Source organism: Petromyzon marinus, chromosome 16, assembly GCF_048934315.1.
Source record: "Petromyzon marinus isolate PM22_M1 ecotype Great Lakes invasive population chromosome 16, UKy_Petmar_22M1.pri1.0, whole genome shotgun sequence".
Classification (NCBI taxonomy): domain Eukaryota; kingdom Metazoa; phylum Chordata; class Hyperoartia; order Petromyzontiformes; family Petromyzontidae; genus Petromyzon; species Petromyzon marinus.
In genome coordinates, this window is record NC_133682.1 from 8262283 (window position 1) to 8838998 (window position 576716).

Below are 576716 nucleotides of genomic sequence, written 5' to 3' on the forward strand. Positions count from 1 at the left end.
TACCGCAAGCACCCGTCACATATTAACACTAAAGTTGAACTCTGTTACTCCCACGATGTGGTTAATGTCGTCCAAGAAACACAACGTCAAAATGAAGTGAAACCTCAGCTGGAAGAATAGCAAATACACTAATAAAATCTTGATTTGAAGCTTTCGTGACTGCAGGAATCCATACTCTTTGGTTCTTTCGGTAAAGTCACGTAGGTAGAAATAAAAATAAATAAATCACGACGTTTCGAACGCAACTCAAGTGTCCGTCTTCAGGTGAAAATCGCGAAATTCGCGAGCAGCTGGGATGTCTGAACAAAAGAGTACACTAATATAATAATTAAATAATATATTCTGTTGTTAGGACGCGTGGCAGTATTTGCAGACTGTTTGATTCTGAAGTATTGCAGCTAACGCTGTGTAACTTTAAGAGGCAGCAATAACTACGCAATGGAGACATTCCATCGCCACTTGAGTACAACACGGAGTATAAATTATACCCAGTGAAATATCATGGGACAAATACTGTCAGAAGGCATCGTGTTTATTGTACTCATCAATAACAACAATCTGCCAGATGTTACATTGACAGTACTCTTTTGCACATGTACAGAATGTCTTATAATATTGCACATATTTTTATTGTACAAAACGATATACACCAGCGCATATCTATAAACAGCTCTTTTAATATACAATCTACGTGTGTACTTGATATTTACACTCAGTAAAGTATTTATGGATAACAGTTTTTCTTAATGCAGCCAATGTTACTCGTGAAGTATATTAATCGATAGCTAGAGTGTCACTTGTTGCTTTAGGAGTGTCCACATGCAGCCCTTTTTAAAATCAATACATCCGTGAGCCACTCACGACTTATAATATTAAATAAGTATCTCTTTTTAAGCTAGTATTGTCAAACATATGTAATTAAAAGTTGTTAGAATGGAGGACATACCGCTCACTTGAGTGTTCCAACTAAAAAGCAGTGTTGGTCTTGTACTCCCTTAACACAGCACACTAGAAAATGAAATATAAATACAGTACACAAATTACAAACATATACAGTAACTTAAAAAAGAAGAGAACCAAGAGTCTAAAGTGTTTCCGTGCTCTAACGAGTGCTAGGCGGTACTTATCTCAATTGGGACTTCTGAGAAATGGATGGAAAGTTCACATCCCTGCGATGGGCCACTACACATTTCGTTCAGTGGCCCATCATGACGAAATGTGCAGCGGACACCGACGGGTTATCTACCCATGGACTGTGATGATGATGATGGGCACCGGTCCGTCCATATGATTTAGCCACAGGCATCAGAGGTGATGCTAAGTGTACTGACCCTGGTGGGGTGATGGGCCAAAGTCAATGCTTGTCGATATGTGGACTTGAGCTCCCAGGAATGAAAGTCCCACGAGTGGTGACTGCGTGAACAATGTGTGTGTTTTATGTCAATTACCTGTGTCACTGTGCTAGTTTTATTAGTCTTTTTTTTACAAAGCACGTGTAGCATTCACCGAACACATACGGGCATCGAATTGTGTAAGAAATTATTATTTACACATTAAGGGCAAATTATGTGTGGATGATAAATTAACATTACATTTAGGCTAATTGAGCGAGATACAAACTTGACACGTAAGATTAAAAAAATAATTATAGGAATAACAGAGTAAAAACTCCACCGAAAATAATAAGTTTTTTGATCAAACCGCAATCCCAAATTGTAACAATTCTCACCAAGCTGGGACGAGGCGGTGGGTGAATCGTTTGCAAATATCAATTATTTCCTTAGCACTGTATCACCCTGAGCATAACAAATTCAAACATAATAAAATTTTAAGAACTTTTGTCGACAATCTCTTAAATAAATGATAACTGTTCTACAGCACAGCAGTGATATTTGTTTCATATTATCCACACGTGAGCTCTCCTTCCCCGCTCTTCTACAAACGCCGTTCATCAACTAAGCACAGTACGAGTTCTCCTTTCGCTTGAGCGACGGGTAGAGTTTCCGTCGCTTACGTCGGTAGACGCAGAAGATGACGAGCAGCAGCGCGCTGGAAAGCAGGCAGCTCGAGAAGAATACCACGTGCCCCTTCGCTCGGAAAAACAAACACGCCGGGCACACGGTGCCAGCTTGGGGCGTCCCGCCGGGCGAGGTCGCCCCATCGTCGTCGTCAATTTCGCCGACCCCCGTCGGTTCCGGGAACCCGTTAGCGGCGATGGTGGCACGGTAGCGCCCCAGCGAGGCCTTGGCAGCCGTGTCGTAGTACGGGGAGGCGTAGAGTCCAGAGAGCGGGGCCACCTTGTCGCGCAATGTCCACGCGAAGTAGCCGCCCACGCGCACCCCGTCCAGCCGGTACGCTGCAGACGGTGGCGATGATACCGGCAAGAAGATACAGGGTCACGTAACAAAGACTTAACACATGCATCAATAACACTGCCCGAAACAGGAAAACGTATACAGAAGGCGACGTTTTGGCCTTAGGACCTTCTTCCTGGCAGAGAGGAAAAAAAATACAGGGTGATCCATTTCTAAATAACGAACTAATTTATAATGAGCCGCGTAATTTTTTTCTCGACAGTTGATTGACGAAAGCGAAAGCGATGGCTCTGTATCTTACAGAGGAGGTTAACGCATTTAATTAGTGTACAGTATTGAGATTGGTGAAAGACAAGTAGAAGCTTTGAATTTAAACGTTTTCTCAATTTCTTTAGATTGCACTGAACTTCGGTACCCTTACATCTTTGCTCCCCACCTTTGGTAACATGTATTGACTGGCTTGGTGTAGTATGGTCAACTAACCCCCCACAACCCACATGGCGTGGGGAGGCTCTCATCCAGCAGTGGATTGACAAATAGCTTCACATGTATATCACAGTTGTAGCTATGCGCATGTAATGACTCATCACCCCAAGATTCATGACATGAGGTCACGACTCAATTCAAGAGTCACATTATTTTCGTCTCGTTTGTTCTGTCTGATAAGTATGACAGTGTTGTCTGTGTCATCTGTTTCTTTTGTTCTGTCTGTTTCAATAGTGTAAAGATAATGTTTGCATATAATTTACATATGTAGTAAATCATGTATGATCACACGCATGATTTGATGCACGTATTGCGAGTGCAAAAGTATTTTATCGATTGACTATAACTATATTAATAGTATAATTAACTCCAGCAAAGTGATACTCGGGAGATTAATACCACTCAACCCTCACGCTGGGATAAGCTCTGATTTTTATGCAATTTTTATTTTATTTTTTATCACAGTCGTTGAGCACAGGCCCATACGGCCGGCAACAAGCAGCGCTAATGAGGGTGCAATCGACAGCAACGATCGTTGTCGTCAATTCCGCATTACCCTTGAGCATCTCGTTGATGTAGCGCTGGTGATAGAGCACCCTCAAGCGGTCGTCCGAGGGGGCCCGGTCGTCCACACCGTTGGCGGTGACGAGGATGGCGGCGCCCCTGGCTCCGTAGCGCCGTGCCACCCAGCCCAGCACCGCGCGCAGCCCCCACGGCGCCACCGCCAGCCCGCCCGCCGACCGCAACCATGTCATGTCCTGCCAGGGAGAGGTCACGTATGAATGTTGAAGTTACGCCGCGCCGCACATGACCGACCGTGCTAGTCACCGCAGGAGGACAGTGTCATTGGCGAGGGCCCCTTGCTCGGACACGGGCTTGATGCAACGATGGCTCCAAAGCAGTAACTGGGTTGGGTTTAGGGTTTAGTGGACCAGCATCAATAACTTGACGATTTTGTCGCTACAGCTAGCGACTATTTTTGGTTTCCCTAGAAAGAGTATTTGCCAAAGCTATGAGTGACAAATCTAGGAAATTTCTGTGATGAGGACACTGTAGATTTAGCAGTGATCCCCTGTGCGCATTAAGGATTCTATATCAATTTACTATATAATAATAGGTTTTGCCCTTTCTGGTAATGAAACAGGTATTAAGATTTTGATTTAAAGCTTTCGTGACTGCAGGGATTTATATTCTTGGTCCTTTCGGTAAAGTCACGTAGAAGGGAAACAATAAAATAATAAAAATATAAAACAATAAAAGTCTCACGACGTTTCGACTGCAACACATGCAATCATCATCAGATCTGAAAACCACAGCAAGAAACTACATCATTAGACCTCCTTTGGCAGTACCAAATGTAATAATAGGGTTATTCCCCTTTTTTGGCAACAAAACTGAAACCTTTTTACAAGGATTCATGTCTGCATCAACCACAATACCTGCAGTCAAAATGTAAACAAAAAACATACTATGATACGTGACTTTACCGAAAGAACCAAAGAAGATGAATATATGCATTGTCCTTGAAACTGATTGGTCCACACCAGAAAGCCGTCCCTTGGTGTGGACCAATCAGTTTCAAGGACAATGCATATATTATCATAGTATGTTTTTTGTTTGCATTTTGACTGCAGGTATTGTGGTTAATGCAGACATGAATCCTTGTAAAAAGGTTTCAGTTTTGTTGCCAGAAAAAGGGGAAAAACCCTATTATTACCACAGCAAGAAAATTTGAAAAAAACGCCACTTTTTTCAAAAATTTTCTTGCTGTGGTTTTCACACCTGATGATGATTGCTTGTGTTGCAGTCGAAACGTCGTGAGAATTTGATTGTTTTATATTTTTATTATTTTGTTTCCCTTCTACGTGACTTTACCTAAAGAACCAAGAATAGGTATTAAGATGTTAAAACATCAAACTGAAACCTTTTTCAAGGAGTCATGTCTGCATTAACCACATATACTTGTGGTGAACATGCAAACAAAATAACATGCTCTGAGCATGTTTTTTTTATTCCTTGCAAAAGGTTTCAGTTTGGTGTTTTAACATCTTAACACAACTGTTTTATTGCCAGAAAGGGTAAAACCTATTCTTATATTTTGATACTGGCAAGGGAGTTCCCATGATCAATTTACTATATTTAATCTTTGGTATATTGTGTAGTGATGTCATTACCAATATGTGTTTTGACTGTCTATCAGTATGCTTTGTTTAATACTTGGTCAATTGTCTAGTGATATTTTTTTTATTACTTTAGAAAGGTCTATCTAATGATACCTAGTGACTTTTTCAGATTTGTTTGGCAACTTTCCACTTTGAAGAGTTGGCAGCACAGTGAGCGGATGCGCTGGGCCGTGACGCTACAAAGTGGAATGGTGAGGGAGTCCACACGGCATCTGAGTTTTGGGCACTAACCTTGATGATGTTCACGGCGCGGTCGAGCGCTTGGCTCGAACCTGGCTTCTCATCGTGCAGCACCAGCCTCGTGGTGAAGTGGTTGAGTGCGATGAAGTCGTATGCTCCCCGCACGGCCGCCTTCTCCTCTTCCGTGAAGCTCGGCACCCGTGACTCTGTGAGGTTGAGCTGCCTGCGATGGGCGATCCAAGAGCTCACCTCCTGCGGGTAATCCCCCGTGCCGAAAATCGGCTCTGCGAACCAGCCCAGGTCGAACAGCATGGCGCGCTCGGCAGTGGCGGCGGCGTCCACGCCCGCGAACGGGTCGGCCGCCTGGTACCAGTCGGCCCGCAGTGCCAGGGACACTTGGCCGCCCTGCTCCGCACGGAACTCCACGTCGTAGACCCGCCAGGCCCGAGCGTGTGCCCGGATCAGGTTGTGAGCCCTGGCATAGGCGGAGCCAGGGCTGCCCTCGGCGTGAGCGGCCGTGCTGGGCTCGTTCATCGTCAGCCATGTGCGCACGGCACCGCCCAGCTCGCCGAAGCAGAGGCGCGCATATGCCGCAAACGCCTCCACCGCGGAGACATTGAGCCAGCCACCGGCGTCATTCAGGACCCGGGGGAGGCCCACGTGGCGGTGCGATGGGTGGTACAGCGTAACCACTGGCTCGATGGCGTGATGCCGCAGCTCGGTGGCGAGGCAGCGGTAGTAGCGCAGTGCGGCGTGGTTGGGCCTCCCGGGGTCTCCTGAGGGCAGCAGCAGAGACCAGCTGAGCGAGAAGCGGTACGCTGTGACGCCGGTGCGCCGCAGTAGGCTCACGGTGCTCCTGATGCTTGTGAAGTCGGTACACTGCGACAGGCGCGGTTGCATCCTGAGGCCCGGCAGCTGCAGCAGTTTCCCCGAGTGGTGCACGTCCCATCGGTAGACGCTCGTGTCGGCAAACTGCACCGACGAAGGGGACTCCTCCACCTGGAGCAGGATGAAAAGCACGTGCGTGAAGCATGCTCGCTTGCCTGCTTGCCTACTGCATCAGCGCAGTGCTTTCCCTGTATGCGTTTTGTTCGAATACAGAGCAAGTGGAAGTAAATGAGTGCTACAGTCAATAAGGGAGTCCGACATCTGTTTTTTTAAGCAGTACTCCAGCGGGATGGATACATTGCAAGTGATAATATGCTTCGTATATAACGTTCTTTAACATGATTTTGTCCAATTGCATTCCAATTGTGCTATTGGCGTCATGTTGCGAAATCTCAAAACTCTGGGGCTTAGCAATTCATCACCCTTTGCAGACAATAGCCCAGGAAGATGACATGACAGAACTATCTTAAAAGTTAATTTAATAGACCTCTATATCGACACTAAGGGCACACCATTTAATTTCCCTGCAAAGAGTATTCATCGCTTATCAATCAAACGGCAGTGTTTGGAGCTGGAATTTACCCAAACCACGCAAAAACAATAGTTTAATGCAATCGTTTTCACGTGCAGTCATTGGTGATGATGCTAAGATCACCAGTTCGCTAAACTCAATTACCGGTGTTTTGTCTGGATTGAATAAGTTTATTCAGGAACCCATCGATGTCATCACAGTGTTTGGGAGCCCTTGGCCAACAGGCTACCCCCCCTCCCCCATCTATTGACCGCCATACAGAAACCTGTGCTGGAGGCCAATGATCGTTTTTTGAAAAGCGTTTGCAGTGCCAAGCCTTTTTTTTGTCGACATACCAGGCAAGGCCAATCTCAATACATTAATTGCTGATAGCACTGCAAAGCCTTTGTTCGAGTCCCCTGCATTCTTGGAATATTTCCGCTGCAGAATGCAGCGTACATTCCGCTCTCCCGAGTGGAAAAAAAATCGAAAATGTCTGCAAGCACCTCTGGGTCTGCACAGAGTTTGCCTTAGAGCTCTCGGATTAATCCCAAATGCAAAGAGTTATGTGCAGGTAAGTGGAGAGGCAGCCACCCTTGTTTAATGAGCCTCTGTGTGCTTGATAACGGCAGGGCTGGTCTTGATGCCACGTGCTGATAAACATCACAATTGGGTATCACAGTGCAGGTCAGCAGCCAAGTATTTTCCCCTTTTGTTAGGCAAATATCTTTGGCTGGGCCACGCCACCTATCAGTCTGTGAGTCCCTCTGTCTATGCGGTTGTCTGTCTGCCTGTGGAGGAGACAGGTTAATGAATAATGCACTTTGAAATGTTTACTTGGATAATCGCAACATGCCGTTTTCACAAACGTCTACTTTGTGTGATGTTAACTGTCTGGTGTTGATGGGTGGATGCCGGGCCATATCCTACACAATAGTCCTGCCATGCACATACGGTCCTGCTCCGAAGGCATCACAGCTGGAAATTGAAATGATGGGTAGAGCGGTGGGCATAGCGGTTTGTGCGCTCTGCTATGAACCCAGCGAGCTAGATTGCTAGGCTACGGCTAACATCAGTGGCGAGTGATATGTGAACTGATCCTGGCCCTCAACTTCCCCAACACACGCTGACCAGCATGGCGAAGTTGTGACATCGGGAGGCTTCATCCAGCAGTGGATTGATAAACGGCTGTAAAATATAGCAGCATTAACGAATACAGCAAAACCTCCCCTCTCGCGGGTTCAGTTCCTGCTCTTTTGCGGCAAATTTATTGAGGCGCAGTTCACCAAGCGGCGCCCCTGCGGCTCGACCATTCGAGGTTAACCGCGATATTCCTGTACGCATCGTAAATACACTGCTCACTATGATGCTGCCGCGGAAAAACACACGCGATGCGGTCTTATTCCCATCTTGTTTCCCAAGCGGCCCATCGAGGGTCCCCAGGCCACGCGGTGTTCCCAATGAAGTTCAGCCGCACGAATTTTCTGCCTGCAGTGTACACTACTATTGTACGCTACATTATATGTTTACACTGTATGCATATTGAACTTCTTTTCCACTGTACGTAGCCAACTGCGCTGTCTCCGAGTAGACTTACATTCGGCAGATAGTTAAAAGCCCCATGTGATTCTTGTCGTATTGTTGAAAGTTTCATTGCAACATATAAAAACCATGATTTCGTAGCCTGCCAGTAAACCTTGTAAGAAATTAACAGATATGAAGGCGGTAAAATTGCACAACAACCCAATAAACGCTGGTGCCAGTTACGTAATAAATTACACCTGACAAATCTGTAAATGTGGCATTTGGGTGCATAGTTCATTTAACTTTGGGTTTTTTTATACGTATGCCCATATCTCGGTTGAATGTGCAACTTGATATCGTTTTCAAAACTTATGGGTATCCTTAAAAGGTCTTTATTTGAAGCATTATACGTAGATTATTTAGAACGTATTTTGGTGACCATTATCATCAGCCGTGATCAGTCCACTGCTAGATGAAAGCCTCCCCAACTTAAATATATTTCATATTCATCTTACATCAATATACTATAGAAATAAATATAATGATATGCATCCCTTTCTCCATCGACCGTTGGGTGAGGGCCTCCCCATACCATGTCGGTTATAGGGGCTATCTGACCATATTTCACCTTCCTGGTCCGTGTGTGTTGGTGAAGTGGGGGTCCAGGACGAGAACAGGGATTGCCTACTGTCACCAAGAAGAAAACAATGTCTTGACATTAATTGCCAAATTACCATCAGCGGTTTATAGTGAAAGAGTCTCAAATTAGGTAGACAGGAATGGTGTGGTTGGCCTGAAGCCAGCGGTGTCTCGCGGCTCCGGCTGTGGAAGCTGTAAAATTCTGCCTCAGGTTTTCCAGTCTTGGGTAAAGGGCACAGGTGGATTATGTAACAATTGATATGCATGTAACCAATTTGCCCTCCCCCAGCAATTCCATGAAATGTCACGGATTCGGCGGGGAGGGGGGGGGGATCACCATTCTATATACTTTTTTGCCACACGCTCACCTCAACGATGCCCTCCGTCACTCCCCAGGAGAAGGTGCTGGGGAACGTGCCGTACACGGGCGGCTCGGGCTCGGGGAAGCCGTTGCGGGCGATGACCTGGCGGTAGAGCCGCGCCGACGATTTGGGCCGGCGTGCGCGTCCGGGCGACGTGAAATCGACGTGCATCAGGCCGCGCCGCAGCCGGAAGCCGTGGCCCCATTCGAAGCCGTCGAGCAGCGACCAGGCTGTGAAGCCTTCGAGCCTCACCCCGTCCTCGCGCACGGCTACAGGGTGACAGGGGTCCGTGTGAGCTGCATCATCATCATCATCGTCGTCGGTGGCGGCGACGGCTTTATCACCGGCATCGTCTACAGCACTGTTTTTCACAAATTTTCAGTGTGAGGGTCGCCACACATTTTAAACCATTGGGTTTGACAGCACGATGGGGTGTTTTCACATTTGTGTATTGTCAGTGGCCGCACATCAGGGGCCGCACTAAAGGCCAACAGGGGCTGCCTGCTGGCCCGCGGGCCTTGCAATGAAGACTACTGATCTACAGCATAGTCAGCCACAGAGCAGCACCATCAGTCGCATCACCATCGTTTGATTATTTACATTGCGCTTCATAAAGTATTAAGAAAAGTACCGAAGCATAGCAGGACATGTTGGTTAGTGAGTGACCGACTAATCAATACTCTTATATAAGCGCACAACTTTATCTATCTGTGATGAACGCTGCACTTTCCGTCGTTTTCATGCAGAGGGCGCTGTAAACCTACACGCGTTCCCTGCATGAACGACGGACACGCAGGGACAGACGTTCGATTACGTTGGAATCGATCTGCAGACGGCGGTCTTCTCGCACGGCCAGCAGCTCTATGTCGCCTTATCTCGATCCCGCAATCCCAAACAGGTGAAAGTCCGCATCGAACCGAACCCCCAAGTAAAGCCATCTACTTAACGACGAGAGAAAATTCACACGAAATGTCGTTTTCAATGAAGTCTTCCAGATGTAAAATTATATAAGCTTTTAATGAAGAAATACAATTATCTAATTCAAAACATAATACAATTCAAAAATGTTTAATTTTTAAACTTCAAAACGGACCATCGGGTGCTTGCGTGAATGCGTCGTTCGTGTGACTTTCCTGGCCGAAGGCCGTAAATGGTTGTGAGGGGCGCCGCAGTCGTCCCCGAACAACCCCTAGTTATCATATATTTGCCTATGGAGAAAACACTTTAATCATGGATTAGTAGTAGTAACAATAGTAACTACTACAAAGTGTTGTCAACGTTTCAAGCAAAGCCATTAAAGGATGCTGTTTGTCTACAGATTTTTTGTGAATAAGTATAACGTCTTTAGATTGGTCTCGATCTGACTGCCAGAGAGGACTCCTTGACAAGCAGTGGTGGGTAGGCTATTCCATAATGTAGGTTAGAAAGCGCTTGCAGCAGCTTTGTAAGTTATTACTTGCTCCTGGAGAGTCTGACGGTTGCCAGAATCTAATTAATTGCCTCACTGAACGATAATAATGAGCTGGGGGAAAGCCGTGGCGATCACCCAATGCTCTCCAGGCCTCGTTCTGCCATGCTGTGTGTTGCAGTTGGACGCTTCCCGTCATTGAAACAATGTCAGTGTGCTGACACTAACGAGCAGCACGAGGTGGTACTGATACTGATTTCGATTGAAAGTCATCAGTCAGTGGTGGCAATTCCACGTGACTACCGTTGGGGACCAACCTGCCAATTGCACAACCGCTGTTGTATTTGGTGCTACTTCTGTTAATTCTATTTTGGGTAAACTAATCAAACCTGTTGACCCAGAAGACTCTGCGAGAGGGCCTTGATATGGTTATTATTAAAAAAGAAAAGGTTCATCCTCAACCACCAACATAGGTATAACAAATCAACAAGTTACTAATGTAACCAAAATTATTACTTGTTACAATCAAAGCATAAAATTGGTACCAAGGCAGACAGAAGGTGCATAGAACTGAGTTGTTGGTATCAACAGTGAGGCTTGCTGTTATTGAAAAAGAGTAAGATGATGGTAATAATTATGAAATACGAATTAAAGTGACACAGCAGCTAGTTCAAGTAAGGAATTGCTGTGACCTGAAACATTCATAAACAATACTTGAGTTGGCATTCCAGTTTCCTCAAACATATAATTTGATATGAAGGCTTTCATGATCAATACGATTTTATTAACTTCACACGATCTAACCCAAAATCAACCAATTATGGATCATCTTGCTCATCTGCTAGAGTTTTGCTGTTGTGACTGACGAAGATGATGGGGATTTTATGCCCCAAATTTTAACCAAAACGTGCTATTGGCATCATGTCATTAGATATTTTTTTTTGTCATAACATTAGAAAACGGTCAGCAGAAGGAGATATCGCGTAACTCTTTCTGAAATTTCTTCAAGTGACCTCTTATCCACGGCAATTTCCCACTTGCCCTGCTACAAACAGAAATGTTCACCACATGATGAAACACCATTAAAACTGACATTTCTTCGTGGAATGTTGATTTTGCTGAATTAGGCATACAACCGGACTGATGCCTTCAGCTCAGCACACTTTAGAAACTGGTTTAAACGCAGGCAGCTGAATTCCTGAATCAAACCTCTGGAAATCAGCGTTGCAACCTCAGCACTCTGACCTCTGAGGCACACACCACCACCTTGATAATGGTGATGATGACAGCGGTGACACGAATATGCATGCATGTACATTGTACGTAGCCAACCGCACTAATTGGAGGTTCGACGACGGCGATGCATGGCACTGCCCTACCTCGCAGGGCGTCGTTCAGGAAGCTCTTGAGCATGTACATGTTGGCGGTGTCACGCGTGCCCCCATCGCCATCCGAGAACCACCCGCTCTCGGCGAGCACGATGCGCGGCCGGTCGTACTCGAGTGACACCCAGCTGAGCAGGGGCCTCAGCCGCAACGCCGCCTCCTGGCCTGCGCGCCGTGCCGCCTCCAGCCGCTCGAAGTTGGTGGGGCCGAACGCGAGTGCGAAGAAGTCGGCCGAGCCGCGCACCTCGTCCCGCTCGGACAGACTGAACGTGGGCAGACGCGCGCCGAGCTCGTTGCGCATGCTGGCCGGGTAGTCGCCGTCGTGGAAGATGGGCCGCGCGAACCAGCCCAGCGCCGAGTCGAGCGAGCGCTGGCACGCGACGATATTGGATGCGCTGGTTCCACCGTCGCCGGCGGCAGCGTTGGGGCTATGGCTGCCTCCCCGTGGCTCCACCCAGTGCGAGCCGAGCACCAGCGACACCTCGCCGCCCTGCGTGGGCTTGAAGTGGCGCTGGTAGATGCGGTAGGCACGGGCGTGCGCCTGTGACAGAGATGCGGGGATCGCAGGTCGCAGAGTGACCGTCAGTTAGCCTTAATCGACAGGCGAGAATCTGTGCAGAGGCAGTGCTTTTCTAGGAGTGATCTCTCACATGCGGCTTTCATGGACTGAAAAAAAGAACGCATCTCTAGGTGTTGGTGCAGGTATGAAAGCCAGACAACTTATTAAACATAATTGCAGGTAGTTGGGAATATTTTGGATGTGTAAATAGAAGAGATGGAGACAACCTGGAGGAATTGGTCCGACATTGAGTAATTGAAAGGAAACGAGCTTGATGTCACCTCATCCTAGATGATGGCTACGATGGAGTAAAGATTTCTCGAAAATATTCAAATATTGGAGGAGGAGGAATTGCTGAAACTTGAGAACTGGACTGGAATCTCTTAAAGTCAAAAACGACCTCCAGACAACGAACAGATCACCTCCACACATATAACAATCTATAACCTCCAGCCCATGATTGAATGCATGATGACAATTCTGGGTCATGATTATATTCAACGCAAAACATATATTTTTCTATTTGTTTTTATTGTCTTGATTGTGATTCTCACATTGTTACGTGTCGTGTCTTTGTACAATATTCTATTCTGAACTCTAAATAAGGACAATTTCCTTAAGTGTTGTCCTCGCTCGATATGTTTTTGATAATGTTTTTGCTTTTTTCTTGAACAACACAAAATATATATTGATTTGTCATATACTTTATATATTGGTTTGTCATATGTTATATAAAGGTACAGGAGTTGAGAGCCTAATTTGTACAATTTGTCTCTTTTGTAAGCGAGACTTGGGATATCCACAACGTGTATGATACCCTGGGTCACCCTTTCACAATAATTAAAAATATCTAAACATTATCTTATCCTGCAGTGTAATTATGTAGATGCCGTTAAACATCTATATAAAATAGACGTTAGACCATGCCTGTGAAATGTCACCGTTCAGTCCTACGAAGACTCAATCTGGACATCTGTGAAAAAGAGCTTCATAGCTCATCGGATTCCTCCAGCCTAAATAAAGATTCTGATTCTGACTCCCTTTCCCTCCTGTCCCACGCACCCACCTTCCTCAACACATCTACCACCGCCTCAGTAATGTGTCATTACGTTACTGTGCATTACATTATTGTTATAAGTATTGTAAGTTGTATGTTTATGTGCATATATGACAGATGAGCAATACACAGTTGTGTGTAGAGAATCTGTACGGCTGAGTTGCACATTCTGCAAAGTCAAGAATGGTCATCCTTCATAGGAATACGGAATTTCCGCTGTAAGCTCAGTACAACGACCAACCCAAGTCTCATTTCAATGCGAGGACAATTAGACTTGTATATACTTTTATATAAATTATACAATATATGAAGTACTGAACCAGGCCCATTCTCTCTCTGTGTTATCTCGACCCAACATTACGGTTTTTATCATCACCCGTACTCCAGGGATGGTAAATTGAGGAATCAACAGTGGTCATCCTACATATAGACTCGTGCTTGCCATAGCAATGTGGAATTTCCACAACTGGCTCAGGATCACCAATGGTAATGTACAACATCCGTCGCTCGTTTGAGCAGGGTGACACTAATCTTTGTAGGATGTATGTGATGTGCAAACAACGATATGAGGATTGTGTGATCATACTGCTTTCGAGCCTTGCCTGCGTTCTGTTGGCTTGAGCGACACACTCCACGTGAGCAAATCTGCTTTAGTTCTCTGATGATGGGGTTAGGTTATTGTATTTGTAAGCGTTCAGCGCAAAAGATTGATGGAACTTTTGGCTGACACTGCCCGACGAGTGAGACCAATCAACCTCCGCGCTGTGATTTGGGCGCCAAGGTGGCTAGGAGATGTTGACCACCTCGCCTGGTATGCAGGAGGCCGTGGGTTCGATCCCGACCCTGACACCAAGGTGGCTAGGAGATGTTGACCACCTCGCCTGGTATTCAGGAGGCCGTGGGTTCGATCCCGACCCTGACACCAAGGTGGCTAGGAGATGTTGACCACCTCGCCTGGTATGCAGGAGGCCGTGGGTTCGATCCCGACCCTGACGCCTGTATTTTTGGAGTTTGCATGTTCTCCCCGTGGTCGCGTGGATTGTTCTCCGGGTCCTCCGGTTGTTCCCTCCACATTTAGAATCAACATGCATTTAGAGTATTTGGCTGCTATAAATTTCCACGTGATAAGCCACCTCATTAGGCTATCATTTATGACCAGGTCGCATCTGAAAAAGAGCTATATGGCTCAGTGGGCCTTACCTGGTAAAAGAAAGGTTCATTTTTTTCCAAGCGAAAGTCATAAAGTTCGGATTGAGCAGCCATTCTAGCACATCGATAGATGTTAATCCTTAGAGACTACAAGTTCATATGATGACACCTGACATTTTATGGTGTTTCCGAGGACGTGGAGGTGTATTACATCCCATGGACCAAGAGATAAGTGCACATTCACAAGGATGTGGGGAATGGATGCGCATACGACACATCCATGGACGTAAGTGATTGTATGATAATTTTGTGATATATCCAAGGACGTGTTACACTGTTGATATATACTGCGTACAAGGATGTGTATGGAAGCTGCGTGATATGTACACGTGGACTCGGGGGATTGTGGGATCATATGCCATGGTATACATGATTGTGCATATAACATTAAGTGATTTTATCATCGTATAATACGCACATGGAACTATAGACTATGCGATGATGTGATGTGCACAACAGAGACGTGGGGATTGCATTGTACGCATGTACTTAGACACATGCTGCGCGAAGAATAATAGCGTTTCATGAAAAACGATCACGATGATGGTGGATGTATGGCATGCAACCCTCCCCCGTACCCCACCCCACCCACCCACCTTGATGAGATTGTGAGCCACCACGTAGGGAGAGAGGCCGGGGTCTCTGATCCCGGGCGCGTGCGTGCCGCTCCCGTAGCCGTGCCACGCCACCGCGTACGGGTTGTGAACCGTGAACCAGGTGCGCACGCGGTCCCCGAAAGCTCGGAAGCAGAACTCTGCGTACTCCGCGAACGCGTCCACCGTGGCCTCGCTCAGCCATCCGCCGTGGCGCTCCTGTAGGGCTTGAGGCAGGTCCCAGTGGTAGAGGGTGACCACGGGCCGGATCCCTGCGCGCACCAGCAGGTCGATGGTCTCGTTGTAGAAGCGCAGCCCCGCCGCACTGGGCTCTGACGCCGAACCGTTGGGCAGGAGCCGAGGCCACGAGATGGAGAACTTGTAGTGGCTGACGCCGAGCCAGCGCAGCGCTTCCACGTCCTCTTCCGCGTGGTGGTAGCCGTCGCTCGCCACGTCCCCGCTGGAGCCATCGAACATCTCTGGGTGCCCGTGGGTGAACTTGTCCCAGATGGAGGCGGCCTTGCCATCCGCGTCCCAGGCGCCCTCCACCTGGTAGGCGGCCGTGCCCACGGACCACGAAAAGCCCTCGGGGAATCGCGCCTCGTCGGCTGGAGGGGACGTGGTGGAACCAGAGCTGAACTTCTCCCAAGCCTTCATGCCGTTCCCTGGCTTGGCGTGGACGCGCCGGTGGTGAGGCTGATGGAGCAGCAGGAAGAGGCAGACCAGCGGTGCGATATTTGACGTTGTCATTGTCCCATCCGCGAGCATCAAATGTCCATGGTCTAAGCTGTCCACCTTGTTGCCAGGCACAGGTGCGTGTCCACCGAAGTGCTTACCTGCAAGTTGGATTGCGCGCTCCAACAAACGTGGTCGAGTGCTTTAAGCGTGTCTCGTGGAACAATCCTGAATTAATACCAGTCCGTGACGCGCGCGCGTTGCGTTGCGTGCCCCTGTAAAAGACCTGCCACCATACACCCCTCCGTAGATAACGTTACGTGAACATCAGTGCCCAATCAATACCTGACGCCCACACCGCCACCTCGCGTACCGCATTCCCCGCTACTGAGCGGCGCGCAAGGCGGGACCCGCTAGGTCGTCCGCCCTGGCGCTCTGCTCTCATCAATTATTACCAAGTTATTGACTTTTGACGCAAACACACAGCGAGCCCCCAACCCCCAAAACTATCCCCCGTCACCCCACTAAAGCCTATCTCGCTCCCCCCCCCTACCTGCCCGCTAGTTGATAACAGGTGCGCGCGCGTGTGTGTGTATGTGTGTATGTACGTGAGCGGTGGCGCAGCGGTTAGCGCGCTGCGCAACGAACCCGCGCGACCCGAGTTCGATTCACCGCTCACGATCAATAACAGTGGCGAATATTTAAACTGGTTCTGAGCCCCCCCCCCCCCCAAGTTAACTCAGCCTCAAATGAGTACCTGGCGCGGTGTGTAGTAAACATCGCCACTGGGGAGACAAAGGCGGCCGGGCGTGGTGCTGGCCACCCACCCCCTCGTGTGCCACAGTGCCGGCCTTCTTCATAGGTGCTGTAAGGTAACAGCACTTGCCCCGCCAGTCTGTTAAGGCTATACGGGGGGCTTTGTCTTTGCACGCCACGGGCTAGCATCAGAAGCGAGTGATATCTTAACCGGTCCCTGGACCTTCTCTAAAATCAACCTCGTCTCAAATGACTTTCTTTCGTGTGGCTGATGTAGATGCAAAGCAGCTGGCTTATTGTAATTTTAATGAGCGTTTAAGGTGGTGTGGGGTGTGCGTGGGGGTGTGTGATCGTTGCCGGCCAACTCTGTGAAGCGAGAAATCACGGAGAATGCTATCAACGCGGCGACCGAACATCGATCGTCGATCGAACATCGATCGTCGATCTCCCGGTCCCCGGAGCGACAACAATAACACAAGTGCCTGGCGCGGTGCGTGAAAGATATCGGCAATGGGGACAACAGAGAGACGCACGGCCCTGGCACGTGTTTGGCCAAACCACCTACATCATCGTGTGCCCGAGGAACCTTAATAGGTGCTCGCCAACAGCATTGTGGTTCTAGCTTTGCGCAACAAACCAGGGCCACCTGGGTTCAAATCCCAACCACGGCTAACATTGGTGACGAGTGGTGTCAGAACGTGTCATTGGGCCTCCTCTAGATGTATCTATGTGTAGTGTAGTGGTTAGCGCGCTTCGGCTACGAACCCGGATCGGTTCGATTCCTGAACCGGTCCTGGGCATCCCCTAGGTCGACTCAGCCTCAAATGAGTACATGGTGTGTGGGTGCAAAACATCGCCACTGGGGGAGACAAAGGCGGCCGGGCGCGGTGCTGGCCACCCAACCCCCCACGTGTGCCGTGCCGGCCTGCATAGGGTGCTACTCGCGAGCAGCACTTGCCCCCAACAGTCTGTTCAGGCTACACGGGGGATCTTTGTCTTTAGCTTTTATTACCTCGTCTACCACCGACCCGTCTGCCTCTTTGCTTGTGTTTCTTAAATGTTATCAAGATCGGGGTGTGTGTGTGTGTTTATTTGTAAATAGGGAACTCCCTCGCCAAAAAAGGGGCCATGAATCTCAATGGGATCGCATCTGATTTGGTAAACAAGAGCGATTACTGTAATTAAAATCTAATGTCAATGCATATGCATGCGGATTAGGTTAAACAAGTTGAACATGTACGTGTACAGTATATAGCCAGTTCATTTGGGGTAAGAATTACGTCGTACAACTTTAATACTATGGCCAACGTAATTGATAAAAACATCAGAACATTCTCTCTATATCAGCTTCATGATAACGTACAGCCCTTCGTCAATCCACTGCCGGACGCGAAGGCCTCCTCCTCACGTCGTTTTAGTCGTGCGAGTTGTTGGTGTACACGACCATACTTCACCATTCTGGTTGGTGAATGGCAGTGGCCCATGAGCGATTTAGATATCACTCGCCACTGATGTTATCCGTGGTCAGGGAATTAGTCTGGGACCGCTGCGTCGTGGCTTAAATTGATATAATCTCATAAGCGTGCTTAGATACAGGCGGAAGGGTGAATACTCGTATTTAAATAATCCTACTTATTAATGAATACATTGGCAATGTCTCGTTCACATATCCGTCTCCACGTGAAAGAACAAACATGTTGGGCACAACCCATCAGCTGCAGGGTGTTCTGCTAATGCATCAGCAGCATTGGTTCAAGAAAATAAAACTTAGGGCCGGTTTCGACACGCGGTTTCTCATCAGCAGTCAGACCTTGCATTAATCAATGTTGGTGAACTGCTGAACTGGTAGGCAAGGACGTCTCTTAACGATATGGGTCTTAGTTTCGACGCAATATTGCATAGTAATGCATAACTTAATCATTCGCTCCGTTATGAATAATAAACACAATTTACGTCTTACAATAACCACGTTCGTCAATATTCATCACCATACAATGATTCATATCATTTATGTATTACACCGAGGGTGGAGCGGTGACGAAACTTCTTGCAGACTGCGCGCTATAAACCCTGCAAAACTGAGTTGGACTCCCGGCCACGGCTAACATCAGTAGCGTGTTACATTTTTCACTATCATCCCTTCATCATCGTGGTGAAGTATGGTCAAACAACCCCCCATGGCCGACACGGCAAAGGGAAGCTTCCATCCAGCAGTGAATAGACTAAAGTGTGTGCATTATTATTATTGGAATTTCATTCAACAGTACTTTTTTTGTACGATTTGCTGGCTGGCCGGAGGGAAGGACGGACGGCCACGTCTTAAGAACGCCGTGTATAATTACCAGGTGTTCATACGTGCAAGATAAGCGTGTACCTAATAACTACTGTCAATTGTATTGCACTGAATGTACCGTAGCATTCGTCAATCTTATGTTCCAATCTCAGTCTAAACAATATATCCATTGAGCAACGGCAGACACGCACGGGCATGTGCCGAGACAGTAAGTGCAACTATCCACTGCGTTGAGTATATATACATACACACAAGACAAACGTTAACTTTAAAACTACGCGAGGTGCTATAACAAAGACTACATCGAGTCACTCAGGGGCGTCAATAACACGGGCTCGTTTTAAAAGCCTTGCTGATGGATAATAATGCTTGTAACAAGACGCGCCACGGCAACTCGACAGACATACAAGGCGTGGCCTTTATAGAGTTTATTACAATCGGTCTCCTCTACCTCGTGAATTTAGACAAGGGGTATAAGGGACGAAACAGGACTTTAATATTATTATTACACCTTTGGGTGTCACAACATCATCACACATTAGCGACGTCGAATCGAAACGGGAGAATAACGGTTCGTTTAGTAATATGTTTTACCCTTTTAACTGGCACAAAAACTGACACCTTTATTCAAGGCATCATGTTTGCAATAACCACAACACAAGCAGTCAAAATGCCTTTTGGCGTCTTCTGGTCCAACACCAGTGGAGACTAGGCTCTAAGAAAAGCTGTCTCGGGTGTGGACCAATCAAATTCAAGGACAGTGCATATTATTATCAGAGTTGTCTTTTTGTTTGCATTTTGACTGCTTGTGTTGTGGTTATTGCAAACATGATCCCTTGCATAAAGGTGTCAGTTTTTGTGCCAGTTAAAAGGGTAAAACCTATTACTATATCTTGTTTCTGGCAAAGGAGGTCTCATAATGTAAACGGTTCGTTTATCACCGCGTATAAGTTTGGCATTGCGTTGGCGTCCGTGTGACCGAGCGCGTGTGAAATTATAAACTTCGGGTTTTGTAGGTCACCAAAACGATTCCACCGCCAGGAACCGATTTAGTGCGACTGAGAATCCTTGCGGTGACGTATGAAGTGTTGGGCATCGTGTGGCGGCGGGGCTTTCTCAAGCGGATGGCAACTTCTGCCCAAAGGGGCCGTAGATTTTATAACTTACCCACCGCGGCATTTGACGCCGAGCTGTGGCTATTATCGTGATCCCATCGTTATTGTCAAGCCAGAGAGCGTGTGTCAAAGCGAGGTTCAGCTGAGATGTTTAGGATTCGTCGGCTCCGTACAGACGTTGCTATCCGTCAGAGCTGAAGGGCAAACATAAAAACAGTGGAACAGGTTAGTCTTGTGTACAAACAGGGCGTGCACACGCTGGTGTTACCCAGTCCACAATAACCTCGTGCGTGTACTGACACCACACACATTATCACATTCTGGGCCAATATAAATTAATGGACTTAAGTTGAGATTTTGCATACACACACAACTGGTTGCGCGGCTTGAAAAGAGAGCGATGCCAGCGTGTTAAGGACACAATGCTGTCTGATCGTCGTGTTATCTAACGCATCAGCTCATTAAGTCCAGGTGAGAGCGGTTTTTCCTGCTCTTGGTTCGATTGACAAAGCGTTGAAGGTTGGCCAAATGAGGTAACTATTAAAGTTAGAAGTGATTTAGCTATTCAATTGCTTTGGGTTCGTTTAAACTGCCTGCTGTGCTGACCTTGGAGTGTAATGCCATCTAATGCGTGATGGGCTTTGGTTTCTACAGGTTAAGGTTTATTTTGGCACGAGTAGCACAACATTGCAATAACAATAATGCAATGTTTCACATACATTCAGCTGGGCGCTTAAATAGGGGACCCATCTTTCATAGCTACAATACGTAGTGTACAAGAAAACTCTCGACCGGTTTCGACATTCATTGTCTCATCAGCAGAGTCAGGCTTGCTTGAATCGATGCTGAACTGCCAGATTATTCGAGTGATGATACAAGTCTGATGAAACTCTAAGCGTCGAAACCGGTCCATGGTTTAGTTGTGAATAAATGTTTCTGAATTTATGCACTCCCAGAAGGCCGTGGGGCCGATGATTTGCGTATAAAAAATGCTTTTATATTTTTATGCGGAAAGACGGATATGTACAGGGTACATTTTGTTAATTTATATTCTCCACAACGATGCTAATGAAAATTGTGTGTCATGTATAAATTATGTATCTGGCAAACAATCGATTCTCACTCTCACGATCCCAATGTACACGCAAGCTTTAGCGTAAGACTCTACGTACGAATCTGTATTTACAATGCCCACATCTACAGTAGAACCCTTCTTAACGACTACAATTGGTTTCACGAAACCGGTCGTTAAGTAATTTGGTCGTTAAGCGAGTACAGGAATTACACGTTAAAGGTTGATTTAAAGCTTTCGTGACTGCAGGAATTCATATTCTTGGGTCTTTCGATAAAGTCACGTAGATAGGTTCAAAGAAAATAACAGGAAGACGACCGCTTGTGTTGCGATCGAAACGTCGTAGTTTTTTGTTATTTTCTTTTAACCTATCTCCGTGATGACGCCTTTATACAAGGGATCATGTTTGCAATAACCACAACACAAGCAGTCAAAATATAAACAAAAAGAGACAACTCTGATAATGATATGCACTGTCCTTGAAATTGATTGGTCCACACCCGAGACGGCTTTTAAAAGTACGCCTTTTGGCGTCTTCTGATCCAACACCAGTGGAGACTGGGCTCTTAAGAAAAGCCGTCTCGGGTGTGGACCAATCAATTTCAAGGACAGTGCCAATATCATTATCAGAGTTGTCTCTTTTTGTTTGCATTTTGACTGCTTGTGTTGTGGTTATTGCAAACATGATCCCTTGCATAAATGTGTCAGTTTTGGTGCCAGATAAAAGGATAAAAACCTATTACTATCTCCGTGAATTTACCGAAAGACCCAATAATATGCACGTTAAAGGCTTAATTCGTTCCGACAGCATCGAAAGTTACCCTTTTTAACCCAAAAAACGTACTTCATAATATTTAAAAAATGCGTATTACTACATAGAGATACAAACTTTACGAACACAATATTAAAATAAATATGGAACGTTAAATCAACGCATTAATATTTACCCTACGTAAGACAGCCCGTATTAGGTAGGGGGCGCCCATTTACGCGTACGCGTTCCACGTGCGTCAGACTCGCCCTCGCGCCTCCGCGCCACCGTAGACACGCCCATCTGCGCATGCGCGGCGAGGTGGTTTTGGCGCGAACTCGGCAAGGGCCCACCCGCGTCAGCTGGGCCCATGGTGAGCATCAACAACGATAGCAGCAGCAACAACAGCAACATACACGCAGCGACAGCGAATAACACACAGGCGGCTACACACACACACCTACAGCAACGCGCTCAGCCAGGGGAGCAGTTGTGGTTGCTGCGTGGCCCCGGTGGAGCCTCAGCGCTCGTTCCTGTCTTCTGGGTCACACGCGCGCCACTTTGCTAGCAACACTCGTTCATGCCTTCGACAGATTATTGTTGGCGTTATTTGTTACTTACAGTAATCATTTACCATTGCTGCAATTAGCGTTTCACCTGGTGTGGGTGTGTTCGTTGCGGCGGCAGTCGTCGTGGTGAGGCCGTGTCTGCAGCAACGAGTTGCGGTAGAGGGACTGTTATTTTGCTCGGAAGTCCTTTCGTGTCAATCACGCGAGAGTTGAGATTCGCCGTCTCCTCTGAGCTGTTATTCTGTCACCGTACGACACTGCTACGAGATAATCGGTTGTCCCATCCTTTTAGGTGACGTACTTTGCTTTCAACCACGTTGGCGTGGGTCGAGTTTAGTTCTCCCGTTCAGCCGATATCCAAAATCAAGAGCCGAATGGCTCACAGGGTAAATCATAACTGAAAATTTCCGCGTGAATTAATAACATTGACATCTTGTATCCCATTTGAAATATGATCCTTCATTGCAATACATGAGATTAATTATTTAATTTTAGGCAATTATATATATATTTTTAAATTTGACATGGTATGGATAAGTCGTTATGCTCTTATGGATGAAGCCATTTGTGTATCGCGTAATAATCTGTTGGTGATTCGTTTAACCGTTTGACAGTATTGATGTTTGCATCCCAATACAGTGGTCGCCGGTTTGATTCTATCTCCCTTATCGGCAGTTGAAATAATTGGCAAGTTTCTTAAACCTCCTCGCCCGCCACCTCTGCACACCCACACCACCACAGTCAATCAACAGGCCGCGTGTGGTGGGTTAAAAGTGTGATACTCATGTCTGAAAACAAGACGTCTGGCCAAAGGCGGGGGGGTGGGAAGCGCTAGAACTCCTTCGTAGTCGAGGGCCTGCTGCTATCAGCGGCGGCGTTTACAAGTGCAGCCCTGCAATTACTTGCTAACGCCGCTGCTTAGGGGAAGGGCCATTAGCCATGCGAGATTGTCAGAGTCGTGTTTTTGTTGCTGATGTACAGCAGCAGCTCTGCATTAATCCGCGGTGATGTTTGGGGTTTCATATCGCAGGTCCCGTAATAAGCGGCGCGCCGTGGAAGTTAGTTTCGTATTGCGCTTACATGTCTTGGCGCCGACAATGCGGTGTGCCGCGGATTATGGGAGGAAAGAGTCGGATGTCTCCATGAATCCACCAACATTTTGCAGATAACATGCGAAGCACGGTCACGGGGCGAGCACCAACATTCATCCACGATAAACTTGCGGATTATAAAATTAGAGGGTTTTTTTTTACTCATCTGCCACATTCATGTATGCTGAAGGATATTTCGCACGTTCAAAATGTTTTATTCTAGTCCGTTAAATGCAAAATTACTTTCTTCAAAACAAATAATGTCAGCACGGCTAGTCTGTTTCGCAGAATAGCTGTGCTGATACGAAACAAAAAATTGTAAAATAATAACTAATCTCTGCAATTCTCTGTAACTGCTCCTGCAGTTCCGTGTTAGCCTCGCTCACTTCTATAGATCACAGTTTGCGGGCCACCAAAGCGTTTTTAATCGGCCCCAGTGTACCGTGGATTTAGCGAGTAATTAGCCACTCGACTCCATTAGAAACCTAACGGATTATAATGTTGGCGTAGTCTGGAAGAGGTCCAGAAAAAATCCTCGAATGACGATTATATGAGCATGGACTCCAGCGATTTACATTAGGGCCCGTAGTGATGCTTTTTCCCTTCATAGTTTGTGTTTCAACCATCTGAGCTAACCATTTCAGGTGATTACTTGGTTCTTACCCATTATTTAACAAGGTTATATGTTTTTCAGCTCATCTGTTTTGATTGATGGCCTCAATGAAATGTGAGGGCTTAGTTCCAGCTGGGACTGCCTGGGTCAGGGACCCGTAAAATATTGACACTTCTGGCATATCCCATCCAGTACTCCTCACGATGGCAGTGCCTACTGGTCAGGTGTCATCTCCAGGGCTACCAGCGAACCAGAAAATATTGATTGAAAAATTAAGCCCCGCATAATGGTAATTCAATCATCTGCAATAATTAATATTTTAAATATAAACAGCAAAAAACAATAATGTTGTACATGTATTGCCCACTGATGGATCGATTATTTAGGAACTAAAAAAAAATGTGAAAATCAAAAATGCTGCGGAGTAAACCCAGCGCTCCCTTCAGGTGCTCAGTTGTAATCCCCATTGTGGGGAAACCTCTTGATTGCAGGACATCCGCAAGTTTTTCGCACCGCAAGCTGCGAAGCTCGCTGCAAGTGGCAACAGCAGCAGCAGCAGCGGCAGTGGCGGTGGCAGTCGAGCGGCGGCAAAAGCGAAAGGCAAAGCTCCGCCGGTGGCAAAGGCAACAAAGGCGACCACGAAGGCGGTCACGAAGCCGGCCACGAAAGCTGCCAGTGGGAAGAGGCACAAGGAGGAGACGGTGTGTGTGTGTGTGCTTTGCGTACGCGTGCGCTTTGCGTACGCGTGTGCTTTACGTACGCGTGTGCTTTGCGGATTTGTGTGCTTGCTGGTGCTCGTATTGATTGGCAAGAACACGGCGGTCAACTGTGCAGTGTGCTTAGTAAAAGTTCCATAGTACAGCTTGTGACTGACCCTTGTTGGTCGTGTGTAGTTTTGAAAATTAATTAGTCCTGCTTGCTAGGTATATGTATGTTGAACTTTCGCACCATACGCAGCCAACCGTGCTAATCGGACGTATGAACGTTCACCCGAGTCGATGAATTGTCTCAATTTGGGCTCGCAAGTAAATTAAAGAATCGATTAATATAGTCTAATTTGTACCACCCAGTTTATATTGTTTCCCGTTCTGTCTTGTTTGTACTGCCGCGTCTTTGTAATTAGCCTCAATATAATAGTGTATATTTCTTTGAGTTAGCTTAGTTTAAGCTGGATTTATTGGCCAATAGATTAAAGGTTTTTTTTTATTATTGTAAATTTCCCAGGCATGCTCTGTATGAAGATCACCAAAAAAGTTACTTTGTCGTATTATTATCCTGTCACGTTTAGTTGATGGAAAATAGCTGTGAGGCTTTCATTACTTAAATGTGAAGCGAAAAAATAACCCCTAAATGTATTCGTGCGAATTCCCTTGCAGGTGAAGCTGGTATTCATTGTGAGAGAGGATTTTTTAAATTATAATTTTGGTTTAATACCTGTCATGGCTTAATTGTATAGCACAGCCATCATCGGCATGAACTGTGAGCTATCTTTTTGTGGGATGAAAGCCTCAAGTCGTTTTCATTCCTTTTGGTTTTGTCATGCAACAATTTATATAGCTTCTGCATGTGAGCTGATCTCATTGCGCCATATTCACAAGGGCTGTTCTGTCGGGGGGTTAGTCTCGACCATTGGCCATCATCACTTCTTGCAATGTCCTGCCCAAGCCCATTTTTCTTCAGTCATTGTGGTGTTTGTAATTTCTGTTTGTCCATTATTCCACTTGTTCTTCTTTTTGTTTTCTTTGCAATTCCAAGCACACACCTGTCCATTCTCTTTTGCACACTTTGCAGGTTATATTCCATTTCTTTGTCGATGTCTATGTTTCCGATTCATAAAGTCATGGCAGGTAGTATACATTAACTAGCTTTACTACCCGGCTTCGTCTGGGACATGGATTCTTGTCTTGGATTAATACACGGCCTACGCGGAGGGTGGGGGGGGGGGGATGGGTGACGTCAGCAGGCACACTGCGTGACGCTGCCGCATGCAGGTGACATCACAGATGTGACATCACCACTCACTTGTGCAATATATTATTTCCCTCCCCCCCCCCCCCCCAAATAAAAAAAAGTATATTTTTATACTTTTTACATTGTGTACAGTATGGAAGCTAGCCACATGGCAAATTTTAAGTTTGTAGTCTAGTATATTATATCCATTATTTCCCCCCCTCCCCCCTAGCAGCGCATTTGTGCGGGATACACGGTCTACGCGGAGGGTTGGGGGGGGATACGTGACGTCAGCAGGCACACTGCGTAACGCTGCCGCATACGGGTGTCATCACAGATGTGACGTCACAGCTCACTTGCATGCAAAATATATCCATTAGTGCGCCCCCCCTGCCCCCCAAAAATACAAAAGTCTATTTTTATACTTTTTGCATTGTGTACAGTCTGGAAGCTACACACATACCAAATTTCAGGTTTGTTGCATGTCGGGAAGTATGCTAAACATTTCGAACAGACACATATTCACAAATTTCCCTTTTATATATATAGATATCTGTGAAACCTAATGGACATCTGTGAAAAAGAGCTTCATAGCTCATCAGATTCCTCCACTCTAAAGATTCTAAAATAAAGATTTGGATAAATTCAATAATTTTAAACTTTCTTTTGGCATGTTGATGTTGCTTTTCATGATGAAGTAAATTTTCCTCAAAGCACTCGAGGTAGCTCTTGGTAGTCTGAATATTTCATTACTTTTATTTAAGGTGGAACACAATTTTTATAAATGTGTTTTCCAGTTCCGTCCCTCCCAACAAATATCATTTGTTTAAAGCACAGTCAAGTGCACTAAATTATAGTAAGTAATATTACTTGAAATATCGTATCCTTGTAAGGGAAGTTGTTTTGAGAGGGTGGCTGCTATAGCGTTAAATAAGTGGTAGTTTACATCTAAACAGTGCGAATTGAAAAAAGATGGGAAAAGCATGAACATTATGAATACAGGAAGCCAGCGGCAACCACAGAGATGTTGTCAGTTCCCCCCATCGCCTAAAACCACGGGCAAAACTCTGCCCTGCCCACATTTTAACGTACTTCGCAGTACAACGGAGTTGTGGAGCTGTTGCGCATTATATTTCAAACTGGACATACGATATTGTTTGTCCTAAGGTGGGCAGCCAAATTTGTTGGAGTTGGCTCAAATTGGTGGAAAATGTAAGTGGCAGATGCATAGATATTAAACAGAGCGAGCCATGGAGAGTGGCATCGGCGTTTGCTGCCAACTCAACCGCTTGAGCTACTGCAGCCAAGCTCTGAGCGAGCGTGCCTTCTTTTGGGATGACTTGATCGTAGACTCCGACGGAGAATCGAGTGATGCCCCACTGGGCTTCCTATGGCAGGTGAGGACTACTGTGTGGATGAATAAAAATAATAATTTACATCCTATTATTAATTCACTTCTGAATAAAGGCCTGTGTTGGGAATGGAGGTTGTTTAACCATACTTCATCACAGATCACGGATGCTCGCCGTGGCCAGCATTTGAACTCTAGTTGCCAGGTTCATAATGCAGTGCGTGAAACCATTGCACCACCGCTCCACCCCACCCCGTGGATGAATAGAAGAGTATATGTGTATTCTTACAGGCTTTCATGGTGCTTGTCAACCCTGCTCTTAGTGGTGTGTGGACAGACCAGGTGAGTAAATCCTGAGCTTTAGATTGATGGCTTCTGTTGTGCTACTACCATGTACCTAGTTTAGAACATGTTGACTGAAGATTATGCACCTACCTGTGCTGTAGAACCTAGATCATACTGGAGGATGTTTAAACTACCATCGTGATTTACAGAACAGCTCAGTTGACAGTTATGAAGTTGTAATTCATCACAACATAACGAGTGTGCCCTTGAATTTCAGCAGAACTGTCTTTTTGTGTTGCCTGTCTGCCCTGCATATATGTGTTTATTAACCTCAAACACTAGTGGTGCAGGAATGCCTCCACTAGCCACATTCCAAAAACTGCTTGCACATCAGTGTGTGTGCGCGGGCTGAATGTTGTAAGCGGCTTTGGCTTGAAATGCACGTGTATGATTGCGGCCGTAAATGAAAGGAGACCTGTTGACGCTGTGACGCAGCTGTGACCCTCAGCGATAAGGCAGTCCGTTAGGTAGACGTTATCAGCGGTGGAAAACGGTAAACCTCGACGGGATTTTGGCTGCCTGCCTCCTCAATACACTTAGTAGCCACCGTCCCACCATTGCAGTCCTCTAGAGAATGCATCCAATTATTGCTTTTTAAATGTTGTTGGTCAAATTTCAAATATCTAATTGTCCCATCCTCAAACGAGTGTTCATTTCTGTTGACTGTTGTGAGCCAGTGTTAGATATTCTATATTCCTATGGCAGAATATCTACTGTTGATGTCCCACTAAGTTATATTGTTCACTCGGTTATACTCGTATTAATGGACCTATGAGTCATGATGGGGCTAGCTTGATCATGATTTGGATATTAAACTAGATTCGAAGCTTTCGTGAATGCAGGAATTACTCTTTGGTTCTTTCGGTAAAGTTACGTATTATATAGTTAATTAAATAATAATCGAATACGACGTTTCGATTGCAACACAAGCAACCATCATCAGGTACAAATGAATGAGAAAACAAACAGTATACTTGGAAATATAATGCAATACAACAGAGAGAGTCGGCCAACACAACAGTCAACACCCCACCTGGTTGATTGCGTTCTTCCAAAGATTGCTAAATTTGAGAGAGAGACAAAACAGACATGGAGACACACAGACAGACACAAGCAGAGAGAGACTCGCACAAAGACAAACACACATCGGCACACTCTGTGCTTATGTGTGAGTCTCTCTCTGCTTGTGTGTCTGTCTGTGTGTCTCCGTGTCTGTGTTTTGTCTCTCTCTCAAATTTAGCAATCTTTGGAAGAACGTAATCAACCAGGTGGGGTGTTGACTTATGTTGGCCGACTCTCTCTGTGTTGTATTGCATTATATTTCCAAGTTTACTATGTTTTTTACTCATTCATTTGTACCTGATAGATGGTTGCTTGTGTTGCAATCGAAACGTCGTATTCTATTATTATTTTATTTAATTTCTTTCTACGTGACTTTACCGATAGAACCAAAGAGTCATTTGGATATTAACTCTCATTCTTTTCAGTAGGATCCCAACTTTTCTACCAACTCAGCTACTGATGCTGGATCATAACACTTAATGGTGTAACCATGCATTATTTTATCGATTAATATCCATCCATGGGCTCATGTGCATTGAACATGTCTGCAAATTGGTGTTTTTGGTTTTCTATTTATATATGTTTGTATAATGGGTTTACATGACCTCTCCAGTGACTAGGAGATACTGAAGATAAAAAATATATTATTTCATCGATTTGTGACCGTGCATCATGACCAGTTCATTGAATCTGTGAATAAGAGCTTCATAGCTCATCGGATTTCTCCAGGATAAATACGGATTCTGATTCTGAATCACAAGGGGGGCAATGCATTACAACCCAATGCAGCCAAAAGTAGCATCCCACTGCGAGGATGGAGTGATGAGATCTGGCTAATGTACAGGTGCTCTATCGATTATTGTTTCATGGGATGGTGCGGGATGGCGGTGGTTTGGGCAGGCCTTTATTCAGTGGTGGATTAATTATGGCTTATGTTGATGATAACATTATTTGGTAACAATATAACCTATTAAATTTGAGTTTTGCAGAGTATTATCCTTTCATTCGAATTAGTATCCAGAGTTTCATTAAGAAGAGTTGTTCCACGGCAGCTGTCTGAGACATCTGGCATTTTGGGTTATATTTTCGAATCAAATTATTTTTAGGGCGATTTAGGGAAGTGGCATGTTTAATCTCTAGGCTCTGCTACATTGTTTGCTGTGTCAGGTTACTGCAGAACATGTGTCGTGTATTTATGATTATTTCTGATGACGGCATTAAAAACACTACAGAACTGTGTTATTTTTGGCAAAGCATTTTATATCTGTGGCAGTGTGCGGGAAGGCCTTCTGGCAGTGGCTTTTTAGATTGGCGAATTGTGATGATTGATTTAAACAATACACTCCAATTTGGTTGTCTGAAGCGTCATAATAAAATCAAAACTCCAGAGACAAATGGGGCTGAACGTCAGGTTAGAAATATTCAGTTGTGAATGCAATTTGGGATGGTGTGTTGGTGCAGTGGTTTTCGCCCTGCGTTATGATCTCTGTTCATTTTCCGTGCATGGCTGTGGCAAGTGATATCTGAACCTGTCCGAAGCACCCCTGTCACCAACTAGCACTGACTAGTGTGGTGAGGTCTGGTCCAATGGACCGACATGGCTTAAACCTATATTATGGATGGCTTGAGGAGTCCGTCATCCAACAGTGGATTGACAAACAAATGTACAATTACATACGACCATGAAGAAAATAGTAACATTGGTAAAAGCATGTAACGAATGTATCAATTCATTGAGTAAAATAAATTATTGCTATTTTGCGATGCTTGCATCGAATCGGGAGTGTGAGAATTGATTCTTTATTATTGAAGCATATGGTGTGTCATTGTTACGTGGACAGTGAACAACACTGTACAAATACAAATGAGATGGTTAAATTGAAACATAAGATAATCGGTACTGGAACTGAATGGCAACCCCAAATTGTTACATGCCTGCTTATATTGAAGGGACATTTACTGAAACCAGGACACATGGACCTTAGTGTTTGAGGAAGGTTGGAAAACAGATGGAAACGGGATGTTTATGTTTTCAAATTAATTTAAGTTCTGACATTTTACTTTTGTGCATGTGGCTTATGTCAATGGAAACAGTTGCACCTACTCTTGATTAATAGAAACGGCGAGAAGCCTTTAATATTTACACTGTTTTTCAAACAGTCCTATCGGTTTAAGGGAAATGTACTTAATGATTAAGCGAGTGAGGGAAGGCAGTGAAAATACAAAAGGATATTTGTTCTCTATTCACACTGATGAGTATTAGCAGCTAGCTATGAACCGAGGTCTCAATTAATGTGTATTCATCTGGTGATGAAGCACAGTTTGAACAATGTAGCAAAAACTGCAATTTTGGAAAACTCCCGCTGGAAATTGTTATTAATGAAATGGTCATGCCACGTTATATGATCATCTGGCTAAACTAGAACTGGGTAGTGTAAATACAAAAACGCTAATTTTTTTTTTATTATTTTGGGACGATGCTAGCGCGGCACTTGCCTCCTTTTAGCATTTGATCTGTACGGGCAGCGTTTAACGAACGTCCGATTTGTGTCGCTCTGCAGCTGAAGAGCCGCGTCCGTGGAAAGAAAGCCAACAAAAGTGATGACGACGGCGATGATGATGATGATGACGACATAAAGGGTGGCACAAAAAATCAGAAGGCCAGAAAAAAGCGTGGCATCATTTCAGACTCGGGTAGGTTTCTCACCGGAGCCTGTCCTTAAATACTGGGCCTCAGGGACCAGCTATTTATTTTGCCTAAGACTGACTGCCCCCTTCTATAACATATGTCTACCACTATGTCTGTATCTTGCGCCTTAGAGATATGGTCGCATTTAGAAGTTATATGAATGAAAATCCTATTGCATTGTGGCTTCTGTGAATGATTGAAATGTCAATGGTCAAAATGCTGTGAAAATGACAGGTTTTTTTAAACAATGTTTCTTATACCGTGATAATTCTTTTAGCTGTTCCTTAGAAGACTTATTAAGTAGAACTTTGTTTAATGACTACATGAACTGGATTTAATTTGTTAAAATCCACCCTCACTAATGCAACTTCCCATCCAAGTTAAACACATTTTTTATAGGGTTATTTACATACTGAAATCATGTTTCTGTTGTATATATGCATGTATGTTGAACTTCTTTTGCACCATACGTAGCCAACCGTGCTAATCGGAGGTGCGGGGAAGATGTGGAGTGTTTTTCGCAAGCCTACGCAAACTAAAATGCACTTGTGGATGACGGCATTTCCCCTTTCTCGGAGCCCAGCAATCTGATCATAATTTACAGACTCCTCGTGTGTGGGAGCTTAAAGTGCTCAACCAAAAACTGAATGCCCCAATGAGATAGGGTATCCTCGAAATTAGCAGTGGCTCTGCTTAGAGCCTCAAGCATGTCATTTCACAAGTGTTTGCCCTTGGTCCTCAATAAGTGGAAGGAGAGATTAAGTGGTGGGCCTAGTTAAGGGAGGCCGTGTAAATAAAACAGAGCTGCACGGCTGTGTTTGCATTCCTTTTTGCTTCTGTTGGTGGGCCGCAACATGTTTAAATAAAACTATCTTGGCACATTTACAATGTTCACATGAACCTTTCTTTAGTTAAACATAGTCACGCTTTGCTGGTTTTATCGTGACATTAATTTATTTACTTTTATTAGCAATTCAGGTTTTATTTTAGGCTCAATAGACGATCGTGAAATCATATTTTGAGTTATTACTTGGCATAGCCAAACAGATGGTGAAACATTTATGGGTCGAAGCAATATAGACGTACTCAGCCCTGTGTTCGTCACGAGCTGTGTGAAATACGTCATATATTTGTGAATTCGAGTCGCATGATCTTTGGAATATCATAATTATTTTCAAAAATGCGTGTTCCCAAATTGCTGCTCCTTAATGTTGCCTTGTTTCTCTCTTTCATTGTATTACTGAGCTGTGCCAGGACAGTATTGAGCCAGCCCAGCGCATCTCAGGAGTTGCTAAAAATGTTTTCCACTGCAGAATCCAAGCTATGCTGCTGACGTCACATGCAACGAACTAGTCAAGACGCATGTGGGATGACACTGTGTCCTCCCAGTGTCCTGCAAACGTTACATACAATGAGTGTCATTAGCCACGCCCCTGCCTGGTTCCGTGCTAGAATCAGATGTCTGAATCACGGTGGCGAGATGTTAACTCCCTCATCTGGTATGGAGGAGGTCGTGGGTTCGGTCCCAATCCTGACGCCTGTATATTTGGATTTTGCATGTTCTCCCCGTGGTCGTGTGGATTTTTCTTCGGGTCCTCTGGTATTTCCCTCCACATTTATAAACATTCATTTAGAGTATTTGGCTGCTATAAATTTCCACGTGATAAGCCACTTCGTTAAACTATCATTTGCGGCCAGGTCGCTTGTGAAAAAGAGCTGTATTGCTCAGTGGGCCTTACCTTGCAAAATTAAAAATAGTTTAGTTTATAGTGTATCCTGGTTTGGTTCCAACTTGGCATGGCAAATAGCCAGTGGAAAACCACTTGTACCATGAGGGCCCCATGCTGGCTTGGTTCAGATGAACCAGTAGAAAAAGGGGTTTCAAGTTATGATCACTCATTTTATGTCAAGGTTGAAGATTGTCATCTGTATATTCTGAAAAGCAAAATGCACCCGCACGTTGTGCTGTAGATTCGGATTTGGAGGAGATTCCCCCGCAAAAGAAAAGCCACAGTTCTGCCTCATCCACCACCAAGACCTCGGCTGCCACCAAGACCTCCAAGACTTCCAAGACAAGCAAAGTGGTGGCCATCTCCGATTCTGGTAGTCACAGCCTTGATCAAATTGCATTACTTTTGCACGTATAGCAGTGTGAAGAGACCATACGACTTGTCTACAAAGAGATCTTTCACTGAGCTACAGTATACACTATATAACTGCAACACCCAGTTTATAATACCTTAATCGACCAGACTTAAACGGTATCCTGTACATTGATTGCCTCGTCAAAGTATGCAGTTGCATATATACGTTGTTGTGGCTTTTACCTGCAACGTGACTTGTTTTGTTCACAGCGAGAGATGTGAATAATGCTGTCGTATTTTTTTGGGTGTCTGCCACGTTGTCGCTGCTGGCCTCATCACGCACTGAGTATTTTACCCACGTTGTTGGAGTCGGGGTTAAGTACGTCATCAGAGCTTCATGGTCAAGGCCGACGTTGATAACTGGGTTTGCAGTAAAAGAAAAGTCATCTCATGGTTATTACCCCACGCCACCCACTCTCACTCCCTCTTCACTAAGGTCAAGGCCAAAGTAAAGACTGTAAATGATTTAAATTACCTGTTTGTATATTTAATTTATTTTTTCCAGTCAGGAGATGTTTACGTTCTCTGTGCCTGCACTTTCATGTGTATGAAATGTCAGTTACAAAATGTTTGGACATACACAACTATTTTGATACATGCTATCCCTAATGCTTAATATATGTTGATTTAATCATGGAAATTATCAGTCATCCCTTCTCGTGATGAGTCCTCTCAGCCCACTAAAATTACATCCCAAATTCGTTTTTCCTCTGACCCGTTTTCTATCAGTGTAATTCCAAGTACACACATCCTCCATCCTTATTTGCGCACTTGTAAAATTTGTTCTATAACCTTCATCGGTGTCCATGTTTGTGATTCATATATCACAGTGGGTAATATGTACTGATTAAAAACGTTATTCCTTGAGCACATAGGTATGTTGCCTTTCAAAATCAAGTTCAATTTTGTAAAAGCACTACAACCTGCACTCGTCCGCTGCTTTATTTAAGAATTCTGAACCCAGGCCACCTTCAGCAATTGCTAAAGGTTCATGCACATACTCTTGATGTATTTCCAGTTCAGTTCTTCCAACAAATATTTAAACTTATTTTGAAAACTTGTTGCACGTGACTTTTAGTTTGCTCATTTATGTTGAGCTCGAATACCAAGTATGTACCAAAATGTGGTACATACTTGGTATTATGCAGAGGAATTTGATTGGGTGGAAATTGATACAAGCTGTCACAAACTAAAGTCTAAATAAAAGAACATATATACACCACTATATACCCTGAGATTATATGAATAAAGTAACAATTTCATATCAGAGGGGAAGTCGCACAAGAAGGTACTCTCACTACAGATCTCCACAGCGATCTAAAAAAAAAGTCTCCAAAAATTGGATTGTCAAAACAAAAGTGTAATGTCAAATTAAGAAATTATTAACTTTTATCACATTTTCGGATTATATCGTCGTGATAACAATCGGACGAAATGAAGTACAGTTACAAGAAATAGTTGAAGGACTTTAAGTAAAATAATAACTATGGTAAATGAAATGACTTTAACTTTTTTCTTCCTGTAACACAAAGAGCATGTATTGAAATGCAAATAGGAATATTACTAAAACACACTGCTCTGTTTAGTTCGCATGAATGTCGTTGCTACGATACTCACTATTGGTTACAGTTGTCTACGGTCGGATGCCTTAAACTGTGATTGGGCAGTCATGGTGGGCATGTTCAGCTTGAGTGTACGAGCTGAAGTTTAAGTTCAAGGCTATCGGCTGATAGGAATAGTTTGCTTGCCTAATTTGCTGTGGGCTCGGGCACTGCAGCAGTGCGCTTGGGGTATGCTCACAATGTAGATGTACGCACACGCCTGGTTTAATATATCTGGCCATTTGTAGGTTACGATTGACTTTGACACTTGGTGGTTGATTGTGTGGTCAGAAGGTGATGTTCATGCTATGTTCGTGCAATTGATTACGCGGTTATAATAGCTCTGACTGCCGAATTGAACTTATGCATTTGAATAACCACAGATGTATCAGAAAGGATCTAGTATTGTTTGTTTTGAAAAGCGATTAATGTATAGTAATAAAATGAAAACAATAATTTTCAGCCCTTTCTCTATCCACTGCTGGATGTAGCCCTCCCCATGCTGTGCCAGTCATGGTGGGTTTTTTAACCTTCACACTAGTCAGGATTGGTGAAGAGGTGCCTAGGACCGGTTCAGATATGACTCGCCACTGATGTTAGCCATAATCAGGAATTCAAACTTAGTGCAACGGATTCATAACTCAGTGTGCTAACCACTGTGCGGCCACTATACCCCAATATTAACTAAACACTTTCTCTACACGATAAATATACCCTCTGTTTCTTTAGAATGTCTTGAGATGCAGTCGAATTTGAACACCATATAAATATTGTATGTGAAAGCAGTGGTGGCGTCAAGAATAAGCAAACAACAAAAGGTTAGGGTCCCAAATAGCTCAAGGGGTCCTACTTTTATGAGAAAATGGGGAATGCACCAACAAGCTCAGTAGTGTAGTGGTTAGCATGCTGCGCTATGAACCCAGTGACCCGAGTTCGATTCCCGTTCATGGCCAACACCAGTGACGATTATTTGAACCGGTCCTGGGCCTCCCCTAGGTCGACCCAGCCTCAAATGAGTACCTGTTGCGATGTGTAAACATCGCCACTTGGGAGACAAAGGTGGTCGGGCGTGGTGCTGGCTACCCACCCCCTTCGTGTACCGTTTCGGCCTCCATAGGTGCTCGCTAACAGCACTTGCCCCAACAGTCTTTTTAAGGCTATACGGGGGATCTTTGTCTTTGTTTGACATGAGGAATAAGCACACAAAACAAAAGGTTAGGGTCCCAAGGGGTCTCCCTTTCATGAGAAAATGGGGGATGCACCTAAAAGCTCAATTGTAATATCGCTCAGAAAATAACTGTAATTAGTCCATTAACTATTTCACACAAATGTAATGTAGTTAAGTAGTTGGTTCATATAATCTTTGCAGTCAGGTGAGGCACCATCACTGTGGGAGAGTGAATGTGTGTTAAGAGAGGTCAAGAAGACTCCTTCTTTTTGCTTTGCTACATTTCATTTGGAGTGAACCATGCCAAGCCAGGGCAGCATTTGCAATCTGATCTGTTGTGAAAGCCGCTATTATTGAAGCGTCAATATGGTGGACTTTGTCCCAGAAATCTGCGCAACCCCCCCCCCTTACCCTGTGCGTGCCCCTTCACAAAAATGAACAGAGTAAATGCAAATGTTTATTGTCTTGTTTTGCAAAGTACAAAGTGCAGGTACTATAAACGTGGGCACCCCTTTATCGTGGGCTCAAACAGATAGTGGCCGTGAACTCTTTGCTTCCAGGGCTGTTGGGGATGATCAAACCATCAGGGACACTTACCCTTTGCAATTTCTCACGGCCATACCAGCTATGATGTCGAGGGAGTTAAGGCCCTCACTGAGGATTGCAGCAGACGTCTGTCTGCACTGAAAGGCGTTCACGTTTTGCTCGTGAACAAAAAGAAAAGGCCACAGCCCTGAATTTTGAACCTTAGTTGTTTGTTCAGTGCGCTGCTCACGAAACTGCAGGCTGCCAGTATTGTGCTGTGGGGAATGTCTCTGAAGCCTTGTTCAAAAGTGAGGAAAAAAACAAATGCAACAACTTCATTAGATTGTATGGAAATGAGCAAATGAATATATATGTAACTATATAACTTCTCTAATACATATGCCATTGAATAAGCGTTTTTAATTATTAAAGCTGCTTTCATTGTCTACACAGTCGATAAAAGTTTGCACTTTTGGTTCCTCGTAGCAGAGTAAGATAGGAAGGTTGAACATTGTGACCATGTGGATCACAGAATATTATCGCCATCCGATCCATTCATCAAAGGCCCTTGGCTTATTGTGTCAAGACCCATTATTACAAACATTACACTGCCAGTGAGAATCTGCAGCTTATCTGACAATCCCATGAAATTTTCTCCATGGCCAGATGAAGACAGTTCCTCTTCTGACATGAAGAAGGGCAAAACGAAATCGGCATCCGGCAAAGTCCCAAATGGGCACGCGCGGCTACCCAAATCGAGCCCCAAGAATAAGCCGAGCGAGCCGAGGGCTCTTTCGCGGTCTCCCCGCCGCGGTGACAAACCCCAGCCGGCGCCTGCTGCTGCCACGGCATCGCGCCGGCACGTGGAGGAGAAGAAGCTGTCGCCGGTGAAGCTGGTTCCCACGTCCGTGTCGGAATACTTCGGCACGACCTCCGTGCAGCGCTCCAACCGCACGCTGGTGGCCAAGCGCAAAGCAGTGAGTGCTGCCGTCCAATCGCAGCATGCTTGCGTTGTTTAAAACTGGGTGGCGTGACGGCGGATTTTTCTATCCTGCATGTCTACCGTGTCCACCACCACAACTCGCGTTCTATCTGGATTGTAAGCTGTGCCTGCATTGCCTAAGTGTCACTGGTGGTGTGTTTTACCGATTATTTGATCAATAAATTGGTTATTGACTGTTTAAACTAGGTAAGAGCGCTCTGAGACCGGTGTCTCTTTTTCAAGAGAGATCTGACTCTAAATATATAAACAGCAAAACAGGTGCGTCAAACAATAAAAAAAAGCGTTGATGTAAAGAAAATGTGGAAATTTTGAAACTGAAATTACATACGAGAGCAGTACAAAATGTCGCGAGCTTAACATTAAAAGAAATACCTGAGAACATTTAAGTTTCATCTACTTATAATCCCTGTTGAGTTTACTCAGCCAGGGCACAATATTTAGATTGCCTTGTTTCTTACGTATGCTTTGTGTATTGCAGGTAGACCATGACTGAAATTAGCAAACCAGGATTTGTGCCGTCATGAAATTTTTTATGACATGGAATATTCACCGAGTTATGAATCCAATTGCAATGATAAGCATATAATGTAACTGTATGAAATGACTGTGCTATTGCAGGGATCAGACAGCACTGATGAATCGTTTAGCCCCAGTGAGCCGACATCTGCACAAGATGACGTTTCCAAGGTATGGCTCTTTAGCCTTAAAAAGAGTTATGAATTCTAATACCGCATTTTTGTACTGCCCATTCTCAATCCATTGATGGACGCAGGTCTTCCCCATGCCATATTGGGCATGGGGGTTTTCTGACTATACTTTGTCATGCTAATCATTGTGGGTAGGTTAAGGAGTAGGGTGGGGGCCAGAAACTGGTTCAGATATCACTGCCACCGATTATTAATAAAAAAATATATATATATAAACACAGGACTGCATTCAAAGGCTAAGTTTTTACACTTTTGGAGTTGATACACACAGTTAATAGCAAACACAGGTTGGTGACCAGGTGCTACATTACTTTACTAACCCCAGTATTGGAAGCCACCAAACAGGGTCGAACCGACGCTGTACTGAACAGGACAGACAGCAGCAAAGTTGGCAGGCTTTCCTTTGCACACTGCACACCGTGCTTGCGTCTATCCGACCGTTGGGACACGTGTTCCCCGCAGGGCTTGTCCATGCTGTCTGACGAGGGCGGTGTGTTGGCCTCTGACCCCTCTGAACCCTGCCACCCCCCCCTCCTCTCCTCTGAGCAGCTGGAGAAGCAGCTGCACGAGGATGAGGAATTTGCGCGCACGCTCGCCATGTTGGATGAGGAGGAAGTCGCTCCGCAGCACAAGAAGGTGCCGCCTCACTAACGAGAGCTAGCACGGCAATATAGATACGCATACGCAGGGTGGTGTTACAGTGAAGAAATCCTGTGGCTCGTGTTCTGTGGCCGGTTACATAAACCAGTGAAAATTTCCCGATGAACATCTTTTTCACATAAACCCTAAAAAGTTTCCTACTTGCAGTAAGAAGTATGTTAATTTGGCCGGGTGGTGCTGCACTTAGATCGCTTAACTCGCTCGGCTGAAAATTTGCTGGTTCAAATCCGAGTTAAGGGTCATCTCAGCCCATTATCCCTCTGTAGTAAATAATATAACTACCACTTTCGTGCAATATCAACGATGTTTTTTTGTAAATCGATTATCCCTCGCCATAGGATTGTGGAATTTCCTCTTGGCTAAGGTCCGCCAACGGAGATGAGCTGTGCTAGAGCGGGGAAAACACGTTCACTTGGTGTTAGCATGAATGAAACGGACACGTGTTACACGATTAGTGGAGAAAGGCGTTCAGTTGGAGCACCGAGTGAATGCGCGCACTCTGTTGTGTTTGTCGCAGGCTCGCGTGGAGTCACTTGCTCGCAGCAGCAAGACGCCAGAAAAACAACCTGCACGTACGAGACGCGCCGTCACACACTCTCACACGCTCACGGGCCCTCAGTGAGGCTTCATCCTCCACCCTAGTGGAGTGTGAGTTTGGTTTAATGGAATGGTCTCACGAGGTGATTTTTAGATTCATTATTATTATCAGCCATTGTTTATCCACTGTTGGATGAAGACCTCCCCACACCTTTACCATCTCTGTCAGTCCAGTGCTGCTACCACACGTGTCACTCCTGCACAGAAATGTATCTCATCGCTCCATCTCTGCAGCAGTCGCTTTTTAAATGGGTTCTCTCCTTGGGCTGCCATTTTATCACCAGTCTTGTCCATCGGCCACTACGCTATGCTATGGTTAGTATAACTGGATTTTCATAATGTGGTGATATAATGGTATGATAATTCAAAGCATTACGGTATTGATAACTATAGTAATGTAGCTTTGGCAATAGTGATATCAGGATAGTTGCTGGGCACTTAATTTAATAGCAAATCTGATACCCGCATTCGAAACATTTGCTCACATTTCGAGCCACATTAGGTTGCAGTGGGGACTTGTTGGCGAATGTTAAAAACAGATAAGAGCTGTTGGATAAATATTTGATGATTATCCAGAGGAACCTTGGCATTTGTTAAACTATTCATCCCCGCAGACATAATAAGCATGTTTTTCACGTAGCCAATTGTTGTTATCATAGAATGTTCTTAATTTGCATGTGTTCTTATTGACCCTGTAGGGGGACTGTAAAGTAGGCTCCGTGATGTAAGTCCATGTGTCCATGCGAGTCCTTACACCTTGCACGGGTATACTTCTATCTGTCCATACACTGATCCCTGTGCTTCTCCTTTAGTGAGGAAGAGGTCGCCCGCGAAGCCAACCAAAGCGGCTCCACCACCGTTGGTGAAATTCGAGCCAAGAGTTGCACCCAAAAGGTCACCCTTCAAAGCGGCACCTCTGTCCGCGGTGAAGTTATCTCCGGTTAAGAAGGAAATTGACCGTTCTCCGAGTTTGAAGGGTACCACCGTGGGCTCTCCTGCCAGGACGGGCAGCACGGAGACCTCGCCCAAGTCTGAGGTGACACTGTCGACACAGATGACACTTTCGCCAGATGTAGAATTTGACATGAGCAGTGATTTGGCGAGCACGACGCTGCTGGCTTAGGTTCGCCCATCGCCCTCCCCGTTTGGTTTTTCAGAAAGGCCTGGAAGACTCTGAGAAGAAACGGCAGAACGTGGCTGCATACAGACACTACCTCAGCCGGGATGGTCCGCGAGCACTCGGGTCAAAGGAGATCCCACAGGCATGTAATGTTCGCTCGGCACTTAACAAGTTACTCCCCATGCCCCGCGTGATACGATGAATTGTCACGATACCATTCTATTTGAGATTCTGTTCTTTTTTTGTCTTGTTAGTACTGTCTGTCTCATTATCTGTCTGAAATGTTTTGCCTTGTTTATTTATTCGCCTGAAAGAAATGTAATTTTCATGAATTGGGAATGCTTTATTTTTACATGCAGGAGTCATTGCTTGTATTGTGAGCGTACATTTAATCTGTAATAGTTAAAGTTATGAATCATGACAAGTGCAGTTTCTGCGTTTCACCGTGGTTGCGCTAACCCTACTACGCTCGCAGTTGGTTCACTCCTTGCCGACTCCTGAAAAAAGCTTCTTCACTTGCGCAGTGGCAATGATACGCACCTGTCATCGGGTAGATTAGTGGCAGGATCAGAAACACAACCAGCACAACTCTGAGGTTCTGGATTACATATAAAGCTCGAATGCTCTGTTTGTGGGACACACTTGGAGGGCATCGAGAGGTGCCTTTTGGAGTTGTTTTCTGAAGAAGTTTATTTTTCTCACCGTTTGAATTCTCAATGTTTATTTTATGTGCCACTATCACCCTCCAATAAAATAGGCATCAGTGCACATTACAGCAGAACAGGAACGGTACAAGGAGCATATAGCAACAGGAAATACAGAAATAAACCTGTCACCATTTAATCCATTCACGAGGTAGATTTGCAGGTGGGGCGTTTCACCATTTTAAGTGTGGCTGCTATTTATTTGCCATCCCGCCAAAGGGAGGGGAGAACTGCCTGGAGGGACTGACGTTCGTGATCACGGGCGTGCTGGAGTCGCTGGAGCGGGAAGAGGCTCGCTCGCTCGTCGAGCGCTATGGGGGCAAAGTGACGGGGAACGTGAGCAAGCGCACCGACTACCTGGTTGTCGGCCGCGACCCCGGCAATTCCAAGCTGGACAAGGTGGCACACGCTCATCCGCACACGGGCACCGATGACCACGCACGCACGCGGATGCGCTGGACCAGGGATGGGGAACCGACGGTAGCCTACATGAGGCCTACCACTTTGAAATCACCAGCAGAGGATATTTTACAGTCACTGCGAGGTTAAACTGCAACCCATGATTAACAATGCTCAGCTGTAGTGGACAGTCCACTTATTTGCTAATAACAGCGTTGTACACATTCATGTATCAATTACATGAATATTTTTCGATTTAAAGCTTTCGTGACTGCAGGGATTCATATTCTTGGTTCTTTCGGTAAAGTCACGTAGAATGGAAATAAAATAATACAAATAAAATTTGATTATGTTTTATTATTTTATTTCCATTCTATGTGACTTTACCGAAAGAACCAAGAAGATACATGAATATTGTTTTGTGATGTATTATGATTCAGCTGAATTGTCCATAATAGCTAATCTGTTTCCCTGTGTGTGCATGTGTGTCTGTGTGTTTGGGTCCGCGCATGCATGCGACTGCATGGTTCTGATTGTGTGAATCTGTGCCTGTGCTTGCATGCCTGTCCATTCCCGTGTGTGTGTGTGGCTGCGTTTGTGTGCCTGTGTGTGTGCCCGTGTGTGCCGTCACCCCCGATCCAGGCCGAGAGCTGCCGAGTGAAGCAGGTGGACGAGGACGGGCTGCTTGAGTTGATCCGCACACGTCCCGGAAAGAAGAGCAAGTACACCATCGCCGCAGAGACGGAGGTCCGACTTATGACATTCAGCCTTGCATTGCTGTGACTTTGATCTAAATTTACAAAGTAGTTATTTGTCTTATAACGATCGGTAACAATAGACATCCTCTTTACAATCACATTTATTAAATTTCTAGCAGGTTCTTGTGATCTTATTGCTCTTTATAAAACACGCACTACTGTGCTCACAGTTTCTAACATCCACAAGGTCTCAATCGGATGAACTACACTGTGTTTGGGTGAAGCTGATGGCAAATGAAGTGTCTTTGATAGGCGCGGTGATATTCAACTCCCAGCCCTAGCGCATGATTATCTCTCGTGCGCGCAGGCTGCCAAGGCTAAATTCGCCGCCAAGACGTTTCCTAGCCAGCCGACAAAGTTGTCTCCGGACAAACTGACCAAAACCTCACCGGAGAAACCGACCAAGACCTCTCCGGACAAGCCAACTAGCACATCTCCAGACAAGCCCACGAAGGAGGCCGGTGGCACCGACCGGACCTCGACCGTGACCCGGAAGCAGCTCTTCTCCGCTGTCGAGCAGCAGCGGAGAACAGAGCGGACGGAGACTGGCTGGGCTGGGAGGGTGACGGGCAGAGGACCCTCGGCTGAGACCAGGAGCCCCAGGAAGGGCAGTGGCCCCGAAGTGGGAGGGGACAGCCTGCTGTGGGTAGACCGCTACAGGCCACAGTCCCTGAAGAACATCATCGGGCAACAGGGTGACCAGAGCCCGGCCAACAAACTACTACGCTGGCTGCGTGCCTGGCACAGCAACCACGGAGGAGGAAGTGGCGGTGGAAGGAAGGCCGCCCCTAGCGTAGGTGAGGAGTACATACGTGCTTTCCAAGGAGCCTTAGATCTCAGATGGTTTGCCAGCAGAGGGTAGTTACGTCTGTAGGAGTTGTGTGCTGTTTAGAAGGTATTTCTACATTCATAGCCATGGAGACTCAAGTCCAATAGCTAAGGTATCTCGTGTGGCTATTTTAGTGGGTACAGGTATATAGAAATCTTCCCTTGTCCAAAAGTTTGAGACAGGTATGACCCCTTGCGTTGTTTTCACGCACATGACTTTACGGGAGGCGTGACTCACCTCAACATGCCATCTGTTTCCAGTAGTGAAGAACTGGCTGAAAAGTCCCTACCACTTTTGCCATGAACAAATACTGTCTTAACTGAATTTTTTTTTCAGAGCCAAAGATTGAAAATTAACCATGATGACAAGTAGAAGCTAATAATATCCAGCTCTTCCTCAATCTACTGCTGGACAATGGGGGTTGTTCAACATGGTGATAAGTGTGAGTCAGTGAAGGTGGAGGAGGCCCCCGATTGGTTTCAGATGCAACTCACCACTGATGTTAGCCGTGGCTGGGAATCAAGCTCAGGTATCTTAATTTGTAGCGCAGTGAACTATCTGTTGCACCACTGCTCCCTCCCAAATCACACTGAGAGCCATAATGTTAGTAATCCTCGTAATGGTCACTCGAAACATGAGATGATTTATTCTTCACACATGGCCCTGCTCTCGACACTGCAGGAAGGTTCAGGTTCGGCGGGAAGGATGATGGCTCTGGTTTAAAGGCTGCGCTGCTGTCAGGACCTCCCGGCGTAGGCAAAACCACAACGGCCGCTCTCGTGTGCCAGGTGAGAGGTCCTAGCCACCTGCCTCCCTTGGGAGGTGATGTCACCCTTATCTGCGTAAAAACCCTCTTGGATTATGAGACGTGACAATTGCTTGCCACCTGGGATAGACCGTGACACCAAGAATGCCGCATTTATTCGGCCGTCATAATGCTGTGAACGTGTACGTTATTTTCCCTGTTGAGATCTGCATGGATAATGTTGGTGGTCAGTGGAATGTAATGGTGGTCAGTGTGTGTGTGTATGTATGTGTGGTGGGTGGTGAATGGTGCCCGTGTGTGGTGTGTGCATGTGTCTGTGTCTGCTTTTGTATTTGTGCATGTTTTTGTGTTTGTGCATATGGGTGTGGGAATTTGTGTTTATGGGGATGCTTATATGTTTAGTCGTGGGCAGCGGTAGTGCAGCGGTTAACACGCTGCGCTACAAACCCGGTGACCAGAGTTCGATTCTCGCTCACGTCCAACAGTGAAGATTACCTGAACTGATGGGCTTTCCCCTAGGTCGACTCGGCCTCAAATGAGTACTTGGTGTAGTGGGTAAATATCGCCACTCAGCCTCGACAAAGGCGGCCGGGAGTGGTGTTGGCTACCCGCCCCCTCATGTGCCGTGCCGGCCTTCATAGGTGCTCGCTAACAGCACTTGCCCCAACAGTCTGTTCAAGCTATGAGGGGGATCCCTTTGTCTTTGAGTTTAGTCGTGTAGGGATTAGTAGGCGCTTGATAACAGAACTTGCCCCAAGAGTCTCAAGACTGTACGGTTGATCTTTATACGTGTGCGTATGCACGCGTTGGCGGCAGGAGCTGGGCTTGAGTTTCGTGGAGCTAAATGCGAGTGACCGTCGCAGCAAGAACAGCATGAAGAATGAGGTCGCGACCTGCTTGCGCAACACCAGCATTGAAGGCTTCTACCACGGCACGTGCTCGCTCACAAACACCAGCTTTGATGTATTGTTCCCGAGAATGTGCTTCCGTCATCGTTGGAGCACACACTTAAAAGCAAATACAATTTCATAAAAATATAAAGATCTCCTGTTCAGCAAATCATGATGTGTTGCTGTGAGCCAATATTTATTTAGGTCAACGTGACACGCAGAAGTTGTGTGGCCAGTACCACGACGATTGTTTTCATTTTTACCAGTGCTAATGTACCCGGTGTGATATCTGAATACCAGTGCTCGGGAGACAGAGCATCCAAGCATGTTGCTTTGCTGTTTATGGTCATAGGCACAGTGAGTCCTGTCGCTATTGGATCTCAGAAGTAGTTTTGTGATATCTGCTTCTGTTGGCCATTTTATTGCACGAAGAGCTACACTGCTCTGTGAAAGATCCAATTGGATTCTCTGTGTCTTGACATCTACAGCGCAATTGGTATGAAAAGGGCGGCATGGTGGCGAGATGTTAACTACCTCGCCTGGTATGCAGGAGCCCGTGGGTTTGAACCCGACCGATGCCTGTATATTTGAAGTTTGCATGTTCTCGTGGTTGCGTGTCTTTTTCTTGAAGGCCTCCGGTTTTTCCCTCCACAATTAGAAACATCCATTTAAGAGTATTTGGCTGCTATAAATATCCACATAAGCCACTTCCTTTAGCTGTCATTTGTGGCCAGGTCGCTTCGGGAAAAAAGAGCTATATAGCTCATTGGGCATTACCTCGTCAAATAAAAAATAGTTCTTTAAAATGGGGAAAAAGATAAAAAGGAAGATAAAATCCCTGGTCCTGGGTTTCGTGTGAAGTTCTTAATGGGGCAAGCAATGTCTGTTGGTTGCGGCCGTGTCGCGTGTAGGCACGGCGCAGACAGTGAGCGACCGCCACGTGCTATTGATGGACGAGGTGGACGGCATGGCTGGGAACGAGGATCGGGGGGGCATGCAGGTGAGCGGGCACATCACACGGGTCACTGGGTTTCATAGTACTTTGCGCTAACCCATGTACCACCGCTCCATATATACTATATCAAAATTATATAGTATGGTAATAATTAGAGCTTAGATTATTTTCAATCATGCTTGTGTGGTTTTCATTATTAACTGATTGCAGGTCTCATCTGCTTGTGAACAAAAATAACTTTTCAATAAAACCCAGATTTAATCATGAAATGACAATCTAGGTTTAGCAGTGAACAACTACCACCCCAATCTAGTCTGGGTGAGATTGTAGTCACGCCAGCAGACAATGTCACATGTTGCGAGGTCAAATTGTTGCATCGGGCTGTGAATCATCCTTCACCTGTTGCGGGTGGTGCTGTATTTGTCGTGTGATTTCACAGGAGCTCATTGCACTCATCAAGCAGAGCAAAGTGCCCGTCATCTGCATGTGCAACGATCGGAACCACCCAAAGATTCGCTCGCTCGCCAACTACTGCTTCGACCTCCGCTTCCCACGACCACGCGTCGAGCAGATCAAGGTGCCCGCTTCCGCCTAGTCGATCAGCATTTTGGTTGAGTCATCTCTTCCTGGTGTAGCTACGAGTTGTGTAGTGGACGTGACTTTAACCCAGTGCTTGGGTGGCTTACGCAGAGTTTTAAGACTCCCATAGTTTGTGAAGTGGCCAGAAAATGGCAGTGCCTTTTTAATGGCAGACCTTTGAATGTTTTTTTTTCTGGCCTGCATGGAATTTCGACAGTTTTGTTCAGCATTGAATGTAATCATTAAAAAAGAACTGGCCAAACATCCCACTGCAGGGCCCTCCAGAAAAGGAGTCTTGAAAGGCATTGAGGCTTCCCTGGAAAAAAAAAGACATCATAATTATTTAATGAATTACATTATTATTCTTGGTTCTTTCGGTAAAGTCACATAGAAGGGAAACAATAACATAATAAAAATATAAAACAATAAAATTCTCACGACGTTTCGACTGCAACACAAGCAATCATCATCAGGTGTGAAAACCACAGCAAGAAAATTTGAAAAAAGTGGCGTTTTTTTTATGTTAGCACCACGGAGAGCGATTTGGCAGTTATTCAGATGGACGAGTCCATCTATGTTCGGAAAAGAGGAGGGGGGAGACGAAAATAATGGATGCGGTCTGAAAGCGTGAACAATCAATTAAGACCCGAAATGATTGCTAAGCCAGAATCTATCTTCTCAGTTGAAATTGTCTCTGTGTTTGTATATGTGGATAGCCTCATGAATGAATCTCTCATGGTAGCCAGATAGCTTGCACAGAAACGCTGTCTTGGAGAATTCAATGTCATGTGAGCCTACTGAATTATAAAAGTGATCTGCCACGGCCGAGGTGTTGGTCCTACCGTGTTTTAGGTCTGCTTGGTGTTCACGAATGCAGTCCGAGACATGTCGTTTGGTTTCTCCAATGTAACTACAACCACAGAAGCAACTTAGTTTGTAGACGCCAGGGTACTGTATGTCCGGAATCACATCTTTTACAGACGGAACCAGATCACGGATTTTATGTAATGTGTTGAATCGGACCTGGATCTTGTGTTTATTCAAGATCCAGATCCAGGTCCGATTCAACACATTACATGAAATCCGTGATCTGGTTCCTTTTGTAAAATATGTGATTCCGGACATACAGTACCCTGGTGTCTACAAACTAAGTTGCCTCTGTGGTAGTAGTTACATTGCTTGCAATCATCATCATCAGGTGTGATGATTGCTTGTGTGCTTACGTGACTTTACCGAAAGAACCAGAATATGAATCCATGCAGTCACGAAAGCTTTCAATCAAAAGTGACATTATTCTTATTTTCATAATTTGCCTCTGAACATATTATTCTGTATAGTGCTTGGATGGGATACCACAGTGCAAAAACAGGCTGTTTTTGGCCTGGGTGGCTACGCTGTGGGCAATGTGCAATGACCAGCTTGGTGAAGCATAACCTCCATGACCTGTAAGTGTGGGGAGGCCATCAGACAGCAGGGGATTGACACAAGTGCTGTACATGTACATTATTGTTATTATTACGACCCAGTTAATGCGTGAATTGCTCTCGTGTCCCCACCTGCCCTTGTTGCTGGCCGCATGTCGGGGGCAGGGAGCCATGATGTCCGTGGCATTCAAGGAAGGCCTCAAGATCCCTCCGGCCGCCATGCAGGAGATCATCCTGGCAGCAAATCAGGACATCCGGCAGGTCTGGTAGCCACTCAATGTCCACAGTTGTGATCTCACTTCTCGAGGCTGGAATCACAGTTAATGCAGCAGCATTGCTTTGGAAACTGCATCAACTCTAGGCAGCTGTATTTGAAGTCTACTGAATTGCAGAACAGTTGTTCCCACAGGTGTAAAAAGTTTATAATGTTGCAAGCAGTGTTGGTATTACAATTTATTTAAAGTTTATAATGCAAGTTAATAATATAATGTTTATTTGACATTGTTATTGATTATAATTTGCTGAAATTATTCGTTGATTTTTCTTAAAAATTCTGGAAGCTCACCGCAGTTCACGCCTAGCGTGGCACAGTGACACGATGATATCATTAATCCCGGCTCACTCTGGGTCGAGTACCACTAGAAATTATTAATGCATATGATGTACATATTGGATGTAATTTTTTTTTTAAATGTGATGCTATATTATAAAAAAATATTTGCTGGTTGCCTGGCCTGCGGGCATGCAAATGGGCGGGCAGTGTTAGTAATTTAGCAATCTATAGATTAATTTATTATTTCAGTAGTTGATAGCCACATCTCTTAATCATAATAATGCTGTATCTAGAATCCAAGGTCAAACGGACCGCATGAGAGACACTGTAAAGTTGTATTGCATAACGTCGCGGGTGCAAGTGTTGAAATATTTTGGGATTATCAAAATCATGATGCCATTATAAACGGTTAATGCAATAATCATATTATTGCATTACAAAGGTTGACTCACAAGCATAAAGTGAGCCATTAAAGAATGTTAATTGTGATAAGTTTAGTGTGTCTGTGCTCCCTTTGTGTAGATCAAACTAGAAAATTAGTTGGAACTGAGCCCTTTATTGCCGCCGTCTCATTATTTCATAGTGGAGCTGTGGAAATATTCTTTACTGTTTATATCTTCTGCAGATACTGCTACGTTCACGGTTTTAGTACTTGCATAATAAAACCGTACGGTGCGCAAGTCAGTGATTACCTGCACACATGAGCCTGGGAAAGTGCTAATTTTATGTTTACAGACTCAACAGTTTTAGCAATTTCAACATTGCCATGACATTCACACACAATGCCAAGGACAAAGAGATTTGGCCGATTCCTGCAGGAATTGTATTCGATTCCTATGGATCTACCTTGGGCAATTCCTGCTGAAATCATGTTTCTTCTATAGGCGAATCCCATGTAAAAGTCTTTATTACGTTAAATAGGATTCTAACAGGAATACTGCAATGTAAGGTTTGCAATAGAATGAGATGCTGTTGCAGTTCTATTATAAAACTGGATTTTAAGAGCTTCTGGTATATATATTCTTGGTTCTTTCGGTAAAGTCACGTAGAAGGGAAACAATAAAATAATAAAAATATAAATCAGTAAAATTCTCACGACGTTTCGACTGCAACCCAAGCAATCATCATCAGGTGTGATGATTGCTTGCAATCATCATCAGGTGTGATGATTGCTTGTGTGCTTACGTGACTTTACCGAAAGAACCAAGAATATGAATCCCTGCAGTCACGAAAGCTTGAAATCAAAGCTTCTGGTATGCTCAGCTAAGTAAACATTGCTAGATTTACCAGACCAGAATGGCAATTCTGACTGATTACAGGTGGGTAGAACCCTTGCTCCGTGCACACAATTGGAAAGATTCCACCCCGATTCTAGTGTGGCAGTCAGGCAAGAAGGGAAGGGAAGACCCTTGAGGCTTAGATGGCCTCATGGAGACCGGTCGGTAACCATCCACACATAGCTGCCCCGTCTATATGCTAGGCTATAGCCCAGAATGCATACACACATTTAGCTACCCTGCGTATATGCGAGGCTATGTCCCAGGTAACACGTACACATAAATACTTGGAGGGATGAATTCTGTCCCTAACTGGGAATTGAACTTGCAACCATCCATTTAATCGTGGCACGCCCCGTAACACTGTGCTGCTCTCCTGTATGTATGTTATGCAGTAATGTTGTGTGCTTATAATACGCACTGTGCGTTTTCTTGGACAGGTGCTGCACAACCTGTGCGTGTGGTCGGCACGAGAGAAGGCCCTCACGTACGACCAGGCCAAGTCTGACGCCACAAGTGCCAAAAAGGACCTTAAAATGGTGATTGAGACTTTCGCAATAGCGAGCCTCGCTTGTATGCCCATCGACTCTGCCTGTCTTTGCACTTCACATTTGAGTCTCCCTCACTCGCAACACGATTCACGTCGTCGCTTTTCCACTGAAACGTTTTGTTGAAACTGTAATACTTATTATCGTAAAATCTGGAAGATAACTATCACGTGCAAACTTTGAACGGAACATTGCTCTGGCGTCACTTGTCCGGGCAACATTCCTTTCAGCTGTAGCCACAAGTGAGCGTGGTATCACATAAGCACTTTGTGACGATTTCTATATGAGTGTGGATGAGGGTGTTTGTGTGCATCTTTGTGCCTGTCGGTGGGGAGTGGTAGTGCAGTGGTTAGTCCCACTGTCAACATCAGTGACTATTATCTGAACCTGGTCCCGGGCCTCCCCCAGGTCGACAAATCCTTAAACGAGTACTTGGCATGGTGTGTAAACATCAAACCAGGGGAATGATAGGTGGCCAGATGTAATGCTGATTCCAATAACCTTTCATGTGCTGTACCAACCCCTCATAGGTGCTCGCTAACAGCACTTGCCCCAACAGCCTGTAAAAAGCTACAAGGAGGATCTTTGTCTTTGTTTGGGTCTGTGTTTGCGCGCATGCGCAGGGCCCCTTCGACGTGGCGCGCAAGGTGTTCATTGCTGACGAGGAGACGGAGCGCATGTCGCTCATTGACAAGTCCGACCTCTTCTTCCACGACTACTCCATCGCGCCGCTCTTTGTGCAAGAGAACTACGTGCATGTCCGGCCGCTGGCCGCAGGGTGAGGAGTGCACATTGCGCGTGTGAGCTCGCAAGCCACCCACGCCACCCACTCCGCCATCCATGCTGCCCGAGTGCTTCTCGAAACTGTTCAAGGCCATCTGTCTGTAGTACAAAGTTGCCTGTAAAAAAAAAACATTAAAAAAGTGCAAAAATGTTTATGCAAACATTTAGGTTTGGAAATATCTGTTCTCAGAACGATATGTCCCTGCGATTGTATGGTTATGTACTTTTAGACACAGATGCACAGGCATGCTGGGATATTGGATGACACGCTCAAACACACACCGCATCACACATCAGCAGCCTCCATTGCACTTCTGTGGATTTTCGTTTCTTCTGGAGGGAGCTATTTATATATTTGGTCTGTCGTTTGATCATACTTAACAGCTATGATTAGTGCAGGTTGGTAATAATGAGCAGGATCATCAATGGGTCATTCATTGAAAAGTCATTGTCAGCACAGTTGGCTATGTTCGGTGCGAAAGAAGTTCATAATACATACAGTCTTCTGGGAGTGCATAATTTCAGCAGCACTTGGTTCAGCACAAGCTCTACTTACGAGACACGACTGTTGAAGCTGCTCCAGTTTGCTTGTTTTGTCACAGCTTACCTCAGGCTGGGCTCTGGCTCAAACTTAACTTGAGCTGGGCTTTTAGCATGATCCCAACCACGTAACTGAGCGGCTCAAACCTGAACTGAGCTGTGTTCGAGGCCAAGTCAGAGTCAAACCATGACTAATAATATAGTTCGAAGAGTAGTAGAATAAGCATCCCAAGCTGTCATAAGTGGCTCCCCTTGTTTTATATTGTTAACAGTGGCTGAGTTGACTTCATGAGCATCATGCAATTTCACTATCTCAATGACCCTTATGGCCACTGGTTATGTTGCTGCCTATGTGTTTAAACCCTGCGCCCATAGGCTGTTTGCAGGTACTGTTGCAGGTACTGTTGCAGGTACTGTTGCAGGTACTGTTGCAGGTACTGTTGCAGGTACTGCTGCAGCTGCTGCCATGTGGAGCCTATAGCAGGGATGCCACCACCTACCATCCTGTCACTGCCGTGTGTAACTAATCTCTGACGCGTGACCAGGGGCAACATGAAGAAGCACCTTACCCTGCTGAGCAAGACTGCCGACAGCATCGCTCAGGGGGACCTCATCGACAGGCAGATTCGCTCCAATCAGTCGTGGGGCCTCCTGCCCACACAGGTGAGAATGCTACCGAGTGTGCTGTTAAGGAGTTATCAAACGTCCTGGTTTGGCCAGGACAGTATCAGTTACAAAAAAGCTATCCCGGTGATCTGAAGCATTTACAGATATTGGGATTTTGTCCTAAGAATGTTCTGACTTCATACTCGACTCATGATACAGGGTATCTTACTGGGCTGCCTGAGTAGTTAGTGTGGTTGTCAGAGGAGTAGACAGGGTGGGGCCACTGTCAAAAAGTATAATTCGGGTTTAAATAGCATCTAATTGCAACTTCATCTCCAGATATTGTACAACTGGGCAGGGCGGTACATGCACACTATGGGAAAGGGAATACTTTTTCAGTTCTTTTCAGAAGTGGCCAAGTGGCATTTGCCCAGAGGAAAGATGCTTCACAGAGAGCGACAGTTAATCATGGGCAGAGAAGAACAGAGAAAGTATCCTGAATGAGAGCATCTTGCTTTCCGCATACAGCCAGGGGAAGGCAGGAATTCCAGAGACATGCATGAGATGAGATAGTGACCTGCTGTTATCGAGCAGATAAGGCAAGGGTCACTAAAAATCTGACTGTGAAGTTGTAACGGAACGGCTGTCTGGTTCGCCCTGCCGCGTCTCCCGGGACAGGCCATTTTTGCGAGCGTCATCCCGGGGGAGCTCATGAGGGGCTACATGTCGCAGTTCCCCAGTTTTCCGAGCTGGCTCGGTCGTCACTCCACAACGGGCAAGAACGCGCGGATCTTGCAGGAGCTTACCATGCACATGAGCCTCCGGTACGCGCGCCACCACTGCTCCCCTTACCTCCACCCTCCCTCTGTCGCGGTGTTTAGACAGCATTTTAAAAAAAATGTTAATCAGTCTTGGTCTCCTTGGCGAGAGCCTACGGAATTTTAGTCAAGTTTTCATCGAGTTATTATCTTGGTCTAGTCGACTAAAGCCATCAAAAGTGTGGTCCCCTCCTATTAAATGTTGGTAAGAGGTGCATACAATTTCTCTCCCACCCCCCTTCAATATTATCAGGTCAGCCAATTGGTGAACTATATAAATATTTTCATAAACATATTGCAAATTAATTATTAGGTCAAAAGAGGCAATGTTTCATGTGTCTTAATGGGTTTATTTAATCTGTTGGTTAAGTAAAGGATACATTAATGATTCTCCAATTTTGGTCATCAGTGCACTCATGTCTCTAATAACATTCGTAAATTATTTTATTTTGCGTCTTCGTTCAGACTTGTTCGTTTCGTCTGTCGTCAATCAGCAGCACTCATTGCGCTGAGTGAGCGAGCCTCACCAAGCAATTACCTGTTTCGTCGCTTGCCGTGTCGCGCAGGACGCATGCGTGCCAACGCGCCGTGAACCTTGAATACCTGGGCGCCCTGCGGAACGAGCTGGCGCGGCCGCTGCAGACGTGGGGCTCGGAGGGCGTCGCGCAGACACTGAGCCTCATGGATGACTACTGCCTGACCAAGGAGGACGTGGACAGCCTCATGGAAGTGTCATCTTACCACGGCAGCACCGACCCTCTCGCCAAACTCGACCCTAAGGTGTGCTTGGCCCTGTGTGCTTTACCCCCCCCCGGGAATCCCCTTTTTCTACCTTATGCTGCACTCAATGTCTGGATGTCATGTATGTATGTTGAACTTCCTTCGCACCGTACGTAGCCAAGCATGCTAATCGGAGGTGCGGGGGAAGGACAACAAAATTTAAACACAAAAAGCAGTCCTAAAGAAATGCTTCTCAGTATAAATTAACAAGAACCTAGATTGCGCGATGTACAGTGAGGGGAAAAATATTTGATCCCCTTATGATTTTGTACGTTTGCCCACTGACAAATAAATGATCAGTCGAGAATTTTAATGGTAGGTTTATTTGAACAGTAAGAGACAGAATAACAACAAAAAAATCCAGAAAAAATTTGCATTTTAATAAGGGAAATAAGTATTTGACCCCCTCTCAATCAGAAAGATTTCTGGTTCCCAGGTGTCTTTTATACAGGCAACAAGCTTAGATTAGGAGCACACTCTTAAAGGGAGTGCTCCTAATCTCAGCTTGTTACCTGTATAAAAGACACCTGTCCACAGAAGCAGTCAATCAATCAGATTCCAAACTCTCCACCATGGCCAAGACCAAAGAGCTCTACAAGGATGTCAGGGACAAGATTGTAGACCTACACAAGGCTGGAATGGGCTACAAGACCATTGCCAAGCAGCTTGGTGAGAAGGTGACAACAGTTGGTGCGATTATTCGCAAATGGAAGAAACACAAAGGAACTGTCAATCTCCCTCGACCTTGGGCTCCTCGTGGAGTTGCAATGATCATGAGAACGGTGAGTAATCAGCCCAGAACTACACGGGAGGATCTTGTCAATGATCTCAAGGCAGCTGGGACCATAGTCACCAAGAAAACAATTGGTAACACACTCTTTGGTTCTATTCGGTAAAGTCACGTAGGTAAAAAATAGAACCAAAGTATGGATCCTTGCAGTCACGAAAGCTTCAAATCTAGAATTGGTAACACACTACGCCGTGAAGGACTGAAATCCTGCAGCGCCCGCAAGGTGCCCCTGCTCAAAAAAGCACATATACATGCCCGTCTGAAGTTTGCCAGTGAACATCTGAATGATTCAGAGGACAACTGGGTGAAAGTGTTGTGGTCAGATGAGACCAAAATGGAGCTCTTTGGCATCAACTCAACTCGACTATGACCCCAAGAACACCATCCCCACCGTCAAACATGGAGGTGGAAACATGCTTTGGGGGTGTTTCTCTGCTAAGGGGACAGGACAACTTCACTGCATCAAAGGGATGATGGACGGGGCCATGTACCATCAAATCTCGGGTGAGAACCTCCTTCCCTCAGCCAGGGCATTGAAAATGGGTCGTGGATGGGTATTCCAGAATGACAATGACCCAAAACACACGACCAAGGCAACAAAGGAGTGGCTCAAGAAGAAGCACATTAAGGTCCTGGAGTGGCCTAGCCAGTCTCCAGACCTTAATCCCATAGAAAATCTGTGGAGGGAGCTGAAGGTTCGAGTTGCCAAACGTCAGTCTCGAAACCTTAATGACTTGGAGAAGATCTGCAAAGAGGAGTGGGACAAAATCCCTCCTGAGATGTGTGCAAACCTGGTGGCCAACTACAAGAAACGTCTGACCTCTGTGATTGCCAACAAGGGTTTTGCCACCAAGTACTAAGTCATGTTTTGCAGAGGGGTCAAATACTTATTTCCCTCATTAAAATGCAAATCAATTTATAACATTTTTGACATGCGTTTTTCTGGATTTTGTTGTTGTTATTCTGTCTCTCACTGTTCAAATAAACCTACCATTAAAATTATAGACTAATCATTTCTTTGTCAGTGGGCAAACGTACAAAATCAGCAGGGGATCAAATACTTTTTTCCCTCACTGTATGCCTCCAAAGCTCCTCTTCCAGTGCAACACAAGACTCGGCTCTTTTTCCATTGCCCGTGGTTACAGCCATTGGTACCTTTCTATTTACCAGTGCCACTCCTTTGTGTATATGAACCTCATAGGCATGTGACCATTTACCCCCCTTTCAAGTCATCGGATGTCACAATTCTGTCATGATTCAAGAATGTTTTTGTCATTTATTTGGTCTCTTTTTTATTGTTTTGCAGATGCTTTGTCTATGCTGATGTTCATCTATAATATCCCAATGTAACATTTGTGTATATTAAATAATCTCACATCCACGGTTGATGCATTCCTCTTGAATACTTGTTTAATGGATAAATCATTGCATCAGGCTTACTGCCCAATATTTAAAAGTTATTTCATTTTATTTCCCTGCATGCAATGTTATTTTTATTAGTTCTCAATGACAGTGCTGTATATGCATATCGTCTATAAAAAGTCTTGGTTTGTGGAGTGGAGAGTGCTTGGCAGGGAGTAGAGTGACAGATAGTGGGGAGAGGTATGCAGCAGTGACTCCATATATTTTTATTATATTCCATAGACCTAGCAAGGGTGTACGCTGGCGCTCGGCCAACATCTCCAATATCATCCCACGCGTGTGTGGGCTTGCAGGTCAAGGCGGCGTTTACTCGGGCCTACAACAAAGAATCGCACCTCACGCCGTACTCACTGGCCGTGGGCCCCAAGAAGGGGCGACGAGGCCCTGGAGGGGGTGGAACGAACGAGGAGGGAGAAGATTTTGACGGAGCAGAGGGCGATGGAGCTGCAGCTGTGCCGGATTCGGCCAGCGAGCACGAGGATGACATGGACATTTCCGCCGACGCCATGATTAAGGTTGGGGGGGCATTTACTAAATTTTAAACGAAACTAAAACTATGTTTATTTCACCAGGTAAAGCCCACTGAGCTATATAGCTCTTTTTCAGAAGTGACATAGCCACAAATCATAGCTCAATGAAGTGGCTCATCATATGGAAATGTATAGCGGCCAAATACTCAGAACACATCTTCTAAATGTGAAGGGAAAACCCAGAGGACCCGGAGAAAAATCCATGTGACCCTAGGGAGAACATGCAAACTCCAAAGATACAGGTGTCAGGGTCAGGATCGAACCCATAACCTCCTGTATACCAGGCAAGGGAGTTAACATGTCACCACCGTGGCGCCCCCTACCGTGACTGCAGTAGCCTTGGTCACGCTGGCGTGACTGGAGGGGGGACCGAGCTCTGGCTCGGCACCCTTTATTATGAAATGAGAGCTTCATTTGATAAACAAATTGTCTGCAATAGTTGAAAGGGCCTAGATAAGATGCGCAGACTCTTTGTATATCCAAGGGGTGTGATAGCTAGAGCATAATGCATGGACAGAAGCATATGATATTTTAATTCATTCAACGGTTTTATTTATTCTGTTTAGCATTTAATATTTGTTTAAAGTATTTTTTACAATAACTGTGTTGTGCCCCCCTGACTTTGTATACGCCCCGCTTTAACAAGGTCACGCTGGCCTGCGGGCAGTTTTTGGCTTATGTTCAGAGTCGGTTGTTTTCTCAAATGCTTCGTTATAAAATTTCAATCACAGCTACTGTAGGTGGGCGCCCATTGAGCCAGCATGTTAATCTTGATGAAAACAGCTAAAATCCAAATGTGCAGAGGAGCAAGAAAAAACATATGAAGGCATGCTATGATAAAACATAGCGAACTTAAATGTTTACAATTAAGAATAGTATCCAGGTTAATTGCCACATCATTTGCAATTCGTCCGATCTTAACAGATCTCAGAAGTTACGTCGAGTTGAGCCTGGGATATGACTTGTGTGGGTGACTATCATTCAGAATAGGTTGTTATAGGATGTGGGACTATGTGGTGGTCAGGACAGAAAAAGCCATTCTATACTCCCCCATCTGTGCTTCCAACCTTCATCAACCCACACTGACCAGCTTGGTTAAGTATTGTACATGACCTGCACGGTGTGCAAAAGCCCTTATCTAGCAGTGGTTTGACAAATGGGCTGTATATTTACACATTAATGCTAACATATGTAAGATATTGTACAATTTGAAGTAACAAAGCAATTCTCACTGTGATCATGCTTATTTACTCTCACGTTGATCCACAGCAAAAGAAGAAGCCAGCGAAAAAAGCATCCAAGGAAACGAGCTCCCCCAGCAAGGCCGGGACGAGCAGCAAGGCCGGGACGAGCAGCAGGGCTGGGGCGAGCAGCAGGGCCCGGGCGAGAAGCAGGGCCGTAAAGGGTAAAAAGATAAAGTAGCGTTCGCAGAGTCACATCCGATTGTAAATAACGATGAACCGCAGGGCCCGGAGTTGGCTGATGATGAGTTCACCACGGCGGCTTTGAGTGGTCCCAAATGCCCACACTATGATGCAGTTGAATCAACTCTAAAGAAGTGGTGTTTAATTTTTTAGGAGGTCCACTGGGATATGTGTGTGTTGAAGGAGGGGTGCTCACTAGAATGCCTCTGGATTTTCTTTACAGGAATATTTGGGATTTAAAAGTCACACAGCATTTTCTCAAGATCCTCCTGACCCCTCAAGTGGGTTCCCAAACACTTGAGCTGTAAATGGTTTTGATATACAACCCCCGTAGGTTTTTCGCAGTTGTGCTGTACAGCTCGCTGATACCTATGTGTTCAACACGATGTTGGACGTTTCGTACTACATGGAGCGAAATGAAGCTTCCAGCATGTGAGGTGAAACTTCAGACATGGTGCCAAATAGCACGCAGTGTAACCCAGAAACACGAGAGAGCCATGACTTTTACGATCAACGTTATGAAACTAAATCACTTGACATTGACAAACCATACATCTTACCCATTTACACTGGTTGGGTAATCGCTACGGTTTCGCACAACTGTATTTCAGTTTTCTGAAAAGGAACAAGTAAAAGTCAACGCCTCTTGGTGTTGAGTTTGTCCCAATTTCATCCTTGCACTTGGGCCAGTTTTCTTGGACTCGTAACTGTGGAGTTGGTAGTATTTGTATATAGGTCTGAGGTTGCTGCTTTGTCTTACGATGCAGGTGGGTTCATGGGTTTGCCACAGTGCATCATGATCCATACATTAAAACCATGTCGTAGGCTGAAAATTTGTAAATAAGTATGTGTTCTGCATATAAGCTCATACTATTCAAAGGTATGCTCTTCCTAGGTGAAAGCTGTAACAAGGTTTTTTAGGTAAAAATACTTTTTCTTATTAGAAAACCTGTATTGTAGCTGACCGATAGAAAGTGTTATTTTTGTAAAACAATCTTTTTGATGGAATCAACCTCCAGTAAACCCATTAACAATTTACCAAAACCAACTTTTGTTCAAACAACACATTTTCCTAAGGATTACCACAGCACCTTGTTCGATTGTTTCTAAAGATCCAGTCCATTTTTACGAGTGGGAATGTCAAAATATCAAGAATCTTTTGCATACAAAAATTGGCATTTATCACTTGTGTGTCTCGCTTGGCATCTTGCCTGCAGTGAACAAAAATGTGGGGCTCAACATGCATGTCAAGATGAGCAATAAACACTTGAGCAATGAATCATATTCGTACAGTGTGTCAGCTCATGTGTGGTATTGTGATCTGAATGGCCCTGAATAATGGTATGCCACTGGTTCTCTGCTCGTTTTACCACAGATAAATGGCAATGGTCAACATGAACTATTTACCTTCATATGTTTGTTCCAAAAAATATGATGTTATTTCACTTGTTCTAACATATATATAAAAAAAATTATCACTGATATAGTTAAGCGTGAAACTTAATCATGCCCGTGAATGTTCACTTGTCATGAACATGTTTAGCATTATACTGTTTAAATGTCATACAGTGACATCTTGTGATGCATTTATAAATTGCCAGTATTTAAAGAAATTCAAGTGCCGTTTCGGTCCATATGCAGACAACAATTTGTGCATGATAAACCTAGCAATATACAGTACATACAGAAAAATTTAGAGCTGTGGGGGTGGATTGATGGTTGCAGTGGTTAGGGCATTGAGCTGTAAACCCAGAAACCTGAGTTTGATTCCCAGTCAGTCGCCTTGGCCCCAGTGATCAGCGTGATAAAGTATGGTCAAACAACCCGCAACATGGTGTGGAGAGGCATTCTACAACAGATTGACATTGGATGTAAATATATATTTAGATTTTTAACTATGCCCACTTTATCCTTTGTATTTTCGTGGTTTTGCGCTTTGTACGTTGCTTTGAGATGTCCTGGGATTTAAGCGCCTAATAAATGCAATTGCTTATGTAAAATGCTTAAGTCCATTTCCTTTCAGGCACTACAACCCTGACTTTTTGCATCCATTATTAATTTATAAATATAAAAAATCGATGTCTAAACCTTTTATATCCACTTTTGCACAGAGGTTGAGCATAATTGTCTTGACTCAAACGCCCACTTTGATAGAAAATTGATCAAAGCAGTTTCGTCCTTTAAAAAATATCTCCACTTTATTTGAATGTTGCTTTCTTCGGTTTGCGGGAAGCATATCGGTCAGACTCGCGGGGTGACTTGAGGTCGGAGAGAGCCACGTGTACGCTCTCGTCGGGCCGCACCTCCACATGGTGCATGCGCTGACGTACGCCCTTCGAGCACCAGCCGCTGGTGGGCGCCGAGCCCGTGAGATTTGCGGGCCTATAGAATCCCTCGCCAGATGCCAGCCCAATGCGGTAGCCATGCCAAGGACAGATAAGGCAAGCCGTACCATCTGGAAGCTCCTGTAGATAAACACATCTTGGTAAAAAAAAAGTTTATTCTAGCTCTTAACCCTTTCCCGTTTCAATGACGTATGTGTACATCATGAAAACGAAACCGGAAGAAAAACTAAGATATAACTTGATCGGTACTGAGGCTCCCATAACGTCATGTGGGAGGGCATGTGGCACAGTTTGGCGCCAGCTAGCATAGAGTGTGGTCATGTCGCTCCAATTCTCTGCGGTGGGTAAAATGTATTTTAAAACAACAGTGATATGCCTCTAAAATTACTCTTGAGCCGCTTGCGTGTTCCGAGATTCAGAGGTGAACAGGACCCACCCTGAAACTTGCATACGTCTCTGAATGGAAAAGGGCTAAGATCTTGTAGTTTTTAGTTTAATGCGTAGCTTTCACGACCAATGTTATCCATAAGAGGTTTTTGGGTTAGATCTCGCAATCTGCGCAACCTACCCAAAAACCTCTCATGAATAGTTTGTTTTCACTCCGACCCTTTCCACTTTCCACCTGTAGCCTTTTCATACAATTTTTATTGCCCTATTTTCCTCCACATCTCTTACGATTAACCTCCCTTTTGACTCTTAAATTGTGTAGTACACCCGCTGCCTGAGTTGGAGCCGTGTGTAACCTGATGTCACAACTTGAGGTTCTCACCTCAATGTCTCCCTGGTGCAAAGGTCCTCCTGCATCTGGAAAAGAAATCAAGTGATTAGCACCATACCTTCAATTTCATTTTAAGATTTGTCCTTGTCACAGTTAAAATTTGTTCAGTTTCCAAAAATATATGAAATCATCTTGTATGAAACCAATGGTTTTGGAAGCAGATTAATCCATAACATCCTGCTTGTCAAATTAAGGTTGTTTTGAAAACGTCGAAACACCTTATTCTTATGCATACAATATGTATAACCATTAGTAGCAGTTCAATCGTGCCTAATAGCAGAGCTACTTTTCAAGTATTCTATGGGTCTTTCGGTAAAGCCACGTAGATAGAAAAATAATTAAAAAAAATATCACGACGTTTCGATCGCAACACAAGCAATCGTCTTCTCTCACCTGAAGACGATTGCTTGTGTTGCGATCGAAACGTCGTGATTTTTTTTTCTACGTGGCTTTACCGAAAGACCCATATAATATGTATTCCTGCAGTCACGAAAGCTTTAAGTCAATATTTACTTTTCAAGTGTTGTAAATTGTGGTTGTAATATATATCTAATATAAGCCATAGAAATACAGATCTAACTAATTTAACCTCCCCAACAGCAGTGATGATGACCCATTGGCTGCACAGTGCACACGAAAGTAACAAAGAGACCCACGGTAGCAGCGCCAGTCCAGGGCGTAAAACTGTCCCTTGTGGTGGAAGACGGCGATGTCTCGGCCACCAACACAAACTCGTTTCTTTCTCGCGCTGGCCAGTTCTGTGGCAGAGCCCAAGTGATGCCAGGTCTGCGAGTCTTTAAAAGAAATAGAATATTATCTCAAAGCGATTAAACAGGGTTTCTCAAGTCTCAGACAATGTATTAATGACTTAACGCAAAAAAAAACAATCACAAATAAATAGTTTTGCGCTTAATTTCGCCAAATTACAGCTTTTGAGAATTACAAATATTCGTTTTACCGTCGTCCGTTAAACATCACTTCACCAGAGATGGTGGAAAAGTGGTGCCCCCTATTGGGATTGCAGAAGTAATTCTGTGATGTCTGATTCTGTGGGCCATTCTCTGCCTCAGCAGTTCTCTCGCTATATGTTTTCACCCGATGACTGCTTGTGTTGCGATCGAAACGTGATATTTTTATTGTTTTCTTATTTTTCTTTCTACGTGGCTTTACCGAAAGACCCAAAGAATACTCTTACACTTATCTGCGAGATTGTGACAAGGTTGTTTTGAAATCGGCTATGCATATTTATAACCACTAAGCAGGTAATCGTGCCACATGGATTCCTTTCATGAAATTACACCGATAACAGTCTGGATAAAACTGCAGCGGGGTAGGAAGATATAAATGGGTCACCATGACTTGGCTGATCTGCTTGATGTTCTGAAGTCATCGAGCCTCATCCACCAGTCTGGTCAAATGTCAAGACCCGGCCTTTATCTGCACGCACAGACATCAGCCCCTGATTCCATGACCAAGTCAAACTTCCGGACTTTCGGCAGTTTTGCACGGAAGAAAAACAGATACAAACAAACTTTATAACTAGGTGTGAACCGATTGACAAAAGTATATTTTTTACACCGGAAATCGTGGTGAAAAGTATGGTACTAAATAGCACTATAACCATAGGAATAAAATAAAGCGTCTTGCATGGCTACTGGTGTAAAATAAATCCATCACCTTAAGCACTCGGATAACGTGTGTTGCGCCCGAAACGCCGTGATTTAATTTACTTTATACCTACTTTAAATCTAGATTAAAACTTAAAATCTGGATTTAACGTGCATTTGTTTCGCCAAAGGAGAACTCAAGAGTGACTTGGGTAATAGCCACTGCATCACAACAAAATGTTTACGGTATACAGTATATTGAGCCTCTGAAGGCTCAGACCTGCGTAGCTTCCGAGATCTGGCGCGTTCCAGGTGATTTGGTCATAGACTTAAGCGCCTCAATCTGGTTATAACTTAAAGAGTCCCTGGATCGAGGTGGTTCTCTGCCACCCCGGCTACAGTGATAATTGTAAAAGTGCAGACCCTGCAATTAAAATGTTAGCTCACGCCACTGCTGGCGGAAGGGGTCTCCACCAAAGCGAACTCTAGTACAAGAGGATATTTGGTCTACTCTTCCACTTTGACTCTTCCAATTTTGATTTGATGCTTTCGTGACTGCAGGAATCCATACTCTTTGGTTCTTTCGGTAAAGTCACGTGACTTTACCGAAAGAACCAAAAGAGTATGGATTCTTCCACTTTGACCAGATACTCATCTGACCAGATACTCATCTAGTGGAAGAGTAGGAGGTGGGCAAACCCACCGCAACACGCGACCTGCTTGTGGTACAGCATTTTTTGTTTTAAATAGCACCATTTACATTGAGACCTCCTTTGCCAGTAACAAGGTATAGTAATAGGTTTTACCCTTTTAACTGGCACAAAAACTAGGGGTTTTTTACCCTTTAAACTGGCACAGAGTTGTCTCTTTTGTTTGCGTTTTGACTGCTTGTGTTGTGGTTATTGCAAACATGATGCCTTGAATAAAGGTGTCAGTTTTTGTGCCAGTTAAAAGGGTAAAACCTATTCCTAAATCTTGTTTCTGGCAAAGGTCTCATAATGTAAATGCTCACCCCGAGCCCTCAATACTCTGATAGTGCGCTGTTTTTGAGTTGTACGCCTTTTGGCGTCTTCTGGTCCAACACCAATGGAGACTAGGCTCTAAGAAAAGCTGTCTCGGGTGTGGACCAATCAAATTCAAGGACAGTGCATATTATTATCAGAGTTGTCTTTTTTGTTTGCATTTTGACTGCTTGTGTTGTGGTTATTGCAAACATGATGCCTTGCATAAAGGCGTCAGTTTTTGTGCCAGTTAAAAGGGTAAAAACCTATTACTAAAATAGCACCATTGTTTCAATTCAATCGAACCGGCGGCCCACTGCATCCCAAGCCGAGTGTGCTGTCCATCAGCAACCACGGCAGCAGCTTTTCCCTGCAAGAACGGCACCGTGGTGCCGTGAATACCCACACAAGTGTGTGCGAGTCGTCCAGACCAATAGACGGAACCTAGCAGTCGCGGATGATCTGACATTCAATGGTTGATCGATCGTTAATCATAATCGATCACATTCTATTCTTTCGCCCCCCCCCCCAAAAAATGCATGCAACAGATCGTATACGAATCAATTTTTTTCTTCGATTCACTCATCGATTGAAGCTGTCCATAAACACCGCATCGCGCGCTTTCGGATGCGCTTCTGCGGCCGTCTGGAACGCTCTTCCTTCCGGTATTGGACATCTGTGAATCTACTGGACGTGTGAAAAAGAGATTTAAAGCTCATCAGATTCCTCCAGCGTAAATATTCTGATATTAAGGAGACCACTGGAGCTATTCGATTTTAAATCTAGAAAACTTAATTTATTTAGAACTGCTCGTTGTTGTGTTTTAGTTTATTGTCCTTCCGCCCGCACCTTCGATTAGCACGGTCGGCGACGTGACGGTGCGAAAGAAGTTCAACACAATCCAAACGATCCGGAAAAATCGATCGTTAATCATAATCGCATACGAATCGATTTTTTTAAAAGATTCGCTCGCATCGATTAACAGTTAACACATCGCGCGGGAGATATAACGGTACAAACTATTCTGCAAAAAAAAGAATCGATCGTTAAAGGAATCGCGATTCTCGCGCGCTGCCGCCGCCACCTATTACCAATTCCGCCTCGCGTGCCCAGCCGGGAGTGACGTCAAAAGGCAATAAGCAACGCCCGCCTAGTGACGTCACCTGCGAGGCGTGTTCTGGAGATAGACGTCACGCCGCACACAATTACATGACGCCATACCGCGTCGTGCCGTGACTTGTGGGTCTCTTGCGCGTGACGTCATTTATTCATAAAAAAGGTGGGGGGGGGGAGTTAGATCACGTAAATGTGTCGTAAAACCCGCCACCACCCGACACAGCCAATTGGTGAGATTTGTCGCATAAACATAACGTGACAATTACTACAACCGAAAAATCCATGCAAAAACAGCAAAGTCTTCCAGAAAAAAAACCGTATATGAACGCTGTGTGCAAAAATCCCAGTGGGATGCAAGTCAAACAGTTTCATTTAATATTCTTGGTTCTTTCGGTAAAGTCACGTAGAAGGGAAACAATAAAATAACAATATTTTTTTATATTTGTTTTATTTTATTGTTTCCCTTCTACGTGACTTTACCGAAAGAACCAAGAATATGAATCCCTGCAGTCACGAAAGCTTTAAATCAAAATTTAAGTTTCATTTCAGTTTAATTTATTTGGTATAGCCCTGTGAGCCATTCGGCTCTTGATTCGGGTACAACCGCAACAAACAAAAGACAAAAAAATAACAATAACACATTCTTGGTTCTTTCGGTAAAGTCACGTTGAAGGGAAACAATAAAATAATAAAAAAATAAAACAATAAAATTCTCACGTTTCGACTGCAACACAGTCATCATCAGGTGATGATGATCATCAGGTGATGATGACTGCTTGTGTTTTATATATATTTTATTATTTTATTGTTTCCCTTCAACGTGACTACCGAAAGAACCAAGAATATGAATCACTGCAGTCACGAAAGCTTTAAATCAAAAACAATAAGACAATTTAGATGAAACTTATCAGGCTAACTCTGTACTTCAACAAACAAACGTGACTAAACCATACGTTTTCTAAATCAACAAAATAAAGCTATAAAAACACAATGTAACAGTGATCACAGGAACTGTGATTCAAATTTAACAATAAACGATATACACATAACATGTACGACCAAACTTTGCAGCCATAGCTGGCAGCATGAGTCACTCCATCATAACAGCACGAGTATCAGTAGCAGTATAAAACATTTGCAATACACCTTTAAGATCAGCACACTATCATCAAAACTTTGCAGCGGTCATCCGGAGCGATGCATTTGATTTAAGGCCACTCTGCACAAGGGCCGTCCATAAATGACGTCACGCGATTTTGAAGGATTTTTGACCCCCCCCCCCCTCGGCACACGGCGTCACAAAAAGTCAGACCCCCCCTCAAATATGACGTCACAAAGCTCTGCCCCCCCCCCAAACCATATTTCCATTTTGAAAATAAAACATGCTTCAAATCGCTTAAACTATTGTCATTGTAGTGCGTATTTAATGTGCCGCTGCACTCTGATGTTGTAGGAGAAAACATTTATTTAAAAAGTCTATTTAATTAAGTAGAACGCGTTGTCTATATTTATTTAAAGTTGCGCATTTTGATGTGACGTCACATTTCTCAACCTCCCCCCCCCACCTCGTCACACATCGTCACAAATGTCTGACCGCCCCCCCCCCTCCGAGGTGCGTGACGTCATTATTGGACGGCCCCATAGGAGTGGCAGGTAGGGCGGTGTACAACTCCTCTAGAGCAGTTTTGAGTGAAGACCTCACAAGTGGTGATCCAAGTTGCAGTTTATTGGCGATCGATAGCATTGGCGATCGATAGCATTCCAGACCCTGGGGGCATCAACAGCAAAAGGCCCTTCCCTCCAGTATTTGTACGGCAATAAGGAATGTGAAGCTGGTAGGCGAGCGAGGACCTTAGGTCACGTTTGTTCTTCGAAACAGTGAGGAGATATCCAGCAGGTAGTCTGCTGATTTTTTTTTGGAAAGTAAATCGTACTACGCTCTGTGGATTCCTGCATTCACGAAAGTTTCAAATCAAGATTACATCGGTGTGCTGGAGAGTAAACCCAACAACAACATTTACAAACTCGAGTACGACGTTTCGCTGTTGATTACAAACCAGCTTAATCGGGCCATTAGCCAGAATTGTGAATCGGTTTTCCTACTTATTACGGATACAGTCACATTGGTCGCGAAAGCCGACGCGTTAAACTGACGTCATTCGTGTTGTCTCCGCGTGCCGTTGGCCGTGACGTCATCACTCCGCGACCCGCCAGGCCCGCCCCTCCCCATCAGCTGAGAGCGAAGTCCACGTGGCCCCGTCTCCTGCTGCAGCGGTTGCGAACGGAACGAGGGTGGAATCCCACGTCTTGTAGCAGCAGCAGCAGAACGAGGGTGGAATACCACGTCTTGTAGTAGCAGCAGCAGAACGAGGGTGGAATCCCACGTTGTAGCAGCAGCAGAACGAGGGTGGAATCTCACGTCTTGTAGTAGTAGCAGCAGCAGCAGAACGAGGGTGGAATACCACGTCTTGTAGTAGCAGCAGCAGCAGAACGAGGGTGGAATACCACGTCTTGTAGTAGCAGCAGCATAACGAGGGTGGAATACCACGTCTTGTAGTAGCAGCAGCAGAACGAGGGTGGAATCCCACGTCTTGTAGTAGCAGCAGAACGAGGGTGGAATCCCACGTGTTGTAGCAGCAGCAGAACGAGGGTGGAATCCCACGTCTTGTAGTAGCAGCAGAACGAGGGTGGAATCCCACGACTTGTAGCAGCAGCAGCAGCGACGGAACGAGGGAGCAAGGGTGGAATCTCACGTCTTGTAGCAGCAGAAGACAGTACGTTGCACCGCACCTCCACTCGCCTGACACGCACCTCGATGCTGTTGCTTGTTAAGGTGACAGACATGGGCACGTCACATGACGAACACGACTTAACCGGAGATGTATCGGCATTAGCTACCGGCTCTTCCGTATTAAACTCATTATTTGGCGATGGTTGCTTCTGCGTTGGTCATGATGTACAATTAACAAAAAAAACGGGTTTCGTCTTCAACACTGGCTTTAAATAACATGCAATAGTTTATTTTAAAATAATATATCATGTTTTCACTTGAGGCAGTGATTGACGTGTTGAAGTTATCTTGCTCCGTATGTATGTTGAGGCTGTTGTTGGACGCCCGTGTTGTGTTTTTGTATGCATGGTTAAGCCAACGCACCGGTCACAACAGTACTGTGCAACGTTCATTACGAAGTGGGTACCGAGATCAGGCAAGAGGATCAGATTCATTCAAAGAATCCGGAAGTCGCTACTTGACAATAACTGTGTGTCTATGTTGTGTGTCTCTGTCTGTGTTGTGTCTCTCTCTGTGTCTGTGTTGTGTCTCTCTCTGTGTGTCTATGTTGCGTGTCTCTCTCTGTGTGTCTATTTTGTGTCTCTCTCTGTGTGTCTGTGTTGTGTGTCTCTCTCTGTGTGTCTGTGTTGTGTGTGTGTCTGTGTTGTGTGTGTCTCTCTCTGTGTGTCTATGTTGTGTGTGTCTCTCTCTTTGTGTCTGTGTTGTGTGTCTCTGTGTGTCTATGTTGTGTGTCTCTCTCTGTCTGTGTTGTGTCTCTGTGTGTCTATATTGTGTCTCTCTCTGTGTGTCTATATTGTGTGTCTCTCTCTGTGTGTCTGTGTTGTGTGTCTCTCTCTGTGTGTCTGTGTTGTGTGTCTCTCTCTGTGTGCCTGTGTTGTGTGTCTCTCTCTGTGTGTCTGTGTTGTGTGTCTCTGTGTCTGTGTTGTCTCTCTCTGCTTGTGTGTCTGTGTTGTGTGTCTCTCTGTGTGTCTGTGTTGTGTGTCTCTGTGTCTGTGTTGTGTCTCTCTCTCTGTGTGTCTATGTTGTGTGTCTCTCTCTGTGTGTCTGTGTTGTGTGTCTCTCTCTGTGTGTCTGTGTTGTGTGTCTCTCTCTGTGTGTCTGTGTTGTGTATCTCTCTCTGTGTGTCTGTGTTGTGTGTGTCTCTCTCTCTGTGTCTGTTGTGTGTCTCTGTGTGTCTAAGTTGTGTGTCTCTCTCTGTGTGTCTGTGTTGTCTCTCTCTGCTTGTGTGTCTGTGTTGTGTGTCTCCGTGTCTGTGTTTTGTCTCTCTCTCAAATTTAGTTCAAACCTGATGACGGTTGCTCGTGTTGCGATCGAAACGTCGTATTCTATTATCTAATTTATTGTCTTTCTACGTGACTTCACCGAAAGAATCAAAGTGTAACTAAAAGGAAGGAATGTAATAAAATGTGGGTTGCGTTTGTCTGGCAGGAGACCGCTGCAGGCTGACAACAATAGCAGCAGCAGCAATTCGATACGGAGGATAGTGAATGGTGGAGAGCATCGGATGAATTGTCATAATTATTGTTTACACAGGGAAGCATCAAACCTCTCGATCTGAGTGCAAACCTGTTAACCCCTTGTCAGTGCCTACCTCAGCCCCTTATCAGCGCCTACCTTATATTACAGACCAATTCAGACAGTATTGGTCACCCCCGTGCCTTTAGAAAATCTCAACGTTCATCCCACAAAGTCCCATCACAAGGGAGAAACACAAATAGACACTCGCCACCACTACACTCACCACCACTACACTCACCACCGCTACACTCACCACTGCTACACTCACCACTACTACACTCACCACCAATACACTCACCACTACTACACTCACCACCACTACACTCACCATCACTACACTCAACACTACTACACTCACCACTACTACACTCTCCACTACTACACTCACCACTACTACACTCACCACCAATACACTCACCACTACTACACTCACCACTATTACACTCACCACCATTACACTCGCCACCACTACACTCACCACCGCTACACTCACCACCGCTACACTCACCACCACTACACTCACCACCGCTACACTCACCACCACTACACTCACCACCACTACACTCACCACTACTACACTCACCACTACTACACTCACCACCAATACACTCACCACTACTACACTCACCACTATTACACTCACCACTACTACACGTGTATTTGGCAATACTCTGCAGGTTTTAAATTGTGCACACCGGTACTCTGGGAGTTACGAACATTTTCTTAACACAGCTTCCCGCGTAAAGGGATGATTCAGGCTGACAGGACAGATTTGCATGGCCAATGTCATTTTTAAAGCGTATTTTATGGCACGGTACCGCACATGTGGCCACATTCGTGGTATTACAAAAGAGAATTCGTGTGCGTTTTTGTGTTCCACAGTTTGAGGCCCTCTCGTCGTGGCTATAAACACGTTGACACTGGCCGTTTAGCTCCTGAACATATTGCCATACGCACAAATAGAACAGCAGCTCTGCTTAAGCCGACTTAACATCTGTTAAGAACGAAGGCACACTTGCCGCCTCCCCGGAATATCCAGCAGTGAGCTGACTTTTTTTTTGTACATGACAACCACTAGATCCAGGATTGCGCGTTTGGGTAGGAAAAATACGTGGACATGTGTATGGATCGTGTGTGGGGCACAATGGCGTAGTTTTACGAACCCGGCAGCCCCAGTTTGATTCCCAGCCACAGCTAACATCCCTGTCAAATATATGAACGGATCCTGGGTCTCCCACTCGGTTGATTCAGCCTGGTGCGGTGTGTGCGCATCAGCACTGGGGAGGACAGAGGCTACCAGATGTGGTGCCGGCCACACCACTCGTGCTGACCTTAATAGGTGTTCGCTAACATCATTTGGCTCCAAAACTCCGTTAAATCGTTTACACCGTGTTTGATTTCTTTTAGAGAACTGTTCTTTTTGCACCGAGTGTGTTGGCGTGGGTTTCGTAGAAATAAAAAAGTAATTTTGGTTTTTATTCCCGTTAGCATGCACATTCCTACCCTGCAATGTCCTGGAACGGCCACCATCGCCGTCAATCTCCACCCTGTGGCCGTCTTTGCAAAAGAGCCATTTCGCCCAGTGGGCCTTACGGGCTGAAATAACATCTTGCGAGTCCGAGGAATGCCACACGTTGGGGATATGTTTGTCTTGCGGCGCATCAGGCCCGACTCGATGGCGGAGAACGTGGTCGTGCGCAAGATCTGCTGCATCGGCGCGGGCTACGTGGGCGGCCCCACGTGCAGCGTGATCGCGCACATGTGCCCCGAGGTGCGTGTCACCGTCGTCGATGTGAACGAGCAGCGCATCCATGCCTGGAACTCGCCCACGCTGCCCATCTTCGAGGTGAGACGCTGCCCCCTCCTAACGCCCTCTCCTGATGCCACTCTCGTCGTCGTCGTCCCGCCCCCCCCCCCCCGCCCCGCCGCCCCAAGGACGGTATCCATCGCCCTTCTTTTGTTTCTGCTTGGCTCTACGTAACGGGAAAACGACTAATGGCGAGCGAGTGGGCGACAAAACATGGAGCGAGAAGGGTGCAGCCCCACGATTGGTTGCTCATTCCGCAGCTGGCGAAAGGATGTCAGCTAGGGGGAGCTTTGGCGAGCCCCACGGGAGGGTATTTATCCTACTCTTCTACGCTGGCAGGGGCGTCTTAGAAGAGAAGCAAGTACCCACAGTTTACCCCACCCCTCATTATACTGCTGGGTGGACAGAGGTGGGGGGATTTAGGCAACTTTGCCCACTTGTAACTGTCACGCCAGGAGATTAAACCAGTGGTCTCTGCATTGCAAGTGCAGTGTGCTAATTATTACATCGCAGCAGCATCCCCGACACAACAGTAAAACTAAATCTAAATAGTTTACAACTAACAATGCTGAGTAATAGATAGAGGAGTGCATGGATTGAAAAACAAATGTACATTGCTGATGTCATATTTGCCTTTCAGAAAAGTAAGTGGGCTTCGTCAGGACACTTCGCTCAAAGCGATGATGACTGAAAAATGAGACTGGTAGATGGAATGGCAGCCAAAGGAAAGAATGTGGCTGCATGGATGACTACACAGAGATAGACTGATGAGAACAGCGCAGGAGTGGGACGTATTGTGGCTTCACAGGACCGTGAGGGTTCGCGATGACATGCGTGGCATGGCGAGGTCTTCGTCCAGTAGTGGATAGACAATCGCCGATAATGACTCGTTGTTTTCGCTCTGGGCTTGTCCTCGCTTGAAGCCGGGGCTGCAGGAGGTGGTGGAGTCGTGCCGTGGCCAGAATCTCTTCTTCTCCACGGACATCGATGTGGCCATCAAAGAAGCTGACCTCATCTTCATCTCGGTGGGTTTGTTGGTGTGAGAAATCACAGTCCGATGGATTATCCAGTACGCATAGGAGCTACCTGGGAAAAGAAAAACACCTAATTGGAGATTGTTCATATCCACCTTACGAGGCTAATAAAAGTAAAATCCGGAGTGCAATTTCATAATAATTATATTAATCACATCCCATTGTCAATCCAGAGCGAGATGAAGGCCTTCCCATACAGTGCTGGCCATAGGGGGGCAGTTTGACCATATTTGACCATGCTGGTTCGTGCCAGTTGGGGAAGGGAAGTCTTTCTGAGTCGTTAACCTAAAAGCATTTTGCATTTCGCCGCAGGTGAACACTCCCACCAAGACTTTCGGCATTGGCAAGGGCCGGGCGGCCGACCTCAAGTACATCGAGGCGTGCGCTCGCCGCATCGTGGGCCTCGCCACCGGCTACAAGATTGTGGTGGAGAAGAGCACTGTGCCCGTGCGCGCTGCCGAGAGCATCAAGCGCATCTTCGACGCCAACACAAAGCCCGACCTGCACCTGCAGGTGCCTCAACGGGGTTGCTCGTGGTGGCAGTTGGAGGTCCAAGCAGTGGCTCTCACTGCCCTCCCGTTCCAATGACGTACGTGTACATCATCGGAATGGAATCTGAAGTAAAAAGGCCTTGCCGGGGGGGGGCGGGGGGGGCGTGCGGAAACAGTTTAGCACTAGCTATCGGAGAGTGCGGCGATCGTGTCACTACAGTTCTCTGCGGTGAGTACGATGTCTTCAAAAAAAGCGGCACTGTGTCTCTGGATAAAATTAACACTGAACCACTTGCACATTCCGAGATTCCGAGGTTAACAGGACCCACCCAACAGCTTGCACACGTCTCGGAACAGGAAAGGGTTAAACTAATCAAATCGTGCCATTTTATTATTGTTAGCCTATCACGAAGGCACTATGTTGTTTCACATACACCGCGCAGTCTGCGGTAGTTTGACACTATAGCGACGTTGCTATGTGCTTTCCCAATTAAGTAATTTGCGGGAAATGTTTCGTATTTGGGAAGTTAGGACGCTCTACCGCTCGGCCATGTTACCGGCACAGTGAATCTGAATCAGAATATTTATGCTAGAGGAATCCGATGAGCTATGAAGCTCTTTTTCACAGATGTCCAGTTGGAGCGAGTCAGAACATTACATGAAGGGAAGACGAAAACGTCTTGGTCTTTGCTGTGTTTTGGCAACTTACCATAGACGTGTAATAATCATTCCCCCCTGGAAATTCGGTAGGTTGTCGAATTTCAGGTAATTAATTTCAATAATTAATAAATGTTTGTCTTTGTTTCGTCTCTATTGTCTTAGCTTGTAGCATTTCTCAGTTAATTTTAATCACTGCTCTTTGAGTTCGGCTGAAAAAAATATTCATCACGTTCTGTCTTGTTTGCATCTTTAGGGTCGGGTATATTTACGTATGATTTGCAGAACTTGTAAATGATTGATTCTTTGACACAACATGTAATGCATGTATCAATCAATTGTTACGTGACTAACAGTTAATATAAGTGGTAGGGACTCAGATTAATGACCAGGAGCTCTAGCTGACTTCGTAAACCAAACTAACCAAACTGGCTTCCTTAACCAAACTCGCCAGAATAACCTTGAGTATGGCTTGTTTAGGGATTTCATCCTCAATTTTATATTTTCATCTCTTCCTAGTTCAGCGCTCAATATAAGCCCAGCACAAGTCAAATTTATCCCTTGAAGGAGAACCTTCTGTCCCGGGGAGGGACAAAGGGACTAACTCAACGCTGTACACGTGTGTCCGTTAATGGACCACGCACACTTGCTGCGATTTGTTTCGTCGTGCCGATCGTAGGTGCTGTCCAACCCCGAGTTCCTGGCGGAGGGCACGGCAATCCGGGACCTCAAGAACCCGGACCGCGTTCTGATTGGCGGTGACGAGACGAGCGAGGGCCAGCGCGCCGTGGCAGCGCTGAGTGCCGTCTACCTGCACTGGGTGCCGAGCAACAAGATCATCGCCACCAACACCTGGTCCTCAGAGCTCTCCAAACTTGTGCGCCTTTACTTTTTATTTGGTTTATTTTTCAGTTTTTTGCTTCTCACTTTGTGTTGCACGTTACGTTATTGTTTTGTTGATTTGGTTGTGGGTTTTTTTGTCATCGAATTAACATTTTTCTCTTTATCGTCCGTCATCATGGGATGGCATCACAAGTCATATTTGTCTCAGTCGTCATTTGTGTGAATTCATTCACCGAAACCCTTCGACCAGTTCTCATTTTTTCAGATATATTGCCAACATTTTCCAGCTACAATGTTTTTCCAGTCATTACACAGTACTCATATCCATATGTAATCTTTATACGGTATATGATGATGGCTTGGTAAAAATCTACAATGAATGTACATGTTTATCAAAAAGTTAAAACGCTTTAACAGTGAATAACGCGATTTTTAAAATGTTAAGGCCTTGCATGCACACAGGCAGCCAACGCGTTCCTGGCTCAGCGTATCAGCAGCATCAACTCGATCAGCGCGGTGTGCGAAGCAACAGGCGCCGACGTAGAGCAAGTGGCGCACGCCATTGGCACCGACCGGCGCATCGGCTGTTGCTTCCTCAAGGCCAGCGTTGGTACGAGAATGTGGCCACACACACCTCCATAGACAGGGTGACACCTCTCCTCTCGCCTGACGGTCCTCTCCACTCCTGTTGTAAACCAAAATAAAATTTACTTGAATTGACAACTCCTCCATGCACTCTACCTCACTCCTCTCACCTCTACTCCCCTCAATTCACTTGTACCTCTATACCCTCTCATCTCACTCCACTACCCTCCATGCATTCCACTACCATTCCCTTTCAACTCTATCCTCAATTGACTCCTACCCCTACCGTCTCATCTCACTGTACTCTCCACGCACTCTTTGCTCCAGCAGCTGAGTCTATCTATTGAGGCTCCCATTCAATCTTCACTCTGTGAGAAGTTGCTAATTTTGTATTGCTTTCCCCGTGGTCTGGAGCTCCCTTCACCCATACATCCGTGCTCTTGAGGCGTACGTGAATTTGCACTCCCTATTAACCAACAGTGACCAGACCATACAGCCACGCACACCCGCAAGGCCAATGCACACCCCCAGGCTGGTGTAGATGGGGGAGTCTGCACGCATCCACGTACGTTGAAGGCCCATGTTGTCCTCGTGCTCCCAGGATTCTTGTCTTCACTGGCACATTTCACTGGCACATTTCACTGGCACATCTACTGGACTGTGGAAAAGAGCTTTATAGCTAATTGGATTCCTCCAGTATAAATAAATATTCTGATTCGGTCATTTGCGAGCACCCTTGTCCTCATTCTGCTTTGCCCAGTTTATGTACTTGTACCGTTTATATACGTGTACATAAACAGTGTAGTTTATGTACACGTAGTCCTTTTGTCAATCCACTGCTGGATGAGGGGTGCCCACACGGTGTGGGTTATTTGACCATACTTCAACACATTGGTCAGTGTGGGTTGGTGATGTAGGGGAGCGTGGAAGTAGAATACAGTACAATGAATGTTGCCGCTCTGCCCTCTGCTGCCCGCCACTTTGCCCCGCAAGCCCAATGACAACCTGTTTTGTGGATGGTGATTACCCATCCAAGGATTATCCAGGCTCAACTCTGCTTAGCTTTAGAGAACTAATGACATTTGGGTGCATTCCAGGTGATTTGGTCCTAGGCCCAGTGGCAGCTCAATGCACTGCAATTTAGCATGCGGCTGTTTCGTGTGTCTTGTGGTTGTTGCTGCTGTATGCAGGTTTTGGAGGCAGCTGTTTCCAGAAGGACGTGCTCAATCTGGTCTACCTGTGTGAAGCACTCAACCTCCCAGAGGTGGCACGTTACTGGCAGCAGGTGAGTGCGTCACTCTACTCCTCGCTGGAAAAAAGCCCAATGTGCCACGCACATGAGCCTAGTGCCATTCCTTCCATAGCCTTACAATTCTGAAATGGTCGTTGACTCACCTTTGGTCCAGTTACACCTCGCGTGCTTCGGTTCTTGAGTGAACTCTATTCTTGCTTCATCCACCAGTATTGAGCAATAGGCTATAAGGTGTCCCCTTATCCGTGTCCTTCACCCGAAACAGGTGGCAGTCTGGTTAAATTGTTATTGACGTATTAGCACGATCTCCTGTTAGGTATAATTTGAAATTGCATTTCCTGTTTTAAACATTGGGTGGAGCAGTGGTGGAGTGGTGAGTGCACTGCGTCAAAGACCCGGCGATCCGAGATTGATTCGCAGCCACTATCATCAGCGAGGAGTGATATCTGAACTGATCTTGGGACTCCACTGTGTTGATCCACTTGCACTGTTGAGCTTATTGACATATAACCTAATAACCCCCATGGCCGACACAAGCCAGGGAGAACTTATTATTGAAGGGGAAAGGTGGTAAAGGCAAAGCAGCCCAGCTGGTAGAAGAGCCTCCATTCAAGAAAGATTGAGAGAGAGCACGCAACGTACTAATAGAATAACTGAGGTGTACCCATTTGTACTGCTAGGTGGAGAAAGGCAGGGGAATTTAAGCAACTCACCCATTGTTTCAACTCACCCATTGTGTCAACTGACCCATTGTTTCACTTCGAGTGTGCTAACCATTGCGCCACGGCAGCAGTTTGTAATTTTTATCAGAATATTTTAAGTTTAAACATGGGCATGTTTACACATTTGGAGTGAAAGGGACATGTGAACATAGTTGGTTTGCTCCGATGTGCTTTGTGCCTACTCATATCCCCTCCCTGCGTGCACTCGTTCTGCCGTGCTGCCTCAACCCGCCGGTTCTATGGCGGCTCAGGTCATCGAGATCAACGAGTATCAGCGACGGCGCTTCGCCACCAGGATCATCGGCTGCCTCTTCAACACGGTGACCGACAAGAAGATCGCTCTGCTCGGGTTCGCGTTCAAGAAGGACACGGGGGATACAAGGTAGGAACCGTGGGAAAAAAAGAAAAAAAACTTTAAAAAATCTCATTTGAATTAACGCTTTACAGAGGCCTTAATTTCGGTTAACTTGGCTTTGTGTTTACATTCTCATTGATTTGGATACACGATGCGCGTGTGGCTTTCGTGGGCGCAAATGTCCCACTCTTATCGGGGCATCGTGCCCATCAAGCGCTGTGCCATGTCCTCCGCGACAGGGAGTCCTCGAGCATCTACATCAGCAAGTACCTGATGGACGAGGGCGCACGTCTGCAGATCTACGACCCCAAAGTGAAGAAGGAGCAGATTGTGCAGGACCTCTCACAACCGGCCATCTCCGGCGATGAGCCTGAGAGAGGTGAGCCAAGGAATGGCTGCTCGCGCACCGTCCGACAGCAGGCTAGCGAACACGGCAAGAAGCGGAGGTCGTTTCATGATGCTGGGAGCTTGCTGACGGAGCATGCCGACTTCTTCTCGATGTGTCACGTGTGGTGATTGAAGCCGCCCTTTGTTTTCCCTTCCTCTGCCGTCAGTTTCGCAGCTGGTGACGATCGTGAGCGACCCGTACGAGGCGTGCGAGGGAGCTCACGCCATCGTCATCTGCACTGAGTGGGACCTGTTCAAGGTGAGCTTCATCTTGGGGCTCAGGCTCGCCGTTTACTCGGCGCCAGACCCCGACTGCCGCGCGCGTGTATACAGTGGGGCCGACGTGACTGCTGCTTTTACCGGCAGAATTGAAAGGGCTTGTGCTTGACATTGTCATGATCATCAGCAGCCAAGTGAGAAAAAAACGTGTTTTGACAAACATGGAACAGCTCAAATGAGACTGTATGAAGTAACAAACAACATATTCTTGATTCTTTCGGTAAAGTCACGTAGAAGGGAAATAAAAAAAATAAAACAATTATCACGTTTCGATTGCAACACAAACAAAATTTTCTTGCTGTGGTTTTCACATCTGATGATGATTGCTTGTGTTGCAGTCAAAACGTCGTGAGAATTTTATTGTTTTTATTATTTTTTTATTTCCCTTCTACGTGACTTTACCGACAGAACCAAGAATATGAATCCCTGCAGTCACGAAAGCTTTAAATCGAAATTTAACAAACAACATGTCAGGCAAGGAGATATTCGCCACGGTTATTCACGGGGATATTAGTTGTGCAGTAAATGTGACTTTCCAAAACATTGTATAGCACAGTTACTCTCGTGTGCGAGTGAAAAAGTTACCATCATCAGGAGCAGCCATTGTCTATCCACTGCTGGATTAATCCATCCAACTCCGGCTGGATGGATATACAGTACAGTAAAACAATTACTTTATATTGGTGATGAAACAGACCTATACTTGGATAAAAGTATAGATATTTAATGACTGCTGACAGTTATTTTCCTACATCTCTGATTAGCATGGTTGGCTATGTACGGTGCAAAGGAAGTTCAACAGTATATGTACTTACAAAGTGTATCACGCTAAATGTCCCTGTAATGTAACTACTGTTAAGGCCAGCAGCTGACTCAACGCCTGTAGTTAGTTACCTTTTGTCAGCATTAGCGACTCGAGGTTGCATTCGCTTCACTGCGACATCCATCCTGGCAGTTGCACCTGACTGAACGACATCCCCTTTTCTGTCGCTACTGCCCTCGTCAACGCGTGCTGTTAGGAGCTGGACTACGAGCGAATCTATGGGGGGATGCTGAAGCCAGCATTCCTGTTTGACGGCCGCCGTATCCTGGACACGCTGCACAACAAGCTGCAGCACATCGGCTTCCAGGTGCTACCATGATTCAAATTGTTTAAAATAATTACCGGTTAAACACTTGAAATGTTATATTCCTCCGAGCCATGTTGCGTCAATCGTTCGTTGGACAACTTTACCCAAATATGGTAAAGAAATCTCTGGACCTAAATGCAGCGGATGGTTGGAATTTCATCGTGAAAGCAACTTGGAAGTTTTGGAATATAGGGTTAGAAAGCGTTGTAAATGTAATCAGGAAAAATAGATTGTGATAGGCAGGACTAATTAAGAGGAAGGCAGGTCACCGAGATGGGCAGTGGAGTCTCACCCAGAGGTCAACGACCAAGGCAAAGAACTAAAGCCAGATGTCGGCGACGAAACTGAGCGCAGACCGTAGGGGTCTTGTGCCAACTGTGTAGCAGTTTCATGATCCGCCAGCATAAATTAAACTGCAGTGAGTCGTGGAGACATCATTGGCACTGGCCTTGATGACCGAGAATAAATGTTGGAAATGCGGCCTCGATATATTCGCTCCGAATGATGCGTGACACTTTCCACGTGTCGGAGCGAGCAGATCGAGACGATCGGGAAGCGCGTGGTGAAGAACGGGATCCCGTTCACGCCGAGCGCCGCCGACGTGAACGCGGAGCTGCAATCGCCTCCAGCGAAACGCGCCAAGGTCTGAGGAGGTTTGAGCCCGGGGGTCCGAGTCACACGACACACAGGCAGCACAGCTCCACCACCCCCAGCCCACGTTGCGCGTTCCCCACCGCACGAGCGAAGGGAAGAGACAAAATGTGCCGTGGTGCCCGAGACGTTGCCCGAATCCTACCACGCGCTTGGCGAAACGACAAAAACGTGGCATGTTTAATCATTCAAGAGATGAGTCCAACAACTGATAATGTATTGTAATGATCATACGAATGTTTTATTACCAATGTGAAATCCGCTCAAGAGGCACCTCGCGCTGTGGTTTAAACAGGACAATGATGTACCTACATAAAGCCTTGCGGATGCTCAACTGGATTCTTGACGGTCCATGCACCACTGCACATTTCAGTTCATTTAAATGTTGGATGTGTTTGGATTTGGCAGAGGCTTGGGTACAAATGTTTGTAGTTTTTTAGAGTGGTGTAGTAGTGTCCTGCCTTCACGACGCATTTGCACCAATCACAAGGCAGTTATTACTGCTGGCTGTACCTTGTTACATCAGATGTTTTGTCTTACAAGTGGTAGAATTTTGGTCGGTGGTCCAATGAGGCATTTCCTCCTTTCAAATGCTCGGGTTTGCCAGCACTCTATTCCAGTGTAATCTAAAGCCCTTTTGTCCTGGCTGTGATAAGTTGAAAGGCCATACCTAATGTGTGGCTAATCAAATGTCTTGGCCATATATGTTATACACACAGCTGAAATTCTAAGCTCACAGGCTGTGTCACCATAACACTTGAAGTTGAGTATTCCCAGGGGTGCGATGTGTATCATGTGTGCTGAAGGTTTACTTGAATGATTACGTATTTTGTACGTTTTAGTTCAGAGAGAAGTAGAGTTAATCTCTACCTATGGGCACAGTTCAACCTTGACATTAATCAGTGGTTTCATAGTTCATGGGTTCAGAGTTTAGCTGCAGAGGAACAAATAACTCCAAACATTCATACAATTGTGTGCTGTCTTTTCAACCTGCACAGTAATGAGCTCCGATTTTGAAAATGTTACAGAATGGTTTTAATTTAATTATAGTGGGAGCATTCATATACTGCAATAATTGCGTAAGAAAACTTTATTTTTCGATTTGTTTAAATTCATATTTTTGTATGTTTAGCACAGTTGTTACTTTAACACTATAATGGTATATTACATTGTCAAATCCTACACGTTTATTATCTTTATAATCATGGACCATTCTAAGCATTTAATAAGGAATATGCTGCAGTTGTTTTTGTAACAATAAAAAGCAATATTGTTTACGTTTTCGTTTATTTTGATCATAGACCAAGAGTCACGTTAATTCATTCAACAAATGCTAGTGCATTCAATCAAACATTCATTGACTTGCTGACAATTAATAATTGGCCTTACGCAAAAAAACTATTTAAAGCAATTACAATTCAGTTGCTTGACACAGCACGCAGTCAAAATGGTACATTTATACAAATTAACCCGCAGTGCTTCAACTAATTCTGTTAGCTTTCGAACAGTTTCCCATGCTTAGAAGTGATGTAACATATAATGTGTAGTGTTTTAGGCTCCAGTGCAATGTTTGCAGTTTATAAGCAAAAAGATGAAACCGACTTATTTCCACCCCTACCTTATACCACCTTTACAAAGCAAACAATGGATATCCTGCAACTCATAACCCTGAAATAATAAAGGGTGATGAAACATGCAAGTAGCTTTCATAAAAACAATAACGCAATCCCATTCACATGAAGATTACACTTAAATTATTTTTTCTATTTAATGATTATTCCGAGGATCAATTGCACCAATGGCTTACATTTGTCCTTGCCTACCCTCAAGAGCAGCTATACAATGGTGTTGTGTTGTAGGCACTGTCGTAAAGACGGCGAATTGCAATAATTTCCATCGGCAGCCTTCACATTTAAGCGCCTTCGCCACCCTGCATTAAGCACGATCGTCCACTTTCCTCTGCTGCAGTAGGTTCTTCAGAAAAAACTCACCTGTACATGAAACGCATTGGCACAAGGCGATGTCAGTGAAACGCGTTGGCACAAGGCAATGTCAGTGAAACGCATTGGCACAAGGCAATGTCAGTGAAACGCATCGGCACAAGGCAATGTCAGTGAAACGCGATCATATTTTCCGATCACGTGGGGCACCCACCAGCCTTGTAGGAGGACCGCACGAGTGGTCCGCTGGCCGTGTAAACGAAGCCCAGCTCCTTCCCCACACGCTCCCACTGCTGGAACTTCTCCGGGGTCACGTACTCCTCCACCTGGCACCCGCAAACAAACGGCCTGCACTGCAGAGGCGCTGAAAATATGGTCGCTCTGTGAAACACTGCTGCCGATTACTCCCCTTTGAGGCCCAATGGGGGGGTAATGCATGTGTTAAAGGGCTCATGTTAACTATATGGATGGATGTTGCGGTTTGGGCTCTATACTGGTCTCTGATTGAAATATAATAAAAATATTTTTTTAAACTATGGGGATGGATAGAGTTGGGGTTTGGAATAGGATTAATATTTCGCTGCAGGATTATTTTACACTACAGTGTATGGGCTGCACTCTGCCCAAACAATGGCATTGTCTGTGATGACCAAAAGGAAGGCAAGTGGAAAGGGCGATGTGGTCATTTCAGGTGCACCCCATTTAAGGTGAGCTATGTTCCCTTGTTTGGTTCAGCTTGTGCTACATCTTCTTTTCATTTAGGGACCCCAATGACTGTTTTTTTTTTAAACACGAATAACCTTTTATTCAATAGACCTTTGAATTATCCTCAAGACTCTTCTCAGAAGGGACTTAGTTTGAATTTTTGGTCAATGCTTTACTCAGTATTTTTGTATAGCATAGAGTAGTGGCACAGCTTGTTTTGTCATGTGATCTAGAGCGATTGTCTACTAGTTAATTGACATGCATGCGATATGTATTCTCTGATTGTTATTTGAAGTGACACTTGATGGTCTGCATATGAATAGTGGTGGAAGCCGGAAATAGCAAAAAGCTGGTCTGCTCGATAGAGACACATGCATGACTTGACTTTTGGATAAGCTCTCCCGAGAGCCATACCTTTAGGTGTCGTTTTGTGGGCTGCATGTACTGCCCAAGCGTCAGGCAGTCAACTCCAGCATCTCGGATTTCTGCCACAACAACATGTGGCACATGTAATGCCAAGAGGTAATGCATCACTGTCATAAAGTACATTTTCTCCGCTCACAATAATAGAAATATTGTTCAACTATGCTGCATGGTCAGGTGCTGATCCTTGCTGTGCCATGTTCTGCTTTGCTCTATTAAAGGAAGACGCAACCCATAAGCAGCCCTTATAGTTACGTACTCTGGCTGTGTGACATGGGATATTCGATAAAAGGCAAGATTTCATGGTGAGAAAATAAAAGATGTCCATAAATTACGGTTGTGTACTCTCCCATGGTACTCTAGCAAAAGCGATGCATTCACTAATGAAAACATATCCATGCAAAGTCAGTGACATTATGGATTCTAAAACTACACACATGTGATTTGAAGGGATTTTTTTTTCTCACCAACAAAGTTTCAAACCTGCATTGGCCAGTCCAGGACACAGCATTTCTATATATCTAAAAGATAAGAACTACTTGTTTTTTAGTTGCATTTTCCCTCCAGCCCCGACATGCCCCAAATGTGTCACATTTGTTTCACGGAAGTGCTCCGTCTGTCTGGTCGAGCTGCCCCACTCACCTTTCATGGTAGAAATCACCTGCTCGTCCGTCTCTCCGAGGCCCAGCATGATGGAGGTTTTGGTGAGCAGGCTCGGTTGCACTGCCTTAGCATGCCTCAGGACGCTCAGCGACTGGTCGATATTGGCGCGGGGGTCTCGTGCCTTCCTGTAAATGGTAAACATTACACAAGCAGAGAGCTCCAAAATTAAACTCTAGCAATGAGCTCACTTGTAAGTACAGGGTTATGTCAGACTTACTAAACAGTACAGAGGGGTCCTTTAAATCTCTAAAGAAACTGATACAAATGCAAGTCTTTATCATCCTCTCCAAAAACACGGATAAATGTAATTTATTTTACAGGAAAGCATTACCGAGTCTAAGGACCCTTTTCAGGAGGGTTCTGCAGTGGGACAATTGACCAATTACGTAAGGAATGTTTTGCATATTGGAGGAAAAAAAGTACCCAGACACGTGTATGAGGCGAAAACACACGTGCTCCCAGAACATGCGTGGTTCACTCACCTCTGCAGCTCCCGCACGGTCTCCACGTTGTGCGCGTAAACATCCAGGCCCGACGATGCCACCGTCGCCACAGCCGCGAGGTCACCCCGGAAGTCAGGCGTGAGACACTCCACCAGGAGCTCTGGCTTCCTGAGCATGAGCCGACGTGGAATGAAGAAAAACACATTTTTTCAAGTTCATTTTAATTTTTAAAAATCCATTCTTGGGACTAAAAAGGAAGTGAATGGGATTTGTATCAAAAGGGAAGTGTACTTTTCTTTGAGATGCCGAATGGTCTCTGCGATGTGCGCGGCACCACCATCAGATATGTCTTGGGAAAGAAAATATTTTATTAGCGGTAGGCATTTGCACTGTGTACATGTTCGCGACTTATGCAAGCCAAGGGTGTGTACTTACGTATAAAAAACATACATGTGTGTTTCAGTATAAAAAGTGCAGCAACATTACAAAAATTCTCGCCAGCATCTGCATCACTTAATCGTTTACACATTGTTGTTAAATTCCAAACAATAATTAAGTAATCCCCACTCTTTGGGTCTTTCGGTAAAGCCACGAAGATAGAAAAGTAATTAAAAAAATTCTATCTATGTGGCTTTACCGAAAGACCCAAAGAGTATGAATTCCTGCAGTCACGAAAGCTTCAAGTCAAGATTTAAGTAATCCCGCTTCCTATTTCCTTTAGCAGACCACAATATGAATCCTAATTAATCTCTGCTGATGCGCAATTCATAAAATCAATGCAATGGAATCATATGAGGGTATCGCCGAGTCACTACAACCCAATGCAGACAAAACATTCTAACTTGCATCCATTTGCTATTTCCTATGGAACACTACGGGCTTCACATGCCGACGCATCCATTGCCACGGGCCACATTCGACAACCGCGCTCACCGTCGCGGTCGACCGACGTGAGCACCACGTAGTCGAGCCCCCACGCGGCGATGGCGTGCGCCGTCTTGTGCGGCTCGGCCGGGTCAAGCGGAGGAGGCGCGCGCGCCGTCTTCACCGAGCAGAAGCGGCAGCCCCGTGTGCACGTGTCTCCCATGAGCTGCAACGCACCGCCAGTGCCACCATCGCCGCCGCTGTCAGGAGTTGTGCACTCGCTCGCGGCACCCACATAAACCTCACGCCGGCACGACCTCCCCGTGCTTGTTTTATGTTATTATTTTTTGATACCACCACTCCCGCTGTGATGTTGCGATAATCAACAGAGAAAGATGAAGGTGACAAGAGATGGTGGGAGAAGTGGGAGATGGGGATGTCGATAATGATGACTTATAGATTCAGTAAATTCTAACATAAAAAGCACAAAAGTACCATGATGGTAGCGGTGGCTGTAGCATACTCGCCTCCTCCCCAGCATTCACCAATGTTGGGGCATCGAGCCTCTTCACACACCTAAGAGCAATGGGGGAGGCAGAGAATATACACGGACATGAACATCACTTAAATGCAGATGCCCGATTTGGGTGATTATTTTGTCACTCCAAAGGATGAATTATAATCTAGAGCGGTAAGCTGTAACAAAAAGTGTATTTACCGTATGCAGATTCAGCTCCCGGAGTGTGTTCTTCAATCGGTTGTAGTTTTTTCCGACTGGAATTTTCGTTTTGAGCCATGGAGGCAGCCTTAGCCTTTAAATATAGAATCAGTTTAAAAGAGGGTTAAATGCAAGTAATGTATTTTTTTTGTCATACAATGTAGATGCCGTCTTCTGTGTGCACAAATAGTCTTACCTTTCTCCTTTGCCACGTATCAGATTCCCCTTATATTCATCCCATTTGTTCCGATCTGCCAAGTCCCCTGACAAGAACTCTTTCAGATCGGGCCCGTCCTCCAGCAACGGCTTTAGTTTTCTGGCCTCAACTTTCTCCTTCTGCCCAGCCTTGCAGACATGGATATAAGGAATATAAAAACACGCACTTAAGTAACGTAAACAGGACACTATTGAGATCAATGGCAACTAAAAAAAGAGACCGAATGAGGTCCCAAATGCAAGGTGTCCTTTAGATATCCTGGGAGACCCATGGGAGGGAGCATTAAGGTTAGGTATCTTCTGGAGATCTATGGGGACTCAAACGATACAGTACAGGACTTTAATGAGCAACAGGTGACGTTTTTAGGGCCTCAAGACGGCTGAGGACCTCCTGGAGACCCGTGGGTCCCTCAAGGACCTCCTGAACACCCACAGCAGCATCTATATAAAACCTGAAGATTAATGTGGACCTCGAAATAGACTTTATGGGACTGTAGTTACTTGCTAGGACCTCAAGGATAAGCACCGATAACAAACTCGATGGAGGAACCGGACAAGATATAAACGTATATAACAGACATGACGTCCATGTAATCGCCACAGACATGCAAGATATCTACCAAGTCAGGACCTCAATGGAGGCAGGCACCAGGCGAGGAGCTCAGTGTAAAACAGCAAACCACGGGGGTTAGGGCACCAATACCCGACTGGACCTCAACGTCAACACCAGAGGAGGAGAGGGTGGGGGGACCTCGTGGCAGGTACCGCACAGGAGGGAGAACCCACGAATCCCAGGCAGAGGGATCAGGGCCTGGCTGAATCCCAGGCAGAGAGATCAGGGCCTGGCTGAATCCCAGGCAGAGAGATCAGGGCCTGGCTGAATCCCAGGCAGAGAGATCAGGGCCTGGCTGAATCCCAGGCAGAGAGATCAAGGCCAGGCTGAATCCCAGGCAGAGAGATCAAGGCCAGGCTGAATCCCAGGCAGAGGGATCAGGGCCAGGCTGAATCCCAGGCAGAGGGATCAGGGCTAGGCTGAATCCCAGGCAGAGAGATCAAGGCCAGGCTGAATCTCAGGCAGAGAGATCAGGGCCAGGCTGAATCCCAGGCAGAGAGATCAGGGCCAGGCTGAATCCCAGGCAGAGGGATCAGGGCCTGGCTGAATCCCAGGCAGAGAGATCAGGGCCTGGCTGAGTCCCAGGCAGAGGGATCAGGGCTAGGCTGAGTCCCAGGCAGAGAGATCAGGGCCAAGCTGAATCCCAGGCAGAGGGATCAGGGCCAGGCTGAATCCCAGGCAGAGGGATCAGGGCCTGGCTGAATCCCAGGCAGAGAGATCAAGGCCAGGCTGAATCCCAGGCAGAGAGATCAGGGCCAGGCTGAATCCCAGGCAGAGGGATCAGGGCCTGGCTGAATCCCAGGCAGAGAGATCAAGGCAAGGCTGAATCCCAGGCAGAGAGATCAAGGCAAGGCTGAATCCCAGGCAGAGAGATCAGGGCCAGGCTGAATCCCAGGCAGAGAGATCAGGGCCTGGCTGAATCCCAGGCAGAGGGATCAGGGCCTGACTGAATCCCAGGCAGAGAGATCAAGGCCAGGCTGAATCCCAGGCAGAGAGATCAGGGCCAGGCTGAGTCCCAGGCAGAGGGATCAGGGCCAGGCTGAATCCCAGGCAGAGAGATCAAGGCCAGGCTGAATCCCAGGCAAAGGGATCAGGGCTAGGCTGAATCCCAGGCAGAGGGATCAGGGCCAGGCTGAATCCCAGGCAGAGAGAGAGAGAAAGAGGGGGCCTCGTCTCACCGGCTCTCGGCCGCCCTCCGCCAAGGTCGGCGGGGAGTGCGCGCTGCGCCACGGGCCGCCCAGCGGCCGCCTCGGAGTTGCGGCCAGAAGCAGCAGCAGCTCTCGGCCCAACGCGAACGGGGCCCGCGACGAGGTCGGCATCGTCGCGTGGGACGAGGTGGTTGGTGGTGTTGGTGTCAGGAGAGGTGGCCGCACCGCGCGCTCACAGAAGTGATCCGCCGCCGCCGACGATGACGACTAACACGGGACCCCCGCCAGCCATCAACTCCGCCGTCGACTGCTCGCGACGAGCGCCGCCACGCGATCGGCTCTCGACTTGTCCGGTCTAGCTGGGACGCGTTGACGATGACGATGGTGGTGGTGATGATGGTGGTGGTGATGATGATGGTGGTGACGACGGTGGTGGTGACGATAGTGGTGATGATGGTGGTGGTGCCGCCCCCGGTGGGTGGGGGAGCGGCACCACCAAAACACCGGTGACGATTTTGTTTTAAATCTCAGGTCCACTCAGCCTCAGAATGAGTAACCCGGTGCGGTGTATAGTAAAACATCGCCAAATGGGGAGAGACAAAGGCGGCCGGGCGTGGTGTTGTGCCACCCACCCCCTCGTTGTGCCGTGCCCGGCCTTCATAGGGTGCTCGCTAACAACACTTGCCCCCCACAGTCTGTCCAGGCTACACGGGGGAGCTTTGTCTTTGTACGAGCACTCGACTGCGTTATACCAAATACATTCTCCGTAAATAACAAGAGGGGACTGCTGCTGCTGTTGTTGTTGTTTGGAGGGGTTTAGATCGCGTCAATATAAATGCGGCGTTAAAACCACCGCCACGGCCACATTGGTAGAGGTTTGTCACGTAAACAAAACGTGCAGATCGGTTATTACTTCGTAGCTGTAAACCCACACGGTTTAACCACGTATAATTGTACAGATGAGTTGGGTTTTCAGGTCCATACGGCGTACAGCTGTATCAATAACAGAGGCAACGTGTTTGTGTCTATTTGTGTTTCTCTCCATTGTGATGGGACTTTGTGGGATGAACGTTGAGATTTATGAGGGCACGGGGTGACAAATAAGTTCTGACTTGGTCTGTAATAAGGTAGGTAGGGGTTGACTTTACCGAATTAACCAAATAGAAGAGCAATGTAATACAATAAATACACGATGAGACATTATTGTAAAAAATATAAAGAGTCCATCCTATATGTTAGTGAATTGTTTAATATTTTAGGCAGGAAATTAGTTTTCAAATTTACATTTTTTCTGGGGTGGGGGGGGGGTTCCAGACCCCCTGGAGGATTTGGTCCCCCCCAATGTTGACTGGCTACGGCCTTGGAGTGTAGTGGTGGTGGTGAGTGTAGTGGTGAGTGTAGTGGTGGTGAGTGTAGTGGTAGTGAGTGTAATGGCGGTGAGTGTAGTGGCGGTGAGTGTAATAGTGGCGAGTGTAATGGTGGTGAGTGTAGTAGCGGTGAGTGTAGTGGTGAGTGTAATAGTGGTGAGTGTAATAGTGGTGAGTGTAATGGTGGTGAGTGTAGTAGCGGTGAGTGTAGTGGTGAGTGTAATGGTGGTGAGTGTAATAGTGGTGAGTGTAGTGGTGGTGAGTGTAGTGGCGGTGAGTGTAATAGTGGTGAGTGTAGTGGTGAGAATAATAGTGAGTGTACTAGTGGTGAGTGTAATGGTGGTGAGTGTAATGGTGGTGAGTGTAGTAGTGGTGAGTGTAGTGGTGGTGAGTGTAGTGGTGAGTGTAAGTGGTGAGTGTAATGGTGGTGAGTGTAGTGGTGGTGAGTGTAGTGGTGAGTGTAGTGGTGGTGAGTGTAGTGGTGGTGAGTGTAATAGTGGTGAGTGTAGTGATGGTGAGTGTACTGGTGGTGAGTGTACTGGCGGTGAGTGTAGTGGTGAGTGTAATGGTGGTGAGTGTAGTAGTGGTGAGTGTAATGGTGGTGAGTGTAGTGGTGGTGAGTGTAGTGGTGAGTGTAGTGGTGGTGAGTGTAGTGGTGGTGAGTGTAGTAGCGGTGAGTGTAGTAGCGGTGAGTGTAACGGCGGTGAGTGTACTGGTGGTGAGTGTAGTGGTGAGTGTAGTGGTGAGAATAATAGTGAGTGTACTAGTGGTGAGTGTAATAGTGGTGAGTGTAGTGGTGGTGAGTGTAATGGTGGTGAGTGTAGTGGTGGTGACTGTAGTGGTGAGTGTACTAGTGGTGAGTGTAATGACGGTGAGTGTAGTGGCGGTGAGTGTAGTGGCGGTGAGTGTAATAGTGGTGAGTGTACTGGTGGTGAGTGTAGTGGTGGTGGGTGTAATGGTGGTGAGTGTAGTGGCGGTGAGTGTAGTGGTGAGTGTAATAGTGGTGAGTGTAGTGGTGGTGAGTGTAGTGGTGGTGAGTGTAGTGGTGAGTGTAGTGGTGGTGAGTGTAATGGTGGTGAGTGTAGTGGTGGTGACTGTAGTGGTGAATGTGGTAGTGGTGAGTGTAATGGTGGTGAGTGTAGTGGTGGTGAGTGTAGTGGTGGTGAGTGTAGTGGTGAGTATAGTGGTGAGTGTAATGGTGGTGAGTGTAATAGTGGTGAGTGTAATGGTGGTGAGTGTAGTAGCGGTGAGTGTAGTGGTGAGTGTAGTGGTGGTGAGTGTAGTGGTGAGTGTAGTGGTGGTGAGTGTAGTGGCGGTGAGTGTAGTGGTGAGTGTAGTGGTGGTGAGTGTAGTGGTGGTGAGTGTAGTGGCGGTGAGTGTAGTGGTGAGTGTAATGGTGGTGAGTGTAGTGGTGGTGAGTGTAGTGGTGGCGAGTGTAGTGGTGGTGAGTGTAGTGGTGAGTGTAATAGTGGTGAGTGTAGTAGCGGTGAGTGTAATGGTGGTGAGTGTAGTAGTGGTGAGTGTAGTGGTGGTGAGTGTAGTGGTGAGTGTAATGGTGGTGAGTGTAGTGGTGGTGAGTGTAGTGGCGGTGAGTGTAATAGTGGTGAGTGTAGTGGTGAGAATAATAGTGAGTGTACTAGTGGTGAGTGTAATGGTGGTGAGTGTAGTAGTGGTGAGTGTAGTGGTGGCGAGTGTAGTGGTGAGTGTAAGTGGTGAGTGTAATGGTGGTGAGTGTAGTGGTGGTGAGTGTAGTGGTGAGTGTAGTGGTGGTGAGTGTAGTGGTGGTGAGTGTACTGGCGGTGAGTGTAGTGGTGAGTGTAATGGTGGTGAGTGTAATGGTGGTGAGTGTAGTGGTGGTGAGTGTAGTGGTGAGTGTAGTAGTGGTGAGTGTAGTGGTGGTGAGTGTAGTGGTGGTGAGTGTAGTAGCGGTGAGTGTAGTAGCGGTGAGTGTAACGGCGGTGAGTGTACTGGTGGTGAGTGTAGTGGTGAGTGTAGTGGTGAGAATAATAGTGAGTGTACTAGTGGTGAGTGTAATAGTGGTGAGTGTAGTAGCGGTGAGTGTAACGGCGGTGAGTGTACTAGTGGTGAGTGTAATGACGGTGAGTGTAATAGTGGTGAGTGTAATAGTGGTGAGTGTAGTGGCGGTGAGTGTAGTGGTGCGTGTAATAGTGGTGAGTGTAGTGGTGGTGAGTGTAATGGTGGTGAGTGTAGTGGTGGTGACTGTAGTGGTGAATGTGGTAGTGGTGAGTGTAATGGTGGTGAGTGTAGTGGTGGTGAGTGTAGTGGTGGTGAGTGTAGTGGTGAGTATAGTGGTGAGTGTAATGGTGGTGAGTGTAATAGTGGTGAGTGTAATGGTGGTGAGTGTAGTAGCGGTGAGTGTAGTGGTGAGTGTAGTGGTGGTGAGTGTAGTGGTGAGTGTAGTGGTGGTGAGTGTAGTGGCGGTGAGTGTAGTGGTGAGTGTAGTGGTGGTGAGTGTAGTGGTGGTGAGTGTAGTGGCGGTGAGTGTAGTGGTGAGTGTAATGGTGGTGAGTGTAGTGGTGGTGAGTGTAGTGGTGGCGCGTGTAGTGGTGGTGAGTGTAGTGGTGAGTGTAATAGTGGTGAGTGTAGTAGCGGTGAGTGTAATGGTGGTGAGTGTAGTAGTGGTGAGTGTAGTGGTGGTGAGTGTAGTGGTGAGTGTAAGTGGTGAGTGTAATGGTGGTGAGTGTAGTGGTGGTGAGTGTAGTTGCGGTGAGTGTAATAGTGGTGAGTGTAGTGGTGAGAATAATAGTGAGTGTACTAGTGGTGAGTGTAATGGTGGTGAGTGTAGTAGTGGTGAGTGTAGTGGTGGCGAGTGTAGTGGTGAGTGTAAGTGGTGAGTGTAATGGTGGTGAGTTTAGTGGTGGTGAGTGTAGTGGTGAGTGTAGTGGTGGTGAGTGTAGTGGTGGTGAGTGTAGTGGTGGTGAGTGTACTGGCGGTGAGTGTAGTGGTGAGTGTAATGGTGGTGAGTGTAATGGTGGTGAATGTAGTGGTGGTGAGTGTAGTGGTGAGTGTAGTGGTGGTGAGTGTAGTGGTGGTGAGTGTAGTGGTGGTGAGTGTAGTAGCGGTGAGTGTAGTAGCGGTGAGTGTAACGGCGGTGAGTGTACTGGTGGTGAGTGTAGTGGTGAGTGTAGTGGTGAGAATAATAGTGAGTGTACTAGTGGTGAGTGTAATAGTGGTGAGTGTAGTAGCGGTGAGTGTAACGGCGGTGAGTGTACTAGTGGTGAGTGTAATGACGGTGAGTGTAGTGGCGGTGAGTGTAATAGTGGTGAGTGTAATAGTGGTGAGTGTAGTGGCGGTGAGTGTAGTGGTGCGTGTAATAGTGGTGAGTGTAATGGTGGTGAGTGTACTGGCGGTGAGTGTAGTGGCGGTGAGTGTAATGGTGGTGAGTGTAATGGTGGTGAGTGTAGTGGTGGTGAGTGTAGTGGTGAGTGTAGTGGTGGTGAGTGTAATGGTGGTGAGTGTAGTGGTGGTGACTGTAGTGGTGAATGTAGTAGTGGTGAGTGTAATGGTGGTGAGTGTAGTGGTGGTGAGTGTAGTGGTGGTGAGTGTAGTGGTGGTGAGTGTAGTGGTGAGTGTAATGGTGGTGAGTGTAATAGTGGTGAGTGTAATGGTGGTGAGTGTAGTAGCGGTGAGTGTAGTGGTGAGTGTAGTGGTGGTGAGTGTAGTGGTGAGTGTAGTGGTGGTGAGTGTAGTGGTGGTGAGTGTAGTGGTGAGTGTAATGGTGGTGAGTGTAATAGTGGTGAGTGTAATGGTGGTGAGTGTAGTAGCGGTGAGTGTAGTGGTGAGTGTAGTGGTGGTGAGTGTAGTGGTGAGTGTAGTGGTGGTGAGTGTAGTGGTGGTGAGTGTAGTGGCGGTGAGTGTAGTGGTGAGTGTAGTGGTGGTGAGTGTAGTGGTGGTGAGTGTAGTGGCGGTGAGTGTAGTGGTGAGTGTAATGGTGGCGAGTGTAATGGTGGTGAGTGTAGTGGTGGTGAGTGTAGTGGCGGTGAGTGTAGTGGTGAGTGTAGTGGTGGTGACGTAGTGGTGGTGAGTGTAGTGGCGGTGAGTGTAGTGGTGAGTGTAATGGTGGTGAGTGTAGTGGTGGTGAGTGTAGTGGTGGCGAGTGTAGTGGTGGTGAGTGTAGTGGTGAGTGTAATGGTGGTGAGTGTAGTGGTGGTGAGTGTAGTGGTGGTGAGTGTAATGGTGGTGAGTGTAGTGGTGGTGAGTGTAATAGTGGTGAGTGTAATGGTGGTGAGTGTAGTGGTGGTGAGTGTAGTGGTGAGTGTTGTAGTGGTGAGTGTAATGGTGGTGAGTGTAGTGGTGGTGAGTGTAGTGGTGGTGAGTGTAATGGTGGTGAGTGTAGTGGTGGTGAGTGTAATAGTGGTGAGTGTAGTGGTGGTGAGTGTAGTGGTGGTGAGTGTAGCAGTGGTGAGTGTAATAGTGAGTGTAATAGTGGTGAGTGTAGTGGTGGTGAGTGTAGTGGTGGTGAGTGTAGCAGTGGTGAGTGTAATAGTGAGTGTAATAGTGGTGAGTGTAATGGTGGTGAGTGTAGTGGTGGTGAGTGTAGTAGTGGTGAGTGTAATGGTGGTGAGTGTAGTAGTGGTGAGTGTAGTAATGGTGGTGAGTGTAGTAGTGGTGAGTGTAGTGGTGAGTGTAGTGGTGGTGAGTGTAGTAGTGGTGAGTGTAGTGGTGGTGAGTGTATATTTGTGTGTTCTCCCTTGTGATGGCACTGTAGGGTGAATGTTGAGGCTTCTGAGAGCACGGGGTGACCAATGCCGTCTAAATTGGTATGTAATAAGGTAGGCACTGACAAGGGGTTGTTGACAGATTTGTTGGAGAAAAAAAATCACCCGATTGTAAGCTGGTTGTCATCACCAGCGAAACGTCGGACTCGAATTGTAAATGTTGTGGGCAAAATAGTATAACTACACCATATATTTGTTACATTAAGTATTTTTTAAACAATACAACTCAATGCAGTGTTAAAAAAACCCATTACAAATGTCAGGAAGTCAATCATAGTTATCGTGTGGAGAACTCGCCCCCGCCATAGCAATGTGGAATTATCACCACTGACTCAGGGCTGTAAGCCAGGATTTAAACACCACCTCAATGTTCAATCAAGCAATCGCTTTTAATTTTACGTTTGTTTCTCGAACATTACAATTCGATTAACTCCTCATCCTTATGGCCAATGGCTTTTATGGTTCACGGATTTCAAACCCTTCCGAGTGACGTCACCGCCTGCGCGAACTCTCGCGAGAACACGCGCGCAGGCGGGATCTCGACTGGCCAATCAGCGCGCGCGCCCGTCCTTTCTCTCTCGGACCCGGAGGAGGTGAGGCCTCCGCTCCATTCCCTGCGCGCTTCGCATCCGCGGTAATCCTCCTCGCTGCACCTTCTCGCGAATAATCCACACGCCGCGCTGCATTCGGCGACTTATTGTGTTCACGACTAACTTAATGTTGGCCGCCGGTGGAATGGGCGCGCTCTTTTTTGTAGGTCGATGTTTGTCGGCCCGCGGAGGGGGCCTCGAATGGGGCCTGCGTGGCTTTGTACAGTGCGGTGCCGTACGTGTAACTCAATGGGCAACCCAAGTTGTGTCTTACATGTTTCTTCTCATAACTTTTTTACAAAACAGACCAAACGTATCTACAAATCACCGCGAATACAGCCGACCAGGTTTAGGAAGTCTGGCAGGATTGAGCCCGGGATAGTGCTTGTATATGGGTGCCCCATCATGCATAAATGCGTCGTGGGTAGCAGAGGACAGTGCATCAAAATCCGTTGTATTATACTATGCTCCCACGTCTATGCTCCCCGTCGTCAACCCGCACTGACCAGCGTGGTTGAAGTATAGTATTACAAAAAAAACAATGGATCAGCACGACGTGGGGAGGCCCTCATCCAGCAGTTGATCGACAAAAGTGCTATACATGTTTACTCGTAATTTTTTGTTTATAAAACTCGGGTGTATAAAGTTTGTGTGTGGTTTCTAGTAAAAAAAGCCGTTTTGAAAATAGTTCGGTTAAGTGGAATGGCCTATATTGGTTTACCATCCCAGTACTGTACTCCGAATCTAGCGACTGCCGCGTGCGGCATGTGAATACGATGTTGATACCGGCAAGGTGGTTGGTGCTGTTCCGTATCTTCCATTCTGCTTACTTGGTACTGATTCAGAGTTGCCCTGTACAAACAATCATTTTGGCTTTAATGGGAAAGTGCTTAAGAGTATTATAGTACTCGCAATGATGTTTAACGTGATGGTCATGGAGTGCATTATAAAATTTAACCTGTTTAGGTTCCGATGGTTGCCCATTGATCATAGCCGACCCAGGCAAGACGTGAATACCTATGATGTTGATTAGTTTCCTATCAAAATCTGAAAAAAACATTTTCACTGAAGCGTTTCCAATCGGGCACTGATGTTGGCCACTAGTTGACTGATGAAATAGTTGGTGTTAGAACCTGCATTGCATGTGATCATAATCTTAAAATTGCTTATGTATACAAATGTTTATGTAATTCAAGTTATTTTAACTACGGTTCAAAAGGACGTATCTTTTGCAAAGTGAAATCAATGAGCTGTATTTTTTTTGTCACGCAGCAATGAAGACCATCCAGAGCAATCAGATCGTGGACATACCCGACAATGGTGAGATGCCCCTCCCCCCTTGGCTCTTGCAATTTTCATTTGTGTTCTTGAAGCTCAATATAAGATCAATTAAAAAAGAAACCAAATCTAATGCACAGTTAACTCTCGATTAACCATGAGCATATTATCTGGGTTGTGGATTCGTTCAAGTGAACTTAAAAAAATGAAAACGGACGTTCTACGTCTTGTGCGTATGGCATTCATGTGAAATTACATGTTACTCATAATTGTTTTTTCTAGGTCACTCCTTCCACCATTACGTGAGATAATCGAGCGTTGACAATTTAGTATCTATGGCATAACGGACACTAAAAGGTGTGTTATAATATGTAGCAATAAAGCAGGCAGACGTTGCCTTCTAAGACAAACTGCTGAAAAATAGTCCGAAAGAGCCGATAGATGTTGATGATCTTCAGCTTTGTTGGAAGGTAGTACGCCAAAACGACTCGCACAAACATTGCATTTGCCATGAAGCAATGTTAACATTTATTTTCCTCCTTTATCCCACAGTCACGGTGATGTTGAAGGGGCGCAAAGTGACTGTTAAAGGACCCAGGGGAGTCCTCAAGAGGGAGTTCAACCACATCAATCTGGAGTTGAGCTTGCTCGGCAAGAACAAAAAGAAGGTGAGGCTTGTCAACTTCAGGATACAGGAAAATCCATTCTAATTGGGAGTTGGCACACTTGGCAAAAAAATCTTCACTTGGGGGTAAATGCAATATTTACTAGACAATTTGATTAATAATTTAGAACAACTTTCCAGAATATTAACATACCCCCAGAATCATGGGACCTCCTTTGCCAGTACCAAAATATGAGAATAGGTTTTCCCCTTTTTTTCTGGCAACAAAACAGGTGTTAAGATGTTAAAACACCAAACTGAAACCTTTTACAAGGAATCATGTCTGCATTAATAACAATACTTGTGGTCAGAATGCAAACAAAAAACACTGATAATATATGCATTGTCTGTGGTGTGGACCAATCAGTTTTAAAGACAATGCATATATTAGAGTTTTTTGTTTGCATTCTGAACACAAGCATTGTGGTTAATGCAGACATGATTCCTTGTAAAAGGTTTCAGTTTGGTGTTTTAACATCTCAACACAGCTGTTTTGTTGCCAGAAAAAAAGGGGAAAATCTATTCTCATACCTGCAGAATGTGCATTTTATGGGTACAATTCAAATTTGTGCATATGCTTTAACACATTGAGAATTATTTCATATTGGAATATTGACATACGTTAAGTGAATTTAACATGCCTTACCTCACGTGACACGTGTTCAAGCCACCCCAGGTAGAAACTACTATTCGGCTGACATGGTGTGCAACAACTTCTTAATGATCATGTGATGGCTATTAAGTAATTTTATGGCCCTTTGGTTCATCCCCTTTGTGCCACCCCAACCCTGATTGGCTTCCAGTTCCCTTTATGGATCCCTGACATTCAAACATGTCTACTTTGTATAGCGGCACATGAACTTACCACTCGTGACATCACTTAAATTATTCTTTAGTAGCCATTACGTTACCTGTTTGTCAACACTTTTACATGGTGTGGTCTGGTTTTGAGATGGACATTATACAATTATAATTTATAGACTCACATTTCTCCAGAATAAGATGACATGCACATTATGAGAACCAGAGGGGAAAATGTTGGGTTATTATAACAATAAGTGGATGCATTTGGGGGGGGGTATCGAGAATACATAGAGATGATATGCGTTTCAGAGTCACTACATGGATATCAGTTGATAGACATCTGAATAACAGCAGAGTATTGTAATTACAATCTAAAATTCAAGACAATATTCTTAAATTGCCTTTGGTACATTTTCTTCCCTGGCTGCAGTTGCGTGTGGAGAAATGGTGGGGCAATCGCAAGGAGCTTGCCACTGTGCGGACCATCTGTAGCCACGTGATGAACATGATGAAGGGGGTGACGCTGGTAAGTCCACAACAGATGTGGTTGTATAATGATCGTACGACCTAATGTTCATCTTGTTAAATGATCTCGTCTCAGGTTTTCTCCAAAATTCTAAATAGCACGCCTTGAAATGTAATTTGTCAAATCTCCCAACATCCCAATTCATGACAATCTTGAATAATTTTGGCGTCGTCTGGTCTAGGCTCTAAAGAAAGCTGTCTCTGGTGTGGACCAGTCAGTTTAAAAGACAATGCATATACTGTCAGAGCATGTTTTTTGTTTGTATTTTCACAAGTATATGTGGTTAATGCAGACATGATTCCTTGCAAAAGGTTTCAGTGTGGTGTTTTAACATCTTAACACCTGTTTTGTTGCCAGAAAAAGGGAAAACCTGTTCTTAAATCTTGAATAAGTCTTGAAACTGAAGCTTTCATGGATGTGACATTACGTATTTTGGGAAAAGCGTATATTGGGATGTCTAGTTTATTATTGCGTATGATTCATATATACGTAGTTTACCTGTGCACATGTTCCACCAGGTAACAGTACAACTAAACTTAATTATTGACCTCATTTTTGTGGTACCTCTGTGTTGTGCATATACTTAGGGATTCCGGTACAAGATGCGCTCGGTGTATGCCCACTTCCCCATCAATGTGGTGGTCCAAGATACTGGCAAGCTGGTGGAGATCCGCAACTTCCTGGGCGAGAAGTACACGCGACGCGTGCAGATGAGGCCTGGTATGTGGAGTTCCAACATCAGGGACATAAAATATAAGGGATGCTCAGAGGGAAGAAAATGGCTGTCTTAGATTCAACCACCAGGTGGCTCTAATGTCAAAGGGGTTTTTCCGAAGCAATGTTGGAGGACACCAACATAATTTGGCTGAAAAACTGCAGGCAATGATTCTGTTCAACAATCATTCATTGATTTGGAGACAACTTAATTTGTTCTAGATTTGAAGCTTTTGTGACTGCAAGGATCCATACTCTTTGGTTCTATTCGGTAAAGTCACGTAGGTAAAAAATAAAAAAATCGACGTTTCGGCCACAACACAAGTGGCCTTCATCAGTTGAAGGGACCGTACTGTCCAGAGGACAGCGTTGGAGTGAAGACAGCCAAGCTCAGGTCGCGTGCTTTAAGCTGTGTGGGAGGAAACAAAACGCCTCGACAAAGGAATTAGCATAAAATGCTGTAGAGGACCGGGGGGGGGGGGGGAGTTTACAAATGTTGGTGTGAAGGGAAATAAGCTGCTGTGAAAGTTTAGGATACCACTACTTGAATAAATATACTGTACCATTGAATTTGTATCATGGTGCATGTAGAATCTAGTGGCTGTAAGGCTTCCACAAACCAATTGCATCAAATTCGTGAAGCCAATGGGCAGTGGTTCCTGCACTTGAACCTGCTGAGTTCAATTTCCATCAGTCCTGGGCCCCAACTCCACCAACTTGCACTTACCAGCATTGTATAGTTTGGTTTAAACATCCTATGGCTGACAGGGTGTGAGGAGACCCTCATTCAACAGTGGTTTGACATTGTATTTGACTAACAAAATATGATGATGCATTCCAATGCATGCGTCATGAGCATTATAATTGGATTTAATGGATGATTTGGCAAATCGTTACATACCCGAAAGACGGATCTAATACAACGACTTTGCACACCATGTGTTGTTTGAAAATGAATTGTGAAAAGGATATGACAGCTGCTGGCTTTTTTAGCTTCTTAGTGTGTATGTAAGCTCGGAGGTATTGAGGAGCTACGTTTCATTTTTAGAACATGCCACTAACCATATTATTTTGCACAGGTGTGACATGTGCTCTCTCCACCAACCAGAAGGATGAGCTCATTCTTGAAGGGAATGACATTGAACTCGTCTCAAATTCTGGTGAGTGGATGTGCAACTATTGTGTAACCGCGAATAAAATAATTTGCGTGACTTTACCAAAAGAACCAAGAAGTAGAGAATCTTGCGTTGGTATGAGTGCTGGCCTGATGTTACTGCTGTGTGCTTGAAGGCTGAATACATGTTGTCTTTTCCCAGCTGCCCTCATTCAGCAGGCCACCACTGTTAAAAACAAGGACATCCGCAAGTTCCTCGATGGCATCTACGTGAGCGAGAAGACCACAGTCCAGGAACCCGGGAGCTAAATGAGCCAAGGTAGCCTGTCACATCACTTCTGTTTGGCAGCAAGTGTTCAGCTCTAATTTGCTTACTTTTAGCTTTCGTGTTTTGTGTTGAATAGTTTTCTAAATCTACATTTGTGTGTAACTGCATTGCAGGGTTCAGCAAGCTGCCATGGGGATGATGATTGCCGTTATTCCAAGGTAGTGCTGCGAATGGTGAAAGTGCTCTGAAGACGGAGTCCTTTCTGTGTTCTTACTACACGTTCTCCACAATAAAATTACAAAAATACAATTGTCTGGTTTCATTTTTGTGCCCAAGTTAAATATACAATAAAGTAATTTTTGACCATATTTCCAATGTGGTTAAACAGTTCACAAAGAAAATAAGATGGTAAACCGTTGATTCAATCTGGTAACATTTTCATACAATGAAGTACTGTACATATAACGGTACGTGCAATTTATTTTCAAAGTTCAGTTCAAGAGTTGTCACGTTTTTACTTTCTCATCTCACTTATTCAACTGTTAGAAATTGAAGTAGAGGCTTACTCCCTATATACTTTCCATGATTTAGGGAAGGTTGTGAGCAAATAAAATAGTAAAGTCTTCACGTTCGTCATTCCGCTGTTCCTCAGCAGCTGCCATTGGTAAATACAAGACGGGCAAACGATTCCACAAGGCAGGTTCTACATCTGCTCTGGAACTTATGTAGTTGTAATCTGACATTTTAGGACAATCACAAAAAAGTACTAATTTAATTTCAAAGCATTGTTTTGCCAGACGTAGAAGGCTGGGTTTTGAGGCAAGACTTTATATAGTACTCTCCCATGTGTTATGTATAGAATATTTCCTACAAATGAAATAATTGTAGGGATTTCATGTGCTTTACATTCTCCCGAGTAGCACTTTTAATAACATTTTACCACTCCACTGCTGGATGCAAATTTCCCCAAATCTGTAACTCGTACACTCAGGGCCTCCTATGAAGCAGGGCCCTTGTATGAAACGGTAGCTGTTATGTACTTAAGGCTTGTGAATTATAAAATTAGGTCTTAAATGTACATTAGAGCAGATGGCATGTATATTTACGGCTAATACACCCGCAGTATTAATCGTGAAGGCTGCTGGATTCAAACCGCTAACCTGCAACAAGTGATGAACATGCGACTGCTAGGCCATTTCACCAGATCAGGAGTGAGGATTTTGGAATTGCAGGATTTGGGAGAAAGTAGGAAAGCCTCAACCTAATGGTTAACGTGGCTGCTGATGTATTAGAATGAAGCAGGTTAATTTAAAGTAAAAAAAATTGTCACTAAAGCAAAGACCAAAATGTTAAACATTCCTGTGGAGGGAGCTGGCAGGAACGTTGGGTTGCTCAGTCAATGGCCAGGGTCAACGGCGGCGTGGTGTATTCTGCAAATATGCCCGACAGTGGGCACAAGCTGGTGTGAGTAGGTGAAACGAGTTTTATAAGGGCACCACGGGGTGACCAGCCCCTCTCCACCCAGCCCCTCCCATTTTTGGATACACGACGGACGGACACAATCCCTTGTGGGATGGTGTAACCAGAGGTTCCTACCAGTATAAAATATTTCCTTTAAGATCACAGTAGCAGGAGCGCAACTATGGGGTCTGTGACGCTTTGGGGCCTAGTCGGTCACAAGGGGGCACTGAATGAACAGATAAGTAAAACATTTCAAAATTTAACAAAATGTATTAGAGTAATTTTTTCGAACAATTTACCATAAATTACAAAAACAACAATTGTTACAAATTTTAAAAGTAACTTCCGAAAAATACAGCGTAAAATATAGTAGCGCTATTGGTGTTACTGAAAACCAGGCTTTTTTGCGAACTGAAATGCACATGAAAGCAAGACTCGCTTATTTGTGAGTATTGCTCCTTTATATTTTATGCATAGCCCCGTTGAAATAATTAGTGGCGCCCCTAAACAAAATAAAATATTTGTTGTACAATACAGGAATCGTATCCATGGTGAAGTGGGTAACCAATATTGCGGATGCTATTTTATGCAGGGTTATCCATTTTTAACTCAAAGAATAGGGCTACTAACAATAGTTTTTTTCACAGACCCCACTGCTCCTGAAGATAACAGTAGTCGTGGGTAATAGGGTAATGGTATCGGAGGAGTTCTCTTATAAAGCATGACAAATTAAAACATAATTAACAGTTGGCTCACACACTTTACAGGCTATGTAATTACAGAATAGGTAATTACGTTCATAGATCGGAAAAGAGGAGTGGCGTCCAAAAACTCTGTGAAACCCTTGCATTAATTACTCGAATCCACTGTTACACTACACATGTGTAGTGGAGTAGGAAGGTGTGCTGGTGAAACTGCACGAGTGTATTGATCACACGGACAGTGTGGGGTTTATCTGGGGTCAGCCTGAGGAGACGGCGGAAACAGTGGGGTCGTGTTAGGACAGCCAGGTGAAGAGGCTGGGGTGATGAGGTAAGGGTCGGGCCAATTAAGCCAGAAGGGCTGTGATTGGTTGGTGCTGTTGCTGGGGCCGAGGAGGCGTCGAGGTGTCTGGAAAAAGGGAGGTGGTTGAAGACGCGAGGCGTGCGGAGGCACGCGGACCAATTAATTAGCGATAATGAGAATGGGGATAAATTGGGGGGAGACAGAGAGGGGGAGATTGGAGTTGGGAGCTGTGCGGTGAAGACGGAGTTCGGAAACAAGAGTTTAGAAGAGAGTTGGAGCATGGTGATAGCGACGCTGAAGCAAAACGAAGCAGTTAGCAGTGGAGTGAGCATAGTGATAGCGAAGCCGAAGCAAGACGAAGCAGTTAGCAGTGGAGTGAGCATAGTGATAGCGAAGCTGAAGCAAGACGAAGCAGTTAGCAGTGGAGAGAGCGTAGTAATAGAGGAGCTGGAGACGAGGTGTGCGGAGCAAAGCGACGTGATACTGTGAACCAAGGTGGTGGGCAAGACGGGGTGTCCGGGATACGGTGGAGTGTGGAGGACGTGTTAAAACGATGAAAATAAATAAGTGGTTGAAGAAGGACAAAAGTTGTTCGTGTAAAGTTCAACCACTACACATGTATCCAACATTCGTATACTATGGCACTGTGCTGAAAATAAAAAGCAGGTTGGAGACTTCTGCTGAATTGGGTGTACCGGTAATCCGAGCCTCTGATGGGCCTCACGATGTAACCTGGCCTCCCTGTCACAAACATGAAAGACAAACATTCCCTTTGTTATGAAAAGGAACATTGTACAAAAACACGTGTATTTTCATTGTACTGCGGCAGAGTATTAAAGTAATGCATTATATTGTCCCAAAAATGTGTACACATTGTAAATTCATGCATTAATTTCCTTAACTTGTTCGAATTTAACAAAGCATAAAGTATACTCGCAAATTAACATACTTTATAAAATGCAGTCCTGTGCACAGTATAACTGCTCTGGTGTTAATTCCATTAGCAAATGAAGATAAATGATCAATGTGCAACAAAACCCATTGTTGCAATGTATTTAGATTAGGACCCGTGGGAAACCCGCACTGAGAAGTGTGGTGAAGTATGGCCAAATAACCTCCAGGACCCACACGATGTGGGGAGGCCCTCACCCGGGAGTTGAGTGACAATGAACGGCTGTACACCACTTGGCCACTCTTATGCAGTTTGCTTGGTATTTTTTTTAAGCCAAATTACCTCGAGACATAAAATGCATATACGTGCATTACATTGCATGCATTGCAATGTACAAGGAGACATCTGTTTTCTTTCCAAATGCAATGTTTTAGTCCATTATCCTACTGGCGTTGAGATCGTTGTTTAAGCAAGCAAAGTCTGGACGGATTTTGACATCTTGGGTCTCTCTAGCAGCACACAGACGATACATTAATTGGCGATTCTGCATTGGCTGTCGTGCATAAGCACACCAAAAACTCAACATAATTCGTCAATAACACTACCTTAAAAGATAAATATATTATAGCCGACGTTTTGGCCTATTTTGAGATCCAGTTTGAAACGATAAGTGAGTGTTATACCACGCTGAGAAGACGTCGACTGTTTGAGATTGGCAAAATGGGAATAATAAGTTCTGCCACTTTGTCAAAGTTTCCCCATGCTCATTTATTTGATGACACTCCTCAATAGTTCTAAGTGGCTTTGGGCAGGACACGTTGCTGTGACGCACGGTCAAAAATAATGACCGGGAGCCAAGGAATGTAACGTCTTCCCAGAGGATGTGTGCTGAGGAGATGCAGCAATGGAATGAAGTTAATATGGAGATGTTAGGTGGACTATTACATTGCAGGATCAGGAGAAATTGCAAAGACTTGGTTGGTGGTGAGGCCTTCGTCTCGTGGTGGATTTTGGTCATGGCTGATGATTTAACTTGCTTATTTTAATACTGCAACTATGTTTGGTGGCTCAAGAAGGCTGGCTGAGAAATGTCTGGAAAAAAGTGGCAATCCGAGGAGGAATCGTCGATCATGGCTGATGATTAAAACATTATTTGCTGGAGCTGCGTTGGCAGTGGTGCACGATAAAACAACACATTCGTCAATAACAGTGGCCTCAGAAAGAAATATACAGCGATGGTTTGGGCAATGACCTTTCTTCGTGGCACATAAAATGCACGCATAGCACAAAAGTCGTCTCTTACCCATACAGTCTTTTCCACTAAAGGCAGTGTGAAACTGTTATTGATTAACCGGACTTGTACACCAGTCGCTTTGTTAAATGCCGTTTTACACATTTACCACAATCAATGTGTTTGCCCTCGATTTGGAGCTACTGCCCCAACCGTCCTTCATCTCGAGTGTGCAACATATTGACGAACGGATGATGATGATTATGGGCACGCCTTAACGGAACTGAAACCTAACAAATGCATCATTATGGGGGAAACGATTGGGGAAAGAGGCAGGGGGGGGGAGGAGGGGAAGTCTTCTGTGGGATTGGAATTTCCTGTCGGGCAGTTTCTGCTGCGGCAGCAGCTTCAGCTTGCTGTTGCAGGGTGGCAGTGGAGAGAGCACCACGGAGACTTTGTGTGTGTTCACGACCATCCGGCGACATGGACTGATCAAAAGGTCCGCGGTGTCACAAAGCATTATTATAAGAGCGTGGTAGATACGTTTTTACGCGCGCGTGTGTGTGTGTGTTTTTTTGACGGCTATCTTCACAGTCGCTTATACACACACAAGTATCCCATTGTGTTGACGAGCGTACGGTTTCATTTGTAGATGCGGAACAACTTGCAAATTTGATCTCCTTTTAACGGCACCCGTTTTGTAGTTATTCCTCTGTTCGCTTAAGGCCTACCCCCCCCCCCCCACACATAGTGTCGGTCATGGTTACAGCCTAGCTCGTGAAAATTGTGAGTTATAATTCAGTATGCGAGTGCATATTGTGCTACAGTATATTACATTGCTATGCGCGGTGCATGTACGCGTTTGGCGAAACTAACCTCGTAAACCGATATAACAATTCAGGAGACTACAGTCGTGCACTGCACAGTACATGCGGCGCATGTCAACGAAAAGGTGAAGATGTAATTTATTTGAACAAGCGACTGCTTCATCAGAACCCCTCTTAGAGGGTATTTGGCCTTGTAGTGTCTGACACTGGTGTTGAGACGAGGCCCTAACTAAAGAGAAGGCTCTCGTCTCTGGTGTAGGCCAATCGGTTTCAAAGACAATACGTCTCATTATCATAGCGTGTTTGTGTGCATGTTCACCACAATTACCGTGCGTGGTGAACATGCAGTACTCGATTCCTTTACAAAAGGTATCCCATTTGGTGTTGGAACATCCACAATACCAGTTTCAGAGAAGGGTAAACGCATGTTGTTATTTTTTTTCATATTTGGTTTTCTCTTAAACGCTCACCACGTACGTCTTGGAAGAGGTAGAATGAATTGGTAATCCACACCTCGTTACACGTGTCCTCGATTGTGCCATAAACCTGGCCACACGAGTTCGATAACCTGGACCTGTGGAACATCATCAGCCAAGAGGAAATTGAGTTTTTAGGTCCATACGGCGTACAGCCGTTTCAATAGGGCAAATTTGTGTGTGTCCTATTTGTGTTTCTCTCCCTTGTGATGGGACTTTGTGGGATGAACGTTGAGATTTATAAAGGTAGCACGGGGTGACCGATAAGGTCTCAATTTGTCAGTAATAAGGTAGGGCACTGACAAGGGTTTGACAGGTATGAAGTAGTGCATAGTAGTGTATAGTGTAGTGTATAGTAGTGTATAGTGTAGTCTATAGTGTCATACCCGTCAACCCATACGGTTTACCCTGTATTCTTGTACAAGTAAATGTAGTTTTCACGTCCATACGGCGTACAGCCGTTTAAACAAGAGCATTTTTGTGTGTTTCTCCCTTTTTGATGGGACTCTGTGGGACGAACGTTGAGATTTATAAAGGTAGCACGGGGTGACCAATACGTTCTGACTTGGTCTGTAATAATGTAGGGCACTGACAAGGGGTTGGCAGGTTTGGCAGTGCTGTTTTAGTAGTGGTTGTAGGACTGTGTGTGTGTGTGGGGGGAAGTATGTGGGAGGCGATTTCCTTGTTGCTCGCCATAAGACGAGCAACAAGGAAACAGCGAGTTGCAAACTCTGGTGCGTCGCGAGTGGCTTTATTGTGACCTTGGGGGAGGTTTTATTTTCCCTTTCCCCCACTTCCCCGCCGTGACAATTGTGTCCGAGCGACACAATATACATAACACTGTTATGTTTATTTTTTGAGCGGATTCCATAAGGTACGTATTGTGTGGACTGCTATTGAGTAGCCCGTGTGAGTTTGCTGTGCTTAACACAGTGCTGTTACCGTCGGCCCGGTGGTTAACGTGACTCGTGACCCACCATTTCATTCCCTCCGAAAGCGTAACATTTTTGTTGTTGTTTAAATAAGGGTTTTGTTTAAAACAGACGTGCATATGTAAAGTAAAAAACAATGGGAGTAGTCAATTGGGGAGTCACAGGACATTTAACCACCCTTGTGCGGTATTTGTTCAAGTGTCTCGTCACATGTTTTAAGGATGATTTTTTTTGCTACATCGTCCAGCGAAATGTTTCAATAACTTCATAAGTTATATCGAGTCAAAATCTATCGGCATTTGGTTTGTTTAGGTTTTGTTTGAGCGAAAACGCTGCGGGGGTTGGAGGCCCGCTGGTCGGGTTCAGGGCGTGCCTGTTAGGTTTGTCAAGAAGTAATATTTAAAGTTAACTTTTTATTTTTCCTTTTAAAAAAACACGCTTTAATTAAATTGCACAAGTAATGGCAGAACTTTTAGGTAAGCAGGCCCCGAAGCTTGCCATAACACGTTTACCGTGGATAATTAGAGCCAAGCCGAAACTTAACATGTATTAAAAAAATAATGTTTTGAAGTATATGTTTATTTTTTTATGATAGAATATAGTGTTGTCATCAGTTTGACATGTGTGTATACCAGGTTTGCAGTCGATACCATTGGGATGTGGGTTAAAATTGAGTTACAAGATTTGAGGATAAAACAACAGAGGGAGTTAAAATAAAGCGTGGAATAATAAAACGATGCCAAAGGTGTTGTGTAGGATTTAAACGATTTAAACGTTTACCCGAAATCTGTACAGCGAGAGGCATTGTAGCGTTCTTATAGGGGGCATCGGTGGAGGTGATATTGCTGAGTGTTAAATTATGGCCAATTTTGTAACATTTACAGGTTATTAACAGGGATGTGAAGTCGCTTTTGGCTGTGAATAATGAATATCCAGGGCTGCAAGACGTGATAAAGTTGACAGTTGCTTTAGACGGCAAAGAGCTATTTTGTAAAAAATAAGAATGTTTCAGATCAAAATAAATTTCATGGTACGTACATTGCTTTTAAGGTCAACTTGTCTTCGACATTGTCACGTAAAAATCACTGAGTCGTACAATAACTGTGTTGTGCATTAAGATTATGCATTGTACACGTTAGAGTTAATTACAGTGAAAAGCTACGTCACATCACCGAGGCACTGCAATCAGCTTTTCTGGTGTAGCATGTTATCTTTTTTTCTTCACTATATATATCAAAAAGGGAAATTTATGAATGTGTCTGTTAATTCCCGACATGCAACAAACTTGAAATTTGCCATGTGAGTACTTTCCAGACTGTACACTATGCTAAAAATATAAAAATACACTTTTGTATATTTTTGGGGGGGGCTCAATAATGCATATTTTTTTTGCACGGCAAGTGAGCTATGACGTCACATCTGTCACGTGACCCGTAATCCGAAGCATGTATAATACCATGAAGGTTGGCCTTATATTACGAAAAAAAACGTTTTAGCCGACGCGTAGTGTCGTGGATTATGGGATGAATTATTCGTGAAATTCCATTCATCTGCGAAAACCTTGTGGAATACAGGGAATGCACGGTACGTGCCTAGTTGCTAAATTAATCCGCAATAAATGTATTATTCTAAGATCCAAATGGAGCAAATCTTCAATATGAGCAAATCTGTCATGTGTTAATCGTTTTTCGCTTTACCTGCAGCTCCACTTGGATCGCGATTTGCGATGTGCGAAGCAGTTTAAATCCACCGCTTTGCCAATTGCGGGAGCCAATTGCGGGAGCCAATCGTTAATTATTGGATTTCTGCTGTACTGTGTGGCAAAGTCTCACGCAAAAATATATTCTTCATTCTGTACAGGAACAGCTACCAACAATGTGTTCCTGCACTGAACGTGTTTGGCAACCTATACATAACCGTCAGAAAGAGGTTGCAGCTCAGCTGCGCAAGGTGCAACAATCAACAGTTTGGGAGCTGCAAGACACAACACAATGGTAGGTGCTGTGAACAATTACACCTTTCGTTGAAAACATTTTTAAGAGGCCAAGCTCAATTTGAGGTCCATGACGCACTACACAAAGTGTAATAACACAAAGTACAGATACTGCAACCATTGCATATCAGTACAATACTGTACATTTAAGATAACTTAAAAACGTAGGTTTCCAAGCCAAGACAACGATCCCTATTTGTTCATGTGAGGCCACGTGGTACTTTTAATCCAGCAATTTTTTTTTACATAAAACTACCCCAACAATAAATACGGATCAGTTGTAATATTTGTCCGAGAAAAGTAACACATCACAATAGAGCTTACTTGCACATGTAACAAACTCAGTCGGGATCGAACCCACGACCTCCTGTATACCTAGCGAGGTAGTGAATATCTCGTCACCTTTGTCCCATTTTATAGTTCTCCAAACAACGTATTAGATGCAGGACCTGGTATATCTGCTCACATTTTGAGGATAAATTGTATCGTAAATAAAGTGGTCTAATTAATTTTACGCAAACCAATAACTTGTGCATAAAAATACAGCGATCCCTCGCCAAAGCGGATTTTTCGCATCCGCGGTATTTATGTACTCACGGTTTTCCTTCGGCATAACAATTTGCTCACCACGGTATGGCGTTTCGTGTATCCGCGGTTTAGCAAGGCGGCTGCCACTTGTAATTTCAAATTACCTGTATCTGTATTCCCCCTCCGTGCATCATCTCATCTCCTAGCCCCTACCACCGGCTCCCTTTCCACCACCAACACTCTCGCATAGTGATTGTTGTAATGTGAACGTTGTCGTATTGTTACGTATTATTCCACGTTTCTTTACCTTCAATTATAATTATTTGCATTAATTTTTCCCTTAAACATGGCCCCTCGGCGTGCAACCAAGAGGGTTGGCAAAGCCCCTTTTCCTTCTGTTATGAGGTGGTGCGATTTAGAGTTAATTGGAGCGGCCACAGCAGGAGTGGTGTCCATCAGGTGCTCTTTATTTGATTTAAAATAATGTAAAAGTTCTCCTAAAAGCAGCTTAAAATATAGCAGAGAGCTACCCAGGCGTGCCCAAGGCACCAGCTCACCCATCGCCCAAGACCTTTTTCGATCTCTGGCTCAGCCCCTTTAAAGAGACAGCTCTCCATTCATGAATTATTCCATTATTAAATACAGCTGTTCCCCAATTACCCCACTCCCTGGGCGGTCGCCACACCGCCCAAGCAATCATCCTGGGTGTGCGTCTCACATACCCAACACACCGGCTCGCCCTTCCAATCCCACACGAAGTAACCCAGCCACACTCTTTGGTTCTATTCGGTAAAGTCACGTAGGTAAAAAATAAAACAACCAAAATCATAACGTTTCGGCCAAAGAGTATGGATCCTTGCAGTCACGAAAGCTTTAAATCTAGAATTAAACCAGCCACCTTCATACAGGGACACAGGCATGGCCACAGATCACGACACTTCTAATAACCACCTCCCCCATGACCTCGTCAACATCATCTTCACCATGAAATCCAACGCTCAGTATTAAAATTAAATAACATTATTTTATTATTTTGAATCACGGAATTTTTGAACATGTATTGTTTTTTTTTAAAACTATGTTATTGTGGATTTTATTTGTGGATAAAATACACATTCGTCAAAGCCTAATTCGGGCAACTTAGGCTTTGACGAGTGTGACCGCTGCCGTGGTTATCCTAACCCTCTATTTTCCAACCGCGGTTTTGCTTTTTTCACGAACGTAACTGCCACGGTTGCCGAGGGACATTTCCCTACTATAAATAGAAAAAAAGCGATTGCTGTAAGTACAGCATTGTACACATTTTTTTAAAGGATACTGTCATATGCTACTTTAGTACATTATACAGTAGCGGTGACATGACCTCGTGGTAGTGTATTTTGCTGCTTGTTGCAGGGGTTCTCGGTTTGAATCCAGCACCTGCACTGCCTACTACTGCGTGTGAACTGACCGTAAATATACGAAAAATGTGCCGTCTATTTCACCGTGAATGTTAAGATCCCATGGTGTAATTTGCAAGGGTAGGTAAATGTGTGCTGGCATTAATAGTCTGAATTAAAAAAATATATTTCTCATTTGGAATATACAGAACAATCTTTGCCCCGAACTGTAAAAACTTTGCAGGACCCTCCTGATAAAGAGTCCTGGGACTGGGAGAGACTTTTCTGCCTAAATTTGCGGTGTTCACTTTTTAACTGCATTCCATGTCTCTAAATGTGTAACCAAGGTCTAGAGGTAATCAGGACTGAACGATAAATGTGATTGTGTTCAAAGCTCTATGTACAGTATTGTGTTAAAGTTGTTTACAGTATCTACTGCTGACTAATGCTGACTTTTTTTTTCTGGCTGACAATTGCTTTTTTAGGCTTGCAGAATATTCCATTTATGTACGAGATGTGGATCTCCTTCTTTGGGAAATAACAGTTAACCCTGCTTCTACTCTCGAAGATGTTGTTGAATCTCTTGGGGAAAAGGGGGTTAAAATCCCAACAATTGCATCATTTTTTTGTGGCTGCAGAAAGGTAAAATAGCAAACAGTCCAGGTCGATTGTTCATGTTAATCAGTACAGGTCTTACAGTTGCTGCTTAGTACTTATTTATGAATTTCAATACTTGCATTGTATTATGACTTTCCATAATTACAGAAATGTAATATTCATAAACGTTTACATTATATCCTTATTGAATTATGGTTAGTACAGTACTTTATAATTTAGTAATGAATAATGTACAGTCCCTTTTCAATCCACTACTGGTTGAGGGCCTCCCCACACCATATCAGTCATAGGGGTTGTTTTTTCATTATTCACAATTATGCTGGTACCTGTATTGGGCAGAATGGAATGGTGAAAGAGGGCTCAAAGTTAGTTCGTAAATCGTTCACCACTGGTGTTATCCGTAGCTGGGAATCGAACTCTGGATGCCAGGTTCATAGCGCAAGGTGCTTAACCACCTTCCCCCTCACTAAATTGTTTAATAAACACTACTTTAAAAGAACTACACAGTTGAGCAGTTTTAGATGAACATGAACTTTGGTTTTCACACCTGATGATGATTGCTTGTGTTGCAGTCGAAACGTCGTGAGAATTTTATTGTTTTATATTTTTATTATTTTATTGTTTCCCTTATACGTGACTTTACCGAAATAATCAAGAATATGAACTTACATTTCAAAATATCGTGGCAAATAAGATGCAATGCAGTAATGGAAAGATGATTGTTTTTCAGATTTTACAGGGCAGTCCCTTGCAGAATTTTGGAGTGGGCAATGGGACAAATATAGAGGTTTGCTTAGGTCTGCTAGGAGGTGGAAGAAAAAAGAAAAATAATAAGCAACAGATGGACAATGTTTCAGCTCCCACTAATGTGCAAGATGGACAGGCCTCTGTGTCTCAAGATGAGCAGCAAAGTGACCAGCATGCACTGTACAATCTCTCCCTACAAGGGGCATCAGGGGGAGCAGAAGAGACAACTTTTGTTGAAGATAAAGGTCCACATGTATCACCGATGGGTGGTAAGTTATGGAATTTACATTACAGTGCTTCAGCATCAGCAGATCATTAAAAATGATCAATCCACTGCTGGATGAAGATCCTACAATGTCACAATCCATCTCACTTCAGCACTTGAGCTGATTTATATCATTGGTCTGTCTCCACAGTGCTCATACTCTTGGACACTTTCACTCTTTGATTGACATACCATGACCAGTGCTTTCCCTTTCCGTCTCTCAGTGCAATTCCTAGCATGCATATCTTTTTACTTCTTTGTGCACTTTTAACTCTTTTTTTATCCATATTTGTAAACCTGTGTTTAAAGTTATTAATTTGTTACATTGTTATTGTCCATGTTTTTTTAGTCATGCATCATAGCTGGTAATATTGACTGATTTAAAACTTTACTCTGAAAGCATATTGATATGTTGCTGACCAAGAGCCAATGATCATTGATTAATACATTAACTGTGGCTGGAAATTCAACTTGTTAGTCATAAATTTTGATTTAAAGCTTTCGTGACTGCAGCGATTCATATTCTTGGTTCTTTCGGTAAAGTCACGTTGAAGGGAAACAATAAAATAATAAAATATATATAAATCAATAAAATTCTCACGACGTTTCGACCGCGACACAAGCAGGTGTGAAAACACCTGATGATGACTGCTTATGTTGCGGTCGAAACGTGAGAATTTTATTGTTTTATATATATTTTATTATTTTATTGTTTCCCTTCAACGAGACTTTACCGAAAGAACCAATAATATTGTCAGTCATAGTAAAGTATGCTAATTGCACCATTACTTCCCCCCTCCACTGTACTGTGCATCGTTCAAATTCTCTATAGTCCCTTTAGAGTAACTAAAACTAATAGTACTGCTACATTTGTGTAGTTGAATGTATAGCCTATTGTAAAACATATATTGGAAATATAGTATGGTGCTGCTGATGTAGAAACATTAAACCAAATATTCAGATATTAACATATTTTTTTACATTTAGTTTGACAAGCAGAATTTCGTACTGCAATTGTGTTGCTGCATACCTTAAATATCATAATGGTTACATTTGGCCTTGAAGGTGGTGATACATGTAAGCAATCAAAGGTGAAGAATAAGAAAAAAGCTCAAGATCCAGCTGTCGGCTTGCATTCAGGAAGTACCTCACCATCAGAGCTACCAGCCACTGCTAAGACTGAGCCATCATCTGGGCAGCTGTGTGACGCAGTGGACTCGGAGGGCCAAATCTCCCAAGAAACATCAGGCGGCGAAGAAATGTCCTTTTCCGAGGGAGATGGTTTGGATCGCAAAGGCCATGTGCCACAGCTAAAAATTCAGTCCAACAAAATTGTTTTGGAGATTGAAGGTGAGTGAGGAATCATCTAGTTTGGTACATTGGTATATATAGTATAGGTGAACTCCTCTCATCCATGGCCCTATTACCTGCAATTTGTATTATCCACGGGAGCAATAAGTTTAAAGAAAAGTAAAGTTATCCACGGCTCTGTTTCTTCTGATTATGTATATCTGCCGTTATGTACAGCTTTACTGCGGAATGCTGTACAATTGCCCGCAATTTTTTTTCACAAATAGTAGTAGTGCAGCAAATCACCTTTAATTATTCATGAGTCATATGCACATTATGTATTGTGTTTCTCCGTGTGCCTTTGACACGATGTTTTCGTGAACAATCAGGAGATGAGTGGTAAATTATTTATCTGCAATTTTTCACCGTAGATAAGTGGAGTAAATTCGTGGGTAATAGGACCCATGCGATTGGTCGCCCATATCACAGCGGATAAGAGGAGTTCCGTCAATACGCTGAGCCTTTGTAAAATATGAAAAAATAATTTGGGTAAAAATGTATGCATCCCAGCTCTCAGAAACCAAAACGTGAAAACCATTTACAAGGATGTAACAGCAACATTGATATTTCATGAACAGAGTTGTTAAATGCATTAAATGAGGAGACTTTGGAGAGAAGACATGTTATTTTGTGCCTAAAGAAGAACTTTTAAAATTTAATATTACTTGCTCTGGATAATAAACATGCACATTAACCTAGGAAATAGAACAAAAACTTTAAAGTGCACACAGAACGATAGAGGTGCAAACGTTATATATAGTGAGTCTTTTGTTTCCGTAAATGTGTTGTTGCATATTTTAAATGTCAATGCTTACATTTGGCCTTGAAGGTGGTGATACTTTGAAGAAATTGAAGAAAAAGAAAAAATCTAAAGATCCAGCTGTCAGCTCGCAGTCAGGAAGTTCCTCACCATCACAGCAACCAGCCACTGCAAAAACTAAGCCATCACCTGAGCAGCTGTGTGACACAGAAGACCTAATCTCGCAAGGAGCATCGCGGGATGCAGTAACGTTCCCTTCCGAAGGAGATTGCAAGGCCAACAAACCTGTTTCAGAAATTGAAGGTGAGTGAGGAATCTAGTTTGGTAGATGTATTAGTAATACAGTACATGAGAACTTCTCTCATCCACGGCCATATTACCTGCAACTCCTATTAACAGTAAGATGCACAAAAGCTCAAATTTTCTGCAGCTCTTATTTTTTTCTTATTAATATACTCTTAACCATGCCTTAACTATGGAATAGTGTCCTATTGTCCGCACATTTTGTTTTACAGATAAGAGTTGTGCAGCAAATCACTCACCATTACTTGCGTGTTATCTGCAAGTAATGTGTTTCTCGTATGCTGTAGCTACGTGAATTGTTGCATCACAAGACCATTATAGATGGTGGTAGCTTGGGAGGAGGGTCCTTTATTAGTGAATAGATCATGGCTGATGATGATGGCAATAGATTGTTTCCATGCTTTTCAATGTGGTTTGCACAATGTGCTGCAAGTTTTGCTGATGCTGCAGGTGTAAGGGTTGTGTAGCAGAGTGGGAAAATGTTTGACACCATTTATAGTACAACAAAAGTAGTGTTCAGTAGTCTGCGTTTGTACTATAATTGCGGTATTGCGTATCTTAAATATCGTATTGGTTACATTTGGCGTCTTAGGTGGTGATGTTATGAAGAAATCAAAGGCAAAGAAAAAATCAAAATGTCCAGCTGTCAGCTCACAGCCGTGCAGTACCTCCCAGAAACCAGCCAGTGTTAAGACTAAGCCATCATCTTGGCAGCTGTCTGACACAGTGGACTCAGAGGACCGACTCATGCAAGGACCATCAGGTGGAACAGATAGCTTCCCTTCTGAAGGAGGAGATGGTTCGAATTGCAAGGGCCAAGTTCTACTTCAAAATATTCAGGCCAATAAGGCTATTGAAGAGACTGAAGGTGAGTGAGGAATTTAGCTCAGAATTTTTTGTGGTGCAGTAAAACCTCTCAAAGTCAGACTAATTATTGGAAGAACATTCACAGTTAATGGGGATATCTGATATACTGCAAATAATAACAAATTGAGATAAATATGCTTTAATTACCTCGTAAAAATATTTATTTACAATGTCGTATTTACAATTTCATCACGAAACTTCACCTTTGCACAGTGTAATCCAAATTATTGCCATCACGTTGAAGCAGAGGTTGAAGGATTAGAATCACTAGATGTGTAAAGCTGAATAGATTTTGATGGGCTTGAAGTATTGTCTTTATGAATAAAATAAACAATAATGCAAATTTATATAGCGCCATTACTTGGCAAACCATTACAAGGGTGCTGAATAAACAACAAAAACATTAAACGTTAGTTATCAGTCTGTTTCAATGAGACATAGATGTAGTGTCATTTGTGGTTATTATGTATGTTTGTTGAACTTCTTTAACGCGCGCCGTACATAGCTAACCGTCCTAATTGGAGGTGCGGAGGAAGGACAGCTATCTTGAGTTTTGACTGAAAAGAATGAGATAGTGCCGTTCAAGGAAATAGGCTCCAGAATGTTGTATAACAGATAAATACAGTTTGCACTCTAGCTTTAAAGTTGCTTGTGGACATATGCATACCATCTACTGCGGTGCGCAGCTTAATTAGTGCGTGAACGGTATTACGAGTGGAGTTCGGTTGGGATGGATAAGAGGAATGTAGGTGAGTGGGAAATGTGTGCCACCATTTACAGCACGACGGACTCGAGCACAATTTGTCCCCTTTTGTACTTTAATTGTGTTTCTTTGTATCTTAAATATTGCATTTGTTACATTGTGCCTCTTAGGTGGTGCTACATGGAAGAAATCAAAGGTCAAGAAAAAGAAAAAAAATCCAGTCGTCAGCTCACATTCAGGAAGCACCTCCCCAAGACAGCAACCAGCCACTGCTAAAACTAAGCCCTCATCTGGGCAGCTGTCTAACAAAGTGGACTCGCAAGGAGCATCAGGCGGTGCAGAAACGCCCCCTTTTGAAGGAGGAGATGGTTTGGATTCAAAGGGCCGAGTGCTAAATCGAAATATTCAGGTCAACAAAACTGTTTCGGAGACTGAAGGTGAGTGAGGAATCTTGTTTGTATTTTTATTGATAAATACAATATGATTTTCGTGCCTTTCTACATAGGCTAGACAATGCACTGCAAGTTTTGCATATGCCACACGTGCATATTTTGAAAATGCATGGCAGTGGTATAGATGAGTGGGAAAAGCCCTTCAACCACGTGTATCACAAATAAACCATGTTTGCTTGTGGTACCTGCTGTTCTCAAAGAGGGGTGGTGCTCAAGATGCACAGTTTACAGTGTGTGGAAATAAAATTTCTGTGCTGTAATTATGTATGGAGTGTGTTGGTGCAATATGGGAGAGGAGGAGTAACCAAGTCTGTGGGGCTGATTTTAGTTTGCCAGTTAGGAGTCTCGACTTAACTTTCGTGACTTCAGGAATTCATATTCTTGGTTCTTTCGGTAAAGTCACGTCGATAGAAAAATAAAAATAAAAGAAAAAAATGCAATATTTTGTTAATACACTGGCAATGTAATATAGATATAGAATACTGGTGTTTTGATGTTTTTGCTTATTGTTATGTTTGCCTTTATTGCAATGTTTGGCTTTACAGAGCGTCGTCCAGAAAATATGAAAGACTGGAAGGACAACCACGTTCAGAACTGGCTTCGTGAGATCCAGTTTAACGAGTCTTCATGTGACAAACTTAAGCAAGAAGAAGTCACGGGGGCCGTACTTGTTGTTCTAAGTAAAGAAGATTGTGATAGTTTTAAGATACCTCGAGGGCAGATGATTTTACTGATTAAAAAAAGAGATGAGTATCTTTCTAAATCTGTGCAAGACACAGTGCCAGTCAGTACAATAAAACTGGCAACAGATCTTGCTGAATCTGAGTCGGAAAAGAAAAAGGAATTGCCTCAGAGCAAACGCGACTCAAAAGGGTTTACAGAAACACCTGCTATGGTTGATCCGAATTGTACATTAACAATAGGTAATGAAGGAAGAGAGATTATATTCATTGACCCATGCCCCTTTGAAAGTGATAGTTCTAAATACAGTTATGGCAAAGGGAAATGTTTACCTCCTGAATCTGGCAAAGGGAATTTGATCACACCCTGCCATGAATATAAGGCTTTTCAACCTGGGACTTGCACTTCTGAGGAGAAAAAAAGGAAGTCTTTTATAAATGAAACTTTCAGGTTTGCTTCAGCTTGCATAAACAGTAGAACAAATGGCACTATCCATTTTGGAGTGGGGGACAAGGAAAATGGTTGCCTACATGCTGAAGTTCTTGGAGTAGATGTGTCCGATGTGAGAAACTACCAGCAGTGGTTGTTGGATGGCCTCGCCACATGTTTATGTACTGATGATGAGCGAACAATTGTTAGCTCTTGTATGAGACCACCTCGATTTGTAAAAGTAAGTTCCTCCGGTACACATTTGGCAAATAACTTATTTGTGATCGAAGTTGACATAGTGCCAGCCCATAAAACATGTGGAAATAAGATTGTACGTGTAAAGTTGATACCAGATGTAGGCAAGGGTGCAAAAGAAATAGCTTTTAAACGGGATCGAGATTTATCAGAAAAGATCGGCAACATTGAGCAATACTTAGAAAATAATTTACCGGTGTTGATAAATCGGAGGCTTAAGTGTGAAAAAGTGCACACATCAAAAACTGAAAGGAAAGCAATGCACACCGATCTTGACTTAAAACTTACTAAACTTATTACCGGTGGTGAGAAAACACTTGACGAGTCTACTTATGATCATTATTTATTGGTCACAAATAGTCCTGAAACAGATTCTATTTTGAAAGACGTAACGTTTATTAAAGAAATCCCGTGGCTTGCCGTATTAGATTTTAATTCAAAATCTTATTACAATGGATTGCACAAAATGTTTAGGGTTAATAAGTTGGCCGTTCAGCTGAATTCACCACAGGCATATGATGGCTGGTATAAGGGCCTGGACAAATTTTGTGATGACATGAAGATTGGAAAGATATGTCAATGGATATACTGTAACGGATGGTCTCCGCTCAATGATTCAAAAGAAGCATGGATGGATGTTGATATGTGGCATCGTGATCGTAGCTCAGCTGTGGCTAATGTGATCAACTTTCTCTGCACTAGAGTTCTACAGACAGGCACACATTTGGTGGTATTCCTGCTTTTGAGCACAGTCGATTCAGAAAAAGACCCAATGCTGGAGGTGTTAAAATGCTTCTACAAAGAAATGCATGGACACCAGCATATGCTGTGCTTAGCAGACAATGAAAACACTTATGATAAGTGGATCAGTCTACAAAGTATTCTCAAACCAGAAGAATTGGAGGATCGTTGTATGAAAGGGATGAAAATGCGTGAAGTGAATGATACAGTCCTCAGCATTAAAAAGGAGACCCGCATGGACAAAAAATTCATTCCAGAATTTAATGGCGCACTATGCATTGTGGATGATGAAACTGAAAAAGACATGTCCACCTTGAATGTGTTGTACCTTAACCAATGTGAAGACTGTGCTATAGAAGAAGATGAAAACAAGTTTAGAAAATTCAAGCTTGAAGAAGAAACAAATTATTACAAAGGTGGCAAGATCACCTGGTGGTTATTTTACTTCACAGATAGAGGATATTCTAAATGTTGGTTTAAGCGGGACAACTATGATACTCTTAAAAGAGCAATTACACGACAAGAACAGAATACATATCAGTCTGTGAAAATAGTTAACCTGTTTCATCATCCAGGTTGTGGCGGAACTACAATGGGCATGAATGTTTTGTGGGATTTGCGAAAAGACTTCAGGTGTGCAGTTGTGAATGATAATGTGCACAACACATTGGAAATAGCAAGAAATGTGGTGCATCTATTGACTTACAACAAAGAAGACGATACAAATGTAAGACAAGAAGATGGTTTCATTTCCGTTTTGCTGTTAGTTGACAATGCCGCATTCGATGTTGGGCAGTTACGCAAAAACATTTCTAAGCAAATCGATGGAAAAGGATGCCGAGTAACACGGCCCACTGTGTTCATCCTGAGCTGTTGCCGGGCCACAAATCCTGAAACACTGTGCCAGGAAAACCCGAATACAAGCATCCCACTGACTCACACTCTTACAAAAACTGAGACAACAGCAATTGTGGAAAAGCACCATGAACTAGAGAAAGAGCATTTAGAAAAAACGAAATCCTTTATCTCCTTCATGGTCATGAAAAATAACTTTTCCAGGGACTACGTAACAAAGTTAGTGGAAGATTCTTTGCAGTCAGTTCCCAATTCTCAAAGAGAGTTAGATTTTTTGGCCTATGTTGCACTGCTGAGTGTGTATGTTGAGGATTTCTCCCTTCCTGTCTCACACTGTCAGCAATTCTTTGGCATCCATGGATACTTGAGTAATTTTAGAACATTTTTGCACAAGGCAATATCTTTTCTATTAATTGATCTGCAAAGAGAGCAGTACAATTTATATAGAGCAATTCGTATTGTTCACCCAATGGTTGCTGAAGAAATTTTAAAACACTTGTACTCAAAAATGTCAACAGATTTGACAAAAATTGCTCTTAACTTTTTTCAAGAAGAAGCGATGTTCCATCATCGATTTGCCCAAGACGATTTCCTGAAAAGCGTAAATGAAATGCTTATTAAGCGGCAGTACAAAGAGCACAGACACCCATTGGACAGCTTAAGACATGTGGCTACAGAACAAATTGATGCTGAAGAATTGGAACTAGACAAAGCACTTTTTTCCAATTTGGTCATAGCCATATGTGAGGAAAGCAAAGGGCAAGCTGCAGCTATTGAGGTTCTTGAGAAAGCATTTAAAATGCTTAGTGAAGAACCTTTTTCAGCCTTTATTGCTCAGGCCATAGCCAGGTTACTCATTAAAAGTGAAAAGTACGATGATGCCAAAATATGGGCCAAGAAAGCCTGCGATATCAGGCAGAATAACCCTTTTATTTTTAATACACTTGGGCAGACGTATAGAGCTGAAATGAAACACACTTTTAGAAGAAAACTGATTAAGAAAGAAAGGATTCAAGAACGTGATCTGTGTAAAGCGTTGGAACTTGCAAGAGATGCTTCACATTGGTTCAAAGAATCTCAAGAAGCGCAAAGCCAAGAAAGTACGACTATTAATGTGTCTGGCTTCCTCGATGAGTTGGATGTTGCACTGTACATTATCAAACTACTTAGTTTGACTGGAATGTTTCACTGCGACTCTCCTTTAGGGAAGCTATCACTTCAAAACTACTTGATGAAAGACACAGAAACCCTTCCTTCATCCATATCGAGTTTATGGGCACCTTATCATGATTATCTGAAAAATCTGGTTGCCAACATAGAAAGATGTTTGGATTGGGTTATCCGAGAAGTTCTGTATCATAAAGCATCGGACTTTATGACCAAAAAGTACCACCAACTCTGTGAAACGTATGCAGAAGTGTCCCAACTTATTTACAGTCCCCATCAGCTTTCCAAAAAAAAGGAAATAATCGCCAACGCAGTTGGTGATGACATCAAGCTAAAAATGGCCGGTGGAAGCAATTTTGAATTTCTTTTAAAGAAGTTGTTTGATCCACAAATGGAAAAAAGGCTCTGTGATATCTTCACTTTGTTAAAGAACCTGATGAACACGGAGGACATGAAGTACTTTCCGCATTACTTCATAGTCAATTGTGCAATATGCTACTATGGTCCATCAGGAACCAAGGCCACACATTTCCAAGAAATGTACAACAAAGGCTTGGAGATTGCAGGCAAGATTTGTCGCGGAATTTACGAATCGACACCTTATCCATACTTTGTTATAGCACTCCTGCTTTTGCCAAACTTGGAACATCTTACTGAAGAGCAGACAAGATATCTTATAAATTCTCTGGAGCAGATGTACACTCTGTACAAACGGCATGCAGCAAAAAAAGCTTTTACATTTTCCACAAAAAATAATATTTTATACTTAGGTCAAGGTGAAGGCTACACGAGCATTGTCCACCGCACACAGTTGCACCAATTTTGTGAGCTGAAGCAATGGCATGAGCAACGCAAATGGTGGTTCCAGGAAGTGTGGACTAATTCAGAAGTCTGTGAAAAGCTAAAACGCGTACGTGGATTTGTCCGGTCAGAAGACAAGATTTTCATTAGCACGGCCTATGAAGACCTTAACATTCCAGTGACTCCTTCCAATCTTTCTTATACCCGCTGTCGATCGTACATTGAGGAAGTAGAATTCTTCGTAGCTTACTCTTTGTGTGGACTCTTTGCATACGACATCAAGCCAGTTCGAGTAAGCAACAAAAAATAAAATACACAGTTTCTACAATTTTTAAACATTCGAAACATTCAGCTAGTAAGGTTTATCAAGTCAAGCTATTGAGAACACTCGTGCTTGTCAGCCACTACCATTAATAGTGCTACAATATCCGCAATGCCATTTAAAATTAGACAACACCCTAATGATGTATCTTATGTATCCATTAAGAGGTTAATAACGTGCTAATTTGCACTAATGCAGCTTCCATTTAAATATATGCCACAGTTTACAAACCTTTTGCTTATATGGCATCTAGGAAGATTGGTTATTGATCATATCACTAAAATGATATTACTATAAATACCACAAGATGTTCAAATGCTGTCCAAAGACCTTTGTGTGTAACCCTGGTCAGCTTTAACACGCTATATCTGCGCTATATCTGTAAAATAAGTTCAAAGTCCTGTAGTCACTCAAAGGTGTGTTGCTCCAAGACACCAATGTTATTTGTTAGTTTTTCTGTGATGCGAAGTTAAATATCTACTGCAAATCATGAACTTATTTGCTTTGCGTGCAGCTGTACTAATGGCACTTTATACGTGTCCAACAAGCAACAATATGCTATAAGCATTTGTTTTGATTTTGATCGTGTATGATCATTCTTGATTTTTTAAATCTGATTAAGTTGAGGCATTTTGGCAGCAATGCCATAAAAAGGTGCCCTTCATTTTGCCACAGGCCTTGATCATAAAATTACTGGCATAAACAGTACTGTACTGTTTACTGTACTGTTTACGCAAATAATTTTAGACTTCTTGATGGCACGAACTATGAAATGATGTCTTCTTTGGTTCTTTCGGTAAAGTCACGTAGAATGAGAATAAAATAATAAATTGATAAAATAAAATAACACAATAATATTCTCACAGAATATAAAATAAAATAACACAATAATATTCTCACAGAATATTATTGTGTTATTTTATTTTATCAATTTATTATTTTATTCTCATTCTACGTGACTTTACCGAAAGAACCAAAGAAGATGAATCATTGCAGTCACGAAAGCTTTAAATCGAAATATGAAATTATGAACGTATTGTGTTTATTCTTTGGCTTTCTAGCAGTTTGGTTATGTCAAATGCATATCTAGAAATGTGCACCTAAATGCCAAGAATGGCAAGCTACCATTCTTGGATGTTTTAATCGAAAAGAGACCAGATGGCTCAATGGGACACTGTACAGGAAAGCCGCCCATACGGATGCCTACCTAAAACCTGACTCCCACCACCATCCATCCCAGAATAATTCCCTCATCAAAACTCTACACTATAGAGCCCGATGAATTTCCGACCATCATTACCTTGCAAGTGAACTAGAACACGTACACCACGCTCTCAAGATGAATGGATATTCAGACTGCACCATAAAGCTATCACCCCAACCATTGGGAAAGAACCATCTGAAGACCCAATAAAAACCATTACCTTGCCATACATAGCAGGGGTCACCAAAAAGATTCACACAATCATGAGCAAACAAGATCCAGGTTCGATTTAACACAGTACATAAAATTCGTAATCTGATCCCATCTGTGAAGGATGTGATCCCTGACATACAATACCCCGGCATCTACAAACTAAGCTGTGTCTGCGACAGTAGTTACACTGGGGAAACTAAGCGACATGTTTCGGACCATGTTCGTGAACATAAGGCAAATTTGAAACACGGTAGGACCAATACCTCAACAATGGCTGATCATTGTTTTAATGCGGTGGGCTCACGAAATTGATTTCTCTAAGATGAAGGTACTTTGCAAACCCACTGGCTATCAACAAAGATTCGTTCATGAAGCCATCCATATATACAGACACAGACACAATTTCAACCGAGAAGATGGTTACAAACATAGCAATCATTGGAAGGACGCTATCAACCAGTTTATAAGTCATAACTGTTATTTTCGGCTCTCCGATTTTACATTAACAGGTTAAATTTCTCACGCCAACACAGCCACCTTCGCGCGTCGACCTCGACATGGCGGCAGCTCTGCGATCTCCCATTAACATGCTAATCTCACATTAACACGCTAATCTCTCACATTAACATAGCCACCTCAGCGCGCTCGCCGTGGAGGCCGCTCACCGATCTTACATTAACATGCTAATCTCTCACATTAACATAGCCACCTCCGCACGCTCGCCGTGGAGGCCGCTCACCGATCTTACATTAACATGCTAATCTCTCACATTAACATAGCCACCTCCGCACGCTCCCCGTGGAGGCCGCTCACCGATCTTACATTAACATGCTAATTTTTACCTGGCAGCCCTTTAATTGGTGGAAACTCACCATCTTCGCGGTCGCTGCCCATTACCTACATTAACAGCTGCCCCGCCCATGCTGCTGACATTTGGGCTATGCCTATTTTATACCTTTATAAACATTTTGCCTTGAAGCTAACTCCCTTTTCCTGATGACGACCGCTTAAGTTGCGATGAAAACGTAGTTTTTTGTTATCCTCTTTCAACCTATCTACGTGACTTTACTGAAAGACCCAAAGAAAATTAATGCCTAGTCTTTTACGAATAAGCTTTTTTTTATTGACATGTAATATATTTGTTGGTTTAAATATATTTTTTGCATGCTTTTGTGTTTTAGTCTCGGAGTTTTTAGCCAATGAGATACCATAAAATTTGATACTCGCCTGTTTTAAATGTCAAGAAAATGTGTCAATACTACGTAGTATTTACGTTAGTATTGCATTTTTTTTGCAATGGACGGAACCTAAACTTGAGTTGAAGGGCTAATTTACAAATTAACCACTTTATGTATATATTTTAATAAATGCAGTGCCACTGAGGTAATGTATACACTAACAATGATTTACAGGTAACACATTTTTAAATGTAAACCTGATTTGATTGCCCGTACTTTTTATGACTTAACCTCCATTGTAATGAATTTTACTTTTTGACAGGTTTTCTTTTTGGAAGGTGAACTGCAACAGGCTTAACCATATGAGCATCTTCTAAGCTTTGGTCATTAGTAAACCAAAATAGAAGACAAAGTCTATTATGGCATGCTCTCCAATCCGTAGCTAGTTGCATCCATTATATCTGTATTGTGTAAGGTTTCGCTCTGCAATTCATCTACCCTTCTACTTTCATATTCACAGTACGACTCGCCACTATCATTACAGCTACGTGCAATGAGGCTGTCCGTTGAAACTCCAGCCCTGGGGTTGATTCAGACCTTTTTCTCCCATCCAGGGTCGATAAAATGATGCTTATGTGGAAACACACAGCAGTGTTTGTGTCATGAAGTATCTCACCCACACTATATAGATGTATAATTTCCACCAGACTCAGGACTATATACAGGAGATGTGGACCTTCCCATGCTTATTTGTGTGTACTATAATCACGTTGATTTGTTTTTACTCATTGTCTACTATTATGTCGAACTCAAATAAAATATTAAGGTTAAAGAAGTGTAAAGTGTTGTTGCTTTTAGAACATAGAGTGGTCTCAGGTTATACCAGATATGGCAAATATTGATGACGGTATTACAATACCGTGGGTTGTAGGCACTTTGCCACATTATTCCCATGTTATGTGGGTTAAAAAAATGCATTGTCACTGGTGCCCACATACAGAAGCTAATCAGCAACAGCCTAAATCGATATTATCTGAGATGAAAACGATGGTAGATTTATTTAAAGCCTTCTTAAAGTGAATCAAGTGATAACTTACGTTCCATAAGTGTCTTGCATAATTCACTTTTACTGACTGTACAAGTAACTTAGTCCCATGGCACTGTGCACACTCGGCTGAATGTCATCATGAGAACCATCTTTGGTGGAATGAGAACCCCACTGCCGTGGCTACCAGTTTTAAGGAACATCTCCCCCATAAAAAATGTTGCCACCTGCGGTGACCAAGAATACTGGAGAAATATAGATTTGAAGCTTTCGTGACTGCAAGGATTCATACTCGTTTTTTTTCGGTAAAGTCACGTATGCAAAATAAATGAAAACTAAATTAAATCACGACGTTTCGGAGGCAACACAAGCTTCTGTCTTCAGGTGGAAACCGTCACAGCAAAATTGCTGTATCAAGTGATTTTTTTACAGGTGGGAGATCCGTGGTTGCTGCCTGCAACATACATCAATATTGCAGAGAACACGCGCTTATAAAAACACACACAATGCAAAATATAAGTGTATAACGAGAGCAAGAGGCGCCAGAAAGATGTTAGGTACATTTGCAAGTAAGCTCTTGACAGTGACATGAACACACGTGAATCGAAAAAGTGCAAACATGTGAGGAGCAATCTTGATTTGAAGCTTTCGTGACTGCAGGAATCCATACTCTTTTGGTTATTTCGGTAAAGTCACGTAGGTAGAAAAATAAAATAAAACACAAAATATTTTTTTATTTAAAGCTTTCATGACTGCAGGGATTCATATTCTTAGTTCTTTCGGTAAAGTCACGTAGAAGGGAATCAAGTTTTCTAGCTGTGGTTTTCTCACCTGATGATGATTGCTTGTGTTGCAGTCGAAACGTGATCATTTTATTTTATATTTTCATTATTTTATTGTTTCCCTTCTACGTGACTTTACCGAAAGAACAAAGAATACAAAATAATATATCACGACGTTTCGCTCGCAACACAAGCGGTTGTCCTCAGGAGGAAAAATTTTAATCCAGCAATTGTCATGTTTTGCTGGTTCAGCAATTCCCCACTGCTGGATTCTAAGTTTTCCACCTGAGGACGACCGCTTGTGTTGCAATCGAAACGTCGTGATACATTATTTTGTGCTTTCTTTAATTTGTGAGGAGCAATCCACGAACATGAGACCTGAACCACCGGCTGCAGTTGCCGGTCCACCACAATACGTGGGACTTGGTGTGAGTCACACGTATAGGGCTTTCGTGTTACCCACACCAAGTCGTGGGTTTACTCTCCAACACAGCGGAGTGCTGAACAAGCAACGAATTGGCATGTTTTGTTGACGTGACTAACCTTTCTGATTGGCTCTGTCGGGTGGTGGCGGGTTTAATGACACATTTATTTCACGCGATCTACCCCCCCCCCCAATAAAAAACCTCGATTATTCAGGACTTGGTGTGTTATTTTCAGTTCAACAAACAACAAGCAACTGCATATCCCGCCAGGCACTGAAATTTGATTTTAAACAAAATTCGTAATATTTTAAAAAAACTTTTTTTTTAAACACACTTTAATGAAATGTACCGTATTAGTAATGGAGGAACTCCACGACTCTAGGAAGTGGCCCCGAAGCTTGCTGTAACGTAAGGGGCGTGGTGATTTACAGCCAACGTCAGTTGAGCATGGACAATTAGACCCAAGCCGAAACATAACATAAAAAAAAGATTTAAATTTCAATTTAAAGCTTTCATGACTCCAGGGTTTCATCTTCTTGGTTCTTTCGGTAAAGTCACGTAGAAGGGAAATAATAAAATAAAACAATAAAACTAAATATAATTCTCACGACGTTTCGGCCACAACACAAGTAGCCTTCCTCAGGTGAAGAAACAGAACTGTCGGAAAGACAGCGCTCCAATGAACACTGCTAAGCTTGGCAGCGTCTTTTAAGCTGGGTGGGAGGAGCAGAGCGCCTTGACAAAGGAGTTTACATATCAACAGAAGAATTTAGCATTGAAGTAGCTGTGTTAATGTGAGAGATTAGCAGGATGTTAAAGTCAGAAATTAGCATGTAACTGGGAGATTAGCATGATGTTAGTGTGAGGAATTAGCATGTAACTGGTCACGGAAGTAGCTATGTTAAAGTCAGTTTACATATCAACAGAGGCATTTAGTATATTGACACTGAAGAACTGCAACTACCCAACTATGATACAATAAACCGATGTGAAAGAACTAAATATAAACTACATCAATATAATCAATGTACTCAATATATTCTCCAATAAGCTGAGCTATTAACATAAAGTAACTGGGTATACACTACACTATAATGAATACCATATAGTAAACTGATAAATAAAACTAAAATATAAACTACATCAATATTATCAATAAACTGAATATACTCTCCAATCAGCTGAGCTACTAACAATGTCATTATACATTACAATTCTACGTCGAAAAAAGTGGCGGTTTCTTTTTTCCTCACCTTTCTAAAGAGATTCCACGACTCTAAGGTAATACCAACCACATTTACAATAACCTCTGCTGCTGTAACTTCTTCTAATGCAAAACGAATTCTATCTAGAACTAGCTTAGCTCTTATCTCAGAAAAATTCAGATTTACGCGCACCGAACTAGATCAGTTCAACATGACACTCTACAAATCACACATCATTGACGGCAACAATATCCACATCGGATTGGGAACATGTAGACAATATGACTGCCTCTTCAGCTGCCACTATGTTGACCAAATGTAAGAACAACTTGATTTCCAAATTCAACCACCTCTCCAATAAGAAATCGGACCCACACACAGAAAAGCTTGACGTTAACAAAGTCGTAATTAATCGCAGTAACAGTTCTATTTCTGATGGTTTGAAATCCGTTTTAGCTAAAGGGCTGAATTTTGCAGTCACACCTAGACACATACCAGTTAATGATACCATTGCCCATGTCGACGTGGCTCTCAAGGCCTGGGTCACATCGCTGCAGACGTAGCAAGATCTGAAATCGCTGCATCCCTCAAAAACGCTAAGATGCCAGCTACCAACATCAGCAAAGATGAGCGTTTTGAATGATCTCAATTAAAAAAGAGGGATGACATTGTCATCCTCTTAGCCGACAAGGGCAATGCCACTGTCATCATGGACAAAATAGAATATAACAACAAAATTCAGGGACTACTCAACGATGGCAGCTATACGAAAATAAGAAGAAACCCCACCAACAGCCTCGTCACAAAAACTAACAAAATCACTTCTGATTCAACCGCATTAATTGATCAAACCAAACAGTTCTCGTTGAAACCTTCTGCTGCCAGGCCACCAAGATTATATGGCTTACCAAAAATACATAAAGTAGATAGACCCCTTCGTCCCATCGTCTCTACTATCAACTCCCTCACCTACAAACTGGCTCGTTTTTTGTCTGAAATCCTGCGGCCTTTTACTGGAAAAACCACCTCTGCGGTACTAAACTCTACTCACCTGGTATCGACAATTAAGGGTATTTCCCTGTCCATAGACGACCTGCTTGTCAGTTTTGATGTGGTTTCATTATTCACCAAAGTTCCTGTACCTGACACCATCGCAATCATTGAAGACTTGGTTCATCAAGGACTGCATACTGATGTACCCCCCCTGGTGAGACACTGCTCAACCAACACATACTTCACCTGACCTTATGGAAGAGGTACGTGGATGACACTTTTGTCATCTGGCCACATGGCTGGCCTGCTCTAGACCAATTCCTCGATCACATCAATTCCAGCAGATTTACCATGGAAGTCGAAAAAGATGGAAAGCTACCTTTTTGAATGTCCTTATTAAAAGGAGACCTGAGGGTTCAATGAGCCACTCTGTCTACAGGAAAGCTACCCATATGGATGCTTACTTAAAACCGGATTCCCACCACCATCCATTCCAGAAGAATTCCCTCATCAAGACTCTATACCATAGAGCCCAATGCATCTCCGACCAGGAACACATTGCCAGTGAACTCAAGCACGCACACCAAGCTCTCAAGGCTAATGGTTACTCCGACTACACAATCCGCAAAGCCATCACTCCAACCATGAAGAAGGATCCTCTTGAGGAGCCATTCAAAACCATCACCTTACCCTACATTGCGGGGTCACAAAAAAGATCTCCAAAATCCTGAATAAACAATATCCAGGTCCGATTCAACACAGTACATAAAATCCGTGATCTGGTCCCGTCTGTAAAAGATGTGGTTCCAGACATACAGTATCCGGGCGTCTACAAACTAAGTTGCCTCTGTGGTAGCAGTTACATTAGAGAAACCAAACGACATATCTCGGACCGCATCTGTGAACATAAAGCAGACTTGAAACAAGGTAGGACGAACACCTGAGCCATGGCAGATCACTGTTATAATTCAGTGGGCTCACATGACATTGACTTCTCCAAGACGGAGGTTCTCTGCAAGCCATCCTGCTGCCATGAGAGATTTGTTCATGAGGCCATCCACATATACAAACACAGAGACAATTTCAACCGAGAAGATGGATTCTGGCTTAGTAATCATTGGAAAGACGTGATAAACCATTTCGGTTCTTGATTGATTGTATTTTATGGTGACTTTCAGACTGCAGTCCATTCGCTGGCATTACCTCTTAGTACCTTTCACACGACAGTCAATGGTATGGTTTTTAGCATATTGTATAATAATAAATAGTATAACAGTATAATGTTTAACATAATTCATAAGGCAATATATAGTATCGTAATTGTATAGTGAATATACAGCAGTGTGGTATACAGTAGGGTTGGTAGAATAATACATAGTGTAATATTACAAGTCTAATATTTTTATAGTCTAAAGTATAGGGTAGAGTATAGTAACGTATTGTATAATTCAATGGTGGGGTTTGTCTATGGCAGTTATTACGGTGTATAGTCGTGTAATGTAGAAAAAAGTTTAGTTGGAGGCATATCAATATAATGCGTAATGTTAGAGCTTATATTGGGCTGTGTATACGATATTATACAATGTAGTTTAGATTGGAAGGTATAATATTGTAATGTATAGTAGTCTAGTTTATAGCATAGTTGTAACGCAACACAGGACAGAGTAGCGCACCATGGTTGTCTCTCTCTCTCTCCCCCCTTCTCCGTTCCGAGCATAGATGGACTCGTCCGTCTGAACAAAGCTCGCTGCTTTCTGTGGTACTAACGTTGAGGAAAAAAGAAACCGCCACTCTTTTCGACATAGAATTGTAATGTATAATGACTGATTGTTAGTAGCTCAGCTGATTGGAGAGTATATTGAGTTTATTGATAATTTTTATGTAATTTATATTTTAGTTGTTTTAATCAGTTTACTATATGGTATTAATTATATAGTGTAGTGTATACACAGTTACTTTATGTTAATAGCTCAGCTTATTGGATAGTATATTCAGTACATTGATTATATTGATGTATCTCCATCATCATCATTAGACCTCCTTTGCCAGTACCAAAATGTAATAATAGGGGTTTTCCCCTTTTTTCTGGCAACAAAACTGAAACCTTTTTACAAGGATTCATGTCTGCATTAACCACAATACCTGCAGTCAAAATGCAAGTAAAAAACATACTATGATAATATATGATGCATTGTCCTTGATCTGATTGGTCCACACCAAGGGACGGCTTTCTTTTGAGCCTCGACCCAATTGATGTCGTTTATATTTAGTTATTTCACATCGGTTTATTGTATGATAGTTGGGTAGTTGCAATTCTTTAGCGTCAATATACTAAATGCCTCTGTTAATATGTAAACTCTGACTTTAACATAGCTACTTCCGTGACCAGTTACATGCTAATCCCTCAAACTAACATCATGCTAATCTCCCAGTTACATGCTAATTTCTGACTTTAACATCCTGCTAATATCTCACTTTAACACAGCTACTTCAATGCTAAATTCTTCTGTTGATATGTAAACTCCTTTGTCAAGGCGCTCTGCTCCTCCCACCCAGCTTAAAAGACGCTGCTAAGCTTAGCAGTGTTAATTGAAGCACTGTCTCTGACAGTTCTGTTTCTTCACCTGAGGAAGGCTACTTGCGTTGTGGCCGAAACGTCGTGAGAATTAAATTTTATTATGTTTTATTTTTATTATTTTATTATTTTCCTTCTACGTGACTTTACCGAAAGAACCAAGAAGATAAAAAGATTATTTAGAAATATTTATTTTTATTTTTATGATAAAATATAGTATGGTCATCAGTATGACATAAGTATACCAAGTTTGCAGTCGATACCACATTGGGAAGTGGGTTAAAATTTTGTTACAAGATTTGAGGATATGACAGCAGAGTTAATAGAAAGCGTGTAAAATAATAATATAATAAAAACAAGTTACAAGCCACCGCCCGATTTTAGTTACGAAACGCGTTCAAAGCAAACGTGCTGCTTCGCGCGACCCGTAGCGGGCGCGCCACGCGTTGCCACGGTGACGCGGCCGAGTCGCCCCCTCCCCAGGGCTCGGATAGCGGCTCGCTGAGTGAAGAACCTCGGCTGAACACAACAACAAAAACAACAACAACAAACCAGAGAGGAGTCCGTGCACAAGACGGCTCTCAGGCTCTCAAACACGCCGTCGCGATGAAGGTGAACGCATTGCTCACGTCGACAGAGTGTCGCGACGTTAACTCGGGGCTGGCTGGTTTCGGAGGACGTCTGCGCCCGCGGTCAAGGGCCCCGGTGTCGAGGCGGCTTGGAGCCTCTCGTCGCAGGGACGAGTTGCCGCTTAAGACTTTTAATAAATGGTGAACTAAAGTACAACTTAACGCCGCTCAACCCGTTATTACTTGATGTGTTTGTCGGAGTGTTCGCGTCATTTTTTTTTAAATAAGGCACGGGGTCAAGTTTCACGTGAGCTTTACTGTACAAGGCATTCCATTGTGATGCGGTGCCCTAAGTTTTGTACTTTAACGTTGTTTTATTCACAGCAATAGTGGGCATTACAGTACCACGGCCCCGAGTGTACTACACGGCATCTATTTACAATATTGTACAATGGTAGTTACTATGGCATGTATATAATTGTATTTATAATATATTTATACACACTGAAAATACTACAATATAGGTGGTTCTGTAGGTACGAAAGTACGGTATAAATATTAATACAGTGTAATGTGGGACCTCCTTTGCCAGTACCAAAATATGATAATAGGGTTTTCCCCTTTTATCTGGCAACAAAACAGGTGTTAAGTTGTTAAAACACCAAACTGAAACCTTTTACAAGGAATCATGCCTGCATTAACCACAATACTTGTGATCAAAATGTAAAAAAAAAAACATACTCTGATAATATATCATTGTCTTTGAAACTGATTGGTCCACACCAGAGACAGTTTTCTTTCGAGCCTAGTCTCAAACGGTGTGAGACCAGAGGACGCCAAAAGGCGAACAGCAAAAAGACAATGCCACTATCAGAGTAATGAGAGCTCGGGGTGAGCATCTACATCATGGGACTCCTTTGCCAGTACCAACATATGAGAATAGGTTTTCCCCTTTTTTCTGGCAACAAAAGAGGTGCTAAGAAGTTCAAACACCAAACTGAAACCTTTTACAAGGAATCATGTCTGCATTCTGACCACAAGTATTGTGGTTAATGCAGACAACTTAACACCTGTTTTGTTGCCAGATAAAAGGGGAAAAACCTATTATCACAGTATAATGTGTTTTACAATATAAGAATCGTGGAGCTTAGTCTCACTGAGTCGTATGACCCTTTGAGCAGGAGGATACTACATGGGGATTTTTTACCAGTTGCATTCCTGTATTGAGGGGTTGGAGTCATGTGGAAGGTATTCGGAAAACACACAAGTGTGGTGACCAGTCAAAGCTTCGCACAGATAGATTCACGGATCCAAAGCTGTACTGCCACCTTCTGGTCAATCTTGATTTGATACCTTCTGGTCACCTTGCAGCCCAGGCAAGCACCAATCAGACTCAATCTGCGTAGCTTCTGAGATATAAAATTGGGTGCGCAGCTGTGGGGATATTGAGGTGTATAGGGATAATGTCACGGTGCCTGCTGGCTATGTTGGTAAGCATATGTCATTCAGTGTGGAAGAAGATGTGAATCTTTTACAGAGTTATTGAACATTTCAGCTCATGTTTAACTGGGTATAAATGTCCTTGGTACCCCTATGGACCAAACTGCATAAATGCAGCGCCTGACACAAGTGATTTTGTGTCAGGCGCTTTATATATGATTGCCAAATGTTGTTTACACATGTTTAATGAATCGATGACAATAAAAGTAAACGATTCAACATTCTTAATGAATACCCACCAGCTGAAACGTGTCATTCTCAGTTGTGTGAAAATTGTGTGTCTTCTTTATTTCGTTTCAGCGTGTGTTCTCTCTCACGGAGAGGAATAACACTGGAGGTCCATTGCTGTATGGCTGGCAGAAGACGCTTGGAAATTATCTGGCCCTGTCTGGGTACCTACAGCACTTGGGCTGGGAATAATCCCACCTGAATGAAATAAAACACAAACAACAAAGCTACCTTATTCACACATTTACACAGTCACCTTTGTAACAAAGTGCTAACCCTGTGTTTTATGAGTGTGCCTGTATTTTTACATTTGTTTGCTATTCTGTGTGGCACCGTGTCGCCTGTATATTTGAAAGGATTATAGTTGCCATACTGTAAACATGTTTAATAGTTGTTTATACTGTAAAGACATGTCAAAGTATATATTTTTGGGGTTAATATGGGTCAGTTTTCGAACACTTAATCATTGTAAAGTCAGTCGTACTCTAAATTTCTATTCTTATTCAAAACCACATTTAATATATTTAATTACAAATCATTGACAGAGTTAGGTTTTGCTCCTGTATTTGTCATAGATTAGGGTAATAAGAAAATAAGGTTTAAGATATCTACATGACGTGTTGATCAAATGCACGATTTTCCTCTTAGGTCAGAAAGTTCTGCCAAGATTTATGACCGGCATGGCCAGAAGATCGATTTGATCAACCTTCCCGGGTAAGAAGGGCTTGAAAAATAAAGTCTGTTAAAGTTGTGTTCATGTGTCACGTACTGATGTCATTATTTACTGTGGCTTGTTAATGCTTTCACAGAAAGTGCTTGGGGTTTGACTGGGATAAAGATGGCGACACCCTTGCCTTGATTGCGGAGAAGTCGAGCAGCATTTACCTCTGGGATGCCAATACGCACAAAACCAGCCAGGTGGATAGTGGTATGAGGTGAGATAGCTTCATAATCCAGCATTGCTTAGACACAAGAGCGTCACTACATGTTGACCCCACATTTTGAAATATATATGGATACTTTGTAACTTAAGTATTAACGTTATTGATACGTAGGTCTTCTTTTGTAATTCAACATCACACGAGTGATTTTCATCAATTTGGATTCCAGTTAAGCATCTGCTCTCTACTGCAGGGACCAGATGACATTCTTGCGTTGGGGACGCTCCTCGGCCATGCTGGCTGTTGGCACAGCCAAGGGAAACTTGCTCCTTTACAACCATCAAACTTCACGCAAGATACCCATACTTGGTACGTGACCGCTGCTTGTGCATTGAAGTGTAACATTATGAATAGCGAGCAAACTTACCTTCATTATCGCAGTACAGAAATGCAGAACTTGTTATCACATGTAGAACATGTAATTATCACTGATTGCTGTTTATCTTAGTCGTTTCTAAATTATTGCTGCATTAAAAATGTATCGTAGATTGCACAGTACTTCATTCACAGTGAAGGTATACACATTGGGATGAACCAAAATATGTTTGCATTGTCACATGCTTTATGTGCATTTCTCAGGTAAGCATACAAAACGCATAACATGCGGTTGCTGGAGCGCCCAAGACCTTCTGGCGCTTGGCAGTGAAGACAAATCGATTACTGTCAGCAACCCTGAGGGTGACACTATACGACAGGTAAGACACCTGTTATTTCAAAATTCATTGGCTTTCCTTGCTCCACATAATAATCAAATGTTTTGTCTGTGTATAGGTTTAGATTGTTAGTTTAGATCATTACTGGACTTAATGAGAAATACACTTTGTAATAACCTAGTGATATTGTCCTTAAATGTAGCCAAGAATATGATTGTGGACATGATAGCAAAAGTGTCGGTCAATACTTTGTAATTTGAGATGATGGTATTATTTGCTTAAAACGAGTTATCTAACAAATAAACTTGTTTTTGTTAAAGAATAGTAACAACCAGCATTGTTCATGGTTTAATTTGTATTACTAATATTGACTGAGCGTTTGTATTGTGGGCTTTGTTTTGCAGGCCAGCATCAGAGCAGACCCAAGCGAGATGCTTTTTTCTGTGATGAAAACTGACGAACGAAACAACTATGGAGAGAATACGGTCAGGCATAGATCGCATTTCAAATGTTTTAACCTGCATTGTAGTGGCCAGTTTCATAAAATATATTGATGGTATTCCTTATGTTGTCATTTAAAGTCATGCACTTAACGGGGAAAACGTACCACTTAAGTTGTTTAATGCATGTAGTCACAGGATCCAAACCTTATTAGTGTTCAGCGCAAGACCGCGCATAGTAGGCTGCTTGCCTTATGCACTTAGGATAGAGTGATACAGCTGTAATCACAATGCAGCTTGGGGATAGAGTAATACAGCATTAACCAACAATGTATCAGCATGTGCTTCACATGGACATGAGCATAATTAGTTTCATGATAGCGCCATTATTTAACTGACTTGCTTTTTGGTTGATTTTCCCACTGAACAGGTGAGTGTTATGGTAGGAAAGAAGACCCTGTTTCTTTTTAATATGAACGATCCAGACAACCCAATTGAACTCGCCTTCCAGCCGCGATATGGAAGCATCGTCTCTTACCGCTGGTAAGGGTTTCTTTAAAATCAGTAGATCACAGCACTACACTACAGTGAAATTAATACTGTAGTGTATACATGCAGAAATGCTGTTCTCCAAAGCAAACATTTCAGTATGTATCTTGAGAGATAAGGAAAGCTCATTTTGCTTTGTTTCACCCCATATTTGAAACTATAATTTTTTTTAAAAGTTTATAAAATATTTTATTGTATGAAGTAATTTTAAAATATTTTATTGTTTTGGTACCTCACATACAACTTTTGGGAAAACGTCCTTTTAAATCACACTGACAAAGTAACATGCTCATAAAGTACTTTCATTCCCACCTCAGGTATGGCGATGGCTACATCATGATTGGCTTCTCGCAAGGTTACTTTGTGGTGATCTCCACGCACATGCGTGAGATTGGCCAGGAGCTCTTTCAGGCTCACAACCACAAGGACAGCCTCACCAGCATTGCTATCTCGCAATCACTAGGCAAGGCAGCCTCCTGCGGAGACAACTGGTGAGTGTGTCCACCAAAAAGTGGAAAGGAAACAGTACAGTATGTTATTTTGTAGTAACAGCATCATTGCATTAAACTGCTGTTGCTGATGTAGTTAGTTTAATTAAGTGAATAACCCCAGACACAAGGTATATTGTTGGCAATGTGCTACTTACATATGTGTACATATAAAAGACTGTTTCATGATTCATTTGCGATTTTGTTTTTATTGTTATCAGCATCAAGATTCATGACCTTTCAGAGCTCAAAGAGATGTATGCCATTATTACCCTCGATGATGAAATCAAAGGTATAACATTCTAAACATTTATAAAACGCAACACTGCAACACAGCTTGTATAGTAATAAACCATACAATCCCTTGATGTTAACTAAGTCCTGATGCTATGTAAGCCAAACTTGCATTATTTAGAATATTACAAATAGAAAATATTGATGTTTAAAAAGACTATGTAACAAATAATGTGTTTCTTGCTTCTAGATATTTCTTTATGTGCAATGGACCTGTATTGAAATTTCTAAATTCAGATGTACGTATTGTCCAAAGTTAATTAAACCAATGCTTTTATTTTGGATGCTTATTTTTCATCAATCTGAGTGAAGTCTTCAGCAGGAATACATGGAGCACCAAAATCAGAAAATTCACTTCATTGGCTACTTCTGGACTTTGTCATTAATCAAATCTCTACATCAATGTGTGTGCGCATGTAAAAGGTCTGGACAAGCTGGCATGGACAGACGATGGGCAGCTACTGGCCATCTCCACCCTGCGTGGCTCGTTGCACGTGTTCCTTACCAAGCTGCCTGTGCTGGGGGACACATTTTCGACGCGAATTGCTTACCTCACCTCCCTGCTGGAGGTCACCATTGCCAACTCAGTGGAAGGGGTGAGGAGCCAATGCCAAACGACCACACCAGTGGCCTCACACTTGGGTGTATTTATATGTAGTTGCAAGCAATTGTATGACCTCAAGGTCAACCTTTGTTGGTCGCAGCCAGACTAGCAGATCTCATTAATGTAGAATTTCTCACTCCTAGCAATGCTTAGCCTGGTGCTATAAGGTAAAGGTAAAATAGTAGATAGTTTCCTTTTGTGCAGTAGTAATTTATAATCAGGTTACATTTCAGTCCTGCTAAACATGACTTTGGGGTTGAGTAATGTTTAACCAATGAGACTGCAGTATGGAGCACACTTGAGATTGAAATGGTTGTCAGCTGTCCTGCACTGATAGAAATAGCATCATTATCAGGTAGCCTTTTTTCCAACAGTTGATAGAGAATAACTTAGGGCAATCTTGGTGAGGTTAGAAATAATCTTGATAGACACATGTAATTTTTGTACAATGAAATGTCATTGTTGTACAGTGAAATTCCATTTGCCTTGAATAGTTTCAGGAAATATTTGTTTCCCCGAGTCTTCCCAATAAAGGGGTTTGTTTATGTCCTTTATTCTCTATAACCAGGAGCCGCCCGTGACCGTTGCCATTGACGTGGAGCCCAACTTTATTGCGGTGGGGCCCTACCACCTGGCCGTGGGCATGAACAACCGCGCATGGGTGTATGCGCTCAGCGAGTCTGGTGCGCTCACATTCTTCTAGCCTCTGATAGTGCTCCGTCAGAATCAATGCCACACACATAATATGAGTAAACATTTTTTTTTACTTATTAGGTTTACAGTCATCACCCAAAATGCACCCGACCTCTATCACATTTCAGTAGCTAAGGTGGCTCGAGCCTAGATAGTGCTTGGATGAGTGAACACCACCCACATGGTGTGGGGAGGTGCTCATCCAACAGTGGATTGACAAAAAGGGCTGTATATATAGCAATATCTTGCAATTAATTTACAATGTTATAGATTTTTGGCAATATTTTGGTCTGGGTCCCTTATTAAATAGTGGACATTATTATTGTAATTGTACTTTAAGTCAAGTCTTTTCTGCATTGTAAATGGTCTAATGTAGCTCCATATAGGAGATCGACTCAAGAGTATTTTTAAAATTTTTTTTTTCACATTTGATCTAATATGCAGTGTGGTCACAGTGCCATGGGCCAGATACCACCGGCAGCTACAACCCACATTCAGACGATGGTTAATTGACACTGTATGTGTGGTATCTGTGCCTAGGTGCAGTGGAGCGGCTCAAGGACCGTGAGTACCTAGGCACAGTCAGCAGCATGCGTCTAAACGCTGACTACGCTGCCGCCCTGTTTGAGGGAAAGGTCCAACTGCACATGGTGAGTGCACTGCAGGACTGACACTGCAGTGTCAGCTGTGGATTTAACTGACTCTCATTAGCACAACTAGCAATGTAAATTGGACTGCATCCTAAGGGGTGTTTTAATTCCCACAAAACTTGGTATTGCCTGTCGTTTACTCTGATAGCAAAAAATATTTTACCAGTTCCATACAGTACTATCATTAATAAAAATAGATTCGTATGCTCATGATTCAGGTACAAAATTACGTGTCTACGAATCAATTTAGTATCATTTGTATATTTTAAATGCCTTTGTCAATGTCTATGCATCCTATCCACATGTACACTGAGAGACCGAGAGAGCAACACGTGGATTAGAGAACACATGCAAATGATAGGAATTATTGAGTTCATAAAAATAAGTGGGCTTGCAGAGAACAAATAGCTTTAAAAGCTTGTGGTCAGTGGTTTAGGTTGGCAGCCTAAGGCGAGAACAGAGGAAGACTACTGCAGAGATGGAAAGACGAGATCATCTCATGTATAGGAGGTCGATGGATTGTTGCATTCCAATACTTTGAGGAAAGGTGGCAACTTGGGGAGGCCAAGATAGGTTATATGTGAATGGTTGATATGACTTGCAGCCATGATATTCTGCACATTGCATTATTGATAATAAATGAAAAATGTTCTGAATTATGATTCTTAATTGTGATAGTTCATCAGAATGCAGGTGGAGGTGAATAATTATATTGCTACAGTGAATCGTACTTTCTATGGAGTTTTATTCAGTTATACTTATATACGTGTAAATTACTCGCAAAAACCTTGGTACTGCATACAAACTTGTGGTGAATGTATGTTGCGTGAAAGTATACACATGGGCTTCAGCTGAGAGTTTGAATGGAAGTATACAGCTGTGGCAATGAAGCTTGCGTAGGTCTCAGAGCATTTGTGGAATAGCGAAGTAACGAACCTGTGCGGATTTCAAGGTTGTTTGTGGTGATGCTAGGTTGAAGCACAGGGTCCTGATGGCCAGGAAGAACGTGAGACACGGCTGTTTCCCAGCGGGGATGATCGAAGCCGTATTACATGTCACGCGCTGACCGCCGACTTCCTGATCTACGCCACAGATGTGAGCCGCAGGCTTGCACATACACATACAGCAATGTTTGTGCACGTATGGGCATACACGTGCAAAATCCTGCTTGAATAACACATCTTTGAAGTGGAATATTTGCTATGAAATAGCCAAGAATGTTATGCAATGCTTATATTTTTGCTGAATATTCCTTTTCAGATCTGCTTATGAGGTTAACTTGTAGATTATGCTTTAGGGCCTCCTTTTTGGGACTTGTTATTTTGTGTGTGCTTTGCACATGTGAATTTTTTTTTATTTCTTTGTGCCTCTATCTGTTATGTACAGGCCGGTGGTATATTTTACTTTTTTCTGGAGGACTGGCAGTTTGTAAACGAGTACAAGCACATAGTTGGTATCCGCAAGCTCTTTCCAGACACCAGTGGAACTCAGTTGGTCATCATTGATGACAAAGGTGATGGCTACGTCTACAGCCCTGTGAGTAAATCATTTTAAGATGACACAACAGCAGATGCCTACGTTATTTTGTAGGGGCATTGTATCTAATGGCCATTAAAAAATAAAAACTTATTTTAAAAATATAAAAGTATGGCAACCGATACATTTTCATGTCCGGTCTTTCACTGTCACATATACAATGCGATTACCACACATTTGTTGGTTAAAAAAAATAATGTATTAAAATATATTATAAAAGAGTATTTGAATGCACTTCGGTGGAGGTGTTCTGTGATGTCTTCAAATATGTATTTGTGCTGGTCTTATTCAGGTCAATGACTCCCTGTTTGAGATCCCCAACCTATCACCCACCATCAAGGGCATCCTATGGGAAAATTTTCCCTTGGACCGAGGAGTCTTTGTAGCTTATGACGATGACAAAATATACACGTATGCCTACCACAAGGACACCATCGCAGGTACTGACAAACTAAAATTCACAGTTCACTTGAGTTTCAATGAAGGCGCAATACATTTCTTGCAAAAATATAGTCCACTTTATATATGCACTTTTATCTGTAATTGAGACTCATAAAGTAGCAGGCATAATCTTAACCAATAGTTCTTCATTTAATGCCATCAGGTTCCAAAGTCATCTTGGCGGGCGGCACCAAGTTGCCCTTCTCACAGAAGCCCCTGCTGCTCTACAACGGAGAGCTGACGTGTCAGACTGGCAGCGGAAAGACCAACAACCTCCTGCTGGGCTCGCACGCCTTCCTGAGCCCCATGGCTGACAGGCCTCAGCCCGAGTGTGCCCGATTGCTTACCCAGAGTCTCATGCTGCGCAGGTTAATATTCCAACATGAAGATTCTCAGACACATGTAACATGCGCATACGTTTGATAGAAACATTTTAAAGTGATGTCCTTACCAGATTTGGAAATCAGAAACAACACGTTGTGCACTTTTGTTTTTTTGCACTTGCTTTCGGTTAGGTTTAAGGATGCGTGGACGATATGTGAGCAACTGTCAGATTCGGCAGCGTGGAACGAGATGGCTCGTGCCAGCTTGTATCACATGGAGGTGGAGTTTGCCATCCGTGTGTACCGCATGCTGTCCAATGGTGGAATGGTGCTAGCACTGGAGAATATCAAGGTTAGTGGTTTTCATGCAATTAAAAGTGGGACAGTAATACAATATTACAAAGCCAGTGAATCAATTACATGTTTTTTACCTGTAATGAATGGTTGTATTGAATGACTCCAGCAGTGCTGTTGTGTTCTCACCACCTTGATCAGGCAGTGGAGGATCACAATTTGCTTGCGGGACACCTAGCCATGCTAAGTGAAGATTTTAACCTCGCACAAGATCTTTTCCTGTCCTCCAGCAACCCGGTGGCTGCGTTAGAGGTACTGGGTAAAGTGGAGGAAATTAAGCTTTCCCATACATACACACATGTTGATCATTTCTCACCATAGATGTGTATGGTTTCTTATCTTATAATTTATCTGATGTGTTATATTCCACAAATTCCTGTAAGCTTGCACATTCTCTCGATTTGCACGTAAGGGATTCAATAGCCAGCACAAAATGTAAGTCTGCTTAATATGCTAGTTTGCATTCTTCTTTGGTCTCATGAAATACATTCACAGTTTACCAAAAAAACATGTTGAAATAGCAAGTGCATTGCAAAGCTCTACAATCTGTATAGAGCCCATAGGGACCTTTTATTCCACTTGAATACATGATGTCATGCAATGAATATTCTTTCTTATTACTCTGCTATGTGCGCGGGCATGAGCAGATGCGTAGGGATCTGCAGAATTGGGACAGTGCCCTTCAGCTGGCCAAGCGTCTGGCCCCAAACCAGATCCCCTTCATTTCAAAGGAGTATGCCATGCAGCTGGAGTTCACGTAAGTCCACAGATACTGACTTATTACTTGGCATCACTTTGCCTTAATTCTTTCAATCTGAAACAATGAAAAACTCTAAACATTCAATTTATGTTCCTTTTTGTGCAGCGGAGACTACGTGAATGCACTGGCACATTATGAGAAAGGAATAGTTAACGACAACAATGTAAGTTTAACTTATTATATAATTCTCCCTGTTTATGATGTAAACATTTTACTGTGAAGTTACGTGGAATGCTAAATTACAGAAAAAAGTGGTGGATTAGCATTAAGTAGACGAGGACATAGTTGTAATGGACAGCCAAAGTAATGAACATTAAAGCTGATACACAAGCACTGAGAAGAATATAGTGTGTAAACCATGCCCTTTATGCAATAGTGTGTTGAGAATGGTTAACAATAACGATAATAAACTAAGCGGTGCCAGGAGGTCTTGGACCCAGAACAAACCACCTATATCTCCACTACAAAGCAGTTGCAATTGTACATAGGGCCCAGCTAGTCATATTGCATGAGGATCAGGCTTTATAGACTGGCATCTGGCTACAGTCAATTTGGCAGGCTGATGCACCATTTTGTTATACGCACCAACCCCTATTAGTCACTGCGGAGCTGCCCCACCAAACAGCAGTCCACATTGTCGAGGACTGCCCCTCATGGCAACTAGAGGGTTGATTGACAAGGTTATCGAACTGGATGACGTGGAAATTGAGTGGTTGAGTGATTTAGATATTCTAGATTTGAAGCTTTCGTGACTGCAAGAATTCATAACTCTTTGGTTTTATTCGGTAAAATTCGTTTTTTTACCTACGTGACTTTACCGAGTAAAACCAAAGAGTACGATTTAGATATTGACCAGTGATGCAATAAGAAAATTCTAATAAGCTGTCCCTGACGGTCCCTGCTGCCAGTACACGGAGCACGATGAGGCATGCCGGGCAGGTGTGGCGCGAATGGCTTTGCGCATGGGAGACATCCGACGCGGCGTCTCGCTCGCACTCAAACACTCAAGTCGCATCCTCAAGAGGGACTGTGCTGCCATCCTGGAGAGCATGAAGGTGGGGAGCTGTGGTAAATGTCAGCCAGTGGTGTAGAATTAAAAAAAACACGGTAAATTATTGAAATCTCGCTCACAAAAACATTCTCTAATATAGTAGATCATAGCAGGATTACGTGGTGGTGAATGATTGGATTCTGCTATTTTTCTCAGGATTCTATTGTGAGGAGTATGCATATACACATAATGGTTTATCAATTAAAATTGATGCTTATGCACATGATACATGTGTCAGATTGATATATTCATTGAATTGGAATAATTGTGGCAAATGAGACAGTACAAATGAATAAAAAATGTGTCAATTCTCGAATTTAATCGTGACCCAAATGGTGATTGTTCACTACATGAAGGAATCTGCTCCTGTGGGTGATAGTTATGGCCAAACTAAATCCCTTCTCTCTCTGAGTTCTGTCTCTTGAATATAATTAAGATTTGCTTTTTAAAATCTTGTTGGCAAAAAGCAGTCCTATGTGTGTATAGACTGTAAGTAATACATAATCTGAAGAGTTACATTTTTTTTGCTTTTCTTGTAGCAATTCTCAGAAGCTGCTCAGCTCTATGAGAAGGGGCAATACCATGACAAGGCAGCATCGGTCTACATCCGCTCCAAAAACTGGTACACAGCATTTAACTGCCCTTATTGAAAATCAAAAATACTGCAACTCTTTTCTCATTTACTAAACGCTGTGTGTGTGTGTGTGGTCAACGAGGAATTGACAATGATATTTCTGTGGCAGGGTCAAGGTGGGCGAGCTCTTGTCCCACGTCGCCTCTCCCAAAATCCACCTACAGTATGCCAAGGCCAAGGAGGCAGATGGCAGGTGAGGCAATTTGGACTATCACTTGCTTGTCACTAACCACCACTCCTCTAGCTGACAATTTGCTCTATAAATTCAGAAGGTGCAAATGTTGTGTTGAATTCCAAGCTTGGTTTGTGTTGATTTCCTCTAGACATGTTTGTTTATTTGGACATGCTCATTGTTTCCGTCTGGGTTTTACATGGGTGTGACCTTTCATTCCTGCATTTTATTTTATTTTAGCTTTTGTGCATTTATTTATGTACTGATATTAATTCAGGCCTTAATTCCTGCCTATCACAGATGATTCATACAGATTGTACGGATACATGATCCCTAGGCTGTATAAATTATTTGGTATTTTTTTGAAGGAATTTCACCCTGATTTGTTCCAAAAATAGGGCACTGAAGGATGAACTAGGGAATTATGCAGCAGCAGTAATGCTTTGTGATCCAGTTTCTTCTCCCGGCAATATTTTTCAACTGCTGGGCAGAAATGATTCTTGAACCAATCAAGAAATCAGTAGTGACCCAAACCTTGTTATTGGAGTGCCAAATTACGGGAAGATGAGATTTGATGCAGCCTTTAAAAGCCTTTGGTGTTTCGAAGTAGTCCACAAGTAGTGGCTTATGCTTGCAATTGCCAGCTGTGTTGGCACCCACAAGCAGAGTGAGTCGGTCCTTAGACGCCTTGGAACCAGTTGCTGTCTTTTCTTCTTTGGATAGGAATGTGCTTGCTGGCATTCAAAATAACTCAGTCTCATCTACGCTGAACACTTAATCAGGGTAGGAGCCACCTTCCTCAATAATCTCCTTTAAAGTATCCTCATGTGCCTCAGATGCTTTGGCATCGACACTCGCTGTCTTATCAGTCGTCTTGAGGTGATTGTAGCACCTCTTAAATTTGGCAAACCACCCAGTACTAGGAACACATTTTTCACACCCGCCACAGTGTCACCAGCTTTCTTCTTCAAAGAGGATTGTGCTGAGTGGCATGTTGCCCTGATTCTGATGCTCAATCCACATGCCCAACGACTCTTCCGTATTTTCCATTAATGCACTGTATTTCCTCAAGTTTTGCTGCATGTAGTGGCGTCATACTCTCTGCCCTGGCTTTAGTGTTCTCAGTCCCTGTGTATATTAAAAATAATGAATGTAGTCAAGCCCAGGGCTTTTCTGATGTTACAAACTTGTTCTCCACCTTCAAATCGCAATTTGTATATCCTTCATCTCGAGTGTAATGGCCTTCCTCTTTGCTTTTGGAGTACCATTGCTATGCCCACTTACTGACCTCTGGGAACTCATGGTTGATGGGGTGGAGCGATAAGCAGCAAAGGAAATGCTAACAAAAGTTTGTCACTGGAGGAGCTCACTCGACGAAGCACACAGGCACACGGACAGCTAGTAGGCAAACGGCTGCAGGCTGCCGTGTGCTGACTGCTGCCACGAGACGGATATCAATAGGTCTCCGATCTCTAAACAAACATTTTGCTCGTTTCGGGAAAAAAAAAACGGGTCTAAATTCAAATTGCTCGTTATAGCAAAATCTCGTAGAAGAACGTTCGTTAAACGAGACTAGCATGTAGTTTATAAATGCGACTGCATCTTCATATGCTTTACAGAAATGGTAGGCATATTTACATTAAAGAGGCATTCAGTTATAGGCATTGGGAAAAAAGGAGGAATTGAACTTGATCAGGGGCAGCGGGTCAACAGCATGGATGGCTGGGAGTTCCAGACCATAGGGCAACACAGGAGAATGAGTGACTTCGTACTGAGTGATGGTTGACAACGAGCTTTGACAGTGGGCCTTGGTTTCTTGAGCGAAGAGGCTGTGGTGGGGAGTAGAATGATATGAGAGGAAATACATATGCAAGAGTAAGTTTGTCTAGGATTTTTAAGGTGGCGGGGGTGATCTTAAAATTGAGGGTCTCAGCACCATCTGCAGTAATGAATAGTAATCATTCCATTTTATATTCATTCATGCAATTGCATCCCACAATGGTGCACATCAATTATCCAGTTCCATGCAAAAAAGAAAACCCCACTACTTAGAAAAAATATATTAATACATAAATAATGAGAAAAAAATGCACATAACAAGAAAAAAATCGCAGAGAAAATAAATAAAAATGTAAGATGTGGGAGATGTTGTGCAGATGGAGATATAATGTCTCGCAGAGTTTATATGTGGGAAGGTGAGCTCTGGGTCAAACACATTTCTAAGATTTTTCACACTCTTTCCCAGTGTAATGTCAGTTCAGGAGATGTATGCTTAAGCGAGAGTCTTTGCTTTTTGCTGGTGAGGAGTACTTCTGTTTTGACAACATTTAGCTGGAAAGAATAAGAAAAGATTTTGGATGACACTGCGTCAAGGCAGGATGCGAGTGTTGACAGTAAGGTTGGGTTCATGGAGGCAATGGCGATGTATACTTGGGTCTCATCAGCATCAAAGTGATTGTTGACATTACAACTGTAGAAAATTTGCCAAGAGGGAGAATGTATAGAGAAGAGCAAAGGGGGTGGCTGAGGATTCGCTCCCACACACACAAAAAAAAAAAAACTCATTTTGATCCTGTGTGTCGGGGTCTTGGGGTGCAGGTACAAAGAGGCTGCACTGGCCTACGAGAATGCCAAGGACTACGACGCCATGATCCGCGTGCTGCTCGAGCACCTCAACAGCCCTGAGGAAGCCGTGCGTGTCGTGCGCGAGACCCAGTCCATCGAGGGTGCCAAGATGGTCGCAAGGTGTGATGCAGCACCTGTGAATGCTCATACACTATTTCAACATCTCCCATTTCCCCCTCCATCATTGTTCTGATTCCTGTTGTGCTTTTGAACCTTGAGTTTCAATATTCACATAAATGTATGAAGATGTATTTACATTTCCAAGGACAGGAATATCTATATGAAACTATTAATCAAACCTTATGTCCCATGAGGGTCCTGATTAGTTTTCATAATCTAGTAACCAAATGCAATTAAAAAAAATCATAAGATTAAATAATATTGATACTAATTAAGTCCATACAAAAAACATTCAAGAGAGTGATGCAGACTTAAACATTAACAATGTTAGTGATCTCCGAGTGAGTTACTGTAATCAGGCACAATCTGATCATTTCAAAGAGTTTAGTAATAGAGTTTGCACGCACAAAGGAATGGACACTTAATGCACACATGTTATTGTTGGACTGAGCTCATGCATATATGGTCACAGGTTCTTCCTGCGTCTGAGCGATTATGGTTCTGCAATCCAGTTCCTGGTCATGTCCAAGTGCAACAACGAGGCGTTCCAGCTGGCCCAGCAACACCAGCAGATGGAGGTGTACGCCGACATCATTGGTAGGCAACGGTCCCTCCTCAAGCTTAGCCCAAGGCATAGATGTGTCTCATTACTGCGAGTCGGTGTTCTATGATAAGTCACATGTCACCCTTTGACATTGACATTGATCACATACAAACACATTGAGGTATACATTGGGACTTAGTGTGATTTTACTAGTGAAAAAAATATGCAGTTAAAATAAATTGATAGATATACAGGATGTGTATGTTTAGTTGCTACGACACTTATCTTAAGCATTATATATATAGTTTTATGTAATTCTTTATAAAAGAGCACAGAAGTTAATCAGATTTTGTGTTGTTTTCAGGTGCGGATGCCACTCCTGAGGACTACCAAAGCATTGCAATGCATTTTGAGAACGAGAAGAAACACTTTCTGGCTGGGAAGTTTTTTCTGTTGTGCCAGCAATATTCAAAGGTATATTTTGGGGACATAATGTGTATTAAGATGCCTTTAAAAAGTTGTTATTGTTTTAAAGTAATCTTTTGTATTGTAAAAATAAATCTTGATATTATATCATACAACAGACAGTTGTTAGTTATTTAAACTTCATTTGATCTATATTTTCCGTGCACACACTACTGTGTGTTAGCCATATCTCCACCAGCTGTTGCTGATGTATTACTCTGTTACAGGCGCTGAAGCACTTTCTGCTTTGTCAGGGAGCAGACAATGGGCAAGCTATTGACATGGCCATTGAAACGGTAATTATCTGTAGGTGCATTGACACATTTCTAGCGTTTCTAGTTTTTGTTTTATTTGTAAGTAATTTTTACCCAAAACATTCATTGTAATGTAGTTTAACTTGTTAGTGTACTTGATAAAAAAAAATACATTATTTCCACATTGTTTTTAATTCTCGAAAATCATTGTATTTATGGTTTAGTTTATAGGGGTGCTTATCTTTGTGGCACATGTGTAGTGTTCACAAATTAAATGCCTTTAGTTGTGGTTTACTTATGAGGACACAATTAAATAGACTGGAAAAGAGAAAGATTGATTTTTGTTTAATTCTCCCCCAAGGTTGGAAGGGCCAAGGATATGATGCTGACAAATCATCTCATTGATCATCTCATGGGAGAGACGGACGGGATGCCAAAGGTAAAACTCATTCTGCATCGATTCCCTTTGATGGTTAAGAGCAGTGGCTGTCAATCTTTGGATATTCGTGTTAGATGTTGCTTGCTAAATGATCTGTATGGTGCATGAAAATAAAAAACCCTCCTCCCTTCCACATTGATTTAGTCTTCCACAGTGACACTGGAAAATTGGTAAAGGCTCTTAGACTATTACATCTTTGTCTCGTTGTATTGCTTAGCTTTCTAACATTCCCATACTGTGTTGATACAATAAGTGTTTAGTGTTCTTACCGGTTCTTTTTTGTGTTGGTTGTTTTTCCATTCCCTTGTGATGTTTGCATTGGCTGCTTGCTACATTGACCTGTGTTCTTCTTTGCACCATGCTGCTTTTTAATCACTGCCTTGCGGTGAGTACCGCCTTGTGCCGACCAAACTGCACCAGAGCAGCACGGTCCACTGAACAGGACTTGCTCTAATTGGTAGCTCAGTGATGCTCTCTTTGTGACTAACTTTGCTTCTATACAAACGAGCTCTCATGCGACTTGATAGAAATTGTATATTAGTATGAACCACTAATTTTGAGAGTGCATGTGGACAAAATAATACATCCTGTTTTATGAAAAACACAACTCAAAAATATGCTCCTGTAGATGCACAAATTATTTGTGTGACCTTGAGTGTCCGACACTTGTTTGAAGCTGAATAAGAGCAATACACTTTAAATGTAGGTACTCCTTCGGAGCATTGTCTGGTGGCATTGTATTAAAATGCACGGGAGTGAGGACAGATACGTAACTAGAGTGCCATATTGCCGTATTTAGTTGCTTGGCTCTTAACTTTAAAGTTAATTTTTTGAGTAACAAAGCTTCAAAAATGTGTCAGACTGTCCAGAGTACATAGCCTCAGTACATATTTGCAAGATTAGGTCTGTTTGTTTTTTAGTTGTCTTTCTACATTTGAAAGAGCAATTATCAGCCAAGTTAAATATTTAAATTAAGGGTGTTTTTATTCCTCCCAATATGTATCCAGGATGCGTTAATAAAAAACATTGCAGGATTGGTAAATAATCATTATAATTTGATTAGCTTATAGCATATTTATTGCAAAAACTATTTGTTAGCTACTTTGAAAATCTGTGATGGCTTATGTTTCAAATGTGGAATCACAAAGCATGTTTGAGGGTGGTAAAGTTAACATTTCTTGTAGATGGTGGGGTGACTCGGTAAGCTAATGGGCATGTCAGTGCACTCATCTTCCTACTCTGAGAACTCGAGTTAAATTCCAGGTTTCAGCCACCTGTGTTTAAACCAGTTAACAATTAATGCAGAATACCCCACGTTAACTTTGTTATTTTAATTAATTCGACATATTCCAGCTCTGAGAAAAACATTTTGATTGTCATGCAACAAAGGGTATATGAAAAGATGCAATTCTTAGTGTTGATTAGAGGCAATTCAAGGGAGTAGTTTTGTGGCGTCATCTTTCATGGGCCATTCTCTGACGCCAGGTGATGCTATTTTTAGTTAAAGCGGTTCCAAATGGAAATGTAGTCTTCTCGTGATCTGACACCATCTCGTGCGTTGTGGAATATAATTGGGAGAAAATGGTGAGAAAATGTCCACATTGACATAGAAGGTTGTGCTGTCTGGATTGTTCTGGGCATTCAGCACCGTCGGAACTCAGTGTGCCGTGCATTCCTTTTAAATGCCCCAGGACGCCAAGTACCTGTTCCGGCTCTACATGGCACTCAAGCAGTACCACGAGGCAGCACGCACGGCAATCATCATCGCCCGCGAGGAACAGGCTGCTGGTGCGAGCACGGGCCATGCGCGAAGGCTGGCGCAAGCGGCTCTGCTAGAGCACTATTGTTCATTTCTAATTTCAATCGTTTCATTTTGAGCTTAGCCAGCCATTCTTAATACATTGCAGGTATCCCTCGATTTACAAAAGGGATGCGTTCTTCAAAAAACACGTGTAAAATAAATGTTTTGTAAATGAATAGCTTTTCCCATTCATTTAACTATACTCCTAACCTAAAAATATACACCGATTTCACTATTCACAATACAAAGTAATGAAGAATATAAATATAAAAACTATTAAATAATAATTAATTTAAAATACAAATAATTAACCTTTTCAGGCAAGTCACCAAAAGATCAGCATGTTGGAATGACTGGGAAGGTTATTTGGAGGCGTGTTACTGTTGCGCTGCAGGGATACTGTGACGCTGTCAAGGATGGATGACGCAGCCTCCCGGGTGCCTCTGATTTGATCTCACGGCACATGCCATGTGAAACTTTGGTCACACGGAAATTCAATTTTGTTCATAGACATTTTTTATTCCATAATTTGTCAATTGTGTAAATGCGAAATGTTGTAAACGGAACGTTCGTAAATCAGGAGATAATTCTATATGTATACAGACAAATATGTACTCTGCAAGAATATTTAATTGTAATCATCATATCCTTAATCCAGAAACAAGTATCATGACCAGTATGCCATCTAAGCCAGCCCTTGATGTATGTAGTTTGTTAAATTGGAAAGCACTGCTCAGCATTCACATACGCTGGTTGCTTGTGCCACAGGGAACTACCGAAGCGCGCATGACATGCTGTTCAGCATGTATGTGGAGCTGAAAGCGCAGCAGATCCGCGTCCCCGCCGAGATGGCCACCAATCTCATGATCCTGCACAGCTACGTGCTGGTTAAGGTATGGGCCCCATCGTCCCTTGCTCAATATGCATCATTAAAATTGTCACACTGAACATTTGCCTGCATTATATTTCAACAGCACCAGGCTGCATTCTTTTATTTCAATAGTTCAATAAATTTCAGTATCGGCATAATCAATTCCAATGCAACATTAAATGCAGGCCACAGCAGTTACTGTAGTTTTCCCTATTAAATTAGTTTTCTTCAAATTGGTTTACATTTTACTGTGGTCATTCAATTTGAGATGTGTTCAAAACACATTTTTGCCACTTTCAGTTTTGAGTTGTGCATAGTTTCCACAAGAATACTGAGCAATAATGGACATGTTATAGTGTGTACAAAATGTCGCTGTTCCTGTTAATGCAAACCACTCATTCTGCCCTGGTGTGCACTGATTACTTGTACAGATGCATGTGCGACGTGGCGACCACATGAAGGGAGCCCGCATGCTTATCAGGGTGGCCAACAACATCAGCAGGTTCCCATCTCGTGAGTCACTAGACCTAGAAAGGCTGCTAAATATACATGAGCAGTCAAGGATTTAAAAATACATATACTGAATCAATTAGCATCGCAAACTATGATTGTGTTTTTATGGACATTGGATACACAAATGTTCAGTGGTTATATGTGTGATGCAATATTAAATAAAATATAAATACCAGTTACTTTAGCTTTGAGAGCCTCTATAGCTGCAATGCTAAGAGAGCCCTGTTTTTGTAAAGCAGTATTGTCTATAGAAAGCATTTCACCTGCGTACAGCACAGGCATGGCTCAAAGTTTATGTCAAAAATTAAGCTGAAACGTAACCACATGTGTATGTTTTATGCTTTTTAAAGTTTCTGTGATTGTCTCATCTGTGCTTCACCATACCTGGGAGCAGACATTGTGCAGATCCTGACGTCGACAGTGATTGAGTGTCACCGCGCGGGCCTCAAGAACTCCTCCTTCAGCTACGCAGCCATGCTCATGCGGCCCGAGTACCGTGGAAAGATTGACCCCAAGTACAAGAAGAAAATTGAGGCCATCGTCAGGTCAGCTTCATGCCAATCTCTCATTCATCACAAAAAATGATTGTTATCATCATGAGCCATTGTCTATGAACTACGACTGAATGAAGGTTCTCCAAGCTATCGCTATCCCTCACGGTACAGTGCTACTTCCATCCATGTCACTCCTGCACTCCATTTCAGCGGTGGCCGTCATTGGACATGATCTCTCATTTGGTTGACATTCCAGTGTTGTTTGGCCATCATTCTGTCTTACGATGTGTCATCCCCAAGCCCATTTACCGTTCTTAATTGTCAGTTGTGTTTGTTTCCTGATCTATGTGTTGCTTTTTCCGTCTCTGTAATTCAAAGCATGATTCTCATTTTCTTTGGGTCTTTCGGTAAAGCCACGTAGGTAGAAAAAATAATAAAAATATCGCGACGTTTCGATCGCAACGCAAGCAATCGTCATTGGGTGAAAAAATAGCAAGAGAGCTGCTGAGGCAGGATGTTATAAAGGTTTGAGATGGGTGTAGCCCAAGGGTCATCAGTGAAGTGGGTGGGGCTAGTGAAGATATTTGCATGTCAATGTTAGATCGGAGAGAGCTGGGCACCCTCCACGATGACGATTGTTAGGAGAAGAGGTTTAACTTTGATGGTCCATATGTAAGGTAATTATTTTAAAATTTAGTTTGATTTCTTATACGGTACATTTGTTTTTTTGTTGTTGGCCAACATGATCTGGCTAAATGCAAAATCCGGCTAAGAGTATTTTTACTGTATTATGTTTTAATTGTGTGATTATCATTACCTGTCATCCCTTATCCCTGTGTGGATGCAAAGGAGGCCAGACACATCAGAGGCAGAGGAACCATCAAGCCGATGCCCATTCTGCAGCTTTCAGTTGCCTGAGTGTGAACTGGTGTGCCCCGACTGCAAGAACACGCTGCCCTACTGCATCGCCACGGTGAGCAAACAACATGCTGGTGATCATGGTCATATCAATGCACACTCCCTTTAACTGTGAACAGTACTTGTAGACCAGTGGTTCTTAACCTGGGTTCGATCGAACCCCAGGGGTTCGGTGAGTCGATCTCAGGGGTTCGGCAGAGCCCCCGCCACGGAGGTCCGGACACACTTGAATTATTGTGTAAATTTGTGATGACACACACGGCCCGCTTGGCCATCACTGGCTGCAGATGATCATGCTACACTGCTTGGCCAATCAGCGCTGCGGGGAATTTAGTGCGTACTCAGTAGTCAACGTGTGACTGTTGTTGTCGTACGTCGTGTGATTTCTTTAATATTTTATCCATACTAACTATGTCGGGCAAAAGAAGAAAGTGGTCGGACGAATATGTACAACATGGATTCTCATGTATCACGGAACGTGATGGGAGTGAGCGTCCTATCTGCATGATTTGCAACGCCAAGTTGAGCAACTCTAGTCTTGCACCGGCAAAACTAAAGGAACACTTCTTGAAGCTGCATGGAGACGGGGAATACAAGAACACAACACTTGCTGAATTCAGGGTGAAGAGAGCCAGATTCGATGAAAGGGCCACTCTGCCTGCTCTTGGATTTGTACCTGTTAACAAACCGATCCTGACAGCATCGTACGAAGTTGCTTACCTGATCGCAAAGCAGGGCAAGCCACACACCATTGGTGAAACACTTGTGAAACCAGCTGCATTAAAGATGGCGAATCTGATACTCGGAACAGCGGCCGAAGGTAAATTATCCCAAATTCCCCTTTCAAATGACACCGTCAGTGACAGAATAGAAGACATGAGTAAAGACATCTTGGCTCAAGTAGTCGCGGATCTGATTTCAAGCCCGGCAAAATTCAGCCTTCAACTCGACGAAACCACAGACGTTTCTGATCTAAGCCAGCTTGCTGTTTTTGTACGCTATGTGAAAGACGACATGATAAAAGAAGAGTTTTTATTTTGTAAGCCTCTTACAACAACAACGAAGGCAGCCGATGTGAAGAAGCTTGTGGATGACTTCTTCAGAGACAACAATCTTTCATGGGATATGGTTTCTGCAGTTTGTACGGACGGAGCTCCAGTCATGCTGGGAAGAAAGTCTGGTTTTGGTGCGCTAGTAAAGGCCGATGCACCACACATCATTGTGACGCATTGTATTCTGCACAGGCATGCGTTGGCAACAAAAACCTTACCTCCAAAAATGGCAGAAGTATTAAAAACTGTGGTGGAATGTGTGAACTATGTGTGAAAAAGTGCTCTGAGGCACCGCATCTTCAGTGAGCTGTGTAAAGAAATGGGCTCTGAATTTGAGGTACTTCTGCTCCATTCTAATATTCGGTGGTTATCCCGGGGACATGTGCTGAATCGTGTTTTTGCCATGCGTGTGGAATTAGCCCTGTTTTTGCAAGAGCACCAACACTGCCATGCAGATTGCTTCAAAAATCCTGAGTTCATTCTCATTTTAGCGTACATGGCTGATATATTCGCAGCTCTCAATCATCTCAATCAGCAGATGCAGGGTGGTGGAGTCAATATCATGGAAGCGGAAGAACACCTGAAGGCTTTTCAAAAAAAGCTACCGTTATGGAAACGACGAACAGAGAACAATAACTTCGCAAACTTCCCGCTTCTGGACGACTGTGCAAGTAAGATCGAAGATGTGTCTGGAATCGGAGATATTTCTGTATCCACGGAACTGAAGCAAACAATTGCCACGCACTTAGATGAGCTTGCAAAGTCTCTCGACGGATATTTCCCTACAAGAGAGTCATATCCAGCATGGGTGAGACAGACGTTCACGTTTGCTGTTGAAACAGCAGATGTCAATGATGAATTCCTCGACGAAATCATTGAAATTCAGCAGAGCCAGGTTCAACAGCAACTCTTCAGAACAACAACGCTCTCAACGTTTTGGTGTCGACAAATGAACAAGTATCCAGTTTTGATTTAAAGCTTTCGTGACTGCAGTAATTCATATTCTTAGTTTTTTCGGTAAAGTCACGTTGAAGAGAAACAACAAAATAACAAAATATATATAAAACAATAAAAAATTCTCACGACGTTTCGACCATAACTCAAACGGTCATGACCGTTTGAGTTATGGTCGAAACGTCGGTCATGACCGTCATGACCGTTTGAGTTATGGTCGAAACGTCGTGAGAATTTTTTATTGTTTTATATATATTTTGTTATTTTGTTGTTTCTCTTCAACGTGACTTTACCGAAAAAACTAAGAATAAGTATCCAGTTATTGCTAAGAAAGCCCTGGATTTTTTTATACCATTTGTTACAACATATCTTTGTGAGCAATCCTTTTCGAGGATGCTGGACATAAAAACGAAGAAAAGGAACAGACTTTGCTGTGAAAATGACATGAGAGTGGCACTTGCCAAGGTGAAGCCACGCATATCTGAACTGATCTCTCAAAGGCAACAGCAGAAGTCACATTGATTTCCAGGTATGTAATTTGTTGTGAGTGTATGCATTGTGTTGGTTTTATTCTTTGAACAAGGTAATGTTCATGCACGGCTCATTTTGTGTACCAGTAAAAAACATATCTATGTCTTGAATTTGAAAAAAATCACATTTTATTTTTCACTAAAGAGGGGTTCGGTGAATGCGCATATGAAACTGGTGGGGTTCGGTACCTCCAACAAGGTTAAGAACCACTGTTGTAGACCATTCTGAAAGGATGGCTATTTTTTATATTCTTGTGATTAAAGTTTCTTTTATATTTGACTTTACTCTTAAAGAAAAGAGCCAACTAAATTTTTATCGTGCCATTTTAGTTCAGTCTCATTCCTTATTAGAGTGTAGTAGGACAGTGAATCTTTAATCAAAGTTATCAGGGTTAACCTGCTGCCATAACATTGGAAATACAGTTTTTAAACAGGTGATTCTCAATCAACTTCTCTTTGGGCTGAATTGCATGCAGGGGCGTCACATGGCCAAGGATGACTGGGGTATCTGCCCCCACTGCAGTTTCCCAGCACTGTATTCTGAATTCAAGAGGTGAGGCTCACTGTGCGATGAAAAAAAATGCCTTCTACTTGCAGCCATGTTATCATAACCACCACACAAATGAATACTGATTTAGCTGCGTTTGTGAGGACTGTTCATGAATACATTTACAGTTGCTGATTTGATTCTTTTGAATATTACAGTTTACTTGAAAGTGAGAGCACCTGCCCAATGTGTTCGGAAAAGGTTGGAGCGGAGCAGATCAAGAAGATAGAGGATCCGAGTGGCTACCTGCGTCCCGATGATGTGGAGGATTTAATTTCTTGATAATTTTGAAATGCCAAGCAATTGTGAAGTGTAATTATTTGTTAATATCAGACACTGTTATTTTACACGTGTGTATTGTGAACATCTTAAATTGTAAATCAGTCTAGCTATGTACATTTAATGCAATGTGATTTTTTAAAATGTGTACCTTAGAAAAAAAACCCTTTATATTTAGACCATGCATAATGATTTGTAGTGTGCAAATGTTGTACAAAATATAATTATTTTAAGCACTATGACATCTTTGCTCATTTATTGATCTTCTCTTTGTTTCCATAAGAAAATTTTCATATTCTCAAAAGGTAAGTTTCGTTTATGTCAATAAGCCATATGAAAGCCTACTGACAAGTATTTTACAAGGCAATCTTGGAAAAACAGGGTAAATGTAGGTGTAATGCAAACATTATAACATGCCTCGACCAATTCTGAAGACTCAATTTCAGGAGGTTACTGCTAGGCACTTGTAGTGATTGTCAAGTTTTCCTCGTTGCTGCATGAGACTAATGTCAGTGGGGGGTGGAAGGAGAGATAGTACGAGGCAATTGTTCAGGTTCTTTCATAACCTTAATGGGGTAAAATAGCTGTATTAACTTTACAAAAGTACATTTTCTCACGGAGTGGAAATTGATTGTATGCGAGACCCTGGAAGGACACGTGCTCGGCTCATGAAGAGTAGTGCCTCCTGAAGTAACTTATCATGAAGAGAGCTCCTCAAGGTGGACTGGGAACTTGCTGTGTTGTCTCGTCTGATTTGGGTCGGTGTTGTTTTGTCTCATTACCTTTAATCTTTTTTTGTACTCTGTACTCTAGTCTGTGTTGCCTCATTCTGTGTCTTCTCATTCTGTGTCGTCTGTGCCGGTTCCTCACTACTCATGCTGTCTCATGCTGTCTGTACGGTTTAATTTGTATTGTGTGTACTCTTGTACTCTCATATGTCTGTCGCCTCTATCCTGTCTTTGTGTGAAAGTGGTGTGCATACGGGTAGGGGTGGCAGTAAAGAGATGTATATGTGTGAGAGTTGTTTATCCGAGATGAAAAGTGTGCACATGGACAACACATGATGACCAACTGAATAATTCCAACACCAGATTTGATGCATGGTTTGTGCGTGTAAGGAACAATTCTAATGACAGACAGGAGTGGGACAAAATCCCTCCTGAGATGTGTGCAAACCTGGTGGCCAACTACAAGAAATGTCTGACCTCTGTGATTGCCAACAAGGGTTTTGCCACCAAGTACTAAGTCATGTTTTGCAGAGGGGTCAAATACTTATTTCCCTCATTAAAATTCAAATCAATTTATAACATTCTGACATGCGTTTTTCTGGATTTTATTATTCTGTCTCTCACTGTTCAAATAAACCTACCATTAAAATTATAGACTGATCATTTCTTTGTCAGTGGGCAAACGTACAAAATCGGCAGGGGATCAAATACTTTTTTCCCCTCACTGTATACAGTGCCACGGCCTTGGAGCAACTCTGCAAGTGCCGCGACTCCCCCCGCAGGGCATACACGTAGTGTCCTGGCGGGGGATTGCCTGGCACAACGGGTTTTCATCTGAAGGGTCCCTAGAAGGAAAGTCCCGCGGTTTCCCGGTGCCAGGAATTTGGCCGACCCTCACAGGACAAGTCACATTGCAGTGCCCCTGAGTTGGCTTAACATTCTATGGGTGCACATGGGTTCACCGGGCCAGCCGTAATGAGTCATGCACGACATCGGGGAGGGGGCTGGGGTGAATTATTAAGCGAGCAGAGCAGACCATGAGGTCAGGGGATCGCAGTGCCACGACCTCCCCCAGACCAAACACACTAGCAGGGTGTATTTTCGCCAGCTGGAGTATGGATGGATAGACAATAGGTCGCAAAAGTAACCGTCGCAACACTCCATGTAAGGGAAGGAAAACGAGCGAGAATCACAGGTAGGCACAAGATTGGCCATGCGGGATAATGTAACCCTGGATTTTTGAAGTTAGGGGGCATTAAAAGAGGAGCTTGGAACCGTTCAGGGGACTTCTTGTCTTCAACCTCTTGACCGTCAAGACCGACTCCCTGCCGTCCTCCCTTCTCGAGCCGCTCGCAGCATCCGTGCGACGCCAGCGAGTGCCGCTACGAGGCAGCGATAGGTAAAGTTATTTTTCGTCTTCGTCCCTCCGACTCTTACAGCGTCCGTGCGACGCCGTGAGTACAGCCGCGAGATACGTGATAGGCAGTGACGTGCGGTGAGGTCAATGGTTGGGGAGGCACTGGCTCGTGTCAGAGCCAGATTCACACACGGAGGGGGGCGTGGCCTAACAGAGAGGGCGTGTCCCGTGTTAGACACGTCCCCCTCAGTGAGGCAGAAGTGATAGCTGCCTCCCCTGGTGCTTTTCATTGCAGTTTCATGACGAGACCAGCGAGCCTAAATATCTTTATACACATACGTGAAATAAGTTACCTGGAGTATGGAAGGCGAGGACATGAAATGAAGGGGTCTACAAACATTACATTGGTGACATACTGAGATAGTAACAGGCAATCAGAAGGGAGGATGAGCTAGTTGCTGTTTCATCTCGTCTACAAATTTGCATAGCAGAGCTACCGATTTTGACTATAAAAATGATTGGAATCGTACAGAAATTACATTTATAACACAGATCAGTGGAAAAATCTTAATATTTATTTTATTTGATTATTCTTTTTTTTTTTCGTAACAGCCCGCAGGTGCGATTATCTCCTAACACATGGGATGGACTTTTTATTTATTTTTTACAATAATGTCTAATAGTGTATTGTATTACATTGCTGCTTTTAATTTGTTTACCTTTTCTTGTTTCATTGTAAGTAAAAGCAGAGCTTAGGGATTAAGAAAGTATAACCATAACCACAATCATATAAACAGAAATCTATTTTATAGCAATATATTGGTGGGGACATTTTGAGCATATTTGAAAATTGGGGGGATGTCCCCCCCAATATATATTATAATTACGGCCTTGCCCTAGTTAATAATATTAACGTTTTTAAGCAAATAGATTGTCCACCGCCGGACTATCTAACTCAAAGGGTCCTCCTCTACCGGAGCAGATAGTATTCCCGTCTTTGCTCTACTAACTGTTGGGCACCTATTATACAAATCTATAGCCCATATTTTCAACCTGTCCATCAAAGAAGCATCAGTTCCTCGAGAATGGAAACATTCCTATGTCCGTCCACTTCACAAAGGGGGCCCTAAAGATGATCCAAATAACTACCGACCTATCTCAATTCTGTCCCCGTTGATGAAAATTTTTGAAAAATTATTGACCTACCAAATTAGCAGTTTCCTGTCCACCAACAATCTACTACATCTAAAACAATCTGGGTTCCGAAAAAAATACAGCACCACATCTGCTGCATTCGACTTTCTGAATCACATTTACAGTAGCCTTGATAATAAGCAGTACTGTGCCTGCCTTTTTCTAGACCTGTCCAAAGCTTTTGATACAGTAGACCCCAACACCCTGCTTAGTAAACTAAGTTGCCTCGGTTTTTCCGAAAACGCAGTAAAATGGTTACAAAATTACCTCTTTTCTCGCACCCAAACTGTATTCACAGATGGTTCGAGGTCAAACAGTGTTAAGATAACAAAAGGGGTTCCACAGGGTTCCATCCTCGGCCCCCTTTTGTTCTCTCTTTATGTCAATGACTTGGGCACTGACCTGGATCATTCCAGGGTAAATCTTTTTGCAGATGACACAATACTGATTACTGCTGGCCGCTCTCCGGATGACGTGATTGCTAAGCTACAGGGTGATTTCAACAAACTACAACATCAGCTAGTTGCTCTTAAACTAGTCCTGAATACCTCCAAAACCAAGGTGCTATGCTTCTCACCAGGACTAAGCAGGAAGTTACTTTTCCCCAAATACATTCCTTAAATAATTATCAAATAGAGCAAGTCAAGATCTATAAGTATATTGGGGTCATCCTGGATTCAAAACTGAATTTTGAAGATCACATTGATTATATTGGTAAAAAGTCAAAAAGAAAAATTGGTTTTCTGTATCGACACAAGCACTGCTTCCCCCCAACGTTCCGTTTGGAATTGATAAAAGCTACCATACTGCCTCTACTTGACTACTGTGATATCGTGTATAAATCAGCCCCAAGTACTGTACTGAAGAAGCTTGATTCCATCTATCACTCGGCCTTAAGATTTACATTGAAGTGCCCATATAGGACTCACCACTGTGATCTCTACATTGGGTCAAACTTAACGTATCTTAAAGTTCGACGGCTTGTGCACCAGATCTTATTTATTCACGATGTACTTACAAAAAAATCCGCAGACTACCTGCTGGATCTCCTCTTTGTTTCAAAAAACAAATTTGACCTCAGGTCTTCGCTCATTTACCAGCTTCACATTCCCTATTGGCGTACAAAAACTGGAGGAAGGGCCTTTGCTATTGATGCCCCCTGGGTCTCGAATGCTATTGCCAATAAACTGCAATTTAAATCGCTACCAATTAGATCTTCTCTCAAAACTGCTCTCGAGGAGTTGTACACCCCTAGCTGCCACTGCTATTTATTGGCGTAAAATAAAATAAAATGTTTCGCTCCGGATGACGCTGCAAAGTATTATCTGTATTTTGATTTAGCGTGCTGATCTTAAAGGTGCATTGAAAATTTTGATACTCCGACTGATGCTTCTGTTGTTGTGGAGTAACTCATGCAGCCAGCTATGGCTCTAGGATTTGGTGTTACATGTTATTTATGTAGTTTATTGTAAAAATGCGGTCACAGTCCCTATGATCACTGTTACGTTGCAATTATGGCTTTATTTTTTGGTGATTTCGAAAAGTTTTTTGGTTTGGACATATTTGTTTTGTTGTAGTACGGAGTTAGACTGATGGCCTTAATCTAAGTTTTCTTGTGGTTGTTGTTGTTTGACTTGCATCTCACTGGGATTTTTTTTGCACACAGCGTTGGTGTACGGTGCTTTTTTCAGGAATATTTTGGTGTTTTTTTCATGGATTTTCTGTTTGCACAGTCACATAGTCACTTTAAGATGTTTTCTTGTTCGTGTTTCTGTTTTTTTGTTTGTTGTGGTCGCACCCGATTCAAGAGCCGAATGGCTCATAGGGCTATACCAAAATAAATTAACTGAAACTGAAAAAACTGAAATTTGAAAATCTAATGTAGACAAATTATTATCGAGGCTTCACCCCTCCCTCCCTCCCGTTTCCTATGTGTACGTACATTGTCAGTAGACCCCCCCATACGCAAGCGTACGCAAATGGGTTAACCCCCTTCCATGCGTACGTACTAAATGGGTGGCCCCTAAACCCACAACATTGACTTGGCCCCCTTTGCCAATCATGGCTTACCACGAGGGGCGTGGCTTCAAGCGATGGGGCGTGGCTCAGCGCGAAGGGGCGCGGCTTCCCAAAAAGGAGCGTGGCTCTCCGGGGGTAGGCGTGGCTCAGCAGCGGGTGGGGGCGGGGCGGGACCGTGGCGTGTCCATCCGGGTATCTTCGCGCCGCCCTACGTGGCGCGTGGCCGGGATCGAGAAGAGCGGCCGACGCCTCCTTCCTCCTCCTCCTCCTGCTCGTCGTCGTCTCTCGTCGCGAATTCTCTCTCGCTCGCCGTCTCTTTTCTGAAAGTTCACGACCACCAAGGTAAACATGACGGCGACGACGACGACAGCAGCAGCAGCACAGAGACACGACGCAATAAGGCGCGCGGTTTGCTCGCTGCGGTCGCCTCCAGCCGCCGTGGTCCTTGTTGTTGTTGTCGGGGTTTGTTTTGGCGAGGCCAGCCCGAGGGCCCGTGGGCCCGGCCGCGCTCATCGCGCTCCTTGGCATCGCTGTTCAATTGTTAACTCGCGTCTCGTGGTCATCCTTACTTGTACTGTAATTAGTCGGCGATTCAATTTCTCGTGGAAACATTTCGGCGGCGCTTTTAACCACCACCATCACCACTACCACCTCCACCTCCACAAATCGTCGTTGTTTGGGGTTTGTCAGGGGGGTTGGATGGGATGGGGGTTGCGGTGATTTTATTTCCCCAGAGCTCAGCCCTGGACAGCTCCGGCTTTAATTAAACCTTGCTACTTACAGTGTTGTGTGTACGGTGTGTTTAACTTTTGTTGGCACCGTACGTAGGCTAACCGTGCTAATCGGAGGTGGCAGATATAAGAATAGTAGCAATGCTGATTAGTAATGGTTAAAATGGCAAATGAAGTCTATATTAATTGTTTTGTACTGCTGTGCTATTATCATTGTAGTTAAGAGTGATTGTGCAGTTAATTGTTATCGTTGCCTTTCTCCACGCATCTCCCGATTAGCACGGTTGGCTACATACAGTGCGAAAGAAGTTCAACATACTGTACATAATCTGGTCAACCCCTTTTCGGTGTGCTTACCTTATTACAGAGCAATTCAGACCTTATTGTTTAACCCCGTGCCCTTATAAATCTGAACATTCATCCTACAAAGTCCCATCACAACGGATAAACACAAACAAATATAATTTTGTTCGTATTGAAACGGCTGTACGCCGTATGGACCTGCAAACTCAATTTCCCTGTACAAGAATACAGCTTAACCGTATGGGTTGACAGCTATGAAACTGATCAAATCCGGAATTGGACCGATCTCGTATCTCAGCAATCGAAAGCAGGGTTGAACCCGGATCGTGCTTGGGTGAATGGTAACCACGCATGTATGACAGGTGCTACAGGTTGTAGAATGCGCGGTGGACAGCAGAGGGCAGTGCACCAATAGTGTTCGATACTGTGCCACTATAGCCACAACTTTATCAACTCACAGTGACCAGCGTGGGTCAAGTATATGGCCAAATAACCCCCACACACACACACAATTCGTACAGCGTGGGTAGGCCCTCATCCAGCAGCGGAGTGGCCAAAATGCCGTCTTTACATTTACATAATAGTAAGTTTCGCAAACTCGTGTTGCCAAAATGTGTTACTGCTATTAAAAGGAAGATGCGTTTCTGAACCAAACCGAGCTTGGAAGCGTCGCAGACCAACGAGATTACTGAAAAAAAAAATACTTCAAAAGTAGTTAGTCTTAATTGTGTAGCCATAAAGATAAGATGGTTTGAAAAATAAAAAAAATAAAAAAAAATGACCTTTTTGAGCTCACAAATAGACGTCACTGCGAGACTGTATTTAAGTTTTAAGTATTTGTTGGGATTCTTGTTGGCTTTCAGAAGTCGCCCAAGGCTCATTGGGTCAAAAGTTAAAGGCTTCAGCGCCCCCCTTAGCTAATGACACACGCGTGGGTTCCATTTGACATTGCGGCCAAACAAAATATGCATTTGCGATGCACAGTGATTCATAGTTGTCTTATTTATCCCGTAATGCCTCGCCCTCAAGTCTTCTTTTTGAAGAGAGGGGTCATGCGTTGGTATACATCGTACGTCTCAAGACATCCCGGGAGGTATTGTTGGACATTGCCATAGGCCCACTGTACATAGTGAAGAGAGACATACATTTGCATTTCAACATGAAACTTAGCTTTTGTATTTCCGTCTCCTCAATCCGCGTCATTGCTTTTTACGTATGCCATAGCATATTGTACACACTACGTGCATGTTTTTTCAATGTTGTAATCGGAAACTTTCGTGTGTTTTGAATGCTGTACGTATTTGTCATGCAAATATTGGCGTTTGCTCGGTTGTTTAAAAATGTCTAAACTGTCACCTGTGTGTGTTAAACCGACCAATATCAGGTTTTTTTTCATGAATATACAGTACAGTGAAATTAAATGTTAGGATTAATTACGTACTTGAGACACCAAAGCCATATGGATATTTCTATGGGTCGCCTGAATGTAGTTTTTTATTGTTTCATTTTATTTTCAAATTTGTCTGTAATGCCCAACAATTTCAGAAATATTATACACCACAGGATAAATCGAATTTATCCTGTGGTGTAAAATAACACGTAAAAATACACGCACAATACATTTCTGGATGAGGGTCTCTCTACACTGTGCAAGGTTGTACGGTCTATTTGACCATATTTCGCCATGCTGAACACTTAAATATTAACATGTAAGGTATGGCCAAACTTTAATACACTGAAAACACCAATTACAAGTGCTTTACAACCTTTATGGCTTCGTAAGAAACCTCCTGAGACCATAAAGTATTTTAATCAGAAACCTGCTATTCTGTTACTCCTTACACATGTACATAATTCATAATCTATGCTAAGCACTTACTTTTGAGTGGTGTAGGAAGAGGACGTATTCTTGGTTCCTTCAGTAAAGTCACGTAGAAGGGAAATAATAGTTTTATTACAATAATATTTTCATTATTTTATTTCCCTTCTACGTGACTTTACCGAAAAAACCAAGAATATGAATCCTTGCAGTCACGAAAGCTTGAAATGGAAATAGAAGAGGACGTACTTTCGTGTACACCATGTAGCAGGCGCATGTCTCTAGTTTTGGTTTTTCACAAAGTTTTGGCAGACTTCTCATATAATTAATACAATGAAACCGAGTGTCTTTTTCCACGGTTTTGGTTTGAATAAACTCGTTGCATATTTAAACACTCCTCTCACACGAGCATGATACTTTTAACAACCAAGTTGTATTGGATGCATTTTAAGTTAAAATTACTGCCCATGTATTGAAGTCTGGTTGGCCGGGTGTGTGTGTATTGATGCTTGTTTTAAAATAACGCTACACAAGGTTTCAAAAGCTGTTTGTTTTGCAGGAAAAAAAGCGCAGCAGCCATGGCGGAAGGAGGCTTTGACCCATGCGAGTGTGTTTGCTCCCAAGAGCATGCCATGCAAAGGCTTATTAACCTGGTAAGATGCCTGTGCAGATTGAGGAAAACGTCTACAATAATCATCCATATTTCACAAATATGTGCAACAGAAAACACCAGTTTTGATATTTGGAAATAAATGGACTCCAGTTATCCACAGTGATATGAGGAGAGCATATTAGATCCTGTAATCAGTGGGGCATCGTGGTTAGTCCCGTAATCTTCCAAAAATAGAATTGTGCCGACGTGGTGTGCCACGGATGATAGGAGACTAAAGCCGCACGACTCCATTGATGAAAATTGAGCATATTAGGAGGTTGCCATGGATCGGTTTATTCTGCGTATGCTTCTAACGTGGTGTTTCACGGATTATGGGAGAATAAGCAGCTCCTGGAAGACGAGGGCAAATCATCATAAATAATGCACCTCAAGCTCACCCTTATGATGATAATTTTCCAGAAATCCGCTGAAAAACGCGGATTTCTTGAACTCCAATAATCTGCAAACTACAGGAATTCTTGGATGATTGTAGTCCTGCTGAAATACAATTGCTTGGCATTACCTTAATTCCTGTTTGTTATGTATACCTTTAATGTTCAGTAAGTTATTTTTTTTTAATTGTTGAAAAATTGGTCGTAACATTTTAGTGACAGCTCATGGTCATAATAAAAACGTATGCGTAGTTTGATAACTGCAGAATATGAATACTGACATGACAATTTGTCATTGAGCATCGTTCCAAACATTGAGTTTATTTTAATTCCACGTGATATTTTGCAGCTGTCACTGTAGAGCGTATTTTATTTTCAGGCCAGCATTGAAGATTGTAGTTATTTAAACTCCGTTCAAATAGACGTCTATGAAGTCACGTTTTAAAACAAGAAAAATGGTAACCTGTAACATTTTGATTTAAAGCTTTCGTGACTGCAGTAATTCATATTCTTAGTTTTTTCGGTAAAGTCACGTTGAAGAGAAACAACAAAATAATAATATATATAATTGTTTTATATATAATTGTTTTATATATAAAAACAATTATATATATTTTATTATTTTGTTGTTTCTCTTCAACGTGACTGTTTCTCTTCAACGTGACTTTACCGAAAAAACTAAGAATATGAACCTGTAACATCTTTAAGGTGTACAGTCCAAGACAATTGTATCTTGTTGGACAGCAAATTGCCTTGCAAATAAAACAATTGATTGCCATGAAACATTTGTGTGTTAACATGAGGACATATTTATTATTCCTGTTAAATTCAGAAATACGTATTAGTTAAAACAATAGATATTTACATATTATATGTGGCTTCAACACCTAGTGGAATAAAACATAAACTTCACAATAGGTTTTTTTTGGGTTGGACCACGTAAATACCTCTTATGGGTGATGTTGGTCGCGAAAGGCTTCGTGTTAAAAAATAAACTTGTTTTCTCAAATGCTGGCCTAAAAGGAAATAGGACATGTGGACGTAACCACGCTTCTGCTTCTATACATAATTAGAATGTGTGGCTTCTAATTTCCCGTGAACATCCTCTGCATTAGAGGATGTGGCCAATGTGGATAGGCCTCTGGCTGTATTCTTGCCATTAGTTCGGTTATAATTAACGTCATTTTCCTGACATTTATTAATTGTGTGCCGTTGACTCCAGTTTTTGAAAGTCAGAAAGACAGCATTACTGTGTACCTCATTCTAATGTATGCATCTATAATACCCTCGAAATTATCTGCAAATATTTTTTTTTTAAAATGTGTCATTTATGAATGGATACTGTTAGATATTAGTGTGTTCCTGAACTTATGATTGTATTCCTCAAATATGTTTTCATATTATGCCAAGTTGCTCGCTTAATAATTGTCTTGTGCTGAGGAATCATCAAAATAGTTACGTTTATTGGAAAATCCTGATTAGTGATGGTGTAAAAATTACCTAAGCGTATGTTGGGGATGGACGGTCCCATCCATTAACATATAAAAGTCAGAGTTCCTTACAGCGAGTTGTATGCGTGTAACTAACTTTAATATAAAAAGTACTTTGTGGTCTAACTCGTTCCAAGCTTGCATACCAGAGGCCAGGTGCTATGTTGAACTGGTCTAACTGGATACATGGTAGTGCAACCAAACAAATAAAAAATGTAACTGGGTTTGAGTGCTGCCAGTGCAAGCATGTTTACATACACTAACCAGGTTAGGTGTATTACTGTGCATAACACGGGCAGCAGGGAACACAATTGAGTTATATTCCTCGCCACGGCTAACCGTGGTGGTGAGTGATATCTGTACCAATCCTGGGTCTCCCCCGCCTGCCCCCCCCCCCCCCTTCACGAACCTGCACTATCCACAATCGTTCAGTGAGACATTCACAACATGAAGCGTTGGCGCATCACTCATTGAATCTTGACTTAAAGCTTTGGCGAATGCAGGAATTAATATTACTTGGGTCTTTAGGTAAAGTCACGTTAGAGAGGTTCAAAGAAAAAAACCATGACGTTTCGATCGCAACACAAGCGGTCGTCCCAAAGAACAGCACTCATTGGTTAGGATATTAGGAGAGGGCATGGTACAGACTTGACATCAATTTGTGCGACATGCAAATGGCAGGCGCATGCTACGAGTGTGGCTTACTCATGCTTTAACAAGGGTTCTCAGTGTTCCAGGGTTGGGCCAGATGTCTTTGACCCACATTTTATTATCTGGAACCTTATATTTTGAAAGTAAGGTTTATTTTAAGCAAAAATTGAATATGACACGTAGGCTTTTCGAGACCAATATTCATAAGAAAAGTTTTTGGGTTAAATCGCATAAGTATAGATATTGATTTAAAGCTTTCGTGACTGCAGGGATTCATATTCTTGGTTCTTTCGGTAAAGTCACGTAGAAGGGAAACAATCAAATAATAACTAAAATATAAAACAATAAAATTCTCACGACGTTTCGACTGCAACACAAGCAATCATCAGGTGTGAAAACACAAGCAATCATCATCAGGTGTGAAAACCACACCTGATGATGATTGCTTGTGTTGCAGTCGAAACGTCGTGAGAATTTTATTGTTATATTTTTATTATTTTATAGTTTCCCTTCTACGTGACTTTACCGAAATAACCAAGAATAAGTATAAATGTGTCAACCCGCGACCACCCGATACAGCCAATTAGTAAGGTTTGTCACGAAAAAATCTGCTAATTAGTCACTACTTCAGCTCACTGGTGTGTTGGAGAGTAAATCCACAAAATTTACAAGTTGTTACGTCTGCAAAGGCAGTATTTAACATTTGGCAAAATTTGGCCATGTAATTACAGTACTGTTTAGATACAGTGCACTTTTCACAAAATTTTTTATTTGATTACGTTTGTTCTCGACGACGTTAGACTTTATGGATGTACTGTCACCTTGTTGTGCAATGTGTTCGACCCAACCCGGTTCTCTTTAATGTGGTTGCAGCTGCAGATCGCTCGCTGTAGAACAACATGTAAATTGGAAAAGCAAATATTTACAATCGCACTGTTCTGGGCATACAGCATACCCGCTACTTGCCTTGGCAAAACTGCTTTATAAATGTTTAAAAATACAGGACATTTCTGTACGTTTCCATGATGCTATATAATTTCGTATGTACCTCTATTTAATTGTGTTACCTTTATCAGAATGCACTAAACCACATGTGGTATATATATTTCCGTAGCTATGTGTTTCTGTGTCATATTCATCTTGCTTAATACTTAAATTACAATTTCCATACGGTATATAGTAAAATTATGTGCGTACATAATTTGGTTATTTTGACGATGCACGTCATCGATTCATTGTTATTTTTAAGTTACCCCACACATTTTTACAACTTATATACAATTTAATTCAACTATATTTTGTACAGTTTTGCTGTACTGTGCTGAATGGGCTCTAAGGGGTTCGTTAATTGAGGGCCCTTAGTAATATTGAATATATCATGCCCCGCTCTTTAGATGTATAAAGTAAAACTATTCCACAACTTGCATCCTTAAAAAGATAATGCTGGAAAAAAACTTTGGTGCAGATGCCCATCGGCTTATTATTATTTTTGGTGCAACAAATCTGTAAGTTTTTGCTGACAATAACAAGCTACTAAATACACAAATTTGCATGTACCCTCATTGTCATGGAGAACGTTTTTTGATATTTGCAAGAACAACATTTATATGCTAACTTGAATTTTTGGACCGTTTGTGCATGCAAATGCAAACTCGAAAACGGTGTTTTCAAGACCTGTGTTTGATTGAAGTCATGCGAGGCTGGAAAAAACTTGCATCCCGATGATACATGGAAGTTAGACGCCGTTTCTGAAAAGCGTCAATGTTTACATTCATAGTTTATGTTGAAAATGGTGCCCAAAATTGTGTTTGTTTTGCAGCTTCGCCATTCCCAGGGCTACTGCACCGACAATGAATGCCTTCAGGAGTGTAAGTGTCAATATAAATACCCTTTTTATTCAAGGTCTTGGCTGAATTTGTTCCTGCACGTCAGTGGTTCATTCATCTATTACACAGACTCTTGATATTACGGTAACTGGAAGCAGTGTTAACAATTTTGCGTTCCTCAAAACAGGATCTTCTGCATAGATAATTTGTGTAAAGGATTTACATTGATAAACTAGAGGCCGTAATAGGAAGTGTAATAAAAGAAACGGTAAATGTAGATATCCCAAGATTGTTTTTCATGGTGGCAGCAGAACTAAAGGAATTAAAGAATGTTTTATGCTTTTAGCTCTTTCGGTAAAGTCACGTTGAAGGGAAACAATAAAATAATTGTTTCCCTTCAATTGTTTCCCTTCAACGTGACTTTACCGAAAGAGTTAAGAATATGAATTACTGCAGTCACGAAAGCTTTGAATCAAAATTTAATGTTTTATGCATTTGGGAATCTTTTTATTTTGTGGTTCACAGCATGTTTACATAAGGAAGCCAGTTATTACCATTGGCGTTAAAGGGACAATTATGGTACAAATGTATTTTTGTAAGTGTCATAGAAATCATTTAGTTACTGATGTCGCAGATGGGTATGCACATCTCATCGCTAAAGCTTAAAAATAGGTTTCCACTGATTAAATAAATTGGGAAATGAAATAGTTGTACAACTACACTCATCGTTCCAAAACTGCTATACATACTATGTAATCCTTATCATCTAAGCTGAAAGCGTTTCCACGAACTTGACTCAAACTCTGTGCCACTTGAAATGCATGAAGTTGAACTTTGTAACTTGGGCTGCGGAAGTTCCTACCTGTGTATTTTACAATATTATTTGTCTCGTGATGCTTTCCACGTCTGATTTGTTTAAACGCCTCATTTAGTTTGCTGCAATTCTATTAATAGCAGCCTTTTCAGGATTGATATTAGAATTGCACATGTATTTGTGATTGACTATTTAGGGCACGTTCTCCATAACCACACCTCCTCTGAGCACGGTTGACTACGTACGGTGCGAAATAAGTTAACTTTACATAACAAATATTGTTTGGTATATCTGTTGATGTGTAAATGATGTAAACAATTCCTGCATATGCTTAAAAGCTGGAAGAATGAAAAACATCTCGAACTATATTTGGCCTCTGTGGTTTGAGAGATGAGTAAAGAGAATCTCGCACCCTAATGCGTTGGCTGCTTTGCTCACTTGATTTGCTCCCTCGCAGTGCCTGGGCCAAACCAAACTGCAGGGGGCATGGACCCAACGCTCACGATGGTGATGATGGGCTGGGTTGTGCTGGCGCTGGTATTGTTCCTGTTTCGACCGTCGAGCCTACGAGGGCGCGGTGACTCCAAGCCGACTGGGCATGACAGCCAGGTAAGCTATATTTCGACTAACACATGGTCTCAAGTAACCAAGTCTCAACATTTTTTGCTTGTAACACTTCTGTATATGGAGTATATATATAATAGGTGATGTTTCAGGCAGTGTCCCTTCATAGTGGAGAGATGATGATGGAACATTGCCTGAAACATTGCCTATTGAATATTTTCTTCCTCTGAGGGCAGCAGTGTTATTCACCAACTTTAAATTTTTGCAGCATGTGCTTGTTTCAGGCTCCATTTGCAGTGTCATATTTTTTACAGTAACACAGCCTTTAAATTAAGTCTTTATTTTTTAAGCAAAGACTGCATTTTAACTGCTTAGTTTATTTTTTACTTTGCCAAATATATGAAAAAAACTCTCCACTTTTCACTGCATTGTGACTTTGTACTTGCTGCCTTATGAGTTTCAGGTAATGGTCCTTATTCAGCGGTTTGGGAGATTGTATCCTGTTAAGTATTTTTGTTACAAGGCAGTGTTAAGATGAACATGTTGAATTTTGTTCATGCAATTTTATGCACTCCTGGCAATGCCTTAATTTTTCTAACTTTAGCAGGGTTTTATTTTTATTGATTTGTGTAAAGCACATCTAGCTAGGTGATTTATAACCACCGTGAGCTTCGTGTGCACATGTACATATTCACTTGGCTGTGTATCAAGGTCTGTTTAAATATGCCCCTGTGATCAGATAACAACAGCCCAACAGGATTGTTGTCAATCTTTGGCGCTCTTCACAAGTTACAACCAGGCTGGCAGGCTGTCTTGAAAAATACAAGTGGTGCTTGAGTTTTTTTTTTCTGCATGTTGTGCTAACGAAGTGCGTCTGTTGTTTCTTTAGAATGGCAGACGGGAGCCGCCTGCCCCACCCCCTGTAGATTGATGGAGGGAGCTACGCTCTAAGTGGATGAATGAAGTGGTGCAGCCAACCCGACTGATGATGATGATGATGCCTTTCCCAAGCCAATATCGCACATAGAGGCTTCAGCCCCCTTTGTTATTTTTTGAACCAAAATAGTTGGTGATGAATTGTAAACGCTCACGCTGAAATTTAAATTCGATAAGGGAAAGTGTGTGACACTCACATTTATATATTTTTTTCACTGTTAAATTTTGCTGCCGTAATATATACACACACATACTTACAGCCTCGTACAATTGAAATCCAATACACAGGCTGTGAACTCTTAATTGCACACTGTATATTTGTAGATTTCGAGACCTATTCTACCCTTGTACATCTGACCAATTGTTCACAAACTCCAGTCCTGAAGCCTGGGCATGATAGATAGTTTATACTTGGTAATTGGTGCATGTGTGCAATGTATCTTTAGTTTACATCTGATTTAGGAGAGCTTTGACATACAGATAAATGACTTCGGTGAAGCATTAGGACTGAAGACTGGAGTATTGTTGTATTAAGCAGGTACAGGTATGTTTATACTTCAGGCTTTTGAATGTCAGTTCCATTATATGGCTTTATTCCCAAGACTTATAAAAAAAAAATTACATTGCTAGTTGTTTGACATGCTTTTGTTTGGATCCCTGAATGGATGCATGCCTTATCAAGGGTATGTCTGAGGCTTGTGTGTAGGTATGCTTATTAAGGCAATGATTTGTATTTGTTGCCAAAGTAGAGTAGTACAGTTGAAGTCTTCTATAAAAGCTGCTGATCTCTTCAAGAGCTGATTTTTGTTAAATATCTTGATCATATGGGACTGTATTCTTCTGTGGGCTTCTTGTCGTATCTGTATAGAATCCAGATGTGTTTTTGAACTGTACTTTATATTATATAAACGGGTCTTAGAGGCCATTATCTTAAGGTTTGAGAAATCCATTGAAATGCATTGCTACAGTGTTCGGTGCATTTGCAGACAATTAAATGATCATATTCTGCCTTTTTGGAATCGACAAGTGAGAAACCAAGCAACTCCTTTGTGCTTTGAATAATATTCGGTAATGAAATAATGCAAGTGCCTCTTAAGTCCACAGGTATTCCAGCATATGTTGGTGAAAAAATAATTAGGCTGTTGTGATGACTAAAGACTAACGTCACTGCTTTCCTGCACCATGGCAAAGATTATTAAAGCAAGAAACTGACTTGGGTTCCTTAGCTTAAACATGATAATTTCAAGTTAATTCTAATTTAGGAGATAGGCTTTTTAGTGCTACTGTTTCAATGTCATTAATCTATTGGCTGACTGGCCCCATTCTAAAATTTCTATTTGGATCACAAGTAACGGCTCATTAAAACCAGATTGCATTGCTAAGAAGGGGTTGAGGAATGCAGCCATCGTTGGATAGACAATTGCAGTTCATGCAATGTCTGCAACAAACTGCAACCGTTGATATTAAGGGCCATCGAAATGCTTGTATAATATTTAACCTCTTAAATATGTATTGAAGATTAAGCATTAATTTGCATTGATGCTTAAACATAAGATGTGAACGCGTCTTGAATATACAGGCTGGTGTTAACGTCTGGTTTTATGCTGGTCTCAGCGTGTACTGATTTTTTTGTTGAACTGTCAGATCTGCATATTTTTCAAATTCTATAATTTGTGATGGTTGACCTGTCCCATCACAGCAAATTTGTATGAATATTATGGAATCTATAAACACAGCATTCCAATCTTAAGGTCTCCAATCTACTTTAGGAAGTGATTATCAACTGGACATTGCTTTATTTCAGCCATAACTGGACCAGCATGCACTGCTGTTCTTGACAACGAAGCTCTTCAATATCTTATTTTTTCTGCAACGCTGTTTTTGTGTTTATCCAGGTTTCTCCATCTGTTTTCTCGGTTATTTGTACAGGTTTAATGTCAAAGGATTCAAGCAGTTTAGTTCCAGTCCCAAAAGGAAACACTGATGCATTGCTTTGCAATGGCTTTTTTCAAAGCTGATTAATTGCCACATTCCATATTGTAAGCTTCTGTAACTTGGGAGACATTTTGATTTTCACTCGGCCCTGAAAGTGCATCACTTGACCATCCAAGCCTAACTTGTGAAGGCACTGTGAAGACTTCTAGGGCTGCATCAACTTTACAGACAATTACTTGAAATCTTAGGATTGTATCGGCCACTAGAGCTTAAGCAATGTCCTATATTTCGGTCACATAACATACATATTTTTTTCTTTATCTTACATATGTTTTTTGGATGATGTATACTAATGTGTGCAAATTGGAAAACTTGTGCAATGTTACGATCGGGAAAGGTGGACATTGTACTCGATGCTTGTTGATTAAACGGTATATGCTATGCACTTTGTTGTAGCTATTAAAATAAAAAAATGAAAGAAATAAACAATTCATAGTGATGCTACCACAGTGTGGTGTATTCATGAACTCTGTACAGCTTTAAAACATGTGAAGTATTTTAACTGGCAGTAAAAGCCACCCCTTACTGTAACCGGTGATGGCCAGTGCATTCGAAACATCTTGTATATTTGTCATGGAGAGTGAACATTTCTGAAAGAATGGAATGCATGACATGAACCAGCCTGAATATATAGACGGTGGATGCCAAAGAATGTTCCTGCTGAGTACCAATCGTTGGCAGAGTTTGTTTGGTCTGTTCACCATGCACCCTGTATCAAAAGGCAATGAATAGCTTTGTGGTGGGCAGTAAAGATCTACGAGTGATTGATAATGCTATTGTACTGCATCACGTTGGACAAAAATGGTCCGTCTGCCTCGTAAGATATAACCTTGCATTGGAGTGCAGCCGTGCGTGGTCACCAAAATAAGTAATCGTACAAGGTATCTTCAGTGTCTCACTGGGCGCGTCTCACCACATTTTGTACACAGCTACAAAAAACAAAGATCCCCCGTATAGCCTTAACATACTGTAGGGGCAAGTGCTGTTAGCGAGCACCTATGAAGGCCAGAACGGTACACGAGGGGGTGGGTGGCCAGCACCACGCCCGACCAGTGGCGACATTTACACCGCACCGGATACTAATTTGAGGCCGAGTCGACCTAGGGGAGGCCCAGGACCGGTTCAGATAATTGTCACTGGTGTTGGCCGTGAGCGGGAATCGAACCTGGGTCGCCAGGGGTCATTGCGCAGCGCGCTAACCGCTGCACCACCGCTCCCCACACATCTACACCGTAGTAGGTTGCACCGCAAATAGTACCTTTGAGGTATATTATAAACGTGAGTGCGATGCAGCGTTACGTAGCCGTTAAAAGAATGTTCGAATGAGAAAGCAAAGGATGTGCGTGACGGCACCGAGTGTGGCGAGGCAATAGGAAGCGAATGCTGCAGCAGCAGCAAGCAAAGTGACTCGCAATGAAACCGAATGGTCTCCACCAGGTGGTGCTAGGGCAGTAAATCGCGTTACACCCCCCGATGACCAAGTTGGGTGAGACCTCGCACGCCATCGACGGCCGTTAACCAGGAAAGTTCGCATCAACGCCGAACTTGTGTGGGGTGTAAACGGTCCCATCACGACCGTGTATATACATGTTATGGGTTGCCACTTTTGTTAAATGTGAAATTTAGCTTACATTCACGGTGCTCTTCCGTTGGACCGGTAATGCTTGGCTATAGGATGGGAATGAGTGGAGAAATAGGGACCGGGAAAGGCAAGGACCGCACTTGAGTGGGGGAAATGGCAGGAAGAACAAGACAATTACGTTGCTGGACGTTTTATTTTACTGCAAATTAATTATCCGGGCAGTTAAGTCTGCTGACTTGCTGGGTGGAATTCAAATGGGCCACAGTTCTGCAGGTCATTACTTAGTGTGTAAAGTAACCTATATAAGTGATGTATTTGTGCCAATATGTTGTGACATACGTATGTTAAGCAATTACCATTTTTTTATTAGCTTGCCATGTAGCATGGTATTGTCCCATATTTGTGAATTGTAACGTCAAAAATACCTGGCATGACATTATTTTGTTACCTTCCACTCTAAATTAAAGCGTCTGCTTCGAGCGAGGCATTCACAAAGACGGAGGTAGATTTGTGGGAATTGACGAGCGCAATAAAATGTCAAATTGCGTAACGCCTCTCGTTAAAAAAATTGAAAATGCATCCACGGAGACCCGCCCCATGTGCAGAATGTGTGCCATCACCTTCAATAAACGGGCCTAATCTCACACTTCCCCTCCACCCAAACAGCACAACACACCACCAATCGCCCAGGACTTCGCTGGACCACTGCAAGTGCCAAGTAAATTGCAGCAACAATATTCGGGGAGGGGAAGCACTATAATGAATTAATCAGGTGCATCATCCGTAATGTTAAAAGTGACATTTGGGACACAATACTGTGAGCGTTGCTTTGTCCATGCCACATTTTGTAATTTGGACGTATGGACTCAAGTATTCATAGTTTGCAGGGCAGACAGCACTGTCCTTCCAAAGTGGATTGCACTTCATGGCTGTTGGGTAAGTCTCGCCTCTGTTCCCACGTTTTCCCACGGTGGACGGGACGTGATTTATGGGGGGTTCATGTCGTCTTCGGCACCACCAGCCGCGTCTATTCAAAAAGTGGCTGCAAAAGAAAACAGTGGATTATAATGTTTTGGTCGATTAATGGGGCTGATCGTCCCAGCTCTGACACGAATACATTAATAAATAAGCTCCTAAACATGTTAAAACAGGTTAGAAATGTATTCCATACTCATGCATTAGTGAGTTAGCTCGTGAACACGTTAACACAGGTTGGACTCCTTGCCCCAGGCACACGTGGACCCTGCTCGTAGAACTCGCTGAAATGTGTGATCTCTCGCCAGCTGATTCTTTGTGAGTCTCTTACACACAGTAGCGTAATTAGCGTGGGGGTCCTTGCCCCCCCCCCTCCCCCCGTGGTGACCAAAGCTACGAGTTGGGGGTCCCACAGACAACCACCATGATATATGTCTTCAACAACGGTGTAAAAGAACAAAAACTTGATGTAATGATGTGTTTAGGCCAGAGGACTCGCGATTTATAGCCGACGAGGTGCGACCGTGCGAGTCACATCAAATATTGGGGTCCCACCTCACCGATTGCCCCCTGAGCTGACAACGCAGTTACGACGCCACTGCCTAAACAAGATGCTTATTCACAGCGGTGAAACGCGGCAGGTTTTACAGGTATCGAAAGTCAACGTAACTTTGGTGTTTATTGAATGAGAAACTCGCTTTTGTAGCCTTGGTCTCTGGGCACGCTAAAGAGAATGCGTGTGACATTTACTCCGGGCTTAAAATGTCAAGGATAATTGCGTTGTGTTGTTTCAAACACAAGTTAGACCGAGTTTACGAAATGTGCACCATTTAGACTTGAGCGTTACTGCTGCTGTTCATACTTTATGAAACGTTTGCGTGGAGAAAAACGCATCCCTGTCAATCCTTTATCAGTACCCTACCTTATTACAGACCAATTCAGACCTTATTGGTCACCCTGTGCCCTTATACATCTGAACGTGCATCCTACAAAGTCCCATTACAAGGGAGAAACACACACATTTTTTTGCCCCTATTGAAACGGCTGTACGCCGTATGGACCTGAAAACTCAATTTCCCTGCACAAGAATACGGAGTAAACCGTATTGGTTGACAGCTATGTATATACATATATATGCGAGTGCAATCCATGTTTGCTTTGTACTGCCACGTGACTGACACGTGTGTCAGCTCTTGGTGTAGTGCAACGAAGCCACATTTGAGCGGATTTGCACAATTCCTTGGTTGGCTCCTCGTGTGGTGACTTTCATGATCTGACTCTTAGTGCGCAGTATGTAGCAATTCTGAGAAATTGGCTATTTGTGGCTTTGCAAAATGCTGTGCTGCATTTCCCTCTGAAGGATGTGTTTCTATTGGTGGTGGCGTGTTGTCGCATGTGTTTTTGGATGTGTTAAAACAAAATATAGAGCCGTGAATGTCTACACTTACTTGCTCGTGTGTTTGACAGCTTGCGCATGAGCACATGCAAGCGTATCTGTGAACAGAGACTCATCAAACGTCCGCTGGTAAACGTTTCCTATCGCTAATACCTACTATAATCACTCAGGCATGTTCTTAACGCTCGTGACGTCACTGCACATCGACCAGCCCCCCTCTAATTAATATTCATGAGCAGGTGACGTGCTCCAAATGTACACCCCCCTACCATTAATAATAATTATCGGGTGACGTCACTCTACATGGGTGGGGGGCGAGGCGCCTCCTCCCCCCTCCTCGGCGTCAACTCACAACCCTCACTAACAAAGGTAGAACCCTCACGTCACGTGATCTCCGTCACGCTGCTGTTGAGACATCGAAGTAAAAAGGACGTCGTGGTGAACACGAATTGATGCAATGAATATCACGTCGCGGTCTGCTTTTCGCTTGCCAAGTTTCAGATGTATTGCAATACATCCGTCCATGGACGGGCAAAAGGCTAGTCTTTAATGCTTTACATTTTAAAGCATCTAAATAGACACGCACTCGAACGGACAAACAAATAAACGGATTACTAAGTTAGCCCAACAAATGGGATGTATTGTACACGCGACACTCTGCTGCGTGTTGAATCGGTGTCGCTTTAAGGATGTTGATTTACGGTTATATTTACTGATGGCTTTGTAACTGCATCCGTGCCTGCTGTTGCGTGAGCGAATGAGAGAGAGAGAGCGTGAGTGAGCGCTAGAGATTGACCCTCGATCATTTAGTAAATGCGTGAAGATGTCAGTCCCCGGTGGTGGTGGTGGTGATTGTTGCTTGGTAGTGGTAGAGGGCTCTGTAGCAAAGGGCCGGGTCGCTTATATAACACGCGTGGCACGTGCGCCGCATCAGATCGTTACACAACGAGGCTGCCGCTCACGTGAGGAGCCCGTCACGTTTCTGCTGCTGTTTTTATTTGCTCCGGGGCAATGTTTACCTTCACGCCCCTGTCGCCCTCCGCCGACTGCCACCTCTGCGTGTCCCAGTTGTTAGCAGCGCTGTGTGTTTCCTGTGGTGCTTTTTTTCTCCTCCTTTTATATTTGCTCCCCCCCCTCTCCCAGAAATGTCATTGTAACAGTGCATGGCGGTTGTGGTTTCTGTTGAGAGCTGCCATTAAGGTAATCTGCCACGAAAAAGCCTCAGTGCAGGTCAAGTTTGAGTCCATGTGGCGGTGAAAGCGTTTTTCCTGCACGATTTATTTTGGGATGAGAGTCGGGTGGGAGGGGGTTTTGGCTTTTGCTAATAATAAAAGCGGCTATTATATGCTGTTTGCAGGGCTTTCTCGGACGGTAGCCAGCAATAGATCGTGAATTAAAGGTAGTTTGAGTTTGTGGAAGCAGCTTTATCCTCTATATCTTATACATTAAAGCATTTGTTAATTAATAAACGAGGCCAATGTATGTATGTACATGGAAAATTATTTGCATTGGGATTTTATCCCAGACTGTTCTTAAACGATGGGAAACTGAATATATACAATTTCGGTGACCACAGTAGTTGCTGGCGCAGTGAACGTTTGCAAATAATAATTAAGTACACTTAAAATAATAATTGGCTTTAAACTTGTTATTGTCAATGAGAGGAAGGAAAGGTCAAGACGTTGGGAATGAATGGCCTTTTCAGGAAATGTTACGATTCACTGTTCAGGGCAAGACAGTCTTTAAACATACACCCCGGTACTTTCTCAAACTTATTGTACATTGCTTTTGTCTTGCTCATTTATTGAGTCCACAGTTTGCAGGCTTCTTTATTAGATACTTCTCTCATTTCCTGTAGTTAATTTTAATTGGTTGTTATGATCGTCATCGGCAAATTCTCCACTGTAAATAAAGATTCTGATTCTGAAATCCGAGATGGTTAATATTTTATTCATTTATGTTTATGCATTCTATTTCTCCAATCCAATTTTCTGAAAACGCCAGAATGTGTATACCACATGTTGCTATAAATAGCCCGAGCGAATGCATGTGGCCCTGTCTGACACCGGTTCTATTTCGCATTCTGTTTCTTCATGCAATCTCAGTTTCGCTGTTCCAATTGTATACATAATATAGCTTTCATTACACTGTACATACTGCATTTTCTACTAATGCCTTGTTTTGTGAGATATTGGATGACTATCAATTTCCACTGAGTTAAATGCCTTGTAACAGTCTACCAAAGGCTTAGGCATCATGCTAGTTGATTATTCATTTGTATTTTGCAGGATCGGATTGATCAGTATTATGGGCGTGCATGTAATTTTGTTAAAGGATATAAGATATCTGTTGTTTGGGACACAATCGGAACACACTGCAACAGTAAGTATTCCCATGGCAGTTATCACAGTGATGAAATAAAAAGGTGGACCTGAGCCGACTGGGATACTCTTTGGAAGCTGAACTGAATGAAAAGCTAACGTGCCTGAAGAAGAGAAAGGTGTTTTTTTTTATTTGTGTGCATGAAACTGCTATGACATGGATCAGAAATAGGGACGTTGACAAAATGAAACAAAAGATATAAATTGTAAGGAAGGGTCTCAGAGTACGCGGGCTCAGAGTACATGGACCCGCTCATACGCGACCGACCCCGATTCATACTTACACTTTGTGACTCGTACTTTCACTACACGCACGGGGTAGAAAGTGAGTCAAATCACCCCCCCCCCCCGCCATCAAGACAACATGTATTTAACGGCGTGTAACTTATACATTTTATGTATACTAATATAGGCTAACCCCTATATTAGTGTAAGGATGGTGGCCTTCATCCAGCGGTGGATAAAATCACGGCTGATGATGGACAACTCGGCCTGTTGGTAGAAATGTCATATTTCCTATCAGTGACGAAAACAACATTAACCCCATGCTTCTATTTACAAGCAAACACTCCGTGTGCTTTGTTTGCATGGTGTTTATACTGATATCAAAAGCGATATTCAGCAAAAGTAGAGGTAAAAGTTACCTTTCGAAAACGCCAATAATCACAAGCCAATTCTGGCACACATTCCTCTGCTACACTAGCTGATGTGTAGTACGGTGCTAAACTGGGACAGCGCTGGCACGTGAAGTTGCGCTACAGCGTAGAGACGGCTGCTAATGTTATGTCAGCACTACTTTGCACGCTATTGTGTTTTTATATTTGAGAGTGAAATTCGCCATTTATATAAAAACAATCTATTTCCGACCCCCGCCTCCGCCTTGCAAGTTTTAGGGGTTCCTTCCAAAACCCGGACACGGTATATATGTAATGGGTTCAACTGAGTCGCAGACGTAGACTTTGGAGGCAACACATTTATTCAGTTCCAACACACGGGGCAACTTCCCCTTAACAGAATAACAACCTATGGTGGTGACCACCCGGCTGACTACACTAGTTACTACGTAACTGTTACTACGGACCCGGGACTACAACATCTGCCCGGGTCCACGTGCTGGAAGACTCGTAGACGAAGGGTTTCTTTCCCGGCTTATATTCTCTGTGGCGTGGACGGCTCCGTCCTTGGCCACGTCCACCTTCCAGAATCCTCGGGAAGGATCTGGGTCCCAATCACGTGACCCCCCCCTTGCCCCCTCTTGGGGCCCCTCTGTCAACTTAACCAGTCACGTGTCCTCCAAGGTCAACCAGAGTGCCATGGCCTCATACAACCTTATCCCTTGGTCGGCACCCACACACCCTGTCCTGTAGGGCCGACACTGCACTTACAGCCTGGTGCCATCCAGCGCTATTATCCAGCGCACACCGTGCCCCTGTAGGGCCGGTACTGCACCCACAGCATGGTGACATCCAGCGATGCCACTACATATATTCTAATGTTATTTTGAGAACACAGCGTACTTCATTGTAAATATTTGACATTGTCTCCTAAAGAGTTTGTTCTCTTCCCAGCTGCTCAGAATGCTGCACAACTAATGAGATTACAGATAGGCTTAGGTATACTACACATTGCATCCCTCAAATGCAATATTTTCTTAATGACCTAGAAACATGTACAGTTAAGGTTTAAGCAAAAGCACATTGAGTTTGATGTGAAAGTTAAGAAATATAAGCGAACTTGGGCAGGACACATCGCCAAAAGCAAAGGTGGTCCATGGCCAAGAATGTTTACGTCTACTGAAGAGATGGAGCGATCAAATCAGCTTGTGTGTACAGAGGTGGATTGAGAAAGTATAAACTTTCCAGGGGTGGGAGCCGTATAAACCATGTCAACCTTTTTTATACGTTAAATAATGTATTTTCTCTGTTAAATATCAATAAGATATACATTTTCAGAGTATCAATGGGGGAGATCACCCTCATTCTCTCCGCTTCACATGGATCCGCCACTGAGTACACACGTGCCAAGTGGATTATTACATCGCTGGATCAAGGGAGATCAGAGCTGCTTGGGGAGGCGTTCATCCAGCAGTGGATAGACTTTGGCTAACGATGATGAAAGTTGCTTATCAAAGCATTCTGTGGTAAATAGCCCTGTTTAATGCCCTTTTTGAGCTAAATTGAGATAAATGGAGAGCTGGCCCCAGTCCTGACCAAACAGATTGGGCACAAGCCTCCAAGGCTTTTCCTCTTCCAATTAATAATTCAAGAAATATGTTTTATTTTATTTTAAATAATTGAGCGTGGCACACGAGCAGTAATTTTACTACATACATAAAAGTGGGTGGACAGAAGCTCTTGGCCTTGGCAGCCAACGGGGAAAGATTTATTATTGCTGAATCCGCGCACGGTGTTTACCTTCAGTGATGGGGACATTGCGACCGTGTGTGGTTGTTTGGCCTGTGATATCGAGTGTTAGAGGATTCCATCTGAGGGGACATTTATGAGGACGGGCGTGATGCGAGGGAAAACCAGCGAGCTTCTTTAGTCCTCTGCTCAATGGCAGCAGGCCTTTGGCTCAAACGCCCCCCTCAATGCCGTCCAATATTTAGCTTTCTACTTTAAATCGCTGTCGGGTCCCACTTTTCTTTAAAATTAAACATTATTTGGCGATGGTGCTGCTGCTGCATTGGCAGTGGTGTGCAAGCACACATAAAAATCAACATATTCGCCAAAAACACTGCCCCAAAAAGAAAAAAATGTAATAGTCAGTGTATCGAGCAACGGTCATTATTCACCGCACATAATTTTCAAATTCAACCAATCAGTTTCAAGGATAATGCATATATTATTAGAGGATGTTTTTTGTTTGCATTCTGACCACAAGCATTGTGGCTAATGCAGTTTGTTGTTTTAACATCTTAACACCTGTTCTGTTGCCAGAAAAAAAAACTATTATCAGAATTTTTCTTCTTATTCTTGACTTCTTTCCTCACATCCTTCCAGAGTTTTCTTCACTGAGATTTCACCTCCGAGAATGTGCACGGTCTACATCTTTTGCCTCTTCTGGATTTATTCTCGTGAACTTATCTCCTCCTTAACCTGCTCAATAACTCTCTCGTTGGTCTACTTCTGTCCATCCAACTGATTTTATCCATTTATCACTAAAACCCTAATTTCCAGTATTTCCAGTCTTCTTGTCTTCTTTTCTCAGAGTCCACGTTTCTGTCACATGCAACAATACACTCTATACTCGGGGGGTCTTCACGAGTCTCTCTCTTTCTTCAACCCCTCTGGCACGTAAAATTAAAACAATTAATGCTGTACCCAATATTGCCACTAGGGGTCAGCAAATAGACGCACCTCGTCTCCTCCAGTGTTTTTACTTTCAGGCTAACGGTATCTATTTTTTTAGGCAAGTTTCAGGTTAGAGCATTCACATTGATGACCTTTTTAATATACATTTTCTCAGTAACGTTTAGTTTTCGAGGCTTTTGAAAAATACTTTAAAATGTTATTTGTAGTGTAGTGGAAACTGGACATAATCACACCCCTCGTCGATGGCGCCATCACTACAGGGCACGCGGCCTTGCCGGTGAGCCGGGAATCTGGCCAGGAAGCCAGCCAGCAAAACTTTTTCTAATACAGTATACAGTAGTGTGAAAACAGTTCTGTGTGAGCAGAAACCACTTTGAGTGCCATATTTCGTGGACATAAGCAGGTGCTGTAATTAGAAAATATCGTAGAGGCAATTTGATACTGAACTGGTTGCATAACAGCTGAATATACCTCTAGATAAAACGTTAATATTACTGTTGGAAGTAGTAATACATTGGCACGTGTGTTAACGTGACAACTTTATTATTTGGCTATTTGTGTCCGGTGGAGGAGGGAGGGGAAGGTGCAAGAGAGACCATATGGTCAACGAACTCTCTTGACCGAAACAGGGTAAGGAAGCCTTCATCCAGCAGTGGATTGACAATGGAATGTAAGCAATGATGATTTATTATTCATGGCAATGCACAGTTCTGGAAAGTGAGACGTTACATTGCTAATAGCAGCAGTGGATGTGGTTATGATTAGAGCGCCACGGTGGCGAGATGTTAAATATCTCGCCTGGCATGCAGATGGTCGTGGGTTCGATCCGGAACCTGATGCCTGTATATTTGGAGTTTGTATGTTCTCCCCGTGGTCGCGTGGATTTTTCATTTAGAAACGTGCGTTTAAAGTATTTGGCAGCAATATATTTCCACGCGATAAGCCACTTCGTTAAACTATCATTTGTGGCCAGGTAGCTTCTGGAAAAGAGCTATATGGGCCTAACCTGGTAAAATATATATTTTAAAAATCTTACAACCGAAGGTGCCACCGTAATCTCTGCTTAAATCAACCCCCCCCCCCCCACAGTAATTAAATTGCGGAACAAGTGGTTGTTGAAGATTGCTGGGCCAGGTGCATAGCTGTTGTGTCTCAGTCTCAACACGGTTTGGTGACTTCAGTGCTCTGTGCACGAACCGATCCCCTGCCCAAGTCACCCAGGCGCTATTGACAGCTTTCTCATGGCGTTTGTCACTCAGAGAGCTCGTGAGAGTTGCAGAGTGTTCATTTGAAATGCTCACAAATACAAACGCAAGCACTGCGCTTGGACTGATACAGTCCAATTTGCAGTCTTCTTGCCAAATAAATGCAGTAAATCCGGATAATGTGATTACTCGGGGCGATATCAGACGAGTGCTTATACAGCTTTTGAACTCACTGCTTGCACTGATGCATTGTTTATAGACAATGCGTGCATTTATCTCCAAATATGGCGTTTAAAAAAAATCGTTATTTGTTTTAACATTCAGCAGAAATTCGGGCGAGTTGTTATGAAGAGATGCAATTACAGAGAGAGAGAGAAGAAGAAGAAGGGATCCCCCACGTACAATCCCCCAATAAAATCGCCGATCCGCGGAAGCGTTGTCACATCCTCGCCGTCGCCCGTGTCACCTAACCACTCACCGAGATTCACGCAGCAGCAGCAGCACGCTTTCATTACAACCTCCCCAGATCCGGCCCTCCCCCACCCCCTGCCACTACCTTCCCGAATCGGTCATTAACAGCCCAGAGACCTCTCATCACGAGCATCTCCCCCCCCACCACCCCACTTCGAGGCCGTGCCAATCCTCGCCCCCCCTCCCTACGCCACGCCGAGCGAGAGCCGAAGAATTAGGTACCTTATATAAGTGCCGCGGCTCGTGCGCCTTCAAACCGGCTCGCGCGCACCGCGTATATATACACACACACACAAGACGCGCGCATCGCATCGCGAGAGGCCGCCGGGGGGATATACCCGTGTAAGTCCCCCCCCCGCTCTGGGTCAAGCGTGCGCCGAGTTGAGGAAGCGAATCCCGGCCGCAGCTGCCGACGCTTCAAACGGCAGCTCAGGTGAGGGAGGAGAGTGAATGCGGCTCGGGGGTTTCTTGTTGTTGTTGTTGGTGGTGGTGGTGGTGTCCACTCCACGTTATAGCGCGCAAGTGTCCCAATTTGTTTGGAGACAGCTCTATAACGCGAAATTCACGGATTTTTCCTGATCCCCTGTGTGCTGTATTTTGTTGACGTTCAATAGATATATTTTTTGTTGAGTTTGTTCCAGTGTGTAGAAACATTGCCCTGGAAAGGGCTCTATATGTTATGCGTTGCACACACACACGTATGTGAAGTGGTGTTCTGGTTGTTACCGTAATAAAACATGTATCTTTGTAGTAAGGTAATTTTTGGAACTGCCAATTACTTATAATTTGCATTTGTATGTGTACCGTATGTTATTTCACAGAATTGTAATCTACACGTCTTGACCGCTGTATAATAATTGTATGTGCTTATACTTTACCCAGTAATTTCCTTGCGATGAAGACATGTGGGTCTGTTTGAATTAGTTATACATAAATAAGCACCATTTAAAATAAATAAGCACCATTGAGGATGGATAATGAAAAGGAAAATGTAGTAAATAGAAAAACCATCCCCGTACTTATACGTTATGTACATAATCCTTAGTGTAGTTATATTACTCGAACGCTTTTCTGACAGAATGCTACCTGCGTGTTATTTAAAGAATACAACGTTTGTGTTTTGCAACTTCCTGCAGGCTAATTTATGGACTGAATTTTGAACAACTTAAATTCACCAATCCACTGTTATGCCGGAGTACATACATTTAATGATTCATGTAAAAGCATAAAAAAATATTTTCCAGCCTTTTCTGTTCTCAATTGCCTCTTTACCGTCTATGTAGCCAGAAACAAATGCCCACGTGTACCAGTGAACATGAGGTATACAACATTGATTTTCATCTGAGTGGCTGTTAGAGAGCGAGGAGCGAGGAGAACTGGAAGGTGCAACAAAAAAACAACCCATGGACAAAACTATTTCGCTGTCCATCTGTCACTCGTCCAAGGAAAGCTCAATGTCTTTATGGTACAGAATTAATCACGGTCACTGAATTCCAAGCAGGAACTGCACCTTGTTAGTGTGCGGTGTCTGGCACGTAAAAGCACGGCAGTGTGCAGAGGTGGCACTGCGAATGATTTGGTGCTTGAATTTGCAGCGGTGTCGTCTGCCTGTGACCCGCAATGCTAACGACAGTTAAGGATGAAGGTGCACGCACAAATAGGCTTTGTTGCGAGTGGTTCCGTTCCATGGTTTTGAAGGGCACTGGCAGAACAAAATGTGCAAGTTCATTCCTTTCACCTCTTTATACTTATTGGCTCAAGAACATACAGTGGTGGTGGTGGTGACAACAGTGCTGCAATAGTAATAACATCAAGTGTATGACTTAGTCTGTCGGGGTATTGGTCAATGTTGCGTTTTGTTGACTGATGCTAACCAGCAGCATATGTTTAAGCAAGACAACTTTGGATTAGTTTCGACTTTCTGGAACTCAGCAGCAATATCACGCTTGCTTGTTGGTAACGCTGATGGTGAATAGAAGTTCAGAAAGCCACGAGGCCAGAGTAGTCATAACAAATATCGACGCTTGATTTTCGTATTTATTTCTCAGAAAGGCCCACACCACGTTATATTTGACACAGGTGGTCCATAGAGCATTGGGGGGTAATACGCGAGCTTTGTTTACATTTGAATGCTGGATTTTTTTGAGAGTGGCTGAACCTGTGGGTGCTAATCTATTAAGTCAATGCCAGTGTGTACTCAGTAATAACATGTGGAATGTATGTTTTATTCGTATTCTACGAAACCCCCAAGGGCAAATATTTTTTAAGGACCCTCATTCATATCCATCTGCTGTTTTGTTCCTTTTTCAGATACCAACATACGTATGTAGAATCACAATAGGATTAGACCCCGTGGGTGTTCATGTCTGAGCTTGCAGGAAAGACCACAAGCTGTAAACAAAAGACACTGCAAAGGTGTGTCAAATATAATAACCCTTATTCATACGAAGGTTATTGCATAGCCTCAGGGAGGTGCAACAATAACTGATGGACTGTATTAATTTTGACCTGGTCAGACTGCTGTAGAGATTAAAGCACGAGTGTTATGTTGGTTCCGACAAAAGCGCTAAACTGACAACTGTGTGCCCGCTGGCAAGACTGGGTGGCAATTTCTCCATTTAAGGGACAGTTATTTGTTGTACTCTGTTTGAATGACCACATAATAAATAAAATGGGAAATGGATGAATGTTAGCAAAAACATCCACTTATTTAACTGAACCCATTGAACCACTTTTCTGTTTTGAGCACTCTTGCCCTTTTTTGAATTCAGTGTTTTGTTGTTTTTGTCCGCTATTGCGTGTGCTTGCTCAAAATGAAAACAAACAGCAACTCAAGGACAGTTTTTTTCTTTCTTCGTGCAGTAACTTGGTTGAGACTTTATGTTGCTGCTTGTGGTAACTTTCCCAGTTGAGAAAAAATGTAAGGCAAAGGCGTAGCCTTGAACCTTTTCCTCCTTTAAAGTGAAGGCCTACCACTTGAAAGTATTTTGGTCTTCTTTTCCACGATGGCCAGGCCTATTGGAAGAGTTTGGAGTACCTAAACTTTACGCCACCACACATGGCCTGTCGATTGACTAACTGTTGTGTACCCATTTTTAAAAAATACTTGATAGACAAGAGGTGGGGAGATTTAAGAAAAGTGCCCCCATTGTTTCAAATCTTATTCTAGAGAAAGATTATTTTTACTTCGCCCTGGTGGCTAAAATATTTAGCAACTCAGAGGTGATGTGGCTCAGTACCTAGACACTGTGAGCATTAGGTTTCTGAGCTACTCAGCCAATGTAGCCTCAGCTCACAGAGGTTTTTCCATTCATACTTACAGCTGATCTAATAACGGGGGACATCCCCAAGCACGGCTGAAGCTAGGACACTGAAATTGACTCTTCTTTCTCAAACCTGCTCGTCTACGTGTTGACTATCCGTGTAGCAGGGGTTCTCTATCGCTGTGCTAACGCGCATGACACGAAGGTTCACATTTCTATTACGAATAATTGGTGCCAAGTTTATCTGAAATTAATGTGGTTAATTCTGGTATGTGTTGATCAGTGTGTTCCATTATACTCTACCACATTGGCCGTGAACTGAAGTTTTAACTCGCACAATTACTGCCAATTAAGTACAAATTTGTTGTTTCGGCGAATGTATGCGATGAATAACAGGAATGTAACAATGTATCCATTCATAAATACATGCATCAAGATATGCGCAAAATAACTTTGAATTCGTACATGTTGGTTCACGTGACCTCTGCTGACACGAGGGTGGCAACATTTACCACAGCCCATTAACTTAATCGATTATTTACCCTAGACACATGACAATCGCCATCGACTGTATCCAGTTGTACCGACTACCATGAGCTAAAATGTTGTTCTGTATCCAGAATAAGCAATTTAACAGCAACCTTTCTTGTACATGACAGTCTCGTCAATACTTCCTCAAGAAGATCAGTCGACCCAACCAAGGCAACGCATTCCTATTCCGTTAGAGTAAAAGACAGCATTCATTTATTGCCGTATTTATAATTGTCCGGTTATGTATTCTCAGCTTACGTGTGTCTGTCCAATCGTTATTACATGCCCCCATATTGTGCATCACATGTCCGGGTTGTTAAAGGCTTGCCTTTTCTTTCTGGAATTCAGTGAGATAAATGCATAACCGAGAAAATTTAACAATTTGGACAAAGTAGCATCTCTTTAAAATCTCAATGGCTGATGCACAACGTAGTCAATGGCAATTAAAACTCCGATTTGGACAGCATTTGACGTATTCATTTTAATGACTTCTGGAGAACATTTTGTTTCACAATGGTTCTGTTCGGTAAAGTGGTAGGCAGGTTTGGAAGCCAGTAATGCAATTAGATTTAAATTGTTGAAATACCGCTGCGTTAAGTATTATATAGAGAACACATTGTACACTGATAATACAATTTTCCCCTTTTATCTGGCAACAAAACAGGTTTGTTCTCTCTCTCAGTTTCAAAGACAATGCATATATTATCAGAGTTTTTTGTTTGCATTCTGGCCACAAGCATTGTGGTTAATGCAGACATGATTTCCTTGTAAAAGGTTTCAGTTTGGTGTTTTAACATCTCAACACAGCTGTTTTGTTGCCAGAAAAAAAGGGGAAAAACCTATTATCATATTATGGTACTGGCAAAGGAGATCCCATGACATTGTACACTGTATTATACTACAGTATCATGCAGCTGTTAACGTCACCTTTCTCTATCGCACATTCAGTATATAATACACATTCCTTATTTTACGTGCTGTTTTCATATTTACGTGCACATTTAAACGCCGTGTGATTTTCATGTGCGCGTATGCGCGCGCGCGCGTGTGCACACATGAGAGAGAGAGAGTAAAACAATCACAGTATTTTACACGAGCACACACACACAATGCTTTCCAACATCTGACCGCGTGTGGCATGCATCGGGGGTGTGTCAGAACTGTGAATATCGCCGTTGTTAAATGTGTGAATTACACCAATTTGGTTATTGTCCAATGTGGGGGTGGGGTGGGAAATGTGGAGGGAGCGTGCCTTGCGCAAGAGTGAGCGGTTCGCAAAAAAAGTCAACGCGAATCCGCGTTTGGTGGTGGGGGGTGGGTGGTGTGTGTATGGGATGGGATGATTGTCACTGCGGCCAATGGAGCGCGCGTGGTTTGTGCGTCTGGCCAGAGCAGGGAGAGAACAGAGAGAGAACAGAGAGAGAGAGGATGGCGCCATCTTTCGTGGCAGCCCAAAGTAGGTCAGTGGGACAAACCGAACGCACAGGGCCCTGACATTGTTTGGTTGATGGATCCGTCCGCTCTCTCAATTTACCTTCGCGATTCGCTCTCGACGGCCTCCCGGATTTCTGTTATTTCGTACATTCGAACTGCGGTTTGTACCTGTTGCAGTGTTTGTAGATTTAAAATAATAATGTAATATTGGCAGGGCATCAATTGTATGCGAATTAGATTATGATGCAAAAAGAGAGAGAGAGAGACGTAACATTTGGGGGAGTGGGGAAAATCATGCCATGTTGTTTCGAGCTCTGCAAACTAAACATTTATATTTGGTGACCTTCATGATAAAATGACTTGATTCTCTATGGCAAAATAACATTGTGACAGGAAACTACTGAATGTGTGCTATGATTTTGATTTTCAAATAGAATATGATTTCAATTTAAAGCTTTCTTGATTGCAGGGATTCATCTTCTTGGTTCTTTCGATAGAGTCACGTAGAAGGGAAATAATAAAAATAAAAATAGTAAAAAAATGTTTTATTTTTTATTATTTTATTATTTTCTTTCTACGTGACTTTACCGAAAGAACCAAGAAGATAGAATATGATATTAATGCCTTTGTTCATGGCTGACTCAAAAACAATAAATCAGTTATATTTTTGTTCAAACTGTATAGAATGTTTATTAATTGTAAAAATATAATAATTTGATTAAAAAATATTATTTGCTGAATTGGTTATTGACTACGATTCCAATAATGTTGATCGTCACTTTGTCAATTATTTACGTTGGAAGAAATTGATTACATTTTAGAATTAAAATACATGGATGTGCATATACTGTAGTTTGATATATTCAATCGCCATAATCTATCCACTGTTTATGAGCAAAATCTTGCATCTCTGGTGGTGGACAATACCACTTTGTTTCAACTCATTTAGTCATTCAATCTCGCGATAACAACAAATTCTTAATATTAACAATTCAGTGCCGCACCGCGCACAATTCCAATCGTTAAAATTAAGCAAATAATTCGTGCGCGCATAAAATTAACCGAAATCACCCCGCTGTGCGCAGCCTTGCAGAGGCTCAGTTTGGCATGGGTTGCCACCTGCGCGCCCTGCTGTTACATAATAGCACGTTCACGGTTCCATGTTCCGTGTGGGTCTGGACCACAGCTTAAGCTGCGCATCCCCATTGATAAAGAGCGGTGGCACTGTGTGTCCTGTCAGCAAGCCAGTTTCAAAGCTGCGAGGCCCTCTCAATCTGGTAAGTGGCAATTCCAGTTTTGTTGTTGTTGCTCAACCGTTGAGACAGTGGCATGTTTTTGTTGGTGGGGCATGGGCACATCAATTACATTAATATAGATGGTGCTATTTTTAGTTTTTATCCCCATAATCATCATCCAAGACTAAAATGAAATTTTCATTTTGGTGAGATGCAATATTAATATTCTAAAATTCAACGTATAAGTCGCCAGCCACGGTCGAAGGCTGTGAATGTTTTTTGTATGTTCAGACGACAGCCATACAGTGTTGAGTGGCTTTAGTCATAGAGCCGGGTAGCAGACTCTTTGAGTGTTTTTACGCTCATTCTGGGAGTGTACCGTCACGATAACGCATACATGTTGCTTCTGGAGGAGGGTTATGTATGAACATAACACCGAGCGAGGATGTCGTGATCCCCAGTGAGCAGTGTACGTAAATAGGTTCTGTATTTAAAAATAAACCAGTTCCATACGCAAGGGCTGTTCGCAGTACTGCGCAGTGGAGGAGTGGCGGGAGGCTAAATTGTCAAGGATGCCCGGGCTGGGGTTTGGAGCTAGAGATAGTCAAGGGAATTGTGATACCACGTTTGGCCATGTGCATCATATTGGGGGGCCTGCGAGATGCTCAGGGGGGCGGACGGGGAGAGGAGCTTCACTGTGCATTGGAGTGGTGGTGCCCTGGAAACCCACACTCTGCTGATATTTACATTGGGAAGGACGGGCAGTAGAGGTCGTCATTGTAACCAACTGCATAGGGCCTGTGCGACAGTGTATATGTACAGTCTCGTGTATGGATCTGTAACATAAAATCGCCGTCGGAGGGACACAACTATAAAGCATAACACGGAAACAACTGTAAAACACATAGCAGTCTGTTGTCTCTTAGCGCAATTATTGAAAGAGTGTTAGGATCAAACGGATGAAATGAAGAGGTGAGAAAGAGCAGTATGGAGTGCATTGTAAAACTGAATTGGTTAATGAAAAGCAATTTAGAAATGGGTCTGAAAGGATAACGTTTCAATATCGTGTGCTATGACATGGATATTGACAAAATGGAACAATAGCTGAAAAGTGTGCAACTAAACATGAAGGCGTGCATGCTTAGAATGACACTAGGATACAGCAAAAAAATGGTAAATTCGGGAACAATTGCAAATTGGAGACATCATATTACCTGTTAAGAAAAGAAAGTGGGATTGGGCGGGACATTTTGCGAGAAGGAGTAATGGTAAATGGTTGAGGCTGGTAATGGAATGGCAGCAAAGGGAGAGAATGCACCCGAGATGCGGTGGAATTTGAGTGATGAGATCAGCTGATGTTTTCAGTTTCATTTATTAGGATTTACCCTGTGAGCCATTCGGCTCTTGATTTGGGTTCAACCGCAACAAGCAAAATTACAAGATTGTGGTATCTCAAGGCCATGAGGGATGTCGAGAGCGTGGGAAAGAGGTTTTTATAGAGCTATGGATGAACATTGGCTGATTATAATTATAATATGAGACTTGTATTTTTTGACTACAAGTGTAACTAAACAATGTTAATCTGTAGTTGATAGTGAATCAATTACAGTATTCCCTAACGGTGGTGCTTTTGCATTTTTACTATTTAATCATAAGTGTAATTTAGGATTTGTAAGGTTATTGTGATTAATCAGCATTGACCAACACTGTATGAGCTAAATGCACTCGAATGAGATGAGGGTTTGTGTAACTGATGAGAATGAGGTTCTCTATTTGAAGAGGGGACTGCTCTTTTAAATTGGCATGCTATAGGGGTGTTTTCCCTGGAGCAATTCCAATGATATTTCACCATTATTGTTTTTTTTTTGCTATGTTTTAACAAGTTGATGAATTGTTGTACCTGTAGCAAATGTGATCTCTTCAAATCACAAACAAGAATACACATACTGCATGTCTGTATGTCTGTGTGTGTATATATGGGCTTGTATCGAATCGTGTGGGAAGCAATAGCGCAGTGACTAGCGCACTGCGATTCCCGCTCACATCAGTGACGAATATTTAAACCGGTCCTAGGCATCCCCTCGGTCGACTCAGCCTCAAATGAGTACGTGATATTTGTATCATGAATAGTGTCATTATGTCAATTCTACAATCTACTTATGTTTTATAATGGATGTAGAAGGAGATCAGATGGCATTTGGTGAATATTTACATTTCCTTACACCAATATCCAGCCATTTAAAATGTGTATTGTGACACTCACACATGTTACCAGTCGCGCTCATCATTAATGCATGGCGCACAGAAGATTTGTTGCACAACATTTCTCCGCGCTACATCTGTTCTGCGTGGGAGTGACTATTTATATCGCATTTTCAGAGTTTATATCGCATTTTTAGAGTTAATATCGCATGCTTAAGGCACGCTGGTAAATGTTTTGGACCGGCTCAGGTGTACGCTTTGGTGGGTGAATAACTGCCTGGTTCTTTTAAGGTTGCAGTTCAAGGAAAGTGTCGTACCGCAGATGTGGTCATATTTTTGTTCTTTCCAAATTGCCGTCCGTGAGCATTTACGGGGTAAAACGTACGCAATGCAGTGCGCATGTGTTAGTTTGGGGGCGAGAGGATATGTTAAGTGTAATGTCTAAGATTGAAAGCGGTTTATTTTGTCGACCTAAGTTCATAGAACATTTGCAAGGTTGCATAGCTGGCAAAACACATGCGTGTCACACACAACACGCACGCCTGGATATGCCGTGACATTGGCACGTAAGTGTCGTACATTAGTTGTATGGGCATACTTTGTATCTAGCATGTGAAATGTAGACAGTATGTGGACTATATGCTGTAAAAAATTTTTTTTTAGTATTATGTATAGTTCTTTTGTCGAGCCACAGAGTTATTTGACTATACTTCACCACAATGGATAATTCAGGTTGAAGACGCACCGGTTTTGATGTCGACAATCGATCTCAGGTCACCGAGTTCATCGGCTGCCGTGATAATGAATCAATGCACCAAGGTTCTCCATCTGTAGATATACTTACACATACATTACATATACAGTACGATACATTCAGTATGTGTTATCCTATAGTAGTGTAGTATACTACACATTTTCATGTATTCATGTATTCTTCTATTTGCCTGCTATACCATATACGGATGTATGAATATGCAGTACTGAGCACCGTGAATCTCACAAGATTTGTGTCTGCACGGTCGACTTGGGCGCCCACATTTTGTCTCTGATGTCAACAGAAGTCTGTCGCACCGTGGGAATCTAATGTCGACCACGTTACATCAACGACGCTTCACCCCCCCCCCCACCGTGGCGGTTCTGATGACAGAAATCGTCTCGGCAAGGTTATGTCGACAATATAAGTGTATGTGAAAATGGAAAAGCCCCACAGGAACAGCAGTCCACATCTATAGTGTTGTTTGGATAATCACTTCAGTGAGTACTTCATGTGTGTAGCATTGGTTAATCTCGTGAGAGTAATTTCATTTGTTCTGTTTCCGGGCCTCAGCTTAAGGATGGTTTTAGTACAATGGCAAGTGAGCAGCAATTACAATGGAACGATCGGCTGTATTTGATGATTATGGTCCCTAATTAAGATACAGTAGAAATGTATAAATTGTATAATTGCTTGCATTAAAATGCAATGAATGTCAAATCCCGTTCGTGATTTTTGTAGTTAATCAGAATGAACTCACATCTTCAGATTGTGACTGTTTTCATTTGCAAGCATTTGATACAATCTGCATTGATTTCTTCACAACTTTTAACAAATGTTTTTGATCATCATCATCATCAGCCATGATTAATCAACTGCTGGATAGAGGCTTCCCCAGGGTGTTGCCATCCCTTGTGGTCACATGAAGCAATGATCCATCTCGTGGCCAAATAAGCGTGAAGAAGTGCACGCTTGAAATTACACTTGTAATGAGACAGAAACAGAAACACGACGATGAGTGAAGATGCATGTATGTTGAACTTCTTTCGCACCGTACCTAGCCAACAGTGCTAATCGGCGGTGTGAAGGTGTGGGGGAAGGACAACAAACTACACACGAAAAGTTGTTCTTAAGAAATGAGTTTTCCATTTAGATGCTAAAGTGCATTGCTCCAGTGGCTTCCTAATATTGGAAGGAAGAGCGTTCCAGACGGCCACAGAAGCGCACCTGAAAGCGCGCGATGCAAGTGACCGTCTTTGTTCAGGATCGGTCAGGAACAAAGAGACGAGGCACAGGGCAAGAGTGGTGGTACCCATCTGAAACGAGAGGAGAGAACGTCGATTCAGACTGGGAGGAGGAGTACGTGAGGCTTGGGCAGGGCACGCCTCTAAGGGATGAGACGAATGACAGAAGTAGCAACCAAGAGGACACCCATCGTAGAGATGGAGCTATGTATACTCTTTGGTTCTTTCGGTAAAGTCACGTAGATGAAAAAATAATAATGAAAATAATAAAATGAAAATAACTAAATTAAATCACGACGTTTCATTTTATTATTTTTATTTTTCACCTACGTGACTTTACCAAAAGAACTAAAGAGTATGGATCCTTGCAGTCACGAAAACTTCAAATCTAGAATGGAGCTATGTAATTAGCAGCGAAACGTCGTACTACTCAAATTGTAAACGTTGTGGATTTAATCTCCAACACACCGGTGGGCTGAAGTCGTAACTAATTGGTGTGTTGTTTGCGTGACAAACCTTACTGGCTGTGTCGGATGGTGGAGGGTTACTACGACACATTCACACTTACGCGATCTAACCCAGAAACCTTTATTATGAATGAAGCTATGAAATCAGCTCATGTGCAGGAGCCACATGAATCGTTGCATCGTGAGACTGTGAGAGATGGCCGTGGCTTAAGTCATGGCTTATGATGATGATGATGATTTTATGCAAAATGCCGAGCAGGGTCATGTTACCTTGAAGACGTTTATGGAAAAAATTGTAATCAGGTAGTAAATGATGAGGTGAAAAATACAGCATCGTGCCTTTTATTGAATGAGCTGGAAATGGAGAGAGAGAGAGAGAGGTTGAGCTATAATGCCCGTCTTTGCAAAACATTACTCATGCCCATTAATGGTCGAGCACGCATTACTGACTCATGCTTTTCACAGTATTTACTTATTTTAGAATATAAAAAGAAAGTTGTATTGTATTGTACTGGAACACAGTGGCTTGGTGTAACACAAGTGCCGTGACAACCCTCGCAGTGAACGAGTGAATGAAACATATCAATGACGTCCCTTTTTGTTGTTGTCGCACCGATGTAAATTGTGTCCAGAGTTTCACAATGGGAGGAAACTCGTTTTAAACGGAGTTCTGGGTCAGTGGGCATCGTAATCATAGGGGAACTCGCGCCTGGTTTCAAGGTTCCTCACGTCATAGTATGAATGCGATCTGGGTGCATGTTGTTGCTGGGGGGGATCGCCTGGCCCTGGCAAATATGTAATTCACAGATTAAATTAAGATGATTAATTCTGTTGAGAATGTCTTAAACACATTGAGTTATATAACACCCCCCCCCTCCCACCGCTATGTAGGCCATAGAGAATATTAATAATGCATTGGTCCATTTTAGAATATTAACTTGGCCATGAATCATCTCAATCATCTTATAAAAATGTAAAGTATTGTAAAATAATAGACTCACAAGGCACTTTAGCACTGCTAACTATTAACAATCGCAATCAAAAAACATTGTTAACCGTTAAATCGACAATACTTATTTTCAATACTATCACCGAATAAAAAAAATGCGTCAGATGTTTTTCTAAATTATTATTTTCATTCAGCCAACATGTTCGACTACTGTTTGTTTTGGACTTGTTTTGGTCTTGACAGCAGATATTGTAACGCATGTCCACACACTTGTACAATATGCTGCCTAACAGCACTATACATGAATAATATTTATTACATCTGACAACACAGTGGATTGTCTGGAAATCATAAATGAGTTCAGAACAACATATACGGAAACTATTTAAAAATTAATTAACTTGCCCTGTTGTCTGTTTATATTTTTTCAAATATTTGACTCTTCATATCTTCGGATCTACGAAGCCGAACGAGTTGTAATTTTGTACGCAGACTCGTCGTCTCACGTGACAAATTCAAGATTAAATTTAAAGAACCGGTCCAGGTCCCACCGATCCTTGGCCTCTTTGTGCGATAAAAAAATTCAGTGAAAAACACAATTTCAAATATACAGTATTAGAATTATCAAGACAATAATTAACTATTGTTATTGTCTGGATTGAGGTCTTAGAATGAATATATGCATATACAAATTATTTTTACAAGTTAAACTAAAATTCCGTAAAAACACTTAAACTATAAATACATTTTTTAATTCACAACATTAATTTCAAAGTGTGACTAAAAAGTATTACATAATTTAGGTAAAAAACTAGTTTTTCAATGCACACACCTTTAGTTGCACTCAAAGGTTCTTCGTTAATTAATTTCTCGGTCTACTTGTCCTAGGTGAGAGTCGTGGTGGCAGCATGTTGAGTAGGGCGGTCCAAACTTCCCTTTCCCTGGCTCTTCCTGGGGAATTCCCAGGTGTTCCCAGGCCAGCTGAGCGAAATAGTCCCGCCAACGTGTCCTGGGCCAGTCCTGGGGTCTTCGCCCAGTGGGATGTGCCTGGTAAAGTTCCAGGGGATAGTCTATCAGGGGGCATCCTTACCAGATTCCTGAACCACCTCAACTTGCTCCTCTCGATCCGGAGGAGCAGCGGCTCGACTCTGAGGCTCTACTGGATTACCAAACTCCTCACCCGATCACGGAGAAGCAGCCCAGCAACCCTGCGGAGAAACCCATTTCGGCCCCTTGTACTCGCGATCTCATCCTTTCGGTCATTACCCAAAGCTCATGGCCATAGGTGAGGGTGGGAATGCAGATCGACCTGTAAACCGAGAGCTTTGTTCGAGAACTGAGCTCCCGTTTCACTACCATGGAACGTACAGCGCCCGCAACACTGCGGACGCCGCACCGATCCCCCGGCTGATCTCCCGTTCGCACATACCATCACTCGCAAAAGAGACCCCGAGGTACTCAAATTCCTCTACTAAGGGCAGCTGTTCCCCCCTCACCTGGAGAGAAAAATCCGCTGTCTCCTGGGAGTGAACCATGACCTCAGATTTGGAGGTGCTGATCCTCATTCCAGCCGCTTCACATTCAGCATCAAACGTTCAAGTGCATGCTGGAGATCACAGACTGACAAGGCAAAGAGGACAGCGTCATCTGCAAAAAGCAGTGATGCCACCTCCATGCCCCCGTACTGGATACTCTCTCCATACCTCGGCTGCGCCTTGATATCCTGTCCATGAAAATCACAAATAGGAGTGGAGACAAGACGCACCCTTTGCAGAGTCCAACACCCACAGTAAACGACTTTAATTTAATACCAAGTGTATGGACACAGCTCTTACTCCGGGAAAAGAGGGACCGGATAGCACACGAAAGCGGCACTGGTAAATCATCATCCCGAAGCACCTCCCACAAGACATTGTGGCGAACACGCTCATATACTTTCTCCAAGTCTACAAAGCAGAGGTAGGTTGGAGAAGCGTACTCCCATGACCCCTCAAATATTGTGAGAGGGAAAAGAGCTGGTCCATTGTTTCATGACCATGACTGAATCCACATTTTTTACCTGAATCTGAGGCTCGACCATCGGGCGGAGCCTCCTCTCCAGCGCTCTGGCATCGGCTTTATCTTAGACGCTGAGGAGTCTGATTCCTGTGTAGTTGGAGCACACCCTCTGGTCTCCTTTTTTTTTAAAATGGGAACCACGACCCCAGTTTGCCAATCCAGAGGTACTGTAACCACCTTCCATGCAACATTGAAGAGGCATGTTAACCACAACACTCCTACACTGTCCAGTGTTTTCTACAACTCTGGGCAAATTTCGTCCACCCCAGCAGCTTTGCCACTACAACGGCCCTTGACTGCCGCAACGACTTCAGCAGCCGTGATGGATCCGACCCCCAGCTGTTTCCAGGGCTGCCTCCTGAGAGGAGGGCATGTCCAGCAGGTTGAGGAGCTCCTCAGAGTGTTACTTTCACCTCTCTATTATCTCCTTAGTTGAGGTCAATGTTACGCCACCCTTCCTGATAACAGCCTGGGCCATGTTCCGTCGACCCCTCCTAAGGCATCAGATGGTTTACCAGAACATATTTCAGGCTGCCTGGTAGTTCCTCTCCCTGGCCTCACAAACTCCTCCCACGTCCGGGCTTTCGCTTCAGCGACTGCTGCAGCTGTCGCCCTCTTGGAAATCCGGTACCTGTCAATCTAGTTGAGAGACCTTTTTTCCGAGCTTTCTGAGCATAGCTTTGAAAGCCTCCTTCTTCAACTTCACAGCTTCCCTCACCACTGGTGTCCACCAGCAGATCCTAGGGTTGCCGCCATGACAGGCACCAATTGTCTTCATGCCATAGCTTTTTTCAGCTGCATCCACAATCGAGGTCCTGAACATCGTCCACTCAGACTCAATGTCCACGACCTCCCCTGGAGTGCAGGATAAGTTTTCCCGGAGGTAAATCTTTCTGCACTGGGTCTTTCGCCAGACATTCCCAGAAAATCCGCACTTTGTTGGGCCTTCCACGTCTATCTGGTCGGTGGTGATCAGTTGACAGCTCTGCCCCTCTCTTCACCCAAGCGTCCAGAGCATACAGCCTTAGGTCTGATGATACAACTATGAAGTAAATAATTGACCTTCAGCCTAAGGTGCCTTGGTCGCAAGTCCACTTATGAGCATCCTTGTGTTCGAACATCGTGTTTGTTATTGACATTCCATGACTAGCGCAGAATTCCAATAACATCTCACCATTTGGGTTCCGATCAGGGGGGGCATTCCTCCCAATCACGCCTGTCCAGGTATCTCTATTGTTTCCCATGTGAGCATTGAAGTCGCTCAGTAAGACTATGGAGTCAGTAGGCGGCACTCTGTCGAAGGCCAAATACTCTGAACTGCTGTTTGGTGCATAAGCACAGACAATAGTCAGAGTTTTCTTTTCTGAGACCCGAAGTCTCATGAGGCGACCCTCTCATCCACTGGGACAAACTCCAACTGAACACCCAGCCGGGGGGTTTTGAGTATCCCCACACCCGCCCGGGTCCACTGACCAGGAGTTACTCCGGAATAGGAGACAGACTACATCCGATCGAGAAGTTTGGTTACAGTGCCAATGCCGTGTGTGGAGGTGAGACCGACTACATCTAGTCGGTAACTTTTCACCTCTTCCACCAGCTCTGGCTCCTTCCCCCCCAGTAACGTGACATTCCACGTCCTAATAGCTAGGTGTCCATCGCCAAGGGCCAGTCCGTCTGAGACCATCCCTCTCCATGCCATACTGGCATCACACCCGCCCCTGCGGACCCGCCATCCAAAGGATAAAAATAAAATAAATAAAATAAAAAATTCTCATTTTGAGTGCAAATAAAAGTGTGTGCATTGAAAAACAATTGTTTTACCTAATTTATTTTCTTTTCTACTGGACGCTTTTAATAATTCAAAAAGGCATTTAAACGTGAGCCTCCCCCCCCCCCCCCCCCCCCTCTCAGTAGTGTAGTGACACAGCGCTGACTGTTGTACAGCAGCTGCAACTACAGGTAGACACTTAGCGCACACGCTGTTGAGCAAATACACGGGTATACCGGCAGGGCGGAGGAACTGGGGCAATGGTCACGGTAGACTTCGTGGGGGGGCCCCTGGAACCCTCCGGTGGGTTCGAGAAGGGAGGCGCGGCTAGGACGGAGCTAAGCCATGCCGAGGGGAATAAAAGCAGCGGAGAGCGAGAGCTCCGGGCTGCCGGTTCTGGGAGTGGACTCATCTCGTCATCGCTGTCGTCGTCACCGCCTTCGTCGCTGCCGCCTTCACCCAATCATTGGGTTGCCGGACAGTAGTTGGTTGTCTCGGTCGACGCCGTCGGTGCAACACAGACGGGATCATGTCTGGGCCGGGGCATACGGCAGCATGGTCGTGATAGAGGGGGTCGGAGTTGGTGGTGTCTCCTGCGACTACCTCGTTTCCAACTGAGTGTGCGACGCACGCCACCCGTACACACACACAAGCCTTGAGTAGAAGGAAGAAGAAGGAAGAAGAAGAGACCTACGACACTACATTTGGTGTCAGGAGTGGGGTATTAAAAACCCACCTGTAGTGTCGTCAGCGAGATGGCCATCGCTCCGACAGCCCCGGGACCCGGGATCCCGGTTACGAAGCCAATGGGCTGCTGGGCAGCGGAGGAGCCATCGCGGATCGGCGGGACAACTGCTACGCAAATTTGTGGGGAAAGCGGCTATGCATCTGCGGAGAGAGAGTGGCTGGGCGTCGGCGGTGGGAGCGGCTACGCAAGGAGGTGGGAGCAGCTGAGTGTTGACGGCGAGAGCCACTGTACGTCGACGGAGAGAGAGCGGCGCTGCGTCGACGGCGAGAGTGGCTGCACGTCGACAGAGAGAGAGAGCGGTTGCACATTGACAGGGAGAGAGAGCGACTGCACATCGAAGGAGAGAGAGCGGGGGCTGCACGTCGACGGAGAGAGCGGCTGAGATTTTTCCGTGGTCACGCGCCGATCAAGCAGCATGGCGGAGGACCGCCATGTGGAGAGGGGCGCGGGCCGGCACGAAGCACGTACCCCAGGGGACGGCACTGAGGAGAGCGGGGAAAATCAAGCGGGAGCTTCCGTTGGAGCTTGAGCAAGGGGCTCCGGACAGGGGACCGCACATATGGTGGGCATCATTTTGTCTCCGGAGGACCTCCTGTGACCAGCGGGCGCCATTTTGAGGTGAGCGCGGGAGCGCGCGGAGGAGGTGCGAATAGTGACGGAGCTGCAGGAAGCTGCACCTGATCTGGCACGGGAGGCTTGCACAAGATTCCTCCAGAAGGAGCGGATGGAGGACGAGACGCCCTACGCCTTCTGGGCAGCGATGCTGGTGCTGGGACGGGAGGCACACCCACTTTTGGGTGAGGGGGCGCTCAACCTTCGAGTGGTGGCAAGGCTGTAAGATCTGGCAAGAAAGCTGAGGGTTACCCTGCCCTCCGCCGTCGGCACAGAAATTGAATCCTCAACAGTGGCCCGGAAGATACAAGTCTTCGAGGAGAAGCAGCAGCGCGCAAGGTGGGAGTCCGCGGCATGGAGCATGGAAGATATTATGGCGGTGGTGGGGGGCCGGGAGACGCAAGCAAGATCATTCCCGCGGGAGGACCGGGTAGCAGCTCCCTCTGCCCTGGGAACCCACGCCCAAGTGCTTAATGTGTAGTCGATCCGGCCACATCGCTGCGGAGTGTCAGGGTGACGAGTGACCACCAACGGAGTCACCCGCACCCTCTGGCCCACCGGCAAGGTCAACTCAAGCCCACTGGATCCGGGTCCCTGAGACCTACCGAGACCGCCAAGTGCGAGGTTTCGGGGACCGGATCCGAGCGGGTGCTGCCGAGCGGTAAGGGGCCACACCCTTTGAGCCGAGGACTCCGTCTTCATCGTCTCTTGGCCCTCTGGGTTCCAGAGGTGCAAGACCCGGCTGAGATGGGGGTGACCAATGCCATAGACCAGGTCACGTGAGCTATGTCCTCGTATGGGGGGACTCTCCCTTGCACTGGGAAGGGATCTGAGGGAAAGGGGGTATTGGGGTTAAGGGCCTGGGTTAAAGGGAAATTGAAGAGGTGTCGATTGCGGGGGGGGGGGGGGGGGGCGCCGCGCTGAGTGAGGTGTCGCTGATGGGGGGCCCTGTGGGAGATGGTGCCGGTTCGCGAGATTGGGAGCATCGTGTTGGGGTGATGTTGGTTTGTTTATCGGGGGGCGTCGGGGGGTAGCGAGATGTGTTGTTGATTTGCGGTGGACGCCGCGGTTGTAACAACTTCCCCACAAAGTTTTTTTCTTTTTTTTCATTGATGTTAAGAGTGTTCCTCGAGGTAAGGGAGTTGCCCTGCCTGCCTACCGGTTGCGGCTGCTGTATTGACAGCCGGGACGGCTGTTTTTTTAACGGAAAGGGGGGGTTATCTAGTGACACAGCGTTGACTGTTGTACAGCAGCTGCAACTGCAGGTAGACACTTAGCGCACGCGCTGTTGAGCATATACACGGGTGTGCCGGCAGGGCGGAGGAACTGGGGCAAGGGTCACGGTAGACCTTGTGGGGAGGCCGCTGGAACCCTCTGATGGGTTCCAGAAGGGAGGCGCAGCTAGGGCGGAGCCAAGTCGCACCGAGGAGAATAAAAGCAGCGGAGAGCGAGAGCTCCGGGCTGCCGGTTCTGGGAGTGGATTCGTCTCGTCGTCGCCGTCGCCGCCTTCATCGCTGCCGCCTTCACCCGATCATTGCGCGGCCGTACAGTTGTTGGCTGTCTCGGTCGACGCCGTCGGTGCAACGCGGACGGGGTCGTGTCTGGGCTGGGGCGTACGGCAGCGTGGTCGCGAGAGAGGGGGCCGGAGTTGGTGGTGTGAACATAATAAAGGAAAGACGGTGCCTCCCGCGACTACCTCGTCTCCAACTGAGTGTGCGACGCACACCACCCGCACGCACAAGCCTCGAGTAGAAGGGAGAAGAGGCCTACTACACTACACAGTAGTAATTATTTCATGGCACCGCGCCGTAGTGTCGATGGAATTATATCGACAGGAGTGTTCTCGCTTTCGCCTAGCTGCACGGATATGAGACGTTTGCAGTAAATTCAATGCTGTCCATCCGACCCGCGTGTCCCTCGCGATGTTGCTGCCTCCCCATGGGAATTGGTAAGGGTGCGGCTACAACGATGAGCAGCATGTTTGCGGCTGGTAAGAGATTTAAATGTGGCGGCGTGTGTCTGTGTGTATGTATGCATGCATGCACGCGTGTACGATGCAAGTGCCTGATTGCCTCTAATTATGACTCGACGCACACGTGCGCACACGCCGGTTACGCTATTGTGAAAGGTTACAGAAGCTCTCGTGTGCTGGGCAAACGGCCAAGCTGTAGGCAGATACAAATGCTGCAATGACACCGCGTACTCATCGTGTGAGCAGCGTCTTGTTTTTTCGCGTCTCTGGGCTCACATGCCTTACCAAAATAAAGCACGCATAGTTCGCGCGTTCTGCCCCGTGTCAAAATCGGTAATGGCGAGACAGAGATGGTTGGGTGTTGTTCTCACACCCCCCCGGGGCAATGTATCCCTTGACATCCTTCATGAAGCGGCCGTTTGCTAAACAGCACTTAGGCTCGGCAATCAAACCGTGCGAATTGCGTGGGAGGTGGGGTGGAATCTGTGCCTTATGTGTGCGGACGTGCGTGAACTACCGAAGCTCGGGCTGAATGAGAGGGAGACCCCGGCATCCCAGCTGATTCAGGGTAACGGGCAGGTCGTCCCCCTCCCCCCGTCTCGCTACAAAAGCCCCCGGGCCGCGGGGTGAGCTGCGGACGGCACGTGGGTGGAGCGCGCACGTGTGCGAAGGCGGAGCGCCCCGCACGCACACGTGTAGCAGTAGCAGCATTGTGGATGCGGGGTGGGATTTGCCTCTTCCTTCTCGCTCTTGTGCCACCGCTGAATGAGCTAATAAGCCGCTTCTCGGCCGAGCGTGCCCAGAGTTGTTTAGAGCTCTTGCGGCTTAATTTTTTTTTCTTAACGTCACCGTTTCACTGAATCAATGTTATTTCGCCCGAGATGTTCACCACTGTGTTATTTTTCCACGCTTTGTGTGTATAAAACTACTCGAAGTCATTCTTAATAAATTCATTCTTAAGAAATTGTTACACGCTTTTAAACGAGAGTTTATTTTTGTCGCGATATGTATTATATAAACTTGAGCTCGCAAAAATGCATTGGATTTATTTATTGCCTTAAGTGCTATTTAGTTATTGAACCATTTAGCGGGACCCCGGGGTCCCGAATAAACGGAAGCCAAAATCTAAATTAATTTGTTTATTTTTGGCGACTCCGTCCCACCGCGCACATAAACTCCGTGACCCACCAGAAATCAATCCTCTCCTCGTTCTTCACCAAGCACCCGTCGTTGCCAAAATTGCCGTAGTCATAAACAAAACTTTTAAACTTCGATCAGCGCATCGTGTAAAGCTCGTCGAGAGGAATATATTGCCGTGTCGTTCGCCTTCAACAGACATGAAATGACGTCGCAACGCAGTTTATGCGAGAGCCGGGGGCTTATGGGACCCCGGGGTCCCGCCATAAGTGTTGTGTCTTGACCCTCCAGAGCAACCCCGGACTCTCTCCTTAATCAGACCAGAGGCAGAGAGAAGCTTCAACATGAACGAGCGCTTTACTGAACGACTCAGGGGAAGTGGCCCAAAGCGCCAGGGACCGCGGTCCTTTATAGCTCCAAGCGAAGCTTGGCGTAACGTTAGGGACCACGGACAATTACACTCAAAAAACGAAACAAAACAAACAATAAGGTTAATTTTTTATGCGCTTTACATTTGGTGGCTTAATACATTTTTCAGATTGATGCGTTTCATAACGGGGACACGTGCGACATTGGGTGCATCATACACCGTGCTGCATAGCGTTATTTATTTACAATACAAGTAATAATATAAGCCCTTCTGCAATCTACTGCTGGACAAATGCTTCCCCGCACCGTGTAAGTACTGGAGGTTGTATGACCGTCATTCACCAAGCAGGTCAGTGCGTGTTAGTGAAGGACTCGACTTGCCACTGCCGTTAGCCACGGTAGGGACTTCATAATCAGAATCTTTATTTATCCTGGAGAAATCCGATGAGCTATGAAGCTCTTTATCACAGATGTCCAGGGGACTTAAGCTCAGGTCATCGGGGGTCATAGTGAGGCAAGCTTTGCCATTATTTATATTCGAGAGGAAGATTTGTAAAAATCACTTGGCAAAATAATTGGCTAAACAAATCGTGCTGAGCTCTTCTGGAAGTAAATATTCGTAGGATCAGTGAAGTTATCCTGGGAAAATAATGAAAATGACAATTTAATGAGTTCCAATGAAGTGTAAAAACATAATGTGTTAATAACGTTTGAGGAAATTATATATATATAAAAAAAAGAAGTTCAACATACAATAGTAATTTAAAAAAAGTTTTTACACATCGATACGTGGGTTAAGACACGGCCATCCGTAACGTGAGAAAACAGCGCAGGCCCTCTGAGTATGCCATCCATGCCTGTCACCTTGAGGCGTGGCTCAAATGCTCACAGCCCTATAATTTGTTTTAACCATATGGTGCATTTAAAAGTGCCATACATCATAATATCATCCTAAAAATCATAGGATCGGAAAACTTACTGAGTTCAAAACGTCACACGGTGACGGTGTTACTCTTACATTTCTGTGAAAGTTAGGGATTTACTTTGACTGGGAAACAATTGCATGGCAATTAAATAGAAATAAATGAGTGTGTTATTTGAGGCTTTTACAAGTAACTACATTGTCTCCTTTTTTCATGATTACGCTTTTGTCTCAAATTATATGTGGAGTTTGATGGTTATGCAGTCGTGGTGCATTTAAAAGTAAATTATATTCAGCTCCACGTTCAGATGTTCTATTTTTACATTTCAGTCAATAATGACCGAGGTTTACCTTCACCGAATATTTTTTTGTGTCAACTTCCAAAAAAAAGAAACTGCCGTGGCAGATCATTGTTGTAATTCAGTAGGCTCACATGACATTGACTTCTCCAAGACAGAGGTTCTTTGTAAGCCATCTGGCTACCATGAGAGATTCGTTCATGAGGCTATCCACATATACAAGCACAGAGACAATTTCAACCGAGAAGATGGATTCTGGCTTAGCAATCATTGGAAGGATTTGATAAACCACTTCGGGTCTTAATTGATTGTTCACGCTTACGGTGGCTTTCAGACCGCATCCATTCTTTTCGTCTCCCCTCTCCTCTTTTCCGAACATAGATGGACTCGTCCATCTGAATAACTGCCAAATCGCTCTCCGTGGTGCTGAAGTTTTTAAATATATAAATAAATACACCGTTTAAAAATAAATACATTTATGCAAACTGACACACCTGATGACGACCGTTTGTGTTATGGTCGAAACGTCGTGAGAATTTTTATTGTTATATATATTTTATTATTTTATTGTTTCCCTTCAACGTGACTTTACCGAAAGAGCTAAGAATATGAATTACTGCAGTCACAAAAGCTTGAAATCTAAATTTAAGAGTAGAAAGTGTTTATGAAAACGTACATATATAAGAAAACTGATACAGTGTAACAAACGCTGACGTGCATTCCGTGTGATTGATGGTCAAGAATAACGATGGAGTGGCAGCCAAGGAATGGAACGCGTACGAAAGGACGTCAACTGGCGAGATGGAGCGATGAAATCAGCAATTGTGTTGGTGATAGATGGATTATTGCACCATGGGATTGTGAGAGATGGTGGCCGCATGGGGAGGCCTTCATCTGGCAGTGGATTGACAAAGGGCTGTAAATTTTTGTTAATTTTATTTTATGAGCCAGGTTATTTGTATTGAGTTTAATGTATTTCTTGCTCAGCAGCACATTGGCCACTGAACACAAGTTGATGTGTACGTGCATTTGTTTATATTGTTTAGTACTGCACAGCTTTGTGGCAAAATATCACAATGGAATGCAATTGTCTCCCTATTTTCGGAAACAGGGCCGTTGCCCAGCACACTGGGTGGCAGTGTGGCAGGGTAGCAGTGTGGCAGTGTGGCAGGGTGACAGTGTGGCAGGGTGGTAGTGTGGCAGGGTGGCAGTGTGGCAGGGTGACAGGGTGGCAGTGTGGCAGGGTGGCAGGGTAGCAGTGTGGCAGCGTGGCAGGGTGGCAGGGTGGCAGTGTGGCAGTGTGGCAGGGTAGCAGTGTGGCAGTGTGGCAGGGTGACAGTGTGGCAGGGTGGTAGTGTGGCAGGGTGGCAGTGTGGCAGGGTAACAGGGTGGCAGTGTGGCAGGGTGGCAGGGTGGCAGGGTGGCAGTGTGGCAGGGTGGCAGGGTGGCAGTGTGGCAGTGTGGCAGGGTGGCAGGGTGGCAGGGTGGCAGCGTGGCAGGGTGGCAGGGTGGCAGCGTGGCAGGGTGGCAGTGTGGCAGTGTGGCAGGGTGACAGTGTGGCAGGGTGGCAGGGTGGCAGTGTGGCAGGGTGGCAGTGTGGCAGGGTGGCAGTGTGGCAGTGTGGCAGGGTGGCAGTGTGGCAGGGTGGCAGTGTAGCGCATGCGTAACACTTGAGCCTCAGCAAGAAGGGCTCTGTTCGATTTCGTCTCCTGGGCACCATTCTGTGTGGAGTTTTGTACATTCCCACTGTAGATAAAAAAAAATAATAATGTTTTTCTAAATCTTAATGGCGTTGGCAATATATAATCGCACTGTTGAAAAAATACTGCAGTTGTGATTATATATCGCAACATCGATGTCAACGACAAAAACCTGGCAGGACCCTCTTGAAAAACAGTCATGAGACTCAGTGATGTTTTACTAGGTAAACAAGGGTAAGAATAAGAATGACAAAAAATAACATTAGCTCAGTTTACTTCTAAGTTTACGATGTGTTAATGGGTATGGGTGTAACGATTCGTCACCGATAACGATGGTTACGCAAATTGTTGCGACGCGCGATTGAAATGCAAAGTGATTTTTTTTTACATCGTGGTGAATGCAGCGGCCACCAGCGGCTGCAGTGGTGACATGAACTTGAATTGAAAAAACTTCGATTCTTGGACACGTGATTTGATATCTTGAGCTTAAGGATGTGTGTCAATACAGGAAGTGACTTATCATTCCATCTCCACAAGTGACGATGGTGGAGTGGGGTTTTTTGTATCTAACATGTTTTGCAACGGAAACTTTTTTCTCCTCCAAAATGTATACGTAGTTTTAAAAATAAAGTTTTTTTTATCAACACGTAATATAAACAAATGCATCGGTTAATAAATCACGAAATCAATCCTTAGTTATACAGTAGATAACATTTTGAGTTCATTCTCACTTAGTAAAACATTTTGGTAAAAAAAACTTGTTTTCAATGCACACACTTGTAATTGTACTCAGAAGTAGAAAATCAATTATTTTGACCCCAGAATTAATACAATTTGATGTGGGTGACTTGCATGAAACATTTTAAACATATCGAAAGGAAGCCACCCACTTTTATTCAGCACATCAAATTTGATTAATTGCGGGGTCAAAATAATTTATGTTCTACTTTTTGAGTGCAATTAAAAGTGTTTGCATTGAAAAACTTGTTTCTTTTACCAAAACATTTTTTTTACCGTGTAAACTGTTGTAACTATTTAACTGCTATTCTATTGTACCAGGTAATGTCCACTAGAGCTATCTAGCTATTTTTCAGAAGCGACCTTGAAGCACATGTTTCTAAATGTGGAGGGAAAACCCAGATGACCAGGAGATCCCATTCAGTAAAAAAAATCCAAAGATCCAAATTTGAATGGGGGAAGGCAGAGATAATCTGGTGACCTCATCTCGTAAAGTAAAGGTGCACAGTCCTGCAATTAGTTGATGACACCACGCTTGGTGAGAAGGGTCCTCTACTAATGAGCTCTATAGAGCCTCTCTAGAGGGCATTTAGACGACTCGCTGAGCCAGACATCTTAGAAGCGACGAGAGGAGTTGATGACACCACTAGTTGCGGTTGCACCCATTCATGGTGATGAGCGGACAGAAGCCGGGGGGCAATTTAGGAAATTTGCCCCCATTATTTCAGCTGCCATGATCAATATATATTGTATCGTGTTTTGTCATGTCAATCATCAACCCACGAAATGTACTCAGGTTAAAAATAACCCCACCCCCAGAAAACTGAACGTAATCTTATTCGCAACACTATTAATATAAATTTTGATTTAAAGCTTTCGTGACTGCAGGGATTCATATTCTTGGTTCTAACTTCTTCTAATGCGAAACGAATTATTTCCAGAACTAGCTTAGCTCTTATCTCAGAGAAAATCAGACTTATACGCACCGAACTAGATTAGTTAGACAAGACACTCTACAAATCACATTCATCATTGACAGCAACAATGTCCACATCGAATTGGGAACATGTAGACAATATGACTGCCTCTTCAGCTGCCACTATGTCGACCAAATGTAAGGACAACCTGATTTTCAAATTTAACCTCCTCTCCAACAAAAGACTGGACCCACACACCAAAAAGCTAGACGTTAACAAAGTCGTAATTAATCGCAGTAACAATTCTATTTTCGATGGTTTGATATCTGTTTTAGCTAAAGGGCTAAACTTTGCAGTCACACCTAAATACATACCAGTTAATTATATCATTGGCCAAGTAGACGTGGCTGTCAAGGACCTGGGTCACATCGCTGCAGACGTAGCAAGATCTGAAATCGCTGCAACCCTAAACAACGCTAAGATGCTAGCTAGTAACCTCAGCAAAGATGAGCGTTTTGAATTATATCAATTAAAAAAGAGGGATGATATTGTCATCCTCTCAGCCGACAAGGGCAATGCTACTGTCATTATGGATAAAATAGAATATAACAACAAAATTCAAGAATTTCTCAACGATGGCAGCTATACAAAAATAAAAAGAGATCCCACCAACAGCCTCGTCATACAAACCAACAAAATCATTTCTGATTCAACCACATTAACTGATCAAACCAAACGGTTCTCGTTGAAACCTTCTGCTGCCAGGCCACCAAGTTTATATGGCTTACCAAAAATACATAAAGTAGATACATCCCTTCGTCCCATCGTCTCTACTATCAACTAACCCACCTACAAACTGGCTCGTTTTCTGTCTGAAATCATGCGGCCTTTCACTGGAAAAACCACCTCTGCGGTACAAAATTCTACTCACCTGGTATCGACAATCAAGGGTATTTCCCTGTCCCCAGAAGACCTGCTTGTCAGTTTTGATGTAGTTTTCTTAGTCACCAAAGTTCCTGTACCTGACGCCATCGCAATCATTGAAGACTTGGTTCATCAAGGACTAAGCACTGAGGTACCCCCCTGGTAAGACACTGCTTAACCAATACATACTTCACTTGGAATGGAACTTTCTACAAACAAACAGAGGGCACCCCAATGGGCTCCCCCTACCTCCGGTTGTAGCCAATATTTTCATGGAGAAATTTGAGACTGACGCCATCCAGACTGCCACTCTGCGCCCAACCTTATGGCAGAGGTACGTGGATGACACTTTTGTCATCTGGCCACATGGCCGGCCTGCTCTAGACCAATTCTTCGACCACATAAATTCCATACACCCAGCCATCAGATTTACCATGGAAGTTGAAAAAGATGGCAAGCTACCTTTTTTGGATGTCCTAATAAAAAAGAGACCTGATGGTTCAATGAGTCACTCTTTCTACAGGAAAGCTACCCATACAGATGCTTACCTGAAACCGGATTCCCACCACCATCTATCCCAGAAGAATTCCCTCATCAAGACTCTGCACCATAGAGCCCAATGCATCTCCGACCAGGAACACATAGGCAGTGAACTCAAGCACGTACACCAAGCTTTTAAGGCTAATGGTTACTCCGACTACACAATCCGCAAAGCCATCACTCCAACCATGAAGAAGGACCCTCTTGAGGAGCCATTCAAAACCATCACTTTACCCTACATTGTGGGGATCACAAAAAAGATCTCCAAAATCTTGAATAAACACAAGATCCAGGTCCGATTCAACACATTACATAAAATCCGTGATCTGGTTCCATCTGTAAAAGATGTGATTCCGGACATACAGTACCCTGGCGTCTACAAACTAAGTTGTCTCTGTGGTAGTAGTTACATTGGAGAAACCAAACGACATGTCTCGGACCGCATCCGTAAACACAAAGCAGACCTAAAACACGGTAGGACCAACACTTCGGCCGTGGCAAATCACTGTTATAATTCAGTAGGCTCACATGACAATGACTTCTCCAAGACAGAGGTTATCTGCAAGCCATCTGGCAACCATGAGAGATTCGTTCATGAGGCCATCCACATATACAAACAGAGACAATTTCAACTGAGAAGATAGATTCTGGCTTAGCAATCATTGGAAGGATTTGATTTAGCAATCATTGGAAGGATTTGATAAACCATTTCGGGTCTTAATTGATTGTTCACGCTTACGGTGGCTTTCAGACCGCATCCATTCTTTTCGTCTCCCCTCTCCTCTTTTCCGAACATAGATGGACTCGTCCATCTGAATAACTGCCAAATCGCTCTCCGTGGTGCTAACGTTAAAAAAAACCGCCACTTTTTCAAACTTTCTTGCTGTGGTTTTCACACCTGATGATGATTGCTTGTGTTGCAGTCGAAACGTCATGAGAATTTTCATTGTTTTATATTTTAATATTTTTTTATTATTTTATTGTTTCCCTGCTACGTGACTTTACCGAAAGAACCAAGAATAATATTAATATAGTTGTAATAATGTCGAAATATGCTCATAATACTCTACAATGGTTAGCTAAAGGGAATGCTGTCATATATTTAATAGATGACCCATTGCAGTCAAGAGATAGAAGTGGCAAAGTGGTCTTTGTTAAATCATTCACTGCGTTTGTCTTTGCTCGGCTGGAGCATGCTCTGTTTATGCCCTGTAAACACACAAAACTAAATACATGGAGTTGCATCATGGCCAGTAGGGATTACAGAAGCCTTGAACTGACGGAGTGTATTCCAGAGTAGCTGTTAATGCTTTGATGTGGCAATGGAAACACAATTGGTAATTCGGCACTGCAAAGAGAAACCTCAAGATTAGGGGTTTGAATAAAAAATATGCTACACACACTCGGGGATGGATTTTGCTTTTGTTTTTAAGGAATTCTCTGGAATCACGACTGCCAACCTCTCTCCTCTCATCACTCTCGACTCCTCCACACACTCTTCCTTGTCTTGTCTCTGTACTGTTCTCCACGCACTCTCCTACCTCTCTGTTTTAATCTAAAACCACTCCCCTCGACGCACTTTCCGACCTCTCCCCTCTCATCTCACTCGACTCTTCTCATGGACTGTCAGCTCCAGCAACCAAGGCCTTCTCTTGAAGTCCCCAATCAACTTTTGCTTCGTGGGAGGTAACTGCTTCTCCTCTGCTACTGCCCATGTGATCTAACATTCCAACAATCTCTGCCATAAAAGCCCTGGTCAAGTTCAAGTCCTGGCTCAAGACCTTCCTTTTCTCCTCTGCCAACAACTGATTGTCTCTCTAACTAGAAATATGAAAAAAAAGTGTCACCTTCTTACCGATGATGCTCATGTCCCTTAGTATGGTACGTCATATTGAGATGATAGATAAACAATGATAAAAACAAACTGATATATATTTTTAAAAAATCCCAGTTATCCAGCCTCGTCATTTCTTCTAAGAGGAGCTCCAAATGGGCCCAGTTACAATGTTCATCGGCGTTCATTTTTTAATCCATTGTGAATGTGTGAAAGAAGTTCAACATGCATACGTGTGTGTGTGTGTTTATATTCGAGCCAGTTTTACATTTTTGAAACAAGGAGACACGACACACGAGGATGACGAACTAACAGGCGACTGCGGTGGCTGCGGTTTGGGTGGTGCTTTGCCAAGTATGCTGGATTAGTACACCCTCTCATGGGTGGGTCAAAGAAGTTCATTTCTCATGTTTTTTTTGCTTTAGGGGGGGGACGCTGCGGTGGGGGCAATGAGATGACGGTGGGGGTGGGATTAAGGTTGCTGCCTCTGAGGCCAAAGAAAAGTGAATATCGTGGGAAGAAGAATATCTTAGATTACTGGAAGAGGGGAGAAGTACATGCTCATGCATTGTCTTGAGTGGTGTATATTTACGCAACTGACAAAAACAGGACTTTTAATGCTCCTGGACAACTTCCTCAAAAAGTGGACGATCCTCGGAAAACCAGCATGGGTGACACACATGGATGTGATGTGGCCACAGGTAATATGTATGTATGTTGAACTTTTTTCACACCGTACGTAGCATAATATGAGGAACGTGGCCCAGTCTCAGTTTCAGGGAGCCTGTTATGAACAATTGCCCACTTATACGTAACATTAGGTAAGTGATAGGTAACTTAAACAGGCATAGATTTCATTCAGAAATTGAGTTCATAACCTGAGTTGAGACAAAGCAACCTTGAGATTTAACACGTAAGTTTTCATAGCGGCATGTCACCCAAAGTGAGGTTTTCTGTGTTGGGCCAGGTGTTGAGTATTTCTTCTGTATATATGTTAAGCTTCTTTTGCAAAGTGCGTAGCCAAATGTGCGAATCGGCGGTGCGGGAATCGCACCACTCCTGCGGGCATCTTCAGGAGTTTAACTGATGCACGCGGTAGTGCATGGGAAACGCTTGAGAACATATTCTCAATACACCAACCAAACCTGGAAAGCTAGACTTGGAAGACATGAATAATCCTTGCTGATCATGGCCAGAGCTCAAGTCTAGGAGGCAAGACATCAGCAGGGGTTTCATTGAGGCAGTGTGAACGCGATTCGGTCAGAATCAAGTTAGTTAATTTCACTAAAGGTCACCCGTCAGGGTATTCTTACAGCCCTATGTCAACCCACAACTGAATTAGGGCCTCCCCATGCCGTGTCATATGGGTTGTTTGATTATACTTCACCACGCTGGTTCGCGTGAGTTTTTTTTATGAGGTGAGATAGCAGGACTGGTTCAGATCTTACTCAGCGCTAGTATGATAAGCCTCAGCCGATATGACTCACCAGTGGTATACGCTAGTGCAGTAAGCAAACTTCCATGCCACTGCTCGACTCTGTGAATTGATATCCCAGTTCAAGTGGAACCCGCAGCATTTGTTGAGTGCGGTGACAACTGTGGACCTATCTATGCTACCCCTAGCATCATCTGTGTTTCCGCTACAGCAGGGAGAGCCTTTTTCCGCTTCCTAAACCTTGGTAATGCCTTCAGCAGAGTATACCAGGGCACGGATTATAAAATGCAATGAACATGCTCGAGTGCATGCAAATGCGTTGGTATAATGGAGGACGTATGTTTGTTGAACCTCTTTCGCACCGTACATATCCAACCGTGGTAAAAAAAACTTGTCGATATGATGAAATCACTTGCTCTGCACACTTCCACGAATTCGTTACTCTCTCTCTTACTGTGTGCTTATTTGAAAGGCGGTGGTTTCTCAATCCCGTGTAATTACCATTTGTCAATTTTCACTCACGTTACAAAATACTGTAACTGCCGAGACACTTGTTGATGATGTGCATGTGAACCGTTTTGCAATATTGGACGTTGTTTCAATTTGCCATGCTTTGCTATGGCTGGAGGCCATGTGCGTTCACTCAAAGACGCAGAAAAACCCCTATTTTTAACTCAAGCATCCTGACACTTTATATTAATTGTGTAAATAGTTACACAACTACGACGTTTCGATCGCAACACAAGCGATTGTCATCAGGTGGGGGGGGGGGGGGGGGGGGAAGAAACGTCGTAGTTTTTTGTTATTTCTTTGAAACCTATCTTCATGACTTTACCGAAAGACCCAAAGAATATTAATTCCTGCAGTCACGAAAGCTTTACGTCAAGATTTACATAACCATTACCTTTCCACCCCATATTCAACGATCAAACAAAAAGGACCACATTTCATTTATGACAAAAAAAAAACTATATTGGGAACATGCTATGACAATGCTTCATATTTGATTTTTGAGACGCGGATATCCATTGGCTTGACCATCTGAACGTGAAATTGTAGTTGTTGCTCTGCATCTGCATCGGCCATGCGAAAAGAAGAAGACAAGCCAAATAAAAAGAGTTTCCATGTGATAAACACACGTGGACAATGTATTACTGCTTCAATAGCACCTACATGCATCGCTCTCCAACGCAGTTCATCACGTGGCAACTTTTTATTTTATTTATTTCGCCTCTGTCGGGTGGAGGAGGGTGTACGACACACATTACACTCACACGGAGATCCGACCCAAAAATAAACTATTAACCGTTACATTCGTCGCGAAAGCTTCCCACGGTACGTGTTAAACCCGCCGACAGAACGAATGCCGCAAGCTAACACGCCACATGCGAACAATGAACCAAGCAGTGTGCGCTGCGAAGCGCGTGCACGGGCGATGCAGGGCGAGCGTTGAAGGGATGGGCGCTATTGGTGGTGGGGTGGCGGCGGGGGGTGGCGGCGGGGGGTGGCGGCGGGGGGAGCCTCGGAGGGAGCCAAGGGACAGCGGGTGGAGGGCGAGCTGCGGATGTCCCCGCCGCTCCGCACGTGCGCGCGAGCACCGCACGTGCGCCGTCCGCACGTGCGCCCGGCGAGAGGAGATTAAAACCGCGCCTGGGCGTCGCCAAATATAGCCGCGCTTTACAGCTTCCGCGCGCGCTCCCTCCGGGAGAGGGTTTTTTTTTTTAAACCACGACCACGCACTGCTGCACTGCTGCACTGCTCTGTATTTTTCGCTCCTAAATCGATCGCCCCTTAAACTCTCGGTTTCCATGCCTCCCACCCAATGACCCAGTTAAGCGTTCCTTATTTACCCGCAAGGCGCCTGCCGTGCATTTGGAAATTAGCGTTCATGCACGCGTCAGATGGATTGGTAAATATGGAAAGCTTGGCTCTTTAGGGAGGGCAGGGGCTTGAGGGGACTTTAGGACGACATCGTTTGATCGTTGGTGACCTAAATAGAGCCAGAAAAAGAACGTTTTCACCAAATGTGGAAAGCGAGACACTGCGTTTGGTCAAAGCCACTTAAATTACCGCAGCGCTCGTCGGATAACAAATTGTATTCCCTGTGCTCATTCGTCGTTCTTAATGAGTCACTGGTACAGCACCTCTCTCCGCGTTGGCAGCATTCACTGCGAATGTAAATTACAAAAATGCAGGGATGACAGGAAAGTGAAGTGTCCTCTGCTCTTAGCCCAGCTTGAGATATAACGATTCCTGCTTTATCTGTCCTCCGAAGAAGAACAAGCCTCGTGTGTGTGTGTGCGTAACAGTGAATCAGAATCGTTGTAAACGCACAAACGGGTAAGGAACACATCTGCCAAGTGTGGCTCAATTCCTTCAGAGAGAGGAGTGCCCTTAGGATTTACGGCTTGTTAGTCCGTGCCGGTGCAGGCCGGTACACGCACAATTATTAGGCTTCATGAGCCAACAATGAACGCTAATTGGAGGCGCGTGCAAATGATAATAATTAAGAATTCACGTGCGCATACCACAGTGATGGAGTAAGGGACTTGCTGGGTACCCCTCCCGCACCGAGTGCAGCCATTCTAGCAGGTATATTGGAGTTTCTTTTTTCTGTACGTGACATTGGCCAATGGACACACCTCACAGAGCCATTTATTTTTATAAAATCTCCAGCTATGGTATTGACAGCAAACTGATGAATACTGTACGGGGTGGTCCATATGCCTCGTGGACCCCCAATAAATTAATCCCCCATACATTTTCACACCTTTGCATATTCGTGTGTTTTTAATAAACCCGACTTAAACGATTGAGATAATTTAATGCGGGTCACAAGACATTTGGACCACCCTGTACTTTGGGCTATGAACAGCTTTCATTTACAACGTTTAGAAAGAGCGAATGCAGGCAGTTTAGTTTGTGATTCCAAAGTTTAAGAAAATTATGAATTTGTGTGATTAGCCGTAACGCATGAATGAAGTTCCCGGTGATATGATTGAAATGTTGAAGCAGTGCTGCTTGAATGGGCTCTTGTTTGGTCTTGGGGGAATTATATTCGATGGCACTGAATAAACAGCAATGGCTATGAGAGGTGGCTGGGTGGCTCAAGGGGATAATACCCCTCCGAGCTCTGAGCCGACACTGCCGAGATCTTGGGTTCGAATCTGAACAGACACCCGTGATTAAACTGGGTTATTGAGTGTCGTGAATTGATGGTCTCAGCCTGGTCACCAATGGCTGCATAACAAACATAAAAAACCACCATCATTTTAAATGTATTTTTTTCTCTCTCACTTGATTTGCCTTATTCCAGCTCTGAGAATAATATTGTTTGATTTGATCGACATGCAACAGAGAGTCTTTGCAAGGCAAACACTCACGTGCCGCGAGTGTAGCTCGCTCCTATTGAAGTGACTCCCTCTGGTGTCCTTCACCGGCACAGTTATCTGCATCGTAAGAGGAAACAGACGGATACTGAATGCTTATTTTGTTGGATTGCATTTATTTGTACGTTCCTTCATACAGTGATGATTTGTTGTGTATATACATAGTTGGGACATTTTGGTTTACGTGGGTGGCAGCTCTGCGGAGTGGTAACACCCGTGCCTCAAAGCAAGAAGGACCTGGGTTTCATAGCTGACTCGGGCGCCGTCCCGTGTGGAGTTGGTGTGCTCTCGCCCTGTTATGCTGCATGGGTTTCCTCAAAGATCTCTGGTTTCGTTCCACCGTCTACAAGAACCCCACGCGCAATGTAACCGGTATCGGCCAAGCATCTCAATTGCTCAATTGGGATGACCCATTGCAACAATGCCCCCTACTGCAAAAAAAAAACAAACGTGGCAGGAGCCTCTCTAAAATAATCTTGAGACTTCCTGGGCAAATAGGCGTAGTAGTAATCATAATAACTGTCGATGGTCCCTCAGTGCAGGGACTGTAGTGAGTTAGTTAGGGTCACCAATATTTGCGTAACGAGCGTGGGGGCAAGGGGGTCATCTTGCCCCTCTCCCTGGTGGCCAAAGCTACGAGTTGGGGCCCCCTTGACAACCAACCTGGGGTGCTTTCCACGTTTTTTAAAAATTAATTCAAATGAAATCTTGGAGCCCCACGTGACCGATTGCCGCACACCCTGAGTTGACAATGTAGATACGTCACTGGTTACTAATCACAAAGTGTTTGGTTTTGAACTAGATTTGGTCCAGCACTGTGATATTGATTATAAAAAGAAAAAAAAACACCCTGGACTTGGCAATACTGGAATGTAGTTGAACTTGAACTTTGTAGAGGTTGGTAGTAGTAATAGTCATTGCGGAGATAACTTCATAGCTTGGGTTTATTCTGATACAGTGCGGAAGAAGTCCGAATTTTGGTGTGTTCCCATCATTTAGTAATGTGACTGTGACATTGAGTTGAGGCATCGGTGGGACAACGTGACCTTCTCAAGCACCTACACTACAGAATGCTGCTATTCTCCAGAGGCATTGTGAGATGTGTGTGTGGGGGGGGGGGGGGGTTGCTAGGTTTTAAGTAGTCTACCATGTCAGAAGGTAAGGTTGTTTTATAATTGGACCACATAGTTGTTTTTGAAATGTGTGCAGCAGTTTTGAAAACGTTTTGTCAGTCCACAGATATTGTTAGTCCACCGATATTGTTAAGCACAGTCGACTATATACATATATACTTGTGTGTGATAGAACTGAGTGACAAAATTGGAAGGTTGAATTGGGAAATTAGATATCGCTGGAGCAGCCATTACAATACCGTCTGCTCCACTGTTCTTGTGAATTTGATAAAAGTAGCTTCATTATGCGTCATTTACGTGCGGTGCATGATTACACTGAAGATAGCCCTGACATATATATACACACACACACACAGGCACGTGCGTTATGATGAACACTTTGACAATGATCCAGTAAACTCTGCAACGTTGAGCCAACGTTGGCATGTTGTTGGAGCTCATGGTCCAACGTTGGCCCAACATTTGCATGCGGTTGGAGCTGTTGGCACAACGTTGGCATGTGGTTTAAATCGACGTGTGGTTGGAAAGTGTTCCCAATATTGGCCCAACAATGATCCATCTTTACTGGGTGCACCGTGCAAGAAAAATAAAGTGGGTTATTAGCATCATGCCACATTGCAGTTGGTGCCTGTTCACACAGTGCTGTGCCCTTATTTGTACTCAGACCATCACTCAAATCAAACAAATGTAGACACGCTAAGTGTCGGATATAATTATCTTAACCATCTACGTCATGTAGCAGCAGGCCCAATTCGCAACCCCATTTATGTCCTTTGAGCCAGTATTCATTACTATGATCAGGACACACAAAGCAAGGCAATTTGGAATTGCAAATGAGCAGTACTCAAAAACCTCGACGCAGCAAAGGTGCAGCCCTGCAAATGCTTACTCACACCACTGCCGGCGGAATGGTCTCCACTGGAGGTTAGAGCTCTAGAGGGGATATTGGTCTCCTCTTCTATGCTCACCAGATATTTCAGAAGAGATCGTTTAAATGTACACATGTAAAACAAAACAATTAAGGATACATTAAGCAGTGGCTCTGAACGTGCGACTTTGTTTGGCTGTGTGAAGCTCTCGTTCCTGTTCCTTTTAGGATCGGCTCCACAGTTTGTCTATCACTGCATCGCTGGTAATGTCACTTGGTCGAATTTGCTGAAATGTATTCACATGGTCATTGTCGACAAGAGGACCATAAAGCAACTTCTTCAGGAAGTGATGATGAGAGTTTTACACAAACGGCTGCGTGCATTGTACACGTGTTTGGAACAACAGCACCCATGGAATGCAGATTTGAATTACATCCCATGCACTCGCAATCGCCGAACACGTGTGCATAATGCGACGGGCAATTTCTTGGCAAATTGACGGCACGGGAATATAATGTTCACATTAAATTTGCACTGAGTGGAATTGCCTCTGCAATATTTTATAGGCGTTTTAGTGCCTCTCCGTTTCAGGTGAAGTAAATGTCTATAATCACTTCGGTGTGTGTGTGTGCCCATGCATGTGTGTGTGCTTGTAATGCTGTGTGGAAGCTACCAGGCCCATCCCTCCTTATGAAACTCCGTGTCTTCTCGACTGCAATTATGCCCTCCCTTTTCTATGCTTGTGAAATGTGGAGTCCTTTAAATGAACATTTATGCTGGTTTGAAACATTCAGGCTGGGCTGCCTATGATCCATCATCGGTTTAATTAGGCTGGATTGTGTAACGAGCTCACAGATCCTTGAAAGATCTCGTCACAGTCACATCAGTGAGCTCCTCCAGCAGGTGAGGCTGCGTTGGTTGGGTCATGTAGCACACATATCCAGCCACTGCATGCCTAAGCAGCTTCTGTTTGACCATATAGAGGGGGCTAAATGGGCAAGGCACGGGCTAAAGAAGAGATTGAGCTGATGTGTTACAGAAGGACGTGGAGCTGATTGGACTTGCTGATGACGAGTACAAGCAGTGTCAAGGTTGGCCTCTGTGTAGGAGGCTCGTGAAGGACACTACTGGGTAATTGGAGGCAGTCGCCCTACAGTAATAACGGAGAACAGAGGAGCGTCGCTCGTATTGAGCAGAGGACCGGGCGGCAAAAACGCAGAAATATGTTACAGTGTGGAGCACAGGTGGTGCACCTGCCAGTCATCTCATTCAGTCAACCCTTTGGCACCTGGGTCTGTCCCGTGACGTCCTGTTAGCGAGCCTTCGATGATTCGCGTGGCTTCACAGTGCATCTAGCCTGGCACAAGCACTGTGGTGACATCACCACCACTTAGTGGCAAATGGTAATTGTTATTGTTGTTATATGCGTGTAATCCATGTACTGTGTATGTAATGTACATATTGTTAATATATTTGGTTTGCTTTACAGATCCTTCAAGTGAAAAAGTCAAGATGAACATCTTCACCATGAAACTAAATTCAAAAGTGGTGGTGGATATTCCAAAATCCTCAGGGGAAATACTTCTTCCAAAGAAGTTGTAGAGAGCATTCGAGAAAGTCGCAGTATGCACAAGAACAACGGAAGAAAGTCTGAAACATATCTACAAAATAAATTATTTAACAGATAAAAAGACTTCTCAAAGCATTTTTGCGGGAGAAAATATTTTTCTAATGGTGTTCAAAAACATTTCCAACATAGACACGCAGCTCGAATACATTTTCAACAGCTTTGAATTTCACGTGATTAGTTTCAAGCATTCCCATAAAGTTTGGAAGAAAAGTAAATATCACGTTCTGTGCCAAAAGATCCAGAGGACATTTAAAAAAAAAGCGCCAGTAAGCTTCTAGCACGAGTGAACGTCTTCAACGAATTGCAAAGGGGCTTTGATGAATCCTTACGAAGCGTACACATGGACTTCCACAGCCACCTTCCATTGATGACGTTTCAGTTTCTCCACCATGCGTCACCGATAGAGCCGCTTGTCCGTGGTTCCTTGGTGTTTTGCGAGCAGTGACCGCCTGTGACAACTCGTCCCTTCCCACCCTCGCCGGGGCAGGCCCGGGCACTGAGCATCATTCTCCCTTTGGGTTTAATGTTTGGCGTGGACGATGGCGTAACGGACGGCAGGAACGATGTCATGGCCAAACGGAGGAAGGGAAGTCATCAAGAGTGAGCGCCCTCATTCCTTGCTCTGCACCGTCTCTACAATGCATTGTTACGCCACTCAACAGCAACCGTCATCATTAGCCGCGATCGACCTACTGCTTAGTGAAGGTCTCCCCCAGAGCCGTCACCATGTCCTCATTATCCCATGATGGACTAATTCAACTAGTACCTTCTCACGAGCGGATTTCATCACTGTTTTTGATGGACGACGTCTTAGATGGGTTCCATTCCTTGGCTGCCACCCCTGCCTTATTATTAACCACCGGCCACAACAACATAATTCTTTATTGTTAAAATGTGTGTACATGCATAAAATTCCCAGTGTGTATGTGTATATATGCATTCATTAGTTTCTTTGTAGGTAGCAGAGACACGCATTTATTTGCAGGTCGCATATACATACGCATGACGTGTAGTTTATGCAGTTTTTTTTTCTACGAGGGGTGCACCAAATAGCACTCTTTTATCAAATATCAAATGCATAATTAAGTATTCAGCCGGATTTTAACTTGAAGCCGAATGATAATTCGAAATCTTTTTCATAAGTCATTACACTGCCACGCGCCATCAATGAATCAGACGAATGTACGGTTGGGGTTTCAGTCGAGCAGGCCTGGCTCCCTTTCTTACCTCCCATTATTCCCCTCCTCCCTTACCTTAATTCGCTGCCCTATGTCACCTGACTCACATCTCCCTTTATCCCTTACCTCTCGCTGACCTCTCTCACCATGCATCCAAATTGTAGAAACGGTATTCATTTTCCCAATTCAATTTCCATAAAATATCTTCGAATGTTGCTGTGAAAAGCCTCAGTGAGAGTATGTCTCCTCCGTCTTACTTGTGACTTCATGCAGTCTCTGTATAGCTGCTCCATCTTCAAAAATGCATTTGGTCATTCCTATATATTTTTTTTATTTATTTGCAAGAGCAAGGGTGGCTGCATCATTTTCCACTGAATAAAATATTCCTGTTTATAGACTACAAAAGACAGGTACAATTATATTCGGGATTCATTTTCCAATTTTACAGTGTGTGCGGTTAATGGTAGAATTGAAACAGAATTGATAAAAAAAGTTGCTGAAATTCAGCTCAATTCAAAAGCGGATAGAATATTTGATGCATGCTTAATTATAATAATATTTAAATGCAACTATTATTGTGCTGATTAAATATATACGTTGTTAGAATATAACCAAAATGTGTTCCACTACCCAGAACGTCCCTCTGTATGATGACACACTAAGCCATCTAATTCTGATCATGGCGTACCATAAGTCTGTGATGGGTTTAACACTGTTGATATATAAACACATGAATGTGCGTATGCACATTTGGCTTCACGACTGTTTCCACCATTTCAGAATGTATCCTACAGAACACTTTGCTGCAATGTTAACCACTAATCACAAAATTGTGTTCAACATAAGCTATATGTAAACCCAATTACTAACGGTAGATATTTGCATACACATTCACTTGGACTTATGTTGATATGTATATATGAGCGAGCTGTTCCCGAAGGCTTATGTCTAATTTTCTCAATATATATTTTTTTATTGAACTGACAAAAACATGTTGATATTCGTTCGTGGGAACATCATGAACATTTGGATATTTCCAATTATCCGTGTCCCTTCCTTGCACTTGTGCCAGCATGGAGCCAGGGCCAGCTTTATAACGGCATGAAAGGCTGTGACTGGCCTCTAATCGTTTTTGGAACAGCATCGTGCACTACAGCAGCGTCATTAACAAAAATGTGTTTGCTATGCAGGCCATTGTTCAAGAGTGGAAGTAGAGTGGATGGAGCAGCACGGTCCACCTGATATGTGCAAATGGTCTTTTGGTGTTCCGAGGCTCGTGCCGCGCAGCGCGGATGGCTTTGTACCGTGCAGATTTCTAGACATTCTCGCTAAATACAGACTTTCAGAAATTTAATTGATTATGTTTAACACGTAGGTTTTCGCAACCAATATTATTCGTAATATTTGTTTTGGGTTAGATCGCGTAAATATAAATGTGCCGTTAACCCACCACCACCCGACACAGCCAATTAGTTAGGTTTGTCAAGTCAACAAAAAATGCCAATTAGTTACTATGAGAATAGGTTTTCCACTTTTTTTCCGGCAAGAAAACAGGTGTTAAGATGTTAAAACACCAAACATAAACCTTTTACAAGGAATCATGTCTGGTCTAACACCTTTTGAGACTAGGCTCCAAAGCTGTCTCTGGTGTGGACCAATCGGTTTCAAAGACAATGGATATATTATCAGAGTATGTTTTTTGTTTGCATTATGACCACAAGTATTGTGGTTAATGCAGACATGATTCCTTGTAAAAGGTTTCAGTTTGGTGTTTTAAAATCTAAACACGTTTCGTTGCCAGAAAAAAAGGGGAAAACCTCTTCTCATTTTGTTAACTGGCAAAGGAGGTCCCATGAAATCAGTTACTAGTTCAGCACACCGGTGTGTTGGAGAGTAAACCCACGTGTATTTTTTCACGATTTCAAGATAGGTGGCGTTGCTTCTGGGGCATACATCCCACACGTTTCATAAAAGCTGTAATGTAGCGTGAATTTCTATTCCCCCGGCTACAGGGGCCCGGGAGGCTTAGATGAAACGGGACGCAGAGATGAGAGAACCAGAGCGAAACGGTGAGACGCTCGCGCGCCGCACGTCATCGCACCGTCCCACGGACGGGCACAGCGTTGCGCCCCAAACACGTGCCCGCGGATCCAAGCCAGTGCTGCGCTGCTCACCCATGCGGCTTTTAAGAGGGGCCGGGTACAATCCACCTTGTCACATCGGCTAATTTCATTGTCACCTTTGTTGACATTTTTAGCCAGGTGAAAAATGTATCGCGACTCATCGTCTGTTGCTGGTTGTTGCATGCTTGCCCCCAGGAGAACACGTCACGTATTTATTATGTTGATATGTTTTGGACGTTTTTTAAGATTTAAGCTCGTCAGCATCATCAACGTCTTAATCAGCCACGATCCATCCACTGCTAGATGACTTCACCAAGCCATAGCCTGTTACGGAACTAGCTCCTGCACACACAATGATTTCATCACTCCATCTCCACAGCGAACGCTTCCTCTTGGGCGTGTTCCCTGTTTTTTGGTTTCCACTCCATCGTTGAATCAACGTGCAATTGCATACAGTGCTGTTGTAAACCTATTTTATAATTGGGTAATTGATGAATTTACAATTGAAAGTTGATCCAGTAATGACAATGGAGACCTCACCCTCGTTGTCACAGTGACAGTTTTATTATACGAGTGGTTCAGAATGCCCCCTCTGCATATAAATCATCAACATTGACAAAATCTGCTCGCCAAAAGTTAGCGCTTTAAACACCCCCCCCCCCATCCACACACCTTTTTCTTGATCATTGTCCCAGGTATATATCCACGGTCAAGTCTGTCCTCGATGGATCTTCTCACAGCTCAGCTCAAGGGGTGCCTGGCTCCCAGCAAGTCATTTAGCCGGGGGTGGCGGACGGGCGGGCGGGCGGGCGGGGGTGCAATTTTTGTAAATTGCGGCAATTGCGGGGTGAATCTCCGTAATGAGCGTGGGGGCGTCCAGGCGCATTCACCGCCGTGGCCACTCTCTTGACCGCTGTCGCTTCGGCGCGTGCAGCGCTCAGCGGATCCGTTCGGAGAAGAAGCGGCGGAAGCAGTTCAACGAACTCATCAGCGAGTTGGGGGCGCTGCTGCCCGATGGCCAGTCCCGAATGGACAAGCCCACGGTCCTGCAGCGGACGCTGCACTTCTTTAGCAGCCACCACGGTGAGTGTCCCCGGACAGTGGCCCCGTGTGTGTATATATAAAACAAACAAACTCGGCACCGACGACGGCGTGCATTCTTGCACCGAAACGCACGATCCCAACGCCCGTCTCCTCTGTTGCCTATCAGCCGGTGGTTATGTCGCACCTACAGTTAGCACGGTTGGCTACGGACGGTGCGAAAGACGGTCAACGTACACACACGCATATTTGATGGCACCAGAGAGATAGACACGACCGATGGTTTTCCCGTTTTGTTCCGATCTTCGGCATCTCTCGTGGGAGAGTCTCGTTCATCTGTTCACACTGCCCCACCAACTGATCCAACGCCATCCCTCTTCCCTTTCATTTTCTCCTCGCCAAAATCATCTTTACAATTTCTCCAGCAAATGCAACCTTCTCGGAATGTACCCGCTGGGTTTTGGATTGATTTAACCCCCCCCACCCCCATGAAAATCGGGGCCCACATGCAACATTTTGGATGATCCCAAAACACTGCTCTGCATCAGAAAGTATTGATGCCACGTGCAATGACTTTGCGTCAAATTCACGTCCGCGCTTTTCCTGCCGGGCGTGGTGTGACCACGTGGCACACCGGGTGACGTCACTTTCGCGAGCACCACGACGCGTTTCATTCGTGGTGACCTCGTGCGGACGGCTCTGAAAAATTAGGAGAGAAAAAAATATCGCACTCCGAAATATGTGCGTGTGTGTGTTCAGCTTCTTTCGCGCCGTACGTAGCCGACCGTGCTCAATCGGAGGTGCCGGGAGGACAACATACGATACACACGACGTTTTCATCCAATACTCATTCCTGTCACCTTCCGAGAACGCTTGTCAGTAATTCCTGCGATGTAACCATTCTCTCTGAGCACATGTTCATTTACCCCTCCCCCTCCTATCCCACCAGCTTAACTCGTTCCATTCTTCTCTAACGCCACATCTGATGTCAGTTTGCAAATAACCCACCCGCCTTTGTTCATTTTGACGACGCACGCAGGTATGAAGCCAGCGAGTGATGTCAGATACACTTAGAGATGTGCACAGAAAACAAAGATCCCCCGTGTAGCCTTAACAGACTGTTGGGCCAAGTGCTGTTAGCGAGCGCCTACGAAGGCCGGCACCCCACACGAGGGGGTGGGTGGCCAGCACCACGCCCGACCGCCTTTGTCTCCCCAGTGGCGATGTTTACTACGCACCACACTAGGTACTTATTTGAGGCCGAGTCGACCTAGGGGAGGCCCAAGACCGGTTCAGATAATCGTCACCGGTGTCGGCCGTGTGCGGGAATCAAACTCGGGCCGCCGGGGTTCCTAGCGCAGCGCGTTAACCGCTACTACACCGCCGCTCCCCACATCGTGATTCACGCACGCTTCTTGATGTGTCCCCGTGTCCCTCCTGGCCTTTGTGCAGTCCATTAAATATCACATCAACAACAATAACAATCATCAGCCATTGTTTATCCACTGCTGAATGAAGAAACTTCCCACACCCCCTTGGCGACGATCTCTACGATGCCACTATTCATCCCACTTGTATGCAGTCGCTGATGTCACCGCTTTCACGTTCACGTTCGTTCTCTTGGGCGTGTTCGTTTTTCCCCATGGCTGACATTCTGTCATCGGTCTCATCACGTCGGCCAGCGTCGTTTGTAGCCACGTGCACTGCCCAAGCCCACTCACTGTACTTGATTTAAAAGTCAACACGATGTTTTTAATGTGCGCTTGTTCTCTGATCCATGTGTGTGTGTGTGTTTTTAAAAAAAATATCTCAGTGTACAGGGTGTTCCAGATATCTTGTCACTCCACTCCCGCAATTATTTTACCCCGAACAATTTTTCCCTTTGCATATTTATTTATGTTTTAAGTAAACCTTACGTTAAAAGAAAAAAAAACCCCATTAAATTTTGATTTAAAGCTTTCGTGACTGCAGTAATTCATATTCTTAGTTTTTTCGGTAAAGTCACGTTGAAGAGAAACAACACGTTGAAGAGAAACAACAAAATAATACTATATATTATTTTGTTGTTTCTCTTCAACGTGACTTTACCGAAAAAACTAAGAATATAAACCCCATTAAGTTTTAGAGATTTAAATGGGAGCCGCAAGACATCTGGACCATGCTGCACACGGAGCTCGCATCTTTCCCCGCTTGTTTGTGCACTTTCCTACGCTCGTTCTGTGTTCTTTGTCAGCGTTCGTCTTCATGCTCCATGCGTCATAACCGGCAAGATGCACCGATTGAAATATAACAAGTATTGTATTGTGTTGCAATGTAGGTTAACAGAGGTAGCAGAGTTTGACAATGTAGGCCAGTGGTTGGTTGCATAAAGTATATTGTGTAATACCGTTGCGTCGGTTTGCGCGGTTGTGCCGCATAGCTCTGTGACGTTTCTGGGTTATGCCGCGTGATGTCTGCCGTTTCCCTCCCAGCACGTGCTGCGAAACATCGGGCATTGTGCCCAAAAACACGCAGAGAACAACTAAGAAAAAAACGCATCGGACAGCTATCTCCTGCTCGTTTCCCTGTCGGTTTCCCATTATGCGTTGCCTGCAATAGCTGCCCCTTACACGTGTCCCTCCCTCTAGAGCTGAACGTGGAACAGGAGACCAACGAGCCTCCTCCGCCGTGGAAGCCAGCTTTTCTCAGCAACGACAACTTCACGCAGCTCATTCTCGAGGCAAGGGGTCGCGGTTTTCGAAATCGCGTTTCGAAGATCGCAGGATCCGCATAACGAGGAGACGATTGTTTAACAACAACAGTTTAACACGTGGGCTTTTGCGACCAATATCATCCACAATACAGGTGTCTTGGGTTAGATCGCGTAAATATCTAACCCAAAAAAACCTGTACTATGAACAACAACAACAACCAGTGGAATGCATCGCCAATGCATGACCACTGCGAGCACCCCCCGACGGCTCGAGTAGTATTCACTCGAACAACCGAAGCCACCAGTTGGATTGTCACCCGATCTATAGATGCTACTCAATTCGTATCCATACGAAAGACATTTTTAAATTGTTTAACAGAATAGTTAATTCAAGGGCAATTCTGGATCGTACATATTTGTGAAACTCTCAAACCTGCCTTGCTGCTGCAAGTTGGTCAGGAATTGGGCAGTACAGAAACTTATTGCAGGTAGTCCCCGACTTACGATGGAGATGCGTTACGACGACCCCATCGTAAGTCGAAAATATCGTAAGTCGAAAATGGCCTAGCCCTACCCAGAAGTCTTAAAGAATGGTGATAATTGAGCAAAACAGAGAAATTTACAGTACCGTACTGTATAAACTATATACTGTATTGATTAATTACAATACTGTATTGCACAGTAACATTTTAAGTAAAAAACAAGGTAAATTTTCAGCCTACCTATATGAACTGCAATTTCATAGAAAGTTTTTTCAGGAAACTATCCTATCTGCTATAAAAAACTTTTAACATGCATTGGACGTATGTATCGTATCGTGGTAACCCTAAAATGAAATCGTTAAAGCTACGTATCATACATGCATTGAACGTATCGTAACTTATCCTATTCTACTGTACTCACCAAGATTCTGTCCGTCGTCTGCATACTTGAACGATGTTAGGTTGTTGATGGCTACATTAACTTAGTTGTCGGAAGAGGAGGATGGCGATGATAAAGTACAGTTATCGTACCTCGTACGCTGCTGCGTTTGCCTGCCGCGCAAAATTAAAAATATTTTACAATTTTGTCATATCGCTATCGCCATCGTAAGATCGAAATATCGTAAGTCGGACCATCGTAAGTCGGGGGACTACCTGTATTTCTAATCATTATGTGCAGAGCTTTGAGTGTTATGTGTTGTTTTTTTTCCTTCTGGGTACTCCAATTTACTTCCAGATGCCAAACAATGGGTTTGAGCCAAACACCCCAAGGCAAAACTGTCCTGACTCTCTGTGGGGCTCAGAGAGATGTGATATGAACGTCTGTGTGTCTGTTTATATGTGTACGTGTGTCTGTGTATCCGTACACGTGTCCACGTGTATAATGTTCCTTTATCCGTCCTCCCCGCAGGCCATGGACTGCTTCGTAATTGTCGTGATGAGCAGTGGCGAGATCTCGTTCGTGTCCGAGAGCGTCACGTCGCTCCTCGGTTACCTGCCAGTGCGTAAGGCGCAGCGACCACGTGCACAGCTGCTCTAACATCGACAAAATTGAACGTCACTCTTACCTGGAACAAACTTAATTGTTTGGCGAGATGTTAACTACCTCGCCTGGTATACCAGAGGTCGCGGGTACGATCCCGACCCTCACTTCCGTGTATTTGGAGTTAGCATGTTCTAAAAAAAGAGCTATATAGCTCAGTGGGCCTTACCTGCTAAAATTTTTTGTTTACATTTTTTAAATTTTAATTCCAGAAGAGTAGCAAAAAAGAGAGTCCAAACTATGACGCTACTGTTGTTGTGCCTTCCTCTGTCCCTCGTTCCGCCTTTCCCGTCACCCCTCTCCTGCTCTCCACCTTCCCTCCCTCTCCCGTGCTGTTTCCGCCATTGCGCAGAGTGAGCTCCTCAGACAGAACCTCTTCGATTTCGTGCCGGAGCACGAACAAGCGGAGCTGCGCTGCCTTTTCCAGGCTGACCTGAGCCAGGTGCAGGAGGGACCCCCCGAAGCCCCGCAAGGTGCGTGGTGACCGTGCCGTTCGGCCCAAGAGCACGGTGGTGGCGGCGTGCTGCCCGCGGCGCCGGTGCTGACCGGGCCCCCGTGAGCACCGGCGATCCAACCGACACACGGCGAGCAATTTGGCGAATTGGTTTGCCGTTGAACGCGCCGCCGCCGTGCCGCCGTGTGTTCACGGAGCGTGGCTGGCCCACGGCGAGTTGGGAGATTCCCAAATGTGGCACCGTGCTCCTAAGGAGAGAATGCCACATAATGTGATTTGCATTCGCATTCCTGGCGCGTGTGTGTGTCTGTACATCCGTGGTGGTTGAACCGCCATATAAGGGGAGATTTGAAGGTGACGCAGGGCAGGTCTAATTACTTCCTGGCAGTTGCGTTAGTTAATTAGATTTTCACATTAAGAGTCACATTAAGATGAACCTACTGTTCCGTTACACCCTGGGTTTTTAAAATCTCTATAAGGGTGAACTTGCCAAATCCACGTGCATTATTACACCCATGCCTGCTTCCTTTCTTCTGTTTGAATGCAGTAAATTTTAAAGCAATTTGCCATTCATAAGCAAGACGGCAGCTCGCAATGACCCAGTGTCGCAAATTGTCCACATTTGTTTTCCCTTTCTCAAGTTAGCACACAGAACATTTCATCCTGAAGACGGCGTTGTTCATATGTTATCATCACGATCATCATCATCATTATCATCGAAAGTGTTGTGTGCCAAGATAGTAGATACATGCACGTGATCCCGCACTTTGGATGCAAGGGTTGGCGGATCATGAATGATTCGTGAAACTCCCAAGTCTACTAGGCTGTGCGTTGGCTCGGCGATGGCAGTACAGTACAACAAGTGAGTTTGTAAACCCGTCCTTTTTGAACTTTTGAGTGCCCGTCGAATATACACAAGTACGACGAGGAGACTGAAATACCACCCTGATTGGTCATAAACAGACTTATTGTGCCAATTGCCACAGATGCTTAACTGGGTTGGCTCACAGGCGTAGGCAGGTCATGCACGATGTCACCTGGACCTCTGCTAGGCAGACGCAGCATTAAATGATTCCAGCGTTACGAAGACCAAGGTAGCCACGCACAGTGATGATCACCTTCCCGTGTACCGGGCAAGCTTCAATGATCATGGCTAAATCAAAGTGGTTTGTATCGTTCGTGGTGAAGGGTGTCCATGGTGTAACTTGATACCCTAAACGAGATGTTACATCTCAAAAGATTATACAGGTTTAAAAAAAAAAGTTGAATTAAATAAAATGTATATGGCAATGAAAACCAGTTACAATCTGAATAAGTTACTTCGGATTTACTTAAAAATACACAAATCGCAATGTACTTATATTACTGATGACTATGATGGCTAATAGCATGCACCCCCAACAATCTTGAAGCCTCAAAGGGGAAAAAGTGTTTTGTGGATGCTCGCCAACGGCACTTTGCCCCAACTCTGTCAGAGGTTTGTTACATGGAGAGAGGGGGGGGGGTGGGGGGACTCGGTGGGGGATGGGGAGGGGAATGGGGGGGGGGGCGACCTCTGTCCGTGTCTCGTGCGTGAACGCAGCGGGCGCGCCGAATGAGCGGCACTTCGAGTTGTGCTGCCACCTGCAGCGCGGAGAGGCACTCGCGCACTTCGCTGCGGGACAGACGCCGCCGCCGCTGCCGCCGCCGGCGGTGGCGGCGTCGTCGCGCCCCGCCGAGGAGGCGCCGACTTACGAGCGAGTGAAGCTCAGCGGCTTCCTGCGCCTGCACCTGCACGACGAGCAGGGTAACAACCCCTGGCAAAACCGCGGGGCCGCCGGCCGCCTCTCTCCCCACCCCTGCAGCACCACGTGGAGGTGGTTCAGGGGGCTCGCGGAGCCGACGCACTGCCGAGGGTCATGGGTTTAGTTCTGGGCAGCCACCTTGCCTGGTTTAAATGAAGATGTTGATCCTTCGGGTGATGCTTATTACATTGTGCGGACGCGCGTGCGTGAGTCAGAATCGGAATCTTTGTTTGTCGTGGAGGAATCCGATGAGCTATGAAGCTTTTTTTCACAGATGTCCAGTAGGGGAGGGTCAGGAAGTTACAAGGGTGTAAGAAGGGTGGTGTGCTGGCCACCCACATCCTCGTGTACCGTGCCGGCCTAATTAGGTGCTCGCTAACAGTCTGTTCAGGCTACAGATGTCTTCTTTTGGTGGTCATCTGTGGGGAGCGGTTGCTTTGTGGTTAGCGCGCTGCGCTACGAACCCAGCAACCCAAAATCGATTTACGCTCCCAGCACACATCAGTGAATATCTGAACCAGTCTTGGGCTTCCCCTAGGTCTATTCAGCCTTAAGTGAGTACCATACCTCGTGCGGTGTGTGAACATCAGCACTGGGGAGACAAAAGCGGCTTGGCATGTTGCTGGCCGCACTTCCTCATCTGCCATGCAAGCCTAGATAGGTGCTCACTAACAGTACTTGCCCTAGCCGTCTGTGTAGGCTACACGGATGGTTCGTTGTCTTTGTGTGAGTGTAGATGTGCGTGCATGTCCGTGTAACTCATTATTCAAAGTGGAGGGGTTACAAGTCTACTGGCTCTGCCATATAGGGTTTGGCCAGGGGACAAGATAGACGCCTGGACCCTCGGGGCCGATGGAAAGTGTCTTCTTCGGTTTGTTTTCTGTAGTTCTCTCGGGTTAAATACATTCAGAGTAGAGGGGTTACTCGTCCCCGTTTTCCACCGTGGCAGATGTGAGCATGCCATCAGCTGACAAACCTCGGCCTCTCCAGCAGTGGCAATGCTCGCCATGTCGAGTGTTACCGTCGTGAAATCATGGCGAGGTGGGAGTTGTTTTGCCAGACTGAGTGTTTTTGTAACTCAGAATTCTGCCCTTGAGAAAGAGACTTTTAGTCTCAATGGGTTCTCAGTAGGTTTTAATCAATATCTTGACTAATTGGGCTATATTGGCCTGAAATGTCATGCAGATGATGCATAAACAGTAATTGGCCCTTAGCAAATTACGAGCCCGTAGCCATAAATGTATTAGATGCATTCTGCTGGTTCTGCTACTGCTTTGAGCAGCGTTAGAGAGAGAGTGCGGCTTCTCTCAAGCCACTAACAACTGATCATGCCTCGTGACCACCTGAAGTAGCGAACATTCTACACGCGACACGGCCTCAAAGTGCACGCACCTAGCCTGGCACAATCACCGCGGCGACGTCACCGCCAAATCGCTTGCGGCGAATGGCAGTCTGATTGCCGACGTTCCGTCTCCGCAGCGGAGGTGGCGGCGGGGCCTTGCCTGTCGGAGGAGCCTTCGGGGACAGAGGAGCCAGCGACCACCCCGGGGGTGCCAGGGGGTCCGCCGCGTCCGCCTCCCTGCCTCGTCGCCTCGGTCCACCTCCTCACGTCGCAGTTCATCAAGGTGCGCCATCTGCAGGGCGGCTGGGGCATAGGCCCCTAACCGGGGCGGCGCCAACCGTTGACAACTGAACCAAAAAGTCAGTTTAACACGTAGGGAGGGAGCGCTTTCGCGACCAATATTATCGGTAATCGAAGGTTTTTTGTTGTTGTTGTTGTTGTTGTTGTTATTGTTGTTGGGTTAAATCACGTGAATATAAATGTGCCGTTAAACCCGCCACTGCAATTGTGGCTGTCACCTGATGTGGGCTGGTTGTAATTACCGGCAAAACGTCGTACTCGAATTGTAAATGTTGTGGGTTTAACTCTCCAACACACCGGTGTGCTGAACTAGTAACTCACTGGAATGTTTTTTTTTTACGTGACACTCCTTACTAATTGGCTGTGTTGGGTGGTGGCGGGTTTAACGACACATTCATATTTACCGAATCCTACCCATAAAGCCTCTATTATGGAGTAAAAATTCTGTCAAATTAGGTGTCATTACCATCTTGGCAATTATATATATATTTCCGTTGGGAAAACTCCGATGATAAATTAATTGATCAGAAATTGTACGACGAAATTGTTTGTAGAAAAATGTACTGAAATTCGCTGTAAAAATCTGACACAATCGATATTAAAAATCTGCTGAAATTAACAAAAAAAATGCGACCAATATTACCATAGAAATATGAAAACATTGCAATATATGCATAAAAATAGGTGTTATAGGCTGCTGCAGGTCACCAACCCACAATGACTAGCGTGGTGAAGTATCGTCAAACTTCCCCCAAGACCCACATAGCATGGTCGAGCATTCATCCTGCAGCGTGATTGACAGAGGGTTACGCATTTATGTGCATGCTCATGTATATAGAATATATATCAGCCCCCTCATGTTGTTCTCTGTGCCATATTTCATCCCAAGTCACCCTATGAAGGAGCTAGGTGTGTTGTCTCAGTGAGGTTCTGACAGATTAATCCAGGTTAAATGAAAACCAACTAGTTTCATGATTACTGTGTTGGCGGTGGTGCACAAGCCACAAAGACTCGACACATTCATCAATAACATTGCCTTAAAAGGAAAAAAAACAAATATATAATAGGTACAATTTTTGGTAAGGGCCCTTCTTCGTAGACATATGTGCTATGAATGTGTTGCACTTTGGTTAATTGATTGAATCGTAAGACCCGGTCGACACCCGAGTGATAAGTTGGCACAAACAAAATCGCTCTCGAAATGCTTACTCCTCTTCGCTCCCTGTGGAGCATAAGGCCGCAACGAGCCCACGCCGTGCAGTGTGCAACTTAATCATCACGTGCAACTGCTTTGTCCACACCTGGGCGAGTAATTTTGCAGCAAGCATCGTACATTGCGAATTATGTGATTGTAACATCCAATCGCAGGTCGCGAATGTGCACTCGATGAAATGCATCGCTGCAATTTGCTGGGCATATCGATGCCCGAGAGTCGAGTCTGCCTCGACCGCGAGCGATTTGTTGCGGAGATGCCAGTTGCATGCAACCAAGTTGCGCAACTGAATCGCCCAGGTGTGGACGCGGCTTGAGTTTAGATGTGCAGGAGCGGTTGAGCACTGTTGGCGCTGCCCGGCTCTCACAGGAGCTGTCCTCACTGGAGGAAGCTGGCGCCGAGTTCACATCCAGACACAGCCTGGAGTGGAAGTTCCTCTTCTTGGATCACAGGTAACGGAGGAAGTGCCCAGCTGGTGGAAAACTTCATAAAGAAAAGCACCATTGTCACCATCATTGTCATCGTCATCGCCATCAGAAGCGTAATTGTCATTGCCATCGTCATCGAGACGTGTCTTCTGCCCATCTCGTATAATTGCTTCATCCGTTTCTCCTATTCTGTTCAGATGCAGATTTCAAGGTTTTATCATCATCTTCATCTTAATTTCACTGATTACTTATATCATCATTAATCGTCATTAGCTGTCATCAATGAAAACATGGCCCGTAATACCTACAGATTCATTTTTAATTCCAGACCATCGGCTAGGCCTCGGCAAGGTAAGGTAAAAGGTAAAAACAAGAAGCCTACCTTTACCCTACTTTTTACCTTACCACAAGCCTACATTTACCCTACCTTTTACCCTTACCCCATGCAAATTACCCGATTACAGGGTAATTACTGGGGTACTACACATGAACAAGGTTTATAACAGGTAAATGCTAGGTAGAGCGCTTTATTCATAGAATACTCTCGATTATTCCAATTTTAAATGGAGGCCACGGACTGCGCCACGGAGCTTTTAGCGAGCGGTGAACAAGATATTTACCGGGTAATACTTCGCGCTACCTTTACCATACCCTTTACCTTACCCCTTGGCATGGTCGACACCTTTACCCTTTTACCCGGTAAAAAGGGTAAATTACTTTACCTTGCCGAGGCCTACCGTCGGCCTTCATCCCTTCTTGTGGCGTGTCCTGCACAAGGCCACTACTTTCATTAACGGTCAGAATGATGTACTGTAATTAACCTGCGTATGCTCTCTAATCCACGCGTTTCTCTCTCTGCCTATCAATGTAATTCCAAGCAGGCATTTCTCCATGCTTCTTTTGCACACTTTTCAGGTTGTGTTCCATTTTCTTGGCTAACGACCATTTTTTTTCTGAAATAAAGAACTAAATACATACGTGATATAAACAAAAATAAGAAGACTCCGAGACAAGGATTGACCGCGAACACTGCTGTGTGGCACATCTCAGGGCACCGCCCATCATCGGCTACATGCCCTTCGAGGTCCTGGGAACGTCCGGCTACGACTACTACCACGTGGACGACCTGGAGAGCATCACGCAGTGCCACAGGGACTGTGAGTTGCGCCAGAGCAAGCGAGGGCCTGGGCCCGTTCGAACACCACTCTGGCTCACTTAGGAGCCTCCCCAGTAAAACATCGAACGTTGGGGCTAAAGTTAGGCGAACGTTGGTCAGACGTTGGTTTCAACCACATGCCAAAGTTGGCCCAGACTTGCATGTTCACTGGATAGTCGCCAACACTGTTGCTTGCGTAGGACACGCTGATTCAAGCTGTTTTTATTATGAATGCTTTCCGGCTGAGGTCTAAAATCCTGAATGCAATTAGCGCTGTTTATTGTCTGTTGGTCTGGAACGAGGGGCCCGCAATACATTTAATAAAAATTGACCAAATCAGTATAAAGTGTCACTATCAGGTGGCCCTCCTTATTCAAAACAGGCCACATTGATCAAAGGGTTACCGGGAACTTGGTGACATTAAACAGAGCACTTTCGGTATTATCCAATTAATGTAATGATATAATTAGATATGACATCACGAGACGACACGTCATGCGTGCGCCTATTATCCCAGTGAAGTGATTACGTGTGATGTCATCTCGCGACGTCACACGTCTTATGTCACGTGAAGTCAGCTCTCTCGTTGCTTTGAGCGCACGATAATGATGTACTTATGAGGACAAACGCAGTGTTAAGGAATCCGTGCTGAAAATTGTTACAGAATCCATGCGCAAGCATGGTTTTTCTTCTTTGCTATATTTGGAATATCAAGAGGAGCAGCCACTGGATGCTGTTTTAACTGTCCATTTCATTAACCGCTTGTTTGAGTAGAACAACATCGTAATTTCTACAGAACAGAGGTCTGGGGCAGCAACACAAACATGTTCGTCAGTCACAGCAAAAACAAGTAGATCTCTTTTTATAATATTATAAATGATGATCATGCAGATATCGATGCAGTGACCATTAAACTCATTAAAACTTGAATACAATAACAAATTGCCTACGTATTTCAGCTATAACTGATGTAAGAAGTTCGTGGAATTACTCTTTGATGGAATTTAAACATCTTTAGCTGGTGTGTAAAGTTTAGTGACCGCGTTTTATGCCTTTGACTTTGAAAAGAGATTTGTCCATTCTAAGCGTTTGAAAGCCCACCAGCAGGTTTTTGCAAAATCAGAAAGTATAACCTCCTGGCAATACTTTGCAGAGACCCATGTTCAATTCTAGAGAGTGCACACGGTCGAACAAGTTGGATTCCACACGCAAAACTCGTATCCCAGCAAGCACTGCTTGTGCAGGCAATGGGGCAAATCACTTTGGGTCGTGCCAATGCGTGCGAGGGTGACAAATTCCGCAGAGGCGTGCTAACGACGTGTGCGCCGCGTTTCCCCGTCTGCCAGTGAAGCAGTCTGGGAAGGGAAAGTCCTGCCACTACCGCTTTCTGACCAAAGGGCAGCAGTGGATCTGGCTGCAGACCAAGTACTTCATCTCGTTCCACCAGTGGAACTCCAAGCCAGAGTTTGTGGTCTGCACGCACACCGTACTCAGGTGCCTGTCCCCTCAGCAGCATGTCAACTACTGTGTGCATTGGGCAGTGGACAACCGCTGATACGTGTGACCCAGGGCTTAATGGCAGCCGAGTCTTTTGGTGGTTCGGAAAATATGTGTCCGCAATCTGGCACACCGCGTCCAGTCGATCTCTCACTCGAGCTTTGCCTACATACCTAATCCAGTCTAGCAGCAACTAGGACAATTTTGAAGTGACAAATTAGGCCACGGATATGAACATATACATTATATAAAGAAGGGGCAGCAGAGGTGGCCACGCAGACTAACACCATGCCAGGGGGCTAATAACAGCAGGGAGTCAGCGCCAACAAAATCCTGCGTTCGAATCCAGACAGCCACTCGTGATTAAACTGGGGTCTCGACTGCAATGAGATGACAGTCTTAGCCTGGTCATAAAGGATAGCGCCAAAAATCATATTTAATTAAATTAGTTTTTTAAATGCAGCATATTCGAGCTCTGGGAACAAAGAATTTAATTTTAATCGACATTGAATGAACGCGATTTACAGGGTATACAGTTTGCCGTGAGGGTTAAAACCATTAAATGATGCACATTATAAACGTTATATTTATTTTCCTTATACCGATCTCGTATTACAGCGCAGGATTGCGAGAGATGGTGGTGGCTTGTCGAGGCCATCATCCAGCAGTGGATTGATCATGGCTGCTGATGATGAGGATACTAATCACTAATGTCCACATTGATAGTGCTTGGATGAGTGACCATCGCATATAAAGCAGGTGTTGCAGGCTGATAGACGGCTACATTGTCAGCAGTCAGCAGTGAAGCGAAATCCGTTGCTGTCCATTACCGCTATGCTGCCTCGGCTATGTCCTTGCCTTCATGTACACACTTTCGATGTGCCTGTTCTACGTTTTGATTCTAATCAAGTCAAGTCAAATTGTTTCTCCGTTCAAATGAGCAACAGGGCGATTGTATACATTCCACAATTACACAGTACGGACCACCAAGTCTGACCACTATTGGTTGTTAACTTGCAAATAGGGCTTGATAATGAACATATAGCCCTTTGTCCATCCCGTGCTGGATGAAGGACCTCCCCGTGCTGTCAGTGACGTGTGATGTTTGACCATACTTCACCGTGCTAGTTAGTGCTGGTTGTGAAGTGGATGGGGTGGGGGGGTCAGAGAGGGAAACCCAGCATTGGTGCAGACATCACTGATGTTAGTCGTGGCTATGAATTGAACTCGGCTCTCCAGGACCATAATGCAGTACGCTAAGTTGGGGGTGGGTGGGGGGGGGGGGAGGTGGAGGCTGAGAGTAGGAGTGGAATTAGATTAAGCTCGGTACAATCCGGGCACAATTTTTATTTTCAGTGACTTATCCCTCAGAATGTTTTGACTGCCCCTCGTGTGGGTATTTATTCACAAGGCAGAGGCACTCGCACTAATTCAGGGCTTAATTGGCTTGCCCCGGGCGGTTCCGTGAATGCACAATTCAATATCACACAATATCACACTGTGCAGTCTCAGGACAGCTACTCATTCGGCATTTCATTCATGTTTTTTGTATGCAGAAAGTATGTATGCGAGTCTAGTGGTACGATGGATTGCCCAGATCTGGAGCACCCCTGGATTTTGAATACTACACTACCATAGAGGAAAACATTACTCACTTTATCAAAACTAAAATTACTGGTCCATAACCGTTCTCCCTTAGAGTGTTTCACCTTTAATCCCCACCGTGATTGATGAAAAAAACATATGAATGTGAAGGGCTGTGTTTTGACATGTTCCTCTCACCAGCAGCTATTCTGAAGTGTTGGCCACGAGGAGGAATGTTCTGGAATTTGGGGAATTCTCAAGCGAGCTGCTCTCACCAGAGGCAGCAGAAGTGGTGAGATTTACCGAAGAAACGTTTGAAGTTGCGTAAACAATTCATGGTGATCTGTGAGAGGTGCCTCGATCCATACAATTTATTAACCCCATAATTCGCACAACGATTTTCAGAACCCTGGGATGTGCAGCTCTAAAGCCGTGGAGACACCAACAAGGGACTCAGGTCAGGGGCACTTATCGGCACAGGCCAGGCCCTTACCTGGACCATCCAGGTCTTCCCTGCAACGAGAGACCAAGTCGAAACCCCGGTCCAAGAAGAGAGCTAAGAAATCTTCCATCACCGGCGGTCGCAGGGACTCATCCGCTGAGACTCCATCCACCATTCATGGATCGCAGTTGCAACAGGAGACGGCACAACCGGTGACGGCCCAACAGGTTGCAGCACAGCAGGCGGTACAGGGATGGACAGCGAAAGAGCAGCCCCCAGCCATGGACAGCACCGTCTCGTGCGCCATGGCCTCCCGCTTCCACTGTGGCGGTGATGCCGGTGCACTCAGGACAGCGGGTGTCGGCCTTGAGCCGTCATTGCAAGCTCAGAGCATTGCCGTGAGCCAACCCACGGGCATGAGTCTTTCCCTGAACCAGTTAATGAGCCAACAACCGTCAAGCCAACCGGCGAGCCAGGCGGTCGTTCAGAACGTCGGCCAGCCGATTGGCCAGACCGTGCATCAGCAGCACATCGGCCCACCCTGGCAACAGCAGCTCGTCGTGAGCCCCAACATCGGCCAGCCGGGCAGGCAGGCTCTTGGCCAGAGCTCGAGCCAGACCGTCGACCAGAGGCTTGGCCAGGTGCACTGTAACCCTCTGAGCCAGCCGCCAGCTCAGCACCTGCTCGCAAGGCAGCCCCTGGGAGCGTCGCTCGCTGTGAGCCAGACGCCAATGCTTCAGGAGCTGCTTATCCCGAGCACCGGCGCTTTGACCGCTGCGGGCGGGAGCACAGCGACCTCATCCTGGATGCTCGACCTGGCCTGTAGGTGACGTCTGGACAGACCTGTGAGGTCATATGTTTCGAACATTTCATTGCGAATAATTCCAGACCACGCTCTTGTACTTTGTGAAGAAACCGCACCACATTTCAATTACCATATTACACAAAATTGTAAAATAAATATACATGAAAAAGCTAACATTTCAGGCAGTCGTCTTATTCAGAAGAAGGGCAATTGCCCAAAAATATACCCTCGAATAAATGAATCAATTTTTAGACAGTGTTGATGAATGTGGTGAGTTTTTTTGTGCCTTTGCCAAAACAGTCCCCCAATGCTTTACAGCTGTTCAGTCACACTTTAAACGAGCATTAGATATTAACATACACCGATACCTTTGCCATGCATTCACACCTTATCGTAACCCTGTCTCATACCTTAACCACACATGCATGCATGCTTAGCTCAATTTAACCACGTATTTATTACAACTGCAACATTCACACCTAGAGCTGTGAATGTATTCATTACGTTCGCTATGAATTAAAACCGTAAACAAAATTACCTTTTCATAACCATGCATGCTTTCATACAGTTCGGCCGATCATATCAAAAGCTACCCATATATTGATAAAATAGCTTGACTACTCACATACGTTAGCTCCGCATGCATAGTTGACGGTAACCGCGCATGTGCCCCTGGCTTCACTGCAGCGCTGCAGGCAGCAGAGAGCCTGGACACCTGCGTGGGCACAAGCGACGCATCGCATGCATCACACGGGGTGGCACAGCAGGTATACGCGCTCGTGTGTGAACGTGTGATGTTGTGTTAATGTGTAAAAACATGGAAGTGTGTGTGTGTAAAAGTGCTATATGTGTGTATATGTGGGGAGTGGTAGTGGAGCGGTTAATACGCTGGGCTACGAACCCGACGACCCGGGGTTGATTCCTGCTCATGGCCATCACCAGTGACGATTATCTGAACCAGTCCTGGGCATTCCCTAGGTCGACTGGCCACCCACCCCCTCGTGTGCCGTGCCTGCCTTCATAGGTGCTCGCTAACAGCACTTGCCCCAACAGTCTCTTAAGGCTATACGGGAGACCTTTGTTTTGTTTTTTGTGTGTATATATCGGCATGTGTTTATTAATTATTGGACATATGAACACGTGTGAATGTGTGGACATGTGTGTTTCGGTGCAGTAAGAATCCACGAGGTTTCAAAATGACGTGGGTTAGTGCTTGACTCCTTCACAGCCCTGAGCCAGTGATGGAATTTCCATATTCCTATGATGGGCCAGTCTCTTCATAGGACGATTGCTTCTAGATTTGAAGCTTTCGTGACTGCAAGGATCCATACTCTTTGGTTCTATTTGGTAAAGTCACGTAGGTAAAAAATAAAACAAAAAATCACGACGTTTCGGCCACAACACAAGTGGCCTTCATCAGGTGAAGGGACCATACTGTCCAGAGGACAGCGTTGGAGTGAAGACAGCCAAGATGCTGACCTTCCTCAAATGATGCCGCGACCACAAGCTTAAAGGACGCGACCTGGGCTTGGCTGTCTTCACTCCAACGCTGTCCTCTGGACAGTACGGTCCCTTCACCTGATGAAGGCCACTTGTGTTGTGGCTGAAACGTCGTGATTTTTTGTTGTTTTATTTTTTACCTACGTGACTTTACCGAATAGAACCAAAGAGTAAGGACGATCGCTCTAGACTTTACAAAAATTGGTACCTATTTTATTGACCATGGAAAGGTCAAGATCAAGGGCTGATTTGACCGCAAACCCGGATTAAATCACTCAACTGTCTGATTGAACTGAAAGCTGCAGTGTCCACCTGGCCAAATTATTTTCGTGTGAACCTGCATTCTCGTATTGATGTACGAACCCATGCTGCGGTACAGATGCCTCATTGCGGTTTTATTCAAACCAATGCAAGAACGTACATGCACTTGTGCAGACACGTTGCCAATCCACTGCTGTATGAGAGCCTCCCTGCACCGTGCAGGCCAAGGGAGTTATTTGACCATACTTCACCACACTGGTCAGTGTGTGAAGGTGGCTCGAGCACAGGAAAAAAACATGCAAAGCATGTGACACATTATCCGGCTGCATTTATATTAATTTTAATAACGTTTGAATTGGCACAAAATAAATAAGTCGTTTGGATTTAGGTGTAATGATAGGGCTTTAGAAGTGTGAATACGACAGAGACCTATTAGCGTCTATTTTCCAAGTCACTAACTCCCCAGCCACTCTGATGAATGTCGAAATAGTTAAGCGGTGTTTTTAATAATATTTTTCTTTAAAAGCACGAGGTGTAATTGATTCAGATACTGGGGCAGAAAGACAGGACACGTAAGAGTTTAAGCTCTCTGTTGTCATGTTTTTTTTTGCTCATTAAATCATGCAAAATGCACACACTGGCAGACGATACTCATGGATACATTTACGAGAGCCTCTTCTGAATGCACTGGCATGGGGGTACACGTGATGGATGTGCTAGACCAAACAAGATTAAACTTCTTTCTGAAGTAAAAAACAGCCCTGTACGAACCTATGGACAGAATGTGACTATATTAATCAGATGAGCATCTGCTTAGATAAACGAAACTATTTTAAACCAGAATTTTTATTTTATTTTATCAGGTAAGGCCCACTGAGCTATATAGCTCTTTTGCAGAAGAGACCTGGCCACAAATGATAGCGCAACCAAGTGGGTTATCACGTGGAAATGTATGGCGGCCCAAATACTCTAAACGCATGTTTCTAAATGTGGAGGGAAAAACCAGAGGTCCTGGAGAAAAATCCACGCGACCACGGGGAGAACATACAAACTTCAAATATTCAATCTTGATTTGAAGCGTTTGTGATTGCAGAAATTACTCTTTAATTCTTTCGGTAAAGTCACGTAGAAATAATTTTAAAAAATAAATAATCGAACACGACGCTTCGTTTGTAACACAAGCAACCGTCATCAGGTGAGAACTGTATGTAAATGCAAGCTCGGAGAGAGACACATACAGAGAGAGAGAGACAAACACAGACACGGAGAGAGACAGAGAGACACAGAGAGAGAGACACACACAGGAGAGCAGGGGCAGAGCCACAGGGGGGGCTGGGGGGGCTCAGCCCACCCTGAAATTTTGGGAAAGTCGGTAATCGGGATAGCCGGATATCCGGCTGCTGCAAAATGCTGCAGGCTGCCACCTCGTGCTGCCCTGTAGGCTGCCACCTTGTGTGCTGCCCTGCAGGCTGCCACCTTGTGCTGCCACCTTGTGTGCTGCCCTGCAGGCTACCACCTTGTGCTGCCCTACAGGCTGCCACCTTGTGTGCTGCCCTGCAGGCTGCCACCTTGTGCTGCCCTGCAGGCTGCCACCTTGTGTGCTGCCCTGCAGGCTGCTTGAGCGGCAGCCTTTCGAACTTATTGAACTTATTAGCCACATCAGCGGCTCCGACCTATTAATAAACTCCGCGTTCAAATACAATAAAATTGTTTTTATACATTTGTGGCGCCTATTGGAAAACATAAACACTGGATATCAGCCCCCCCAAAGTCAAAATCCTGGCTCCGCCCCTGCAGGAGAGACACATAGAGAGACACGCCTCTGTGACGAGGTATTAAATCGCGAGAGAGGGTGGGGGTTGGGGCAGAGAAATTAGCATGTCAAATATACAGGCGTCAGGATTGATCCCACGACCTCCTGCAGACCGGGCGAGGTAGTTAACATCTTGCCACTGTGGCACCCCCAGATAGCCTCACCCACCTGGTCGATACGTTTTTTGCAGTCACAAATATAGCAACCGATTGCATTATTCACGAATCCCATGTAAATTAAAACAAAACAAACAATTTCTTTAATTTCGTGCTCAGGTTTTATTTTCCACGATTATCTTTTGAAATGTTACTATGCCAATGCAGTGTCACCAACATCTCGTTAATTGTTTTATCAGGTGTGTTTTTGTTCCTCAGAAAATCTACTGAGTTGGCTCCGTGTATATTTGCACTGGGGAGGAAATCGGAGTGCCTGGAGAAAACTCACATAAATGGAGGGGACATCACCATGTGTGTATAATGCCTACAGCCTTGTTTCTGGGCCATCAACTCAACAGAGTGAACCAAATGTGTTCATTGTGCTGTCTAAAATGCGTTTAAAACTAGGCTGTGTCCATTACACAAAATATGTGGTCATGTGACACGCAGGGCACGATGAGGGGACCAATCGAACGGTCTCTCGGATTGCGCAGTTCAGACATCGCCTCGTGCGTATTATCGCCCCCAGTATTCACGACCCTTCGTCGCTGTAATTGCTTCTGCAGCAGAGCGCCATGCAGAGACTGAAGGAGCAGCTGGAGCAGAGGACGCACGTGCTGCAGACGGTGATCCTGCAGCAGCAGGAGGAGCTCCGCCACATCCAGCAGCAGCTTGCCATGGTAGCGCTCCACGCTACGCACCGACGCAGTGACACCGCCTGCCACACAATTTGGGGGGGGGGGGGGGGGGCAGGGGTCGCACGTTATCTCTCGGCTCTGTATTTGGTTGCTCCCCCCTCTGGTTTAGCCAGGATGTCTGTTCCTAGGTGCGGCTTGGACTCGGTGGAAACCATACGAGCTGAGTACGCGGAGAGTGGAGTACCTGAGCTCAGCTCTAGAGTGTGACCTTGTTTTAAGGGGGAGGACGGGGGTAGGGGTAAGGGAAGCACGACACACGTCAATTACTTTGTATATGCTTGGGTCTTCCCTGCGTATTGCAGTTTCCTTCCATATATATACAGCACATCTGTCAATGCCCCAATACAGCACCCTCCTCAAAATGAGTTTGGAGCTTCTTTAGGAACATCCAAATGCCAAATCAATCCAAACGCTCCTGGTACAACCTGAGCACTCTTCATTGAGCTACTGCTCAATTGCTCAGCCGAGTACTACATTAGGTTCTTGAGTTATAGGCGACATTACAGACATCAAATACTCATGACTACAGGTACTCGAGGCTTGTTTTGGAACAACTAAAATGTTTGCACAAAACTTCAAAATCACAACATGTATTTATCCTGGAGCTATCCGATGAGCTATGAAGCTCTTTTTCACAGATGTCCAGTAGGGGCGGGTCAGAAAGTTACAATCAACAAACAATGAAAAAACACGATAGGAGTGCAAAGTATAGGAAAGGTAAGCAAACCGCTCAAAAATAAATACGTAAAATAAAGCATACAAGTTCAACTTCAACGTCTGTGAAACGGCGCAGGCTTTCATAATAGAGTTTTTTTGGGGGTGAGATCCTGAGACATCATTTACATAAATATTTACGCGATCTCACCCAAAAACCTCTATTCTGGATGATATTGGTCACGTGTTAAACTGGCGCAGGCTTTGTCGGAGCAGTCGACCTCTCGAGCGCCGCCTGTGGCGGACAACCCAGCGCTGGGAGCCCGGAGGTCGTCGGCGATGTTGCTCCCTCACCCCACCACCCCCGACTCTCCGGGAGTCCGTGGCCCGGGTCTGCCCGCGGTGGAGTGCAGCACCACGCAGCCGCAGTGGTAAGGGCAACGCGAGAGCAGCAGCAGCAAGCAAGCAACAGCAGTTGCGAGTGCACGAAATATCACAGCGGATCGCGATGTGGGGGGAGTCCCAAAAAAAAGAACACTCAACATATTCATCTGTTTGCCTTCAAAGAAACGGAAACATTTAATAGTTGACGTTTTGGGCAATGGGCCTTCTTCAATGCGTTCGTTTTATCGGTAATATTCCGGCTGAGTGGTGCAGCGGTTAGCGCACATGGCTAGACTCAGACCGTCACAGTGTGAATAAAATAAGAGTGAATTCAAATAAGGTGCCGGTTTATGGGAATTGTTACAGCATTTCTACTTAAATCAATCATCACCCACATTCGTGTGTATCTGTTCACCCTTCATTGAAAATCAAGCTTAGTTTTGAGCACTATTGTAAATGTAAATTCATTATATGAGTTCTTGGTGCTCTTGGCTTGATAAAAAAACGGATAAGTTTCATTGTTCAGTTGTGCAATGCGTTTCAATAACAAAGCAGAACTGCAGCACTTCAAATATGTAAAGTTCCTGAGACATTTACATATTTTTTTCCTACTCTCACTAGAATAGGATCAATAAATATAAAATAATGTTCGATTCACACCGTACATTTTTGTGAGTGCACTATGTATTGAGAAGTCAGTTTTAAGCTAAACAAAACAATTTTCTATTGAGCTCTTAGGCGTCTTAGCTCTTTTTGTTCAGAGGCGACCTGGCCACCACGTGCCTTTATCATCACAGGTGCCAAATCAATTTAAATGCGGAGGGCAAAACCGGAGGACCCAGAGAAAAGTCCACGTGACCACCACATGGAACGGAAACTTGCGCACTCCATATATACGGGCATCGTCAGGGTCTGGATCGAACCCACATCCTCCTGCATACATTTAAGTTGCACCGAATGCTGATGCTTAAAAAACAAAAGTGTGTTTTATTTCCAGGCACATGCATGGACAGCCCCATCAGGTGGTGACCACGTTAAGTGGTACTCCCATCCTGGTTTCAGCTTCCATTATGATGCCGTCCTTCACAACCTTTAGTCAACAACCGTTGATGCAGCAGCATCACCAGCATCACCAGCATCAGCAGCACCAGCAGCACCAGCATCAGCAGCACCAGCATCAGCAGCACCAGCAGCACCAGCATCAGCAGCATCAGCAGCAACAGCATCAGCAGCAACAGCATCAACAGCACCAAATAATTGACCAACAGTCACAAGCGCAGCAGAGCTGTGCTCAAAACAAGGGACAGCACTTGAGGGTGCAGGCCCAACGGAGAGCAGAAGGGCACCTGCAGCCGACACTGCTGATGCCGACCATGCTGCAGATACAACAGCAGCAGCAACAGCAGCATCAACAGCAGCAACAGCAGCATCAACAACAGCATCAACAACACCAGCAGCACCAGCAGCATCAACAGCAGCACCAACAGCACCAACAGCAGCAGCAACAGCAGCAACAACGGCAGCAGTGCAGGCGATCATCCTCAGAGAAGCACCAGTCCCCATCGCCACGGCATCAGCAGCAGCACCAGCAAGAGCACACATTGCGCTCTCCAAATGTGCAGTATCACCGTTCTATGAGCGCGGAGCCGCAACAGAGAAGTCATCAGCAGCATCAGCAACCACAGCAGCAGCAGCAGCAATTGCTATCTCAAGAGAGGCTGTTGTGGATGGCGAGTGGACAGCAGGATTCCCAGGGCTATCTGCACGCCACGTACCACGCGCCCCATGCGGTGGGCGGTGTGGCTGGGAGGCAGCGCCTGTTGCACGCGAGGTCGAGCGGGCGGCAGCAGCCACAGCCGCCTGTCGACCGCGTGCAGCGACAGCATCCCGCGGTGCAAACACAGCAACAGCAGCAGCAGCAACAGCAGCAGCAGCAACAGAGCCCCAGGTGACGCCCCTGCACAGATTGGCTGTCGCTTAGCCGGTGGGCCAGAAATGTATAAGCTTGAAGTTGCCCCCAACCACACAAATAAGAGCTGTGCACGTCGTTTGGCAGCGGGGGGAGGCTTTTGTGACCAAGCCTCGAGGCGCGAGCGCATTGTGCAGGAAGCAAGGATCTGTTGAAGGTGGATTCCCAGAAGTGGGGGTAACCCTGGATGTTTTAATCGCAAGGCCTGTTCCATGTCCTTCCTAAAAACACAGCACTTCTCGCAGAACTGTGCTTCTCAGCTTGTGACCAGCACTGTGCTGACAAATTTGTGGAACTTATTAGAGTGCCTTGCACTAAGCACCCATCACCACTTGTTCAGCCACCTGTGATTTAGATTTTATGTTAATTATTCTGGCATCTTACCCAAAGTGCAGTTTTGCATCAGCCCGAATGTGCTTTTAGCTACCAAGATTTTGACAAGCTTACGCTTCGTGGTGCTACGCATCGTGGTCCTACCATGCGGGCGGCAAGTATAATGCATTGTGGGTAATTGACTCTGCAATCCCACAATCCCCTGTTACATGTATGTGCATGCAGGTGTAGATCAGGCACGTACCATGGCTGCACACCTGGCATCCTGACGTTGCCAGCAGTGAGACAAATTAAAATCGATTTATATCGACTGAGTGTTTGCCAACAGTAAATGAAGGCTAACATAAAATGTTACGTAACTATTTGCAGTATACATATATATTTTTAAAAGAAAATCACTCTTTTCATTTTCAGAACACAGGTATACTTAATCCTTACCTATAACTAGCACACAATCCCCTGCACACCTTAAGGGCATGATTCTCCAGGGCATGTTTAGGGCAGTCGTCACCAGCAACACATTTATAATGAGCAACTATGTCAACTTGTTGTGTCAATAGCAAACAGTGGAGTTCTGTCCAAGGCTGCTTATGCCTCTTCATTACTCACGCCAAACCGTGAGTCAAGTTGGCGCATTAGCAGCCTTACAGCGGCCACGGGTGTGCAGCGGGGAGCGAATCCCGTTCCTGTCGGCCAATGAAAAGAGCGTTTGTTGAAATGTGTGTTTGATTGTTTGTGGAGTACACGGCATCAGATAGACATGTGACCGCTGTCTGTTATCTCATTTGCCCACGATATGGATCGATGGTCAGATTTGTCGATTTGGAAACGTTTTTTTTTTGCAGAGAGAATGGCGCGGATAAACCAGTGATGACAATGAAAGGCAACACTCGACATACAATTACCCATCATGGCCTTTATAAGTGTTGTTTATGGTGTTAAATGTATGTGCATGCAGGTGTAGATCAGCCACGTACCATGTCTGTACACCTGGCATCCTGACGTTGCCAGCAAAGTGAGACAAATTAAAATCGATTTATATCGACTGAGTGTTTGCCAACAGTAAATGAAGGCTAACATAAAATGTTAAGTAACTATTTGCAATATACATATATATTTTAAAAGAAAATCACTCTTTTCATTTTCAGAACACAGGTATACTTAATCCTTACCTATAACTAGCATGGTGTGCGAATGTAGGGCGACTTTGTAAACAAGACACGAGTGCACTGGACCGGTTTAATGGGCAACACTAAAATTCTTCTCCAATTCACCATTGTGCAACAATTTCAATTGTTACCGATTCACGTAAAAATGTTCTATTTACTTTTGTAGGTCACGATATTAACATCACAGTGACTATGGTGAAAGGGTGCTTGCATATCTATCATGAATGCGACTTGCTTTGTGTGCTGTTTGTTAACTTCAATGCCAGTATTACTGCCAGGGTATTTCCGTTCCGTATGTTCATATTGTGTTCGTTTACACCCACACTAACAGGACATTGTCAGTCTCAAAGCAGAAAATCTCAGTCTACATGGTCGGACGAGTGGTGGCTGATGACCGCTCAGTTTGGCAGTCCGTGAGCCTGTGGTTAAAATTCCATATTATTATTATGGCGGGGGGCAGTTCATTCTGAACACAATCACAGTTAACTTCCTAATGAGTGGCACTCGCAAGGAAGAGCGATGGCTTATTTTGACTGATTCTGGACCAACAATTCCTTTCCATATAATCTTCACGATAACAGAAACATTAACGAAATTAAGGAATGGCATCGGTTCATTCCACTTACATTTATAGCAGGAAACAGAAGGGAATTTTGGCGTAGATGAATAATTATAGTGCAAATTATGCTCGAGTAATTGACATTTAGAGAGGCCAGTCATTTTGTACTGTGAACATGATGCGATTTGCCAGGAAGGCGTGTGACCTTTAAACCCTGAGTAAACCAGGCTGGGGCAGCTAATGTCTCTTTAAGGAAAATGTATTTATGCATCGAGCCATTGTTACACAAGCGAGGCTTGGCTAGTCCAGTAGAGCTTTAAGATAACATTCTGAACATGTGTCTGCGTTTGTATATGTATATGTAGTTTTGTTCTTTTACATACAAAAATGTGTCCAAATGGATTCTATAAACATATATATATAAAAACATTAGAATGTAAATGTTTGGTATGTGCATAATCAAAACATCATATACGATAAAGCAAATATGACAATCATAGTTAAAATGTGTAAGTCTCTATGTCTCGATTTATGTACATGTAGTGAGTTCAACTGAGTCGCAGACGTTCTGCTTCAGAGGCAACACATTTATTACACAACACGTGTATACAAAAGGAGCAGCTGCCCCTTTCCCAGATACAGCCCAGTGGGGTGACCACCCAGCTAACTACACTACCATACAGGAGTTATGGCTACGACGGACTGGACCCGAACTTGGGTCCCGGGCCACGTGTTGGTGCCTCTTCAGACGTAGGACGTAGAGCTTCCAGCTTGCAGAACGAAGCGACTCCGGTCCCTCCAAGGGAGCCACCTTATATCCTCCCGGGTCGGGGCCGGCTCCGCCCTCGGCCCCGCCCTCGGCCCCGCCCTCGGGCCCCGTCCACCTTCGAGAGCGTTCCAGCTCTCTCGATCCCTCTCGAGAGCTCTCCCCGGACACGTGATCACCCCCTAGACCCCCCCCCCCCCACCTGGGGCCTTCTCTGTGGACACTCCAGATCGCGTGTCTACGGGGTCAACCAGAGTGCCATGGCCCGGGGCAACCCTGTCCCTGGGCTGACACTCTCCCACTCCCTCTTGTGGGAGCCCGCACTGCACGCTGTGCGTGGTCCCCACGCTATCCCAGCGCTCACCAAGCCCTCACTAGGGCTGGTACTCCACCCACCTACGGGGTGTACGCGATGACGGTGCATCGCACGCCGTGCCCTGCTAGAACCGGCCTCACTCTGCAACACACACGGTGCTGTCCGCAATGTAAGGACATCGCACGCTATGGTCCTCTCGGGCCGCACCATACAGTGACATCCCCAATGTCACTACATATACATGCACGTTTTCATCGCAATAATATCTGAATAAAGGTTTTTGGGTTAGATCGCGTAAGTATAAATGTGTCGTAACCCTCCACCACCCGACACAGCCAGCAAGGGATTTGTCACGTAAATAAAACGTGCCATCAGTCACTCCTTGTACCCACCGGTGTGTTGGAGAGTAAATCCACAACATTTACAATTTGAGTAGTTCGACGTTTCGCTGGTAATTACATCCAGCATCATCGGGCGATTTTCCAGAATAGTGCATTGCTTCAGTGGATTGCTTAACTTTTCCGGCAAATCGTACTCAAATTGTAAACGTTGTGGATTTACTCTCAAACACCGATGGGCTGAAGTCGTAACTAATTGGCACGTTTACGTTACGAACCTTACTGGCTGTGTCGGGTGGTGGAGGGTTAAGACACATTTCTACTTAAGCGATCCAACCCAAAAACCTTTATTATGAATAATTTGTCGCCAAAGCCTACGTGTTAAACTGAATATTCTTTGACCCGGATTGTTTATACTCCTAAATGTTAAGCTTTGCAGAAAATTCGCGTGAATCGCTTGTCAAGGGGTTTGCTGTTTTATAGAACACATTCGTGACATCGCAATAGCAAAAGCAGATGCCACCGATAATCAATGTGTATGCCTCGAGACAGCGTTTTAAATCTCTAACCTGTCGTTGATTCGGTTACAGTTAATTCCTTTCTCTCGTATACATTCGCAATTCGTTGCGTCTGAAACATTAATTTAAACATGTCCTGCTACGCAGGACAGCAATGCACTATTCTGCTATATATTTCCATCACATTTATAGAGCGCATTCACCTCCTCGATATGCAAACGCATTCTGAATACCGTAAATAGCACTTGGTAAATGTTACACCGTGGACTTAAATATTTATAACAAATCTGTGTACCAATAATCGTTAAAACCTAACCTTAAACATGGCAGTAGTTGTCAAGCCAAAGTATCTTCCTGCTCAAACGAGGAGTGGGGGTGGCACTCATCTGTCGATAGCCCCAAGCTAGTTGTGGAAATTCCACATTGCCACGGTTGGGTACGGCTGTATATCCATAAATAAATCGCCGAGACGCAGACAATCTACGATGTGACTTTTCATGTAACAGAAAGTCTATTCCAGGCAGTCACGATGGCGAGATGTTAACTACCTCACCTGGTATACAGGAGGTTGTCTGTTCCATCCTGACCCTGATGTATGTATATTTGGAATTTGCATGTTCTTCCCGTGGTTGCTTGGATTTTTCTCCGAGTCCTCCGGTTCTTCCCTTCACATTTATAAACCTGCGTTTAGAGTATTTGGCTGCTATACATTTCCACGTGATAAGCCACTTTGTTGCGCTATCATCTGTGGCCAGGCGGCTTCTGGAAAAGAGCTATGTAGCTCAATGGGCCTTATTTGGTCAAATAAAAAAAATAGTTAAGCTTTAGTCATCATTATCGTCACCCATGAGCTATCCATCTCTCAGGATCCTGAGATGGATTTTTAATCCAAGAATCTCGCTTCTGCCCAGAAGCTGATCTCGTAGCTGAATTGCATTCGTTACTCGTCATGGTCTGAATTGTTGAACACAGTCGAACCACCATGCACATCGCTTAAAGCAAAATTTATTTTAAAAAAAACCCCATTACACATCAATTAAAGCAAAATTGGTTTTACAAAAAAATATATTGAACACTGTCGAACCCCCCATTAGACGTCGCTTAAAGCAAAATTGTAAAAAAAAAGTGTTGCTAGAAATGGGCATGCGGTGGCGCTAGATAATCGAGCTTCACGAAAAAGATGCTTGTACACAACACGACACTACTGCAGTGTGACGAGGGAGAGGCTTCAATTGGCGTGCTGGAGAAGCTGCCAAGCGCGTGAGAGTGAAACGTCGGACATCGTGCCTCACAATACGCAGTCCAACTCGAAATAGCATCGTAGAAATATGAAGATCATGGTGATCTCATTCGCCGAGCTGTCGTTGACGTGTTTTAACAACGCTGGCCCGGTTTGACGAGTTTTACCTGGGTCTGCATCATTCACTTACACTGTACATTGTTTCAGATAGCAAAAAATAACTCGAATCAACGCAGATCAACAACAAGAGGCGAGGGAAGGCGACTCCACAACCCCAGGTCTTTTGAGCCACCACGGTGCATAATTCCACATTTAGCGATCATTTCCGTTCAAATGCAAATGAAGCGGTTACACGCTAGACGTGCCCTATTATTGGTAAACACGTTCAAGGTCCACGCAGGGCGCGGTTCATTAATGCCAATCAGCGTTCTCTGCATCACATGGGACAGAGACAAAGATCCCCCGCTATAGTGCTGAACAGACTGGCGGGGCTAGTGCTGTGAGCGAGTGGCACCGATGAAAGCAGGCACGGCACACGATGGGGTGGGAGGAAAACACCACGCCCGCACCAGGTACACATTTTGAGGCTGAGTCGACCTAGGGGAGGCCCAGACCGGTTCAGATAATCGTCACCGGTGTTGGCCGCGAGCGGGGATCGAACTGGGGTCTCCGGGTTCGTAGCGCAGCGTAGCGCTAACAGCTACCGCATGGGACACACGGACCGTACACACACCCCGAGATTTCCATCTTAATTTAAATAAGTGCCCTAACGTCACTCGGTACACACACACGGACACTTTACACACAAATAGCTCTCTATCTTAAATTAAATCGGATCTCTCCAGACCACGTGGAAAACGCGTTTAGACACCCACGCGCAAAGCCTTGATTTGAATCAGCGGTCTCTATGCCACCTGCAACGTAATTACCAATCATCAGGTGCGTGGGGCGCGTAGCGACCTGTATTCAAACGGAGAAGATTTGTAAAGAGGAAATACTGATCACGGATTAGTTAACGTGCTCGTATTTGAACTTAAACAACAGTCAAAAAGTGTTGCGGTTTGGAATGGTCTCCACGAGTCCGGCGATTAAAGGGACGACCAAAGGTTAGATGGTTGGTAGACTGCCAGGGCATATGGTGTTAGGGGTCGCTGTGTCTGCCGTGCAGCAGCAGCTGCTGCTGGATCTGGTCGAGGGGAGAAGGCGTGTGGTTGCGAGATTGATGATGATGGTGGTGGTGGCATGAACGGCTCTGCCCTGGATGAGATCTTGATCTTTAACCCACCCTCCCTCCACCACCACCACCTTCTCTGAGCACCTGCAATGGACAACACACCACTGGTAGTAACGGTTTTAAAGTCGCCATGCAATTCAGTTGATGTGACGCGCACGGTACAGACTACAAATACAATCCATGGATCGTTCTCTTCTCCTCGGTCGAGGTTTCTGTCGCTTTCTAATCATGGACACGAATTTTGCCTCTTGTCCTCGTGATGGCCATTTCCCAGTGCCTCCCGATGCATTTGCATCTGGACCTTCATCATCACCAGCCACGGTGTATCCACTGCTGGATGAAGGCCTCCGTTTTAAACGGTGCTGCCGTGAAAGAATCCCTCTTACCCTGAGGCTGCACCCATATCCCCCCTGGATAGTTGATTCTGAATTCACAAGTTAGACCAGGGGTGAGGCGCGCACGGTCACATGTTGCACTTTCGGGCCACGAAAGCAAACACCAACGTGGCCCTTCATCTTGCATTGGGAATATTGCATTGGGTATGAAGGGCAGGCACAACCACGGTGGATTTTACTTCAGGAACAAACAACACATGACGCCCTCGTCGGCTCCTGGTGTCGTGGCGTCGTTCATTCACGCGCTGCGCCACCCGCAACGTCACGGACACATTTTGATGAATGACAAGAGCATCCGCGGGGTGGGCGTGGGTCGACTAACGAGTTTCTGGGGTCGACTAACGAGTTTTTGGGGTCGACTAACGAGTTTCTGGGGTCAACTCACGAGTTTCTGGGTCGACTAACGAGTTTCTGAGGTCAACTAACGAGTTTCTGGGGTCGACTAACAGTTTCTGGGGCCGACTAACGAGTTTTTGGGGTCGACTAACGAGTTTCTGGGGTCGACTAATGAGTTTCTGATGTCGACTAACTAGTTTCTGGGATCGACTAACGAGTTTTTGGGGTCGATTAACGAGTTTCTGGGGTCGACTAACGAGTTCTTGGGGTCGACTAACGAGTTTCTGGGGTCAACTCACGAGTTTCTGGGTCGACTAACGAGTTTCTGAGGTCGACTAACGAGTTTCTGGGGTCGACTAACGAGTTTCTGGGTCGACTAACGAGTTTCTGAGGTCGACTAACGAGTTTCTGGGGTCAACTAATGAGCTTCTGGGGTCGACTAACGAGTTGTTGGGGTCGACTAACAAGTTTCTGGGGTCAACTAACGCGTTTCTGTGTCGACTAACGAGTTTCTGGGGTCGACTAACGAGTTTCTGGGGTCAGCTCACGAGTTTCTGGGTCGACTAACGAGTTTCTGGGGTCAACTAACACGTTTTTGGGTCGAATAACGAGTTTCTGGGGTCGACTAACGAGTTTCTGGGTCAACTAATGAGTTTCTGGGTCAAGTAATGAGTTTCTGGGTCAACTAACGAGTTGCTTGGGTCGATTAACGAGTTTCTGGGTCGACTAACAAGTTTCTGGGGTCGACTAACGAGTTGCTGGGGTCGACTAATGAGCTTCTGGGGTCGACTAACGAGTTGTTGGGGTCGACTAACAAGTTTCTGGGGTCAACTAACGCGTTTCTGTGTCGACTAACGAGTTTCTGGGGTCGACTAACGAGTTTCTGGGGTCAGCTCACGAGTTTCTGGGTCGACTAACGAGTTTCTGGGGTCAACTAACACGTTTTTGGGTCGACTAACGAGTTTCTGGGGTCGACTAACGAGTTTCTGGGTCAACTAATGCGTTTCTGGGTCAAGTAATGAGTTTCTGGGTCAACTAACGAGTTGCTTGGGTCGATTAACGAGTTTCTGGGTCGACTAACAAGTTTCTGGGGTCGACTAACGAGTTTCTGGGGTCGACTAATGAGCTTCTGGGGTCGACTAACGAGTTTCTGAGGTCGAATAACGAGTGTCTGGGGTCAACTAACGAGTTTCTGGGGTCAACTAACGCGTTTCTGGGGTCGGCTAACTAATTTTTAGGGTGGACTAACGAGTTTCTGGGGTCAACTCACGAGTTTCTGGGTCGACTAACGAGTTTCTGAGGTCGAATAACGAGTTTCTGGGGTCGACTAACGAGTTTCTGGGTCGACTAACGAGTGTCTGGGATCGATTAACTTGTTTTTGGGGTCGACTAACGAGTTTCTGGGGTCAACTCACGAGTTTCTGGGTCGACTAACGAGTTTCTGGGGTCAACTAACGAGTTTCTGGGGTCGACTAACGAGGTTCTGAGGTCGATTAACGAGTTTTTGGGTCAACTAACGAGTTTCTGAGGTAGACGAACGAGTTTCTGAGGTCGACTAACGAGTCTCTGGGGTCGACTAACGAGTTTCTGTAGTCAACTACCGAGTTTCTGGGGTCGACTAACGAGTTTCTGGGGTCGATTAACGAATTTCTGGGTCGACTAACGAGTTTCTGGGGTCGACTAACGAGTTTCTGGGGTCGACTAACGAGGTTCTGGGGTCGATTAACGAGTTTCTGGGTCAACTAACGAGTTTCTGAGGTAGACGAACGAGTTTCTGAGGTCGACTAACGAGTCTCTGGGGTCGACTAACGAGTTTCTGAGGTCAACTAACGAGTTTCTGGGGTCGATTAACGAGTTTCCGGGTCGACTAACGAGTTTCTGGGGTCGACTAACGAGTTTCTGGGGTCAACTGACGAGTTTCTGGGGTCAACTAACGAGTTTCTGGGTCGACTAACGAGTTTCTGGGGTCGACTAACTAGTTTTTGGGGTCGACTAACGAGTTTCTGGGGTCAAGGAACGAGTTTCTGGGGTCAACTAACGAGTTTCTGGGTCGACTAACGAGTTTCTGGGGTCAACTAACACGTTTTGTTTTTGGGTCGACTAACGAGTTTCTGGGGTCGACTAACGAGTTTCTGGGTCAACTAATGAGTTTCTGGGTCAAGTAATGAGTTTTTGGGTCAACTAACGAGTTGCTTGGGTCGATTAACAAGTTTCTGGGTCGACTAACGAGTTTCTGGGGTCAACTAACGAGTTTCTGGGGTCGACTAACGAGGTTCTGAGGTCGATTAACGAGTTTTTGGGTCAACTAACGAGTTTCTGAGGTAGACGAACGAGTTTCTGAGGTCGACTAACGAGTCTCTGGGGTCGACTAACGAGTTTCTGTAGTCAACTACCGAGTTTCTGGGGTCGACTAACGAGTTTCTGGGGTCGATTAACGAATTTCTGGGTCGACTAACGAGTTTCTGGGGTCGACTAACGAGTTTCTGGGGTCGACTAACGAGGTTCTGGGGTCGATTAACGAGTTTCTGGGTCAACTAACGAGTTTCTGAGGTAGACGAACGAGTTTCTGAGGTCGACTAACGAGTCTCTGGGGTCGACTAACGAGTTTCTGAGGTCAACTAACGAGTTTCTGGGGTCGATTAACGAGTTTCCGGGTCGACTAACGAGTTTCTGGGGTCGACTAACGAGTTTCTGGGGTCAACTGACGAGTTTCTGGGGTCAACTAACGAGTTTCTGGGTCGACTAACGAGTTTCTGGGGTCGACTAACTAGTTTTTGGGGTCGACTAACGAGTTTCTGGGGTCAAGGAACGAGTTTCTGGGGTCAACTAACGAGTTTCTGGGTCGACTAACGAGTTTCTGGGGTCAACTAACACGTTTTGTTTTTGGGTCGACTAACGAGTTTCTGGGGTCGACTAACGAGTTTCTGGGTCAACTAATGAGTTTCTGGGTCAAGTAATGAGTTTCTGGGTCAACTAACGAGTTGCTTGGGTCGATTAACAAGTTTCTGGGTCGACTAACGAGTTTCTGGGGTCGACTAACGAGTTTCTGGGGTCGACTAACGAGGTTCTGGGGTCGATTAACGAGTTTCTGGGTCAACTAACGAGTTTCTGAGGTAGACGAACGAATTTCTGAGGTCGACTAACGAGTCTCTGGGGTCGACTAACGAGTTTCTGAGGTCAACTAACGAGTTTCTGGGGTCGATTAACGAGTTTCTGGTTCGACTAACGAGTTTCTGGGGTCGACTAACGTGTTTCTGGGGTCAGCTCACGAGTTTCTGGGTCGACTAACGAGTTTCTGGGGTTAGCTAACACGTTTTTGGGTCGACTAACGAGTTTCTGGGGTCGACTAACGAGTTTCTGGGTCAACTAATGAGTTTCTGGGTCAACTAATGAGTTTCTGGGTCAACTAACGAGTTGCTTGGGTCAACTAACAAGTTTCTGGGGTCGACTAACGAGTTTCAAGTCTTGAGAACACGCGCGCGCGTAGTGGTCGTGAATCTTTCGTCAACATTATTGCACCATTAGAATTGCAGTACAGTCGAGATCAGTTTGAACAATGTGTGATTGAAGTGTTGGCAACATTCTGTGTACACTATTACACATTTTTTTGTTACCGAAAAGCGTGTGGCCAGGCCGCTTCTGAAAAAGAAGCTAATATAGCCCAGTGGGCTTGGCTCTCCAACACGCCGGTATGCTGTACTAGTGACGAATTGGCACGTTCTGTTTACGTGACAAACCTTACTAGTTGGCTTTGTCGGGTAGTAGCGGGTTTTAACGACATTTATATGTTTACGCGATCTAACCCAAAAAAACCTCCATTATGGAGTTTCGTTTTATTTTTATTCTTTAAATTGATGTGTGTACCTTTCATCCACTTTGCAGTCCTATCGTGTTTATTATTTTTTATTATTACGTTCGGACCCGCCCCTACTGGGCATCTGTTGATAAGAGCTTCATAGCTCATCGGATTCCTCGAATCTAAATCCGTATTCTGATTCTGAAATCCCCAAACGATGTGTGCTGTCAACGCCTTAGCAGACGCGTGAAAGGTTTAGACGGATACAACTCATTACAATACACACACACACAGACGCGTGTGTGTGACGATTATCTGAACCAGTCCTGGGCCTCCCCTCGGTCGACTCAGCCTCAAATGAGTACCCGGTGCGATGTGTAAACATCGCCACTGGGGAGAGACAAATGCGGCCGGGCGTGATTCTGGCCACCCACCCCTCTTTAGTTGCTCACTAACAGCATCTGCCCCCGATATTAGGAAGCCACTGGCGCGTTGCACTTTTAAATCATCTTCGCTGAATACGAATTTCTTCATAGCTGCGTCTCGTATTTAGTTTGTTGTCCTTCCTCTGCACCTGCGATTAGCACGGTTGGCTACGTACGGTGCAAAAGAAGTCCAACATACATACAGTCTGTAGAGACTTACAGGGGGTATTTTTGATTTTGACTTGGTTCGCGTGCACTGCGCCACGAACCCGGCTACCTGAGTTCTATTCCTGGCCACGGACATCATTGGTGCGTGACTATCTGAACAGTGTTTGGGCCTTCCATGGGTTGACTCAGCCTATAAACGAGTACCTGGTGCTGTGCCGACAGCCCCTCGTGCGCAGTGCCGGCCTTAATGGGAACTCGCTAACAACGCTCGTCTCAAGAGTCTATAAGATTATAATACGGGGGGGGGGGGGCTCTTTGTCGTTGTATATTTGTTATCGACCCGGCTGAAACCTCTGTCAAATTATAATCCTTTCATAATGGATGAGAGACCTTTATGGACACTTTATGGACATGCCAATTATTTACCCTGCAGGAAAGCATAATCGAGTCCCAGGATGCGCACAGACAGAACGTCTCTCCCTGCCTCACCTAAGACACAGTAATAGATCACTGTGCATGCTATGATGCACTGGCGGAGCCAGTGGGGGGGGGGGGGGGGGGGGGGGGGGGGTGGCACGTGCCCCACCCCCCAATAATCTGATAAAAATCCCTCATTTCGATCGGATCATTGGGGGTTATTAGTAATAAATCGCCATTTTGTGACCCCTACTGCCACTGTGTAGCAGTTTATGATGTGCCAGGGACTCTACGAGACGATTGGACAATAGTCTGAGTCCATAATAAGTAACGGCAAAGCAGTTATAAGTGACTCAGAATTGTGCGCAGTTGCGTATACAGCAGACGACTTCCCTGAATGCATTCACCTTCAGCGAGCGCGATGCCGATCACACACGCACTGTTCGAATTCGTGGAGGGAGCTGAAGGTTCGAGTTGCCAAACGTCAGCCTCGAAACCTTAATGACTTGGAGAAGATCTGCAAAGAGGAGTGGGACAAAATCCCTCCTGAGATGTGTGCAAACCTGGTGGCCAACTACAAGAAACGTCTGACCTCTGTGATTGCCAACAAGGGTTTTGCCACCAAGTACTAAGTCATATTTTGCAGAGGGGTCAAATACTTATTTCCCTCATTAAAATGCAAATCAATTTATAACATTTTTGACATGCGTTTTTCTGGATTTTGTTGTTATTCTGTCTCTCACTGTTCAAATAAACCTACCATTAAAATTATAGACTGATCATTTCTTTGTCAGTGGGCAAACGTACAAAATCAGAAGGGGATCAAATACTTTTTTCCCTCACTGTATACGCATTCTATATAGCATATTCATGCAAGGTGGGCGCGAATAGCGGGACGTTTTTAGTTCATTTCTGTCTTAATGCACAAACACTCGTGCGCATGGAAACTGCCAATACAATAGGATCTCAAGGGAACACGGAATGTCCACGGGTTTGAGCACGTGGAATATAAATTCGGCATTGTTGGAATTTCCAAAGCACGTGGTTGCTTTTGTTACTCGATGTGTACGCGTGTGCTTGAACGTGGATGTCAAAGAAATTGTTTTTCCAAATCAGACACCTGGCAGTAATGAGTTCACGTGTAAGGCACACAGATGTTTAGTTAAACACGTGTACCCTGCAGTACTTGTTTTTACAGCATCAGTGCAACGCCAAGTGCATGCGCGATTCTTCTTGGGCTACACGCGGCGCGATAACTCAGGCTACCGCGCAGATAACACTTTGAATTGAATTGGTGAGTCTGACCAAAGCTCGTGCGCATTCACGTTAAGTACTGCTGGACTGCCGAAACTCAGATAATTTGAACTGCTGTGTGGTTCCATTACATTTCCTGGATTTCAAGGACGTGTTCCTTAAATAAACACGGACGTTTCCATACCCAATTTTACACCGAACTTTAAAATGCGACGTTTTCAGCGTACAAATGTGCCTGAAGAAGAACGTTTTTAATCAAATCGTATAATTCACCATGACAAATGGTTTGAAGACATGAAGGCTGCAAATCAAATGGAACAGAATCTGAAAAGTGCACAAACAAGTACTGTGTAGGGATATGCATGCTGGGAAATACGCCGATAGACCGAGAGAGGAACACATGTAGAGTATATACAGACACCCAAGTAGGGGGGAACTAACACAGATACAATATGGTTTCCAAATTTTGATAAACCCTGTTTGTTTGGTATGCTTCTCTCTCTGTGTCCCCTGTTGTATCTGTGTTAGTTCCCCCCTACTTGGGTGTCTGTATATACATCTGGGGTTATGTGTTTCCTCTCTCGTAAATTTAGCTCTTCTGTACCTGATTATGACTGCTTGTGTTGCAACCGAAACGTCGTACGCTATTATGTTCTTTTATTATTTCTTATGTATATGTGACTTTACCGAAAAACCCAAAGAGTACATGTAGAGTACTCGGGCAACAAAAGCAAATCGGAGGCATTCCGTTGAATGCTGCGGAAAATTTGGGATTGATCGGGCACAACTGCTCGGAGGGATAACGGCCGAAGGACGAGGCTGGTGACTCAATGTCAGCCAAAGGAGGGACACGCGCCTGAGAAGGCGGCCAACGCAGAGACGGGGCAATGGATATTGCGACATCGCATGACTCTGGAGGACAGCGACGGTGAGGGGAGCCCCCTCATCCAGCAGTGGATAGGCCATGGCTGATGCATTTTATTTTGAATACCGTACAACGTGCCAATGGTGTATAAATTGCAAAGCATCCTTGAGCATTCGATATAAATGGAAATCACAACGGGACAAAGGTCTCTCCTTGAGCTGAAAGCCAAGTTCCGCTATTAGCGAGCAACTGTTGAGGCCGTTATGGCCCACGAAGGATGGTGGGCGGCTCACACCACATCTTTGTCTCCAGGGGGCTCATGTTCACACACAGCACCAGGTAATCGTTGATTGCTTCAACGGTCTACCAGAGGCCAAGGACATGAATAAAATCTGGGTTTCTTGGATTGTAGTGCATCATGTAAACGACACATTGCCGCTGCTTCCCAGGAACACAGGCACATCAACACACATGACCACGGGGTTGTACAGTGAGGGGAAAAAAAGTATTTGATCCCCTGCTGATTTTGTACGTTTGCCCACTGACAAAGAAATGATCAGTCTATAATTTTAATGGTAGGTTTATTTGAACAGTGAGAGACAGAATAACAACAAAATCCAGAAAAAACGCATGTCAAAAATGTTATAAATTGATTTGCATTTTAATGAGGGAAATAAGTATTTGACCCCCACTCAATCAGAAAGATTTCTGGCTCCCAGGTGTCTTTTTATACAGCTAACGAGCTGAGATTAGGAGCACACTCTTAAAGGGAGTGCTCCTAATCTCAGCTTGTTACCTATATAAAAGACACCTGTCCACAGAAGCAATCAATCAATCAGATTTCAAACGCTCCACCATGGCCAAGACCAAAGAGCTCTCCAAGGGTGTCAGGGACAAGATTGTAGACCTACACAAGGCTGGAATGGGCTACAAGACCATTGCCAAGCAGCTTGGTGAGAAGGTGACAACAAATTTTGATTTAAAGCTTTCGTGACTGCAGTAATTCATATTCTTAGTTTTTTCGGTAAAGTCACGTTGAATTTTTTTATTGTTTTATATATATTTTGTTATTTTGTTGTTTCTCTTCAACGTGACTTTACCGAAAAAACTAAGAATAAGGTGACAACAGTTGGTGCGATTATTCGCAAATGGAAGAAACACTAAAGAACTGTCAATCTCCCTCGGCCTGGGGCTCCATGCAAGATTTCACCTCGTGGAGTTGCAATAATCATGAGAACGGTGAGGAATCAGCCCAGAACTACACGGGAGGATCTTGTCAATGATCTCAAGGCAGCTGGGACCATAGTCACCAAGAAAACAATTGGTAACACACTTTGCCGTGAAGGACTGAAATCTTGCAGTGCCCGCAAGGTCCCCCTGCTCAAGAAAGCACATATACATGCCCGTCTGAAGTTTGCCAATTAACATCTGAATGATTCAGAGGACAACTGGGTGAAAGTGTTGTGGTCAGATGAGACCAAAATGGAGCTCTTTGGCATCAACTCAACTCGCCGTGTTTGGAGGAGGAGGAATGCTGCCTATGACCCCAAGAACACCATCCCCACCGTCAAACATGGAGGTGGAAACATTATGCTTTGGGGGTATTTTTCTGCTAAGGGGACAGGACACCTTCACCGCATCAAAGGGACGATGAACGGGGACATGTACCGTCACATCTTGGGTGAGAACCTCCTTCCCTCAACCAGGGCATTGAAAATGGGTCGTGGATGGGTATTCCAGCATGACAATGACCCAAAACACACGGCCAAGGCAACAAAGGAGTGGCTCAAGAAGAAGCACATTAAGGTCCTGGAGTGGCCTAGCCAGTCTCCAGACCTTAATCCCATAGAAAATCTGTGGAGGGAGCTGAAGGTTCGAGTTGCCAAACGTCAGCCTCGAAACCTTAATGACTTGGAGAAGATCTGCAAAGAGGAGTGGGACAAAATCCCTCCTGAGATGTGTGCAAACCTGGTGGCCAACTACAAGAAACGTCTGACCTCTGTGATTGCCAACAAGGGTTTTGCCACCAAGTACTAAGTCATGTTTTGCAGAGGGGTCAAATACTTATTTCCCTCGTTAAAATGCAAATCAATTTATAACATTTTTGACATGCGTTTTTCTGGATTTTGTTGTTGTTATTCTGTCTCTCACCGTTCAAATAAACCTACCATTAAAATTATAGACTGTCATTTCTTTGTCAGTGGGCAAACGTACAAAATCAGCAGGGGATCAAATACTTTTTTCCCTCACTGTATGTGTAAAACAAAATGCGTCTAAGGCGTAATTGCAATTTGTGTCTCCTAATGTGGCTGCAGATTATTGGGTTGACTGCTGGATGGTCCTTGCTATGGTAATAGCTGTCCAGAGGTCACTGGCATTAGCTCTGTTCATTATCCTGCCTGACAAGTGGTGAGTTTCTGGAGAAAAATGCTCCCTCGATGCCTCTCATCACATATAACGGACTCGGTACTGAACTCGGGAGTATCGATTTGGGCCTCTCGCAGAGCCGCCCTTCGTGTAAGAGAAGATCTCACGAAAGCGGATTTCACACAATTACTTCTGAGGTCCACATAGTAAGGGGGCAGCACGTTCCCACTGGCCCTGTCACGGAGATTAATGGCTTGGCACATATCAGTCAACCCGTTATAGATTTTTTAAAAAAAATCTCAGCACTGGAATTCAGCAAAATTAAATGTGGAAGCAAATGTCATGAATCCAGTTTCATCGCAGATGTTTGCCTGGGTTTGAACCCAAGTATTCAGTGGTGCCAGCTCAGTGCTCTGAACTATGAGGCAACCTGTTATCTCTGCAAAGAGTAGATTCTTGAATCGAATTGCGACTGATTCGTGACAATTTGTGTAATTGCACATGTACAGCCTTTTGTCCATCCACTGCTGGACGGGGATACTCTCCATACAATGGAGGTCATCTGGCTTGATGTGCACACTTCACCACACTGGTTAGTGCAGATGGGTGAAGGCAGGGAGCCTAGTACAATAGAACAATAGATTGTTTTGCTACACTCACAGTGAGTGTACTCTAACTCAACGTACATTTGTGTTCGCGCCCGACTCATTTAACATTCCCTGTCCAAGTGTTGCACCTCAACTCACAGCGGTGGGCTCTCCACATCCCACAGTGTCACGTGTCATTGTTGTGTTTCCATTGTAAATTATCTTCTTTTGTCAACACAAGTGAGTCTTGTTTACACGGTATTGTATTATCAAGGCAAATTGGGTAAAGTCGTACGTTCAATGCCGTGCAACCATCGATTGGCTTACTTAGATGCAAAGATACGCCTTCACGTAACAAACGATTCACTTAGAGTAATTACCTCCACGCAGGCGACAACCACACAAAGGCAGGAAGGGCAAACTTAACCAAACCTACCCCTCATGCCCCTAAACAGGTAAGTTAGTCAATGAGCCCAGCGTGTTTATTTATCATACAACTAGCCGTTTGCCCGTCCAAGGACGAGTGTATTGCAGTAAATCTGAAACTTGCAAGCGAAAATCAGACCGCGACGTGATATATTCATTGCATCCATTCGTGTGCAATTTGTAAGGGCGCGGTGACACAGACTTAGTTCATTTAAAGGTTATAATCCCTTGTTCATCACGACGTCCTTTTTACTTCGATGTCTCAACAACAGCGTCACGGAGATCACGTGACGTGAGGGTTCTGCCTTTGTAGTGAGGGTTGTGAGTTGACGCCGAGGAGGGGGGAGGAAGGGGGGCTGGTCGATGGGGAGTGACGTCACTTGCTCATGATTATTAGTGAGGAAGGGGGGAGTACTCCATATTGAGTGACGTTACCCGCTCATGATTATGAATGAGGAGGGGTGGGGGGGGGTGTCCATTTGGAGGACGTCACCTGCTCATGAATATTAATGAGGGGGGGCTGGTCGATGTGGAGTGACGTCACGAGCGTTAAGGACAGACATTCCTGGGTGATTATAGTAGGTATTCAATGCTAATTGGATTTATACAGCATCTAGATGTGACCGCGTTATCAAGACCCTTGCACAAGTTGGGGAAGCATGCAAATCTAGAGAGCTTACAGGGGGTGGGCGGGGGACGGATAAAAACATGGGGAAGAATTCTACTGACCTGAGAAGGAATTGATATGGAATTGTAGTAGAGGTGTGAATGGAAAGACTTCATAGACAGTTAAACTGGGAGTGGGTCTCAGCAGTCCAAAGTCTACGACGGATGAACAGAGATAATCTGGCAAGTCGCTCCGTGTTGCCACAACCAGTTGCGTAGTCCCAGTCATCAGACCGGACCGAGAGCCTTTCACGAACATGTCAATCGCTCCTGTGCAGGTAACAGTGGCTGGCCTTTTTGAATTCTTAAGTCCAGAGCACAGAGGTGGCTAACCGGTCCCTAGCTAGCCCCGTGACTTAATTTCTTACGGCCCACGGCCACATGATGGCCCCGACTTCAAGGTGAAGACTCCACGTATAAATAAATAAAATACGTACTCTTTGGTTCTTTCGGTAATTGTTTCCTCCTACGTCAGCAGTTCTCCTGCTGTGATTCACCTGATGACGGTTGCTTGTGTCGCGATCGAAACGCCGTGATCAATTAATTTTCTATCTACGTGTCTTTACCGAAAGAACCAAAGAGTATGGATTCATGCAGTCACGAAAGCTTCAAATCAAGAAAAAAATACGCTTTAGTCCAGACATATATAGTTCAGCAGCATTTGTTTTTAGCAGGCAAACTCGGGAACGATTTCACCATTCTGGGTCTCATCGGCGGTCAGGCTTTGGGCTACCAGATGTTATTGACGAGGGCACTCCATCTAAAACCACCGGGGACCTGTTTAACGAAAAGCAGCAATACAAAATGTACAAACTCGCGTGGCCTCGGTGTGTGGATCATTGCGTGCTCGTTAGCGCAAGGAATACGTCCCTCTACCCCACGCAGAGAGGCTGAGCTGGGAATGATTCTGGCACAGCGCTCTTCATCGCAAGCACCCGCGGGACACTGGCGGGCCCCCCTGTGGCCTCCAGTGTGATCCCTTGACATGCGGCTGCTGAGAATACACAACGCGTGACAACAACCCCAACCCACACCCCATCATCGTGCTGCTGTCAAGCCCCAGTAGTTTCTAATGTGTTGGCGGTCCTCAAACCGACGTCTTATCGGCGAAAGTGCCCGCCCGGCCCTCCTCTGAAAATGAGTGAATGACGCTGGGTCTGGCGTAAGAGCGTCCATGGCATGCTCATCGCACGTCCACCGAGCGCGCGACTGCGATGATGAAAGGCAATGATTGTAACGAAGGGGGGCAACTGCCCCTTCCTCCTCCCCTTACCACGGCAGCCTCGCGCGTCCCGTGTCTCCGTGGTCCTCGGTGTCTCCGGCCATTTCCTGCGCGAGTCTAAGGAGGGACCACGACGACGACGACGACGAGGAGGAGGTGCCGGGGGTGGGGGGTGTGGAAGCTCATTCACTAACACTGGGCGGGACTCCGCGTGCGTTAGCGAGAGGGCGTGTTGAGAACGGCACACTCGCTAAGACGCGCACAGACAAACACAGAGGGAGAGACACGCGCACAGACACACACAGAGAGAGAGACGCGCACGCGTAAACGCACGGGCAGGACGACACGCGAATGTGGCATCTTCCTCCACGCGTTTATCAACCTTCGAACCTGCTTCGCTGCGCGCATGGAAACAAGCGTCAACTATTCGGCTTAAGGAGAACACTGCGGCTAACAGAGGCAGCGCAGTGTTTATTTGTGTACACGTACATCTTTTAGCGCACGTGCGTGTGGTGCACGGCACGCGGACGTACATACTGGTGTTTGACACGAAATAGGAAAAATCATCAGTAGCGGCAACAGTAACAGCATCGTCATCTCTAGCATCATCACCATCACCAGCAGCAGCACGATGAGTGGAGAAGTGATGTGTAGCGGATGGCTGAGGAAGTCTCCCCCAGAGAAGAAACTGCGTCGATACGTGAGTCACGAATCCTACGTCTCAAACACGTAAAACGTACACACACACCAAGACAACACACTCAACACTCGTTCACTGTGTAGAGTTCTGTTACATACAACTGCAGTTACGTTACCCTCTGTGACTTCCTAGTGGCACTGCATTTGCTTTGCGGTGCTGTGCCGTGAACACACGCGCACGTGTTAAACTGACACACGTGTGTTCCATCTAGGATAATTTAGACGGTTACTAATTAGTGAATACGCGCGCCCGTGATTTGACTTAATGAGCGCGGCACGTGATTGTGACCAGCGGTGAACGCGCGTGTGACATGGGCCAATTTAGTCCCTCGAGTCACCTCGGTAAGTGGCGTTTCAAAGTGAAGGAGGTCCCCCGTGCGATCGCGAATTGCCGTTGTGCACGCGAAGCTCGCGGATGCTTTGAATTAACAAAAGTTTTTTTTGTTAAACCGCTGATTCGCCCGCAGTAAGCCTTGAGCCAATATTGGTACAACGTATTAAAATGACTCGTGTGTTTCGAGAGACGCGTGCCACCTTACGGTACAATGCAGGGGATTAAAATGTACAAAACAATTGGACCACTGGAACACCATTAAATACTGTATCCGAGATAGAGTGCAGTGTGTGCTTTGTATTGGTGTGTGGAATTTGATCTGCACTACAGCTTAACACGTAAGCTTTCGCGACCAATATCATCCATAAGAGGTTTTTTATGGGTTAGATCGCGTAAATGTGTCGTTAAACCCGCCACACAGCCAATGAGTGAGGTTTGTCACGTAAACAGAACGTGCCAATTAATTACTAGTACAGCACACCGGTGTGTTGGAGAGAAAAATCTACAACATTTACAGCTTACAGGTGAGTCTGCTGCCTCCACAGGCAACGTGCTGTGGGTGAAGGATAAGCACAGCAGCAACTACAGTGTGCTTAGGGTGCATACACGTGTTTGTGTAGCTAAGGAATGTAGGTGTATTCTGGTTTTTTTTTGCTATAAGGCATTGGCTTAGCTGAAATGTTGTACTGTGTTGTTGCATGTATAGACTCTCTATGCTAAACGAGCGGTGCCGCAGTGCTAAACGCATTGCACTATGAAACGGGTGTCCTGAGTTCCATCCCTGGTCACCGGCTAACATCAGTGTCGAGCGATAATGATCCGAACCGGTGCTTGGCTTCTCCCCCCCTTCACCAACACGCGTGGTGAAGTATGGTCAAACGACCTTGATGACCAACGCAATCTGGGACGCCTTTTTCATTCATCAGTCGATTTGGCAGGGGGCTGTATAATATATACCAAAGAGGTGTAGGAACGAACTACCCCCCCCCTCCCAATCTAACCGTGATGTCGATTATCTTGCCCCCTGATCAAGTCCAGGCGTAACGCCTTCATGCCTATCTCTACTTGTGACCGACTGCCTCTCCCTACGAAATAAAGACGCCCAACCGTCTATAGAGCATGTTGAGATGCGCTTGCATCGAAACGCTATGCGAGCTCACATTGCATTGCGATGTGCTGTGTGCGAGGCATGCGCACAGCTGCTCTGCTCGGGTGCGCGCGCTGATCCTCGAGTGCCAGGGTTAAAAGTGCGCGTGTCGCTGCCCCATTGATGAGTCACCGTGACGATGTAGCCGCACGCCATTTACCTAATGCAATGCGGTGGTCATATGCAGTGCAATTAAAATGATTGTCCTTTGCAGTGCAGTTTATCAAAGCGAATTCGCGCATTGCGGTGGAACTTGGTGCAATGCATCGTTCATCACAGCTTTTTCCAGCTGAATTGCTATTTAGGGGTCGCGACCACAGCAGAAATAATGCTACTTCCTTCCCCTCCATGAGTTTCTTTTGAAAGGAAATCCGATTTTAGAATAGAAGCATTAATGTTTATGAAGTCTATACTCGGCCATGCCTTCCCGAAAATAAATCTTACATTAAAGGCACAGCCATGCAATGGCTTGCTCAGGCCACTGCTAGAGCAACGGCCTTCACCATAGGGAGCTCCAGATAGACTCTTTGAGACCGTATTTGGCCTAGTCCTCCACGCTGGCAAAGACGTCTTGGAAGCGGTGGGAGTACACACGCTTTACCGCACGACACGCGATTTGCCGATCGACTAACTGTGGCACCCATTTATACTGCTGGGTGGACAGATGCGTTTTGTGGGGGGGGGGAGGGGTGGGGTAGGATTAAAAAAATGTCACAAAAAATTGGTAACAAAACATTCCCGCACCGAGAGATGGAACCGGTGATCTCTGGATTGCAAGTCCATTGCGCGAACCATTACACCGTGGCAGCATGCAACCGTGCAGTAAATAATGGGATACGTTAAGCAAAAGAGAGAGAGAGGGCTTTCTCCTGGGTAGAATTATTCACGATTGTACAAATCAATGCGCATGCATTTCGTCAAATGTAGAGTAATACGCTTTGTCATGACTCAAGAGTCCATAACGATGATACTTTAAAGTAAATGCAGTGGCCGTTTCCCGTCATAAGCATTTTTGGAGCATGTCCCCAGTCAGAAATGCCTAACGGAGTGAATTGTATGGAAATTATTTACAGTGCGGTTAAATTTTTTTGTCAATAACAACAAATTACTTTCTGCTCCATTTGATTAAATTTTTTAAAAAATATTTTCCAAACTTTGTCCGGTGGGGTTTTGGTTGTCATCGGAACACAAGTGCAGTAAACCTATCTTTGTAGTCTTCCATTATTATTGTAATTATATTTATTCATTTCCCAGTGAGCTGCTAAAATTATTTCTCTCTGGCGAGGGTCGCCAGATAAAGGCATATTTGTTTTTTTTTCCGTTCCTCGGTGTGCAGCGGAAACAGTTTTATAAGGATGTAGATGCACTTGACATAACTGAGTGTCGTGAGAATTCGTATGCATTACGAATGCGGTTGAAGCTGGAAATATACACACCACTTTGGAGCAAGGCCAGCTGTGATTATATGCAAAGTAGAGTGCTTTTGTGAGAAGTTGTCCATTGCCTCTCCCCCTACTAGTGTAATGCAAGATGTGTTAATTATATCAGAACTGTGATTATATACGGTATGCTAATATCCAGTTTCTACTCTGGCACTTTAATAAATAAAAAAAACCAAGCTCGTGCAACATGATCTCTATGGCCTTGGATGTCTTGTTGAGGTGTGAGTGACCTGCTTAGCATCATAGCAAAAGCATTGACTCTGCTAAATTTGGTGTTTGATCAGGATTATAAGGAGAATGTTCCCAAGATGTTCACTTGTCCCTCAATATTTTCCACCTTTCTCAGCCCACAGCCACTTTTAGCAGAACTCTTTACTTGACATCCGTCCGTAGTTTGAGTTTCGGTGTCGCTGGCGCTGGGATTTGTTCACGTGACTTTGGTGAACATTGTAATCTGTAGCGGTGCTTGTGAAACTGTCACTGCAACGCCTGTTGGGCTGAAATAAATGTAATCCTTCTATGGTGTTCAACGAGAGTCAAATGTTACACCGTGGCTTAAAAGCCACACTAATACAGTGTGTTCGTGTTATATATTCATTTTATCTTTATCCTTGGCTTGGTGGCACATGCCTGTAATACAGGGCTCGTGGAGGCAAGTGTTGGTGGATCACGTACGTTTGTGAAACTTTAAAGTCTGCCGGGGCTCTAAGGTGGCACGAGTGGGGCTTGTGAATCCATCCCTTGGGACATGCGAGTGCGATCGCAGTGTGTTTTCCGAGTGCACTACTTTGATACTCTCCCATATGCTAAACACTTTGTCGATCATCACAATGCAGGAGCCTCCTGAAAAAAGAGTCTTAAGATTCTTTGAGATTTTTCGAAAATAAATGGAAGACATGAAAACATTGGTATTCGTGGAAAAACGCATTTTTTGGCATTCGTTGCAAAACGATGCCAATTATTTAGGTTGGCTTCATTTGAGAAATATTTAAATTTGAATGTCATTGTTGGACACAGAAAAGATTATCTGTCTGTCTAGGATTCTCTATGTTGGAGCTGAGTTGCTTTTAGCCACGAAGGCTCCTCCTTAAGTGCTTTGAGAGCAGTGGCAAATATCACTAATATATTGCTTATGCTATTTCCAGTCTTGGATTCGTTAGCTTTATTCCCAGTAATTTATTTCCTGTATTGACTGTCTTTTCATATTATTTTGCTCAGCATTCGAGAACGCAGCATGTTCGAATATCCGTTTACATGTACGATTCCTGCGTGGCCTAATGTTTCCTCGTTAGCTGTTGGTGTGCCATCGTAAAAGACATTGCGACTTCTGGTTGTTTTATTAATGAACAACCAATGTCAAACCGAGTTGGAAATGTGCGGGTTTGAATGCAGCACAAGTACCGTTTGTGATTAAAAAAGATATGTCGCGGTGGCGAGATGTTAGCGACATTGCCTGGTATGCAGGATATCGTGGGTTCGATCCAGACCCTGACGCCTGCTGTATTCTTGGAGTTTGCATGTTCTCCCAGTGGTCGCGTGGATTTTTCTCCGGGTCCTCCGTTTTCTCCCTCCACATTTAGAAACACGCGTTTAGAGTATTTGGCTGATATACATTTCCACACGCTAAGCCACTTTGTTGAGCTATCATTTATGGCTAGGTCGCTTCTGTGCTGTACAAGTAACGAATTGGCATGTTCTGTTTACGTGACAATCCGTACTAATTAGCTGTGTCGGGTGGTGGCGGGTTTTAACGACACATTTATAATATTACGCGATCTAACCGAACTCCTCCCCCCCCCCCCCGTATCATGGATAACAAAAGCTTTCTATCACATTTTCCATTTTCAAAACGGATTTTTTTATTATTTTCTCCGTAGCACAGTTCGGGCTGGGTGTGCGGTGGGAGAGGTGTGAGAGGCGTGAGCGCTGCGTTGCCCCTTGCTGTGTTCAGCACGGGACCACCCCCCCCCCCCCCCCTTGCAGAGCGTTGCACAAACATCGCTCCTTACCTTTGTTTCTTCGCGCTCTGTTGGACCTGCCACTTCTCATGAAACCAACGAAACGTTCCTCGAGCTAAAGTGATGAAACGTGACCCTGGCCGCGGGTTAACCTCATCCCTGCAGCCAAGTTTGACCAAGTGTGCTTTTTGTTCGGCAAAGTGGATTGCCGGTGGAGTGTCCAGTCATTGACCGAGTGCCATTTAGAGGAGGGCCGTCTGCAGGGACATGCCTGCTTTTTTTTTTTACACAGCGAGGGCACTATTGCTGTTATGAAATCCGCTGTAGAATTAAATGATTCTGGCTCAGAAATGGGTTGCTTTTGTGAACAATGTCGCGACGCCTTTAACTTCGGCTCCTCGGCAGACATTGTACTCTCATAAAGTATTCCGGGCTGTCACTGGGAATAAAACCATTCTAAAAATGCGTTATTGGCAAGCGTACACAGCTGCAGCTAGCCATCTGCCTAACAACAGTGTGACGGTATGTGCTGTGCCCAAAATTTGCACTTCAGGGGCACTTGGGAAGGAAATACTTTTTGCTGGAGAGGGCAGCTGGGCAGCTGCTGCCCTCGATTCTTTGCCCTGCTTGGAACTCCGAATGCATGCACTTTGTTGATGCCCTATGCAGCCATGTAGCTGTGCGCCTTTCCCAACAGACGCACCCCTCACTTAAATGTTAGACATCTGGGAAAGGCGCAGCCCTGAAATATCTTGCTCACGGCACTGCTGGCGGACGGGCCTCTACTAGAGGGAGCTCCACGGAGTGCCTGTACAGAGTACTTGGCCTACGCTGCCATTTTGACCGGTATCCTTGGGTGTACCCAAACTTGACCCCGCCGCTAAAGTCCTGCCAAAGTGTATAACTGTGCTGTACCCATTTATACTGCTGGGTGGACAGAGGCAGGGGTGGTAGGGGAATTCAAAAAGAAACCTGCACGCTGTTTGAACTGCCGCGCCAGGAGGTCGAACCGGTGACCTCTAGATGTCAAGTGCAGAGTGCTAACCATTACACCATGGCAACTGTATCCATGTGTTATATGTATGTTAATATATTTGTTTATAACTTTTTCCACGAAATAATCCATGAAGACCCAGTCATACGTGCTTCGTTGTGTATTGAGCAAATTGCACAACAGAGTATAAGTGAAAGTGATTTAAATTTCGATTTAAAGCTTTCCTGACTGCAGGGATTCATCTTCTTGGTTCTTTCGGTAGTCACGTAGAATGGAAATAAAACAATAAAAATGAAACAATAAAATAAAATTCTCACGACGTTTCGGCCACAACACAAGTAGCCTTCTTCAGGTGGAGAAACAGGACTGTCCAGAAGACAGCGCTTGAGTGCTTGAGTGCGCTGTCTTCTGGACAGTCCTGTTTCTCCACCTGAAGAAGGCTACTTGTGTTGTGGCCGAAACGTCGTGAGAATTTTATTTGATTGTTTTATTATTATTATTATTTTATTTCCATTCTACGTGACTTTACCGAAAGAACCAAGAAGATGAAAGTGATTTGTTATGATAACATTGTCATGTGCATTTAAATAAATTCCTGTTATTTTATGAAGTCAATTCAATCTCCTACCACAGGTGTGGGTAGCTGTTAGACCCATAATTTATTCAGCTGCAACCTGTATTTAAATGTCAATCAACAGATGCATGGCACGCTTGCTGTCACTTTACACTGAGCTATATATCTTTTTCAGAAGCGACCTGGTGACAAATGATAGCTCAACGAAGTGGCTTGTCACATGGAAATGTATCGGAGCCAAATACTCTAAACGCGTGATTAGAAATGTGGAGGGAAAACCCGGAGGACCCGGAGAAAAAGACACGTGACCACGGGGAGAGAGAGGCACGCAAACTCCAAATATACAGCAGGCGTCACGTTAGGGGATCGAGCCCACGATCTCCTGCATACCAGGCGAGGTAGTTAACATCTCACCACCTCAGCACCCATAGGGGACAATGGGAGCCAAGCAACAGGGCGCATCTGAAAGGACGTCCACCGAGGAGATGGCGCAATGGAACCAGCTCGTGTGCAGGTGCTTAGGGAGGCCTTCATCCAGCAGTGGATGACTGATGTTGATGATGGATAAACATGGGAAAATTGACTTTGTCTGACCCCGTTAAGTCACGGAGATCCCAACCCCTCCTAGGAGACTCTGGCATTCCTACAGGATCCGACTGGGTATTTTAGTAGTGGATCTTACTTTTGTGCTCCCGCCCCCGTTTGAAAAAGGATTCCGAAAATAGGCCTGCGTTGAGTTACATTTTTAGCAGCGTTAAGCAGGCTTGAGCCTGCTAGTGGAATGCACCAAAATAAGCGCCTGTGTCGCCGTTGCCGGCCGGTCGCTGTATGTGCGTTGACGCTCGTTGGCTGCTTTGAGGACGACTGAACGCCGCGCGACAATCTCCCTGCTGCTGGGCCAACTGAAGCGTGCGGGGCGATAGAGGGTGAGCATTTTCACTGTGGTGGAGGCGCGTGCTGTCGTACCAGAATGTACATTTTAAAAGCCTTGATGCTGAGCGATTGATGACGCGCGGCTTCATATGCAGTATTTACTAAAAGTACAGCCCTTTGATAATCCACTGCTGGATGAAGGTTTACCTATGCCCGTGTCAGTCATATGGGTCGCACGATCATACTTCACCACGCTGGTCAGTGCATGTTGGTGCAGGGGAATCCCAGCGCCACCGCGGATATTGCTCACCACTGGTGTTAGTCATAGCCGAAAATCGAACTCAGGAAATCGGTTTGACAGTGCAGTTTGCAAACCACTGTACCGCCGCTCCACTCCAATTATTCACACGAGACGTGTAAAATAGATTCCTAAAATCGTGAGACGTGCATTGAATCACGCGCGCATGAATCTAGGTTATATGCAATGGGTTCGCATGGCCGCTGGATCCGTGAGCATTTGAGGCCACTACATTCACCATGCTCGTGAATGAAAAGCTGACCCCGAATCACGACGACGAATCGAATCGCCACGTGGGTGAATTTCTACTCCTCTTGTATTTCACAATACTTGGCATGTTACGATCACAGAATACTTTACTCGGATTTATACCCGCACCCGCAAGAGATGCACCGGATCATGTCTGCCATAATCTGTTTTTCATCATGTATGAAAATAATATGCAACATACATGCTCATGTTCCATTCAGGCGAATGGAATGAGGGAGGCTACAAATGAGACAGTTAAACAGAGATTACAAAAATGATCGATTCCCAGAAACGGATCGTGACCACGAACTGTTGTGTTGTGGGAGGAAGGAATAAATGGTTAATTCCTGAATTTACTCTGCAAAAGGTTTTGTGCAAATGTTATATCTTACGCAGGAAAATGTTAAATAGTAACACTGTAAGCAGTCTCATGTGCAATGTTGTCTGTCAAAGCGCTATATTTCAGTATATATATTCTTGGTTCTTTCGGTAAAGTCACGTAGAAGGGAAACAATAAAATAAACGTCGTGAGAATGTTATTGTTTTATATTTTTATTATTTTATTGTTTCCCTTCTACGTGACTTTACCGAAAGAACCAAGAATATTAACCCCTGCAGTCACGAAAGCATTAAATCAAGATTTTATATATATTTCCATATAAAAAAACCATGTAGCCTTATATAACTTTTACGGGAATCTATATAAAGTTAAGTAGGAAATGACTATGATAAGCAAAACCACAGCAGAAGACTGTTTGTGTTTCAGGAGCGTTTCATTTTTTATTCGTTGCACCAAAGCCTCCCACTGCCAAAAGCATTCATTATTAACGAACGCTATTGGCAAAACACATGCCGGATTTTTTTTTTTACGTCTGCACACTAGCAGTTGCTCCAACACAATGCTCAGCTTCTCATAAACGACCGTGGCTTAACTTTTATCTTCTATGTCACTGCAGCTGTAACGAGCAACTCGACAACGCGAAGGTTCGTAATCACCAGCCCCAGGAATCTACGCAAAGCGGCCGCCAATTTGTGTCGCAGCTTTTGAAGAGTCACCCGTTCCGCATGCGGCAGTACCCGTTTACAGGGCAGGAGCTGCTTGCAATGGGCTATATATATGCACTCAATACGATTTGGATTTGTATAGCATCAGAATGAATGCGAGCACATCTCATGGAGCTGTACGAAACACAAGGACACGTTGGTATCCTGGGAAAAATAACGGCTATTTATTTATTTCCATTATATCACGGTTAGTCTGAGCCCACAGGACCAAAGACTCAAAACGCCACTTTTGCAAGCGTTACAGATGACGGTTAATATATATTTGTTATGGAGCAAGGTTATAAGAACTTGGGAAAATAGACGCTGGGAGAGAATCCCACGTTCAGCAGTTGGTGGCCAGAAGTTGCAGGAGCAGCGTCTCGAGCTTCATTGCATTACGTTATAAAGAGCACGAGACAGTCAAAGGCAGCGGGGAACACCAGTCTCATCCTTATTTAGGACTCATCAGCACGCCAGTGCCATCATGTAGGCAGATGCAGTTGTTTCGGGCCAAGAGTGATCCAAAAAAAAATGTGTATACAGAGTGTTGTGCAGCAAAATAAACTGGTTAAGGCTTGCCGTACCAGCCATGCTGAAAATACTCTCCCGCTGCCGTCACCGGCATTGCTATATAACTTAGAAGTACTGTACTTTGTAACGTGATTGTTTTTGGCAATGGCTCTTTTTGCCATAGTGCCCGAGTTTAGTGCAGACGAGGAGCGGGTCTTCTTCTTGCGTGAGCAATCGGAGGTCTATTCATCCAAGTCACCTGATCGACGCTGCCTCATCAACATCGATCGGCCTTCTCGTTCCACCTTGTGTCCGTCGTTATGGGACAGTCTTCGACAATGCGGAGCGACGGCTGTTTGCTGTGCAGCTTGGCAGGCACGTGTGTGTGTGTGTGTGGGTAAAGGTGGCACACAAACCAAGACGGCGGCAAATTTGCGTGCCGCAACGCCAATATATTGCCGCGTACCAGTCTGTTGAGCATGCAAGACTGCTATCTACTGCTATCTATCTCAAACAGGCACTGGCGACAACCATATGGCCTCTCATTTTCATCCGCATTCTGTCTCCTTGTGTGGCAACTGCCTCCTGTTAAAAACAATGCAATCATAATTTATAACCGCTTGTTGAACGCACCCACTGGATGTAGACCTCCCAATGCCATGTTGTTCGTAGGGGTTGTTTAACCATACTTCACCGTGCCGAGGTTTCCCGATCAGATATCACCCGCCACGGGTGTTAGCTGTGACCGGGAGTTTAACTCGGCTCACCGCCGGTTTGCGCTGTGCTACTGCTCCGCTCCATCACCCCTGGCCTTCCCTACCACCTTTACACAAATTGACAGTTGTTGTTGTTTTGAGCTCAGGCCGTCGCAGCGCCGGGATGCCGGCGAATATTATTACGCCGTTCCCGAAACTCGTCGGGCGGGCCATCGTCTTCTCCCAAGTGGCCGGCGGATCAACGTGCAGCGGCGGCTCGGTCCCGTACAACTTTGGAATTGTGTCGCCGTATCTTCAGCACACGGCGAACATATAGGGGGGGGGGGGGGTGGGGGGCGGGGACGAGTCGTCAAGCCGTGGGTCGAAGCGCACACGGGCTACGGAGGAGCTCATCTGGGTGGGTGGGTGGGGGGGGGTAAAGTGATAACCTGTTGCTCTGGTACGCAGGGCTGGTGGTGTCGTAGGACCGGAGCCACCGGTGGTGTCTCCTGGTCGTAGGCAAAGGGAGTGGTGCGCGGTTGGTATTTGCCAAGAATTCGTTTCGGGGCACATGGAAGGCGTTGTCATACGATGTAGTTTTAGAACGAGAAAAAGCAATGCCCTTGAGCCGCTAATGCGCGAAAGGCATGTCGATGGCTGTTGGCTCGATATGAAGACGGGATGTTTTACAGGCACCATGCTCGACGACGCGCGGAAACATTCATTGGGAAGAGGCTGTCCAGCCAGCCAAGTGTTCATCATGCGCAGTGCGCACTGCTACAACCTGCCTACGCGGTTGCCTTCCGGATCCGTGCAACGTCCGCACGTACGGACAGGACAGGACAGTCCCGTACTCTAATAACGCAATGCAAGCAACTCGCTTAACACTGTTAAAACACACACACACACAAAGTATCTCCTAGGTGTGGTTTGCACGTTCGGAAACAACCGAAGAGAATAACAGAACAAGTGCAACTCGCATGCGTGTGGATCTCCCTTTGTTCACGACCCCCGCCGTTTGCGTGGCCGAGTCATTTCGCTCCGTGTCAAGTCCGCACTGTGGGTGTAGCTGTGTCCACACCCTTGATGATGGCGCACCGCAATACAATTGGGAATACATGTTAACTTTGCGTTTATTTTAGAGAGTGTGGCCTAGGTATATTTAAACAATGCTCAACAGATCGTCTTCATCAGTATTTTTACATGATCTATCACTAATATAAATGATCATTATCACCATCATCATTATTATTATCATGGAATCATCTATTTAGTCAATAATGTAACAACGACAATTTACACATGTAAGGTGTATTTCATTCGTAGATCCCAATGCACCATTTATGGAAAGCAGAAAATAAACAGCGTCAGAGTAGATGGTCAGAACTATGGGGCGAAGGACAGTTTAAAGAGGTGACTTTTCCAGACAGACTTAAACACGGGATGGCTTACGATTCTGATCGTCCTATTAGCAAAAGCAAAAGCCTTCCAAAGCTTGAGTGCTGCACTGGCAAAAGCCCGGTCACTCCAGGAAGTGACCCTTGACCTCAGTGCTTAGAAGGAGGTGATGTGATGATCTCCGGGACCATGTTAGTGTATAAAGATGGATCAGTTTCTGTAAATATTTCAGGGCTAACCCACTGAGGGCCTTGCTGGGCAGCAGCAGGATCTTATAGTCCATTCGATACCTGACTGGTAGCCAATGTAAAGACAAGAGAGCGAGAATGATGTGCTCGCGAAACGGTGCGGTGCGTAATGCAGCTACATTCTGAACAAGCTCGAATCTACCCAGCACCTTACTCGGAATCCCGAACAGTAATGCAGTACGCTATCACTTCAATTTATACCACTCGTCATCAATATTTTACATGATCCATCATCATTATCAATACGTTTACATCATCACCTTCAGTAATACCACTAATCATGATTTATCATGATATTACCACTAAATCCTTTTGGTTACCTTTTGGTTAAGCTATATGCTGCTACAGGGATCACTTTCATTATGTCACTATTTGAGAGATCACGTGTGATTGCTTGAATAAATGCCATTTAAGACAAAACACGAATCTTAAATAATCAACGCTTGAATCTTCGTCAATACTGTCATATCATCATGCCGACTTTCGTGAATAATATTCACAAATGACTCAGTTGAAATATAATACAGTACAAGTAATCATTGACCTCTGCTGCAAAAACTTAACAGGACCCCTTCAGTGAGGCTCTGCTGCCTCAACAATTGTAATAATAAGAATAACAATTTTGATCACGTAAAACCAACATCAAACACAATAAACGAAATTTGCGTACATCCCATAGTTATTCACACGGTTTGCATTTATTGTGTTATCGGAGCCGTGTTTATTCTCTTAAGTTTTTAGGGTTGGAAAGGGGGTGGGAAATGATAACTAAGGGAAGGAACTTGGGGGAAGCAGGGATAGGTCAGCTGTTCATCGTGGGTGGATGTGTGTGGGAGGGGGGGGGGGTGCGGAAAGGGGGCGATAGTCCATTACCGTCGTACATTCTTAATCCACTGCTGGATAAGGGTGGAATTAATATGAAAGACAGGCGCCAGTGGCTGTGCGTCTCTGGGTGTCCCTCAGCCCACAAGCGGAAGCTCTTACGCGTGCTCTGGTTGACTAACGACGCTGGCACGAGTCGGGGGGGGGGGTGTAAGGAACGTCCAGAGTCCAAACACGCCGGGAGCGGCGACTGGGAGGGGAATGCCTGGGCGGAGCAGCGGTGCGACGTGAAATCACGGAGCGTGTAAAATGCGCGCCACGTCATGCGGCAGGAACGCACGCGGTAAACATCGCAGCCTGCGTTTGAGTTAGTCCCCCCAAAAACCCAGGATGATTTGTGTGGGCATCGTCGTGTCACGCAAAGCTGTTGCTCGTTTCAGGTGAATTTAGTCATCGCAATTTATCGCTAATATCGCTGCTGGAAGAGGGGTCTCCCCTAGAGCTTTAGTCGATTCCCTCTAGCGGGAACTTTAGCCTCCTATTCCACTCTGGCAAGACCTCATTGGAAGAGGTGGGAGTAGTCACACTTTAGACCACTACCAATACTGCTGGGTGTACAGAGGCAACGGAATTATATACAGCGTGGCCCACAAGTCAGGACACGTAAGGCGATGTTTATTTCAACAAATTTACAAAAAGGTTATTTTATTTACTGAAACAAATGTTCAAACAGACTCCCATTAACACTAATGATTGTTTTCAAAGGATGACAGTTGCCTTCTTTAGCATACTAATTCAACAAATTCGTCTTTCGTCAGTTTTCTTTCCACGTTTAAATGTCACCTGAAAAGGAAGAAGAAAATAGATAGGAATAATGATAATAGATAAAATATTAACTTGAAGAATAAGCAATCAAAATGTTTTAATGCCGGTGTTAAAATACGTTTAAGAACCCTGTGTTTCCTGACTTTTGGGCTACCCTGTATATACAGTATACCGCATATATTAAAAAATGCCATTTCCACTGCCACGCTGGGAGATTGAACTGGTGCCCTCTGGATTGCAAGCCCAGGGTGCTACACAACAACAACATCGCTACATATTCACCACACTTGTCCCAACAGGCTGTTAGGACAGGCTGCTGGGACAAGTGCTGTTAGCGAGCACCTAATGGAGACCAACACGGCACACTGGTGGGTGGGCAGCACCACGCCTGGCCGCCTTTCTTTCCCTTGTGGTGATATTTACACATCACACCAGGTACTAATTTGAGGCCGAGTCGACCTAGGGGAGGTCCAGGACCGGTTCAGATCATTGTCACTGTTGGCGGCCGTGAGCGGGAATCGAACTCGGGTCGTTGGGTTCGTAGTGCACCACCACTCCCCACCCACACAAATATATAAAAAAAAGATCAAAGATCCCCCATATAGCCTTAACAGACTGTAGGAGCGTAGGGGCAAGTGCTGTTAGCGAGCAGCACCTATGAAGGCCGGAACGCTACACGAGGGGGTGGGTGGCCAGCACCACGCCCGACCGCCTTTGTCTCCCTAGTGGCAATGTTTACACACGGCACCAGGTACTCATTTGAGGCCGAGTCGACAAATATATACCAAGGCTACGCCACCGTTAGGACGTGGCTGTATCTGTCCCAACTGACACAATGACAGCGAATCCCCGCGCGTAAAAACAAACCAAACGTGTGGCCCTCGAAATAGTTTTCGTGCTCGGGTTAAAAACAAATAAATCGCATCGTAGACCAGGAGCCACGACCCTCGGGGACGACTTCGGTGTTCTGTCCGCTGCTCTGCCTTTGCGCTCCGTCGAGGCATATTTATACACCGGGCGGCAATTAGCAAATCATGTAAGCATCAGCGGACAGTGTAAATTATAGTTGTCCGCCGATTTTGTTTCGATGTCCCCGATAGCGTGTGTTTATTGTGGGTGAGTGTGGGAGCCAATATGCAGCACTGCATCGCAGTATGCAGAGGCCCGTTCATGGCTGAAAGGACCGTGTTTGGAAAATAGACGTGTTTAGAAACTGAAGTGTAAATAGCTGCCTTGCCTAAGCCACTTCATGCAGAGGGGTTTCCCAGTGCATTTTGCACGTTTTTAAATATCAAAAAACCCACCAAAAGGGTTGAGAAAACACATGCTTTACTCCCACTGTAAGCAATGCACTGCTATTTCCCTCTCTCAGCGAGATGCACTAATTACTGCTGAGCCAACGGAGGTCAAAGGGGAGGGGCGGGGATGAGGGGGGGGGGGACTTTCCCACAGTTTTATTCACGTTTATCGTTCTCGGACGTGGTTTTGGATTGTGCCGTGGCGTTTGGCACTTACACGTTGCGGGGAGAATATTCGGGAACTTTGGGAACACAAGAAGAAGTTCCCAGCACGTGGAGCGAATCGACCCGAGAAAACTTCGCACAGCTTTACAGCACAATCGCAAAAAAAAAAACCTACGCACGGATTTATTTCCATTGGCTGGTCAGGGGAACTCCATGTGAGACTCTTTAGAAACTTAAAAAAACGTACATGATGCTTCCCCCAGCCATCTGTACTGTCAACTGCTGGCCATTGCTCAAGTCTACACTCAAGACCTACTTCTTCTCTGCCTAAACCGACTGCCTCCTTTTCCCTAAACATGAATATGCCCACTGTGTCTATACAGCATCTTGCGATGCGCTTGACTTTATATGGCCATTATAAATCAAAAACCGCCCTCGCGCTCGGTGAAATTGTAAAACCAGTCACCGACTTGGGAGTCGAACCCGAACGTTCCGGAGCACAAGTCCACCGCCGTCTTCTTCAGCTTCAAGGAAAAAGAAAAGGCACGAGGTGCCTCAACAAATGTCGCCTGTATCTGGGGCCGAATCCAAGGCAAAGAAAGGGGAAAGTGGGCTTGGTGGACGGACGGACGGACGGGGAGACCGGAGGGGATGAAGCGAAGGTCAGGGGCTTGTGGGAGTCAATGGTTGCGGTGTTCGAGCAACAGAGGTTCCTGCATCTCACCACAGTATGTCGGGAGCCGCCGCACTGAGGCCCCATTGTGTGTGGATTCGGCCAAAAAAGACGATCGGACGCACAGCGGTTTCTTCTACAGCCCGCGGCCTGCTTCACGCATGGCGACGTCCGCGGGTTGGAAAGGGGTACAAAAAAAAAAGAGAGAAAGAGACCGGAAACGTGAAAATGAAATCCAATTAAACCTGAAAGAATCTGCGTTGTTGAGAGATGGGCACTTACATTTGAACTTTTCCATTTTTAATTCTTCCGGATATGGTATTTGGCATGGTAATAATAACAACAGTAATAATGTACAGCCCATTGCCAATCCACTGCTGGATAAACATTTCTCCACACTGTTCTAGCTCACGTGGGTTGTTTGACCATGCTTCACCACGGTGGCCACTGAAATGGGTGGTGGGGTCACGACCAGCTCCAGATGTCACTTGCGCCAACCACTGTGCCACCACTCCACCCCCATGCTACATATATATGTATACACTGTATTTACACGCGCATATACATTTTGGTTGTGAGTTTAGCCTTTCGTTTGCTTTGCGATTAGTGCATTTGACGTTCACAATCTTGTGTGTGCTATGACGCACGTGGACTTGTGCAGGTGCGGAGACGCACGGGGGGAGGTTGATGATACACCGACAAAGATGCATTTCACAAATACAACATGCAAAAGGCAGGCAAGGCAAATAGCACATGGTACCGCTGATAGTGTTATTATTAATGCAGGGCATTTCAGGCCATTGTAATAGCACCAGTAACAAAGGCTGAGAGGCATTACAGCATATGAATACATGTAGGGGAACATATATCTACTTTTTAAATTTAGACTTTTACAGATTACTTTCGCCCGGCGTGACTTTTAGAGCACTGCGAACGGTTTTTTTTTGCAGCAAGATGTGATTTAATCAGAACCAAATGGGCTTCCTTGGAATATGCGTCTTGTGTGACCGTGTTCAGAGTGAGTGAGAATCGCATATGTGGTTTTGTGCATGTGTTGTTGAGGTTCTCAGTCTTGTGCTTTCGGAATCGCGTCACCATGACCGTGGGTCTGTTGTTATTGCTGTGGCTCCTTTAAATGCGTTCTGGACTTTAGATGTTTTTTATGCTGTGTAAAAAAAAAAGGTGGCCGTAAAGATGCTGTCACTGAACCCAATGCCATTCCACATTGGGGCTGGTTGTTTGGGGGGGGGCGGAGGGGGCTATTCTGCCAGGCACCGTATCACTGAAGTCATCTTTCTTGTGTACATTGATGTATGTCTGCCCTACAACAAAATACCAACCATAAATGATAACAATCGCCCTTTCACATCCCCGTTATCATAAAAAGAGGACCTTTATAGAAGAAGCCCCTGGTAAATCGAAACAGTTTTTTTTTGCGGAGTTCGTGACGGAATTCTCAAAGGGTGTTGCTGGAATTTTAATTTCCTGTACATGCCTTTGGGACGTTATTGAAATTCTGCAAAATGTTTCCTTAAAAGAAAAAAAATGTTAAACAAATGCCTATCCGGTTCATCACAAGCAAGGCATCTTTCATGGACCACTGACGATTTGGTCGGGAAGTCTCTGTGAACATGAACTTGACTGACAATTCCCCGATGTAAAGCTATACCTGTGCGTGCTGGCGTTTCCCAGCGTTGTTGTATTGCTACGTGTGCGCTGAGCGCGCAACCGAAGCCTAAACCGGATTGTAATTTTTGGAACGCAAAAAAAAAAGCAACCGAGTGGTGGGCAGGATTAAAATGATTTAATTTTAAGAAAGGACTTTAGAGATTGCCGTAGATAACGTGTCACTCAACCTGTAACTTAGCAACCGTTGACCGCAGCAGGCAACCTTGGCGCGTGTGTTCCGTGGATGTTCGCGGTCTGCAGGGATTTATAATTTCTGCTTGGCTTTGTGCGATTTACACGTTGCTTCATTTCTGATTTCTGTGGGATGATGTCTTTTAATTTGGACATTCTAATGGGGTTCAGTGTTCACGGCATGATTAATGTGCACACTGCGGCTGGGGTAGGGTGAGCATGATGAAGTGGGTTTGTAGCATTTCCTTTAAAAGCATGCTACAGCACTGTACTTTACAAATGTTACAGTATTACGCGAGAATGTAAGGTATCCGAAGGATGCCATGTGTTTTGCGTGGAGTCTCCATGTAGTGCGCTACATCTTCTCGTGGAATCTTACACAGTATACGGTACAGGCAACTAAGCTCAATTGTGGTAGTATCGTTATTAGTATTTCAATTGCATTTATTGTGGACCAAGAACACTGTCATGCTGGCCAAAGCTGTTGATGACATCACACCTTCCCTCTGCCAGATCCCTCAACTGGAAAACGTTCATTTAGCACGGGGTTACTTGCACTCACAATATGCAAGTTCGCACACAACAGCATCAAAACAATAGTAGGACCACTGCATGATGTACGCAACCGTTGTGGTTGTTTTGTCCGCGTTTCATGAATATTACGACGTTTGCACAGGTCCCAACTTTAGCATTTCCAGGGGGTGCAGTAAACTTGGCATGTATGGTGGCGTGGTTTGGACACGTACAGGGTTCGGCGCTGCTCTCTGCTGCTGCTGCTGCTCGTGGCGAACTGGGTCCGGGCCTCGCTCTAAGTTTTCCACGTCCCTGCCCGAGGCATTTTCGCGGCGGAGGTGTTATGACTCGCATAGACTGACGCGTAATAACCCACATGATGAGTCCTGAAAGAAATTTTATGGCGCTGGTTTACTCGTAGACCGATATACGTATGTTTTTTTTTTAAACATTTACTGCCATCAATGGTTGTCGATTGCACTTGCAACTGAGTTGAGATAATGATTTGGCCACACTTTAGCTCTGCAACGTACTGCACTTTGAGATAAGTTTGCAGAGTTGTTGCGCTTTGGAATTTTTCGTCGTATGTTTGAGGAGTACGGCTAATTTTACCCTCAAATCAACTCTTGACACGCCAACTGTGGAGTGGCTGTTGAATGTTTTAGGCAGTGATCGATTATTTAGTTGTCTGTTTTGATTTTCTTCCTGTTTGGTTTCATTGTTTCAAACAAAATCTTGCTCAGACATTCAAGCGGCAGCTAAACCATGCCACCAAAGAGACGCTTACGAGAAGGAAGCAAAGCCTAAAGTGCAGATTTAATGAAACCGAGCGAGAATATCTGCTGCTGTGCATTATTGCCCAGGAATTACATCGGCCCCAGTGCAACAAGGAGCACATCTGCCAATTGTTTAGGGGCCATATTTTACTGTTGATGGTGTGATGTGCTTTTGCTTGATCAGTTAACATTTACAACAAAAATATCTTAATTGCAGTATGAATCACGATCGTCATAATAATCATCATCATCATCATCCATTGCCAATTTTCAATTAGCAAAATTATCCACAAATTATTCAATTTAGATTTTATATATATAAATCATTGCCCCCGACTGATAAAACGTGGCAGGACCCTCCTGAAAACGATTCATAAGACTCAGTGAGTCTTTCCTTAAGATATTAACAATAAAACCCATCATTATCACTGCTACGCCACACAGTGTACATTATTGCCTTTGGCAATTTTGGTCAAAAAAAATCCCCCCCACCCCCCCCCCCCTCAAAGCATAAATGCTCCCAGTTGTGCCGAAGTGGAACATTTCAGTGTCATGGGACCAACAAGTGGCAGACCGGAAAGATGCTATGAAACAATGGCGAAGGTAATCTGTGCGCTGAACAGCGGTATCATTCTGCCGGTGGGACTGACGAGTCGCATTATGACCGCGCCGGGGAGGATTTACACCGACTTGCACGGTGTGAGATTTTATGAGATGTGGCCCTCGGGGCTTGTGCTCAGTTCTCTGCACGCTCGCGGAATCTGGGAGACAACTTGACAATGAGGAGTCCGTGATGACCTTTGCGCTGAGAGCCGCAAGCAGACGGTGGGGGGAGTTGGGGTGTGGGGTGTGGGGGGGTAAAGTGTTGTGTGATCTGAGTTTGACCTCTGCATCTTGCCTTGAGAAGTGGCCAAGGCAGCCCATTATACAGTATCATTACGGCTTCAGCGTGGCATGCAGCAGCCAACTCACCCAAAACCATTGGCTTCTGGTTTGTTTCGCAAAACACAGTGCAGGCAAAATTATTTTAAAATCCATTATCTCTTTCTTGGAAGGACGATTAAACTATCATCGCAGCTGGGTGTATATGTGATTGTAATTATACGTGTGCGCGCACGTGTTATGCACCGTGATGTATAGCCGCAGTTGTTTCGGGCGTGTTAGCTTAGTACATCTGCGATCGCAGATTCGCGGATTGCTCTTGACACGTACGCACGTGAATCAATGGTATGCGAATGTTTGCATTTTCGTTGGGGTTCATATGGGTGTGTGGGTGCTGATGTAAGTGTATACATGTGTAACTATACGCACATATGAAAAAATGTACGTATAACGTTTATGTGCAATAAATGGCTGTGGAGCTTTTGAAAGAATTGAAAGAAAATTACATTGGTAGAATAAAGAGAAATATAAATATATATCTTAATAAAGGTGATTGAGCACAGCCCAAAAGGATCAAAGTGCCGCCAAATACTCTAAACACATGTTTCTAAATGTGGAAGGAAAAACTGTAGGTCCTGGAGAAAAATACACGCGACCACAGGAAGAGCATGTAAACTCTAAATATACAGGCATCGGGGTTGGGATCGAACCCACACCCTCCTTTTCACCAGGCGAGGTAGGAATATCTCACCACCATGGTGGCTATAGTCAAGCGGTGAGAGGAAAGAAGCAGAGAGAGAGAGAAGTGTGGACATACTTGAGACCCATGATCAAGAACACAAGGAAGCCTTTCAAGCACAGAACAGACATTTCCCATGAAGGACCAATGCTGGAAAAATATCCAGCAATGTGTTTTGGTAAAAGAACTGATTTCATTATGTTCAAAAACAATGTGGCCAAAAAAAAATATCTGCATCAAAAATACAAGACAGAGTAGGTGTGTCGGCATATCTGTCAATTGTTTCAATGGTGGCATTATTCCATGCACAAGCCTTGAAGGATTTTGTTGTTGTTTTTGCAGGAAATGTTTTAGGAGGTGGCCGTGTGGCTCACAGAGTTTGTAATGCCCTCGTCCGTAGCTCTGAGGCAGCCCCGCCGAGATCCTGGGCTTCAATCCAGGCAGCCGCGAGGGATTAGCCGGGCGGCGGTGGCGCACGCCTGTAAGCCATTGCTGTAGAGGCAACGAGGGTTGGTGAATCACGCAAATGTTGTGAACATTCCTTCCCATGGGCGTAGAGATGCCATTCCCTGGGTTTCCAGGAGATGGCGGAACTGCGAAATGTGGACTAATATTCATCCGTCCCATCTGCATGGGATTGAGTGTTACCACCTCGCACACATGAGTTTTCTCTGCTTCTTTCCATATGTATTACTTGGCTGAAAACACCTTGACACATAGAGGACAGCAGAGCTTACACAATTGTTGATGTATGTATGTTGAACTTCTTTCGCACCGTACGTAGCCAACCGTGCTAATCGGAAATGCGGGGGAAGGACAACAAAATAAACGCAAAAACCAGTTCGAAAGAAATGCGTTCTCAATTTACATTTAAAAGTGCGTAACTCAAGTGGTTTCCTAATATCGGAACAAAGAACGTTCCAGACGGCCACAGAAGCGCATTTGAAAAGCACGCGATGTGGTGATCGTCTTTGTACGATGTTTAGCGAAAAACCGCTGCTGCGAGGATGACCACCGGAGTTTGCGTGATGGTTTATGCTCCTTGACGAGATCAGCGAGGTATTGTGGAACATTTGTGGCATGAACTTTGTGTGTAATGAGCGCGATGCCAGCTCACTGGCCTGGCTGCTGACTTCCTGCTTGTGTGTGGTTGATCCTCGCACCCGAAGTCAGTCTTTCTCGTCGAGAGCGAGCGTATACTGTGCGGTACCACATTGCACGTCGGAATTGTTAATTGTTATTATTCATTTTGTTAAACCAGTTTCTCAGGTTCGGCGAGTTTGTTCCCAGACCCAAAACACCAGTAAATACAAGTTATTGTTGTCAATGTTAGAGGTTCAATTAATTCAGCCTGGTTCACCTTGGAGGCGCTAAAATGTCCGGAAAGTTATCTGGTTATTGGCATACAATCAAGCCTTATCTACAAAGTGTTGCAATGTCCTGTTTCCTCTAGCTTACCTCGGTTGTGCTGTGTTTGTAACAGGCAGAGATGGGCAAAATGCGTTAAAAATCACAAATTACTGGAGTAATGTAAAGTATATACCAATCTACAATATTTTGAGGCGTGTAGTTTAGATATTACACACGTTGCAAAATGAAATGGAAACCGCCGTGACTGATGATGTGTAGGTGAGGCCGTCATTGTGCAATGGATTGACAAAGGGCTGTCAAAATTGTACATATTACGACTGCGTTCGTTCACATTACGAACGTATTATTGCTATATAACCGTATGCCACCTATAAGACGACGGGCCTAACATGACATTGTGTAAACTCAGTGCAGACCCACCAATGAGCACCATCGAGTGTTGGGTCAGAGAGGCCCATTGAGGTGAAATGTTGAAGCGACTCGGTGTCGTCATCTTCCGGAGCTGGTCCCCCGGTGAGATGCGAGGTGCCGTTGAGCGTCCGGGAGTTTTCGGAAAGGTGGTCGTCTCCTCCACCACGTGGCTTGTGCACAAATCGGGGGGGTAAAAGTTGGTGACACCCCCCCCCCCCAATTTTTTTTTTATATATATAAACAATGAGAAAATAACCCCCGGGGCGCATACTCTGAGTGCGCTCATTAAAATCGGACACTTCCGTGGCCGACCGTTCCGCACCAGCAGCACCGCACCGCGCCGCGCCTCAAATACGCGCAGGGCGCACGGAGCACCCCAATCCCCTCTCCCCCGTCTCCCGGTGTGTGTGGAATGAGCGCGGCTCTCCGAGGCCAGCGAGCGTCGCATCTGCAGGCCTCGACACTCGCCGCCGCTGCTGCTGCCACCGCCTGCCGCTCTAATCCACTCCGATGCACGGCGTCTTTCGCGAGAGGTTGCGTGCCGCGGTGCTGGCTCCCCGCCAGATGCCCCCTTTACGCGCCTTGGCTCGGGCGGCGTGGGGGTTGAGGCTGGACTCGCGGTCACCATGGTGGCACAGCGATGCTCAGCTGTAGTGGGGTGTAGTGGCGGTGGTGCTTTTCTCGTTGGGGATGTCCACTGTCGGGGAGAGGGCGGTGGGAGGGGGGAGGAGAGGCAACTCGAAAGCTGTTGCCGGCTCTGCAGCATCAGCAATTCGTGCACGTGTCGTGGCGCTGCTAGATTTTTTTTTTCAAAGCATCCATGATATTTGTTCACTTCTGGTGGGCAAGCGTCAAGCGTTATTCACGTGGCTTATTGTCCTACGCACATTAATTCAATGCGGGTTGTATAGTACGTGGAGTAAGTACATTTGCAGTGAAGCGTCACTTGATCGTGATGGTGTGGAGGGTACTGTTAGCGGCTAACATGATCTGTGCCTATGTGTGGAAAACGAACTCCTTTTACACGCCAAAAATCCTTACGGATAAGTGCAAGTGATACGATGAATTGGCCCTGTGGCTAATTTTATCGTGAAAAAACCCTTAAATAATCGGAATAATGTATTGCCAACACCTACTTTCAGGTAACCTGTCTTATATATGAATTTGCCATGTGACTCTTCTTCGTCATCATCAGTCATGATCTATCCGCTGCTTGGTGTAGGCCTCCCCAAGCCGGTGCCACCACTCGTGGTCTCACGATCCGTCTCCGAATCCCGCTATTTCGGCTCTGATTCTGAACATTGAAAAACATCGCTGAAAAGTGGCACCTTCACCTGCCCTGGGTCACCCCGATATCAACTCGGCATTAAAAATTGGTATTTGGTGCAGTGTTGAAACATTGGAAACCAGAGAGAGAGAGACAAAGGTGGTTGGGCGTGGTGCTGATCACATCCTGCCCCTGCGGGCGCTCTGCTGGCCCTCAATAGGAACACGCTATCAGCACTCTCCAAATCGGTCTGGATGAATACACGGGGGTATACTTTGTGTTTGCATTGATATTGAATGCGAGGAAAGTTCTATTTTTGAATGCATTAGACGCACGGCTTTTCGTCGGGCATTTTAACGAGCATATTCTTCATTTAAACAAAAATTAACATAAAATAGCTATTACCAGGAAAAATGAAATTTTTCCCATTGCACAAACCTTGAACACGGTACGGCAGTTATTTCTCAGCCGTCAATGCAACTCGAAATCTCTGCACGGTGTAAATATATTTTCCAACAACTTTCGTGTAACAGCTCTCCGATGCGTTTTCAGGTTGTGCTACGTTGTTCAGCATGACGACGTCCGACGTTTCACTCCAAGTGTTCTGCAGGTGCCGAACTTGAGTCCCTCCCAGCATGCCTATCCACCTCGGTTTCTCCCCAGCGTTGATGTTTACGCTTGGCACCAAATTCTCGTTTCATGTTGATTTGACCTTTCGGAGACGCCCACGACGGGATCAGACACCACCTTTCACCGATTGCTGCCCTTGGCACGCGAGGCAAAACGTCGGACGCCGTGCCGAACAGCACGCAGCACGACCATGGAAACAACGTCGGGGAGTCGTGCAGCGCAACCGCGGAAACCTGCGCAATCGAACGTCCGCAAAACGTCCACTTCGCGAGAAAGCCACCCTGGGCGTCGTGGTGTCCGGATGGTGCAGCGTCGACGGGGGCGGCGGGGTGGGGAGGTCGACAAAGTGGAGGCTGTGCATGTGCCAATATAAGCTCAGCTGTTTGTCCACACGGACTGTGTGATGTGGATTTTCCAATTGATTGGCCAAATGTTGCAGGAGGCCTGCCGTTGCCGCCTCCCTCCGTGACGGATCGCCGTCCGATAAAGTGGCCAGGAAAGGCGGCTGCAAGGAGAGGTTTGTTTTCGTCGTCTTGACAACGCTCCCGTGTGTGTGTCTGTGTGTGTCTCTGTGTGTCTCTGTGTGTGTGTGCGTCTCTGTGTGTGTGTGGGGAGCGGTGGTGTAGCGGTTAGCACGCTGCGCTTAGAACCTGGCGACCCGGGTTCGATTCCCGCTCACGGCCAACACCAGTGACGATTATCTGAACCGGTCCTGGGCCTCCCCTAGGTCGACTCAGCCTGAAATGAGTACCTGGTGCGGTGTGTAAACATCGCCACTGGGGAGACAAAGGCGGTCGAGCCTGGTGCTGGCCACCCACCCTCTCGTGTACCGTTCCGGCCTTTAAAGGTGCTCGCTAACAGCACTTGCCCCTACAGTCTGTTAAGGCTATACGGGGGATCTTTGTGTGTGCGAGCGGGGGGGGGGGTGTGTGTGGCTGTGTGGGGGGGGGGGGCGCATGTTCCCGCATTTGATTGCTGCCCTGAGTCAAATCCATTATTGGGAGTTGCGCCGCAGTGATTAGTGCCCCGCGCTCCCATTGACCCCGCGTTTAATTCCTGACCATCGTGCACATCGCCAGTTGGTATCCGAGGACGGCTTGGGCCTTAAAAAAAAATAAGTCACCGGGTGTAGTTTCTCAAAATCAGCGCCGGTAGAGCGGTCTGTCATTTGTCGTGCCGGATTTAATTGGCCCTCGTTAACGGCACTTTCCCCCGACAGCTTGTGAGGTCATACTGCCTTGAGCGGAATCTATTGAGGGCACACATAATCGTAATGGGGGATTCTCCCATTTCGTGGTCAGAGGAGCGCAGCTGTAGCAACTCGATGAGACCCAACAGGCATCCAAGGACAAAACAGGCATCAAATGGATGATGATTCTGTGGGTCTGAGACAAAGTGAAGGCGTGCGCGTGCGTGCGTGTGTGTGCTTTGCATGGGACGATCGTTTTTTTCTTAAATATATGCCCTTCATTTGACCAGAAATGTCTCACTGAGTCTCAAGAGTCGTTTTCAGAAGGGTCCTGAAATGAGGATGTTTTGTCGTTTTCCTTTTAATTAATGAGCGCCGTGTGGGAACGTGACCGATGTTAACCAGAGAAAACCAACACATAATAGAGACGATTACTCAAAGCTTTCCACTGATAGATTAAATCATCTATGAATACACTTTGCTTTTAATATTTACCAGTTTACTGAAAATGTTTGAAATTAATGGCAAAACACTGATTTTTAATGCACAAGAGTTGATGTGTTGATCATGAGCGCACAAATCGATATTTGAACCTTATGGCAGTACCCCGGCTCTCGCATAATGTCCGTGATGCAGTCATTCTTAGTCTGTTGATGGTCGGCGATGCGGCAATCGACTCATCTCGACGAGCTGTACACGATGCACCACGACGGTGCGTACGAGCGTTCAGGGTTTCAGCGTAATCGTCCTCGCTGCGTTTCGACATTGCGGAGTATGGCACTGATTTCGGATTGCGGAGTTAAGTACACCCCTGGAAAAAATAGTGTCCCAGAAATAAAATATTTACTTGCCTAGGCCATTTAGTATTATTTGTTACCCTGGGGTACCGCTATAAGGATAATTTATTGATTAATCAATGCGTGCTTGGTGTAAAGTGGGATTTTCAACTATGTCAGTCAATCTTTCTGCTTTTTCTCTCTCCTCCGAAGAAAGGCCAATGCCCAAAACGTCAGCTTTCTGCGTTATACAATTTTCTATCATGAAGCAGTGTTGATAGCGATTGTGGTTATGCTTTTTTTTGTGGAAGCTGGTGGCAGCATCTAGGCTTGTTGGGAGCGCCATGGTGGCGACATGTTAACTATCTCGCCTGGCATGCAGGAGGTCGTGGGTTTGATCCCGACCCTGACCTTTGTATATTTGGAGTTTGCTTGTCTCTCTCTCTCTGTGGTCGTGTGGATTTTTCTCCGGGTCCTCCGGTTTCTCCCTCCAGATTTAGAAACATGCTTTGAGAGCATTTTGCTGCTAGAAAGTTCTACATGATAAGCCACTTCATTGAGCTATCATTTGTGGCCAGGTCGCTTCTGAAAAATAGCTGTATGGCTCTAAAATATTTTTGTTTTTGTTTTTTTAGTTGTTCAGTACTCGGAGTGGAACGATTTTCCCATGCCCCCTAGCAAATCGTCAAAATTCAGGGTCATGCTTTTACTCCAAGGATCAATTCTTCTTTTTGAGCATTGTGGTGAATGTAGCGGCCACTAGTGGCAACAGGTGACATGTGAACCCATTGCATGCGTATATGCTAATCGGACAACATCGATTCTCAAACACACAGTTCGGTGTTTGTGCCGCGCGTCAGCTTAGGAATTGATACCGATGGATGTATGGATCGTTATGCCTTTAGCGAGGACCTCTTGAGTGCAACCTGCTGTGGCGTAGGTTGTCTGGCTCAGGTAAAGCTCTTCAAGTGGCAGGATCAACAACACAAAGGAAGTCTGCGAGCGGTGGTGCGGCCCGATAGGCCCTCTGGCGCGTGGCCTCGCTACGCCACGGTGTGCTCCTCGAGCTCCCCTTTCTCACAGCACTTGACCCGCTAATCCACCGCGACGCAATAAGCATCTTCGTTACGTGTGAGCGAGAGTGAGCGCACGCACGTGCGGAGTGGTGGTGTAGCGGTTAGCGCTACGCTGCGCTACGAACCCGGCGACCCGAGTTCGATTCAACCTCACGGCCACCAACACCAGTGACGATTATCTGAACCGGTCCTGGGCCTCCTCTAGGTCGACTCAGCCTTATATGAATACCTAGTGCGGTGTGTAAACATCGCCACTCGAGAGACAAAGGCGGTCGGGCGTGGTGCTGGCCACCCCACCCCCCTTCTTGTACCATGCCGGCAATCATAGGTGCTCGCTAACAGCACTTGCCCCACAGTCTCTTAAGGCTATGGGTGGGCGGAGGAGGGATCTTTGTCTTCATCTTTGCACGCACGTGCGTACGTATTTGTGCATGCGAGGCGGTGTGCATGAGTGGGAGGGATGCGTACCGCGTGCATGTGTGTGTGTGTTCATGTGCGAGCGAATGCGTGTGCATGCGAGCGTGCCCAATTGCAGTGGTGACCTTCTGAATGGAGGCATTGCCACGACCATTAGGCGTGCTTTGTCTTCAGTAATTGCGTTACTGAACCTTTGCTACGCTCCCTCTAACCTCCCATGTTATCCGAGTTAAATCGGCCGTAAAAATCGCACAACAAACCCAGATATTTCTGCAATGAGTCTATGCAGTTTTCTGCATGGAGCACTATCTAATCTGTATACGTTTTCATCGTCCCAATTGTAAAAGGGGTATTTTATGTCATGAGAATTTGTTGCCCTTGTGTAATTCTGAGCACGCTGGACTAATAATCCAGAGGTGACTGGTTCGATTCGGTTTCCTGGCACAGCAATTTAAGCAATGGTGCAGGTCTCTTCAACCCCCCCCCCATCTCTGTCAACCCAACAGTATAAATGGACATCTACTGGACATCTGTAGCGCATCGGATTTCTCCACAATAAATACAGATTCGAAAGATTCTGAAATGGGTGAACCAGAATTCGTAAAATGACAGGCCTCTGCGGAGTGGGGTAGAGTGTGGGTACTGCCTCATTTGTCAAGCTGCCTCGCCAGCATGGAAGAGTAGGCCCGAATACCCTCGAGTAGAGAACTCTCTCTCTGGAATTTCTTCCAGTGGAGGCTCTTCCATTAGCAATGACATGAGCAAGCAATTGCAGTGCTGCACCTTTACCGATATAACTAATTGTTTTAATGGCTAATAACTAAAGGACTTGATGAGATAAAATAACAGTAATGTAATAACACATTGATGCGTCCTGTTTTTTGTTGTTGTTCACAAATATTCATTGCACATGTAGTCCTTAAATAAGGGGTCAGGAGAAGTTAACTGCACATGTTGCAAATGAACATGAGCAGTGGTTTCATGTATGGGTTCTCTCCACTTCCTGGTCAGGTGCCTACCCAAGGAACGAATTGCCACATTTCATAATCAACATCTGTGTGCAGAGTGCCATTACCCAATTATTTACATACAAATGATGGCATGTAATTCACTTGGTAGAACTACTCCCTTTCTAATTACATTCGGAGGTTAATTCCTGGCCGAGGGTCATCTCGGCCCCGTCCTCGTCATCCGACTGGCGTGGTTGTGAAAAAAGACAACTGCAGTTGTATTCTGGGTGAACTAGTCCGTGTCATAGGAATGTGGCATTTCCAACCGGTGTTCCAGAACTCTGAAACGGCAACAGTGCTCACTTTCGCGTCGGACTTCTTAAATACTTTTCAATAAAGGTTAGCAATCCCGTATAGTTGTATCATTTACATGCAACCTTCTGCGCTGCAGTGATGGGGCGAATGACGTCCAGCTTTTTTTGCTTTCATTTATATACACCGGTCACTGCTACAGCGATTACACTGCGACAGTGATGGTGTCGGGAAGGTTGTCTAACGGAGCAGGTATCGCTCGGGCGAATCCCGGCGAGCTGCCGCCGGCTCAAATGCATCGAAAACAAAAGTCTTTGGCATGGGAAGGAGGTTGTCACTCAATGTGGGTTAAGGTTCAACAAGGTGCCCCCTGAGCGCCGAGCAAACAGCTCCGATGTGGAACACAAATGGGGGGGGGGAAACGCGGGTTTCCTTTTTGTCAAAATAAAGAATACCAACGGCAGGAAATCGAACAAAAGGGGATCGTGGTGTGTGGTCGGCACAATAGACCTTAGCCAGGGCACGTGTGTGGTTGCGGTTGGGGGGGGGGCGTGTATGTGCCAGTGCGTTGTGTAATCTGAGCAATTGCGCGTGACCACTGTTTTGACGAAGCGAGGCGCTGCGCGATATTAAACGCGCCAGGTGACCTGGAGCAGGAAATAATCGCTCGGTGAGTTACCTGGACTTTGACTCACCTTAACTGCCTATGTTGGAAAACATTGTCCGGTTGTGGGTGGTCGCTGGAGACTCGGCTGATGTGGTTTTTTTTAGATTGTGCTGCCCATTGTTATGCATGAACAACATTAAGGGCCCCATTTATGTATTAATAAGGTTAAGTGCAATGCATTCACTCGCTGATTTGGTGGACACGTAAAGCTGGGTTATATCTATCCCAGAGGCCCCGTAGCAGTCGTCCCTCAGGGTTCAGTCTAAAGCGCTCAATTACGAATGGAATCTGCCCACTTCTTTGTTGGGAAAATTAGGCGAGCAAATTGGGTTAATGAGTGACATTTTCCTATTATGTTTATTCTGCAGAGGAAAAAAAAAAGAACCTCAAAGAGGCTGTGGTAAAAGTAATATTTGTGCCTAATGAGTAAGGCCCAGCAATAGTCATTTCAATCTCACGATTCAGCCAACCAGATCGCTGGCCGGCAGAAGACATCCTCAAACAAAACAGTTTATAAGCTGTGGAACACGACCCACACTACCTCATTTCCCGAGTGTGCCTTCTGGCAAAGAGGATGGGTATTTGTCTGCGTGAGTTGTTGGATACTGGCTAAACATTAATATATAATTATGTCCTGTGTTTTTGTTTTTTCCGGTCTACACTGGTTATTTATTTATTTCAAACCCACAGTTGCTGATGGATTATATTGCCTGAAGGAAAATTAGTCACAAAGCGGTTACAGTTTTCGGAAACGAATTTGTCTACGTTGACAAATGTTACCTTTGTAATCATTGAGCAATGTTTGGTTGGAGTCATTATAAAACGTACGCTTGCTTACAGAGTAGCAATAAATTGCGTGTACTGTATAGGAACAATGCTTGTATGGCATTATAGTTTTATGGAGAGTAATATTGGATTTTTTTTTAGAAAAAACATCAAAAGACAAAATCACCTTTATCATCAGATCTCAGAAGCTAAGCCGGGTCGATCCTGGTTCGTACATGAGTACAGCATGTCAAATATTTACCGCTGTAATTCAGATATAAACAATGTTTACACCTTCCTGCATAACAGATAAATGCTCGTAAAATACCATGGTGTCACACGTACTCAGACAAGATGACCTTTTCATCCGCGCTGGGATGGCGATAGTTCTTTAAGTTGTGTGTGTCATACAATTGATTTATTCCATAAATAACATAGATTTTCGAAAACGAGAGGTAATTCAATTAAAATTGATACCCCCCATGTGTACTATCAGGATAATTTTGACAAAATGACAATAAAGTTTTTAATTTTGTGGTTCTCGCTTGGCCCCGTACATATTAGTGCTGTTGTAGGTAATGTCCTTAAATGCTGAATTTGTTTTTATTGCAGACATTGACTGCCACGGCTTGCTCCTTGCCTGGCCGTTGGTCTTAGCTTACGGTTGTAGTTTTTTTAAACGAGAGCAGACACAAGAGATCTCAGCAGCGCACCACACAGTTACACTTAGACCTGTGGCACAGAAAGGGCATTTTCAAAACATCGCTGCTCGAATACAACCCAGACCACTTGGCTCGTGAATGCTTATTAATAAATGTATGGGCCGTGCATTAGTGTTCAGACTTGGCTAAATGTCTGCGGATTTCTGTTTAGAGCCGCACCAATGCCAGCTTGCATTGCGTCATCATTGCTGCTGCTGTGCCACTATCGATCTGGTAGAAGTTCTACATGACGCTGTTTCTTCTAAGATCATGAGGCTCTTTCTCTTTTTTTTCCTTTCCACTGGGGAGCTAACCCGGTGTGAGAACACGGTAGATTGAAGTGGCTTTCGCTAAACCAAAATGTGTCGAGCCTTATATTAGGCTTGAGTGGTTCTCAGCCTTTTTACACTCAGAATGCCCTACATTTTCAAGCGAAATTTCACGGAACCCCTACATTATTGTGCCTAGTGATGTACAGTCTCATCAATGTGGCATTATCCTTGTCACCTTCTCTCTTTTCGACCATGTCTACTGCACGTAGGAATACAGTGATCCCCGATATAATCAATTCTGCTGGCAAACAATTAAATCATCATACATATCATCATTGTCTGTATATTCCATGCTCATTCCATTGCTACACAGGAGTCATAATCTCAAAGTCTAGCTAAGCTTCAATTCCACTTCACTCATCCATGTTCCCATATTTATAATTTCTTCAAATTGATTACACATGTTTTTGTTTCTTTTAGCAAAAAAATAAAAATAAAAAACCCATCCCAGTAACAGTCACAAGTTTGCTCGGCAAAAAAGGAATGAATGAAAAGGGTACGTTTCTTCTATTTCACGTTTAATCTGTAATAATCTCTTTAAAAAAGCTTATCTCTTCAAGATTATTCCACAGGCAGATAAGTGTCTGTTAAAGTGAGGCCACTGCTCTTGATGTGGATGGCTTTGGTCAGCGGTGGCTCCATGCAGTGACTCACAGCGTTCCGGGAGATAGCAGTGCGACCTTGATCGGCGCTGCAAACGAATGTGCCAAGAGCTCTTTTGGAAAGCCGGGTGACGTAAAGCAGAACGCAGGTCGAGATTAATTTTGAATCCCGTAAAGTTTCAATTCAAACCGGTGACTCACAGCGCTGCTATACACAGCACAATTTGTCGTACAACCTTTTTGTTTGGGTTTTGTCGTGGCAGAATCTTTTTTTTCTTTTAAACAACAGTTACTCTCAGCTTGTACTGTGTTTCTGGTCAATCATACCTCGCTTTTGCATACAGCGATATGCTCACTGTTCATGTGGCTGTAATGTCAGGAGTCATTTTGCAAATCAAAGGACTTAATGTGCTCTTTGTTGCATGTGATTTGTAGTTCAATCAGACGGGCCGTTCCGCTGACTTTGAAACAGGCTTGGGCTTTCACGGAGATGCATTTGAATCGTATTGCCCTGGAGAAGGGGTCATGGTGGCACAAGGATGGACGATGTGGGATGCAGCTGAGTGGTCGAATTAAAGGGAGCCCTGCAATGTTTCTGTCCCACGTGTCTCGCGCACTTGCCCATGTTGTTATAAACGTCCCTTAGAATTTCAAATGAATCAAGTATAATGCTGGTGTGTATTCTCATTAATTGATCGACTCATTCCCGTTAAATAAGCGACAATGCAAATGCGGCTTGTACTTAGCGTCTAAATGTGACCGCAACTCAAGATGCCGCGCGGAAACTGTGTGAATGTCATTTTTTTTTAAATATAGAGGCAAGTCGGTCATAGGCAAAGAGGAGAAAGAGGGAGGTCTTGAACCTGGACGTGAAGAGGGCCAGGGAGTGGGTGGCATGGATGGCCTGAGGAAGGTGACCCCAGACCATACGGACAGCAACAGGTGGTGATTGAGCGACCTGACGATGGACCCGGGGGTTTTTAATACTTGGCCTCGGTTGCCGGAGCAGCGAGTGTGTCGAGGGGAGTAGAGTGCGATGAGAGGGGGAGAAGTAGGCAGAGGCAAATCAACGGAAGGATCGTGAAGATACTGAGTGCTAGCGATCTCGACACGGGTGTGCTCTCTGAGATGAATGATCCTCTTTTGAAAAAAAGACAATGCCAGTGACACATACAATAACACCCCCCCCCACCCACCCCAAATTTTGTAGAAATGTGTTTTTCTATAAAAGGCTCAGCAGAAACGTAGTGACTCGAAGTGCACGTTGGTTGTTTTTCTCTTCCCACCCAATCCCCACACTCAAAACTGTAAGAGTAATCGTTTACTCGGGGCCCTTATGCATAACGGCTGTACTTACCGTCCAAATTACTTATAATTTAGGACTGCAGTCTGGGTAATGTATGGCCATTCATCTGGTAGCCGTAATGTGCTCTGCTCGGACACAAAAGAGAGGGCCTTAAAAGTGTGACAGTCTGCCTCGCTGATAACGAATCGACCGTTTTATTTCGACTTGGGCTGTAGGCGGTTTCTTCTCGGGTGCCTAAAACTTGGCGCCTCATTTGTTATCCCAGAATAGCAAATAAATCTTCACGAACGAGCACCACTTGTAAGCGGACAGACTGGCATACAAAAACAAGCAGATTTTTCTCTTGCGAGGAAGCTGTGTGGAAGATGAAACGCTGGGGTGTTCTTGCAATCCTGCAGCGTGATTCTCTGCCTGGTTGTAACACCTTATTTGGTTCTTTATAATAACCAAGGCTGTTAAGATCACTGCCACTGCTTAGGAAGAGTTCCTGACACTGCCGTACTGTTCAGTGGCTTTGTAAACAAGCGATAGTGATGCTACTGCATGGAATTTCTCAGCTGCGCCGTTTAGCCCTCCGATTGCATTTTCGCGTTTGTGTGCTGCGCGTCGTTCTGCACTGACGTCCGCATCTTTAAGTAACCACGAAGAACAACGGCGCGGACATCGTGCTGAAATATAACGTCCGAGGGAATGTGATTGCATTGTCGTTTAAAATGTAGTTTCGCCCGCTCGCACCAAAATGTCAAAATTCACGCTTGAATTTTTTGCGCAACTTCTATCCCTGCTCCCCACCCCCTGCACCTCCAGGAAGCGAGTAGAGGAAATGAAGCGGTGAGACTAATTTGCAAAGCGAGTGTTGTAGACTGAATCATGTTTTGACTTTTAGCTGAGACAGGATTGCATTTCCACAGTACAAATTTTTTCAACCCTTGTGGGATTTATTTATTTACTTAACAAAAAAATGAAAGTTACCATACCAGAAAACGATCATTTGGGCCAAGAAGCCCAGTCTGCCATTGATCAAAATCCGGAATCTGCGTGTCTCACATACCTTTCACTTATGGCCACTCTTAAACCAATAATTCAACAGTTTATTTTACATCTGAGCTCTCAGTTAGATTTCCCCCGTAGAATCTCATATTTAAATCCTACTTCTGAACCACGAAGTGGCCAGCAAATGTGGCAGATATGTGGCACGTGTTGGTGGTTATTCGGCCTAAATGGCCCCGTCGTTTCCAACATCTAAACATAGCGCATGCCAGCCGTAATGAGAAAATGTTCAGCATGAATCAACAACGCACTGATGGGATCTCTTGATGGGGAGCCTGAAGCCAGTCCCTTGTTTCTCCCCTAAATGAGTAATGTTTAGGCGCACGTGCGTGCATGCGTGCGTATGTGTGTGTGTGTAGCATAGCCATTGGCCCGCTCAACCTGGTGGTGACCAAAGTTCGATTTCTGCTCACGACCAACACCAATGACGATTATCTGAACCGGTCCTGTATCTTCCCTAGGTCGGTTCAGCCTAAAATGTGGACCCAGTGTGATGTGTAAAACACCACCGATGGGGAGACACAATGCTGTTGGGCGTGGTGCTGGCTACCCACCCCCTCATGTACTGTGCCGGCCTTCATAGGTGCTCGCTAACAGCTCTTGCCCCAAAAATCTGGTAAGGCTATATGGGGAGATTTTTTGAAAATCAGTCAGTGTTGTATGCTGTAAGGGATGGTGTGGCTGCTTATATTGGATGGGGGTGTGAGGTTCGCTTTGTTTATGAGAGGGTGGAGGCAGTGGCGGTGGTTAGCGCACTACGATACAACACCAGCGATCGTAGTCAAACTTCTCAATAACAATGTGGTCTTAAATTAAACAAAATGTAATATGTTACATTCCAGGCAATGATCCTTCATAGTAAATAGAGAGGACAGAGAGATAGAGTGGATAAGAGTTGGGAACTGGACTTTTAAGCAGTGGTGCCTGTTCATAATTGAATTTAAAATGTATCCTGATGAACAGTTTTTTTTACTCTTGGCATATGAATAGTGACTGCAGTAGTCCAACGTCATTGACCTCATCAGATTGGCGACCATGAGGGCTTGCCCAGGTGTTGTCATCATGGAGCTGAAGTGTAGCCGGAAGATAGCAGAGTGGAGAGTGTGACCCCACCCCCTTCCTATTCATGCCGGGTTTTCTCCAGGAACTCGAGTTCCTCCACAACGAAGCCAATGCACACAATATACCAGACGTAGCCAACCGTGCCAATATTAGTGGTGTGGGGGAACGATAAAAAAAACGAACGAACAAAAAGCAGTGCTAAAGAAATGAGTTTGCAATAAGGGTATTAGTCAAAAATGTGTTTTATTGTTGTCAACAATGGTATTCGCCAACCACCGTAATACAGGACCCTCCTGAAGAGAGTCTTGAGACTCAGTGAGGCGTTTGTGACTAAACACTGCTAATTGTCAGTTCTCCATGCCCGGTTGCTTGCTGGTTTCAGCAGGAAGGACAGGAACCTGTGTGTTTAGAGCAGTGGTTCTTAACCTGGGGTGCACGCACCCTCTGGGAGTAGTGCGAGACGATGCCCTTTCTGGCGGTGCGAGACATGCCAGATTGTCTTAGAAGGTAAATAATCGAAACACAAATTAAGTACAGCTACTTTGTTTCGTCAAACCTATCTACGTATTAATATTCTAAAAATGTTACAATTGAAATGCAAAGGGGTGCAAGGCTGCAGTAAAGGTCAAGAACCATTGCTTTAGAGGAGCAACTGTCTAGATCCAGGTGGGAATAATGAAAACCGTTGGAAGAAACATTCAAACAAATGCCTTCTCAGATTCATGATTAGAACATGGTTTTAAACAAGGGCAGATGGGAGTTGTCAATTCGGCCTTTGAGATAAAATGTTTTTTTTTAATCAGATGGATTTTTGTAATTTTTTTTGGTGTTTTTCAATGGTGGGACATGTGTGTGAATGCCATTTTCAAAGCACCTGTGGGGTGGGTGGTGGGGCTCTTGGCAGAGCACCTGCCTCAGGTTCTCTTAAGCTCGACCTCTGCTATATTATCTCTCCAGCTGCTCCCAGCACCCACATCCTTTTGTTTCAAAAAAACGTTGTTGTTATTCACATCCAGTTTTATCCGGATTGTGCTTCGTAAGCGCCGCACGTCACAAGGCACCACGAGACGAAGTGTCCACGTGGATGCGCCGCAAGCGGTGCAATCCCCTCGGGTTAGAAAATAGGCCACAGAAACGAACCACACGCAGAAAATACCTCTGAGATCCCTGCAAGTGACAACTGTTCCACGCGCTAGGACTGAAAATGCCCTGCCCACTCTGCATTGTAGAGTCACGTTCGCGACATGACAGTCACGCCGATATTTAATTCTAAGAGCTGGAATTTGACCAAATTAAGTACGGAATAAAGTTAAACCTGACGGTTTTATTTCGCATTCGGTTGGTGACCGGGACCGAGACCGTCAACTCACACTGCACTTATATATTGAACCCGGTTTCATGAAGGGTGTCTGCCCAGATTGGGCACCCATGATCTCAGCTGTGCCAGCCCCCAGCGCTTTGACCTCAGAGCCACCGGGGCCATCTCCACAGCACCTGCGAGCTCATTGTCAAACCGTATTAGCGACACGCGTGGAGGGGTCCCGTTACAGTGTCCACAAGTGCAATCCATTGTGTTCCAGAGCAAACTGCAATTGTAGTTAATCAATCGTGTGATTTGTTTGTACTGAGTGTCACATTTTTACTTGCCAAGGTTCGGCTGAAATGTATTCTCTTTCTGCACAGCTCTGCTTTTGTGTGGTTCAGTTGATGTACACCCAGGTCAATATGATTACTGTTATGTGTGATATATATGATGATGATGTACAATCACTTGCACTGTATATACGTGTATCTCCAGTAAATAAGTTCAAAACATTACATTTTGCTGCCCAGTGTGTGTGACCACAGCGAAAATGTAGTGGTTAGCGCGCTGCGCTACAAACCCGGCGACACGAGTTCGATTCCCGCTCACGGCCAACATCAGTGACGATTATCTGAACCAGTCCTGGGCCTCCCCTCGGTCGACTCAGCCTCAACTGAGTACCTGGTGTGTTGCGTAAATATCGCCACTAGGGAGACAAAGGCGGCCGGGCGTGGCGCTGGCCACCGACCCCCTCGTGCGCCGTACCGGCCTTCACAGGCGCTCGCTAACAGCACTTGCCCCAACAGTCTGTGAAGGCTATACGGGGGATCTTTGTCTTTGTAGAAATGTTAATTTTAATTTATAAATGCATGACTGTGACCAAACCACCTGGAATGTGCCTGATCTCGTCAGGTCTCGGAAGATAAACAGGTTAAAGCCTGGAGGGTGCTCGGATGGGCATGGTGCAACAGGCTGTACTGTGCTTCTGTGCTCACATTTGCACCACTCGCATTCACGAGCACGCACTGGCCAGCGTGGCAAAGCACGGTCAATCATCCTTCACGACTCGCAAAAAAGCGTGGGCAGGCCTTAATTCAGCGGTGGAATGACAAAAGGGCTGTACTCTTGTACACAGAAAATGCATACAGTGATACACTAATGAGGGGTTTATAAGGGCCTCTGCTCTTTAAGAGTTTCAGTCACGATGCCTTGCAGTGCTGATGATGGATTTTTTTTTAAATGCAGGGTTGATTTGGGCCCCACTTGGAGCTTTCGATTGCAAAGCAAATTAAACAAAAGCCAATCCTGGCTCAAAGGCGGTGGGGATCGCACGGCGAACTGGTTCACTCGAGACCCGCACTCGGTTGTCCAACATTCACAGAGCAATTGTATGGCCACGTCCAAGTTTTAGGCTCCACGTGTTTCAACATTTATTGACTCGCCAAGGAGATCTGTATAAACAGTTACTGTATACAAAATTAAAACTGTCTTTTTCTTTATTTTTCTACTTAAGCATTGCCAAATACATAGCTTCTCACAGTGATGGCCAACAATGTAAATGAAAGTTGCACGACTTCCACTCAGAGCTGCGAGGGATTCTGCAAAAGTAATGCCTCTCGCTTTGTCCACAGTCCATTTTTAAAGAACTTATAGAAGAACACTTTAGATATTACTTCATGACAATGTTGTAAATATCAACAGCATTTGTCAGATGGAAAGCAGCCTTCCTCTGTGACATTGCCAGGCCAGACAAGGTTGAAAACATCAGAAGCCATTGTTTAGTACCAGTAGACTATGCTGCTCCATCCATCACACAGTCCAGATCCAGCAACCTCAGATTCTCACCTGTCCAGCCATTTGAAGTATGGCCTACGTGGACAACATTATGAAGATGACGCTGCTGTTTGTAACTTGTGACGGGACGTTAACGCAGCATGTTGAGATGCAGCTGCAGTTAGTTGCAGTAGAAAGCCAAATTGAACTTGTATGGAATACTTTAACTGTGATATTCATGCTGGCCCGAGTTCCATAATACTTTATGTGCATGTTAAACGATACAAGGATAGATACTTGGTTGAAATTCACAGCATTCCCATGAATGCATATCTAAAATATCACGTCATTTCCATAGTAAGTTATTGAGAAATAAGAACCAGGAGACATTACTTTTGGGATGTCCTCTGTAACGCCACTTATTGGTTACTTAAACACAGTGGGGCACAATTTTACATCTGCATTGTCCATTGCCTGTCCCATGTGTTCGCTGCCAGATGTCATTGCCATGAATTAAATAACGCTGCAAAACTGCACCTGCCTGCTAGGTGTAGAATAGTTTTCTGTTTGGAATCGCGTTTGCAGATCCGTGTTAGATTTAGCCCAACAACCTGAAGAAGCAAATTCACGAATCTGTGTTGACCATATTTCTATCGCACTTGTTTACCCTGGAAAGCCTTACTGAGTCTCATGACTTTTTTAAGGAGGGTCCTGACAAGTTTTTTTGCAGTAGGAGTCGGGGGGGGGGGGGGGATTTCCAAATATTTAAAAATTGAGTAATTTGAGGGGATTTTTTTTTCAAATTTGGCAAATTGGGACCATAATGCCGGCACCCGATGGTCTACTTTTGCGATTGATGTCACGGGATATTTGACGTCTTCTCTGCTCCAGACGGCACTTGTGTTTTTGGTTCATACGCCTGCATTAATAGCCAGGGCGGTCGCTGGATTCGAACCATGAACCCCTGCAACAAACACCGAATGGACCTACCGTTAGGTCGTGTCTTAACTGATGGAGGTGGTGCGCAACTTAGAACCAGTGACTTGGAAGCAGAGCTGTGTGTAAGATCGAGCTGGTGGATGCTTGAGCCGCCCACCTACAGGTCCATAACGTGCTTACACGACGCAGCACAGCGATGTCCTTCACTAATTTTCAGAGGGAGGCCACTTTCGCCAATAAGACATCATCAGTGTGAGGGCCGCCACACATTTGAAAACATTGGGGTTTGACATCACGATGGGGACATTTTCATATTTTTGCATTGTCGGAGGCCGCACGTGAGGGCCGCATTAAAGGCCACCGGGGATCGCCAGTGGCCTGCAGGCCTTGCAATTAAGAACGCTGCAGTACAGCAAGTGGGTCCTGACCAATCTGTGTGGGATTGGAACGTTTCAGCTCTGTATGCATGGGAGGCTCTCCAGGCACTCTGGTTTCTGCCCACGTGCAAAAACACTCAAGGAAATTGACCACAAGTGCCAAAGTAACGCCCACCTGGAACATTGAGACTTTCACAAGGGTAAACAAACAACTTCCGATCGTAATTTTATATGCACGCCATCAGATTTAAAAATTCGGCTTATTCCTATTTATTTGTTGTTTTTAGCAGTATTAACAAACACATCTGATCGTTGCTATGTTCCTTCGCACAGCAATACCGGTTAGTGCTTGGCTTTGAGCCGTGAGCAGATTTTTTTGTTCCCCTCCCATCGTTAAGTGCTCCCAGCGCACGATGCTGGCACGAGTGTCCTGCCTCTGGCTTGCGGGTGCAGAGCCGTCAGGAGAAAGAACGCGAGTGGGACGATGAAGAAAGCAGCGTCGGGCGGTGGTTATTGAGGCACCGCTGAGCAATCTCCACTGCGCAGATGTCCACGGAGCGTCAAATCCGCGGGCGGTCTGCCGGCTCGCCCACGGATCGCCGAAACGAACCAAATACCTAAATACCTCCAATCAGCCTACGGAGTTCCAGTGAAGTTATTACAGAGCAAAAACAACCCCAGAATCGTTGCAGAACCATGGATATTGCCAGTGGCATAGCTATTGAGTGTGCAAGTGGAAGCTCTGCACCGCAGCTCACGGGCCAGAGAAGACAAGGAGCCAGGCTATGAAAAAGGGCGGTGGGGGTTGGGGGCGGAAATTGGTTGGGGGCTCCTGTTTCATTCCATGCATCAGGACCCTCGCCACCCATGCTATGCCTTTGGATGTTGCCGGCAATTTTAAGCGAATGCTTTGGGGCACGTTCCGCTATTTCGGTAGCTGCTGAACTCCCTCTGCATGTTGGCGTGTTATAGGTGGACCCCCACATTTTTTGCGGGTGAGCAAGTGTGAAATGAAATGCCCGGCCGTTTGGTTCGCTTAATTTCCCCAAAGCAAATGTTGTCCCTCGGCGATGTTTACCCTCGTACGCGTGTTGTCGTTTCACCTGATTTCCGGCGCCGGGTGTTTCTCGTTTCCTCACTTGGCAGCCCTGGCTGACCTGAAGTGAGGATTAAGGAACAGCGATCAACCCAGTGTCCATGACAGCTTTGAGACAGGGGGGCGGAGGGGGGCTTCTGAAGCCACGGCGGTATAACCGCATGTAAAGCCTTGTCAAGTGGTGGGCGTTAGAGCCTAAGGTGGGAACCATTATGCCGAATAGGTTTGATGTCCACCTACATAAGGACACCCAGATGAAAGGACTCTGCTTCCGCACATGTTTTCTGCAGCACGGGGGGGGGGGGGCGGGGGGAGAAAAATGCCCGCGCTGTGCCACTTGGCAGAATATCTAAAACGAAAATACAGACGCACGAGAGGGGGGCCGGCCTCTCTATCCGCGCTTCGACTTTCATGAAAACTGCGGGCGTCCTGAACAGGCACTCCGACACGTGGTGCTGATTTAGCCGAGGGAAAGAACGGTGGGTCGTGTCTGCGACGGCGTAGAATTATCACTGCAAGCTCTCGGGCTGGATACCTCGCGGCCCCGAGGCCGGAGGAATCTTCCAGGAGGCCGCGGGCTGTTTCGCATTTGTGCGTTGGTCTCCGTTCTGTTATTAATTATGCACCTTTCTTGAACCGTGGCGTGCCAGCAGGCTTCACTTTCCTCGCGGCAACCGAACTTCAAAAACGACGTGACGCTTACAGTTTCTGGAGATTTTACGAATTGAATTAGGGCTGCTGTGGCATCATTATTGTCCTTGGCTGTCCGAGGAATTTTCCTCGTTGGGATTCATTGATTCCATTGCCACAAAGAGCCTTTTTTTGGAAAACAGATGTTTTGCAACCTAATTTTCCTCCTCCATGGTCTTAAGTGCCCTGACTTTTTAACTCAAACACAATCTGCCCATTAGGAGGCATGCTTAATTACATTCCATATGGCCTGTTTCTGGCACAGCAATGCAGTCAGTCATGCAAAGAGCTGAGGATTGAAAAAAGCTTAGATCGGTTAAAAACAATAAATCCACCTGCTCAGTAGCGCTCAGCAACCGCCGCCTTTGGGCGAGAGTAACCTGCAAAGCTGAGATCAAGTCAGGCCCCTTTGGTTTTATCCTGGAGGGAGGTGTCCTCAGATGCCTTTATCGCTCTGAAGAAAGGTTCTTCCTCGTGATATGTATGTGTATGTGTATACATACACACTGTTCATCCTGGCGGTGAAACGATGCATCAATGTATCGATTAATATTTGTACAATGGGAATAAATGCCTCGAATCGTGTGTATGTTGAAAGAATCGAGATCTTTTATTTATTTGCATATTCTGTATGTAATGAAGTCACGTCACACCTACATCCACCCGTAGCCGCCACTTCCACCTCCGATTAGCACGGTTGGCTACGTACGGTGCAAAAGAAGTTCAACATACATTTACCACCGTGCTAAAAAAAAAATCTTCGATGCTTTAATCAACTCGCGACAATTTATTGTTATTGTTAAAGTTGAGGGGTTCGGGTACGGGCTGGGAGGGGGGAACGGGGTGAATAGTTACACCACCAGTAAATACCGTGCGCGTGTCTGTGTGTGCGTATTAAAACAGATTAAAGTAACACAATCACGAACACGTGGATGCTTGAAATAGCAAAAGGATAATGAAATGAGTGCACGGACACGTGACCTGTTGGGCATGGCTGAGTGCAGCAACTGGGCAAAGTGACTTAATGAGGCTCGCGGCTCAAGCTGAAGGGTAATTAATTGAATTTGCTCGAGCGGACAGAGAGTGAGGAGGGGGGGGAAGGTCCTGCACTCTCCTTCCCCCGCCGACTCACCTTGACTCATTGATCCCGGGCCATTCCCTCCTTACCTGGGTTGGTGGGCGTCGTGTGGTGGTGACGACTCCCTCCGATTGAGACAAGGGGCTGTGGAATTCCGGGCGCCGTTGGGGAGATTCTCGTCGGCGATCCACCTCCAACGCGCGCGTGACAAATCGTGTCGAGTCTCTCATTTTTTTGTTGTTTAATTCCTCTGCGTCGCTTTGGGTGAGTTCACTCGGGGTTCGGTTTTGCTTTTTTTTTCGCCGATACTGTAGCTCTCTCACTACCCCACCTCGGATGTGTGTGGGATGTGTCCGCGGGGCCTTCCACAGGAACGCAAACATCACGTTTCGGGCATCCGCGGGCACATCCACGCACGCCAGAGTGTTGCGACCCGGATGGATGGCGGGGTGGGGTTGGTTGGGATGGGCACTTCTTGCCGCCGTGCTGACTCTTAGGGCCCCATCACATTGCGAACACGCGTTATTCACTCGTGGTCTATAAGCGCGCATACAACAAAACAAAGGCAAAGATTCCCCGTATAGCCTTGCATACGCTTGGGACAAGCGCTGTTAACGAGCACCTATGAAGTTCCGGAACGGTACGCGAGGGGGTGGGGTGGCCAAGCACCACGCCCGACCGCTTTTGTCTCCCGAGTGGCGATGTTTACACACCGCACAGGGTACTCATTTGAGGCCGAGTCGACCTTGGGGAGGCCCAGGACCGGTTCAAACAATCGTCGCGGGTGTTGGCCGTGAGCGGGAATCGAACTCGGGTCGCCGGGTTCATAGCGCAGCGCGTTAACCATTACCGCTCACACACACACACACACACTGTTTCACATACGTAATGACTGCGTGTTTGGGCTTCTTATAGGGCAAATCGGCATACAACTCGTACATGTAGCAGCAGCAGTAGCAGTGGTGGCGGTGTTGTTGTCAATAGTTCAGGCGTCGACAAGTGCCATGCGCGCCAAACCGCCACGTTCTATTGTCACGCGAGCATCCCACGACACGTGCTCGGCAAAATGATTTTAACATGAAACAATTGGACAATTAAAGGAACGCGCGGTCGTGCCAACACGTATCTGGAACATAGCTCCAGACAGCGGTCTGTGAGCATTGAATGAGAGATCTTTGATGGAGGGGGGGGGGGGGTTCGGGGTCTTTATTATTTTACCCAACTGTAACATGGGGGGGGGGGGGTTGCGCGCGCGCGCGCGCGCGCGCGCGCGTCCTTTCATTTGTTTCTAGCAGCCCGTGTGACGAAGTGTCCGTCTTTTTGTTCTACGTCCGCGCGTGCTGCGAGCGAAGCTATCATCGGGCGTCCGTCTGCCTCGCCGCCTGTCAATCACACTGCCGCGGATGCCCTATTGTGCTCAAAACAAGGATGGCGCGCGCAGTCGAGAGTGGCGGCTGCGTTATCGTCATCGTCGCGGCCCGCTATCGCCCCTTTTCTGCCACTCTTGTCTGGGCTGCCTCAGCCTGCCCCGTGACGTGTCCGCTGCCATTCAGTTGCATTGTTACAGCGGGTGACACAGCGGGCCCTGACGGGCACGGCTTTGTCGCCCGTACAATGCACGCACAAAGCCAAAGCGCCACGTGCTCTGGGGGCGGGGGGGGGGAGGGCTCTTTTGGCTCTCCATTAATTTTGGGGGCGGAGAAAACCCCGGAGGGCGCTCCTTCAGATTCCCCCTGGCCGGTGTTGACGATTGTCATCGTCCCAGGACACACGTGTGGCGCGTGATTGTCATCCCCCCTAATGCTTCGTATCGTAAAACCGGACTATTATCCCACCGTGAATGGAGTATTGCTCCTCGGAGTAAAGTTAATTGATGAATTAGTAGCTATGTTAGTCAGTGCGATCACGATCGCGCTGGTGTGCCGTACATCAGGGGTTTCCCAAACTCCAGAACTCACGGTCCACCACAACGCGCTCCGTCAGCGCGTTTACCAATTTACGCCTCCCCGTTCAAATCCAAATGAACTCATTGCACGCTACAGGCGCCCGATGATTGTTAAATATGTCTTTATTCATGCTGCCTGCGTTAATTGAGCCGATTCAAATTAAGATTGAGCTCTTGGTGTGCGTGTGTGTTCCGTGTGTGTGCGCCCACATGTTCCACGTAATGCAGACGGCTTGAATTGCTTAGCGCGTCACGTGGGACGTGTTTAACCATCATCGGGCGCGTGCAGCGTTGAACGAGTTAATTAGCATATGAATGGCGAGGAGTAAATTGGTGAACGTGGAAAGACGGAGCGTGGTGGTGGTGGATCGTGAGGACTGGAGTTTGGGAAATCCAGCCGTACTCTGTGCGTGATTTGCAGTAAAGCTAAGTTCTTCGCCTGCCCAATTGTGCTCAAGTCATGCAGACCATCGCGTGCTCGCTTGCACCCACATATGACATGATATAAGCTGAAAAGCCCATGTTGTTGTACTGCGTTGAAAAACGATACGTTTTCCAATTTATTTCCACTAAGAAGTCCACCACTGGTTGTTATCGACTCTCCACCTACCTCTGCTGGCCACACCTGGCATGGGGGAGGAATGCGCTGGAGAGGCCGATCGCAGATGTTTGTTTTACGTGGCGCATGGCCAGAGCTTTGGCTCTCAGCAATGGAAGCCGCACAGCTTTGTCAATATCTGCTACGCGAACAATCGGAATTAGAGCATCTCAACTTTTCCATCACCTTTGAACTTCGAAACCTAGAAACACAGAAACACCGCAGAGAGCTGTTATGGGCAGTGTGGACTGGACAGCTGGCTGAACGCAACAGGACTTTCCCGTGTCTGTCTGTTTGTGTATGTATCTTTGTGTACGTGTCTTTGTATTATGGGGAGACTTAGTGCAGCGGTTAGCGCACTGCGCTACGAACCCGGCCCTTCTGAGTTCGATTCCCGCTCACGGCCAACATCAGTGACGGTGATCTAATCCGGTCCTGGGTCGACTCAGCCTCAAATGAGTACCTGGTGCGGTGTGTGAACATCGCCATTCGGGAGACAAAGGCGCGACCGGACGTGGTGCTGGCCACCTACCCCCTCGTGTGCTGTGCCGGTGCCACTCGCTAACAGCACTTGCCCCAACAGTCTGATGAAGGTAACACAGGGAGAGGGGACCTTTGCCTTATCATGCTGCACCTTCCCACATCAAGCTTCGGATTTAATTCCTGACATGCGATGATGAAGAGTGTGCCGCTCTTACTCAACGTGGGCTCACGGCAGTGACACCACAATGTATCATCGCGCATGACAACCTTGGCCAACCAGTACGCGTTCCCACACGCCGATAAGAAAAAAATATACGCAATATACTGTTGACGGGGAGTGGTCATGAAAGGACATCCAGTCACATACTGCTGATCCGCAGGGAGTCACTTCCCACCGCTCGTCACATCCCACCGCTCGTCACCTGTATTCCTGGAATGTGGAATTCGCCGAAGGGGTATGCTTTTCTCGCGTTAATTGCTGGTCTGTGCCATGGGCACCAGAGTTGGGGGTGACACGTGGCTCTACGTTGTTTTCTTGGAGAGTTTTGTTTGGTTTTCAGAATTTACTCAACTTTGTGTACGGCTCAAGGTCCAGTCTCGGGTAATGGATAAAGGTGCAGCTCCGCAATAGCTCGCTCATTCCACTGCTGGAAAAAGGACCTCCACTAGAGGGAGCTCTAGAGAGCTCCCTCGACAGAGTATTTTGGCTATTCCACGATGACCAGACATTTTGTAAGAGATGGGAGTACCCGCATATTAACCCACCACACACGACATGTCGTGGTGAAACCATTTACACCACTTGGGGCACGGGGGGGGGGCATTTAAGAGGCCTGCCCCATTGTTTCAACTGCCTCAAGGGGGGGGGGGAGGGATTGAACCAGCAACACGTGGATTGCAAGTCCAGCAAATGCATGCATGACGAAGAGTGCTTATATACACGTTTTTTTTAACCTGTGAACGGTAAGCGACGTAGACATTTTCCAAATGAAGGGACGGGTTCAGTCGGTGCAGATTGCCTGCCTTGGCATGTGGCTTGAAAACATTGACTCGAAGAAGAACACGGACAAAAATCTGTGAGGTGTGCAAAGAAGCACAGCCATGCTGGGAATTACACAGAGTCAAAAAGATGAACACGTGGTTCAGAGAACCAATGCAAATGAGAAACATTGACCTTTGAGAAAGGTCACTTGGCTTGGACAGGACGCGTCAGCGATGGTGGCATACGGACGTGACTTTGATGTAAATTCAGGCAAAGGAGGGAACACGCTCGAGGGGATGACCACCGTGCAGACGAAGCGATGATGTGGCACGATAGGACTGTTAATTAAGGGTGAGGACTCATCCAGCATGTGATGATGGCTGGTGGTGACGATGATGATTCGGCTTCATGTCATGAGATGAAGGCATTTTCAATCAGAATCTCAAATGCTTTTACCTTGGTCCTAAGAGGACGGCCTGCAAAGAGTGGTATCACAAAACTCCAAGTACTGTACCTCTGAGATCGCTTAACGTGACCTCCTTTACCACATTCCACATTGGGAACACTGCACTTTCCCACACTCCCTTGTACATTTGTTGCACAGCAGTCAAATCCTCATCACCCCCCCCTCCCCCCCCCCAATAAAATAAATAAGATCGGTCATGGTATTTTTGCCAGATTGATTGCAAACCTAAATTTAACAATGTTTTTTTTAAAAAAAAATCTATAGTCTTTCGGGACCATGCTGTGGCCATCAATTCCTTGTCCTAGTTTATCTGGATTAATAAAGTACATTCTTATTACAATATTGTTTTAATCACGGGAAGCAGCCCGGGTTCAAACCGAGAATCTTAGCAGTGCTGGCTCCGTACTCTTACCCCTGAGCCAAGGCAGGCATCTCAATGGTTACAATTTAAACAAGCCGACCGCGCAAGCCCCCTTTCTTCATGGCAGTTTGTTTTCTCAAATGCCACTTCTGTGCTAAAATGTAGCCAATGGCACCATTTCCACTTGCTGTCCACACATATGTGAACATTGCTGCTTTATTTCATGTATGGAGCACTGTGAACACGCCACAGCAATATTATCTTTGAACATCTTTGATCGCATATGCAACCCCCGACATTGCCAGGACCACACATTCTAAGCCAGATGGTGTGTTTTCATTGCGTTCCACTGCAATATCCCTCGGTGCAAGATTCGAACCAGACATCGACTAGCCACAGATAAAACGAAGAGACAAAATCATCCAAAAGAAATGCACAAATACATAAACACAAAGGCAAGAGAGGACACACGCCGTTTTAATACACTACACGTTAAGATTCCCCCCCCCCCACCGTACCAAAAACATGCCATAAATGTTAACGTCGAGAGGTGTTGCGTGGGGACATTGTAACGCCGCTCGCAAACGCGCGCGCGGCCGGACGGACGACGATGCGTCTACGCGCAGACTCTTTGGTTCTTTCGGTAAAGTCACGTAGGTAAAAACAAAACAACAAAATGAAAACAACTAAATTAAATCACGACGTTTCGGGCGCAACACAAGCGTCCGTCATCAGGTGGGGACAACCACAGCAAAAAAAAAAGCAATCGCTGAAGTGTGCCAAAGCGATGACTTTGACGAGGGATTATATAGCCCGGGGGGGGGGGTGGGGGGGGGGGTCAGGGTGAGTGTGTGGCGGGTGAGGGCAGTCGGCGTCTTCGCCGTACAGTGTTTCAGAAAAATCCGATTGAATGTTTTCCCAGGTCCCCATTGTGTCCACAGGGCGCAATCGCTGCTTGAAGCTTGATTTCCGGTGTTTACAGCCCCGAATGATAGGAGACTGACATACAGTAGCTTCGCTGCGCTCTATACCCCAGCTGCCGCTAGTCCCAGCGCTTAATTGCCAATTTGCACATTAGTTGGAGAGCGGCGGGATTTTAGTTTTTTAGGGGATTATGGTAATCTCCGGCGGATAACATTCAAAGTGTGTGTTGAGCGGAAGCGATTCTAAACCACAGACCGGCGATTCTAAACCACAGACCGGCCCTTCTACTCTGCACTTGACAGCTCTGCCTTCAGAAAGTCTTAAGCGCGACGTGCAGCGGCGATGCATTGTGAAGACCGTACGAGAATCGTTGTGCATGTGTCACTAGTGCGGTGGCGATGTCATTTTACACAGCTGCCCTGCCACGCGGCACGGGAGAGAGCACAGGACAAGTGGCTAAGAAGCCAAAATGCCAAAGTCCAGCTGACATTCAGAACCCTTGACTGACGTTTTAAATAACTGCATTTAATACCACGGGAGTTATTATTTTGGCCCTCCGCGTTGTTAATACCCGAGAAATGCTCAGTGTTTTGATGCTGAATTGGCTGGTGTGCACTGAATACAAAAACGCTTTTAAAATGTTATTTATTTTGTTGCATTTAAATAAAGATCCTTGTAGCCTGTTTAAACAGGGGGTTAAAAAAAGAAGAAATTCATTTAAGTTATTTTGTTTAATTTATATTCAAGCCAGCATTTGGCCGCTGGCACATTTGGCACTGCTGTGCACCAGATGCATTGCAAACTGCAAGGCAAATATGACTTACGAACTTTCAGAGATACGAACAAACCAGTCCATATGTCCAGTGTCCCGTTCGGACCGAGAATCGTTATGTTCAACCAATGCGCAATAGATGGCGGTGGTGGCATGTACATCTGCAGAACACGAAGAACCAGTGGCATCTACATCTACAGAACATGAAGAACCAGTGACATCTACATCTACAGAACATGAAGGACCAGTGACATCTACATCTACAGGAGATTGTACAACTTTTGAAGCCATTCCCCGTGTTTAGTGTACATGCCGTACAACATGTTTGGAATCGACAGAAGTAAACTTGGAATTACGAACAAATCGACTTACGAACAGACCTGGAACCTAACTCGTTCGTAAGTAGAGGAGTCCCTGTACGGGTACATTACTCGGTGCCATCATTACACATCGGCAACCAGCGCTTGCACAGAGCCCCCTCTATAAGTTAAACCTCTTTAGGTAATTTGGTGAAAATGATTGTTACGTGACATACCCTCTAGATTTGTTTTAGCTTATTTACCCAGAAAAGCCTCAATTAGTCTCGTCTCTTTTTCGGAAGTGGTCATGCCAAGTTTTATTTTTGGCAGTAGGGGGCGATGTTGCTGCCATGCCAATTGAATTATTAATTTACAGCGAATGTTTCATCTTTGGGATGTTTGGCCAATACCAGTTACCTTGTTTTTTTTTACTATGAGAACCCATAGGAAACCCATGCAGAACAAGGGGAGAACATTCAAACTCGCCACGGTGGCGAGATGGTAAACAGGAGGTCGTGGGCTCAATCCCGACCATGGCGCCTGTATATTTGTTCTCCCCGTAATCGTGTGGATTTTTCTCCGGGTCTTCTGGTTCCCCCCCCCCCCCATTTAGAAACATTCGTATAGAGTATTTGGCTGCTTTTGGCTGCTATACATTTCCACAAGATAGGCCACTTCGTTGAGCTATCATTTGTGGCCAGGTCGCTTCTGAAAAATCTATATAGCCAAGTGGGCCTTAATTGGTAAAACAAAACTAGTTTTATAGTTTAACACTTTTTTCCTATGAGGCTCGAGTGTTACAACGACGCCACCCTGCCACCCTAAATGAATCACAACACAGTACGGCAGCCCTTTGTCAATCCACTGCAGAATAAAAGCCTCCCGGCACTGCCTCAATCATGGCCGTTGCTTGACCGTACTTCACCACGCTGGTCAGTGCCGATTATTGAAGTGTGGGCCGGGGGGGGGGCAAGCAGGACGGTTCACATATCCCTGTCCACTGATTTTAGCTTTGGCCAGGAATCTTACTCGGGTCACTGGGTTCATAGCCCAGTGCGCTAATCACTGTGCAACTGTTCCTCCCCCCCCCACCCCCGACTGATCGACCGTGTTTGGAGAAGCGTCGTGGAACAATGACTCATTCGTGCGCTATATTTTTACACGCACAAGATTCCTCTAGTCCCCCCCACCACCACCAATGTCACACGACCACGCTTCGTGTTGACAGAGCCTCTAATGGCACGAGTGTACCGCTCATGAAACCGCACGTTGCCCCCGCTGTTATGAAATGGCAAGGCAAGCGACTTCGTAGAACTCTTTGGTTCTATTCGGTAAAGTCACGCAGGTAAAAAAATAAAACAACAAAAATCACGACGTTTCGGCCACAACACAAGCGGCCTTCATCAGGTGAAGGGGACCAGACTGTCTCGAAGACTGCTCTGTGTTGTGGCCGAAACGTCGCGATTTTTGTTGTTTTATTTTTTACCTACGTGACTTTACCAAATAGAACCAAAGAGTATGGATCCTTGCAGTCACGAAAGCTTCAAATCTAGAATCGACTTCGTAGTCTTGCGGTGCGGGGAGACGTTGCCTGTGATTTGCGTGCGCGTGGCACGCTGCGCGAGACCACCACGTGTCTGGGAGGCTCAAGCAGGGCACCTGGTGAGCAGGTAGCCACACTCTCCTACTCAATCACCACCTACCCCTGCTCACACCGAGAGTAAGCCTCACTCCTTCCAACGTTGACACAACCTACGCCTCTGCCTGCATGCAGTACTCGGGTATAGCCCTGTCCTCTTGCCGTATCGTGGGTCAAACTCAAGCCCAGAACTTTTTAAATGGGGACAAAATCTGCATTTTTGCAAACGCTTCGGGACACTGGCACAGCCTTTGTGAACCCGGAACTCTTCCGGCCAAACCAGATTATTTGGTAGATTATCATCCCTGCTCTGTTGTTATGTTTAGGTCAGCTGTATCTATATACACACGAGGACTTAACTCGGTGTAAAGGTTTGCCCTTCTCAATGAGGATGTTTATTAAATAGGGGAATCACGAGAGGGGATGAGTCTGCATGCTGCGGTGGTGCATTGAGATCCGCGTGAGTCAGACGCCATGCATGACACAGCGGCGAAATCCCCTTGCGCGCCACAGCTCACACACACGGAGGAATGTTGGCCATGAGCCTGTTAACAGTACAGCTTGTTGTGGGCAAAGGGATGAGTACATCTCCCGTGTATTTGTGGCCACTACAGTGGCAGCTGCAGTGGCCGCTGGCGTGTTACGCGCGGTCAGCATCATTTTCTGGCTCAAAACACCTCGGTGTAAAATGATAGCCGTTGCCCTACGTCATCATCATCGAGGCGCTTTCAGATGCGCTTCTGCGGCCGTCTGAAACCGCTCTTCCTTCCGATATTAGGAAGCCACTGGATCTACGCGCTTTTAAATCCTCCAAATTGAACACTCATTTCTTTAGAACTGCTTTTTGTGTTTAGTTTGTCCTTTCCCCGCACCTCCGATTAGCATGGTTGGCTACGTACGGTGCGAAAGAAGTCCTACATACATACGAAGGATAAGGAGCCTTGCACTCCGAGAGTGGCCTCTGGAATTGGGAAATACGTACTGGGCAATTTGCAATGCGTCGATTGACATTGACTGGTACGCTTGGAGTGCATGCATTGGATGTATGCGTTTAAGAGTGGATTGCGGTATATTTTTTTATTCGATTAATTAATTTTCATATGGGGCTAAAGGGCAGAATGAATGAGATGAGACGAACAAAACAAATGGTACAGGTGACAGAAAAGCAAGACAGTATGAGTATGACAGACACACACGGAGACTATAATCATGGCAGTGTAGGCGAGACAAACAGTACAGACAGTCGAAACGAGAGAAACGATAATTGATTATTGAACCATGAATCAATAATGTTCAACTTGCAGGGAGGTAAATTATTACTCGCCTCATAATTACCCATCTGTGTGTTTCGTTACTCGATAGCTGATTGCTCCATGAGCTGCTGTGGTTGCGGTTCCTTCTGCTATGCGTGTGCTATGTGTGTGTGTGGAACCGCAGTGAAAGTTCAGCTATAAATCACCAATCCTTGAGAAAAAAGCGACCAAACATTGCAATTCCACACTTTCCCACGATAATATCAGATGGCACTGGTTGTTGTATCTCTAATATGACAGCACGTGTCTGCCTAGGAAAGCCTCACTAAAGTCTCACGACTCTTGTCCAAGATGATCCTGCCAAGTTTTTTTTGGAGTCGGGGGGTAATTATTTATTTTCTACCTATATTCAAATTGAGTCATTTTTTGTTGTTGCAAACGTGACCAATTTGGACCATGACGCTGGCACGCAATGGCCTACTCTTGCGAATGACGTCACGGGATCTTTAACGTTCACGCCGCAATATTAATCGGGGCGGCCGGTGGTTTCGAACCGCGAACAAAGGCAACAAGCGGCGAATGCGCTACCACTCGGTCAGATCACATCCCTGCACTGTTTAGGAATTCTGAATTCCGGGTTTGTTTATGCTTCTACATATCAACGCGACCTTTTCTGGCATCCAGCCTTCCTTAAGAAGATGCAGCGAATGTAAATTCAAGGTTTCCTGGTTTGGGTATCAGCTGTCCCTTCTGTAAACCTTTGAATTCCAGAGATAGATCTTAATATTACTCTCCTTTGAACATTCACGCACGTGTGCCCATGCTGCTAATAACTGTGTAAGATGCATACACGCAGTGCGCGTGGAGCCAGGGGCTACGTGTGTATCAAGGCTTAACGTATCACCGCGGATTGGCGACCTTTTCCCCGCAGAATAATTCCGACGAAGGAAGGGAATCCGTGCTCGTCGCAACATTACCCTCGCCGCCAGCGGTGTGTTTATAATCCATTGTGTTTAAGGATATGCAATTGCATTACATGAATTGAGCATTCCATCATTATTATGAAACCTCTTTATCCGTACTGCCACGTCCAATTAATCACTTGTGCTCGTTACTTTGGAGCGTTGCTCTCTCACTGCTTGCAGTTTTGCCCAAATGCGGAGTTTTCCCGAACAGTTTCTGGATCATTGGATAATTGATTGGACTCTGGTAGCCGCAGATGTAGGCATTGTCAGGGCCCCATCGCGTACACATCAGTGCAGTCGGTAGTGCCAGTTTGTGTTGAGGTTTGTCTCATTTCTATTTCGGCTTGGGCACCAGTGCCAAGGCATCAGCATCACCAATTAATTAGGTTGCGGTTTGCTTAGCGTCTGGTGTGGAAGTGCATGCTGGTCAAAATTATTATCGGTTTGACTCCATTGTCTGTGTCCTTGTAAGAGGGGAGGGGGGGGGGGAGCTGGGAGGGGGGGGTCCAATTGGTAATCGCGACCCGTAAATGAGCGGGTCGCGATGTGACCGGACCGCGTGCCACAGTTTTGACTCGGCTATACCTTGCAAGGCTCTCCTCGAGGTTGACTCGGTACTAAATGAGCACACGCTGGCAGAACACGAGCTCCCCTCCCCCCGCCCGTTGGGAGAACAGTTTTAAAGGCTCTAACACGATAGAACACACGGCTTGCGCTCAGCACAGCGAGATCGCAGTGTTCGGGTCACTCTGCCCGAGAGAGTTTTTTTGTCTTCAGTACCCAGCACTTGAACAGCTTTGCTCTCTTGACAACCCCCTCTACTGACTGCCTCCTACCAAGTCACCGGTAGCAGTGACAACGAAGCACGGCTTTCCACGCCAGCGAGATCACGTTTTACAGCTGACTACAAGACTCACCCCCCCCCCCCTTTATTAAGGAAACTGTTGGGGTGAGATTCATGATCTCATGTGTGTGTGTGACCATATTTGAATGACTTTATTGACACCTGACACAAGTTTGAGGTGCGTCGTATTTTCCAGAGAGTCTTATGATCCAGAGAGAATACTGGACGATGTGTATTTTTGCGATTATATATGGTCTATCTTAAATGTTTCTAACTATTCTCCTTTGTGGTTGCAATGTTTCAAAATATATATTGTACTTTGGGTGCTTTCCCCATGACTTTGCTGCAAAGTTCAGTGGGTTCATTCAACTTCATTATTCATTGTGATGTCCATGTCGCAGTGATCACAAATGCGGAACATTAATGCACCGGTGGAATGCCTCCACGGTGCAGTGGTTAGCACACTGGGGTCACCGTTTTCTTCTGCGAGCGCGGCTGTTGAAATAATGGGGGCCACGGTGGCGAGATGTTAACTGCCTCCGAGGTGTCAACCACCTCGCCTGGTGTAGAGGAGGTCGTGAGTTCGATCCCGACCCTGATGCCTGTGTATTTGGAGGTTGCGATGTGTATCTCTCTCCCCGTGGTAGCGTGGATTTTTCTCCGGGTCCTCCGGTTTTTGCCTGCGCGTTTAGAGACGCGCATTGAGAGCATTCGGCTGCTGTAAATTTCCACGCGATAGGTCGCTTCGTTGAGCTTATCATTTGTGGTCAAGTCGTTTCTGAAAAAGAGCTTCATATCTCGGTGGGCCTTACCTGCTCAAATAAAAAAAACAGTTTAGTTTAAATTTTGATTTAAAGCTTTCGTGACTGCTGGGATTCATATTCTTGGTTCTTTCGGTAAAGTCACCACGTAGAAGGGAAACAAATTTTTTATTATTATTATTTTATTGTTTCCCTTCTACGTGACTTTACCGAAAGAACCAAGAATAGTTTAGTTTAAGTTTCTTAAACCTACCGCCCCCCTCCCTCCCCAGTCTCTGTCTACCAAGCAGTATTAATGAGTACAGCACAGTCGATCGGCATGTCGTCCGTGGCGGGGTAAAGTGTGGGTACTCTCACCTCTTCCAAGGCGTTTGGCAAGCGTGGAAGAGGAGACCAAATATCCCTCTCCGGCACGACTTTTCTAGGACTGCCTCGAATCGAGTCCCTTCCTCCGCCCCATTGGGCTTGGGCTGCACCTGGACCGTACAAGGTCCTGGTGCCGCATCACTTTTACCGTAGCTACCGCGCCACACGTGCAGATTGAGCAATGCAATGGAGCAAAACGTTGCTCTGCTCTGCTCTCTCTCTCTCTCCCCCTCCGCGTCGTCGGTTGGACGTCAGCGGTGAGCTCGAGGTAATGGCCCTCACCGAATTGTGCCAGTTCGGCCCCGGCCGCGGCACTGATTGATGCTCTCCTCGGTGCCATTGCGCCGGTGACGTCCTTAACGACCTTTGTGGGGTTTTTTTTTGGTGTTGTTGAGGAGGGAGGAGGATGATGATGGATGCAGCGCGGCCGGTAGCGACAGGAAGTGATGTTTGCCCGTGCGCTTGCGACAAAAACAACAGCGGCAGAAAGGAACAACAATAACAGAGAAACAGCGGCTCCGGCTCAAAACGCAGATTTTTGAAAACAAGGGATCAGCTTTCTTGTAAATAAACAGCTCAATAAGGGGGTGGGGGGGGGGGATGGGGGCTCTGACTACGCCTGTAACGTCACCAGAATTTCCGTTTGAATTTGGAGAATTTGGAGGATACTTGCTCGCACTCTCATGGTTAGCGCTCTGGGTTTGCAATCTAGAGGTCGCTGGCTCTCCATTCCATCTCCCGGCGTAGCAGTTGAATAAATGCCTCCTCCCCCCCCCCCCCCCCCCCATGGCCCTTGTCAACCCAACAGTATACATCAGCGTCTGCATTTATACTCGAGGAATCCGATGAGCTATTAAGCTCTTTTGCACACATGTCCAGTAGGGGGCGGGTCAGAATATTGCAACGGCAAACAGCGCAGGGACACGACAGGAGTGCAAAGTAGAGGAAAGGTAAGCAAATCGTTGGTTTGCACCGCAGTCAGTTACTCGGCAAGCTGCGTGTAAGTGCAGTAAAGCCCGTGGGTATTCCCACCCTTTGAAGATGGCCAGCAAGGAAGAGTGGGCCATCGTGCGCTCGAGATGCGCTCAGTTGCAGGGCTTGTCACAGAAGCCTCATCCTGACCTAAGACTCAACCAACGGCCGTGCACGTGTTGTTTAGTGAGAGGGGGTGGTAAGCACGGCACAACAGGTTGAATATCAAGTGGTCGGGTGTGCTTTTGAGCACACCACGAATGTTATTTTTGTTGAACAAAAAAAAATGCGTGGCCATGATGAGTACAATATACGCATTGCGTTGCATGTGTATATTTAGTGTGCTGTTTAGCACACGTGTGTTCTGCCCGCCAGCGTGTGTATATTGTCCTAAACACAGTGTGTGCTGATGCCCATATTATCCATAAATGCTTTTGATCTCCTGCCAGCTTGCAGAAATGAAGCAGTTGTGAGCCCGGTCAGTACTTGGATGGGAGACTGCCCGCAAATGCATAACACAAACCATGTTCCATATATGTTTGTGTAAACAAGTCCACTCGTTTATTTTAGTGTCAAACAACGAGCCTTTCCTGACCATAGATCAGACAAACTATGCTGTAGAACCAACACAACCCTAATTTCTCTACTTTGTTGAATTACAATGGGGTGTTATTAATTGTGTGCGTGTGTACATTCTTGTCTGTTCAATTATAAATCGTATATATTTGGGTGGCGTGGTGGTTTTCCCACTGCACACTCTGAACTCGTCTACCTGACTTAGATTCCCAATCACGACGAGCATCAGTGGTCAGTGAGATCTAAACCGGTACTGGGCGCCCCTCTCGCGAACCCAAATAGATCCGCCCGGTGACCCAAAAGTCTAACGAGCCTCACGATCGGGCACGGCGTTGGGAGGCCTTCATCCAGCAATGGAATGGCAAAGAACTGTAAATATTTTTTGTAAAGTTTATTTATATTTTTACGTAAAACTTTCGTGACTGCAGGAATTAATATTCTTGGTTCTTTCGGTAAAGTCACGTAGATCAAATTTTTTATTTATTTTTTATTTTACTATTTTTATTGTGTTTTTTTTCAATTTATTATTTTTACGTTGTATTTTTTTCCGATCTACGTGCCTTTACCGAAAGAACCAAGAATATTAATTAATATTGTATATAGCAGCTGTTTTTTTTTGCTTACCTAGTTTTTACCTGTACGTTTTTTGTTCATCGTGCATTCACTCCACACAGTCTGGTGTCTGGATGGAACAAGTGACACCTTAGGCGGGGGCTGTCAATCAGAAGCGGGGGGCGCTGGAGCCCCCCCCCCCCTTGTGCCCACAGCTCCCACTTGGCGATCTCAGGAAACCGAGAAAAACCAAAAACAATGCCTGGGCCCCGCGTGTGCGCACAAGAGGACGTCACTTACCCGCTCACTTTACAGCTATAACTGAGCCTGCTGAAATTATAAAACGTCTGGTTAAAAAAAAACACGTATAGAATTGAAGTGGCTCGCGTATGGTGTGAGGTGTGCGTCTAATTGCAGGCGTAAGATGTGTGCAAGAGGCGACCAACGTCAATGGGGACCTTTAAGATTTTAGATTTAGATTATTTTTTTGGACGTGCCACAAATAATGGATATCGGGCACAAATATGGAACGGTGAAAATCAATACGTCAAATTGTACACACGGTACGGTCTATAAAAATAAAACAAAAGCTTTTTCCTGTTCCGATTTATGGTTCATTGCATTTTCCGCGCTGATAATTTGACAAGCACAATTCGATATGCCCTTTGCTTTTGCCTCGCTACGAGCTGTAACCAAGGCAGCCCATTATCAACAGCCTCTCCACCCATGCAATAAATATGCTAATTGCAATTGGCCGCGCGGTGGCTACTTGGTCGGTCAGATAATGCATTAATTGGCAAGTGCAGCCTCAAGGATGGTTCTTTGTCAAATACATCGGTAAGCAGTCTTGCAGACCTGAGTGCCTTGAGTTTTTTTTCCTCTTCTTCTTAGCGCCTGTGAATAATTTAGCAGTTGTTGTTGAGACGGCGAGGTGCCTGTATCTCTGTCTGGTCGAGAAAGTGTGCTGGGGGTGATGTCATACTGCAGCACAACTGCACAAAAGGCTGTCCATCTGTAAGTCTGTTTGTCTGTGTGTGCCTGTCTTATGTGTGGCTGCCAGAGCCAGTCTGTACCCCATATGCCCAGGCTCAGCTGTAGAGAGAACACCCTCTCCTGTCTCTTCCGCTGTGGATGGGTGGGAGAGAGACGGCGTCAGGGCCGATACGAGAGCGAGACTCCGTCTGGCTGTGAGCGCGATAGCGTGCACGTGTGCACGTGTGCTCACGTCTGTCTGGCTGCTGTCACAGCAGCTGAGCGACGTAGCCTCAAGAGCTGTGGATGACGTCCCGTGCTCGGTTACAGCTCTGAGTTCTGTCAGCTGTTCTTCTTCTTCGTGACTGACATCCAAAGAGGGTCGGAGCCGGTGGCTTCTCTCTGGGCTGAGGTTTCTTCCACGGTAAGGGTCTCTTCCCCGGTTAATTTGGCGGTAGAATGTTTTTCCTTCCCCCCCCCCACCCCTCCCTTTTTGTTGGTCTGATCTTAAAAGCCCAGAGACGGTGACTCCAATTTAATTGTGATCGTGCCGAGTGAGTCGTGCGCTGGAGTTGTGGCCGGGCATCGGGCAACAGCTGTCTCTCGCCACATCAAACAGCAGCTGCACAAATGTGTTAAGGGCGCAAAAAATCGGCACTCGCCAAGAGCCCCAATGTACATAGCATATGCGATAGATGATACGTTGCGTGCGTGTAACGTATATTATTAAACGCAGTGCCCTAAGCAATGGGTGATCTCTGGGTAATTCTGTGCTATTAGGGGCTATAAAATTGATACGTGTGAGAGAAAAACGAGATTGGCCGGGAATTGTCGAGCTCGTTAAAATGTGGGGCAATTAAAGTATACTGGCGAAGGTGGAAATGATGAACGGCGATATGCGAAGGTTCCACTTGAGTCGGTAAATTGACACTCATGCCTAGTAAATTGACGCGCACGTATAGTGGCCATACGGAATACTCTTTCGTGTTCCGTGCATTGTTAGAGCATGACATACATTGATATGCACGTGATATTAAATCACCGTGCATGTGTTGCAGATCATCATCATCAGCATCACCACGAGTAATTGATATTCAGGTAAAACTCACCGAGACAACAGGTATCTCTTTGAGTGGGCGCACTTCAACGATGAATGCTTGCAAATACGCACGACATGATGCGATAGTAAATTATGCATCGCAGCAACCTTTTAAAAATGCATATCGCAGATGCTACATGAAACACTTCTCGCAAAATAAATCACACAGATGTGCAATGGCAGAGCCAGGATTTTCAGGTAGTGGGGGGCAACCCCTCCAGCAATAAAAAATGATAGAGGAGTTGTTAGTAAGTAAGGACTTGTCCCTTGCTTTTTATTCGACACGTGTGCGGCGATGGCACAGCCATCGATCGAGGGTCGAATTCGAACCGCGTGTGATCGGCATCACGCTCGCTCAAGGTGTTTGCCTTCAGGGAAGTCGTGTACTCTATACGCAACTGCGCACAATTCTGTGAGTCACTTATAACTGCTTTGCCGTTACTTATTGCCAATTATGGACTCAGACTATTGTCCTATCATCTCATAGAGTCCCTGGCACGTAATAATATGCTACACAGTGGCAGTGGGGGTCGCAAAATGCTGATTTATTACTAACCCCAATGATCCGATCGAAATTAGGGATTTCGATCGGATCATTGGGGGGGGGGGGGGGCACGTGCCACCCCACCTCCTCCTCCCACTGGCTTCGCCAGTGCAGATGTGCAAAAGCAGTTATATTATATGGCGCAGGGGAACATTAGGTTGCGAGAACAAACACAAATGCAGCTTGCAAGGGAGTGTTTGTCATTTCTGGCGCCATGACTACCAGCTCTACATCACCCTCTCCAAAACGTTTATTTGATAAATAATATTTACTCAATTAACATGAAAACAATGGAAAAGACATGGAATATTACGTACATTTTCTTGTATGTTTTTTCCCCCACCGCCACCCACTTACACTACATAGGAGAGCATCCTCACACCGTGAGTCACCTGCACTTGTGATAGATTCCCATCAGTTGCATTCACTTTCACACGTCCTGCGCGCTTGGTGGTCGCTGGAATTTAACTAGAGTGCTAATTTGCCAGTTGCTTTGGTTTGACCTCTGTGTGACTGGTTTGACCTCTGTGTGACTGTTGAGTCACACCGTTGCCTCCCGTGTCTCTCTCTCTTGCTCTCCATAGCTGTGAGCCTTTCCTGTCCGAGAGGGGAGGCCTCTTTAGCCAGACTCTGTCGGGTTTTTCTATTAAGCGCTACGATGCATGCTACCTTGAGCGTTTTGGCATCGGGAGATCGCAGTAACGGGGATTCAGTCGTGCGGTTAAAGGCCGTTTAACTTGGGCTCAAGGTCAGATGCCGAATATGTAAATAAATAAGTAATCGTTGGTTTAAAAATAAAATATGCGGTGTATAAATGTGTTTGGATGCCGGTTATGTGACAAAGTGCCTATTGAATACACTTCACAAAGGGAAATGTCATTGCGGTAAAGTAGATGTGTGTAATAAAACAGATGTTATTGAATTTTATACTTAATAAAAAATATTGGTTCACGCATACATCACCTATTATTGATCAATTAATTTGTTGCTAGGCCATTATTAGGCAATGGTAATGCATATACAGTACGTGCACATTTATATGTATGCACTTGTGTATATTTAAATTTTAACGTTTATCTTACCAAGTACGCAGGGGAGGGGATTGGGGTGTTGGTCATTTGGTACAGCAGTGCGAATACCAGTTCATATCCCACCAGCATCATCATCATCATCCCCCCGTCATTATGAATCGTCAGTCCGCATCAATTATCATCATCATCATCATCATCGTTGTCATCATCATCATTGTGGGGTTCGCAAAATGAACACCACCTGTTAGGTCAACAGTTGTGTCCCTTTGGATAGACTGGTTCCTGCCATATGAATGTGAAATTTCCCTTCACCGACTCAACATTGATGATAACTGTCCTGCATTCTCCTGAGCGACGAGGACCTTTTAAAATTCGTGGTAAAAGTGTACTTGTCTTGCAATGTCTTGCATCCAGCGTTACATCGGGAATGGCTAATGATGCCATGCGTCGGTTCATCTTTGTGCACGCACCATTTAGCTGACGGCCCACTCCAGGTTGTTTTTCTTCCTCCGCCAGTGAAATGTTCACGTCCGTGGAAGCGCATGAACAAACTTATTTCCTGGGACGACCCCATTTCCATCACACACGTCCCCACCCCCCACCCACCCACCCACAACCACGCATCCCTGCTCTCCTTTCCGTCCCCCCACCTCTCCACCACCAGCACAATCACACCGCTCCCCACCACCACAACAACAACCACCACCACCACCAAGCAGCAACAGCAGCAGCAGCTTTCCTCGCCCCCACCGCTTGTCCCGCCCTCCCCTAAGCCCCCCGCACGTTTCCGTAAACACGACGGCAATGAAACGCCGCTGCCGGAGCCTCGCGCCCGCAGTCTCCGTGAGACGCAGTCGCAGGTGCCACCGTGCCAGCCAGCGCCGCCTCTTCATCTGAGCCGCTGCTGCTGTTGCTGCTGTTGCCTCCGCTGCTACTGCTGTTGCCTCCGCCGCATCTGCTGCTGCTGCTGCTGCTGCCGCCGCCGCCGTTCAGGCATTGCTCTTCTGTGCACTCTGAGTAAGTAAGCACGTTCATGAACGAGCGGGAAAATGGTAAACATTTTAGTGTAGAACACAACTGACCACAAGCTAGGCGGCTTCTGTTTGTTGCTGTTGTTGTTGTTGTTGTTATCGTCGTCAGTGTTTGGATGGATGTGATCGCGGCTGTGTCTGCAGGCTGCCTGTGATGGATGCGAATGTGGATGGGAAATGCGGACTTGACGGATGTGCGTGCGCATCGCAGACCGATGAATATGCAGATAGACTAATGGATGTTAAGCGGATGAATGTGAGAGCTAATTTAATTTATAATGAAATTGATTGGTGATATTAGTGTCATCAGTCAATCCAAAATAAATTGATTTTGCTGCCTTAGATGAACTCGTGCTCATCGGGATGGTTGCTATCATTTGGCAAGACATATGGAGTAAAGCCTGGCTCGTATTTTGGTCGAGCGACATTTTTCTGCTGATGTATGTGTTCTTGTTATTGCAATATAAGACTTTAATTGAAACCACAATCTCAACACATATCGCAGTGTGCCAGGGATAGCAGTGAATATTAATTAGTTTTTTCGGTAAAGTCACGTTGAAGGGAAACAACAAAATAATAAAATATATAATTAATATATAAATAAGTTGTACTTATTTAGCGTCTAATTTGAACGCATCTCAAAATACCATACAGAAACGGTGGGCATTTTCACTTTTTTAAGAGTCAGTCATAGGCAGTGGAGAAAAGAGGAAGATCTTGAGCCCTGAACTTGAACTGTGGCAGGGAGTCGACAGCACGCCTCACTGGGGGGAAGGAAGTTCCAGACCTTGAGGGCAGCAAAGGAGAATAAGCGACCTCCCACTGAGTGATGGTTGACTTGTGGCTTCGATAGAAATCCTTGATTCCTGGGGTGGAGAGTGCGTACAATGTGACGGGAGGGAACAGGTAGGGAGGGGAGTGTGAGGTGGGGAATCGAGTGAAATGGTGGTGGAGTGAGATTAGAGGAGAGAGGTGGGAGAGTGTGTGGAGAAGAGTGAGACGAGAGAGAGAGAGAGGGAGAGTAGGGCACGCGGAGGGCAGTCGAGTGAGAAGAGAGGGGAACACGTCCTTGCTTTCAACGTCACCGACGGCTGCCGATGTAATTACGAAAGACATCGAGGCGAGCCGCCCTCGATGCGAGATGCGTATCGCGTGAGCATCTTTGGCCACGGTGACGCAGAGTGGACGTCGTGATCAGACGGTGTCACACGGCCCGAGATCGCCCGCTCGCCCGCTCGCCCGCTCCATGTCGAGAGCTAAGCCTCAGCTGTTTTTTTTTTCCTGACGCCTCCAGGCTTGGAAAAACGAGCTGCCGCCGCAGCAGCTGTCCCGTCCATTTGGGCAAGATGCAGACATAACACGTTGGGAATTTACCCGGAATTAAGGAACTTGGCCAGACGAGCGAAAACAACCTGTTCTAGGAAAAAAAAAGGAAGTGTTTGCTCGATTTATATTCTTCTGATTTACAATCTCCTCATTATGCTGCAACAATGTCGCGGTGAGGTAATATTTGATAACGGGGCCCGCTATAAAACATGAATGGGAATTTACACGATTGTGTCTTTAAAGTGAAGACTGAAATGCATTGAGGACAAAAGATTCCCGAGGTGAAATGATCAGAGTGTGACTTCGCATTGCGACTGAAACTTTAAACTTGGAACACAAAATCCCCAATTAGTGCACAGTTGTATTTGACCTTGGGTGGCCTTACTGCATTCATCGGGGGGGGGGGGGAAGGAAAATAAGGCGCTGTTGGCAAAAACGCGGTTGTTGTTACACGGAGTGTTCTTACCCTTGTTTCAGTCGAGAGGGTGAACAGGTGAATTGGGTCGCGGGGAGAGTCTGTCTGTGAAAGGAGAGCAGACATCCGCTCGTGCGTTTCCAGTCGGTAAATTTCCATGGAAAGTGTTACGTTAATCGGGAAGTGCCAGGGCATCTGCACAAAGGAACAAAAAAATACGATTAAGGCAAGCCCTGAAATTCTATCTTTGCGCCAGGGTCTGTTTTAATCGCCGTCTACATCCGTGGGAGCGTTACCGCAGGTCCCACGGAGCAGAGAGGAAGATTGGAGGGGAAGGGATTGGGGGATTGGCTGTACGGGAGTTTGACCAAATTGCTTTGTGGTGCGGCTGGTGACGTTGTCTTTAGCACTCATTGGGACGCGTTTGTGGTCGGGTGAAGCCTGCCTCTAAAGCGTAGTTGCTTGCCATGTATACGCACTTACAGGTAGAGGTGACTTCTGTGACGGATCCCGACAAATCTTGTTTTAACCTAAGCATCGACGATAACAAAACACGCGGTACATTTTTTCTAAAAGTAAGTTTTCGTGTTTTGCAGCATTAGGGGTAGGTCAGAAGTGACGTATCATGCGATGCTAAGCGACGTGCCATGTTATGCTTTTTCTAGGTAAAGCAAGACCTTTTGCATGAGCTACTGCTCATCGCCATAGGTGCAATCGTTGGTACAGGGTAAATAAAATGTGCTCAATTGCATCAGCGTCGTAGGTTGTTCAGAGTTTGCTCTTGCAGCGGTCACTATGATTAATATTGACAGCACTATTTATATGCGATACAAATATTCAGTTTATGACAAGGTAAGGGTGCATTGAGACCAGAAGTCTATCTTTCAAGGCAGATCTGGGTAGAAATAAATATCTCATGACAAGAAACGGTACAGAACCGCCTCGGGCCGAAAATGTTATAACAGTGACGTCGGCATTCTCAATGCAAACAAATTTGAAGTGCAGAGTTAATCGAACTGACACAAGATAAATACAAGTAAAGCATGATACGCAGAGTAAAAACAGGATCCACAATGTAAACAACAGCAACAACCACAACAAACAGTATCAAGGTTAAAACACAAAACAAAATCAACTCATACTCTTTGCTTTTTTCGGTAAAGTCACGTAGATAGAAAATTAATGGGTCACGACGTTTCGATCGCAACACAAGCAACCGTCATCAGGTGAGCAGCTATCTCTCCTGCGTCAGCGGTTCTCCTGCTGTGTTTGTCTCACCTGATGACGGTTGCTTGTGTTGCGATCGAAACGTCGTGATCTATTAATTTTCTACCTACGTGACTTTACGGAAAGAACCAAAGAGTGTGGATTCCTGCAGTCACGAAAGCTTAAAATCAAGATTAAAATCAACCCGGTTCATTGTTGCATTTTAATAATGAAGACTCAACTGTCAGAATGAGTGGCTCGAAATTCTTAAGGTTCCAAGTTCAAAATCCTGGTTTGGATGTTGACTCAGCCCGTCATCCCTCCAGGGTTCAACAAAATGAGTGCCACTCTGAAGGAAAGTCAACAGTGATTCTCCTGTGGATAGACTCGCTCACGCCATAGGAACGTAGATTGTCCACCACTGGCTCAGGGCTGTAAACAGGAGATAAACATCACCGCAGTGCTCATTTTGAGCAAGAAAATTGCTTGTGGAGCTGATGGATTTATTTTTTAGATTAAGCTTTCACGTGCGAGTTAGGGCTTATTAAATTCGCCACTCGTGATGCTGTTGTCATAGCCACACGTGAATCATTAATCCTGATACGGCACTGTTATCCAAGTTGGAAAAAAAACAACATATATAGTGCCTCATTATATGCTGGAGAAACGTTTGTTGACAGCAAATGAATGTAGGAAGAGTTCCAGAAAAAGTTTATTGTTCACCAACATGAGTGTTTGAGCGGTGTTTTAATCGTCTCTTCTATGGCAGCTTGATGTCAAAGATTACACTGTGTTTGTGGCTTACATTTTCAAACAGTAGTTTAAACATCATTTTTAACACTCAACATATTTTCCATGTACTCACACCTCCGATTAGCATGGTTGGCTATGTACGGTGTAAAATAAGTTCATCATACAATTATAACTATTTGATTTCAACAACAAACGACACCTTCCTGTAATAATAGCAATAAATTCGAGTCAATTCACTGCTGGATTAATTCTTCTCCATGCCATCTTGGTCACGTTTGCTTGACCATACTTCACCACTATGGTCACTATGGGCTTGTGAAGGGGGGTGGGGGGGGGAGCCTAGGACCGGTTCAGATATCACTTCGCCACTGATGTTCGCCGTGACTGGGAATCGAATTCGCATCACATTGGGTTCATGACGCAGCGTACTAATCACTGCTCCACCACTCCCCTCCAGTACGGTAATGTACCGATTAGCAAGGTTTGCTACGCACGGTGTGAAAGAAGTTCAACACATATACCATTGACTACAATGGAAAAATATTTTCTTAAAGTAGAAATGCAGTTATTCAATCAGGAATTCCTGTAAACAACCCAATTTTATGCCACATTACATGTCTTCCGTATCTGTATCAAATAGCACTCATGGCTAAACCAACGTTTAAACATAAACAAGGGAATGCTTCTCGGCAGCCTGTCAATCGCATACAAATTGCCAAACCTCGTGTGCGGCTAAAGCTCTTTCCATTTAAACGAAATTGCTCATCTGATGCATAAATCGGAAGCACTTAGCGCCGTTTAGGGAAGCCTGATTATTACAGGAGCACAGCGGGCACGGGAGCGCTCTCTGTGTGCCGCTCGGAATGGATCAGTTTCTGTGATCCGACGGGAGGGATTCCGTGTGCGGTAATTAGCTTAATTGCGCAATATTGACGAGGGTTTTCACGGTATAGGCCTCGCGATCTCGCTCATCACTGCCGGAGTTGGGTGAGCTTATTTTGCGATTTGCGTCGAAGTACCGGGCAAATTGACCGCGCGGCGTACGACGCTCTGGTGGCTTGTGTGGCCATCACGCAAGCACATAACCTTGACGGCTCCCACCTCCCAGCCTTGACAATAACATTGCTAGACCGCATTGTAAATGATAATAATAATACGATTACAAGTTGTTATCATTGCCAAGGATATGCGCTCTTAGGAATTGACCGTTTTGAACGCAGAGATGAGACCAGCAGTTCCAGAGTGTAGACCATAAACGATTATAATTTTCACTTTCTTGGTCATGGGGGTACTTTGACCATACTTCACCATGTCGGTCACTGTGGGTTGGTGAAGGGGGGGGGGGGGCGGGACTGGTTCAGATATCACTTTGCACCCATATCAGGCGTGACCTTGAATCAAACTCAATTTGAAGAGTTCATAGCTGGAGAATTAACCATGTCATCGCTGCCTCCTTTGTTCACCTAGTTGAAAATAAATTCCTGTTATTGCGAGTGACTGCCAGCATTGTGGACATGACACCCGATGGTTATCGTCGAGTGCTAGCTTTGAAAAAAATAAATGTCGTAAGTGCCCATACTACCGGCCTGCCCCGGTTCTTGTCATAATTTACCGGTGGTGGTTATATAACGACGTGTGACGTTTCTAAAGGCAAGGTGGTTAGTGCGATGCTCTGTGAGCCTGCCAAACTGTGTTCAATTCCTAGCGATGACGAATATCAGTTGGGGGGTGTTGGGGGGGGGGGGTGTTTCACTACTATACTTCACAGTGCTGGTCAGCTCAGGTTGGTGAAGGGGGGAGAGGGCAGGACCGTTTCTGATATCACCTGCCACTGACATATTAGCCGTGTTAGAGAAAATGAACTCGGGTGTCCGTATTCATTGTGCAGTGCGGCATACCACTGAACCCAACGACGGTTTGCGCATACACCAGTCAATTCTCACACGGACATCTTGTGGATTTCAAAAGTCTGTTGCAATCTAGAATTCTGGAACATTAAAATTACATCTCGGAGAAACAGAGACTGCCCCAGTATGTCTCCAAGATGAGTCTAAATGTCTCAAGAGGGGGCAAAGCTGAGAGGGCAGGGTGGCGTGCAGCTGAGCATTGGGTATGCGTGACTCATCGGAGCTGGGCGTGAGTGACATTTGGCATCGGCTCTTTTCGTTTATTCTCCAAAGTCCGTACATGTCCAGCGTGGAAGACAAATGGACCTCTGCCATTACGGCTGACATAACTCTCCCCGTAGTATTTCGTCAGATATTGGCAGAGATAATGCATTGACGTTGCCGCTTTCACTCACGTTTATCTGGGCAGGATGAAAATTGAATATTGAATAAAGCAAGTCCTGTGTATGTCTTGAAAATGTTCTGGAAGGGCAGTCTTGAGTGAGTTAAGCTAGTGCATGGCGATGATGTGATCATTTTTCATGCAGCGTGTTTACTTGGGTCTATATTAAACAGCATTTGTAATTCATTATTATTAGCATTTTAATTTTTTTTGTTGGTTACTGTTCTCAAAAACATCACTCCTTGATACCTCAACCCATGTTGTAGTCTATTGCAAGTTGCAATTTATTATTGCGATTTTATTAGCACCATAATGACTGTTTTGCATTTATTTTCACGTCCTCCCTCGCCCGGCTTGACTTGCTAATCCCCTCGCATTGTCGTTCCCATTATGATCCTCGGTAAATTCAAGAATCGTATTAACTCTTGTCTATGTCACCTTCAAGAGCGCTGTTTGTTGCTGGCCACTCGAAAATTTTCGGCTTTTGGGCCCTGTGCTCGGTAACTGATTCTAAAGAATAAAAAAAACAATGCCAATCTTAGCAAAGCAAACCACGTGTTGAATAATACTTAAATTGTTAGGTTGGTAAATGGAGCACTTATCAATTTTGTGTTTGATTTTACACGTCAACAACTTTTTTTTATTACCAATGAAAACACGCGATAGATTTTTATTGCGGTATTTTTATATTTTATATATTTTTTATCGTATGACTTTGTTCACCGGTCCAAGCGGGCAGGGCATCTCGTTTATTTGGTGCCACGTTCATGAACGTGCATCGTTTGTGATCCGCATTTCACAGCAGAGGCACCTTGACGTATCATTAACTGGAAGCCACCACCGGATTCTACATCTCGGCAAACGTGCATCTGTTAGGGCATTTGCATATGAGTTGGCCAGATGGCTCATGGGTGAGAAAGCTGAGCTGGCACTGCTGAGATCCAGGGCTCTGATCTGAGTTCTCATGTGTCGTGAGTTGATGATGTCAGCTCGGTCACCGATTAATGCACAAATACATACTCAAATTTTTTAGTGGTCTTTTACTTAATTTGGCAAAAATTACAGCGCTTGCACTTAAAAAACATTTTGGTTTGATTGACATGCAATTGTGACCCTCTTTTGCGAGGCACGGAGAAGGTGTGCCCCTAGTGTGCATGGCTTGAATTAATCTCGAAAAAGTAGCTCCGTGATGTCTATTTGTGCAGCTATTCTGACACAGGGTGGTGCACTCCTCGCTGCAGAGCTCTGAGTGGACATTTTCTTAATTCCACGACGAAATTTAACCAATGGCACAATTTGAATATTGTGAGATTTTTTTTTTACACGGTGATGACGTACGCCTTGAGAACATGTTGCACTTCATGGGTGTGAAGCGACGTTTGTTTGGGACCTTGTTTACGTCTGCACGAATCCTCGCGTGCTGCGTGGAATCAATAGGAGCCCATTAGCCTAATGGAATGCCGATGGTATTAATGCGTTGGCTGGAAGATGGGGCCCGCGTTATTGGCTCGGCTTTCTTCCAGTGCCATTATCTGGGTCACATTATCGGAGCGGGTCTTCACGGTTCAAATTAGGGTGCAGTGATTCGTTTTCCACGCTTGAGTTGGCAATGCGGAGCGAAGGGAAAGCCTTGCGGTGGTTTCATTTTTCATCTTCCGCCTTCCCGCGATCGTGTGGGCCACATGTGCTGGTGTTTGTTAATAATGCGTCGTGTTAGGGAGGTTTATGTTCGGACAAAAACAACTGTGATCCCCACCGCATATCTCGAACAGAAACTGGATCTGTGTTGATTCCCAATTTTATTGAACTGGTGAGGATAAGTCACGCTGCATGTGCAGGATTACACTGGGTGTGCCATGTGTGTGTGCGTGCGCACACTTTATTTTAATATGGGAGGGGTGATGCAGTGGATTACGCGCTGTGTTATGAACCCAGCAACCCGAGTTTTCTTCCTGGCCACAGCTAATATCAGTGGGGAGGAATATATGAGCCTGTACTGGCCCGTCTTCAAAGAGTATTTTGTGCAGTGTACAAATATCAGGGGAAACAAAGGCAGCCTGGCATAATGCTGGCCACACCACTTCTTCACGCACCATGCCAGCATTAATAGATGCTCACTGACAGCACTCTCCCCCATAGTTTATTTACGTAAAAAAAAAGAAATAATTGTCTTTCTTGCAATGAAATTATGAGTGTGTTGTCTACAATTTGGTTATCTGGTCATCTCCAAGGCCTGAGATGATGTGCTGCAACCCTCGTGTGGATAACGAAGTCTCCTGAAGTGACTTTACGAGTTCGTTCTAAGCTGTCATCTTCCAGGGTCATTTTCTGAGACAAAGTGGTGCATTGCTCGCTGTGAGAGTTTCGAATGGAATTTTCTTCATCTTGTGACATGTGACATCCAAGAAGAAAAAATCAGATGTATTTTTCAAACTTGAGCCGAGGAGCATGCTCGCACTCATGTCGAATAGCGGTTACAAGATTCCTTTTTTCACTAGGTGTAGATCCCACAGGGCTTTCTCACGAAGGGATTCTGACCTTCAAGGCCCTTTTAAATATTTCATGGATACATGAAACACGATAATACGATTTATGCCGAGGAAAGAAGCGCGTACGAATGCACAGAAATCTTTAACACGTGGTATCAATGCTTATTATTCATTTAGTGGCATGCAAAATTGATGGACAAATCATATCGGTGATGTGGTGCCAGTGAATTAATGTTTACACGTTAGCTGAGAGTGGAGCTAGATGCATTCCTAAGTGCTTCTTGCTTGTTGTTTTGAAGGGACACCCTATGCATTCTCACCTTTCAGTGGCCGCCGCTCAATGCCTGCCACGAGTAACCGGTAGCTCGTCATTTAGGGCCCAGTGGGGGCCTGGCACCAATCGTGAAAAAAATAAAAAGTAAAAAAAAACCTTCGGAAATACCGGCTCATCGTAATGATTCTAAACTGCATGCACCATGCCCGTCCCCAAATAAGTTCCCATGCAGGCGCTCGGTGGATTATTACATCGTCAGATTGTGAGAGGTTGGCTTTGGGAGGCCTTCATCCATCAGTGCATTGACCCTGGCTGATGATGACACACTCCATCCCTCCTCTTTCACTGCCCCCCCCCCACTTTCCTCACCTCTGTGGGGTTCCAAGCCCCACAAATATAATTACCCACCGGCCACCCCGTCTGCCACACCTCACAAAAATGTTTCAGAAATGTTATGTAGACTGAGTAATTTATTGCGTCAAAGGAGTTTGGACATTGCTTGCCGAAGCACACCAGGGTTTAGTGGCAATAATGTTGGATGCCAGCCCTGCTCCTGCAATGTAAATATAGCATATAAAAATAAAACGTGTTTACCGACCTCATTGGCCAATGGGCTTGCATTGCTTTATTGACATCCGTTTTCTGCTTTGTTTAACAGTTGTAATGGAAAATATTAACCTTGAAGTCCTAACGGAGTGAACGTTGATTTTTCTTGGTTTCTCGTTGTTTATTTTTATCCCATTCTATCTCGTTAAAAGAAAAATTTGTTGACGCTTTCTGATATACCCTCACCGGTGAAGCTACACTCAGTCTGTTTCCTTTTCCATAGAGACACATGACACCGCAACCTGGGGTTACATCGACTGTACCTCTCTGACCTCTTTATGTGCTATGAAGAAGGGCTATTGTATACTTTTTCTTGTTAAGGCCACATTGTTATTTTTTGATGGATGTGTCGATTTTTTGTGTGCTATTAGTGCCCGTGCACCACTGTCCACGCGGTGTCACCAACAAAGAATTTAATTGCGTCTCATTTTAAATACACACACATAAATGAATAAATCTTACGTTTTAACAATCATTTAGTAAGCAATGCACATAAGGCCGAGTGAAGACCACGCATTCCGGTGATTTAGCATGGCAATGGTCACCGTACGGAGCCCCTCCCTCCTCCGTCTCTGCAATCCTTCTCGGTAGACGATGATTGCTGCTCTCTCCCACTCCTGGCTTAACGCGGCGCGGTCGATGGCTCTGCGATGCCCCCCCCCCCGCCCACCGCCATCGCCCCATCACCTTTTAAGGCCGCTTGCCCCTTTTTTTTGTCCGTCCGTGCGACGCGGGCAGGCTTGGAAGAAGCGCTGGTTCGTCCTGCGCAGCGGCCGCCTGAGCGGGGACGCGGACGTGCTCGAGTATTACAAGAGCGAGAGCGCCCGCAAGCCCATCCGCATCATCAACCTCAACCTGTGCGAGCAGGTACCCGGCGCCGGCGCAACGCGGGGGCATCGTGCGCTTTCCAACACGCTTCTGCGGCCGTCTGGAACGCTCTTACCTCCAACGTTAGGAAGCCACTGGGGCTATGCACTTTTAAATATAGATTGAAAACTCATTTCTTTAGAACTGATTTTTGTGTGTGTTTAGTTTGTTGTCCTTCCCCCACACCTCGGATTAGCACGGTTGGCTATGTACGGTGCGAAAGAAGTTCAACATAATACATACGAAGGATAAGGAGCCTTGCACTCCGAGAGTGGCCTCTGGAATAGAGCAAAACGTACTGGTGCAACTTGCAATGAATCGATTGACTTGTACGCTTGGAGTGCATGCATTGGATGATGCGTTTAGGAGTGGATTACCGTATTTTTTAATTTGACGAATACATTTTAAAGAGAAAGATACCCCCGTATAGTCTTTACAGACTGTTTGGGAAAGTGCTGTTAGCGAGTTCCTATGAAGTCCAACACCGCCTTTGGACGCCTTTATCTCCCCAGTGCTGATATTTATAACACGACACCAGGTACTCATTTAACGCTGAGTCGACCTCAGGGAGGCCCAGGACCGGTTCAGATATTCGTCACCGATGTTGGCCATGAGCGGGAATTGAACTCGGGTTGCCAGGTTCGTAGCGCAGCGTGCAATCCGCTGCACTACCGCTCCCCACACATTCATGCATGCACACATATACACACACCCAACGATGTGCTTGCACACACGCATCTAGATGTGACCCATGTATACGCGAATGCACGTGCAGATAACAGGATGAAGACCTCTCAATTAGCCATATAGATTTGTGTGGCTGGTGCTGTTCACAAGTGGCTATTAATGCTGGCAAGGCGCATGCGTGGGTGGCGTGCGACCAATAACATCTTCTGCCGGCTGCCTCTTCGGTGTCTATTTTAATAATGAGACCAGGACTCAAAATATTGTGCATGGCCAGGAATACAATGTGGATCGCTGGGATCGTGAAGCGCTGGGACCACCCAACACCACCTACTTTACTTCACACAAGCGCACGAGAGAATGGACAACCCGACGACTGGTTGCATGACCCTCAATTTCAGCCAGTTTTCTTGGAGTGGACGGTTCAGTCCAGTCCCCGCTACAGCCGCCCGCCCGCCCGTTGGCTTCTGTGCATGCGATTTTGCTGATGGGTTCACCCGCATGTGTTCTCAGGTGGACTCAGGCCTCACGTTCGATCGCAAGGAGTTTGAGAAGAGCTACATCTTCGATCTGCGCACCATCGATCGCACCTTCTACCTGGTGGCCGACAGTGAGCACGACATGAATAAGTGGGTGCGCTGCATCTGCGACGTCTGCGGATTCAACCCCACAGACAGCGATGGTAAATCAACGCTCGGTCGCCTCCACCATCACCACTATCAGCACTTAACTTTCCACTACCAGCACCACCACTAATACCCAGCCCTCTCATCACTACCGTCACCACTGTCATCACCACCTTCTTGTGAATACTAAATATGTGGGCATTTTCAACTTACATCGCCGGAATTGATTTCTTTGACACACGGAACACCCCTGTCATTATCCTCATAATCTGTAGCAGCAGCAACGTCTCATTGTGTCACTTTGCAAGAGGACAGGCACATGAAAAGGCATAATTTCATTGGGTAAATCGATTCCTACGCTCACTATGAATAAAATCGTTCCTATAAGCAACGATTGTTGACTTGAAACTTTTGTGACTGCAGGAATTCATATTCTTGGTTCTTTCGGTAAAGTCACGTAGAAAATAAAATAAAAATAACATAAAGACCGCTTGTGTTGCGATCGAAACGTCGTGGGGGTTTTTTGCTTTTATTATTTTCAAGGTATTATTATTTTTTAATTTAAATTTATTACCTGTTATTTTTATTGAATTTTCTATCTACGTGACTTTACGAAAAGAACCAAGAATAGGGTTTATATGATTCATGTTTTGCACTGTCTATGTTTATCTCATATAAATATTGTTATTACGGATGATGCAAAAATCTGTTTGTTTGATTATTACCCATTGCAAAGAGCACATAAATGTAAACACGAACTAGAGTGGATATTTGATAGTAAGCACTGTTTGTCTAAATATATTACAAGATGTTGACAAATGTCTTCCCGAGGCCACTTTATAATCATGTGCTCAGGGTATATTATGGCCGATGAAAGCTCTTTGCGCTCTGCGTAGGGAATTTGTGCGCAAACCGCAAGGTAGGAGAATGAGGAGTCACTTTTCATTACTTCCCGCTGACAGATGCATTTGCTTGGCAGAGAAAGGCGCACGGTTTGAATAAAAATCAATGGCAATCGGGCACATTGTTTATATATCGCATGACGCCCTGAGTCACGAAAAATAGCTATCGCTAACTACGAATCCATTCCGCGAGCAGGTGGCAATTTTACTTACATCACCGTGATCACGCGGCTTTCATATCAAGTGCGCAGCTCGTGCGCAGCGTGCGGTTAGGGGAATGAGAATGACACGGTCATGATTTAAGTAACAGATGCTTGTTGGCCTGGGACGTTTCCTGCTGTCCGTAATGACGGTGATAATAATGATGATGAGATTGTGCGCGCGGCAATGTGAAGGAACAACTTGCGGTTGGATCACCCTGAATGCACTCGGTCTTGTCAGTTAAAGGTTGAGCCTGAAGCTAATTGGTTGAGCCTGGTGAGTACTCGAATGGGTCACTACCGGGGGGCGCTTGCCAGGTGTTGTAGGCATGGGGCTATGAGGAGCCCAGAAGAAGTCAGCGCTGAGTGTCACCCTCTTATATTTGCACGGTGGGTGAATCACTCATGATTCTAAACGTCACAAGGCAGGATCCTCCTGAAACAGGTGCCTTGTAACTCGTGTGATTTTCTTCGTTTAATGTTAGGCGCAGTTATTACATTGGTATATTCAGCTCAGGATTTAAGCATTCATTTCTAAGGATTACATTTAAGAATGTATAGTTACTGTCGAGTGTTTGCGTCAAGGGTGTATCAAGCCAACGTTATTTACTTTTTTACGAATAAAAATGAACCCCGTAGCGTGTAGAGTTTCAGAGGAGTTCACGACGTCACACACATTTAGACCTACTCGGTTAATTTGTTTTTATTTTACCGGATAAGAGTGTGCCGCTGTCAGTTTACACTCCGACGGTGGGATGGGATTTTGTTCTTGTGAGAGGTTCGGTGTCCGTTTCGGCTGTTGGGGCTCTGCGATGATTTTGTTTATTGGTGTGGAGTAGAAGCAGCAGTCTGGCGAGCGAATAATGTAGGACACATTATGCATGCAAAAACCACCTCGCAACTCCGTTTTGCAGATGATGTTGATGGAGACCCTGAGACGTGGATTTGAATATGCTTTGAAAAGGTTTGCAAAAACACAATTTTCATTGGATGCCTCATGGGGGTTAGGTTGCCAAGTTAAAATAAACTGCAGTTTTCATTGTCAATACCGTCCGTAATTTATTCGACACTTTATGATTCATGGCATATTTTAGTCAATAAGAATGCACAATAATGTTTTGCCTTTTGTCAATCCATTGCTGGATGAAGGCCTTCCCCATGGTGTGTCGCTCATGATGGTTGTTTGACTTCACCACACTAGTCCAGTGCATGCCAATTGGCAAAGAGGGGTGCCCAGGACCGGTTCAGATATACCTCACCGTGCGCTAACCACTGCACCACGGCTCCCCCCTCACCCCCCGCCCCTTTAGTCCTATTATGAGATATTTCAAGTTTATGTTTGTACATACGAGTGATATTTGTCAGTGTTTTCAGTAAGTCTTAGCGCTTGTATATGGATGGTGTGATGGGGGGCGTGGGGGGGGGGTCGATCACGTGGCTTGAAAGGCACCGCAGCCTGGGCCTGCCTTTGTAATTAAGGTTGCTGAGCCTTCCTGCAGACACAGACACGAGCCTGACCGGAACGTCGCAATTTTATCCGTGCAAATATCCGTGCCACATTGCCAAGCTTCTCCCCTTTCTCAGGGAATTTGCGAACGCGGGGAAAAAAAAAAAACTAGTCCTCCAAAAATTAACCTCATTGTTTCCGCACTGTGCCACACGTCGACAATTAAATTTAGCGGGTTTGGACTGAGCGGCCGCGGTCAAAGTTGCCGTCGGTTCACTCCTCCTTTTTTTCCGGTGTTTGCCCGGAGCTCATTTATGTTACGCCGATGAAACTGTGACGGCACGGAGTTTTTGCAGCCTCTCCAGCCGTTGCTTGAGATTTTAAATGTTTGCTGTGACGGCCAAGTCATTTATGAAATGCGTTATAGTGATTTTCTTCCATTTGCTTATTATCGTTTGATTTTCTAAAACGCGAACAAATAAATTAGTTGTTAGAAAAAATATATCTATAAATTAATATTCTTTGGACAGGCTAAGGGCTAAATAAATGAATAGCAATCGATTCTGGGCCTTTCATAAGTCAACTCAGCATTACAGGAGCACTTGCTGTTGTGTATTAACCTCAACAAGCCCAGTGCCGGCCTCACCACTGTGTGTCGTGATGGTCTTAATAGATGCTCTCGAATATAACTTATCCCAACAAGCATATAGAGGGTAAACAGGAGGTCTTTGTCTTTTCTACGTACAGTTCTGGTAATTGGTAGTGGGATATATATATTGGCTTAACAGCACAAATAGGATCTGAAAATGTTGTTATGAAACATCCGGCACCTTTTGAAACCTAGAGAGGAAAATGGGAATGGGCAGAGGTTAATTATGTAAAATGTTGTTCTCTGTTAGGGGGCTCAAATGTAAAAAAAAACCCCATTGTTATTCATTAAATAATTAATGAATGGGCACGTGGGAATTCACACCACTCACTCACAACTGTTTATATGTACAAGCAGTATGCTGCCTATGGGTAAATAAATAATAAATGCGTATCTACATACCTTTGTTGATCCACTCATAGATGAAGGCGTCCCCCATACCATATTGGTCATGCGAGTTTTTTGGCCATGCTTCACCATGCTTGTGAGTGTGCGTTGGCGATAGGAGGGAGGCCCCATGGCCAGTTCAGATATCCCTCACCATTCGTGTTTGCCACGGGTGGGAATCGAACTCAGGTCGCCGTGTTCATATTGCAGCACGCTAACTACTGCGGCACCGCTTCACCCTGTAACATGTGCAAAAGATAATAACATTATTACCTTCTTATTCAACACATGAACATCGTCGTAAAAAAAAACACTACAAAAACATTCAATTTCAATCTGCAGGCGCACCGAGAGCCCAGAGGTTAAATAGGGGTGTAATAAGACTTCCTTTGCCCCAATTCCCAGTGGGCTACTTTTCATGCTTCATTTGAATTGAGATGAAAAATCTGTCGGAGCATCAGCGGAACACAGGCAGCAACGTTAACATGAGTCTCCAGCAAGCCCAAAGGTTGCCGCCGCCGCCGCCGCTGCGGCTGCGGCAGAGGGGGCTCAGAAGCGGCAGCGCTCGCGTCAGATTTCAAGGTTTTTTGCCGATTGGAAACCCAATCTCGCCCCCCCCCTCCCCCACCCCCCATAGTCCGTGCCGCACATCGTTTGATTGGCTTGAAATCCAATTTGAGGGATGGCGTTGAGACTGAGAAGGGACGGTTCGTATAATAACGCAATTTCGCAGTCTGGATACAAATTTTCTGACAAAAAAAAAACCCTCCCCGCTGTGAGCTGTCCAAGGACATGCGTCATCGTGGACAGTCAGCTCTCCTGCATGCCCTACTTTTCTGTTTTCCCATAAACCACAATTGGTTTATTTTATAGGGCATCATGAGAACTTGTCGGTGGAGTACAACGTCTACCCTCGGTGGCGAGATGTTAACTACCTTGCTTGATATACAGGAGGCGTGGGTTCAATCCCGACCCTGATGCCTGTATATTTGGAGTTTGTGTGTCTCTCTCCCCGTGGTCACGTGGATTTTTCTCCAGGTCCTCCTGGTTTTCCCCCCCACATTTAGAAACATGCATTTAGAGTATTTGGCTGCTATAAATTTCCATGTGATAAGCCACTTTGTTGAACTATGATTTGTGGCCAGGTCGCTTCTGAAAAAGAGATATATATAGTTCAGCGGGCCTTATCTGGTAAAATAAAAATAGTTGTAGTTGTATAACTGTTTCTATTCGATGTTCACTCATCTAACCTTTAATACATCTGCCTATACCTGAGTCCTAAGTGACTCAGATATGCGACACTGTACTGTATTCATCACTTCTATTCAGGGAAGCTTTGGTAGTTGTTTAGGTCAACTGTTGATTATTTATAGTAATAAAAATGAGTACAGCTTTAATCCAATACTGTGTTAGTCATGGGGGTTATTTGATTATACAGGACTGATTCAGATATCTCCCAGCCCTCGTGTGAGTCATGGCTGGGAATCGAACCCAAGTCTCCAAGTGCAAAGTGTTGTGCATGAACCACTGGGCCACCGCTGTCCCGCCTTTGTAATTTAGTTGGAGGTGTTCCCCATTTTCCCATTTGGATCATGACACCAGCAAATCAGAATAAGCAGTCTCCTTTTGTAAAAACCAGACAGGGATAACGTCATCGGGCATTTAATGTTCAGTGTACAACACGCCCTGATCTTTGTCTAATGCCCTGCAGAATTAGCTAGCAATAGGTGCATTATACTATTCCACTTCGATGTAATATTGCAACCCTTGCATGTTGATTCATATTCACATTTTCCATAACGCTGTGGCAGTGCATTACCACACTTGCGTGTGATTTGTGTGCCTGCTTCATTGCCAGCGGTAATTGCGTCTGCGGGACTGCCAGCGTTTTTAAATCTATCACGTGTTGCTGTAAACAGTCTTGGTACTAAGATACACATTCATTTTCACTTTCACGAGTGCCTTTCACAAGGAAATTGTAGCCGATAAATCTAACAGGCATAACTTAAGACACGTGTGTCAACAGAGCATAATGATAATTAAAACATATTGAAATCGGTTTTAACATGACGATATCGAAATTTGAAAAATATTAAAACCGACGATAATTTGTTGACACGTGTATGGGCGAGCGCATGCTTTGGATTGGTTATGAGGCCAAAAGCAAAGCCCCATTCTCTCTCGCTGTATAGCAAATGCCAGCAATTTGCTAGACCTCAATGAATAACTCTGGACCACCATGGCAAGTAAACCCGATCAGCTGTGTTGTCATCGAGGTCTGATTTGTTTAATAACTTGGAGAGCCACCAACTGTACCTTGGCTTGCTTCGTGATCATCAGATGACCTTAGTGTTTATATTATTCAAGTGCCAAGTATTGACAACTGGCAGTTTGCCCAAAGTGAAATACTTCTTTGCATCTCAAACGCCTTCTAGTGAGGTCCCACTAGGATGAATATATACTTTTAACCACTTTTTAATCACGCACAACTTATTATTATTTTTATTTAAGAGGACACTGTGCCTACTGTGTGGTACGGTAATACAGACGTTGTACAAAATCACGTTTAAGCTCTTACTACTAAATTGCGTCTGGGAGAAAGTCTCTACAAAGTGTTGTCCATGTCCTTTTCGAGCACGCCCGTGTTTTTCACGGGCGTCGTTTGTGAAAAGAGAAGCAAAAGCAAAAAAACCCCATGACCTTAACATTGTTATTTTTCCCCTCAAATGTTTTTTCCCCCTCTTAAACGTAAACGCCGCTGGTGTGGGGTGGGGGGCGGTTGTGACAAAAATAAGCGACGTTGGTGGATAAATTCACCTTCCTGTTTTTTTTATATGTTGCTGTTGTTGAGGTGAGGATTTGATCGCGGTGGAAGGGCGGTTGGGGGCTGGGCGAGCACAGGGGGAGGGGGAGTGGGAGGAAAGTTTTGATGGAGGGGATCCTATCTTTGTCAATAATTACGTGGTTGCGAGGGGCAAATGTGGGGGGAAGGGGGGGTTGTTTTTAGACACCGCTACAGAACGGATTCTGTTGTAACGGCAGAACGGCGTTGGCGTGCGGTCTGTGTGTTTGTGTGAGTGTGTGCGAGGTGACACGGTCAGTGCGCTGTGCTACATCCCCAATGCCCTGAGTTCAGTCAATAAACACACACACACACTGCTGCGGCAACTGCTCTCTGAACCTGGCTTGAAGCTTCCATAGGTTAAATTAATATGATATTATACGATTCAGCCCTTTTTCAATGCACTGCCTACTAACCCCTTGGAACACGTTTAGAGTTTGCCTCGCTCGCTACTATCCGCATGTTTCTATATGCAATTGTTTTTTTTTTAATTCCTGGTAAGCTCCACTGAGCTACATAGCTCTTGTTTAGAAGCGACCTGGCCACAAATGATAGCTCAACGAAATAGCCGATCATGCGGCAATTTCTCACGGCTAAATGCTCAACACGCATGTTGATTCTAAATGTGGAGGGAAAGACAGGAGAACCCAGAGGAAAATCCACGCGAACCACGTGGAGAACATGCAAACTCAAAATATACGCGTGTCGGGGTCGGGATCGAACCCACGACCGCTTGCCCACCATGCAAGGTAGTTAACGTTTTGCCACCATGGCGGAAATGTTGCATACAGGAACTTAACAATGAAATAATAACCTACATTGCTTAGTCAGTCCGTTGCTGCATAAAGACCTCCCCATGCCATATCGGTCATGGGAGTTCTCTGGCCCATACTTCACCATGTTGGTTCGTGTCGGTTGGTGAAGGGTGGGGGGGGGGGCAGTCCCAGGGCTAATTCAGATATCACTTGCCACTGATATCAGCCGTGGACAGGAATCAAACTCGGGTTAATGAGTTCAAAGCCGGAGAACTGACCTTTGCATTACTGCTTCCGCTGGGTTCACCTAGTTTAAGATGAACTGGTATCGCGAGTGAATGCTAGCATTGAAGAAATGACAGCTGATGGTTATCGTCAAATGCTGGCTTGTAAAAACCTTAGAGAAGCGCCCACTGCCTTGGTTCTTGCTATCGTTTGCCAGAGGAAGGCATTAAGCGGAGTGTGAATTTTCGAATGGCCCAATGGTTAGTGGCACGCTCGGTGAATCTTGACAACCGAGTTTTATTCCTAGCAACGACCAGCGTCAGTGGTCTGCGATATCTGTGGCAGTCCTGGGCCCCCATCCTTCACCATCCTGCACTGACCAATGTAACCGAGTATAATCGAACAACCCCCATTACCGACTAACGACTTGGGGGGGGGGGGGGGGGGTGGCCTTTACCCAACATTGGGTCGAGACGGCAGTGGCAGGACACACTGCATTCCCGATTTCTCGATGATATTTGCACACTGGCAACCCGTGCTTCGTGGCCAAATCTCCTTGCACTGATCCCAACGGGAAACGAGGCTCTCACGTGACCCCCACCTCGTTCTGTTTGGATACCCTACTGCGCTCGTGACTTGTTCATTCCTAAGCCAATGTCTGTGGGTATTATTATTATTCTTCCTTCATCGAGCGCATCCCGGACAAAAACAGGCACCCTCGCTCCGCCGGCCGGGGAGAGAAAAAACAACCCTGTTGAGCTTAGACAAACGCACCAGCCCAAGGATGGCCGATAATGTGACGGAGGGGAGAATTATGACTGACAACAAAGCATTAAACTATGCCTGGCTCCGAACCAGCATTGTAACTAGGGGTTGGCATATTGACCAAAAACCTAGTGCACTGTGACCACGCAGTTGTAAATCTTTGGGCGCTTGGCTCACGCGCGTTTTTTTTCCCTCCATGCTTTGTATGAAATTCGCAACATCCGAAAAATACACGACGCCAAGGTTAAAGGTCGGCGTAATCATTTTTTGCGAGGCGAGTTGCGGTTCGGAGCACGCTGCTTTGGCGGCGATGATGTGGGGGGGGGGGGGGTGGGGGCGCTGCCTTGGCAGCAGTTATCTCCCAGCGCGTCTAGGGCGCCATAAACAGCGAGGCCAATCTGCTGCCGCAAAAAAAAAACGTAGCTTGAATAATGCAGGCCCGTCTCGGGGCCCGAAGGTCACATTGTGGGTGGCAGTGATGGCAGGAGTTGCGGTGACAGTCGGGGTAATGGCTTAATTTATTCTGCCTGCCTTTTGAACAAATGGGGAGAGTGTACGTGCGTGCACACCCGTGATCGATGCCTGAGCTCCCTTAGGAGAATTGGAGGAGAAAAAAAGACTTGCCATCAAGCAAAGCGGCGAGAGGGAGGGAATGGCACTGCCGGGATTGAGTGGGGAGTACGTGAGCGGTGAGGGGAGACGAGTGTGTGGGGCTTATTAACACCTGTGTCTCCCCAGCTTGCCCCGCAGTATTTATGTGCGAGCGGCATGCTTGCCTGCCTGCGTGCGTGTGCAGTCGTGGGCGAAAACACTCATGAAAATTGGCTGCTAAACCGTGTGGAGCTAATGGCGTCAATAATGAAGTACTCCAGTGGGCAATGGAAAATTTAGAGGCCGGTCCTTTGAACAGCGATGCATCTTGCTGCAGGGCAATTGTAGCCAAAAAAATACTGACCGGCATCGTTCAATTTTCGTTTAACTTTTGTTTGTATTTTTTGCTAAGAGGCTCTGACAGCCCCCATTTTAGTCGGCACATGGGTCAATGTTGTGAAAATGTTTGTGAGAATTTAAATGGGTGAACCTTGACTTCAAACATGGTCATGCTACCCGGGGACCACTAACACGACATGCAATTAGCATTAGGCGTATGGAACGCGCTGCTTCCTTATCAAGTTGTGCTAATTACAATTAAATGGTACCATTTGTGAAATGAGGGCATGTTAGATGTCTAATTGCTCCGTTTAACCCTTTAGTTGGGCACAGGGCAAGCTTTGCCACTGCTGGGACGAGTGCTGTTGGCAAGTGCCTATTAAGACCAACACGGCACACAACGAACTGGTTGGTATGGTCGGAAAAACGTGTACATCTTGCCATGTGTGAATGGCCTATGCTGATTTTGACCACACTGCACGAGGTACTTGCAGGAATCCCCAGGGCCGAGATGGCCACGGGTAGTTTGTACCATGGTTTGTTGATTCGATCCTGGATCACCGGGAATGTGGTGCGTTGTTGCGGGGCCACTCCTCAGTGCTTACTTCTCCATTTCACAAGCCAGACGCGGAATCGTACTCGTGCAAACATTACGCACGCGGTGATTCGCGAAGCACAATCTTTTCCGACTCCCCAAGAAATGTTGGCACGGAATGGTGCCTGTAAGAATAGTTAATTTTCGAGCGTGTATGTTGTATGGTTGGAATGGGGGCACAGTTGTAGCACACTGCACTATGACTCTGACGACTTGATTTCTGTTTCTGCCCATCACTAGCAGCAGTTTTTCTTGCTGTGGTTATCCCACCTGATGACGATTGCTTGTGTTACGATTGAAACGTCACGTGATCTATTATTTTTCTACCTACGTGACTTTACCGAAAGAACCAACGAGTATAGGCATTTAAATTGTTAAATAAACTTGTCCTCTGCCTCTTCTTCAGCAGCCGCCACTGACCAGCATGGGTAAGTTTGGTTAAGCAACCCCCATGACTAATACGGCGTTGGAGAGGTCTTCCTCCAGCAGTGGATTGATAGAGGGCCATACATTCCTAATTAACAATGCATTTACGTGTTGTATGTGGTTGTTTCATTCAGGCTGTGGATTCTGTACACACCACAAGGGCACAAAACAATCAATGATTGAATCGAATAATGACCCAGAATCACGAGAGTTAGTTGAATCTTGGGTGAAGTGAGTTCTCATGTTCCCCTACAAACACGGACACACACACATACGAACAGACACACACTCATAATAGCACTTAAAGGGAGCACCTCCCGTGGGCAACGCAGTCCAGAGGCGGTAAAGCCATTGGTTGAAGGGTTAACGATCCCAAGTGGGAATTAGCAATGGGCAGGCTACATTGCATATGGGGCAATCTCTTACAAAAAGTGGAGCGAAGGCTTGAAATGCCTGATGCAGTGAGAGGCGGGTCCGTAATAAATGCGCGCGGCACGTTAGCGATGCATGAAGGGCACAGGGCACCCCCCAGCTTTGGCAGAAAGGAGGGAGAGAGAGAGAGAGCGGGAGGGAGAAAAAGTGGTGCATTAGTGCATTAAAAAATCAACCACCCCACTGGGAGTTTAGAAAGGGAGGTGTGGGTTGTGGGGAGATGGGGCTGGGGTGGACATTGGCAGACTTGATGGATGTTGGGAGAGAGTAATCTGATTTTGAATTAAATATTTCCTCCAACTATTTACACACCCACGCACACGCGCACACACACACACAATTGCTTTTCCTAAAATTACCTTCTGTCTAGTTTTTTGGCAGAAGATTGATTGCGGTTTGCTTAGACGAGCTATCTTATGAGCAGCTTCGCACCTTTCTGTAACATTTTAGAGGAATTAATGCAGGCTTCGCAAATCGGCTCCATTCCTTATTTCCATCAAACTCGCCAGGGTCTGCGGTGCCGAATTGCAGGCAGGTCCAGATGAATGAAATCCATGTTAATGGCATTTTTCCACCAGTGTCACACACAGCCTGCCCCCCCCCCCGTTTCTTCGAGCCCCTCAAACTCTTCCAACACCGGCAATAGCAGCGGAGGGCAAATGTTTTTCAGGCTGCCCAGTTCCCTGGCTCGAATAATAAGCACCGTGTAATCACATTGGGCGAGGTAATGCCTTTTGAGGCCTAGCTTCTGGAATTTGAGTGACATGTGGCTGCTTCCGGGGCTGCCTCCCCGACTGAGTGGCCCGTATACCTCGAGCCGTACACACGTATTGCTCGCGCTGTCCCGTGCGTCACACCACCCACGCGGACTGCGCCCATCCATCCGTCTCGCTGTCCGTCCCTCCGTCTGTCATCCCTGTGCCCGTTAGTCCATTCGTCCGCGGGTTCATCCATCTATCCGTCGATTCGGCTGTCCAGGTGTCTGTCCGGCTGCCCCTCTTGTCCGTCCATTAAACCGTCCGTCCGCGAAATGTTTTCGTAGTATTTTCGTCTTTGTGCCTGACCTGCCCGGCTTCCTGAGTCGGAGGACGCAGGGCGGTGTCGGCCGCCACTTCCTCCCCCGTTGTAGTGGACACCGAGTGCGCCTGCCGCCGCTCGTCACCCCGTGCCGTCGGCGCGCTTTGATGATGATGATCATGACGATGGGTCCGTTACCCACCTCCCCCACCCCATCCCACACCCAGAGGGGATGCGCAGACGTGTGAAATGTGTGGCGGATGCCTCATGCGAGCAGGCGCGGGTCATGTGTTTGTGTTTAATCATCAACGTGCGATTACATTTTGTTCATTCCACGCTGACTCACGCATTGATATCTGTATGACCAAGGTGGTGTATTTATACATTGGAAGTCCTAAGTTGGTTACGTCATGTCATCCTAATGCACGGCCCTCGTTAAAGCCCTGTTTTGTTACGGGTTATTCATTGCTTGCTGGAGCAGCACTAGTTTAATTACATTAACATACATTTGGTGGATTGATGTAAGCAATACATATTTGCGTGTTCAGTTGAAATTACAAAACTGCGCGAGTATTACTCGTGCACTCATCTAGTCATATTTCGGGCGCTTAAAACAAACTGTCTGTAATGACACAACTTTCATTCAATAAATAACGTTTTTGTGCAGGGTTTAATATAAATGTAAAAAAATCGTACAGAGTATGCGCGCGAGGCACAAGCGGTAAGTCACACGCGGTAGGATATGGAGGTGGCCGCGTAGCTCCGAGGTCAAAGCGCTAGGCGAGCACTGTTTGAAAAGCCTGGGTTCAAGTCCAGGAGGATGAAGCACTCCGTGATTATAGCGGGTTCTCTAGGGTAGTTAGTTAACCGTGTCTGCAAAAAACAGCACTGATACCAAATTTTATTTTATACTTAATTTGACGAATTTCCAGCTCTGGATAATGAAATATATCAGTTTGACTGCCATCCGATGGATGTTACTCTCCCCCGTGTGGGATAAGAGGTCGCTTGAAGCGACTTCGGAAGTAGTGCTGCAATTTCCACTTCCGCTCATCGCTCTCAAACACAGTGCGTTGTCTGTAATGCTCTGTAAGAGATCCGAATGGATTTTTCACCTCGTCACATGATGCCGATATCACAATCGGAATAACGCTTCTGGGAAAAGAAAAAAAAAATAACAATCCGTGATTCAGCACAGAGCAAAGACGCACCATTGCCAGCGCGCGTCCATCCGGGCAGGAGCTCTGCCAGCGCTCGCCATCGGCACGGCGCTCGCCGAGTCCCCGTGAAACCGTGTATCATCGTCGGCGGCGACCCGTCTCGTGATGCACACATCAGTTTCCTGGCCGAGGAGGAGGGGTGGTGGGGCGGGCGGCCCAGATGTTGCCTCGCCTCTTCCCGCGTGCCCGCGCCGCTGCTCACACGCTTTCCTGTTTGCCGCGCGCCAACGGCTATTCATAGGCCGCCCGAGGTCCGCCACAATCGATTTTGCTGCCGTTTCCCGTGTGCCGCGCCGGAAGATTGAGCCCGAGGCTCGGGCCCCTGCGTCGTTTGCATCGCGAGGCCGTGACAAACGCGGCCTTCCTGCACCCGCCGCTTCTTGTTTGTGCGATTTTTTTTTTCTCTTCAATCCAACGAATGCTGAGCAGAGTTGTAATTCACAACTCGGGGACCGTGTAAGGAGGGGAGGGGGGGGGGGGGCGGCGCCCTTGCTTACTGAGGATGCTGAACACCTTCCTGTGTGGTCGTTGGCCCCTTATCTATAGTTTCCACAGCTTGCCTTTATTGAGGCGCGCGCTTGATTGCTAACCCCTTATTATTGGGATTTATCTTGTTTTGTTTTAAATGTTGCTGTTGAAGCCCCCCACATCCGCTTGGATTGGCCCGTACGATAGATTCTCCCAGTAATATCTGTATTTATGTTAAGTAACAGAATTTTGATGAATTACATTGTCATGACATCCTGCGTAGCTGGAATCTGTCCTATACCTCATGGGACGGTCAAATGTAACGGTTCCGTCTCCGCTTGGCTCACCCACTTCATGCAGGCTGCTTCTCGAATGCCCTTCTGTGTCAGTACTTTATCGATAAGTCATCGTCAAGTTTCTTGACTATAACCATAAATTAAATAACAATAGATATTTCCAAATTAATGACACAAACATGGTACACTACACAGCGCAAAACCATTTGCATTTGCCGTGCGACTAAATGCAATTGTGTCTTAAACTGCCGTTGTGGCGTCTGGAGGAGGGATCAGGGGGTGGAAGTTAAGTTCCACACACGTGCACAAAGTTAAGTTCCACACACGTGCACAGAACACAGACCGCAAACAGCTGCTCACGCACAGCTGCGCGTTCACCATTGATGTCTCCTTTTAAAAACTGGGAGCTTTGATAGAGAATGTGGCTAATATTAGAAAGACATAGAGGCGAGGCTTTTATGGAATTGGTTCTCTGTTCATAACTGGTCCATCCCCATCCCGTCCCTCCTCCACGATGGGTTATTGTCCCTACTTCAGCCTGTTGTGACATTGGGATAAAGTGTGTAGGTACCTCGTGTCTGCCAATGCCAGCGTAGAAGAGCAGGCCAAGCATATCCTCGAGAGTGGCTTTCTAACCGGAGTCCTTTCCACCAGCAGTGGCGAGTACAAGTAATTCCAGGGCTGCACCTGTAGCTTTGTTACCTATTCACTGGACACAATGCTCAATCAATCAATCAATTTACAGCTTAAACTGAGATTCTCATGAACTAATTGACTTCTAACTTCGCAATGGAAACCCCCAAGGTGTGCCTAACAAACTCTTCACCCCCCCCCCCACCCTGCTGCTTTGGTGTGCAGACGTGGTGAAGGTGCAGCACCCGATGGCAGCACCGTCGGGCTTGGGCCCCCACGGCCACCACCCGGGCGGCCCGACGCCGGCGTCACTGCTCACGTCCCAGCCTCGGCTGCTGCCGCAGCGACAGGGCTTCTCCTCCCACGGGCCGCCGCCGCCGCCGCCGCCGTCGGCGGCCTTCTCGGGGTCCCTGCCGCCCATGTACGCTCCGCAGCCCGTGCCGGTGCCCCTAGCCGGCGGGGCCCGTGGGGACCGGTGGCCCACGGCCGTGCCGCCACCGCCACGCGGCTGCGCGGGAAGCGACGACGATCAGAGCGACTACCTGTGCCTCACGGAGTTTGAGACGGCCAAGCGCAGGTGCGGCAGAGTCCATTTCTCTCGCCCTCTCTTCTTTGTTTTGCTCGTGTCTTTTACTGCATCCTGGGGTATAAGTGGTGATGAGAGTCACAACGATATATGTGTTTTTTTGTTGTTGTAATTTCCCCCCGATTTTATAAAGGTTGTCGTATCACCGTCATGTCATGAGACTAAGAATCCATCCGCGTCTCTTGGAGAGCGGTGCAAACCCTTTGTGTATTAGAGAACAGTTCACGGAAGTGGATATCACAGAGCTACCTCTGAGATCCCTTCTTCAAATGACCTCCGGTGCACACAGTAGAGGACAGTACTTTCCCACCCATGCAGAATATGAGAGTAAAGATGATATTATAACTCTCAGAGCTGGATTGTATACAAATTAAGAACATAACAAATGTGATGTGATGTTATTTTGTGCAGCCATTGGTGACTGTGCTGAGACCATAGAACTTTTGAAACTGGTTTAATCACAAGTAGCAGCCGCGATTCAAACTGAGGATCCCAGCAACCTCTCTAAATAAACCAACGACAGCGTTGAGTGCAGCGTAGCAAGGCAAGGAACGTTTCGTTGTCCAAGCTGAAGCTGACAGAGATCTAAAGCAATCTAACTCAATAACCGCAACTTGTTAAAAGATTTTAGTAGGGGCCTGAGGTGGCCGGGTGGCTCAGAGGGCTCATAATGTCCGTGTCAGATCAGAAACACTTACGGTTAAAATTAGGTTATTAACTGTGGTTGTTGGTCTATGGTCTCGGTCCAAACACCAAAAACCAAACAAAATCCTATTTTTGAATTGACGTTGTCGCTTAATTCGCCTTGGCCCATGTTGATGGCTGAATGGTGTCAGTGTATCGGACGCGCTGTGGAGCACTTGCATTGTGGTCATCATGCTACATCGTGAAACCAACAACTAGCAGTTTGATTCCTGGCCACAACTAAACATCAGTGGCGAGTGATATCTGAACTGATTCTGACCCTCCCATTCCCCCACTCGTACTAACCAGCGTGATGAATTATGGGACTCCATGATCAACACGCCGTGGGAAGGCATTCATCCAGGAGTGTATTGACAAAGGGCTTTAATGAATACTGGTATACATGAGGTTGTGGTTTCAATCCCGACCCTGACGCCTGCTGTATATTTGGAGTTTGCGTTTTTCTCTGTGTCATCATCATCATCATCACGGGAACTAGGAGATGTTAACTACCTCGTCTGGTATACAGGAGGTCGTGGTTTCGATCCTAACCCTGACACCTGCTGTATATTTGGAGTTTACGGTGTCTCTCTCCCCATGGTGGCGTGGTTTTATCTCTAGCTCCTCCAGATTTCCTCTCCACTTTCAAAAACATGTGTTGAGAGTATTTGGCTGCTATAAATTTGCACATGATGAGCCACTTCGTTGAGCTGTTATTTGTGGCCAGGTTGCTTCTGAAAGAGAGCTATATAGCTTAGTGGACCTTACTTGGTAAAATAAAACAGTTGTATTTTAGCTTTTATGTTATAGTGGATTATGGACAAAGAATTACAGAGAACGAAGGAGCCATAGTAGAGTATGGGCTGAAAAAATGTGAGCAGGAGTGACTCCAGAAATCCTGGAGGAATCCTATGAGCTATGAAGCTCTTTTTCACAGATGTCCAGGAGGTCGTTCCGTTAGCCTGTTTCGAAGGCTCTTTCCCCGAGTCGATGTGATCCACTGCTGGCTGAAGTCGTTTCACGACGAGATTTATTTTACCCCCACGACTCAGGTCATACACACATTATTATCAAGGTTCATCGCAAAGCAAAACCTTTGTTTATTTCATGTTCGTCACGCATCTGTGAAGTTGATATTTTCACCTGTTTTGCTTTGTTGTGGGCATTGCTTGCAGTTTGCTGCACAAGGTTATCTAAAAGTGTATCCAACACAAGTCGTACATTTCCAGATTTGTAAAAAAAACACGTGGCGGGGACTTTTCGGTGTCCCAAGTTGAAATGTGATGATGCTCTAAATAAATTTTAGCTCAATTACCACAGCTCACATCATTCGGGTTTAGCTCACCACATTTGTTTGATGAGCCGAATCTTTTTAATATTGCGACATGTTTTGATGACTTTTTAAATTAAGAAATTTGGAGTTACGAGCGTATTACTAATTCTTGACATTTTGGTTGAGACTGTTAAGACCATAACATGGCACTGGAATTAATTGCAATGTTTACATATTTTTACCAATATAATTGAGTAATTGAGTTATTCCTGAACCATATAATTTACGACCCAATTCTTTTAAATTATTCATTAGTGTGTCACTAATTGTAATGAGTTTAACGAATTGTAATAAGTGCACTGATTTGGGAAAGCCCCACCACTCTCTATCCTGCCTTTTCCCAGGCTTTGCTGCCTGTGATCTTGTGAGTGCTGAATTCGCTCATAAAACATTAATTCAAATTCTTACTACAGGAGAGTATTTTCCAAACTCTACTGCGTACATTTTCCTGAATTCACTAGGAACAAATAGGCATTATTTGGACAGGTAGCGATGCTTTGATGCATCGATTAAATACAAACGAGACGGTGAAAGTTGGAGAATTTTTTTTTTAATTTAAATTTATCAACTTTCTGGGGGTGGTGGTGTGATGGCGGTGAATTATCAGCTTAGCATTAACCGTATGCTAACACCCAAACATTAATCCTATCATTACAAGGCCTGACGATTGTGCCATTTGGTTTTAATTGTGTAACTTGGCTTAATTAATGTTCATGGCTGGTCGGTGGCTACAGTGGTGCTGACAAACACAAATATTGTCTGCAGTTCTTTTGTTCATTCAGTTTTCCAGCGTTTTGTTACTTTTTTGTTGAATCTGAAATGTGCCTCATCAATGCTTGAGGCCAAGGGCCTCATTGTACGATCGCTCGTTAGCGGAGAGAAACCTGCCTCGTTGCATCAGCATGCGCCGTGCAGTTTTGAAACCGGGATTTACGATAATCGTGCGATAAGGCAGCATAATGGAGAGCTGCGCTAATGACTTTAATTAGTACATTAACGCATCACCGCCATTCCGGCGGATTTACACAAATTAACTTATACACAAGAGCTGTATGCGCTGAGTTTATTTAAATGCATTTTCTTTGTTTTTTTCACATGTAAGTGTTGCATTTAATATATATTTTTTTCACGTACAATTATTTCATATGCACATATTTTAACAAGTTCTTCTAAGTGCACTCTGCTACATTTTACGTGTAATTATTTTGCATCTCATTCGATACATTATAACAACTGCTTGCAATGCAAATTATTTCAGGTCTTTGTTATAAATCATTAAACATTCATTGGACATCATAATTTAAAGGGGAATTTTCCCCACTTTCATTACCTGTTTTATTTTCTGCAGAGCGACTCTGAACGGAATGGCATTTACCATCCCCTTGTACGCGTCTTAAACTTTGGCTGGTCATGTCGAGCGATCGCTTTTCATTTGCTGTCAAACTGCATGTGTTTGTTGAGTAAGTCTTTGCCCGTATAACCCCCTCGAAATGAATCAGCATCGCACGTGCCAATCCGGATGGGGCGTCAGATAGTGAGGAGGAAGAGGAGGAAGACGATTACCTTCTGCTGGAAGATTTTGTAACCAAAACCCCCGAGGGCCAAGCAGAGTGAGTTGCGAGGTCGCCGGTGGCTTGTGGCTCGCTTCCGTGTCTCCGTCCAACTGCTGCTCGCTCGCTTCACAATCCGTGGGCTTTCATAAAACTCGACGATTTACCAGGGCCCTCCGGAAAACCTGGGTTACTAACTGGCTGCAGTTTGTGGCGGGGGAGCGTGTTGCCCTACTTGCGCTGTGCACTCAGGAAATTGTTGAATTTTAAGGATTCCATAATTGGTTCCCGAAGGTCTGTTGCGTTTTTTGGGTTGTGCCGCATGTTTTTTTGCCACCGTTGGCACTCCATGTGCTGGGAGCTTCTTCAGGAATTGAGATGCTCCCAGCACCTGAAGTGAAGCGTTGGGCATCGTGCCCAAACAATACGTGGCACGACCCAAAAACGCATCGGGAAAAAAGCTATAAAGACAGCACGACCACGAAAACCCACTTGGCATGTCATGTTATTTGATTTTGGAGTGAGCGCTCCGAATTTACAAGCTGCTATTTGTTGTTGTGTGTGCAGCCTTGCCCCCCGTGTCTCAGTGCAAACGCTTCCCGGCCGCTTGACGGGGAAACACGCTACCAGCCTCAAATGCAGACTTTGTTTTTTTATATCTCGGTGGCCTTCAAGCGCGTGTTTGTCCCTCGCCCACTGCCTGCTGATGGTGTTGCGCTGTTGTCTCAGCGGTGGTGTCCAGCTAAGCCGATCTGACTCGTTGGTGTCACTGGCTCCAGCTTCATCGTTATTTGCAGTCTTTTCTGACAAATCTTTGTTCTCCGTTTGGTCTCTTTTAATTCCTGGTTGTTGCTGCTGTCGCTGCTCTCATTGAATAACTGTGTGGTTGGTCCTTTACGTGGAGTTATGAAATTATTTGTAAAATGGTGTCGCTAAAAGCCCAGCCCCCTCCAATGAGTAAAAAAAAAACCTATTGTGACCTTTTGATTTAAAGCTTTCGTGACTGCAGTAATTCATATTCTTAGCTCTTTCGGTAAAGTCACGTTGAAGGGAAACAATAAAACAATAAAATATATATAAAAAAAAATTCTCACGACGTTTCGACCATAACACAAACGGTCATCATCACACATCATCACACCTGACACATCATCACACCTGATGATGACCGTTTGTGTTATGGTCGAAACGTCGTGAGAATTTTTGTTTTATATATATTTTATTGTTTTATTGTTTCCCTTCAACGTGACTTTACCGAAAGAGCTAAGCATATATATTGTGACCTTGTTTTAAAAAAACACAAGTGTTTAAATAATTCATTATATTCCATTTCAAATCTATTTCCTAAAATTGCATCTAACATTGAAATGTTTAATTAGAATGGTGTGTTTGGAGTAGTAACGTGTGTCCATCACTAAGTAATTATAATTAGACATCTGTTTGAACTGTGGTCGAATGCTGGGATAACAAGTTTATGGCAAAATAATTAATAGCTTGAGTGACCTTCGAAACAACCACAGCCGAGATTTTGTCGACCACCTGGGACTCTCAAATCCAGATACAATGTCTGCCTCCAATGCCTTGGTGGACTTGCGGAGGGTTAGACGGATGACAAAAGTACGAGAATACTTTCACGCTGTCCAGCGTGTGTTATCGACCTCGCTCAAAACGCAGTCTAATTTCTAGTTCTTTAATGATTTTTATTCTTACATTCATGGACACTGTAAATTTAAAGTGCACTACGACCTGTTCTTGTTGCGGTAAACTTCTTCGAGTCTTATTTTTTTCTCCCCCCACAGACTATGAACACGAGTATAGACTCGGGGGATGGCTGGGAATTTTAACGAGCAAAGGCGAGGGAACTAAACTGTTCTCATTATCGCGTGGTCCTGCAAACCTTAGGGGGGTGGGGGGGGGGAAGCTCAATGTACAATTGTCACCCACGTTTAAAGTTGTACACTTCACTGGAGGTGATCAATACGCACATTTGCTCACTGCGCCCTACCAGCTGAGCCACCTGGGTAGGTGGTGAATTTATTCCATGGACTACTGCATTCCACTCGTGGGGTCATAATGTGAAATGAGCACTCCCCTTCGTTAATAGGCTGATGGTGTGTTCACTAACTCGTGAATTAAAAAATAAAACAAATAATTACCACAATTTTATAGATGTAAAAACAAACAATACACGGCAGGTTCAGTTTATTCACCGGGCATGCGAAAGAGCCAAACAGTCGTAACCACCCTGAGGTTATCAGGCAGGGGAATTTCTCTGATGGAAACAGTTTAACTCTGTCGAGGCACTGGTGACCGTCATGGACAAAGTTCCATATCGTACGATCAGTTGGGGAGAAATGGAGTGCAATTGTGGGAGAAAAACGTTGCTGTTTCTCTCCACCATCAAACAAACGAGGGCTCGAGCCAAGATCAGATTTTGCCTTTCAACCGTTTCCAGAACGCTTTCTGGAAAAAAATGAAAACAAACGCCTGAGAGTTTTGTGGCTCACAGTGCAGTCTGTGTGTGGGTCCCTTCCCGTGTGTGCCCCCTGCCCTCCCCCGCCCCCCGCCCTCCCCCATACTTTTGCACGCCAAAGCCGCGCGTGCTCGGAGCAGCAGTGGAAGGGCTGCTCGGAGACCGACTGCAATGACAACGTGGCGTCCCACCACTCGGCCGCCTCCTTCTCCTCCAACGGCGTGGGGCCTCCGTCGCGCTTCCACACCCCCCCGCCGCGCCCGCCCAAGTCCACGTCCTCCTCGTCCTCCTCGTCGGGCTACTCGTCCGACCCGCGGGGCTACAGGGTGGCGTCGGACGGAGACGCCTTCCCGTCGGTGGCCCCGGCGCTGCCGATGGGCACCGCAACTCAGAGGAGCCACACCATCTCCGTGATGGAGAACATGCGCGCGCACCGTGCCGGTGGCAACCGCGGTGAGACTCGAAGCCTTGTTCGCAATCATAATCATGATAGGCGAGGAGATTTGGTATTCGCGCCGCTCTTAGAGCACAGGGCACTCACAAACGCCCTCTATTTCACAGACGTGTAAAATTTGGCAGTAGGGGTGCGATGTTGCGATGTGGTTTTACCCAATTGTGTAATTAGCAAAATTGCCAAATTTATACCATGACGACGGCATGTATGGCCTACTTTTTTTTTTAAAAATAATGTCACGGTATTCTTAATGCCCGCTATGAAGCAGACGGCGCGTAGTATTCATGGTTACTGAATATATCTGCAATTAAAAGGAAGTACAGTGAAACCTTGGATTGCGAGTAACTTGGTCTGCGAGTGTTTTGCAAGACGAGCGAAACATTTAAATAAATATTAATTTGATAAACAAGCGAGGGTCTTGCAATACGAGTAGTACGTATAGACGCTTTGTCTGCCGAGTGTCACGTGATCACAACTGATATACGAGTGCTTTGATATGCGAGTGCTTTGGATTACAAACACGTTAATGGAACGAATTATGCTCGCAATCCAAGGTTTTACTGTACCAACCTTTATTATGAAGTACCAATTTGTTGGATGTCAAAAGTGTTCACTCCATGGAGACTGGCCCCTGCCATGGGAACGTGGAATAATTTTCAAGGGTGCCAGTGGAGATGAACACTGCTCAATTTCCTATTTCACTAGGAAGCAAGTTTGAATTGATGAGCATGGGGAGCACTTAATTCAACAGCGATAAGCCAAAGTGAAGTAAATTATGATTATTATCGTCGTAGTCGTCATCATGAAATAACACTTGTCAATGAATTGTGTTTCAGATCTGTTGCCCAGAGACGTCACCACATTTGCCGACCCAGCTGAGGTCAGTGATGAAACAGCGGCACAAGCACACTTCGTTTACATGCAGCTCTCGGACACCGGAGTATCCAGCAGCCAGAGAGAACGGCGACATTCACATAACCACCACCACCCCCCCAACCCCCCTCCCTCGCAGGGTAAATATCCGGCAGACGACGACTCGGACGCGGAGGACAACTACGTGGCGATGAGCGGGAGCTCGCCCACTCCTCCCCGCACCGCCCGCGACAACGGGGTTGCCCCCTCGCCCCTGCTCGCCGCTCCGCTGCTCGACTCACCGCACGACAACTACATTCCCATGAGCCCCGGGCTGGGGGAGGTGAGCGCGTCGCTGGGCGCGAAGATCCCTCCGCCGGTCCACACGGGCTTTCGCTCCGCGACGCCGTCCTCGTCCTCGTCCTCGTCCTCGTCCTCGTCCGCCGGCTCTTCGGCCTCGCTCCCTCCGGGCCTCTCCTCCACGCTCCCTCGCCGGGTGCCGCCCCCGCCGACGGCGCTGCCCCAGCGTCCCGCTTCCACGATCCCGAACCAACGCACGGCGACCACTCCGGCTCACGTGCAGCAGCAGCAGCAGCAGTCGCCGCTGGGCAGGAATTCCCCGTCGCTGAAGCACCATCCCCGGACCGCGCCGACGATGACGCCGCCCCTGCAGCTGCGGCCCCTGCCCAGCATCGTCCCCAGTCCCCAGCAGCAGAGGGCGTCCAGCTCGTCGAGCCCCGTGCTCTCCATGCAGCGCCCGCCCGTCAACCGCGAGCTCAAGCCCGACAGGAAAGGTGACTTTGCTTGGACGACCCCCGGAGACGCTGATAGAAGCCGCCGCTTGGTTTGCGCGGCGAAACGTGGCGTTTCGGTTACGTAGATTATTTTGCTGCTATCAATTTCCACAAGATGAGCCACTTTGTTGAGCTGTCATTTGTGGCCCGGTCGCTTCTGAAAAAGAAGCTAATAGCTCAGTGGGCTGTACCTGGAAATATAAACATAGTTTCGTTTTATTTGCTTATTTTTCCCATACTTTGCACTCCTATCATGTTTTGTAGTGTTTGTTGTTGTAACGTTCTGGCCGGTTCCTACTGGACGTTGTGAAAAAGAGCTTCATAGCTTATCGAATTCCTTCAGTATAAATACACATTCCGACCCTGGTTACATTTGTAACGTTGGTGATGCGTATGGCTTAACCTGCTGTACCACACTGCGTGGAGCTGATGTTGGCACTTTGTTCAGTCAATTATTTGGAACTCTAGCTACGGTGGTGATACCATGGTTGGATAATTAATCAAATTATTTTTGAAAATAATTTTATACTCGTAAATGCTCTGGGTATTTTCATTCTTAAAAGTTGAGAAAAGTTATTTCTTACATTTTCTGTATCTTTTCTAGTTACTTATTTAATCAGCATGGCCAATCTTTTATGAACACGTTTCATTTATCATGTTGCACCCACACAGACTTGAACAAAAAGAGCTGTTCACGAGACTCTACAGTGATTGTATTTTATATATATATTCACACGCATCAATTTCAGATATCTCATGCGTGCATCAGACTGACCTTCGGCATGAAATATTCAATGCATTGTAACTTTAATTCATCAACATCTCTTGGGATGAAACAGAAGTTATAACGCTCGTCACAGTGCCCTGTGTCTTCTATGTTGCAGTCAAGCCTCCGCCTGTGGATCTGCCAGATCTGTGCATGGTGGCTCCAATTCACTCCCCGGAATCCAAGAGCTTCTCTCGGCCAGAGTACGTTTAACGACGCTCATGCCAATCGGCACTGCAGCGCATTCTTACGATAACAATGATGATTACGGTAGTACATTTAGTCTTCATTCTTATATTCTTATAGTCTATGGCTATCAATAAGATGCTATTTTACACACGGGTATTGTCAACCAGTAGGGGGTGATGTTATGTTATTTTTTCCAATTGTGCAATGAGGTCATTTGTGGGTAATTATTAAATTTGCCAAATTTTGACCGTGACGCAAGCACACATAACTTAGTATTTTCGAATTATGTCATGGGATCATTGACGTCGACTCTGAAGGCAGATCATTGTTTTTGTGGTTAATATTCCTGCAATGTGCTCAAATCATGAACCTCCACAACAAAAGCAAAACGCTCTACTGCTCGGCCATAGTACGTGCGCGTGTGTGTGTCTGCTCGGAGCGTTCTGGAGATGACGCATTTCCTGGAAGCTCCTGCATGAATGTGCGTGCGTGACGTGACGTGTGCTTGCGTGTTCGCGTGTTTAACGCATGTCTGTGCGTGTTTAACGCATGTCTGTGCGTGTTTAACGCATGTCTGTGCGTGTTTAACGCATGTCTGTGCGTGTTTAACGCATGTCTGTGCGTGTTTAACGCGTGTCTGTGCGTGTTTAACGCGTGTCTGTGCGTGTGTGTGTGTGGGGAGCAGTGGCATAGCGGTTAGCGCTACGCTGCGCTACGAACCTGGTGACCCGAGTTTGATTCTCGCTCATGGCCAACACCAGTGGCGATTATCTGAACCGGTCCTGGGCCTCCCTTAGGTCGACTCAGCCTAAAATGAGTACCTGGTGCGGTGTGTGAACATCGCCACGTGGGGAGACAAAGGCGGCCGCGCGTGGTGTTGGCCACCCACCCCCTCGTGTGACGCGCCAGCCTTAATAATAGGTGCTCGTTAACAGCACTTGCTCCAACAGTCTGTTCAAGGCTATAGGGGGGGGGGATCTTCATGTTTGTTTGTGTGTTGCGGTGCACGCGCGTTTTTTTCGAGCAGCACGTTCCGCTTCTCCTCGAGCCCGCGGCCGCGACCGCCCTCCACCCACAGCACCACGTCAAGCTCGGACTCGCAGGACAGCGAGGAGAACTACGTGCCCATGCGACCAAACCAGCCGTCGGATAACATGCCCAGCGCGGTAATGCCCAGCGCTCGCGCGCTTAGCACACTGACAAAGACCAAGATCTCCCAGTTATTGCCTTCACAGACTGTTGGGGCAAAGTGCTGCTAGCGAGCACCTATAAAGGCCGGAACGGCACACGAGTGGGTGGGTGACCAGCACCACGCCGTTGTCTCCCCATTGGTGATGTTGACACACTGCACCAGGTACTCATTTGAGGCTGAGTCGACCTAGGGGAGCCCCAGGACCGGTTAAGATAATCGTCACCGGTATTGGCCACGAGCGGGAATCTAACTCGGGTCACTGGATTCGTAGCGAAGCTTAGCGCTAACCGCACACTTTACACACGCACATCACCCACGCACTCCGATGCTGTATCATCATCAGCTAAGATCTATCCACTGCTGAATGAAGGCCTCTCTACAATCTGTTGCCATCTCTGACGGTGTTACGATGCAACAATCCACCTGGCACCTGGACACGAGCGAATTTAATCACTCCTTCTTCCACGTGGATGTCATGTCAAGCACATTCCCTCCTTTGGCTGCCATTCTGTAATTTGTTTTGGCCACCGACCATTGTCCCATCTAGTGGCGTGTTCCTACACAAGGCCACTTACTTCCTTGATTATACGCTCCTCTTTTTGTCTCTCTTGCATTCCTGTTGCTCATGTCCATAAATACACAAACTGTAAAAAATGTTTGTGAGGTTATTGTTTGTGCATCGTGCGAAAAGAGAAGAGCATGCAAACATATACCCTTCATAAGACACTCGCCTACAATGGAAGGAGGCAAATGTAGGAGGGAGAACAGCAAGTAGGTTTCTTCACTGCTATTATTGTTATTGTCCACTTTTATTGAGGATTTATCAAGGAACGTTGGTTTTCTCCAGCATGTGAAAATACTAAAGCATGGTATACTGAATAAATAGTATTATCCTAATAATCCTGCCATTATTTAAAATACAATAATTTCAGACGAGTGGCATTTTTACAATTTGGGGAGGGGGGGGGGATATTTAGCAAAATTCCGTGAGAGAACGTGCAAAATGTCACCTGCTGACAGTTGAAAATCGCTGTCCTGCAAAGAACCCACTGAGAGACCCTCACTGAGGCTTAATGAGTGCGTAATATTAAGCGCCCACTTTGGTTCCTACAGTACGACCAAAACCTTGCAGTTCGTTGCATTGAAGTCCCCCGTCGTGATGCTGCTATGTTGCTTCGCTGAAGGCCGAGCACTGGGGAATTTTGGCACGGCATAATGTTTGCAATCATCGATGGCTCACGTGCGGTGTAACATTTCGTTCAAAGAAAATTGGGGGATTTTTTTGTTTTTAAAGGGCAGTGCGTCCGTGGAGACGGTTAAGTGGTGAGAGTGTGTCCAATTGTAATCTCTCAGGATCGATTTGTTTGCTGTAAAAGTGAAAAACACTGCCGCCACTGCTGCTTTGCGTTGATGCTCCAATTTGCCAGCAAAGCACACAATGCAGTGTTGATTTAGTCTGACATGCGTGTGTCTTTGTATTTGATTGTGGTGTGGACAGGGTTCCAAGGCTGCAGTGGTGTGTGTTCCTCCAACTGATGGAATTGCTCCCTGTTCCGGAATTAAGAAGGTGGAATACCTAGCCTTGGACCTACAGCGGAGCACGTCACCTAATCCTCCACGCAAGGTAGGGGGATGGCGGAGTGGTTAGCAAAATTGCGGTACAACGAGTTTGAAACTTGGATATGAGTGATATGTTAATTGGTCCTGGCTCCCCCCACTCACTAGTTTGCATTGATGAGCATGGTGAAGTGTGGTCAAAAAAATCCCCCACAAATGGCATGGAGAGGCCTTCATCTACTAGTGTATTGGATGTACATATTTTGAACTTCTTTCGCACCATACGTAGCCAGCCGTGCTCATCGGAGGTGCGGGGGAAAGACAAATAATTACACACAAAAAGCAGTTCTAAAGAAATAAGTTTTAAATCTATATATAAAGGTGCATAGCTCCAGTTGCTTCCTAATATCGGAATAGGGTTTCAGACGGCCGCAGAAGTGCACCTGAAAGTGTGCGATGCAGTGACCGTCTTTGTTCGATGGCTAGCCAAAAAATTTACAAAGTGCTGTGATTATTTTTTATGTTGTAAAGCCAGCCATAGCAGCATCCCTTTTGAAGACATCTGGCGAGCATAGACGATTAGGCCGAGATATCCTCCATAGAGAGTCTCATCTGCCAGCAATTGCGTGAGCAAGTATTGCATGCTGCACCTTTACCTACAACCTCTTTGCCGCAGCAGTACTGGCCTATAATCTGGTTCGTGGATGCTCGGTGGTGGAATCGAGCTCCGCGTTTGCCCATCGTCACGGTTCAACCTGCGTTCACGCTCGCCTGTGCCTTCGCCTTCCCCGCAGCAAAAGTCGACGGTGATGGTGGCCGTGGTGCCCTCCGAGAGCCGCGTCGACTATGTGGAGGTGGACCAGGAGAAGACACGGGCGCTGCAGAGCACGCGCCAGGCCTGGACCGACGTGCGGCAGTCGTCCGAGTCGGAGACGCCCGCCAAAGCGTTCTCCAGCAAGTAGCACGCGCCGCCGGTGAAGGCCAGCCCCACAGCCGTCTGGTTTCTTGCCTTCTCCTTCTTCCACGTGGAAACTAACAGCACTGCCGTTTGTGGAAGAGAGGCGAGGAAGCTTTGGGAAGAGGGCGGGGCGGCAGGACGTGCAGCTGAGCGAGCGAGAGAGGAGGCCGATCAGAGCCGAAAGTTGCGGCCTTGCCTTAAGGACTCTGCGTTGTCCATGAGGCTGCGAATGGTGGTGTCTGACCTGAGTTTAGAGCCGCTCGCTCTGCGTTGTTCAGATGTGTTGTCCTGGTGTTTGGGAGGCTGAGGAAAAAGAGTCCTTGGACTTGAACTTCATTACGGAGGTCGTTTTTCCTTCGAAGGACTTTTACAGTAAGTCAACTGGCCTGACATCGCACACAAGCCTTGGTCTACAGAGGCAAAGAAAACAAATCAATGCCCAAGAGGTAACTTTCTCACGCAGACATGCTGTTTTTTTAAAAAAAAATATTCCACTCGTAGTTATATAATTTAGTTATTTACGGTTTTAAAGTGCGAAAATGTATTCATCCCAATGGAGAGAATCGACCTCGTGTTGACCATCGGAGATATAACTGGTACCGTGAGTATTTTTTTCTTTACTCATACTTTAGAATGGTAGGTTTTATTCTGCACTTGAACTAATCAATTAAACCTGCACGCTGAGTCCTGGTTTTGAAATAACCACTGCCAAGTTTTTCCAACCAGATATGTGTAGCCTGGTTCACCCTGTCCCTCTCCTCTCGCGAATCCTAATGAAGTCAGCTAAATAGACAATAAAAATAATACAATTCGAAGATGATGAGTAGACGCTCCGGGTTGTTGTTCTGTCCTCCTGAGGAGTGGGCGACTCCACAACGGCCGAGCACCAAGAGGTTTCGTGAAATGGCAAAAATTTATTTCAAAGTTCTTCCGAAGGGCATTAAATTGCGTATCCGCAATAATGACCAGACATGCCCTCCGCGTCACAACACCGCAACTCAATCTCTCAGAACGGAATTCGCCAAAATTTAAATTGGGGGTGTGCCCTCTGTACTCTGCAGTACACGTGGGGCTCTGGGCCCTAACCACATGATCACCATTGCCTTCCCTTAAAATAAACCAAAAAACAACGCACCTGGCTTACCCCTAGCTATTACAGCTGTGAAATATAATACAAAATAGGTTCCCATATGCTGCGGAGTGCACAATTATACGTGCGGTTCATTACAGGTAAGCCTACACCGGCTAAGTATGCAAAAGGCATTGTCATATTCTTTTTACAACTTTTATTTTGGAACTAATTTCTTATCGCCCATCGGGAAGGAATTGCGGAATAAAAGTAAGGGGGAAAATAAAAAATAATCTGTTTTGGAATTGATTGTTGAATATCTTTGGTCGTTGTGACGTGTTAGTAATTATTAAATAATAACAATGCATTTACTTAAGGGTGCCTCAATTTTACAGACTTTAGCAGTGCCCGATAACACATGACGGTTATAGTTTTTGTTACTCAAGCGTAAAAAAGTCTGCGTGTGTGTGTGTGTAGCAATGAAGGTTAAAATGCCCTTCTTGTAATTATCACTCTTCCATTGTGGCATGGTAAACGTGTGTGCATTGCGGAGAAGTTTCGGGGAATATTTTTCATTTTCTATGAACCTGCCCCCCCCTGTTTTCTATGAGAAAAGTTGGAAGATTGTGGATTTTTTTGTAACCTCCATGCGATTTGTTATCCCCCCGAGTTTAGACATGACGGTGCGTCGTAGCAAACGAGAAGTATTGGAATGGAGAATATTTTTTGTGGAATTATCTTTGTGTTAAGAGACAACCATCATAAGTCAATGACAGTCACGTGTTGGCTATACAGAGCTAAGAATATGATGTTTTTTTGCTGATTGCTAATTAAAGTGTTTCTGTGCGTTTTGTTTGTTTCAAAGTGGACAACTCCAAAAAGCTATTTTGTGTAACTACATACCCAGTCACTATTTAAATACAGACCCCAGGTACATGTAAAGGGATATGCGATGCATAATTTAAAACAGGTTCATGATGAGGTATAGATCGATTTATCACAGACTTACGAACGAGTTCGGTTCCAGAGGTCTGTCCGTAAGTAGATTTGTTCGTAAGTCCAACTACTGTCGATTCCAACATGCTGAACGATATGTACACTAAACACGGGGAATGGCTTTAAAAGTTGTATAATCTCTTGTAGATGCCACTGGTTCTTCATGTTCTACAGATGTAGACGCCACTGGTTCTTCATGTGGCATCTACATGACATACGGACAGGTTTGTTCGTATCTCTGAAAGTTCGTAAGTCCAATATTCGTAAGTAGAGGAGACCCTGTACAGTAACTGTGGACCCCACCTGTTCCGTATGTATGGTATACAGCGTTGCCCCCTCGCATTCGTGGGCTTTGGGTGCTCCGGTTTCCTCCCATATTTAAAAAAACAACCTCATGAATTGGCTGTAAAAAACTTCATATATAAAGGACCGCAGAGCTTGGGGTGGAGGGAATTTGGCAGCAGCTCACCACATGGCTGTTGCCTTCCCCGCTTGTCTTGGGGTTCATCGCACCTCGCGAGTTGTTATCTTCCGTCGCGAGTGAGCAAACACTGTGCAACGTGTTATAACTTGAAATGATTAATGTGGTGAATATCAGCGTACCATTGATTGTTGATATTTAACCACATTTAAATTTCATATTAAAAGGAAAAGAAAATAAGTCAAAGTGAAAGCACAGCCTCTTAAGCACTATATATTTTTTTTACACTTACATTTTTGTGGGAAATGTCACGATTCACGCATGTTACAACGTTGAAGGTTTACAGTTTTTAGATCATGCTACTTGTGATACAAGATTAGTGGTCGTGTAAGTCCTGCGTGTCGTATAAATTACACGCGTTTCCTCTCATTCCTGTATGCATAACTGTGTACAAGCGGTCTGCAGTGCCAGTGGCATTGAGGGGTGCAACTTAAATACTAAACGTTCGTGACGATAGTGCAGGACTGATAATGGTGGCTTGTAGAGCATTACAGGTCAAGTCGAAATTGTATTCGTTCATGATGGACAGACTAATCTGAATTCTGGTAGGAGTCGCTACACGCTTTAACCAAGTTTATTATTTGGTGCTCTGCCTTAACCGCAGGTCCCTTTGGCTTCTCCACACTTATCTGTCCTCATGCCCACAAACAACTCCTCCATTTCCTCCCACGTCCCTGTCCTCGGCAATATTCTTTGTTCGTGTTCACTTCCATTCTTCATTCGACGACGTCCTTCTTCATCAACCCCCGTGCCCTCGTAGATTGCGAGGGCACGGGGGTTGAATGCAAGGGCACCTCAGATTGGCACGGTTGGACGCGTAACGGTGCGAAAGAAATTCAACATAGTACATAAATACGTCGAATGCTGTTCTTCTTTCTCCTTCCGAGGACTTCCATTGTTCTTTTTTGTTGATGTCATTCAAGATCTCTTAATTGATCATCTTCTCTGTCCAGCTCACTCTCTGCATCCACATCCACAACAGAATTCACGAAACGAGTTTTGAAGCGTTTTCTCTGCAACATAAAACTGGAATCACGATTTCTTATTATGCGTCCGGGCAGGGTGCTAACGTTTAGAAGCCACAAAAGGCACACACACGTGACCTTACCAAGACAACGCTCTCTCCAAATCTACTGCAGCAAGACTCTGCAGATGTGTGCAGGGTGCAGTGTACTTGTGCCAAGCACAGGTACAGAATAGCTGACGGTAGTTAACCAGTCGTTTGAGCTGCCTGTGTATGAAGTCTGTTTTTGGTGCAGTTTGCAAATGTTTTGTTGTTAAGGGAACTACTTTTCTGTCCACAGATATAGTGCAACAGCCTTGACATGAATGATCCCGATTTAAAGCTTTCGTGACTGCAGTCATTCATATTCTTAGCTCCTTCAACGTGACTTTACCGAAAGAGCTAAGAATATGAATGATCCCGATGGGTTTCTGTAAAGGCTGGCTTGTGGGGACGAACATTTTATTAAAAGCCAACATTGGGCAACAAACACAAGTGTCTAAATGTGACCACACCTCAAGACGACGTACAAAATGCCAACACGTGCATGTTAGTATATTGTGGGGAAAGGGATGAGGAATTTTCGTTCCATAAAAGGTGATGTAAAGTTATGGAGGAAGCCAAGCTGTGGAAAGTGATTTCAGTGCTGATCAAAACATTTGGACAAGTATAAAGGGATGGAACTTCCAGAGGATTTCCATGAAGGAGATACGAAATCAGCTCTTGTACAGGTGCTATATGGATCGTTGCATCGCAAGACCATGAAAGATGGGGGTAGCTTGAGGAGGCATTCATCCAAGTGGACTGATCAATGATAAATAATCAGAGGTGGTCTTCAGCCTCGACTTGAAAAGATGGAGTGAGCAGTGCAGACAGAGATGAGTTTCAGTGGGGGCAGTAGCAGAGATGGAGTGATCACTCTTTAAACGCAGTTTGAATGTTAACTCTAGCAAGCCTTCGCCGGTGACACACAACATTTTATGGTCAGCAGTGGACAAAACAGCAGCTTTCCGGCTTTTGCACATGTGCTTAGATGCCTGCTGCTGATAGCACAACTGTCAAAATGAGTCCAGCCTTGCCCAGCAATCAAGATAGGCTTGCCAAGGGATTGCCACAGAGACACGAACAGCAATTAATTATTAGTGCTGAGCTTGGAAAAGCTTGTCTGGATATGGGTGAGCAGTATTATGGTATAGGTGCAGAGTTTGATATTGTTGAAGGTAAATTGAGTTGTTCATGTACGAGTTGCCTTCTTTTTAAGATACTTTGAGCACATGTATGCAGTTAACATATTTATTGTCCACTTTGATGTGTTGCCATTAAGCTGAAATAATGCCAATAATAAAATGCAATGTTTTTTTTAAAGAACAATCTCATTGTTTTGGATGCATGCTTTAAAGTGTCTGGTCATTTTCAATGGCATCAATAAAGTCTCATTTTCTATTGGGAATCAGCACCTTTCAAAACCTGCAGAAACAAATATTTAGAAACTATGGTTTTAAACAGTTTAAGAGTTTTGCCCCGAAAAAATGGGGCTAAAGCCCCAACCGACAGCCTAATGTATGTCACTTTCGTAATAATAAAAAAATATATAATCTATCTTTTAACATTTTGTTTCAAGCAAAATGCATTTGCATATAATGAAGTTGTAAGTGAATTACTTTAGAAACCACACGCTTTTAGCTGTCACCTAAGTATGTTGTTTTTCTAAATTTGTACTTGAAATCAATTATTTTAAAATACATTAAGAATATACTTGAATTAAAGCAATGAATTGTGTTAAATTAATATAAAACCCAAGCTTTAACAGGAAGAGACATGGCACTGCAATCATAAAAAGCAAATTAATGATAGTCGACCGATTGTGCAAACATTCCCTCACCACACACTGCCCATGCAACATTGAAATACGATCGCAGTGTAGTTAAAGTGGGATTAATTCACGATTTAATCCTTCATGCTCACGGCACCCAACACAAAGCTCTCGCCACTCACATCCGTCTTCCCCCACAGCTCGTCTTCAATACCTGTCTCCCAAAATTAATATTGCCCGAGCAAGGTTGCTGTCATTATCCCGACTGTGCACATTAACTGGGATTTAATAAAGTTGCTCTTGATCCTCTGGTTCATAATTTGAGGTCAGTGCAGGCTTTTCTAAGCATGTATTTGGAGACCCAGCCTACAATATTGTTCAACAGTAATATTGTTATCGCAAATCTTCCAGTCAAAAGAAAGTTGCCCAACATTTTGCACCATGAATAGTATTTATTCCCAAAAATACACGTGTTCTTGGTTACACACAAGAGTGAAGACACTGTTGCACAACAATGTATGCACGAGCCGTCTCCTTCACTCCAATCAGTTCCTACAATCGTGAAAAAAATGCATTCCACTACAAATTCCATAAAATTATCACTGGTGAGGCCTATGGTCTGTGGTTAAAAAGCAAGGGTGTATCAGCTGCCTGTACCACCACCAGCTCTTTGAAGATCCCACCACTCAACTTAAAAGTAACCTGATGAAAAGCATTCGTAGTCAACGGAGCACTTGCCCAAAAGTGCTCTTGACAGCAGTTTCACCCATTCACGTCTCATGGGCAGCATGCCACGGTTGATGTCAAATGTTTCATTGTTCCCATCAGAAGTAATTGTATTAGGGTAAACTTGGTACTCACAAGGGGCACACCCTTTATGAACTGCATACCATTGGTAAGGCATCCTCTTGAGTCGAGTCACAACCTGCGTTACTATGGTAAAGCAATGTACGATGTAAATATGGGTCAACATTTGGCGCTTCATTGTCAACCATGATCAATCCACTCCTGCATTATAAAGCATCCCAAAGCAGTCGCCATCTCTTGCAATCCTGAACTTTTCAATTGTATCAATTATCTCGTATCATGCACCAAACAAAATGACAAGGGCTGCGTTGGAAAACTAAATGTAGATGCTCCATACATTTTTATTTCAGCATTATCAACATAGCATGTACGCCATTTTTAAAACTCATTTCGACACATTCTATCAGTATATAACAAAGCATTATGGCTTCACATCCATTCCCTGATATGGTACACACAGTAGTGTTTTACACATACCTGAAAAAAGATGCCCCCTGCATATTTGATGCCATTAAGCTGCTCAAAATCACAATATCCACCCAGTTTGTAAGAGTAAAGGAAATACTGTGGAGCTAAACTCAACACACATGGACACTAATGCAAGCCTGGTTTTCTCAGTTTGGAAAAAAAAAGCGTTTGGAAAATTGAAAATCTATATTTAAATCGGGGTCCCTGCTTTTATTATAAATTATTTGGCCCTTTCGGTCAAGTCACGTAGATAGCAAAAATAATAATATCACGACGTTTCGATCGCAACACAAGCGGTCGTCATCAGGAAAAGTGGGGTTAGCTTCTAAAGACAAACTGCTTATAAAGGTTTGAAATGGGCGTAGCCCAAATGTCAGCAGCCAATGCCAATGCAAGTGGTGGGCAGCGACCGCGGCGGTAGTGACCTTTCCACCAATCACGGCCGCCAGCCAGAGATTCACATGTCAATGCAAGATCGCCGAGACTCCTTCACGGCGAGTGCGCCAAGGTGGCTATGTTAATGTGAGAGGTTAGCATGTTCATGGGAGGTCGTGAAGCAGCAGCCTCGAGGATAGCGCGCGAGGTAGCTGTGTTAGTGAGAAATGTATTCTGTTAATGTAAAAAAAATATTGAGCCGAGAATAACTAACATCGGAAGGTGGTAGGCTGGGAACATCACAGCCAGTTATGACTTAAACTGGTTAATAACCTGCCACCTTCCGATGTTCTGATTTTTTTTTTACAAACTGAGCAATCATTGGAAGGACGTTATTAACCAGTTTAAATCATAACGGGCTGTGATGTTCCCAGCCTACCACCTTCCGATGTTAGTTATTATTTTCGGCTCTGATTTTTGACATTAACAGATTAAATTTCTCACTAACACAGCTACCTTGCGCGCCATCCTCGAGGCTGCTGCTTCGCGATCTTCCATCAACATGCTAACCTCTCACATTAACATAGCCACCTTGGCGCACTCGCCGTGAAGGAGTCTCGGCGATCTTGCATTGACATGCTAATCTCTGCCTGGCAGTCCTGTGATTGGTGGAAAGCCCACCACTGCCGCGGTCGCTGTCCACCACTTGCATTGGCTGCTGACATTTGGGCTACGCCCATTTCAAACCTTAATAAGCAGTTGTCTTTAGAAGCGAACCCCACTTTTCCTGATGACGACCGCTTGTGTTGCGATCGAAACGTCATGATCTTTTTATTATTTATTATTTTTTCTATCTACGTGACTTTACTGAGTTCCTGCAGTCACCAAAGCTTTAAGTCAATATTTTATTATCAAGTTTCTCTAAACAACAACTGGTAATAAATCTGGGAATTTACTAACTGGAGTGGTGAATATATAGAGTTCAACATGCGATTTTCAATTAATGTGCATCAAAATTTATTCAAAAACCTTTTCCCCATAAACAAAAGCCCAAATTAAAGTATCGAATTGTAAGAAAGATGTATGTCTTTGCAAAGTGCAAATATTTTATAACTTAGTTTAGGGTAATAAAAAAACAAATATTTCACCTATGGCACAATATAGTCTTCTGTTGAGAATGGTGTCACAAGATCTGTAACGTTCACTTCCAGCACAGGATGCTATGGTAACGTTACAAGGAAATTACTGCCAAGTGGTGGGAATGAAGCTATGGACTCATTGCTAACTGGCCCGAAGGCCAGTGCTCCCACTACTGATCCACCCAACTGCCTAATATCGGAGTTGGGAAATTTATATTGCAGCCTGCAAGCGGTTATGCCTTCGAGCTACTGAGTTGAGAAAAAGCGCACATGAAAAAAACACAAACATTCACCACTTTGGCCAAAAAGTAATTCATGCAGCCTGAGTTGTTCAGTAATGGGATTAAAGTGGATGGTCACGGAGGGGAGGCTTGGGGAGTGAGGTGGAGGTTACACTGGGCTCAGACGTGCAGATGAAGTTCGGGTCAAAAGACTAGGCGGCTGATGGAGCTGAATCCACTGCCTCCACCCCCAGGGCCGCAGCTCCCAGGCGAGTGGCTGTCATCGTCATCGCGGCGGTGATATGATGAGGATGAGGAGGAGGTACGGAGAGCACGGGTCCGTGCCTCCAGCTCCTGCTCCTGCATTGCACACGACACCAGTGCATGAACATAACACGCATGCACAACACAAACACACAGCAGATACAGACATGTAAAAATTCACACACACAAAAAAACACAGGGACGTCAAAACACACAAACACAGAAACACATATAACACAGATACACACACATCAAAGCACATACACAGCAAAGCTAGAACAATTATTATAATACATTTTGTTCATGCCCCTGGCTGAAATATAATAAGTCAAAATGGTTTTGTCACTTTGGTATAAACATAGAATTATATTCCATGACTAATATGCAAATAGAGGACCTGGCAAAAAATCTACCTAGGGCACTGTACAGAGTAAAACACGGAGAAGAGACCGCAATTGTTCACATCATGGCCAAGTACATTATTCAAAATCTACTAAAAATACCTGTCTTTTTCGATTATGAAAACAATAACATCCTTTATTACAAAAACCCTTAATATCAATTCACTTTTATAGGATGGTTCTGCACTGGTACTAAACTAAACTAGTCTTATTTTACCAGGTATGAACCACTGAGCTATATGGCTCTTTTTCAGAAGCGACCTGGCCACAAATGATAGCTTAACGAAGTGGCTTATCGTGAGGAAATTTATAGTAACCAAATACTCTAAACGTAGGTTTCTTAATGTGGCAGGAAAAATCGGAGGACCCAGAGGAAAATCCACACGACCACGGGGGAGAACGTGCAAACTCCAAATATACAGGCACCAGGGTTGGGATCGAACCCATCTCCTCCTGTATACCAGGCGAGGTAGTTAACAATCCAATGAAAAAAGGAGCTAATGCCGATTTCTGACCTGGAGGTAGAGCTTGTTGTCGCGGCTCACAGCCTCCATTAACTCCTTGCGGAGGGGCGGCTCAAAGCAAAGTCGCTCGCAAGCAGCACCGTCTCCCTCCGGCCGGCGGTCCCTTCGCCGGTAAATCAGCACGTACGCCGTGTCCTTGGGGAAGCGGCTCGTAACGCCGCTCACGGAGCCAAACGACGAGAAAGACACGCGGCTGTCGTTGAACAAAAGCCATTCCTCCCCCTGCTCCTCCTCCTCCTCCTCCGACTCATCTGCAGTCTTCTCTTCCTCCTGGTCAACCTTTGAGGCGGTGGCACAAGGGAGTTGACAGCTCGGCGGGCCTCTATCGTCAACGTCTTTATCAGGCGGAGGAGCTGAAGACTCATCGAGATCGCTGGTCGTGCCGGTGGGAGATGCAGCCGTGCCCTCTGGCATGAGGTTGTTGTTGCTGCTGCTGAATCTGTGGCAGCGTCTCGTGCCCCCGCGCTGCTTCCCACAGTCCCGGGCGTAGCTGTAATAGTGGCCGCTCTCCGAAGACATCCCCGAATGCACCACTACGGACGTAAGCACGTACGGCACAGTCGAGTCACAAAACCCGTCCGATTCGAGCTCCACTTCAGAATGTTTCATTTTTTTGCAGAGCGGAGACTTAGCATTGCAGCAGGAGTCATCGGTGTCCACCCCCGAGCTGACCTTTAGGTTGCAGCTGCAGTCCTGCGAGCAGTGGTTCTTCGGCGGTGGCGGAACACATTTCATCTTGGCCCGTGCTGAGAGGACGAGGCTGGGAGGGATGTGCACATTGCGCAGGATCTTGCGGCGGGAGTGAGTCCGCATGTCGTAGGAGAACCGCAGCAGCGTCAGGACCAGGTACTCGGGGCTCTCGGCCACCAACGTGGCACGCTCCGCGTCCTGCAGGGAATTGCACGCCTCGCAGTAATACCGGTTCTCCCCGCTCAGTGTCTCTGGTGTTAGGAAATAATTGATCAGACCGGGCACGCTTTCCGACTCCCTGTCTGTGTCAGAGTCAGGTGAACAAACGACGACCTCCGGCTTTGATGGCGGTCGTTCATTACTCGAGACGGAGACACCGTTGCCGCCGACTAGAACGTGGGGTCCCGGCCGCACTTCTACCGCAACGTCGGTGAAATGTTCTATGCCGTCGCTCGGCATAGTCATCGTGGCAGCGTCTACTTTGGTGTTAGATGTTTCTGCCGTTTCCGTTTCTTGGGAACAGCGACTGTCATCGCTTACGCTTGTGGCCGGAGTAGAGGCGCTTGCTTGCGTTGAGCCTGTGGGGCTCTCGCTGCGGAAGGTGCACGCCGATTCGCTCACTTCATCACTGATGCCAAGCTGCGTGGGATCCTTTACGTTCACACCTTGACACTCGGGCGCCTGCGCGCAGCCCGAAGGCAGTGCCGAGTGTTGTGTCACATTTGGCACACTGCTTACTTCGTTGGCCAAGTGCGAACTCGTGACCGGCTGCACCGAATCAAGCTTTGCAGCGGACTCGACACCCTGCGTCGGGAAAGCCAAGGAGAGGTCGGTGAACGCCTCGAACCTCTCCGACACGCCTCGGCAATTCTTGCAGGAGATCCTTGTCAATAACTTCCCGCCGAACATTTTTTCCACCAGCGTCCTCTCCTCGTCTTTCTCAGAAACTTCCTTCGGTGATTCTAGAGCTTCAGCACCTGTTCTTTTGCAGTCTTGTGGATTCCCACCGGCGGATTGTGTTTCTGTCAGCAAGATCCCGCTAGACTCTGGACCTTGCTTTGCTGCTTTTGCATTCCTACTTAGCTGAATTAGAGTTTTTTCTTCTTCGTGTATCCTGATGGATAAAATCAAACACCGCACACAGCCAAAGTTCAACTAAATCACGTGACATTTCTCGTAAAAATATATACGTAATTATTTATACCCCTGTGTTAAGTAATTGCTGGATGAAGGAATCCCCATATCATTTTTAATCATGTGGCTTTCTTGATTCTACTGTACCATACTGGTCAGCACAAGAGGCAGTGAGGAGTTGCCCAGGACCAGTAGTCCAGTTACTGTTTTCTCGACTGATATTAGCTGTTGCTTGGAATCAAATTGAGATCACTGGGTTCATATTACAGTATGCTAACCACTGTACCACTGCTTCCCTCCAATTTATATGTACAAATAGACAATTAAAAATTAACCAACGTAATTCTGAGTCCAAATGCAGCTTTTCTGTAACTTTTTAACACTATTTATGGATTAGGATAATTATTATGCAATAACAAGCTAATGTTACATACAGGCTAATGGTGGAAACGAAACTGTGCAAGTCACAAAGAAAACATAAGAAACAATACAAATGAGAAATTTTGATTTAAACGTTTCGTGACTGCAGGGATTCATATTCTTGGTTTTTTCGGTAAAGTCACGTAATAATATTATTATTTCATTGTTTCCCTTCTACGTGACTTTACCAAAAGAACCAAGAATATCATACAAATGATATTCATTGCGGGGGGGGGGTTGTGGCCGTGGGGGAGTAAATCATGCTCCCTTGTTATTACCTCGAAATAAACCAATTCCAATACAACAATAAAAAAAAAACTTCTGCGAGTGAATATTAATGCGGCGTCACATTCCCACGTGTATGACGCGTTGTTCGAATTCTCTTATAGAAATAAAGATGCACGCCACCTGGTGAGGAGGTACTTGAGGTACTCGGAGCAGTCCTGCTGGGAGCCCGGCGTGAACCACGGGGGGCGCGACACCTCCAGGAAATTCCTCGGCTCAAATGCAGAGCGCTGGGTGTGGGGAGAGTCAAGGCAGGCACTTTACTTTACATCACATCGCATCTCGGTTTAATACGGCAAGGATTTGGTATTGTTTACATCAGGAGTTTATTTATCTAGGAAAGCCTCAGTCTTCATTTTTCCACTGTGGGACGTTTGACCAGTTACTTTCAGAGTGTGCCTGGGACAGGCTCGGTTCAGATATCACTGCCTATGGACGTTAGCCGTGGGCAGGAATTGAACTCAGGTTGCCGGGCTCAAAGAGCACCGCGCTAACAACTGTGCCACCGGTCAACTCCCCGCACCTCCGATTTGCGCAGTTGGCTACGTAAGATACGAAAAAAGTTTAACATAGATATACACATACAAGAATTACATATTTATATATTCTATGACAAATTACAGTTTGGTGTGGACAGAACCTAATGATAATAATGCAACTGAACAAGCAAAACAGTAGGGACCAGACACAGAGGGGCACCTCATGCGGAGACCTCAAGCTGCTCGTACCTGTGTATGAGCCAAAAAGGCGAAGAGAAGCTGCAGTTTTCCCATCAGAGGACGTGAGCCGTTGAGGCTCAGAGACAGAACCGCTCGGCGGAAACTGGGAATGCAAAGAGGCAAAGCCACTGCGTCAAGTACAGGCGACACGTTGCTCCTTCACCCGTTCATTTATACGTGAAGAGTGATTGTACATAATATTCCCAATTGGCCATGTAATTGATGGCCACACAATGGAATGGTACCAAAAATGGTTTACAAAATAAGCATACTTTGAATAAAAAAAACACACGCAAAACAGACAAAAATAGCATAACCCTTATCAATGATGTCAAAAACTCTGTATGGTACTCCCGATATCTGGGTAACCTAAGGAATTGTAACTGGTGTGTGTGCACACATGTGCTCACAACGCCATCATCTGTCCAAAATCAGCAATCACTGCACATGTTGAATTGAACACACCGAACGAAGAGCATTCAAGCTCTTCTCTCAATGCCGAGGTGCGCACGCTTACTGTGTGGTCATGAAGAGCGCCTGGATGATGCTGTTCATGTAGCAGGTGTTGCCCAGGTTGACGAGGCCGGTCCTCCCGGTTTCCGACCTGTCTGCCGCCCGCTGCAGAGGCCCCGTGGGGGATGCCGAGCGCTGCGACGTCCACGCGCTGCGAGTGAGCGTGCGCTTGATGTCGTCCTCGTGCAGCAAGGGGAAATCCTGTGAACCACGCGAGCCCGGGCAAAACGATGTGACTCGCGTGTTCGACACATTCACCCGATGATAACTCGATAACCTGCGCGCGAGACAAGTGTGAACGCCCTCACCTTGAAGAGCTCGAGGATTGGCTCGTAGAGGTCAGGGAAGCCGGAGTACTGATACATCATGCACTGCATGAGGCGGGACAGCTGCCGAAGGCACGCCATGCTGGTGGGAGACGCCTCTTTGCGCAAATCCGTAACCAGCCCCGGCATGTGTGGCAGCAGCTACGTATCGTCGCACACACACGAGGAGTGGAGTGTAATGGTTGACAGAACGGGGAACTGAAACTATGCCACATACAAACCAGTCCCTCACAGGCAAGATAGTTGATCGAGCTCTTGGAAGGTCATCTTGTAATTGAAATCAGCATTGGCGAAAGAAAAACGAAACGAATGGTGCCTGCATTGAATCTGGGGTAATTCGAGCCTTTGACATGACTTGCCAGGTGGAAGGCCTCAGGCGAGTGCTGGAAGCTGAGCAGCATGTGCGAGAGCACGGACAGCGCGCCAGCTCGCACCACCGGGAACCAGAGCCGACTCAGCACCTGCACCAGCAAGCACGCGCGCCACACACGCACAACCGTCCGTTCACCAACACACACCATGGGCAGAAAACTCAGCTGGCATATTTTGCATTATACCACATCAGCGCCAAAGCCATAGCCGACCTGCTCGATTTTGAGGACGGTGACATCGATGAGGATGGTGAATTTATTCACGGCAGCCAGACCCTTGAGCAATGCTGTCACCCAGCAGTCCACACGTTGGGCCAAAGGCCAAGACAGCCAGTCAATCATCCTGGCACGGACGCGTACCGCACAAGGGTTAAACAGTGTAGGGTCCTCCAACTACGGGTGGCGCGGGTGCATCTCCTCTCTGGCAGAATCTTTGCGGGCATGGTCCAAATACATTATTTCACAGTAAGGATTTTATCATGCGTGGTGCTAAGCTTAGATTAGAAGTATGGCTGATATGTTTCCATCTGACTCTTTCCATATGCATTTCTCTCATTTCAAAAAAATGAATATTGATATGAGATGCATGATTTGGCAAACTCTTGAATATTTCAGAATCAAGACCAAATAAGGATGATGTAACTCAAGCCATGCAGTCCTTATCGTGTCGATATGTACGAAGGCTGTGTTCTGGGCTATCCAACTCAAGTTTGGAGCATCATTATAAAATATAAAAGACTTTCAAATCACAGCAAGGTACACCTTTAGAGTTCTCTAATGACACCACTGCACTGCTGACATTGGACTACACTGAAATGTAATCACGTCAAAATGACAACACAATATTTAGAAATGTAACCGACTCACTTTACAGTACATCTTCTTACTAATGAACCACACTCGTGTTGGACAACCCAAGACATAGTCTAAGTGATTATCTACAAGATTACAGCCATTCCTTTGTTCGGTTCATGTCATTCTTTAGAGAGGTTGAATCATTTGGGAGACAAAGTGAAAGGTCAAATTGTAGGACAGCTGTGGTGCGTTAATGGGCAAGGCCGCGGTAACTTACCTGCACAGGGCCACCATCATGTTGGCGTCGTGGACATTGGCGTCGGTCGTCAGGCTATGGATGATGACGTTGGTCATCTGCAGGGGGATGTACTGCACCAGGCTGGCAAGCGCGATTGATGGATCGGCGGGGACGTCTGGAGCGTGGATAATAATTTCACTTGCATTTTTCAAATGTGACTGTCCCATGTGTAGCTACATGCATAAAATATATCTGTTTTGCTTTGGACACTTAGGGAGCTGTGTATAAAAGATGATCACACTGCTGTGATTTATATAGAGGTAATTTATGAATTAGGATTTTGAGCCAAGCAATTATCCAAAATGAATAACAAAATAAAATTCCGACAATGTTATCCAAATGCTGCTACCGACGTCATGTCACGATACAAAGCATCCATTGCAATCTCTCGCAGAGCAGAATCACTGAATTAGAAAGTGGCTCACTGAAATAGATATCACAGAACTACTTCTGAGATAGCTTCAAGCAACCTGTTGCACAAAGTAGGGGGCACCTCTTCTACCACTGACAGTAATGCAATGTTTGTGCCTGAGTTAAACCAATATTTTTTTATTATCAGAGCAGAATTTAGCTAAATAAAGTGCAGAAACAATTTTTATGGAATGGGGTTTATGTGCAGTCACCAGTGACTGGGCTGAAACAATCAACTCACTAAACTGGCAAACTCAGTCTAACCACAGGTGGATTCGAACCCAGGGTTTGAGTGATACCAGCTCAATGCTGAGCTCTGAGCCAAAATGCATTTGTTGATACTCACATGCATACTTGTTCATTCCATTATTTTTCAAAGAATTATTTTTAAATAAGATAATTTCCATTAAAGACAAAATGTGTAAGCACTTTGAGTGGATTATGCATATATATGCAGATTAATCCAACACTGATTAAATTATCCATCTTACTCAACAAGCAATATTGATTTGATGGGTCTCAATTGCAACAAGAGTAGTTGCTTTGTTTAGACAGACGTTTGCAATCATTTCAAACATTGCCATTTGTACTGAATTCTGTGTTTATGAAAATGTCAAAAGGCCTCAAATTCCATTATCGGTTACAATTACAACAACATACTGGAGGACAGTCATGTTAAATATGAAATGTCTGATAAAGATTATTTTTACAAACACGTATAAAAATTACATTTTCCTTCTGGGCAAAAACAAACTTTACTAAGAGGGGTTGTCTTCATGAAAAATAATAACAATCAAGTATTCCACTCTCTAATCTGAAAATAGTATTTAAAACAGCTCAATCAGATTATTTGGGTCTTTCGGTAAAGTCACGTAGATCGCAACACAAGCAGTCGCCATCACCTTATGACGACCGCTGTGTTGCGATCGAAACGTCGTTGTTTTTTGTTTGTTATTTTCTTTGATCCTAGCTACGTGACTTTCCCGAAAGACCCAGAGAATATGAATTCCTGCCGTCACGAAAGCTTCAAGTCAAAGCTTAATCAGAATCAATGTTTTATTATTATTGTAATAGCTAACGATGCAATCTCTCTTTTACAAGGGAAACGACGAGTACGACAGGCACGCGGCTTCTAAGCAACAAGCGCTCATCGTTTAACAGACAGTGTATTTTCCTTAGTAGCTCGGTACCTGGAGTGGAGATGATGGCAAACACCTCCTGCAGGGAAGGGAGGAGGGCGGCCGGCTCCGACACCCACACCTTGGGCAGCAGCCCGCTGACGCGATTCACATGCCCAATGAATTCCCGGATGGCCTTCTCGCTGTCGGCACTGTCCCCCTCTGCTGCCGTCGCCGGGCAGACAAAGTGACCGATGGTCCGCACAAGCTGCTTGCAGAAGACAATGGCCTGCTGCCCCTCTCTGGGCAGACACTGCGGGAACTCTATGAGTAGCTCGCCGAGTCTGTCAGGGATAGACATGTGCAACTTTGTTAATCACGCCCGCACCTCCGATTAGCACAGTTGGCTATGTACGGCGTGAAAGAAGTTCAACATACATACTCCGCAACTTAAAAAAACCCCACTAAAGAAAGAAATTGGGGATTTGTATTTTTAAGGTGTACATACACAGCTAGGCTACATGTCCCAAGGTGTTTGACATGAGTATGAAGCTTCACAAATCAGCTGGTATATACAGTCAAGTGACATCACTAATCCCGTGTAAAGCAACATCAAAGCAGTGACATCAATGCAGCATGTTATTATGGCGGTGGGTCAAATGTTATTTTAAAGGCTATTTTCTAAAGAAAGATTATTCCCACCTGTTTTGGACATCCTTTAGACACACAGCCCAGGTAAGTACGTATATGACAACTCTCCCCAAACTACCCCTCAGATTTCGATGAATTGTCACGATTTTCAGTCATGTTTTTATCCAAGAATAAATACTTTAATTTCCCATGCGATGCAATGGCTCTGCATAAGGGGTCAAACGAACCAATTACGCACAACATACACATTACAATAAAATATTACAAGCACAGCTCACAATGCATTATCGCAAGCATACAAACGTATATTTTATTGACAAATCGATGCAACGGTGCATTCCTCCTTTGCAAGTGTGTCGAGGGCGAGGACTGTTTTTTTTAGTTGCGTCTTGTTGACGTGAAACTCCTCACCTGCACGCCGTAGACGGTCGGAGGCGCTCGCACACCATGCGCAAGGCCTCGGAGCGCAGCGAGGCGTACACGGCGAGCACGGACGGGAGGCTGAGGCTCAGGCGTAGGCCGTGCTGCACAAAGTCGAGGAGGCGCGCGTCACGCCGGCCCAGCGAGCCGTAGCCTTGGCGCAGCATCCCGAGCACCAGCTCGCTGTTGAAGAAGTCGCCGAACTGGGCGCGGTGGCAGCGCGCGTAAGCGTCCAGCACCTGCTGGCCGACCTGTGTGAGGAACGATGAGCTACGCCGTCAGTCGCGCATCCGAAGCAACGTTCGTTGGTCAACGTTACAGTGGCTGCGACGGCCAAGATGCTCGTAGCTTGGTCTGAAGTAACTGCAGTGAAATAACCGCGTGTCATTGATGGCGCGGTTTGGTGCTTCAAATAGTGGCAATCTTCCACCACCAAATGACCGAATCTCTAATAGTTGCTCACAAATAGCCGTACAATATAATCATTTAATTATTATCATCACTAATGATAAAAGTGATACATATTCATAGTAAGTATTGTTACACTTATCTAAAGGTCATTTCAAAGTCGGCTGGGACATCGGTTGGAGGAGAGACCAATAAGGTGGACGCTAACAATTGGGTTGTAAAGGCTTGACAAAGTAGAGGGACTTGTGTAATTTTAAACTTCAGTTACTATATATCGTAGTCGAATTTTTGCACATCGAGTACAAATATATGGTGAGATACAGCATTAACTATAACACAATTAAATAAGATTAGGTTATATATATAAAGCAAAGTCAACAGCATTTCGTAAACGAAAATAACTTTAGCTTGGGTAAGCAGTATAGCTGGCCAGTATGAGGAAATTGCAGATCATTTCAAACTGAGATCAACTGAGGGGAAAAAGCAACCTCCCAAAGAGCCTGTCTGTACGAACCTCGTTCTGCCCTGTTGATGTGTCGATCGTGTATCTGTACCTGTCTCTGGAAGGTATCTTCACTGAGCAGAGTGAGGCGTGTGGCGAGCGTGAACATGGCCTGGCATTGCTCTCCATCCAGTTTGCCTTCGGCCGCTTCAAGGACCTTCTTCACCACGCTGCGCTTCACCGGCAGCGGGTGCGATGAGCTCAGCAGACCCTCCAGGATCTTGTCCATAGCTGCGTGGTACACGGTGGTTGTGTCACAACTTCGTCACTTCTGTAAAATGTAATAAAAAAATGCACAGTCCTTTGTCAGTCCGCTCCTGGATGAAGACCTACCCAATCCCGTCATGCCTGTCATGGAAATTATTTGACTATGGTTCACCACATGCTCAGTGCAGGTTGAAGGCGTGGAGCCATGGATGGTTTAGATATCACTTGCCACCGATGTCAACTATGGCAGCATTGTACAGACATGGGAGCATAGTACAGTAACACCAACGTACGTTGCTGCACAGCCCTCTCGGGTGCCCACAACCTAGCCCTGCAGCCTACAACATCAGTTATCTAAGGTGATAAACTCTGTTCAGCTTCCAAGACCTGAAGAAATTGCATGCATTATGGGTGATTTGGTCTCAGTCTAGCACAAGGGTCGGCATCCTGCGGCTCTGGAGCCGCATGCGGCTCTTTAAGGACTGCTACGTGACGATATTTATTAAGGACCGCCGTCTCGTATTCACATGCATTGCGGCTCCTGAAATATTTTTTTTTACCGAATATATATTTTTTATGTTATTTTGGTTACAGACCCCCCAGTTTCGCATTAAGTTGATCAAAAATAAGTAATGTACATGCATTCCCACTTATTGAGAGCATAGCACACAATGCAAGAGGAGAAAAATTATGTTGCAAAAAAACGGATGTTTGTTAGCAATACAGCACAACTGTGGCTCTGTGCTAGTTACCAAAGCACTGGCATTTGACAACGAAAAGTCTATAAAATCTGAACGGTGATGAATTACGCAGTGCTGGCACAAAACAAGACCTTTAAATTCTGTATGCTGCCTGTTCATACGGAATGACAGTATTGCTTACATCAGCTCAATCATTCTTCCACACATGAGGCTTCGAGCCAAGGGTTTTCAAAATGCTCATTAGTGATGGGGAAGCATGCATTTTTAAGGCTGAGCACCCAGAATGAGAGGCAGGGAAATTTGCCATAACAACAGCGTTCTGGAAACTATACTACTGCTATACTACAAGTACAACTATACAACCCAACCTGTGCATATATCTCATAAATACCTGATTTAAAGCTTTCGTGACTGCAGGGATTCATATTCTTGGTTCTTTCGGTAAAGTCACGTAGAAGGGAAACAATAAAATAATAAAAATATAAAACAATAAAATTATCACGACGTTTCGACTGCAACACAAGCAATCATCAGGTGTGAAAACCACAGCAAGAAAATTTGAAAGTGGTTTTCACACCTGATGATGATTGCTTGTGTTGCAGTCGAAACGTCGTGAGAATTTTGTTTTATATTTTTTTATTGTTTCATTGTTTCCCTTCTACGTGACTTTACCGAAAGAACCAAAAATATGATAAATACCTGTTTTAGTATTTAAACGGGCTCCCACGAATAATGTAAAAATTTGCATTGCTTCCAATGTTGCACTTTACATTGATTGACAATTTTAGGAGCAAAAGAATGCATCTATCAAAACCAAGAACTATGGTTTGGTAAACTTCTTTAAAATTAAGCGTGATTAAAAGCCATGCCTGCGTGTGTGTAATCGATGTGAAGTTTTGAGGCCATCGGATGGCTGTTTTTCTAATGTAGCGTGCACAGCTGTGTACTGGTGGCAGGCTTCCAAAATATTTGCTGGCAGAAATGGTCGAAAGGATGAGTGGTTCATTAAAGCACAAGACAGACGTGGAGATGCAACTGTGAGCACATTGGTGTCAGATGTCTTTGTAGTTCATGCTCATGCAACAAACCCCCACATGCTAATCAATGTACTTTGTGCTCAAAGTGAAAGAATTTATTGTGCGTAACTCAAAGCTAGTATATTCCGGTAAACATACATTTATGAACACAGGCAAGCCCGGGTGCAGCCATACCGATATGAACTGTACAATGTGGCTCTTCTTGTGCAGAGTAGAAATAAGTTGCACCCATTGCTGTGTTTAACTTATAATTCAACTGAATTATAACAGCAATGGTACAACATTGTTGACAGCATACTCTTGACAATGGCATGGGATCACATGCCATTACAATGAACACATGCCAATACACTTTTAATCTAAACATACGAATATGAAATAGAAGCTGATGCTATTATACGTGGCTTTACTGCACCAAATAAATTAATGAATTAATCGTAGGAAAATCTGCTTTGAGAATCCCAGTCCAGTACTGTTCATGTTAGCAGGTGAATACTTTTGTCTAAATGTAGACTTGTGACATACCTTCTCTATTAACTCCATTGTCAAACCCAAGAAACCTAAGACGCCCATCTAATTGCCTTTTAATTATCCCTAGAACAAGAATTGGAATAGGTGAAAGCCTTTGTCGTTGCAGCACCAACATTTTGGAACAACCTTGTTTTCTCCCTTACCACCGTAAATCTTCTTTCAAAAACTATCCTGAAGCAGAAGATTGGTGTCGGATAAAAGCACATTTGCAACTTTGATTCTTACCCGTGAATCACGTTACATTTTTTAATGCAATTTCATTGAGGGACTGTGTGTTGTCTTGGTGTGATCTGGGACTGTTTTTGTTGTTGTTTTACTGCTTTGGCCAAGCGTGTATTGTGTTCATAAATCGGCAGGCTATTATGCACACTTAGAAACGTTAGTTACATTTCGTGACTTGCTTACCTTTTCTCTATTTTGCACTCCTATCGTTTTAGCATTGTATAGTTTTGTTGTTGTTGTAACTTACTGACCCACCCCAACAGGACATCTCTGAAAAAGAGCTTCAGAGCTCATCGGACTACTCCAGTCTAAATAAACATTCTGATTCTATCTATACTTTACTGCATGTTACAAGAACTTTCCTCTTCTAGAATATATTACTTCCAGTGTATAATGTATATAGAAAATCATACACTGGAAATATGAGCACTTTTGTCATTAACACTGATAAACTGAAAAATACAAAACAAACTTGTGTTTTGGATAATGGACCACTACATTAATTATTAAAATGCTAATAAGTATCTATTTAAGATAATCAATGTGTGTTCTTTGCCTTGCCTATGTTATCAGAATTCTTATTCATGAGGCACGAGTGCCTGAATGGTCCTGAATGCCCGCAGCATACAAGGAAGTGCCCCTCTGTTTGAACCATATCAGCACGACTTAAATTTGCTTACACTTCCTGGAATCGTTGCCCACAAAAGAGCAAATTATTCCTGGAATACATTGTAATATGGATTCAATAACACACTCCAGAATCAAACATTCTAGGATGGAATTGAAACACTCCAGGTTTCTTCACTGCCCAAGAATGGTTGAACGGTTTCTTCTGCTGGCAAGGTGATGGCATCAGTGTTCTGGGATCACAAATAATGCACATTTCTTGGCCAAGGTTGCTCATAAACACCATCCTCCAGGATGTACATAAAGCAATTTGAAAGAAACGTAAAGGTCTACTGTCACGAAGATTAGTTTTTCTCCACCACAATACTTAACCCCAAAAGGCGAATGCTATCATAGCCAAATTAAACACTTAGTGCTGGATATGCTCTCCTACACCCCATATACAGTCCAGATTTCCATCTGTTTTCTCCTTTCGAAAGACTGCACTTTGGTGGGAAACATTTTCAATTACTATGCTATGGGCATTCAGGAACTTGGTGAGAGAAGTGCTGTGATGTGGATTTAACCTACATGTTGACAATTTGATGACCTGCCATGATAAAATGTATTTACTGTGAGCAAAATTCCAGGAATTACTTGAACCACCCTTGTACAATCCACCAATTGGCTTCTAAATATTCTGCAAAATTGTGCTGTGGTTACACAGTACAGCCACGAAGTGTGCACGCCTCACTTCAAGCTGGCAATTTTAACAGTGTTAAATTTATGGTTATACTGTTAAGGAAAAACTGGCTACAAGAATGTTGTCTAAAACATTCAAAAAATTGCCAAACATACAATCAAGGCCCACATCAATATGTACTCGATTTTGACTTAAAACTTTCGTGACTGCAGGAATTTGTATTCTTGGTTCTTTCGGTAAAGTCACGTGGATAGAAACATAAAAAATAATAAAAGCAAAAAATCCACGACGTTTCGATCACAACACAAGCGGCCTTCATCAGGCGGAGAGAAAAGAGGGGGCACCCTTATAAACAGTTTCATTTGGAGGCTTGCCCCTTCTTTTCTCTCCACCTAATGAAGACCGCTTGTGTTGCGATCGAAATGTCGTGGGTTTTTACAGGTAGGAACAACAGGTTTCACACTGCCCACCAGCGATTATTTGTCTGTCTGTCGTGCATATCCGGAATTCCATCCGCATAATTGGAGTTTCGGCACTAATTTCCAACACGGATCGCACGAATGCGCTGTCCAACCAAGTTCCTACCTGCCCACTCTGAAGGAACGTGTTTGCCTTTATTATTTTCTATTAATTATTTTTTATTATTTCGTATCCACGTGACTTTACCGAAAGAACCAAGAATATGAATATGCATTCGACTCGGTGACCTTTTCCTAGGTAAACAGTAGGTATTATGATAAAACTCAATGTAAATAGATGTACGTACTCTTATTTAACAATGGTAGAACAAGGCTAGTAATGACTTAGTAGTTCATTGATTAAGGGAGACAATTTGTGGGAAGCCAACAATATCAATAGGTCATCACGGGCAATGCCGGTGATGCCATAAAGCCTCGTCATAGTTTAATTCCGTCCGCTCTGGTGTTGACTATGCATAATCTCGCTTTAGAACTTTTTGTTTAAGTCTACGTGTCTTTCAAAGACAGCTCTTGCTGTCACAACCACCGTCTTTAGATATTCCCCTTCAGATATTTCCTTTAAAGACCTCTATTTATATGAACACGTTATTGTTTACGTCTTCCGATGATGCTCTAGCAGGCTCACCAACAACGAACACTATCTTTAGGTACCTCGAAAGACGTTGTTATATTGATCTACTGATTCCCCGCCACAGGAATGAGGCATTTTCACAAACAGCTCTGGGCCAATAAGAAGGCAGAACACCGCTCTCGGATATTTTTTATGACGTTAAGCATAAAATTACGATAACAATGATAGTGACAATATGAGTTAAATTAATATTGATAGTGATCATGTTGATAATCAAGATGTAGATGACGAACATATTAATAACGGTTGCATTTAGAATTATACAGAATTTTGAAACGTGACGCCGAGAACATATGCAAGTCAGTTAAGCAAAGTAAGCCGGGTTGGCACGACGCGTTACTAACTATAAGGGAAGACGGCGGGGAAACGAGAATGATGAGGGAGTGACAGTTAAGATGACGGAACGAATAAATCAGCTCGTGTACAGGTGCCAGGTGAATTATCTCATCGGATGACTGCGAGAGTTGGCGGCGGAGGAGAGGCCTTCATCCAGCTGTGGATATACCATGGCCTGATGACGACGATGATTTAATGTTACGGTGTTAATGTCTGCTTTACACGCTTGTAACGATTACAGGAACTCGGACGATAATTGTCTCAATAACAATCCTACGGCAACGATGATGACTGGTAAATGATGAGGCATTTTGGCGAACGATTAAAACAGGAGCCCCGGGTAGGAGCCATACATACACACGCGGGTGGGGTGGTGGGCGGCGGGGACCCTCCATTACCTCGTGTCGGATTCCTTCACGGCGGCTCTCACCAGCATTCGCCGCCGAGTCGCGGAGCACGGCTCGAATAATGCAAACGTGGTGAAGGTGGTGAAGGTGAGGAATGAGGCGACGAGCGCTGAGAGAGACGGAGAGAGACGTGGGGACGGAGTCCGCGCGACAATTTCATTCCGGCTGCGATCAGCTGAGCAGCGACTCCGGTGAGCTAGGACCCCCGCTACGGTGGGGGGGGGAGCCGTCCCACAACCCTGCCTCAGCGCCTGTGGCAATTTCAACGTCGTTTATTTTAATTTATTATTACTCATTTTTTCGGTAACATGTCGACATTTTTTTTTAACCGGCACTTAACCAAAGACAGCCCTTTGGGGGTCCTGACGCCCCAGCCAATCAAAACGCGTCCCTGCGCCAACTTTCGCGCAATTTCTGCATTGCGCTTTTTATCGCTATTTTTAACGCGCCCTTGCGCTATTTTAATCGATTATTAACGATTGTTATTTTAAAAATAATCATTCTATTTGTCACTAAACGAGCCGAGCGGCGATGTCGGACGAGGAAAGCGAGCCCGTGTCGCCCGTTGCCAAGCAAGAGGTAACGGGGCTCGCAGCGTTAGGCCCGCGCCTAGCCCCACTTTGCATTTCCCAGAGGAGATGCGCAGCGAACGTTACATTGCTCGCCCCCGATTGGCCGGCGCTTGTTTGTGGGCGTTTTTTCTGTAGGAGCTCCGCCTTGATTCGCGCGTCTCGACCAATCGCGTGCGCCCTTTCTCCGAGTGCCGCGCGTGCGGTCTACAATATGTGAAGCGCCTCTCCCACCGGCCTAAACATCGCAATATGCGATGTTGCGTCAACTTTCCCTGACGTATTCGCCACGTTAAAACTCTTTGCAGATGTCGCGAATTAAAGCGCTAATCCATTAAATTGTATTCCCCAGCGCTGACAATGCACCGTTATTGTGTATTCGTGTTGACAGCAAAGTGTTAAGCGTGCGTCGGCGTCGCTTACGACAAATACAACACAATTCTGCAATAAAACACACGGCCTTGCTTTCAAAAACTCCCCTTTCTATCGCTCTCCGTGTATTACTGATGCATTGAAAAATGCACCCACCTGACCCGTGTCGCGTTCAATAGTGCGTCAGTCGCAGCTTCGCTTACATTGCAGAAGCCTGAGAATCATAAACTTGTTGATAAACGTACAAAGGCAACACGGGGGATTGTCTATCCTCTACACGGGAAATAAATGACAACGCGCGTCATGTATTTCCCGTGTAAAGTTGATAACACGGGGTTATCTCTCCTATATGAGGTGCACCACAGTCGCACGCGTACGTACCGGTTTCCGTAGTGTAGTGGTTATCACATTCGCCCGACACGCGAAAGGTCCCCGGTTCGAAACCGGGCGGAAACAGCGAATTATTTTATCTTGTTTTCAACGTGCGCGCGCCCGTGTACAACCACACACGGTTACATCGAGGGGGGGGGAGTCGTGCGATTACATTAAAGTGCGCTTTTTGACTTAATCCTACTTTAAAAAAGCTGTGCTCCGCGTGCCTCAAGTGTGCTCACCAGCGTTTGCGTGTCTGCCGCGCCCCGTGCTGTGCCCGCACAGAGCAATGAGACCAGCGCTGAGCCAACAGCTTCACCCAACACTTCAATCCCAGAGGCAAAACCTCCAGACTCGGACTACGAGTACAAGATGGTGAGTATAAAACAATATAGCGTGACGGTGGTTTTTTTTTGTACTAAGGGGGGGGGGGGGGAGAAGGACATGCAAACAACGTAAAACCAAACGTTACATGGGAAACAATGAAGAATTGAAATATCTGATTTTGGCTATCCTGAATTCAGTCGACGATAGAGATACCCCCCCCCCCCACCGTGTTGGAGGAGAGGCTCGGATGCCCATTGCGTAATGGTACTATTATTAGCATTTTGTACAGGCATTGCACGGTTTGATTAACCAACAAAGCTTGCAAATTAAAAGGAAACTACAGCAGATCAAGCGAAATTTTGTACTCAACTTCGAGGAGAAAAGGACTACTGGTGTTAAACTATAGTATCAAGAATTGTTTGACTTTACGTGTAAGATTTAGTGACTCCGTATAAGAACTTAAAAGAGGGTTGGGACTTCAGTAGGGCAGGCTTTAAGTCCCCCCTTTAGCCAACAGCGATACGGGGCTAGGTGAGGACATTGGGAGTGGCTTGGGTGTGATATTTGAAATCGTTGACAGCAGGGCTATAATTGACTGATAAATTAAGGAAAAACTTCGACGAGCGCGGATTTACCGAATGATACACTGCCCTACACGGTTTACTTAATGGGGTCTGTTTTTCCTGGAACACGAGGGTTGATGTTCCGGCTAAACGTGGGTTGACGCTGCTACGAATTTGCATCTCCGCGTCGAAAAGTAGTGATCTGTCCGATAGTACTTAAGAGTTACTATCTTCTCTCCCCAACATTCAGCGCATGCCGTCTCACTTGTTTAATCATGGCGCCTAAGTGTTAGGTGAGTGGCGGCAATAAATGCAGTGAGAAGAAGCAGAGAAAATTTGATGAATTTAGTGCAAAAAGGCTTGCGACAGGTGGGAGTGCTGCATCCGTTGGACAGTACGATGGTGTCATTGAATCGATTGAGAACGATTAAGCCATCAGAGGAAAAGATAAGTGCCAGTGTTTCTGCCAACGCCGCAGCCAGCACTAAACTTATGTTGCTCAACATGATCCATTTATAGAGAAAATGGGAAAGGCATTTTGTAGATCGAGGACCCGACACAAAGAAAAGTGCCTCTCAGTGGTGCAGTTTTAAGGGAGAAGGCTAGCCACCTTTACGAACACTTAAAACAAAGCGAAAGAAGTATCAGTACATCTACATTCAAGGCCAGTAGTGGCTGGTCTGAGAATGTTTTAAAAAGATTCAGCCTCCATATGAAATTGATGGTGGAATCGGTATCAGCTGACCACGAGATCGCAAAGAACTTCCTGGACAAGATGAACATTTTATCGAGGGGTGGTACAAGCCTCTCCTGAATGCTCCCAGGGGTCACCAACTGACCCTGATTACCCTGGAGGGGGCCCCACAACCCGTCCAACATCGTCTTCACCATTCATCGTAAGTAAAATAATCAGTTTCACTTTTATTTCATTCTATGTGTTAATGTATTTAATTTTGTTAACATATTGTGTCAACACATTACATAAAATCCGTGATCTGGTTCCGTCTGTAAAAGATGTGATTCCGGACATACAATACCCTGGTGTCTACAAACTAAGTTGCCTCTGTGGTAGTAGTTACATTGTAGAAACCAAACGCCATGTCTCGGACCGCATTCGTGAGCACAAAGCAGACCTTAAACACGGTAGGACCAACACCTCGGCCTTGGCAGATCATTGTTCTAATTCAGTAGGCTCACATGCCATTGACTTTTCCAAGACAGAGGTTCTTTGTAAGCCATCTGGCTTCCATGAGAGATTCGTTCATGAGGCTATCCACATATACAAGCACAGAGACAATTTCAACCGAGAAGATGGATTCTATCTTAGCAATCATTGGAAAGATTTGATAAACCATTTCAGGTCTTAATTGATTGTTCACGCTTACAGTGGCTTTCAGACAGCATACATTATAAAAAAATTTCGTCTCCCCCCTCCTCTTTTCAGAATATAGATGGACTAGTCCTAAATAAACTGCCAAATCGTTGCGCGTGGCACTAACGTTTTATAAATAAATAAATGCGCCGTTTAAAAATAAATTTATGCAAACCAACACACCTGAAGACGACCGTTTGAGTTATGGTCGAAACGTCGTGAGAATTTTTTATTGTTTTATATATATTTTATTATTTTGTTGTTTCCCTTCAACGTGACTTTACCGAAAAAACTAAGAATATATTGTGTCCCTTTTTATGTGATACCAAGTGGACGCAAATTATTAAACAAAGAGGGAGGGGGTGATAGTTTTTGACCCAGGAACACTACCTTATTTTTCCCATGAGGTCTTTTATTTGACCAACCCAGTTTTGCCCAAAATGGAATTTGCCAGGAATGTAACCCCCGTGATCGGTGAGGTTTTCCTATTCATAGCTAGGCGGAGGTGGAGTTGTGCCAATTATTTGTGCACTGCGCTATGAATGTGGTGAGTTCAATTCCTGGCCGTGGCTAATGTTAGTGGCGTGTGATAACTGGTTTGATCCTCCCTTAAATCAGCCCACTGATCATCGTGGTAAAATATAGTCAAATAATCACTGTGGCCACTATGTCATGGGAGGCCTTTATCCTGCAGCATATTGAAAAATAGCTGAAATGGTTAGGTATGCTACGATGCATCAGTGCTATTAAATTATAATGCTTAAAATTGTGCATCTGAAAAGGTTTCGATTTTGATCTGCACGTTGCATTTGATATGGGTCCTTGTAAACTCCATAGCTACTAGATATTCTATATTCAACACATTGAAAAAAAATAATCTGGCATTGATTTGTGACCTCAACTTGTAGATCATTAAAATAATTTTGAGGTGGTGAATCATTACATTCTTCATAATCAGTGTTACTACATTTGCCGGTTTTGGTTGTATCGTGCCCAATTTCATGAAAATTGGATGTAATTTACAAATTCCTTTGAATCAGTTTCCTTAATCATAATCTAACGTCGTATTTAAATTTCCAATGTGTGTTATTTGTATATCATAACGGGAGGTCTATTTGCTTCCTGCGTCTCTAGAAATCCGATCGAGCAAACCGCTTCGAGTACCTGCTCAAGCAGACGGAGCTCTTTGCTCACTTCATCCAGCCGGCAGCACAGAAGGCGCCCGTGTCGCCGCTCAAGATTAAGCCGGGACGACCGCGGCAGAAAATCGACGAGAAGCAGCACCTGCTGTCCGTCGGAGAGTCAGTGGAGCCATTCACACAAACATTGCGCACATTTACACCTGTGCAGTAGCACAGTGGTTCGACTCTGGAATGACAACTTAAACCCTGCACAGAGGCTCAACGTTAAGCACAGCGGCCCCTTCACGCAGCGTTTTACTCCCACCAATAAAACAGATGTACAGTGATTTGTCCTTGACCGAAAAGCGGAGCCATGTAATGCCTGATGTGTGTCTTAAGTGATGCGGATTATACCCTTTTACATGAAATTATGTAAATTGTTTCGTCTCATTTTTACCAAAATGTTAAAAAAGTAAATACCTATGAGGTTGGTTCTAATTTGCAGTGCCTATGATCAAACTAACCAGGATGCATCCCATCAGATCTCAGAATCGAAGCAGGCTCATCTTCACCAACCTGCAAGGCCCAGCATAGTGAAATATGGACAAATAATCCCGACAATCACACTCAATCACAATTGTCGCTCCCTAGTGCTGTTGCCAGATTTTGCTTTGTTCCAAGACTCAGTAATCCCATTATTTAGTGTTGGATGAGACAGTTGCATAATAAAAAAAACAATTACAAGTGTTTTGCTGCTGCTGTTCCCACAACTGTAGCTTTCGCCACCGGAGGACAGAGCAGGAAGAGGATGAGGAGCTTTTGTCAGAGAGCAAGAAGGCGACCAACATTTGCACTCGCTTTGAAGAGTCACCCACCTGTACGTGCCACTCACAATGGGTACATTCGTGCCGCGGTGGCGAGATGTTAACTACCTCGCCTGGTATACATGAGGCTGTGGGTTCGACCCTGACCCTGACAGCCGTATATTTTGAGTTTGCATGTTCTCCCCGTGGTCGCGTTTAGTTTTCTCGGGGCCCTTTGGTTTTTCCCTCCACATTTAGAAATATGCTTTTAGAGTATTTGGCTGCTATGATTTTCCACATGATAAGCCACTTCGTTGAGCTATTATTTGTGACAAGGTCGTTTCTGAAAAAGAGCTATATAGCGCAGTGGGGCTTACCTCGTAAAATATAAAAAGTTTCGTTTTTATACTCAATGGAGATGACTTGTTCAAGGGTTGTTTTTAGTCCTCAGTTTAAGGGAGCCTTTGTGATCTGAATATGGTGTCAATTCGCTGAACAAATCTAGGGATATATTTTTTATTTGTCATAATTTTGATTCAAGTACTTGTGGGTAATGTTTTTTAACCAAATCTTTAGTTATATTACTTGCTTTTTTACCACATTTTTTAAAATGGAGCAAGTAAGAGAAATGTTCAATCCTTGCACATTGTTAACAGGGAGCTTGGCAATTCGCAAAGATGAAAAAATGTGAGAGCTTATACATCGATGATGTAAACAATTAAAAACACCTTGAACAATGCATGATGATCCTGTCTTTTTTGGCTAAGAACAACACTCACTAAATGGTAGATGGTAAGCGTGGCTGAATAAATAAGGTTTAAAATGTTTGATTAACAATAGCGATATTCTATTTTTTTTTATTTATAAAGGAAGATGATTTCAGTTTATACCTACAATAGAAACATTTGTTGTGGAGTCTTTATAATTGGTATAAACTTAACAGGAGCCATTGGTTCTCTTTGATACCTGAACATTCTTGTTATATATTTTGTTTACCTAATAGGCACTATTTGATTCAGTTCTCATTATGGAAACTTATTTATCTCAACACCTCATGTGGAAATGTAGCCACCCGTCGAGTAAAGGTCGTGCATGTTTTCAGTGTTGACTGACTCGATTCGTTTTTGCAGATGTGAAGGGTGGCACCATGAGGGATTACCAAGTGCGGGGCCTCAACTGGCTCATCTCTCTTTATGAGAATGGAATCAATGGCATCCTGGCTGATGAGATGGTACCTGGCCTTGTCACACAAACACCAACGATTGCACCTGCATGTTTACTGTAGACTCCCAAAAACAAATCGTGAGCTTAGACGCAAAATAAGAGCAACATCACCAGATTACACTTAACAGTATATATTGTAATGTTTTCAATGCACTCAGCTCTATGACACAGAACTATGATTTGGATATGGTATTGGGAAATACTGTCTGATCGCTGTGTGCATAACAGTGAACAGGCACAATAAGTATTTTTGACAAGGGTTGATAACAGGATATTAGGAGACTCGGATAGATTGGCATGTGCAACTATATGTATATGCTTTTGCTTACAAGAGTAATCAACCTTATACATTTGAATTGCTGTAATGTTCCTTTGAAAACCAGTATCTTAGCATGCAAATTGAAGTTGCTCTCGTGGAACAGATTTCAGCATGTGAATTCAAGAAAGTTTTACTTGTTTTTATTGAACTGACATGTAGATTTTACAAAATGTATAATTACAACATTGTCATTAGGTTAAGTTGATAAAATATGTAAAATAACATTCGATTTTATGTTGCCTTGGACATTTTCCAATTTTACTCGAAGGTCCATCTCCTATGATAGCTAGTGATCTTTCTTGTATGAGTAATCCAACACTTTAGATCACGGAAGATGTTTTTGGCAAGTTTGTATATTTAAGTGGCTTGATTTTGTCTCCAGGGCCTGGGCAAAACGCTGCAGACCATCTCCCTGCTGGGCTACATGAAGCATCACCGCAACATCCAGGGACCACACATGGTGCTGGTGCCCAAGTCCACGTTGCACAACTGGATGAATGAATTTGAGCGTTGGGTGCCATCGCTTCGTGCTGTTTGCCTCATTGGCAACAAGGACCAGCGGGTGCGTCCCATGAGTCGGTTTGCAGCTTCTAGCACGGTGTCCCACTGAAAGTGCAGGAGACTTAGGTTTCGCTCTCACGTGTGCTCCAAGTGTCATACTTTTTTTCTTTGACAGGTCTTTCCTATTTTACAAAAAAAAATCGGATTGTCTGGGATAATGGGAGGTTAAAAATGCCAGGCCATTTACCAAATCACCCACAATATGCCCGATCTTGTCAGTTTACAGAGTTTAAGCAGGATTGAGTCTGGATAGTGCTGTGATGGGTGACTACCAATCAGAATCAGGTTATATGGCTGCAGGGCTATGTGGTGGCAACAGGTGCTCCCACGTCTATTCTGCCCGCCTTGAACCAGAACTGACCAGTGTAGTTAAGTTTGGTATAATATCCCACAGGCATGGGAAGACCCTCATCCAGCAGTGGGATGGCTTTACATGTACTTAAAGTCAGGTTGTAGTTTTTAAATGAGAATGTGTACACAAAAAGTATAATCCAAATTACTAATAAAAAAAAATACTTGTTGTGACATTGAAAATAAGGGTTTCACAAGTTGCCACTGTCATGCCACTTTCAAGTTAAAAGAGCGTGTGCTCACAATTCTGTTATATTGTTGACTTCTTTTGTTGGATTTACATTGAAGTCGGCTTTCATCCGGGATGTCATGATGCCGGGAGAGTGGGACGTGTGTGTCACCTCGTACGAGATTGTTATTCGCGAGAAGTCCGTCTTCAAGAAGTTCAACTGGCGATATCTGGTCATTGACGAGGCGCACCGCATCAAGAATGAGAAATCCAAGGTCAGGTGCTGTCCCAGGGAACACCAGTGCACTTACAATCAACTCATCCAGCCAGTTAGTGCCCTACCATCATTAGAACACTTGACTTGCAGAAAGTTGTGGGTTCAATTCCATTAAGGGCCAACTCAGCCTATCGTCCCTCCGGGGTTAATATAAGTAGCACTGCTTAGTGTGGGAAATTTACAGTATTTGTTCCAAGAATAAATTAATCCCCACCATGGGAATGTGCAATTTCCATAATTGATTTTTGGCCACCAATAGGAATGATTGCCATCTTGTTACTCATTTGAACAAGGGAGACACCTTGAATGTAGACTTCAGTCAACTCATTGTCTTTAACACCTCTGAATTAATTGACTTTCACACCCACAAATATAGCGAACGTAATGGTTTTGGTCACAGTGCGCTGGTCCTTCTCTCTAGCTTTCGGACATTGTGCGCGAGTTTAAGTCGACGAACCGGCTACTGCTGACGGGTACGCCTCTGCAGAACAACCTGCACGAGCTGTGGTCCCTGCTCAACTTCCTGCTGCCCGACGTCTTCAACTCATCCGAGGTCAGGAAAAATAATGTGGCAGAAAAAAAATTCCAACTTCGATATATTCTTCACTATCTTCAACAAAACCTGAGAAACATTGGAAATTGAGACATGAATGCACTACCTACTCACCAACCTTGTAAAATGTGCAATCCATTGGTGGTTTTAATATATAGGCTGTTATTACATTTGTATTTACAGCAATGCATTTAATGTTTATTTTATTTCAGGATTTTGATTCTTGGTTTGACACGAACAACTGCTTGGGAGACCAGGAATTGGTGGAACGTCTACATATGGTGAGTCCATGAAGGGCTGGTAGGTTACACGTGGTATTCAATCTGCCTGATTGGGATCACAACTTACAAAAAGACAATTAGATTTCAGGTAACCTCAGATTGAAAAATCTATCATCACTTTTTGCATGTCTGTGTTTAAGTGGGCTGATAATGACACTCTCACACAGGTGTTAAGGCCCTTCCTACTGCGCCGCATCAAGGCTGATGTGGAAAAGAGTCTTCAGCCAAAGAAGGAAGTCAAAATCTACATTGGCCTCAGCAAAATGCAGAGAGAGTGGTAAGTTACTCGCTGAATGTTTTAATCTGTAAAACTGCATCCAGCTTATCCTGCGTCACCATTTTCATTTCATATGCTGAATTTTTAGGTCACATTATTTTTGTGAAACAGTTGAATTTGTCTTATGCAGAGTCTGCGGCCCGTGCAACCATCGCCCTGACTCCTTGTCCATCCTTCGTGTCCTTTATTGGCTGCCCATTTCGACAAGAATTGCTTTCAAGATCGCTTTCCCTTTGCTACCGCGCCATAAAGTCCAGCTACCCACCATACCTAAGTTCTCTGCTGATGCCTTACACTTTAATGAATCGTAGACAACTTCGCAGTGCGACACAGAACCTACTTGAAACTCCCAAAACAAGGACTGTAATTGCTTCTCGTCGTTTCTCCGTCGCAGCCCCTGTCATTTGGAACGCCATCCCAATTCACATCCGTAATAATCAATCATTTTCTTCGTTCAAAAACCATCTAATGGCGCATCTCTTCAGCTCGATATATAACCGAGTCTCACCGGACCGCACGACGCCATGTGACACTGAGCTCGGCTACGCCCCTCAGAATTGCGTCTTCAGTCTGGAACATTGCGCGTGTCATTAATTTCATTATTGTGTGTATATTTAAATTATAAATAGGGAATGTGATTTAAGAAATAATTTCATTTAATGGCAATAGCATTGTAATGTTCCGATGCTCACATTTTGTTATAATATACACTACATGTTGGTAATTCATTCAGATATGAAACTATGCGAGTGCAAGCATGTACACAGGCTGCCTCTAATACAATTCATGCTGAAAGAGACGATGCGTAAAGCTTCTATGCTGATTTTTTTCAGCACTTAAATAAACAAGCATGCAGTAATTTTTACACGTGGTGCAGCATGGTTCATCCAGTGAGGTGTCACGTCTGACCTCTGCAGGTACACGAAGATCCTGATGAAGGACATCGACATCCTGAACTCGGCCGGCAAGATGGACAAGCTACGCCTGCTCAACATCCTCATGCAGCTGCGCAAGTGCTGCAATCACCCGTACCTGTTTGACGGCGCTGAGCCTGGGCCGCCCTACACCACGGACACCCACCTGGTCAACAACAGCGGCAAGATGGTGGTGCTCGACAAGCTGCTGCCCAAGCTGCAGGAGCAGGGTCAGAGTCACGACTGACTTTGTGTCATGATGGCTGAGTATACCTTGTGACAATGTGCGCATCATGCACAGGTACACCAAGTCTTGAGCGTAAACGGTGGTGACATGATATTAAACTGTGACGGTTGTGCACTGTTAACTGTTCCATGATACAGGATTTTCACAAGAAACTTTTTGTCAAAGGCTTTGGTTTTGAATGGATGGTGATAGTCGGGGGATGGTCCTCTGAATGTGTCTTCATGTGTGTGTTTGTTTAGGTTCCCGCGTGCTGCTCTTCAGTCAGATGACGCGCATGCTTGATATTTTGGAGGACTACTGCATGTGGAAAGGCTATGGGTACTGCCGTCTGGATGGACAAACTCCTCATGAAGACAGACAGGTTTGAGCCTTGAGTGTCACCACCTCGTATGCATCGGATGGGTTTTCTCCGGATACTCCGGTTTCTTCCCACATGCCAAGCACTCATTATTGGTAATGGTTAAACATTCCAATGCAGGACCCTGCTGAAGATGAGTCTTGAGAGTCCTTTAAATTTCCTCGGGAAGCAAATGGCATTGATTATAATTTCGTGTAGCTGTTTATCAGTTGACCGTGCCATTGTGGCCATTGTCTAGCTCACATTCCAGCATCCCAGGTGTTAGTAAATGCCTTGTTTGATTTGATTTATGCCAAAGACACTCCAGTTAAAGATATTGATGTTAAAATGATGCGTTGTTGGGGTGGTGCTGTAGGAGGCCATTGCAGCATACAATGCTCCCAACAGCTCCAAGTTCATCTTCATGCTGTCAACACGTGCGGGCGGCCTCGGCATCAACCTGGCCACAGCTGATGTGGTCATCCTTTACGACTCAGACTGGAACCCTCAGGTCGACCTGCAGGCCATGGTGAGGTGGAGCGATTACGCACCCTGGACATTCATTGCATGTTCGGGCTCCCGCCATTGGCACACGTAACACTCTACAACTAAATTTGAAGGCGTTAATGCATTTCCTTTTTTCTGTCTGTAACACGGGGTCACGATAACTCTCGTGAAGATCACCCAACGTGAAGAAAGTTTTAGTATAAAGTTGCATTCCTAATAGGGACTTACCCGATTGAAAACGTACCAAATTGATGAAAGGGTTACCCAAATTTTGGCAAAAAAAAGCAGCGATAATTGGTAATCCTTTTTGGTCAAGTCGATGATATCACATTCAATGCGTGTACCACGCCTCCTCTCGTGACGTCATGCATGGCATCATGTGCAACATCATCTCGTGACGCTATGTGCCGTGTGACATCTCATGTAGGTGGAAATTGTAACATTATAATGAAATACTTCTAAGGACAATCGGATGTTGGAAAGCAGTGCTTGTTTAGATATTTTTTTCTCCTCTGTCCACACCGCCATCAGGATCGTGCTCACCGCATTGGGCAGACGAAGAGGGTGCGTGTCTTCCGTTTCCTAACGGAGAACACGGTCGAAGAGCGCATTGTGGAGCGGGCAGAGATGAAGCTGCGCCTTGACTCTATCGTCATACAGCAAGGTGTCGCCTTGACCTCCCATCTCATCTCATCATCTCTTGCTCATGGTGTAATTTAAAGGAAGATGCAACAATAACAACAAATCGCTGGGCTGCGTGACGTGAATTTAAAGATTTTTTTAAGAGAAGAAAATACTTTACAATCAAAAGTCAGGCACTCTTTCAGAGCACCATCGTAATGTCACTGCATTGAAGTATTAAAATGTTTGAGGGGAGTGAACATTCTTTTTGGGGAGGTGGGGGGGGGTTGATAATGTTTGGAAACCTGTTGGATCCACTTTCTACCCCCACATCTGGGGGGGGGGGTGCACTTTGTATAAGTTTTTAATAATGGAATGGACTGTAACTTTAAAGTGCTAGAATTTTGGCGGCCTGATTCTAGCTCCTACGGAGGGCTTCTCGGCGCTTTGCGCCTCGCCGGTCGCTCCCACTGATGTCGTCTTTTTACTCCCCCCCCCCCCATATGTGCAGATACTACTGACTCTATTGTATGTAGCGTGTGTAAGCATATATGCTTTAGAGTTTAACTAACCTAGTTAAATGCTTGCCTTCTTCCCGCACCTCCACACAGTTGGCTACATATGGTGTGAAAGAAGTTCAACATACATACATACATCTCACTGTGTGCGCAGGCCGGCTGATCGATCAACAGGCCAACAAACTGGGCAAGGACGAGATGCTGCAGATGATCCGGCATGGCGCCACGCACGTGTTCGCGTCGCGCGACAGCGAGATAACCGACGAAGAGATCGACGTTGTCCTGGAGCGTGGAGAGAAAAGGGTATACGCTTTAACGACTTGTTACATGCCCTTGCACGTACGTACAGTGAGGGAAAAAAAGCATTTGATCCCATGCTGATTTTGTACGTTTGCCCACTGACAAAGAAATGATCAGTCTATAATTTTAATGGTAGGTTTATTTGAACAGTGAGAGACAGCATAACAACAAAAAAATCCAGAAAAACGCATGTCAAAAATGTTATAAATTGATTTGCATTTTAATGAGGGAAATAAGTATATGACCCCCTCTCAATCAGAAAGATTTCTGGCTCCCAGGTGTCTTTTATACAGGTAACGAGCTGAGATTAGGAGCACACTCTTAAAGTAAAGGGAGTGCTCCTAATCTCAGTTTGTTACCTGTAAAAAAGACACCTATCCACAGAAGCAATCAGATTCCAAACTCTCCACCATGGCCAAGACCAAAGAGCTCTCCAAGGATGTCAGGGACAAAATTGTAGACCTACACAAGGCTGGAATGGGCTACAAGACCATTGCCAAGCAGCTTGGTGAGACGGTGACAACAGTTAGTGCGATTATTCGCAAATGGAAAAAACACAAAAGAACTGTCACTCTCCCTCGGCCTGGGGCTCCATGCAAGATATCACCTCGTGGAGTTGCAATGATCATGAGAACGGTGAGGAATCAGCCCAGAACTACACGGGAGGATCTTGTCAATGATCTCAAGGCAGCTGGGACCATAGTCACCAAGAAAACAATTGGTAACACACTACGCCGTGAAGGACTGAAATCCTGCAGCGCCCGCAAGGTCCCCCTGCTCAAGAAAGCACATATACATGCCCGTCTGAAGTTTGCCAATGAACATCTGAATGATTCAGAGGACAACTGGGTGAAAGTGTTGTGGTCAGATGAGACCAAAATGGAGCTCTATGGCATCAACTCAACTCGCCGTGTTTGGAGGAGGAGGAATGCTGCCTATGACCCTAAGAACACCATCCCCACCGTCAAACATGGAGGTGGAAACATTATGCTTTGGGGGTGTTTTTCTGCTAAGGGGACAGGACAACTTGACCGCATCAAAGGGACGATGGATGCGGCCATGAACCGTCAAATCTTGGGTGAAAACCTCCTTCCCTCAGCCAGGGCATTGAAAATGGGTCGTGAATGGGTATTCCAGCATGACAATGACCCAAAACACACGGCCAAGGCAACAAAGGAGTGGCTCAAGAAGAAGCACATTAAGGTCCTGGAGTGGCCTAGCCAGTCTCCAGACCTTAATCCCATAGAAAATCTGTGGAGGGAGCTGAAGGTTTGAGTTGCCAAACGTCAGCCTCGAAAACTTAATGACTTGGAGAAGATCTGCAAAGAGGAGTGGGACAAAATCCCTCCTGAGATGTGTGCAAACCTGGTGGCCAACTACAAGAAACGTCTGACCTCTGTGATTGCCAACAAGGGTTTTGCCACCAAGTACTAAGTCATGTTTTGCAGAGGGGTCAAATGCTTTTTTCCTTCATTAAAATGCAAATCAATTTATAACATTTTGACATGCGTTTTTCTGGATTTTTCTGTTGTTATTCTGTCTCTCACTGTTCAAATAAACCTACTATTAAAATTATAGACTGATCATTTCTTTGTCAGTGGGAAAACGTACAAAATCAGCAGGGGATCAAATATTTTTTTCCCTCACTGTATGTTTAACTTCTTTCGCGCCGTAAGTACCCAACTGTGCTATTCGGAGGTGTGGAGGAAGGACAAACTAAACACAGAAGCAGTTCTAAGGAAATGAGTTGTCAATCTATATTGAAAAGTGCATAGCTCCAGTGGCTTTCTAATATCGGGAGGAAGAGCTTTCCAGACGGCCGCAGAAGCACATCTGAAAGTGCACGACGCAGTGACCAACTTTACCTTGCATCCAGCTCATAGAACGTTAGCTACAAAAACTCGGCTTCATGAGATACCTCACCTAGCAGGTGTACGGGGTTGGCAATGAAACTGGATTACATGGACACAAGGAGTTTATGTTCCATACTTGCCCGCGTACACACTTGTGAGCACGCAGTTCCTGGCTCATCGCGTTGCGTCTTTTGTTGCAGACGGCCGAGATGAATGAGAAACTGAGCAGCCTGGGCGAGAGCTCCCTGCGCAACTTTACTATGGACTCGGAGAGCAGCGTGTACACGTTCGAGGGGGAGGACTACAGAGAGAAGCAAAAGGTGCGCCCAGTGCTCAGCTCGAAACTTGACGTGTTTCCAGTTTTTTTCTACTTTATGTCGGGATGCTTAGTGCATTTGTGTTTATATAGTTATGATGTGCTGATTTCACTATAGTTACCATTCATGTTCATTAATCATGGATATACCCTTGAAATAATGTACGGTTACGCGAGGATTTCCTAAAAGTAGTGCGTTAAAATGTACATCGTTGTAATCTACCATTGTAATGTTTGAATATTATTTTTTTACAGATCCCGACATTGAAAGATGACGATCACCTATCAAAGATTACACACGTTTAACTTCGAGACGTCAACGTTTCTAATCTCTTTCCTTCAGATGAGCTTGACGGAGTGGATTGAACCTCCCAAGCGCGAACGCAAGGCAAACTATGCTGTGGACGCCTATTTCCGCGAGGCTTTGCGAGTCAGCGAGCCCAAGGCACCAAAAGTACCTCTCGCACCTGTTCCATCAGTCAAACAACTCCCGCTTTTTTCCCTGTTTCGTTGCGTACCGGCCAATTCGCTTGCTGGTATTTGAGAGTGCTCCTCAAATCTGGACATTCACTTCGGCTCAGATTTGCCGTGCAGTGTTTTGGTTACAACAATGGGTGCACTGTATAAGAAGACCAAGCCTTCATACTCCAGAATTGTGTTGAATGAGCCGGTAAATGTGAAATTAGTAACTGGCTTCTCCCACCTTCTATTGGTTTTCTGGTCACACTCTCAAACAAAAAATTTAGTTATCGATAATACGATGCCATATTTGGATTCAGCATGCTTTATAATCTCAAGACACAAACCTTCAATAGAATGCATTCAAAAACAAATGTCTAAATATTTGCCATACAAATTTGTAATTGATATATTCGTAAAATTGGACACAATGTGATGTTTGGATTCAGAATCCTTTAAAACCTTTAAATTTATGGGTTCAAAAACAAAGAGGTGGAAAATAATTTCCTCAATTTTGGGGGATGCAAAATCATTGTTGTTTTGTTTTTGGATTTTACGAGTTATATGCATAGACTTGCCTATATTTATGCCATATTTCAGCTTTTTTATGCCTTATAGAACATCATTGGAATTTGCATAATTTACTCTTCATCAGTGATATTTATTGAATACCTAGATTGTGTGGCAGGCAGAAGAGTCTGCGTTAACCAATTTCAGGTTGGATGAACACTCGATTTTAGGGTGTCTTACAATCCTTGCTTCTTGTGCGTTTCCTGTGGCCAGGCCCCCCGGCCACCAAAGCAGCCAAGCATCCAGGACTTCCAATTTTTCCCTCCTCGCCTCTTTGAGCTCCTGGAGAAAGAAATCCTGCACTACCGAAAAACCATCGGCTACAAGGCATTGCAACGCGATACACTCACATACACATACATACACACACTCAAAGAGGGAAGGTGATATGTGGTGCATTGGTACTTTTGAATTATTCAGCGTGTCTACGTCAATTGCATGCGAGCATTATTTTGAACATGGCATGCTGTCGGTGTAGCTAGTGATATTTTTTTGTCCCAATCACCTGTCCCGCAATATAATATCGCGTGCCGAGTATAGTATGTGCTCCTTAACGGCACTTTTCCTAGCAGTCATTCTCAATTTAGAAGGGTGTTTATGTTTTCCCATTTGCGTGTGTGTACGCGTGCGCGTGCAGGTCCCGCGTAGTACAGACATCCCCAACGCCGCCCAGGTTCAAAAGGAGGAGCAGCGCAAGATTGACGAGGCTGATGTACTGAATGAAGAGGAGGCGGAGGAAAAAGAGAAGCTTCTGACGCAGGTCCCACACACACCTGGATCTTCTGCCTGTTGCTATGCCCGTAAAATAGTGTGCCCATCTGTCCAGTCATTTGAGGACACGTCATATGCTTTTCCCGAAACACAACTTTAAAAAAAAGTGATTTTTTTTTTTAAAGAAAATGTACCATTAAGCTGTGAAATATTGCCGATCAGTTATGCGTACGCTGGAACACGTTTCTGTGGGTGTAAGTGCGTGACTAACATGTATGCCCGTTTATGCGTGTATGTGTGTTTCTATGCATACATTTGTGCAAGTCCAAAGCCCGACCAGAATGAAGGATCCACTGATTGAGAGCACCTGCCTCTCTTTTCATGTCGGATTTTGTTTACTCTGCAGTGACTCAATGATGCAATTATGCAGTCCAATTAACGTATAGGTTTTCTCATCCGCTATGATTCACAACTGATTTTTGTTTTTTGGCCTAACCTAAACAATTTGATACATTTGTTACTTGATGTGTGGCAATCTTTGTTCATACCATCGATTAAAGTTTGTGTTGTTAAGTTAAGGGACGTCACAAACAACAATTTGTTATTGTTTTTAAGTTAGGTAAAATGGAGGCATGGAATGTCTATAAAGAACCCTATTTGAATTTTTCTGTATTTGTATTTAACTTTGTACTCGGGATGTTTAGCAAAGGCATTTAGGATTGGAAAATCAAGTGGTGTAGCAATTGTATCGAATGTAATACTTTGTGCACAACAAGCACCCATCCAATAGGGTACCTGTGCCAATAATGCTATTACACACATTAATATTTAACTTTATTTGCCATCTTGGACTTAGCAGGGCTTTACAAACTGGACCAAGCGAGACTTCAACCAGTTCATCAAGGCCAACGAGAAGTGGGGTCGGGATGACATTGAGAACATTTCTCAGGAGGTGGAGGGGAAAACACCTGAGGAGGTCATGGAGTACTCAGGTATTTATGGAACCTTTACCATCCTTCGATTTAAAGCTTTCGTGACTGCAAGGATTCATCTTCTTTGGTTCTTTCGGTAAAGTCACGTAGAATGAGAATAAAATAATAAATTGATAGAATAAAATAACACAATAATATTCTCACGACGTTTCGGCCACAACACAAGCGGCCTTCATCAGGTGAAGGGGACGAGACTGTCTGGAGGACAGCTCTGGAGTGAGAGAGCGTGGCTTTCTCTGGAGTGAGAAAGCGTGGCTTTCTCTGGAGTGAGAAAGCGTGGCTTTCTCACTCCAGAGAATATTATTGTGTTATTTTATTTTATAAATTTATTATTTTATTCTCATTATACGTGACTTTACCGAAAGAACCAAAGAAGACTTTACCATCCTACACCGTGCTGTGCGACACATAAGAATGAAGATTTGCACGTACAGTGAGGGAAAAAAGTATTTGATCCCCTACTGATTTTGTACGTTTTCCCACTGACAAAGAAATAATCAGTCTATAATTTTAATGGTAGGTTTACAGTGAGGGAGAAAAGTATTTGATCCCCTGCTGATTTTGTACCTTTGCCCACTGACAAAGAAATGATCAGTCTATCATTTTAATGGTAGGTTTATTTGAACAGTGAGAGACAGAATAACAGCAACACAATCCAGAAAAACGCATGTCAAAAATGTTATAAATTGATTTGCATTTTAATGAGGGAAATAAGTATTTGACCCCTCTGAAAAACATGACTTAGTACTTGGCGGCAAAACCCTTGTTGGCAATCACAGAGGTCAGGCGTTTCTTGTAGTTGGCCACCAGGTTTGCACACATCTCAGGAGGGATTTTGTCCCACTCCTCTTTGCAGATCTTCTCCATTAAGGTTTCGAGGCTGACGTTTGGCAACTCGAACCTTCAGCTCCCTCCACATATTTACTATGGGATTAAGGTCTGGAGACTGGCTAGGCCACTCCAGGACCTTAATGTGGTTCTTCTTGAGCCACTCCTTTGTTGCCTTGGCCGTGTGTTTTGGGTCATTGTCATACTGGAATACCCATCCACGACCCATTTTCAATGCCCTGGCTGAGGGAAGGAGGTTCTCACCCAAGATTTGACGGTACATGGCCCCGTCCATTGTCCCTTTGATGCAGTGAAGTTGTCCTGTCCCCCAAAGCATAATGTTTCCACCTTCATGTTTGACGGTGGGGATGGTGTTCTTGGGGTCATAGGCAGCATTCCTCCTCCTCCAAACACGGCGAGTTGAGTTGATGCCAAAGAGCTCCATTTTGGTCTCATCTGACCACAACACTTTCACCCAGTTGTCCTCTGAATCATTCAGATGTTCATTGGCAAACTTCAGGCGGGCATGTATATGTGCTTTCTTGAGCAGGGGGACCTTGCGGGCGCTGCAGGATTTCAGTCCTTCACGGCGTAGTGTGTTACCAATTGATTTATTGGTGACTATGGTCCCAGCTGTCTTGAGATCATTGACAATATCCTCCCGTGTAGTTCTTGGCTGATTCCTCACCGTTCTCATGATCATTGCAACTCCACGAGGTGAGATCTTGCATGGAGCCCCAGGCCGAGGGAGATTGACAGTTCTTTTGTGTTTCTTCCATTTGCGAATAATCGCACCAACTGTTGTCACCTTCTCACCAAGCTGCTTGGCAATGGTCTTGTAGCCCATTCCAGCCTTGTGTAGGTCTACAATCTTGTCCCTGACATCCTTGGAGAGCTCTTTGGTCTTGGCCATGGTGGAGAGTTTGGAATCTGATTCATTGATTGCTTCTGTGGACAGGTGTCTTTTATACAGATAACAAGCTGAGATTAGGAGCACTCCCTTTAAGAGGGGGTCAAATACTTCTCTCATTTCCCTCATTAAAATGCAAATCAATTTATAACATTTTTGACATGCGTTTTTCTGGATTTTGTTGTTGTTATTCTGTCTCTCACTGTTCAAATAAACCTACCATTAAAATTATAGACTGATAATTTCTTTGTCAGTGGGCAAACGTACAAAATCAGCAGGGAATCAAATACTTTTTTTCCCTCACTGTATCATTGCACAAATGCCAGAGCTTATCGAAGCGACTCACGGATATACAGGACATGAAAAACACATCAAGGCAAAAAGCGGAAGGGGCGGAGTGAAAGAAATCGAGAACAAAAAGACACGATGAATGACAAAGGGACATTGACCAACGTCAGGATAAACAGCAACCCAAACATATTCTTAGTTTTTTCGGTAAAGTCACGTTGAAGAGAAACAACAAAATAACAAAATATATATATAAAACAATAAAAAATTCTCACGACGTTTCGACCATAACTCAAACGGTCATCATCAGGTGTGTTGGTTTGCATAAATTTATTTTTAAACGGCACATTTATTTATTTATTTAAAAAAAACGTTGGCGTCACGCGCAGCGATTGGCAGTTTGCCCAGGACTAGTCCATCTATATTTTTTTTAAAGAGGAGGGGGGAGACGAAATTTTGTTTAATGTATGCTGTCTGAAAGCCACTGTAAGCATGAACAATCAATCAAGAACTGAAATGATTTATCAAATCTTTCCAATGATTGCTAAGATAGAATCCATCTTCTCGGTTGAAATTGTCTCTGTGCTTGTATATGTGGATAGCCTCATTAACGAATCTCTCATGGAAGCCAGATGGCTTACAAAGAACCTCCGTCTCGGAAAAGTCAATGGCATGTGAGCCTACTGAATTAGAACAATGATCTGCTACGGCCGAGGTGTTGGTCCTACCGTGTTTAAGGTCTGCTTTATGTTCACGAATGCGGTCCGAGACATGGCGTTTGGTTTCTCCAATGTAACTACTACCACAGAGGCAACTTAGTTTGTAGACACCAGGGTATTGTATGTCCGGAATCACATCTTTTACAGACGGAACCAGATCACGGATTTTATGTAATGTGTTGAAACGGACCTGGATCTTGTGTTTATTCAAGATTTTGGAGATCTTTTTTGTGATCCCAGCAATGTAGGGTAAAGTGATGGTTTTGAAAGGCTCCTCAAGAGGGTTCTTCTTCATGGTTTGAGTGATAGCTTTGCGGATTGTATAGTCGGAGTAACCATTAGCCCTAAGAGCTTGGTGTACGTGCTTGAGTTCACTGCTTATGTGTTCCTGGTCGGATATGCATTGGGCTCTATGATACAGAGTCTTGATGAGAGAATTCTGTGATGGATGGTGGTGGGAATCCGGTTTCAGATAAGCATCCGTATGGGTAGCTTTCCTGTAGACAGAGTGGCTCATTGAACCATCAGGTCTCTTTTTAATTAGGACATCCAAAAAAGGTATCTTGCCATCTATTTCGACTTCCATGGTAAATCTGATGGCTGGGTGTATGGAATTGATGTGGTCGAAGAATTGGTCTAGAGCAGGCCGGCCATGTGGCCAGATGACAAAAGTGTCATCCACGTACCTCTTCCATAAGGTTGGGCGCAGAGTGGCAGTCTGGATGGCGTCAGTCTCAAATTTCTCCATGAAAATGTTAGCTATAACTGGAGAAAGGGGGGAGCCCATTGGGGTGCCCTCAGTTTGTTTGTAGAAACTTCCATTCCAAGTGAAGTATGTATTGGTTAAACAGTGTCTCACCAGGGGGGGTACCTCAGTGTTTAGTCCTTGATGAACCAAGTCTTCAATGATTGCAATGGTGTCAGGTACAGGAACCTTGGTGAATAAGGAAACTACATCAAAACTGACAAGCAGGTCGTCTGGGGACAGGGAAATACCCTTGATTGTTGATACCAGGTGAGTAGAATTTTGTACCGCAGAGGTGGTCTTTCCAGTGAAAGGACGCAGGATTTCAGACAAATAAATAAATAAATGTGCCGTTTAAAAATAAATTTATGCAAACCAACACACCTGATGATGACCGTTTGAGTTATGGTCGAAACGTCGTGAGAATTTTTTATTGTTTTATATATATATTTTGTTATTTTGTTGTTTCTCTTCAACGTGACTTTACCGAAAAAACTAAGAATATGAATTACTGCAGTCACGAAAGCTTTAAATCAAAATTTAGCAACCCAAACAGTTCGGCAACAACCAACAATCCCAATACCCCCCCCCTCCAAACCATTACCACCCATTGTCCACAACCCACATCGTCACAGCAAACGTAGCAGTCGCGGAGAGTCCTGGCAGGGTCCCCGCGCCGCTGCACGGTTTATTAGATTGGTTCACGTAAACCCAGCAGCTACGGGAGATTGTACACGACCACAATCGCAATAAAGGAATTGATGCTTGAATGGAATCATTAATGCATGAGTGAATGGTAACAATTCACCAATTTGCTTTGGGATGATTTGTAACATCCCAAATAAAATTAATCACTTGCTGAAATCTGTTCAGCAGCGTAAGTGCCTGGAGTGATGTATAACCATGCCTCATGTCGTGCAGCTGTGTTCTGGGAGAGGTGTAATGAGCTGCAAGACATTGAGCGAATCATGGCCCAGATAGAGCGTGGGGAGGCTCGGATCCAGCGGCGGGTCAGCATTAAGAAGGCTCTGGATGCCAAGGTGACTGTCCTATGAACCTTGCTGTTACCTCATGCATGTGCATATGTATATATGCTTTGTATGTATCTAGGGCAGCTTAGTGCGGTGGCACTACTGTATTTGCTGTGCCAACAAGAGCAAGTATCCATTAGCAATACCTTCAACACAACACCCAAACTTCTGTACTATGTGTTGCACCTGGGGAATATATATACACACATGCGCAATATGGGTTATATCAGCGTTCCCCAAACTTTTTGGCACCAGGGATCGGTTTCGTGGAAGACAATTTTTTCACGGACCGGGGGGGGGGGGGGGTGGGGGGGGGTCATCATTGGGTCTTTCCCCCTTTTAAAAGAAGCTCTCCAGAGACGTTTGTTTTTTTTACTCATTTTGGCTACCAGGGTTAGCTTATGGGCTTACCAAAACTGTGACTGAGACAAGTGCGCAGTGCGGGAAAAGAGGCGCGGACGGAAGTGGTAAATAAAATAATGGGTGGGCCATGCACGGACTCACCGCTCTCACCTCCTGCTGTGCGGCCCGGTTCTTAACAGGCCACGGACCAGTCCGCGGCCCGGGGGTTGGGGGCCCCTGGGTTATAGCATAGTCTTCCAGAGTATCATTAACGCGGGTCTCAATGCGTTAACGAAAACATTTGCAGATATATTTGTAATGAACCAGTAACGTTGTTTGCACATGCCAAATACATCACAAGTAGTAGTGGAAACTGAAGCTGGTCTCATCTCTTTGTCAACTCTGTCTAAATTGAGTAGCTAATGGGGTGTGTTAACATCAGTATGAAAGAGAAATATGGCCAGGAATAGTGTTGACTCTTACATTCCATTCTGGGCCTTAATAGGCGCTTACCAACAACACTTGCTCCAGCAATCTATACGATTACATTGGAGGGGATCTCTGTCTTTGCAATTTCCAGATTGCACGGTACCGGGCGCCCTTCTACCAGCTGCGCATCTCGTATGGCACTAACAAGGGCAAGAACTACACGGAGGAGGAGGACCGCTTCCTGGTGTGCATGGTGCACCGGCTGGGCTTCGAGAAGGAGAGCGTCTATGACGAGTTGCGCCAGTGCATCCGCAACGCGCCTCAGTTCCGCTTCGACTGGTTCATCAAGTCCCGCACTGCGATGGTGCCTGGCTTGCACATCACACCATAGCACTCAGCCCACTGCCCCGCCCCCCCCACTCTCAATAACCCAGCCAGACAGTGTCCAAAGAACAAGTATTTCACATTTAATGGTATACATTAATTGAAAATGTTCTTTGCTTATTACTAAATCACTGGGAATGCACCCTATATCAGATATCGGAGGTCAAGCAGGCTTCAGCTTGGATAGTGCTTGGCTGGGTGTCCGTTATAGGCTTTGGGGATACACAGTGGCAACAGAGCGCAACGAAGCAAAATTCATTCTTGTACAGGACTTATTTACTCCCACATCTATGATCCCCACCTGCACCGACCTCCACAGACCAACATGGTGAAGTATGGTCAAATAACCCCCATGACCCACATGGGGTGGGGAGCCTCTCATCCAGCAGTGGATTAACAAAAGGGCTGTACAATAGGGCATTTTATAACGTGGTTTTGAAAGACATGCACTGTGAAAGATGAGCCAAGACTACATCATGGGACCTCCTTTGCCAGTACCAAAATATGAGAATAGGTTTTCCCCTTTATTCTGACAACAAAACAGGTGTTAAGATGTTAAAACACCAAACTGAAACCTTTTACAAGGAATCATGTCTGCATTAACCACAATACTTGTGGTCAGAATGCAAACAAAAAACATACTCCGCTAATATATGCATTGTCTTTGAAACTGATTGGTCCACACCAGAGACAGCTTTCTTTGGAGCCTCGTCTCAAACGGTGTTAGACCAGAGGACGCCAAAAGGCGAACAGCACAAAGACAAGCACTGTTAATGCAGACATGATTCCTTGTAAAAGGTTTCAGTTTTGTGTTTTAACATCTTAGCACCTGTTTTGTTGCCAGAAAAAAGGGGGAAAACCTCTTCTCATGAACCAAGACTGTTTAACATGGCTAGAGTAGCACTGGTGTTTGGCACTTTCACACACTATTCTAGTCCCCTTGTTCCATCATTCTAGTCACCCCCAACAAGCCTACAAAGCCAAAGTTTCTTCTGCTTAAATAAACCTTGGCTCTACTTTTCACAGCGCAAGTGTCTTTGCTTAGTCCCCACGCAAAGTGTTTACTGAAAAAAAAAAACAAGAAAGTACTCTGTTGTGAATGTGTTCTGTTTTAATAGCTGGGTGGCCTTGTGGTTTATGTGCTTGCCTCTGGATTCAGGGTTCACGAGTTCAAATTAAACCTCATCTGCCTGACATTGTACTGTGGGACTTTTATCAAGCATGTGTTTTTTTGTAGATGTCAAGAGATTTTGCTTTTCAAGCATAGGCTAGTACGTGATACTATGGGAAAAACTGGAATAGTACAATTAGCTACTGATTTGAAATATTGTTAGCTTGCTCGTGGCAGAACAAAAAAACCTCGGTGATAAGTTATGTAGGGATCTCTCTGGTCTCAGCTGCCATTAGGCGATACAATAATGAGCAACGATGTGAATTATGACATGATGGTTATGGTGCTGATCCATTCCCAACTGAAGGATGACAATGTTCACACGTGCAGGAGCTGCAGCGGCGTTGCAACACACTCATTACCCTCATCGAAAGGGAAAACATGGAACTGGAGGAGAAGGAGAAAGCCGATAAGAAGAAACGAGGCCCCAAGCCTGGCACGGTATGGTCACTGTTTATCATTAAACTATTTTGAAAAAAAATGTATTTTACCAGGTAAAGCCCTCTGAGCTACATAGCTCTTTTTCAGCAGCGACCTAGCCACAGATGATAGGTCAACGAAGTGGCTTATCATGTGGAAATTTATCACAGCCAAAATACACTAAACGCACGTTTACTAAATGCGGAGGGAAAAATCCAGAGGACCCAGAGAAAAGTCCACGCGACCATGGGGAACAAACTCCAAATATACAGGCATCAGGGTCGGGTTTGAATCCACGACCTCCTGTATACCAGACGAGGTAGTTAACATCTCGCATACAACGATTCGCCCCCCCCACCCTACTTCCAATTTGCGATTCAGTGAGTTGTCACGAACTGGGGTTATGGTTCAATTCAAGAATCATGGTTTTTTTTTGTTTCTCAATCTTTCTCATTCATTCCTTTTAAATGAAATTAACAGGCATCTATTTTACGTAAAACATTATTCTTACGCGTGGTTTGATGCATGTATTGTGCTTGTAAGAAGGTGATATTTTATGAAACTTATGTTTCTTTGTCGTCATCCCTTCATTTTCAGCACTGGTTGGTAGGCACTCTTATAAAAAAATATGTTCATAGAACATAACATCCATTGCATGTGAAAATTAACTGCTTCTCTATCTTGCGTGCATCTTATATTCTTATATTTTCATGGATCAAGTGGAATGGACAAATCGGTGCTTTGTTACCAGGTGCAGTGTCTGTTCTTCACAAGGGAAAACACACCAAGATGGATTAACACGACAGCGGCAAACTGTTTAGAACAGTGATGAAGAAACTTTGCTTAATCATTGTCACTTAAATGTACAGAGAAAGAAAATGTTAAGCTTCAGAATATAAAATGAAATGGAAATTTAAAGTAATGGGTATTTATCAAGCGTGGATACAAAATATTTCCTTTATAAGCTTAGCTGCTATCCTGTCTCCACCGTGCCTCATCGCTTCCGTTTTGCTTTTAAATTAACTTTTAAGCTGAAAACAAGAGGTTACCAAACGGTTACACGGCCTGCCACACTTGGTGTTGGGGCCAGTGACCTGGACGTTGATGCAAGCTTACTTTTGTTTTCGTATCCATTGTTAACGAACAAAAAGAAGAGGATGAGCAGAAAACCTTATGGGGAAGAACTTTAATGCATGGCTAAGCTGCTAAAGAGAAGCATTTCCGTAGATTAGTTATGATCCAGCCTTTTACCACGAGCAGCCATCCAATTCCTGAATGTTGACTGAATAATATGTATAGAGTGTTAACATACATTGGCTTCGTGGGTTATGTCACAGTGACAGAATTACGAGTACGGTACATGCAGATTAGACATCACGGTGAAATGGGCTCTGTTGTGTAACGCACCAGCCTGCTGTGTAAGAACGTTTCGAAAATACAAATTCCCAAATTATTCTGATGTTCTATTTTGTGGCAATGAGGTCCTTTCTCCTGTGATGTAATTCCGTCACCGTGGAATTATTTGTATTGTGATTCAAGGATTGCATGTGGCTTATCAAAGCCATGAAATCTGGGGTCATAGAGTTAATTGATTGGAGGATAGATTCTTAAATGTAATGTCTTGCTATGAAGTCACTGCTGGTCGATTATGTTTATGGAGCAGGCACAAATAGCTACTTGAAAGAACAAATTGAGCCCAACTGGAATACAAAGTTTGTGCCAAAGAAACTGGCAAGTGGTTTTAACAGAGATTAATAACTGGTTCCATGTACTGTATCAGTACGTTTTCATTGATAAAAGTGCAAGTGTCTATTGCTCAATCGCTGAACTCATGTTCTGTGCTTTGGGACACTCGGCATGTATTGCACGTACGCACCGTGTGTTGATGTGTCGCTAACCTGCCATCTGAAAAGCAGACCCTACAATGTGTGCGTGTGCCTTGCTGTGTGGAGGGCGGTCGTGCAGCGGTTAGTGCACCGCGCTACAAACCCAGCGAACCGAGCTGGATTCCCGCTCACAGCCAACACCAGTGACGATAATTATCTGAGCCAGTCCTGGGCCTCCCCTAGGTCGACTCGGCCTCAAATGAGTACCTGGTGCAGTGTGTAAACATCGCCACTGCGGACACAAAGGTGGACGAGCGTGGTGTTGGCCACCCATCCCCTCGTGTGCCGTGGCGGCCTTCATAGGTGCTTGCTAACAGCACTTTCCCCAACAGTCTGTGATGGCTATATGGGGGGGGGGCCTTTATCTTTGCTTTGTGCATTTCTATCTACAGAAAAGGAAGGGAGAAGCACCCGTGGAGGAGAAAGGAGCCAAGAGAGTGAAAACCTAATTGTCTGATAGCACTGCCATATCAACCGTAGTTAGCAAAAACTGACACCATTGTCTAATTGTCTCCAAGAAAATACAGCTGTCAATTAAGAACATTCACCAGAGAGAGAGAGTATCAACGTGTACACTGCATGTGTTTCCCTCTGTTTATTGTTTAAATCTCCATATATTTTTTACTAGCTTAAAAAAATTATATGAAATAAATATATTAAAACAATCATGATGCTACTAATTAACATCCAAAGGATGTTATTATATTGTTGGTAAAAGTTTAATCAGACTAGATTTAAAAAAACAGCACTTATTTAAGTGGAAAGAGGAAAAAAATCATTTTTACATTCCCTTTCTCAAAAACTGCACCTGTAATTCGACTCGTTTATAAAACAAAGCAGTGTTATCTGACATGTGTACATTGTAAAGCTGTTGGTTATTTTGCTTATTTGTTCTAATTTGTTGTTTCATTTGCGTATACGCCTTAACGTGACCTTTTTTTAAATTTCAACATGTATGACGTTTTAAGAACTAAAAGAGTCCTCTTGCTATAAGGTATGCCGTATACAAGTTAATAAAGTTTGTGTACAATTGCAGTGTTTATGTGGAGCTCAAAACAAGGGAGGGGGAATTTGCGTGCACCCACACACACACACAAGCACTTGGTTTACATAACTGTCGCGCGGACATAGGATGTGTAAATGAGACCATTCAGATCATTTATCAGGGTTACATGACTGCAAGATTCGGGGATTTTGGAAGCATTGGTGGTCGCGCATTCACTCGTCTCGGCCGATGTTGAGGACCACTCTTGTGTGGCGGTGAATGGGGCTGGCACACAATGACGGAGGGGTGTTGCGTGTGCGTGATGGGGGTGGTGTTCTGGGAGAGTGGGTGGGTGGGGGGGTAAGATAGGGAAGAGAGACAAGGCTTGCACGATTGTCCCCGTTTAATGATGCCGGGGCTATGAATGGGGCGCTCAGTTCCAGGCCCACGACTCTGACCCCCAAACAAACAGCCAAGGCTTCTCACAGGCATGGGAGCAGGGGCATACAAAAAGGGGGCGCTGAGGCGGACAGAATTGGTGATGGTTCAGTGGGCGAAGGGGGGGGGGATGTGATGGCGGTGAGCGGGGGGTGTTTTCCGAGAGGGTGGCGTTCGGAAGGGAAAAGTGTCTGCGAAAGTGCTGGGCTGTTACTGGGCGGAGGGGGTGGGATGGGATTTGGAAATTGGGTGCAGGGGAGACGCAAGCAAGTTAAAACTATTGGAGAACATTACCGGCGTTTGTTATGCATTGGCACCAGTCGCCACCATAACTTATTGGATTGTGAAACTGAAAACTGTGCTGGATGGCTCTTTAACAGCCCTGGCTGCAGTTCCTGCCCGTTCAACACAATGGACGGACCACAGCTGATGTCATGTTGCTCGCGTTGTGTACGGCAGCACAACACTGGAGCAGAATGCGAATGCATTCGGTGGCCAAGTGACAATTTTGAGACAGCACTTTGTACAGTATATTTTTTTGTTTGCATCAACATTACATTTACACACGTGCAAGACCCACGTTGGAATGTAAGATGTGGATAAGAGAAAATAATGCGCGGCACTTTGTCAAATGACCGCTGGTCGAATTTGGTCATGCGGGGTTTGGTGACCATACTGCACCATGTCATGTCGGAGGAGGGGACCCAGTAGCGGTTTAGATATCGCCCCTGATGTTAGTCATGGCCAGAAATCTAACTCGGGGACACTGGATTCAGAGCAGGGTGTGCGAGCTAACCTGTATGCCATCACTAGTGGCACCAAATCAGTTGAGATCGAACTTTTAGCAGACAATTGGATAACTATTTAAATGGGTCGGTAACTTAAGGGGCAGTATAGCAAGTCGGCATCACGTTTGTAGAACGGATTTTGAGCTAACGCCTCGTATAAGTGGGGGTTTTCTCTGTCCTCTCGCAAAACACCGTCGGGAGTGAATTGACCAGTGGGGTCAAGCAGGCTGCTGCTGCAAGTTAAATGTTATGAGTCTAAGGCGTTGTCGGGAAATAAAGTAAATTATGGTAGATTAACAATGACTTTGATAGTTGTTTATACGTGCATGTGTAGCAACTGATACTCGAGCAAGGAATTGGAAAGAGAACTCGAATAAATAAGTCCCTTTAAAGAATACGGTAACCCTATTCAAGAATAAGGGAGCGGTGGGGTGGGGGGCTACAAGGGGTATGCAAATATCAGCCAAGGAAATTGGAAGGATAACCCCCATTAGTCAGGGATGTTGGATGAGATATGCATTGCAATGTGTTGTCTCCCATTAGCGATGTTTGGCTATACTGTAATTGGATTTATTTGTAATTCATTACGGTGAGGTCATAAGTGTAGTCTGCTGTCTGATGTTCATGATCCGTAACGTCCGATTAGCATGGTTGGCTACGTACGGTACGAAAGAAGTTCGGCATACATACACATCCTCATGGTTCAAACAGAGCAGCAACAACAAAGGCAGGGGATTAAGAGAGGTGCGGGTTGGGTAGGTGGACAGAGAGGAGTGCAGAGTGAGCAGCAGGGGTTGGCGTTGGAGCGAGAAGGGGGGCGTGAGTTTGCGTGTCTCTCTCCCCGTGGTCGCGTGGATTTTTCTCCGGAGAAAAACAATGCGTTTAGAGTGGTATTTGGTACTGTTATACATTGCTACGCGACGAGCCACTTCGTTGAGCCTTATCATTCGCGGTGGCTAGGTCGCTTCTCAAAAAAAGAGCTACACAGCTGAGTGGGCCTTATCTGGTGAAATAAAAAAAAGTGCAATAGTTTTAATAAGACGGAGTCAGGTGGGGAACACGTAGCGCTTGGAGACAACTGCGGGAGGTTCTTAGATTTTGTTTTGAACCGATGAGGAGGAGGCGTGAGACTGTGGTGTCCGTCCGGACCGTGTTGGGATTCGTAGTTGCAAAACCATCGCGCCTCGCTTGTGGATGCTGGCGCCGCTGGAATTGGCACGCTGCTTAGAGCTCCGAGAAATTGTGACCCGGGTGACGTTGAATTCACCCCGAGCTGCGGCGATGGATCTACGTGCATTGCGGTTGCGGAAGACAGTGGCAAGGTGAACCCTCCCCAACCTCCCTTGCTGGTGTTACACGCACTCATCATGTCTCACGAGCCGTTGACGTAAAACAAACGCGGACGCTCACGGCTGAAGTTGTCAGTGGCCGGATGAAGCAGCGTGCATAGCGAGTAGCAATACTGCACACCGCAAACCTAAAAGCAGCAGTCGGAACGGGGCTGGATAGGGCGGATTGATGTCCTCAGGGACAGATAGCCAGGTGTGCAAAATCAAGCGCTAGAAGTATTGCTGTTGTGATTCCGTGATGTTTTCAATCGATACAATTGTGGTTTGGGCAGGACTGGTCATTGTTATTGACACGTGGGACCAAGGCCGTAGCCATGGAGTCAACATTGGGGGGGGGGGCCAAATCTTCCAGGGTGTCTAGGGGTCCCAACCCAGAAAAATATCTAAATTTTAAAACTAATTTCCTGACTAAAATATAAAAAAAAATTCACTAACACATGGGATGGACTTTTTATGTATTTTTTTACAATGTCTAATAGTGTATTATTGTATTACATTGCTCTGTTTTTTATTTTATACTTTTTCTTGTTTCATTGTATGTAATGGCAGAGATTAGGGATTAATAAAGTACAACCATGACCACAATCACATAAACAGAAATCTATGCATTGATTGAATTGAAGACAAGTCCAGATATTGTGGCCAAGGTTGAGCAAAGTGTTGTTTTATTTACATCGCATAGCAATTATTTTTATAGCAATATATTGGGGGGGACATTTTGAGCATATTTGTATATTTTGGGGGGGGGGATGTCCCCCCCCCCCAATATATATTATAATTACGGCCTTGCGTGGGACACTCAGTCTGTTTGGAGATATTCGTATGGAATGAGTGTGCCGGACAAGGGAATCAATCAGGAATGTGTGTCGGAGATGTTGGAGGCAAACATTATTTCGCCATCAACTAGCCCCTGGGGTGGCACCCAGTGGTCGTGGGTAGCTAAGAAAGATGGTAACAGTGCGTCCGTGTGTTGATATTGCAGGAGACTTTATGAAGCCACGGAGCGAGGAATCAATGCATTACACGGGGCCAACATTTTCTCCAAATTTGATCTCGGTGTCTGTTTTTTTGGCAGACGGCCTTAGAGGAAGCATGAAACTGCCTTAGTCATCGCTGGAGGACTTGTTCAAGTTTGATGTCCTTCAGATTGGCTGACACTCAGCTCCAGCCCCCCTTTCAGAATGTGGTATGGGGGGGAATAAAAAGAATGACATAAGCGACACAGCAGAGGTGAGAGCAGAGCGTGGTTTTGCGAAGTGTATATCATTCAACATATTTTACACACCCTAGACATGCACACCGCATTGAGGGAGATACATTTGATTGATCTTCGGTATTAAGTTACGAATTCTTAGGAGACACAAGCGTGTGAAAATAAGAGTATATGAAACAGATACAACTGGAAAGCAGTTATTACACAATTTTTTTACGCGGTGAATTTGGAAAAAACATAATGCCAATAACGTGCAGCCTTTTTCGTTCCACGACTGGATGAAGGCCTATGTCAGTTATGGGAGTGGTTTGACCATTCTTGACCAGACTGGTCAATTCGGTTTTGGTGAAAAACACACTCCTACAATTAATATTTTCCAGAGACTCCTTTAGCTCTCAAAACGACTCTAACAAGCGTCTCAAGCCAGAATCGTGTTGTTCTTCCCACGTGACCATTCATCACCAGAGCAATTGTCCATTAAATGAATTTGGTTGAAGTTAAACCAAAGCAAAAAAAAACAATAACAATACGAGTGGGACGTTACAGCAGTGACACAGTTGTAGAGGCACACCGCACGAGTTCAATTCCCGGTTGTGGCTAACATAAGTTGCGAGTGATATTGTGAAGAGGTTGCTGGCCATCTTTCACCCACCAACATTGACCAGATTGGTGAAATTTTTGATTTAAAGCTTTCGTGACTGCAGTAATTCATATTCTTAGCTCTTTCGGTAAAGTCACGTTGAAGGGAAACAACAAAATAATAAAGTCACGTTGAAGGGAAACAACAAAATAATACAATATATTTTATTAATAAAGTCACGTTGAAGGAAAACAACAAAATAATACAATATATTTTATTATTTTGTTGTTTCCCTTCAACGTGACTTTACCGAAAGAGCTAAGAATACAGATTGGTGAAGTATGCTTAAACCGCTCCCATGACGGACACACAGCGTCGGGAGGCCCCTTCATCCAGCAACGAATTGATAAAGGGCCGTGAAATTATGATTGTTATTAATGTTAAAAGCGCATGCTCAATTGCATATTGGAAATAAACGTATGCATGCTCTTTCATAAACTGACACCAACAGAATGACACAATTTTACAATTAAACTGACCAAACATTAGTGCGCGAAACAAATCATCAGTAAAGCAAAACATTAGTTAAACCGTTTAATGGCATGTTTTCATTTATTTAGATTAAACATCACTATCCTCGAAACGACCGCAAACAATTTTATATACAGGTGAACGCAACTCACATTTTGATTAATGGCCTTTATTAAAAACAGAGCCAGGGACATTGGCCAAAAAATGTTGTTTTGAGTTTGGCAAGTCTAAAAATAATACTTTATTTACAGAACAATTGTCTAAGCACTGCTGTATCAGTCGCGGTGGTTGTTTACAAATTGTTGATTAAATTCGCTGTAAGCCGTGGATGGGAATGGAACTCAATGTAGGCAGGTTCATTGGGCAGCGCGCTCATCACTTCTCCACCCTGTTTTTTCACACGGAATCAATATATTTTACGACTGGAACTCGCATTTTAAGCTTCATCACGCCGATACTAATGCGGTTTCTTGGAAGCTTCATTGCAATTTTGTGCATACAGCAATAGACTTGCGTGTAACATATATTGTGTGAGATTCTTCTTAGGCAGCGGTGTACAAGCAGGTTTCACAAAAAAACTCACGTTCGTCAGTAACACTGCCCTCAAAGAAGCATACACATGACAACAGACGACGTTTGGGGCAATGCCCCGCGTGTTCATAGAAATCAAAAATTACTTTAGGACAGTGCGATTGACCAAAGTTGTTGAGTTTTTGTTTCATCGCACTTGTGCGTACGGAACGCGTCTCCTTGCTGCAGTGCACCACCACCACCACGACACATCGGGCACTACAGAGAGGGGCAAAATGAATAAATAAATGGCTAGCAGACACATGCCCCCTTCCCCCCCTCGCCCCCCGTCCGCAGGGAGCAAACATCACACAGCCCGACCAACACAGCGGCAAATGGCCGTATTAGGTGAGGTAGGCGATCAAAAGGACATTATTGCCTTTGCAGCCCAACCGTGAGAAGCCTGGCCCCCCTGGCAAGAGGGATTATCCTGGGTGGTGGTGGAGGAGGAGGATGAGGAAGGGGATGGAGGAGCGGGGGGAGCCGCAGCTGTTTTCCCTGCGTCATCGCCTCCACTCGGCGAGGGAATCGGGGGTGGGAGTGGGGTAGAGAAGAGGACATGAGAATGGGTAAGAGCGGCTGGTGGTGATGGGGGGGGGGTGCATAGAGAAGGGAAGGCTGCTGGGGGGTGGGGCCCTGGGGGGGGGGGGGGGGTGGAGGCAGGAGGAGGGGTCAGTGGTGAGTATTAAGTCAGGTGTATCGTTTCTCTAAGCCATTAAGCGCATTAGCGCCTCTTAAAGCCCTCGACAATTGCCGAAGGGAGCTTCTGAAACCGCCTTCCGATTCGCGGGCTCCCTTTATCGCGCTCTGAAACGTACGCGCGCCCCGCCATGCAAATCGCTCGCGCAGCCTCTGCCAAGCCCGATAAAGAAAATTTTCACAATGCAAAATATTTTTGTTATTATTTTTGTTATTGTTGTTTTGAATAACGTAGCAATCCCTTCAAATTGGGGGGGGGGGGGGGGGGGTGGGGAGGTGGGGTGGCTTGCATTAATTATGCACACACACATTGCTGTTTTGGATTACCGCGAGAACAGCGTTACGCGTTATTGTCTGGTGGACTTTCTCGCGCGCCGAGGCACCCACGGCGCTCCCGCAAAGATCGAGCAGCGACTGCTCACAAACTCAGAGGGCGCCATCCGAGTTGCCGATCAGACCATGAAAGTGACGTCACCAGCTCTGTGACGTCACGATGCGACTCGCATCGAGATAGCAGGCGAGCGCGTGGGGAGGCTTGCGTCCAATAGTGGAGCGATCGTGGCTGATGATCATGATGACTAGCACTGAAATAGTGTTCATTTGCAGAGCAAAGCGTACACCGGAGTCTGAAGACATTTCCTGGAGAGCGTTGCTTGGGATGTCAATTGAATGTCCTTCGTACGAGAAAATTCCTTCGAAATTTCAACGATTTGGTTTTTTTTGTGTGTGTATATTTCCAGGTCTCACCTACAATCAAGAATGATTACGACATCTTACAGGTGTCTGATAGCCCGTACGTTTAACGTGGTGAAACCATTTGATCAGCTCAAAGATTCCATAGCTTATCATCAATACAATACGTCCCTAGTTGCTTTCATGCAGAATGAACCTTTATCGGACTCTGTGCAGTACATGATGAATTATTGACGTGACTCTAGACTCTCAGACGGACACATTCAAGCTATAGCGTGGATTATTTCCCAGTGGGATGCACACGGACGGAGCGACTGGCACAAAATCACGCACGTGAAGTGATAACATGTTTCCCCACGATGATCCGCTCGAGATGTAGAGATGCAGGCGAGCGGCGCAAGTGTTCCCAACGTGAGACGCACACAAGACACGCCGTGAAACGCACCGGTAATTACTCTGGCGGCTAATGACTTTACATCGACGTTCAATCAACGCCGGGCAGCACAACCAGCGTGTAACGAACACGCCTCGGGCAGCTTCGAGGCGAGAATGAATTGCTGTCACAAATAATATGGTCGTGATCGCAGTCGTAAATAAAGGAGCTAAATACGTACATAAATTGTGGTTAGAATTAGGTGAGTGCCCATCGAGTAATACATGTATATTTCAAGGGAGATCTGGGTTATAAGCAAACGTAGTGTGACGATTATCAGCGTATTAAAACAACGGAACTCAAACTTAAACATCAGAATGCGAACCATATATATATTTCCCCCACAAAATGGAATACATGCAAGAATATGCATAAACATTATACACGGACAAAGCGTATATAGTCTGTGCTCATACAATACACTAAAATCCTCGTGAGCCAAGAGACTCAAGGTGCCGTACGATTTTACACAGCTGCTTGGCGACACAATGTGTGGTATAGCTTTGGAATCTCGCTATCGATCCTCTGCGGACCCGGTGCTTTGCGCGCCTGGTGTGTACACTTGAACATTACGGCGCTGTGGCAAAGCTTGCGCAGAGAAATCACCCATGGGCAACGTATTTGCAGAATTGCCCATGTCGCCGTTTTGAATTTGTCCAACTTTTTCAAAACACCGCCGTTCGACACCCCCAATTGTTAACCGTATGCTCGGGAATTCGTAGGTGATGCAGACGCTGGCTATAATTGGCGTCTGTGCAGGGGACCGTCGGTTGTTCAGAGCGGTTAAAATAGATGAGAGACTTAAACAGAAGAAGTGCCTTGCGGGGCACCAGGGTCGGAAGCGTGGGGCACTGGGTGGCCACGCATCCCCTCCCCCTAAATTACATAGCTGCAGGCTGCCATGGGGAGATCACTGAAGCCAAACACAAATACGCACACACGCACATACCCACACACACACACACACTCCAGTACACGCGCATACGCACTCTAGTACACACCCACACACACTCCAGCTCACACTGGCACATGCACACTCGAGCATACACATACACGCACGCACACTCCAACAAACACACACACATGCTGCAGCACACACGCACATACACGATTTGGAGGGCACACACCCTGCACATACACTCTAGCACAAAGACAAAGATCACCCATATAGCCTTAACAGACTGTAGGAGCAAGTGCTGTAAGCGAGCACTTATGAAGGCCGCAACGGTACACGAGGGGCTGGTTGGCCAGCACCACGCCCGACCGCCTTTGTCTCCCCAGTGTCGATGTTTACACACCGCACCAGGTACTCATTTGAGTACTGAGTCGACCAAGGGGAGGCCCGGGACCGGTTCAGATAATCGTCACTGGGTGTTGGCCGTGAGCGGGAATAGAACCCGGGTCACCGGGTTCATAGCGTAGCGTAGCGCTAACCGCTACACTACCGCTCCCCATTCAAGCACATACACACACCCTCGACCACACACCCCAGCGTACACACCACCACGCACGCATCTGTGTGTGTAAACAAAAGCAGAGGCTCACACATACTTCTCAGATTGCTTACACACGTGCGCGTTAATGTGTCAGTGCAACCAGTGCTGTTGTTAATAAAGTATGAAAGCTTTCGTGACTGCATAGAATTACTCATTGTTTTTTTTTTCGGTAAAGTCACCCGGGTCACCGGGTAGTGCGGTTGTTATGGTGGCGTTACGTTGCAAAATACACGAATTCATTTAATCTCCACGGTGGGTATGCACGAAATTCCACGTGTAAGAATCAATGTTTGGCTTCGTATATGGCATACAAAAATTGGGTCACGTCACCCCTAAAGCCACACATTGACTACTGTGGGGGAAAAAAGAGTATTGCGAAAATGCATGGAATCGCTGGGGCTTGGTGAATCGTGGTAAAGTGAAACACTCAACACATTCGTCAATAACACTGTCCCATAAGGAAAAAAAGATAAAACGTTTCGGGAAATGGCCCTACTCCATAGCCCATGTATGTGCTAAAGATAAGGGCCATTGCCCAACGCCTCACCTATTGTTTGGTGCAGGTCCCTTTTGGGGCATTGTAATCGACGAAAGTGTTGAGTTTCTTTTTGTTAATTGTGTATGTGCACCACTGCCAAAGCAACATCACCAAATTATTCGTTTTAACGCTAGAGCGGTGTCGTTTTGTTTCCTGATATATAGTGTATAGCTATATATTTAGATGTTTACATTTATAAATAGTTTATTATTACAAACCGCGTTTAATTCAATTAAATTGTGAAGCACACTTTACTGCCGATCTTTTAACGTGTTGTACTGAAATGGGTCCGCGTGGCTGTTTTGTCCTCACCAAGTTAAACTTCATCAGCTGTCATCGTCAAGACTGCCAATTACACCACCACCATCATCATCATCACGTGAGCACTTCCAATGAGCTGCGTTCACTCACTTGCTTTGGTAGTACCCGGGGCGATAATGTCAATTATCGAACAAAAAAACACAATGAGCATTCCAAGTAATTACTTAACATTCTATAATCAGGATCCTCTTAAATAAAACTGTCAATATGAAGCGTAGTATTGATAATTTAAATGTACACATGTAGAAAAGCCATACAAATCATTTGTTTCCCTATAAATATTCTTTGAGCTTTGAGCTAGAATAAACCGAAAGCCAAAATGTTCGAATTTGGGTCCCAGAAATTATTCCTCGAAGATTGTTTGGGTTCACCCACAGGGCAGTCAGCCTGGCTATCCCTGTAAAAGAGCTGTTAAGCTTAGTGAGCCTTACAGCTGAAATCAAGCATGAGTCTAAAGTTCTAAATCGCTCCAAGTCTCATGCGAAAGGTTTGTAAAAAAAAAATCGTTTTATTTGTATATTTTTAAAAGTGATTGTTGACCTTTCCTAGAGGCAAGTAAAATCAGCTTTATTGATCACATACCCATGCATACATGAGGTACATGGCAGTGAGATTCTTTGTTCCCTGTCGCTCTCTCTCATCTTGTGCAAATTAACAACAACAACAACAATGTAAACAGCGGCAACAATATTTCAAACTTTGCACTCCTATCGTGTTGTCGTACTGTTTGTTGGTGTAACGTTCTGACCCATCCCTACTGGGCATCTGTAAAAAAAGAGAGCTGCATAGCTCATTAAATTCCTCCAGTATAACTGAACATATTCTGATTCTGGATGAAATAACCCTTTTGTGAAGAAGCCCTGGGAGACAACAGTGATATCAGGACTGTGCATACAGCTGTGAATAATGTGTCGATAACCACATTGGGAACATTTAAATCATGCATACGAATACATCGAGAAAGTAACCCAAGATGTGGTGACGCCATAACCTTTATAGCAACAACACACATGATAGACATTTTGCACATCATATACAACGCTATAGATTCCCAAAAAGACAACGGTTTGATTATCGGGAATTGACCGGAGGCTTCAGCACAACGGGCGGTGCTAAAGACTGCACAGAGAGAGAGAGAGAGGCAAGGCAGGGGCACATGAATAAATACGCCCGTCTCTGATATTATAACTCTAAACTATTTATATTATTTTACCAGGTAAGACCCACTGAGGTATATAGCTCTTTTTCAGAAGCTACCTGGCCACAAATGATAGCTCAACGAAGTGGCTTTTTACGTGGAAATTTATAGCCGCCAAATACCCTAAACGCGTGTTGATTCCAAAATGTGGAGGGAAAACATAGGAGGTCCAGGAGAAAAATCCACGTGACCACGGGAAGAAGAGACACGCAAACTTCAAATATACAGCAGGCGTCAGGGTCGCGATCGAACCCACGACCTCCTGTATACCTGGCGAGGGAGTTAACATCTCCTAGTCACCGTGATGATGATGAGAGAGACGCAAACGTATAATTCTCAGCAGGCGTCAGGGTCGGGATCGAACCCACGACCTCCTCCCGTGTACCGGAACGGGATTTATCCCTTTTCGGCCGCCTCGGTTGCTATCTCTTGCTCAAACAAAAACAAGCGACGACCTGAAATGACGTCAGTGCCGATCTATAAAAGGTCGTGCGCGCTCCAAGGCGGGGGTTTGCGTGGCAGAGAAGAGGGAGAGAGATGAGAGGGAGAGAGAGACGGAGAGAGCGGGAACGGGTTTTAAAGAAAAACCCCACCCTCCGAAGGGAGAGAGATTTGTTGCTTCTAGAAGCTGGGCCATTCATTGATTGAAAGCGAGCCACGGTGCCGTTGACACGGGGCACAAAGCGACCCGGTCATTAGCATTCACTGCGTGTGAGCCGCCTTCCCCTGGCCGTGGCTCGGACCCCGCTAAAGATGGGGATTGCGTGTGTGTACGTGTGTGTGTGTGTGCGTGCGTGTGTGTGCGTGCGTGCATGTGCGTGCGTGTGTGTGTGAGCCTCCGGGGCGTGGGAGTGAGTGAGTGCGCATCACCGTGTAGCGAGCAAAAAGGCAATGCGCGTTAATACAAAGACAAAGGTGCTCCCCCCCCCCCGTATAGCCTTTTACACGCTGTTCGGGCAAGTGCTGTTAGCGTGCACCTCTGAAGGCCGGGACTAGGGCACGAGGGGTTGTATGGTCAACACCACGCTCGCCCCCCTTTGTCTCCCCAGTGCTGATGTTCACACTCCGCATTAGGTACTCGTTTAACGCTGAGTAGACCTAGGGGAGGTTCGTTTTTTGGTCGTGAGCTCAGGAATCGAACTCGGGATTCCCGGTTCGTAGCGCAGTGCGCTACCAACTGCGCCACCGCCCCCCGAATTTACACACACAAGTACGTATATTCTTTGGGTCTTTCGGTAAAGTCACGTGGATGGTTCCAAGAAAAATAACCAAAAACTAGGACGTTTCGATCACAGCACGAGCGCTTGTGTTGTGATCGAAACGTCGTAGTGTTTTGTGTTCTTTTCTTTGAACCATCTACGTGATTTTACCGAAAGACCCAAAGAATATGAATTCCTGCAGTCACGAAAGCTAATAAGTTAACAAGTACGTATGTATGCTTATACAGTCACAATCTCACGTATATTATACACATACGCAGGGATTAACATTTCCCTTTCGATATATCACCCGAAACGTAGCTAGGCTGGCTTGGAGTTAGGATTATTGGCGTCGAGTTGGGTTTGTAGGTGGAGACAGCACCCGCTGAGCAATTACAGACGTGTGCAGTTGTTGGAGTGGTGGCGCAATGGTTAATCGCATCGCGCTATGAAGATTCCAGGTCTCGGCTGACATGGGTGGAGCGTCATATCCTGCCCCTTCCCCCCACCCCCCTATAACTCCCTCATCAACCACTGTGGCGATGTATAGGGCCATCCATTTATTACGTACGCATGGAGAGGGGAGGGGAGGGGGGGTTAACCCAAATGCGTACGCCTGTGTATGGGGGGGGTCTACTAACAATGTACGCATAGGAAACGGGGAGGGGGGGGGGTGAAGCCTCGATAATAATTTGTCTACATTGGCCCGCAACTGAGTTAGATAGTCCGGCGGTGGACTATTTGCTTAAACACGTTAAATGATTAATCCTTGATCGGTTTTTTCTGCGTGGATTAAATATCATCCGTTCTATAGGATTTGCGGGGGGGGGGGGGGTGGTAAAAAGTCCGCGTGTGTACAGGGAGGGGGGGGAGGGGTCAAGTTTTGAGAGATTTTTTTGCGTACGAACTAAATGGATGGGCCCCATCGTAAGACAATCCCCACAATCGTCACGGCGTGGCATGGGGGAAGATGTCGTCCAGTCGACTGACGATGTAGCTGTACATTTTTTTTAATTATTATTCATTACATTGCAGCGATGGAATGGTAGTCTCCAGCATTGAGATTTAATTAACGGATTGTGTTATACCGTAATTGAAGTTTCCAGGAACATATAACTCAGTCTCATCTGTAAGATTGACCTGGGTCAGCACGATGACCAATAACCCCAAACACACAACTAAAACGGCATCTCATAGGGCAATGCAAATATTCCATCCAAATCGTACATTATATACCGCGCGGTATGTGCAAATGTGCGGATGCAGCCCTGCGACTGCTTGCTCACGCCACTGCTGGCAAAAGGAGCCTCCACTATAAGTAGCGTTAGAGATCCTCCGTCGGAGGTATGTGTGCCTACTCTTCCACCTTTATGTTGTATATGTACGTATACGTATTGGCCATTGCAGTGTTGCTGAATGCACATTTCTTATCCACACCTATAATCAATCCGCAACGGTATAATATACTATATTAATATATGGCTCCACGTGTATACATTATTGATTCAATCCACCTATCACACAGGTCTGGGAGGAGATACAACCATGTATGTAGTACTGTAGTACGATAAACTATAATGCAAAGGTTAATTTCTCTCCAATTGAATTATCCATTTACAATGCTGAATGAGTGATTGAGGATTATGCTGGGTAAGTTTTTATTGCTACAGTACTAATAGTAGCATTACATATTGATTTTTTTTCCAGTACATTATTTTGATAATAAATATACCACACAATTTTAAACGACGGTGGGCAATGATTTGCAATCGTGGTCAAATAATAAACACGTAGACTAATAATGAAGGTTTAGACCGCTTTAGAAAGTTTATGTACAGTCTATGTGGAAGGTTCTCCAGTTCCGAATGCGAGATCTGATCTGGATCTCTTGTGTAAGGATTAATGGGTGGGGGGTGTAGCAAGTGAGACTAGCATTGCGATTGACGCCTCCACGAATGGCGACGGTGAATACAGCGGCCTCTAGCGGCTGCGGGAGACCACGCCAAAACAACATTCCCGTGGGTCGCATGCAACACGTACGATTTGGGGGGGGGGGGGGGCGAGCGCGCCTCCCTCTTCAGCGGCGATTTGCTTGCGTCTAGCGAAGCGTGGAGGCACCGAAGGGGATGTGGGGGGGGGTTAACCCCCCCCCACCTCCCACCCACCCCCCCCCCCCCCGTTTTACCCTCAAACGGCACCCGTCTCGCGGGCTTGGGATCAGCCCGTAGGTAAATCATTGGCGCGCCTACCCCCCCCCCCCCCCGCTATATAAAGGCGCAATCAGGGCTGAGCGAAGGGGTTGGGATGGGCTTTGTGCTCATGGAGCGGCCGCTTGAACGGAGGGCGATGAGACATCCCAGCGCGCGCCGGTCCTCCACTCGAAGCTTCGTCACACGCCGCTAAAAGCGAGCCGAGGCGGCTGTCAAAAAAAATAACACTCAGAAAACACAACAACAACAACTACAGCAGAAAAAGAAAGAGCCTGTCCCACGGCTTGCGCGCATTGCCTGCGGGGGAGCGACACTAAACGGCTCCGTTATTCGCTGGAGGAAGCAGCGACGCGCGGTCCAAGTTACTTAACGCGCAAACTCGGCTGCCGGGGTGGGGAGGAGGAGGAGGTGGTGGTGGGATATTGGCGGCGCAGGCGTGCGTCTGTGCGCGGGTGATTGCGTGGGGAGGGTCCCACCACCACCATCATCACCGCCGCCGCCGTCGCCGTCATTCGTCATCATTTCCTGGTCGGCTGTGGATCATGCCTGTGGAGACGACTTTTATAAACCCATTTTTTTTCTACCCCGAGTTTTCGCACCAAGACGCGAGCCGCGGGGACGTGGGAGGGTCGTGGCCCGAGGGCTCGCCCGAGATTTACGCCGAGTACTCGGAGCTGGCCGACACGAGCGACCTGTTGAGCTTCGTCAACACGGCCTCGAGCAACATCAAACTTGCCCTCGACAAACCGGCCAAGTCCAAGCGGAAAGTGAACCACAGGAAGTACCTGCAGAAGCAAATCAAGCGCTGCTCCCAACTCACTACGGTGCCCGTGACACCCCCACATCATCATAATCATCATCCTCCTCCGCTACCACCACCGCCGGCCGTTCCTCCATCTCCTCTTCAAGCCACCACCGAGCACCAACGAAGCAGAGGACTCCTCTGCCTGGAAGACGACGATGACGATCACCTGGATCGGGTGTATGTGGCCAGCGAAGGGGCTGGACTGGCGTCGCTCGGCAAGGCCCTGCAGGGACACGCGGCTCAGTTCCGAAAAATCTCCGCCAAGTCCCCGAACGACAAGAGGCCCAGACTGTCTCGCTCCGTGGCGCGGGGCAGGCAGCTGCCCCTGAGGGACCGCAATCTGCCCGCGTCCTTCTTCACCGAGCCAGCGGCGCTTGTTACCCACCTCGACCAACTTGAGCATCATCACCACCACCATCAACAACAGCAGCAGCAGCAGCACCAGGCCGATGTGCGGTCATCGTGGGAGGCCGAGGACGGTGGCGTTTGGGACGCGGGCGAATTTGCACATAATCAACACCAACAGCACGACCATCAGCAGCATGGCATGCACACACCAGATTTCTTCGCAGAACAGCAAAGCAAGCTGAACCCCGAAGTCGCCACAGCCGCCTCGATGCAGCCCATGAACTTGGGTCCGCCTTGCCAGGAGACGCACGGCTCGCTGCACGAGATGAGGACTTGGGAGCTCACGCTGGCCTCAATGCCCAGCGCGCACGGGATGTACAGAATGGACGGACACTCGGAGCTGGTCGAGAGCGCCCTGTGGACGGAGGCGCCACTGGCAGAGGCGACCCCGACCGCGGCCCTGCTGAGCTGGAGCAGGGCAGGCGCGTACCCGCCTTTCTGCTGCTCCCAATGCCACGAATCTCCAGAGTTCTGCATCCATCAAGCGGTTTGAGACCCGCGCCGCGCACTGTTCTGCCCACGTGAAGGGCGCCGTGGCACTGTTATATCGGCGTGGCAGAGCCGGTGGTGGTGATGTGTGTGTACAGGACAGCTTATAGCGATCAATCGGCAGCGTTCCAGCGGCAAGCACATTTTTGGGAGGGGAATGTTTTATTGAAAGTACATTTTGCGCGTGTTCATTAGGGGGCCGTTATAACACGGCCCCGTATAGACACGCACAGATACATTATTGTACGTGAACTGTAACATAAGCACAAAGTTGTGACCAATTATATGGTAACGGAATTGAAACACAAAGTGCACAGTAGAGGGTTATTCAAGAGCTCGTTTCGGTGCAATGAAATCCAACTGCAGTGCATTGTAATGTCATCGGCGAACAATTTATATCAACATTTTCAACCACAGGTATGATCTGACGATACGTGAACTTCATGGAACTTCATTGCCAAAGGTTGTATTCATCTGCTCTGAAGGAGGGACGTTGACGAACGCCAGTTTCCCCGACACGAAGCCGATCTTGACTGACCGATGAACATTGTAATAATGATCTAGCAGAGCTGTAAAGCTCTGAAGTTTGGCACGACTTTGAGTATATAAGTGTACTCGTACATAGAATTAACCGAAAACAATGTGGGAATGTTGGTCTCCACACTTGCAAGGGGTCGGGGTAGAAATGTAACCACTTTAGTTTTGAAACCCGGCCTACGAAAGGTATCTCGATTATTTCAAGAAATGCAGAGTTCAAATATCAATTACAATTTTATGTTGATTCAATTTTTGGACACTTTTTCGTGAGTAGAACGCTTAAAACGTAAAATAAAGACAAATATTGTAACTTGTTACGGGTAACTATCCCTCCGTTACCCAACACTACGATTGCCACAATTGTGAAAGTGTTTTTCAACCGATGCGTTGTGTTTGCAATTCCGTTATCAATGTGCAATTACGTATTTTTCTGATGTTAATATCGTGGCAGCTATGGACTATGCCGAGTTAAACTACGTATCATCCGCATGTTATCTTACATCCAATACAGACCCACGCTGATGTTCAGAGTCCAGACCGCAGGAAGACGTTTTGATTTGCCAGGGCAAACAAATCAGCCAATTGCCACACTGTTTGTTTTCTTAGCCACTGGCATAAGAAAAAAATATTATAAATTTAATGACAAAATGTTATATTCTTAGAGAGCGCACATTAATGTATTTTCTGTGTGTTGTGAAGACTGTCGTGAAATATAATCTCTGCCACCTAGATCTATAACTGTCAAATATAGATCCAATCGTTACAGTTGTGGAGGGAGTTCCCATAACATCATCACCGCGCTTGATTACCCCGGCAAGGCTCACAGAGTCCCCGTGTGACTCCTTTTCAGGAGAGTCCTGCCAAGCTTTCGCAGTAGCAGGCTATGACTGCTCGTGTCTATTCCAATTGAGTAATTTGCGGGTTATTATTCGCATGTAATCCTGATGACATCGTCAGTTAAATTATTTGGGTATGGTACTGATCAATTAAAATTGACATTTTCACAAACTTAAAAACACACTGTGAATAAAAATATAGGCTGGTAACTGATACAGATGTATTATACGAACAGTTTAGCTGAATCAACTTAATATAACCGTGTTTGATAATGCCACTAAACTTGGTACTTTTCCATCACGCAACGGAGACGCGGATAGTAATACAGGAACTCAGCGTCCGTATGCACTGTATATATTGCACGTGTTTCTCTTGCCCACTCATACCGTTGTACTCTCCAATGGTTGCGCCAACAGCACATCGAAAGCAATGGCAGAAGTTTTTGTGTTGAAAGTATGCGCACACTCGATATTGTGGAGCTGACAAACGGGATCCAGCCGCGCTATTACGACACTCAAACCAACCCCGACGGCGCTGTGCTCAGAAGACTTACGATGGCCATTATTAATCCTTGCGTGTTTTCATCATGTGAAATGAAGAATCACAAACGCCGATTTATGTTCTGTAAGTCTACCGTGTGTATATATATTATGCGCGACGGCTCAAAACAGTGTTGATAATCAACGAGAGGGAGCACCGCCAATATCACAAGATTATTTTCCGGGGCCCCGGACACGTTGCATAGACGTACGAGGCAACCGCTGCACGTGAGAGAATAATCATTTGGGCTTATGTGTGTTTGTCTACTTAATCGACATAGTCAAAATTGACTGCATCATAATAAAGAGAGAGAGAGAGAGGGGAGCTCATAGTCACGAATCAATAATAGAGGCCGCCAATTACATCGTGTTGTAACTATACACCCCTGTGTAAAAAGAAAATAACCGGCCGTTAGTACACGCAGAGCGTCACGTTTCACCTTATGCTTGCATTATCTTGGGAGAGGGTTTATACGTGTGACTTTAGGTGCTCTATTACAAGCCAAGTAGAGAAATGCATGAACTTAAACAAATGCCTTGCTTCTCAATCAAACTTTGTTCATAGTTAACCTTTACATTTTTTAGCGCGGACTATTTTGTTACATTTTACAAGGTAAATTTTCTTGCACTTTGTATGTTTTTTTAAGTTTGCAGCGGTGCTGTTTTAAATTAATTTGAGGATACGCCATTCGTAACACTGCAAAGCTTTTGTTTTCCTGTACGCTTGACCGTCTAGCACAATTATACGCTTTGTTGTGAATGCGTTCTCTCGTTTTGCAATGCACGTCTTCACACAAGAGACAAGTAAATACACAAGAGCACATTACAATGTACACAGTATGCACGCGAGGAGTAAATATCTTGAACATTAACGAGTGGACCGCGAGCTCGCAATTTGGATTGTGTGCATCACGCGGACGGCGTGTTTGGTTTTTGCTGTAAATAAATACGTTGAAAAATATGCTCACATTGAGCCGTGTGCCTGTACATGTGCGTTACGTTACAATTGTCTATGTTCACCTGTCATTACCATTTCAGTACCACGGATTGTCTATATTCACCTATCATTAGCATTTCAGCACCACGGAGAGCGACCTGGGCGAAAATCATTGCACTCACCTTGACATGCGTTCACTCATTCATATATCGGCGTAATGAGTTGATACAGCAGCACATGTTTCATTGAGGAATTTTGTACTTCTATTGCTCCCGTTAATAGACGCTGCTCATTTTAATTTCGCGACGCACGCCCGCCACGCAGGGGTTCGTGACAGGGTTGATGGGTCGCGCAGAGATCACGTGCGTGACAATTTCACGTGCAGCAGCATCGAAGTGCCAGTAGGGGGAAGAACAGAGAAATAGATTTTTGCACCTGTCCCTAGAAATGATCATATTGTGTGCTAAGCAGGGTTGTTCTGGATGACCTGAATTCGGCCCACACGCAAACTACTAAAACAGATTTGTATTGATGTATTATTATTAAACGCCCTAATCAGGGCCATTCTGGAACAGTCTGGAGGCTCAGTTGTGATCAATTGAGTGCGTTGAGTTTTAGGTTTGACGTTGGGGTTAATTGGCATCTCAATCGCGTTATTAACAGCACAGTCACACCATTAACAGGAACAAGTCATTAGAAACCCTATAACAACTAATTGATTCATCGATTATAATCTGATCGTACACTCGCGATACATGCAATGAGTCACACGTGTAAGGAGCTATGTTTTTCCACACGTGTAGAATATATAAACATGTTGCTTGTAGGCGAATTAAACACATGACGCTACAGAGAGAGAGAGAGTAGAGATGCTAACGAGACAGTACAACATTTATCAACATGTAATTCTGACGCCAAACCATACAACCTGTATATTATAGTGGGGGGATTGGATTTCTACGTGCCTCGTCATTACCATAGATGATGTAACTGTGCTGTCGACCTCCAACGTGCTGTCGGTGTATGCCGACAGGACGCGGCTTGATTTACACAGCCCAACTGCGAAATACGCTATATTATATCGCTATATATTTTGTTTTATTTAACCAGGCCCACTGAGCTATAGAGCGCTTTTTCAGAAGCGACCTGGCCACAAATGATAGCTCCACGAAGTGGCTTATCACGTGGACATTTATTGCAGCCAAATACTCTAAACGCGTGACGTTGATTCGAAATGTGGAGGGAAAAACCGGAGAACCCGGAGAAAAATCCACGTCATCACGGGGAGAGACACGCAAACTTCAAATAAACAGCAGGTGCCAGGCTCGGGATCGAACCCACAGACCTTCTGTACACCAGACGAGGTAGTTAACATCTCCTGGCAACCGTGATGATGATGATGAGAGAGAGAGACACGCAAACTCCAAAGGGGCTGTCCATAAATGACGTCACGCGATTTTGGACGATTTTTGACCCCCCCCCCTCGTCACACGGTGTCACAAAAAGTCAGACCCCCCCCTCAAATATGACGTCACAAAGCTCTGCCCCCCCCCCCAAAAAAATGCTTCAAATCGCTTTAAACTATTGTCATTGTAGTGCATATTTAATGTGGCGCTGCACTCTCATGTTGTAGGAGAGCACATTTATGAAAAAGTATATTTAATTAAGTAGAACGTGTTGTCTATATTTATTTAAAGTTGAGCATTTTGATGTGACGTCACATTTCTCAAACCCCCCCTCCTCGTCACACATCGTCACAAACGTCTGACCCCCCCCTAGGTGCTTGACGCCATTTATGGACGGCCCCAAATATACAGCAGGCGCCAGGGTCGGGATCGAACCTACGACCCTGCTGTACACCAAGCGAGGGAGATAACATCTCCTAGCATTGTAGCGTTATCATTGCCAGTCACGTGACAGGAGTAAGTGGGGCTTCGTCCACGGACAAGTGACGTTGCCTCCCGGCCACAAGGTGGCGACCAACCACAGGGGCAGGACTCACAATCCTCGACTGAAGAATGGCTCTGCGGATCGATGGAACTAAGGGGCCGTCCATAAATGACGTCACGCACCTGGGGGGGGGGGGGGTCAGACATTTGTGACGATGTGTGACGAAGGGGGGGGGGTGGGGGTTTGAGAAATGTGACGTCACATGAAAATGCGCAACTTTAAATAAATATAGACACGTTCTACTTAATTAAATATACTTTTTAATAAATGTGCTCTCCTACAACATGAGAGTGCAGCGCCACATTAAATACGCACTACAATGACAATAGTTTAAAGCGATATATATTTTTGGGGGGGGGGGCAGAGCTTTGTGACGTCATATTTGAGGGGGGTGGTCTGACTTTTTGCGACGTCGTGTGACGAAGTGGGGGGGGGGGGGTCAAAAATCGTCCAAAATCGCGTGACGTCATTTATGGACGGCCCCTAAAACTAACACTCTCAGCTCGTGAGCGTCATGCATGCTTCATATTTTGTGATTTATTTACAGTCGGATTATATTATTTGTACTTTATTGCTACAAAAGGATGGATATAGCATTCAGTGGCAACGCTTTCAACTGCAAACAAGCACTTAAATCATAATAAAAACGTATTTTATTTAAAGTACTGTAAAGTACTATTAAGATGTCTCAGTATTTAATTGCAAATTTAATGCCTCTCTATGCTTCCACGTCAATGCTTCCTGCCCTCATCAACCCGCACTGCCCAGTGAAGTATGGTCAAAGGTTGGCTACGTACGGTGCAAATGAATTTCAACATACATACTACCGCAACCCGAATGTGGAGGGGAGGGGGCATTTGACTATTTACATGACATGCATTTAACTAATGAAGCTCTCATTACTGTAACTGGGCAAGGCCTAAGTTAAATGTACGCACGTAGACAATCGCCCATTCTCGTCTGTTTTACGGGTTCCGGTAAATCACCCGTCAATGACGTGAGACGTGGCTACGAAGTTAACTCAGGTCACTGGGGTCACATGCTGCCAAGACATGTTCTCCTAATTTACTTAATCTCATTTACACACGCACACTCCTCACACCGCCTTCAAACAGACACACGGTGATCTATTTATAGAGGCATTCCACTGATTTCTAATGCCTCTCTTACTTTCTTCCCAATAGCTGATTGAATATTCTGTCAGCGATGGCGCTATATCTTACAGTGTCAAGCGTTAAAAGACGTGATGCAGCACTCTCCGGATTATAGGATGCATTTTCCCTCCTGCATTTTAACGTCGAGGTTGGCGGTGCGTCCTATAATTCGATATGGTCTGCAGGCATGACCAGAGTTTGAGGACGCGTTTTACTTTCCGGGGCTTTCATTTATCCGGAGAATACGGTAAGTGTGTTGAGATTGGTGGTGAGAGACATGCAGATGTTCTCACATAAAACGTGGTTTTCGCTTAAATGTCTCCGTATTCGTATCGTGCGGGGTATCAATCCAGTACGGCAGATGTGGTCATCCTCTGCGCAATTCATTGACACGCGACAAACACAGACAACCGTCCATTCTCTATGCGCGAGTTAATTAATTCATTATCACGCAATTGCAGCATGTTTACAAAACAATCAAACGAGTTCAAGGGAGTCAACGTGTGGCCACATTTAGCCGGGCCCCATGTCCGCCCTGGCGCGAGCAGAGCCCTGGGGCCCCAAAATGCTTTCAGCGAAAGAGGCCACGTGGCTTCTCAAACGCGTCTCATTTCCATCGCCACATACACACGCACAGTGAAGCGGACGAGGGGCATGATGACTGGTAATGGCATATAGCTTTGACCTCACTGTCGAACCCCCTCGCCCCCCCCACCACCACCCACTCGTTGACACCAAAGTGCCGTGTGGGTTTATGGAACGGTGCAAGGTTGCAGAACGGGATAGAGGGCCAAGGGTATTGGGGAACATTGTGATTGCGTCAAGTGTTAAAAGCGCCCATCTCAGCTTTCTAACCGACACGACCTTGTGAACCAGCAGAAAGATAATCGGCACAACGTTATAAGAATATGTTTTTACCCTTTCTGGCTATAAAACATTTGTTCAAATGTTAAACACCAAACAGAAACATTTTTCAAGGAGTCATGTCTGCATTAACCACACATACTTGTTGGTGAACATGCAAACAAACATGCTCTGGTAGGATATGATGCATTGTCTTTGAAACTCATTGGTTTATACCAGAGATAACTTTATTTAGAGCCTAGTCTCAAACAGTGTTAGACCAGAGGACGCCAAAACGCGAACAGCCTTTTGGTACTGGCAAGGCAGGTCCAATGATGCAACACAATGTTGTTATACATTCCACGCAATGCGTGTTTTATTGGCCGGCACGTGCTTCGCGATAGCATAAACAACAACAAAGTATATTCCGAGTCCCGAGGATTACCCATGTGCCCCCTGGCTACTCTTAGCTGTCATGTGTGCCGCATGTTTAAATTGTGGTTTCAAGAAGTGGGCCCATCTCACCACTGTTCACGCTGTTATGACAGCTGTAAATGCATGGTGTTAAAGTATACTACTTACATTGGGATAAACAATGCAGCAATTCAGCGTGTCAATAATATGTTTTTCGTGCGTTTTTTTTTTAAACTAGCTCTTTTGAAAATCGGGACTCAAGAGACATATGCAAAACGCTTTTGCCAATCCACTGTGGTATGTATGTTGAACTTCTTTTTTTTTTACCGTAGGTTGCCAACCGTGCAAATCAGAGGTACGAATGAGGGAATATCCACACCGCACGGGTCAAGGGGCGGGAGTTATTTGACCATACTTCACCACGCTGGTCACTGCGGGTTGGTGAAGGCGAGGAGCACATGCCGATGTATAACAATCCATTTGCATGCACTGCCCCCCTCTGCTAAGAACGTAGCCATGCAGCAGCCTTCGACACCTGTCTAATGCACGTTGGTCGTCCATCCAAGCAATATCCATGCTCAACGCTGCCGAGTTACTGAGATATGATGAGATCAGGTGCATTCTGGGTGATTTGGTCACAGGCAGACTGAAGGCATAGGTTGTATTATATTGGGTGCATCAAGTAGGCATGCACTGCCTGATATATACACACGCATGTGTGCATACATTCCCCATTTAGGGTATGTGCTGGTGGGTGAAATGCTATTAGTGGACACCTGTTAAGGTCAACTTTGTACAGCTTTCTAACCGAAATAATCTGAAAAAATAGTGTCCGTACAAAATGGTTTATTAATACAATCTAAACAGTATTTCAGATTAATGTGACTGATTGATTATTATTGTGGTTTATATGTGCAGCCGGTTGTCGATTCACTGCTGAATGAAGGTCGCTCTGCACCACGTTTGGAATGGGGATGATTTAACCATACTTCACCATGCTGATCAGCGTGCGTTGGTCAGGGGGGTGGGGGCGAATTGCAGGACTGGTTCTGGCATCACTCACCACTCATATCAGCCGTGGCTGGGAATTAAACTTAGGCCTGTGGGTGCATAAGCGCAGTGAACTTGCCACTTAAGTCACCGTTCCTGCCCGACACATTAATTTTACATAAATGTGTTGCCGTCTACGACTTCCAGGTAAACACGCATTTATGTATTTTTGTGAAATAAACATCACAACCGTTCACTCGACACTGAAATGTTTAGTTACGTAAAGCCACAATAAAAAAAAAACACTCACGTTCCGTAGAACTTAAACATGCACAATTCTCTGAAAGCGATATACCCACATTGGTATTTTAATTCTACATGTTAGCTATGGTTCAAACCTTGGGGTCAATTTGTTAAGCTGCTTGTACTCCATCTCCCCTGGATTCGGCTTTTAAAGCCCATTTGCCCAAAATTGTACCGTCATTGGATATATCACTGCGGGATCCTTACATGGCAATTTGTCATGGGGGCAGAGCGCATTGGATATGCCACCGATACGTCCACCAGCGTAACAAGGCTCACTTGTTAAGTCAGGTGCGTCAAGATGGAGCATTTCTACGATCCTCCGACTGCTCCGGCCCAATGACTCGTCTCGTCAAATTTGAGCTGAGCACTTTCCACGAGAGTCGTTCATGTCCCGGGGCTGCCTGTCCCGTCGGGGGTTCAGTCCTCCTGGACAAGACGTGCCAAATTTAATCCTGAAATATCTACCACGGCAGGAGCTATGATTTTTAGTGCTTTGCAACGGATGAATTATGAACACTCCGTTTCTCGACGGTCTACCTCGGGGGTTGGGGAAGATTCTGGCACCTGTACCGAGTTTTAAAACAATCCCCAAGTTTTTGAGGTAGGGAAATGTAAAGTCACTGCAATAGAATGTTGTAAAGAGTTTGATAAAAGTCAAAAATAAATCTTACCAAGTTCAAATGTATTTCCCAAATACATTATTTGAAGAGTAAAATTATATCACGGATTATTCTGCATTTCTAAATATTAATAATGATATCCCCCCCCCCACCCCCGATTATTATTCATGGTGCTATAAAAAACAACTCATATTCATCAGTAGCACTGCCTTACATTTATTCACTATTATTTAGCAATTAATTCATTTAAAAAGCCAGTCTGGGTGTACTGCAGAGTCGTCTCAAGTGTGTATATTGAGAGGGCTTCAGCACAATATAGCAGCTAACATTTACAAAAAGCAAAATAATGGTGACTAAAAGGGTGTATATCATACAGGACTTTCTGATACAACTTTTAAATGATGTAAAAAAATAAACAATGTCCTTCTGGATCAAATTCTCAATTAAATGTAATCCTCATTTGCTTCTTTAACAATCCGTCGATTTGCAAAGGGGATTCTTTAGGAAGGTGCTGAGGGAATTTGTCAAGATCCGTTGAAGCGGACACAAAAAATCAGCTCTTTGTGCCAAGGCCATTTCAATATACTCGCTAACTCAATGAGCTAGAATTAAATAATAAAAAGTGTATACTTTGCTGCTATCCATATCTGTGCATCGATAAACTGTCTTTTTAATGGATTACAATCATTACCACATGAGAAGCCACTTCCTTGAGCTATAATTTGTGGCCAGGTGGCTTCTGAAAACGAGCTACATAGCTCAGTGGGCATTACCTGGTAAAATGAAAATAGCAGTAATAGTGCAATGTAATCATGCGGTGACTCCTTCATTCATATCAGGACCTCCCCAGGCTCATATCTCAACAACTCAAAGTTAGCCTGCATTCAAAGTCAGCCACCCAGGCTATGCCACAAGTGCCCCGCTCTATCGACATAATAAAGCGACGCTTCATTTGCTCAGTACCCTGGCTATTTTTTTTTTACGACATCTGCCCTCTATGCCCCGGGTGTTCGAGTAAGGCGTGTGTAAGCCTCCGTCTTCAGGGTGGCTTATCGTGCCGGCAGCTCTTGATTGCGACACCAGATTTGACACAGATACGCTACAGATACCTGACAATATATGGCAGGAATATCAGGATTTTTTTTTTGTCTGGAAGAGAAACAGACTTTTACATCCCTCGAGCCTGCAGCGTACAGAGCACCCTTTTTTCACGTAATCCCGGTTAGCAACCGCTGATTGTCAGCTGTCCGTTTCCATAACACGAAACGCACTTAGCGGTGTGTGTCCGTCCCTCGGCGAGAAGACACAAACAGAGCAGCGCTGATGAGTGAATGATCAATTTAAAACATTTCCGAGCGGTTGGGCTTAAAGTGTGCCGCATCAATTTTTAAAGCTGTGTACACAAACCGTAACACGTGTAGACACAGCTTCAGCGATTCCTTTCGACCTGGGCAGGGCAATGTCTCAATAGCATCGTTTCTCACATAATTGGGGGCTCCTGTAGGATCTCCTGGAGGCAGTAGTGGCGCAGAGGTTCGCACACCGTGCCCAGCTGCATCAGTTTGATTATCCACCACAGCCACATGAGCGGCGAATTATTTTGGAACTGGCCTCTGGGTCTTCCCCCCCCCACCCATCCCCGCTTTCACCAACTCGCATTTTGACCATCTTAGTGAAGTAAGAGGGAGGGGGGGGGGTCAAACAACCTCCACAATCAACACAGCATGCGCGAGGCCTTCATCCAGCAGTAGTGTAACAAAGTGCGGTACGTTAAATAATATTTTAAGGCGGTGGATTTATACTCGTATATTTACAGCTTCATAAACATTTCCATGAAGTGGTGGTATACATTTCTAACAACTTTAATACATACATTATAAAAACACAGACTGGTCTAGGATATAGTTATGTTTGTTTTGTTTGATATAATTTTATTACTAATTAACAGACTATTCTTTTTAAATCATATGCTCGCCGACAACAATCCACTTGAATTCTTTGGCACGGTGCAACTCTCAAGGAATAACACATTATTATATTAAATGATCAACAACAGTTGAGTGTGAATAATCCTCATTAATGCATTATCCACATTTGTTACTCAAAATTGTGACATATTGATGTATATATACAAACAGAGGACTAGCAGTTACGTCGCGATGAAGTTTAGGGATTAAGACGACTTTCACACACAATGCAGCCATGGGGCTAACGTTTATACAATGTTGAGTCAGCACTTGCCAGTGCGCCGATGAGATGATGAAAAGATAAGCAGAACACTTTAAAACATTTCATCACTGGCCAGTTGCCATGGAAACTCGCAAACAAAACAGAAGGATTATTCATGAAGTTATATTATACATAGCAATCGTTAACACTGTAAAATGTACTTAACTTCCATAGGTTTCAATTTTTTTAAAACAACTTTAATAATTTATCCTGCTGTACGAGCCGTGTTAACTACCGATATATATTTTTTTAATCTTGATTTGAAGTTTTCGTGACTGCAGGAATCCATACTCTTTGGTTCTTTTGGTAAAGTGACGTAGATAAAAAATGAAACAAATCACGACGTTTCGATTGCAACACAAGCCGTCATCATCAGGTGGGAAAACCACAGCACCTGATGATGATTGCTTGTGTTGCAATCGAAACGTCGTGATTTGTTTTATTTTAATTTATTTCTAATTACGCGACTTTACCGAAATAACCAAAGAGTATATATATTTTAAAATTATGTCCAGCCAGGGGATGCCAACGCATGCAAAGCATTATTGTTCTATAAAAAGATATATAGAGCACATGTCACACGAATACGGTGTTCTTCATAGATAATTATGAGACCGGCCAGTCAAAATCAATCGATTTGGCAACAATAAATGACAAAACACACTGTCTTACATTTTAGTGACTAATATACTCTTAATTTTGACAATAAGATGGCAGACACGTATACTGCACCACTTCCTTTGCGTCTGAAAACAATGAGCGTGTCAATATTCTTTTATTTTATAATATTATTCATGGGAGTGAGTGCACCGTATTTTTGGAATGAGCGTGCCGCGTTAGGAGACGTGACACCCATGGCCCGATTTAAAGCGCACTACTTAAACGGACACATCTCACTGCGACGGGGTCAGCCGATGCAATTCGCTTTCAATCGTTGCCTCGCTGTATTTCAAAGCTTGTTTAGAAAAAAAAAAGGAAGTGGCATGCTTAAAGCACGAAACATAAAATAGGAGGGAAATTGGATTCGGCAGGGTGTCGATAATTAGGACAATGAGCCCACGAATACCACAAACAACATTCTTCGGTGTCTAAAAGAGAGAGAGTTCTGTCCAATTGCCCCCCCCACCGCCCAACTCTCCAAATCGCCCGACAAGAGTAATACCTCGATAGGCACAGCAATCCATCGCTGTTTTGTCTAGCGAGATCATGTGGCTTTTGACGCCGACGCTTGCTGCTCACTCTTTTTTTTTTGGTGTGTGCGTTAAATTCCGTGCACATTCCCGCATGTCACCTTCTCGTCAGCTCCAACTGACGGTCGGAATTCTGCCGAGGATACAACTGACTGGCTGTGGCATTATCAGGATGAAACCCACCAACGCCACGGTGAGAGAGAAAGAGAGAGTGTGTGTCTAGAACAAGGTGGGGGACGGTGTGTGTGTGTGTCGGGGGGGGGGGAAACTGTTGAAAAATGAAGTGAAAGAGAAGACCCTTAAGAAAATAGATTTGAAAGCGACGCGGGGTGCACACCATTACAGGGATTACTCCGGGGCATTTCTTGCAAAACGAGCAAAAGAAATCGCCGAAGCAGCAGAAATGCTCGACGAAGCTTTGTTAATCGCTAAGTAGGAGCATTTAAAATGACATCGCCCTATTCATAGATATTCATAAGTGGAGTGCGACAGTCATAAAAGTGCACGAACATTTCTCCTTTGTCTATAATTAAATATGTTAGCAGTCATTCTGAGCACGACGGCAAAAAATACATTAACAGCCGCCACCCTCATCCATGTTCCAAATATATAAAGAGGCTGACTGGCTATTCTACTCTATATTTTTTGTTCTCCTTCCAAACAGAGTGTGGTTTGTGCTGTACTCTGCTCGCCAAGGTTGAAATGCAATGCATGTCATATAGACCAATAATAATAATAATATATCGGACTCCTGCTGGGCTGGTATTTCTAATAAAAACTCCGTCAGCACCCTAAGGTTAAAAATAATAGCAACAGTGGCTGGCAGTGTTCCATTACATTGTTGGATTTTAGTGGCAAGGTGCACACATAAACCAATCACTTTGACAATCCAGAGCTACATTAAGAATATATATATTTTCTCGCGCAGCCATTACGCTGAATTATTTTAAACCGTTGAAAATTGATATCCAGTAAACTATATTGTCTTGTTAAAGTTTTAAACATCTGAACGCCTGTGAAGAGATTATTGTTTTTCTGTTTTCACAGCTGGGTTGCAAATCTCATATTTAACGTTGTAATGTTGTACGGTCTAAAAAAAATATTATATTCGCGTTTGAACAACTGCAGGCATTACATTGTTGGCAAGCCGTCCAACCGCAAGTCGCTTTTGGGACATAAAGACAAAGATCCCCTGTGTAGCCTCGATATACTGTTGGGGACAAGTGCTGTTAGCAAGCGACTATGAAGGCTGGCACGGCACACGAGGGGGTGGATGGCCAGCCCCACTCCCGGCCACCTTTGTCTCCCTAGTGGCGATATTTACATATCGCACTAGGTATTAATTTGAGGCTGAGTCGACCGAGGGGAGGCCCCAGAATTGTTCAGATATTCGCCACCGATGTTGCCTGCGAGCGAGAATCGAACTCGGATCGCCGGGTTTGTGGCGCAGTGCACTACCCATTGCAGTGCACGAACCACTGCAGTGCACTAACCACTGCAGTGCACTAACCACTGCAGTGCACGAACCACTGCAGTGCACGAACCACTGCACCACTCCTCCACCCTACGGCAGCCGTTTGAAATGTGTTCCCACTTAATTGCCTTCATTAACTTATTGCCGCTTGTCAGATGAAACATCTTGTGAAGTCATAGAATAAGTAAACTCTTGTTACGTATTACTATATTTCTATAGATCACGATACCCACTTTTATCTCCCTGTAATTCAACACACGTTTGGATTGTGTATTATAATACAGTAGGTGTGTGTGCGATTAGATTTATATAACTTTATTATTGCAGATCATTCTTGCAACTTGAGGCTATCGTTGACTCTTGAGTTCTCACCCGGTTAAACAAATAAACCTGAAACTTTAACCGGAAATGAATGTTTCGGTAGGACTTACTTTCCGAAGCACATTATAATCGGGATAATATGTTATTAACTTCTGATTTTACAAACTTTCCCCGCACCCAAAATGTTTTGACACCACTGCATTTGCCATGTCTGCACACAAAGTCAGTGCTTAACATTTGTGGTTTGTTCAATAAAAGAGCACAATTGACCCTTGGAATAATAGTTGGATGGGTCTATTTTAAGTTGTAAAATCATCAACAGTTCTTTAGAACTGCTTTTTGTGTTTAGTCCGTTGTCCTCACCCCGCACCTCCGTTTAGCATGGTTGGCTACGTACGATGTGAAAGACGTTCAACATACATACATCGTCATTGTCATCAGCCACTGCAGTACGAAATGCCTTCCCAAGATATCGCCATCTCTCATGGCATCATGATGCCAACAATTCTTAGAACTCCGGTACACAAGTTGATGTCATTTCTCTGTCTCTGCAGTGGATATCCTCTCGGGGTTTTCTTCTTTGGCTGCCACTCCATTGTTAGTCTCAACCGCCAGCCGTCTTTCCTTCGAGTGACATGGCTTGCCAAAGACCCATTTACATTCAGAAAAGTAAATATGGTGTCTCTTGCCTGTCTTCTCTGAGCTATGCGTTCCTCCTTTCAGGCATCCGCCTCTCGAAGTTTCTTGCACAATTTTCAGCCTTTGTTCCATTTTATTCTTTAAATGCCCATGTTTCTGATGCACACGTCACAGCATGCAATATATATTAAAACTATTTTTTTTACACATAGGTGTGCTGCTTGTCACTATTTACAAAAGCTCTGCATTCTGCTCGCGTCCACCTCTTTGCTTTGTAATTCCGATCCAGGTCCACCTTAAGAAACATTTAGCTGGACACTGATACTCGGATGTGTGTTCCACGTTTGCTGATATCTATCTAGAGGCCAACTTTGTAGGCTTCCTTACATTTTTTTTTAAACAATGCATACACGGAACTTTAAAAAAACGAATTCGATATCAAATGAGAACAGAAATAGGAGAAAACGGGACAGAAGTTATTAAAAACACCCAGCACAGGCCAGTTGGAGCATTGAAAGCCGCACAAACAGAGCGATGATTCGCAGGTTGCAAATAGTCATATGCAATTAACTGTTCTCTTGACCAAGTTACACTTACATTTTAACACAGATACGTTCGATGACATGTGTCACAACTGCAGAATTGTTTAGTCTAAGCCCCGCTAATCGCTGAACATTGAACCCTGTGGGAAAGAGACGGGCATTTTTGAGCAGTGCGGGGTAAAGTGAAAAAAAAAAAAACAACCTGGCTAGAAATTGCATGTCCATATCGGGTTCACTCTCGACCAATAAATCATCCAAGGTATTTGTGATGAGCCGTGGAAAGTATGCGGTGGATTTACCATTTCACGCTCTTTTATTGTCGCGATATTTATTTTATTGCACCTCCAATTTGAAAAGCGGACCCCGGGTTTCCGCGGGTCGAAACGACCACGGCGGGGGATCGCTCCACAAAGCGCCGGCTCGACTTCAACGCACGGCGCCACACGCACGCGTCCGCGGTAGTGATGCCAAAGCGTCAGCCCACGGCATCTGCTGCAGCGCAGGAGGACCACTGCGGGTTTCCTTGGGACAGAAATCAGCCCGCTGTTTGCGCTGACCATCCCCGGCACCGCCGACTCGCACCGTTGGGTATACCGTGCGAAAGATATTCAACACATATGCGTATATGTTCAATCTAATCAACTCAAGCAAACGCATATGGGTTTCAGCAAGCAGCCAACGCGAAAACGAAATAGATCACATGTTCAAACGATATTAGTATCTTCCAATATGTACACGTTTTTAACCTGTTTAAGCTCAAAAGTATACTGTGGGACTGCATTGGCAGTGGTACACAAGCACAAACAACGTAAAACGTCAATGGCATTGCTCTAGAAGGATACAAAATATAGTCGGGCAACGTTTCTGGCGATGGCCCCACTTCATGGTATAGCGGGGACATTCAACACAGATTGTAGTAACAAACAACCTCAACTGCACCACCTTAAAATAAAAGATAATGCACATAATCGGCAACTGTTTGGGCGATGGCCTTTCTTCACAGCACATGAGATTGTAATATAAATGATTAGAGTGGTATAGTCTGGGCTTTCAGTTTTAAGTGCAAACCTGTCAACACGTTATCAGTGCCTATCTTATTGCAGACCAATTCAGACCTTATTGGTCACCCGGTGCCCTTAAAAGTTCCAAAGTTCATCCTACAAAGTCCTATCACAAGGGAAAAACACAAACAAATAGACACACATTTTTTTGCCCGCATCGAAAAGGCTGTACGCGCCGTATGGACCTACAAACTCAATTTCCCTGCACAAGAATACGGAGTAAACCGTATGGGTTGACAGGTATGTAAGTTACTTGCTTTAAAATAAATCAGTTTCATTATTTGTTTCCGAAGCAGAGTACACGTACGGGAGTGGATTTAATTGCGACAACACTATATAAAATCAGCAGCAGAGGGCAGCAGAATGCCTCAACAGCACTGCAGTAAGCAGTGACGTTCCCTGCCGGCTGTGTGATGAATCAACCCAGGGTGACCACCGACCAAGTCTGAAAACAAAAAAAACAACATACACGAATATATAAAGATGCAACAAACGCAAAGGCCCGGCGTCCCCTTGCTCAACCAATGTGGTCAGTTCTCATTCTGTTGGTGGCCCTGAGTCGTTGGCTATACGTCCACATACTTTGATTTCCCACAGCGTGGTATAATTTAATGTATTGCTTTTCCACATACGAACTTGTCTGCAGTCGTAGTACGGGGGTCTGATATGGGGTGAGGGGGATGGATGCAGAATGCATGCTCGACAAATGCAGATGGTATCGCTACTCATTCTTGTTCGCATTTAACGTTGGTTGAAATTTGTTTAAGATTATGTCGTGCCCCCCCCCACCCCCCCTGTTGCGTTTCTGTATGCCCCCCAAAGCAAGGTCATGCCATAAGGCTGCCACCAGCTTACTTCACCTGAGATTCTGGTTCAATCACCGGATCCTCAGGTGCAATCAGGTGACGCACGGTTTCATCACGATGGCTTTCAAGGTTTGAACGCAGGATCTCAGCGATGCCAGCTCAGCTCTCTGACCTCTGAGCCACCCTGCACCCAGCTACCTCCTGCCAAGGGCACTTTTAAGACCTGTACCACTTTATTTTCTCAAGTGACAGCTTTTACCAAATCCCCTCTTACTATTAGTGTGATGTTTAAAGGAAGTTTCAGGTGCAAGGAGACTCCTCTGGGAAGGGGCTGTGACTGATTGCCTTCTTATTCTTGGTTCTTTCGGTAAAGTCATGTTGAAGGGAAACAATAAAATTATAAAATATATATAAAACAATACAATTCTCATGACGTTTCGACTGCAACACAAGCAGTCATCATCAGGTGTGAAAACCAACGATTGCCTTCTATCGGTATTCGCGCCACACTCTGAAAAAGGTACCAACAGAATTCAGACATTAAAAATCTGATTTGATATTTTAATTCAGCAGCTTTCAAAACATCACATAGGCCTAAAATAAATAAAACAAACCCCAACAGGTTAAAAATGTGTATCTCAAATATTGGCAGAGGTTGGGTGGGGGATCTAAATGAGAAAACTAGATTTTTGGAATTTTTTATTATATTTTAGATTTGAATTCAACTCCAATTTAAACCCCTCAGGGTGCAACATTCTATAGACATAGGTTTAAAATTAAAAGGCCAACATTTTTCTTCTGAAACTTTGAGCCCCAAAATAAAAAAAAAACAATTATAATTTTGGAATCTCTTTGTTAAACGCAAAGATTCCATCAGAGATGTGACAAATTTGAGCTCGATTACCTTTCTAGAGAATACTTCGAATTTACACCACTCATTCAGCCATTTAAGACCACCGACATCTATATCGTATCACACGCCATGATGTATTTTTTGACAAAAGTGCATGGTGCCCAAAAATCCGGCAAGCGAATAGTCAGTCTTATTGTGGACACCCAAACTTTCATCCCACAAAGTCAGACATTGGATCGGTTGCGACGTCGCACTGGGAGGCATCGTGGTAAAAGAAAACAAAATCCATGCATCAAGTCTTTGATGTCGCTTTCGGTCGTTTGGCAAACAGTCGTTGCTCAGTCGCTGAGTGGATGGCACAGACCCTTCTCTAAAGACGATCCTAAGGAGCTCAAAAACGGGCCCTAAATCAACTGAGCCGCTGGGGCAACTAACGAGGTCCCTAATGGGATAAAAGGTGGCATTCCAGCTTTCGCTTGCTGGCCGGGTCAAAGTCGGCACGTCTGTGGTTTCGCCGATTATTTTCGCAAGGACAATGAGGAAATTAAAGTGCATCTATTGTGTGCATGGGAGACGCAAAAAAAGAGCAAGACAACAGACCACCCAGGATGTGAGTCCCTCGGATTCTGAGCCCAGCCGAAGCACAGTGAATGCACACCTGGCAATAAACACAGGAGCTCCTAATCCCACAAGATTTACGTTTTGCCACGCAGCTGTTCCGTTTAAAGTCGTATGCATGCACAGACGGAGGTGGAGGTTGTCATTCAGTATGCGGAATATTTAATTGGTGTCAAAATGTTTACGAAACGCGCGAAAAAAGCATCAATTTGTTCAGCGTAAGTAGTGGTATACAAATGCCACTACACTGCATTTGCATCCTTAACGTATTATTGATGAGAGAATGTTAACAGAGTAAAGGTATGGGCAGTTTGCACCAACCATGAATTCCATTTCTCCAAACGGGTCCTATTAATATATTTCTGGGTACACACTCATGTTAAGTTGACCTAGACGAGTCACTTGCATACTCCAATGACCCATATGATAGCTCACAGTATCAGCTCAAAATCATTCCTTTGAGCACTCAATTACTTACATCTGACACCGCTTGTGGTCAAAATTGGCTGGAATTTATCTTTTGTTTCACAATTTCAGGCGGTAACATTTCCAACAATGCAATTATCTGCAGCGCGAATAGATTTCATGCATAGGATACTCCGACACTATTTAAGAGCAGCTTAAGCCTGTGGGTATGAAGCATATTCCCATTAAAACACATCGAGCAATTACAAAAAAAAGTATCTTCTTTCTTGGACTGACAAAGAATACAATCCTTGCAGCAGGAAGTCTAGGTCTCCGGGATGACGCACATCACTCGCAAATGGATTTACATGGAGCTTACATGCCGGGTTCTGGGGCTGTGGCACTCTCCCCATGCAGGCTCTCGCCAGTCTGAAACCCGATCCAAGCAGCCTGGCATGGCATGGCACGCCATCTCTCACATCCCATCTGCCAGTGGCTACTGAAAAGTCCCATGACACTTTGCAACGTTACGCCAATGGAGCTTGAGTCAGGGCGAAATTAAGCGCCGGCTATAATTACTATTCTCACGAAATTAGCTGAACCTTTGTGTAACCCAGCTCTATGCAAAGCTAAACAGAGACGCACCCTATAATGGTGTTCTATAAATCTATGGATAGTTATTTTCATCTTTTGCATGATTACATGCAAGTATGGGTGCTTCATACATTGCAGAAGTAACATCAATCATGCATGTAATAGACACGTGGTTTTGTGAACTGCTGCATGCATGCACAGTAGATATTAGTAGTGGTGTAGTGGCTAGTTCGCTGTGCTATGAACCTGGTGACCTGAGTTTGATTTCTGGCTCCTCCTGGGCCACCACCACCACCACCACCTCTTCAGCATTGACCAGTATAGTGAAGTATGGTAAAACAAACCATGACTGACACATAAAGCTGTGGCCTTCGTCCAGCAAAAGAATGGCCAAAACGTTGTAAACGTATTAAACACACACCTCATACTTATGAGGTTTTCCAAAACATTTCAAAATAATGTTAAAAGCAAACTGTCCCAAAATGTTACAGTGATACCTCACATGGAAGCACTAGTTATATCATACTGCGCAATGTAAGCGCATGAATACACATACTCCGAACAGGTAATGAGACTTTTTAAAGAGTCCCATTGTCCAATACATTTGATCCCACATAGTGCATGTGTATAGTGAATTATAATATACAAATGTTTTCAATACCTACAAATATATAATAATACTTTTATTTTGGGGAGCATAATTCATGCTAATAGCATTCCATAACCCTGTCCATTAATTATATTTAAGGACCAAATCCAATATACGGCCACCACCGAGCAAATTAAACCTCGACGTACAAGCAAAATCATAAATGCATAAACAAATTAAGAAAGCATCAAAACAAAAAGCACAAACATCAACAAAGTTATCACAACCAAGACATGAGTCCGTGAGGTCGACTACACATCCCAGCAGGGGCGGAGCCAGAATTTCAGGCCGGGGTGACATTCAACAAATGTTAATTTCAAGAATGATTAGAGAGTCAGGCTGTTGAACTAGACGCCATCGGTTGGCGACACGCTCTGACAATGCAGTTGCACGGAGTCCGCCAGACCGAGTGTCGTACACTTATACGCAGAATGTCACCCCTGTCACCCCCCCCTGGCTCCGTCCCTGCATCCCAGACCACAGTTCCAACTTCCCAGCCAAGCCAGGAAACCTTCACAGGATGGGTGGGGTTGGTGGGTTGCCAAAAAGTTTCGACTCATGTATATCAAAAAGTAATGACCTATTTTTCAGCGTATACCCGGATGCATAGGAACACACTTAATTAAAAAACGTGATTTTATTGAAAGTACCGGTTTGTAACCGTATGCATGCCATAGACAAATATTCATTCATCAATATGTAATAGGTGTTAACACACATGCTACATCATAGCTGGAAGGGAGTTGCAGCTGATGGGACGGAACGCATCCGAGAGAACGTCCACCGAGGAGACGCAGCGATGAAATATGTTCGCGTTTCTGGGTGACTTGTTCCATCACATGATCGTGAGAAGTGACGGTGGCTTGGGGAAGCGTTCACCCCGCAGTGACGCGATCACGGTTGATAATGATGCCACACATACACGGAGAGAGAGAGAGAGCGAGCGGTGGCACAGTAGTTAGTGCACTGCACTACTTAATCACCATTTTATGTTGTGCAATTTGAAACGTAAAACTTTGCATTATTAATATCGTGCAGAATTATAGGCGTGACAAGGTTGCTTTGCCGCACTGGAGCGATCCCTGTGTAACCCATGAAAGTATCCGCAATGCGTTCAGCGAGCGGTATTTATGGCCACTGAAACGACCTTGCTGCGTCTCCCACACAATTAAGATACCGCCGTGTTATCAAAGGAGCCTTTTTTGCTCAGTGGATGCGTGCCACGTGCCTCGCAGTGTAAATCGGAGACTGGCTGGTGCGGTGGTACTGTGCTATATGAAGCTCAATGGATATATGTTACAATCCCGGGAGCTGGTCTAATGCTCGTGAATCACATTGCCCAGGAGTGTTTTGCATACCCAGACGGTGTGCGTCTGCCTCTGTCTTTGTGCTCTGCCCTTCCATTACCCATCTCCACTGGGTAGGGAAAATAACTTGCGGATCACAGGGGGTGAGGTAAAGTGTGGGTACACGGATCTCTGAAATACACGCATTGCATGCGCATGCGTTATCGTAAGAGATAGCGACAGCTTGGGAAGGTCTTAATTCAGCAGTGGGTTGATAATAGTTGCTGCTGCTGCTGCTATATACAGCCCTGTGTCAATTCACTGCCGAATGAAGACCACTCTACGCTGTATTGGTTGTGGATGTCGTTAAACCATACTTCACCATGCTGGCTAATGCCGACTGTTGAAAGTAAGGCGGGGGGGGGGGGGGGGTGGTACAGGACCAGTGCAAAGTGCAAATATCACTCTCCCCCGATGCTTAGCTGTAACTGGGAATCGAATGCATGTGGCTGGGTTCATAGCGCAGTGTGCTAACCACGGCACCACTGTCCCCAATGTGTGCGTGCACAGAATGCACCGCATTATTTCAAACATTGGTCCCTGTAATATTTCTCAAGTACAATACAATCCACTAACGAATGTCAAAAATGCCACTGGTTGTCTGTCATTTTCTTGAATCCCTTGAATCCCTTGTCACAAGGGATTCAAGGGGAGATCGCGTGTTTCTACATGACACTACCTGGGGAGCCGGGGGTCAGCTGTTGCTTGTAAAAGGGCACGCACACACGGGCCCCAACACAAGTATCAAGCCCCTCGATGGGTTCATGCAACACTTCACTCAGACACGTTTATCGCAACCACACGGCGGCCACCCTTGTGTTACCACCCTCAAAAATAGCCGGCTTTCGTTTCTATTTTTTTTGTATCAACGACAGCTGTACATTAGGGACACTACTGTTACCCGCTGGGATAAAGTAGCACGTCAGCAATTTTCGTGGGATACGAAACATTTTAATTTAACTGCGCGTGTCAACGTGTGCACGCGTTTCTTGGCATTCGTACGAAAAAAAAAGGTTATTTTCGAAACCAAAAAAAAGGGGTGGGTGACAAGGTCACAGTTTTCAGGACTGAATGCGGAAAATTGGAACGAATTCAAACTACGGTTGTGAAATCGGATCAAGACCAGGGTAGGGCAGTGAAGGGTTTCAATTTGACCTCTACTGCGTGACAGCTGTGCAGCACGTTGGCCAGTGGTGGAACACACACCTTAATGTCCCCCACGGAACAAGCAGTACAGGGGTAAACGTAAAAGTGTAGCCCCGGAATTTCTTGCTCACGCCACTGTGGGCAGAAGGGCCTTCACTGGAGGGAGATGTAGAGAGCTCCTCTCGATGTTATTTAGCTTCACTTCCACGCTGACCAGACGTTGAGGCAGAGCTGGGAACAGTGGCGTAACTACGTTATCAGCTCAGGGGGTGCGGTGAATGGGTCAGGTGGGGCGCCAATATACGAGCCGTCTCTCCACCGTCGCACCTAGGCAATTGTATAGCGCGGCTCCTCTCGTTTAATCGCATCATTGCGCTCGCGCTGGTGACACTCTGATAACAACATAGAAACGAACATGCGATGCGCAATTTGCCGAAGCCAAACGCGACTGATCTCATTAATTTAAAATAAAAGGTGGAACGTAAATTAAAGCAGTTTCATTAAAAAAAAATGTAAACCGCGTTTCAAATGAAAATGTTTTTCTTTAACATTGTTGTTGAAAGCATATCTCATGGTGGTTGTCAAGGGAGCCCCAACTCGTAGCTTTGGCCACCGGGGGTGGAGGGGGGGGGGGCAAGCCAGCCCCCAGGCTGGGAGTACACACCTTTACCCCAACATATGGGATCTGGCGATCGGTGAACGGCGGCGGTGTACCATTTATACTCCTGGGTAGACAGAGGCGGGTGGATTTAAGAAGCTCGCCCAACTGCCACAGCAGGAGAGCGTGCTACTCGTCACACCGCTGCAGCATCCTCAACCACGGATAACATTTCCAAATTATATCAAGGGACTTGACCCTTATTAAGGCTCTTAAGGCAATGGCTTAGCGAATACGGTGCCCCCTCTACTACGATATCCTTCACGCATCTCCCCCGAACTACAACTGCATCTGTGGTGATCCATGCCCCGCTCCACCCTACACGATCACCTGCAGCCCGAGTGTGGCAGCAAAACATGAATTGGGGAAATCCTTCGGTAGACTCATCAGTGCCCCCCGGAACAGCTGGAGATTAACCCGGTCAAGCAAACAGCGAGGCATTAATGGCACTTCCAGGGGGCGTCCGTGGCTTCGGGAAACGTGCAGCAGATGTCTCAGTGCGGGGAGTGATTTTGTCCTCATGCGTGGCTCACAAGCCAGCGGCTGAGCTGCAAAGTGATCACTCAATAATCAGGCGCTGGATAATGGAAGAGCCACAGATGCTCGCCGTTTCTTTTTATTTTCTTCGCTTGGACTCTTAGACCGCAGAATATGGAAGTTTGACCGAATTAAATTCACCAACGTCAGGCTGAACATGCACCCAATGATGTGTATGTCCTTCTCGCTTTGCGCTAATGTTCATGTGCACATACAATACAGTGTGCGTGCTATTTCCAGAATCCTGTGTTTAGAAAAATTAATTCTTCACCTTTTGCGTTGCATTTACTACGTCGTGCTGGACTTGTTAATTGTTGTATTTTAAAGTTTTGCTTTAATAATCGGTTGTTGTTTCTCGCCAAGTTCTCCCTTGAAAATAAAAACGCCCTTTAGTGTAAGTGGGCTCTCGCTTGCTTATTAGCGAAAGTTTGAATGATTGAATAACAATCTCCTCCGGTCAACAGACTGCAGCGTCAGCATATTTTACAAAAAAAAAGGCGGAAAACAAAGCTCCGTTTATAAATCATGAGCAGGCATTTCAAGAGAGCTGCTATTTAGTAAAATATCTGGCAATAAATTCAGACATCTTTGTCAGTGGTTGACGTTGCACCCTGCACGATAGCTCCAGGAGATGGGGAAAGGGGACAGGCTTGGGATGAGGGAGCTATTTGTGGGGCCAAAGGGCAGAGGTCGCTGAGCGAAAGGAGACGGTGTATGCAGGCGATTGAGGGAAACCGCACGAGTTATTGTGGTGACGTTCCACCTTTTCAACTAATTATGGCTTAAACCAACTTTGATGTGTGCCAGACACAGATGAGGTTGTGCGTGCAGACTGGCTTAAGGGTGTGTGACCTACAGTATCCTTGGCCCATTCATGGCCACGTGCTCTGTATGGGAAGGTGAACTTCAGTGGCCCTTTTAAGATTAAAACAAATATTTCTATTCATCCATTCAAACAATCTTAACAGCTGCCCCTCTTTGTCGGTGGTTCACGTCTGTATGTCTGCATCTGTTTAAGTTTTTTTTTACACGGTCTAAAGCTGAGCTTTAGAATTCTGCATGCCTGTTTCATGGTAATATAACATCGGGCGAGATTAAATCACGCACCCTTGATTAAACACGCTCACATGTGAATGTGTGTATTCCGCTGCAGAGATTGCCAACGGTTAAGCTTGTTCGGGATATCCCATGCGCATGAATCTGAATTTTGTATAATACAAAGGAAGAAACGTTAGCACCAACCGGTACAAATCATGCGGTGTGTGTTTCTATAAGGGCCTTTTATTTTTGCAATCAAATAATCGAACTTGGTTAGCCGGCTTGAATAGAAGTGGAGGAGAAGCGGAGACAGGTTGGGTGATTTGACGAAAGGATTCGCGAATAGCTTCCCGTGGGCTCTCAGTGGAAGGGCTACAGGAGCAGCTACTTTGTCAGGCTAATTCAATTACCGTGGAAAAAAAAAAGAGGGCCTCTGTCTGATGGCGCAAGACCACCCCAGACGTGGGAAGCAATTTATCCGCATGAAAATGTTGGTAGCCCCTGTTGCGAAGAAGAAGAAGAGGGATACGAGTACTTGTTTGTGAAGAGTTGACGGGGTATTGTTGAAACGCGTATTTGTTCTCACGCAGACGCTCGTCACGACTTATGGGCAGAGTTTGGCACCAAACCAACGATGTGTGTGTTTGACAATATTTTAGCCTCAATTGAGCGGAAATCACACGACACGGTGTGATTGGCATCCTGAGATGATTAATTCATATTAGAAGCTCACAGAGAAGTGTCAGAGAATGGCTGTGAAAGATATTTTTCGCAGGAATAAAAAAAAACCCATTTCAAGTGGGGTTTATTTTTTTAAAATATAATCTAGCTAGCATACGGGTGACATGTTCCCATACTCGACTATGAGATTTCCGCATGATGGTTATAAAGCACTTTTCATTCTCCGAACTGGAATGTAGGCAAGTTGAGTTACTCACCGAATGTTACACGGACGGGTGTTTCTCTGCGTCACCGGTTACTGGGCTGAGACCGTCAACTCACAAAAGCTTGGGAAATGGATTTTTAATCAAAGACGGCAGTCTGGACCTGAATCCAGGATCTCAGTTATGCAAGGTTGAGCGTTCTGACTTCTGAGTCGACCTGGCCACCTCAACATTTACCTTTCGCATTCAAAAGCAGGCTTTTACTTTTTGATATTACATTTATTTAGAAGTGTGATGTGTTCTTTATGTTGTCAATCATGTGTTATGAATAGTTTAGAATTTCAATTATCATGGGTTGCTTGTTAATTAATCCATTCATTTTTTTCATTTGTGTGGACATAATGGAAAGTTATCTGAATGCTGACGTCAACGTGATTCTTCCAGTGAGGACTTGACATTAAAAAAGGACAATGCACATGACACAACGACTCAAGCGTTCACAAATGTACAGGGTCAGTCTACGTGGCAATGTTCACGTGGAAACGATTGTCATGGAAGACAATTGCTAAGGCCGATGCGCATTCACTGAGAGAGACTGCAGAGACGCAACGGTTCTCTTTGAGATAATTTAAAGGGCCTTGAAGCGGTTAAACGTGGCCACGTTGGATGGGGGATTTTTTTGTTGAGAAAACAATCCGAGCTGCATCGGGCGGCATGCACTTAAAGCTATTGCAGAAAGAGGCCTTGAGGAAAAATTGTCCCATGAAAGAAGTCTTCAACCGTCGGCAAAGCCCCGACAATCAGGGGTCAGAGACAACGCCGTGAATCATCTGTCACCGACGGCGAGGGGAACGTGAGAAATAGCGAATTCAGCGAGTTTTCTGTAGACTTTCGTTAAAATGCAAGCACAGGTAAGAGAGATGTGTTCACCAAAACGCCGTTTCTAAAATGCATTTGATAGCTCCAGTCTTAACAAATGAATCCTCGTGCGTTTCACATTTCAAAGCTGTCCAACTGTATTGCCCCCCGCACCCTGAGATGAGACCACATCACCACTGGGTCCTAATTCACTCCCGGACCAATTTTATCATTGCCCTCGCAAACTTCAAGAACCTCCATGGATTGGCGCTTGCCTACCTCTCTCGAGCATTGTCCAAAAATAAAAACTAGAATAGTTTTCGAATGAAATCAAAACCCCGAATCGCGACCATTACTCAAATCATCGTGATTCGGCGGAGTTAATTGTTACACCCCCTCGTATAAACATTCACACTCACACACACAAAAAATGTATTTGGCCAAGAACAAAATCCACAGCTTTGGTTGGATCCTGCCAGGTCTCAACAGCTCGGCGTAGTAAGTCTACTCTGGCCAAATACACCACTGATATCTGCATACGCATTCCATTCGTTTGATCACACAATCGTCCATTCATTTGAGAGGCACGGCTTTGATCTCCCGCTGTTATTTACATCTCCTCGTGGACCCATGACAAGCGGACCATGGGGAAAAAAATACACGTGAAGGTTTTTATATTCCTGTTTTAATATCAACACCTGATGACTGCAAGCAGTGTCTTGGGCTGGGAAAGGCTTGCCCCCCCTTGCTCGTTGGGCCGTAGAGCTGGAAGGGAAAGCTTATACTAGACTCAAAATGTGATTTAAAAAAAAATCATCAGAGGTGGTCCAGGTTGGCTCAGAGGTCAGAGATCTGAGCCAGCTTTGCTGAGATCCTGGGTTCGAATTCAGACAGTCGCCTGTGAAGAAACCGGGTCCCCACGTGCATAGAGTCGATGGTCTCAGCCTTGTCTCCAAAGGGGGCACGAACAAAAATCACCTAAAATTTGGTTCCGCACTGAATTTAGATAAATTACAGTTGTGACAATACAAATTTTGCTCTGAGTGTCATGTGACCAAGATTACTCCATATTGCAGAGCAGATGGGAAAGTGCTGCCCTTCTAATGTGTGGACCAGAGGTCTCTTGGTAGACCAGAGGTAGCTCTATGATATCCACTTGTGTGGGCCACTCTCTAACATTAAGGGTTGGACTGCCCTGGGAGAGACCCAAATGGATACTTCGTCTCACGATACGATGTCGATAGCACATTTTGGATGATATTGATCATTATATTTGACGAAAAATATTATAACAGAAATCTACAGTGTGAAATAACTCAAACATCGCCCCCACCCTTCATCCCAAGCGTTGTAACCTATAACGTGCATTAGGTGACCTCATGATACCAATGTGAGTCCAATCGCATTGTCCACACCAGGGGAAAGTAGCCATAGGCAAGAGATAATCTCAGGCTGAGGCAAGCGGTCATCTTCCATTGTCAAGGCCACACTGACCACCAGGGCTGGACAAAAGCAGAGGAACCCTGTCAGTGGAACCACGTGGTTTTGAAACCTCCCTAACTCGCGGGGTCATGGGTCATCAGCCTCAAGGTCACAGAATTATTCCAGCTCTTGCATGCACTAGATAACGTGACTACATAGTGGGAATTATATCATGACGACGTTATCATTATGCAACTTTAAAATAACGTGCTATAAACGTTGATAATTTTTTTCAGCATAGAGAATATAGTGGGGGGGGGGGGGGTTACCGTAGTAGGAAAAAAAAACACTGAGCAAAAATATTGCCATGTAGGCGTTTCACTATGCATCAAGGCATATGAATGGCAATGTTGTGCATGCTATGAAGGAGCATCGGACCGTGATTTTAAAGACTTGTTCTCGAGGATAAAACTTGTTTCAGAAAGCTTGAGATACACAGCCTAGGTTATTCTAATTTGATTTACCATTTATGTACAACTATTTGATTAATACCGATTGTTATGCTCACGATATAAATGCATTACATTGTCCGTTTAAGGGGTGTTCATTTACAACTCATCATATGCTGTTACGTTCATGATAATGGGCCAAACAACGTGGTACAAACGAGACGGAAAAAAATGCTGTCGCAATACTTGAATCAAGTAACGATCTTGAATTGTGGCAAATCAAATAACTGGGGGATTACACCACAGAATGACCCCTCGCTTCACAGCAACTCTCACAGAGGGCGCTATGTAGCTGCAGAACTAAATTAATTGCTCCAAATTTTGTCTTCTAAATTAACTTTTTTTAAGAGGGCTTTACAAATTAGCCACACACATAGATACATGTAACACCAACTATTCATAAAAGCTTATAGAGGAGAATAAATCTGTACGCAAAAACACTCAAGCGGTGTAACCCTAATTTAATAACAACAACAACAAATCCAACCACATTATAAAGCTAGGAATTAAGTAAATTGTATAAACTTACTCAGAAAAGTGTTCATGTTTCATCGGGTACAATATATCACGTGGGATTTCCCACAGATCTCAAGGTGAATTATGCTTTCGTGAATTATGCTCACTTAGCAGCAGCAATAATAATAATGATACACCGAGATTTGTTATGGTACGTACGTGTAAGGTTTAAAAATGATTTAATACGACTCGTTTTATTGAGAATGGTGGGGGGGGGGGGGTTGTGGTTGGTTGGGTGGCAGAAAGTAGAGAAGAAAAGGTTAGGGAAAAGGCAGCCGGAGAATGGACCATTAATGACATTTCACTGCACAGCTTGACACGCCTGGCCGCGCACACTGACAACGGTGGAAACGCGCAACCCTCTGCGCGCTCCTTCCAGGCCTGGCAGCGCGGCTCAAACTCTAAATGCGATCTCTCCTCCAGCGGAGGGGCGCTTGGAGATGTGCTTAATTAATCAATCAATGCTTCCCACCCATTCCATCCCTGGGTGGCGGGGAGAGGGCAGCAGTGGACGCGGCGTCCCAACGGAACGGCCGGGATTAATCTTTGTTGACACCAGATCCAGCACACACACGTAAAAAAGAATTCATAATCTCTGCTGCTCTGTAACCCACTCGGGTGGCCGCTTGGCCGATGGTTCACTCACAAGCCCCTTTCGCCGAGCAGAAACCACTTGAGACCGCTGGAATATCAGAGGCCCTCCAAAGTTCCAGCCAGTGGCAGTGGCTGCGTGACAAAGATAAAGATCCCCCGTATAGCCTTAACAGACTGTAGGGGAAAGTGCTGTTAGCGAGCACCTATAAAGGCCGGCACGGCACACGAGGGAGTGGGTGGCCAACACCACGCCCGGCCGCCTTTGTCTCCCTAGCGGCGATGTTTACACACCGCACCAGGTACTCATTTGAGGCTGAGTCGACCTAGGGGAGGCCCGGAACTGGTTCAGATAATCGTCACTGCGGTGTTAGCCGTGAGCGGGAATCGAATCCGGATCGCCGGGTTCATAGCGCAGCGCGCTAACACACACACACAGTAGCTGCAGCATTATTCAAGGAGTCGGCAACATGCTTGTCCATATTCTTAGCGCTTTCGGCAAAGTCACGTTGAAGGGAAACAATAAAATAATAAAATATATATGCATAATTCATAATAAAGGTTTTTGGGTTAGATCGCGTTTATTTATAAATGTGTCGTAACCCTCCACCACCCGACACTGCCAATCAGCAAAAAAAGTGTCACGTTGACAAAAGACAAATAATTCACTACTTCAGCCCACCGGTGTGTTGAAGAGTTAATCCACATTTACAGTTTGAGTACGACGTTTCGCTGGTAAATACTTCCAGCATCATCGGGCAATTCGCCAGAATGGTAAAGCCCTCGCTTGCTCCCGGTTTTATATAGAGCAGCAGGGTGACGTCATCACTTAACTCATCAGGTGCAGTGATTAGAGGCGGAGGGGGGGGTAATGTAATTATATAATCGATTAGTAATCAGTCATTGGTTATGATTAGTAATGAGTTGTAGATTAGTAATTCTTTAAATCAAAATGTAATGTGTATTATTTAATAATACGCTTCCAGGCCGCACTAAGCCGGTAGCTGTCAGAGCGATTAAAGTTATTCTTGTTCCTCTCAATTTCAATGGATTCTCTAATTAGTCTTTGCCAGTAATAATTAGTTTTACACACCACTGCAACATTGTCAAAATCAATTGAGTGTCCTTGTTGACAAGCATGTTCTGCCACTGCCGACAGTTGTGTTTGAGATAATTTCATATTTCTCTGATGTTCTTTTAGTCTTACGCTGATGTTACGTCCCGTCTGCCCAATGTAGCAGCTGCCACATGAACAATTAATCCGATATACACCTTCTGTTGATAGTTTAGGTAATGCGTCTTTAGTGCAAGATACTAGTTTTTGAATTTTGTGTACTGTACCAAATCTTACTGTAATGTTTTGCTTTTGCAAAACGCGGGCTAATTTGTCAGTTACTCCTGAGATATATGGAATTTTTATTGTTTTAACAATCTGGTCGCTTTCAGTAGTATTGCTTTGCGATCGTGATTTGGCATTCAGTGCTCTGTTAATTTGAGCATTATTGTAGCCATTCTGTCGTAGTGCGTCTTTAACGTGTTTAATCTCTCTCACTAGACTCTCACCATCTGACACTGTTTTCGCCCGATGTACGAGCGTCTTGATAAGAGAGGATTTTTGAGCTGGATGATGATGTGATTCTGCATTCAGATAGGCATCAGTGTGCGTTTGCTTTCTGTAAACGCTGTGTGTTATTTTACCGTTTAGGCCATGTCCAAGCAAAATATCTAATATTGGTCGCGAAAGCCTACGTGTTAAAATATATATGAAACAATAAAAAAAATTCTCACGACGTTTCGACCATAACACAAACGTTCATCATCAGGTGTGAAAAACCAACGGCAATAAACATTTGAAAGAAGTGGCGGTTGCCATTAATTTATTTATAAACGGTGTTTATTTATTTATAAAAACGTTAGCACCACGGGCAGCGATTTGGCAGTTTATTTAGAAGGACGAGTCCTTGCCGATGGTTTTTCACACCTGATGATGACCGTTTGTGTTATGGTCGAAACGTCGTGAGAATTTTTATTGTTTTATATATGTTATTATTTTATTGTTTCCCTTCAACGTGACTTTACCGAAAGAGCTAAGAATATAAATTACTGCAGTCACGAAAGCTTTAAATCAAAATTTAAATGCTTGTTGTCCACGAGGATCATGGTCCACTCTAAACCGCATCCGCACAAACCATGGCAGATGCGGATACCTGACGCACAAATGGAAACTTTCAAACTCTCCGGTAGTGTGCGACTGTGGTCACCCAGAACAGACCGTACAACGCATACCGATACAATGCCCGATCGGCACATACGGAGGAGACACCACAGCGATGACACACTCCGCTTCTCCTCACGCGGTTCTCTCGCTTGGCCACCCGAACGTGAATGTTGCAGTTGTTACTCTGCATCTACGTCGGCCACACGAGAGGAGATTGTCCACAACGGTAGCTGGCATCTGCCGGCTGGAGGAGGAGGAGGTCGGTGACCCCATGGCTGCAGCAGCGGCAGGAAGTTGATCGTAACCTCCAGGGGTTGCGAATGGAGCTGGCCTTGAGACTCGCAGCAGCGAGGGACGCGAAAGGATGGAGCCAGAGGGTGTTGGCGTGATGATGCCCCCTCGTCTAATCTATGAGATCTCGCTACAGCTACCTCTCCCCCCATCACCCCTCCCAATATTATTCCAATTGTCCTCTCATGTATATATGTGTATGGTGAACTTGTTTCGAACGGTAAGTAGCCTACTGTGCATATCGGAGGTGTGGACAGCATCACGTCGCAAGCACATAGTTTAAGGATGTTTTTAAAAAAATATTTTAAGCAATATTTTCCCCAAATATCAGCATCATAGTATGACACCAACAATCCATTCCGAAGTGTATTATCCTGGCTTAGAGAACGATCTGTGGAAGCAGATGCCACACGCAGACTTTTCTTTAACATATCGTAAGTGATGTCTTATCTAGACACTAGGGGACAGCACTGACCCAAAATGTTTATCGCATGATAGTCAAACCGATATATTTAACTCCATGGAGCTGTATTTTAGCCAAATTAAGTGAAAACCCAAATTTTACGTAGTGACCTTTTGTGCAAGCATTGGTGACCACGCTTAGATCATCAACTCACTGCATGGGGAAACCTGTCTCATCACCGGTGGCTAAACTGGCACGCTGAGCTACAGTGAGGGAAAATTATTTGATCCCCTGCTGATTTTGTACGTTTGCCCACTGACGAAGAAATGATCAGTCTATAATTTTAATGGTAGGTCTATTTGAACAGTGAGAGACAGAATATCAACACAACAATCCAGAAAAACGCATGTAAAAAATGGTATGAATTGATTTGCATTTTAATGAGGGAAATAAATATTTGACCCCTCTGCAAAACATGACTTAGTACTTGGTGGCAAAACCCTTGTTGGCAATCACAGATGTCAGACGTTTCTTGTAGTTGGCCACCAGGTTTGCACACATCTCAGGAGGGATTTTGTCCCACTACTCTTTGCAGATCTTCTCCAAGTCATTAAGGTTTCGAGGCTGACGTTTGGCAACTCGAACCTTCAGCTCCCTCCACAGATTTTCTATGGGATTAAGGTCTGGAGAATGGCTAGGCCACTCCAGGACCTTAATGTGCTTCTTCTTGAGCCACTCCTTTGCTGCCTTGGCCGTGTGTTTTGGGTCATTGTCATGCTGGAATACCCATCCACGACCCATTTTCAATGCCCTGGCTGAGGGAAGGAGGTTCTCACCCAAGATTTGATGGTACATGCCCCCGTCCATCGTCCCTTTGATGCGGTGAGGTTGTCCTGTCCCCTTAGCAGAAAAACACCCCCAAAACATAATGTTTCCACCTCCATGTTTGACGGTGGGGATGGTGTTCTTGGGGTCATAGGCAGCATTCCTCCTCCACCAAACACGGCGAGTTGAGTTGATGCCAAAGGGCTCCATTTTGGTTTCATCTGACCACAACACTTTCACCCAGTTGTCCTCTGAATCATTCAGGTGTTCATTGGCAAACTTCAGACGGGCATGTATATGTGCTTTCTTGAGCAGGGGGACCTTGCGGGCGCTGCAGGATTTCAGTTCTTCACCGCGTAGTGTGTTACCAATTGTTTTCTTGGTGGCTATGGTCTCAGCTGCCTTGAGATCATTGACAAGATCCTCCAGTGTAGTTCTGGGCTGATTCCTCACCGTTCTCATGATCATTGCAACTCCACGAGGTGAAATTATGAATAGAGCCCCAGGCCGAGGGAGATTGACAGTTCTTTTGTGTTTCTTCCATTTGCGAATAATCGCACCAACTGTTGTCACCTTCTCACCAAGCTGCTTCGCAATGGTCTTGTAGCCCATTCCAGCCTTGTGTTGGTCTACAATCTTGTCCTTGATATCCTTGGAGAGCTCTTTGGTCTTGGCCATGGTGGAGAGTTTGGAATCTGATTGATTTATTGCTTCTGTGGACAGGTGTCTTTTATACAGGTAACAAGTTGAGATTAGGAGCCCTCCCTTTAAGAGTGTGCTCCTAATCTCAGCTCGTTACCTGTATAAAAGTCACCTGGGAGCCAGAAATATTTCTGATTGAGTGGGGGTCAAATTCTTATTTCCCTCATTAAAATGCACATCAATTTATAACATTTTTACATGCGTTTTTCTGGATTTTTGTTGTTGTTATTCTGTCTCTCACTGTTCCAATATACCTACCATTAAAATTATAGACTGATCATTTCTTTGTCAGTGGACAAACGTACAAAATCAGCAGGAGATCAAATACTTTTTTTCCCTCACTGTATCTGGTCACCTCAGCTAATTTCAATTCAATGTACATGGAATTTTATTGAGATCCATGAGCGGATTGTTAACATTTCTTCCATGCTAGATGAATGCCTCCTTCAGTTGTCATCATCCCTCACAGTCACGGTGCAACAATCCCTAGAGATTTTCTGATCTCGCCCCATTACCGTGGTGCTTTTCATCTCCAGCGTGTTCTCTCCTTCGGCTGCCAACTCCGTCGTTGGTCCTAACTAGCGGCCATTACTCTTTCTAGTGATAACTTTTACCCGAGGAAACTTTACCTTTCTTAACAATCAGTGATGTCTCTATTTTGTGTTTGGCCTCCGATCCACGTGTCTCTCTCTCTCTGTCCCTCGGTGTAATTCCCAGTATACACCAATGTTTATTTTGGAAATCTGAACTTGAAAACGAAATTCCAACATGCCATTGTGTCTACTGTGGAAGGTTTTCAACCAGTGCATTTTCCCATCGATGAAATATGAATCGGAAAATTTGATACTGATAAAGAACATGGAACAATGGGTAGTGATTTCTAACAACATGTCTTGGGGAATTAGTGGGGCAGTGGTCATCGCAATGTGCCATGAACCTGGCGATCTAAGTTCAAATCCTGTCAACGGCTAATATCATTGGCGAGTGATATCTAAACTGATCCTGCCTCCTCCCCCCTTCACCAACCTACATTGACCAGTGTGGTGAAGTATAGTAAGCAAAAAGCACTGTGTGACCAACATGGCATGGGGAGCCTTTCTAACTAACTTTAGTATTACAGGAACTCGTTGGTATACAGTATTAATATAAAATTCCGAATAAGACCAATATTAAATGAGTACATTAAGCCTCAATGACCAGACTGTGTGTGTGTGCAACTAAAATTTCCGCCAGGCAAGACGTTAAATTTGTTTGACTGTTTACGTCACATTAAGCCGTTTAACTCTAATGCGTGGAACAACACTAACATGTGGTTTACACTAATAAACATTGCTGTTAGCAAGGGCATACATCGCACATGCATGTTTGCAACATACATGAACACAAGCTTCAGCGGTAATATCACAACAAAACCTGAAATTCAGGAGTGTGTAATTTCAGAGCATATTTCTGGAGGTGCGTTTTTCTGGCTCCATAATGTTTCGTAGGAATGTGGTTATGTGCATCTGTAGTGTGGGAGGGCTAACAAAGCTGGGCTCATTTCAGAGGAATTATGTTCTGTATAAAAGTAAATAGGTGATGGAACAAGCAGATTTTAAGGTTGGAATCTGTTGTGTGATGAGATGCAACTGGCTAAGCTACAAAGATAATCTGTCAAAACAAACAAAAGGGGAAATACTTTAATGGTCAGTCCTGCTTCTAACAAAATAAATATGTATGCTTTAGTGGTAATAATAGTTACAACTTTAAGCCATCACTCATTTTACAAGTTTTACTGGCATTAAAATGTGATGTGTAATTTGAATTACGTATTGTGACACAGTAGAATTTTTTTTTTCAAACAGCCTCCAATGGTGCCTTGTGTGCTGTGATGAATGGTTTGTTTTATATTTTGTTCCTGTGATTGGACGAAATGTGTCACGTGCAGCTCATTTAGATTTAAACATTCACTTAAGTCCTATGTCTATTTATTCAGCAAAACAAAATATACATTCCTTACATTTACATCGAGATTCCAAGCCACTGTTAATCGGAGAAATGTCATGTATTCAAAATAACATGTGAAATAGAATCCCAGCATATAAACAATGACTAAATTACATATTCAAGTTTACGTTTATTTTATTTGTTAAACTGATGGTCCCGTTGAGCCATTTGCCCTGCAACGTTACAAGGGAGATCCACGGTGCTGTGTGAACTCAGTAACAACAAACTACTTCAATATTGCAGAGAACGAGCACAGGGGTCCTTAAGGAACAATGCACAACAAAACGAGGCATTTAACGGTCTTAAAAGGAGCATATATCACGTACAATATACATACGCTTAAAATATATGTGGCGTGTTTATTGTTGCTTATCAGCATGGTAATATATTATGAGAAAGCCTCTTGGGCTTTCGTGTTTGTGTCCATATACACACACCTCATATGTAACCTTCAAATGTGTGTGACATATGGGTCTCGTCGAGGCAACGCCACGGCCGCGAGATGTTAACTACCTCGCCGGGTATACAGGAGGTCGTGGGTTCAATCCCGACCCTCACGCCTGTATATTTGGAGTTTTCATGTCTCCCCTCCACATTTTAAAAACACGCGTATAGAGTATTTGGTTGCTACTATGAAATGTCCACACGATGACAAAGCCACTCTTCGTTGAGCTATCATTTGCGGCCAGGTCGCTTCTGAAAAAAAGAGCTATGTAGTTCAGTGGGCCAAACCTGGGTTAAAAAAAAAAACAATCGCCAAATAATAATAATAATGCAATAGTTCTGCTCACTCGAAGGTTCTGTGATGCCTACATTCATCCGCGTGCAGTGCTGACAGCGGCGCATTGCATTTTAGGACGAGCGTGGAAAAAAAAACGCGCTTCTCTTTCTCGCGCTCAACGCAAGAGAGAGCACGAAGATTCGTGAAGTCGAAGTCCATCAAAACGGTACATTTAAGAGGCCAACATGTTAAACTTGTCCAACGACGTGCGCTCACGGTTGACCTTTGCGCACGTGCGTGCGCGTGTAGTCCCCTCGTGCAACCTTTACACACAAGCCATAACTCAGATTTACATTACTCTCACGGGCAGATGGGCTACTGTTTAAAATGTTCCGTGGAACTACCCCAAAAAAACACCCCCTTCAAATCTATAGGTTCCAAAAAAAACATGAGCACATGCACCCCTTCAGGTAACCGCGTGAGGCGCGTAAAAAAAGTGTGTTCATAGGCGTTCAATAGTTTACTATGGAGAAAAAAAAAGGTCAATGCTAGACATCGTGTTTATTTTAGAGAATCGTTATACTGACGTGAATACAAGCACACACGTGCAGTGTTTACAAATCCTTCAAGACTTTCCTTGTGAGGAGCAGTCATCAAAGAGCCATATAACTCAACCATTGCCTTCAATGCGTCAGCAAGTCTCGGGCACGCACAGCGGTCCATTCAACGAGACTGTTAGAGAGACTGTTCTAATATGTACAAAAAAAAAACCCCACGGTCGTATAGGCAATATATTTTACAGTAGTAAAACCCTGCTTATTTGCGTAATATATGTGACACTTGCACTTGTAATGTATGCTTGCTCAGATTAAGCACGGCATTTTAGTGTGTGTGCACAGATTTACTGGTGGAAAGTTTCAGTATGCAAGGACAATGGTTAAAAAAGCACCTATTAGCGCTGGCACGCGGGTTGCTAAGTTGTCGCGTGTGTGGGCAACGCAACTTTACTGGGCCCCATGGGCTGGTGGGGTCCATGCTTGCACCCGGGCCCATAACAACAACAACAACGCTATCCCTGCCACTGCTGGGTGAAGGCATCACGCGCGTCCAGTCAGAACGATATTGTCAGGGCTGATGTTCACAAGGCTTCCTTACCAAGGTACCCGTTCCATGCAGGGTCGTTCTATAGAAGATGCCGATCTCAAATTCACCAATCATCAATGAAGTGAATGGCTTGTTGTATTTGATGCTGTCATAATAGCAGTGAATTAAAATAACCGTGCCACCAGTCTCGACTACACACACAGCAACTCACGACCAACAACATCTGCCATTTGCCACTACATGGCTGTGATGTCTCCATGGTGCTTGTGCCAGGCTAGGTGCACTGAGGCCCGATTGAAGTGGCGAAGACTTGCTGGCAGGAAGTAATGGAACCGAATAATTGTTTTCATCAACGAGCAGATGCACTACCCTGACTTCTCAATTTAGCCGTGTGAGGCTCTGTTCATTGTGGTGCCTCTTATGCCCCCGTTGTATCAGTTATCGGCAAGTCCACTCAGCTCCACATCATCCGATTCCCTCTCTATCCCACATCATTCCCCACTGGCCAAACACGAGCTGCTTGGGCATACGGTAGCCGGGCATGCGGGCTGTAAGATCCGGCCAACGCATGCTTGCGTGTCCGAGGAGGTCCAGATCTTTCAATTGTCCATGAGCTTCTCGCATAAAAACAAAGATCCCCGACGTAGACTACTGGTAGAAAGTGTCTCGCGCGAGTATTTACATGATGGGGTGGTGTGTGGCCAGTGCTAATGTTTAACGCCGTACAAAGGCGCTCATTTTAATGCCGAGTCGACCTAGGGGAGGGGCCCAGAACCGGCACAGATTTTCACCGTGAATGTTGACCGTGGCCGAGAATCGAACTGCTGGCGAGTGGGCCGCTAGACCACCGCTCCCACGGACGTGCGCGCACACACAACGACAAAGATCCCCGTATAGCCCTAACAGACTGTTGGGGAAAGTGCTGTTAGCGAGCACCTATGAAGGCCGTAACGGTACACGAGGGGTTGGGTTGCCAGCACCACGCCCAACCGCCTTTGTCTCCCCTGTGGTGATGTTTCCACACCGCACCAGCTACTCATTTGAGGCCGAGTCGACCTAGGGGAGGCCCAGGACCGGTTCAGATAATCGTCACTGTGGTGTTGGCCGTGAGCGGAAATCGAACCCGGATCGCCGGGTTCATTGCGCAGCGCGCTAACCGCTACACTACCGCTCCCCACACACACACACGCATGCATACACACACGTGGACACGCGCACTTCGCAGCCATCAGCGCGTGTACATCGACAGCCAAACGCCTGCTGCTTCATTAAAGCCGAGCGGCGAGATTGGATTACGCGGTTCCGCTCAGCCTCCCGCTCCGTCGTCGTTGTCCATTCGCGGGGAGCCTCTCGGCATGCCGCTGGAGACGCGGCCACGGTGCTCGTCCGCTCCAGCTCGGGTGTCCATCCACCCCCTTACGCCCGCCCGCTCGGCCACCTCCGCGCCCACCGCGCCTCGCTAATGGACACGCACACACACACACACGGTGGGGGAGGTGGAGGGATGGGGACGCAACTCCTCACGGGGGCCCATCGCTATGTCTCCAAGCTCGGCTGAAATAGGGGCCCACGTCAGTGGTCAAAGCGAGGGGGGTCTCAAGAGAACGATGACGCCCCCCCCCCCACCACCACCACCATCTCTCTCCTCCTCCACAGCGTCCGCGATAGGGGAGGGAATATGCATGCAGGATGTGTGGTCTCGCCTGTGGTCGCGTGGATTCTTTATTCCTATGAGTCCTCCGGTGTCCCCCCCCCCCTTAGGACGCGTGCTTTGAAATTGTGTAGATTATTCGGCTGCTATAAATTTGCCACGTGATAAGCCACTTGGTTGAGCTATCATTTGTGGCCAGGTCGCTTCTGATAAAGTCGTTAATACCTCAGTGGGCTTTACCTGTTTAAAAGAAAAAAACACGTGTTGTTTTATTTACATATGTTTAAGTGACTTGTTCACCTTTCATATACGTTGCACCCATATCGTGTTTTTGAATTGTTTGTTGTTGTAACGTTCTGACCCTCCCGCCTCCTGGACATCTGTGAAAAAGAGCTTTATATTTTATGAGACCTCCTTGGCAAAGGAGGTCTCATAATGTAAATGTTCACCCCGAGCCCTCAACACTCTGATAGTGCGCTGTTTTTGAGTTGTATGCCTTTTGGCGTCTTCTGGTCCAACACCAGTGGAGACTAGGCTCTAAGAAAAGCTGTCTCGGGTGTGGACCAATCAAATTCAAGGACAGTGCATGTTATTATCAGAGTTGTCTTTTTTTGTTTGTATTTTGACAGCTTGTGTTGTGGTCATTGCAAACATGATGCCTTGAATAAAGGTGTCAGATTTTGTGCCAGTTAAAAGGGCAAAACCTATTCCTAAGAGCTTTATAGCTCATCGGATTCCTCCTGCTGCATAAATATTCTGATTCTGTATGGGGGTTGACACTTTCCGTCGAGTAACTTTCACCAGTGCCCTCACACGGTTGGGAAGCCGAATTTTTTTTTTTTACAAAAGTGTCTGGATCCTCGCCGCCTCTGTCCACCCAGCAGTGTGAACGAGTTCACCTGCGTGTGGTGGGGTAAAATGTGGGTACGTCCACCTCTTCCAACGCGTCTCGTCAGCGTCGAAGGAGGCGGAAAAAATGCCGTCAACAACTGCCTTTATTTTTTAGTATTATTTGTTTACGAGCCGTTTGCCCGTCCAAGGAGGCGGGTGAAACTTGCAAGCGAAAATCAGACCGCGACGTGATATATTCATTGCATCTATTCGTGTGCAATTTGTAAGGGCGCGGTGACACAGACTTAGTTCATTTAAAGGTTATAATCCCTTGTTCATCACGACGTCCTTTTTACTTCGATGTCTCAACAACAGCGTCACGGAGATCACGTGACGTGAGGGTTTTGCCTTTGTAGTGAGGGTTGTCAGTTGACGCCGAGTAGGGGGGAGGAGGCGCCTCGCCCCCCCCCACCCATGTGGAGTGACGTCAGCCGCTATTTTTTTATTTTTATTAATGGAGGGGGGGGGGGTCCATTTGGAGGACGTCACCTGCCCATAATTATTAATGAGGGGGGGCTGGCCGACGTGGAGTGACGCCACGCACGGGACACACAGACATTCTTGGCTCATTATAGTAGTAAATGATTCTCCCATGCAGGAGGGCCTCACCGAGTCTCAAGACCTTTTTCAGGAGGGCCCTGCCAAGTGCTGGCAGTCGGGGTCAATGTTGCCATGCGTAAAGCCTACGGAGTAATTCGCAGTGTCATTTTGTTGACGCTACAAAGTTTGGCCGTGATCAGTTACACTGGTTTTGTTTGGTATTGAAGGACACTCAAGAACCCGGAGGAAACCGATGCAGAGCAAAGGTAAAACATACAAATTCCACACATAGGCGTCCCAGTTGGGGAATCGAACCGAGGTGCTTCGTGTTTGCGAGGCACAAGTCATACCACTTCGCTACACCTGCCGCACTTGTGGAGCGCCCTTCTGTCAGCAGTTAACAAGCGGGCAATTGCAGGGCTGCGCCTTTACATTTTAACTGAGAAAACAGGACATGTACCACGCGGTGACATTAGGGCAACGGGTGCCGTTTAAACGTCCGCGCGTGCCAACGAATGCATTCCTTACTAACGTTCCTTACTGACGTTCCTCATTAACGTTCCCTACTAACGTTCCTTATTAACGTTCCTTACTGACGTTCCTCATTAACGTTCCTTACTAACGTTCCTTACTAACGTTCCTTATTAACGTTCCTTATTAATGTTCCTTACTAACGTTCCTTACTAACGTTCCTTACTGACGTTCCTCATTAACGTTCCCTACTAACGTTCCTTATTAACGTTCCTTACTGACGTTCCTCATTAACGTTCCTTACTAACGTTCCTTACTAACGTTCCTTATTAACGTTCCTTATTAATGTTCCTCACTAACGTTCCTTACTAACGTTCCTTACTGACGTTCCTCATTAACGTTCCCTACTAACGTTCCTTATTAACGTTCCTTACTGACGTTCCTCATTAACGTTCCTTATTAACGTTCCTTATTAACGTTCCTTACTAACGTTCCTTACTAACGTTCCTTATTAACGTTCCTTATTAACGTTCCTTACTGACGTTCCTTACTAACGTTCCTTATTAACGTTCCTTATTAACGTGCCTTACTGACGTTCCTCATTAACGGTCCTTACTAACGTTCCTTACTAACGTTCCTTACTAACGTTCCTTACTAACGTTCCTTATTAACGTGCCTTACTGACGTTCCTTATTAACGTTCCTTATTAACGTTCCTTACTGACGTTCCTTACTAACGTTCCTTATTAACGTTCCTTACTGACGTTCCTTACTGACGTTCCTTACTAACGTTCCTTACTGACGTTCCTTACTAACGTTCCTTACTAACGTTCCTTATTAACGTTCCTTACTGACGTTCCTCATTAACGTTCCTTATTAACGTTCCTTACTAACGTTCCTTATTAACGTTCCTTACTGACGTTCCTTACTAACGTTCCTTATTAACGTTCCTTATTAACGTTCCTTACTAACGTTCCTTATTGACGTTCCTTACTGACGTTCCTTACTAACGTTCCTTATTAACGTTCCTTACTAACGTTCCTTACTAACGTTCCTTATTAACGTGCCTTACTGACGTTCCTTATTAACGTTCCTTATTAACGTTCCTTACTGACGTTCCTTACTAACGTTCCTTATTAACGTTCCTTACTGACGTTCCTTACTGACGTTCCTTACTAACGTTCCTTACTGACGTTCCTTACTAACGTTCCTTACTAACGTTCCTTATTAACGTTCCTTACTGACGTTCCTTACTGACGTTCCTTACTAACGTTCCTTACTGACGTTCCTTACTAACGTTCCTTACTAACGTTCCTTATTAACGTTCCCTACTGACGTTCCTTACTAACGTTCCTTATTAACGTTCCCTACTGACGTTCCTTACTAACGTTCCTTATTAACGTTCCTTATTAACGTGCCTTACTGACGTTCCTTATTAACGTTCCTTATTAACGTTCCTTACTGACGTTCCTTACTAACGTTCCTTATTAACGTTCCTTACTGACGTTCCTTACTGACGTTCCTTACTAACGTTCCTTACTAACGTTCCTTATTAACGTTCCCTACTGACGTTCTTTACTGACGTTCCTTACTAACGTTCCTTATTAACGTTCCTTACTGACGTTCCTTACTGACGTTCCTTACTAACGTTCCTTACTAACGTTCCTTATTAACGTTCCCTACTGACGTTCCTTACTAACGTTCCTTATTAACGTTCCTTGTTAACGTTCCTTACTAACGTTCCTTATTAACGTTCCTTACTAACGTCCCTTACTAACGTTCCTTACTAACGTTCCTTACTGACGTTCCTTACTAACGTTCCTTATTAACGTCCCTTGCTAACGTCCCTTATTAACGTTCCTTACTAACATTCCTTACTAACGTTCCTTATTAATGTTCCTTATTAACGTCCCTTACTAACGTCCCTTACTAACGTTCCTTACTAACGTTCCTTACTAACGTTCCTTACTAACGTTCCTTACTGACGTTCCTTATTAACGTTCTTTATTAACGTTCCTTACTAACGTTCCTTACTGACGTTCCTTACTAACGTTCCTTACTAACGTTCCTTATTAACGTTCCTTATTAACGTTCCTTACTAACGTTCCTTACTAACGTTCCTTACTGACGTTCCTTATTAACGTTCCTTACTAACGTTCCTTACTAACGTTCCTTATTAACGTTCCTTATTAACGTTCCTTACTAACGTTCCTTACTAACGTTCCTTACTAACGTTCCGATGGGAACAATTTCCGACTCCTGTCTTTCGGAAGCGATGATGCATTCTTAAGACGATCAGCGGTGTACCGGGTATCGTTTAACCCCGAAGAAATCGAAAGTTGTACCGACGATGGTGCTTCGGTTTTGTATGCAGCATAGTGCAGAGTCTAGTATCAACGTGTATAATATATTCTGCACGACACACCGAATCTACCTTTACAGTATCACCTGTTTAAAGTATCGAAATTGTTTTGTTTGATGAAACATGCTTTATTTATTAGTTGCGGAGCGATACATGAATTCATGGATTGATTTCGATCACTCAGTTAAACCATCCATATTGTGTGTCGATAACCCATTATTTACACATTCATGTACCTTGTAAAAATGGGCTCACACGACTCATTACACTGCACCAGGTACATTCATGACAAATTAAATAAATAATAATTTCTCTTTCATTGAATTGCGATCCTGAAATATCACAATCGATCAACTCACGAGGCAGGTACATTATTATGGGACTAATACACAGCGCAGTGATATGAGAGGCATTATAAAATGTCCTGTAAGTGGCTTAGTTTCATCCGGTCATGCATGCTAAACTCACCCATGAGGAATGGTGGCTTTAAGCAACTCTGACCGGGATTTGAACTCCCATCCTTGCAATCATCAACGTGCCACCCCAACAATTGAGCCCTTTCGACCACGAACAGCGCTCTGTATTTTCACAACATGCCGTCTATTTTGTTGGCCGTTTTACACCCGCCAGCGAACAAACGTTACACGGATTGTCTCCCAATTTGGAAACCTGAACAAATACATATCGCTGCTCCTGCTGCGACAAAAAAAGCAAACGTGAATGTCTCACCACAATAAATACCAGCGGTCTCACTGATACACAGGGCAGAGTTTCACAAACCACCACTTTGTTGAGTCGAAATGTGAAATGCTTGAGTGTGAATGGATGTGTCTGGGTCAGCAATGCCGGCGCAGCGTCTGTTTGTTTGGAAACAAAGTGGGACAAAGCTTTCACCAAAAAATCAACCTTCGGCTTTGCTTTGGCCATGGTTTATTTAGACAGGGGAGTAGTTTACACCAATATCTTTTGGAGCCCAAAATAAACAAGTGCCAAAAAAACCCGGTACGGGAATATTCCAAGACGAGTATGTCCAGAGTGAGCACGCATGCCGTAGCTGTGGGAACGTTGTTGTTGTTGTTGTTTAACTCTCCCGTAGGTAGGAGGGATGTTCATCGTAAAAATAATAAAACCCGCAATGAAAATATGCTCAAGTGATATTGCCAATGTGACAGAAACATTCTCGATTTGAAGTTGTCGTGACTGCACGGATCCATACTCTTTGGTTCTTTCGGCAAAGTCACGTTGGTGAAAAAAGGTAAAAATATATATATAAATAAATCACGACGTTTCGATTGCAACACAAGCAATCATCATCAGGTGTGACAACCACTGCAAGGAAATTTTTACTGAAGTGGGAGAGAGACCAGGGTGAGGGCAGTTAAATAAGTTATTTAAGTTTAGGGCAGTTGAATAAGTTATTTAGCTTCTTGTTTCTTTCGGTTATTGTCACGTAGAAGGGAAATAATAAAAATAAAACATAATAAAATGAAAAAAATTATTACGTTTTATTTTTATTATTTTGTTTATTTTATTATTTTATTATTTCCCTTCTACGTTACTTTACCGAAAGAACCAAGAAGATGAATCCCTGCAGTCACGAAAGCTTTAAATCGAAATTTAAGTTAACTGCCTTAACCCTGGTTTCTGATGATGATTGCTTGTGTTGCAATCGAAACGTCGAGAGTTATTTACTTATTTTTACCTACGTGACTTTACCGAAAGAACCAAAGAGTATGAAAGAAACAATTATTCCACTATAGCCATACCGACTGTAGTGGCAAGTGCCATTATCGAGCACCAATGGAGACTGGAACTGTGCATGAGGGGGTAGCGTCGCTAATACCATGCCTGACCGCCTTTGTTTCCCCAGTAACGATGCTTACACACTGCACCAGGTACTCATTTTAAGTTTGAACCAACCTAGTGGAGGCCCGGGGAAAGTTCGGATATCACTCGCCACTGTTGGAAGCCATGGGCAGCAATCTAACCCAGGTCACTAGGTTTATAGTGCAATGCACATTTGCACCACTGTTCCACCGATGCATGCACACAAAGACAAAGATGTTGACCACCTCTTTTGGCACGATCACAAATCGGCAAAAAAGGACTCTTCAAAGACATTTTGATTATCAACATTACAGCGTGTCTAATAATGTACGAGTACGCGAATAACACATGCAATCAAAAGTCACCATTCGATAGATCCGAATTTTTAGAACACAACGACGTTGGAAATATAAAACATCTCGCATGCCGCTCTCTGCCTCTCTCACGAAACACAACGCAACACCTGAGCACTGTTTTAAACGTTCCTTATTCCACACGTTCCGGGCCACAACTGCACAGATCCCATAAAGCCCTTAATTACTTCGGGGCTGTGGGAAAAAATCCATGCGACGCAAATGACGACCCCCTCCCCCTCCCATCCTTCAGAAATAAGTTTAATCCACTTGTCAACTTGGGTTCTCAAACACCGAAGGCCACGTGACTTTAGCAACAAGAGAAAGCCATTGTGTGCCTTGTCATCGCAAACTGATCAAGCGGCTTTCACAAGAGGTGAAACAGGGTTGTCCTTGCAAATAAAATGTTTACAAATTGCTGGTCATCTTAAACTTTACTGGATCCAAATTTACAGTACACAGCGTACATATATTTCCTTTCATTTTAATGATTCCATATCAGAATAAGGTAAATCTGTAGCTAATACTTACATTAAAAATGTTTGTAGGTCATGTGTATGCATGTGAAAGCCTTAAAGTAGACACTTAAGGAGTGTCTTGGGGAGTTTGGTCCATTTTATTATCATGATTTCATTTGGATGGTTTAGTTTATTTATTTTACTTGTTCTCATATTTAAGAACAACTTTAAAGAATTATTTATATGAATAACAATATGAAGCAATGAAATCATCCAGCGCTCCATATACGAGCTGCACAGTGGCCAGGAGATGGCAGCAGAGCAACTGAATGTTTAAAATCTCCGAGACACCTCTGGGAACTCTGGTTTACTCTCAACACACGTGGGGTCGATCAAAAATCCCAATATGCAGGACCAGGGTCGTAACGACCTATTTCAACGACTACATTATGAGGTCACACCCACTACACACAGAGCGCTTGCCACAAATGAATCGCAATACCTTGCTGATCTCGTCAAGGAGCAGAAACCATCACCACGCAAACTCACAGCAGCGGATTTGGGCTGCAAGCCATCGAACAAAAACGGCGGTCACCGCATCGCGCGCTTCCTGATGCGCTTCTGCGGCCGTCTGGAACGCTCTTCCTTCCGATATTAGGAAGCCACTGGCGCTACGCACTTTTAAATCATTTGGATTCAAAACTAATTTCTTCAGAACTGCTTTTTTGTGTTTAGTTTGTTGTGCTTCCCCCGCATCTCCGATTAGCACGGTTGGTTACGTACGGTGCGAAAGAAGTTGTGAAAGAAGCTCAACACACGTACAAGGGCGTCTTGACGGCACGCGCAAACCTCGGGCTCGCAATAATCCATAGGAGCTCTAGGTCAGTGGCGCCTTCGCCCATCAGCGTTTACGCAAACAGAGCGACGATGTTGAATCCTGTGCTATCGTCTTCATCATCGTCGACGTCCGTCAGTCAGAAATTCCTTGCACTTCACAAGACACTCTCAGGTTCTTTCTTCACCAATGACAAATCAACACCAAGGGCAGTCATTTGTGCATCGCAGGGTCAGTTTCTCCCCACGGATCGAATGGCTTAGCCGTGACTGTTGCAGCAAAAGCCACTGTAAAGTCCGTGCGAGTGGCATCATTTGAACACGTGGGCAGGATAGACTTTTGCGTGAAAAGGAAAACTTGAGATTTCCGTGATTACGAATTAAACGTCAAAATCAGGAACATTGTTCCTGCCTAAATAATAGTTACACGCATTATTTATTTATTACAGGAGGCTCGTCTTAACTGTGATGACATGGGGGAAGAGTGTCATGTATCTTACTATCTCCAGAAGTTAAACGCGATGTTGCGCCACTTAGCTTTGTGTACATCTGCGGATCATCGCAGATGATACGGGGACATACAGTAGAGGCGTGCAAAATATGCGTTGATAGCACCCTGCCGCTCCTGTGGACAATAGCGGTTGCGAATGAGAGGCGTTCTCTGTTGCATAAGACTGTATTTGTTAATGGTAGTAACATATTTACTTGACACATTTTCTCGCAGCATTCGTTATGAAATTGTTAGGACGCAAAAACACCTAAAAATAACGTAGCGTTCATACACATATATTAACATGCATAACAAATACTGACAGTCACCGAGTGCATTTTCTAGGAGTTAAGCGTTTGTATTATTTCAGTTGGCAAAATACCATTCGTGATTTATTGTACCATTTGAAAAACTGCATCACGTTCCACGTTGCCACAAACTTGACAAAGCACAATATACTTTTTTTTTCCTTTTACAAAAATTACAGGGCTGTGTCCGTGAGTGATGCGAGCGTCACTGGGAGCGATGCAAGCATCACTCAGGCACGCTGACAAAGGGAATGTGTTAATTGGGCTCATTGTTAAAAACTGTAGCCCGTGCGGTGCTAGAGACGCGTGTGTTCTTGGGTCCATGCCTCTCGCCGTCGGAAGCAAACGGCTTCATCCCCGTCGCGATTACCCCGTCACTTTTTGTACCATCCTGTCTCACAAGCATTGGGCTGCAAATTCATCTCGTTACGCAATCATATTGTGATGCGAGCGATGTACTAAACAGAAGACGCAAGCTCAAACCGTGACCTTCCCTCTCACGGCATTGATAACAACGCTTAAGCTGTCCTTAACCCAACTCTAATGCCAACAATAATACTAACACTGCTGCTACTCTTTACACTTAAGGCTAGCACTAATGCTGACTGTAACACGAGCACCAGCTTTAATTTCTCAATCATCCTGACACCGATGTTAGGCCAAACGCGAATTCTCTCTGGTATAAGTTTGAACGCTAACCAGGGCCTCAATGTTAACCCGAATTAAAATGACCACGAAATCATTGGAGGCAAAAATATGAACAATCTAACGTGACTGGGGGAAGTATGGCTGAACAATGGTTCTCGTGCCGATCAATATCATATAATGTTTAGATTAACACATGAGAGTGGAGACAAGGACACAGCAAGATAAGAGATCATTATAGTCAAAAGGCAATCTGAGTTCATGTTACGATGCCATACGTTAACGCTCCGGGCATTGGTTTGGGTTGAAATTGGCGAGTTCTCATTCAACCAATTTGCTCAATTAAATGTTGTCAAACAGGAAGATTCACAGTAGAGAAACTGCACTTTAAGAAGAATTGTGGCAAAAATGCGTAGAAGATATCAGAAGCTCGCCATGTGCAACACTCAAATAAAATGGAAAACATTAAAATAAAACGTAAAAAAAAACACCCAATGAAAACCATTTAAAACAAATGTATCGCAATACATCTCGGCCATTTCAAATACATCTGTTGAATCAATTGTAGCACCATAACACGTGTGAGATGACCACAGCGTGGTTTAAAAAACTCTTGGGCTAAAGCTGCTGAAAAAGGATACTGATTGAATATTAATTAAGCCACTTATTTTGGCACCACTGCAGGCTCAACGGAGACCCTGCGGCCGCCGCCCGAATGCAAGCCCGAGTGTCTGAACTAACGAGTTTATTTTTTGTTGTTGTAAAATTATGTTTGGGGCCCCCTGCTACCATCATTGGCCACAGTCACGTGCCAGGATATATCGGTTGAGGCCGTTCGAGGGCCACACAACAGAAATAGAAACGAGGAAAGGGCAGCCCCCAAGCTGAGCGCCAACGACCGTCAAACGTTCCCATGGCCGGCGTTCCCACGTGCTCCATCCCCATTCAGCGCCGCACGATACGATGCGCCCCGAGTTTTTTTTTCAATGCAATAATTCTGCCGTGCAACGGGACACAAGGTTATTGGTTGCTACGCGCGCACCCCCACCCCACCCACCCACCACCACCGCCTTTGCGTTTGTCCCCAGTATGAGTTGGATCAAAAGGCCATGTGAATTCTCGGCCAATGTCAGCGCGGCAGGCAAGGCGGGCAGGCCTGCAAGCGAGCGATATCAAGTGCTGCCAGATTTATCTTGCCGAAAAATAAAAGGAGCTTCCCGTGGCTTAGCACCTGATCCGTTACAGCGAACTTCCCCATCAATCTCACGCTGGGTGACGCCGTGCTAATTTTTAGCGTCGTCTGCGCCCCTTCCCCTCCCCCGCCGCCCGCCTGTGCCCTCGCCGTGCGCTGGGCTCCTTCTCACCGGCGTTGGGATGCGCGTCTCTCTCAGGGAGTGCGAGGTGCGAGGCTGCTGCGCCTGGGTGCTGGCGGACGACAGTGGCGGCTTCGCGGTGGCTCAGAGATGTTAACTACCTCGCCCGGTATACAAGGAGGTCGTGGGAGCAATCCAGACCCCCCGACGCCTACTTTATATTTTGAGTTTGCACGTCTCTCCCCGTGGTCGCGTGGATTCTTATCCGCGTACTCCGGGTTTTTTTCCCTCCACATTTAGAATTATGCGTTTGGAATATAATTGCCTGCCATACATTTCCACATAAGGCCACTGCTGAGCTATCATATGTGGCCATGTCTCTTCTGATAAAGAGCTATATAGCTCAGTAGGCCTTGCCTTATAAATATATATTTTTTATTACACGCTTTATATTATTATTACACGCTTTTTATTAACTCGCTCTGTTGTTGTATCCTCAAATCTTGTAACTACATTTTAACCCACTTCCCAATGTGGTATCGACTGCAAAACTTGGTATACTTATGTCATACTGATGACAATACTATATTCTATCGTTAAAAAAAAACATATATTTTTAAACATTATTTTTTATCTGTTATGTTTCGGCTTGGGTCTAATTGTCCACGGCTCAACTGACGTTGGCTGTCAATCACCACGGTCCCTTACGTTGTGGCAAGCTTCGGGGCCACTTCCTGGAGTCCGTGGAGTTCTTCAATTACCAGTACATTTCATTAAAGCGTGTTTTTAAAAAAACGCTTTATTAAAATATCACTTATTTTATACATAGTTTATAGTTTAACGGCGGCAAGATGTGTGAGATGGTGCGGTTGGGGCGGGGAGGGCACGACGAGACGTGAGAGGGCCTCCAGTCAGCAGAATGGGCCGGGCGTTAGTGCAGCTGCCAGCTTTCAGTCACTCTTTTGACGCCACCAAAGACGGTGGCTGCTGTGTCACGGACTTGCGCCGCAGGGGGTGGCCGAGGTTGGTGTCGGCGTGAAATCTTTATAGAGCAGCGATTGGCATGAAGGAACACTATATATATACACACACAGTGTGGATAGGGGGCACTTCATTGGTTCCACATGTAAGCCCCAGAATCCCTATAATGACCTATGGGAGAGACCCACAATGCATTGCCATACGTAGTTTTGAATGTGGTAACCATCTGCTGCATTTCCCGCTGAGTTCATTTGTCCTGCGGCAGTCGCATCTCGCGATTTGCCGGAATGTTCGAGTGTAATCCCGTTGCCACTGAGAGGAATGCGTTGCAGAGAAAGCAGCTGCAAACGTGGTGTGGCCAAAACCCGGTACATTTGCGTGCGTGCGTGCCTGTGTGCGTTTGTGTGTACGTAAGTGCGCGCCCGGGGATTACGGGCTGCGGTGTGAGAGCCAAGCAGGTTTCCCGGCCAAGCACTGCCAACCTCGGTTGTCATCGTTATGACATTGGGAGCCAACACTACGTAGTCGAAATATCCACATCTATTCCTATATGTACGTGTATACGATAATACGACAGTCAAAAATATCAACAAAGCATCGCTGCAATTGGTTTATTTGTTTGGAATGTGTTCAATCAAGAAGGCTGCCGCCAAAATGAAAGCGCAGCGTCTCATGAAATGTGTTTAAAATATATATTTTTTGACTCGCATTCAAGCGATTGCCAATGACCAAGTCATTCAAAATGCCCAATGATCCTGCCGGATCTCAGAGATCGTGCTGGGATGGGTGACCACCATGCACTGCACGGGTTTTATAGATGGTAGGGCTACGTGCTTGGCAGCAGATGGCAGTGCAACAACATTCATTGTTGTGCTGTACTATCCCCCCCCCCCCCCCCCATGTCCCTCACCTTCACCAACCCACACGGACCAGCAAGCTGAAGATGAACAAACAACCTCCACTTCCCGCACGTTATGTGAAGGCCCTTATCTAGCAGCAGATTGACAATTTACATCTACAATTGTACAATTATAACATTTGACCTGTGTGAAAAATAGCAGGCGCACGGGTGTCTATCTGATGCTGGTGCGCTTTGATTTGACGTCTTTCAGCAGTGCCACCTGGTTGGTGGCAAGTAAAATTAACCGGGAGCTTAGAGGCAGCATTTTAATTCTCGTCAATTATAAAATGACTCTATCCTCTTGGGAACACACATTCTCATGCCTCCGGATCACGACTGAAGTCGTGGGACAGGAGACGAATAGGCACAGGTGCCAAAGCCGAGGGCTTATCAAATGAATGTCGTCTGATGCACGGCCGTGGATTACAGGATTATGACATTGAAAAGGCAGGGAGATACCTGTTCAGGCTCCTTTATCAGAGCGCAGATTCTCTCCAAAGCTACAATCGCTCGCGCCTGCAGGAACTGCACTTTTGTAGTTTGAAAGAATTTCTCCCAACATCGTGATGTGCTACCGTAAAGAATAAAATAAAAACCACACCGCAAACGCAATTATTTCTGGAGGGAACCCAATTTAAGCCGCAACTTGTTTACAAGGTTCACCAATTTCACATGAAATTTAAACAGACTGAACAAGAGCTATGTCTGTGCAGTAGAGTTCATTTATGAGTGAAATAAGGAATGTCCTTATAAGCCAGGAGATGTGATACGTTAATGGGTCAACCATGCAAGAGTTTTGTGTGCAGTCAGCATTTCAAACTCAAGCGTCGACCTATTAAAACGTGTATTTATTGAATTAAACGGCATTGGGAAAGGTGAACAACATGAACACAAATCATGCACATTTATTGGGAGGCGGGGGGGGGAGGAATAAAAACTATATGCGCAGCAGCAGAACGAATCGTTGTTCACAGATGGCATTAGTCTGGTTGTCTCAGCCACTTATCTCCGTACGCCTTTGATGGAACGCTTTGTTAAGAGTGGGTCACCAGGGTCATAGGTCCAAATTAACCTCCACCTTTAACAAGGCCTGCTACGCTCAATGAACAGCGCCTCTTTATAACTGCCACGTTTCCAGTGCAACAGAAGCTTCCTTGTGTAGAGGTATTTTAGTGAGAAACAAGGCAAATAATGTGTACACTGTGCAGTCGATTAGATCACATGCGGTGCTTGTGTGAATATTTTCATCTTGTACAAATGGAAACACTACCGTGACTGCAATCAAATGATAGAAAAATGTAAAATAGCAATGCAGTTATATAAAACAAAATCTGTAAATGTTTATATGACCAGTTTTGCCACTGAATGTGTTCAAATAGCAATAGATACTAGGATTATAAAAACAGACTTGTGCAGATTTTTTTTGTTAATGGTGTAAAATGTTTGTGTATGTGCAAAAATTCCAAACCAAATTATTACATCGCCTTGAAAGTACATCAGACAGGATTAGCAGTGATCGCATGCAATAGTTGATCTATAGTATGCACTCATTGGTGCCTAGGAAACTCACAATGATTACACGAATAATGATTATACAAGTGGCATAACGACCATCGGTCACTCATCTGTAACACAAGGCCCCTGGTATTGCAAGCTGCAGCGAGGAAAGATTGGCACAAGAGTGGGCAGAGAGGCATTCGACGCGTTTAAAACATGACCTTGGCCTCTTGAAATAGTGCAAAGATCACAGATTGTGGCCCCGGAAACTGGCACAGCTGCGCAGATCAGAGGGGGATTTCTTTGTCCCAGCAACACGCTTGAACCGTCACCTTTCGTAACCCTCACACACAGCAGTCTGAGCCTCAGCCTCATCCCCCCCCCCTCGACGTCCCTGAACTCCAGTACCAATCCCTTCTTCATGAGACTCGCAGTGAGAAAGCACGGGCATTGTTTGGGAGCTCTTAACATTCACAGACACACACAAAACCAGAGGAAAGAAAAAAGCACGGACTTGTTTGATCCGTGGGGCTGAAGTCAGCTTAGGCCTGTGTGAGGGAGGATGCCCTGTGTCTCTTCAATCGGTAAATCCTCGTGAAATTCCACTCACCGCAACTACCCCATCGGTCCGCCTCCCTCTGGGCCTTTGTTAGCATAAAGTCCAACCCTAGCTGGATGTTATATTCGAGTTGTAATATTCTCCTCGCAATAGAGTGCCACAAATCAATGCTACGCGTTGATTATAATCAATCTAGTTGACCGAATTACTTTATACATAAATGCTACATTTTGAGTTTTAATAAACAAATGACTTTGACTGCAGTAATTACTCATTGAGACCTGCACAAGGAATGACTGCCTGCACTGGTGACATATGTGTTAGAGGAGTTAACCAAGCACTGGGTTAACACATTGCGACTGGTCCAATTACAGTATTGAGACACGACAGAAGTACACCTGGGCCAATTAGAACGGAGAGAATGCATTTAGTTGCTGCCTGTTGTAGCAATCCATGAAACGGACCATTGACCAATCATTATCAAATCAACTAATTAGATTAGCTAATGGGATAACCATTTCTTTCAAAATCTCCATTAAAAAAACTGACACGGCTTAAAGCCTGACGCGATTATCGCCTGATAGCACACGATGAATGCTGAGGCAAGTTATGCAAAGTAGTTGATCAAACAAAAAAAGTTGATTTACAAAAGACACACCCACTGGCTGGTATGAATGTTTGTTTTAGATGAGGCTGTGACAATCGAGTGAGTGTAATACCGCAATGAAGCCTCAGGTGGACATCTGCGTTCGTTATTTTCTCTTATGGTTTTTTTATCTGGGGGGGGGGGGACTTTCTCCGGAGATTTATTCTGACTGTGCTTTCAGTATTTTGGTCATTTATTAATCAAATTGACATCTTACAGAGCATTGCACCCTGTTTGTCAGAGAATGGCCATGGAGGAAAATATTTTAAAGGGTTTCTCCCCGAAATATGCATCAAATGACCTTTAAAACAAAAATTACACAATATGGGTAGCATTTTGCCCATGAAATGTGCTGAGAATGTTAGTCACATGACAGTGGAACCAATATTTTTAATTCTCAGACCTATAATTTAGTCAAATTAAGTGCACTGCCAAATTGAATGGAATAGTTTTTGGCGACCAAGTTGACGCCATCAACTTGCTACACTTGAGAAGAAAATGTCATCATATTGTTATATTGTGCAAATATATAAATGTGTCATTAAACCCACCACCACCGGACACAGCCAATTAGTGGCAAATAGTGAAAACAAGTTAAAGCCCTTTGTAAACCTACTGCTGGATGAAGCACCCCCGATACCTTGTTGGCCAAGGGGGTTTGTTTGACCATACTTCACCGCATTGGTCAATACGGGTTTGCGAAGTGGGGAACTGTGAATCAGTTCAGATATCACTCGGCACTGATCACTGATGTCGGCCGTGGCTCGGAATTGAACTCTAGTCACTGGGTTCAAAGCAGAATGTGATCACCACTTTCCCCCACTACCCCATAATCTATCATCAATCAACTAATCAAAGTACCACGAACCAATCAATCACATACTGCAGAAATGTGACACTGTAATATACGTTTTAACATTAATAGTCCCATACTCATTTAAAATGAGATCCATGGTCAATAGAAGTAGCGTCCTAAATTTATATATTTATACAAACATTGTATTATTTTACTGCCTTTTGAAAAGTCCACTGCTGAATGAAGGCCTCCTCACACCATGTTGGCTGGAAGGATTGTTTGACCATACTTTCACTAAGTCTTGGAAAAGACAAGACAAATAAACTTTCAGCTTTATTGTTCTAGATAAAAAGTAAAGATACATTCCGAAGCTGAAATATCGCAACTTTCCACGAGTCCGAGAATGCGTTTTAAAACAATTAACGAAGCATGCTTTGAAGCTGCCGTGCTCGCTGGGGAAAGAGGCAGTCACGGGGAAAATACGAGGCATTAATTTGTACAAACACACATAAAGGGATAAAGCACTCAGATGCCAGAACAAACACATGCAGCCGCATCCTTAGATGCCCCATCCAGCGGTGACATCATTCAGCCGCCCGTTTGTTGTTTGCGCGGTCCGTGCATTTTTCAACATTTTTGTGATTTCCTATCCATGCAATGAATGGCCATGTGTGATGTGTAAACCACAAAACTGCGAAAGTGTACTCCAGTCCGAGTAGTGGTACTTATACTATTATTTATGGTGGTTCATTTCAGGTGAATTTAGATATTCTCATAGCTGTCAACCCACACGGTTTACCCCGTATTCTTGTATAAGGAAATTTAGTTTTCAGGTCCATACGGCGTACAGCCGTATCAATACCGGCAACATTTCTTCGTCTATTTTTTGTGTTTCTCCCTTGTGATGGAATTTTGTGGGATGAATGCTGACATTTATAAGGGTACAGGATTGGTCTGTAATAAGGTAGGCACTGACAAGGGGTTGACAGGTGTGTATTCTGTTTGTTAATCGTCTGTTTGTTTTCTTCCACATTTCTGGTTGTTTTCAACAAAATAAACAATTACTGTATACCACTGTACGTAACATATATTTGGTCTAAAATATATATTTCAATGAAATATATTTCAACAAAATAGATATTTAATGTACCATGGGATATACTTTGAAAGCACTCTCCTTCACCTATGTATTTATTCAACCATACTATTTATTCATATTCTATGGGTCTTTCGGTAAAGCCACGTAGGTAGAAAAATAATAAAAAATATCACGACGTTTCGATCGCAACACAAGCAATCGTTTTCAGGTGGCTTTACCGAAAGACCCATAGAATATGTATTCCTGCAGTGACGAAATCTTTAAAGTCAAGATTTAACCATAATATTGTACACAAAGCAGCACAGGGAGGTGCACGCCTGAGATCACGCTGAGAGGCAGAGAGAGGAACGCACGGATCATACAACAATCCCAAGTTAGAGACATCGTATTGGCTGTTCAGAAATACGTTGGCTTGACAGGGCGCGTCGCTAGGATGGACAAGACGGCCGGCCTTCTGTGTTGTGCTTCGTTCGCCCCGCATGTAGCCAATCGGAGGTGCCGCTCCAATACTGCCGACGGAGTGGCAGCCAAAGGAGCGTGCACACCTGCGAGGGAGACTCCTGTGGACATGGAGCGATGAGATCGGCGCATGTGCAGGAACTAGACCGTGAGGGATGGTGACGAATCGAGGCCTTGATCCAGTTGTGGATAGATCATGGCTGCTGAAAATTACGATGACAGTTAAAATGCAATTACAGTTTGCGTGAATATTTTTTTCGAATCTTTTAATCAATGTCGCTGATTATATTCTAATATTCACATTGTATTGGGGTGCCGCGGTGGCGAGATGTTACTTACCTCGCTTGGATTGCAGAGGGTCGTGGGTTCGATCCCGACCCTGACGCATGCTGTATATTTGGAGTTTGCGTGTTCTCTCCCTGGTTGTTGTGGATTTTTCTCCGTGTCCTCCGGCTTATCCCTCCACATTTAAAAACGTGCGTTTAGAGAATTTGACTGCTACAATTTTCCACGTGATAAGCCACTACGTTGAGTAATAATTTGTGGCCAGGTCGCTTCTGAAAAAAGCTTTTCTGTATAGCTGAGTGGGTCTTGCCAGGTAAATAAACAAAGTTTAGTTTTAGTTTTGCATTTTTCATATGTTCAAAATGTTATACGGTAACGTTCAGTTGTGTTGCGGATTTTGTGAAATCGTGGCACCACCTCGCTCAATGAACGGCAGCAAAAGTAGGACACATCAACCTGTCACAATACCTTGTAAAATAGTTGGCACGCTTAGCAAAACAGAAAGAAAAGTGCTACTTGCCTACTGGTATAATGATCCTGTAAAATATAGCCCATCCTGAAACACTTACAATTGCTCACGTGACACACTGACAGCCTGCAATCAGCCAAAACGGCGCAATGTCCGAAAATGATTATTTTTAAAGTGAACACTTGAAGGGCAATTTAGAAGGCATCGGCTGTCGAGTGCCGTCGGTTTCATTCCAGCACAATGTACCCATTAAAACCTCCGTCTGGTTGACGCAGCCTAATTGGAGATGCCCTGGAAATTGCGTGGAGGTGGTTCCGGTGGTGGGGGGGGTCATAATAGAGGCAGATGTCCTACCCTCCTCTGTTGGAGGCTATGAGTGACGTGCAATAAACACGCCGGGAGCTTACATTTTATTGCATTCATAAATAGGCATTGTGTGAAGAAACGCATTGCATTTTTGAGCAAAGTTGTCGTCGAATGAACAGTTCATCGAATGAAACAACGGAAGGTGCACAATTCAAATGATGGTGCTGAACCGCTGGTGGAATTTCCGCATTGCATGACAGAAGGCAGTTTGTCGACGGAATGACGACTGTCGACTTCCAACAAAAGCGGCACTTGATTTTATCAGCCCAAGTGCAACGATAGGTTCAGTAAATTCTCAACTTCTGATTGTTAGTCGTGCATTCTAAACTTAAATGTAAAAATTCAATAATACAATAAAATAAATAGACAGGGGTTTTCGGCGTAATGTACAGCCCTTTGTCAATCCACTGCTAGATAATGGAAAGTCAGTTGTGAGAATAGTTTGACTATACTTCCCCATGCTAGTCAGTGCTGCTTGGATGAATAACCCAGAACCAGTTCAGTTATCAACGACGTTAGCCGTGGAAATGAATTGAACTCTGGTTACAAGTTTATGCTGTTAAAATGCCTCGATCCACTTTGGTTGCAGTAGAATCTTAAAGCAATTCATGTGTAGATTTCACATGCAGTCTAAACAAGCCTCGCAACTTGGCAGTCACAAACACAAACGAATGCAACGAGAATAAGCCAACCTCCCTGCGCGAATTCACACAAGAATCACTTTTTGATTTTAAGTTTCCCTCGACGTGCTCTTTCATTTTTGTTCACCGTTTATTTGGTTGAGTAAGCAAAAAATGCGGATTTTATTTTCTTCCAACCAACCAACATAGCAGGGAATTGTAACAAAAAAATAAACTTGGTGCCTTCAAACATGATTTCTGTCGGCGTGCCTGTGATCTCACACGGACAAACGTCTCTCTCGCTCAGCTTGCCTTCAAAGCGGTTACCCCAGAGGGCTTCTTTTCATTGGAGAGGCCCTCCAAAGTAAAATGTTTTGCAGTTTTTATTTTGTCGTTAGGCAGGTAAATTAATGGGCCATCGTAAAGGGGTGATACATCAAAGTGTCGACGGGAGCCACTTTTCTCCCTGTGTGTGCCCTCGCCTCTCGTCATGTCCGATGTGGCGGCGCTCCTCCCACTTTGCTTCCCCTTCAGCTGTCTCATCAGAACCCCGCGACCGCGTGTCCGCTTGTGCTTCTGGCCACTCGCCACGTCTCACGGTGGTCACTCCGCGGCAGTCCAGTTCAGAGGGGACGATGCCTTCTAGTCTACGCGAGGAGGGAAACCACTGGAGCTACGCAATTTTTACATCTAGATCAAAAACTAATTTCTTTAGAAGTGCTTTTATGGGTTTAGTTTGTTGTCCTTCCCCCGCACCTCCGATTAGCATGGCTGGCCACGTGCGATGCGAAAGAAGTTCAACATGCATACATACACTCTGCGTTTGATTTATTTCTTATTATTTCCCAACTGTGAGGATGCCAGGAGATAACAGCACCGGGCACCATAGACAGATTGCATCTGTCTCTGTGAGGCTTTCAGTGTTACCGCTGCCCATGTGTGGGCTTTCACCAGGAACCTCTGGTTTCCTTACCACATAGAAGCAATGGCATTGGCAATCCAGGGTCCTCCTGACAACAAAAAGTTTTGAGACTCAATTTAGGTTTTTTTTTTTTTCTGGGTAAATAAAGGGGCATTATTATTGTATAGAGGAAGCAATTGGCAAATGGCATCTCTTAAAAAAATATATAGGGAGAGCATTGGCACTGTGGTTTGTGCTGTGAATCCGGCCACCTGAGTTTTTGATTTTATTTTCGACCATTGCTGACATCAGTGGTGAGTGATATCTGAACCGGTTCCTGCTCCTCCCCACCTTCACCAACCCGCATTGACGAGCGTGGTGAAGTATGATCAAGCAACGCACATGAGCGACGTTGCGTGGGGAGGACGTCATTAACAAACGTCTGTCAAAAAATAGCAGTCAACCCGTTGCCCATCCAATTCTATATATACATTTACCATTGTAATGTTTTTTTGTAAACCTAAGACACCAGATTATAAAGCATATCCTCGACACGACAAAGCAGGTGTTATGAAACAAAGCGCACCGATTTGTGGAATGCCAACAGGAAACACCACCAGCTCCCACCTCTGGCAGCAATGGGAAGGTTGATTGGAATGCTCCTGTCTGTCTGTCTCTGTGTGTGTGTGATGTGGCTCTTTGTGTCCGCACATTCTTTTCTCGGAGAGGAGATACACGAACAGATGGACATATCTCCCATCACCATCCACAAACGTGTATCACGTGTTTTGTTGTCACCGAGAGGTCAGGATGTCTTTCTAATAATATCTCTGCTAAAACATATCTATGGAATATGTGTGTGTGTGTATTGTATACAATATGGGGAGTGGTAGTGTGGCAGTTAGGGTGCCGCACTACGAACCGGGTGACCCGAGTTTGTCTGAACCGGTCCTGGGCCTCCGGCCGGTTGATTTAGACTCACATGAGTACCTAGTGCTGTCGCCACTGGGGAGACAAAGGCGGCCGGACGTGGTAATGGCCACCGACCCCCTCGTATAACGCGCCGTCCTTCATCGGTGTTTTCTAACAGCACTTGCCCCAACAGTGTACAACGTAGTGGGTGTACTGTGGTTTATATGCAACTACTGTATTGTTGAATACATTTTTGGAAATGTCTCCTATGCACATGATATGAAAGTAAACAATCGATATCTTTGTTGCATTTTTTGATCAATGTCATGCAGAAACTTTACATTCGTAACAAAAACATTGTATTAATTTGTATTATTATGGTACATTTTTTATTTCAAACAACTACTTTTATTTGTCTTTCTTGCAGATTAAACATTTGTTTTTAGAGTTGTTATTTTTATGTGACAGCCACTCATAATACAACCTTGTGAACAGTAAATTACAAATGAGCAATTGACATGATGTGGAAAGTCTGGATATGTCTTCTGGACAATTGCACGTGTCTTCCTTCTCATTTTATCTTTAGACTTTCCACATTAACACTTGCCTTTCATTTCACGCAAACTTGAGCTTTTTGATTGTCTTAGATGCAACAACTCACAAAGAAGTTCTCAAAAGCAAGAGCAAGGCACATCTCCCTTTGTTAATTATATATTTTGTTCCATCGTGCACGCATTTTCCTGTTGCGACGAGATTTCTCTTAAATTTACAAGAATTCTTCTTTGGTTCTTTCGGTAAAGTCACGTCGAATTCTACGTGACTTCACCGAGAATTCTCGGATGTAAATTGTTCATTCTCTGTTGAAGGGGCAACTGCAGTCCGCATCTCATGCCACTCTCCATCTTGTGGTTTAATTGCTGCATCTTCCAGTCGTAGCAAAACGTCACCATCAACTGGGACCTGGAACAAAAAATTTGACTAAAGCGCAGCTCTCGCTGTGCCCTAACATTGTAAAGGCGCCTGCAGACAATTGCCTGGTCTCACTGTCTCCGCTTTCCAGGCTGTGTTTATCTGTCAATCAGTGCAACAAGCACGGAGGCATGGAAATGATAATTACCAGCGTGGCATCCCGGAATGTGTCGGATAAAACATTTCCAAACCGTTGCATGACGAATGGCGAAATGACGTCATCATGTATACCGCAGCAGCATTGACAGGCTTGGTGCAAAGCACCACTGATTTGTACGAACAGTTTCGCTGTTATGTTAATGTATTTCTCATCCTGTATTCATTGACTGAGTAACAAAGGTCAAAGTGGAACCCTGCAATCACTTGCTCACTCCACTCCTGGAAAAAAGGTTGTGCACGAGAGACAGCTTTGGAGAGAGCCCGTATCGAGGATATGTGGCCTACTATTCCATGCTGGTCAGACATCTTGGGAGAGGTGGGAGTACCCACACTTTAATGATCAACTAAGCTGTACCAATCTATAATGCTGGGTGGACAGAGATGGGGAGGATTTAAAACACTTGCTCCATTGTTTCAAATGCTTCAAATAAGCACACAACTGTATAGATTTCCTTTTTCTTTTTAGGAAAACAAAACATCCTTCAAAATAAGAATTTACTACAAATCATGTAAAAGATATATATCCAGGAATTTTTTCTGAACACATTTGCTCTGTGTTAACTGCCATCTTGGACACCCTGTTTTTTGCGAATACAATAACATTCTTTCTCAAGAGTGTATTGCAGTGGCATGATTGGCTAATTCCAGTAATGGCTGAATAGCAACCACAGTTCTTTAGGAATACTGTTGGGTGAACGTATCCTCACATCGTACCGTTTTCCGGAGTTGTTCGCTCACACTTCACCGTACTGCTCAGGAATGGATCCACTTCACCAGCCGCAATTTATGCAGACGCATATCAGCCAAGCATCTCTCCCACTCTACGAGCGAACGTCACAATTGTGGGGTGTAGAATGGGCCGCTAAATGCCGAGAACGCATTGCAGCACAGACGAGACACAGAGAGACCTGGCCCAGAAAACCACCACCACCACAATCTCTCCTCTCCAGCTCTGGTAGCACTCCTCCCCTCCTCCAAGCCAGGGCATGTGACACACGTGACACACGTCACATGCCCTGTAATTAACCCAGCTCTCTGAATCGCATGCCTCGGGGTCACCCCGTTTAATCCTATAATCACAGCTTGTTGGGGTCACAAGTAAAATGGGCCCGTAGGTTCTGGCCTGGGGCAGAGATGGGCGAGGTTCGTAGGGAGGCTCGGCGGTGATGATGGGGGGGGGGTGTAACTGGTCTCAGATTTACGCGGTGAGAAGTCGTGGTTTTTGGTCCTTGTTTGCGAGTGGTCGTGAGCCCGTGTTATTGCATCCTCGTCACCAGTCGTAATGCAAAGCCATCCATCAGCGTCGCCACACGACACATGCGCAGTGGCTAACGCCACTGCCAACAAGTGTTTATTGATTGTCTTGCAGATTTCTATTCACTGATAACAAAGATGACCCCATATAACCATTGAGACTGATGGGTCAGGTGCTGTTAGCGAGCAGCTATAAAGCATGGCACAGCAGATGGAGGCAGTGGTTTGGCGAGCACCACTCCTGGCTGCGTTTGTCTGCCTAATGCCGATATTTACACACCATACCAGGTGTTTATTTAAGGCCGAGTCGATCTAGAGGAGGGCAAGTTCAGATACCACTGTTCCACGTTTGTATGTGTTCTCTTGTGTGTCTGCATTCACTCATATAAGCCACCCGCACACAATTCTCGAACGTCACTTTAAAAAAAAAGATTTATTTTTGATTCAACTTACCGAACTCACAACCTCAAGACCGACAGCTCTGCCACTCTCATTAACTGCAGCCATTCCGAGCCTATGACTTGGCGCACGTAATTGCACCTGCAGTATATGTGCACGCAACGAGGTAATGAAACACGCGGGGACGGCGAAGTGGTGGGGTAAAAATGTAACGTGTTTACTGTGGAGTGCTCGACGCTCACAAGGCCAAAAACAAAACACTCGAACGAGCTTCTACATTTGTTTTCTCTTTCTCTCTTCAAATATGCACCTAATCAGTCACTGCAAGGAGTCATTCTGCCCACGATTTAACTTAAGGATCAAAGTACAAAAAAATGCAGTCTGCGGAACGTTGTCTATAAGCGAGACTCACGCACGCCGCTTTTAAGCAGATACACTTTTGCATCGTCGTCGGTTGAGAAAAAGCGTCGTCAGCCGCTATATATGTACGTGTCGAGGGAGGCTATAAATTACACACCCACGCGCGTGTGTCAAAAAGGTACACTGCCCATTTCACAAGGGCAAACCTTGAGATTTGAGCGTTGTGAATGATAATTTTTTTGACAAACTTAAGTGTTAGAAAATTACACTCCGGACAATAGTATAAAGTCAACACAACTAGGGTTACTGAGCTCCCTTGTGTCGTTGTTGTTGTTATGCTGTTCCCCCATAAAAAAAAAAAAACTCCCCTCGAGTTAAACAAAAGTAGCACGACTGTTAACTCGCCTAGGTTCTAGAAACAAGCGTTGGTTCGCAGACGATTTTCAACATTCTGACCGCCACACGACAGCGCGTTCAGCCCACAAACTCATGCGACAAGTTGTCAACGCAGCGAATGAAGAAAAAACATTGACACTGTGGACAACGTCTCTAACATCAGGGTTTCACCACATGACCACGGAACGAGAGAACGTACAATTCGTAAAACTTTGGCTTCTTTTAAGAAATGCTCGTGCAAAGATAATGATTAAACATGGACACAATGATACTCAATGCTGGCTGCCAATGTCTCACCGTGATCTTCAGTATTTCGGGATAGTTTTTAAGTCGTCATTTAGTTTGTTTAAATAGTTGACCTTATATCATTCCAATTGTAAGAATGTGTGCAAGTGCAGTTTGGTACTAAACACATTTAAGAGGTACGTCGGTGCACGTGGGTGCACGTGTGTGAGCACCTTCATAGGTGCTTGCTAACAGCATATGCTCCAACAGTCTCTTAAGGCAATACGGGGGGGGTCTTTGTAATTTTGCTGTGTTGTTGTTCGTAATAGGCACTTGCTAACAGGAGATTTACTGAGTCTAACCAGGCTTACGGGATGATCTTATTGTTTATATGGTTGCTACATGTTCACGTATAGGGCCAAAAGAGTGCGGCATTAAAACATAACCTTTATGTAACCTTTAAGTGTTTTTACCATCATCTGTTGTTTGTTGATATTCCGAACGGGAATTGCTTTTCCAGAAAATGTTCGTCGCAATGTATGTTTAATGGCCTTAAAACAGATAAGTATTACGTCTCAATAAAAAAAAAACGTATTTGTCGAAAAATAAAGCAAAATACTGCAGATATTTGGTCTGAGAGCACATTTAAACGGCAGTGTTTGCCACAAACTAGGTAGCGGGTCACCCTGCATTTGGCTCTTGACCAGTCGAGTCTGGTATGCGTGTAAACACAGCCAAGAGTGCGGCTTGGTGAGAAAATCCGATTCGCATGCTCTTGCAGACATATCCTGAGCCCACCTTGAGCCGAGGCACGGCTGACAACACAATGATCAATGTTAGCTTATTAAGAGAACACGCTAATTGTGTTTTAACACAATTTGGTTTGACTAATAGGTGTATTGTTCTGCATTGTTAGGAACAGCGGCACTGGACAGCATTTATTGATGACGCTTTCAAGTTACGTTAACATTGGCATCTGGGATGTTTAAAACGCGCGCTGGTGTACCTTGTGCAAGTGCAAGATCTTATTTAGCTTATCATGTAATTCTAAACATTAACAGCACCACGTTATAACCTTCACATCGACGTTAAGGCACATTCTTCAAGTTCTTAGACGTAAAAAAGACACATTGAAAATTTTCATGCCTAAGGCAATGAAAAAGTTTAGACTGATTTTCTTGACAGAACTAGATAAAGGCGTAGACATGTTTTTGTTCAGATGCATGACATTTGGTAAATGTTGATGGCATTAAATGACGTTAAAAGTCAGCATGAACTGGAACTCATTCTTCCAGTCATCTAGTATCATCACCCACAACATTGGAAAACTCGAGTCGTACGATTTGAATGTTCTGTTGTATAACAATATTTTTACTGCCTTTGTGCTGTTTGCACGCATGTGTTGTAGAGGTTTAGAACATAGATTTGTCAAGCAGGTAGAGTGGAAGGCTCCAGACCAGCGATTCTCTACCTGGGGTGCACGCACCCACTGGGGGTGCGAGACATGGCCATATTTTTTAAAGAGGTAAATAATGGAAACACAAATTCAGCACGGGCACGTAAGTACAACTACTTTGTTTCATCAAACCTATGTACTTATTAACATCATACATGTTGTGAGAATAGGTTTTCCCCTTTTTTCTGGCAACAAAACAGGTGTTAAGATGTTAAAACACCAAGCTGAAACCTTTAACAAGGAATAATGTCTGCATTAACCACAATACTTGTGGTCAGAATGCAAACAAACAACATACTCTGATAATATCTGTGGCATTGTCTTTGCAACTGATTGGCCCACACCAGAGACAGCTTTCTTTTGAGCCTCATCTCAAAACGGTGTTAGACCAGAGGACGCCAAAAGGCGTACAGCACAAAGACAATGCCACTATCAGAGTAATGAGAGCTCTGGGTGAGCAGCTACATCATGGAACCTCCTTTGCCAGTACCAAAATATGAGAATAGGGTTTTCCCCTTTTTTCTGGCAACAAAACATGTGTTGAGATGTTCAAAGACCAAAATGAAACCCTTTATATGCTTTAACGATTGAGAACCAAAGGGGTTGCAAGGCTGCAGTAATGGCTACGAACCCACTGCTCAAGAGGAAAGGAAAGGGATCATCAAGTGGCAACGGGTCGGTTAGCCGGCTACGAAGCTCCCTCCGAGACGAGGCACACGGCAGTGATCACAGGGCCCGAGTGCACACACGCACACAAAACCGCGTCCGCTCGCTCACGAAACGTACGAGCAGTCCAATTACATTATCCGTGGGGAGGGGGCCAACGCGTTTACACGTACAGTGATACCCCGGTTTACGCCGGGGGGGGGGGGGGGGATGCGTTCCTGAAAGGTGCGACGACGAATATCGAAACGACGTGAATCAAAGCGTTTATTAGGGTAGCAGGTGGAGGCTAAGGCTGAGGAGCGACGGATAACGAGAAAGGACGATGCTTTCAACGACGCAAGTGTGAGGTCAAGGCGACGCAAACCAGGTCGCGGTGTTAATACACTTGCGACGTTAAAGCTTTCGTGACTGCAGGAATACATATTCTATGGGTCTTTCGGTAAAAGCCACGTAGATAGAAAAATAATATATAAAATATCACGTTTCGATCGCAACACAAGCAATCGTCTTCGATTGCCTGTGTTGCGAACGAAACGTCGTGATATTTATGTGGCTTTAGCGAAAGACCCATAGAATACTCTCTAACTTGTTTCACACTGCCACAGTGTTAGAGACGCATGTTTGCCAGACTAGCAACAAAGCACAAGTCACTGGTTGTGACCATGTACTAGCAAATTGCTGAACGTTGGTGCTTACACAATACAGAGGCCACCCACGGCGGCTGCCATCTACCATGGCGGCGCATTTTTGTAAAATGGGTGTCAGATTGTGGAAAATTAGCTGATTATGCTGTGTGTGTTGGATAATTATCGGCACGTTGCTTTTTAATTTCAGCAATGCTATTTATTTTTGTCATGCTTTTATTAGTTTTTATTTCCACAACCATACTTAGAATTTCACAACACTTTATTCTACAACATACGTGGCGGGCAACTGTACATCATTATTCGGATATTTTTTTTGATGAGATTGATGTCACCAGATTAATAAGATTAATTGTTCAACACCATTTTTAATGATTGGGGTAACTTTAAAGAAACCATAGGACAATGTGAAGTAAAAAAAAGTTTAAAGCGGCAAAGAAAAACAGTCCAAAACTAAATTTACGCTAAATTAACCCACTGCCACCCAAAAAAATAAAACAAATGTTACTAAAAAAATCAAGCCAAAGCATTGATATTTAAACTAGACTGGATAATAATAACAATAAAATAATACAATGCATATTTACGTATTTTATTCAATATAAATCTAAAAGCAGTCTCTATGTGTCCTATCTTACAAATTGTGAGAATAGTTTAGCACACAGCTTTGGCATTGAGCTACTGAGAGGCACTGAGGAGAGAACAATTGGACGATTGCACAATCACACCGTAAAGAGATATCGTGAAGTGTATTTAACTCTGCCTGGAATGACCTATGGCCATTATCATGCATAATGCAACTTTAAATGATTCTTAAAGCAACTTCATTCCTTGTGGCCAAGCTTATCATGTCTAGCAACCTTCTGCAAATTACGAAACAAATCAGGCCTATTTCAACGTGAATATCCACGGCCAATTATCAATTGTCGCGTTTAGTGGTAAGCGTGCAAAGCAGTACAAAATCGTGAGTTGGGAACCATAAACGTTTTCTTCTTCTTCATATTTCCATCTTGGGGCCCCATGAAAACATTTGAGCCACTTGAGTAGCACCACTGGAGGATGACGTAACGTGAGAGGCATGACGTCAAGGTCTCACTTTGGCAAGAAGCACGGCACGAGGCAAATGTGAAAACTCGCTGCACTTCTCCCGACGTTGAAGAGACCACGGTGACATCTCTGTCACCCTGAGAGCATTCGTGGGATACTGGAAGCCAATTGTGATGGATTTATTTTTAAAGAAGAAACGCAAAAGAGAACAAAGCGACGATATGAAGTGAAGAAACTCTGGAGTGGTTTAAAACAAAATGTCACATTGAAGTGCCCTCTCTTCAGACGGCACTCCCTGCAATATTACATGCTATTTTTTTTTTACATTTTTAAAGTTGCCATCAAACACAACCCAAAACCTTTAGGCTACATTTCTAAACAAGCACATACAAAAATGTATTTCAATAGAAAGGCAATACTACAACAGTAATTATCTCACTTTTATATAAAGCACCAATAATGCATTACTGCAAGTTCTGATTAATGTTAAAAAAAAAATTCAAGATAACTCAAAACCAATAAAATGAAAGAAAAAAAAAGGTGAAGGGAGAAAACACAGGGCGAGTGCTTCGGCCGTCGTGACGTTTAGCACCGGCGCGCCGGGTGAAGAGCACGAGCCCTCCCGACGCGACCTCGCGCAAGATCACCCGCAGAGCGGCGCGAGAGTTACACTTCCGAGCTGTCGCTGTTGCTGCTGCTCCCGCCGCCGCCGCCGCCGTTGCTGCCCCCGTGGAGCCGCTGCGGCATCATGGGTTCGCTGCTCCCGCCGCCGTGCGGCCCGTGACCCGCGCCTCCCGCCTTCCCTCCCGCCGGGCGGCCGCGGCCGCCGCCGCCGCCGTCTCCGCGGCGCCACCGCCGCCGGGACGCGGCCAGGACGACGAACAGAGCCACGCACGCCGCGAGCAGCACGGCCGCCGCGCCGCCCACGATCGCCGGCACGGACGGCGCCGCCCCGGCCTCCCCGGCGTCCCCGGCGTCCCCGTCGCCGCCGCCGCCGCCGCGATCCCGGGAGCCCCCGCCCCGTCGGTCGCCCGGGCGCCCGCGGTCGTCCGCCGAGCGCGAGTGGTCGAGGCCGGCCGAGAGGCGGGCCGCGCCGGGCTCCAGCGAGATGTGCTGGATGTTGGTGCCGCGGTTGTTCTCCTCGCCGATGTCCCGCGCCAGGGCGGGCTCGCCGGAGTCGCCCGCGGCCCTGCGGTGGCGCAGCGGGCGGGCGAGGGGGGCGACGTCTCCCGCGGCCGCGCCGCCGCTCGTCGCCGACGACACCGAGTGGAAGCGGGAGAGCGTGCGCTCGGCGCTGCGCTTGCCGATGCCGCGGTTGGCCGAGCTCTTGGAGCGCACCGTGTAGATGGTGTGGATGTACCACTCGCGGCCCGACGACACCTGAGGGTGAAACGCGTAGCATCTGAGGGGGTGCCGTGGTAATGCTTTTGATAGCCCACGTGTATTGCCGGCTTCACGGGAACACTTCGTGATCCACTCTGGGGTTTTTTTTTTATCATATCATCGATTCGCAGATGGCCATGTAATGAACGTAATAATTCACTATTTTCATCCACTTAATCTGCCACAAAAGCATAGTTTCTTGACGATTATATTCAGTGGACTGCAAATTATTTTCCAGAACACCTCTATTAATGAATTTACACATCATTGCATAGTACGAAGCATTGCACATCGGCATTACCTTTGCACCAACCTTCTATAGATCAGGCCAAGAACCTCATAACTACTATCATGTACTACTATCATGTACTACTTTAATGTTTTTATATTGTTTGTTGTTGTAACGTTCCTATTCGCCCCTATTGGACATCTTTGAAAAATAGCTTCATAGCTCATCGGATTCCTTCCGGCATAAATAAATATTCTGATTTTGATTTTAAACAACTCAGTCCTTAATTACATTCAGTTCAAAATGGACATTGTGTGGCTCATCCATCGCAGAGCACCAGCACGGGGCCTGGGCGGGCAGGACCGGCCCTACCTGGAAGAGTGGCGTGGAGTCGATGCGGAACCCGTCCGAGCCCGGCTGCTTCACGAGTGGCAGGGCCTCCGGGTCGTCGATAGCCAAGCGGGAGTTGAACGGGACGTTCCCAAACACCGTGGCCTGCGTCTCAGGCTGAGCTTTGTCCTGCACGCGTCCAAGCGCAGCCAGCCAGAGACCGCCGCTTTACACACTGAGGCCGGTGCTGATTCTGAGTGCATGGAAAGTTGAGCTTTTGTCGCACCGTACGTGGCCAACCGTGCTCATTGGAGGTACGGGGAGGCGGGGGGGGGACAACATACTAAACAAAAACAGGGTGGTGGAAATGAATATTGGTTCCCCACAAACATTTGTTCTGGGTTAAGGTTAGAGAAAGTTTGACCAAAGCGATTGCATGAAGAGTTAAATCTATACTGAAAATGTACCGAGCAACTGTTTGAAAAGTGGTCTCAAAATGAAGGCTCCATTTGAAAATGCATGGATATAGGGTAATATGCAAATAGAGAGAGAGTACTTTCCTTTAAAAATATAAGTGGGTACAAATATTCCTAAGAGGAACCATTATTCTCAAGCATTGATTGCGAGCAGGAATGTATGTATGTTTCTTTCTTGGGGGAAATATATAGGGAGGAACACGTGTTTTTGGACAATGGCACGTAATCATACATTAATGCTGCCATGATATGCAGTAAGAGAAGGTGGTGCAGCTATCACCACGCACATCTCGCTGACCTTTGTCTCCCCAAACAATGTTGCTAGGCCTACCATATCATGGACTCTTTGTAGGCTAAGTTGATCTAAGTGCGGTTCAGATAACAATTTCCTCTTGCACGCAAGAGGAACACAACGCAGCATGGTCAACTTCAAAAATCGGTGTGCGGTAACAGGGTTTCAAAATCTGGAGCCTATGGCCTGAGTCGGCGAGACCTGCTAATGCCGGGGGCAGCCGGGACCCAGTGCTCACCAATATCTTGAAGCGATAGAGCAGCGAGGGCGCGTCCGCCAGGCACCCGTACTCTGCGCGCGTTGGACTGTACTTGGGCACGTAGCCGTCGGCCCCCGTGCACAGGAACACCTTTTCGATGGTGCAGATGAACGAGTCGCCCAGGTTTTGCACCGGGTCCACCATCACTCGGCCGTATATCGTGCTGCCTGTAAGCGGCACAGACAACGACAAAGACGAAGATTCCCCTTGTAGTCTTAACGGATTGTTGGGGCAAGTGCTGTTAGCGAGTAGCAGCCTGCATGGCATACAAGCAAGTGGGTGGCCAGCACCAATGCCTAGCCACCTTTGTCTGCCTAGTAGTGATGTTTACACATCGCACCAGGTTCTAATTTGAGGCTTAGTAGACCTAGGAGAGACACAGGACTGGTTCGGATCATCATCACTAGCGTTGGCTGTGATTTGGAATTGAACTCGGGTCGCTGGGTTCGTAGCACAGATACACACACGCATGGGGAGCAGTGGGGAGCTTAGCGTCATATAATGTTACGATCTGCCTTGTCTACAAACGTCAGCTTTTAGACCTTCAACAATGTAGATTTTCTTATTCTTTGGACCTTTCGGTAAAGTCACGAAGATAGAATGAAAAAATTACAAAAAGAGTAATTTTTTCTCCACCTGATGACGACCGCTTGTGTTGCGATCGAAACGTCGTAGTTTTTTGTAAAAAAATGTTTTTAACCCATCTACGTGATTTTACCGAAAGACCCAAAGAATATGAATTCCTGCAGTCACAAAAAGCTTTACGTCAAGATTGAATGTAGATTTAAAACAAACAAAAAAATTCCCACCGCTTCACAATGTGGTTATATTCCATGGACACGAGTAAGCGTATGCAGCACAAATGAAGACGCGTACCGCCAATGTGTGCGGCGCTGGCCGCGGAGACACCTACCCTCCGTGAAGGCCGTGTCTGTGCCTTCGCCGAAGCCCATCGAGCCGTCCGACAGCCACAGTGCCTTCTTGGAAAGTAGGTGCATCTGGGTGTTGAGACTGAACTCTGTGGCCACGGGGTCGCTCACCTACACCACGACACAGCACGGCATGTCACGGCCCTTGGTTATCGTAATCGCAACGGCGCCTGTGTATGTACGTTATGTTGGGAAGTTCTTTCGCGCCCTGAGTAGCCAACCACGCTCAGCGGAGGTGCGGTGAGCACAACTCCATTGTCCTGAACCTCACTGTGGAAGACAATCAGAGTGCCCAGAGAAAGCTCGCAAATCACCTCCCACCATAACGCATGCTTTATCCACTTCCGGATGAATGCCTTTCCAGTGTTGTGAATTATGCACGGCGAATAACGACGATGAGGATGCGGATGGTGATGATGACATTTGTGTGATGGCAATGATAACAGTGGTGTGATGATGATGATGATAATGACGATGACACTGGTGTGATGATAGCGATGATAACAATGACACTGCTGTAATGATGATGATGATGATGATAATGACACTGTCCTGATGATAGCGATGCTGATGATGCCGACCGGCCGGCCCGTCGGCCGGCCAGCCACACACCTGCTGGAAGCGGATGTCGAGGTGGAAGGTGATCGGCTCGCGAGGGTTGCACACGGCAGGGATGCTGTACTCCTGGTTGGGCGACGCCGTGCACGGGATGAGCTTGACCGTGTAGGTGCCTGAGTAGTCGCGCACCTGTACGCACACACGCACAGAGCGTACATGCACACGGGCAGACACGCGGTGGTGCAACGTGGTCCGCGGTTCAAGGAATTAAAGGGGGACCCCCCCCCCCTCACCCGCTGTCCAATTCGCCCTCTCTTCACAGCCCAGTTGCGGTTGCACCCGATTCAAGAGCCGAATGGCTCACAGGGATATACCAAATAAATGAAAACTGAAACTGAAAACAGTGCTTGGGGCCCCTCTGGACCATTGACTACGGTGCAGCTGCACGGCCTGCACAGTCGATGGCTACGCCTCTGTGTGCACGCTGCATGCACAATTGCCTGCAATTGTTCATTGCTTCAGCTTGCGAGTTATTGACTTGCTCGCTGGCATACTTTGCCTGTCTAGCTCACTCGGTTTAATGTATCTATTTACATTTATAAATAAATGTCTGTTGGGCCACTTGTACCGTTCACATTACTGAATTTATCATGGATATGAATGGTGTCTTATTATAACTGAAATCTAATAAGCTTGACATAAGCTGAGCTTTGGCACTGGCCCTTCCCCGCTTTAAGGAAGAGCCATTGCTCCCAATGAGCTGCGCTGGATTTTTCATCGCACAGTTATTTTAAAAGTAAATGCCGTCAAAAAAACAATACACTGCCGTGGCATCACACAGATCTACAATTATTAATACGACTGATCTCCATGGGGATTGATGCGGCCAATATCACTGCCTCCACGACTATTGTCACCACCATAACCACCACCACCAACACCACAAACGCCACTGTCATCACCACCACCAATGTCATCATCACCACCACAACCACGAGAACAACCGCTCTAACCGCCACCACCACCGTCACCAACACCTCAACCACTGGGACCGTGACCACCGCCACATCCACTGATATCATCATCACTTTCACAATCACCATCACCACCACCACCACCATCACCACCACCACGTCCATCACCACCACAGCCACCATCACCACTGCCACAACCGTGCCAGCCACTAGCTGCTGATGTGTGCAGTGCAGGTCCCCTGCAGGCCCTCACCGCGTAGTCGGACGTGAAGCTCCACTGCTGCTCGGGGCGGTTGTACGTGGCCTCGCTGCGCACGAGCGACAGCGTGAACGTGAGGCCCGGGTGGTCCGTCGACATCACCATGGCCGACAGCGACGTGCCTGCGGGTGACGTAAGAAGACGGAGCCTTACTTCTGTTTGGCGAGCACCTATGAATCTCACCTCTTTTCCATTTCCCATTCTCTCCCTCTTCCCTTTCCCGCCCCTTCATCATGGTCACCCATTACCTCATCCCTTCCATGCCCCCGCCATATAAATTATTTCTTTGTTTATATATTTAATGTAAAGCGCCTTGATGAAACGTTCTCTATGAATGTTAAACTAAATAAGAATAAGGTATGGTCTACGCAGAAGACGAGGGGCGTGACATGGACACACCACCCACACCTAGCCTCCTGCCTTTGTCTTGCCGGAGATGCCATCACCGAACTTCGACACTTATCAAGGCGCGCTTTTAGGGGATTTCATTATCTGTGCATCTTGGAAGGATGACCACGACGCTGCGGGACTACATGGTGACCAGCAGAGGAAGTTCCACAACATCTACTGTTGTTTTGTATTTCTAGGCTCCCACGACTTGTATCCCTTTGTACACCAACCTGCACGGACCAGCATGGAGAAGTATGGTCAAATAACCCCCACCACCCACATAGTGTTGATTGTAAAACAAAAAAACGGGAGCAGTACATGTTCGTTATCTGTGCCTATCTTCAAAAATATCCATGCGGTTCACCCACAGATTAACGCCAAAATATGTTTGCACCACTTCTATGTGAAGTAAATAACACGGGTGATAGGACGAGTCTCACGCTCCTGGGAGACCACTTCTGGGCAATTCGTCTTTAGCTAAACACGGATGATGGGATGAATTAGACGTATTAATGCAGACAATAGGAAGAATCCATCCTCGGATAACAGGAGTTTCTGTGGATTGATTCGGACAATAGAAATATAAGAGTATTGGTGGATAATCTTAATGGCGGATAATAGAAGTAGCAGCTAACAGGGTGGTATAGAAGAGACATCTACTATCTGGCTTGGAGCCACGCCACATACCTGGGTGGGACATGACAAACTGCCCGCGGAATCGAGCCTCCGATCGGAAGTTGACAACCAGGCGTCCCTCGCCATTGATGCGCATGCTGGTGGGATACAACGAGCCTGCGGAAGAGCACATCAAGCAGGAACATTACAGATCCAGGCAATGTAAACGTCCAATAAGCAAGCGATATCACTCCTGTCGCAACGTGTCTTCTCTCCATTACATTTGGACCGACGGACAATGCTGGCTGGCACCGTTGTTCTGCGTTCGCCATGCCACTGACATCGCGTGCGATGAACAAGTTGAGACACGTGCAGGTGACACGGTGACGCCGTGGCTGAGCTGTACCGACTCACGTGACGCGCAACAAAAGCCTCGTCAGCCCAACCAGGACGCAGAACGTGACTTTTTTTTTACTTTCAGCCGGTGAGGCACCATTGAGCTAAGCAGCTCTCTTAAAACGACGACCGCCACCGCCCAAGACCGTTGGCAGTGGAGGGAATTACAAGCGATTGCAAAGGTGGGAAAGCGCAAATCCCTTGCACTGCTTGGCCTCGAGTTGAATTCAGATGTCTTGTAAGGCCAGCGTAGCACAAATTTGGTTCCGGATCGGCACAGAAAATAGCCAACGGAATACCACCGAACATGTGAGAGGGCCTCGCACTGGGCTCGGCTCGGCTCGGTTACGCCAGTGGATAAAAGGGGCATCTATATCCGAGCTCACCTTGCAGCTCAGCCTCGGGGGGGCTGCCGATGCCCTCGTTCCACAGGATGGCCGTGTCGTACACGAAGGTGAGGCGCAACTCGGACTGTAGGTCAAAGTGCTGCCAGCCGCCGACGGCCACGGGCGAATGGAACACGTAGGAGACGTGCAGCGGCACACGCAGCGTCACGTACGACTGCACCAGGTTCAGCACCTGCAGCGAGAGAGGGTGGGTGCATTAGGTACGTGTGCAGCACACGGGCGCAATGTCTGCATTTAAAAAAAATGCTACACTTAAATCGGAAGCACCACAAGCATTTGCTGATGTAGACACAACATTAATGTTATACTTGAAAATGATTAATATAATATGAGTAATGATATACTGGATTATAATAAAACTGTGGCAAATCTATTGATTTCCCTGAGTTTGGCTCTAATTCAGGACAACTCAAAAGCCAGACAAACCGCATTAAAATGAATCATGACTATCTGAAAAAGTTAGACGCATAATCTTTATTTACACTGGAGGAATCCGGTGATCTATTAAGCTCTTTTTCACAGATATCCAGTAGGGGCAGGTCAGCAAGTTAAGCCATGTAACATTCAGACAGTTGCCATGTAGATTGCAAATTGAATATTAATGTCTGCCTATACAACTGCATTTTTTTTCCTAAAGAGTGAATCCTCATGTGTTGCAAATTGCATATACATATGTATTCACCAAATAATTTGTTATAGATATTGGTTGAATATATAAAAAGTACAATTAATGCACTTGACTTCTCCAGGACAAGCGGAGAGAGAGGGCAGTGTTGGATGTGCACACAAACCTGGGATGGACAATTGCAAACAAACGTGCCCTGTAAATATTTTGTCACTCGCCTCTTGACCCCCAATCGAGGAAGTGCTTGGAGATGCCCACGTGTGTCAATTGACTCTCTCGTAAAGCCAAACGAAGTTCTGGACAAGTTCCATCCTTCTCCCCCACCTCCCTCCCACCACCTCCCTCCCCCGACTCCCCCCTTGCCAGTGACAATGACTCCTCTTTCAGTAACGTTTACCCGGTAGGAGCTCCCTGTCTGTTTGATGGGATTAGGACCAGGCCCAACAAAAATAAGTGGTCTTGGAAACCTAAAACAAACCGGCTGCGAGCTGGAATTCTGCCCCGTGTTTGCGGCGTCTGGGTTCATTTTTTTCTGTTTCTGTTGTGGCTTTTTTTCTCGAGATGTCTTTTCATTTAGGAAGGCACACTTTAAGAATTCGCTTTTGTGTTGGCTAAGGCCTGTAAACAGGCTCAGCCCAGGTCTCTATACACAAATGTTGCCTCGGGCAAAATAGTCCCCGACATTCCACAATGTCTATGCCCGCTACAGACGTGGAGGTGTTATGGGTAAATCCTCCACCCTTTTTACTTTTTTTTTTAGTCCAAGAGTTTGAAAATTCCCAGGGAAAACAAGTGTACAATGGGAGAGATTCCTTTTGATAGCATTAACACATAGAGCTAAGTGAAAACAAATGTTTAAGTGGACCTAAATAACACATGGTCTCTTTTTAAGTTCCTACAATTGATTGGAAGTCTCCTTTTATGATCTCGTGCTGCCTTTGACATTTGTGATCTTAGTTAGCTGCCCTTAAAGTTAAAAAAAAATCTCTTTTCGCGTGCTGTTTTGAGGTTGCTATTAAGCGTCGTACACACGAACCAGGTGCTCCGTTCACCTTCAAAGAAATAATCACATAAAGCCCCCAATTCTTTCAACCCAGACTAAACACATGCACAGACTGAAACAGAACCATGGATAGATTTTAAAGACAGGGGATAAGGTTTACAAATGGAAGAAAATCTGTTGAATCCTCGATATAAGAGTGTTAAAGTAAAAATGTAATGAGTCACGTGCTTATGTGCATTGTATAAAGTCTTGTTCAGCGCTTCCAGTAAGACTGATGCATTAAGTTTGGTAGATATGGACAGCACCATATTAATTGGCCCTGTATATAGTTCCACTCGTTAATATGCAGCCTTCAATGCGGCATTTTTGCTATTTTTTATGAATTCCACAATTGCATTTTGTTATGACTGCTTGAATATCAAACATAATGTTACACATAATATTCTTGGTTCTTTCGGTAAAGTCATGTAGAATGGAAATAATAAAATAATAAAAATAAAACAATACAATTCTCACGACGTTTCGATTGCAATACGAGCAATCATCATCAGGTGTGAAAACCACAGCAATAATTTTTTTGAAAAAAGTGGCGGGTTTTTTCTTATTTTTCTTATTTTTTTTGCCGTGGTTTTCACACCTGATGATGATTGCTTGTGTTGCAATGGAAACGTCGTGAGAATTTAATTGTTGTATTTTTTATTATTTCCCTTCTACGTGACTTTACCGAAAGAACCAAGAATATGAATCCCTGCAGTCACGAAAGCTTCAAATCGAAATTCAATGTTACACGTCGGAATCATTATTTTATCACGTTGCACCGTATAGTGGTGTAACAGCATTCACAGAGCGTAACTTCTTGACTTACACAGGCCTCTTTGCATGCACCCAACACGAGCACCTCGTGATGTGCCATTATAATTTGTGGAATGTTTATCACGAAACAATCAGACCAGTATTTTTTTAGTTTTCAGATTTAGGGATAGGCAGAAATATGTAAAAAAAAATATAGCATTTTGTTCATGGCACTGGCTTATGCTTTGTGTGGCTGGCATGGGTTCGAGGCAAAGACTTAAATGGGGCCTTCTGTCCTCCAGTCCAATCCTAACCTCTTCATAATCTGAAGCCTGGGCCTCTCAGGCCGCTGCACGAACAAAAAGGACAGACTAATGAACAAACTAACGAACGGACGGACGAACCTGCCCGTCGGTGCCAATGGATCCGCCGCAGTCAGCCAGCAGCTCCGACATGTCGTAGTAGCTGTTGAACTCCCAGAGGCACGACTCGACGTCGAGGCCGCGGTAGAAGCGAAGCGTGCGCGCGCCCCGCAGGGCGCTGCTGTACTGGTAGGGCAGCGTCTCGCCGATGACCGACGGGTCCTTGGTGGACTCGGTGAGGAAGCCGTAGCGGGTCGGCACCTCGTTGTAGTCCAGCAGGTTGGAGCACTTGTGGTTGCCCGAGCGGGTGCCGTCAGGGCTCAGGGTCAGCTCGAAGTTGGAGAGATGACGCGTGGAGATGACGGGCAGCATTCCTGCGGAGAGGATCATTAATTGGGGTGCCGACTACTTAAAACTTTGCAGCTTCGGTTGCGTGGACGGGGCCCGATTTGTTGCGTCTGCGTGTGAGAGAGACGGGTAGGCTAGAGAGCCTCGATTCAATTGAACACTGAGTGCGGCCGCCGCCCAGTATTTTGGAGGCAGAGTTGGTGGATCGGGCAGAGATTGTTTTGAAGGGTCTGTGAGGTGATCAGGAGATGGAAGAACAGCAACAGGTTGCTGACCTACATCCGGGCAGTTTTTTATTATTATCTCCTCGTATGCGTGAGTTTTCTCCAGGCGCTCCGATTTTCTCCAATGCACAAACACACTCGACAAGGAATTGTCCAAATGTCCTGCTTCGGCCACTAATTAGCACACCAATCAGGACAACATAGAGACCTATGGTATAAATGATAAGCTCTATATGATTTATTGTTTCGAAAATTAAAGAGAAATCTTCTCAACATTCTGGGCACAAATAGAGTTTCGATTTAAAGCTTTCGTGACTGCAAGGATTCATCTTCTTTGGTTCTTTCGGTAAAGTCACGTAGAATGAGAATAAAATAATAAATTGATAAAATAAAATAACACAATAATAATAAGAATATTATTTTATTCTCATTCTACGTGACTTTACCGAAATAACCAAAGAAGACAAATAGAGTTGTTGTGGGGAGCGGGGCAGAATGAAACAGTGAAGCTTAAATGTACATTTCTATTAGCATTTCATTGTATTTTATTATACTTGTTTAAATCGGAACCCTTTTTTTCGCAGGGTCTTGCCAAGTATTCGTAGGAGGGAATGGGGCGATGTTGTGGCAGTTTGTAAACCTAACTGGGTAAATTGCAGGTAACATTTTAGCATTGGTTTATTTGGCCAACACGAATTACATTGCGTGCGTTTTTTTTATTGTTTTAGCTATGGGAGGAAACCAGAGAATGTGGAGGAAACCCCACGCAGAACAAGTTGCAGAACACAAAAAAAGAACTCCACGCAGAAAGGCGCCCGGGTCGGGCGATCGAAACCAAAGGTGCTTGCTGCTACTGGTCGAGTGCTCACCGTCAATGTGGGGCATGGTTACGGTGAGCTTGATGAGGTTTGGGTGGTCGGGGTCGTCTGGCCCCGTGTAGCGGAGTTTTGCCGAGAAGGGCTCGGCCCCCACTGTGCCCGGAATTCGCGGCTGGCAAAGCCCTGTCGGAATCGAGATGCCGCAGAGCCACGGAGGAATATTTTCACATTACCAAGCAACACACAGCCATCTCTCAGTCAATAGCAGAAGCTGGATATAACTTTCAGCCGACGAGAATAAACGCTCGCTAGCTGTGTGGGTGGCCGAAAGATTGATTGACTGACTTATTGGCTGTCACACCGACAATCTGGTTCACCGAGTGGTTGGCTGGCTATGTGACTAGTTGTCAGTCTGGCTGGGGTGCCTAGATAGCTGATTGGCTATGTATCCATTTGGCTGTAAGGCTTTCTAGATGGCAATCTGGATGGTTGTCTGTCAATCTGGCTAGCTGTCTGTCTGTCTCATTGACTGGCTTGAATCGCAGGGCCTATTTTAAGTAAATGTTAACACTGACCACAGGGCTCTGTCATGTATTCATTTAAGTACACGGCATAGGGTTACAGGGTACAGAGCAACAGTTACAACAGTTACAATGTTGGATACAGAGCTGCTATAGTTACCATTCCTATATTTTCATGGACCATTTATAGATTTATCATTGACCAAAGTAGGCTCAACATTGAGCATTTTGAACGTCACTAACTGATAAATAGGTCTCAACTAAATGGACGGCCGGTTGGGTGGTTGTCTCATTGGGTACCTCGCCGTTTGTCTGGCTGTCAAATTTGTCTGGATGGCCATCTGGCTATGTGATTGTCCATCCATCCATCCATCCCTTCCATCCATCCATCCTCACCTTCCTCCTTGCTGATGACCATGATGGGACTGAGCAGCTCGAGGCCCTCCTGTCCCGTGGAGCCGACGGCGCGGGCGGCGCACTGCACGCGCGATCCCGGGGCGAAGTAGATGGCGTCGAGCGTGATGCTCTTGGTGTTGGTGAAGAACGTGTCCGTGTCCACCTCCCGCATGGGGCTCGTGACTCCGTCGGGCCCCGTCGGGGCGCTCACGAGCCAGCGGTAGCGCGTCAGCGTGTCGTTGATGTTCTCCACCGAGCAGATGGAACCCGTCTTGTCGTACTCCGAGTACTTGGGGTTGCATGCCTGGTGTGGGGGAGCGGGGTGTGCAAGCGGGGAGCAAATGGAATCGCCGATCACGGATCGACAGATAGCCACGGTTGCACCGCACAAACCTTTTCAGGTCTCAAGAAATGCAGAAGACCTGCGAAACAGCGGTCGCGGTGCAACAAGGCTGGAGCAATGTTTATTTTGATCACAACATTAGGTGATGGAAATATTCAACCACAAAGTGTGCGTTATTTTGGTCACCGACGACCTCGAGTGGACGAAAATCATCAAGCGTGACGGTGCCTATAGCTGCCTACCAGGGATTAAAGTAAGACGGACTTTGACGAGACAAAATTAACGAGTCTAAATGAAGATGTAGACAAAGATAATTGAGTAACTTCTCTTATTTTTTTTTACCAAGTTCACTGGTTGGCTGATAATATATGGGTAGGAAAAATAACACGCCCCTCACACCAACATTTATTAACTCAGAGTCGACGAAACATTTGAGTGCTTTAGTCGACCAGACTAAGAGAAAACCTTTGACTAAAATCCAGAGGTTGTCGTCGGCTAGAGCCGTAGCTCTTAATGCTCCGCTCCACGGACCACCGGGCGTCGACAGTGCCGTCGGAAGTGCCCCCACCGTGGAACCGTTGCAGATCCAAATATATATATAAAAGAAATCCCCAAAACATGGTGGTCTATGAAATTAAACTTGAGAGATCGCGTGGTCCCTGGGTCCTGGAAGATGGGAGCCACAAAACTGTGACTGGAATAAAAAGTGGCAACTAAACTAACGTGCGCTGTGGAACGGCGTGCTGACAAATCAGGCACCCAATTTTAAAATCAGTCATCATTCAGGACATCAAGGAGGGGGGCGGCATTGGCTATGTGCGTTTGCCTCCAGGTCGCGGCAGTGCGGCATATGGCGGGCATGGAGACTGTATCCCCAAGTCGTGCATTTCGGCAAAGCGCCTGTTCATTCGGAATAAAGAGCCTTCAATTAATTCCTTTAACCTTCCCTGCAAACATCGGGTGAACGCGCGAAGGGCGCAACAACACACGGACCGTGACGCAGACGACGGGGTAGCCAGCGTGCGGGTGGGCGTTCTCCTTGCTGCGCGACGTGTCGTCGTAGATGAGCAGCGACACGACCTGCGGCACTGACGGGAACGTCACGTCCGCCATGCTGTCCATCTCCTCGATGTAGACGATCGCTCGGCTCATCTGTGCGCGGTCACCGTCGGGAGGGGAGGGGACACCAAAGACACCAAACCGCGCAACGTCGTGAACTCCACTGGCTCCTGGCTTCACGTAGGAGAGTACATCATCGGCGCATATGTTGGATTTGCCATGCCCTGTTAACGTAACACGGGGCAATTGTTTATTAAATGGTATTCAATGGTTGCAACTCGCAATGTGCGCTTGTTAGAACTCGCATAAGGCACAATGGCTAGACTTCCCAGAACAATGGTGGTTGTGGTTGTGTTGGCAGTCGGGGTGTAACATTTGTGGCTATAGTGAAGTATTGGTGGTTGGTAGTTTCACATCGGGGTTGTGGTGAATTGTTGGTGGTTGTGGTAAAGCATCAGTGGTTGTGGTGGTGGAGTGTTGGTGGTTGTGGTAGCGTGTTGGTGGTTGTGGTGGCGTGTTGGTGGTTGTGGTGGCGTGTTGGTGGTTGTGGTGGCGTGTTGGTGGTTGTGGTGGCGTGTTGGTGGTTGTGGTGGCGTGTTGGCGGTTGTGGTGGAGTGTTGGCGGTTGTGGTGGAGTGTTGGCGGTTGTGGTGGTGGAGTTTTGGTGGTTGTGGTGGCGTGTTGGCGGTTGTGGTGGAGTGTTGGCGGTTGTGGTGGTGGAGTGTTGGTGGTTGTGGTGGCGTGCTGGTGGTTGTGGTGGAGTGTTGGCGGTTGTGGTGGTGGAGTGTTGGTGGTTGAGGTGCTACCTGTGTCTCAGCGATCATATTCTCGTCCGGTTTGAGGTGGATAGTGAAGGCCTCTCTCATCTCCCGCTCACCATCGTACAGGATCTCCACCTCCACAAAGTGCTGCGTCTCTCCTTCCTTAAACTCCAGCTCTAGCAACAGCGAATTACCACAGCAGCATAATCAGTAACAGGCAGTAGCACTTGCAAATTATAACTAGGCTAATGACATCAATAACGATGATTTACAAATTCAGTCCCATACCTAATCAAAATCACTTACCTTCAATGGAATGCATTTCATGAATTTCACCACATTAAAGCTATTTAATAGTCATTGGTATTTATGCAATACAGATCACGACAATCATATTTATGGAGGACAGTTTTAGGTAATTGTAATATAAATGTAATTTGAGTAGTGATGCTGGTCCAAATATGATGACGTCACATAATGCCCAACATCCACTTTACAAAGGAGCAGCTCACATTGCCAATTCTCGACCACAATCAGCATTGGCATTGTTCACAATCACATCCAAGGAAAGTAAATGGAACAAAAACATGAAAGTGGCAGAGTACGTGAGTTAGTTCATTTAAGAATGCGCAACGCTTAAAATCTATTTTATCACGAGTTCGCAATATTCATACGTTGTAAGCTCCATGAAAACAGTCCCGTCTTACATTTCCCACCGAACTCTGGGAATTATATCGAGAGTTCAGAGAGCAAGAGAGGAACACGTGGAATGAGGGAAGGGGACACACACACAGACACACGGTAGGTTAAAGGCGTCGTTGGGGGACTCACCCTCGGATATGGGGTGGTAATCCTCCCCAGAGGTGGCCGAGCCGTCCTTGGTGTGCACGCGCACCACCGACAGCTTGGAGGCGTCGCCCACCCGCACCACGGGCACGCGCACCACCGCCACGCCGCCCGCCTCTGTGGGCTCCTTCACGCTGAACTTGGTCTCGTTGAACCTGATGATGGGTTCTGCGACGAGCGGTGGGGAGGGGGGGAGGACGCGCGGAGACAACTCGGTGACGATGGGTTTACAAAAATCTCTGCAAACGCATCGTGGGGTGGGGGGGGTGGAGGGCCGGTCGCACCGCACCAACGAGCTGTAGGGATTTGTCTCAGCCGGGTCCGTCTGGGTCGGCGACTCATCAGTGACAGCGGTGCACCTGGCTTCAGACTACGGATGCTAGGCGTGATAGAAAGGAGAAGCGTACAGCGGCTAAGATGTGGAATCCTCAGAGTTAAAGCATTGTACGATATATATATCTCATGCTTCGCTCAATGTACAATTCCACCACTCACTCAGGATTGTTCAAAAGGAGATGATCACTACGCAGTGCCTAGTGGAGCTGCAAACCACTGACTTTCTTTTTGACGAACAGACACTTCTGCGAAGACATTAATCGTGAATTTCTACCTGCAGGAATTACAGTTTAATAAGCGTCATCATATTTCACCCAAATATTTCTCAGTTTCAGAGATTTTAAATGAACTTCATAAAATGTGTGATTTTTGTTCTCCAATAACTGCAACCCCAAGCTCTGTCCAATTATATATATATTTTTATAATCCGACATCACAGCAGGCGCCACTTACTGTCGGTGTCATCCTTGATCTTGATCACCGTCTCATTCTGCTCGCCGATCGACGCCCCGAAGGGCGACTCGCTCTTGGGCGAGCCGAGCACCAGACGCAGCTCCTCCTCCTCCTCGTGCAGCTGATCGTCCTCCAGCACCACGGTGCACGGCTTCTCTATCTCGCCTGCGGGGAGCCGGCGGCGGCGGCAGCGATCACGCGGCCGCGTCGAAGGAGCGGAGCTCAGTGTGACCGCGTGGCTCGGGGCTCACAGCAACGAGTCAGCACCGCTTGCTCAGACCCTGGGGGTTTGAATCTAAACACAAACTATAAACTGCGCTTTTTTTGGGGTTTGGTTTTGCCAGGTAAGGTCCACTGAGCTATATAGCTCTTTTTTCAGAAGCGACGTGGCCACAAATGATAGCCCAATGCAGCGGCTTCAAATGTGGAAATTTATAGCAGCCAAATGCTCCAAATGCATGTTCCTAAATATGAATATGGGTTTTGGCTGCCGACGGTTAAGTCAGGTTCTGACGTTGATTGAGTTTATGGTCTCAGCCAGGATATCTACAGCTTCATATAACCCCATGATATTAAAGTTCTTCACTTTATTTGACTTAATGACATTTTCTGAGAATAACCGTTTTGGTTTCGGTGACATATCAGACGAACATTTTCTGCACGACACGCAAAAGGTGTGACCCCAGCATGCCTCGAGATAATTATTGAAGAAATGACTATTTCAGAAATTGTTCTGTGATGTCAACTTCCAAGGCTATACCTATCTGCAATAATCCGTGTCATCTCATGACATGACAGCGATATTACATTTGGTACATACTTGGAAAAGCAATAAGCGGCTCTCTGCTTTAAAAAGTAGTCCACTTGTTAATATGCCTCTATCTCCACCCAACAAAGACAGAGATTCCCTGTATAGCCTTAACGGACTGTTGGGGAAAGTGCTGTTAGCGAGTACCTTTGAAGGTCGGCACGGCACACGAGGGGGTGGGTGGCCAGCACCTTTTGTCTCTCTCGTGGTGATCTTTACACGCTGTACCGGGTACTCATTACGGGAGGCCCAGGACCGGTTCAGATAATCGTCACTGTTGGTGGCCGTAAGCGGGAATCGAACTCGGCTCGCCGGGTTTGTAGCGACTCATCCCCTCCCCACTAACAAAGACAAAGATCCCCGAAAAAGAGCCTTAATGCACACACACACACACTGGCCCCGGCGGTCTCACGGCCGCACCTGGTAGGAAGGAGACGATCGAGTCGTCGGTGTTGGGCCGCTCCTCGTAGTCGGCCATCACCTCGGCGCTGCCCTGCCGCGTGTAACAGCGCACGGACGAGCGGTGGCTCACGTCGCCGCTCCGGTACACCACCGCCGACACGGCGCCGTCGTTCTCCTGCGCCGAGTACGACGCCTCCTTGAACTGCACCTTCGGCACTGTTGGGAGGGCGACGAATAACACAGAGCCACATTCGCGTAAATGATCATAATAATTGAGTACGTTTGGTATCGCGCCATTCTCGTAGCGCCAGGCTGTCACAGAGGCGCTTTGCTTCACAGACGAGCGAGGTCTGCCAGTTCGGTGCGATGTTGCTACGCGGGGGGTTTTCAGGTAATTTGGCAATTTTTTGCCCATGGCCTTTTTTTTAATGGCGTCATTGGATCTTTAACGTCGAATTGTGACGTAAACGGCAAGAAGATGTTTTTTTTTGTTTCATACACCCACAGTATTAGCCAGGGTCGCCGCAGGGCTCAAACCAGGAACCTCTACGATTAGAGATAAACACGCCAATGGTCGACCATGTCGCACTGGGAAAGTATTCATTACATTTTGATTTAAAGCTTTCGTGACTGCAGGGATTCATATTCTTGGTTCTTTCGGTAAAGCCACGTAGACTTTACCGAAAGAACCAAGAATATATATTCATTGCATGTTATTTAATTAATTGTACTTAATTAATTGCTTCCCCATGAAAGTGATCGATTGTCAAAAAATTCTAACTGACGTAGCCTTTCATTCCGAGTAATAAAATACAAACAACAATGCAGAAAATACATTCACCGATTCATTCACTCTGACATGAGGTGGGGGTGGGGGGGGGGTGGTGTTGATGTGGAAATCTGGCGTGGAGTGACGCTCACAGTCGGAGATGGAGTCGTTGATGACGACGACGGTGCGGCTCGGCTCTCCCAGCACGGCGTTGACCGCCATGCGCAGCACCAGCTCGAAGCTCTCGGGGCCCTCCAGCACAGGCTTGCCCAGGTCGTCCAGGATCGTCACGCGGAAATTTTGCATCGTCACGCCTGGCGCAAAGTCCAGGTTCCGGCTGATTCCTACATAGTCCACTCCAGCTGTTTCCCCCCCCCCCCCCCAGGGAAGTGGGTGGTGCACAAAAATAAAATAATATTTCAGAGTCATCATCATTATGATGATCAACGTTATAATTGCAACACTGTCATCAACATCATCATGAACACTACCACACTATTCTCAAAATTACCATCATCATCATCATCATCATCATCGATTCCTACAAGAATGATATACACATTTTGCGCTGTCCAAATTGGGTCATGAGTAGATTTCAATCGAAGGCCCTGCATTATATTATTTCCTTACGCAAATACTCTTCGCCTTCTTGTGCAACTCAACCAACCACCGCGACGTCAATTCCCTTGGCCATCGTCTAACTTCCCCCGCCGTCAACCGATCGCCACGAAGCGCGGCGCCCCGTTACCTTCAGCCGAGACGGGCTCCGTCTTGCGGGATCGCACGGTCACCGTCGCCGTCTTGGAGAGGTCCGTTCCCGTGCGCCAGACGCGCACCTCCACGAAGCCCGCGCTCTCGTCCACGTGGTATTCGGTGTCGCCAAAATAAAACGACGGCTCTGGTCGCGCAAGAGTAGCGAGCACGAGGCAAGCGAATCAATGAGATACACGCTCATAGATCGAGGGTTGGGATGGTTGCTGTGCTGTAATCACTAGCACACCGGGGTTAATAATCCGCGACGGCGGATGAAACGGTAGGCCAAGTTTCTAAAATCTCTCCATCCACTCCCCCACTTCTGTCCGTCCACCCGGCAGGATGAATAGGTGCCGCACAGAGTTAGTTGACCGACAGGTTGCGTGTGGTGGGGTAACAACACCTGTTTCAAGACGTCTGTCGCCAGTGTGGAAAAGTAGGCCAAAGGCCCTCTAGAGGGCTTCTCGAGAGCTCCCTCGATTGGTGGCCTTTCCACCAGCAGTGCCCCGTGCGAGTAAAGTCGGACCATTTGGTATCGTGCACCCGAATGCGTGCTGGTCACACAGAGTGTAAGCCCCTTTGGGATGACACTGTTTTCACACTGTCTTGCAAACACTGGCTCAGACTCAAGGATGGATTGTGAACATCTGCCGGTGACTGGTTCCAGGTCTTCGGGCCCGAGGTCACGGCGATACTGCGCACAATCTTTACGCGCGGGTACAGCAAGGCAAGTGGTTGCTAGGGCTGCATCTTAACTTTTACTTTTTTTTAATGAACCAATTGCTAACTATCGAGTGCAAGCATTGTTGAAAAAGGAACTTTGAAAATGTTACACTTTCCTTCCATTACTCCGCTTGGTCAAATCGTGTCTTCGAAAAATATGTGTTAATATATCTTCATAGCAATTTAATTAATTATCACTATAAGCACGATCCTGCTGCTAACGCATAAATATATTTACAAATGAAAAAAAAGCGAATGAATGTTTGCCTTATATATGGATTTTTGTTTGTTTGTTATTAATTCACAAGCACAACTACATTGATTATTCTCCCTGTTGACAGTTATTGATGATTGTGCAATGGATCAGTAAAATCGTGGAGAGTGTTGCCACGTCAGTTTGATGGCACTTACATCCCGGGTGTCCACTCATCTACTGCTGTCAGCAACGAGCCACGGAGGACATTCCGCATTGCTGAAGATTAGGAGTCAGCTGGAGGGAGCTGTATTGGCAATTGTATGTAATTAGGACTTAATTAGAGACCGAACTGAGTTGGACATTTCACTTAACTCAGAGCAATGTTTTTTTCATCAGAATTGTGGGTTGTTAAAATTAGTGGTCGGGTCAGCTTTTACTTTTAATTGTTTTTTTTTTAAATTACTTTTCAATTTACTGTTTTAATTGAAATAAGTTTGAAAAATAATGCTTGCAACTGGAATGAGAAAAACGACATTTTATAATGTTTCGACCCACGGCAACGTGGAGCTCCCCGATCACCATGCCAGTTACGGGGGCTGTTTCACCATACTTCACCACGCTGGTGAATGTGTGTTGGTGAAGTTGGGGGAGGGGGTGGGTGGAGACGTAGGGGGAGGGGGGAGCGAGTTAAAGGGCTAGTTCATAGATCACCGATGGCCAGCGATGATAGCGGTGGCCAGGAATAGATAGATAAGATAGATGTTATGAATTCAATAGATTGTATCTATTTCAACGGGAAGGGGCCCAATAAGCTGCTAGGCCCTGTTTCGTGGGCGCCCTGCGACGGTACAGACGTTATACACAGTACGGAATCAAACTCAGATGGCTAAGTTCACAGCATCATTTGCTAAACGCTGAACCACTGTGACATACATTTTTTACGTCCTTCTAAAAACAAAATATCCTGCTCATGATCATTTAAGCTTTACGTTTTGTTTCGTGTATTTGATATCAGTTAAGACCGGGTGAGAAATCAAGAGACCTGGATCCATCTCATTTGCAAAAGTGACAAAGGGCATTAGTAAGCCGGTAGGGGGCAATGACAACCATGTGCAATCCCAATCAAGTAATTTGTAGTGAACACGAAATACGAGAAATATTTGGCTACACACGGAAAATGCCATCCAATTACAACTCTAATCAGGAGGCCATGACATATAGCAAATACTTGAATCAGTTCACTGAGAAGAAACATCTTTGTTTTGAACATGGCAAGTGCCTCATAGAAATACAACTGAAAATTAGCTAACTGTGATTATACTAAGTTGTGCCATGTTTCTTACTTGACACTGCGTGCACAATACAAACTTTGAGTTCGTAACTAGGGCAGTTGGACTACGGCACGTGCCCAGAGTGCATTCCTCACTTTATGCTTTACACCTGTGCACGCTACACGCCACCGGTCCTCGCAAAGATGCACAGCTGTGCTTTGTTAATTGTAGGGTATACCATCTTTACAGGAGAAGAGTAGGTCTGCCTTTGATAAAAAAAAAATCTAATGTGTGACACACTCTTGTAAAATCAACCTGCATCATAAGAAAACAATGTCACATGTGCCTTTATTACCTTGAGTATACTGTATGCTGAGGGTTAAACAAATATATTTCCTCCAGATGAATTATATACTTTTAAACATAGAATGTTACCAATCCTTTCCTCTCGTGGTACTTTTAATACTGGCTTCGTTTAAGAATGTACATGCACTCTCATTTCGCAAGAAGCATGTTTTAAGCGAATATTATTGTTACATCTTAGAAATCAGAACAAAAACATTTTGCCTTCAAATGTGAATCCTATGACATATTTATCTCACTTGATTATATTAATGAACGCTTGCCGTGACAGAAGCTTCCAGACAAACCCAACAATTTATTTAAGAGTCACCTCTCGTGCACAGCCACAAACTCCCAATCAGGATTAGCCAGGTGAAGGACCGCCTGGGACATTTTTTTTGGGATGAACTTGGTGCCCTGGGGCTACACAAAAAAGTAATTTCCACCATTATACTCCAACTCACTTTTCGTTAATTACACACCCCACGTCTCAATGGCTCAAAGTAAAACCCCGGAAGGAAGAGAAGTATTTCCAATGCCTGACCTGCGATAGTTTCAGGACTTGTCACCGTGGGTTTGTGGTTACAACATTATTTTCCCTGAAGCAAGCTTTCTTTCGCGTGTTTTTTTTTGTTTGCTGAAATAAAAAAAATCACAACTCCATAATGTGGTTTGGTGGTATCCGCACGGCTTAGCGTTTGATGCGAAAGGAGAACAGATTGATAAAAAAAAAGTTTTTTTCTGCTCTTTGCAGTCGAGGGCTTATTGACGGCAGCGGGATGGAGCAACCAGGCGAGGACACTTTAAAGTGGGCTTGTGTTACAGCTGACTCAAATAAGTTAATTATAGCCTGCGAAGGAGAAATGAATAGAGCAGAAAAGTGACACCCTGCCATCCATTCATTGCGATTAATTAGGCCACGGGCAAATGGCAACGTATTGGAAGGAAGCCTGCAAACTCAATTTATCAGCTCCCTTTACGCGTCTTACAGAAATTAAAAACAAAGTAATGATTATGGGTCCCATGTGAAAGTGCGGTGGGAATGTTCGGTGAAGTAACTTTCTCCGAAGGGCGCGAGCCAAAGCTGCGAAAGCCTCCCTCGTGTGGATGCTCAGGACTCAGTCACGTGACTACAGGACACTTTATTGCTCGCAATGCTTCTTTCCTGTCTCGCTCGAGTGCTCCCGCGGGTCGATAAAATGACACGAGAGCAGAACAAAGTCTACAAATGCAGCACTCCAAACAAGGATGCCACATGTTATTTTATAAATTATCTGTGGTTGGAATGAGACCATACAATGCCCGATATGCAGGTCAGCCATTTGTCATGCGATATATGGCTTGGCCCTTGCGGTGCCTAAGGGCTTGAAATGAGGATCAGAGGCGATGCAACGAGGCGGCCTCTATTTACAGGCATGAGTTGTGCGACGAATTTGAAAGGACACAAATACCAAACCAGAGCAGGATGAAATTTGGCATGCCCCATCTTTGTTTTTGGTTAACACAGAGGCGAGACAACGTGAGAGGTTCAGTAATGATGTTGATAGCGACGGCGGCGGCTGCTGAGTGGTCGGCAGCCGCTAACAGAAACCTAGAGAGCGTTATTGCGAGAGCGAGGCGGGCCTGACGGTGCTGACCGCTACGTGCTCCCAGAGCGGCTGGCGAGGGTGACCCAGTGCGGCATTTTCATGGCAGCCTGGCCACTGTGGTACCTGGCTCCGCGTCAGTGTTTACTTGTCAGGGGCCATGGCAGCACCAGGAGTTTTTGGCACCCAGGATGGCAGCTTGCGTTACACGGGGCATCACTCACGTTTGCCCCGGGGTTTTTTTTTTTGTGCCAGCGGAATAAAAAAAACATCGCACGTAATTCATGGAGTACGTGCGGTATGTTATCGCGGGGCTTAAGTCTTTCACCTAAGATTCTCACGACTTACACGGGGCTTTAATTTACATGCCTCTCGCGCAAAGCTCTTGGCTGGATGTGGAAAGTTAAAATTGTGTTGCACGACGTTGATATTTCTCCAGATAACATCATCAGCGGAGATTTTGCTGAGGTACATGAAGCCAGAACCTGCCATCGGGTGCGGCGGAGAGGACCTCTATCAATACGATTTTGTCTGCCAGTTCAAAATTTGTGTCGATCAGCGAATTTATGTTACCAAATCGTGCTAAATTATAAAACTTACATCGCTTTAGTCATGCTATTTTATCTTACCTCAATTGATCAAAATGTCCTGTAAAAGGTAGAGTGAGAATCTTTTATTTAATTTTTTTCTGAAAAAATAATAGGTGTTGCTTGCAAAAGGTTCCTATTTGAAAATATTAACACCTGCTTATTGATAAAAATGGTAAAACCTATTCTTATTTTTTCATACTTTGATCTTGGCAAAAAGAATTCCCATTTTAAAATGATTTACCTATTATAACTATAATTTGAATGCCTGGCACAGGGCTGCAAAAAGGCCTTTAGCACGACCCCACGCTAATTTATATTCCTGATCGAGTCAACGTGTGTGCAACATGTGCCGAATGAAGGTTGTATTTATCATCTATATGTTGTGGTTCAACAGGGACAAACCATGGAGAATGAAAATACAAAGAAACCATGAGCATTAAATATAATTCTATCCATGCATACGATTTGAGAATCTGCACATGTTTGAAAGTTCCTACGAAACGTTTCGGCATAGATTTAAGGTTGAGAACTTAAAGGAATGAGGATTAGTGGCTTGAACTTTGGACATGTTAGAAAAAAAACGAAACAAGAAAGAAAAATACTTGATACGCGATTTCCTGTAAACCTTGCACATTGCAAGAGCAGGTTACGCTACGTGACCTTAAATGCGTAGCCCCCTACTGCTATTTTGGCAAATCACATTCAGCCCCGACGCAAAACTTCAATTAAATTGATATTTGGTGTTCTTTAGTCTAACGGGAATGGACGTGGGCTGTAACAATTAGGAACGGGACGCTATTTCAGCAGATTGCCTTCTAAGCCGCGCGCCGTTTAACTGTTGACACACGCACAGCGGCGGCGGATTGTTCAAGTCAATTAAAACGCTCGATTGGAAGGAAAATGGAACAGCAGCCCCAATCCATCAGGACCTCAGCACATGCTCCGAACAGTTTGGCAAGGGGGAGAGTCTGTCTTTAAGAGCCGCTCGAGCGTTAAACTCAAACTGAGAGGCAAGCGACCGGTCCCACTTTGACAAGTTCGGTATTAAGACCGTTCTTTTAATGCTATTTTAACCATTTTGTATAATGAAATGTATTTAAAAGATTAACGTCATCGCGAATGGGCTATTTGTTTGCACGCTCGGGTCTTGAAGTTCGTTATTAACGGCGACAAATAAAACCGGCAGGGTCCCAGGTTTCTTTTCAAAAAGTTTGATTCGTTTTTAGAGTAATTGCAGCAATTGAACGGTGTAAATGTTTGCCTGCTCATCAGTTAAATTAATTAATTCACGTAAAGATGTAAACGTGTAAGCCCTGCGAATTCTTGCTCACGTCACCGCTGGCAGAAGGGCCCCTACTAGAAGGAGCTCTAAAGAGCCCTTATAGATGATATTTGACCTACTCTTCCACGCTGCAAATACATCTTGGAAGAGGTGAAAGTACGCACACTCTACGTCATCCAGGTGTCACGTGCCAATCAGCTGTGCTGCACCGATTTATGTCGCAGGGTTGTGCTCGAATAAAGGAACTTTCCCTTCTATTTCAAATGTCAAAACCTCTGGAGTGCGAGTCCATTCTGCTAACCATTCTGCTTATGGCATCACCCTCTCTCTCCTACTATATCCCTATTTACAGAATGGGGGCCGGGAGGTGACATCGCACTTGAGCGGCGTCGCGGATTTCTCGCCTCGTCGCTGCTGCTGTCTGCCGCTGCGGTAGTACGGTTACCACTTGCTCGATTGCTCAGTCGTTCGATCGCTCGATCGCCCGCCCGTCCGCCGGCTTACCGTCGTCCGTGTCGGCGAGGACGACGATGCGGGCCGAGGAGAACTCCGCGCCGACGCGACCTCCCATGGGCGAGCCCAGCGTGACGTTGAAGGCCTCCTCGTCCTCGTAGAGCGAGTCGTCGATGATGACCACGCGGCACGGCTTCTCCGTCTCGCCCTTGTCGAAGCGCAGGACGCTCGTGAGGTCGTCCGCGCGGCTGATGTAGTCCGAGTAGGAGAGCACCGAGCTGGGGATGGTGCCCGTGGCTGTGTCTGCGGCGGCGATGATAACGACATGAACCATCAGTTGAACACGTCGACTTTCGTGACCGATATTATTCATAATAAAGGTTTTTGGGTTAGATCACGTAAATATAAATGTGTCGTGAACCCACCACCACCCGACACAGCCAATTAGTAAGGTTTGTCACGTGAACGAAACGTGCCAATCAATTACTACTTCAGCACACCGGTGTGGCAATGCGCCTGATTAAGCTGGTTGTAATCACCGGCGAAACGTCGTACTCAAATTGTAAATGTCGTGGCTTTACTCTCTAACACACCGGTGTGCTGAAGCAGTAACTAATTGGCACGTTTTGTTGACATGACACACCTTACTAATTGTCTGTGCCGGGTGGTGGTGGGTTCACGACTCATTTATATATTTACTCAAGCTCACCCAAACACCTTTGCTGTGGACATGAACCATTGTTGGCGTTTCTCAACAACCGGGTCGAGCCGCGTGACACGCTCGCCGCATACACGCGCACGGAATCTCGTCGGCACAATGCATCGCGAGTGATACCCCAGTGCAATTAAACACATGTTATATTCTTTTGGATCTTTCGGTAAAGTCAGCTAGATAGGTTCAAAGAAAATAACAATAGCATTACAAAAAAACCTATGACGTTTCGATCACAACATAAGCGGATCCTCCTGATGGCGATCGCTTGTGTTGTGATGAAAACGTCATAGTTTTTTGTTATTTTTTGGGTAATTTCCTTCGTACCTATCTGCGTGACTTTACCAAAATATCCAAAGAATATTAATTTCTGCAGTCACGAAAGTCAATATTTAAACACATGCTGTTTGGTGATTCGGCTGCCGCATTGGTAGTGATGCACTAGCACGTATAACAACACATTTACAGAAATCGCCACATTCGTCAATACGTCATACCGCGGGCCTTAAAAGGGAGAATATATAATAGGCGACGTTACGGACTTAGGCCCTTATTCATAGCACATAGGATAAGAGAGAGTGGATAATAAGAGTTGGAGACTGCACTTCAACACCATGGAGCCTGATGAGAGTACACTTTTAAGAAACTGATGATCATAAAACGTACGAAAAATAGCTATGAAGAATGGCCTTAGCCCAACACGTTACATATAAATCTATACCTTTTAAGATCACAGTATTATTGACGAATGTCGCTTTTTTTTTTGGAACGTAAATAATCCTTCATTCTCTCCATGTGTGAGCGTGCTAATTTTCTCACGTTGCAATCTTACTGGTGGCCACGGGTTCGTCATGAGCCATTTATCCTCGTCAACGATTCATCGCTGTGACATGCTTCGGTTCATAACTCTGCTTGCAGCATTTGCAATGGCAACACGAGGCAGTGGCTTAGCCTAGGGACGAACGAGGGTGGGAATTTGACGTTGGTTGAGAAGAGAAGCTGCAGCTTCGGTGTTTTGACAGGAGCAGTAGCACTCTGGTACATCGACAATTCTTACGTCAGTGGTTTAAGGTTATGCTGTGCGTTGTCAGAGCGGTTAGTGCGTGAAAGCATCCGTCGAATATGCAAGTTATCCCGTGAAGCGCATTGATATGGCCCGTTACCCGACATTGCTTCTGCCACGGAAAAGCTTTCGTATAACTTTCATTTCTTGGCAACGAATCGGATACGGGCATCCGCATTTAGGCCTACAAATATAAGCGATGCTAAAAATGTCAATCATCGCTACGTTTCTGCCGTAAACACGAGATGGAACGAGTGGAATTGGCAACATTAGCAACACCGTATCCTATACAGCCGAGCCAAACATTCCGCGTCTGATTTACACGGCAAACCGCATATTGCCATTATTTTTAGAACCCCGTGGCCGCGTGCGAGCCTTTGTGAACATCAAAATCTCAAGCCTGGGCGGCATGGCAAAATGGTGTGAGAAGGGCGTGGGGAGGGAGGACATCCAATCTGGGGCCCCGACTGTGCGGGGGGCGATGGGGGTGAGAGCCGAGCGCCGAGACGGCTGGAAGAGGGGGACGGAGGAGAGGACGGAGATGCGGGGTGAATGTCGCAGCAACGGAGCGACATGGCTCGACACGTGGAAAGCGACGATAGCGGCGCTCGCATTAAATCAGCGCCGGCAGCCGTTCGCGCGCGACATCGACGATTTTTTTTTAAATGTTCGTTTTCAGGGTTTTTTTTAAACCCCCCCACCCCGCCCGGCACCAACGTGGGAGCCCTGCGAGTTTGCGACGTTCCTCTTTTGAATTCTTGACGGCTATTAAAAGTTGCCGTTAAGTGCCAGCGCTTTTGCTCAATGGGCAAAGCGCTTGGCCATGGGAGACAGCGAGGAGTCTGCGATGGGGTTTTTTTTTTTAGGGACGGGAATGGGAGCAGTGATGGGTGGTGAAGGAGTGAGGGGAGGTGGGAGTTGAAAAGGAGATGGGGGTTTTGCTTCCCATCAGCTGTTCCACTGTACACACCCACTGTTCCACCGTACACACCCACTGTTCCACCGTACACACCGACTGTTCCACCGTACACACCCACTGTCCACCGTACACACTCACTGTTCCACTGTACACACCCACTGTTCCACCGTACACACCCACTGTTCCACCGTACACACTCACTGTTCCACCGTACACACCCACTGTTCCACCGTACACACCCACTGTTCCACCGTACACACTCACTGTTCCACTGTACACACCCACTGTTCCACCGTACACACCCACTGTTCCACCGTACACACTGTTCCACCGTACACACCCACTGTTCCACCGTACACACTCACTGTTCCACTGTACACACCCACTGTTCCACCGTACACACCCACTGTTCCACTGTACACACTGTTCCACCGTACACACCCACTGTTCCACTGTACACATCCAAAACTGCTCGACACTGCGACGTGCCCGGAACACGGCGGCTTCACGGGAAAGCGGAGAACGGCACTTGCAGGGTTTCTTTCATGACGAGGAGTGCACGGACAGGGCCGTGTTAACATTGTGTAGGCCCCCTGGGCTGCAGGTGCTGTGAGGCCCCCAGTAATATTTTCAAAAGGAAAACAAAGTTAAAGAAAAATACAATTTCTCTTTTATTACGAGGCTAGCAACAAATAAAATTCAGCATTCACAAGTGAAATAACTTTTCACTTAATCACTGGAGGCCCTCCAGCTGGTGGAGGCCCCTGGGCTGTAGCCCCTAAAGCCCCCGTGCCTTAATCCGGCCCTGTGCACGGATGCCCTGTCCGCAGACAAACTAGGTGGCCGGTATTGAGTCGTTCACTCTTAACAGTCATCATGCTTGCAGTCGGGTTGTATTATGATGGGCAGTGTCGTCAATCGTGCAGGCGTCATCATTGTCGTCGTCGTCGTCGTAAACTATTTCGGAACAGTTTTAGGGCGTCGATATAGGAACAGGCCTTTCGATCATTAAAATCGCCAGGCTGCCCCTGATTAAAAAAGCTCGCTGGAAATGAATGTCGCTGTGATGAAGTGGGGGAGAAGAAGGAGGTGTGTTTAGGCCAAACTTACACAGGATATCATTTGCCTTATGACAATGATGATCATGACACGAACTATTATTATTATTCGCAACTATCCCAGCTTCTGCAACAAAATCGCGGTGGTACGGCCGTTTGCCGCCGCCGCCTGCTCGACTGGCTCCGACTTCGCGACGCGAACCCAAGAACCGATGGAAGCTGGCGCCCAGCTCGACTCTTGGGTCTCGGCAGAAGCTCATTCTCGTATCTCCGTCAATCGTCGGCTTGCCTTCGAGGCTCCATTACGCCTTCCCACTCGGGCGGATGGGGATTAAAGCTCGGGTTGCCCAGATGGTCTTGCGTTACTCTTTGGGTGCATTTTTTTTATTTATTTGCCAGTACTATCATAAATGAGAAAAACAATTAAAATAGGCTATATTTCTAGGAATTATGTCAAGGTGTTCAAACACCGAATAGGCACACCCATTGCAAGGCACCACGTCTGCATTACCCACACATACTTGTGGCAAAACATGAAAATAAACATGCTCTGATGCATCGTCTTTGGAACTCCCATTAGCACGGTTGGCTGCGTGCGGTGTGAAAGAAGTTCAACATACGCACAAACCGATTAGCCAACACCAGAGGCACAGACTTCTTTATGGCTTTTTCTGACCAGTGTTAGGCCAGAGAGCAATCTCTGGTGTAGGTCAATCACTTTTAAAGACAATGCATGTACTAGCAGAGCTTGTTTGTGTGCACTTTTTGCAACTCAGTATGTGTGGTTAATGCAGACTTGATACCTTGCAATATGTCTCTATTTGATGTTTGAACATCTTAACACCTCCTTCGTTTTATTGCCGGTCAGAGTGAGACTATATTTCTTTCTACGTGACTTTACCGAAAGAACCAAAGAGTTATTCCTGCATTCACGAAAGCTTCAAATCAAGTTTAAAGCCTATATTCTCATATTTTGCTTTTCCTTTGGGTGTGACGGAGGATGGGTGTTGGGGCTGGCATGCTGCTGTGTCGCGAAGTTTGTCCCGCGTCTGCTCACCCTGCTGCGTGAAGCAAATGACCATCAGCTCCTGGCTGGTGTCTCCCGAGCGACGCACCGGCACTATAAGCTCCCCGATGTCCTCTTCCACGCGGTAAACGTCCTGCGGGATGAACACCGTCGACTCTGGAGGTGGGGAAGAGGACACAGGATCGAGGGAGAGACGGGGGGGGGGGGGGAGTGGGGGTCACCGCCCGTTATAGCCTCCGTGGCTAACGAGGCCGGACACATTCCTGAGCGCGCCATCCGATGTTCAAGCCTGGCCTCGACCATTGTGGAAGGGTCTCCGACGTTGCAATAATAAAACCAATGGACAGTTATCGAGCTGTTTCAATCAGGCACGGACTACTGTCCAAGCCATTATGGATCTTGCAGGTTAGAGTTCCCTGTGGAACACAAAGAGGATAACTCTGTATTGCGTTCAGCTTCACATTAGACACATCAAGCGACTGTGGTCATCCAAACCAGACCATACAACATGTAGCGACGCAATGCCCGATCCACAAACACGAAGGAGACATCACAGCGATGATCACACTCGGCTACTCCTGACGTGGCTATCGTGCTTTGCCACCTGAATGTGAAATTGTAGTCGTTTCCCTGCATCTGCATCGTCCATACGAGAGAACAGGACCAACTCCATCTCTCTCTCTCTCCTTGCCTCATTGTTTCCACCTCTCTCGTTGTCTCTGCCTCTCTCATCATCTCACCGTTTCTCTTCTCAGCCTCTCGTGCTCTCTCATGCTCTCTCATCGTCTCCATCTCAATCTGGCCGGCGCGCGAGTGTCTCACCATCGCCCGGGTCCACGATCTCCACGGTGGCCACGTCGGGATACTCGAGGGCCCCCATGACGGGGTCGGACAGCACGATCTCGAACGTCTCCGTCGTCTCGTACTCGGCGTCGGCAAAGATGCGCACCTTCCACGAGGCGCTGCTCTGGCCCGGGTTGAACTGCACCTGCTTCTGGGCCTTCCCCTTGAAGTCCTTGTCCTTCTCGGCCGTGCCGTCCTTCGTGCTGATGCCTGCCGGCGGACACGGAGGATGGGCACGCGGGGGGGGGGGGGGGGGTGGCAGATCGTACAAAGGGGTCGAGGAGCTTGTAGGAGTTGGTGCAGAAAGTAGGTTGCTGACCTGTCTGTGAAGAATGTGAGTGTTCTCCTACTCTACAAGAGGTCAGAGCACTGAGGCAGCATGGTTGAGATTCTGACCTGTGGTTAAATTGGGTTCTCGAGTGTGGCGAGTTGGTGGTGAAATGATGACAAACTATATCACGTCAAGTTTGGTTTTCATTAAATTCGTCAAGGTTCCAGTTTGGATAATTAACATTTTTAATTTTCCTACTGTAAAACAATTTCTACAGCAGGGTAGGTAGGAATGTTCGGTTTCCATTGTGTGGATAAGATGTCACTTGATAAGATAATCTGAGAAGCAGTTCTATGATTCCAACATTTGCGTCCCATTCTTTAACACGAGGTGATGCACTGATCTGCAACAGTTTCTCAGGATGATGAATATTTAATGAAGGTCGAGTTTATTTTGTTTAACCAGTTGAGAAGTCAAGAGACCAGGATGAGTCTCATTTGCAAGGGGGGTGACCTGGGGCGTTCGTCTGCCAGTAGGAGTCAATGATAACTTTATATTCCCAATTGAGTAATTTGGGGGTAATGTTCTAATTTGTCAAATTTGGACAGTGACATCGTTTCATGACGTGATGCCGGAAGCGCAATGATAACAAAATTAGGAAAAGAGAAAATAAATGAACGTAAAGAAAACGTACCATAAATCTTGAGCACAACCCAATGAATCTGCAAATGAGTATGCTACTTATTCAAGCTTTCCTTGGTAAACGACAACATTGCTGCTGTATTAGACGCTGATAAAGACGAGACGTACTGCACGTCCCATTCAGACAACAGGTTCACACTGTGTGATGCCGGCCACTCACTGACGAACGAAGTTTCGCCGAGGTACCCACGGCGACGAAGGGTGACCTCCAGGAACTTGGCGTCTTCGTCCACCAGGTAGTACTCCCTCTCCAGCGAGATCCATGCCCAGTTCAGGCGGAACACCTGATTCTTCAGCTGGTTTGTTCCTGCGCGAGACAGACAGACAGACGGGTATAGACACAGTTATGTGTAGGTATGCCAGTTCTTGTCTGGGTCGACAGCTTGATGTGCATATGTTATTACACCGAGGGCAAGCATTCACCAACATGCCAATTGACACTTAAATAAATCATATTGCACAACAGTGATGCTGCGGTGGAGTGCTGGTGCAGTGCATAGTGCACTGCATTATGGACCTGGCGATCAGAGTGAGATTCCCAGCCATGGCTAACATCAGGAGCGAGTGATATCTGAACCAGTTAGGGGGTCTCAGTATCACCAAACCAAAACGACAAACGTAGTTAAACATGATCACACAACCCTCGTCATGCAAAGGCACCAGGAGGCTTTCACCTAGCAGTCGATTAACAATGGGCCGTAAATTATTCAAGTTGGCCGTTGACCGATAATCAAATTCATATCGCCGCCGGCTTCATAGGAGAGTGCGCAAACCACTCTGAAACCACTCCCCGCCACTTATGCGAAGAATAAACACACCAAACACATCATTATTCCACTCGGTGATATGGTGATTGATGCAATGCATTCAGTTGGTTGTGTGCACACACACACACGCACACACACGCACGCACGAGTCAAACAACTTTCCACTTGATTTGAAAAAAAACAAAGAGTAACATTTCACGATCAAATACAAATGTATATCAATATTATTCCCGCACATAAATGTAAAACCGCATACATTTGTGGCCGTGGGTGTACACTTTAGAATTCCCAGTAACGCTGCTCTAACAAATCCTTAAAAGAAAGAGCAAGTGGGGCATTCCGCAGGTAATGCCCAACATTTGTGTTCCCGGAGAGGAGGGCCGTGGGCTGGAGTGGTAGCAGAGCCGATGTTTTATGGGGTGCCACCCTTTTTAGAAGATCACCTTTTTTTTTGTCGAGAATGTAACTCGTTAAAGATGACCAAATGTCGTGCGTGTTCAATTATTTTACGAAAATAAAAACAGGCCCAGTCTTTGATGCCATTTTGTTTTTTGGATCGCTGAAACAACGCACGTACACACATTAAGCGTGAATGCCAATTGTCTATGCGGTAATTGCTTTCTTTATTGTATACGTCAGTCTCCCGAACGCTGTGCTGCATTACAACATTCCGGATCCATAAAAAAAAATCCACTCTCTACGAGAGCGAGCGAATACTCCGCTTGCAACAAGTTGAAATCATGATTGCAAAGTGCCGCTTGAGTGAGCCGATCAGCTGAAGGTCACCAAGAGAGGACGCATTAGCAAAGAGACGTCCAATGAACACGGACGTTGGATCGTACAGGGACAGGTGGGACAGATGCTCCTCCAACATTGGGACGAAAGAAGTACATTATTATCCGTATTATTATTGATTAGTATTGTACCACCTAAATTAATACGCTCCATTGGCCACATTGGCTACTCAAAAGACCCCCCCCCCCTCCAACCCTACCTTGCCCCTGATCTTCAAAGTCACTCCTACGTGGCTGCACGTGTATACTCGCAGCACTAATTCTGGACTAAGACTTTAATGTGGTTAACTTAGACATTGTTAGTGTGTAGCTTGAGAAATGGAGAGAGAAAGCGGTAATAAATTACGAAAAATCACAGCGTCCCGCTGCTACACACACACACCTGTGAACAGCGGCCGCCTTTATAAGACACCACACGTGTTGGCAATGAGCTTTGAAGTCCGGCATTCCACTTCTTGTTCTATATTCGTTTCTAAGAAGGCAATATACTGCTGTCGATAGCCGAGCAAAGATTACAGACTTCGTAAATCTATGTTTTTTTGCCGACATTCAACGGTGCCACTCGGCAAATGTGCATTGTACTACCAGGAACCATTTGAGCGTGTGATACTTAGAACTAACAAGGGTGGGTGGTTCATAGGGTACGCTACCTGAACAGCTGTCTCAGTGCTTATTATATTTCAAGGTGTTCAGGGGTAGCATGGGTTTACACAAGGGTGCTGCTACCTCGAGACCCACAGGGCTCACATCTGAGTTCTATTCGTTTAATATTTTCCCCAATTATGTGACAATTCAGCTATTGCATGCATGTCTTAAGATGAATACTTTTACATTCGGAGCTATTGCTGCTTGCAGTACCTATGCCCCGTGTCAGAGAATTGTCTCAGAAGATGGTATCACAGAACTACTTTCTGAAGTCACTTAAACGGATTTCTTCATCCATACCCAAGGCACGATTTTCACATTTGCATGCAAAGGCATTTCTGCATGTCCAATACACACTGACATATCACTCTGAGTGTGGGAATAACTGTATAGGTTGCGTGCACTTCTTGGTGACCGGGTTGAGACCATCAGCTCGCTTACACCCGAGAAACCAAGTTCAAATCACGGGTGGCTGCCTACATCAGAACCCTGGATCGCAGCGACGTCAGCTCGGTGTTCTGACCCGTGGGCCACCCGCCCGTCCACCTCGTCCGAGTTCTATTCCAAGCTCAGACGCGGGCCTCGCTGCTTGATTCTGGGCAAAGCCCAGCGATGGCTGTGACTTGTCTATTTACATGGAACCTACCTCACCATCTTTAATCTCCCCAGCGGTAAGTTTAGATGAAGACCACCTGGCGCCCGATGTTGTCCCTTGATCCACACGCTCACGTTACACACCTTTAAGAGCCCCCTTTTAGTGTCACGTTGCCCTGGCTTAAGCCTTCTTCCCCCCCCCCACCGCCCACCCCGCAGAACGCAAAGGACCCAGGGATTCATCCCACAGGCCCCATTGTTGCCTTAATGAGTCTGGCTTTCACTCTCTTGTTTGGCAACACGCTTGGGTACTAGCCCACGCGGGGGCATCTTTTGTCCCCCCCCCCGCCCCATAAACCTGATGACCTGATGTCCTGATCTAAAAGGGTCGTCATCGGTAAAACTGAGTGATGAAGGTCATTAATGAACTAATAACTATATATGCTATATACAGCGTTCACGTATTGCCATGTCTTTTAAACTATGAATCGAGGTGCTAATTACGGTTTTGAGAGACGAGAGAGAGAGGCGTTGGGAGAGATGAAAGCCACCTCGCTGATCATTGCGGGTAAGGCAGAGAAGATGCTGATGACTATGATGATGATGAGACTTACCGTGAACTTGAGCTCGGATCAAAATTCATGTTCATAAATGTACATTTAAGTAGGGTGTTACAAATGTTTACCATACAGTAAAATATAACACGTGCATACACTTTAACACAAAATGGTATTTAATAACAAATATACATTAAACATAAATATTATTTTAAAATATATCTAATATAAGTTATCATTTGTGGTATTATTTATTTTAAATAAATGTTCCGATATCACCTTCACTGTGTTTGAGAGCACGACGCATTTGATTCGAATTGCAATTTGCTTTATTTTAACAAGGTGAACATAAATAACTGACTCGCAAAGGGGACATTATTATTTTCACAAGTTTGGTACTTGTATGGACACAAAAGCCGAAACCAAAAACATAAAGCCAACCGTCAAGAAGAAGAAAAAATCCCCTTTGAATACTTAAAAAATGCTTCGCCCATTAATCAAGGGACATGTACAAATACCTCACACTACTTCAACTTCTCTTTAAACAAGGCAAACAGCATCGGTGGGGAATGGCCGTACTGCGAATTTCGCGTCACATGCCGCCAAAGAGGCGAAACTGAACGTTAGAAGAAAAAAAAATTGACCCCCACCGCCGTCTCCGCCGCCCTTTCGTGCTCAACCACCTGCGCAATTCGCCATGAGCCGTCACTCCAGCTATGTGTGGCCTCACTTGTCCACGTCTTCGCCTGCCTCCGAGAGCTTCAGCTCAAACAGCTCCACAGTCAAAATAAAAAAAAGTTCAATTGCATACTCGGCCCTCCCCCTCCCCCCACGGTAGCAGCTGCGCCGAGGACCCGCGGGGGTTAAAAGTCTCCGACACTCTTCACGCGTCCCGGCCGCAAGCACAGGTGCCGTCTCGGACTTCCGCACGCGGTTTTTGGAATTTGCTCTGAAGAGATTCTGGTTTTCTATTCTTGCCGAAAGACGGGCAAGTCAACCGCTGCGAATGCATACGCGTGTATGCGTCCCAGTGGTCACCAGGTATTGCTATATGTACAGGGTGTTTCAAAAGGACGGACCCGATTTGAAATCGCTATATCTCTGAAATTGGGTCAATTTTTTTGAAACATCCTGTATGTATGCATGTTAAACATAAAGACTAATTATAATTCAACATCTAATGGGTATTACATTGATTGAAGGTGTGTCTTGCGCAATGTGCTTTACCAATGCAGGCATTGGGCCGTTTCCTTCCAGATGGAACTCAACCATTGTTTTATTTTGTTGGCCAAAGAGGTCTGAAGATGCGGGGTTTGTGCCACTCTTCAACCAAAACGGGTAATCTGCAAACCGGCTAACGTAGTTGGACACACGTAGCTGCCAAGGAAACAGAGCAAGGGCACACGAGGAAACTTTGCTCTGGGCCACAAGTCTCCACGTGTCCTGTGCCCCAGTGCCTCTCTGAAATCCATCGAAGCATTTACAGATATTTAGAAATCCGCTGCTGGATGAAGGCGTCCTGGCACCATGTTGGTCATTGGGGTGGGGGGGGGGGGTTATTCGAACATACTTCACCATGGTGGTCGTTGTGGGTGTTGGGGAAGGGGTGCCCGAGACTGCTTCAGAGTTCACTCGCCACTGACATAAGACTTGGCAATAAATCGAACCTAGCTTACTGGGTTTATAGCGCGTTTTTAAAAAAAATATATAAATAAATTGCTATCATGGTTTTCAATAAGCCACTTTGCATTCTAACCTTATTTTTATGTTCACGAGGTATTGTGAATGCTGAAAAATCTGACCCCTGTAACCAATAATAAGCACGACAAATTTTGACTTTGAAAACATCAGCAAAAACCTCGTCTACGAAAGCAAATGCGCATCGCATTTGTCATTGCATTGCTTTACCTTATGCTCCCAAATCGTCAATGAAACAAAAGCATGTTTATTATCATTAGAGAGAGAGAGAGGGGGGGAGGGGGCAAGAAAAAGGTGTTTCTTGTTTACGTTAACTTTGATTTGTTACACGGATGATTCCGTTCAGGCAGCTGCCCCGCGCTTTGACGGGGAAGACCCGTGGTGCGTGATCACAGTAACAACAAAACAAAAAACACCGTCAACATTGCAGAGAACGAGCACACAGGGTCCTTATCAAACACACAGCCATTGGGTGGATTTCAAGCCTTTGCTACCCAGACCTGCGGTGCCACGCAAACACCCACGAAGACGCTGCTGTCTTTGTTGATATTTTCCGGACTTCTGCTCGACACCTGCGATGACACGGGACCACTTTGCTAAGCGCCCCGGACATGCCGAGTGCCTGCGTAAGCATATTAGCACCTCGCAGGATCCTCACGTGGAGGTGAGGGGGGGGGGCATTCCCAAGCCACCTGACCGTGCCCCCCGGGACACTGGTGCGGTGAGCAACGACGTTCCTGTTGAAAAGCACGCTTCGCCATCGCCTCATCGACAGACACGCAGACATGCGCATAGCCAAACGCAGACGCTCTCGGTTATCAGCCCATCACAGATGCAGGCACAGATAAGTTCAATAATTATATTGCCATCCACTGGCCACCTTTCCATTCAAGCCTATATTACCAGTTTCCCCAATTGTTTCCAAGATACTAACCAGGCTCAAAGTATGCTTAGATTCTGAAATTTGAAGAAATCGGTGTGATTTGCTCATATTTCAGCACTCAACATGAACATAACACACATTTATTTAAAAACATTTGGATTATTCCATATTTCAGTGGCATTGTCGTTGCGTCAAACGCAACACAAGCTGGGGTAATGTCCTCGCCGCTCGTCGCCCAGCGCGAATTAACTTATCGAGTTAAAAAATGTCGGAGCCCCACGCAAACCACGGCAGCAACCCCTCGCGCCGGTGACTTTGTGACCGGGCGCAGGGTTTTAGTGTTCACACGAAGAGCCGCACGGATAACCGCCCGCCACTGCACGGGCCACCTACGGGTCTCCGTAGGCGCCAGCAAATCTTTTGAAAAGCCATCGAGAGGTAAAAAAAAAACCTCGCACGACTGGATATGTGACTTGACCCGTGGGCCTGACCTCTGACCCGCAGCGCCGACATCGCACGGGGTTAAAGGTTGTTATGGGGATAAGTCCATTATCCTTTTGCACTGTGGTATATTACCCCCGCGTGCGCACTTTAGGCCGCTATTCACTGGCGGCAGTTTGAGAGGGGGGAAAAAAAGTTGGAAAGAAGGGGGAAAAAGATATCGCGGAGAGTTTACTTTAAAATGTGAAGGTTATTTTAGTTGCAATTTATGTAGATTTACAAAATATGTTTGTCGTGTTGTTGTCTATTGAGTGAAACTTCTGAATACATTACACGTGTGTCATTGTTTTCATTCTAAATGTTACTCGAAATGCTCGCCTCTTAGCATTGTCTGAACGATACTCTCATTTCATTAGTTAGCATCGACATTCGTCGCGATGATTTCTGCTGGCTTTCCATTCCGACATTCTCAGACCATCACTTCCGAATGCCTCTTGAAATGGCACACACACAGCGGCATGCAATGCCGGGCATGTGCTTGCAACGAAATAATGTTTCAAAGTGCAAAATCGTCTGTAATCCTTCCTCTCTTCCGTGCCGGCTCAGCATTAATGGTTAAAGGCAAAGTGGAAATGTCCCCCCACCCTTGGGGGAATGACTGTTGAGTCAAGCGAGGATTGCGAGATTAGCGCTAGAAAAGCAGACTTCCGTGTTACTTGTCAAACACTGTGAATCTCGCACGCATCGGAGCTCTGTGGAAAAGACGGGGACATCTCTGCATTTGCTCAATGCGTATGTTATTCATTACGTTTAAAAGGAAACTAACCGATTATGGTAGCATCTCTATTCCGGTAAGAAGATTGCTATTTTCACATTTACTCCATTTATTCAGCATTCGTAAAATGGAAAACGTAATTCATGCACGTTATATGTGCGTACGCATGTATTATGGCATATATATGTAAAGCGGCTTCTTTGGTGAACTCATGCTCCCCTTCTCCTACCCGCACAGATCAGCATGGTGATGTACGACAAATAACCACCATGGCTGAGACAGCGTGGGGACGCCCTCATCCAGCAGTGGAGTAAAAAAGAGAATGCAAAATTAATATAATTATCGAAAAATACTCACGAGCGTCATCATACATAAAGACGCTGCGGACGGCGCTCATCTTGTTTTGAGTCGGCGGTGGAAATTCCTCAATCACGTGGAAGGGACCAGAATCCTCAAGAGAAAACCCACTACTTATGTCTTCCACAAAGTGCTCCTCATTTTATTGACCCCCCTAAAAGGGATGATGGGCTGAACTGGCCTCCAACTGTAACTTGAACTCGCTACCTTGGGATTGTGCATCGGGCGTTCTGCCATATTGCTGCGCAGCTTCGTCCAGCAGTAGATAAGCAAAAAGCTCTATATTATTATGCATAAAGATAAACATTGATGAATAAAGTATTAAATATATCAAAATAGTAAGAAAAAATACAGCTACAGTAAGTGAATATTGTAATGGAAAGTTGCCTGTTTAATGTGTTTTTTGTGTAATACAATTCAAAGTCGTACGTGCGGCCACACAGGAATTAGCCTCCTGACCGGTTAAAGCCGCGTGTATAATCGCATGCCCTGAACAGCCATCCCATATCCCTTCAACATCTGAGCCAGGATCCAACGGCAAGAGGTCGCCAATCATCGACACCGCTGCTGCTGCTGCTGCTGCCCACGGAATGGGGCAACGACTCATAAGTAATGGGCCTGTCTCGCGCTGAATAAATACCGGGCGATTCATCTCGGAGTGCTCTCGATTGATGAACTGCCCCGGGGCCGCCTGAGTTCAAGAGCCCGGAGGAGCAATGCGGCACCTCCAAACTGGCTGCCCACATTTACATCAAGCGGAGTTAGCCCTTCACAAAACAACTGTAATTCCCGAAATGCACATACAGTGAGGGAAAAAAGTATTTGATCCCCTGATGATTTTGTACGTTTGCCCACTGACAAAGAAATTATCAGTCATAATTATAATGGTAGGTTTATTTGAACAGTGAGAGACAGAATAGCAACACAACAATGCAGAAAAACGCATGTCAAAAATGTTATAAATTGATTTGCATTTTAATGAGGGAAATAAGTATTTGACCCCCTCTCAATCAAAAAGACTTCTGGCTCCCAGGTGTCTTTTATACAGGTAACGAACTGAGATTAGGAGCACACTCTTAAAGGGAGTGCTCCTAATCTCAGCTTGTTACCTGTATAAAAGGCACCTGTCCACAGAAGCAATCAATCATTCAGATTCCAAATTCTCCACCATGGCCAAGACCAAAGAGCTCTCCAAGGATGTCAGGGACAAGATTGTAGACCTACACAAGGCTGGAATGGGCTACAAGACCATTGCCAAGCAGCTTGGTGAGAAGGTGACAACATAATAAAGGTTTATTGGTTAGATCGCTTTATTTATAAATGTGTCGTAACCCTCCACCACCCGACACGGCAAGTCAGCAAAAAAAGTGTCACGTTTACAAAAGACAAATAAACTTGATTTGGCGCTTTCGTGACTGCAGGAATTACTCTTTGTTTTTTTTTTCGGTAAAGTCATGAAGAAATAACCGGTTATGTGTTTCCTCTCTCTCTCTTAAATTTAGCTCTTCTGTAACTGATGATTGCTTGTGTTGCAATCGAAACGTCGTACGCTATTATGTAATTTTTTTTATAATTTCTTATTTCTACGTTACTTTTCCGAAAAAAAACAAAGAGTAAAAGACAAATAGTTCACCATTTTATCCCACCAGTGTGTTGAAGAGTGAATCCACAACATTTACAGTTTGAGTACGACGTTTCGCTGGTAATTACATCAAGCATCATCGGGCAATTCGCCAGAATGGTAAAGCCCTCCACTTGCTCCCGGTCTTAAATAGAGCAACAGCAGGGTGATGTCATCATTTAACTCATTTCAGGTGCAGTGATTTGAGGCGGAGGGGGGTTATTGTAATTATATAATCGATTGGTAATCAGTCAATGGTTATGATTAATAATGAGTTGTAGATTGTAATTAGTTGTAATGTGTGTTATTGTGATTATATGCTACGTTAGTAATCCGTTAATTAGTATGTGTTTCCCCTATAAGGAATTGTAATATGTATTATTTAATAATACGCTTCCAAGCCGCACTAAGCCTGTAGCTGTCAGAGCGATTAAAGTTATTTCTATTTCTCTCAATTTCCATGGATTCTCTAATTAGTCTTTGCCAGTAATAATTAGTTTTACACAACACTTCAACGTTATCAAAATCAATTGAGTGTCCTTGTTGACAAGCATGTTCTCCCACTGCCGACAGTTGTGTTTGAGATAATTTAATATTTATTTGGTGTTCTTTTAGTCTTATGCTGATGTTACGTCCCGTCTGTCCAATATAGCATCTGCCACATAAATAATGAATCCGATATACACCTTCTGTTGATAATTTAGGTAATTCGTCTTTAGTACAAGATACTAGTTTTTGAATTTTGTGTACTGTACCAAATCTTACTGTAATGTTTTGCTTTTGCAAAACACGGGCTAATTTGTCAGTTACTCCTGAGATATATGGAATTTTAATTGTTTTAACAATCTGATCGCTTTCAGCAGTGTTGCTTTGCGATCGTGATTTGACATTCAGTGCCAATTTACTAGAGGAAAGTACCTACATTAAAATTAAACGAGATCCAACTTATACTTTATAACGTAAAACTACTGCAATAATTGCAAATTCATTAATCCCTAAGAATGAGCAATACCAAATTAAGCCAAGGGCCTCAAAACCACCTAGACTGTATGGGCTACCAAAGATGAATAAAATCGGCATCCCATTATGACCCATAGTCAGTATAATTGGCTCTGCCACGTATACATTAGCAAAATATATAACTAAACAAATACAGCCCTACATCGGTAGGACATCTTCATTCATAAGAAATTCAGAACATCTTTTGAATGTGATTAAAGATATTAAACTTAATCCTAATGATATTCTGGTAAGTTTTGATGTGATTTCTCTATTCACTAAGGTTCCAGTGAACGAATCGCTTAAATTACTTGATACACTATAAAAAAATACAGGTTTACCAAAAGATATTCCGAAACTTGCTGACCATTGTTTAAATAACACTAACTTCTTATGGAGAGGGGATTTCTTTAAACAAAAGGAAGGAGCAGCAATGGGCTCTCCTTTATCTCCTGCTATAGCAGATCTGTACATGCAAAACTTTGCAATAAGAGCACTTGCCTCGAGCACATTAAAACCATCTTTTTGGTTTAGATATGTGGATGACACTTTGGTTGTCTGGCCACATGGTAAAGATACACTTAATGATCTTCTAAATAATTTCAATGCACAAAACCCGGCCATCCAGTTCACCATGAAAATGGAGGTGAATAATACACTCCCGTTCCTAGATATTTTGCTTGGACATGGCCTAAACGGTAAAATAACACAGCGTTTACAGAAAGCAAACGCACATTGATGCCTATCTGAATGTAGATTTGCATCATCATCCAGCTCAGAAATCCTCTCTTATCAAGACGATCATACATCGGGCAAAAACAGTGTCAGATAGTGAAAGTCTAGTGAGAGAGATTAAACACGTTAAAGAAGCATTACGACAGAATGGCTACAATAATACTCAAATTATCAGAGCACTGAATGCCAAATCACGATCGCAAAACAACACTGCTGAAAGCGATCAGATTGTTAAAACAATTAAAATTCCATTTATCTCAGGAGTAACTGACAAATTAGCCCGTGTTTGCAAAAGCAAAACATTACAGTAAGATTTGGTAGAGTACAAAAAATTCAAAAACTAGTATCTTGCACTAAAGACGAATTACCTAAATTATCAACAGAAGGTGTATATCGGATTCATTGTTTATGTGGCAGATGCTATATTGGACAGACGGGACGTAACATCAGCATAAGACTAAAAGAACACCAAAGAAATATTAAATTATCTCAAACACAACTGTCGGCAGTGGCAGAACATGCTTATCAACAATGACACTCAATTGATTTTGATAACGTTGAAGTGTTGTGTAAAACTTATTATTACTGGCAAAGACTAATTAGAGAATCCATTGAAATTGAGAGAAATAGAAGTAACTTTAATCTCTCTGACAGCTACAGGCGTAGTGCGCCTTGGAAGCGTCACCCTACTGCTCTATTTAAGACCGGGAGCAAGTGAGGGCTTTACCATTCTGGCGAATTGCCCGATGATGCTGGATGTAATTACCAGCGAAACGTCGTACTCAAACTGTAAATGTTGTAGATTCACTCTTCAACACACTGGTGGGCTAAAGTAGTAAACTATTTGTCTTTTGTCAACGTGACACTTTTTTGCTGATTGGCCGTGTCGGGTGGTGGAGGGTTACGACACATTTATAAATAATGCGATCTAACCCAAAAACCTTTATTATGAATAATATTGGTCGCGAAAGCCTATGTGTTAAACTGAAGGTGACAACAGTTGGTGCGATTATTCGCAAATGGAAGAAACACAAAAGAACTGTCAATCTCCCTCGGCCTGGGGCTCCATGCAAGATCTCACCTCGTGGAGTTGCAATGATCATGAGAACGGTGAGGAATCAGCCCAGAACTACACGGGAAGATCTTGTCAATGATCTCAAGGCAGCTGGGACCATAGTCACCAATAAAACAATTGGTAACACACTACGCCGTGAAGAGCTGAAATCTTGCAGCGCCCGCAAGGTCCCCCTGCTCAAGAAAGCACATATAAATGCCCGTCTGAAGTTTGCCAATGAACATCTGAATGATTCAGAGGACAACTGAGTGAAAGTGTTGTGGTCAGATGAGACCAAAATGGAGCTCTTTGGCATCAACTCAACTCGCCATGTTTGGAGGAGGAGGAATGCTGCCTATGACCCCAAGAACACCATCCCCACCGTCAAACATGGAGGTGGAAACATGCTTTGGGGGTGTTTTTCTGCTAAGGGGACAGGACAACTTCACCGCATCAAAGGGACGATGGACGGGGCCATGTACCGTCAAATCTTGGGTGAGAACCTCCTTCCCTCAGCCAGGGCATTTAAAATGGGTCGTAGATGTGTATTCCAGCATGACAATGACCCAAAAGACACGGCTAAGGCAACAAAGGAGTGGCTCAAGAAGAAGCACATTAAGGTTCTGGAGTGGCCTAGCCAGTCTCCAGACCTTAATCCCATAGAAAATCTGTGGAGGGAGCTGAAGGTTCGAGTTGCCAATCGTCAGCCTCGAAACTTTAATGACTTGGAGAAGATCTGCAAAGAGGAGTGGGACAAAATCCCTCCTGATTTTGTCCCAAACCTGGTGGCCAACTACAAGAAACGTCTGACCTCTGTGATTGCCAACAAGGGTTTTGCCACCAAGTACTGAGTCATGTTTTGCAGAGGGGTCAGATACTTATTTCCCTCGTGAAAATGCAAATCAATTTATAACATTTTTGACATGCGTTTTTCTGGATTTTTGTTGTTATTCTGTCTCTCACTGTTCAAATAAACCTACCATTAAAATTATAGTCTGATCATTTCTTTGTCAGTGGGCAAACGTACAAAATCAGCAGGGTAATCAAATACTTTTTTCCCTCACTGTATGGCCGTTGCAGATGGTCGCATATGCACTTTTAACCACCTGCCGACCATAACTTTTCCAGTAGACGCCTCTTCCTGTTTCGCTAATCAGTGGGCATGGCCGCCAAAATTTTATGGAGGCATGGGGGCAAAATGCCAGATGTGGTCTTCTCTGGGGCACCCCTCAGCCCTTTCTGAGGCCCCCTCAGATCGGAGGATATAAGAGATAACTGCACCACCTGCCCCCCCCCCCCCGCACTCTCTTTGGCCCTTTCAATTAATCTCAAACAATAGGGTTTTATACTGCAACACACATACCATGAGACCTCCGTGTTTTACAATGGACGAAATCCGTGCAGTTCACATCAGCTAATTCATACGGAGTGTTCTGACCAAATTATACTACTGATGTCCAAGTAGGACTATACACCTGAAATTTAGCACAAATATTATTTAGTTTATGCTTGTAACAAAAAAATCAGAAAACTTGAATTTGGGACCTCAGGACAGGGCCAGCAAAAAGTGGTACGAAAAACACTTAACAAATGTATGATCCCCATAATGAGTGAACCAAGCAATGTGCCCTCCTGTGGTGTGTGCCACTGAAGCCGATAGATAATAGGTGACACTTCCTACTGGGCATTAGTGCAGCATTCACGTAAAAGACACACCGGCGAGCAAACGTGGAAACCTAGGCCATTGGGGAGTGCGAAACCTTGAGTCTGAAAACCACTGCAACACATGGACTTCATATTCAGCTGATGTTACATTGAAAGACGCCATCTCTCACGAATTGAAACCAACAATATACGCAACGCAGGATTATTTGAGGCCCTCTACGAATTGGCAATGGCGAAGTGGTAGAAGATAGGTTATTCTGGATCACACATATACAACGTGCGTCGATTGTGTGAATGGCGTAATGAATAAATAGCACTAAACATAAAAAGTGGGGAATTTTTCAGCCCTTGACACCTCGAGGCAATTGAATAACACGGTGGTGGAGTCGGCATCTTACGCAGTTGAGGATTCCCACAAAGGACGTTGCACCCGTCTGTCTATCCACTCCGATCTTCACAGTCGCATTCCAAACCAGTGACAAATCAACTCGGAAATCTCCCACAGTCGGTTGCTGGTGGAAGGCAAGCCGGTGGGCTCGGTTTGCGAGAGCGGGTAGCTTTCAGGCTCAGGTAAACATCCTAATGATGGGAAGGGGAACCTGAGCAGCCCCGTTTGCACCCAGCAACTGACCACCCAGTGGTCAAGTGGCAGCCTGAGCACCATTGACGGTTGCTTCTATCACAGCCCCACCACCCCCCACACACTCTCTCCTATTGCGGGCCACCTGGCTCTACTACTGCTGCTGTAAGTGGGGTCATTCCAAAAAAGCAAAGTGGTTAGGGAGGTACTGCAGCACTCAATTTTCAATTAGATTTCCATTGACACCGCGTAAGGGGTGGGGGCAGTGGGCGCACTCGCTAGCACACTGCGCTATGAATCCTGCGACCTGAGCTGCCCATGGTGTGAGCGATATCGGAACTGGTTCTGGGATCCCCGCTCTTCACCATGCACTGACCAGCATGGTGAGGTATGACCAAGTAACTTCCGTGAGGGAGGCCTTTATCTGTCGGCGGATTGAGAGAGTGCTGTAAATGATTAACATTAGGACCGTGTAAATACGTGTTAAAAACCAGAGATCTCTGTTTCAAGGGAAACGTGGGTAAGAATAGTTACAGCGTTAACAGCGAACAGGTATTTGTGCGACAAATGCAAGAATGGGGTTAACTCCTCCATGAGGGTGAATGACTCTGTCAGAGCAGTAAAATACTTTGACTGGAATTCATGAAGAGGAAAAAAAGCCACCACTGGTGCTCTAATTGTACAATTTATCATTTAATTCAAATCTGGCCAACGACAGTCCATTCGTTACACGCTTGCCAGGGGTAAAGGGGCTCTCCGCAGAGCTACCATGGAAGGGTTTAATCTCGGCCAAAATTGCTGCAAGGCAAATAGCTGGGCAGAGAGATGATGAATGAACGAACGAGTGGGTGAATGAATGTGCAAACAAGGGCTTTGTTTCCCTCCCGCCCCTTCTCCTTTGGACATTCAGCCGGAACACCACTAAAGCAAACACAGAAAACAGTGCCCCTTGTGCTTCCCCGGCCTTCCACATTGATCCCGATCTCACAACCCCACCACCAAGAAGAAAAAAATATCTCTCTCTGGACCATCCCCATCCTGTCTTGTCCACGTCCCCCCGGTCAGCCCTCAGTGATCGAGGGTCAGTGGTCCGATTACCATCACGTGGCCCTCGGGGCTCCCCTGCCCAGCCATGCGTTGAGCTGCTCTGAAAGGACGTGGAAACAAGTAAACAGCGGCTTGAGTGGAGGAATTGGCCAAAGCTCGGTGTGTCACACCGCGTCCCGGGCAGCGATAACTGCGGAGATGGATGGAATGCATTTTATTTTGAAAAAAAAGCAAAGCTCTTAATTTGTGCGGGAAAGCCCCGGTGAGCATCAAATCTTTTTTTTTCAGGAGGCTAATGAGTGTTTGACTCTGTGTGAGAACAAACCGGAGTGCCTGGAGAAACCCCACGAACACAAGGCGACTCTCAAAATAATGCACAATTACGCTTCGATATTCTGCTGCTGTACTGCAATCTCTGGGCCATCTACCAGCCCAAGCCGACAATACCCAGCAATCTCAGGCAGTCTCCCATCCAAGTACTAGCCAGGATCAAAGCTGCTTAGCTCTTCCGATCCGAAGCGATCGGAGAGGGTGCTTTGGTTGGGCGTCTGCATGGTGCAGTGGTCAGAGCTCTCGCCAGCTTTTGGCAGAGTATGGAATGTGCCAATTAGGTAATTTTTGAATGACACCCACGATTCAAGGAGTGGCTGATTCATTGCGCTCTCAGGAGCAAGGCCTTGATGAGCTTATTTAAACCGTAATCTGTGTGCGTGACTTGACGTTCCTGGATAAGTCTCCACGCCTGACTAGATATTTAGAGGTTTTATCAGTCGGTCAGCTTATTACCTAACAAGCGGTTGAGCCCCATTTGTGTGAATTCAAATCTAAATTCACATGGCAAAGCAAAGGATGGAAATCTCTTTACAACGGCAAGATGCTGTTTGGTGAGGGCCTATGACAACCAGTAGAGCACATGAAGGAGAATTGTAACCAGTATATATATACACACACAAAACATCATCATAGAATACTGGGGAAAATGCTCTTCGTTAACAGCTACTAAAGGCTAGCACTGAGCACAGTGGGGTGTGTGGCCAACACCACGCACAGCCACATTTGTGTTCTCCTCGCTGATGTTTACACACCGCACCAGGTACTCATTTGAGACTGAGTTCACCATGGAGAGGCCCAGGATCTGTTCAGATAATCGTCACTGGTGTTGGCCATGTGCGGGAATCGAACCCCGGGTGACCGGGTTTGTAGCGGAGTGTGCTAACCACTGCGGTACCGCTCCTCTCATACCAACACAAAATACAAAGATCCCCCGTGTAGCCTGAACAGACTGTAGGGGCAAGTGCTGTTAGCGAGTAGCACCTATGAAGGCCGGCACGGCACACGACGGGGTGGGTGCCCAGCACCACGCCCAGCCGCCTTTGCCTCCCCAGTGGCGATGTTTACACACCGCACCAGGTACTCATTTGAGGCTGAGTCGACCTAGGCGAGGCCCAAGACCAGTTGAGATAATCGTCACACGCACACACATACATCAATTTTTGAATAATAGCATTATATATTCTATGCATAATAACAGTTATAAACTTACCCAGATCTTCAACGGAGAACTGGAAAATGTCGCTGGTGGCGTTGTCCCCCTCATTGAGCACGTAGAAAACCTTCATTTCATCGATGTCACCTGCAACAAGGATGTTTAGAAAGCTCAAGTTAGAAATACAGAACACCTGAGCAATTTTAACGAAGAGCAGGCAGCTCGTGGAGGCATTCTGAGAAGTTTACATCTTGAGATAAAGTGATAGCACGTGTGGATTTCTTGGCTTATCTTCAGAACAATGCCAATGTGGCTTCCCGCTCGAACAATTTCAGAACACTGCCTCGTCTGTTTGCAGCGCTGAGAAAGCGGTTAAAAACCCACATTCCCATGGCAGGGATGAGTTTATCCCATAGTACAAACACTGCTGACTTCCCACAAAGTGGTATTCATTTATTGATCCTCCAAAAAACGTGGGACCAAATCAACCCCCCCCCCCCCCCCCCCCCCCCCCAATCAGGATTTGAACTTGTGACCTTGCAATTGTAAGTGGAGCGCTGTAACCACAGCGCCACGTGACCGGACTTAATCCACTGCGCTCCATCGATTTACCCTCTTACAGCAGCAGCAGTAGTCTGAGATAGGGGTGCATATTAAGGAAGTTTTTTTTTTTAATTAAGATACGATTAGCCTGAATTGGTGTGATTTTATTCAAGAATCTATGTTTTTAGTAACTTTACGGCGAATGGTAGTGGCTCTTATGGCTGCAGGGGTCATGTGAACACTAGTCACAGAACGTAAACGAACAGGAAACAATTTGATGCATGTATCGTGAGCTTAACAATTGATAATTAATCAATAAATCAATGCATATTTCTGCTCCCACTCTTTAGCCTTAACCTTTGAGGTTCCGGCCACAACATCATACTCCAAGCTGTGCTGGAAACACGAGAAGATATCGATGTTCAAAGTGTTAACCCTTTGACCTTGCAAGTCAACCCATGAATAAATTACGATGCTGCCTGAAGTGTGAACACGTATGAGAGGATTGATGCGGACACAAATACGACCTCCGCTATTTTAATGTTATGCCATTTGTCTGCACGATGAAAATTAGACCCATGTGCATTATATGTGGTCGTTCTTTTAGGTAGAAGCATGAGGAAAATCTGCCATGGGTTTAGTCGCATAATCATTATAATATAACAATTTACAGCCCTTTGGCAAATTCACTGCTGGATTAAGGCCTCCTCATGCCGTAGCCAGTCCATGTTTTTTTTTTATACCATACTTCTCCATGCTGGTTAGTGGTGGTTCAGTTATCGCTTGCCACTGATGTAAGCTATGGCAGGGAATTGAACTCGGGTCACGGGGCTCGTAGCGAATCACTGTAGTGGCATTGCTCCACCCCAGTAGCGGACACATAACCTCGGATGAACGCGATTGTGCATGTATTTTATGGGGGGCGAATGAGGACGTGATACGTGCATACATTGGGCAGTGCCGGATTAAGCTAGTGCGGGGCCTGTAGCATATGTTATAAGGGGGGCGTAAATAAAATAAACCCATCAATATTAAAACACAAATGTTTCACTTGCATAGTAAAGTAATTGTACTTTTTCATTTGCTGTACAGCCAGATAATACGGCAAATCGCTAACCTTAAACATACAGTAGTTCATAAAAGTTGAAGGCGGTATAGTACTATAGTAATAGAGCAAGTGCAGAATCACTGAACCGGAATTGATTAGCTTGAAAGCATTTAGCGCGGGGCCGTTGGAAGTGCGGGGCCCGTCGCATATGGAGCTACTTTTGCTACTAGGATAATCCGGCACTGACATCGGGCGAGAAAAAGGATATCAAAAGTATGCATTTTTACTCACATCTACTACACAATCAAGCGCATTACGTGATGTTCAATAGAGATAACTGTGTGCGCGCAGGCACACGTATTGTGCAGACAAGATACGAAACGCAATCAAATAAAAAAACGAGGACAATTAAGAAACACCTCTACAAAAGCACTCAAATCTCACAGGATCCGAAACATGTCATCAGTGAAAAGTAAAGATAATGTTGAACGTTTATATGCATAAAATGTATTCTCCCATGAGCCAACAGCACAAAGATCCAGATCTCACACTCAATGTGTGGACTGCCAGGTGTGAAGGAAATACCGCTAGGACATACAATATAAGCCGGAGGGGGCTTCTATGCGTGAGAGTATTTATTTGTTTATTTGTTTATTTATTTATTTACGACCTCTTCCCACTAATTACCCTCTGTGCCCAGAGCTATGGCTCCATGGTGAACCTGTGCGGCTCAAAGGGACCGCCACCTGTCCTCTCACAACCGTGCTCACCCATAGAGCCACTGCACCACCCTTTGTCTTCTTTTCCAGCGGGAATTTACAGCGCTCAGCCCCCCCCCCCCCCCCCCCAGCGACTGACTCATCGTGTCACGCTCATCAAATACAATTCCTACATTGATTTATTATTTTTTGGCAACTGCACGTAAACCTAGCGGATTGATCGGATTGTACAAGGAGAGAAAAGGTGCTTTGCGTTGCGTTGCATCGCGGATGCTCATTTCGTAACCTCCGATTAGCACGGTTGGCTTTGTACGCTTCGAAAGAAGTTAAATAAACGAACGTTTGAACGGGGAACGCGGCGAGGCATCTCAAGTGTGGTGTGCGATGCTCATCGTCAACACGGAGGCAGGGTTCAACGTCCGAAGCCTAAATTCGTGGAATCATCACTCGATCAAAAAAAAGGTCTGAAATCTCAAATCCTACGTCCACATTCTGACGTCCGCAGACTCTTTTCAACAGGAAGCATTTCCGCACGTGGTTCGTATTCCTAGCCTCCACCAATTTCCTCCGCGATTGTATGCTTTTATTGAAAGGAGAGTTGAGCTACAGCAATTACATCTCTGGTTTGTGCTACTACGACGATGGGATTTATTTGCCCAGGCTTTCCTGCTCATAGCCCCAGCAGTTTACCGCTTCGCTCCGCCGAGTAAAAGAGAAAAGACGTTAAATTGTAAGCCGCACATCTTGGCCGCGTGCTGCCCCGTGCGTTTTGGTTGCACCTACCAAAAAAAATAATAAAGTTTCAGGCCAGCAACTTCGTGCTCGCACTATTGCTGGCGGAAGGGCCTCCCATTGGAGGGAGGTCAAAACGGCCCCTCCAGAAGAAACTTTGGTCATTCTTTCATGCTGGCCAGGCGTCTCAGAAGAGGTGGGTGTAGCCACACTTTACCCCACCGCAGGCGACCCTCCAATAAACTGTGGTGTGCCCATTTATACTGCTGGGTGGACAGAGGCAGGAGGTGTTTAAGAAACGTGCACACCATTGACACTTGCGCGCCGGTAGATCGAATCGAAGTGGCGATCTCTGGATTGCAGGTTCACCATTGCACCGCTTGTGGCGGCAAGGCCAAGTAAAAACAAAAAACGTTCAATTGTAGGACCCACATCATGACCGTGTGTGCCGGCTCGTGCCTTCTAGCCGTACCCTAAAACAGGGGCTCAATTTGTATATGTGTTCGCGCGTGTGCGTTATGTGTGTGGCATGCCGTGAATCTGCATCTGCCTGACCCAGAAAGAGATCTCTTATCATGCAATCTTGGCAAAAGCAGCTGTGTTTATTGCGAGTGGCGCAGAGTCACCCGGGGGAGCGGGATGTGGCTGGGACAGGTTGGTTCACATTGCTAAGTTGTCTTTTAGGAACCATTCGCGATATTCCACCTTAGGTTCCACACTGCAATAAAATCCACGGACGCTCCTTGCAAGTGAATAATGCCACCCGTATGAACCGGAGAGCAAACGAAATAATGGCCTGGAGGTGAATCATAACAACAACAATGCTGCGAATGTATTAACCAAGAAGGTCCTAGGGTGTCTCATTGGGATGCTTGGCCAATTTTATTGAGGGGCATTTGCCATATGGAAGGAAACTGGAGTAAGTCAGTGAAAGCCCACACGTATTATATAGTAATACTCAAGTACCACACAGATAGAGTAAATCATCCTTTGCTGTTACGTAATATAGCCTTGGCATTTTTCAGCCCCATTCCTACAACACTCGAATAGTCTTGACGGTAAAACGTTCAACTATTAAGCTTCTGTGATGAAGCTGCGTGGATGCATCTATCATCTATCTTAAAACATATTTTGCTATCAGACAACAGCAAAAGGATTTGTCTCAATATGTATTGTAATCTGATACGGCGTCTTAGGCGCTTGTAAAGAAATCTATTAACCAACAAAAATATTTGTAGGAAATTACTTTCAAAGATATTTTCGTAAAAAAAAATGCTATTGCTTTACAAATTTTACTTTCTATATATGTCAGAGTGAGGACAAAAAATAAACATTGCTTGAGCGTCTGGAAAATGTGCTTTTAGACAGTTGGCAGTGGTATAATTTCAAAAGGTCATACGACACATTTAAAATGCAACACAAGTCATGTGCAAAATGTAGACATTACATGCACTGCCCTTTTACCAATACATTTCCCGAAGTAGGGCCTCTGCACACAGCGCATCTTGTGGGGGTTATCTGGCCATACTTCACCACTCTAGTCAGTGTGGGTTGTTCAAGGTGTAGGAGCATGGAAGTGGGTGGGAGCACAGACGTGCAGTACAATCATTTACTGCACTACCCTCTGCTGCCTACCACGTAGCCCCGCACCCTATGATTTAGTGGCATGCTGGTCACCCATTCAAAACACTCTCATTCAGTTCTAGATTTGAATTCTCATTCAGGTTGAGGCCTTCTTAGCTTCCAAAGCGTGATAAGATTGATCAAACAAATTCAGTGAGCAAGCACCCAAGGTCCTGTGTTTATTACCAGATGGATCACTGCAGTCCGTATCTGACGTGCCAATATAACCACGTTTATTTTGATCGATTGGCCCTTAAAAGGCTAAACGTGCACTTGATGCACAGGGACCGTCGTGTGAGCTGGCCACATGGTATTTCAGTTTCACTCGGGCACTTCTCCCTTGCCAACGCGCTTCTGTGCAAATCCAAGCTTGGCACACCAGCCAGCCGAGTCGTGTAACATCATCAAGCGCTGGCTGGAGATAAAAAAATATTAATGGCTGGCTATCATCGTTCCGAACGTAACACAGCGTAAATTAGAAGCCTGCTCGCTCTGCAGAACTGAACGGCAATCAGTAACAGATGCGGATATATTTAATCCCGTGAAATGCGCCGCTTAAAATGTTCACGGCCCTTCAACATCACTCAGACCTTCTTTGCAGGCTTCAGTCTCCCGGCTTCCTAAGAAGCCGCAACATAGCCAAGAGCAAGGCAAGTGGTGTCGCACACAGGATCTCCCAGGGGCTAAAATTGCCCTATATATATTTATTCGTGGGCCCTGCTCGTAGTTAAGCCAGGGTTAGGTGTTGGTCAACTACATCCCTGTGCTTACAGCACCAAGGGGCTGAGAGAGCCTTCACTGCTGCTGAGGCGCCGCCGTCACCAGCCCATCAAACAATCCGAGCTACCATCCTTCGCTGCTTTGCTCCGTTGCCAACAGATCGGCTGCCCGCTCGGGTGGTGCCACCCTCGGGAGGGGCGCCGGGGGGCAGCCCTCGACACCATTCCTGATACGGGCACTCGCCACAAGGGAAACCCTGTTGCGTGATCTTGTTTCGACGGAGGTGGCATACAATACGCCAGGGAGGTGAGGGGAGGGGGTTGCGCACGTGTTAAATACAGTGCTGTATAAACACATCTTACAGGCAAGCCCGTAAGTGAAGCAGGCACGCAACGCATATATTTGTTATGGTTGTGGGTGTCCACCGAACTGGCGAACTTAAAAAAAAAACACCACTTGAGGTTAAACATTGTTCCAAAATGTTTTTTGTTGTTAAATTTTATGAATTTAGAATGGGGGGTTGAGCCTTCAGCAGGTTGGAGAGGGGGCGCCCAGCCACCCTCGCCCCCCGACCCCCCAAAGCTACGGGGCTGACCAAGGGGATGAAGAGGGAGGGGTTACAGCCCAGGGATCGGCGTCCTGCGGCTCTGGAAAACGCATTTGGCTCTTCAAGGGCTGCTTCGTGACCGTTATTTATTCAGCACCACCGTCTCGTATCTACGTGGAATTGCGGCTCTTGACATAGTTTTTTTAAAATACCGAATTCAAGAAAAAAAAACGACTCTACCTCGTTATTTAGGTTGTCGATCCCTGGGTTAGACGAAGTTGTATTCGACGTCTCGAATTCACGTTGCCTCGGTCATCCCTATAGATGGCGCTATTAGATTATGTTGAATGTGATTCTATTATTTAATTGTACGTATCCTGCGCCGCACGACTTTCTCTATTTGCGGGAACTTGGATTCTAAACAGTGATAGATCTTGATCAGTAATTTCACCACCGATTTTATACCGCATGTATCTGCCGTAGTTCCATTCGCCGTGTAAACATCGGGCAGTGCGCTAACCACTGTGCCACCGCTCCAACCGTCACCCCCCCCCCCCCCCCCCATTAATTCAGTCTCACGAATTCCTCAATCACAACGCCTTACACTCATTCCGCCCAAACGACTGTAGTTGTTACGCAGACGCTAGCCAGATGCAATGCCTCATCGCCTTCTTTGGGGCCGACGACGAACGCGCTTAATTGAACACCCGCGGTTCACGCCGCTAAGCTGCGACTTTCCGGCTGCGCGCTCACCCCGCACTGATCCCTCGAGACTGCTTCACGCTCGTGCTGACGCCGCCCCCCCCCCCGTGATGATGACCCCCCCCCGCCCCGCCCCGTCGACGTGGATTTGAATTTGTTTATTTAAAAGCACCTGTCCCATTCCGCGCAGGTGCGGTGAGCGCGTCTCGCGCCGAGTGCCAATCATTGGGCGCGCCTCTTAAGAGCTCCACATACAGGACGCCGAACGAACGTGAAATGCAGTGGTGGTGGGGGGGGGGAAGGCAAAGGACTGCACTTTCATTTTTTTTTTACGCAACTACGGCCTCCTCTCTCCTCCCTCTTAACGCCACGACAATGCATCAGCGACTAAGCCTGCAACAGCTGAGACACCTGTGTTCGGATCCGGGTTCAAGCCGCCCATGATTAAACCGGATTCTCAAGAGGAGTGAGTTGGTGCTCTCATCACAGATCACCAGCGACTGAACAGAACACATATACTGTACACGGTGTTCAATTAAACTTTAGCCGAATTGTGTTAATGGTGCAATATTTGAAGGGATAATGATTAATAACGCTTTAGATTCGTCCTGCGACGAGCGGCGCAATAGCAGGGCGCATGGGAAATGCAGCGCCCCTTGATGTGGGGAAAAAAAAGTGGCAATTGTAGGCATCTCAAAAGTATTTCTGTAATAACGTCAACTTCCAAAAGTCGTTGTCTGTATACGAGCTCGGTGTTGTGAAGTCCTTTCAGAGAGGGTTCCTAATGGTTTTCGCCCCCCCCCCCACACTCTCCTCCTCCACTTTGTAACGCAAACACGACTCTCATAAGCACTATTTGGAATCGCATCACGGCGAAAAACCACAAAACAAAACAAGTGAAATGCTTCTCGCTGCAGCGGCCCCGCTCGCTCGCTCGCTCACCTTGCGTGAACGTGGAGACGCTGTCATTGCCCAGGCCGGCGTTCATGACGAAGCCGTGCTCGGGCCCCTGTGTGATGGTGAAGGTGAGCACCCGATTGGAGCTGTCTCGGTCCTCCGCCTTGAGCGACTTGCCGCTGATCATGAAGCCCAGATGTCCCGTGGGCAGGAGGCGCAGAGTGGGCGCGCCCTTGTTCACCAGGATCTGGGGCACGCCGTTGTCCACCTCGACTATGCGGATGCGCATAGTCTGCGGCTTGCGCGTCTCGAACACCGTGTCGGGGAACACGTAGAAGTCCGTGTGGGTGCCGTCGGTCACCGTGAACGAGAAGCTGTCCTCGCTCGTCTCGGTGCCGTCGTGCCGGTAGCTGACGAGGTTCTCGTTCAGGTCCTGCTTGGTGAAGGCCATCACGGGCCGGGAGCCGTTGTAGAGCAGCTGTCCATGCACCGGTACCTGCGTGACGGTGAAGCGCAGGCGGCGGTCTGGCGTGTCGCGATCCTCCGCGGTCAGCTCGAACGGCGTGATCAGCTTGGTCTCGCCCTCGTTGAGCCTCAACTCGTGGATCGTAACCACGGGCTTCTTGTTGTCCACGTCGCTGATGGAGATGCGGAACGTGCGGAACACCGGGTTGTAGCCGTCCGTCACCTCGAACTCGAAGCTGTCCATCTTCACCTCGTCGTCCGAGTTGTGGATGTAGTAGACCTTGTTGCCCGCCAGTTGGAGCTGCGTGAAGGTGGCGATGGGGACACCCGGCTTGTCTGTGCACTCGAGGTGGCCGCGGATGGGCGCTCGCGTGATGCTGAACTCGAGGTTTTCGTCTGGGCTGTTGATGTCGCTCGTGCTGAGCAGGTCGGTGGTCAGCGTGACCCGGCCGCCTTCCTTGAGCGTCACCCCCTTGTTGATGACGTCTGGGAAGACCATGTCGATGCTGCCGACGCTGACGTAAAAATACCGATCGATCAGAGGGTTCTTCCCGTCGGTAACGTCAAACTTGATGAGGTCCCGGACGCCCTCTTGACCCGTGTGGACGTACTGGATGAGACCCTTGTCGATTTCGTCTTGCGTGAAGTTCATGCCGACGGTCACGTTGTCAAAGTCGTCATCTTCCTTGTTTACTCGCTGCAAGAAGCCCTGGCCGGGTCCAAAACGAATGATGTACGTGAGCGTCTTGTCGTCCGAATCGTGGTCCGTGGCCTTGAGTACCTTATTGGTGATGGTTTTGACTTCACCAATCTCGACCTCGAGCCCGTCGTTGATGGTCATGCGCGGCGTTTCGTCGTCCGCCGTGAGCACCATGATGAGGATCTTCTTGTCCACGCTGTTCTTCCCGTCCGAAAGGCTGATCTCGAAGCCGTCCTCCTTCGTCTCCGAGTCGTCGTGCTCGTACACGATATTGGAGCCGCCCGTGATGTCCTCCATGGTGAACCTCACGACCGGCACGGTGCCCGTAGCCCTCTGCTGCACGATCTGCCCGTGCTTGGGCTTCTTCGTGATCGTGAACTCGAGCGGATCGGGAGGGACGTCCGAGTCTTTGCCGTTCAGGATCGGGGTGTCGATGACGAGGCTCATGCCCTCCATCACGATGAACTCTCGGCTAAAGATCTCGGGCTTCTCGTCGTTGGCCGGATGGATGACGATCTGGAAGAAGTGCCTGGGCGAGAAGTTAACGCCGTCCGAACAGCGGAAGGTGAACCTGTCCTCCACGGGCTCCACGCCCTTGTGGATGCTCTGCACGTAGTTGACGTGCCTCAGCCGCACGTCCTTGATGGTGAAGGCGCTGATGGGAGTCCCCGCGCGCGACTTCTCCGAGCCGGGAGCCGGAGAGATGTTCTCCAGGTAGCCCGAGGTCGGCTGAACGATGACGGTGCAGAGGATGTCATCGTCGGGAGTGTCCACGTCCTCGGCCCTGAGGTTGTGCAGCGCGATGACGTTCTTGTCGCCCTCGTTCACCGCGAACTGCTCCCCCATCGTCACCACGGGGGCGACGCTGTCCACGGGCAGGATGGTGACTCTGACGCGCACCCCCTGCACGTTGTTACCGCCCACCACCCACTCGTCGGACAGGTCGGAGATGGTGAGGTTGAAGCCGTCCTCCTGCTTCTGCGCGCCGATCTCGCCGCCCGTGTGCGCGTAGAGGACCGCGCCGTTGATGATGTCCTGCTGCGTGAAGCGCTCCGCGGGCGCGCCGTTCACCAGGATCTCGCCCGACTTGGGCACGTCCTCGACGATGAACGTGAGCATCGTGTCGTCCGTGTCGGCGTCCGTTCCTCGGATCACGTTCGTCGTGATCTCGCTGGCGCCGTTCTCCAGCACGTCCATGTACGAGCCGAGCGTGCCCTCGGGCAGCATGATGGTGGGCGTCTCGTCGTCCACCGGCTTCACAGACACCTTGACGGTGACGGGCAACGCGTGCACGCCGTCGCTCACGTCCAACGTGAACAAGTCGACGAGCGTCTCGGCGCCGCTGTGGGAGTAAGCGACGCGTCCGTTCGCGATGTCGTCGAGCGCAAACACCTCGCCCGCGGCCATCGCCACGTTCACGTACAGCAGCTGGCCGTGCTTGGGGGCCTGCGTGAGCGTGAACGTGATTTGGTTGCCGTCCGTGTCCGTGTCGGTGGCGTCCAGCTCTCGGCTCGTGATCACGAACGTGCCCCTCTCTGGCACCGTGAAGCCCGTGTTGATGATCTGCGGGGGCTTGTTGTCCACGGGCTGCAGGAAGATGATGAAGGTGCCCTCCACGCCGTTGCCGGCCGTGTCCTCCACCGTGAAGGCGAACTGAACGACGTGGGGCGTGATGCCGAGCTCCTGTTCGGGCGGCTTGTAGGCCACCTTGTGGTGGTTCACCTGCGCCTGCGTGAACTCGCTCACCGCGGTGTCCGGCTTGTCCGTGAGGACCAGCTGCCCAAAGGCGACGGGGTTATTCTCGTCCGTGTCCGTGGGAGGTTTGATCACCGTGTACCTGAGGTCGCGGTCGTCCGAGTCGAGGTCCGTGTAGCGCAGGAACTTTTTGCGCAGGTGCGTCAGCTCGTACTCCTTCACCGTCATCTGCAGGGTGGTGCCCGGCACCAGCTCCGGGGGCAGATCGTCCACGGGCTGGATCTTGATCACGAACGAGTGCTCGCCCGACTGGTTGGGCGGCTCGTTGTCGTCCTGAACGCGGAACACGAACTGGTCCATGACGGTCGTGGTGCTGTGCGGCCCCACGTGCCGGTAGTGCAGCCTGCCGTCCAGGATGTCCTGCTGCAGCCACTCGGTCACCACCTTCTCGTAGACGCCCTCCGACTCGACGAAGGTCCACGACGTCTCGTCCTCCACGGGCTCGTTTTGTCTCAGCACGAGCTCGCCCACGCTCGAGTACGGCTCCTCGACCGTGAACCTGACCGTCGAGTCCTCGGAGTCGATGTCCGTGGCGCTCAGCACGAAGGGCGACAGCTGCACGATTTCGTTCTTGGAGAGCACGAGACCCGTGTTGGCGTTCACGATGGGCGGCTCGTCATCGGTGGGCACGATGGTGACGGGAAAGAGAAACTCCACCTCGTGTTTGCCGTCGCTCATGCGGAATATGATGTTGTCGCTGTACGTGTCGCTGCCGTCGTGCCGGTACACGACGATGCCGGCGTCGAGGTCGGCCGGGGTGAAGAATTTCTTGCGAGCACCCAGCACCGTGAGCTCGCCGCGCTTGAGACCGTCGATGACGCTGATGCGCACGTCTCCCAGGTTGTCCTCGTCGCTGATCTCGAGGTTCTGCGCGCTCGACAGCGGCCGCGACTGCCCCTCGAAGAGCAGCTGCCCCGTGTTGCGCGTCGCCACGGGTGCGAGCGTGTTCATGGGCTTCACGACGATCATGAACGCGAAGGGGTCCGACGCGGAGCCCTCCGTGTCCACCACCTCCATCTCGATCTGAAAAATGCGTTCCGCGTCCGAGTCGACCGACGGCGGCTTGTAGGCGATCTTCAGGTCCTTGACGTCGCGCTGGTAGAAGGAGGTGATGGGCAGGTTGCGATCGTCCGTGCTCACGATGTAGCCTTGCTGATGGCCCAGCGGGGACGTGATGTTGAACACCAGGTTGTCCGGATCGGACTCGATGTCCTCTGCGGCCAGCATGTCCGGCGTTATGGCCGTCATCACGAACTGGTCCACCTCCATCATCATCATGGCCACGAAGCTGGGCTTTGGCGGCGTGTTCTCGGCTCCCTCTCTGATGCGCACCATGATCTGGAAATACTCCTGCTTGAGCACTTCTCCCTCCTTGTCCGTGAGCTCCACCAACATGGGGACGTAGTCACGGTTCGGGGTGCTCGTGAGCGCCGTGTGCTCGTAGCGGATGTCGGCGCTGACGAACTCGGCGCAGCTCGTCATCTGGTGGTTCGCGTTGAAGTTGACGAGCTTGCCGTAGCGCGGCAGGTTGCCCGCGCCGACGAGCGCCGTGATTCTGCACACCTCGTCCGCCTGGTTGTACGTGAACTCCAGTATCTTTTTGTCGATGGGACCGCTGGTGCCCATGAGCTTCTCGACGTTGAGCGGCAGGTTGCGCGTGATGATCTCCTGCTGCAGGAACACCACCTCCACCTCGATCATGAACGGGATGACCACCGTGCCCGTCTCCGTGTCGTACCGCAGCTGCAGCTTCACGCGGTCCTTGGTCGGGCTCCGCGAGCCGAAGTGGGAGTACTTCACGTCCGTGGGGCCGAAGTCGCACGGGAACTTTTTGGGCGTCAGCATGCCGGGCCGCTGCGACAGGGGGTCGTTCTCCAGCACCGTGATGGCGCACCGGTCACCCGGCTGCAGCTGCACCACCAGATCGTTGATGGGGTCGATGTGGACGGAGCGGCCGAAAGGCACGCGGACGCCGTTGTTGGCCACCAGAATGGAATCGCTCGTCGGGCCCGACCTGGGCTCGAAGAAGAGGTCGGCGTCCTCGTTCTGCGCCGCCACCGTGCCCGCACAGGCGAGCGCGGACAGGGAGAGCAGCAGCAGCAGCAGCAGCGAGCCGCGCTCACTGCGGTTCGCCATGCTCGCAGGCTGGCGCGCAATAGCGCTCTGCGCCGCCGAGTTCAGAGCGGATGACACCCGATATTTACGCATTGGCAGTGGAGACGCGCACCGGCCTGGACGCGGAGCGCACGCACGCAACACAGAGCCGCGCAGCGCGCAGAGCTGCCCCTCGCGAGAGCCGAGAGCCTAGGCAGCGCCGCCGCTGTGAATGCCGTCTGTTAACCCCGCTCCTAAAATACTCCACCCCGGCTACGGGAGCGATCCCTATGCATAAGCGGCCGCATCTCCCCTATTGGCTCCACGAGCGAGGGCTGCTCCCTTGGGGCAGCTCCCATCCACCCCACCAGAAACCCAGTTCGGTCCCCCTACCCCCCCACCCTCCTCCCCCCCCCCCCCCCCTCTGAACCCCTCTCCGACCTCCTCCTACCCCGACCCTCACTGCACGGTGGAAGTGTGCAGAGCTACATTTCGCCCAAGGAGTGGAGTAGTTGACTCACCTGCGTTGCCTCCGTCCTTGTGAAGCGAGACAGTCTTGTCGTGGGGAAATATCGAGAGCATTGGCGTTGTTGCTACCTGTCCCTGCTGCACGAGCACCTCGCAGTGCGCTTTTGGATGGAGCTACAGTATAGACAACGATCCCTTTTGTTGATACATTTAGCTGCAAGAAATTGCCACACATTCGTTTTATATTTGGTTCATGGCTAAATATCAACTCGACGTGCAAATAATATCCAGGCTCAAACATGCTTAGCTTCTGAGATATGACGAGTTTCGGGCCCATTATACTCGCTTGCATCGGTCATAGATTCGTAGACATGCACAACGGGATGCTCTTGAGCAGTGGTTCTCAACCTGGGGGTGCGTGCACCCCCAGGGGGTGCGAGATGCTCTCTCTGGGGGTGCGAGACATGGCCAGATCTTTTTAGAAATTAAATCATCGAAAGACAAATTAAGCACGGGCACGTGAGTACAACTACTTTACTTCATCAAACCCTCTATGCACTTATTAATATTGCGACATTTTGCAACGATTGCGAATCCAAAGGGGTGCAAGGCTGCAGAAAAGGTTACGAACCACTGCTGTAGACTCCTGCGTGCCTACGTGCATATCGAGGGCAGTGCATACAAACCGAAACCGTTATCCTGTACGTCTATGATCGCCGCCTTCACAAGCACCAGCGCGTGGTGAAGTGTCGTCAGACAACCCCCACGGCCAGTACGGCGTATGCGGAACCCTCTTCTTGGAGTAAGTAGCTCCATAAAGGGCCGTACGCGGTCACACGCACACAAGTCAATGCAATGAACGCACGTGGACAGTTTTCAATTTCATTCGTGCGGCGTTCAATATCGTTAGCGTGCGCGTGCCTACACAGCCGTGCCAATGAAGTCAGCTGGGACCCGTGGGCAATTGAAATGAAATGTTCGGCATATGTAAGCGGAGTTTTTAAATGACCCGCAGTCGAGCATTACCTGGACACTCAAAAGCAAAACAATGCACCCTTCTGCAGCACAAAGGTTGTAATGAGAAGCATTGACACCTACGCAAGTAACTGCCGTGCATCCGCAAAGACAAAGATAGCCTCAACAGATTGTTCAGGTAAGTGCTGTTAGCGAGCACCTACGAAGGCTGGCACGGCACACGAGGGATTGGGTGGCCAGAACCTCGCCCAAACGCCTTCGTCTCCCGAATGGCGATGTTTATGCACCACGCCCGGTACTCATTTGGGGCTGAGTGGCGCTACGGGAGACCCAAGACCGGTTCAGATAATCGTCACTGGTATTGGGTGTAAGCGGCGAATCGAACTCGGGTCGCCGGGTTCGTAGCAGAGCGCGCTATCCGCTGCACCTTGGCATCCACGTAACACACACACACACGCACATCGCTTATAAAACACCCCATATTAGATTTCAAACATAACATGTATAATATTCCACTGGAATGTGGAATCACAGTAATATATAGCGTTTATAAGCTTGCGCTGGGACTACGCTGGTGCAATCTGTGTCAACGTCGTACTTGAGGAGCTCAAATTATTTTATAAATAGGGCATCCCGTGGGACTTGTTCTTTTCTTCTGAAAGGGGTAGCGCACGATTATTTTCTGCACTAAATGTCAGCCAGGAAGATTAGTTAGAGCCAGACGCGTAACTCTCTCTCTCTCTCTCCCTGGCTTCGTGTTTGCAAAGCTTGTATTTGTTAGCAGCAATATAGCAGTGCTGTTCGAGACATTTACGTCTCCAACATACAAGATGTCTAAATATTATTAATCATCATAATCATACTTTTTGGGTCTTTCGGTAAAGTCACGTAGATAGAAAAATAATACAAAACAATGTATTCTGCCTCAGCAGTTCGCCTGCTGTATTTTTTCACCTGAAGACGATTGCTTGTGTTGCGATCGAAACGTCGTGATTTTTATTTCTTATTTTTCTATCTACGTGACTTTACCGAAAGACCCAAAGAGTATGAATTCCTGCAGTAACGAAAGCTTGAAGTCAAGATCATCATCATCATCATCCTAAACTCAATAACATGTCATCGCAAACATCGTTTCATAACTAATTTTTGTTGACGGTCACCACCACTCGAAAATAATGTTCCTATTCATCATCATTATGCCAAGAATTATCGTCATCTCAATCATACTTGTGCCTATCACTACCAATTCTTATCTTTATTATTGTCAAGAATCTTCAACGCCATCTTCATCGTGACTTTAAACTCTACAGAAACATTCTTCTAATGTTCATCACTACGGACACTATCGTTATCATCATCATCATCATCGTATGATGTATGTTGGACTTCTTTCGCACCGTACGTAGCCGAACGTGCTCCATGCGGCAAACGAATCTGAGTGCGTGAACTTAGTCTGGCGCCGTCAAACATCACATTAACTGACCTAGTTACTATATGAGGGTCTTGGAATGTACACAATCCCATCGGCAGAACACATAATGACTAATCGCACTATATATATAAAACTGACATGAACCCACGACCAACATATTTTGGTAATGTTTTTTTTTTAATTCTACAGACTCACGCAATGCAAATGAAAACACATTTGGTAACATTCCATAAGCATTCATGATTGTTTTTGGGTTTATACCAAAATTATTGTCATTCACTCTCCAACACGCGACATTGTCGCGTTTACAAAGATGCAATGCATACGTGGCAAATACAAAGCATTCATAAAGTTCCGACCAATAAAGCTTCTCCTCACGGTGTGGCCAAAAACTTCTAATGGCTGAATTTAACTTCAACATACGCGCGACGTTTCGCTGAAAAAGCTTAATCGGATTCTTCAGGTAACCCTACTTGTAAATCGAGTGGGCTTCCCCAGCTGTCTCTGCTCTTAAGATACCCGCCATGACATCATCAGCTGCAAAATTATCGCCACCTCATCGTCACGGTTCATTTGCGCTAACAGTATTTGTAATTTGGGTCTGGATACTTTGAATATGTTCATTATTGGCAAATATTTTCAAAGAGATTCATTTCAACGGACTTCCCTGGATTTTTTAAATGTCTTAAAGTGTTAATTATTTTAAACATTATTTTAAACATTTAAAATAGGTTCAAGGTACTTAACTATAAAATGGTTCGGATGTATTGCTTTTTATGACGGTATTGCTCAGTACGATTATTTAACCATATTGTTTTTACAATTTAATCGTCAGGTTACATATACATTAATGGTGTTGGTTCTCTTGATTAGTTACTGAGTGCAGTTCGGAGTGTAGTTTAAATATGTACTTACGATTGAGTAAATGTGCCACCATGCAGCATTTAGTTAACAACAATCTGCTCTATTGAAGCTGTGAATGAATGCTGCTGTGAATGAATGTTGGCAGGGGTGTTGGCGCAAAACTTCTAACCACCGTGGCAACGCTTCTCCCACTTAATATTCTTTGTAACCACAGTCCAGCAAGAAGCGCAATTGTGCTTTCATGGTGTCCGCAAACCTGTGCAGTCCGCGCGGTCCTTCGCAATGACAATCTCCGATAACCTCTCAATACGAGACCAAAATCACAAGGGCATGAATCGGTGCGATAGGGATCTGTACTTGCACGGGGTTATCAGTGTCCATCACGCATGAACCCCCCTCCCCTCTCGTTGCATTGCGTGACAGACACGCTTTAACTGCTTGCTAGATAAGGCGTTGCAATAACGCGTTGTGTCTGGCGGAGGTTTGCGCGCAACCTGTGGCCTCTGTTTGGTGTACAGGGGGGCTGGGGGGGGGCGGTTAGTCCCAGCTAAAGCGATATGCGAGTTGGCTTTAGTGGCTTTACACGAGGCGATTTTATTTATTTATTATGTCCAGGTGATGAATTGTGAACGGTTGGAGACATCAACTTCTGCGGCCAAAGATGGAGCTTTTGAAATTCATCAATGTCTACTCGCTCGTCCCAGCAAAGCATCCTCCTCCTCCTCCTGCGAACGTCTGCGAGTCTCCTTCCGAAGTGATGTTCGTAATCGGTCCAGCAAGGAATTATTGGACAGATATTTATTGCTGAACTCCGCGAGTGTTTGCATTTGCGTGCTCGCGTTTGTGTGCGAGACTTTGGATCTCATGGTCAGATAAAGCATTGTGACCAAATCCCCCTCAATGCGCCCGATCTCATCAGATCTCAAAAGCTAAGCAGAGCTGGAGCCAGGTTAGTAATTTGATGGATGACCACCAGGAGGGGATGTGGAAAGGAGGGGTTTCTGCAAGGACCAGATCAGATGTCACTCGCCACTGAGATTAGCCGTTGATTGGCATCAAACTTGGCCTCATTGCGTAGTGCGCGTGTGTGTGACCTGGTAACTTTGCCCCGCTTTCTATCTGCGCTCGCATCGCTCTCCATGGGACGTTAATAACTCGCTCAGTGATGGGATCGTCAACTTTCAAGCATTAAACTAAAGCAATGCGTTTTGTAGGCTCCGCTGGCGTATTGGTGAAACGAATCAATTTTCAGCTGACAAATGTGGGGGGCCCAGAATCCAATAATTTGGATGTCCGTTTATAGAGCTGAAGTCTCGATTACAGTTATACAAATTGTCGCTCGCTAGCCCTTTTAGAACATCGTTATACTAAATATCGCTCACTCATATGTGGAAAGAGGAGGGAGTCGTTGGTACAAAATGTGTTCAAATATCACTCACCACTGATGCTAGTCGTGGTTAGGAATTGAACCTAGGTCACCGAGAACAAAGCTGCACAACGTGCCAACTACATTCCTCCCATACATCCACACACGTGTTTCTACGAGTGCGAATAAACCGAGAGACACGTGTATCTAGATAAACCGAGAGACACGTGTATCTAGATAAACCGAGAGACACGTGTATCTCGCATTCAGATGCAGCACCTAGGGGGCGGCCAAACGATCGTAAAACTTCTGGTTCGTGGGACTCACGCCGATATACAACGACTGCATTCTAAGGCTGCCTCTTTTGCCACGGGCGCGGCTGCTTCTTCCTCCGCATGGTGTTGGGGGACGTTGCACCTTGTCGCCCCGCATTCGGACTCCCGCATAGCTGAGCGCCACCGGACAAAAAAAAATCAAGGTGAAGCAGCGGGCATTGTTTTGTTTTTGAGAAGCCCTTTCTTTGGGGAGCGGTGACCCAGTTATGACCATCAAACTTCGCCGAGCAACAACTGCCAAAAAAGTGCACCCACAATAAATTATCTCCAAGTTCAATTGCAGGGAGTGAGCGAAGCGTTTTAACGCCCCGTGCACAGCCGTCAAGGTGTCAGCCCAAACACCCCGACACGGTACATTGAGCACCCTGAGCCACCCAAGGCCCCGTTGTTTCTTAATACCCGATAGAATTTCGCGGGGCCGGCCGATTAATCCGTTGCGTGCGCGATACACCGGGCGGTAGCGAGCGCTGCGTGCAGGCGCATTGTTTAGCTGTCAGCGTGGCAACGGAGTGGCCTGGGTTTTGCTGATCGGAGCTCTCACGACAGCCCTCATTGATGCTCTTGCTGGAGCTTTAACAGCCCGCTTGGAGAGCACAACCCACCCACCCACCTGAAATCGACATTCCTGCGCCTGTTTTTATCTCTCCTTTGGGGAATTCCTGGGGCTGTGCGAGTCGCAGTTACCAAAAAATTCTAGATTTGAAGTTTTCGTGACTGCAGGGATCCATACTCTTTGGTTGTTTCGGTAAAGTCACGTAGGTATAAAATAAAATAAATTAAATCACGAATTAAATAACGATTTAATTTATTGATATAATTTATTTTATATTATACCTACGTGACTTTACCGAAAGAACCAAAGAGTCAAGTATGTTAAAGCGCGATAGGAAAATTTTCCTTTTGCGCAAATATCCGTGGCCGAATTTCATTCTCCTTCAGTCCGAAGTGTCCCCTGCGGGACAGTGCAGAAACAATCCGTTACGGTGCTACGCTACACTTCTATGCTCCCACAGCTATCCGCTCCCCGCCTTCAACAAACCCGCGCTTGGAGCGAGCGTGGTGAAGGCGTTGCCTCGAAAAAAATTCTCACGGGACCCGCAGACCGCGGAGAGGCCCTCGTCCAGCGGCGAATGACAATCCACACGCGTTGCGCTTGCAGAGGACGTTGTATTTCAACCACACACTTCGTGATGACGGTGCTGTTGTTGATCGTAGGGCCGGGAAGCTTTGCGGGCGTTTCTCTGCGCGACATTTCTTTACGTCTCTTGTCATCATATTCGCTCATCATCACCTGGTTTACAGGACCGCGATGTAAACGGTGCCGGGAGCGATTGAAAGGTTTCGCCACCTCTTTTCCTCTGAACCCCAACGTAACCTCTCTCTCTCTCTCCTCTCCTCGTCTCCCCTTTCTCCTGTCACCCCCTCCCCTATCAATTCCTATCGCTCCACACGCTCCGTGTTTTTTTTTGCTTTGGCACTCGCCTTTCGCTAACCAACCCACCCACCCACCCCATTCTCCACAGTTGGTTTTGCTGACGTGGTGCCGAACAATCAGGAATCGGCGGTGCTTGTATGAGGCAGTAGAGCAAATAGGTCGCATAGCTATTTGAGCAATAAACTCGCCACCCGCACGTCCTTTGGGAGTTGACCGTCCATCGCTCTCAGCCAGCCAGCGAAACTGTTAACTTTGTATAAGAGATTTGTCCATTTTCGCTTTTCTCTGGTCTTTTCTTCACTTTGTATCCCAATGTATCTCAATGTCTCGCCGTGTCCGTGTCTATGTCCCCTCTTCTCCCTCTCCTCTTCACCTCCCCCCACTGTATCCCACCCACTTCCCTGCCCCGCATCTCTATCCCTGTTTCTCCCTCGCTGCTCTGTGCTAACAGTGTTCAGGGGCCTGCTCAATGTGCGGCTCCGGCTGGAGCACGCCACGTACCACACACATGCCGGTGATGTGCAGCGCGTCTTCCTCGAACGAAAAGCCCCTCTCTGTACCAGCGTGGACGGCACCCTCGTGTTCACCTTCTAAAGCGCTCGCTCGTCGCCGTGACGCGCGCGATGACCACCACGTGGCTTATATTTTGTGCTGTGCGCGGATTTATAGTGTTTTGTGCTGTGCGCGGATTTATACTATTTGTTATTTGTTTGCTGGTGACTTTGTGTATTTCGTATCGGAATCGCCCCAGTACTGTTGCTGCTGGCGGCAATAAAAGTTGCTTAAAAAGTCAGAAGTCTCCCGCTCTAACCTCTCGTCTTCGCTCTCCGCATTTCCACCTCTCCATTTCCCGTCTCAATCTCTCTCGCCTCTCCTTCATCCTCCCTGCCACCTGCTTGTCGCTTTCCCTCGCTCTGTTCCTTCCGTTGTGCTCTCTATCTCTCGTCGTTTT

General features: G+C 45.3%; 15 protein-coding genes, 3 long non-coding RNA genes and 1 other non-coding gene across 40 annotated transcripts; 11 read left to right on the plus strand and 8 right to left on the minus strand.

Annotated features, from left to right (window-relative positions):
* Positions 1 to 514: 514 nt before the first annotated feature.
* KLB (klotho beta) lies at positions 515 to 16424 on the minus strand. 3 transcript variants are annotated; one of them, XM_032955273.2, is made up of 7 exons: positions 16136 to 16424; positions 15303 to 15995; positions 11876 to 12422; positions 9095 to 9357; positions 5216 to 6163; positions 3358 to 3559; positions 515 to 2356 (listed from the first exon to the last, which is right to left on the minus strand). In XM_032955273.2, the coding sequence occupies exons 2-7, from the start codon at positions 15954 to 15956 to the stop codon at positions 1956 to 1958; spliced, it is 3015 nt and encodes a 1004-aa protein (XP_032811164.1). In that variant the 5' UTR covers positions 15957 to 15995; positions 16136 to 16424; the 3' UTR covers positions 515 to 1955. The 3 variants fall into 3 exon arrangements, with proteins under 3 accessions (XP_032811164.1, XP_075923600.1, XP_032811163.1); XM_076067485.1 differs by having other exon boundaries at positions 515 to 1008; positions 2015 to 2356; positions 15303 to 16424; XM_032955272.2 differs by having other exon boundaries at positions 15303 to 16424.
* A 5790-nt stretch (positions 16425 to 22214) lies between these two features.
* Positions 22215 to 60531, plus strand: RFC1 (replication factor C subunit 1). The gene is made up of 26 exons (XM_076067486.1): positions 22215 to 22334; positions 24726 to 24935; positions 27827 to 27877; positions 31504 to 31636; positions 33603 to 33734; positions 37736 to 38046; positions 38691 to 38759; positions 39329 to 39415; positions 39957 to 40011; positions 40849 to 41072; positions 41194 to 41302; positions 42084 to 42259; positions 42902 to 43006; positions 43325 to 43814; positions 44528 to 44634; positions 45429 to 45543; positions 46414 to 46502; positions 46897 to 47034; positions 48626 to 48721; positions 50731 to 50829; positions 51462 to 51616; positions 52707 to 52824; positions 53446 to 53591; positions 54152 to 54365; positions 56871 to 57092; positions 58377 to 60531. The coding sequence occupies exons 1-26, from the start codon at positions 22332 to 22334 to the stop codon at positions 58527 to 58529; spliced, it is 3807 nt and encodes a 1268-aa protein (XP_075923601.1). The 5' UTR covers positions 22215 to 22331; the 3' UTR covers positions 58530 to 60531.
* LOC116942873 (Rieske domain-containing protein-like) lies at positions 58672 to 65460 on the minus strand. Its single transcript, XM_032955270.2, has 5 exons — positions 65354 to 65460; positions 63008 to 63091; positions 62311 to 62448; positions 61646 to 61680; positions 58672 to 60996 (listed from the first exon to the last, which is right to left on the minus strand). Exons 2-5 carry the CDS (start codon positions 63042 to 63044, stop codon positions 60730 to 60732), a joined length of 477 nt encoding a protein of 158 aa, XP_032811161.1. The 5' UTR covers positions 63045 to 63091; positions 65354 to 65460; the 3' UTR covers positions 58672 to 60729.
* Positions 65461 to 66986: 1526 nt separating this feature from the next.
* Positions 66987 to 81157, plus strand: UGDH (UDP-glucose 6-dehydrogenase). 2 transcript variants are annotated; one of them, XM_076067489.1, is made up of 12 exons: positions 66987 to 67031; positions 71353 to 71533; positions 72418 to 72519; positions 72841 to 73041; positions 74356 to 74553; positions 74982 to 75129; positions 76295 to 76389; positions 77330 to 77460; positions 77673 to 77812; positions 77988 to 78079; positions 79119 to 79229; positions 79768 to 81157. In XM_076067489.1, exons 2-12 carry the CDS (start codon positions 71363 to 71365, stop codon positions 79876 to 79878), a joined length of 1500 nt encoding a protein of 499 aa, XP_075923604.1. In that variant the 5' UTR covers positions 66987 to 67031; positions 71353 to 71362; the 3' UTR covers positions 79879 to 81157. The 2 variants fall into 2 exon arrangements, with proteins under 2 accessions (XP_075923604.1, XP_032811156.1); XM_032955265.2 differs by lacking the exon at positions 66987 to 67031 and adding an exon at positions 67039 to 68152.
* On the minus strand, positions 80098 to 87950 carry LIAS (lipoic acid synthetase). 2 transcript variants are annotated; one of them, XM_076067490.1, is made up of 11 exons: positions 87644 to 87950; positions 85833 to 85972; positions 85637 to 85730; positions 85414 to 85494; positions 84988 to 85144; positions 84346 to 84403; positions 84094 to 84222; positions 83591 to 83736; positions 82940 to 83010; positions 82035 to 82146; positions 80098 to 81871 (listed from the first exon to the last, which is right to left on the minus strand). In XM_076067490.1, the coding sequence occupies exons 1-11, from the start codon at positions 87782 to 87784 to the stop codon at positions 81816 to 81818; spliced, it is 1185 nt and encodes a 394-aa protein (XP_075923605.1). In that variant the 5' UTR covers positions 87785 to 87950; the 3' UTR covers positions 80098 to 81815. The 2 variants fall into 2 exon arrangements, with proteins under 2 accessions (XP_075923605.1, XP_032811159.1); XM_032955268.2 differs by having other exon boundaries at positions 85833 to 85981; positions 87644 to 87945.
* Positions 87951 to 94220: 6270 nt separating this feature from the next.
* On the plus strand, positions 94221 to 99986 carry RPL9 (ribosomal protein L9). Of its 2 annotated transcripts, none has more exons than XM_032955263.2 (8): positions 94221 to 94353; positions 95582 to 95629; positions 96140 to 96255; positions 97486 to 97581; positions 98169 to 98301; positions 99375 to 99455; positions 99612 to 99728; positions 99851 to 99986. In XM_032955263.2, the coding sequence occupies exons 2-7, from the start codon at positions 95584 to 95586 to the stop codon at positions 99716 to 99718; spliced, it is 579 nt and encodes a 192-aa protein (XP_032811154.1). In that variant the 5' UTR covers positions 94221 to 94353; positions 95582 to 95583; the 3' UTR covers positions 99719 to 99728; positions 99851 to 99986. The 2 variants fall into 2 exon arrangements, with proteins under 2 accessions (XP_032811154.1, XP_032811155.1); XM_032955264.2 differs by having other exon boundaries at positions 94288 to 94312.
* LOC116942869 (uncharacterized) lies at positions 99886 to 105664 on the minus strand. Its single transcript, XR_004402861.2, has 2 exons — positions 105564 to 105664; positions 99886 to 102884 (listed from the first exon to the last, which is right to left on the minus strand). It is a non-coding gene; the product is annotated as an uncharacterized LOC116942869 (long non-coding RNA).
* On the plus strand, positions 104559 to 125147 carry LOC116942868 (sterile alpha motif domain-containing protein 9-like). 5 transcript variants are annotated; one of them, XM_076067488.1, is made up of 9 exons: positions 104559 to 104765; positions 108362 to 108495; positions 110887 to 111043; positions 111750 to 112035; positions 113097 to 113381; positions 114211 to 114444; positions 115037 to 115312; positions 116185 to 116451; positions 124635 to 125147. In XM_076067488.1, the coding sequence occupies exons 1-9, from the start codon at positions 104574 to 104576 to the stop codon at positions 124652 to 124654; spliced, it is 1851 nt and encodes a 616-aa protein (XP_075923603.1). In that variant the 5' UTR covers positions 104559 to 104573; the 3' UTR covers positions 124655 to 125147. The 5 variants fall into 5 exon arrangements, with proteins under 5 accessions (XP_075923603.1, XP_032811149.2, XP_075923602.1 ...); XM_032955258.2 differs by lacking the exon at positions 124635 to 125147 and adding an exon at positions 117012 to 122624; XM_032955259.2 differs by lacking the exons at positions 104559 to 104765; positions 124635 to 125147 and adding exons at positions 104796 to 106443; positions 117012 to 122624.
* A 6611-nt stretch (positions 125148 to 131758) lies between these two features.
* On the plus strand, positions 131759 to 156865 carry WDR19 (WD repeat domain 19). Of its 2 annotated transcripts, XM_032955255.2 has the most exons (36): positions 131761 to 131949; positions 133707 to 133798; positions 134283 to 134348; positions 134444 to 134569; positions 134769 to 134884; positions 135155 to 135270; positions 135633 to 135713; positions 136099 to 136211; positions 136535 to 136708; positions 136927 to 136997; positions 137423 to 137595; positions 138172 to 138286; positions 138837 to 138946; positions 139919 to 140041; positions 140333 to 140482; positions 140775 to 140922; positions 141087 to 141291; positions 141439 to 141598; positions 141742 to 141852; positions 142248 to 142357; positions 142466 to 142523; positions 143269 to 143415; positions 143951 to 144033; positions 144155 to 144238; positions 146816 to 146962; positions 147435 to 147559; positions 147871 to 147980; positions 148199 to 148267; positions 148587 to 148664; positions 150356 to 150452; positions 151234 to 151358; positions 151768 to 151849; positions 152244 to 152394; positions 153193 to 153316; positions 156274 to 156350; positions 156503 to 156865. In XM_032955255.2, exons 1-36 carry the CDS (start codon positions 131944 to 131946, stop codon positions 156624 to 156626), a joined length of 4047 nt encoding a protein of 1348 aa, XP_032811146.1. In that variant the 5' UTR covers positions 131761 to 131943; the 3' UTR covers positions 156627 to 156865. The 2 variants fall into 2 exon arrangements, with proteins under 2 accessions (XP_032811147.1, XP_032811146.1); XM_032955256.2 differs by lacking the exons at positions 150356 to 150452; positions 151234 to 151358; positions 151768 to 151849; ... (2 more) ...; positions 156274 to 156350; positions 156503 to 156865 and adding an exon at positions 148809 to 150349 and having other exon boundaries at positions 131759 to 131949.
* Positions 156866 to 162125: 5260 nt separating this feature from the next.
* On the plus strand, positions 162126 to 172325 carry SMIM14 (small integral membrane protein 14). Its single transcript, XM_032955253.2, has 5 exons — positions 162126 to 162263; positions 165334 to 165427; positions 169779 to 169827; positions 171057 to 171208; positions 172053 to 172325. The coding sequence occupies exons 2-5, from the start codon at positions 165353 to 165355 to the stop codon at positions 172092 to 172094; spliced, it is 318 nt and encodes a 105-aa protein (XP_032811144.2). The 5' UTR covers positions 162126 to 162263; positions 165334 to 165352; the 3' UTR covers positions 172095 to 172325.
* Positions 172326 to 185015: 12690 nt separating this feature from the next.
* Positions 185016 to 251978, plus strand: LOC116942863 (uncharacterized). 4 transcript variants are annotated; one of them, XM_032955247.2, is made up of 18 exons: positions 185016 to 185851; positions 222351 to 223091; positions 225682 to 225738; positions 226727 to 226875; positions 229461 to 229552; positions 230918 to 231007; positions 231402 to 231522; positions 233086 to 233289; positions 234767 to 234912; positions 236512 to 236594; positions 237621 to 237727; positions 239073 to 239220; positions 241009 to 241099; positions 241213 to 242071; positions 242742 to 242821; positions 246350 to 246463; positions 247397 to 247566; positions 248517 to 251978. In XM_032955247.2, exons 2-18 carry the CDS (start codon positions 223015 to 223017, stop codon positions 249469 to 249471), a joined length of 3543 nt encoding a protein of 1180 aa, XP_032811138.1. In that variant the 5' UTR covers positions 185016 to 185851; positions 222351 to 223014; the 3' UTR covers positions 249472 to 251978. The 4 variants fall into 4 exon arrangements, with proteins under 4 accessions (XP_032811138.1, XP_032811137.1, XP_032811139.1 ...); XM_032955246.2 differs by lacking the exon at positions 185016 to 185851 and adding an exon at positions 190549 to 191923; XM_032955248.2 differs by lacking the exon at positions 185016 to 185851 and adding an exon at positions 190549 to 191923 and having other exon boundaries at positions 241012 to 241099.
* LOC142924746 (uncharacterized) lies at positions 244873 to 269056 on the minus strand. The gene is made up of 3 exons (XR_012941825.1): positions 268937 to 269056; positions 245409 to 246501; positions 244873 to 245304 (listed from the first exon to the last, which is right to left on the minus strand). It is a non-coding gene; the product is annotated as an uncharacterized LOC142924746 (long non-coding RNA).
* A 64-nt stretch (positions 269057 to 269120) lies between these two features.
* GAB1 (GRB2 associated binding protein 1) lies at positions 269121 to 375508 on the plus strand. 3 transcript variants are annotated; one of them, XM_032955250.2, is made up of 12 exons: positions 269121 to 269585; positions 341573 to 341701; positions 342899 to 343067; positions 357426 to 357777; positions 361303 to 361413; positions 363948 to 364279; positions 365117 to 365160; positions 365293 to 365926; positions 366811 to 366895; positions 367909 to 368047; positions 369572 to 369697; positions 370425 to 375508. In XM_032955250.2, exons 1-12 carry the CDS (start codon positions 269517 to 269519, stop codon positions 370590 to 370592), a joined length of 2358 nt encoding a protein of 785 aa, XP_032811141.1. In that variant the 5' UTR covers positions 269121 to 269516; the 3' UTR covers positions 370593 to 375508. The 3 variants fall into 3 exon arrangements, with proteins under 3 accessions (XP_032811141.1, XP_032811142.1, XP_032811143.1); XM_032955252.2 differs by lacking the exon at positions 269121 to 269585 and adding an exon at positions 331341 to 331462; XM_032955251.2 differs by lacking the exon at positions 361303 to 361413 and having other exon boundaries at positions 269122 to 269585.
* LOC116942865 (uncharacterized) lies at positions 331457 to 355083 on the minus strand. Of its 2 annotated transcripts, XR_012941826.1 has the most exons (4): positions 354631 to 355083; positions 346612 to 346835; positions 333269 to 333412; positions 331457 to 332342 (listed from the first exon to the last, which is right to left on the minus strand). It is a non-coding gene; the product is annotated as an uncharacterized LOC116942865 (long non-coding RNA). The 2 variants fall into 2 exon arrangements; XR_004402860.2 differs by lacking the exon at positions 331457 to 332342 and having other exon boundaries at positions 332871 to 333412.
* Positions 375509 to 377065: 1557 nt separating the features above from the next.
* On the minus strand, positions 377066 to 396688 carry USP38 (ubiquitin specific peptidase 38). Of its 4 annotated transcripts, none has more exons than XM_032955240.2 (13): positions 396626 to 396688; positions 389263 to 389481; positions 388292 to 388551; positions 387302 to 387573; positions 385680 to 385815; positions 384821 to 384950; positions 384596 to 384697; positions 384219 to 384377; positions 383915 to 384111; positions 383407 to 383500; positions 382802 to 382908; positions 380141 to 381953; positions 377066 to 379320 (listed from the first exon to the last, which is right to left on the minus strand). In XM_032955240.2, the coding sequence occupies exons 2-13, from the start codon at positions 389437 to 389439 to the stop codon at positions 379165 to 379167; spliced, it is 3603 nt and encodes a 1200-aa protein (XP_032811131.1). In that variant the 5' UTR covers positions 389440 to 389481; positions 396626 to 396688; the 3' UTR covers positions 377066 to 379164. The 4 variants fall into 4 exon arrangements, with proteins under 4 accessions (XP_032811131.1, XP_075923606.1, XP_032811132.1 ...); XM_076067491.1 differs by lacking the exon at positions 396626 to 396688 and adding an exon at positions 396393 to 396569; XM_032955241.2 differs by lacking the exon at positions 396626 to 396688 and adding an exon at positions 395062 to 395449 and having other exon boundaries at positions 389263 to 389441.
* SMARCA5 (SNF2 related chromatin remodeling ATPase 5) lies at positions 395455 to 423111 on the plus strand. 3 transcript variants are annotated; one of them, XM_032955242.2, is made up of 24 exons: positions 395455 to 395649; positions 396669 to 396758; positions 399780 to 399946; positions 400543 to 400643; positions 401700 to 401800; positions 402495 to 402674; positions 403313 to 403468; positions 403892 to 404023; positions 404236 to 404304; positions 404472 to 404581; positions 405499 to 405725; positions 405982 to 406103; positions 406456 to 406608; positions 407118 to 407250; positions 407880 to 408028; positions 410079 to 410198; positions 410538 to 410648; positions 411437 to 411550; positions 411861 to 411983; positions 412791 to 412926; positions 417338 to 417456; positions 418370 to 418582; positions 420104 to 420214; positions 422472 to 423111. In XM_032955242.2, exons 1-24 carry the CDS (start codon positions 395602 to 395604, stop codon positions 422526 to 422528), a joined length of 3042 nt encoding a protein of 1013 aa, XP_032811133.1. In that variant the 5' UTR covers positions 395455 to 395601; the 3' UTR covers positions 422529 to 423111. The 3 variants fall into 3 exon arrangements, with proteins under 3 accessions (XP_032811133.1, XP_032811134.1, XP_032811135.1); XM_032955243.2 differs by having other exon boundaries at positions 395456 to 395649; positions 412794 to 412926; XM_032955244.2 differs by lacking the exon at positions 395455 to 395649 and adding an exon at positions 396224 to 396384.
* Positions 396395 to 396467, plus strand: TRNAV-GAC (transfer RNA valine (anticodon GAC)). The gene has a single exon. It is a non-coding gene; the product is annotated as a tRNA-Val (tRNA).
* A 14272-nt stretch (positions 423112 to 437383) lies between the features above and the next one.
* On the plus strand, positions 437384 to 441896 carry LOC116942859 (uncharacterized). The gene has a single exon (XM_032955238.2). The coding sequence runs from the start codon at positions 437863 to 437865 to the stop codon at positions 439024 to 439026; it is 1164 nt and encodes a 387-aa protein (XP_032811129.1). The 5' UTR covers positions 437384 to 437862; the 3' UTR covers positions 439027 to 441896.
* A 60808-nt stretch (positions 441897 to 502704) lies between these two features.
* LOC116942858 (FRAS1-related extracellular matrix protein 2-like) lies at positions 502705 to 569117 on the minus strand. The gene is made up of 24 exons (XM_032955237.2): positions 563921 to 569117; positions 556402 to 556491; positions 539807 to 539953; positions 538653 to 538883; positions 537861 to 537986; positions 533103 to 533354; positions 526604 to 526753; positions 526008 to 526217; positions 525105 to 525302; positions 523877 to 524041; positions 523073 to 523255; positions 522287 to 522417; positions 521416 to 521574; positions 520080 to 520383; positions 519214 to 519345; positions 517815 to 518146; positions 514970 to 515162; positions 514260 to 514364; positions 513177 to 513304; positions 512004 to 512138; positions 511376 to 511502; positions 510442 to 510629; positions 509478 to 509624; positions 502705 to 508873 (listed from the first exon to the last, which is right to left on the minus strand). Exons 1-24 carry the CDS (start codon positions 569001 to 569003, stop codon positions 508160 to 508162), a joined length of 9630 nt encoding a protein of 3209 aa, XP_032811128.1. The 5' UTR covers positions 569004 to 569117; the 3' UTR covers positions 502705 to 508159.
* Positions 569118 to 576716: the final 7599 nt, after the last annotated feature.

Bases quoted from the DNA above. Each gene is read 5' to 3' on its own strand.
- LIAS (XM_032955268.2), bottom strand. From the start codon at position 87,784: ATGCCGACCTCGTCGCGGGCCCCGTTCGCGTTGGGCCGAGAGCTGCTG. The intron at 83,737-84,093 runs GTGAGTGAACCA...TACCATTTACAG, and splicing joins ACCGTGCGGGAGCTGCAGAG to GAAGGCACGAGACCCCCGCG. The intron at 83,011-83,590 runs GTGAGTGGGGCA...TTGTTGTGGCAG, and splicing joins GGTGATTTCTACCATGAAAG to AAATCCGAGATGCTGGAGTT.
- UGDH (XM_076067489.1), top strand. From the start codon at position 71,363: ATGGCGGAGAACGTGGTCGTGCGCAAGATCTGCTGCATCGGCGCGGGC. The intron at 74,554-74,981 runs GTGCGCCTTTAC...GCATGCACACAG, and splicing joins CCTCAGAGCTCTCCAAACTT to GCAGCCAACGCGTTCCTGGC. The intron at 77,813-77,987 runs GTGAGCCAAGGA...CTCTGCCGTCAG, and splicing joins CGGCGATGAGCCTGAGAGAG to TTTCGCAGCTGGTGACGATC.
- KLB (XM_076067485.1), bottom strand. From the start codon at position 16,067: ATGCTCGCGGATGGGACAATGACAACGTCAAATATCGCACCGCTGGTC. The intron at 6,164-9,094 runs GTGAGCGTGTGG...ATCCTGCTCCAG, and splicing joins TGACGGAGGGCATCGTTGAG to GTGGAGGAGTCCCCTTCGTC. The intron at 2,357-3,357 runs GTAATGCGGAAT...CACCGTCTGCAG, and splicing joins CATCAACGAGATGCTCAAGG to CGTACCGGCTGGACGGGGTG.
- RFC1 (XM_076067486.1), top strand. The intron at 38,047-38,690 runs GTGAGTGCTGCC...GTGCTATTGCAG, and splicing joins TGGTGGCCAAGCGCAAAGCA to GGATCAGACAGCACTGATGA. The intron at 52,825-53,445 runs GTGAGAATGCTA...CTCCCGGGACAG, and splicing joins GGGGCCTCCTGCCCACACAG to GCCATTTTTGCGAGCGTCAT.
- LOC116942873 (XM_032955270.2), bottom strand. From the start codon at position 63,044: ATGACTTCAGAACATCAAGCAGATCAGCCAAGTCATG. The intron at 62,449-63,007 runs GTGACCCATTTA...TTTCTTTTAAAG, and splicing joins AGCAGATCAGCCAAGTCATG to ACTCGCAGACCTGGCATCAC. The intron at 61,681-62,310 runs GTGGGTCTCTTT...TTTCTTTTCCAG, and splicing joins CCTGGACTGGCGCTGCTACC to ATGCAGGAGGACCTTTGCAC.
- USP38 (XM_032955240.2), bottom strand. From the start codon at position 389,439: ATGGACAAGATCCTGGAGGGTCTGCTGAGCTCATCGCACCCGCTGCCG. The intron at 383,501-383,914 runs GTAAGCGTGCGC...TTGCATTCCCAG, and splicing joins GCGCTCTTCATGACCACACA to TTTCCGCCGAGCGGTTCTGT. The intron at 381,954-382,801 runs GTGGCGTGCATC...TTTATCCATCAG, and splicing joins CTCAAGTACCTCCTCACCAG to GATACACGAAGAAGAAAAAA.
- LOC116942868 (XM_032955258.2), top strand. From the start codon at position 104,574: ATGGGGGAAACGATTGGGGAAAGAGGCAGGGGGGGGGAGGAGGGGAAG. The intron at 111,044-111,749 runs GTAAAATAGCAA...ATTGTTTTTCAG, and splicing joins TTTTTTGTGGCTGCAGAAAG to ATTTTACAGGGCAGTCCCTT. The intron at 114,445-115,036 runs GTGAGTGAGGAA...TTGGCGTCTTAG, and splicing joins ACCTGTTTCAGAAATTGAAG to GTGGTGATGTTATGAAGAAA.
- RPL9 (XM_032955263.2), top strand. From the start codon at position 95,584: ATGAAGACCATCCAGAGCAATCAGATCGTGGACATACCCGACAATG. The intron at 95,630-96,139 runs GTGAGATGCCCC...TTTATCCCACAG, and splicing joins CGTGGACATACCCGACAATG to TCACGGTGATGTTGAAGGGG. The intron at 96,256-97,485 runs GTGAGGCTTGTC...CCCTGGCTGCAG, and splicing joins TCGGCAAGAACAAAAAGAAG to TTGCGTGTGGAGAAATGGTG.
- WDR19 (XM_032955255.2), top strand. The intron at 138,947-139,918 runs GTGAGTGCACTG...TGGTGATGCTAG, and splicing joins GAAAGGTCCAACTGCACATG to GTTGAAGCACAGGGTCCTGA. The intron at 144,034-144,154 runs GTACACAGCATT...TTTCTGTGGCAG, and splicing joins TACATCCGCTCCAAAAACTG to GGTCAAGGTGGGCGAGCTCT.
- SMIM14 (XM_032955253.2), top strand. From the start codon at position 165,353: ATGGCGGAAGGAGGCTTTGACCCATGCGAGTGTGTTTGCTCCCAAGAG. The intron at 169,828-171,056 runs GTAAGTGTCAAT...GCTCCCTCGCAG, and splicing joins CAATGAATGCCTTCAGGAGT to TGCCTGGGCCAAACCAAACT. The intron at 171,209-172,052 runs GTAAGCTATATT...TTGTTTCTTTAG, and splicing joins CGACTGGGCATGACAGCCAG to AATGGCAGACGGGAGCCGCC.
- LOC116942863 (XM_032955247.2), top strand. From the start codon at position 223,015: ATGTTTGGCGTGGACGATGGCGTAACGGACGGCAGGAACGATGTCATG. The intron at 233,290-234,766 runs GTAACAACCCCT...CCGTCTCCGCAG, and splicing joins GCACCTGCACGACGAGCAGG to CGGAGGTGGCGGCGGGGCCT. The intron at 246,464-247,396 runs GTAGCGCTCCAC...AAACTGGCGCAG, and splicing joins TCCAGCAGCAGCTTGCCATG to GCTTTGTCGGAGCAGTCGAC.
- LOC116942859 (XM_032955238.2), top strand. From the start codon at position 437,863: ATGCCTGTGGAGACGACTTTTATAAACCCATTTTTTTTCTACCCCGAG.
- SMARCA5 (XM_032955242.2), top strand. From the start codon at position 395,602: ATGTCGGACGAGGAAAGCGAGCCCGTGTCGCCCGTTGCCAAGCAAGAG. The intron at 404,305-404,471 runs GTGAGTCCATGA...ACTCTCACACAG, and splicing joins TGGTGGAACGTCTACATATG to GTGTTAAGGCCCTTCCTACT. The intron at 418,583-420,103 runs GTGCCTGGCTTG...TCACACGTGCAG, and splicing joins TCAAGTCCCGCACTGCGATG to GAGCTGCAGCGGCGTTGCAA.
- GAB1 (XM_032955250.2), top strand. From the start codon at position 269,517: ATGAGTGGAGAAGTGATGTGTAGCGGATGGCTGAGGAAGTCTCCCCCA. The intron at 365,927-366,810 runs GTGACTTTGCTT...TCTATGTTGCAG, and splicing joins GCTCAAGCCCGACAGGAAAG to TCAAGCCTCCGCCTGTGGAT. The intron at 368,048-369,571 runs GTAATGCCCAGC...TGGTGTGGACAG, and splicing joins CGGATAACATGCCCAGCGCG to GGTTCCAAGGCTGCAGTGGT.
- LOC116942858 (XM_032955237.2), bottom strand. From the start codon at position 569,003: ATGCGTAAATATCGGGTGTCATCCGCTCTGAACTCGGCGGCGCAGAGC. The intron at 556,492-563,920 runs GTGAGCGAGCGA...TCCTTGTTGCAG, and splicing joins CGTCTCCACGTTCACGCAAG to GTGACATCGATGAAATGAAG. The intron at 539,954-556,401 runs GTAAGTTTATAA...TGTCTCGCGCAG, and splicing joins GTTCTCCGTTGAAGATCTGG to GAACAAACCAGCTGAAGAAT.